This window comes from Xenopus tropicalis, chromosome 1 (assembly GCF_000004195.4).
Source record: "Xenopus tropicalis strain Nigerian chromosome 1, UCB_Xtro_10.0, whole genome shotgun sequence".
In the NCBI taxonomy this organism is placed as follows: domain Eukaryota; kingdom Metazoa; phylum Chordata; class Amphibia; order Anura; family Pipidae; genus Xenopus; species Xenopus tropicalis.
Window position 1 is genome coordinate 119497875 of NC_030677.2, and position 499559 is coordinate 119997433.

At 38.1% G+C, this 499559-nt stretch overlaps 4 protein-coding genes across 11 annotated transcripts; 2 read left to right on the forward strand and 2 right to left on the reverse strand.

The window, feature by feature from the left end:
* Positions 1–66614: 66614 nt before the first annotated feature.
* mllt3 (myeloid/lymphoid or mixed-lineage leukemia; translocated to, 3) lies at positions 66615–226198 on the reverse strand. 3 transcript variants are annotated; one of them, XM_012963056.3, is made up of 12 exons: positions 226112–226198; positions 201182–201362; positions 124489–124571; positions 123858–124001; positions 116535–116657; positions 115320–115922; positions 89158–89236; positions 85525–85672; positions 83193–83289; positions 75029–75100; positions 73192–73263; positions 66615–68059 (listed from the first exon to the last, which is right to left on the reverse strand). In XM_012963056.3, exons 2-12 carry the CDS (start codon positions 201276–201278, stop codon positions 67928–67930), a joined length of 1650 nt encoding a protein of 549 aa, XP_012818510.1. In that variant the 5' UTR covers positions 201279–201362; positions 226112–226198; the 3' UTR covers positions 66615–67927.
* focad (focadhesin) lies at positions 208961–355384 on the forward strand. 4 transcript variants are annotated; one of them, XM_012962109.3, is made up of 44 exons: positions 208961–209226; positions 249647–249715; positions 261990–262064; positions 264522–264676; positions 267187–267291; positions 271412–271513; positions 284095–284299; positions 288657–288863; positions 291621–291708; positions 293557–293756; positions 296010–296270; positions 300559–300663; positions 301357–301458; positions 302975–303105; positions 303900–304026; positions 304396–304530; positions 304730–304780; positions 305162–305245; positions 310300–310432; positions 312792–312980; positions 313572–313693; positions 313898–313990; positions 314880–314968; positions 318290–318331; positions 323353–323461; positions 325154–325270; positions 331141–331379; positions 333329–333418; positions 335946–336087; positions 337489–337608; positions 341952–342074; positions 342186–342263; positions 344102–344173; positions 344276–344378; positions 344981–345061; positions 345923–346051; positions 346810–346925; positions 349043–349297; positions 349627–349716; positions 350002–350179; positions 352151–352248; positions 353654–353893; positions 354418–354493; positions 355125–355382. In XM_012962109.3, exons 2-44 carry the CDS (start codon positions 249659–249661, stop codon positions 355196–355198), a joined length of 5388 nt encoding a protein of 1795 aa, XP_012817563.1. In that variant the 5' UTR covers positions 208961–209226; positions 249647–249658; the 3' UTR covers positions 355199–355382.
* Positions 355385–356024: 640 nt separating this feature from the next.
* On the reverse strand, positions 356025–408535 carry hacd4 (3-hydroxyacyl-CoA dehydratase 4). 2 transcript variants are annotated; one of them, XM_018097792.2, is made up of 12 exons: positions 408410–408535; positions 405701–405859; positions 368504–368561; positions 365565–365654; positions 364685–364840; positions 362684–362787; positions 361377–361504; positions 360193–360305; positions 359539–359645; positions 357798–357929; positions 357622–357711; positions 356025–356521 (listed from the first exon to the last, which is right to left on the reverse strand). In XM_018097792.2, the coding sequence occupies exons 5-11, from the start codon at positions 364693–364695 to the stop codon at positions 357632–357634; spliced, it is 675 nt and encodes a 224-aa protein (XP_017953281.1). In that variant the 5' UTR covers positions 364696–364840; positions 365565–365654; positions 368504–368561; positions 405701–405859; positions 408410–408535; the 3' UTR covers positions 356025–356521; positions 357622–357631. The 2 variants fall into 2 exon arrangements, with proteins under 2 accessions (XP_017953281.1, XP_031746301.1); XM_031890441.1 differs by lacking the exons at positions 365565–365654; positions 368504–368561; positions 405701–405859; positions 408410–408535 and having other exon boundaries at positions 364685–365321.
* A 160-nt stretch (positions 408536–408695) lies between these two features.
* On the forward strand, positions 408696–472456 carry LOC101733073 (muscle M-line assembly protein unc-89). 2 transcript variants are annotated; one of them, XM_031890436.1, is made up of 2 exons: positions 408696–409748; positions 456133–460981. In XM_031890436.1, exons 1-2 carry the CDS (start codon positions 409637–409639, stop codon positions 458067–458069), a joined length of 2049 nt encoding a protein of 682 aa, XP_031746296.1. In that variant the 5' UTR covers positions 408696–409636; the 3' UTR covers positions 458070–460981. The 2 variants fall into 2 exon arrangements, 1 of the variants encoding a protein (XP_031746296.1); XR_004219468.1 differs by lacking the exon at positions 456133–460981 and adding an exon at positions 472259–472456 and having other exon boundaries at positions 409668–409748.
* Positions 472457–499559: the final 27103 nt, after the last annotated feature.

A 499559-nucleotide genomic window follows, 5' to 3' on the forward strand; every position in this document is an offset into this window, starting at 1 on the left:
ACACAGGCGCCACTTGCCGTCTTCAAGAAATTCTTGATTTCCCTTAAAAATCCTATAAAATTGCAAAATACATTTGTTATTAAATTGATCGCAATGCAGTAATAACCCACTATAGCATTGAGAGCTCAATATAATTGATCTTTTAACTCTATTAACGGGTTAATTAAGGTACTACCATATGGCAAATCAAACAAAAAGAATTCAAATATACACTTATCCCTTAGGGTGCTACTATTTCAAGGCAGTCACAGTGTTTCTCAGGATGGCCATGAGCAAACACAGGCGCCACTTGCCGTCTTCAAGAAATTCTTGATTTCCCTTAAAAATCCTATAAAATTGCAAAATACATTTGTTATTAAATTAATCGCTATGCAGTATTAACCCGCTATAGCATTGACAGCTCAATATAATTGATCTTTTAACTCTATTAACGGGTTAATTAAGGTACTACCATATGGCAAATCAAACAAAAAGAATTCAAATATACACTCATACCTTAGGGTGCTACTGTTTCCAGGCAGTCACAGTGTTTCTCAGGATGGCCATGAGCAAACACAGGCGCCACTTGCCGTCTTCAGGAAATTCTTGATTTCCCTTACAAATCCTATAAAATTGCAAAATACATTTGTTAATAAATTAATTGCAATGTAGTTATAACCCGCTATAGCATTGAGAGTTCAACATAATTGATCTTTTAACTCTATTAACGGGTTAATTGAGGAACCATATTATGGCAAATTAAACAATAAGAATCCAAATATACACTTATACCTTAGGGTGCTACTGTTTCCAGGCAGTCACAGTGTTTCTCAGGAAGGCCGTGAGCAAACACAGGTACCACTCGCTCCTATAAAAATGCAAATTCCATTTGTTATTAAATTAATCGCAATGTAGTAATAACCTGCTATAGCATTGAGAGCTCAATATAATTGATCTTTTAACTCTATTCACGAGTTAATTCAGGTACAACCATATGGCAAATCAAACAATAAGAATTCAAATAATACCTTAGGGTGCTACTGTTTCCAGGCAGTCACAGTGTTTCTCAGGATGGCCATGAGCAAACACAGGCGCCACTTGCCGTCTTCAGGAAATTCTTGATTTCCCTTAAAAATCCTATAAAATTGCAAAATACATTTGTTAATAAATTAATCGCAATTTAGTTATAACCCACTATAGCATTGAGAGTTCAACATCCTTGATCTTTTAACTCTATTAACGGGTTAATTTAGGTACCACCATATGGAAAATCAAACAAAAAGAATTCAAATATACACATATACCTTAGGGTGCTACTGTTTCCAGGCAGTCACAGTGTTTCTCAGGATGGCCATGAGCAAACACAGGCGCCACTTGCAGTCTTCAGGAAATTCTTCATTTCCCCTATAAATTCTATAAAAATGTAAAATCCATTTGTTAATAAATTAATTGCAATGTAGTTATAACCCGCTATGGCATTGAGAGCTCAATATAATTAATCTTTTAACTCTATTAACGGGTGAATTAAGGTACTACCATATGGCAAATCAAACAAAAAGAATTCAAATATACACTTATACCTTAGGGTGCTACTATTTCCAGGCAGTCACAGTGTTTCTCAGGATGGCCATGAGCAAACACAGGCGCCACTTGCCGTCTTCAAGAAATTCTTGATTTCCCTTAAAAATCCTATAAAATTGCAAAATACATTTGTTATTAAATTAATCGCAATGCAGTAATAACCCACTATAGCATTGAGAGCTCAATATAATTGATCTTATAACTCTATTAACGGGTTAATTAAGGTACTACCATATGGCAAATAAAACAAAAAGAATTCAAATATACACTTATACCTTAGGGTGCTACTGTTATCAGGAAGTCACAGTGTTTCTCAGGATGGCCATGAGCAAACACAGGCGCCACTTGACGTCTTCAGGAAATTCTTGATTTCCTCTATAAATCCTATAAAAATGCAAAATTCATTTGTTAATAAATTAATTGCAATGTAGTTATAACCCGCTATGGCATTGAGAGCTCAATATAATTGATCTTTTAACTCTATTAACGGGTTAATTAAGGTACTACCATATGGCAAATCAAACAAAAAGAATTCAAATATACACTTATACCTTAGGGTGCTACTATTTCCAGGCAGTCACAGTGTTTCTCAGGATGGCCATGAGCAAACACAGGCGCCACTTGCCGTCTTCAAGAAATTCTTGATTTCCCTTAAAAATCCTATAAAATTGCAAAATACATTTGTTTTTAAATTAATCGCAATGCAGTAATAACCCACTATAGCATTGACAGCTCAATATAATTGATCTTTTAACTCTATTAAGGTACTACCATATGGCAAATCAAACAAAAAGAATTCAAATATACACTTATACCTTAGGGTGCTACTGTTTTCAGGCAGTCACAGTGTTTCTCAGGATAGCCATGAGCAAACACAGGCGCCACTTGCCGTCTTCAGGAAATTCTTGATTTCCCTTAAAAATCCTATAAAATTGCAAAATACATTTGTTAATAAATGAATCGCAATGTAGTTATAACCCGCTATAGCATTGAGAGCTCAATATAATTGATCTTTTAACGGGTTAATTAAGGAACTACCATATGGCAAATCAAACAAAAAGAATTCAAATATACACTTATACCTTAGGGTACTAAGGATAGCCTGAGCAAACACAGGCGCCACTTGCCGTCTTCAGGAAATTCTTGATTTCCCTTAAAAATCCTATAAAATTGCAAAATACATTTGTTAATAAATAAATCGCAATGTAGTTATAACCCGCTATAGCATTGAGAGTTCAACATAATTGATCTTTTAACTCTATTTATGGGTTAATTGAGGAACCATATTATGGCAAATCAAACAATAAGAATCAAATATACACTTATACCTTAGGGTGCTAATGTTTCCAGGCAATCACAGTGTTTCTCAGGATGGCCATGAGCAAACACAGGCGCCACTTGCCGTCTTCAGGAAATTCTTGATTTCCTCTATAAATCCTAAAAAAATGCCAAATCCATTTCTTAATAAATTAATCGCAATGTACCGGTAGTTATAACCCGCTATAGCATTGAGAGCTCAACATAATTGATCTTTTAACTCTATTAACGGGTTAATTTAGGAACCATATTATGGCATATCAAACAATAAGAATACAAATGTATACTTATACCCTATGGTGCTACCGTTTCCAGGAAGTCACAGTGTTTCTCATGAAGGCCGTGAGCAAACACAGGTACCACTCGCCCCAAGAAATCCTATAAAAATGATAATTCCATTTGTTATTAAATTAATCTCAATGTAGTAATAACCCGCTATAGCATTGAGAGCTCAATATAATTGATCTTTTAACTCTATTAACGGGTTAATTTAGGAACCATATTATGGCAAATCAAACAATAAGAATACAAATGTATACTTATACCCTATGGTGCTACCGTTTCCAGGAAGTCACAGTGTTTCTCATGAAGGCCGTGAGCAAACACAGGTACCACTCGCCCCAATAAATCCTATAAAAATGCAAATTCCATTTGTTATTAAATTAATTGCAATGTAGTTATAACCCGCTATAGCATTGACAGCTCAATATAATTGATCTTTTAACTGTATTAACGGGTTAATTCAGGTACCACCATATGGCAAATCAAACAAAAAGAATTCAAATATACACTTATACCTTAGGGTGCTACTGTTTCCAGGCAGTCACAGTGTTTCTCAGGATGGCCATGAGCAAACACAGGCGCCAATAACTGTCTTCAGGAAATTCTTGATTTCCCTTAAAAATCCTATAAAATTGCAAAATACATTTATTAATAAATTAACTGCAATGTAGTTATAACCCGCTATAGCATTGAGATTTCAACATAATTGATCTTTTAACTCTATTAACGGGTTAATTGAGGAACCATATTATGGCAAATTAAACAATAAGAATCCAAATATACACTTATACCTTAGGGTGCTACTGTTTCCAGGCATTCACAGTGTTTCTCAGGATGGCCATGAGCAAACACAGGTACCACTCGCTCCTATAAATCCTATAAAAATCCAAATTCCATTTGTTATTAAATTAATCGCAATGTAGTAATAACCTGCTATAGCATTGAGAGCTCAATATAATTGATCTTATAACTCTATTCACGAGTTAATTCAGGTACCACCATATGGCAAATCAAACAATAAGAATTCAAATATACACTTATACCTTAGGGTGCTACTGTTTCCAGGCAGTCACAGTGTTTCTCAGGATAGCAATGAGCAAGCACAGGCGCCACTTGCCGTCTTCAGGAAATTCTTGATTTCCCTTAAAAATCCTATAAAAATATAAAATCCATTTGTTAATAAATTAATTGCAATGTAGTTATAACCCGCTATGGCATTGAGAGTTCAATATAATTAATCTTTTAACTCTATTAACGGGTTAATTAAGGTACTACCATATGGCAAATCAAACAAAAAGAATTCAAATATACACTTATACCTTAGGGTGCTACTGTTTCCAGGCAGTCACAGTGTTTCTCAGGATGGCCATGAGCAAACACAGGCGCCACTTGCCGTCTTCAAGAAATTCTTGATTTCCCTTAAAAATCCTATAAAATTGCAAAATACATTTGTTATTAAATTAATCGCAATGCAGTAATAACCCACTATAGCATTGAGAGCTCAATATCATTGATCTTTTAACTCTATTAACGGGTTAATTAAGGTACTACCATATGGCAAATAAAACAAAAAGAATTCAAATATACACTTAAACCTTAGAGTGCTACTGTTTTCAGGAAGTCACAGTGTTTCTCAGGATGGCCATGAGCAAACACAGGCGCCTCTTGCCGTCTTCAGGAAATTCTTCATTTCCCCTATAAATCCAATAAAAATGCAAAATCCATTTGTTAATAAATTAATTGCAATGTAGTTATAACCCGCTATGGCATTGAGAGCTCAATATAATTGATCTTTTAACTCTATTAACGGGTTAATTAAGGTACTACCATATGGCAAATCAAACAAAAAGAATTCAAATATACACATATACCTTAGGGTACTAAGGATAGCCATGAGCAAACACAGGCGCCACTTTCCGTCTTCAGGAAATTCTCAATTTACCTTAAAAATCCTATAAAATTGCAAAATACATTTGATAATAAATTAATCGCAATGTAGTTATAACCCGCTATAGCATTGAGAGTTCAACATAATTGATCTTTTAACTCTATTAACGGGTTAATTAAGGTACTACCATATGGCAAATCAAACAATAAGAATCAAATATACACTTATACCTTAGGGTGCTAATGTTTCCAGGCAGTCACAGTGTTTCTCAGGATGGCCATGAGCAAACACAGGTGCCACTTGACGTCTTAAGGAAATTCTTGATTTCCTCTATAAATCCTATAAAAATGCAAATTCCATTTGTTATTAAATTAATCGCAATGTAGTAATAACCCGCTATAGCATTGACAGCTCAAAATAATGGATCTTTTAACTCTATTAACGGGTTAATTCAGGTTCCACCATATAGCAAATCAAACAATAAGAATCAAAATATACACTTATACCTTAGGGTGCTACTACTTCCAGGCAGTCACAGTGTTTCCCAGGATAGCCATGAGCAAACACAGGCACCAATTAAAGTCTTGAATTCCCATATAAATCCTTTAAAAATGCAAAATCCATTTGTTATTCAGTAAATCGCTCTGTAGTAAAAACTCGTTATAGCATTGACATTTGGCCCTAGGGCCAATGTATATGTTTGTATGGCTCAATGAACTGTGGTTAGGTCCCTCCCAGCCAATGTGCTTTATAGTTCAGAAAGAAAGCCCATCAATGTGCCAGAATGCATGCCAGCATAATACATATAAACTTTAGGATTTCCTAGAAAACATTCTGCTTATGTTCTAGTTCTCTTCAGACTGCACCATTTTTCCCTTATTCTAGGGCCCTACCAATACAGATTGTTAAATAATACAAACATATTTACTTTGAAATCACCCTCATTATACAACCAATGATAAATAATATATGTTGCCTCATTTCAATCTGAGCTAAAAAGGACATTTACAAAATCAGATCCCACATCAAAAGCTGATTGATTACCTCTAGGTCCCTGCCTGTTGTTGGTGTTTACCATCGATTATCAATCTAGTTTGTCTGTTACAAAGAAGCGGTTGGTATGTCCCAACTGTCATTACCCAATAGGATGTAGGCAGACAATCACAGCCCTGCAGAGATTTGTATCTTGTCTGTGCCCTGTACCATGCCAATCACACCCTACCATGCCCCAATCACATCCAAAGCCCCCCTCACCCTTTAAAGAAAACCTTAACTCCTTGGGCAAACCTTAAGCCATAGGCCCAACCGTAAAACCATTTACATGATACATTACTGGAACAAGACTGCTAATGGTCCTTGGTGACTGAAATGTTATTATGAGATCTATAGTTACGTAATGCCACTGGTATATCACTGCTATTACATGCTGCAACCTTACTTATGGTTAATAAAAAAGGTAAAGGAGACCAACTGCAGTTGCCATTATGAATTTTTTTATGTAATAAAAGTTAATAGAAAATTATATTATCATTTTTATAAACTGCAAACACAAAATGTAGTGTACAGCTAGTATCTGACAGCTTCAGTCTTTAGTAATAACTTTTAATTAACATTTCAGTGCAGAATGCACTGAATTCTGAGCTGCCCTGTGATAAATTACTAATCAGACAACTTGTGTTACTCTATTTAGATTATATATATATATATAATAAATTAAGCAAAAACAATCCACATATATACTTATGCCATTAGGGTGCTAGCGTTTCCAGGCAGTCACAGTGTTTCTCAGGAAGGCTGTGATCACATAAAGGCGCCACATGTGGTCTTCATGAAAGTCTTGAATTTCCCTATAAATCCTAAAAAAATGCAAAATCCATTTGTTATTCAGTTAATCCCTATGTAGTGATAACCCGTTATAGCATTGAGATCTCAACATAATTGATCTTTTAACTCTATTAACAGATTAATTCAGGTACCACCATATGGCAAATCAAACAATGAGAATTCAAATATACACTTATACCTTAGGGTGCTACTGTTTTCAAGCAGTCACAGTGTTTCTCAGGATGGCCATGAGCAAACACAGGCGCCATTTACCGTCTTCAGGAAATTCTTCATTTCCCTTAAAAATCCTATAAAACTGCAAAATCCATTTGTTAATAAATTAATTGCAATGTAGTTATAACCCGCTATAGCATTGAGAGTTCAACATAATTGATCTTTTAACTCTATTAACGGGTTAATTGAGGAACCATATTATGGCAAATTAAACAATAAGAATCCAAATATACACTTATACCTTAGGGTGCTAATGTTTCCAGGCAGTCACAGTGTTCCTCAGGATGGCCATGAGCAAACACAGGCGCCACTTGACGTCTTCAGGAAATTCTTGATTTCCTCTATAAATCCTATATAAATGCAAAAGCCATTTCTTAATAAATTAATCGCAACGTACCGGTAGTTATAATCCGCTATAGCATTGAGAGCTCAACATAATTGATCTTTTAACGGGTTACTTTAGGAACCATATTATGGCAAATCAAACAATAAGAATACAAATGTATACTTATACCCTATGGTGCTACCGTTTCATTGAAGTCACAGTGTTTCTCATGAAGGCCGTGAGCAAACACAGGTACCACTCGCCCCAATAAATCCTATAAAAATGCAAATTCCATTTGTAATTAAATTAATCGCAATGTAGTAATAACCCGCTACAGCATTGAGAGCTCAATATAATTGATCTTTTAACTCTATTCACGAGTTAATTCAGGTACCACCATATGGCAAATCAAACAATAACAATTCAAATATACACTTATACCTTAGGGTGCTACTGTTTCCAGGCAGTCACAGTGTTTCTCAGGATAGCAATGAGCAAACACAGGTGCCACTTGCCGTCTTCAGGAAATTCTTGATTTCCCTTAAAAATCCTATAAAATTGCAAAATACATTTGTTAATAAATTAATCGCAATTTAGTTATAACCCGCTATAGCATTGGGAGTTTCACATACTTGATCTTTTAACTCTATTAACGGGTTAATTAAGGTACTACCATATGGCAAATCAAACAAAAAGAATTGAAATATACACATATACCTTAGGGTACTAAGGATAGCCATGAGCAAGCACAGGCGCCACTTGCCGTCTTCAGGAAATTCTTGATTTCCCTTAAAAATCCTATAAAATTGCAAAATACATTTGTTAATAAATTAATCGCAATGTAGTTATAACCCGCTATAGCATTGAGAGTTCAACATAATTGATCTTTTAACTCTATTAACGGGTTAATTGAGGAACCATATTATGGCAAATCAAACAATAAGAATCAAATATACACTTATACCTTAGGGTGCTAATGTTTCCAGGCAGTCACAGTGTTCCTCAGGATGGCCATGAGCAAACACAGGCGCCACTTGACATCTTCAGGAAATTCTTGATTTCCTCTATAAATCCTATAAAAATGCAAAAGCCATTTGTTAATAAATTAATTGCAATGTAGTTATAACCCGCTATGGCATTGAGAGCTCAATATAATTGATCTTTTAACTCTATTAACGGGTTAATTAAGGTACTACCATATGGCAAATCAAACAAAAAGAATTAAAATATACACTTATACCTTAGGGTGCTACTATTTCCAGGCAGTCACAGTGTTTCTCAGGATGGCCATGAGCAAACACAGGCGCCACTTGCCGTCTTCAAGAAATTCTTGATTTCCCTTAAAAATCCTATAAAATTGCAAAATACATTTGTAATTAAATTAATCGCAATGCAGTAATAACCCACTATAGCATTGAGAGCTCAATATAATTGATCTTTTAACTCTATTAACGGGTTAATTAAGGTACTACCATATGGCAAATTAAACAAAAAGAATTCAAATATACACTTATACCTTAAGGTGCTACTATTTCCCGGCAGTCACAGTGTATCTCAGGTTGGCCATGAGCAAACACAGGCGCCACTTGCCGTCTTCAAGAAATTCTTGATTTCCCTTAAAAATCCTATAAAATTGCAAAATACATTTTATTAATAAATTAATCGCAATTTAGTTATAACCCGCTATAGCATTGGGAGTTTAACATACTTGATCTTTTAACTCTATTAACGGGTTAATTCAGGTACCACCATATGGCAAATCAAAAAAAAAGAATTCAAATATACACTTATACCTTAGGGTGCTACTGTTTCCAGGCAGTCACAGTGTTTCTCAGGATGGCCATGAGCAAACACAGGCGCCACTTGCCGTCTTCAGGAAATTCTTCATTTCCCCTATAAATCCTATAAAAATGTAAAATCCATTTGTTAATAAATTAATTGCAATTTAGTTATAACCCGCTATGGCATTGAGAGCTCAATATAATTGATCTTTTAACTCTATTAACGGGTTAATTAAGGTACTACCATATGGCAAATCAAACAAAAAGAATTCAAATATACACTTATACCTTAGGGTGCTACTGTTTCCAGGCAGTCACAGTGTTTCTCAGGATTGCCATGAGCAAACACAGGCGCCACTTGCCGTCTTCAATAAATTCTTGATTTCCCTTAAAAATCCTATAAACTTGCAAAATACACTTGTTATTAAATTAATCGCAATGCAGTAATAACCCACTATAGCATTGAGAGCTCAATATAATTGATCTTTTAACTCTATTAACGGGTTAATTAAGGTACTACCATATGGCAAATCAAACAAAAAGAATTCAAATATACACTTATACCTTAGGGTGCTAATGTTTTCACGCAGTCACAGTGTTTCTCAGGATGGCCATGAGCAAACACAGGCGCCACTTGACGTCTTCAGGAAACTCTGGATTTCCTCTATAAATCCTATAAAAATGCAAAATCCATTTCTTAATAAATTAATCGCAATGTACCGGTAGTTATAACCCGCTATAGCATTGAGAGCTCAACATAATTGATCTTTTCACTCTATTAACGGGTTAATTTAGGAACCATATTATGGCAAATCAAACAATAAGAATACAAATGTATACTTATACCCCATGGTGCTACCGTTTCCAGGAAGTCACAGTGTTTCTCATGAAGGCCGTGAGCAAACACAGGTACCACTCGCCCCAAGAAATCCTATAAAAATGATAATTCCATTTGTTATTAAATTAATCGCAATGTAGTAATAACCCGCTATAGCATTGAGAGCTCAATATAATTGATCTTTTAACTCTATTAACGGGTTAATTTAGGAACCATATTATGGCAAATCAAACAATAAGAATACAAATGTATACTTATACCCTATGGTGCTACCGTTTCCAGGAAGTCACAGTGTTTCTATTAAGGGCCGTGAGCAAACACAGGTACCACTCGCCCCAAGAAATCCTATAAAAATGATAATTCCATTTGTTATTAAATTAATCGCAATGTAGTAATAAACCGCTATAGCATTGAGAGCTCAATATAATTGATCTTTTAACTCTATTAACGGGTTAATTAAGGTACCACCATATGGCAAATCAAACAATAAGAATTCAAATATACACTTATACCTTAGGGTGCTACTGTTTCCAGGCAGTCACAGTGTTTCTCAGGATGGCCATGAGCAAACACAGGCGCCACTTGCCGTCTTCAGGAAATTTTTGATTTCCCTTAAAAATCCTATAAAAATGCAAAATCCATTTGTTAATTAATAAATCGCAATGTAGTTATAACCCGCTATAGCATTGAGAGTTCAACATAATTGATCTTTTAACTCTATTAACAGGTTAATTTAGGAACCATATTATGGCAAATCAAACAATAAGAATCCAAATATACACTTATACCTTAGGGTGCTACCGTTTCCAGGCAGTCACAGTGTTTGTCAGGAAGGCCATGAGCAAACACAGGTACCACTCACCCCTATTAATCCTATAAAAATGCAAATTCCATTTGTTATTAAATTAATCGCAATGTAGTAATAACCCGCTATAGTATTGAGAGCTCAATATAATTGATCTTTTAACTTTATTAATGGGTTAATTCAGGTACCACCATATGGCAAATCAAACAATCAGAATCTAAATACATACTTGCTACATGCTACCGTTTCCAGGCAGTCACATTGTTTCTCAGAAAGGCCATGAGCAAACAAAGGCGCCACTTGCCCCTATAAGGGCTCTGGTACACGGGGAGATTAGTCGCCCGCGACAAATCTCCCTTGTTGCGGGTGACTAATCTCCCCTATATGACATACCACCGGCGAAAATGGAAATCGCCAGTGGGATGGCATACGTAGCGGCGCGACCTCCGAAGTTGCCTCTTGAGGCAACTTCGGCGATTTCCGTAAATCGCGCCACCGCGTATGCCATCCCACCGGCGATTTACATTTTCGCCGGTGGGATGTCAGATTGGGAAGATTAGTCGCCCGCAACAAGGGAGATTTTTAATTTGGCACTTACTTGTTCTGGAGGCATTATACAATTGTCATTGCATTTATACTTGCATATTCTTGGTGGCACTGACACTTTATCCTGTGCTGGATCATCATATATTAAACTACCAGTTTTGAAGGCATTATGTATGAAACTGTCACTGTTTATCCCTTTGTATATATTATATAAATTATATTATATACTGTATAAAATGTATAACTATTGTAAAACTGGTACTTTATGTTGTTTGTGTTGTAAATGCATTATACATGAAATTGCAACCTTATGTACACTGCTTTGTAGTATTATACGTGGCTAAAGAATTAATTTTACCATATCTTGTTATTTGGAGAAAATTCCATTATCCGGAAACCCGTTATCCAGAAAGTTCCAAATTCCGTAAAGGCCATCACCTATAGACTCCATTATAACCAAATAATTCAGATTTTATTTTAAAATTACCATTTTCACTTTAATAATAAAACAGTACCTGGTACTTAATCCCAACTAATATATAATTAATACTTCTTGGAGGAATAATAATCCTACTGGCTTTAATGAATATTTAAATGATTTTTTAGAAGACTTAAGGTAAAAAGATCTAAATTATGGATTCTTTATCCGGAAAACCTCACATCCTGAGCATTCTGGATAACAGGTTCCATATCTATATATATTACTATGTGTTCTGGGTTATTATAAGTCAACCTCCAACTATTTATCATATTGGCACCAAATATAAGTGGCCATATGCAAATGAATGAGGAAAACTGGAAAAATTGGGTTTTGGTTTTTTTTTAGATTTGCTGAATTCTTCTGGCCTTCCTGTTACTTTCCTAATTATATTCAGTTGGTTTATGAACAATGGTCAGTAATGCAATGGTGCTCAATAGAAGCCAGGTGCCTGCATGTAGTTACCTGAGAATATGAGGTGTTTGTGTGATGTGAACATGACATGCCTGAGTCCTTTTCTGTTTGTCTGCTCCCTCTTTTGGGTCCCCCTGCTTGTCTGAGCATCTGAACAACCAACTTTCTATTGAGCAGGTTAAAAAACCCACTGTCAGAGGACCACATTGATGCATTAATAAAGTCCTCACCTGATGGGTCTGTGGCCTGTATTCCACCAAAAAAGTCAATTAGTGTGAGTTGATTGGAGACTTTTATATTTTTTATACAAGAAATAAGTGTGTAAGGTGGCATTAGTGATACAGATAGGCAACTCCATAAAATGTTCTTATTCTTTGACAAGTCATTTGTTGTAGGATGGTTAAGGAAGTCTTAAGATTAACATTGTTTGTGATATCACTAGATGGAAGCAGTTAGTGGCATGTGTTTTGCCATGGAGTGCCACAGATTTACAAATTACAGCCGACTAGTTATACCCACTATTACACCTCTGGTGATAGCAGAGACCATGGTAAGGTAAATGCTGGGACACAACCCAGAGTGCTACTTGTTTTAATCTATGGCCATATCTTTCAGATTCCATGCTGGGGATACTTAATGGAAATCTGGACATACCCTTGTGGAAAGAAGTTTTTAAGGGGGCTGGCTTGTGCATTATACTACCAGTGTGTTTTTGAACCAGTGTGTTTTAAATTGTGAATTGTGTGAAAAGGATGTTAGAGCCATGACTGGGACACATTAGAACAGGGGTCCACAACCTTTCTTACTTGTGAGCCACAATCAAATGTAAAAAGACTTGGAGAGCCACACAAGCATCATAAAAGTTCATGGAGGGGCCAAATAAGGGCTAAGACTGGCTATTAGGCAGCCTCTATGCACACTATCAGCTTACAGGGGGCTTTATTTGGTAGTAACTCTTTTTTTTATTCAACCAAAACTTGCCACCAATCAGGAATTCAAAAATAACTAACTGGTTTGGGGGCACTACAAATTTGGAATCACTGCATTAGCAAATTACACGTTTTTATTTCTGACCTTGATCTGGCTGTTTTTTCATTTGGTTATTATTTTCTAGGACATTTATTCTTTATGTTGTGAAAAAAATCTAAGGCTGAGAAACTTTAAAAGGGCATTTCAGGTTTTGAGTTAAATATAATGTTCAAACTATATTAATTAAGATATCAGCAAGATAAAATGTTTTAAATTTTAAGCAACCTTCATATTTAATGCTGTATAAAGGTATCTATTAAAAGTGGTGCTTTTAATGTTGCACTATAATGGGCAATAAATTAAAGGAATACCTTTAAATACACAGCTTGCCTTCTTAAACTGAGTGGGATTGTTATGGGTCTGGTGTATAAATAAATGAAACACTATATTATCACTATTACGAGGTGAATTTAGCCTAGACCATGTGTACTGGCATCATAAATTGTTACTTGTCCTGCCTCTGTGCCACTGTGTTGGAATTCTATTTGTAGCAACAGGTTTCAAATCGGATGTTTTTAGTGGCTTTACAAATAACAAGAAAAACATTAAAAACAATCATCGGCAGATGGCACAGAAAGCGCAGGGCAATAGGCAACACTGCCAGCTATATGTGCTTTCTGCAGTGGTTGGCCGCAATGCTACAAACCTGTATTATACACATAGGGGCCCATTTACTTACTCACGAACGGGCCGAATGCGTCCGATTGCGTTTTTTTCGTAATGATCGGTATTTTGCGATTTTTCGGAAAATTATCGCGACTTTTTCGTTACCAATATGAGTTTTGCTGAAAAACGCAAGTTTTTCGTAGCCATTCCGAAAGTTGCGATTTTTTCGTAGCGTTAAAACTTGCGCAAAAAGTTGCGATTTTTTCGTAGTGATAAAACTTGCGCAAAACGTCGCGCCTTTTAAGTTTTAACGCTACGAAAAAAGCGCAACTTTTCACGCAACTTTTAACGCTACGAAAAAATCGCAACTTTCGGAATGGCTATGAAAAACTCGCGTTTTTTCGCGCAAATCGTATTGGTAACGAAAAAGTCGCGATAATTTCCGAAAAGTCGTAAAGGCGCCGAAAAAATGCCAAAAAATACGAAAAAGTCGCAAAATGTTCGTTTTCCAATCGGAATTTTTCCAATTCGGATTCAAATTCGTGGGTTAGTAAATCAGCCCCATAGTATGGATGCATGAGATCCACTTTTCAAGTGGCAGCTTGACCTGTTGGTTTTGTAAGGTTTTGTAAGAGCAGAGAAGCTGGTACTTGTAATGGTGGGCTTGTCTTATGCTTTAATGTATAAAGAAAGCAGAACATGAAAAAGTTGGGTAATTGATATTGGAATACTTCAAAATTCTACATATAGATATAAAACAAGAAGCTATGGTCTGCTTATACTTGTCTCACTCCTGCCAGCTTGGATCCACCACATAGTCAAAGTTCTTCAGTATGCGGATCATACCAGAGTTGACTTTTGGAAATGGAACATCATTCTTGACTGAGCCCCTTAATTGATCTCTGTAATAAATAATAAAAAGAGAATAATTATTTTCTTCAATCAAGGTGATATCACACATTCTACAATAGCCATTGGTCAATGTTCCCTTCTGGCACATTTTATTCCTTTTGTTTTATCTAAAACTTTGTCTGAACAATATAAATGGCCATGTCATTCTTCAGCTCTCATTTTACTTTTTTTACTATTTGATTTTCATGAAAATGGTTTATTTAGATAAAGCAGGGTTTTACATATGAGCTGTTTTATGTAATATATTTTTATAGGGACCTACGTTGTTTGGGGGTATAGTTTCTTTAAATATAATCTGCAAGACAAGAAACTGATATTTCTATCAAACCATTTTCTTCATCTGTAGGTGAGATTTTGGAGTCCTGGAACTTGAACAGTTATGGTACTATTGTGTGAAGTGTAAATAATACATAACACAATGTAGTACATCTAATATTTTGGGGAAAAGTTTCTATATATTACTACAACAAACCACACAGCCTACCATGGCATAGTACTGTTAAGCAGGAGTATGGCAATGAAAATTGCTGCACCACACTTCATTTTGCCTTCTGTGATCCATTTACTTCACCTAAGGCTTTAGTATATAGAGCATGCTAACTAATACTAATAACTGACATATCTTGCAAAAAAACAGCTAAGTTAATTAGATTGATAAATTAGATTGATAAAAATCACTGCAAATAGAATATAAAAATAAAGCAAAAGATGAAGGTACTCTGGAATCACTGCAAGAACAGACGTATTAATCCAGGTGTGGTATGAGAGTGCTCAGTAATGTAACGTTACAATTATTCACTTACAATTATTGGTTTTTCAGGGGGCACCAATCCTCTACTTTCCACTTCCACCCAATTTATCGAGGAATAAAATGGGCGGTCCCGGAGTTTTGCGCAAACCCCAAGCCGTTCGCTGGCATTCTTCTTTAAGAGCTAAAACAAGTATTTATTTATAAGACTGTGTGTATATTTCATGCCATATTTGCCATGCTTAAAATTTTAAAACCCCTAAAAAAAATTCAATACATATCTAATACTAGCATAACCCATAAAATAAATTATTTAACACATCATTCACTGAAGATAGTAAAGGATATTAGACATCTGAAAGCAACTATAGAAATACAACAAAAGGCCCATTGGAATGACATATATAACTATAACTACAATGGAAATAGCAGATGATCAACGAGACTAAAAGGCAGATCAGGGGAAAGAGTCAGAATTTGTATCACAAATCACAGAGATATTGCATAAAGCATAAAAGACACAAATAACAAAAAAGAAAACAAGCAATAAATTTCCTACAACCTGTCACGTAGTTCAGCCCCAAGACATTCTTGATATTTGGGCTGTCTGTTGGTGATAATTTTGATCTCTTCTTCTATGGTGGTCTCTGCTGAAAATGGTAAATTACCAGTAGCCACTTCATACAGAATGACACCAAAGGACCACCAGTCAGCCCCTGAGCTATACTGTTGGTCTAACAAAACCTTAAAAAGATATAACAAATAATTTTTCAAACTGGAGAAAACTTCTGAGACTCCTACTTCTATATATCATGCTTCACTCATTTTTCTGCACAACTCTTGAAGTGATATGTTTTGAAACGGCAATGCCAGCCTGAGAAGGCTCATTACCACAAAGGTTAGAAGAACGCATTAACCAATGATTCTACAGCAGTAAAAAGGGTAAGGATAATGTAGGAGTTATATTTTGCTCTAAGAATGTTTTCCTTTAGGTAATGAATCTTCTTCATCTGAAAAGATCCCCCTTCTGTGGCTGTGAATGGTCAGTGGCACCTAGTGCTCTATCATAGTGGTCTATTTCAGTGTTTCAACTTTACCATGTTGGCCACTTATCTGACATATTCACACGATCATCAAAATGATAGTGTCATAGACAGCAATGTATCTAGCCCGTAGTCCTACATTTAGACAGCCCCAGTCCTTTTAGAAAATGGGTATATGGTTGTGCAAGTGGGAATGCCTTTACATTAAGTGAGGTATACAAACTATTACATACTTGGGTTTAGGATTACAGGATTGCAGATCTTTAAGCTCTCTATAAAGTATGGAGAAAGGGACCCTCAAAGAATATGCAGAGGACAGAAACATGTTAAAGGGCAGCATTCCCCATAATTACATTGACATATCCAAAGCTACACAATAATTGTTTTCCAAAAGTGTCTACTTTTGATGTCTACTTGCTGCTATCTAATGAGGGCTGCAAAAGACATTTTCTTTCCAGACCCACACAGATACAGGAAGTGAGTGAATAATCGTTTTCTTGTTCATGGTTTGGGGAACCTGACAGACTAAAAATAGCATTGAATTAGCCTTTCTTTTAAATGTCAAAAAGGGTGAGATTTGAGTAACTTCTTTCCTAGATATTTTCTGGGAACTATTAGTAAGTAGTTTATAATACTTTTAGGTAGTGATTGGCAAAATAATTGACCAGTCATGGATTTGCTGCGAATCTCCGTGTTTTGCCATTGGCGAATTGTTTTGCAAAACTGGTGACAAAATTCGCAGCAGAAACATTTGATGCGGGCAAAAAATTTTTTATCACCCACAACGTTTTCACCATTTCGCGAATCTTTTGGCGAAGCAAAATGAGACAGATTTGCTCATTACTACTGTTAGGGGCTCAAGGTATCAGTTTCGGTAAATCAGAAATGGACTTAGATTCAATTATATGCTTGGCTGTGGAACACAGACTACACAGGCCTTTAAAAATAAATGGCTTCACCTAAACAGCATCATTGTTACTTATGGTGGTTCTGCTCCATTAAGCAATCTGAAACTAAAATAGACTCCTAGGTGATAAGCTGCAGCTGCTAATTCACTAATGCTAGTAACAAGTCTTAACCAATTTTTTATAATCATGGAAAAACAGCCAAAAGTTGTATTAAGGTATGTTGTTTATGAGAGAAATAATTAGTTTCATTGAGGAATTAATTAAGAAATAATCTAAACTACACAGGACTGCCACTGACAAGATACAAAACTCATGGTTGTTGTATATTTATTTGTTGGTTTTTCTAATGACATTAAATACAGAATCTTGCTGTGTATTTCGTTTTGGATATTGGGGCTCATTCGCTTGCATAAAAAAATCACAATAGGCCCAACACCTTGTGCCAGTAAATCCTTGTGCCAGTAAAAGGCTGAATGAAATCAATTTCAAGTTTCATTTGCACGATCTAATGCAGATATAGTTACATAGTTAGTTAGTTACATAGTTACAAAGGGTTGAAAAAAGACCAGAGTCCATCAAGTTCAACCCATCCAAGATATGTTTTGTGCTGCAACTTAAGTTGGAGTTTATTTATTTTTTTGTTACAAAAGATAAAGGGCCTGAAAGGACACTTGTCTGAATTAAGAAGCAATTTTATTGTCTTTATTTTTCATGCAATGCCATATTTTAAGTGATATTATATATATGTTTATGCGTTCATAGCACGTGATATTATTACACGCTATTACCAAGGTAACCATTACTTTCTGAAAACTACCGTTCTGAAAATGACAGTTTCCCTGAAAGCTTGAGAATACATCACTCTAGGATGATCACATACTTGATTCTCTTGTTCACATCCAAGAAAAAATCCGACTACAAACTCCACCTTGTCACCACAGATAATCACGAACTGCAATATTGTTTAGTAATGCCCACTCCTAGGAGGTGTTAAGTTTCACAGTAATTATCACAACATTTTATGCTTTTAATGCTTAAATTGTGTCTGTGAATTATACGTTAGTACTATTTTATTATATAATCGCAATGCGATAGACATAACGCTTTGCAATAATTGAGATTTTTGTGCATGTGATATGACTAGTAACGCATGCGAAATGACCTTGATGAATCGTTGCTTGATTAAAGATAATTTTTTAACGCATAAAACTATGTGTTAAGTGATAACGACTTTTTGTGAATCAGCCCCAAAATCTGTTATGAAACCAATTTGTTTAATGGATCATAATATGGATCAGTATGCCTAAACATACTACCAGGGCCTATGCTGAAAGTTCCAAGCATAGCAAGGCCTATTTTGAGATCATAAATCTAATATGTGGTGATGGAGTTCCATATAAAAATAAATATACTTTATAACATACTTTATTAGCAACATACGATCTGAAAGAAGACAGCCCTCCTCTACTCCATTTTTCTATCCTTTACCTCAGTCTAAAATGTTGCATATGCCCTGTACAGAAATGGGCACCCTCTGACTAACTGTAGAATCCTGGCCTCTATTCAGACATATTTGAAATTCCCCTCCTGCTTTTTTTGATGACCTTGACTGCTACAAGTTGATCGTAGACGTCAGTAGAATCCAACAGCACTTAGAAAAAGAGTGACAAGGAAATAATATAACTGGGTCTCTTCTTAACTCAACTATTCTGTATACTGTATCTTACTTATCCTAATAACTTCAACATTTTCTTTCTAGACAAACAGGAAATAATATATCTATAAGAATACTAAATCATTAAAACAGGGGTGGGCAAACTTTTAGGCTCAGGGCCAGGCCAGCACCCATCTCCGCTTGTCAGTCCCCTAGGTTTTGCATTGTTGCACTTACATGCAGTCTTGACGCCAAGTCTCGTGTGATGTTAACTTTTCTGAAAGCATGAATAGCGATCTGGGACTGCAGTCTCTGTTAGGAAAAGTGAGACACACCAATCCTAAGCCGAATTAAAAAGACCGACGGGCCGGATGTGGCCTGCGGGCCGTAATTTGCCCACCCCTGCATTAAATGGAAAATACATCTTTCTTAGAAATGAACATAAACTGCTCCAGATTCACTTCATTAATGGGCTCACTTATTCTGGAGAAGGGCAAGGTCTAAATTGCAAAACAGACACCTAAACAACTGTGTTTTTTTTATTATGATGTTAAGTACGGGAACAACCAGCTTTGTTGGCAGATTTTCACTATGGTGTAAGACACATAGTACAGCTTGTATTTGTAAAAGCCAGGGACTTGAGTGCTTTCTGTATGGGCTTTAAGGGGGGGGAGCAGTTGTTTGACCCTAAGTGCTCTATCCTTTGCCAGATATAGAAACAACTGCCAGATGGTAACATTTCATTTAACACTCCAGAAAATACATTACTGCTCCAGAGGTTTACAATGTGGTGTGGTGATAATAGTTAATATGTGGTTTTAAACCTATGAAAAACCATACTCTTGACTTATTCTGGCATTTCTTACAGACACAGTTTGGACATTAACTATGTTCTAACTGAGGACGTGTGATTTTAGAAGGGATGTAAGATACTTCTGGCCAAAAATGTGTCTGTATACTTTCAACCAATACTTTCAAGTATATGAAAGGACATTAGTTGCAAAAGCTATTAAGAAAACCTTTCATTTAAACAAAACTGGGATGCTTTGTCTGAGTATAATATTACATTTAAGCTGTTCAACTATGTCAGTCATCCCTGGTCTGCCCAGTCCTATACTTACCATTATTTGATTAACTAAGAATTCCTTAACGATGTATAAAAAAATGCTAAATAATGTCCAAAAATCAAATGATAGTCAGTACAGGTATAGGACCCATTATCCAGAATGATTGGGACCAAGGGTATTCCGGATAAGGGGTCTTTCCGTAATTTGGATCTCCATACCTTCAGTATACTAAAAAAATCAATAAAACATTAATTAAACCTAATAGGATTGTTTTGCATCCAATAAGGATTATTTATCTTCGTTGGGATCAATTACAAGGTACTGTTTTATTACTACAGAGAAAAAGGAAATCAGTTTTAAAATTCTAAATTATTTGATTAAAATGGAGTCTATGGGAGACGGGCTTTCCGTAATTCGGAGCTTTCTGAATAATGGGTTTCCGGATAAGGGATCCCATACCTGTATAAGGCTGGCCATACCAGGGATAACTGATATAGTCTGCCAACTTAAATACATTGAAATATGTAGACAACAATTTAAATTTAAGCCAATTTCTTACTAGTTTTTACACAAAATATCTTAAAGGAAAAGAACATTAAAAATTATTAACTTAAAAATCCATTCTATGCCCCTCTAAATACCTCTACCCTGCACAATGTTTATTATTTGAAGTGCTTTATGCAAAAATACCATAATAAAGTCTCTGCTCTCTTCCTGTTGTATCAAAAAGGCAATAAGGTGACATGAGCTATGCCAGATAGTATGTGCGGGCTCCACAGCAGCTCTTGAAACTGGTCAGTTCCTGCAACTCTACTGGCAGCTCTATCAAAGAGTTCCAGCACCATGTATGCCCTCAATTTTATTTTACATTCTACCATTTAGGTTGCGGGACCGAATGCACCTTGACAGCGAAAGAATGAGTGGAAGGAATGAGAGCACTGACATTGTTGATTTATGGCTTCTGTCTTATCTGCTCACAGCACTTGCAGAAATAAATCACAGCTGAGGAACTAATGTTGCCACATTAAAACCCTTCGAGCTGCAGCCAGGGCCAGGAGAATATATTTTTAAATTAATAATTTTTAATATTACGTTTCCTTTCATATACAATGTTGTATGTTAATGCATAAGAACTCTTTTTCCATTTGTTTTAATTGTTGTTAAAACCTTACTGTGCCCCACATTCAATGGTTTAGTGGTGAGTAGAACTTTCCCTTTTGTCATAAGAGGATCTGTGGTTGCTATCTGTTATATATATTTCACAATCTCTGTCCCAGCATATGCAAAACAATGGCCACCTTAGGAGTACTAGAGTTCTTATTAAGTAAGTGCATGCTGCTATGAGTAGACATCGCTGTATGCAGTGGGGCTGGATGTTGCATCTTAACTCTTAGTAGGCAGGGCTGAAAAGTCACAAGGGTGCCCTGCCTATAACAGACCATGTTTTTACAACAGAATTGCTAGCTCCATTGGAAATGCTTTTAGTTGCTCAATAGTTTCACTTTAGAGAAGAAAGATTTTCGTTTGAAAATCTTCCAATCCTGAGCAATTTGAAGGAGACTAAAAGCACATTTACATCTATATTTCAGGGGAAAATCCATGCCCTTCTATTGAGACTTTGGTTTCAGACCAGAACAGTACAATAGATTTTCCATTTAGAAGTTCATTACTCACTCTGCCAAAGCTGACTTTTCCCAGTTACGCCAGTGCAGTATAGTTGTTAACATCGAGGGACGGAGGTTTTTTGGCATCCACTTGAATTTTCTTCTGTTCGTTTTCTTCTAGTGGATAAAAAAAGATTTCATGTAAAGTTCATTGCATAAATATAGGTGTAATGTCTTAAAAATACAGCATATTGGCACAATTTGGGCAGCACATAAAGCGGTCATAAGAGGGTCATTTATCAGATTGGCATCCCACAAAAAAAAAAAAGAATTAAAACTATCTAGTAGAATTAAGTCTAAAACAACTGGACTTTTCTGAGTTTTTCTTGAAAACGTTTTTCTTGAAAACTATTATTAAACTTGAAAGAGAATTGAGAGACTTGGAGGCAAAGCATAAAATATTAACTGAGCCCACTATTTCTTGGGATACACTAAAGGCACCAAAGAATACAAGATTAGCTTATATGCGGATGATATATGCATGACGATATCTAACCCCCTGATGGGTCTCCCTAATCTGTTCCAAATCCTAGACCGATTCCACCACATTTCAGGTTTAAAGGTTAATATTTCTAAAACAGAAGCACTACCAATTAACATTAACTTTCCTTTCCAATGGAAACAAATATCAGTAACATACCTTGGAGTTAATATAACTAAGACATATGAGTCGTTATATACAGCAAATTACTCCCCTATTTTTAAACAACTACGTGGGAGACTTTCTGACTGGACTAGATTATAGATCTCTCTGTTTGGACGAATAGCAACATTCCGAATGATTGTTTTATCCAAACTCCTATATTTATTGAGGGCCCTCCCCATTCCAATTTACGCCAAAGAAATTCATGCATTCCAAAGAGACACCATGAATTTCATTTGGAACAACAAAAGACACCGGATGAACAAGGATACCCTATTCAGAACCTACACCCAAGGAGGACAGAATATCCCCCACTTCCTCACATACTACAGAGCAGCAAGACTTACCCAACTCACTCAATGGCATACGCAACCAAATACAGTCCCCTGGGTCGATTTTGAGAATGCTTCCATCTCCCCCCTACAAACATCAACATTACTTTGGGCAACCACACAAAGCATACAATCACATCACATATCAAATCCCATTATTGTACACCACCTAAAGCTCTGGACCAAGTTGAAACACAAAATCTTAAAACACCAAACAAATAGCAACCTACAACCCCTGGTAGGGAATCCAGACTTTATACCTGGATTAATAGCAAAAAAATTCTCCTAGTGGTGAAAAAATAACTTTAATAAACTGTCAGACCTCATTACTCCCAGAGGACTGAAGTCTCTAGAATATCTCAAAGAAAACAATAATATTCCCCCTTCAGAATTTTATCGATACACGCAAATTCATCACTTCTACCTCTCACAAAAACCAAATCACCCAACTTCAGAGATATCTGGTTTCGAACTACGATGCAAGTCTCCCACAATTCTCCCACACGTCACACCCAGATATATTGTCACTTGTAAATATATGAGAGAATGGGATACAGATCTGCGCTCCCTACTTCCATACCAAAAATGGGTAAATATATGGCAAGCTACAAAGAAAATCTCCCCAAATTTAAGCACCAAAGAAACATCATACAAACTTCTTTCTAGATGGTATGTTACACCAGTTTTAAAAAATAAGTTTAACCAAGCTTTTTCTCCATTATGCTTTCGAGGCTGTAAAACACAAGGAAATTACTTCCTCTCTTGGTGGCTTTGCCCAATAGTGGAGAGATTCTGGTCCCAAATATTTCAGCTCATTTCCCAGATACTACAAAAAGAAGTCACTATGGACCACTATTCTCATTACCCATAAAAAACACAAAAACCCAGAACAAAGTGATCCTGCAACTTATAGCCGCAGCACGCTGGGTTATTGCCTTGAACTGGCTAGCCCCCCATCTATCTATCTCCCAACTTAAATCCCGTGTAGAATATATACAAACTATGCATTACCTTGCAGCTACCTTATCAGACTCGCTGGAACACCACCAAGAAATCTGGGAACCCTGGACTACTTTCAGAACTCAAGAACTTCGATGCCAACTTATAAACAACACAAATGACTCTCCCTGACCTTCACAAGGGCGCCCCTACCTTCTCTCAGGACAGAACATACGAACTACGACCACTGATATTACCCAACGACCCGGATTAGAGGGCATTGTAACCCATGTTACCGATGTTGTTACTAATCAATGTGTAAATATAAAATTGATAAAGAGATTATAAAAAAAATTACAGCATATTGTCATACAGCACTAATTATGTACTTTTGTTAAAGAATGTTAAGATCTTCCTACTACAAGTATGGGATCCATTATCCAGAAGCCCATTAGCCAGAAAGCTACAAATTATTGGAAGGCCATCTCACATAGGTTTTATATTAGGCATATAATTTAGATTTTTAAAAACGATTTCCCTTTTCTCTGTAATAATAAAACAGGACCTTGTAGATGATCCCAAATAAGATAAAATTAATCCTTATTGAAGGCAAAACAATTGTATTGGCTTTAATTAATGTTTAAATAATTTATTAGTAGACTTAAGGTACAGAGATCCAAATTACTGAAAGACCCCTTATCCAGAAACCCCAGGTCCCAAGCATTCTAAATAACAGGTCTCATATGTCCCATACCTAAATAGCTTTTAATATTTCAGGCATTATCAAGCTTTAACCATCAGCTACAATCTAAGTAACCATTTCCACTGAAATTAATGCTGTGACATGCTGGGCTGTGGTGCATGAACATGCAAAATCAGAACAAACTTTGTTTGGTCTCAGTATGTTTGTGGTGGAGAAAGGATCGTATTGGTATACCGGGAGAGGCAGAGTACACAGGAATTTATATTCATTATATACAGTGACAGAGTCAAATGCTAAAATGTCTATAGCACTATTTTCAAGCCTAAATTCATAAGAAAAGTGCAGGGCCCCTCCGGGGCAATTAATAGCTCCTCCTCAAACCCTTCTTTTCTCACTTGTTAGAGGTGGGTGGCAACGTTAAAGAGAGGAAAAAGGGCTGGGAAGAGGAACTACAATATAGCAGACCCACTGCTTCAGGCCCACCCCCAATCCCCAAAACTGCCAGCTGGGTCCATCTCTAGACTTCTGCATCTTTTCTTCTGTTTTTTCATATTTTGTCCATCTTCTTCTCTGCAGACCCTTCTTCTTCTCTCTTCTTTCATGCTAACAAAATTGCCACTATGTGACCGTCAAATCTAAGTATAGAAAATGTTGCTAGTCAGCTAAAAACAAGTCAGGCACAATTTGATCCTACGTGGCATCAAGCTTCAGCTGGAGTGGTACTACCATGCCCAAACTAGAACTCAAAGTAGGCCCTGGCATTTCAAGTGGCATTTGACAGAGTCCACAAATTGCCAGTCCAGGCCTGGGTACTACTACCCTAAGCACATTACACATTGAAAAGCAGCATAGCTCATTAACTAGCATAGTGTAGTTGTCCATAAAAACAATTGCTAATTAGCTTTGACCTACTGATTAGTTACAATGGTGTGAGGCAGTGTCCTTATTATATATTCATATACACTTATATACAAATATAAGACCAATGGCAAAGTTTTTCTCCTTACCAGCTCAGTCCTCTTCTGGACTTTCAATTTTTTTCTGGTATGGACATTTACCAATCTGAATTGGACAGCACAAGACTCTTAAGTCAATAAAAGATGTTATAATGGCTAAATGAACCTTACCTTATATTTAACCCCACAGGGCAGTTTGCTTTTTGGTGGTCTTGAAAGGCTTTACAGTCCCTGTTGTTTATAAAATATATGGCATTCTGCCTTTCAGCCTTTCAGCTTGCCTCGCATTGTGCCATATTGGTGGCAACACAATTCTATTGAGTTTATTTAATGTTTAAATTATTTTTAACAGGTGGTTCACCTTTCTATAGTTTTTAAATTATTTGTCTCTTTCTTCTGCTTTTTTCAGCTTTCAAATGGGGGTCACTGACCCCGGCAGCCAAAAAACTATTGCGCTGTGCGACTACAGTCTTATTTTTATTGTTACTTTTTATTACTTATTTTTCTATTTAGCCCCTCTACTATTCATATATCAGTCACTCTCTCCAACCAATCCCTGGTTACTAAGGTAAACTATACCCTAGCAACCAGATAGTTGCTGAAATTCCAAACTGTAGAGCTGCAGAACAAAAAGTAAAATGATTAAGAAACTATCAACAATAAAAAAATGAAGACCAGTTGCAGATTGTCTCAGAATATTACTCTCTACATCATATTGAAAGTTAACTCAAAGGTGAACAACCCCTTTAAGGATGGTTATCCAAATTACAAACAGACCCCTTATCCGGAAAACACCTAGGCCCCAAGCATTCCGGATAAGGATAACAAATCCTATACCTGTATTTACATTATAGCATATAATTTCCCATAATGAAATTTTTCCAGTATATTTGCGAATATTTTAAAATAATATTTCATAATAAGCCTCTTCTATTTTATTAGATCAGAGCTCTTTAGGGAAGGATCTGTATTGTCATGTTTGCCGAATGTCTGAGACTAATTTTGGCATGGGGCCACCTTTTGGCATTTATTTACACATCTCATTCTAGATATTAGCACATGCGCACTTGTCTGTTCTATAAACTTTAAGAATTGTAGATTGTAAGCTCTTTTGGGCAGGGCTCTCTTCACCTCTTGTATCGGTTATTGATTGCTTTATATGTTACTCTGTATATCCACTGTATGAAACCCACTTATTTTACAGCGCTGCGGAATATGTTGGCACTTTATAAATAAATGTTAATAATAATAATAACTGTAAGTGCTCAGTACCGCTGTAAAGGCAAAATTCCACATACCTACCAATATCACTTTATTTTTTAAGTATTTTCTTTTTAGTAATTCTTAAAGAAAGTTTTCCTTTTTTTTTAATTAATAAACATGTCACTGTCTTAGTTTTCAATTGTCTGGAGGAGGAGATTTTTTTTATGAAGTGTGTTATTTTAAGACAAAACTACAATATGGTGCACAATTATTATAGTTTTTAAAATGGGGGGGTAGAGGTTTAATGGTCCAGAAGTTCCCGATCTCTCATTTTGCGTTTTTTGTGTGTGTGTGTTTGGCACACTAACCTTGGCATTCTGCCAGTGTGACAATCACTGCCTGAACAGTCTCCTCTGTCTGAGATTATTTCTCAGGTTTCTTTGTTTTATGGCTGGGTGGGGGAGAAAGTTGGCTCATTCTTAACTAAAACAGGATGTCCTGCTGGTGTCCCAGGCTGTGAGAGGCTCCATTTCATCAGCTCTGTGAGCCACGCAGGATGGCTTAACTTAATCCAGAAAGACTGGGCTGTTGTTTCTTTATGTATTTTGAAGACTTTTAGAACCTGTGAGTAATGCCGCCTATTCAGTGGGCAATAATGAAGTCAAAAGTGTGCATTTAAAAAAATATATGGCAGTGTCAGTGCCTAGGGTATTCTCTACAAAACAGGTGAAGTGTTTTCAGCCTAAAAGTCTGTATCCGAAAGAAATGTGTTTTGGAAAGAGGTTTTGGTTCCTGGTGGATTTGAGGTGTAAGGAGAGATTCGTTGCTCATTTCTGTACAGTATGGGTCCTCTGATCGATCGTTTTGACCCGTGCCCCGAGTTTGCATTGTTTATTTCTTTTGTACCATATTTGTTCATGTGCTTTGACAAGCTTTGCTTCTTATTACACAGATTTTAATAACAATATTAATAGCCCAGAGTTGCACAGTGGTATAAAGGCTGAATTCAATAAATTACAATAAAAAAGGAACCAGGAATTGAATCAATTGCTGATTCTGTAAATTTGGCAAAGTTTCAATATTCATGTAAACTGGGAATCAGGCGCTTGTCCTAAGATTTTACTTTAGCACAATATTTGGTATGACAAAAAAAGCTAGTTTTTTTTTTCTTATGGGCTTATTTAGCAGTTTGTTTTTATAAATCAAATAAACTTGTATATGGAATACTTGCTTATTTATTAATATGGTAAACTTGTGTTATTTAAAAAACTGGAATACCTCAAATTTTCAAGTTTACAAACTTGAAAATATGACTTGACTTTTTCTTGGACAACTACCATTGACTTCTATAGAAACTCACAAGCTTTTAGAGGGTGAATTTTAACATTTGAACCTTTGGGTTTTTTGCCAGGCATTCAAGTTTTTGACCCATAATTTAATAATAAAAAAAACAACAAAATACAAATACAAGAGTATTGTAGAAATGATACCTATATTGGCTAACAATAAAAATACATTGCAAGCTTTCAGAGCTCTAAGGCCCCTTCATCAGGCAAAATACCTTAGAGCTCTGAAAGCTTGCAATGTATTTTTATTGTTAGCCAATATAGGTATCATTTCTACAATACTCTTGTATTTGTATTTTGTTGTTTTTTTTATTATTATTTTTGACACTGGCTAACACGGTACTACAGTTTTTGTTTTGTGATTGACCCATAATTCAAATCCGAGGTTTGCTTAAAGCTAAAAATCCTTGAATCGTGCAAAAAAATCTCAAACGTTAATAAATTCCCCCCTTAATATATACCACATAGCCCATCACTAGTATAGGAATTGTGCAACCCACACTTGTGCACTATTTACTTGCTACTATTAGGGCTGTGACAGACGGGGAGATTAGTCTCCACGTATGCCATCCCACCGGCGATTTACATTCTAGCCGGTGGGATGGCATTTCGGGGAGATTTGTCGCGCGGCGACTTATCTCCCCGTCTGTCACAGCCCTTACATGTATCAGATCCCTTATCCAGATGCCACTTATCAAGAAAGCTCCGAATTACAGGACAGCCATCTTCCTATAGTCTCCATTTTAATGAAATAATTCAAATTTTTAAAAAGGACCTTTATCTCTGTAATAATAAAACAGTACCTTGTTGTACTACTTGATCCCAGCAAAGATACAATTAATCCTTATTGGAGGCAAAACAATCCTATTGGGTTTATTTAATGTTTAAATAATTTTTAGTAGACTTAAGGTATGGTGATCCAACTTACAGGAAGACCCCTTATCCAGAAAAGCCTGGGTCCCAAGCATTCTGGAAAATAGGTCCCATACCAAGTGCCTGTCATTGTTTCTGAGTTTAATACATAGCAAATAAAGTAGGGGATAAATCAATTTACGCTGCACCTGGAAGTGGGAATTTAGCGTCTGAAGTGGTTCAGGTTAAAGTTCACTGGCTTATGGCACACCAGTGTAAGAGACTAGACTCAGAAGTCTGGTTTTGATCCAAGACACAGCTACAAGGGAAGTAACAGTGACGTAACTAGGGTGCAGCCCCCCACAAAAAAAAAATCTTTGGAGGGGCCTAGCACACAGCTATCCTTACTGGGACCCCTGCACGACCAGTACATCCAACCCTGTCAGGGTCTGCCCCCCGCTGCATCCCCCACCTGGAGCACCAGGTAGGAAAGTGGTTATGGAGGCGGGATTTCTTTAATGTGGGGTATGCTTCCTAATAGAGGCCCCCCTGCAACTGCAGGGTCTGCTTCCAACAGTTACGTTATTGGTGGGACAATAGTTCAGTTCTACATTTTGATGTTCACATTTATAATTAAGTTTAAATGGCAATGCATCTGCTGGTAGAAGAAAAATCCATTTTGAACATATTCACAGTGTACGTAATAAAACTCATTGGAAAATTCACAATTTTGTGATCAAAAACTTTCTATGTTTAAGTAAAGTGTCTTGCTTAAGTAAATTTTACAGTGTAATTAAATAACTTGTTGATCTTTTGGGCCATTTACACATAGGGGAGTTAAAGAATTCCTGAAATCCAATATAACCATTTTAAAGTATATAGTATAAGAATAATACATTTCTAATAAATATGGTCCATTAAATTTGCATAGAGTACACTGACACGTTTACATAGAATTTACATATTGATTATCATTCACAACACTCTCTTTCCCATTGGGGCCTACAATGTTAGTTCCCTATCACATAACTTAACAATCTAGTTTGCAGATAGTTCCCTGGTCAGATTTAACACAGTACCCAAAATGCTGCAGGGTCCTAGTGCTATGATACATTTTGCCACCCTTCAAAACACCCTTCTATGAAAACATTTCTATATGCTTATTTAATTTTTAAATACGGTATGACTTTCAGAGATACATGATGATATTGAAAACAAGAGACACATCCATCAAATCTAACCTTTTTACCTAACTTCTAGCTGATTAAGAAAAAGGCAATTTCCCCCAATGTGTCTATGCTTGACTATGGAAAAAAATCCTTTCTGGATACAAAAGAGCAAGTGGGACAATTTCTGGTTTAACTTTATATTAATAGCAGAGCTGAGCACTAGAACACATCTTAATCATCCTGATGAAAATTACATGTAACAAGAAACGACCTACAAGGCATGGGCTTGATGACAGAATTTGCAGGGTCAACTTAGCCAAATTATCACACCAATATGAGGTTGACTAAATTGCAGGGTCACTAGGTACTGAAACTGCAGCACCAGATTGTTATTATGGAATCACAACTCTACTGACCAAAGATCCTGGGATGCTATAGATCACTAAATCCAATATAACACACTGTCCTTGCATTTTGTATTTGGTTTCATAAGCCAAATCTGTGAAATTGCCATGCAGCAAATGTAAAACTTGCTTCTATCAAATGTAATGGCAGTACAGGTATGGGATCGCTTATCTGGAAACTCCTTATCCAGAAAGCTCCGAATTACGGAAAGGCTCCCATCTCCCATAGACTCCATTCTAAGCGAACAATTCTAATTTTTAAAAATTATTTCCTTTTTTCTCTGGAATTATAAAACAGAACCTTGTACTTGATCCCAACTAAGATATAATGAATCCTTACCAGAGGCAAAACAAGCCTATTGGGTTTATTCAATGTTTAAATTATTTTTAGCAGACTTTAATTTTAGAGATCCAAATTACAGAAAGATCCCTTATCCGAAATACCCCAGGTCCCGAGCATTCTGGATAGCAGGTCCCATACCTGTACTGTGAAAGTGCTTTAAAAATTACCCAGTGCGAAAAAACTGTGTGAAACACATGGAAAGTGCAATGATACTCTCTAAAAAAAGGAAGAACCTGGGTATCCTGATTACCCGGCCAAATGGCATGAAGCAGCAGAATGTTCATGCCCTCCTTGATCCAAGGAGTAGGGAGGACCCCTTTTTCCCCAACCGCCCAGCCAAAAGGCCCGCAGGGGCAAGGGTCTTCAGATCCCCTTCACCACTAGGCTAGGGGGATTCTTTTCCTCACTCTCTAGCCGAAGCTTAGGGCTTCCGTTAAGCCACAGAGTCCATCAAGTTCAACCCATCCAAGTAAACCCAGCACACACAAACCACACCTACCAATCTATACACTCACATACATAAACTATATATACAACCACTAGTACTAACTGTAGATATTAGTATCACAATAGCCTTGGATATTCTGATTGTTCAAGAACTCATCCAGGCCCCTCTTAAAGGCATTAACTGAATCTTCCATTACCACATCTCTAGGAAGGGCATTCCACAACTTCTCTGCCCTCACCGTGAAAAACCACCTACGCTGCTTCAAATTGAAGCTCCGTTCCTCTAATCTAAAGGGGTGACCTCTGGTGCGTTAATTGTTTTTATGGGAAAAAAGAACATCCCCCATCTGCCTATAATCCCCTCTAATGTACTTGTACAGAGTAATCATGTCCCCTCACAAGCGCCTCTTTTCCAGAGAAAACAACCCCAACCTCGACAGTCTAACCTCATAGTTTAAATCTTCCATCCCCTTAACCAGTTTAGTTGCACGTCTCTGCACTCTCTCCAGCTCATTAATATCCCTCTTAAGGACTGGAGCCCAAAACTGCACCGCATACTCAAGGTGAGGCCTTACCAGGGACCTATAAGGGGCAAAATTATGTTCTCATCCCTTGAGTCAATGCCCTTTTTTATACAAGACAGCACTTTATTTGCTTTAGTAGCCACAGAATGACACTGCCTGGAATTAGACAACTTGTTATCTACAAAAACCCCTAGATCCTTCTCCATTAAGGAAACCCCCAACACACTACCATTCAGTAGATAGTTCGCGTTTATATTATTTCTACCAAAATGCATAACTTTGCACTTATCAACATTGAACCTCATTTTCCAGTTTGCTGCCCAGTTTTCCAATTTTGTCAAATCGCTCTGCAAAACGGCAGCATCCTGCACGGAACTTATAGTTTTGCACAATTTTGTGTCATCAGCAAAAATAGAAACAGTACTGTCTATGCCCACCTCCAGGTCATTAATAAACAAGTTAAAAAGCAAAGGACCAAGGACTGACCCCTGCGGTACTCCGCTAACCACACTGGTCCAATTAGAAAATGTTCCATTTACCACCACTCTTTGTAATCTATCCTTCAGCCAATTCTCTATCCAGTTACAGATATTATGTTCTAGGCCAATATTCCTCAATTTGATCATTAACCTTCTGTGAGGTACTGTATCAAACGCTTTAGCAAAGTCCAAGTAGATGACATCAACTGCCATTCCCGCATCGAGGTTCCTGCTCACCTCCTCATAAAAGGCGACTAAATTAGTCTGGCAAGATCTGTTACGCATAAAACCATGCTGGCACAAACCTATAGTATTGTGAACTGCAATGTATTCAAGTACCCTATCCCTTATTACCCCTTCCAAAAGTTTTCCTACTACTAATGACCACATGTCCCTTCCCAGAGGCTATTATCCCCACTGCTACTATAGGCACCATCTCTCCCTACTTTACCTGCTATCCCACAATCACTGTCCCTTTCCAGAGGCTATTATCCCCCACTACTACTATAGGCACCCAGCGCCGGATTTCAAATCTGTGCCCCCCCGAGGCCGCCCCCCCCAATGTGCGCATGCGCAAACAAACCTCTCCCCCCCCCGTCGCGCCCATTTAAACTCTGATACCAAGCAGTGGGAAGAAGACCCCATTGCTCCATATGGGAGCAAAATTTCACAATTTCATTGCAGTGAGGCCCACAGATGGAAAAAAGGAGAAAAAATATAGGTTACATAGCAGATAGCAGATAAGCTCTGTAGAATAGAATGGAATACATGCAGTTTATCTGTTATCTACTATGTAAACTGTGCCTTTTCCCTCTTTTTTCTATTTGAATAGTTACCCCCATGGCTACACACAGCAGCTTTGTTTATATAAATTATAAAGTAGGGTTTCTGAAGCAAACACACAACTTTTACCAGTTCAGGGCAATAGTACAAAATATATATTTCTTACTTTGATACACTTTCATTTTTTGGTGTTACTGATCTTTTGACTATGTAACTATATAATAAAGCATGGAGGCAGGAAATGTTCATTAATTAATAACCTAAGGTGTGATAAGTGCTTTACATATAGTACTGATAGTTTTCCTACTGTTTTATGTCTCCTTATTTGCTGGTTCCTGCTTTAGTTTCAGCCACGAAAACTAGTTGTGGTGCATGGCATGACCTTCTGGATTTGGGTCGATTCTAAAATAGGCATTGTGTCATGGGGGGTGTTAACAGCTATAGGGGTCAAAAGGAAGCAATTTGGGGCATTTCAGTGCCACGTCTTAAGTGAGGAAAGCAAAATTCACAACCTGAGAGGTGTCTAAAAGTGCAGCCCTTAATGCTGCCTGCCTGTTTGTCTATTTGGATTCCCCTAGCCCCCCAGATACTAAAGTTGTGTGTGCCATTGCCCTTACTGATCCCTAAATTCCTATCCCATCTCTTTTTCAAGAAGGTGCTGAATGCCAATGCACAGGTATTCACCATTGTCACATATAAATATGTGCAGTGTGTATATATATATCTATATATCTATATATATATATCTATATATATATATATCTATATATATATATATATATATATATATATATATATATATATATATATATATATATATATATATATATATATATATATATATATATATATATATATATATATAAATAGATAGATAGATATAGATATATACATACATCCATCATTACACAGCACAGCACAACACATTCAATAAAAACCTAATTGCATAGTTTGCCCATTAGGAGTGTATACTTGGCATAGAAAGCAACAAACTTTACAAACATGCATGGTTATACCCCTTTTTCCAGTTGGTTTGTTTCTGTTTTACACATAATTAGAAATATAATCTATTTCAGCCAACCTTGAAAACAAAATGCAAAAAATATTAATACTATTATCAGTGGTGTAACTAGAAGTTACTATACCCTACAGCAACATCTTGTTATGCATTCATATATGCACATCAATTAGCACTCCATTGGGCCCCACACATGTCTGTGACCCCTAAACAGATAATGGACATGTTCCTATGCTCCTATTTTTTATCCATTTGTACTTTTATTTTAGCACAGAACACAATCCTTAAATCTTCCACTACTGTAAGGTGCTTTGCTTTCAGTTAGTGGCAGTGTCGGACTGGCCCACCAGGATACCAGGAAAACTCCCGGTGGGCCCAGGTGTCAGTGGGCTCTCCTGCTTCTAACCATTTAGGCTGTTTCATGGTCAGTCCCTATTTCTGAAGGAAAACAAAGTAGAGAAATAGATGGAGGAATAAATCCTAGCATGTAATAAAAGAGACTAGGAGAATAATGACGTTGAGTGAGGAAAAGGGGGGAAAAATAGTTTGGAGAGTGGGCCTATGGTCTATGGTCTTTTATGGTGGGCCCCTGTGGTCCCAGTCCGACACTGGTTAGTGGTTCTACCGCTCTGCAGTTCTTATGCATAAATATATGCCCATAATAATTACTAAACTTAATGTATTTTTTAACATGTACTTCACTCCCTTTAGTAAATCTAGTGTAGATGCTGTCAGACAATGCAGCCAATTGTAGTTTAGCAACAACCGCATAGCCATAGATTGCATTCCCAGTGACTGATGCTGCTAAGAAGAAGAGTGTTAGTGGCATGTTTTATTCTACTGTAAGGGTTAAAATACATCTCTGCCCTTTTACTGGACTGGATAGTAGGGTTTGTTCACCTACTGTATACTATACTATTCTATAATTTTCCCCATGGTAATATTTAACAGATTCCTCAAGAAAACAAAATTAATTAAATATTTTATAACATGTAAAGATGCTGCGTATTTTAAAAAGAAGAAAATATATATTTTCAATAAGCAGTCACAAGGGAAACCCAATTACAAACAGATTTCTGGGGTACAATTACAAACAGATTTCTGGGGTAAGAATATGTACCATGTAGGCAAGATACAGGTCAGCCATGTTACATGAGGCATCCCCTTAGTGTATACAGGCTACTATGTAATTCTATGGATAGGTAAGCCAATCCAGACAAAGTGCTTCCACTTGGTCATTGTCAAGTCTTAGATTTGCTAGCACTGCTACAGGATGTTATTACTGTTTTATGCAATATCATTAACTGAGTAGCTTTCTTGGCATGTTATTTAGGAGCCACCAATTCACGGGGCTACAGTATAACATCCAATAGTTGAGTGCTGATTAGTATCACATAACACAAAGAAAAACTTGGTCACTCCGGCTGAAAAAGAGACATATGTCCATCAATTTCAACCCTTCAAGTAATTCATACTTGGCTTGTAACTGATCCAGAGGAAAGTAAAATAAACCAACTTGAAGTCTGTAATTAGCTACAGATTGTAAAAAAATATCTCCTGACCTCAGAAAGGCAATTTGGTTAGTCTTCGGTTTAAAACTGTAATATATGAATTAATACCATTGATGTTGTAGCTTCTCAGTTGCCAAAAGGCATCCCGCTCTCTACTGTAACTGTATCTTACTGTACGACCACATCAGGCAGAGAATTAAGCAGCTTTTCATACCTAGAAATTAAACACCATATCTTGGTACTTAAGGATGCCCTAATATGCTCTGAAGAGATGTATTGGTGAATAAGGCACCAAAGAGCATATTGTTTGGTGTGTGCTGAACATTTTTATAACAAGCTAACTGCACAACTTAAGTTATATTTTGACAGTAATTAGTTGCTATTTTATGCACACATAGAAACCCTTTGCTTACTGTATATATCTGTTATGGTTATTTATTTTATTATTTTATACCAGAACTCCCTACCCCAGAATAGTTTTAGTTCGGTACAACAGCTTCCTATCTTCTACAGCTTTCAGGCCACTTAGCACAGAGACACACTTGATTTGGCCAAGGTCAAGCAGGCAAACCTGCAACCATTACAGAAATTTAACGTGGCCTGTTCCTCGTTTTACATTTGCCATTCCCTGGTAATCTGCTTAAGGGGCAAATGACTAAAAAAATATGGGTTTTGTCTGATTTGGCCACCTAGGGGCTCTGTGCAGACCTGTCATGACAGAAATGCATCCACGGCCTGATGAGATCCTTTTAACGATTTTTTTTGATCAGCCCAAACAGATACCAGTCAATCAGTGTTCCCTGTAAGCTGTGCACACACACATATATTTTGAGGCCAGCACACTCCAAATTGTGGCATGCACAAAGAATTTTGGGTGAAAACCCCACATTTTGGGGACGATTCACTGAAAGTCGATAACGCTTATCACATTTTTTTTTGCATTAAAAAGCATGCAATAAATAAGTACCGAGTCATCAAAGTCATTTCACATGCGTTAATCCGCATATCCCATGCGCAAAGAAACGCACCATCGCAAAGCGTTATTTCTAACGCATTTCGTTAATTAGCTAATAGAAATTGTACTATTCACAAACACACAAAACAAATTCACAAACAAACACATATGAAGCATTAATCGCACAAAATATCGCTTTAATCTGTGCAAATATTAACACCTACTTGGGGCAGGCGTTACTTAAACAACATTGCGGTTCCTGAGTTTTTGGCAACACAACATGGAGTTTGCAGTGGGATTTTTTCAAGTATATGTTGGCCCTAGAGTGATGCATCTTCCAGTTTTCAGGGAAATGGTAATTTTCAGAAAAGTCGTTTTCAGAAAGTAATGGTTACGTGCATAATATCATGCGCTAATATCGCACGCAGCGTGAAATAACACACATGGCGGAAAATAACGCCCATCGCGAGTTTAATAACGCAAAGAACAAGTGTCCTTTTAGTGAATCGAGAGCTAAGTCACAAAAAATAAGAAGCGATAAAATTTTTAGCGCATGCTATAAATAGCACTCGTTTTATCGACCTTTAGTGAATTGGCCCTTTTGTGTTTATTCTGACCTGAACATACAGTTTTTGAAAAATTCGCTGACAGGTTTAGGCTGACCAAAGCATTTATCTACAGGCTGAGAATTAGCCTGGTGTGGCCGTAGCAAGTTGCAAATAAAACAAACCCAAGAATAAGGCGCAAACTGACCATTCCTAGATATCAGGTAAAATGAAGTGTTCCTATATATATGTTATGTATTTCTTGATATGGGTGCAGGAATAACGCAATAAACACCTCCTATTGACTTTAATGCATTTGGCAAGAGAAAAAAACACAAGTAAAAACACCCATAGGGGGACATTTACTAATCCACGAACGCTCCGAGCATATTTTCGGCAACTTATTCATACTTTGCGCAACTTTTTTGTATTTTTTGCGACTTTTTCATACTTTGCCACAAAATTTGAGCGACAAAATTGTATTGCTGCGCTGAGTACGAAAGATTCATTCAAGCTTCGTTATTGTGACTTTCCTTGGGCCAGGTTGGAGCTGCACACTGCCATTGATTCCTATGGGAGGCTTCCAAAAACATGCACTGACGGATCAGTCGGAAAGATTTTCCTGCATTTTACGATCGTTCGGTATGTAAATTTTGTGAGTTTCGGATCGCCAATACAATATTATCGTGACTAATACGATTTTTTCGTAAGCATATTCGTGATATTTGCGATCTTAAGAAATGATCGTATCCAATCCGAATTTGTCACATTCAGGATTCGAACTTGTGTTTTCATGAATGTGCCCCATAGACTCCAATGCAATTAGATGGTGTTTGATAAAACATCCCTAAGCTGTGCACAGACAGACATTTTTGAGGCCACAAATTGTGGTGCACACAAAGAATTGCATGTGAAAACACAACATTCTGTATTTACTCTGATCTGAGCCCACAGATTTAAAATGTGCACACAAAAGAATTGTTTTGCGCACATAGCAAAGAAGGAATTAGAGGGAACATTGCAGTCAATGTGGTTGCCATTGTGGCTTATACACTTGATCAGGCAATATGACACTGTGTATGGCTGACTTTAGTTTTAATAAATCTATGTAACATTATTGCATTCTATAAAGCTGCAATCCCTAGCATTACAGATAATTAACACTACAGATACACAGTTACCACACTGCAAAACTATGACGGTGAAATCACAATTGACTTATTTGAGGCATGAAATTACATATTTACTAAAGGTCTAATTTTTTCCTCACCTAACTCTGCCAAAGTTCCCATCAGTATATTGGGCTTATTTTCAGAATGATGTTGCATATTTACTTTAAATTGTACTTCTCATCGCAAGTTGTACCTATCATTGCAAGTATTATGTACTAAGATTTTGCTAACATAAATACTCTTTGCCAGCCAGGGGCAGAACTACTGGGGGTGTGGGGAATGCAATTGCATCTGGTCCTTCGGGGCCTGCTGGACACTCACGCCGATACAAATCAGCCACGAAAGCTGCATATGGAGGGGGCCTGGGGGTTTATTGTTGCAAGCACATTTTCCCATACAATTGTAGTGAGGAAAATATGTAAGCATGCAAATATACCTGTATGCCATAAAGCAATGAAGAATAGCATGGAGAATATGACATGGATAAGTGGCTGCTCTATCTTTATAATGGAAGTTTGCAAATCTGAAGTGGCTCTTAGTAAATTGGCATATTAGTGCAGTTTTGTACTGGCCAAAAGATGCAAACATGTACTAGTGCAAAGTAAATTGCAAAAACTGGTCATACTTGGGTTTTGGTAAATAGCAAATTTTCATTTTTGGAGAAGATACCAAATATAATTTTGGCCCTTTGGTAATCATGCCCCTGTATGCCTATACAAATAGCGGCTACTTTAAAGCCAGAAAAACATCTACCGTGATAATGTACTGTTATAGGTACACAAAACAATGTAATCTGACTAATGGAAAATTTCAATCTGATTAAAGGAACATAATGGGAAGACAAAGTTTACTTACAAATAGGATGCATTTTCTATTTTAATACAAAAATTATGTTCTTTAATCTAAAATGATTCAGGAAAAGTAGCCTTTTAGAGCCCAAACCTTGTATGTGAAACAGTTTATAAAATCACTTTTTGTTGTTTTGCCATCAACTTGGAATCTTTTACTCTCTGGGAACTTTAACTAGGAACGTGTCATGGTGTCATGCCTTTACTGGTTCCCATTAAGAGCCTTTTCCCCAGGGGCGCCAGCGGGCTATACCTGGCATTTAGTGTCAGATATGAGTAAAGTGATCTTACAGTCTATTCATGGTTTTGAAATGGGATATCAAAACGGATATTTAATGGTGGCACAAATGATTTCTGTCTCTTATCTACTGTCTTGTCTTTCTGGAACCCTTCCTGCAGGGAAAAAATAGAAAGAAAGAAAATCACCAATGTTTCCTTTCATTGACTGCAGTGATATAATGCAAAGCATGTTTGCTTTATAAAAACACTGCACATCGTTTTTAGTTTGTTTTATTTGTATATATTTATACATTTTGCAGGTTTCTGCACTAAAATTGCAGTTTGCAGAGTATCTGAATATAAAGTACAAATCTGGTTGGAATCTGGCATTGAGTTTGTCTGATGTTTTTAAATTGTTTCTCTGTTCCTTGAAATCATTTTTATGTACTCGTGATCTTTTAGTATTTAGCAGTCACCACGCCCTGTATATTCACCTTGCACCAGTGGCATAACTACAACACAATAGAACCCAAGGCCGTGGGGGGACAAGCTGTATTGCTATCCCTCTCAGGGTTGCAACAAAAGTCCTCCTGCAGTCAGCAGACAGCCTAGCGGGTTGCTATGGAATGAGACCCACATAAACACAGTTCCAAGATAGAGTGCACTGGTTAAACTGAATTCAATACCCCAGCAATAATCACCATTGTTCCACTATGATGACCAGGTTTGGAGTTCTTTGAGACTTTTTTTACCAAAAACTGCTCGAATGTGTGCATGTATGTATTCATTTCCTGTACAGGTATGGGATCCGTTATCCGGAAACCTATTGTCCAGAAAGCTCCAAAATATAGAAAGGCCATCTCCCATAGACTCCATTATAAGCAAATAATTCTAATTCTTAATCTTTATCCCAACTAAGATATCATTAATCTTTTTGGGTTTATTTAATCTTTAAATGACTTTTTAGTAGTTTTAAGGTATGGAGATCCAAATTACTGAAAGATCCCTTATTCAGAAAACCCCAAGTGCAAAACATTCTTGATATCAGGTCCCATACCTGTACAGGTATAGGACCCATTATCCAGAATGCTCGGGTCCTAGGGTATTCTAGATAAGGGGTCTTTACGTAATTTGGATCTCCATACCATAAGTCTACTAAAAAATCAATAAAACATTAATTAAACCCAATAGGATTGTTTTGCATCCAATAACGATTATTTATTAGTTGGGATCAATTACAAGGTACTGTTTTATTACTACAGAGAAAAAGGAAATTAGTTTTAAAATTCTGAATTATTTGATTAAAATGAAGTCTATGGGAGATGGGCTTTCCCTAATTCGGAGCTTTCTAGATAACGGGTTTACAGATAAGGGATCCCATACCTGTATTTCTATTTCATTTATGGCAAACACAAGTTATGGCAGTGATTTTAGATATACTCTCAGGATCAGAGTCTGTGTCCCAAAGGACAAAACAGGATTGCATTTATTGAATGTATTATTAACATTTGGTACACTTACTTAACCAAGTAGCAGATTTGCAAATGACAGAGAAAGATAACAGGAGGATTTTTAGAGGCAAATTATATTAATAAACTGAACATATAAACCATGTACTTTATGCATATGAAATCTAAACCTCTGTTATTACAGAAATAGCAGAACACTTAGGGCAATATCTTGTCTTGCTTTTAGGAGTCTTTGCACAAGGCCAAAATCCTCCTCCATTAACCTCCATTGACAGGATTGCCACTGAGCTAGTATTTTATCAGTCAGGTTGGTAAAAATTATGCATGATGTAAATGTTTATAATAGGGAAGAAAGATAAAATACAAGAAGACTTTTTATTTTCTAAAAAAAGATGACAAAATGAAAATGGTCTGAAAGTACCAGTGTCTGGCTGGTGATTCTCTTCTGAAATTGCAGCTGTGCATGTTTTCAAGTGAGAATCACTTAACAGGGGAAAGGGGAACAACTGCAGAAATCCTAAATCATAAAGAACAACAAATGAGATTATGGTCTTGGGCAAAAATAGTGTAAATAGGAGTTATACAGTAAATGGAAGAGTGTTGGGGGCATCCTTAACTAAAAAGCATTTGGGTATTTTGTGGAGAACAAACTGTAAAACTTTAGGCATTGACAATCAAGAACTACTAAGGGCAATGGCACACATATGAAATAATATCAAGCGATTCTCTACACCTGCAGTTTCTATTCAGGTGGAGAGAAGCAGTTCTGAAGTGGAGATCAGCACGAAAATGCCTGTATTTGGGTTTTTTTTGGACCAATTTCCGCTCCATGTAGCAGCACACAGGCCAAAGCTGTACCTGTCAGTGCTAGCTAAAGGAAGCTGCTGATTACATTAGATCCACTTCTTTCCATAGGCAAAGAGAAGCAAAAGACAACACACTACAGCACATACCACAGGGTTTATTCCAATGACACATTGTATGATCATGAATTGTTTTAAATGGAGTTACATAGAGAGATACTGTATATGTGAAAAACATCCAGAAAAAGTAAAATCTCAAGAATAATTCTGATGCCTGTATGTGACAAAAGCTCATTAAATGACACACAACAGGTACTGTAGATAGACTGCTGTGGTATCAGAACCTCTGTATCGTTTATTGTATTTTCTGCTAGTGTACTATTTTGCACAGAGGTATTATTCACTCTATATTCACCAAATGAATGTAGCAGTGTTATCCTTACATGGCTTGGCTTGCACAGTAACAGAATAACACCATATGTGCTATATGCTTTGATACAACTATCAGTTCTCAGGGCGGATATCAATGATTACTAGACTGCACCTTATAAGATTTCACATTCATGCATGGCAATGCCAAACATGCAGACAGATGTTCTACTAAATTTAGCCATAATAGCCTCAGGGTTTATTTATTCATTCCCACAGAGCTAATCCTTTGCTTTACTATCACTGTGCTGTAGTTGGATCAGATTCCAAAAGTGTAGACGTGTTCTTACAGGAGAACTAAAGTCTAAAAGAGAATCAGTTTAGACATGTTATGCCTTAGGTTGTGGGCTACTGTAGCAGCCATCACAACTGTTTTATAGTGACGATCTGTACCCCTAGTAGCTCCCCTTCTTGTCTGTTGATTCACAATATATGCTTTGAGCAGCTGAGTTACTTGAGCTTAGGGTTTGGTATTTTAACAGTCTCTTCTTCCAAACCTGGCCAACCCAACTTAAACCATGATCTGTCCCAATTCCACATCTATCTAACCCCTTTCTCTTCCCTGATTCTTCCAGTATCCAACCCACAGGTCAACCATTACAACATTGCATAAATGACCCACTCTTTATGTCACAGTCTCCACCCCAAATCCCTGATCATTTTCAAAAGATGGCAATTGGTGGCAAGTGGGGGAAGGATCCATCACTAGTGTAGAGAAAATAATGGTTCTCTCGTCACTAGAGCCCCAGCAACCAAGGCTGCATGTTATTACACATCATTCATTTGAGAACATAAAACAAAAAAACTTTTTAGGGACAGTCCTCTCATCCAGGAGGAGGTCAAGAGCTGTTTTTTCCACAAAAAAACATCATTCCATATCTACTAAGGACTGCCTATCTATCTGGCCAATCTGATTTTGGCAATCCATAGGGTACAACCAAATGCAACAAAACATGTACCTAAAAGGTTCTAAAGCTGAAGTTGATACTCACAAGCCTATCTTTCTACCTGACCAATAACTATGCAGCATTCCATAGTATTAAAGAACTGCTAAGCAACACATTAATTAATTTAATGTATGTATTATTTAAAAACATAGGACTAAATATTTCCAGGCGTTTACCTCAGCTAGTACAGGTATCGGACCTATTATCCAAAATGCTCGGGACCTGGAGGTTTTGGGATAAGAGATCTTTATGTAATTTGAATTTTTAATACCTGAAGTTTACAAAAAAAATATTTATGAACCCCAAAGTGATTGTTTTACCTCCAACAAGGATTAATTATATCTTAGTAGGGATCAAGTACAAAGTACTGTTTTATTATTACAAAGAAAATAATTTTTAAAAATTTGAATTCTTTGATTAAAATGGAAGATTGCCTTTCTATAATTTGGAGCTTCCTGGACAACAGATTTTCAGAAATCCCATACTTTACAATAAAAAAAAATCACATTACAAGACTGATTAGTAATTAGTTTAGATTCACATTACATTACAGCATGAAAACCAAAGCATTATGCATCAAAATTAAATATCAGCCCTTTATCATTAGCTTCCATGAGAGCTTAGGCCTAACATGATTACAGAGTGGGAGCTGAGTGGACAACTTGATAGTAATACTGTTGTTAGTGTTATAGAACTACTGAATCCCTAGGATGGCACAGTAACTTCAGTATATAATACACAGACTTTATTTTTACTTCGTCAATAGAATTGATTAGTGCTGATGCATTATACACATTTTGCTTGCCTCATTTACAATACACAATATTCACTGTTGGTGCTAGAAACTTATAAAAAAAATGTGGAACTTAAATGTTACAAGAAATAGGTTCCAATGATGGACAGGAGGCCATATGTGGCAGATTAGGACCATGAGACACACTCAATGGAGATTTCAGCAGGCAGTGAAATATGAGTTTGAAACTAGGGCAACACTGAACAGTTGTGCCTAACTAGATATATACAGCAATGCACACAGAAAATAGCAACACTGAGGTACACCTGAGGGCTGCCAATTGCTAAAAGACACCTAGTGATATCAGTCACACAAGCCAAACTCTGCACTGTGGACTGACAGCCTACAGAAGGCTCTCTCTTAGGCAATACGCTAGTATTTTATGCAACCAAAACTTGCCTCCAAACCAGGAATTCAAAAATAAGCCCCTACTTTGTGGCCACTGGGAGCAACATCCAAGGGGTTGGTAACATTTTGCTCACGTGCCACTGGTTGGGTATCAATGGGCTAGGATGTCTAAACATTTTTTCCTGTCTTATTAAGAGATACCAGTGAAGTTAGGATCTCACAGAGATCTCACATTTTTTTCACACAATTGATTAAGCAACAAAAAATGTTTCCCATTCTATTTCAAAATGTTTCCTGAACCAAATGTGGTTCGTTACATGCAAAAAATGTGTATAATTTTCAGAGTAAATTTTTCCACTGAACAACAAAGAACAATCTTCCTTTAGGATATAATGGTTAGCACCAGCTTTAGACAGACCAACAAAAACAAATACAATGGAAAAAAAAGTGTTTCTGTTCTGCAACTCTAAGGCTTGGAATTTCAACTAATACCAGGACACCAGTTCTTGAATAATTTGCCTTTCTCTTCTGCCTCTTTCCTGCTTTCAAATGGGGGTCACTGACCCCACCAGCCAAAAAGTATTGCTCTGTGAGGCTACAATTTTATTTTTATTGTAATTTTTTATTACTTATTTTTCAATGCAGGCCCCTTAACTATTCATATTCCCATCTCTTGTTTAAACCACTACCTGGTTGCTAGGGTAACTTAGACCCCAGCAACCAGATAGCTGCTGAAATACCAAATGGAGAACTCCTGAACAAAAAGCTAAATAACTGGAAAACCAATGAAAATAAAAGAGGACCAATTGCAAATTGTCTCAGGATATCAATGTCTACATTATATTAAAAGTTAATTTAAAGGTGAACTACCCCTTAAAGTTAAATGATCACAAACACAAATGGATGGAGAACCCCTCACAGAAGTGCATGTATGAATACTTTTACATCCTGAGCATTTTAGGGTAAAAAAACACTCCCACCCGCACTTTTGCGCAGTATTACTGGAAGTCAGTGGGAAACGCAAGAGGTAGTTGGGAGGTTAATTTTTTATACCAGCAGCGAATCCGCTAATTCTCACATTACCTTTAGGTCAGTCTATGTATGTACAAGTGTAGTGAGTGGTAGAGGATGCAGGCCAGGGCCCTATCCTTAATCCATGCCCTAAGGCAGGCAGTAAAGACAGTGCTGACCTGCACCCTTGATGCTGCAGTATGCAACTTAGGCTGAATTATTCCAGACCAAAGCCAGATTGTGCTCTTGTGCCTCTTCCCCCAGTCTTTTTAAATGATCCCTCAGGTCCCCCATAAATAATCAAAGAATGATCAGGAAATATTAGCAATTTGAAATAGAATACAACACTAAGGGGCTGATTTACTTACCCACGAACGGGTCGAATGGAGTCCGATTGCGTTTTTTTCGTAATGATCGGTACTTTGCGATTTTTTCGTATGTTTTGCGATTTTTTCGGATTCTTTACGAATTTTTCGTTACCAATACGATTTTTGCGTAAAAACGCGAGTTTTTCGTATCCATTACGAAAGTTGCGTAAAAAGTTGCGCATTTTTCGTAGCGTTAAAACTTACGCGAAAAGTTGCGCATTTTTCGTAGCGTTAAAACTTAACGCTACGCAAAATGCGAAACTTTTTACGCAACTTTCGTAATGGATACGAAAAACTCGCGTTTTTACGCAAAAATCGTATTGGTAACGAAAAATTCGTACAGAATCCGAAAAAATCCCAAAACATACGAAAAAGTCGCAAAATGTTCGTTTTCAAGTCGGAACTTTTCCAATTCGGGTCGGATTCGTGGGTTAGTAAATCAGCCCCTAAGATTGAGCCCTCACAGTCAATTTGGTTGGCGTAGACAATTTGAAAAAAAGTCAAATTCCAGACTTTCATAAATAGGCCTAGAGTTTTTAGCTTCTTGGCAGGGAGCGAATGCACTTTGATTGGTTGACTAGGTTGTCCAATGCAACTAAGGAAATATGTGATTTCAGCTGCCTATTTACAAAAGTGCTGCTTGATCCATGAATACTCCAACAGGTGGAATAAATATTATATACATAAATATTTCCTTTTTCTTTGTAATAATAAAACAATATAGGTATGGGACCCATTATCCATAATGCTCGGGACCTGTGGTTTCTGGATAAGGGGTCTTTCCGTAATTTGGATCTCCTACCCTACGTCTACTAAAAAATTATTCAAACAGTAATTAAACCCAGTAGGATGGTTTTGACTCCAATAAGGATTAATTATATCTTTGTTGGGATGGAGTACAAGGTACTGTTTTATTAATACAGAGAAAAAGGAAATTTTTAAAAAAGTGAATTATTTGATTAAAATGGAGTCTATGGGAGATGGGCTTTCCGTAATTTCGGAACCTTCTGGATAATGGGTTTCCCGATAAGGTGTCCAATATCTGTACCTTGTACTTGATCCCAACTGAGATATAATTAATCCTTATTGGTGCTAAAACAATCCTATTGGGTTTATTTAACGTTTAAAGGTACGGAGAGTATGGAGATCCAAATTATGGAAAGATCCCTTATCCGGAAAACCCCCAGGTCCTGAGCATTCTGGATAACAGGTCCCATACCTGTGTCTGTGTGTGTATGTATATATATATAAATTCAAAATGTGCACGGTGCGCACTGAGAACCTTTAAAAATCACAAACTTTTATTATTTATATGTTATAACAGGTCAGTGTTTTTCTAAGACCTTTATCAAGACCTTGTTTTGCTATTTATATGGATTAATGATCTCTTAGCTAGAATAAGGTACAGGTATGGGACCCGTTATCCAGAAAGCTCCGGACCTGGGGTTTTCCGGATAAGGGGTCTTTCTGTCATTCGGATCTCCTACCTTAATTCTGCTAATAAAATTTTTTAAACAGTAATTAAACCTAATAGGATTGTTTTGGCTCCAATTAGGATTAACTATATCTTAGTTGGAATCAAGTACAAGGTGCTGTTTTATTATTAGAGAGAAAAAGGAAACTATTTTTAAAAATGTGAATTATTTGATTAAAATGGAGCCTATGGCAGATAGCCTTTCTGTAAATTCGGAACTTTATGGATAATGGGTTTCCAGATAATGGGTCCGATACCTGTATAAGGTACTGCTGTAATATTACAGAGAAAAAAGGAATAATTTTTAAATTGTGAATATGATAAAATGTGGGTCTATGGTAATTGGCCTTCCCATACTTTGGAGGTTCTGAAATCTTGACCTGTTTTAACATATAAAGGTTCACAGTGTGCACAGTGCAGTTTTTGAATTTTTCGGTATTCAGCATTGTGTAGTAGCACCTGGGTCATTTGTATATTATTGATGTTGTGCTGAAACATACTGTATATATGTTGTATAATGGTTGTGATAATGACAGTGTGAATTAATGCAGTTTTATATTATTATATAGCAAATGTTTAAGAATGATTTATTTGGCAATTTTACAGATCTCTTCTGTTTAGTTTTTTAAAAGAATGCTGGAGCAAAAACATTAACTTAATTATGCACTTACAATATCTGTGGGTAGTATTGTAAAGCAAGGTATGTACAATTGTTTATTTTACGTTGTGGGTTCAATTTAAATAAAAAAAAGATTTATTTATGTTACGAGCACTCTAGGCCATATAAAACAATTTATTCTAGGAGTCCTGTGTTATATCATATTCTTGACTGACTTGTTTGCTTTAGTCTGCAGTGGACTTTGCCATTTGAACAAAACACTGCTATTTTTTTTAGTGCAACCTCTTTTAGAGTCTATGTTGGGTCTATCTTATGTTGGCGTGCAAATGGTGCTCCTGTGTGATAAATAAAAGGGAATATTTAATACTTTTATACAAACTATGCATTATGTTATAAATCTAATAGAAGTCACTTTTGGTGATGCAGGCAGCACATTCTGAACAGCTCACAATTAGTATGTTGTATAGAATGTTGTATATATGCCACCCAAGTGCTGTAAGGCATAGAACAAGTCAGCTTTGACTGTTTCTGAGTCTGTGTCCAAATCATTTACCTTAATCTTTAGGTCAGGGATTATTAAACAGTAGGCCATTTGGGTCAGTGCATTTTAAATCTCCTTTCTTCCTAATGACGATAGTGTATATAATGCATTCTAAATCAATTCTATGGTTACAAAACCTAATCTGGATCTTCTGAGATCAATGTTAAGAAACCCTGCTGTATGCTTGAAATAAAAAAATCAAATAAACGCTAAATAAGTTATTACTCATACTTTATATACTGTGTAATAAGAAAAAGAACAGAAGGAACTGAGAATAGTATAACTAGGGTATATACATTTCTTATTTGGCAACCAGATATCCAGAAAAAGGTATGTGAGTGTATAGTTCTCTAAAGAAATTTTTTTTATCTATAGGTCTATATAGGAATACAGGTATGGGACCCGTTATCCAGAATGCTCAGGACCAAGCGTATTCCGGATAAGGGGTCTTTCCGTAATTTGGATCTCCATACCTTAAGTCTACTAAAAAACAATAAAACATTAATTAAACCCAATAGGATTGTTTTGCATCCAATAAGGGGTAATTATATCTTAGTTGGGATCAAATACAAGGTACTGTTTTATTATTACAGAGAAAAAGAAAATGCATTTTAAAAAATCTTAATTATTTGATTAAAATTAAGTCAATGGGAGACAAGCATTCCGTAATCCTGAGCTTTCTGGATAACGGGTTTCCAGATAATGGATCCCATACCTGTAGTTGTATTTTTAATTATAAGGGCAACATTTTTAACTTTAGGAATGGCATTTGTACTAAGCAGTAAATCACAGGAGTAGGTAAATAAATCATCTATAGATTAGAATGAGCAAAGGAATGATGAGATTATACAATGACCCTCTTGGTCCCCTTTCAATATAATTGTCAAACTGACAAACTGAGAAGCAGTTTGCCTTTATTGCTAATATTTACACACTTAGTTCATGGAAATACACAAGTGAGAAATACTGAATAAAAGTCCCTCAAAAAACAGCCCAACCTTTATTTAACATAGTAATTGAAAAGGAAGTTATATGGGGGCATGCAAAACATAATTCATTATGACTGAATTCAGCCCCTTTCAGTATGATTCATATAGAAATCCCTAGTTACATGCCTGATAAATCAGATAGAGAATTAATTAGGGCAGTGTTGTTTCTTGTGTATATTATTAGATAATGTTATTATGTACTTTTGGAAAAACATAATGACAGGCAGAACATAAAATGGTCAGAACAACACAGAGCACCCTAAGCATTTTAGTGTAAAAAAAAAGCACTCCCGCCAGCACTTTTGCGGAGTATCAAGTCAGTGGGAACCACAAAAGGTAGTTGGGAGTTTAATTTTTTACACCAGCAGCCAATACACTAAGGGGGAGATTTACTAAGGCACAAACGCTTCGAATGTGTCCGAATGCATTTTTTTCGTAATTATCAGTATTTTTGCGACTATTTCATCGCCGTCGCGACTTTTTCGTATATTTTTCGTGACTTTTTCACTAAATTAAAGTCCCTCAAAAAATAGCCCACCTTTATTTAACACAGTAATTGAAAAGGAAGTTACATGGGGGCCTGCATAACATCATTCATTATGACTGACCCTTTCAGTATGATTCATATATATGCCCGATAAATCAGAAAGAGAATTAATTAGGGCAGTGTTGTTTCTTGTGTATATTATTAGATAATGTAATTATGTACTTTTGGAAAAACACAAACCATCATTGACAGGCAGAACATAAAATGGTCAGAACAACACAGAGCTGAGGAAGTATTGAGTAAGGATCTTGGAGACTATTACTGAATAAATTAAACATGGAATATACTGCTGCTCAAACAGTCCAACCCTGCCATAATGCTGTAATGAGAACAGAAAAAAAATGATTTTCAGCTATGTTATGCCTGTGTCACAATGGCATTTGGCTGGCATATTATTAAGCCAGGACTAAATACAAGATATATTGTCTGTGCATTTTAAAGTTTTGGTGTGAAACTACTTGGAACTTCACTGACAATTCTGATATTTAAAAAGTGCTTATTAGGTTTACTTATTAATTTGTCAAAATTCTGTGCAATGACATCATCCTAACATTGTATTATCATTTCTAAATATCACACACATAAAACCCAGCATTACTCATCTCTTAAGTAAGGCAGGACTCTTTCATATTTGCATTATTACATTTGGCATTTTTTACTCAGTAAGGAAACCGTAAATAACATCTGAAATTACACTGCCCCTATCTGAGCCTTTGGTGCTTTGCCTTGCATCTCCTCTATTACTGTCAGTGTCTGCTTTAATAGCAGGTACAAATTCTACCAGTGTTATCGCACTACTCCCCACACTATCCCTATTTGGCTGTGAAACCAGCTAGTACATAGGACTCTACACACCAGATGGGCTTTCACTATGTGGGAATATCATTGGGGTGTAGTGCAACTACATCTCACTTAGGCCTGTGTGCAAGCAAATGAAAGAATTGGCACCAGAAGGTTCTTTGTGGTAAACCAGAACTTAACTTGTTTATTGTTCTAGTATCTAGACAATGATCCATGGGGTTATAGCAATACTCACACAGAGGAGATATCAGGCAATTGCACAACAAGTAGAAAAATACGGTGTCCAGCGGTTTAGTCCACCCCAGCCGAAGGTGAGGAAGGTAAGTACCCTGTCTGGGCCCTGTTGATCCAAAGCTCAAGGAAACTTCCACCAGAGTCATCAGATGCAGCCAAAGAGGGAGACCCACCCCTTTTGCTAAGCACTATATTGAAGTGCCAAGGGAGTGGTCTACCTATGAACCAATAAAGCACATATGCTAATAGCACACTAGATACATGGTCATCTGCCCAGTAACAGAAAGATATAAGAACTAGTAGGGCTTAAAGCCATAGGGGCGTATAAACCCTATGGGTGCCTACACTATTATAGTGCACATTTCCTAGCAACAATTATGGTTATGCTTTATTCTAAAAGGCTAATTGGCATAGTTTCAAAGTAGGAACGGAGGACAGGTCACATTAATGGGCAAAATAAGCACAGAGAAGCAGTGGGTGGGTTCCCTTGGTGCAGCAGCCAGAGGTAGCCATGCTCCCACTTACTGTACACACTATGCGCACACGGGCAGACTCACACTCAATCTCTCACACCAACACACAGAAATAAGCAGATTCATCTCCCACCCCCCACACACACACTGTAGGAGAGCCATTTTCTAACACAGTCTCACACACACACACACACTGTAGAAGAGCCATTTTCTAACACAGTCTCACACACACACAGGGCCGCCATCAGGGGGGCACAGAGGGGACTGTTGTGCCGGGCCCGGATAATATCTTCGCTTTACAGGGGGCCCGGCGTGATACAGTTCTTTTTTAGCTCGGGCCCCCTTTAAAGAACTAAGGGCCCTGTCATTGGTGGCCAGCGGGAAATTTGATTGGTTGCGCCCCGCGCGTCCATACGCACGATATAAAAGGTGCAGATCAGCGGGGAGCCCGGCACAGTACTAGAAGACGCGGCCAGAGGAAGTTGCTGGGGAGGGGGGCTGGAGGAAGTCGCTGGGGGGTGGAGCTGGTGGAAGCCACAGGGGAGCCGGAGGGAGTCACTGGCTGGGGGGGAGATGAAGGAAGCCGCTGGGGGGGAGCTTGAGGAAGTTGCTGGGGGGGCTGGAGCAAGTCGCTGGTGGGGGGGGAGCTGGAGGAAGTTGCTGGTGGGGGGGGGAGCTGGAGGAAATCGCTGGTAGGGGGGAGCTGGAGGAAGTCGCTGGTGGGGGGGCCTGGAGGAAGTCTCTGGTGGGGGGGGCTGGAGCTGGGGGAGCTGGAGGGGGGCCCAAAAAATTTTGTTGTGGGGGGCCCCGTGATTTCTGATGGCGGCCCTGCGCACACACACACACTGTAGGAGAGCCATTTTCTAACACAGTCTCACACACATACACGCTTTAGGAGAGCCATTTTCTAAAACAGTCTCACACACACACACACACTGTAGGAGAGCCATTTTCTAAAACAGTCTCACACACATACACACTGTAGGAGAGCCATTTTCTAACACAGTCTCACACACATACACACTGTAGGAGAGCCATTTTCTAAAACAGTCACACACACGCACACACTGTAGGAGAGCCATTTTCTAAAACAGTCTCACACACACACATAGTAGGATAGCCATTTTCTAAAACAGTTTCACACACAGCATCATGTGGGCAGGTTTGGGCTCAGTCTCTGGATACAATGAAACAAGTGGGATCTGCAATGTTAGCAGAAAAGAGGCACAGAATCAGAAATCCCTGTGCTTCCTCCATTATGAGAACCTAGGATCCTTGCTCCTGCCCTGTATAGGGGAAAAACTCCAAATTGGGGGCAAGTGTCTCCCTACCCCCTTGCCCACAGCCATGAGGGACACCTATGGTTATAGGTCACAAAAAAAACATGTTTTAAAAAGCAGAAACATTGATTGTGGGCAAGCATGAATTCTTGATACCTACATCAAAATTGAAATTCTGCAAGTCACATAAACAAGGGCTTTTTCAGATAAAAAGAAATGCATTCATGAATATAATATTAATCAGATTCTAGTGCCCACATTTTATGGTGTTGGAATGATTTAACAGCACTCTGGCTCTACTCTCTGGAACATAAAGGAAAAGTGCTATCAGAGCTGCAACTAGGGGTTGGTAGGAGAGACATGAGCCTAGGTCTCATTGGTGGGGGGAGGTTGACACATACCACTTTTGTCAGCCACCCCTAGTCTGGGCCCTTGTGACAGAGCTTGTTCGCACACCATAAATGAACAAGTACACATGAACAAACTAGGGTAGTAGCAGCCAGGGGGCCAGGTTGCCTAGGGAGGCTGGCCGGCTTGGACTGACACTGTGCACAACATGTTTGTTTAAGGTTTTTGTGTAAAGGTGGCCATACACGCACCGATATTATCGTACGAAACCTCGTTTCGTACGATAATCGGTGCGTGTATGGCATGTCAGCGAGCCGACCGATATCGCAGGAAGCTGCTGAAATCGGTCGGCTCGCCGATCGGCCAAGTTAGAAAATTTTGATCGGGCGCCATAGAAGGCGCCTGACCAAAATTCTCCCTTCAGAGCTGAATCGGCAGAAGGAGGTAGAAATCCTATTGTTTCTACCTCCTTACCTGCCGATTCAGCCCTGAATGGTGTGTGGCGGATCTGACGATGTTTCGTGCGACCGACGGTCGTACGAAACATCGTGAGATCGCCACGTGTATGGCCAGCTTAAGGCAGTTGGTAAGCTCCAGATATGCGAATTTTGCATATGCAAACAAATATTAATTGTTTTTGGATTCCTATCTGAAGGAAAGAATACTCATGGTTAAGCAACCTAGTGTGGGAACCTGCAAGGCTGGTTGGCCTTCAGCATCCTCTTTTACCATTTTTAAAAGCTGAATAAACTTTTTTTTCACCTTTCCAGCCAGTGTGCTGCTACATTAATCACATGCTACTCACATCTATTCTGATTGCAAATCAATGGAGTAGGTAACTATAGGTGGCCAGTGGTCATGGGAAAGATTGCAATTGTAGCATGTATGGCCACCTTAAGTAACTAATTTATTACAATTCGAGATCTCAAAAATATTTGAGTTTGTGTTTTTCAAATTTGAATGTTGAGATGTAAAACTGAGAAAGGCCAATGCTGCGCCTCCATATTCCTTAGCTGGGCAAATATTAGCATATAATATTCTCTTCATATGTAATTATTTGCCAATATCACATTGCGGTGAGGAAGAGCTCATTACTTATTGGGTGCTTATTGGCTTATTATTATTCTTATGATTTCCTGAGCAGCTTTTTACAAAACCGTTAGCCTGTTAAACCAGTGGGGTTTGGTATATTAGACTGAGCTGAAAATGTACTTATGTTGGACACTTGCCAAAGTCATTACAAAGGTTGTAATTCTTAAGGCTGTAATTTTGTGGAATTTTGATGAGAAGAGTTTATGGAGTTCAGATTATCAAAAGGCCGCAGGCCATTGCTTCATACAGGAAAAATAAGAGCCACCGTCTCTAGACTGAAAATGTGTAATGAAGAAAAGGCTGCCAAGAGATTTGATTTAAGCCTCGCAGCTTTGGATGTTTTACATGTTTTGTGAATGGCTTTTGTGAACTGTAAACAGAAAAAGTGCAGCCTATTGTGGTAACAACTCTCTATGGTGTTTTATAAAGACTTTTTACCAGGAAGCCAGTGTCTGCCTTTAGCAACTTAACAAAGCTAATGTCCTTTAACGATCCTCAATAACACATTTGGTCAACATAATTCTTTGCAATTCCTAACACAGGACACCACCCATTTTTGCAAATGAATATCAATAAACAATGATTCTGTATATTTATCTATACAATTAAAATAATAAACATCCCTTGTAGTTTATGCTTATGCTGCTTGGCAATGCCCATCAGTTACATTATTCTGGGAGATGTGTGGCCAAAGCCTGACTGAAAATAAATGGTGTCAGACCATTAAATGGACAAATACTTTATGCACTCCTTTAAAAGTATATATGAAAAAAAAATAATTACAGGTATATATGCATCAATTAGACTTTGCCTACACTTAAACATTGTACAAGAAAAGTAGTTCTCTGAAGTAACCACTAAGCCATAGCCTTGTAAAGCTTGTGTTATTGGTTAATGAATAAAAGCAGACAACAGGACATGTTGTTTATATTTTTTAAAGGGGACCTGTCACCCTATAAAATAATTACAAATCGTCTTCAAAGTCAAAGCCTGTATCTTTCCTGTTTTTTGTAATCCACAATAACAGCAAGCAGGCAAGCGCCACTGAAAGTCATCATCAAATAAAACATTGCAGCATACTTAGAAAGTAGTGACTGGTATACCTGACCCGGGACTGGCTACATAACATTATAAACAGTTAGTAGGGAGGAGAACTAGGAGGAGTGGAAGGGAAGTGCAGGAATGGAAGTATGCCAGTGGCATACATATGGGAAAGGCAATATATGATTGCCCGCTGAGATGTTTATATATATATATATATATATATATATATGTTTATAACAAGGACAGGCATTTCTGTCTGGAAAGAGCTATATTATACAGCTTTTTAAGACTTGGATTAGAGGATTTATGGAGCATTACATTTTCCAAAGCTTAAGGTGCAAGAAATGTAAGGGTAGCCCAGGCTATGCCTATATAAAAATAAAGAGTTGTTTTTGCTCGAATGCCTATACTCTTAGAACTGGTGCCTGACAATAAATCTTGAATGAGCCACAATATATGACAATGTGTCATTAGAATAGCTTGTGATTGTGCTGAGGACAGGTCTGTCTGAATTGTTTAAAAATACATGGGTTATTTAAGTCTAATTCCTAATATAACATGTACTCTGGCAAATATAGAAACTCTCCGTGAGAGCCAAATTGGCCAGTGTGGGCCTTGATTTGATTGTTCAGAAGCTGCTGGAACAATAAAGCTGATAGATCCTCTATTTTTACCCAATATCGCCACCTAGGCCAAATTGTCCTAATCCAATTAGATCTGTAATAACCCCAATGCGTTCCTTACCCAACTGGATTTGTTAAACCAGCCTAATAGATATCTGGTTTAAGGCTGGTGCCACATGTGGCGTTTTTACGCTGCGTATTTTCTAATTCTCTCAGCGGCTGAAAAAGGCCCGATATTATCATCCATAGAAATAACTTGAAAAGACTCAAAGCAAACCACACAATGCGGAAATATGCTAGAAAACGCCTCAGCACGGATTTTTTAAGCGTTGGCCGAAATACGCCAGTATTTGCACAGCAAGCTATTCCTATGTATACACAAAGGCAGCTGCCAGACCTAGCAGAAATACGTGGCATTTTTACTATTTCGCACTATTAGCACCATGGAAACGGGATTTGCTACCAGCACTAGGCTGAAAAACGCCATAATCAGGGGCTGTGTGGCTTGTGCAGCGTTTTGAGGCTGAGAAAAAATGCAGCGTAAAAACGCCACGTGTGGCATCAGCCTAACAGGGCCATGCACAAGCCAATAAGCTGCATGTTAATGGCCCTCAAATGGTCCACTAAATATGAGCAAACACTGTAGAAAGCACCACATGCACCTAGAATGTGCAATCATTTACAGGTTGTGCTACTTCTTAGACGTATGGCCACGCCACAACCTAACTGTGCCCTGCATCTGCCTCCAGTAGCATCATTTATAGCCCCACCCCCTTCATGACATCAGAGATCGGGCAGGGCAGGCATGTAAGCAGATGTGGATACGCAGGCCAGGTCCAGCACATGTTAGGGTAGGTTAGGGTCAGGTGCGGGTTGAGTAATTGTCGACCTGTACATCACTACATGGAGGGTGTAAGATTAGGAATTTGTCCTATGATCTGTATATTCAGTGGTCAGTGGCAGAACAGCTTTATAAACATGTATAAACCAAATGATAAAAGTAAAAATATATTAAAAAAATATATATATTCCCTAGGCACCTAGGGAAAAAGCTAAGTTACACTTGCAAGTAACACAACCAGCAAAAGGTAAAAAGGTAGCATGTCCCAAAAATGGCAAACTGCTAAAATGTGACATTAAAATATTCAGTATTTCCTAAAGAATCAAACCGTATTACTGTCCCGATGTTCCCCTACACACATGCAGAACTGCATCAGTGGCTTGTAACAGCTGGATAAGCAATATCCAACCTTTAGGGGCACATTTACTAAGACACGAATCTGAACCGAATTGGAAAAATTCCGATTTGAAAACGAACATTTTGCGACTTTTTCGTATTTTTTGCGATTTTTTCGGTGTCTTTACGACTTTTTCGTTACCAATACGATTTGCGCAAAAAAACGTGAGTTTTTCGTAGCCATTCCGAAAGTTGGGCAAAATCTGCCGATTTTTTCGTAGCGTTAAAACTTGCGCGAAAAGTTGCGCCTTTTTCGTAGCGTTAAAACTTAAAAGGTGCGACGTTTCGCGCAAGTTTTAACGCTACGAAAAAAGCGCAACTTTTTGCGCAAGTTTTAACGCTACGAAAAGTCGCAACATTTTTCCGAAAAAATCGCAAAATACCGATCATTACGAAAAAAACGCAATCGGACGCATTCGGCCCGTTCGTGGGTTAGTAAATGTGCCCCCTAGACTTCAGACTGAACAATAATCATCAGTGCAATGTCATAATAGATGCAGGTCATAAACAAAAACAAATAAATTCTAGGAAATGGAATTATTTTGTTTAGAATAAGTGGCTCTCACATTCTTCTAACTCTGGCGACGACAAAATGTATAATGACATCCCGGACACCCAGTCTCAGAACAAATCTGCAGTTAAACCTATTAGTCATTGTCTTTTTCAAAATATTAGCCATGCTTGTCATGCAAGTCTCCTGACATATCCACCAAATGAAGCTATCAAATATATAATCAGCCATTTCTTTTCTCCAGGGCCACCCACTGAGCCAGATATAAAACACATGTTTTTCTAGAATGCCCTCTCTGCTCTGAAAAACCATCTCAGCATTTCATCCTGATAATAGTCCTTTTGTGGAGTTAGCATCTTGTTATTGTTTTTCCATTTGAACTTTCCTAATCAGAAGGACAGAGAAAATGATTTGTTTAAAGCATCTCAGAACTGATGTTTATCTTAAAAGTAAGTAGTGTGCCTGGAACATGGTGCTGACTGAAAGATATTTTTCATAAAGAAATACATCTGGTTAATAAGGATTTATAAGCATTTTAGGTTTAGGTTTTTTTGCAGTTTGCTCTTGGCCCCAGAATAACATAAAACTGGTTGATTTTGATATTGACCTGCCACTCTTATATGTTAATGAAATATATTTTTAATACTGCACTATCAATGCACTGTATGTTGTATTATACCAAAAAAAAAAAAGCTTTTTACATTCTACAAAGGCATTCATGGACCATACTAACATGCCTCAACAGAGGCTAGCAGTATAGAAGCCATGTTCCATACACACACTATACATTGCACTCAATTATTAACTTGAATGAAATGAATGAAATATAGAGCACTTGGTAAGAGCTTGTAAAATGATTCAGTATTTGCTAAAAGATATGATAGCAAACCCAGCTATCTCACAGTCACTAATTAATTAGGGCATAGTACCAGGAAGCCATGTCTCTAGAGTTAATTAATTAGATACTTGCCATTATTATTTTTTTTAAGGCAATTCTAGCAATATTCCCTTATGTCCTCCTACTCAGAGTATATTTTTTCACTGAAAGGAAAGAATGGACTAGAACAGGGATCCCAAACCTTACTCGTAAAACACAGTTAAATATAAAAAGACTTGTAGAGCAACACAAGCATCATAAAAGTGCCAATTAAGGGCTAAGGTTGGCTATTAGGCAGCCTCTATGCACTCTATCAGCTTACAGGGGGCTTTATTTGGTAGTAAATCTTGTTTTTATTTAATCAAAACTTGTCACCAAGTCAGGAATTCAAAAATAAGCACCTGGTTTGAGGACACTGAGAGCAACATCCAAGGGGTTGGTGAGCAACATGTAGCTCGCAAGCCACTGGTTGGTGATCTCTGGACTAGAATATATGCATTTGAGTCTTTTTATTTAAGTTTTTAAAAACTAATTTTGTTATTTACAAATAGAGATGGTTTTGTGCATGTCTTGATCTCCATGAAAAAGTGATAACTAAAAAACTAAAGGAATACTAAGTACATAGGAGCTATGTGCCACCACTGCTTTAGCACCTTCCTGCCAAAAGCTACTCGCAAAAATCTAGGGATGCATTGTGCAAAGCCCAGGAAGTGCTAACGTTTATAGTGGGGCTTGCCCTGAATTGGATATCTTTTCCCACTGAGCAACACTGTTACTATTCACCTGGCTAAAGAGCATTTGGAGGTCCAGATACCCTTTTACAGCTTTTTAAACAGGACAAACAGAGAATCTGATTGTCTAAAGTCAGCAGTTCTCTAGAGGTAAAACTTAAGGGCTTTCTTTATCTAGTGCAGTGCTGTCCAACTTCTGCGGTGCCGAGGGCCGGAATTTCTCTAGCATACATGGTGGAGAGCTGCTAATTGAAGACAGTTTTGACCACTCCCCTTTTAAAGCCACACCCACTTTAAACCACACCCATTTTATCACAATGGTGGTAGTGCAGCAAAAACCCAAATGCTTGGTCCTCACTTCGGGGATATCAACTGTCATTCATATGTGAAATAATTATATTATGTCATATTAAGATATACCCTTCAATCCATATGCCTCCTCCTCCCATGTGGATAGCACAGCAATCCCCAGCACATAAATACACATCTTAGGGACCATTTAATGGCTATTTCCAACTGCTAACAAACTCCCAGGACAATCCCCTGCCAGGTTCACCTCCCACATGCAGCATATGGCAGGCAGAGTATGGCACACACAGGCAGCACTCTGCCTGTCCTGTGCTGTCTGTGTCCCATGCTCTGCCTGTCCTATGCAGCCTGTGTGTGCGCCATACTCTGCCTGCCCTATGCTGCCTGTGTGTGCCATACTCTGCCAGCCCTACCCTGCCTGTGTGCCATACTCTGCCAGCCCTACCCTGCCTGTGTGCGTGTGCCATACTCTACCTGCCCTATGCTGCCTGTGTGTGCCATACTCGGCCTGCCCTTAGCTGCCTGTGTGTGCCATGCTCTGCCTGCCCTACCCTGCCTGTGTGTGCCATACCCTTCTTGCCCTATTCTGCCTGTGTGCGCCATATCCTCTCTGCCCTATGCTGCCTATGTGCCATACTCTGCCTACCCATGCTGCCTGTGTGTGCCATATACACATAGGCCAGGCAGTACATACAATGTCTGATGTGTGAACAGGTGAACAATGTGGGTGATTACAGCCTGAGTTTGAGGTGTGAACAATGGAGGGATTAAAAGGTGTGAACAACAGAGGGGATTACATTTTTAAACAATAAAGGGGGATTACAGCCTGAATCTGAGGTGAGAACCATGCAGGGGGCCAATTAATATCAGTACTGCAGTGAATGCAAGTCAAAATTTAAAAAGCATACTGCCCAATAGTCCTCCTATTGTTTAGTAAAAACGCCACAGTTTTGGCTCACCTAATCAAATATTTACTCAGTCACACTTACTTCACATTTTCTAGAACAGGCAGTCATCTCTAAAAAGGTATTCTCCCTTCCTTTCCCTCCTTGCTTCATACTGCACATGTGTTTCCTTCTCTCCCGCCCCCTCTCTGGCAGATCCGCTTCTGATTGGCTGGTGGGCATGGGTAGCTCAGAAAAGCAGACAGGATCAAGTTACACACATGCTCAGAGAATAGGAAGGAGGCCGCTGGCAGCCTACAGGAAGGGAAGAGAGATTTCAGTGATGTCACTCCTGTTGTGCCAGTATTTTGTGCTATTTTGGTCACTGTAGTCTTCACACTGCTGTAGGCTGCCAGCACCATATCTCAGAGAAGCAAGCAGGGATCTGGGAATTTTTAAGTAAGTACTTAAAAAGAATGCCTTTAGACTTACTTTTAATTTATATTAACCTTTCATTGTCCTTTAAAGCTTACTCAAAGGTAAGCCATCAAAGCAGCCAGACAGGTGGGCGGCCACACAGAGGGGGGTTGCGGGCCACCATTTGGACAGCACTGATCTAGTGTGTTTAGTTGCCTTTCCCAGAGGTTGAATGGGCTCAGGCAGAATAAGGATAGTATAAAATCTTGACTTACGTAAAAGGCAGGCGTGACTTTGGGAAGATGAAAAGGGACTGTGCAGATAACCACCTGATAAAAGATAGTCCAAGCTGGTTGATGAGAAATAACTGCAAAAAATAACACAAAGATGGCAACCAGGAAGGCCACCTGCCAGGATATTGATTTTAAGTCCACAAATCCCATTGATTCAAGGGTTCTAAACAGTAAAATAAGGTCTCCAGGAGGAATAGGGTCTCACCCGGGTGGTGAGGTTGAAGCAACACTTGCAAAACAGCTTGATTTCTAATAGGATGGGAAGGGCTGAAAGGGCAGAGACCTGAACCCTGAGCACTGAAATACACAACCCCTTGGTGACAACATCTTGCAAGAAATCTGGAATATGAGGGAACATGCAAGCCTGCCAGGGTACCATATGTTGTTGTTTCCATGAGATAAAAGGTTTCCACTCCTTATAGCAGACTTGGAGGTGGATGGATTCTGTGCAGCTACCAATTTGTGAACTTAGTCTGAGAACCCTTCCAGTTTCAACATATAGGCCATTAAATATATATTGTAAATGTGGTTCACATGCACTGGACCTTATGACAGGGGGTTTGGGATCTTTGGAAGAGTCCACAGTTGAATCAGGTGTGCAAACCAAGCCCATTTCAGCCACCAGGGACAATGAGAATCATTGGAACTTGTTCTCTTCACAACTGAATGGATGCACTTCCCAAAGAAGACACACAGAACTTAAGAAAGATGTTGGTGGTTTTTGTCACAATGTTTTTACAAATTCCCATTGCAACTCTCAGAAGTAGAATTTTGGCAAGAGAGCTTCTATAATGGCCACCTAGAAACCTAATAGCCAGAGGATATTTTTGACCAAGGATTGCGATATATGATGATGCTGCAAGCCACCTGCTGCAGGGTAAAAGACTTGTGCAAAGGTAGGACAAGAGTTATGCCTACAGAATTTATTAGAATGCCCAGAAATCTTCAGATCTGAAGAAGGACCTTTTTGAATACCCTTTAGTACAGATGCTTTGGAATTGAATGGGCAAGCTGTAGAAAACCTTGATGAAGAAGGTGGATGGGAATGTGTAGATACATGTTCTGACTGTAGCTTTTGGACATAAAAGACATCACCCAGTTTGGGAGTTTTTATGACTGGCGTAAGAGTGCATGCTGAAACGCGCACATTTATTAATTTGTTCAGTGGTTGGAGGTTGAGCACTGGGTGAAATCCACCTTCTTTATATGGCACAAGAAATAGGCTCGAATGAAACTAATTAAAATGGAAGAGATGGGGTACTGATATTATGACTTCTAGTTGGGAAGATCCTGGGTGATAGAGAAGAGTGCATGTTGCTTGGAGGGGACAGTAGGCATTGAAGATGGGCACAAGAAGAAAGGGGGGAAAAAGGCACACAAAATGAATTGCTGGTGTAAAAAAATACCTCCAACCTGTTTATTGCGGAGTGCACATACAGACCAAATGTTTCAAGAGCTACATGTCCTTTAGTTGATGTTGGCTTGCGAGTAGTTTTGTACTGAGCGTGCCAAGAAGACTCCAATCTCCTGATGGTGGTTTTTGAAGTGGATATTAAAATGATTTCTGTTGTTAGTTATTGAAAGTCCACAAACAGTGGTGGTAAATCCACTTGTAAAATTCTTTCCTGGGTCTATTGACCTGTGGTAGGAAGGCAACATTCCCACTGAAATTATTTGCCTAACTTCCGAGCCTAACAGTTGAGACCCATTGAAGCTGTGGCAGAGTCTTGCTTATCTACAGCTGCTTCCTCTGAAAATGACAGAGCTGAATTAATTTTCTCTGAACAGTTTAGGCGTAGTTGGACGGTGCTTCAGTAACTGTTGGCATCAGTATTTGGCTGTTTTGGCCACTGTAGCAGTTTTATTTAAGAGCAGAATCTATTTTTTTTTTATTGTAGCAGTTGCTGTCTTTAGATTTTAGGACCAATTTTTTTCCACTGTTGTATTCAGTGTGATAATGCATACAATTTTTCTATATTTTATTTTCGGTTTATAGTTTATTTTTGTGCTACATGTGTACATTAATTAAAGGAGATGGAAAGGTATAATCGCTGTTGGGGGGTGTCAAAATGCTAGGCACCCCCCAGTAATTATAATAACATGGTGCTTCTGTTTACTGCAAACTTTCTACAGCCTAATCTGGCTTTTCGCACTGTGCATGAGTCCCCAAGCCTGGGGCTGCAGTGATGCAGGGCTGAAATAGAAGAAATGTGGTGCTCCTACAGCAGTACCTCACAGATCAGATTTGTTTCCATTACATGGATATCTGTTTATATTGCCTGAGCAACTACAAGGATAACTAAACACTAAAAATAATATGCCTAAAAAATTATATGTCTATGCAGCCATGCCATGCATCCCTGGACCTAACATCAGCCAAAAAGTGGTTAGTTGTGGTAATTTATATAAGCCTGGTGCAGGAGGGCAAACCTGCCACTGACTTTAAAGATACCCACAATTAGTGCAAGAACTTATATTAAAGGAGAAGGAAAGGTAAAAATTAAGTAAGTTTTATCAGAAAGGTCTATGTAAATACAGTCATAAGCCCTTACAGTAATGCGGAGTCCTCCTTTTTTAGTAAATATGATATTCCAGTGTCTGACTTCCTCTCTCCAGAGTCTGTGCAGTTCTCTCCTCTCTCCTGCTCCCCCCTCCCTTAGGAATGTGTGATCTCAGCTATAATGTCTAGAGCTGGAGCAGGAAGGAAGCTACTTAAAATGGCAGCTGCTATCTTAAGCAAACCAAGAAAACTTCTAAAACTGTTTACTCAGGTATGGTAATGGTTTCTGCAGAATAAATATTTTGTTCTAGGTGGCACTGATGTGACAAATCTATTGGCAGCAAAATGCCAAAATGACGTTCCTTCTCCTTTAATGTGCAGGTACAGCTGAAGTTGCTATGCATTGCATTTCTGTGTATGGCACCACATGAATAGGTCTCATGGCTTTATGGCTCTGTATCTAAAGAAGCTCCTTGTGCATGATAGTTATTTTTATGTGGACTAATACATAGTATTTTCTAGCCAGTTAGAAAGTTTATATTGCACAGATCTGTGGGCCTTTGTGTAAATGATCTGTCTTAGATGCAACCTGTCCTGGCAGGATTTTCACATTCCTGTAAACAAGTAGGCCTGTGATCCCAGATTTGAGAACGAAAAAGGTTTGCTGCAAGTATATTAAAGGTGTCAATCTGGTGATAATATATATGCTTGCATGTAAGCATCATAACATTCCTGATGAGCAGAGAAAAAGAAAGCAGGTTACAGATTAAAAAAAATAATACATTATAAAGAAAGCCAGCTGTGCCAAAATAAGTAATGTCAGTATAGTTTGTTGGTTTAGATTTTCATACTACTATCCGACTGATTCCATTTGTTATATACAACACAACTCCTCAGACACCAAATATAGACTTACCAGCTTGAGGTAGAAGGGACTCACATTAAATCTCTATACATCATTGTGTATAATTAGCATAACTGTGTAAAAGATATATATATATATATATATATATATATATATACATCAGCAGGAGAGAACGGCACTCACAGGAACTTTTTCACACTGGAGACATCAAAGGCATCATAAGCAGTGAGGTTCTTTATTAGTCCGACGTTTCAGTTCCCACAGGAACTTTCATCAGGGACAGAAAGTTCCTGTGGGAACTGAAACGTCGGACTAATAAAGAACCTCACTGCTTATGATACCTTTGATGTCTCCAGTGTGAAAAAGTTCCTGTGAGTGCCGTTCTCTCCTGCTGATGTACACATTATCCTACTGTCCAGGCACCCAGGTAGCATTCCAGACTTTTGGTGTGCAGCTTTTGAACTGTTTATATATATATATATATATATATATATATATATATATATATATATATATATATGAGTGCAGACCTTGCAGGTGAGATATTATGGCTAATTGCAAAAAGTTTATTTTTAAGATCTCAATGGAAAGAGAAAGGCCCTTTTACAAACTAGTAGCTAGGTCTTCTTCCTTTTTACTAACATCTGAGAAAAAAACATCATATTGATGAAAGACCTACTGGATCCAAACAATTATTCTTTAATTCCCTGGCCATTGTTTAAAGAAAAATTCAAGTTACTTGAAATTGATAAATACTTTTACTTAGCCTGCCAATGTGGTTTATCAGTGACTCACAATAAAGACAATTTTGTTGTCGCTAAACATAGACTGGCAGAGGCAATATTAGAATTTAAAGACAAACCACATAATATAAAAATCAACATACTTTCTGGTACATTCTGGGATGTTTTTACCCAAGATAATCATCCCTTAGAGAATATGTCTGCTAAGTGGTCTGTTTATCTACAACACTTTATATCCCCTTCACAATTGGTTAAAGGTGGCCATACATGCACCGATAATATCGTACAAAACCTCGTTTCTTACGATATTCGGTGCGTGTATGGTATGTCGGCGAGTCGACCGATATCGCAGGAAGCTGCTGATATCGGCCGACTCGCCGATCGGACCAGTTAGAAAAATTTGATCAGGCGCCATAGAAGGCGCCTGACCAAAATCTCCCTTCAGCGCTGAATTGGCAGAAGGAGGTAGAAATCCTATTGTTTCTACCTCCTTACCTGCCGATTCAGCCCTGAATGGTGTGTGGCGGATCTGACGATGTTTCGTGCGACCGAAACATCGTCAGATCGCCACGTGTATGGCCAGCTTTAGTCTATGCATGAGTTCAACAATCTGATTTTTGCTGAAAGCTGGAGGATTCAGCAATTCAAACTTGTCCATCTAGGATATGGAAAACTTTTAGTTCGTAATAAGTGCTTTAAAACAAACTCTTTTTGCCCCAAATGTAACGAAACTGGTGTTAATTTATTCCACTACCTATGGTCTTGTCCGAAGATTGGTAACTTCTGGAACATGGTGGAAAGATTCCTGAACCACAGGTTGAATTTAAATATAAAGTTATCTCCTAGTTTCGCTCTATTACACATTAAAAAAGAGGAGGTGTTATCAAGCATTTTACCAGTCTCCTTAGCACAAAAAAATTGATAAATTATTATTTTTGTTTATGGCTGCCTCTAAAAAAGCATTATTTTATTATTGGTTAAAAGATGAATCCCCTCCTATAACAGAAATTATTTCTTATCTTAATCAGCTTAGCTGGCAAGAGGCCATCAAAGGAAAAACAAGTGAACCTAAATCCAGGATTCCTTTTAAAAATACATGGTCATTTTTCTTTAATGCTATAGATATAAGTAATAAGGATCAGATTTATAAAATGCTGCATATATAGATTTATTTCAATAATTCACGAACATATAAGCAAAATTATCCTTGATTTTGCTCTCTAGGAAACTTTTCTTTTCTTTTTATAGTTTATCCACTGGGCATAGTTAGTTAATTTGTTCTGTTTTTCTCTATTTAAATAACTTATTTTGTTTCTCTGTAAGCATTCTATTTTCTTCATTTCTTATCTTTTTGAAGGACAAACTGTCGAATGTGACTATTGTTGTACAACCTATATTTAAATAATGTCATTATTCATCCTACATGTTTATTGCAAAACTTCAATAAAATGTTAAAAAACAAAAAAAAACAAACTAGTAGCAAATGGACAATATTATCTTGGCCTGACCTTGCATGGTATTTGACCAGTCATTCAATAGGCTGCCCATACAAATAATATATGAGGGCTATCCAATGCATGCTCACTGTACTACTGTTTTATTTGTTGGGACCAACAGGCCAAATGATTGGAACACTGGTAAGTGAACAATGGCAGCTTCTCTTTAAAAGCCTTATATGGTGATGCACCGTACACTGGCACTAAAAAACATAGTTTTATTGGTACACGTATGGCCAGCTTTATATTTACCATACTGTCATTCAAACAAATGATACACTTCATTTAAACACAGCAGAGGCAGAAGCCTCTGTTATAACAGGATATGCCAAATGTTTGGTGGGAGAAAAATCCAAGTTCATAACAGCATTAGAACGTTCAAGGGAAATGAATTTAATTTCCGAGTAGAAAAAAAAAGTTTACATTAGTGAACCATAAACAAATATATAACATACAGAAAAAAAATACTAACTTTGAATGCCACTTGTCCATAGTAACAATAATTAACAACTGCCATCAACAGACAGCGGAAACTTGTAATAAATAGTCCCAAATAAAGAAATTTCTACACCATTTCTTTAGACAAGAATGGGGGGGACAGGGTGCTTTTTCAACAAAGAAAATGTTGGCTGCCCTTACTTTTTTTCCCTATATATATATATATATGTATATATAGATAGCAAGAGAAATAACATTGAAATAGACACAAGCATATTGATTAGACAAACAATGTTGGATCCAGATCAGCTCAACACTTAATGTTTTGTCATGACATCCTACTTATTCTTCTAGTAAGGCTACGAGTCACATAATGCTATTTGGTGCATTTGTTTGTTGCTGTTTTTGAAAGACTGTTCATTGGATGATTTCATTGAGACAAATACCCTGAATTAAACAAGGCTGACAGTAAAACTGAGCTTGGTCCGCTTTTTTTTTCTTTCTCATATCTGTGTCTACAATTCCTAAAAACAAACCAGTGGAAACAGTAAGCAAGTGTTCGCTGCTTGGCTGGAGAAACTTTCCTGCGAATATAGTCACTTGGATTCTGGTGACAGGTCGTGCTCGTAAAATGGAGCATATAGTGGCTTGTAGCATATGGTAGTGTCATTCCACAATGACTTTTGGAAAACAGGTATGCAGTAATAAATAAAGCAGTCACGTAGTAAGGCAGTGTGTGAGTAACATGCATACGTCTTGTGGACTCAAATGCCACTAAACGTCACATGATATCGAACACATTAGTTTAAGAAATAACATTGTATGTCTTTTTTCATTTCAAGGCTTTCCAGGTTTAATCTCAAAAACAGAGTGAGGAAGGATAACTTTCCATGTGTCATGGTATTTTATTTTCTTCATCTGTGATCTCAGGAAACAACAAAAAAAAGGAAAAAAAATAGGCAGAGGTTTTCTTTATCCATTTTTTCTTGAGGACCTGGATCTATTTGTGTTATCCTGAACAGTTCAAAACTTCTTCCTGTCCTTAAAGTGTCCATACAAGGCAGGCGAATGTCACACCCTCAAGAAGCCCCAGTTGTTTCCAGGTAGCTCTGTAGTTTACGGACTGTGGTTTTGTCAAGAGAACAAAGGTCAAAGTCAAAGGTTGTATTTGTGATATGGAAGTGTCCAGTTTCTTCTATTAGATTCACGATCTGAAATGAAACAGAAAGCCGACTTAGACCAACCTTCAACACAAAAAATGCAATCAGTCAAAAGAAGCAGGACACTTAACAATATGTACTTATTGGTATTTGTTGGCTCTAATTTTCTTTTACCACATAATGGAAACAAATAGGAACAGCAGTGTGTCATGTGAGGATGATCTGCACTGTGCAAGAGGTGACAAAGTACATTAAATGAAAACTACACCCCCAAACACTGTGGGTCTCTATAAAAATATATTGCATAAACAAGTTCATATGTAAAACCCTGCTTCATCTAAATAAACCATTTCCATAAAAATATACTTTTTTAGTAGTATGTGCCATTGGGTAATTCTAAATAGAAAATTGCTATATTAAGTACTAAGGGCTGCCCTCTGGGATCATACGATTCGTGGTGCACACAAACACACCAAGGGCGCACATACATGTTAGGTCACTTCAGCCAATTTATGGACAAAGTTCTGTCTTTTACTCTTTTACACACTTTGGAGCTGCATTGTTTCCTGTCAGGTGATTTCTGAGGGAGCACTCAGCCCATCACTAAATGTAGTCCCAATGCAATATTTACTAGGTCACTTAATATGATATAAACTGTTGGTTATTCTGGGGGTATAGTTTTCCTTTAGGGTTAATAAAACCCAATATTGACATTTACATATGGACCATGTATGTAAATACTGTTACTGTTTTTAATGGAAAGAACACAGTTTGCAAAGTTCAAATACTGCTAACAAAAAAAAGATGTGAGCGCTAGACTCTCCTTTTATTGGACTTCATTTAAATCACAATGGAGAGCTTTTACGGACACAAGCTATTTTTACCAAAATAACATGAAGTAAAGATGAAAGGGAATGTGCATGATAATTACCTGGCGTCACACAGATCATATATACTGTTTTTATTCTCTATGTTGTTTACTTAAATCACAATAAAATCAACATTTGAACAGCAGATTTCTAACAGATGGGAGTCACATGTATAATTTTAATGAGATTCCATCTAGATTTCAGAAAAGGTTATTTATATCAGTTATCTGTTTGCTACCATTGATTCATGCTGTGATACAGACTCAGTGAATTCTGTGGCATTAAAAGCCATTTTCCATTACATTTTAGTTAAGAGTGATAGAGATGGTCCAAAAAACACAACAATCCCTTCACAGGCCTTTGAGCTGATGAGGTCCACACCCCAACTGGAAAATCTAACCTGCCCAATTGATATGTAGCCACATTTACTTTGACCTTACTGGCCATTCACAGGCTGACATAATCTAACCCTCTTCAGACCAAGTCAGCAGCTTTGTGGCCTGTGAATAGGGCTTCCGAATCAAAATCTATCAGGCAGGTTAGAAAATCCTGCCAGGCAAGGATCACAAGGACTTGATTAAGCCTGGAAAACTGATTGGGAAATTATGCCCAGTATACACTACAACTAAATTCCCTAGACGAGGGAAGCTTGTGCTATGATTATTTTCAGTATACATTTTGCTCCAGCAGTGGCTCATATCACTTGCACAGCAGCCATTGCACAGGGTTTGAAAAGAAGTGCAGTGCTATTGTACTGCTGTATCCTTACACAAAAGACTGAGCACCTCCAATTAACAAAACATTTTTACAATATGAAGTAGCAAAGAAAATTATCTTTTAAGCAAACAAGGCCACATTAATTTGCATTGTGCTCATTTTAGCTCAGTACTCAGAAGGATTAAAAATTAATTTGGGTGCCATAGCAGACACGAACAACTCTCTCTGACTCCCACCTGGACACCTCTACTCTCTCACAGGACATAAAATATCACCTGCCGCCATAGACACTACCCATTTCTAACAAGATGTATTGTAACCCATGTCACCAATACTGTTATTAATCAATGTGTAAAAATAAAAATTTAATAAAGAGATTATAAAAAAAATAAATTATTTGGGTGTTTGAGCTCAGCACTGTAGCTGACATCTAACATAGAATAGTGGTAATAATTAGCAGTGATAACTAGCAAAATTGTAGAAAAGCTGGGAATACCCTTGAATTATTTAATATTGTATAAATTTACCTCAAAATCTTTTTAGTCAGCATGTTTAATATATGGATTAACATAATCTTATTTGACTTTATTCTAGTTGGACTTTTTTAGCTTCTACATGATATACTTTATGTTATGCACAGTATCTATGTGTGTACGCACATCAGTGCCTCCTAATACCTCCTTGGGTAATAATTAGCAAAAAGGATACTGTCATGAATTTATGGTATACTTTTTATTTCTAAATTATACTGTTTACATAAGCAAATAATTCACTCTCCCATTTAAAATTTTATTCTTGAACCAACACATGTTTTTGTTCTAGTTGTAATATTGGTGTGTTGGCAGCCATCTCAGTGCATTGTGCCTGAGTCAGAGCTTTCAGAAGGAGCCAGCGCTGCACATTAGAACTGTTTTCAGGTATCCTATTGTTTCTCCTACTCCCATGTAACTGGAGGAGTCCCAAGCAGGTTTTCTAACTATTGAGTGCTATTCTGATATCTACTGGGAGCTGCTATCTTGCTGTCTTCCCACTGTTCTGCTGATCGGCTGCTGGGGGGGAAAGGGAGGGGTGGGGTGATATCACGCCAACTTGCAGCTCAGCAGTAAAGTGTGTCTGAAGTTTATCATTGCAAAGGTCACATGGCTTTAGCACCCTGAAAAATGCAGAATATGGCTAGCCCCATGTGAAATTTTGAAATTAAATATAAAAAAAATCTGTTTAAAAAAAAAAAAAAATGCAGGATTCTGCTGGAGAAGCTCTATTAACTGAAAAGAAAGGACTGTAGGGTCAATAGAAGTTACGTGTAGTCCTAATTACAGTGGTTTCACAGTTATGTAATTGGTGTATGCAATAAAAGAATCCTTAACAGCATCTAACTCCCAAACTATAACTCTAGGAAAAATGTGGAGTTCTCTTATTCAAAATTGAATCTTGCCAAATTGGACTTTAAATATTCTGAAAGAGCCCAATATACCCAAATACACTTCACTTGAAATTGCATATATTTCCACTGTGAATGTTCCTAGTTCTACAAATTTCATCACACAGTTTCCAGACTTGATATTGTGTAAATACTCATTCATAATACTGAATGCGTTTTCATAATGCTAAAGGGAGCCTTTCATCTGAGCCTAAGTGTGATCTTATTTTACACTACGCTGCTTGGTTTCATGCATGTGAGACTTATTCAAGCATAAAAATTGGAAGCTTTCATAAATATAGGGTACAGTGACTAACAGTGAAATATTGTTTACAGCTTTATAACCTGACATTCAACACTGGGTACTGAGGACTTAATGGCAATCCCCAGGGATCTCATTATTGTATTACATAGACAGTTTTAAATTACTGCAGAGAATTAACATTTAAGCATGGCTGTCATTTACAGAAAAATAGCAGAATGCCCATACTTGTAGAAGTATTTCCTGCTGTGAGTAAAAATGTTTACGGTGTGTATGTGTATATAGAAAGCGAGGCAGACATATAGCTATAATTATGATCTTTATTCCTTCTCTGTTTACAACTGAAGTTTGGCATCAGTATTTCAGAATGATCAGTCTGGTTAAACTATATTGGCACCTTGTTAAAAAAAAAGGGGGGCTAATTGCATATAGCGAATTGCATCATCTAAATGAATTCAAAATAAGACAGATCCTTTCTGTACCCCCATGTCAGCACACAAGATTTTAAATGTAGTAAACTAGTGTATAAATTGGTGTAGCTGAATTGTTTCCGTTGTGTTACGGTGGCCATACACGGGTAGATTTTAGCTGCACGTTTGACCGAGTCACCAGCTTATCTGCCCCTGTAATGGGCCCTCCCGACTGATATCTAGCTTGAAAATTGGAAAAATATTTACTGGGCAGGTGAGGACATCAGGATGAGGACCGAATCAGCTTATTTATGCTGTTCTCACCCAGATGGCCTGCATCTGCCTTTGTTGTGATCTGATCCAAATGATTGGATCAGATCGATATCACCCACTTTAAGGGAGATATCAGTGTTGGCCAACACTACCAAATAAGTACACATTTTAGTGAATGGGCTGGTTAAGAAACTTAAGCATGTTACTTAATTTTAATATCTTATGACTTCACTGTCACTACACAGCTTTATAAATATGTTGCTTTGTACTCAAAAATTTAAATTAGTTGCTGCTTTTTTTGCTGCCTTTATAAATATTTTCCTAAGAGCCAGCCATTTGATATTCAGTTAAATAAAAGCAATTCTTTATGAAAATCGCCTTTAAAAGTAACTAACTAAACCCTGGGGAGACAGAGATACGAGTAGTAGTTAGTAACAGCCACACACCTCTCCATAAGAAACAGACTTCTTTAAGTAAAAATTAAACACATGGGTGTTCCCCTACATTTTCACTTCTATTTATTTTGATGTGGGCAATTTAGGTTTCTGTATAATAGATCCCATACCTGAACTATGGGGGAGTTTTATGGCCCATATAAAAGGGCTCAATAGATCTTTTATGCAGTGTGACATCATAATCCTATTATAGTCTGGCTTACAAGTATGTGTTATATTGTATAATAAGTGCAGATCATGGAACAAGTACAGCAGAACAGGTCTGTTTGGCAAATTACTTATTTTATTCTGGAAAATGTGGTATTTATTTCCTGAACAGTCAGCCCTTTAGGTGTTTTATGGTGCTAATTCTCATTGTGTTTAAATGCATTTTACTAATACTGAGGATATGATGAAAGCACAAAGCAACACTTGAAAATATGGTTATTAGTAGATCGTTCTTAATGGGGGAAAATATGTTAAATCAAAGATACACAAAATATTCCTGAGAGCGGTGGGTCTGGTTGAACAGAACTGGATGGATGAATGAATATTACAGCTGTAATGAAAGGCACTCAGTGTTTCTGTCTGGTGCTCAGCACAGATGCATAAGCTCTTGACAGCATTTACAGTATCTGAAAATAATATCAGTTGTATAAAAGTGGCTTGTTTTGGCTTGGCAATACAGGCTTTGGGTGCAGTTTGCTTGTTCTGTTCATTTAAAACTCCATTTAACCATCCCACAATAGCAGTGCATTTATCTCAGTTATCCCTAGGAATGAGCACCATTGTTAGTACCTGCTGAAGTACATGTCTTTCTCTTAGAGTCATTAATCTTCGGTGAAGCTCTACTAATTCATCTAGGTATGCCTGAAAAAGAAACAAGTGTTTTATTATCCTACGGCTGAGAGCGCACAGGTCTAAAGACCCTAAAGAGAATACAATTAAAAGAACAGCAATTAATTCAACTATTGTTGTTACTTGATTTCACAATAATAACATAAACAGACTAGAAATGAGTCATGCAAAATAAAAATGCTTCCCTCTGCCAGCTGTAGATGAGAAAAAGAAATACAAATAATAACAATTAATGGGATGGTAAAACTGATAGAATCAGAAAGCTATATTTCCTTTTTTTCTGTTTAGACCTCCAGTTGTTTTTGGATTCTGTAGTAGCAGTTCTAAAGATGGGCATACGCAAATAGAAATGCTTGTTTGTTCAGGTAATTTTACCCCTGGGTCAACCACTGGCCCATAATAGTTGCCTATGGAATTCCATTGGGAGATTATAGCATCAACTGGGCAAACCTGGTAGATGCCTGGTCAGATTGTAGGTGGGTTACTGAAATTACCCCATAAATAAGCAGATAACATTGGCTTGTCTATAACCAGCCCGAGGGCCTACCCAGGATATCTGGTATAGAAACTGGTTGCCACAATCTTCATAAAAGCTCTCAGACCTTTTCCTGCTTTCCCTGTTATGGCCTCCTCTATAGCCAAGATGCAGTGAATGGTGGAAGAGAGGCCAAAAGGGACAAAAGGGACTGACCACTGTAGTTCTTCCCAATATCCTTTCACCTGAAGTGCAATATATGCATTTTCTAAAAATAATAACGTAAAGTATTGCATTCTCAGGGCATATCTTGAAAGTCATAAAGTAAGCACTGCATGAGAAATGTTATCCCACCTAACAAATTAAAATAAGCAAATGACCAAACGCTGGTAGTTTCATGGAATAGATACAGATTGATTGGAATTTGGTGTGGTTACAAAAAGTTTATTTTTATACTTTTATATTATAATTTACATATTATAGTCACACCACAATTTTTTGTAATCACCGGAAAAGAAAATGCTCCACAAAAAATGTGGCCAAATGCTAAACTCAATTTGAACCCTAATTTGCATTACCAGATTTGACATAAATGCAACTGTTGGATTTGGTCAAATCTCAAACCAAATCCTGGAAATGGGTCCTCTCTGCTAAATAGATACAGGTATTGGGGTTTCCTGAAGTGATCTTTCTGTAATTTGGACCTCTGTACCTTATTTATAAAAAAAAAATCATTTAAAAATTAAATAAACCCAATAGGATTGTTTTGCCTCAAATAAGAATTGATTGCATCTTAGCTGGGATCAAGTACACAGTACTTTTTTATTTTTACAGAGAAAAATAAAATCAATTTTAAAAATATAAATTAATTAAAATAAAGAGTATGGGCAATAGCCCTCCTGTAATTCAGAGCTTACTGGTTAATGGGTTTCCAGATAATGGATCCCATACCTGTATCAATGTCCAAAAATAGTAATTTACCTTTCCTTCCCTACATATTAACATATACAAAGTGTACTAACTAAACCTCATGTGCAAATGTATATAAATATTTATGCAAAGAAGGCACATTCTAATATACACAATAAGTTACAAGGTCAAACACTACCTTCTTATTGAGTACAATTTAAATGAATAAACTTAGCAACATGGTATATATATATATATACAATATATATATAATATATATATTCTCTTTAAAATAAACCAATAGTGGTATAATCTTAAGAAACATGTATGACTGTGACTAATCATCATCATAACTACACATTTCTGTAATTGTGTTGCCCCAAAGCAATTTACCTTGTCACAATCCCCATTTTTGATCTGTTTTTCAGACTTGCTCTGCTTGATAGGGCTTTTCACTTCTAGGATCTGCATCACAGAAAATGATATAAAATGAAAAAAATGGAGCAAACCTACACCCTGTAATAATGGAAGGAAAGCCATATAGCATTAAGCACTTTTTACATATGTATGTAGAACTGACCTTAAAGCGGACCTGTCACCCTAATAAATAACTCCAATTTATTTTCTATATTGTTAGATGAGCAAAATAAATTTTACTTACTCTATATAAATAATATAAATCTTGTTTCATTCCGTCATGTAATTACTCAATCAAGCAAGCAGGCAGGCACTATTTTGTTGACACTGTTATGAAGGCAAGCTTTGTATCATGCCAAAATCTTGTTTATGTGCCAGAATGGGGGACCAGATGCCCATGCCCATGTACTGGCTACACAATTAGATGAGGAGGGAGGGGGAAAGTGAGATGTGCAGTGACATCTAGGTAGTGATGAATGGAAAGCTAAAGTTATTGTCTGCCCCGCCTCTATGCCTAAGGTATAGAGGCGGGGCAAGCAATATATGATTGACAACTGGGATTTTTAAATGCCTTTATAATGGGTTTATGTGTTAATTTAAAAATGAATTTGGGTTTCATGTTTAATTTGAAAAGGACTTTTATTATACAGCTTTTTATGTCTGGGAGACAGGTCCACTTTAAGGCTAATGCCAGAGTGCCACTGCAATGCAGCAAGATATATCTGTGCCAATTATATGCCTCCACTCAGTATAGGATTGTGCATTTTAATGGTCACTTTTAAGGGTAAAGATACACAGAGCTAAATAGTAGCAGCTACTTGTCACGGCTACTAAACGCCAGAAAATACCTTGCCATAAACAATACTGAGGATTGCCTCTGCTAAAACACACAGACTATTATCAGTAAATTGTCTATTTTAGTAGCCATGACAAGTAGCTGCTACTAGTAACTCCATGAATATTGGTCATCTCATCAATATTTGATCGGAAGTATTTGAAGGCTCCTGAACATCGCCTATTGGTTAATGCTGAATCCTCAGATAGGGGTAGAATTGCTATTGTTTCTACCTGCATATCTGACTATTCACCTCTTAACGTTAGTGGAGTAGACCAACGATCTTGGTTGCAGGAAAGATTGTTATTGTAATGTGTATGGCCACCTTCAGAACAGATAATGTAATAATAGATGAATCAGTACAAATAGGTGGTACCTCATTCCCCAGATCATTAGCATTCACTATTGAAATTTCCAGAGTGGTGACTACTGCTTATTATCTGACCTGACATAAACTTGTGCTTTGATCTTATTCCAAGGCCCTTATAGGCTAATGTGGGGAGATTTAGTAGCTGCGTTTTTTAAAAAGCAAGTTCCACCAACAAGTTGCACGTTTTGTCTCTACATAGAGAAGAATATAAATCGCCAGTACCTAAACCAACAATACTACTTCAAATTGCTTATCGCTCCCCTTTTTCAAGCGATTTTACAAAGAAAGCATTGTCATTCGAAACTACTGGAATCGCTGAAAGTCAAACCCACTGAGTGTAAAGTCGCTGCGATTTCCCCATTGCACTGAATGTAACTTCTAATTGTGGCCGGAGAATATGATACCTGGATTTATGGGAAATAAAATCGCTCCGTTGTTGAAATCTCTAGTAATCGCTTGTTAGGAAGAGACAAGCAACTAGTCACTGGAACTCATTTTTTTAAAAATCGCAGCAACTAAATCTCCCCGTGGGACATTAGCCTAACACATCAGGACACAATTCACCTTGTTTTGAATTACCCTTCTTTTTTTTAGCAGGTCTCTCACAGGAAGCCACCCTCTGTTGACCTGACTGTGCAAGCCATCTTGGGGGAGTCAAACTAACTCCTGCAGGTAAAACATTAGGTAAGTTCCTACAAAAACATACATTGACTATAATTACTACTAATAAAAAAAATATAGTTCCTAGTAAAATCACAGAATTTTCCTTTTTCTTTCTTTTTGGGGACTATTTTGACCTATCTTGGGTTCAGCTGCATGGAAACATATTTTATTTTATTTCCACTCAACTGCATGAAAACTAAAATTATACTGTTAAATACAGATTGTTTAGAATATTTGGCCAGATTACTTACATATTACACTTGTTTTTTAATTTGCCATTGCCTCAGACATATACTGTTGTGTCCTGGCCACAGCAATGTCGAGTTTATGTAATGGAATGTGTTTTGAAGGCATAAACAAGCTGGCCCAGCAGTTATGATGCATTGAAGAAGTAGAAAGTAATCAAAGGTACAGGCCTCTGGTTACTGATATGAAAGTTATCATAGCAAGTTATAACTGCATTGCGCATACACCATGGTAAAATGTTTGTAAAGGGAAGACTATAATACTAATGATAATAATAATGCCAAAAGATGGAGAGAGGGATAATTCCTACTTTTCCAGCCAGGTCTAAAAATCAGTGTGTGTGCACCTAATTTAATACAATGCACAATTATGGAATTATGGTGTTGTGTGTGTCTTGCTGTAACCAAATTCAAAGGCATGAAACAATCAGTCAAGCCTCTGGTGGGACTGATAAAGGCTCTTGACCTCTGGTCTCTTACTTGATGGTTTCTGCCAACCCTGCTGGAATTTATAGCCGTATTATAAAGTTACAACTGACATCCTGACAAATCAGGTCACCATTTCTAGGGGAAGCAGACATTATTTATATTTGGGGCAGCACACTTATTCTCCTGATGTGTGAGATGGGAACAGGTTCCAGTTTTAGTCATTAATACTGGGCCATACGATAAAAGCTAATTTATTAAACTTTGGCTACATAAACAGTATTATTATTATTAACATTTATTTAAAAAGGGCCAACATATTCCGCAGCGCTGTACAATAAAGACAGTACATGTAAAATCTATATGTCAATTTGGAGTTATACTATATGATAAAAATAAGACCTCACACAGTTTACACAAGATCCCATTATCAGCATCAATTTAAATTACATTAATACTATAAAGTTGGCTGTCTATTGCTTAAATTAAAAAGGCAAGGGAGGGGCATAAAAACTAAAATGCATGTTGATTTTATATACTATATAATTATAATCTTTTTAGTCAGAAGGTAATATGAGAATAAATGGAAATGTTAACAAAAAAGGGACAAGGAAGGAAGTGGAGAAGAACATAGATAACATGGAGTGGTAAACTATTGTGAAAATAGAATGCTTTGCAAAAGTAGTCAGACCTTTGATCAATGCTATCATTTTACAGAATATGATATGAACTTTTCAGTAGGCATATTTGGCCATTCTTCCAGGCTTATTTTTTTTTTTTTTAATTGCTCATCGTAGTCAGATAGTTCATGTACGCCTTGATTTTCAATTAGTACCACAGGCCTTTATGGGAGCCACTCATCCTGATGAAAGATGAACTGTGCCCAAGCTTCAGTTTAAGACTGAAGTCCTCTTATAGAATGGGCCAATTATTTTTCCTCCTATTTTAACAAGATGCCCAGCCCGTGCTAATGAAAATAACCAGCCCAGAAAATTATAAAATCACAACTGTACTTTACTATAGGCATGGGTCAACCAATTTAAGAGCTCTGCACAACACTAGGCCTGAGGGGAGGGTGGCACAAAAGAAGTCAATACTCAAAAAGAACCACATTGTGGAAACACATTTGGATTTGTCATAAATCATTACAATTACTCAATTGTCATGTAGAATAAAATTAAGCTTTTTGGGCAAAGTTTAAAGCAATATATACGACTCTATAAAGTAGCACTGCCCACACCTCAAAATACTGTATACACACAAGGTCTGGGATGCATGCATTTCAAAAAACAAATAAAATAAAACTGCAGAATTTTGACTTTAGCATTATGGTGGGTACAGCCCCACTGTGTAAAATGTAAACAACTATCACACTGCACTGCTGTTCTGTTGCATAGTGAATGTGTATAACCGCACAACATGGCAAACAAATTGGAAACGCACTTGAGGCCTTAAAGGGAAAATATACCTTCCTTTTTGACATGTGCTCATTCAGTTGGGCTTATGTAAACAGTTATAGACACTATCTGAACTTTCAGAAATAAATATAATTTCCACAGATTGAAAGAAAACCATGTTAGTCTGTCTCTGTGCTCATTGGGACCAGTTTCATACCCACTTAGACTTACAGTACAATGAATTCTGGGACTTAAAGTCCTTCTGCTTTCCATACTGGGTGGTATACAGTTTCTCTGGAAAGCAAAGGAACTTCAAGTAGGGTAGGGATCTGATCCCAGCAAGTGCACAGACAGATTATCATTGATTCTTTTTAATTTGTGGAATTTCTGGAAGTTCAGACAGTTTATGCACCTTTTCTAAATAAACCCAAATGAACGAGTCCAGTAACATTGCAGTGGCTCTAATACAAAAAACCCAGTCAAAGCCCTGATATCTTTCTAATTAAGAATCTATGGAACTCCCTGAAATTTAAAGGGGTAAGGGTAGGGTTTGACAGACCAATGTTATTGGGCTAAACCATCTTCTTTAGGGGGGGGAAGGGGGGCTATGGATTCCAGAACATTTGGAAAGGCCAATAATATGATTACTGCAGTTGGGGAAATACCCCTTTGATGAACAGTTCAAAAGAAGATGTATTAATAAATGATGAAACCATTGTATAAATATGTTACATGTTTCACTAGATGAAGCTTCCTTAGACCTATGTTTAAAATGAACAAATATATATACAGAATGCATGCAGAAAATCTATGCCAAATAAATCAAGGATAAGAGTAGAGGTTTCTTTAATGTGTTACATTACATAGACCTTATTGTCTTGGTTTAAGCTTGTCAAACACTCTCTCACATGAATACTATGTGTTACAGTCATCAAGAACAATGGAATCCTCAGCTTACTGTACTGTTTTTATGTTTTTAATTTATAGTCTCTTTATGTCTGGCATGACTTGGCAGAGCATCAAATGAACCAACGCAGAGGTGGTGAAGTTCTTCACGAACAAAGGAGGGATCTGAACAATATGTGCAAACAGTTCAAAAGATTTTAGAGGGAGCTGACAGATGGATATTTTTTTGAAATATGCCATATTATGTATGAATAAATGAATATATGAAAAAAAATATATTTATAAAATAGGTTTAATGAAATAATAACCTCCAAAGACCTTTGTATTCTTACTTCATTCTGCTGAATAACTGTTATATATAAATGTAATCTGCTTTCGTTATAAGGCTGTTGATGAATACACTGTACTTTAGTCTATATAGAAACATAAAAATGTTACAGTATATACCAGAAAACTTTGCTTTTTACTCAAACAAGAAGCCTTCAGATATTACTGACCTTTTTGTGAGAAACAGCTATAAGTGAAATACAGGTTTCCATTTATTTACAGTGGCTTGCAAAAGTATTCGGCCCCCTTGAACTTTTCCATATTTTGTCACATTACAGCCACAAACATGAATCAATTTTATTGGAATTCCACGTGAAAGACCAATACAAAGTGGTGTACATGTGAGAAGTGGAACGAAAATCATACATGATTCCAAACAATTTTTACAAATAAATAACTGCAAAGTGGGGTGTGCGTAATTATTCAGTCAGTTGCCCATAGACATTGCCTGATGAGTGCTAATGACTAAATAGAGTGCACCTGTGTGTAATCTAATGTCAGTACAAATACAGCTGCTCTGTGACGGCCTCAGAGGTTGTCTAAGAGAATATTGGGAGCAACAACACCATGAAGTCCAAAGAACACACCAGACAGGTCAGGGATAAAGTTATTGAGAAATTTAAAGCAGGCTTACAAAAAGATTTCCAAAGCCTTGAACATCCCACGGAGCACTGTTCAAGCGATCATTCAGAAATGGAAGGAGTATGGCACAACTGTAAACCTACCAAGACAAGGCTGTCCCCCTAAACTCACAGGCCAAACAAGGAGAGCGCTGATCAGAAATGCAGCCAAGAGGCCCATGGTGACTCTGGACGAGCTGCAGAGATCTACAGCTCAGGTGGGGGAATCTGTCCATAGGACAACTATTAGTCGTGCACTGCACAAAGTTGGCCTTTATGGAAGAGTGGCAAGAAGAAAGCCATTGTTAACAGAAAACCATAAGTCCCATTTTGCAGTTTGCCACAAGCCATGTGGGGGACACAGCAAACATGTGGAAGAAGGTGCTCTGGTCAGATGAGACCAAAATGGAACTTTTTGGCCAAAATGCAAAGCGCTATGTGTGGCGGAAAACTACTACTGCACATCACTCTGAACACACCATCCCCACTGTCAAATATGGTGGTGGCAGCATCATGCTCTGGGGGTGCTTCTCTTCAGCAGGGACAGGGAAGCTGGTCAGAGTTGATGGGAAGATGGATGGAGCCGAATACAGGGCAATCTTGGAAGAAAACCTCTTGGAGTCTGCAAAAGACTTGAGACTGGGGCGGAGGTTCCCCTTCCAGCAGGACAACGACCCTAAACATAAAGCCAGGGCAACAATGGAATGGTTTAAAACAAAACATATCCATGTGTTAGAATGGCCCAGTCAAAGTCCAGATCTAAATCCAATTGAGAATCTGTGGCAAGATCTGAAAACTGCTGTTCACAAACGCTGTCCATCTAATCTGACTGAGCTGGAGCTGTTTTGCAAAGAAGAATGAGCAAGGATTTCAGTCTCTAGATGTGCAAAGCTGGTAGAGACATACCCTAATAGACTGGCAGCTGTAATTGCAGCAAAAGGTGGTTCTACAAAGTATTGACTCAGGGGGCTGAATAATTACGCACACCCCACTTTGCAGTTATTTATTTGTAAAAAATGTTTGGAATCATGTATGATTTTCGTTCCACTTCTCACGTGTACACCACTTTGTATTGGTCTTTCACGTGGAATTCCAATAAAATTGATTCATGTTTGTGGCTGTAATGTGACAAAATGTGGAAAAGTTCAAGGGGGCCGAATACTTTTGCAAGCCAGTATATAGCAAAACAGTGGCAAAATAATTGGGCATTTAAGTGCCCACATGCTTACTATATAGTGTGAGTGTGGAACACATAATGTGACAGCAGGACCAAAGACTAGTAATGCTGTTTTATTATATATTGTTAAGTACTAATCTTTGCTGCCTTTACTGGCACCTTTTAAAATATCCCCATAACTAGTAGTTTAGTGAGTATTCTCACAAATATGTTGTACACGCATTTACTTTTTCTTTCTTTTTTACATTATTTACATGCCTTACTATTCCGAATCCCTCAAACCTGAACTAACAATTGTTAACTTGTTTCTGAGCTCAGTGACCCTTATAAAAAAAACAAAAAAAACTCAAGATAATTAGGCTGGGCACTGGGCACTTTCTTCTCTAGAGGACAATTATGGTGGTCAAAATTTCCTAAATTGGTCTCCTTCTATTATATTATATTGTATATTTAATAACAGGCAAATGTTGAATTTTCTGTATTTTCGCAAAAAAAAAAAAAAAATGATAATGACATTTGCAATGTACCAAAAGACAAATATGACGGATTTTGGCAAATTAACTTTGCACTGGCAAAAAAATCACTTATTTTTGCCAGGCGCTATATATCTTAATTTTATAATCTGGTACTCTTCTATTCATTTTGCTTTTTGAAATTTAACCTTTTGCTGGCTGGTACATTAAGTTTAAAAAAAACAAACAAAAAAAAACCCACTAAAAATAAAACAAAATAATAACAACAAATAGTCTTATAATATCTCTGTATGCCTTATATTAAAAGTGAATTTAATGTAGAACTTACCCTTTTACGTTCTGTATAGACATGCAAAATAACTTCTTATTTCAGACAAATATACAGTTCAGATTTAACCAAGCATACTGAGCACTATGCTATATAAAAACAGGGTGTGGGCAGACAATGCGTTTCCATTCCCATTGTACAGTTAATAGCTTTGCGGCTATCAAGAACTTGATGTGGAAAAAATGAGACAAATAGTTGGTACTGTGACACTGTGAAATGGAAAACACATGGCTTACTGTACGTAGAGCTGTAATACGTTGTTATACATAAGAATACATTTTAAAATAGGCCAAGATTTATAGAAATTCACAGCTGACTTTTGGTGTTGTAAGCAAAATGCCTGTAAAACACATTTATCACAAAAACGACTTACCTGATTATTATTTGTTTTTAACAAAGTGGGTGGCTCATTTCGCAAAGGAGAAGAAACAGAACTACTTTCACTGTTGCTTCCATCACTGAGGCTGATCCTAAAAACACAAGCAAATATTCACATATGTTCTATTGTTACTACAGTCACATCTCACATCTTGTATGACTTGCACCACCAGCATCAGCATAATGAGGATTGTAAAATTCCAACTGGATTCAAAAATGTAATAGGGATACAGATAATATATTCAATATGCAATTAGCCTGCATCTAGTATTTATTTAAAATTGTAATTTCATCTTAATATAATAACAATTACATTTCTTTCAGCATTAAATTTGCCAGTTATCTCCTGGTATTTATATCCTGGAGTTTATAATGCACCAACACATTTCTGTAGGGCATTACAGAAATTAGTCATCATTTATATCAGTCCCTACCCCAGTGGAACTTACAGTCTAAGGTCCCTATCACATTTAGTAGGGCCAATTATATCAGGAGACAATTAACCTGCATGTATGTTTTGGAGTAGGAGAAAAAATCAGAGTATTCAGAGGAAAGCCTTGCAGATAGAAAATACAACTCCTTGCAGATTGTGCCCTGCCTGAAATCAAACTTAGGAACCCAGTGTTGCAAGGCAGCGCTGAGCACTGAGCCCCCGTGATGCCCATGAGAAGTCAAACCAATAAGAAGTTATAACAGCTTGCACTATTCGAAGTTTGATTTATATTTAATTTTCGCTCAGTCTCTTGCCTTTCTCTCTAGCTGCTGTATTTTACATGCTGTAAGTGCTTTCATTGTTTTTTCATATATAACAGGTAGCCCTAAGCACATTTCTAAGCTAGGCATTTAAAATGAATCTTTGCAGATGCAAGCACAAAGAATGCTGTCTTCTACTTGGTGTAAGGTTTGCCAGAGTAAGATTTGCCTTGATGCAATAAAAAGCCTTCTGAAAATACCAAGCATTCACATGCCTCATCCTACACATATAGCATTATATTAAATCCAGAAATGAAACCCTCACTCAAGGAATTATAGGATAAGAGATGCAAATTACCCCTTTGTGTCCCTTAACCAAATGCATTCAGAACCATTTTAATAGCGCATACATAGCCTAAACAGCCTAGAGCCAGAAATCCAAACTTGCAGAAAGACTCTTCATAAAGGTCATACTAATGTGCAAGATATGAGAACATCACTTCTGAGGCAAAGGACTCAGAGAGCAACCAAATAAAAATATGCATCTGAAAAAATCCCAAATCAGAATGTATTTAAGTGGCTTGTGCCATTTGCTTCTTAATGCAAGAAGTGCAATACCAAGCCTTTTGAAAATAGAAATATATAAAACACCTTATCCTACATATATAGCATTGCCTTAATATCAGAAATGAGAGACCTTAACCCTTACTTAAGAAATTAAGGGTGGACATATGTAAAGTACTCCTTTATGTCTCTGGCTAATTATGCATCCAGAAGCAATGACTTAATAGCACAGATACTGCTTAAGATATTGGGACATGGCTCTTAATATTGATCCGCAAGTCCTACCCCTCTGAACAGTTAAAGAGAGTTTTTTTTTGTGTGTGCAAAGCATAAAATCTGCCTACACAGAGAAAACCCACGTAGCATTAAACAAGGATATCTTGTTTATGGCTCTACAGCCATTAGATGTTACCTAAGTTACTCTTATGGTCCAGAGCTCTTAATACTAACTAGAATCAAACTAAAACATAGGTAAAAGGACATAAAAATAGTGCAGTTCCTTATAGGAAACAAACCTTTTATCCTTCTCAAATTTATATTTTAATGGGTGTTTTTTTAATAAGCAAACACTGCTGTCTCTATAATTACATGTATATATAACAACCCTTTACTTATTTATTGGTGGTTATTAAACCTTTTTATTTGCAAAAACTACAATAAAAAGCCATTCCTGTAGTTTAGCCATTAGTAGTAGGAAGTAATTTGAGAAAGTCAAAGATTGGAGCTGGTAGAGAGATCAGTAATAGCTACCTGGATGGTATATTATGCAACAAATGTGTTGGCTCATAGAAAAGCTCAAGTAAAATGCATATATCTGGTATATGATTTTTTGCTAACTCAATTGCCATTGCTTGTGGTGTCTTTGGGGCCTATAGCTGGCAGGTGCAATAAATAAATTGTGAAATTCAAGTGGATTTTTGCTTACTTAGGTATCTCTATAAAATGAGTTATTTTATTGAGTTTACCTTACTAAAACAGAAAGACCTTTTATGATTTCAAACATGAGAGATGCTGTATTACTCTCTTGCCATATAACATCTGCTAAAAAAACACAATTATTTTCTATATACCTGCGAGCTCGGCTCCCTCCATGCATGTAGATTGTTCTCTCGCCCTCTGAGTCATTGTCCTCAGCATCATCTGATTCATCTTCATTGTCATCAGAATGTAAGTCTTTTACGATCGACCGCAGGGAGCCTGGGCAGGACACAAAGAAACCTAGGCAAATTAACACACTGGACAGCAAAAAGATGCCTGCCTTATGGCTCTCTGTAGTAGTAGTTTGGAGGCTGGGGATCTTTCAGAAATATTTCTTTCCCTGCAATTTGAAGCACTGTACCTAAAACCAGAGTACCAGGAGAAAACCCTGGGCAAAGATACAAAATCCTTGCACACAGTACCTAGGCTGGAACTTATTGTTTGCCTTCCTCTTGTGAATTTTACATCTTTCAAATGGGATCACTTACCCCAGCAGCCAAAAACTATTGTTCCGTGAGGCTACAATGTTATAATTTTATCACTTATCTTTCTATTTAAGCTTCTCTGTTCATATTCATGTCAAACCATGTCAAAGACTTCAAACAAGTCTAGTTGCTAGGTTAAATTAGACCCTAGTTGCTGAAATTTCTAAATTAACTAAAGAGCTGCTGAGCAAAAGACTAAATAATAAAAAATGAAGACCAATTGCAAATTGTCTCAGACTAGCATTCTCTACATTGTACTAAAAGTTAGTTAAAGGTGAACGACCACTTTAAGCTTCCAATTCGGGCCCTTTAGATCGGCCTACTCAACCAATATCTGGACAAAAGTTGCGCGGATGTTGATCAGACAGGTTTGATCTACCGTCAGACCATGTATGTTGTTGTGAACAGCCTAATAAAACCCACCTTAAGTGGGCATACCAGGGAAAGATCTGCTTATTTGGAGAGCCTATAATATATGGTCTTCTCATTTCTTCCCTACCATTTCTACACATTAGGCATTAAAGGCAGATGGAAAATGCACAATGCTGTAGTCACATCTAATAAAGAAACAAGTGGTGTGTAAGAATATTTCTGTACAGGCACTGTTCCGTGCAGATGTAAGGGAAAAATTAACAGTGACATACAGCAAAGCAGCACACTTTGTTAAGGTTAAGTTTGATGCTGCAGATAAAAAAGGCTCCAGACAACAAATCAAATTGATTGCAGGCTTTTCTGTAGCAGGGAGCTTTTGTTTGCCTGTTTTTGATCTATTTAGGTTTTAGAGTTCCCCTTTGAGTTCAAGGTCAAATTTTGGTCAAGTAAGCTTTTTCTAAGCCTAAACGTGAAATGTACAGCAATGCCATATCACAAGCAATAGCACCTACTCTATAACGCATTAAACAAAAGCAGCACTAGCACTTTGCATAAACAAGATTATTCATCCATTTTTAAGTGTACTTTTTTAAAGTGTAACTGTACAGAATTAGTTTGCCCATAGGCTTCCTGTATGTGGTATAAATATCATTACGTAAGTACATATGGTTTGTTCTATTTTTTCTGTGATTTTTAGAACATTTCAGTATATTCTCAAAATGAAATTTCTAAAAAAAAAAATTAAAATGCCTGGGGTTTAGCAATAGTGGCCTCATCAGATATAGAATACATTTTTGTGGTAGCCAGAGAATAAACAAGTACAATGAACCACAGTGGTCCTAATACCTTGTCTTGAGTTTTTCAAGGCAGCATTTTACCTCAATGCAAAATCATTGACAGAATGTATTAGCAACATATGACATAAGATTATAATCTTTGACACAATGAATTCTTCAAAAAATACAGCAAAAACCTAAGCTGCTCTTTAAAGGGTCTTTAAATTAAAATTTTAACAAATTAAATTGAACAAATAGACATTTAAATTGCATCTTTAAATTAACTTTTAGTATGATGTAGATATTGATATTCTGCGACAAGTTGCAACTGACCTTCATTTTTTATTTTTTTAGTTCTAAAGGTGGTTACACACGTGGCGATTTGCGATCTTTGATGGTCACACAAAAGATCATTAAATCCGCCACTAACGTTCAGGGCTGCAACAGCAGATAAGGATGTAGAAACAATAGGATTTCTACCTCCTTCTGCTGATTCAGCCCTGACGGCAGACTTTGCTTGGGCGCCTTCTATGGCGCCCGATCAAAATCTTTTAACCTAGCCGATCGGCAAGTCGACTGATATCAGCAGCCTCCTGCGATATCGGTCGACTTGCCGACTTGCCATACACGCACCGAATATCATACGAAACGAGGTTTCATACGATATTATCGGCGCGTGTATGGCCAGCTTTAGCTTTTTGTTCAGCAGCTATCTAGTTTGGTATTTCAGCAGCTATCTGGTTGATTGGGTGAAATTTACCCTAGCAACCAGGCAGTTACTTGCAGTGTCGGACTGGGACTTCAGGGGATCACCAGAAACCTTAGATCTTAGGCCCACTTTCCTAACTGTTTTTCTTCCTTTCCTCGCCCAACCTATTTATTCTCCTAGCCTCTTTTATTTACATGCTAGCATCTATTCTCCCATCTATTTCTCCTCTTAGTTCCCATTCAGAAATAGGGACTGACCATGAAACAGGCCAAATGGTCAGGAGCGTGAGGGCCCACTAACTTCTGGGCCCACTGGGAGTTTTGCTGGTATCCTGGTGGGCCAGTCCGACACTAGTTACTTGAATGAGAGACTGGAAAATGAATAGGCAAAGGACTGGATAGGAAGATAAATGATAAAAAGTAACAATAACAATACATTTTAGCCAGAATTTTTTGTCTGCCAGGGTCAGTGACCTCTATCTGAAAGCTAGAAAGGGGAAGAAAAAGAAGGCAAATAATTAAAAACTATACAAAATAAATAATGAAGACCACTTGCAAATTTGCTAGGAATGGAACATTCTATAACATACTAAAAGCTAACATAAAATGTTAACCATCCCTTTAAAATAAGTTTAAGTCATAATAGCAGAAAATTTGCTAGAGTTTCTAAGTTTTATTCTGCAGGGCTAAACTCCTTGGATACCTCTACCCCAATACACTGTGGTCAAAAAACAGACCCAAGTGGTTGCCAACCATGCAAGCTCATCAGAAGCAATCTTTAGAGCTCATTTATGACATGGAAGGCAGGGTGCAAAGTGCAAAAATCTGGCACAATACACGTTTTTTTGCACTGTTTTCCTGTTTTTCCAGTTTTGCATGTTTGCCCAAATGAATTTCTGGATTTCCCTGTGCCCCATTCCTCTGTGCTTTCACTGCAGCTTTGAGATGTGGGTCACTGGCCCCAGCATCCAAAAATATATTGCTCTGTGATGCTACAATTTTAATCTCATTGATATATTTGTATTACTTATCTTTCTTTTCCAAGTTTTGGTCTCCAGTGCGGGATATTATTCAGTTAGAGAGGGTACAGAGAAGGCTAACTAAGCTGGTAAAGGGTATGGAAAGTCTCAGTTGTGAAGAAAGACTGGCCAATTTAGGGTTGTTTACCCTGGATTAGAGAGGCTTTAGAAGGGGTGTTTTGCCTCCCTCTGGATCAACTAACAGTTACACAGGTTATATATATAGGCATTAAGGTTGAACTTGATAGACGTGTGTCTTTTTTCAACCTTACTATGTTACTAACTATATTACTATGTAAATACATAACGCAGTAGCCTTTGATTTTGATTAAGACATAGCCTCATCTCTCTCTGTGGTTAAATACCTTGTCTGTGGTTATGAGGTGGGGGGGCCAAACTGGAACTGGAGCTGGAACTGGAACTTGCGGGGCTCGGTTGACCTGACTGTAAAGTGAGAAAAAACAAAGTTAATAGTGTACTAATATCTTGTCTTTTCAAAACATTTGACATTTCAAGTATCTTGTGCTTAACAGTCCTTAGTCCCTGGGAGGCACTGTAAACCTATGATTTAATGAAAACACTGACAGGATCCCCTTCCTGGCTTGGGATTTTTTATGCCAGCTGAATACATGGAGTGGACTTTCAACAATAATTTGGGTTTTTTAAAATATTGATGCTTTTCAAAAAACCTAGTCTACATTTTGATGTATAGTGCAACAAGCAGTGGTTTGCAAACATCTGAATAATGTGCTGCCTATGCAGTTTCTCTGCTCCGAGATATAAGAGCTTATGATAATTCAGTTAAATAATGAAGACTTCAACAATTTAAATGAAGACTGCACTACAGTATTGGAAGGAAATTAATACAGCACATAAATAATAGCATTTGGTAGAATGAATAATTTTTTGGAGACATTTTGGTAGACACCTGAAAAATGTAACATAACTTAATAAGTTTTTTTCATTTTTCTTAAATGCTGGATATATGGACACATACATGCATCTTCACGGCAACGTGGCCCTTTCTCTAGTAAGACACTTACTCCTTAAAGATCTTGACAGACAGTGAACCCAATTGAGTTTATGGCAGACTAATGGTTCTTTGGGGCAATTTAAATGGGTAGTTCAGCTTATGGGCAAGTTCATATGAAACGTAAATCTGCTTCTCTCAGCCCTGCATTTTTTTGCCAGGCTGCCTGTGCAGTCACACGTAGTGGAGCTGAGGTGGAGCTGAGGTCCACAGGCATTTTTGGACAGACCTTTGCTCCGCCACGTGTGGCTGCACTGAAGTGTAGTGTGTAGTCTTCAGTGCAGGCACAGGGGCAGTGTAGGAAAGCTGATCCGCTTCTCTGACATATCTATATTTTGTAGCATATTGTAATGTCACCCACTGAGACCTACAGCACTTATATTTGCCTATTTGTGTCTGTAAGTTACCCTCCCATATAGACTGTAAGCTCTACGGGGCAGGGACCTCCATCCTCTTGTGTCTTTGACTCTTATCTTTTTATTTTAAAGATTTTATTTTGCATATTTTATATAACAAACAATTCAACGAGAGAAAAACAAAGTAGAGAAGAAAGGAAGAAAGAGAAAAGGGGGGGGGGAGGGGATGGTGAGGCTAAGGTAGCAGTTCTAGTTGTACAGGGTTACTAGTTATCCATGTTCACCAACTTTATAGGTCCAGCCACGTGCCCCATGCAGCGTTACATTTCTCCAGGCACCCCCTTGCTAGATAAGTCAGTTTCTGACTGGGAAGGGAATCATCCACCAATTTCCGCCAAAATTGGAAAGGAGGAGGAGCTAGTGACTTCCAATGCATTAGAATTGATTTCTGCAGATAGCAGAGTCTAGAGTAGGAGCAGAGTTGCCGGTCACCGGTTAGTCCTAGCAAACAGTCCTAGCGTATGTTTGGGAGGGCAAGCTTCTCAGTAAGGAACTGTAGAACTTTGCCCCAGAATCTCTGTATCACTGGGCAGGACCAAAAAACATGAAATAGAGTACCTACGTCACTTCTGCACTTGGGACATTGGTCAGAGACATTTTCATAGATTTTGGCCAGGCGGTGGGGGGTTAGGTACGCTCTATTTAAAAATTTTATCTGAATATATCTGTCCCTCATACTGATTGATATTTCTGTCACTTGTTTAAGGGCATCTGACCACATCTCGTCGTCAAGCGCGGGAATATCCCTCTGCCATTTGATTTTGGCTTTCTGTAAAGGGGAAGGGCCTGAGGCAGACAGTATGGTGTAAAACCAAGAGAGGGGTTTGGACAGGTCCTGTCTGTGGAGATAGGACTCCATGGTTGTCTGGGCTACCCTTAAAGGCCTCACACGGAATTGGATGTTAAAGGCATGGCGTAGCTGCAGGAATCTAAAGTGCATGTTTGGAGGGGGTGCACCTCTTGTCTCAGTATGTCATATGTCTTACATTCACCCCCAGTGACAATGTCCCCTAAAGTTTCAATACCTAGCTGTGCCCATCTTGCAATGTCTGGGAAAGCGGGAAAGCGTGGAAGTGTGGGAGCTTTTTATTACCCCAAAGTGGGGTCCGTGGCGACCAAGTCTCAAGAGCACAATGAGCCAGCTTCTGTGATTTCTGGAAGGCCTGTACCACTGTGGCCATGGGGGTGTGTGGTGGCATAGAAAGGGGAGGTTCCACGATAGGGGAGCTTTGATAGGGCCTCGTACGAACCCAATGTTGCAGCCTCCAGGACCACTGCTGGATTATTAATGTTGGGGACGATCCACCAGTGGGCAAAAACTAACTGGGCAACTAAGAAGAAGAGATTGAGATTTGGTAAAGCCAGGCCTCCTCCAGAGGAAGGTGCCTGCAGTATTTTAATATTGAGGCATGGATGGTCTCCTGCCCAGAGGAATTCTCTAATTATTTTGCCTACTCCACTGAACCATTTCACGTGGGAGTTGTGTAGGGCATATAAAAACTTAGGGAGAAAAATCATTTTAAAAATATTAACTCTGCCAGGGAGGGAGAGAGGCAGGTCTTGCCATACGGATTTTTTGTTGGTTAAAGCCTGCACCACCGGGTTTAGATTTAATTGTTCATACATATTTAGGTCCTTATGTACAGTAATACCAAGATATTTGAATGAGGTCACAACTTGGGAGTTGTGATATGGGGTCAGGGGTACCTGGAGGTAGGGGGTCTATAGGAAATATAATTGACTTGGAGTGGTTAATTCTAAGTCCAGAATACTGACCAAATTCAGAGACCACTGCCAGGAGGTTTGCCAAAGCTTGATGTGGGTTTGCCAAATAAAGCAACATGTCGTCTGCATATAGTGATATTTTTTCTGTAATATTTCCTATGCATAAGCCCTCAATTGCCTCATGTGCCCTTATACGCACAGCTAGGGGTTCAATGGCCAGGGCAAACAACATTGGGGAGAGAGGACACCCCTGGCGAGTACCTCTCTCCAGAGGTATGTCCTCTGTGAGCCTGCCGTTGACTAGAATCTTAGCTCGTGGGTGGGCATACAACAGCTGTATCCAGTTTCTGTATCTAGGACCAAAGCCATATCGATTCAGTACTACCAAAAGGTATTGCCACTGGACGGTGTTGAAGGCTTTGGCTGTATCCAATGGCACTACAATTCTATTCCCAGTGTTACAGGTGCACTTAAAATCCTGTGGTCCAGAGTTCTACTCCAGTGTTTGTTTAATTCCCAGGATGACGAATGAAAACTAGTGTACCCAGCCACCAGTTTGGGAATCCCTCTTTAGTGGATTGCACAATATCCCCGAGGGAACGGTCAGGGAAAACAGTCAGTGGCACTACTGCAAGGACCAAGGAGAATCACAGCGATGCAAAATTCAAAGCAGGTATCCTTTCAATTCCTATGCATTAACGCTGCTCTCTCTGCGGACTCCGGGGATTGCGGGGCCTTTGTTCGAGCCATTCCAGTGCCTGCTCTGGCTGTTCAAAAAAGTGAGCTCTGTCTCCTTCCATTACTTTAAGCTTAGCAGGGTATAGCATTGCATATTCCAAGCCGAGACCTCTGAGCTTGAGCTTGACTCCCATGTAAGAGCTACGCTCTTTCTGCACTGTAGACGAGTAATCCGGGTAGAGGGATATTCTGGTGCCTGCATATTGTAGGTCCCCCTTCCTTCTAGCCTCTCTCAGGGCGGCATCTCTGTCTCTATAGTTGAGGAGCTTGATCAAAAATGCCCTTGGTGGAGCACCAGGAGGGAGAGGTCTTAGAGGTACTCGATGTGCCCGTTCCACCACAAACTGTGAAGAGAATATATCTTGGCCAAGTAACTCTTTTTCCACAAATAGTTCAGGTTGACTGCCTTCGGATCTTTTAGGGAGTCCCAACACTCTGATATTTGAGCGGCGCTGCCGGTTATCCAGGTCATCCATGCGGTCCATCACTGTTTGGAGCTGCAGTTTAACCTGGATTAGTTCTTGGGGTAGGTTGGCAGTACGGTCTTTCAACCCCCCCCCCCACTCTAGTGGGCCCGTTCTCTCCCGTATATTTTGAATATCCTGCTTAAAATGATACTGACACCAGAAATAAAACTGTTTTTTACATCTTTTATAACATTATCCTTGCATGAGCTTTATAATTTTGCCATTAACGTATTTCCTGAGGCTTTTACATTTCCTATCTGATCCCCCATGTTTCTCTATGAGGCGGCGGCCATATTTGTGCAGCACTAGGCCGTTAGCATTAGACGCTATAGCTGACAGGATGAGAAGGGACAGTCAGGTTGGCAAAACACTCTGGTTTAGGAACTTCAAGTAACAATTACTCACAAAAGCAGCCCTATCAGTGAAAAATGATCAACATGACCTATAGGTAACTTTTTATGTAGATTCATATTTTAAAAAGTAGTTTTTTCGTGACAGTATCACTTTAATTAAAGAAAGATCAATTTTCAGCTCCTCAATTTTAGAAGTGAAAGTTGAGGTTAAACTGGTTTGACATTGCAAGATGGCTGACATAAGATCTGCAGGGGTTGGTGCTGAGGGAGGGTCTGCAGTCTGTGGCTTCTCAGGGGCTGCAGAGAGTGGGGGATATACACTTGGGGTGGGAGGTGAGGGTGAAACTGTCTCTTGACTGTTGCTGCGAGCATATTGCTCCAGTCTTGAAGCTGCATCTGTTCTGTTTGACTCTTATCTTATTGCAACAGGATCTTATATTTGTGTTTATTGTAATACTCTGTATTTATTGTAATACTTTGTATTTATCTATTAATACTCCGTTTGTATTAATGTATTCTACTGTACAGCGCTGCGTACATAAGCAGCGCTTTATAAATAAAGATATACATACATACATACATATACATACATACATTGTGTGACCTCATCCTTAAGTTAACTTTTACTTTGTTATAGAATGCATAATTCCTAGCAACTTTGCAACCGGTCTTCATTATTTATTTTTGATAGTTTTAAATGATTTGCCTTCGTTTTTTTACCACTTTTCAGCTTTCAGATGGGGGTCACTGACCCCGGCGGCTCTTGGAGGCTACAATTTTATTGTTATTATTACTTTTTGTTACTTATGTCCATATTCAGTCCTTTACCTTTTCATATTCAAGTTTTGTACTTATATAACTGCCTGATTGCAAGGATAAATAAGACCCAAGCAATCAGACCAGCTGCTGAAATACCAAATAGGATTGCTGCTAAACAGTAAGCTAAATAACAAAAACAAAAAAAACACAAAAAATAAAAAAATGAAGACCAACTGCAAATTCTCAGAATATCAATATCTACATCACACTAAAAGTTAATGCAAAGGTAAACCACCTGTTTAAGGGTTACTTATTTATAAATGGTAAAGACTTGTAATAGAAAGGCACTACACATCCATGTCAAATTGTCAGAATGTAATTGACTGCTTTTATGCCATTCTGCTATTTGGGGGTGATAGTATTTAGTACTGCTTATGTGAGCTATTCACATTAAGGGTATTTGACCCTGTTTAGTTCCATGGGAGACTCTGTGGGAGATTCTAAACTTAGCATACTGTATATTTAAAAATCGTGCCATAAAGCAATATCGTTTCTATTGGCTGTCAGAAAGAAAATAGAAATAGCTAAGGAAAAAGTCTCTCTACTACCAAGCACAAAAATAATGTATAATTTTAAAGGAATAAAGTAAATCTGGCGACAGCATTTATAAGTCTCTTCTTGAAAGGACTGTATATATTTATAGACATCTTTGAGGTGGGTTGAGGTGATTCTTCCCCAGCTGAAAGATACCGGCTGAGAATCTCCAACAAGTACAATTTTGAGAATTAAATACAACTGTCCAAAACACAAAACTAGAATGCCTCATTAGCATGTGTACATGTGGGTCATTAGCTGTCCTGCAACTGGATTGGGCTGCACTTTTGTGTCCCTGTTAGATCAGTGTAATAAAGCCATTCCCAGATGACACCAACATATCCAGTGTGGCCAGATTTACCAGTGCCAAAGAAAAGGCTGCTCTCTCACTTAACCAATTAAAAACAGCAGCTGGGTTTCACATATCTCAAGTCGTGCAAAGGCATGAAAACATTCAGAAATGTCCTTACGAAGGATGGAAGATACTCTTTCACACAAGACAGATGGCATCCCTAGTTGGCTTGTCAAACAGAACAAACTTCCTTAATACAATGAATGACTAAATGGACAGGTTTTCAGTCAAGGAGACTGCATTTCAATGCACCTCACTGGTAATTGTTACCCACCATTAACACCGTGAAAGGTTCTTTCAATTAATGTGCAAAGTCCCAGACTTAAATGAAAACAGACTAGGTAGATCAATTTATTAAAGGATAACTAAAGCTTGGCTAAAGAAGCAGGCTAGAAAATTGTACATTATGTTTTGGGCTTCTGTACCAGCCCAAGGCAACCATAGCCCTTTAGCAGGGAAGATCTCTGCCTCTGAAGATGCCCCAGTTGCTCCCCATTTTCTTTCCTGCTGATTCACTGCACATGCTCTGTGCGGCTGCCAGTATAAGGCTAATTAGTAATTCATACAGATAATTACTAAACGGCAGCTCAGAAACCAATGCAATTAGCATCAGAAATGAATAATCATCCCTTTAGTATCAACTTAATTTTCTGCTTAGCTTGGCAACAGCTGCTTCAGAGCCACAGTGAGCATGTGAGAGTCATTGACACTTCTAACAGATTCCAATATGGTGACCCCCTGTGACAAATTTAAAGGCCTGGACCATTCTTACTATAGAGATGCTGAACCTTTAGGCTGGTTCACTAAGTTCAGTACATAAGTTCATTTTTTAGGGTTTAGTTCTCCTTTATACTGAGGTAAGTGTAGGAACAGTACAGTTGTTGCTGCTTTAGAACACCAGAATGGAGTATGTCTGATCTTTGACAGATCATTCACAAGCTGAATCTTGGCAAAGGCTAGAAAAACATAGCATTGGATAAATAAAAGCCATATACAGGGTTGGGATCCCTTATCCAGAAAGTTCCAAATTATTCTCTGTAATAATAAACAGTACCTTGTACTTGATTCTAACTAAGATATAATTAATCCTTATTGGAGCCAAAACAATCCTATTGGGTTTATTCAATATTTAAATAATTTTTAGCAGACTTAAGTTATGAAGATCCAAATTACAGAAAGAATTTTTATAGATTTTTCCTTTCAGATAACACGGAACAAGAAGTATACGGAAAGATCTCTTATCCGGAAAACCCCAGGTCCCGAGCATTCTGGATAACAGGTCCCATACCCTGTATTACTCTAATTTATTTACAAAGTGCCAACAAACAATGTGCATTGACTTATGGCACTACAAATATAAAGCCAAGACTCCAAAAGGCTGTGCAATGCAAGTATCAGATACAAAGGACTGTCTTGCACACCCATAAACCGCTGCAGGTGTCATCTTATCAGCCTATCTCGGGAATATTTTTATTAGGATTACTGTGTCAGTAAATCAGGCAGGGAAGAGAGAGAGAGAGAGGGGCTGCAAGTAATGTGGAAGCAGTGCAAATCTTTGTGCTTAGTTGCATCTTTGTGCACATAGCTTCCATAAGCCTAACAGTTGCTTCTCCCTGTAAATCAATCTATTGTTGGCGTTCAAAATGAGCAGGCAGATTTATAGCCTTCCACCAACTTTTCTCACAATCTGCATACTTTGTCTTTAATTCACGAGGGCATTTAAAAAAGTCACAAGCATTTTTTACCCTACAGAAACAGTGGGACTAATATGAGAACTGATTTTAAAATTAACCTAAGATTTTGCACAGCAACAACTTTTCATGGTTCACCAGTTTCTCGTTGGTTTTATTTTTCTGATTTTGATAATTTTTCTTTTTTAACACCATGGGTCTCCTATTTATACTGATGTTTTAAAAGAGTTTTCCTAAAATGGCATACTCTGAACCACCCACTTGCTGATCAAAATCAGATCTGGTACCCCTAGGCATCTGCCATTAACCCTTTCTGACTAGCCGCCCCGTAAAATACAGTCAATGCCAGATATAGTGCCTCCCACCATTTGTATTAATGTTGACAGTGTGTCTAAATGACCGTGTGTGGCCATCTGGTTTAGGAACAAGTGGATTTCTCTGGAAGATTAAAATGCTTACAGTGTAAGAGCTGCTCTGTGCAGTTGTTTCATACAATAGTACCATATTTACTTTACTATAAAGCAAAATTACCAAACCTGTTAATCAAATTTAGTTATGAGAAGGGGTACTTGATTTATTTATAGACAGCAATTGGCAAAATGAGTCGACAATTGGTATGCCCAACCTGGAGTGCTACAGCACCTGCTGAACTGTAACTCTCATAAGCTCACAGACAACTGAAGGCTTTCATGGGAATGCTAGGAGTTGCTGTTTAAAAAAACAAACAAAAAAAACAAATACAAAAAAAAAACAACCTGAGGGCTGCAGTTCAACATCTGAGATTTATGTAATTTTCTTCTTTTCTCTGTCAATTGAGGTTCTGCAGAACTACATTTATTTAAGAACACCCTCCACCATTTTTCCTAAAAGAGGCTATTACCAGACAAAGTTATGTTATTTGAGGATTACCATTGCTGCTAAGAGAAAAAACTATTTGATTTTGAATGTATACATAAGCTACCTAATCTGGTTGCCCTCTGGCACAAAACCACAGAGCAGTTCATATAATGAAAAACCTTGTAATGTTAAATCGTCTTAGTTTGAAAAAAACCCTTCATTTAATGGATATAGGTAAAAGCAAACAATAATGTATTAATATGTTATAAGGGCTCTGGCACACAAGGAGATTTGTCGCCTGCGTTTTTTCCCCCTGACGCTTTGGCGACAAGTCGCCACAACAATACCCACGAAGAGATTTCATGCGAGTTGAGCTCCAGGCGATCTGCTACCCATGGTACACTCAACAGTTAACCCCCCCTCATGTTTACTCAAGTCGCTCAGAAAAGGGTCTGTGTGCGATTTGAAACAGCAGGCGATTTGAAGTAGCCTCGTATGTTTTGACGCTGGCGATTTCCATTGATTTAGCATTGGCGTCTTGTCGCTCGTCTTGTCTCCAAATCGCTCTTTTAAAAATCGCCGGTGACAAATCGCCTCGTGTGCCAGAGCCCTAAGGGTGAAGACACATGAAGCTACTTAGTAGCAGCTACTTATCACTAACTTATCTACTAAACGCCAGAAAATACCCTGCCATAGACAATACTAAGAAATTGCCTCTGCTAAAACACACACAGAGACAATTATCAGTGAAGATTAGCAGTCTATTTTAGTAGCCGTGACAATTAGCTGCTACTAGTAGCTCTGTGTGTCTTTAGGGCTCTGGCACACGGGGAGATTAGCCGCGGGCGACTAATCTCCCCGTGTGCCAGACCCCTTACCCTAAGGGCTCTGGCACACGAGTACTCCCCCTGTACCAGAGCCCTAAAGAGTAAATAGCCTGCAACAAGCATTGGGTCATGATATTAGCCTCTAAACTAACTGTTTAAAACAAAGAGCATAGGCATACCTAATGTTTACATTTCAAATGTAAGCAGGTATAGGAAGCATGCAATCCTACTATTTTCATCTTTAATATCGGAGCATCTAGGCACAACGTGGTGAGGAACACCATCCCACATGTGCAAAACAGGTGTTTTAACTATGTTAAACCAGATGCATGGATAAATCCCCTCTTGCACAAGGACACTCCATCTCTCAGTTTACTGCTTACAGTTTAGAAAGAGATAAACTACCTCTGTTAGATTGGGACTGCTTACCTTAACCAATGTAGACTCTGATATTGTATGACAATTTGCAATTTAGTTAGGGGAATTTTTGAGTTTCATTCAAGCTCCTGTCTAGATCTTTGGTTACTTTGGTTAGTGGTACCCTAGCAACATTTAACACCTTAAATTCCAAAATAAAAGGCAGTAGACAAACGTACATAGCATCGAAATGAAGACCAATTGCAAACTATCTTAGAAAACCAGTATCTGAATTCATACTTAATTAAATAAATAGGTTAATTTCGAGGTATACTGTTCCTTTAACCCCACATTTAGCATATACAATACCCAGGCCTAACCCATTTTAAAAAATGTCTATAAAAACTGTTGGGGCCAACGGTGACTGCAGATATTACTATTATACTATTTTATATAATAGCTTGACAAAAAAGGACATAACTATGGCTGTCATGACTGTTATAATCACAATTTATATCTGCAAGTCATGTACACAGTCAGGCTAAAGAAAACTTAGGGCTCTGGCACACGGGGAGATTAGTCGCCCGCGACAAAGATTAGTCGCCCACGGCGACTAATCTCCCTGAACTACCATCCCACCGGCGAAAATGTAAGTCGCCGGTGGGATGGCACACGCTGCGCAGGCGATTTCGGCAAATCGCCAAAAATGCCTCGCGAGGCAACTTCAGCGATTTGCCGAAATCGCCTGCGCAGTGTGTGCCATCCCACCGGCGGGCGACTAATCTCCCCGTGTGCCAGAGCCCTAAGATAAAAACTAATAACTTTCACTAGAGACAGTCTAACTTTTTCAGCATAGCAAAAGGACTGCTTAGGTACTAAGGGCCATGGCTTACAGGGCTTTTTGTTGCCCTTGTGAAAGTAGTAAAACATTTAGTATGTCAGTAAAATAGTGTAATTGCACAAAGATACTTGATAATAGTGTAATTGCATAATTAAATGCTTTACAATGGAAGGATATTATCAGCTATGTTGTTGTCCACAATTTTACAAGCAGTGTACATACACCCAGATACATATCCTACCAAAATACAGCTAGTACATATATACATATCCTGCAAAGACCAGTTAGTGCAGGACCCTACACTGCCTCCTGGCAGGCACCAAAAGTCCCTTAAGAATCCATGTGACTTCTACCTATCCTCCTAGTAGGCATCAAATGCCCCTAAACGTGGCCATACACTATAAGATCTGGTTGTTTGGTGAGGCCACCAATCTTATTGGCCACTGGCCCAGGGAAGGCCAGTGGTGACATCACGGAGTGATGTCAAATTTGTAACTTTGTAATAGGCTGGTAAAATTCAGCCAGGTGGAAACCCTAAGCATGGCATGATAAATGAAAAAATGATAGATTATTTAAATAATTTTAGAAATATGACATTTTAAACCTAAGCCTTTATGGCATAAAATATTTCACACACCATTATATATGCTCCATGTAGTGGATGAATATATACACAAAAGATCAAAAGATAAAATGCTGCCCCTAATGGCACTCACAACATGGCTAGTTAATGCTATAGAAAGACTTTTGCAAGAATATCTTTTAACCACAAAAAACAGATTATTAAGGTTAAGCATCAAATTGGCATCATGTTCTCAACCTGCACATTCAATGTACAATGCAGTGCAATGCAATGACTAAACCAAGCAAATACAAATGTGAGTATAAAAGTACTGGCACACCACCAGTGAAGTGAGACAAAACAACAGAAGACAAGGAAGAGATATATAAAAGCCAGCAGATGGTTCTGGAGTGTGAGTTTTAACAGACAGAAGAAGCAAGCCTTAGCACAGGAGGTGGGCAGTGTGTTGAACAGATAGGGCTTTGAAGTAACAACTGATTATGGCAGGAGCCTCAGATTCCTCATCTTTGCCAGGGTGTCTCCTGCGGAATTAGCTATACTGACAGTTGTGCCAGGAAAGAAGAAAACCCCTAGAAGACATTTGGGAAATAATACATGAATTTTCATGGTCTCTTTTTCTGCAGCTAATCAGCAGTTAAGTGAAGCAGACAAGCTCTGAATGAGAGAACCTACAAGACGTAGTGGATTTAAAAAGATTTTTCAAATGATTAAATAATCTCGCTGGGAAACAAAGGTATAGGCTATTTTATAGTTCCCTGGGTTTCTTTTCTGGTTTGTACTAATCATAACTCATCAAACAATACCTAATTCTATAAACCAATGATTTTAGAAAAAATCATATTTCCTACAAGACAGCCCCAATCACTTCCAGGTAAATTATATGAATTATTGTGAATACTAATGCATGTACATTCCATAAGTCAAGCGCCTTTTTCTATGAAAGTTAGGCTGTGTGTGGGCATGCAGAGACTTGTAGATCTGAAATAACTGGAATGAAATATTTCATTTATACCTATCCAGATGTCTATACATATTAAAGTATTAGAATTAATCATAAAAGGCATTTAAAAAGCAAGTAAAAATAGAATACTCCTGCACTGAAGTCTCTGGACTAGACAATGTGAATATTAGCCACAACTGCTGCAATCCTGGGGCACACACCATCAATGGAAAAAGTCCAAAGCCAAGTTATGCTCTAGCAGAGCTTGGCACAAGAAAACATTCGCTATTTAACAATACCAGCATCCATGTGCACCATGTCATATGCAATGTTCATTTGAATTTTCCATCCAAATGAATGGGAAACAGCTGCAGGCCAGCAAGGAGATTTAGACAGCTGCGGTTCTGTGAGGGGAGCATGGAGGTCACAACACTGTGTCTTAAGAAAATCTATGAATCTAGTCTAGTTATTGTATTTAGAGTGCAACATGTGAGGAACATGTGCACTGGAAGCCAGAACAAGACTGGCACATGGCTATTACTTGGTGGTGATTTTTACCAATGGCAGAGATGCAGTTGGAAGGAGCAGGTAGCTAATACGTGACACTTTGGGGAGGGGGGGGGTAACATTAAAAACAGAGGGTGGGGAGTTTCCTTAGGGCAATGGCACACAGAGCATTCTGTCACCCACACTTATCCTCCTACCAGTGCCCTAGATAATGTAATGTAATAAGGGACAGACAGTATGTAGGAGGGTAATATGTAACCAGTACACCATTTTTTCTGATTTGTAGGGAACTACCTTCTAATTCAGGGATCCCCAACCTTTTTTACCCGTGAGCAAAACAAGCGTGAAAAATGTACCTGAGGGTGCCAAATAAGGACTGTGATTGGCTATTTGATAGCTCCTATGTGGACTGGCAGCCTACAGGAGGCTCTGTTTGTCAGTACAACTGGTTTGTATGCAACTAAAATGTGCCTCCAATCCAGGAATTTAAAAATGGGCACCTGTTATGATGTCACTGGGAGCAACATCCAAGGGGCTGGTGAGCAATATGTTGCTTACGAACCACTGGTTGGGGATCACTGTTCTAAGTGGAGACATTTTTTATTTTGGTATAAACAACTCCCGCTGATACAGTTTTAAACCTAGTGGTTTAAGATCAGCTTTAGACAACTACAATATCTAATTAGAAGGCAACATATTCCCCACTAAAATTAGATTTTTTTTTTTGTATAAGTGTAATGTCCCAGAAAGTAATTAGTCACCCACTCTGTTACCTCAGGCTACTAATCCCAAAATACCTTTCCACCTCCAACAAAGGAAATCACCGGTAGAAAGGCCTACACGTTGCATTGTATTATTGAAGTTGCACAAAGTTGCTTCAAGAGGAAACTTTGCATCACCTAAGTGATGTGTAGGCCTTTTCATCAGCGATTCCCTTTGTTGCCGGTGGAAAGACATTTCAGAGAGATCAGTCACCCACATGGAAAGATTAGTGGCCCGCGATAAATCTTCGGTACTGAGGGCGACTAATCTCCCCGAAATGCCAACATTCTTGCCAGGAAAGAATGTAAATCGCCAGTGGTATGGCATACACGTCCCTTTGTTTTCCAAAGTCGCCTCTAAAGGAAACTTCGGGTGACTTCAGAAAACCAAAGTGACGCAGGAGATTAGTCACCCACGGTAGACTTATTGCGGATGACTAATCTCCCCATGTGCCACCTCCCTAAATGCATAGGTTTGCTGTAGACTTTAACAGAAAGCAGTCAAAAGCTCCTGGCACACAAGGAGATTAGCTGTCCGTAGGCGATTACTCTCCTCTAAATCCTTTCCCACCGACAATAATGTAAATCACCGGTGGGAAAACCTTGCCTTGCGAGTACAAAGGGTACACACCATGTGCAGCAACAAACCTGGGTGATAGTACAAAAACAAGGACAGCACTCCTAAGATTTAAAGAAATGCCAAAAAATGCCCGAAGTTGCCTTGCGAGTACAAAGAGTGCACACCATGTGCAGCAACAAACCTGGGTGATAGTACTAAAACAAGGGCAGCACTCCTAAGATTTAAAGAAATGCCAAAAAAAGTCAATACAAAATACATTGCGCTCTCTGTACTACAATGCGGCACGGGTAGCAAATCTCTCAGTATGCCATAACCCATAAATTGCTCCCTGAGGTAGTTTTAATTGAAGAGACTCACATATAGAGCAACGCAAAGGTATTTAAAGGACAAGGAAAGGCTAACTCACTTGGGGGTGCCAAAATGTTAGGGAACAAGAAAATTTGAGCAACAAAATGCCCCATGTGCCATTTCCCTAAAGGCTATTGCACATGGGATGGGGGGTGATTGCCACTGCTAATAGTTGTGGTTAAAACTGCCCTGTCTGCCTGTTCACTGATCAGCACTCAACATGTAGTATCAAAATAGTCACTGTTTTAACTTTCTTGATATTGGCATTTTGTAGTTACATAAAATAAGAATTTATACAAAAAGGGAAATTGCTTAAAATAAAAAAGGTAATTGACCTTACAGTATTTTGGAGTGTTTTGTGGATAATGGTTTGTGTATAATAGATCCAATACCCAATACCTGTATTATCCCCCCCCAAAAAGCAGGTGATCTCTTCTAAAAGGTTGCCTATGTAAAGGTTATCATGACTTGGGTAATGCTGCCATTTCTAGCCATTCTGTCAGCACAAGCATTAATCTTACATGCAGCCATTGTCTAAAACATCCAGGAAACTTTGCTTTGTTGCTGCATTTCTAAAGAGGCTTTGTTTGAATTTCATCATTTAGACAAGAATGTCTCCTCTTTAAACACACATTTTAGCTCAGCTTTTTTTTATCGCAGAGCAAAGGTTTATATGGACATAGTAACGCCCGTCTGGGGGTGTAATGGATTTTGTTTTGCTTTGCTTTTGAAGGATTTTGAAGGAGACTAATAGTCAAACAGATAGCTACCATATGGCCAATTGGAATGCCTGGCTGCTTCATTATTCACCAAACGCGTAAGCCTAGCTTATCCCAAGCAAACAAAATGATAGGCCTGTAGAAACATGGGTAATTCTTCGCTGTACAAGTTCTCAATAGGTGTGACAAACTGGATGGTTGATTCAACAAGCCATAGGTCAGGCTGTTTATATAAGTGTCAAGTGCCTTGACCTTTTTTGTTACTCAGAGTTGTCTACTAAAGATGAACCTAATCACCCCCCCCCCCCCCCCCACACACACACACACACACAGAGGGTCCTGCTGCTACCCTCACTGACTTTTGCATTTCTTTACTCAGGCCAATGAAGCTCAGGTGCAGACACATGAGTCAGTTGATCGGTTAATTCTCGCCCTTCATTTATGTAAAGGCCAAAACTTAGCCCCGTGTAGCAGTAGCCTAACAGAGAGCAATGTTCCCACAATCTTTAGTGTGAAGACACACAGAGCTACTAGTAGCAGTTACGTGTCACGGCTACTGCACTTTTGCAGTTGATTGTCAGGAGACTGCCACTTGAAAATGAGAATGGTCACATTTATAAGTGACAACTGGCTGACATACATCTGCATAAGCAATTTCAGGCAAATGATATCACAGGCAAAGGGGGGAGTTCTCAGGTGATTAAGCCCCCATATCCGCTCCAAAAATGCAGGCCTAAAATACCAAAATCACTCTGTGCACCATTGCCCATACAGTTTAAGTTTAAAACCTGTTTTCTGTGAGTGTCTGGAGTTGAAAAGTCTCCGTAACATTTTACTGGCACCAAATTTGATCTGTTGTCTAGCCACTGAAACACTCGTTTTTGTGCGCAAGAGGAAGGGATAAAAACAGATGCAAAAAGAAATGGCTTTCCAAGCTGTGCTTTTATCAACTCTTCCACATAACTGTTTTTTCAATGTGTCATGTAACTTGATGAGGAAGAAGAAAGACATGCTGTGTACCTTCAGGAAAAAAGGAGGCAAATTCACATCACACAAGAAATATAGGCATTTAGTAAGTGACCCATAAATGCACCAAACTGTGAACTACAGCTTGCCTGAGGCTCATGTAAAGTCGCCCAAAACACAACATGTACATTAAATGCTGCTCTCAGACATGTAATTTTCACAGTTCACAGTACCTTCAAATAAAACTAAACCAGGATTTTCTTAAGACTCCAGAAATTGGGGTGTGATCACTCTGAGCAGCCCTATCTATATTTTATACTATAGCCGTGAGTGTAATGCTTTATCTATGAGTAAAAGATAACAAGTTTGGCTTGTACCGGGTCTGCAATATGACTTCCTGAGCTGGCAAGTGAACAAGTAGCTGGGTAAATCAGGCTTAACTGACCTGATACAGAGAGTTAGTGATGCTTCAAAAGCCAATTTGTGCCTATTGGGGCACCATTTATGGAGTCTAAAATCTCCTTTCTTCTTTCTGCCACCAGAGTTGCCAACATCTGGAAATCATTTAACAGACCATTTGACAATGGACCTTTGCAATAAAGTAGAACTGCAATAAGAGTGGGCAAAGTAAGTCACACATATATTATATGTGATGCTTTATGCAAAGCTGGCATGGTTATAGCAATGCAAATCGGGTTTCATTGACCCTTTTCAATAAACAAAGGGCACAGAGAAAGTGGAAATATGGAAATCACAAGAACATTGAAATCTGTATACCTATGTGTTCAGTTTTTAAAACCTGGAGCAAAGAGTTAAAATCAGAAACTGTTTATTATAAAGGCTTATGTATCCCTGTCTGTTACACCAAAAGATTGGAGGCTGTGTGTAGTAGGCTTTAAATTACATTATACCTGTCCGAATGGTCAAAAATCACTTAGTATGGGCACTAGTTGCAATGCCGAAACTGCATAGAAACAGAATCAATCACACTTGAAAGGTAAAAAAAAGTCCCAAAACAATGCTTGTACACAGGTTTGGAGCAATGCAAATAATTACGATTTCCCAGCTACACTGTCTCAGAAATAGCTAAGGGTTTTTATTAGCACCAAGTACACAAGCATTATACATACTGTGGTGCCTGCGTATGTAATACTCCCTGCATAGAGAAATAACATGGCAGGTTAATGAAACATAAAATTCATAATACCGAAACAGCCATAACCTGCCATATGTATACAAATACTGTTGTTGGACACAAAAAGGTTTTCAGACATATGGGTCCAAAGAACCATCAGAACAGACATGCTTGTATTACAGTTAATGGTAATTGAATAGACCAGACAGGTTTGAAAGCATTGTTGGTTAGGTTTATACAAACGATAATATAAGATGTATAGAATATAAGAATAGTGGCACAATATGGGTCTCTGCTTGTCCGTCTCCCTTTAACCACTTCTAATCATGCTGCACATATTGGGAAGACCCTTGCTCAATATGAGGGCAATTACAGATGAGCAGTGTTTTTTAATGTTAGAATAAACTTAGTATATTAATATAAATATAATGTGGTGCTAAAATACAGTGCACGTATTGCTTACGGTAGCATTTTTCCAAAAGGAGCTATGTCTTTGTAAAAAAGCGAGATTGAGAGGAGAGGTCCCAGAGACAGGGATTGCAGTGCTTCTGAAGAAGCAATCTCCTATTCAGCAGTGCTTAATGAGGCAGCCAAGTGCATCACGAAAGAGGTAGAAAAGCAATAGACAGGATAATATATGGAAAAAAAACATCACCCACATTGTATTTAATTATTAAACAGTTGTAAAAGATAAAATAAAAAATAAAAAATCTGATGGCATGTTTCATACAGCATCATTGCCTGCATGGCATAATGATGACAGGACTAAGCCCTTATAATTCACATAACCATATGCAACACTGCAGCCTCACAAATAAAAAACACAATGCAAATCTACTGCACTTCATATCCTCCCGTCCTCCTTTGTAGGAGCAGCAGCAAACTCAAGGAATCGCTCTAGCTTAGTCAGGGGCCTTACTTTCTAATTCAATGAGACATTAATGAGAGCACTGGCTGAATAAAACACCTACTATTCAGGTGGTCTTCTCTATACAATTCAGGTGGCGTTCTCTAAACAATTTTCAATATGCATCTCCATTTGATTTCAAGCAATACTCATAAGCACTTGATATTGGGTTTTAACCTTGAAAGCAAGCAAGTTGCAGGTCATTTTTTTCTAAATGTATAAAGAAGCAGTAGAATTCCTAATGAATCAAATGAAAGTGAGTGTAGGACTGACCAGACCAGGGATGACTTTGATGTAGTTGGTCAGATTGAAGTATATTGCAATATATGAACAAATAAAATAATCCTTTACTGAAATCCTTTATTTCTTTCAATAGAGGATTTTTCTTTTTGCACCAATGCAGATACCAAAAAAGATCCTGTACACACCAGTACACAGTGTGTACATACTGGTGTGTACATACATACATACTATACATACATACATACTGTACACAAAAAAACTTTTTACACACACACACACGACATGGACTATAAATAAAGCCTTGGGTCTGACCACTATAAATCAAGTTCTGCCATCGCATGAGTGTTTGCATTGGTTATACATTTTTAGTTTTACTTGCAGAAATGCACTGACTCTAAGAGACGAGTGCCAAAACAAATTCAGCTCTCATACAGAATATAGGTTTCCTTTAAAACACCCAAGAAATGAGCAAATTAAAATAAGTTGTTTTAAACAAAGCAGTAAGTCCAAATGATAGCCACACAAAGGCGCACTACAACCCCAATGTATTCTAAAAACATAAAATATGAATATTTACTGCAAGGCCTTAACACAATCCCATGCCATGTGCCACAATGCCATGTATGAGCTTGTTTTAGTTTAGGAGGAAGAAAAGTTGCCACTTAAAATATTTTCTGAACTCCAAACTAAGTTACTCTACATAACTTTGATTTTACAAACAAAATGTATGTTTCTGGTATTTTCCATTAAAAAATGTGTTTCCTATTCCCCCACACCTCAGAAAGCTTATTGCAGGAATCTACTGCTTATTGAAAGACGTCACATCCATTAAGATTCGCACTGTGTTCTGATTATAACCTTAAACAGAAAATGTTATCTGATAGCATCTTATTTTGGCTTGCTGCCCTGGCAAAGCAGTGGGATTTTAGGCTTATACGTTCCTGGAAGTTTTACAGGGCCACTGAGGGTTTCAGAAGGTTTCTGCACATTCATCCTAAGCCAAATTTATAGGTCTTGTTTGCCAGATGTAAAGTGGCGTTTTATAGGTAACTTTAAAAAGGTACTAATGGGCCACCTTAAAAAGTGACTTTAATGCTTGTGCCTATTAATTCATTGAAAAAATCCCATACCATGGACATTGTAATGCTGTTTCTTTGTAACACACTGTTTGTGGTGTAGATCAACTTAAGAGCGAAGAAGTGGTGAAAGATTTAATAGGCTAAACCTTGGTCATATACACATAATCAGACAAATATGTTACACGTGTTTTGAGACTTTAAATAAGAAATTTAGAATCACTCAGTTTTATAGGATACAGGGAAAGTATAAGAAATCTAACTCGGATATAACATAAAAAGAGTGATAAAATGAAATCCTGTATACAAATAAGAACATTATAAGGAAATTCCATAGTTACACACAAGCTTATGCAGATTCAGTCTAGAAAACATGTCTGTGAGTATTACTAGAATGGTGAATGCCAAGGCTCAGACTGACTTTCTGGCTATACTGGCAAATATGAGACATGCTGCTGTAAGCTGCCACATACTGTCTATGGGGACTATTAAGAATGAAAGACTTCTGTCCCGTGTAAACAGAGATTTTCTCTAGATAGCTGATAAATGTGTTAATTTGCTGGATTTTCACCAAGCTTCTACAATTGTTAACACAGCTCCAAGAAAGCTAATGTTTGTGCCTTGGACACAACCAGGGATGCCACATTTTCTGGAAAAAAACAGCCTTCCTATTTTCTCCCCCTATAAATAACATTGGGATCAAGCATTGTTTTTACTGGCCAGGCCGGTAAAATACCAGTCAGGTAGCAACACTAGACACAACACTACTAAATTCCTATTTATTATGCATGTAAAAAACAGCAACAAAATTCGCCAAGCAAGCCATATCTGCTCAATGGTTGTTGGGGGTTACTAGACCTGTAGCTTGGCACCTTTTTTATTTTATGCCAAATTTACTAACAGCCTTACCACAGGCTTGCAGGCCCTTGCACAAGGAACAACCAAGTGCCAAACAATCTACTCCCCACATGCATACCAATTATCACACAATTAGGGCAGAAAAAAAGCAACTGCTGCAACTAAACGTTCAGCTTTACAGTTAAATGCAAAATGCCTGAAAACACTACCATTGTCACTGATTGAATAACTGTAGAGTAGGCAACCAAGGGAAATTCTTGGGACTTCAGTCTAAAAAATGCAACAGGTAATACATAATGCATCAACTAGCATTAGAGCAAAAACATACAAAACGCTATGTCCCACAGGAACAAGAATTTAAGTTACCTAACAATTGCGACAGTGACTAACTATATGATCATTGGCATATGTATGGAGAGTAGACTGAATGTGCTGGCAGTAGAAATAATTTTATTACCGTATATACTCGAGTATAAGCCGATCCGAATATAAGCCGAGGTACCTAATTTTACCTAAGAAAACTGGAAAAACTTATTGACTCGAGTATAAGCCTAGGGTGGGAAAGGTATGTCCTTTTTCATTATGTCATTTACAAATAAATGTCTTACTACACTGCACTGCTGGGAGAAAACATATACAAATATATATTTATTAATGAATGCCAGTTTGGCCTCCCTTCAGTCTGCCGTCCGTCTCTGCATCCTCCCTCTAAGCTCCCAGTGCTGTCCCCCCTGTGCCCCCCTGATGGTGGCCCTGTCCATGACAGTTGTTGTGCTCCAACCCCATCCAACATTCTTTACAGTTTCACCCCATGAATAAGACTTTTTATGCCACAGGATTCATATTAAAGTACAAGAAGATGAAATCAGTGTCATTACTCACCAGCTAGAATATCTGTGGATGCTGGAGTCTTGCCCACATTAGGACACATTTATAGGGAAACATAGCTATTCTGAAAATGTTATCCAAGCCACAAGAAGCATTTGAATCAAAATGTTCTGAGATAAGCTCTGCCTTCAAAAATAAGCCATTATGTATATGTCTAATATTTAGCCACCTGATACCCTAAGTCGTATGGGATCTTATTCCATAATGCACTTTGATTGCAGGCGCTGAGTTGGATGCGGTGGGAGGAGGCAGAATGTAGAGCCGGCCATCGAGGGCTTTAATATCCATGGGCAGTACTGCTCCCCGTTCCAATCCCCATACTGCTCCAAGGGGGGACCGGGTCAATTCACGGACGGGGCGCACGAACGCCAGTAACTCACACGCACATTCGGCGCGCTCTGACACTGCTGACACTGACGCGCTCTGACACTGCTGACATTGGCGCGGCGCAGTGTCAGAGCGCGCCAAATATTATTGATTTAGCTGCTTGATGGGAAGCGAGGTCATGCCGGCTGGAGATTCCATTTGGTCACACACGCGAACAGCCACACTCCAACGAGCTTTACCGGCGCGAATGTCAGCAGTGTCAGATCGCGTCAGTGTCAGCAGCATCAGAGCGTGCCGAATGTGCTCATGCGCCCCCCGTCTGTGAATTGACCTGGTCCCCCAGAATTGACCTGGCGGACAGAGAAGATGCAGCGGGAGCAGTATGGGGAGCGGTACGGTCAGCCGTATATACTCGAGTATAAGCCGAGGCTGAGTTTTTGAGCACATTTTTCGTGCTGAAAAACTCGGCTTATACTCGAGTATATACGGTAATTTTAAACTTTTTTGTCATCCAGGAGGAAAAGGACCCCCTGTATTACTGACTATACAGTAGTGATCGGGCTGTTTTTATAAGTGTGTGAGATTCCACTGCCACCGCCCCCCTCTCTAATATGCCTTGAATTTCTCTAAATGTTAGGTAAGCCCTTCAGCTGGGTGTGCATGCAGGGATGAGAGAAACAGCCAGCTCTTTGCTTTGAAGTTCAGCTTTTTACTCTACTGCACATGCGCACATAGCCTGGAAAGTAAAGAAGAACTAGGAAGAAGGAACACCAGCCCAGAGGTCTCAGGTAATTTATGTTAGGCACCAATGTTCCCTCTAATTCCTTTTTAGTTATGGATGCAAAATAATTCTTTTGTGCACACATTTTAAACCCATGCGCTGTGGTCAGAATAAATACATTTGTGCCAGAAGAACACTACCTGCCTGCATAATGCAGCTGGTAAAAGCTCACCAAAAAGAGCCTGGTTCCATTTCAGGTTTTAACCTGAAAGGAGAACTATACTATAAAAGCCCCCTTTACTAGCAATGCCTTGACCCCCCCTCACCTCTCCCTTATTCCATAGTTTCTAACTTTGTCAGCTGCATACCTGGCCAAAAGTGATCAGTCTTGGGGTCTCACCATTGACACGGACCCTGCTTGCGCATGCACAGTTTAAGCAGATTTACCACACCTGCACATGCGCAAGCAGGGTTCGTGTCGGGGGAGAGACCCGAAGACTGTTCACTTGCGTGGAAGATGACGACCAGGTACGCAGCTGCGCTACTCTGCTCTTTTAGCTTAGCGATAGGGACAGTTTTAAAAGTTAGAAACTATGTGATAAGGGAGAGGTGAGAGGGGTCAAGGCAGTGCTAATTAATGGAGGCTTTTATAGCCCAGGGGGTATATTTCTCATTTAAGGCACCAATGCACAATGACATTTTTGACAATTCCATGCTGCCTACTTTATGGCAACAGTTTGAAGAAAGTTCTTTCCTGCTTCAGAACAGTAATGGCCACATGCACAAAGCCTATGGGAGAACTTGACTTCACAGAGTTTTGACTTCAAACCAACATGGAGCTGGCCACTGCACCTGTATAAATTATAGCTGCATGTTACCACTACCCACAATAAATGGTTTGCAGTAAATCTGCTGAAGCTTTTTTCCTACTTTTTGGATTTTTGCAATTATAGCTGCATGTTGCAGCTCCATCATTCCCCAACTACAGGTAGGAGTCATTTATTACCTCTACTTACTGCATGTTGTGAGGCTGCACTGACAGCATGCAAATAAAATTGCAGGGCAGCACTGCCTTAGCTCAGCTAAGTCATGGCTAGGGGATGTCTTGCTGTTTGTAGTTTGTCCCAATCTGCTGCTTCATAGGCAAATAGGGCACAGTAAGGAGCCGGTCTGAGACACCTGTAACTGGTGATCCCCTTAATAGCTCAGTGGTAGAGGAAAGGACTGTAAAGGTTAATGGCAATCTTGATGGTGCTGGTTTGAATCTAGCTTGATGGTGATCTGCCTTTTTCCCCCTAGGTGCAAATATAATGCTATCCTGGTCCAAAAAAAGGATGCTTGACGGCAATCTTATTGAGAAAATAAGGGAGAAAAGATATAGGCAGACCAGTTTTTTTTTTTTTTAGAAAAGGTGCCAACCCTAGCCCTAACACATTTTGTATCTGCAGGCAAATAGGGAACAGTTAGGAGCCTGTTGCAACTTGCAATCCCTTCGATAGATCAGTGGGAGAGCGTGGACTATAAAGCTATACACATATTTCAGAAGCCTCTTGAGAAAATCTTGTTGTGAACGTGAATGGATATCATTATACAAAACACAGAATAATTAGTAAGGGAGACTGTGTTGCAATTACCTTGCCCTTAGTGGGCAATGATTCAGTCAAAATAGTTATCTCCAATTACTTACGGAACATCACTAGGGAACAGCAAGGATTAGTTAGTTTAACCACACTCATTACGTGTTATATACTGGCACCATAAGCCATTTGACTCAATAGGTAGATCATTAAAAGAATGGAAGAAGGAATACTGTCATGGGAAAACATGCTTTTTTCAAAACACATCAGCGCTTTTCCAGCAGAATCCTGTTGTGAAATCGTTTTATTAAAACCGCAAACAGATCCTTTTATATTTAATTTTGAAATTTCACATATTCTTCATTTCTCAGGGTGCCACAGCCATGTGACTTGTGCTCGGAGACACTTCAGTCACTCTTTACTGCTAAGCTGTAAGTTGGAGTGATTTCACCCCCTCTTCCCTTTACCCCCCAGCAGCCGATCAACAGAACAATGGGAAGGTAGCAAGATAGCAGCTCCCTGACAGCTGTAAATTAGAAATAAAAAGTACACCACACAAATCATGATATAATCCCTTTAACCCTACAAAGTCATCCCTTTAAATAGGAAACCGAACTTTAAGATGTAGTTAAAAGATTATATTTTTCTAACTATTCACTTTATTGCCCTGATATTTATCACTATATACAGAGTAGAATCACACTTGCGGCAAATTAGCGACAAGATTATTCATGAATAAAAGTATTCAATGAAAAAAGTATTTGTGAGATTTAATATTGTCTTTTTACCTGTCAATAATATGCCCTGTAATTGTTCATTTTTAACTTAGTCAACAATACAGAAAAATTAAAGCCTATTCAAGAAAAGCTTTAAGCAGACATTTCAAACATGTCTCATCTAATCAGCCTAAGGGCAATCTTCCATGCTGTAATTTTTTTTTACTGCAGGAGGTCGCTGGTCCAACAGGCAACAAATCACCAAAAAATGACTATTACATGCAAGATCCTATACAATGCTGCAATATGGCATAATCAAAAGGAATATAAGAAAGAAGGCAGTTTCCCATTATTACGCCAAATCTCCTGCATGAACCATTCTCTATATCAGTGATCCCCAACCAGTGGCTAATGAGCAACATGTTGCTCACCACCACTTTTGATGTTGCTCCCAGTGGGCTCAAAGTAGGTGCCTATTTTTATATTGCTTGGAGGCAAGTTTTGGAAGCAAAGAGTCGACATCTTCTTACTGACTGAAGATTCTTCAGGTCTCATCAGACACCTAACCTGCTTGTGTGCAATTGAAGCGGATTTTCTGCTACCTCCAATTGCGCATGTGCAAGCAGGTTCATATCAGCAGGGATACCCGAAGAGTCTTCAGTTGGTAAGAAGATGTTGGTGTGGTACCTGGCTGTGCTTCTCTGGATTTCTAGCTAGCGGTTAGCGATAGGGACAGAGATTAAACATAAAAACAATGCGATAAGGGAGAGGTGAGGGGGGTTTAGCCAGTGATAGTTAAGGGGGCTTTTTGCACCCAGGGAGTATAATTCTCCTTCAAGAAAGGAGTAGCTGGAGTAACGGCACATCCCATGGGTATATTTTGTCCTTTCCTGATCTCCACAAAAAAAAAAAAACCATGTTGGAAAATTACAAGCATTATATAGCTGTCATGAAGATGATGATAGAAGGCTAGAAATCAGCTGCCATAACAAAATCGCATAGTCAAATTGCTAATATTTCTCAGCATTTATGAAAACAAATTAGTGATGCAGATACAAAATGTTACTATTTTCGTGTAACCTGTTTGTATACAGACCATAAGGAAACAGACCCAAGGAAGACACTACCACACAGCACTTTAAAGAAATAGTTTAACATTACAAATCTTACCCTTTTCATGTAGAATACCACATTATAAAATATATTATAACCTAGGGTTTTCCGGATAAGGAATCTACGTAATTTGAATCTTCATACCTTAAGTGTACTACAAAACCATTTAAACACTAATTAAACCCAATAGGTTTTTTTTTGCCTCCAATAAGGATTAATTATATCTTAGCAGGTATTAAGTACAACGTACTGTCTTATTATTACAAAGGGGTGAAGTTAAGGCTTAGTAGGGTGAAAACTTCTTGCTCAACAGAAAAGTATCATGAGCAATGGTAGCAGCTACAGCAGAACCTGTTATCCGGAAAACCCCAGGTCTCGAGCATTCTTGATAAGGGGTCTTTTCGTAATTTGGATCTCAATAACTTAATTCTACTATCATTTAAGCATTAAATAAACCCAATAAGATTATTCTGCCTCCCATAACTCAGAGAAAGAAAATCATCAACAGATTTCTGGATAACGGATACCTGCATTAAATTAGAATTGAAAAAATCATAATAAAAAATGATAAGTACCTCTGATTTGGATGACATGTTATCCTCCATGTCTGTGTCATTTGGATCTACAATGTCTTCAAATGGGGGTAGCGATAGCTTTTTCTTGTCCATGACTTCACTTTCAATCTTTACCTTCCCAATTTTATGCACAGATTTGTCCCTTAGTGGCTTTTTGTCAGAAGATGACAATATAAGGAGTGAGGAATTAGAAAAACTTTTAACTGATGACTCAGAGTTGCTTTTTTTTCGTTTCCTGGCAAATGGGTCCTCAGAGTCCAAATGTGGAGGCCGCTTGCTAGAGAGTTTCTTTTCTTGTTGATGTCCAGTGGATACAGTAAGGATATTATTGTTCTCACACCTTGGCTCTTTTGACATGGGTTTAGGTTCCTTAAAGGCCATTTTAGGGACTATTTTTTCTTCTTTCAGTGGTTTGTTTTCTTTGGGTTTTTTTGAGGATTCTTTGGAAGATTTATTATGTTCCCTGGACGGTTCTTTGAAGGCACTTCTATGCTCTTTTGAGTATTTTGATGATTTTTCTTTGTGCTCCTTTGAAGACTTGTGGGGTTTGGACAAGCTAATGCTGTTACTGCTGTTGTTTATACTAACAAGTTTATTTGGGTCCTGTTTAAGAAAAAAAAAACTGTCATTGCAGGAAATAGCCTCCATCCAAGCTTTCATGGTACAGTGTACCACTAGTCTGTCACATTGACATTGAGGTGTGCATTCATTGACTAGTTTCTTGAGGTCTTGCTCTGATCACAGGCAAGCAATGGACTCTGGATTCCCCTTAACCACAATTATATTCTGCAGTGTTTTCCAGCAAACGTTTAGCTGGCATTCATCCATCTGGCTTCAAAACATCTAAAACCCTCCCATAGCCCCTGGCCTAAATTGTACTACAGCCTTTGGCCCCTAGTCATCTGAAAGCTTTATGTATGCTTTGGAGGATAAAAATCAGCCAAGAGGAACCCACATGGTTGCAGATACATTTGAAGAAGGGCATGTCTTACCTTACAATTTAAACACGGCACCAATAGGTTCTTAAAAAGAGACCAGCAAGTAAAATATTGTTAAACACCCTTGGCGTGAGAATGTGAATAGGAGAGGCCTATTCACATTCTATAACATACCTAAAGTTAATTTAACGCTGAATTACCCCTTTAATATTTGCAGGAAAATAACCTGGATATGAGCCCTCTTTATAAATATGGTATATTTTTCCTTAACGCTTACCTTGGATCCATGAGATGATTTGCTCTTTTTTACATCTGAAAATGACAATGAGTTACAGGGAAGGCTGGGAAGATGTAGGCTGGTTCCCGAAGAAAAAGAAGATCCCTCTGATGTAACCATAATCTGCAACAAAGGAAAAGAAAATTCTTGGTCAGGATTAACAAGTTACTGACATTTGTATTTTTTTTTTTTTAATGCATCACAGTACCATCAAAAGACCTACTCAGACATGCTGGAAGGGGGTTGCTGTCTGCATTCTACTATATAAACCCTCTGACTTCACATCCTAAACTGAGCAAAAAAGGTTCAGGCTGCTATACAGCAAAAACATTTTTAATCACTAGGAAATCAAAAACTAAGGATGACAGTTTTTTAAGCGTTGGGTGTCCTTTAAACAAATTAAATGAAGAATTGTATTGTGTCTTCATTTACTCAAAAATATACAGAATAGCATAAGGATGAAACTAAAAGAATACTTTACATATCTGCAAGTAACATAAGTTTGGACCTGCCATACTGCTTTACTACTGCCTGTCTCACCCACATCTCCTCCACAGACACTAATGGTGGAGTCCAGGTTATAGAAGCCTCATGTATATGTCTGAGAAGCAAAAATGTAAAGACAGTAGATAACTCTCATATTTTACGATCACAGATAAAATAGACAATCACGTTAAAATAGACAATTGATAATTGTTTTGTATATTAACGCTGTTCACTCAAGGTACTTAGATGCAAGCATGGCCCTTGCGTTTATAGTGGCCCTAAGTGCCTTGTGTCTGTATAGTAAGTTCTGGTAAAGCACATTGTAAGTATGCAGATGACACATGTGAACCTTGGAGCGACCACCACCTTGAAAATGGTAGTACTTACAGGGATCCCACTGTGGGCTGTCAATAGATATTACCTCTCAAATGCACAAACATAACTTTAATGGCGAGTGATGTACTGTGAATGACACAATCACTACAGCAATTCAGACTGCAGCTTGCATCTGGTGCATCAAGCACAATTGTTGCTGGCGCAGATCCATGTGTGGCTGAAACAATGCTGGAACAGTGGGTAAAATTATGGCAAATTGCATCCGAAATTGTACTGTTTTACAATCATGCAGTGATCAAGATGGGTCTGCTAAAATGATCTTATTTTAATTACCTGGTTCTCGTACAGAAATGCTTAAGTTTTATGTATATAATATTCTTGCAGTCATCTGAATCCTTTATTTTTAACACATAAATTATATGTAGCACGAATTACTCAGCATACATTATGGCAGATATTGTTTTAACTGCACATTTAAGGGATTATTCTTTACCATGGGGTGGGGCAAGTGCAACAGCGCGCCCTTCGTTCTGTACTAGACGCCCCCACATGTCCTTCACAAATAGAGCACTGAGCGTTGTATTAGTGGAAGAAGCTGAAATGGAGCACAGACGCCTGGGATTATTTGTTACAAAGAGCAAGAGCAGCATACAAAGTGCAAAAAATGGGCCTTCTTTTGCACTTTCCACACTACAATTGGATTTGTGAATGAGCCTTTTTGAGTGTTGAAGTGCCATTTAAAATGGATTTTGGCTTGTTTATACACAGCTGTATTTATATAACTTTTAGTGATATTTAAACAAAATGCTAGCTTTCTTTAAAGATAAATGCACTTTATAATGCACCTTTCACACAATGGTGTAAATTACTATATATCCGCTAGGATAAGGTCACATTGCACAGAAAATGACACAAAAACACCCAATTCTGACAGTGCTTGCTGTCAGTGATATGGATGCCATCCATTTGTCCCTGCTCACATGCACACAAATGTGCATTTGAGAGTTTTTTGGTTTTGTAAATTGTCTTCTGACTACAGAAAAAATATGACATTAGCCAAAGGGTTATATGGTAATTTGGCACCATTGTCTGAATGAGAGGCCCATTATTAAGTGCATTCTTCAGTAAGTGAAAGACAAAACCAAGAACAGTAATACAGTGGGTAACCAAACGTGGCTATACATGCAGTTTGGTTGATTTGCCCACACTGAATGATGATTGTGCATGTATGACAGGCTGGGGGGTTTTTCTAAAATTTTCAAAAACTCCTATTGACATGTACTTGAACTTACAAGCTTTTAGATACCAAGTATTAACATTTGAGTTTTAAAAAGAACATCCTGTCAGACTACAGATGATCTATCCAGTTTGCAACACTTCATCTGCCAGTGCACTATGTAAAAAGCAGCTACTCTTTAATGCCCGTAATCTGATTGTTTGGGCTGTCAGCCCAAATTAATGGAAGAATGAAATGAATGTGACCATACAAATATGTATCCACCTTTCCTGCTTGAACACTCATCTGCTGTTCAGCTTGATAAATAAAGAGAAAGAGGAGTGAAGCTTAAACAGAACAAGGCAATGCAGTCCATGCACTACTATGTTATACTTCCATTACATTATGGTACCAAAGGTTAAGTGCCTGACTGCCACTGCAGTAGATTTTACAATGCAGGAATCTACAGTGGCTTGCAAAAGTATTTGGCCCCCTTGAACTTTTCCCCATTTTGTCACATTACAGCCACAAACATGAATCAATTTTATTGGAATTCCATGTGAAAGACCAATACAAAGTGGTGTACACGTGGGAAGTGGAACGAAAATCATACATGATTCCAAACATTTTTTACAATGTTTAAAAATACTTTGTAGAACCACCTTTTGCTGCAATTACAGCTGCCAGTCTATTAGGGTATGTCTCTACCAGCTTTGCACATCTAGAGACTGAAATCCTTGCCCATTCTTCTTTGCAAAACAGCTCCAGCTCAGTCAGATTAGATGGACAGCGTTTGTGAACAGCAGTTTTCAGATCGTACCACAGATTCTCTATTGGATTTAGATCTGAACTTTGACTGGGCCATTCTAACACATGGATATGTTTTGTTTTAAACCATTCCATTGTTGCCCTGGCTTTATGTTTAGGGTCGTTGTCCTGCTGGAAGGTGAACCTCCGTCCCAGTCTCAAGTCTTTTGCAGACTCCAAGAGGTTTTCTTCCAAGATTGCCCTGTATTTGGCTCCATCCATCTTCCCATCAACTCTGACCAGCTTCCCTGTCCCTGCTGAAGAGAAGCACCCCCAGAGCATGATGCTGCCACCACCATATTTGACAGTGGGGATGGTGTGTTCAGAGTGATGTGCAGTGGTAGTTTTCCGCCACACATAGCGCTTTGCATTTTGGCCAAAAAGTTCCATTTTGGTCTCATCTGACCAGAACACCTTCTTATGGTTTTCTGTTAACAATGGCTTTCTTCTTGCCACTCTTCCATAAAGGCCAACTTTGTGCAGTGCACGACTAATAGTTGTCCTATGGACAGATTCCCCCACCTGAGCTGTAGATCTCTGCAGCTCGTCCAGAGTCACCATGGGCCTCTTGGCTGCATTTCTGATCAGCGCTCTCCTTGTTTGGCCTGTGAGTTTAGGGGGACGGCCTTGTCTTGGTAGGTTTACAGTTGTGCCATACTCCTTCCATTTCTGAATGATCGCTTGAACAGTGCTCCGTGGGATGTTCAAGGCTTTGGAAATCTTTTTGTAAGCCTGCTTTAAATTTCTCAATAACTTTATCCCTGACCTGTCTGGTGTGTTCTTTGGACTTCATGGTGTTGTTGCTCCCAATATTCTCTTAGACAACCTCTGAGGCCGTCACAGAGCAGCTGTATTTGTACTGACATTAGATTACACACAGGTGCACTCTATTTAGTCATTAGCACTCATCAGGCAATGTCTATGGGCAACTGACCGCACTCAGACCAAAGGGGGCTGAATAATTACGCACACCCCACTTTGCAGTTATTTATTTGTAAAAAATGTTTGGAATCATGTATGATTTTCGTTCCACTTCTCACGTGTACACCACTTTGTATTGGTCTTTCACGTGGAATTCCAATAAAATTGATTCATGTTTGTGGCTGTAATGTGACAAAATGTGGAAAAGTTCAAGGGGGCCGAATACTTTTGCAAGCTACTGTATGTGATGCCAACACGGGGAAAGGCAAGATCTATGCACCTGGTTGGGAAAGGGTTAAAGGAAAGCCAGGATACAATAATTTCTACAGCACTGCTGGTTCTAACACTTTTTACTTCTTCAATCCATATTTGTTTAGACTATTTTCAAATTAGGACTGAAGAAGGAGCCGAAGAAAGAAATCCCACAAAGTATGCAATTTTTATTGGGTTTACTGACTCATCCTTAATTAAAAAAAGATTGATTCTCCAATTGCTAGCCGGTAATCACCAGGACAATGCTATTAAATTGTAGGAAAATATGACTCTGTGAATAAGATGGTTTTTTGTATGTCAGCCACACAAAATTATTACTTTGATTACCGTGTAACCTTAAGAAAATAAACAGGGATTGAGAGCAAGAACATTAAGAGATGAAACCACAATGGAAATATTTTAGCATCCTTCATAATAAGAATACACTTTGCAAGGGAAATGACTTCTGCAAAATATGTTGTAAGCAAAAATGAAACACAAAGAGAACTGAATGCAGAAAAAGCAGTAGCATAACACATTATATGGTACACATGATATAACACTAATGTCACTGCAGAATTCACTCTAAGAATTAGAAAATACCCCCTATGTCCTTAAAGCTCAGACAAGTTGAAGAGCTGCTATAATATAAACACACCCATGAGTGTCACCAAGTGCCCTGTTTTATTTACTTTGCCCTGTGGTGCTGCATCTCACTCTGTGGTGTTGTGCGCCTCTGGCAGAACTGCTTTCGGAGAGGATGGGTGGTGGCCAGTGGCTAACCTCTTGAAAGTCCCCTAGCTTGCAAGTCATTTGGACACAGATTAGGGAGCACCAGGGGCTGCAAACTGCAGAAAGGCCTGTACATACGCCTTTTAGTGTTTTGCACTTGCGTCCCAAGCAATAATAAATGAGCCCCATAATGTTTTAACTTGAAATTTCATTTGTTTAAAAGCAGTCGATGGCCTTGTGCCTTTATTTGGTTATGGAACTCCTTAGTAAGTTCTATAGTTCCAGTTCCTATATATCCTTTGTCATCTTAGGCCTGGTTTGGCTGGCCACCCACCCAATATATCAGACTGTCTACTATGTCTAATAATCATGTGCTTAAAATGTTGAAATGTGGTTTAAATTAGCAATAAAGGCTGTGAGCATACAAGGTGATTTATTTATCGAGAACAGCTTATATCTTCTAAGCAACATAGCATTAACCTTTAATGGAAAATGCATTGGCTCTGTGTACTTTGGACTGGCACTTTTGTTTGAAGGAAATTGCTTTTGTTTGCTCACCTGTCTCTTTTCAAACAATGGACACTGAGTTTGTCATTTGGAACACTGCATTATTTCTGCTCTAAAAGCAACATTTATTCCAGTTCAACAAATTTACATTGACATTTTACGGCCGTTAAGGAGGGTAGGTAGGTAGAATGATACTAGCACTAATAACCCAAGCAGTGCGCATAGACAGAACTAAACTAAAGCCTAAATAAAGACTCAAGTCACTGAAACAACAGCCTTTTTTACTGCTGCTATTTTCAGAGGGAGAACTACAGGAAATATGATGTCCTTTTCTTGCTAGCAATATTTTGGTATATGAGATGCCCTATGGCACACTTCATTTCTTTTAATTAAGTATTCATCAGGTGTCATCTTGTGTCAACAATTAAAACTGCAGGGAGTCATATCCTTTGACATCATCTTTATTTTGTAAAATAACAGGTTATATAATATACCCCTAACTTCTGTCATTTTATTCTATATAGGCTGAAGTGGCAAAAATAGTTCAAAATAGTTTGGAGTTACAAAAAGGCGAACCAAAGGCAAGTCTGGGGCGCCATGTGAGGATGAAATACTAGATAAATCATGGATGCCAATCCTGCTGCTCTTCAGCTGCTGTTGAACTACATCATCCACTGTCCTTTGTACTTTAGAAAGCACACAAAATTAGTATTGAGGGGTATTAACCCAGGATCAAAATCACAATAGTTATATAATTAATATAATAAAAGGCAATATTTATTTGTCACCATGCCAACACTAAGAACATTAAAATCATTTAAAACCCTGAGATCTTTTAGTCTGCAATTATACAAATCACCACACAAAATAGCACAATGCACAGGCATCCAAACTGTGTGATTGTTAGACAGACATATTATAAAGCCTATACAATGTTATATCAATGTTGAAAGGTAAGCAGGGCCATCCTTGTGTTTCCAGTAAAGATAACTCTTTACACTTGATCTTGTAAAGAGTGCGATATATTAATCCTATAGTAGGAATGCCCTGTTTCCATGGGTTAAAATGAACATCTTGCTGTGCCATATTGATAGAATGTAATGTGTTGCAGTTGTACTACTCTCCTTTAATAGAGTAAAGGACTTCTATAATAGGAATATCCTATTTCCATAGGGTTCAAATAAATATCTTGCTGTGCCAATGTTAATACAATTCTGTGTGTTGCAGTTACACTGCTCCCATCTAATGGAGTAAAGGAGTTCTACATCATTGTTACTTGTTACTAATGAACTTGTTATAAAGTCAGCAATGTGCATATGATGATACTTATCATAAGCTGAATCTGTAATACATATCACCAGCAGCCGCTATTCCATCAATATTATAGGGGGGCCCCCACATTGCTAGACATTGTACACCTCAATGAATGTTTCACTGCTCACTGTAGCTTTGTACTTTAATGTTCTTATTGTCTCACCATTCATTTATGCCTTCTGTTACCCTTCAGTAAGGGGTATATTTATCATGCTGTGTAAAAAGTTGAGTGAAACATTACTGGTGATATTGCTCATAGAAAACCAATGCAAAGCATCTGATTGGCTGCTAACGGTTGAAATCTAATTGCTGATTGGTTGCCCTGGGCAACATCACCAGTAATATTAGGGTCTTATTTAACCCTGGCAACCTGGCAGTGGTTTAAAGCAGAGATGAGAATATGAATTGAAAAGGGACTGCATAGAAAGATTAGTAAGAAAAAGTTACAATAACAATAATAAATTATAGCCTCACAGAGCAAAAGTTTTTGGCTGCCAGGGTCAGTGACCCCCATTTGAAAATGGGAAAAATGCAGATGAGAAAAGCAAATAATTCAAAAGTTATAAAAAAAAAAAAAAAATAAATGATGAAAACCAATTGCAAAGTTGCTAGGAATAGGGCATTCTATAACATACTAAAAGTTAACTTAAAGGTGAACCACCCCTTTAAGTGGCCTTCTTAGTTTAAAGTTATAATACACAGACAATATCAACCCCCTTGATGATTTATTTGGAAGTAATAGGGTTACTTACTCCTCCGGCCTTTAGCAGTTTTCTACGGAACTCTTCAGTAGGGTTATTAAAGGTAAGTTTTTCACAGCGAAGATGGTTCACAGGTGGGTGCCCTTCAAGGTGCAGGAATAAGTCATAATCAAAACGGACTTTCTTAGGCTCCTCCTAAAATAAGAACAGGTATGGAATTAACAGGAGCACCCACATATTTTGACATCTGTAACTAAAAATTAGGCTTTATTATTATATATTAAAGGAGCTATCTTACAGTGAGCTAGCAACTAGCAGACGGAGGTGAAAGAGCAAGCAAGTGGTCAGTGGGGAAGGGGTGAGAATGTGAGCAAGCGGTGAAGGGTGTGGGTAGGGAGAAATTTGTGGGGCCTGTTGGTGTGGTGCTGGGCCTTGGTCACTAATGCAAAGTGGCAAAGCACTGTTTTTTACCCCACAGCAAATTTTGTCACTGCAGGCAAAATCAGTTCTTCGACACTAAAGTGGAGCAGACGGCAATGGCAAGCGACTAAAAGCTTGGGCAAAAGAATGTTGAAAAATTTTTAATACAGAATTTTACACAAATGTGTGCATTGCATATGTAAATTGTAAAAAAGGAAAGATGGAAGACTAGTCACTCGTTATTTTATCATAATTGACTTACCTTATTTTTAAAGTAGACCTCTATTGGCAAAATAAAACCAGCATATCCGGATTCTTCAACTTTGTATGGTGGGTCTTTACACACTGAAACCAAGATGAAAAATAACATTAATAAGACAGCAACAGCCTTAAAACTCTAGTACAGTTTCAATTTGTTTTTGCCAAATATAAATCATAATAGCAATATTTTGCCTGTACCACCATCATAGGCGGGAAGGACCTATAATAGAGGAGGAGCCACAGGCCGGTTTGGGCGGCATCTTTAGGACAGACAATGGTTCTGGGTGCAGGTAAGAAAGAAGGCTGATTCCAGCGCAGGGGTGGATTTTCCTTTTGTGTTTATCCTAATTTGTGACACTTTTTGATAAGCTTCAGCTACTACAAATGATCACTAGCATGTGAATTCCTATAAATGTTGTGCCATTTCAGTTCTCATTTGTATTTTGCCTGATGAAGGGGCCTTAGAGCTCCGAAAGCTTGCAATGTATTTTTATTGTTAGCCAATATAGGTATCATTTCTACAATACTCTTGTAATTGTGTTTTGTTGTTGTTTTTTTTTTTTATTATTATTTTCAATCTACTCATGAAACTTACATTAAAAATGATCTGGGTTTTATAGGGGGAAACCATCCAATGGGCACTACCCTTTGCATTGGGTCAAATAGCATACACAAAGCTGAGTCTGGTAGAGAGGAAGGAGGAACCTGGGCACCTAGAGTTCTGGTTCCAGTCTCTTTTATCATAATTATTATCATGATTTCTTTACATGCCACCAGAAACTTAACTAGTGCTATACATCACAGGGGATTTAATAAACAATAAATTAACAAACAAGGGTTACAGAATAAGGGATCAAAGGGCCCTGCTCACAAGAGCTTACAAATTTTCAGTCTATGCCCTCTCTTAATCTGCTCTAGTGTCTACTATTATATTAATAATAATATATACAGGTATGGGATCTATTTTCTGAAAAACTGTTATAAAGGCGTTAGTTAATGTTAAGATAATTAAAAGTCCTGAACTACTCCTGCTATATATAGTTCAGTAGTTCAGGAAGGGGATGGTGGGATTGAGGTAAAGGGGCCTCTTCCTTTAATTGGTGGCTTGCGGAGCCTGGATTTGTGGGAGTACCCTCCGAGCCAGGGCCTTGGGCGGCTGGAGGATAGTGGGATATGTTATGGAAGGGCAGACTGACAGGGGCTCTGGTTAGGGATGTTCAATACATGTCGTTCATTTACATGGCAATGTTATGGTTATGTTCTAAACAGGTATCTTGTTTTACAGGTTAATAAACGGTTATGTAATGGTTATGTAATGGTTAATGTCTGTAATGTTCAATAAAGCTGTGGCCATTATTATCCAACGATATTGTCACGCAATTTATTTGGTGGGGTAGACGGGAAGCAGTAGTGGGGGGGTCCTGGGGGTCATGTTAAGTGACCTATTAAAGAATCTCACCAAACTGGAATATATATATCATGAAATATTGCCCTTTCACATCCTTTCCCTTGATCCACCATTTAGTGATGGGCTGTGTGCTCCCTCAGAGATCACATGAACAGAAATAATGCAGCTCTAACTGTAACAGGAAGTAGCGTGGAAGCAAAAGGCAGAACTCTGTCCATTAAGTGGGTGATGTGGCCTAGCATGTATGTGTGCCTTGGCTTGTTTGTGAATCCTATGATCCCAGGAGGAGGCCCTTAATTCTTAAAGGGGACATACACCATAAATTCTTACAATGCACTAAACCATGTAAAATAATGTAAAACGGAAATAATTGCTTTTATTTTAATAAAAACCCTTTGGGTTTAAATATGTACATAATTGCTTGAAAACTGTGGTCTAACCACCCCTTTTGCAGCTTTGTATTCCCTGCACCTGATCATACTGTATACTGTTCCAGAACAGCAGCTGCAGCTGTGTATTCCCTGCAACTCCTTGTACATGGTCATATACTGTTCCAGAACATCTGCAGCTTTGTATTCCCTGCAACTCCTTATACATGGTCATATACTGTTCCAGAACATCTGCAGCTTTGTATTCCCTGCAACTCCTTATACATGGTCATATACTGTTCCAGAACATCTGCAGCTTTGTATTCCCTGCAACTCCTTGTACATGGTCATATACTGTTCCAGAACATCTGCAGCTTTGTATTCCCTGCAACTCCTTGTACATGGTCATATACTGTTCCAGAACATCTGCAGCTTGGTATTCCCTGCAACTCCTTGTACATGGTCATATACTGTTCCAGAACATCTGCAGCTTGGTATTCCCTGCAACTCCTTGTACATGGTCATATACTGTTCCAGAACATCTGCAGCTTTGTATTCCCTGCAACTCCTTGTACATGGTCATATACTGTTCCAGAACATCTGCAGCTTTGTATTCCCTGCAACTCCTTGTACATGGTCATATACTGTTCCAGAACATCTGCAGCTTTGTATTCCCTGCAACTCCCTGCACCTGATCATATACTGTTGCAGAACAACAGCTGCAGCTTTGTTTTACCTGCAACTCCCTGTACCTGATCATGTATCAATGTGCAAAAAAAGTATATGATCCAGTGCAGGGAATTGCAGAGAAAACAAAGACCGCTTGCTGTTATTCTAGAATTGGACATTACATACTAATGTGCACTGTTTGTATATCTTTTTATGATTTAATAATAGCAGGGAGTTGCATAGTGTATAACAATATTTTATGGACTAAAGATTGTTATGTCCACTTGGGCACATTCATTTGTGAATCATGCACATTTGCTTTGAAAAATACTATTGCACAATGAATAAACAATATATATATACAGGTATGGGACCCATTATCCAGAATGCTCGGGACCTGGGGTTTCCTGGATAAGAGGTCTTTCCGTAATATGGATCTTCTACCTTAAAGGAACAGTAACACCAAAAAATGAAAGTGTATAAAAATAATTAATTTATTTTGTACTATTGCCCTGCACTGGTAAAAGTTGTGTGTTTGCTTCATAAACACTACTACAGTTTATATAAATACCCTGGCTGTGTAGCCATGGGGGCAGCCATTTAAATTGAAAAAAGGAGAAAAGGCACAGGTTACTAAGCAGATAACAGATAAGTAGCATAGATTCCCATTGTATTCTACACAGTTATCTGATATCTTCTTATGTAACCTGTGCCTTTTCTCCTTTTTTCAATTTAAATGGCTGCCCCCATGGCTACAGAACAGCTATTTCTATTAACTACAGTAGTCTTTGTGAAGCAAACACACAACTTTTACCAGTGCAGGGCAGCAGTACAATATATTTTAATTATTTTAAAACATTTTTATTTTTTAGTGTTACTGTTCCTTTAAGTCTGCTAATAAAATTATTTAAACAGTAATTAAGGATTGTTTTGGCTTCAATAAGGATTAATTATGTCTTAGTTGGGATCAAGTAAAACGTCCTGTTTTGTTATTACAGAGAAAAAGGAAATCATTTTTAAATATGTGAGTTATTTAATTAAAATGGAGTCTATGGGAGATGGCCTTTCCGTAATTCAGAACTTTCTGGATAATGGGTTTTCAGGTAAGGGGTCCGATACCTGTAATATAAAATATATAATTTTTTTAAATTTAAAAAAATGGTTTGTTAAGGTGAAGCAGGGTTTTACATATGAGCTTGTTTATGCAATATATTTTTATAGAGAAGTACATTGGTTTATTGTTTTCCTTTAACACTCTAGCTGCTGTTGACTTTTTCAGCTTTAGTTTACTCAATACAACCTTTTAGAAAGATGAATGAATAAGTAAAATCACAAACCCGTTTAATGAATGCAGCTTCCAAGGTAACAAACTCAAAACAGAATAAACAATTTATTTGTACACCAAAATTACAGCAAATATTGTAGCTACTGTATTTTGCATTCACAGAAAAAAAACCTGTCAACTAAAATCAATATGAACAGGATACAGTCCCCATAAAACTCACATCTTATATTTATTATTTAAACAGTACGTTGAGGTTGATAACAGCTTCATGTACTCCCAATAGATGTACAGTATTAATGGAAATAAGCTGGATTCTACAAATTCAAGTCTGGGATACTCTAAGTAAAACAACTAGTGGTGCATCAGACTAGCTAACATAAATATGGGCTTGGACAAATATAAGGATAGGAAACATTTGCCAAATACCGCAGAGCCCTGCACCTCCTCCTTTCCTGTGCCCAGTGTGAAACTTACTCGCAGTAGACTGCATAGGGTTGCCAGTTATTATTTTGTGCATACAAATTAGTATCCTGGGAAAAGAAATGGAGTGCAACCAGAGAATAAAGAGGCAGAATGCTGCTGGCATAGCTATGCTACAATAGGATAACAGGACATTTAATTATTTATTTTCTGTCCACAAAATATTTTTAAAGAGATCCACTTGTATATAATTACAGTATGGTTACTTGTACAGTATGCACAGTATATTGTAGCACAACAGGAAATGACAGTTTTTTTCCCAACCATTGAGGTGTTTTTCAGTTTATTGTATGAATTTCTAAAGGGCAAAAAATATTAGCAGGGAGTGTCATTTTTTAAATTGGTGGATATTTTGGACCCATATAGTTGCATAGTGAAGACACAGTGGTCAGCTCATTGTGCCACGATGGTATTGTACTATCTACAGCAACCTGAAAGTATTTGGAATCCAATTCTAGAAACATATTTAGTATACATTCTGTAATTTGTTTCCAGTATTTTTGGAACCATCAAATATATATAAAGGAAGGACCACCCTCGGCACAACTATGACAATGGTTAGTGAGCAGTGGGGGGTTACATGGGAAAGAGTTGTTGAGTTTATCTCTGCCACAGCAAATATAAAATACAAAATATTTATTTGAACTAAAACCTAGGCAATGTGTGCTTGCTAAATACAGCTCTATCACTGAAATACAAAATCTCTAATCTGGAAACAGGATATCCAGACAGCTCCAAATTATAGGAAGGCCATGTCCCATAGAATCAATTTTATGCAAATTATGTCTTTTTTTTTTTTAAATAATATCATATAGAGACATGAACAGGTATGTTTACACAGGACAAGCTATTGTAGGATTTTATATACAAAAGGTTTATCTCAAAGCCTTTGGTTTATTAAACAGACCTAAAACTTGGCAAAATTCCCAAAATGTATAAAGAAAAAACTAGCTCAAATAAAACCACATTTATGGGTTTTGGCAAGATTTTCTCTTGTCTGATAAGAGCGAGACAGTCTGGGGGCAAGACTACAGAACTTAACTACCCTAAGGGAAATGGAACGTGTAGCACTTTGTCACCCGTGGGAGATCATTTACAACTGGCAATCCCCATTAAAAGGCATTTTCGTAACCTCTGCATCAGCGGGAGAGGTGATCTCCTGCAAACAACAAAGCACTTTGTGTGCCATTACCCTTGTACATTCATGCTTACAAGTCAGACAGGCCTTATCAAATAAACGTTTAGCCCCTTGAGCAACAAACAGAACAGGTTCTTTACATGCACATCTTAAAATCACATTGAGCCAGGATATCTGTAAAAGAAAGTTAGGAGGTTTTGAAGTCTATAAATAACAATCTAAACATTCTTATGATGCATTAGAGAAGGGAACTTCAAAGACCAAAGTAAATCAATGACCTAACCATGCATAAGAACTTAATCTGGGATATGGGTGGGTTTTTTTTTTATGAAGTCTTAGAAACTACTTTGAGTGTTCTTTTCATAATCACATCAACACAAAAGGCTTTTAAGGAAATTCAGTGTTAAACTAGTACTACTAGGTCCATAAAAGGAGATGATTTCCATGGTATTATCAAAGGGCAGACCCCAATTTCAACTAACTGATACTAAGTCCCTTATTTTATAATTCTATTTACAAACATATCAGGGCAATTGTTAAGGTACAGAGGAAAAACAAAATAAAGGAAACTTCCAATTTCAATAAAGCAGCCAAAAAAGATATATTGTATCTTCGTTTAACATGTCACATATTGGATCAATCTGGAAGTACTCAGATAGCTGGATCAAACTCCCAGGCCCTGTGTAATTTGGCTAGAGCTTGAATTACCAAATTGCAGAATAGATTCATCAAAAGGCAAGCACCTATTCTTTTGTCTGGCATTCCATACATTCAGGTTTAAAAGCTCAATACAATCTAATAAAAAAAATATGACAGAACACATTTTGTACCAGATGACAACATTTTGGGAAAATCCAAATGGGCACAGTGTTTGCATAGTAAGCACAGAATTTCATATTTGGTTCGCAATTCAGCGAAATCTCCGTTTTTTTTACCTGACCTTAGGAGGTAATACAATTTTAAAAACCAGTTGGGTCATTGCATTTAGATTCAGTTTGGGATTCTTTTTTGGTGAATTCAAATCCTAAAATTACGAATTCTGTGCATCACTTATAGCATTTTTAATGTCAGTTCTTTATTAACTCTGCTTTCACATATGACTCTACTTTTGTATTACACGGCAAGGCAAGTTGTACAAAATCATTTTATTGGTTTCCTATTCTTTAATTGTCTTGAACTCTATTACTAATTACTATCATATTTTAAACAAAGGTTCATTTTTGTAGTAGCCAATGCAAAAACGCTTTTAGAGAGGAAAATGATATAGCTTCCAAATCCACTTTGATCTGGAGGAAGCAGCTCTCAAATGAACAAGTTAATATGTAGGCTGTTTTATATGATAAACCGGACACTATTGAGCACTAACACCGTGTGGCTCTTTTTAATTTCCGTTTTGATTATTACTGTTATTTTGGACTAAGTTGTGGACCTTACGCCTATACTAATCAGAGAGTTTAGTAAAGAATGTCACTAGTTAGAGCAGCTTGTTGTTAGGAAAAGGCTTATCATTATTAAAGACAATTAGAAAATAAAACCCATGCCCCATACATTTTACCGATTAACTTTTACTTTCCCTGTAATATAATTTTTACTATAAAAAGAAGCAAGGTACAATTACTTCACAAGTGCAAAAATAGGTTAAGATCAGACCAATTCTGCACCTTGCGGACACTGTGACATAATAACATTATCAGTAGCAGCCCCCTTTCATGCATTTCCACCTTTTAAGAAAGATTCAGAGCAACCACTCCTGAATACAGAACCATCAGTCCATGCACACCTATTAGCTACAGATACTATGCTCCTCTTCCACACCCCCCACCATTTCAACTACACAGAGGCCCAAAAAGGCCCTAACCAGCCCAATAAACAGCAACTCTCTGTTGCATCTTACTGTGGGTTTATTTATCAATTGTTGAGTTTGTAAATATGAGTTTGTCTTTCTAAATCAAATAAATTTGACCAAATGTTTGCTTATTTATTATTGTGGTAAACTCGTGTGATTAAAAAAAAAAATTCAAATTTTAGAATTTTGAAGTTTCTGGTTTTTAGCACTTAATAAATACCAGACATTCACATTTTTTTACGGTAACTCGAATCGCAAAAAATACATATTCAAACGTTGATAAATGAAGATCTCAATTATGATAAGCTCCCTTATCTATGAAAACCCCAGGTCCCAAGCATTCTGGATAAGAGGTCCCATACCTGTACTAGTAGCTTCAAAATGTTGAGCCACAAAATTCCTGTTGTAATGCACATGCTTCTTAAAATGAATTAACCCATGTACTAAACAATAAATAACTTGAGTAAACATGTTAAAAAGTACAATGTGCAATAACTATGGTGAATTCACATACGTTGTCTAATGAATAAGGTATTTTGTAAGTTATCTGTAGACGCCTAGGCTGCTGCAAATACAATGCAGACACACATGGTACATATTAAATCTCCTCTGGGAAAATAGAAGTTTATTGATGTGAGGGGTGAGTGAAGGGGGTATAACTTAAAACAATATAATTCAAAAATGGCAAAGCTGTAAGTGGTTTATTAAAAGGTCTTTGACTGCAGTAACAGATGCGATCAAAATATCAAATTCTACCATGAGGGTCATGCTGGAACACACAATTACGAGCCAAGAATTTGTGCAGTGTTGAAGGAGGCCAGTCAGACATTTCTGCTTTCAGATGTATTTTGTTATGTCCTTTTTCCTGCTTAGCATTGTATGACAGATTATGCACATAAGGTCTGAGAAAAATCACATTATTTCTACCTGAAATGGTTTTGATGGTTCAAGCTGAACTCAAAATTTCTGCTTGTGTAGAAACATTTTTAGCTACAGATTCAATATACACTGTTCTTAAAAACATGCACTGGCAAGGTCCCTATATATATTTATTAGAATTTTTCAAAGTATTTATTTGTTTTCGCTTTTTATGAATGTTTTTTTAAGTGGAAAAAGTGGCATTTATTAAACTAGTGTAAAAATGAAAAAAATTTATTTTTTTGGCTGAGAAATAACAAAGGAATAGTTATATAATATTCAAGTACATTATACATTGCTAATACAGGATAATTATCTTGTAACCACTGCAAATGCACCAGGCAAAAACTACACACCTTTAAAAATATCACCCTTTAGGGCTTGTAGTGACAAGCATTTGGTTCTGTACTCCTGTATTCCACCGCAGGAATAAAACACACCCCATATTTCTTTATGGAGCTGTACTCATACAGGCACATGTAACCACCGAACACAGGTGGAATGCAATATGCTGCATTCCACCTGGGTTGGCGCTGGGTTACCGAGTTCCCCTGCAGTGGATTGTCAGGCTACCATATGCATACTGAAAAACATACAAAGCTTAAAGGAGACATATTGGATAAATGGGAAAAACCCTAATTTTTTTAGTTTTCCTTTAATCATAAGTCATCATTATACAAGTCATTATTAGTTACTAACTAGTTACTATAGTTATAGTATGTAATACTATATGTATGTATAGTATTATTACACATTGTTACATGTGCATAAATACTTAGGGCATTGATTTCTTTAGAGCATGTTTGATTTTTGATATAAACATACAAAAAAAAGAGGGGTTTCATCAATGCCAATTCCCTGGACCCTTGTTTCACAAGTAATATAATGGTGGTGCTTGCATGTGGAAGATTTTGCTGTGAACAAACAAAATGCGGTCAAAAGGAGCTCTCCATGCAGGTGAAAGAAGCCATCTTTAAGCTGCAAAAACAGTATAAACCTATCCGAGAAATTGCTACAATATTAGGAGTGGCAAAATCTATAGTTTGGTACATCCTGAGAAAGAAAGCAAGCACTGGTGAACTCAGCAACATAAAAAGACCTAGATGTCCACGGAAAACAACAGTGGTGGATGATCGTGGAATTGTTTCCATGGTGAAGAGAAACCCCTTCACAACAGCCAACCAAATGAACACTCTCCAGGGGGTAGGCGTATCAATATCCAAGTCTACCATAAAGAGATGACTGCATGAAAGTAAATACAAGGTATAAGCCTCAAGAATAGAAAGGCTAGATTGGACTTTGCTAAAGAACATCTAAAAAAGCCAGCACAGTGGTCTTTGGACAGATGAAACCAAGATCAACGTATACCAGAATGATGACAAGAAAAAAGTACGGAGAAGGCGTGGAACAGCTCATTATCCAAAGCATACCACATCATCTGTAAAACACGGTGGAGGCAGTGTGATGGCTTGGGCGTGCATGGCTGCCAGTGGCACTGGGACACTAGTGTTTATTGATGTTGTGACACAGGATAGAAGCAGCAGAATGAATTCTGAAGTGTTCAGAGACATACTGTCTGCTCAAATCCAGATAAATGCAGTCAAATTGATTGGGTGACGTATCATGATACAGACAGACAATGACCCAAAAAGCACAGCCAAAGCAACCCAGGAGTTTATTAAAGCAAAGAAGTGGAAAATTCTTGAATGACCAAGTCAGTCACCTGATCTTAACCCAATTGAGCATGCATTTCACTTGTTGAAAACTAAAGTTCGGACAGAAAGCAACAAAAAGCCGCTGCAGTAAAGGCCTGGCAGAGCATTAAAAAGGAGTAAACCCAGCATCTGGTGATGTCCATGAGTTCAAGACTTGTATGTCATTGCCAGCAAAGGGTTTTCAACCAAGTATTAGAAATGAACATTTTATTTTTTATTTTGTTCACCCTACTGAATTACAGTTGGAAGTCTGTACTTCAACTGCATCTTGTTTCATTTAAAATTTATTGTGGTAATGTACAGAACCAAAATTAGAAAAAAGTTGTCTCTGTCCAAATATTTATGGACCTAACTGTATGCAAGTGTGTATTCTTTCAAAAACAGAGGTTTTTAGTTACAAAATTATGATCATTAAATTGACAACTGTGATCATAACTTTCATAAAATGATAATTGTAACTAAAACCCCTTGTTTTTATATGCACTTGCATAGATACTAAGGGGCATAGTTATTATGCTGTGTAAAATGAATTTGCCAAAAAAACAGTGTAAAAAGCTGTGTAAAATAAACAGAGAACATCGCTTTCCGAATGCCAGATTTTAAGTCGTTATTTTGCGTAAGTTCTGGTGAAAGAAAATACGCGTAAAAAAATTATGCCAATTTTACGCCGTTATTTACACAGCGATGCCAGGCAAATTTTCTCACCGTTTTTTACACAGCAGAATAAATATGCTCCTAAATGACTAGTGAAACAGGGGATCAGGGAATGTAGATTGTTCAGTCCCCTCTCTTGTATGATTGTAGGTAATTAGCCAGATCAGTCACACTTCCATTGCACTTATGTATTTTACTTAGCCTTGGAGTGCTCCCACAATATCGTTTTTGTTATTCGAGATATAATGCTGTATTTCTGCGACCTCGATATTTTGGCAAACTCTGTCAAAGTACTAATTTTGAAAGAGAGCAAAGGGAAACTAACCTCGCACAAGAATAATGGGTGCACTAGGTGTATAATGTAATTATCTAAAGAGGAAAAGGAAAGAACACCAATTGATGGCACACCACGAATTAAAACGAACTTTATTTGGTCTCATTAAAAAAACTAACTGACATAACTGATGAGCTTTTTTAATGAGACCAAATAAAGTTTGTTTTAATTCGTGGTGTGCCATCAATTGGTGTTCTTTCCTTTTTTTTTTTCTCTCTCATATCTGAGTATGAAAATTAAGGTTAAAGGACATGTAAGCCCTACAGTTTTCTGCTATGTACATAACTTGGACACATCATTCCCACCCAAACCATACAATGCATATATCCCCCCCTGTTTGCCAGCACCATCACATTTTTCTAAAACAAATAACAGCTTTTACCTGGCAGCCATTTTTCCTCTGACACATAAACATGTGTGGGTTAGAGGAGAAGATGGAATCCTACATGATATAGGGGAAGCAGAAGCTTTACACCCAGAGAGTCAGGTATTTAAATATTTAAAAGAGGCTATTCACTGATTACATTTTTTTGTGGGGGGTTTAAATGTTCTTTAAGATTCAGTTTGGTATTAAGACAAATCATTTGTAGAGCATTTTGTATTCCGTTGAATCCAATAACTATGGATTTCGTGGATCCCTAATTTAATTTACTTTTCCCTTTGAAAAACAGAGTTTTGGGGAGGATATTCCCTTGATTTGCATACATAGAACACAGACCGGAAGAAACAGTGAAAAATGACCATATTAATATTATATATTTGCATATTTAGCAAAGGTTAAAAAAAAAAACTGAAAAAAAAAATACTTTGTGCAGAATTTTCACCCATTGTCCATAAATATAAATGTCATGTATCATTAAATGTAAATGTGTCAGTAAATGACACTATATTTTAAAATGTGTACATTATGATTTTTAGTTCAATGTGGTTTGGTACCAATGCCAAAATAAATGTCTTTGCTCTATAATACTTATGGCACATGGTAAACATATGGAGGAAGGAAGCATTGCTAGAAGCTGTTTGAATGGAATACATTACAATCAGCATCCACTAACTAGGAAGTTACCATGATTAATCTGAGACTTAATTACAAGCCCAAGTAATTCTTTTCAAAGTAAAATAATTTAAACTAATATAAAAACACAATATTTCATGTGAACTGATGAATGCCTTGATTTTTAATGCGTTTGATGTATTTTGGTGCTACTCTGCAGACACAAGGCAGAAAATATTTTTGCACTTTTTATCCAGCTTATCTGTCATGCCAGAGAACATTTTTAAAACCATGCCTGTCAGCAAACAACAGTTAATAGAAAATTTATATCTGGGTTACATACATTTTTTTAAAAAAATCATAAAACATATATAATGCACAAAAATAAAAATAATCTTTGCAGTGTGGTGCTTAGAGGTGTCACTAGTTAAAATCATTGCTTATGCCACCTGTATCACATGACTTTCTAAAACTTTTTAATTATAAGGCATCATGTAGCCCTAACTTAAAGAATAAAACAAATATATTCTTAATTATATGTAGGTTGATTGTTCAAACAGCTGAATGTTAGCTTTGTCTAAAAATGAAGAAAACAAGGATGACCTTTCATTTCAAAATGGGTATAATAAACGTGCAGCACCTGGTTTCCCATGATTAACGCCAGTGATCCCCAACCCCTCTGATGTTGCTCCCAATGGCCTCAAAGCAGGTTTTAATTTTTGATTTTCTGACTTGAAGGCAATATTTGGAGGCATAAAGACCATGTGTACTGTCAAGCAGAGCATCCTGTAGTCTTCCAGTCATCATTGGGCTATCAAATAAACAATCACAGCCCTTGTTGGTCATCCCCTAGGAAATGTTTTCATGCTTGTGTAACATTTAAATGTTGCTCACGGGTAAAAAAGGTTGGGGACCCCTGATTTACGCCATACTGAGAATAATCCTTAGGGTGCTTTTCACTTTGAGCATTTCAGCCAGCAAAAATTCATCTATGATCATCTGCTGCAGCTATTCTTCACTTTCATAGGAAATGCTTTAAAGTGCAGTTGTGAGTGTTTGGCTGTGTGAAAATTATCAAATTTTTATGTATTTATCCAGCACTACTTAATTACGCTGCACTGTACAGCAGAGCAAAACATTGATAGAATAAACAGGGTTCCATACAACAATAAATATAAGTGGAAATTGTGATGCCAAGCTTTCTCAAATACAAACTCTAACAGTTTTCTATTGGAGTTTAGGCTAATGCCACATGGGCGTATTCTCGGCAAACCAAAAAACATTTGCTGAGAATACGCCCTGCTATTGTCAATTCAGCCTGCCTTGTGTCTGCACCCGAATGAATGAAATACGCTTGGGTGCAGGCACATGTAGCAGAAATAGAAGCAAATAGGAGCGCATAAAAGTGAAAAACAAAAAACAAATAATAGTGTAACACAGTTTTGAGGAAAAAATTTACTAAATGAAACTTTCACCCAAAAGATATAAGTGCTCAATAAAAATATCTATAAAGACCTCCGTGTGCAGTAATACAAACTACTTACCAGATGGTAAAATATTTCAAGCCCAATATATGAGGTCCAAATACAGGTTGCAGCCGTCTCCTCAGTATAGGCACAAAAAGAGAAAAAAAAAAGTATGCAGACTCTTCTTTTTCTGCATTTTGTAAGTAACATTACTTTTAGCAGATTTTTGTAATAAACTTATTGCACTATTTGCCGTTTTTTTTTCTCTTTTTGTGCCTAACATTTTGGCACCCCCAAGTGACTTAGCCTTTCGTTGTCCTTTAATCAAAAAATCAGTTGTAAATCTAAACTGATGTAAAATGTTATCCTCAAAAATCATGCTTACAGGTATGCAACTGTAACAATCATAAAGATGTCCTTGTAAGCCTTTCATTTTTCTGCTTCTAGTACAGCCAGTGGTGTTAATACAGTAACATATCCATACTCAGTCAGGCATTCCCCCTGCAAGCAGTGGTTTAGCAACACACATAGGTTAGTGGTCTGCAGATCTTGGGTTAGGTCAGAACTATCCTATGGAAAAGATCCAGTTACTTTTATAGCACTTTGCCAGCTTGTAGGTATCAAATCCCACCTGCCACAATAATAATAAAAGAATAATACAGTGTATTTTCATTGACATAATGCCAGTATCCACACAAAAGGGTATACAAGTCACTTCTATATTAAAAATAAGCTCATATGAATAAGCTGCATGCACAGAGGTAAATAATTTAAACAACTGCCTCCTGACTTGTATAACTAAATATTGCTGAGCTCTGCAAGTTTACTCAGTGTTTTGTATTTCTTGATTTTCTTTAACAGGTTTTTCATTAGCATTAAGCTGCAGGCAGGTCCATCTTTCAGTTTGCAGGGAGACAAATCTTTTTCATAAGCTTCAATGAAACAGCACCACAGACACAGGTGTAACCTCATTTGCAATAACTTTTGAACAAGTGTCTCCCAGGTAAGATTCCTGGATATTTTTAAAGGAGAAAGAAAGTCATTTTGGCATTTTACTGCCAAGAGATTTGCCACATTAGTGCCACCTAAAACAAAATATTTATTCTGCAGAAACCATTACCATACCTGAGCAGCTCCATGTGTCTTCACCCTTAGGGCAGTAGCACACGGGGAGATTAGTTGTTATCTTTGTTACCACGGGCGGCTAATCTCCCCGCAATGCCACCCCACCGGCAAGAATTTAAATCACCGGTGGAATGGCATATGCATCGCTCTGTTTTTCCCGAAGTCGCCCAAAGTTCCCTTGAGAGGCAACTTCGGGAAAATTAAGCGACGCATATGCCATACCACCGGCGTTTTACATTGTTGCCGGTGGGATGATATTGTGGGGAGATTAGTCGCCCTCAGTAATGAAGATTTGCCATGGGGCGACTAATGTGTGCCGTTGCCCTTGAGGAGGAATTCCAACCAAAAAAAAATTTTGTACAATAAAAGAAAATGTAAACAACTTTCCAATAAACATGAGTGTGCCTATCTCTTTCTGCAATCTGGTATGGTCTTCTGAAATACTAAACTTGGCAAAACAGGGGGATTAAAGCTACTCCATGTTTGGTCCTTGCGAGGCAGATAATTAGTACCAGCTGTTAACAGGAGACCATTATGCAGGGGGATTATCTGCGCACTGGTAATTACCATGGAGTAGCTTCACTTTCTCTGTTTGCCCTGTTTAGTTAAAAAAATAACACAAACTATACATTTTTCATAATTTAAAACAATAGGAAAAAAGTATATTTGGCACAAGCACTATTCATTGAACTCACTTGCCCAAGGGGATTTACTATTCCATTAAAGATAAGGACCCGTTTAGTCTTACTGGCCTCACTGTGTCATGGTGCTACTCTGATTAAGCATTGCAATTTATTACCATAATCTTGACATTAGTCATTACATGCTTGTTAGTAAATGTAATTAATTGCTCATATATTAGCACTTCTGTCCAAACAAAAAAAATTAAAGAAGTAATTAAAAGGGCTAGGATACCATTAATTATATACTGTCTTTGTGACAGTTAAAAAAACAATTAAAAAAAACATAATCCTTGATGAAAGAGAAAAAATGTTTGGGTGGTAGATGAAATACAGCTAAAATGATTCTGCAATGTGTTTTCCATTTCATTCTTCCCCAGGCAACCTTTTCCTTCTGAGAGATTAAACAGTTGTCAAATGAAGGAAAAAAAAAAAAAAAAGAAGAAGAATGGAAAAATGCCACAACTCAAAATAATAAAAACTTTACTCAAAAAATGCCCTCTCTTTAGTTAAGAACCTCAACCACTGCTCATGTTTTCACTGTGGAATGATGATCTGCATTTTCAATGCACTACTTAGTATTCCTATGATAGAACGCCAACACTGACAAACTAAACACTTTGTCATTTCAAAAGAAGTCATACGTGTGGATAGGAAATGTTTTAAGTAGCAGCTTTTAGAAAAATCCCTTTATAAAAATGCATTTAGGGATGCGCCAAGTCCACGCCACAGCTTGCAATATGGCCAAGTACTGGGAGCCTCGCTTAAAAAACCTATTAAGGTCGCTACCATTAAAATGAACTTACAATGTGCAGTATATATAAATGTGGCCAAGATGGTCCAACTTTGCATTAGGGCTGGGCGATATACCGTTTAATACCGAATACCGGTGTTTTGTTTTTTTTTAAACTATATTCATTTTTCAGATACCGCAATACCGGGGTGTCAGGGTACCCCGGTATTGCGCGCGTCCCATTGTCCGTGGGACTTTGCGCACGCGCACGTACATGTCAAAGTGTGCACGTTCGTAACGCGCTGACGGCGCCGGTTCTGCGCATGCGTGGGGGGTATTTAAAGCTATCAAACGCCTCCTCCTGTGCTATGTTGTCTGCGGCCTTGCCTGGGAAACTAAGCCTGCCTGATTTACCTTACGACTTTCTGTTTCCTTCGCTTGCCTGACTCCGATTTTCAATACTGCAGTAATTATTCTCTAATTTATTAGGAAATGGGGTTAACACCTAATCATGCATGGAAAAAAAAAATACCGTCAAATACCGTGACACCGATATAATTTTGAAAAATACCGTGATATAAATTTTTGGTCATACCGCCCAGCTCTACTTTGCATGCACAGCTCTGATTGTGGTCTGCTCTTTCTGCAACCTGTCAACAACCCTGAGCAAAGCACAACAGACCTTTTTTATTCCATAAACTTTGGATTTGGTTAGCCCCTAAATATGTGGATTTTTTTACTAGCACTGAGCAAATTTGTCTTGCTCAGACATGGCAACTAATAACTATAAACCCATGGCAACCAATTACATTTTCACTTCTAATAAAGTTAATTACTGATTAATTGTCTTGGTCAATGAACCACTAACCAATGAACCACAGTATTTTACTAACTTTGCCAGTAATATACTGTTTAAGGCTAAGTAATGATTACATTCCTAGTAAAGGAAGGTACCCCTATAGTTACAACCCTTGCTCAGCCATTTACGTCCCCCTACTAATTAAGCCACAGAGTCAAATTCTCCCTGACCTTGGGACCCTAAGGCCCACTACTGTTCATTCCCTGTTGATTTTATTTGAAAAGGTGGAAACACTTTTAAATATATAATACCGTTTTGGATCATAGGATAATTATGCCATACATTTTAGCACATGTTACTTTATATCCACAGACCCTTCCTCAGGTATAAAAAGATGGTAAAGGATTTGCAACATATATAGACCTCTTTAAGCCTAATGTCCAAGGGGGCTGATTCTCAGCCTGCACGAAACACACAAGTATGCATTTCCACAGGCAGAGAATCCACCCTGTGTGGCATGAGCCTTAAGGTGGCTATACATGGGCAGATTTCAGTTCTTTAGACCGATTCAGCAGTGTATCTGGCCATGTATAGGGATCCCCTACAGCGCTGCCCATCCAATATCTGGCCAAAAATAGCCTAGGTGTCAATCAAGCAGGTTTGATTTTTTTGATTTTGAGGTTTTAAGTTGGATCGGGACTGCACTGGCTCAATTTAGATTTTTGTATCCTCTCCATTTTAATGTGAATCACATTAGCACAGTGTTGCCCACCCAAATTGGGCTTATTGTTGGAAAGATTTGCAAAACTTACTATGTTTGGCCACCTTTAGAGTGACTCCTGTTTATTTTTAATGACAGTTCCTCCCTCATCTAACCTTAGTAGTGGAAGTGGAATGTGGCAGTCTCTTGAATGTAAGAAATTTGTGGTTATTTATAAACTGCAAGGCAAGATGCAAATGTAAAACAAAGGTACTTTGAATCCAGGCTTCCAGCCTACATGGATTACCACAGATATCTGCGCTCCATAATAAGTGCACTCTGCAGGAGCACTAAGGGAAGTGCTTATGCACCTCTTAGTGCTCTTGCACTTCTACCCAGGGTCACTACATGAGGTTTTATGGAAAAACCTTGCCAACCCCCAATCCACAAATCAGAAATATATATTATGGTATATGAAAACATAGCTATAATAATTACTGCACTTTTCTTTTTGGGGCATCCAGGACAGCAAATTATTATATCAATAGCCCCTTTAAAAAAGTGTAGAAAGTTTAGAACTGCTATAATAAATAAGAACAATTCAATGAAAACACTGCTAAGTGATATTTTCCTTCTTTTTTACTTCTAATTTTAATTAATCACACTTTCCTCAGATCACAAAAACAGACTATTTCTATCTGACTTGTTCCCACAAGCTAACTGTCCTTTGAAGTCAATGAATAATGGGAGTCAGATAAGAACAGTAAACCAAAGTAGTAGTAATACAACAGTGAAAGTTATAAAAAATTAATACAAAACACTCAATGCTGACCAATATACTTACATTTTAATTTTGCATACTTTGTAAAATGAAAGATTTTATACAATACTAGAATTTCAGGTCATGAAAAATACAGTAAATCAGAAGCTGTAGGCAGGTATATTATTACTATGGAGTTGTAACTGTTCACTATGATCCAGCCTCCTGCTGCTAATGCAGGGGGTACTTCAACCGTGAGAATAGCTGAACACCCCACAGACACTTGTGCAGGGGTGACAAATAGTAACTCTGCATTAAGGCAACTGTCTTTATTGCTAACGCTTCCATTCTTAATTAATAAAATGTCATATTAAGTGCAGAGAGAGAGGTATTCCCTTTACAATCTAGAACCTTTACAGAGGTAAAGGGGTGGTGGTCATGTATTCAAGGCACTGGGGCAGAATGGTCCTGTAGCATCAAACAGCACTCTGATCACCCCTGCAGTAACCTTCCAATATTTTCCTTTCTGGTGGGTCTTTATGCTAGGATAGCATGAATAGGCATATTATAGCTCACTAAAGTGTAATTATTTCTTGGAAAGCTGCTGCATTCCTCTATAAAAAACAAAACAAAAACTAAAGAACATGAAACGAAAGGGCAAGTAACATTGATCTAAGACAATTTAGATTGTAAGCACTAATCAGCACTGCCCTCTACCTCCTGTATCAATCAGTATTTCTATGAAATTTGTATGTTTGAAGTATAAACCCTTCTTCAGTGCTATGGAATATGCTAGAGCTCCATATATGTGTTAATAATAACAATTATTATTACTTTTAATAAAGCTTCAGCAAAGTCTGTAGCATCCGTCAGTGCTCACAAACTGAATATGCACATTCTAAAATAAAAACATCACATTAAATTTATTAGAGCAATTTTAAAATATTACTTAATTTTTTACTTACTGCAATATAGTACTAAGGACAATTCTGGTGCTTGCAATAGATAAAATAATGTAAAATTGTGTCTAAATTTTACTAGTAAATATTCAACTGTCATTTACATACAGTGCACAGGAGAAACAGGAGGAACTACTAAGTTTTTGAAACTATTTCTTATATCACTTACTAGGCTTTTGTTCAAATAAAACTAGAATTAAGCTGAATGATGTTTCACATAAAACTCAGCCCTTGCTTTTCTTCAACCCAATGGATGTAACAGTATCCGCATTACACATGCTTCCTATTTTAATGGGCTGCAACTCATTCGTGTGAAATTACTGAATAAAGCGTCCTTAGTCCCAAGGTCATTGAGAACAAATGCCTCTCTCTTTCGTCCCTAATTAGCTTAGGTTTATGAAATCATTTTTGCAAGACTGTGGCATTTTCCTTGACATGACTGCCTGGACTCCATTTTTAAGACAATGCCATTTAAACACCATAAAAATAGAGCTCTCTATTAAGATTGAGGCTAAGTACGATGATGAATATTGTTCATAACTGTGATCTAATTGAATTGTTATTTTGCTTTTCTGGAACAGAATCTTAAGTCTGACCCATGCTTGTAATTTTATAAACGAAAAACATACAGACTAATACACACCAGTCACAGTCTCATGCTGAATAATCACTGTGTTTATTGACACTAAAATTGACATTTTGACCCCTATTATAGCAATTATTTGACAGGATGATTGATAAATTACATGCACGTTCTACAGCAAGATGAAAAGATATTCAGTTAGGACTGCTGCAAAAAGCAAATGCATATTTGCCCTTGCAGAAAACCTATACTAATGGAATGTTTAAATACAACGGCTGCCGAGAAGATGCTGTGAATTTTAGTTAAGGAACAGCTGGAGAGTCACAGGTCAGTCATGGCTGACCTGAAATAATTTTATATTAAGGACCACATATGGAGAACAAAAGGTAAATATAAATACAGGCATTGGACCAATTATATAGAAAGCACGGCACCCAGGGTTTTCTGCATAAAAGGTCTTTCTGTAACTTGGATCTCCAGACCTGAAATCATTTAAACATTCCATAAACCCAATAGGATAGCTGGGATCAAGTACAAGGTACTGTTTTGTTGCTACAGATAAAAAGGAAATGTTTAAAAATTAGAATTATTTGCTTGTAATGAAGTCTATAGGAGATGACCTTCCTGTAATTCATAACTTTCTAGATAATAGGTTTCCGGATAACGGATCCTATACCTTTACATGTTTTGTATTTACATAACTGGGTTGTCAAAGGCAGCTTACCTATATAAATATCTGAGGAAGTAAAAACAGTAGCAATCTAGGTAAACTAGAGACACATTGTAGTTTTTATTTTTAATCTCCAGCCTGGAATTTCAACTGAATTTTAGGAATACAGGTATGGGATCCCTTGCATGGAAACCCGTTATCCAGAAAGCTCCAAATTGCAGAAAAAACATATGATACACGTAAGATATAAGTAATCATTACTGGATGCAAAAAAATCCTGTTGGGTTTATTGTTTTATTGATTTTTTAGTAGACTTAAGATATGGATATCCAAATTACAGAAAGACCCCTTATCTGGAACACCCTTGGTATTTTTTTTATTTTACATTCCCGTACATTTAGACTAATACATGAATAGATAAATGGGACTGTAACCTCAAAAATAAATATTTTCATAATGAAAGAAAATGTAATTCTAACCAACTTTAAGCATTAACTCTACTTTGTTCTAAAGTTATTTATAAATATAATTAAAACTGAAAGAGGCATTTGACTTTTTTGTGTGCACTGTTGGTCCTTACTCTTGAAACAATGTAACAAAAGCCAGTTCTCCTTCAGCCAAGATTTAATTTCCTACAATGCCTCCCATGCCTGTTTACAGGTCTGATAAACAGCTGGCTTTCATTCTGTTCAACACTGAAAACTTCAGTGCATATAATAAAAAAAGCTGCTAACATATTTTCTTTCATAAGGCATTATTTTATTTTTGGGTTAACTTTTTTGGGATATTGGCAAATGCCAGAGCGGCTGCTGTGTGATACCATAGACAGACACTATTTAGTAGGGTTGTTTGGGCTTCTGTGCACTTGAAATACCAGAACCTATTTTAAATCCCAGTCTTGGTCTTTTACCAGGGCCAACACTCAATAAAGCCCACAGGGAGAAATGTGGCACTGTGAGGGAAGCCGACTGGGTACTGGCCCACAGGCTGATTACTACATGCATATGTAGCCTGATCCCATTTACACTAGCCCATTATGCTGCATGCATCCTTATGAAGGACTGAGGACACAATTAAGTACAAGAGGCCACACAGAGCAAGCAATAGTAATGTAATTCATCTAACACTGCCACAGCCAAATGACCCAGACAAAACCCACAATCAGCTTAAAGTAGCTACTAACCTACCCAAATGTTACTGGATTACAACAAAATTCTCCAGCATGTGATCATGGTTTAGAAGAATCATAAAAGCACACAACAATCACAGAGAATACTCCTTTTGCCACCTATACATAGCTTTCTATGTAAATGAATGTGGCTACAGAAGTCAAGTTACTATTCATCATAAAATAAAAAAGGGTGCCGCACAGACAGGGACTTATATATATATATATATATATATATATTACACAAATGATGATTAAAGAATAAAGACAGCTGAAGAGTTGTAATTAATACAATTATACAATTATTCTGTAAAGGACAGACTGCCTAGACAGATCTGTCTAGTAACCTATAAGCTACTATTTCATTGTTTTTCTCTAGTCTTAAATTAAATTTCGGATAACCACTTGGTAGCATAACTTAAATGTTTTTGTGATTTAATAAAATTCCATCTGTCTACTCATCCTCCTCATTTATGCAGACAGAAAGATGTGGAATTCAAGTTAATAGTTGCCTTGGTATATTCGGACTCCTGAGAAACATGTGCATATAAATTGGAGACAAATAGTTCACCTACAGTATGTTTTATCTGCCTAACTTTAACAGCCAGATGTCCTACCCAATTTAACATATTTAGTGGGTAAATTGTTTTTTCAGCAACTGTTGAACTAATATTATTGCCAAATCCACAGATACGTATTTATTGCCAAATAATAATTATTGCCATTTCCAGCTGTAGTTTTCTGCAGATCTCTAATATATAGTTTTGAGCTAATGTATGTTTGTTATTGTAAGAGCAGTAAAAAGAGAACACATAGAATTAACAAGTAGTGAAAAGGCCATGTCACACCAAGCATTTTCTCTGCTGGTGTGTCTGTGCCAAAAAAGAAAACACCAATCCCCTTTCTTCTGCCCCAACATCACTGTGTGCAGACAGGCACAGAATCAGCCTGTAAGTGCAGAGATGGCGCAGAGAAAAATAGTTATAATAATATTGTAAATATCTTGGCAAATTAATTTTGAGCTGTTAAATATATATGCCCCAATACAGAAATGTGTATATATTATAAAATATGTAACTGCAACTGGGATTTTCCAGACTGATGTGTGAACATTACTTATACACATTCTTATACACACTGTGTAAAATATAATTTAAGACCGAATACAATTACAGGTATGGGATCAATTATCCAGAGACCCATTATCCAAATTACAGAAAGGCCAACTCCCACACTCCACAAATGTGCAATTTACCCATGCCATGCGCACTAATGCACCCCCAAACCATCAGATGGCCATTCTGTTCTTTAGCCCAGAAAAGGTGGTTTCTAGGTCAAGTTTATATATAGTTTCTTGTTTGCATGGTAGAGATTTAACTTGCATTTGTGGATGCAGCAATCAACTGTGTTCACAGGAAATAGTTATCTGAAGTATTCCATGTAGTGATTTTTACTAGGAATTGTGTTTGTTTTTAATGCAGTATCAACTGAGTGCCCAAATATTAGGGCCATTAAATATTGGCTATTGTCCCTTGCATACAGAGATTTCTCAGTGTTTCACAGAGTAGGGTACCCCTCCCCATCTTTACTTCTGAGTGACCCAGCTTCTCTGGGATGCTCCTTTTTGCACTACATAATTTTCTCAGTCTCTTGCTGCACCTGTCCTAAATTTTTTAAAACGAGTGTATATTTTGAATATGGTTCAAAATTTTATATGCAGTCTTCTTAATATCTGCAATGAAACATTGAATTTAAATGTCGCAAATCATGCCATTCTCTATTTACATTTTGCACAAGGTCAGAACTTTTTTGAAAACAGGTTGCACATGAGAATGATAAAATTGGTTTTATTGGCGGCTCAATGTTAAACACTTTTTTAAAAGGCAATGATTGTAATTATGCAGATTCAGCAAGCAAAATTATAATAAGCAATCTAAATTGTCTGCTTCCAGCAAACCTGTCTGGTTTGGATATGTTATTTAGCAGTAGGAACTCAGTTGTTGACTGCAGCTTTTGTCAATGCTCCAGTGCTAGGCTAAAAATTATTGTTTAATAAAAATCTACTTTTAAGTTTAGGACCAGACATGGTAATGTACATTTAACTTCTAAATACAGCATCTGAGTGCATATGTATATGGTCTACTTTGGCAATAAACATACAAAAACAAATGAACACTTTTACATTTAACAAAAATTCCACCAAGCTTCCCTAGAAGCCTGGTAATGGAATGATAATTAGTTTTAGAAACTTTCAATTTTTCATTTATAACAAAAATCATGATTATGCATACCTTTACTACAGGTGACAAAGATGCAGACCCAAGCCAAACCTGGAACTAATCATTGCCTTTTTCTCATGTCCCCACTAGAACATGGGACAAGTCTGCAATCATTTTTCTTGAGCTTCGCTATCTGCTTAGCCTTCAATTTAAGCTGCTGATGGATCACCCATAATCAATGCAATATTGATATACAAAACATTGATATACTTTATACAGTTACTTAAACTTAACTGTATAGTACACAGCAGATGCACTGAAACAAATAACTGGAACACACACACACACACACACACACACAAGAAAAGTATGTCCTGTATACTATTCCATAGTCCATTGTCCTCTTCTCTTGCTAAAAACATTACAGCCTAAAATCTAAAACTGGCACAATAACACAGGTGTATAGGATACTACCATTATTTATGTTCCAGCCATTAAGGAGAAAGTAATTATTTACACTAAGCCCTATTCTACCATACCAGTCATCCATTTCCCTTCCCAATTTTAGCTACCTGACCTACATCTTTTAATTTAGAACCTCTAGTCTAAGGAACAGTACTAAAAATATATCATCCAGCCCAAACCTACAGAAATATAAAGTTGCTAAATTTCATTAGCTTAATGGACATTACAGAAATTTTTTTTAAACCTTGTCAAATTAACTTATATTCCTGGATCACTGCAACATGACTTCATCTGCAGGACATCTCTAATTAACCAACATGGAAAAGAAAAATAGCTTTCTCTGTTTTTAGATTTTTGTGTCAAACATATTCTTCGGTTATACAATATTCTTTGTAGTTCTGAGGAGTAATACCTAATTTCTTTAATAAAAAAATTAACATTATTATTTAAACACTTAAAAAAAGCAATATCATGATGGAGTGCTAGGTGCTTTCACATGTCTAAAATCTTAGTAACAATGTCAAAATGAGATGGAACTCACAACCTTCACACAATGGGACTGCTCATTGCTTCTAAGGCCATGCAGTTTAGCCTTAGGGGCACATTTACTAACCCACGAACGGGCCGAATGCGTCCGATTGCGTTTTTTTCGTAATGATCGGAAATTTTGCGATTTTTTCGGCGTCTTTACGATTTTTGCGTAAAAACGCGAGTTTTTCGGCGTCTTTACGATTTTTGCGTAAAAACGCGAGTTTTTCGTAGCCATTACGAAAGTTGCGCAAAGTCGCGATTTTTTCGTAGCGTTAAAACTTACGCGAAACGTCGCGCCTTTTAAGTTTTAACGCTACGAAAAAGGCGCGACTTTGCGCGCAAGTGTTAACGCTACGAAAAAATCGCGACGTTTTTACGCAAAAATCGTAAAGATGCCGAAAAACTCGCGTTTTTACGCAAAAATGGTAAAGACGTCGAAAAAAAACGCAAAAAATACGAAAAAATCGCAAAATGTTCGTTTCCAATCGGAATTTTTCCAATTCGGATTCGAAATCGTGTCTTAGTAAATCAGCCCCTAAGAGTGTATACGTTCAACTCGTACATATCTATTCCAAAGAAATACATAAATTAGGGTAATATTATTTTCCCTATGATAATGCAGTTGACTAAAGAAGTAAGTAAATGTGGTTTTAAGGTGACAAGAAACACCAGCAATTGATATGTGTAGTTGTCTAATTTCCATCTTGGGTCAGGAATAGATTATTTTTCCCTAGAGATGTAGTCTGGGAACTGGCTTCTGGCATAGTTTGTTAGCTTTCCTCTGGTTCAACATAAACATATTTTTACTAAATACATTAAAATTCAAAGTAACTATAAAATACTTTATTAAAAGGCTTCACAAATTCCCTCTGTTCATTCCCGGCTGTGTAGGTAAATCACAACCCAACCCAAATTTCAGTGAATGTTACTTTCGGTCTGTAGCCCATAACAACTGCCACAGTATAAGCAAGACAGCAGCTGTGAGTTGAGTGAGTTGATACCACGTATTCTATCTATCATCTATTTTTTTTTTTTAACATTAAAAATGTTTAATATTAAAATATACCAGTGAACAAACTAATGAAATCAGAAATATTTCATTTTTTTCCTCACTTTAGAAGGATTTCCCAAGTGAACTGAATAGTAATATTCCCCTTTTCTGGACACCCAAGACTTGCACACAGCTGGTAGTGTTTATTTAGGCCCCTTTTGCCACACACACACACTAAATCTGCTTGATGATCTTCTCGGCAGACTTTTCATTCCTATTAAGTTTATAAAGTCCTACTTCCTTTACAACACAGGGCTTTGTATTGCCTGGAAAAAAGAGGGCTACAGGGTTGCATGCACTAAGCAGATTGCAACCTTTAAGTGTGTCAAAACAAAGCATGAGCAAGGAGATTATTCATGGCAGTATCTCTTTGTTAGACCAAACTACAACTGTGATATTATACTTTCCCAGCCAAATGTTCCTTATGTTTCATTAGGATTTAAAAAGCAATGAATAATTCCATATCAAAGCAAATCCAAAATAAAGAGAAATGACCGTATATGCTGTATACAACATATCCTAAGTGAGCACTTCCTAAATCGTTTGATTATAAGAATAGATAAATAGATGGCAGGCAAATTGAACTAGAGGTAAAAAAAATACTAATACTAAATTACTATTTTTAGTAATTATGCAAAACTACTTTTAGAATTATGCAAAAAATGCAGTACTTGATGTTGACATATTTCATTCGTGTTCAGCGTAGAAGTTTAACTACCTCTTTACCAACATTCGATATTTAATTAATTTTAACACACTGTAACCTATATTAAAGCAACAAGTGCAGATTTTATTTTATTTTCCTTGTGGGCATTGGGACATTTTTTAGATGAATGTGTCAGCAACTGATGTGAGGTCAGGCTTTGGAATAGTCTTTATTACCTGTTACTTATATAGTGCCAACACATTTCGGCAGCACTTTACAGAAATTATTTATCATTGACATCAGTCCCTGCCCCAGAGGAGCTTACAATCTAAGGTCCCTATCACATTTACACACACATCTTACGGTTTACTAAGAATTGTGCATTGTACACACTATAGGAACAAATAGCTAGTGGTTTTGGCAATGTGTTAGTGAATGTCTTAAAGCCACCATGAATTAATATTGTGAAACTTCAACCCCATGCAACATAATAGCCAAATACTAACAGTATATGTGCACAAAGGAAACTACCATCCTAAAGGCTGCCTTTTTAGTGTCTTTATGCTGTCGTAAAATTGTCAGACGATATGAACAGAATATCTTCTAGTACACAACATCTATGTCTCTATAAAGCATGCATAATGGTAAAATTAAGTTTGGAAAAAAAACTTAAAAGGGCAATAAAGGATTAAAAAGCGAGGACTAATAGACTGTTTAAGTTATACAATATTTACAGATTTAAGCATGTTAAGTGTGCCCAGCTACTAAAAAATCAGTACCCAGGAGATGGCATACCCACGGTCTGTAAGCAGTCACTGATTCTGTCCAAGATATTAACAATAATTACTTTTTTTAAAATTTTTATTATTGAATCAGTATTAAGACACTAATATAGCTGTCTCTAAACACTCTCTTGCACATAATTAAATGCCGCTGGTCTCATTTTTCAGTACAGCTGTTCTTTATTTTATGCACCTAACTGCAGCAATACTTCATTTTGCAATGCTCCAAACAGCAAAGTCTAGCTGGATCTTTCTTTTAATATCTGGAATCACATTACCATATTGATAATGGTGTTCTGGGTAAAAATGAATAATGTATGCTTGTTTATGAAACAGAGAAAGAGAGAAAGGAAAATATGTTGATATCCACAAATAATCTTTTGAGAACCCACAATCATTCATAACCAATACATGGCTCGCTCAGAAAGCAAAACCTGCAGTTTTCTTGTATATGTACACAATATTTGCTACTTCAGGTCAATGAGAATGTCATGCAACTCATCCATGCAACCTCTAAACAGATTAAGAGCTTTCATTATTACCAAGCAAACACTATTTCTGTAATGACGCACATAAATTAAAATTTCCTTGAATAAAGCAGATGCCAGTATATATGGCTTCAGCTGCTGATTCATTTGTGTTATGCAGTGGTCATTATATGACAATAACATTTATTAAAACCCAGTTGAGGTGAATAGTTTAAATACAAAGTAAGACATATGCGTGCATATAAAAAGGGGTGATCATGCACATGCATCCACACTAAACTTCTATGGTGGGTTCTAACTTGCACCATGAAAACTGAACATGCATGTGTGCTCTACAACACTGAAATGTGATGTGCACAGTTCACTTATACTTTAAAACAATAAATTACAGTCCACTGTACAGGGCTGCCATCAGTAATGGTGGGACCCCACACGCTTATGTATGTAGCGCCCAGCCCCCAGCAGAACCCAGTAATTAGCCCACTGGTTACCCGAGTCCTCCCAACAAGTTAAATAGTACTCCAATAAATGATTAAAATACTGTCCACTAATTAGACAGTGCAGTATTTTAATAATTTAATCATATTTTAACTAAAAAGGGCTGCCATCAGTAATTATGGGGCCCTAAACTACAATGTTATAAGCCCGCTGGTCCCCTGGGGCCCCCTAGGTGGTGGGCCATGCCATTAAGTTAAATCTGATCTGGCCACTCCCCTACAGGCCCTGCCTCTTTTGTGAACAACAAATCTAATTTTTCCACCTTGGATCTTGGAGACCACACTGCCAGAGGGCCTTAACTGCAGCACTGAAGGCAGCTCTGATGTCAAATGTAACAGAAATGTGCTGTTGATTTCCAATGTTGTGGGACCCAGAGCGAGCAGGTAGAGGGCCAGGGGGTGGTGCTGCTGTACCAAGAATCTTTTCTATGTGCTAGAGCAGGCTATTTTGGGAGACCCCTTTGTCAGTGGAATAGTAGTCATACTCACTGCTGCTGATATGTCAGTCACTCTTGGCACACAGGGGACTGACCCTAGGAGCTTGCAACAGAACTTTCACTGTTTCCATTGGGTGTCTGTTTGCTTAACATTCCAGCCTACTTGGCAGCAGCAATACTGAAAGAGCTTTTAGTCATATACTGGCACTTGGCTTTTGAGACCCATGAAAATGTACAACAGCACAAAGTATATATGGTATGGGATCAATTATACAGAAACCCATCCTGAATTACAGGAGGGACATTTTAAGTAAATCTGATTTTTAAATAAAATTTTCCTTTCTTTTGTAATTCGACCCCGTGTAAAGGCAGACTAAACTGCATGGATCCATATTGGTGACAAAACAATTATTATTATTAACATTTATTTATAAAGTGCCAACATATTCCGCAGCGCTGTACAAAAAGTGGGTTTTATACATTGGACATACAGAGTAACATATAAAGCAATCAATAACCGATACAAGAGGTGAAGAGGGCCCTGCCCAAAAGAGCTTACAATCTACAAGAGTTTATTTAAGGTTTAAATTGTTTTTAGCAGATTAACATTATGGTGATCCAAATTACAGAGAGATCCCTTATCTAGAAAAACCCAGGTGCTTTCTTTCTGGATAACTGATCCTTTACCTGTAACATGTCATAAATGACTGATGTGCACTATTATAAAACTCCTTTCCAGGAAATGCTTCTAAATTGATTCCAAAATGTTAAAAAATGTTCGGGCAGCACGCATAACTAAAGTGCAAGAAATCTTCAGGCAGTTTAAGGGTTAAACCTGCTGTTAGTGAGAGATTTAAGAAAGTTGATTGCAAGTTCCACATTTCAGCCAGTGGGATAAGCGTTCTAATCTGACACTGAGGCTCTTGTAACTTTGTAATATGACAACCTCTAACACACACTGAATTTAGCTACTGTTTGCAGGGCCGGATTTGTGGCGAATCCACAAAGGCCCGGGCCTAGGGCGGCACAAATTTAGGGACGGCATACAGATTTGAAATCCGGTGCTGACTGTGTTTTAAAGGGGTCCTGTCACCCTAAGAAAGGATTACAAATTAAGTTTTGTGTTTGTCAAGCAAAATAAACTTCAGTTACACTATTTAAATACTATAAATCTTGTTTCCTTCACTCTTCAGGAGTTCACAATTACAGCAAGCAGACAGCTACCATTTTGTGGGCACCGTTATTAAGACTTTATATACACCAACATTTTGTTTCTGTGCCAGAATGGTCATGCCATACACTGGCTACACAATTAGATGATAAGGAGAAAGGAAAAGTGAGCACCAAATGGAAAGTAAAGTAATTGTCTTGCCCGCCTTTATGCCTAAGGCACAGAGGTGGGGCAGGCAATATATGATTGATAGGTTATAGATGTGTTAATAAAAAAAGAATTTGGGTTTTATGTTTAACTTGAAAAGGACTTTTATTATAAAGATTTTTATGCCTGGGTGACAGGTCTCCTTTAAGAAACACATTTAGAAAAAAATAGTTATAGCAACGTTTCTGCTTGCATATTTCGTGGTACACATCTGCTTTCTCTCAGTCATGTGATTTTAGCTCAGTCTCACCAGAAAAAGGATAGTACACATGTTCCTATCTATTTCCTTTCAGTCAGGTGATATTGGCTCAGTCTCACCAGAAGAATCATTGGTCTGAAATTTAGGGATGCTTTGAATCCAGGATTCAGTTTGGGATTTGGCCAAGATTCGGTCTTTATTGTCAGGATTTGGACGAATCCATGCTCCTGGCCGAACCGAAGCCAAAAAATCACGTGACTTTTCGTCACGTAAACACAAAACTTGAACATTGTAACCCTTCCAAAACCTAATTAGTGCATGCTAATTACAATTCGGATTTGATTCAGTATTCGGGGGTTCGGCCGTATCCGAAAAAGTGTATTCAGTGCATGCCTACTGAGATTCCCCATTTTTCTTAACCCTTTAAGTGCCAGCCGAATTCGTCATTTCGGTTCCCCCCAGTGCCAGACGTTTTTTAAGCATTTTGTACTCATTCACTTTAACAATGTTTTTTGGTAGGAAAACCTCCACGAAACTAGGGAAATTATATATCGTTTTTTTCGTCACTAATTGGGCTTCGACATACATACCAAATTTTATAACTTTTCTGGAGATATGATGTGTATTTTGGGTGAAATATGTAAAAAAAAAATAAAATTATGAAAAATTTCTGTATATTTTGAGGTTTTTTTCCATAGAAAAGTTAATTTTACTCACTTTTTTTTATTGTTTGTAAAAGCCCTGATACTCCCAATTCCAACGATACCAAATATGTGGTGGTACCCCACAGTTCCTGTCCAGAAGTAACCCCCAAACTAAAGCAATACTTAGTACAATATCACACCAGAACAAAGCAGAAAAGCGCTTGTAACAGTTAATGCAGCATAACTTATATGTAAATCTAAAATATCCCCTCATGTTTGGTATCTTTAGAAACTACAGACCTTCAGGTTTCTAGGTGCAATGTAGTTTTCACTCAAAAGCCAAATACCTTTTGTCAGTGCATTGTGAAATTTGGAACTTTTTATGACATTTTTTTTTTTTTCTAAAACGTAAACTTGGACGCATGATCAAATGTGGATTTGACAAAAAAAAATCTCATAAAAATTTTCTAACAAAGGCATATTTGAAAGACAAACTTCTCCTGAATAAAATGATGCCCCATATGTATGGGTGCACATAAAGACATGGGCACCAAACACTCCAAAGCAGGGGCAATGCACAAGGGCAATTACAGCTAAAAATGTGGGGGCTGCGCTCTATGTGCACTTCCTGCAGTTTTTCAGTGTTAACCCCCCCTACCTGTGAAATAACCCCCACAAACTATATATTTCTGAAAAGTGCACACCTTCAGCTATTCAGAGACACCACTCTTCTCTTTCTACATGGAAAATTGTGGCCGCAGTCCCTTGCAGAAGTTAGCGCTTTGGTCAGAAATCAAGGAAAAACCAGATAAAAACCTAGATTTCTCCCCAAAATCTCCATGGTAACTACCAAAAACTTACTAAACATCAATCTGCAAGTTCCCCTGAATAAAACGATACCCCATATGTATGGGTGCACATAAAGACGTGGCCACCAAATGCCCCAAAACAGGGGCAATGCATAAGGGCAATTTCTGTTGAAATTTTGGGGGCTGCGCTCTATGTGCACTACCTGCAGTTTTTCAGTGTTAACCCCCCCTACCTGTGAGATAACCCCCACAATCTATATATTTCCGAAAAGTGCACACCTTCAGCTATTCAGAGACACCACTCTTCTCTTTCTACATGGAAAATTGTGGCCGCAGTCCCTTGCAGAAGTTAGCGCTTTGGTCAGAAATCAAGGAAAAACTAGATACAAACCTAGATTTCTCCCCAAAATCTCCATGGCAACTACCAAAAACTTACTAACCATCAATCTGCAAGTTCCCCTGAATAAAACGATACCCCATATGTATGGGTGCACATAAAGACGTGGCCACCAAATGCCCCAAAACAGGGGCAATGCATAAGGGCAATTTCAGTTGAAATTTTGGAGGCTGCGCTCTATGTGCACTACCTGCAGTTTTTCAGTGATAACCCCCCCTACCTGTGAGATAACCCCCACAATCTATATATTTACGAAAAGTGCACACCTTCAGCTATTCAGAGACACCATTCTTCTCTTTCTACATGGAAAATTGTGGCCGCAGTCCCTTGCAGAAGTCAGCGCTTTGGTCAGAAATCAAGGAAAAACCAGATACAACCCTAGATTTTGGTCAGAAATCAAGGAAAAACCAGATAAAAACCTAGGATTTCTCCCCAAAATCTCCATGGCAACTACCAAAAACTTACTAAACCTCAATCTGCAAGTTCCCCTGAATAAAACGATACCCCATATGTATGGGTGCACATAAAGACGTGGCCACCAAATGCCCCAAAACAGGGGCAATGCATAAGGGCAATTTCAGTTGAAATTTTGGGGGCTGCGCTCTATGTGCACTACCTGCAGTTTTTCAGTGTTAACCCCCCCTACCTGTGAGATAACCCCCACAATCTATATATTTCCGAAAAGTGCACACCTTCAGCTATTCAGAGACACCACTCTTCTCTTTCTACATGGACAATTGTGGCCGCAGTCCCTTGCAGAAGTTAGCGCTTTGGTCAGAAATCAAGGAAAAACCAGATAAAAACCTAGATTTCTCCCCAAAATCTCCATGGTAACTACCAAAAACTTACTAAACATCAATCTGCAAGTTCCCCTGAATAAAACGATACCCCATATGTATGGGTGCACATAAAGACGTGGCCACCAAATGCCCCAAAACAGGGGCAATGCATAAGGGCAATTTCAGTTGAAATTTTGGGGGCTGCGCTCTATGTGCACTACCTGCAGTTTTTCAGTGTTAACCCCCCCTACCTGTGAGATAACCCCCACAATCTATATATTTACGAAAAGTGCACACCTTCAGCTATTCAGAGACACCACTCTTCTCTTTCTACATGGAAAATTGTGGCCGCAGTCCCTTGCAGAAGTCAGCGCTTTGGTCAGAAATCAAGGAAAAACCAGATACAACCCTAGATTTTGGTCAGAAATCAAGGAAAAACCAGATAAAAATCTAGATTTCTCCCCAAAATCTCCATGGCAACTACCAAAAACTTACTAAACCTCAATCTGTAAGTTCCCCTGAATAAAACGATACCCCATATGTATGGGTGCACATAAAGACGTGGCCACCAAATGCCCCAAAACAGGGGCAATGCATAAGGGCAATTTCAGTTGAAATTTTGGGGGCTGCGCTCTATGTGCACTACCTGCAGTTTTTCATTGATAACCCCCCCTACCTGTGAGATAACCCCCACAATCTATATATTTCCGAAAAGTGCACACCTTCAGCTATTCAGAGACACCACTCTTCTCTTTCTACATGGACAATTGTGGCCGCAGTCCCTTGCAGAAGTCAGCGCTTTGGTCAGAAATCAAGGAAAAACCAGATAAAAACCTAGATTTCTCCCCAAAATCTCCATGGCAACTACCAAAAACTTACTAAACCTCAATCTGCAAGTTCCCCTGAATAAAACGATACCCCATATGTATGGGTACACATAAAGACGTGGCCACCAAATGCCCCCAAACAGGGGCAATGCATAAGGGGGGGCTGTGCTCTACCTGCAGTTATTTAGTCTAAACACCCCCATACCTGTGAAATAACCCCCACAAACTATATATTTCTGAAAAGTGCACACCTTCAGCTATTCAGAGACGCCACTCTCCTCTTTCTACATGGAAAATTGTGGCCGCAGTGCCTTGCAGAAGGCAGCGCTTTGGTCAGAAATCAAGGAAAAACCAGATACAACCCTAGATTTTGGTCAGAAATCAAGGAAAAACCAGATAAAAACCTAGATTTCTCCCCAAAATCTCCATGGCAACTACCAAAAACTTACTAAACCTCAATCTGCAAGTTCCCCTGAATAAAACGATACCCCATATGTATGGGTACACATAAAGACGTGGCCACCAAATGCCCCCAAACAGGGGCAATGCATAAGGGGGGGCTGTGCTCTATGTGCTCTACCTGCAGTTATTTAGTCTAAACACCCCCATACCTGTGAAATAACCCCCGCAAACTATATATTTCTGAAAAGTGCACACCTTCAGCTATTCAGAGACGCCACTCTCCTCTTTCTACATGGAAAATTGTGGCCGCAGTGCCTTGCAGAAGTCAGCGCTTTAGTCAGAAATCAAGGAAAAACCAGATACAAACCTAGATTTCTCCCCAAAATCTCCATGGCAACTACCAAAAACTTACTAAACCTCAATCTGCAAGTTCCCCTGAATAAAACGATACCCCATATGCATGGGTACACATAAAGACGTGGCCACCAAATGCCCCCAAACCGGGGCAATGCATAAGGGGGGGCTGTGCTCTATGTGCTCTACCTGCAGTTATTTAGTCTAAACACCCCCATACCTGTGAAATAACCCCCGCAAACTATATATTTCTGAAAAGTGCACACCTTCAGCTATTCAGAGACGCCACTCTCCTCTTTCTACATGAAAAATTGTGGCCGCAGTCCCTTGCAGAAGTCAGCGCTTTGGTCAGAAATCAAGGAAAAACCAGATAAAAAAACCTAGATTTCTCCCCAAAATCTCCATGGCAACTACCAAAAACTTACTAAACCTCAATTTGCAAGTTCCCCTGAATAAAACGATACCCCATATGTATGGGTGCACGTAAAGACGTGGCCACCAAATGCCCCAAAACAGGGGCAATGCATAAGGGCAATTTCAGTTGAAATTTTGGGGGCTGCGCTCTATGTGCACTACCTGCAGTTTTTCAGTGTTAACCACCCCTACCTGTGAGATAACCCCCACAATCTATATATTTACGAAAAGTGCACACCTTCAGCTATTCAGAGACACCACTCTTCTCTTTCTACATGGAAAATTGTGGCCGCAGTCCCTTGCAGAAGTCAGCGCTTTGGTCAGAAATCAAGGAAAAACCAGATACAACCCTAGATTTTGGTCAGAAATCAAGGAAAAACCAGATAAAAACCTAGATTTCTCCCCAAAATCTCCATGGCAACTACCAAAAACTTACTAAACCTCAATCTGCAAGTTCGCCTGAATAAAACGATACCCCATATGTATGGGTACACATAAAGACGTGGCCACCAAATGCCCCCAAACAGGGGCAATGCATAAGGGGGGGCTGTGCTCTATCTGCAGTTATTTAGTCTAAACACCCCCATACCTGTGAAATAACCCCCGCAAACTATATATTTCTGAAAAGTGCACACCTTCAGCTATTCAGAGACGCCACTCTCCTCTTTCTACATGGAAAATTGTGGCCGCAGTCCCTTGCAGAAGTCAGCGCTTTGGTCAGAAATCAAGGAAAAACCAGATACAACCCTAGATTTTGGTCAGAAATCAAGGAAAAACCAGATACAAACCTAGATTTCTCCCCAAAATCTCCATGGCAACTACCAAAAACTTACTAAACCTCAATCTGCAAGTTCCCCTGAATAAAACGATACCCCATATGTATGGGTACACACAAAGACGTGGCCACCAAATGCCCCCAAACCGGGGCAATGCATAAGGGGGGGCTGTGCTCTATCTGCAGTTATTTAGTCTAAACACCCCCATACCTGTGAAATAACCCCCGCAAACTATATATTTCTGAAAAGTGCACACCTTCAGCTATTCAGAGACGCCACTCTCCTCTTTCTACATGAAAAATTGTGGCCGCAGTCCCTTGCAGAAGTCAGCGCTTTGGTCAGAAATCAAGGAAAAACCAGATAAAAAACCTAGATTTCTCCCCAAAATCTCCATGGCAACTACCAAAAACTTACTAAACCTCAATTTGCAAGTTCCCCTGAATAAAACGATACCCCATATGTATGGGTGCACATAAAGACGTGGCCACCAAATGCCCCAAAACAGGGGCAATGCATAAGGGCAATTTCAGTTGAAATTTTGGGGGCTGCGCTCTATGTGCACTACCTGCAGTTTTTCAGTGTTAACCCCCCCTACCTGTGAGATAACCCCCACAATCTATATATTTACGAAAAGTGCACACCTTCAGCTATTCAGAGACACCATTCTTCTCTTTCTACATGGAAAATTGTGGCCGCAGTCCCTTGCAGAAGTCAGCGCTTTGGTCAGAAATCAAGGAAAAACCAGATAAAAAACCTAGATTTCTCCCCAAAATCTCCATGGCAACTACCAAAAACTTACTAACCATCAATCTGCAAGTTCCCCTGAATAAAACGATACCTATGTCTGGTTGCGCATAAGTACATGGCCACCAAACCTGAAAATGCATAATATTGGGGCTGCACTCTATGCACCCCTTTTTTTTTGCCTGCACCCGAATGAATGGAATACGCTCGGGTGCAGGCACATGTAGCCGATATACGCATGAAAACGCGTGAGAATGCAAAGTCTCGCGTTTTCATGCGTATATCGGCTACATGTGCCTGCACCCGAGCGTATCCCATTCATTCGGGTGCAGGCACAAGTAGCAAGCGTAGGGCTGAATTTTCGGCAATCGTTTTTCCACTTGCTGAAAAAATCAGCCCTACGCCATGTGTGGCATCAGCCTAACCCTTGGCAATAGAAACTACCAGAACAATCTTAGCACCTCTGGACCTTTCTAGAACAACTGAAATCAAATGAAGTTAAAATGGAATAAAACCACTAAAAGCAATCAAAGAACAATAGTTGCAATGAAATCGGTGGTCAGAGCCCTGGATCCACCAATGTCACTGCAAAAGCAACCTTTTAGGGGCACTAAACACACAAAGAACAATGCAAAGATAAAACACCATAAAATCAGTAAAATCCAATAAAACCACCTAAACCAACAGAAGAACAATAATTGCAATGAAATCGGTGGTCAGAGCCCTGGATCCACCAACGTCACTGCAAATTCAGCACCCAATAGCAATAAAAAAGTTACAGTGCAATAGAATAATTCAAAAACAGAAATCAATTATGAAAATGCCAAAAAAACACTAAAATGCAACCAAATAAATCAGATAATTATAGAGCAAGATCAGAAATAAAGTTTTAGTAAAAAAAAAAGACTGCCAAAGAAAGCAAAGAAAGAAAGAAAAGAAAAGAAAGAAAGAAAAAAAAAAAAAAAAAAAAAAAAAAAGTGTAAGTGTAAGTGTGTGTGTAAGTGTCTGTGTGTGCTTGGGAAAGTTGTAAATAAGTGTGTATGTGTACAAAAGTGTAATAATGACAAAGATAGAAGAAAAAATTGAAAAAAAAAAAAAAAAAAATTTTTAGACAGTTGAGATAGAAATAAGCAAAATAAACAGTGGTAGAGAGTTGTAGTTCAGCTTACCCAAGGCAGGCAGGCGATCAGAGGCGATCAGGGTCGATAAATCCAGCAGGCAGGCAGCAGGGGAGCTCCATCCGGTCCAACGTGCGCAGCAGGAGTGAGGGAGCCGACAGTAGGCGGCGCTATTTAAAGGGACAGCAGTGGACACGTCATCAATGCGTGTCCACTGCTGTCATTGGCTGGAGCGACGATCGGTGCGGCTGGGCGACCGGATCGGTGAGTATGTCCTTATTCGCTCGTTGCCTAGGGGGTTGTGAAGGCTTTACAAGCGCTGCGCTGCTTTAAAAGCGAGCGCAGCGCTTGTAAACCCGACAGTGCCATTGGACGTAGATTCTACGTCCCATGGCACTTTGGTCCCTTGGTACCTGGGACGTAGAATCTACGTCCCTTGGCACTTAAAGGGTTAAACCATAACAGAGCAGCTTGTATATTTGTTTACACAAGAAATAAACATAACCAAAAGCAGAAAACAATCCTCAGAACTCTAATATTCCAATAAATAAATAGTTGAAAACAGGATTGCATAACAAAAGAAATCTACATATCAGTAAAAACTCATTTTATGTGTAGTAAATGACTTAATAAGAAGCATTCACCTAAACAGGGTAATTTCAGTTTTAACAAAATTGTCTGTTGGCATGGAAGGCGTCCAGTGACCTAATCCCCAAGTTAGCTTCAAGTGTTTTGTTCAACGTGATTCGTTGAAAAATAAAAACAAACTAGCATGCATACAGTCTGTAATAGGAGATTTATTTCATTTTCCACCCCACACATTTATTTTTCAGGCCATATGGTTTTATAGACTGGAAGTGGGGAGTGACCTTTGCATTCCATTAAACTCTTACTTAAACCATCATGCTTCTTTGCCTTTAAAAGTAAAATCAAAGACATTAAACAAGAATAAAACTTTATCTTCTCTTTTAAATTTTCATTAGAATCATTAAGGCAGTGGGAAATCACATTGTGTAATGTATATTTATGTTTCGCTGCAAGAAGTTATCAGTCTATTATTTTCAATACTATTACAAAGCAAAACAAAAGCTAAATATAGCCTTTTTCTTTCCTACTTTCCTACTAAGGAAAAACAGCACAACATTAAAGATGATGAAAAGGATAAAAGCTACAAAATAAAAGCTATATATATATATATATATATATATATATATATATATATATATATATATATATAATATATATAACATAGTGGAAACAAATGCCGCACTCACAGGACTTAATGAAAAAATAAAGAATACTTTTATTGTGAAAAAACGTCAATCTAACGTTTTGGCCGTATCCACAGCCTTTATCAAAGTGAACATTGAAGTTTCAAACCCAATCTTAAACCCTAGTTGGCGCCAAAATGTAGCTGATGATGTCACACCATACTTAACCCATCACCACCCACCAACACTATTAACACAAACAAGGTGTAAAATAGAAATATAAATAAAATACACATAATGCAGCAACCAATGTGAACATCAGTGGTTAGTGTGTAAAATAAGGTAAAACGAAGAGAAAAACAAGACAGAAAAAATTCGGAGAGAAGCGCTGAAGAGAACACTATCGCTGAACTGCACCTCACACACAACGTGTAGAATATGTTTAAGGAAAAAAGGAATCCAGATATCGGTACTAGGGCCAGAATGCACTATATTAGAATGTGTATTGAGTTACTTTACCCATTATAGATCATTCGGTATAGTTAACCCGACTCCGTAGGGCCGCGCAAGTCTAAGAGCGGGTTGTCATGGTAACTTGGACGCTCAGTCCGGCTTTTGAACCCAAAGTGTAATCAAATACCAGTTTTGCACATGTTATTGAATGGGTTAATGTTGTATAAACACTGATTGGATACTGTGGGTTTTTAACCTGACACTTCACTTCCTGTCTATCATCCTGATGACGATCCTGTGGTGATCGAAACGCGTAGATGGTATGCTGAAATAAATCACTGACCTGATTGATGCTGTGGCTGTGAGTGCTTTCTACTGTTGAGTTTGATGCATTATTTTTGTCAGCACCCAGCCTTTGCCCCGATATTGGTGAGTGCCGATTCTTTACAAGACATATATATATATAGATACATTTGTTGACACATATTTTTTGTGTAGTTTTTGCCAAAGTTTTTATATAATACTTCAACTGTAAATTCAGTTATTATACCACTGAGATTCTGGTCCTAGTTTACCAGCAAAGACCAGCATTTACAAACAGTAAATGTTTTCAGTTGCTTCTATTTATTTATTTTTTTACCGTTTTCCCAGATTTACAATTGAAAAATGTTTCCACCTCCTTGTGTTTTGCAGTAGTGTCAACAAGGGACTTGTTGCTCATGGCATCAACACATATGTCTACCTAGATTACAGGGCAATACATAAAAATATAATGAGAAGAATAAAAAAAAGGTTTATATTTAAATTAGAAACATTCTAGACAGCTTTGGATATAGGAAACCTTAGAGGAAGACCTTAAAGTATATACTAAACTTTTGTGTAGTATAATGTATAATTTACAACAGTGGTGAAAAAGATTAGTACAATTTAAACTCAATGTTAAAGCAGAAAAGGGGAGGGAAAGTCTATGGCCAGGTCTAAAGGTTTTATAACCCTTATTAGACAACTGGGGCATAATAAAAGAGAAAGACAAGTTGAAAAAGGGTCCAATAATCCTAATGTAAATTCTGCTTTAAACTCTGGGGAAAAATGCAGACAGCCTTGTTAACTTAAAACATCAACAAGAGGTTTTCTAAAGCTGCCATTTACTGCTGTTTAACCCTTATCAGCTAAATGCTTACTTTTTCTGAGCATAGAAATAATGCACTTAAAGATGTGAATGGGTTAAAGGCTAGCAAGGCAATTTGCATTTATGGCCTTGTTCCTGTTTCCAAAATACAACTTAACTGTTTTTTTTCTCTCTTTTTTCCCTACTCACTCTTTTATGGCAGCACATAAATATCACCAAATTGTCAAACCCTAGCTATTTTGTGTGCTACCTCTACAAATAGGTCTGATTTCTGGCAAGCAATAAAACACTTATAGCTGAATTCCTGCAACTCTTTGATATCCAGAGCTGGCCCTTGGGAGCTTCAAAGGCTGACATCTATGCAATATTCCAGTGACACAGACCGAGAGCAAGCAGCACAAAACAAAAACATAGCACTCTATTTCTTATAAAAGCAGCAAGCACACATATATACATTGCATAAATATGATAAACAGCTAATAAATATGGCAGAACCACAATCCATATATACATGAAGGTAAAAAAATATTTGTTTGGTATTCTAGATCACTGCTTCGTTATATAATTTTCAGTATTGTAAATACAGTGTGTTTCCACAGTACGTACTTGGCTGCAACAATTCTTGGATCCATGGATTTTACCAGTAGTGCTGCTAAGATTTGACGAGCAAAGAAATTGGAACAAACAGGAAGTACGGGTGTAAGATACCTTGGGGGGTGCGGGGCCCCTGGGGTGGTAGTCCTGGTGGGCCCTGCATCCCCCAGTCCGACCCTGAAAATTTAAAATGAATCCCAAAAACTGCCCTTTTCCCCCATACATGCACAATGGGGTTGGAGACCATCATGTTTTGTAGAATCATTTCTGTCCCTTAGCTAAAAATGCATACAGAAATGAATGGCATTATTTTAAGAGGTAAGCTATAAAACTATATTTTTAACCTTAACTTCTCAGAATGTAATAAAGGCTGTGTTCAAAGACTTTGTTCTGTGCAAACATAAAAATGTGTAAATCCAGCATGCAGCTTGCATAGATTGGTCAGTGAAAATTTTGAATTATAAGGCAAAATGTCTTCCTTTGTACACTACTATATTCAAATTTGCACCGGAGTATTGTTTCCTTCATAATAGGTCAGTTTGTTTCTAAATATTTTATTTTCTGCTCAAGGCAACCAGTTAAATCTTTCCTCCAAAGAAGTTCTTTCCCCCAAAAGGACTGAATACACAGACAGACTAATCTTTATCAGTGCTCGTAAATGATTTTAATCTATTGAAGAACATTTGAAGTCACTGGTCTAGGGATTAGCCAAGGCTTTCAGATGCTTTTTATGAGGGCTTTTTGCTTTCTTGATTTGGGTTTGAAGAGAAAAGCTGTAATAAACTCACAGCTGCAAAGGGTTGAGCAGTGCCTGGAGGTGGCTTTACAGTGCAATAGCCTTTTTGTCTTCTTCCTTTCGTTGTACATGCTGAGTAATCAACCCTCTGATAAGGGCATTACTTAACTCGCTTCTGATTAATTGAAAAAAGGAAATACCACACACAATGGTTTGCTTTCACTGTATGTACTCCTTTTACTTCATATTTCTTAAGGGCTCTGGCACACGGGGAGATTAGTCGCCCGTGACAAATCTCCCTGTTCGCGGACGACTAATCTCCCCGAAATGCCATCCCACCGGCAAAAATGTAAATCGCTGGTGGGATGGCATACGCGGCGTGATTTCCCTGAAATTGCGGAAGTTTCCTCTCGAGGCAACTTCCGTGATTTCAGGGATACCAGCACATATTGTAAATGGGACAGTTTTTAAATAAAATATTTCTAATTGACAGTGCCGGACCAAGCTGGCTGGGTACCCTAGGAAACCCAGCTGGCCACCTAACCTTTTCTGCCTACCCCTAGTTCCTGCCATTCTAACTGAGCCATATTTATCTCCAAAGACTGTATTCTACTTCCAGTATATGCAGTATAAGAGTAGACCCAGGAACTATGTCTGGTTTTGTACGCACACATTCCCCCTGCTAATCATTTTCATCATAGTTTATTTATAAAGCACAGAACTAGGGGGTAAGGTCTGTAAATACAATACAGTTAAATACTGAGAAAACTGCCTCTATGATTAGAAGTTGTAAAAATGTAGGAGTAATCACTATACATTAAGATACATGCTGAAGCTATTTATACCTGTTTGGAGCTGAGCAGATAGGATATGGTAGTAAATCTACTGAACAATAATAACACCACATGCCAAAAATAAGCCTTCAGAACAGATAGTGAAGATACTGGAAAAAAGCAGTCTATCATCAATCTTGTCTGTCTGGCCATGCTACGATGGGGAAATGTTCCTGAAGGGATATGCACTGTAATTATTGATGTTTGAAGCCAAAAGAAATACTGCCAAGTTAAATCATAAATTTTACAGATGCTGCAGGGGATCTACTGAAGCACTTATATCATATTTTCGGACGCAAATTGTAAAATTATGAACTCACATAACAAGCAGAAAAAAAGAGAAATGAACATGCAATAAGAAACCTAAAACTGCTCCAGAGCCATTTGTTGCTAAATATATGAAATGTTGCTAAATCTTTTGATGCATTCTTTTATTAGAGATTGAATCATTTAAAAAAAGTGTCAGAAAAGAGATTATGCTATATGTTACTGAGGTTAGTTAAGACTTTCTAGATAAAGATGACATGAAAAAAAGCAAAAACAGAGCCAATTTAAGCTGACAATCTGATATGATTTATGGGATATGTGATTAATTCACTACAGGGAATATAATAAAATTGTGTATTTGACAAATTTTAAAAATATACACCAGGGAAGAAAACATTATCTCCTGCCCTTCACCCCATGAGAGCAAATGTAGAGGCACTGTATTGGCCTGTCAGCACACACTGTGATAATTGCAGATTGCTTTTTTGTGCTTAAAGAATAATTGAATGGTATAAATCCATATATTTTACAGAACTGTGGAATATGCGCTTTATAAATATAGGTCAATAATAACAGTAAACTCTTTATTATTCAAATTCGATTAAAAAGAAAAAATGCAGTTTCAACAAATTGTCCCCTCAAACAGAAAGGCCTCCAGTAGAAGGCACCTGCTAAAACAGATTATTGCCATTAACAAAGCTTTTAATTTTTCAATCAAATATTTTTTGAAAATTAAAGAATAAAAAACAAGCTTGAGTGACTTACCTATTAACACATACAGATGGGGCATACCTCATTGAGAAATTTGGCTTACTACAGTGCTGTCCAACTTCTGTGGTACCGAGGGCCGGAATTTTTCCGACCTGACGTGGTGGAGGGCCGATAATGGATGCCACTTTTGACCACTCCCCTTTTTGAAACCACACCCACTTGAAACCACACCTGCGTTATCACATGACCATACCCATATTAATGGTTGTAGTACAGCAAAAACCTGCCATACTCTGCCTTCCCTACCCTGCCCGTGTGTGCCATACTCTGCTTGCCCTATGCTGCCTGTGTGTGCCATACTCTGCTTGCCCTATGCTGCCTGTGTGTGCCATACTCTGCCTTCCCCAACCTGCCTGCGAGTGCCATACTTTGACTGTGTGTGCCATTCTTGACTGGTTTGTGCCATACTTGGCCTGTGTGTGCCATACTCTGCCTGCCCTACCCTGCCTGTGTGTCCCATACTCTGCCCGCCCTACTCTGCCTGTGTGTGCCATACTCTGCCTGCCCTGCCTGTGTGTGCCATACTCTGCCTGCCCTGCCTGTGTGTGCCATACTTTGCTTGCCCTATGCTGCCTGTGTGTATGGCACACACAGGCAGCATACAGTGACACAATGCTGGCACTGCTCCTACAGTCTGCATAATAACTATATACTAAAAAACGTTTTAATTGCAGTACCACCTCAGTATATGTTCTTTTGTAGTGTGCAGGGATTCTTTGTGGGTTTCTACTGCTCCTACAGTCTGTCTGAGGTGTGAACAGGGGAACGATGTGGGTGATTACAGTCTGCGACTGAGGTGTGAACACTGCAGGGGTGAAAAATGCAGAGATTAAAAGGTGTGAACCATGCAGGGGGGGGCAGTTAATCACAGTACTGATACCATTTAAAGCTTACACAAGAGTAAGCCATCAAAGCAGCCAGACAGGTGGGGGGCCACACAGAGGGGCATGCGGCCCGCAGGCCGCCAGTTGCACAGCGCTGGCTTACTATATTAGTTTAGATCACTTTAATATTACAATGAATAATGAGCTCTAAATGAGCCATGTGAGTTTGCTCCATAAAATAAACATAAAAATGTAGAGTTAAAAGACTTTAAAGAAGTAGGTGGTGGTAGGTTTTTGAAATGGGGGGGGGAGGGGGGTGAAGGAAATTAGCAAATCAGGACAGGACTTTGAATTGATTGGCGTGACGATCAGCTAATTGCTGGTCGGCACATCATGATGCCCCATGTTATGTCAAAGACCCAGTTTTCTCCCAGACAGCCCTTTCAAAAACCAAGCTGTCTTAGTGAAAAACAGGTGGCAAGCCTATCACTGGGTCATTTATGTGTATCTGAAAAATATCTGTAGATGGCTCCATATAAAAGCTGCAGATCTATATAAAAAATAAATTTAGTTTGGAGTGTCCATTACCTAGTGATGCTTGCTTCTCATATGGGGGTTGTGCCCTCCAGTAACTGGAAAGGATTGTATCAGGACCTGTACTATTTACTAGTATGCCTTGGCAATTTGATGGCTTTTTCTATCCTGCAGCTGTTAGCTGTGATCAAGTGAAAGCACAAAAGGAAAACAACACACAGAAAATGCTGTATGCACACACATTCACTTGCTAGGATGTCTGTTCACACAACTTCAGATAATACAGAGAGCACCAGCTACCTCCAAAGGGAACAGTGGAACTGTGGCATCAATATCCAGATAGTGCTGTTGACATATATGTCTATTGATTAATCCAGGCAGCAATATTCACCCTTCTGTTACCTGAATGACTTGTGTATTTTGTCAAGATTCAATTATTCTATATTTATATGTAACAATAATACTCGTATTTTTAGTGTATGAGGTAGGAGCTGCTTGTGTCTTAGCATTTGGCACTTAACTGAGGTACTGTTAATAATACACTGCTTGTATATAAGTAGTACCATATACAGTTGAGTCCTAACATTTACATAAACCTATAATAAAGATGTTCAAACTCAGTTTTTACACTTTCAGTCTTATCAATGTTACCATACATTTCCTGTGTTAGGTCAAAAAGGGTATCTACTTTATTTCTATATGAGGTCATTTTATAGTTATAGCTAAGAGATCAATACCATATATGATTGCCAGTGGGTCAAAAATATACATACACTTTGCTAGTATTTATAAATATTCTCTTTAAATTGCTTATCTGGAATCAAACAGGCTTCTTACTATTTGGTGCTGGAATTTTTGCCGATTTCTCCTTTTGTTTGCTCTGACATTTTTTGCTCTGGCTTTTCAGTTCAGTCCACAAACTGTTCACAAATGGCCACTCACTTTTAATGTGTAGTCTTTAAGTCATTTTGTTACAAGGTGGAGGTGTGATTTGGTCAGTCATGCTAAAATACAAAGTTGTGGCCAAGTTTTATATTTCTGGATGATGTCTTAAGAAGTTTCAGAAATTTTATATAGACATTCTTTGCTGCACTTTTTCCAGAAAAAACACTACGGCATAATACTGCCACTAACTTGCTTTACAGTTTGGATGGTTCTCCAGGTTAAAAGCCTCACACTCCTTTCTTCATATATAGTGATGATCATATGGCTAAACAGTTCTATTTTTGTTTCATCTGACCAGAGAAACCTCCTCTAAAAGGATAGGTCTTTGCCCTGAAATTCTGGCTATTTTATGCTGTCCTAGTAGTAGGGGCTCATTTCTTGCTTCTTCCATGGTGATGACGGAATCTTTTAATGGTGAATGTTGATACTTTGGGACCTAAAATCCATTTACCTTTGTTGTTATCTTGGGATTTAGCTGATCTTGGAGAAAAGTTCTCCAAGCCTGAAGGATGATCCAAGACTCTTTTCTGAACAATGCAGTGTCTGTGTAGTCCAAAGATTTTTATATTTGCGTTTATTTGTTTGTGCAGATTTTTCTAAGGAAAAACTGGACTTGTGGAGGGCCATAATTTTGTTTCTAAGGTCTTGATCGAGGAGCTTGGATTTTCCCATGGTATCAATCGTATACAGGAAGTGGCTCTGTGGTAGACCTTTAGGGCTCTGGCACACGAGGGAGTTTAGTCGCCCGTGACAAATCTCTCTTGTTGTGGGCGACTAAACTCCCCGATATAACATCCCACTGGCGAAAATGTAAATCGCCGCCGGGTATGCCATCCCACCGCTGATTTACATTTTCGCCAGTGGGATTTCATATCGGGGAGATTAGTTGACCGCAACAAGGGAGATTTGTCGCGGGCGACTAATCTCCCCGTGTACCAGAGCCCTTAAGCCACAGATGCACAATTAAATAATAATTAAGACAACTGGGCAATCAGACAAGTTATTACATCACATTCTGGAATATTCAAGCCTATTTTAAGAGACAGTTAACTTGGTGTATATATACTTTTGGTCCACAGGAAATCAGATATGGTAAAAAGAAGTAATAAATCAGACTCTAAAGCTGGCCATACACGCACCGATCTGTACGAAACCTTGTTTTGTACGATATTCGGTGCGTGTATGGCAAGTCGGCGAGTCGACCGGTATCGCAGGAGGCTGCTGATATCGCTCGACTCGCCGATCGGCCATGTCAAAAGATTTTGATCGGCCGCCATAGAAGGCGCCTGAGCAAAATCTGCCGTCAGGGCTGAATCGGCAGAAGGAGGTAGAAATCCTATTGTTTCTACCTCCTTATCTGCCGTTTCAGCCCTGAAGGTTAATGGCGGGTCTGAAGATCTTTCGTGCGACCATCGTGCGATCGCAGATCGCCACATGTGTGGCCACCTTAAGCTATTACTTTGTATTCAGCTTATGAAGAAATAAAGCAGATACACTGTTTGTGTTAACACAGGCAATGTATGTAAACATTATAACAGTGAAGTTGTAAATAATTAAGTCTGAACATCTTTAGCATAGGTGTAGCACTTAACAGTAAACAAAAATATGCACACAATTGAAGTCAACTAATTGTTTTGTTCTAGATTTTATCTACAGGAAAGAAATCCAAAAGATACTTTTAGGGCTCTGGCACACAGGGAAGATTAGTCGCCCGCGATTAACTCCCTGTTCGCGGGCGACTAATCTTCCCCGTGTGCCAGAGCCCTTAGACCGCAAACTCTTGGGTCAGGGCCCTCTATGTCTTGTATCAGTCTATCGGCTGCTGTTTTGCTTGGAAATGCTTTGTTTATAGTATACACCCACTTACTGTATAGCTCTTGAATGGAATATGGAATATTTTGGCCCTTTATAAATATGTGATATTATTAATACCAGTTTGGGTGAAACCCATTATCCAGAAAGTTCCGAATTATGGAAAGGTCATCTCCCATAGACCCAATTTTAATCAAATAATTTCCATTTTTAAAAATTCTTTCCTTTTTCTCTGTAATAATAAAACAGTACCTTCTACTTGATCCTAACTAAGATATAATGAATCCTTATTGGAGTCAAAACAAGCCTATTGGGTTTACTTACTGTTTAAATATTTTTTTTTTGTAGACTTAAGTAAGGAGATCCGAATTAGGTAAAGACCCCTTATCCGGAAAACCCCAGGTCCCAAGCATTCTGGATAATGGGTCCCATACCTCTACAGTGGTGTGAAAAACTATTTGCCCCCTTCCTGATTTCTTATTCTTTTGCATGTTTGTCACACTTAAATGTTTCTGCTCATCAAAAACCATTAACTATTAGTCAAAGATAACATAATTGAACACAAAATGCAGTTTTTAAATGAAGGTTTACGTTATTAAGGGAGAAAAAAAACTCCAAATCTACATGGCCCTGTGTGAAAAAATGATTGCCCCCCTTGTTAAAAAATAACTTAACTGTGGTTTATCACACCTGATTTCAATTTCTGTAGTCACCCCCAGGCCTGATTACTGCCACACCTGTTTCAATCAAGAAATCACTTAAATAGGAGCTACCTGACACAGAGAAGTAGACCAAAAGCACCTCAAAAGCTAGACATCATGCCAAGATCCAAAGAAATTGAGGAACAAATGAGAACAAAAGTAATTGAGATCTATCAGTCTGGTAAAGGTTATAAAGCCATTTCTAAAGCTTTGGGATTCCAGCGAACCACAGTGAGAGCCATTATCCACAAATGGCAAAAACATGGAACAGTGGTGAACCTTCCCAGGAGTGGCCGGCCGACCAAAATTACCCCAAGAGCGCAGAGACAACTCATCCGAGAGGCCACAAAAGACCCCAGGACAACATCTAAAGAACTGCAGGCCTCACTTGCTCAATTAAGGTCAGTGTTCACGACTCCACCATAAGAAAGAGACTGGGCAAAAACGGCCTGCATGGCAGATTTCCAAGGCGCAAACCACTTTTAAGCAAAAAGAACATTAAGGCTCGTCTCAATTTTGCTAAAAAACATCTCAATGATTGCCAAGACTTTTGGGAAAATACCTTGTGGACCGACGAGACAAAAGTTGAACTTTTTGGAAGGTGCGTGTCCCATTACATCTGGCGTAAAAGTAACACAGCATTTCAGAAAAAGAACATCATACCAACAGTAAAATATGGTGGTGGTAGAGTGATGGTCTGGGGTTGTTTTGCTGCTTCAGGACCTGGAAGGCTTGCTGTGATAGATGGAACCATGAATTCTACTGTCTACCAAAAAATCCTGAAGGAGAATGTCCGGCCATCTGTTCGTCAACTCAAGCTGAAGCGATCTTGGGTGCTGCAGCAGGACAATGACCCAAAACACACCAGCAAATCCACCTCTGAATGACTAGGCCACTCCAAAGTCTTCATTTTGTTTTTCTTCAGCCAAAGTCCTGACCTGAATCCTATTGAGATGTTGTGGCATGACCTTAAAAAGGCGGTTCATGCTAGAAAACCCTCAAATAAAGCTGAATTACAACAATTCTGCAAAGATGAGTGGGCCAAAATTCCTCCAGAGCGCTGTAAAAGACTCGTTGCAAGTTATCGCAAACGCTTGATTGCAGTTATTGCTGCTAAGGGTGGCCCAACCAGTTATTAGGTTCAGGGGGCAATTACTTTTTCACACAGGGCCATGTAGGTTTGGATTTTTTTTCTCCCTAAATAATAAAAACCCTCATTTAAAAACTGCATTTTGTGTTTACTTGTGTTATCTTTGACTAATAGTTAAATGTGTTTGATGATCAGAAACATTATGTGTGACAAACATGCAAAAGAATAAGAAATCAGGAAGGGGGCAAATAGTTTTTCACACATCTGTATATATTTTTCAATTTGCCCCTTTTGAATATGCAAAATAGGTACAAAATTACACTCAGCATGGAAGAAAAGGCTCTCCAAGGCAACTTATTGTTGAATACATCTTACAAATAACATTTGACCTAGTCTGGGTTTTTTTTTAACCCCAAAGCATGTTTAAACTTAAGATGTCATTTTCATTTCATATAACTGAAGCCAGTACTAGCATATCAGAAAATGCATTTCTATTAAATAAAAGAGCAGAGGAGCTTAAAGAATGTTCTTAAGAAGGAAATTAGGAATAAGCCACTTATTTCTCACTTAAACCTCAAAAGCCTCAAATAATATTAGTTCAGTAATACTGCATCTGCTAAAACACAAAAGAAGTGGAAAAGAAAAGCAATACCAAGAAAGTATGTAACTAAAAAAAATATAATGCTTGTACTAATTAGACAAAACATCATATGCAACCAGAGAAAATATATGCTTTAGGTAAGGTTTTGGTCTACACATGATACCACAAAAGATCAGATTCTCGCATCTCTGATTTCAACAGTTATTAAATTATATCAGTAAAGGGAAAGAATACTGTTAAAAATATAAGAAAAAATCAAAGCTCACTTGTATAACCATATACAGTCCCGACTGGAGTCGCGGGTAAACTCTGCATGTTAACATTTAACAAACCAAAAATCCAAAGTACCTGGATATTTAATATCATTAAAAAAAACATGCCTATTTATTATATATAATAAAAATCCCAGTTTTGTGATGACAGAAATCTGTCCTAAACATTGTTAAGATGTTCAGTTAAGCATCCTAAGCTGCTCTTTGTAACTGTGTACAAGAGTTTTAATAGTGCTCAAATCTACTGAAGCTTTGCACATGCACATTAAATGACGTGGCACCATCTATATGATGTCTACATATTTAAAGTGGTGGTGCAACAGATGGGGGGGGAACTGTTCAGAAGCGGACTGTGGGAAACATAAGTGCTATTTAAAAACAAAAAAAGTTAGCAGTTAACAGGCAAGAGAGCTCCTTAATATTTAGGGCTATAACATTGAACACTTTCCTTGTCCTTTAGTTCTTTGTACGGAGAATTGGCCCTTCCTGTTCCAAATTATGTGAATGTGCATACAAAATGCCTATGTGCTCAGGTGTGTTGTATACATTGCTGGCAAATAATAGCTTAGCTAAGGGTAATGCCACATGGGGCTGATTCTCTGCTCTAAAAGCTTTAAGCTGTGTCTGCACCCTGAAGCACTGAAACCACCTGGATGCAGGCACTCACAGAGTATTTTAGCCTGAAACTGCATATTCAAGCAATTTTCAGCAGAAATACATTGTGTGTGCCTGCACCCGAGCCAAAGCAACTCCTTCGGGTGCAGACGCAACTTACATTTTTTTTTTAGAAAGGAGTAGCTAATTCTTGGCAAGTATGTTTCCTCTTGCCGAGAATCAGCCCCAAGTGGCATTACAGCTGATGCCACACGCAGCGTATGGGTGGTCCTTATTCCGCCCAGGTGCAGGCACACTCAGATGATATCTGCCAACAAACACAAGACTTTGCAATTACTGGCGGATATTGAGTGGGTGTGTCTGAACCTGGGCAGATTCAATGCTTATTGGTGCAGGTACAAGTAGAAGATTTTTAAGCATAGCAGTTGATTCTCACCAAGCGTTTTTCCTCTTGCCAAGAATATCCTACATGAGGAATCGTCCCCAATAAAGATCACACACACGTTGTGAAAATAAATTCCACTTCAGTAACTGTATTCTTTGAAAAAAACAAACTCGCTCATACATGACAGCTAACTGTACCACTATGCACTAGACTGGGGAAATGGATTAAAATGAGTTATAGAATTTTGCCCATAGTAGGTTATAGAAAGTAAAGGTACAGGTAACTAGGAATTATATTTTCTTTGCAACACAGTTCCCCTTTAGGATTTGACCACTTAGAAATAATGAATGACAAAAAAGAGAAAATGTACCTAGGATAGTGCTTTAATTTGCAATTTTCCCATTACCTTCCCAAAAGCCTGTGCAGCATAAAAGCACAGACTGTTACAGCTCTTATGGCCAATACAAAAAACATTAATCCTCCATCTAAAAATGAAAATGGCTCCTTCCTTGCAAATATTTCATTTGCAACCATGTCAGCCTTACTTATCCCTCCCCCCTTCCCCCCAAGAAATACAAAGAAACAGAAAAGAAAAAAAAATTATTAGGAAGGGAAAGACTAACTGTATCACGAACATAAAATAAAAAAGCCACGCACCTCTGTAACAAAATGCGTAGCAGCTGTAAAATATTGCTTTTCTCTCTAAATTTAAACTCTAGAGGAAGTGATCTCATTGTAGCTCTCTGTTTCAGAAAACAGATCGTTCTCATTAACGATTAAAACGATTGCTAATGAAAAAAGTTTTATGACAGCTCTGTTCGTTTGACATTATATATATATTTTTTTCCAATAACTGAATTTAACCAATTTCCCCAGTGCTTGGCGCAGAGTTTTTGCAAGAAAAAAAGAAAGAAAAAAAAAAAAAGATGCTGCATGGCTGGTTGTAATATGTTGCATAGAATATTTTCTCCTAGCCAAAAGCAAGGGCACCTGATTATGGTTTTGTTTAATCAAATTATTATTTTTTTTCTGAGGTACAGGTATGGGATCCCTTATCCGGAAACCCATTATCCAGTAAGATTCAAATTACAGAAAGGCCATCTCCCATATACTCCATTATAAGCAAATAATTCAAATTTTTTAAAATTATTTCCTTTTTCTCTGTAATAATAAAACAGTACCTTGTACTGATCCCAACTAAGGTATAATGAGTTCTTATTGGAGGCAAACCAATCCTATTGGGTTTATTAATATTTGAATGATTTTTAGCAGACAAGTTATGGAGATACAAATTATAGAAAGATCCCTTATCCGGAAAACCGCAGGTCCTGAGCATTCTGGATAACAGGTCCCATACAAGTACAAGATATGTGACAGCTTCTGCCAAGTTCAGCAGGATCATTTCCATTCCCAGGTTCGATTGGGGGCAATTGGTCTTGGACTGATGTACATGCCCCTGGTCCACAAACAAATGTGTTTAAAACATTATTATTTCAATTAAATATAAGAAAGTATATATAAAATTTAACTTGCAAAAAAGTACAGGGAATGCGTGAAATTGCCAAAAAATGAAGATGCAGAAATGTCAAATGCACCTTAAACTATATTCTATGACACATAGGGGCACATTTACTAATCCACAAATGTCCGAAAAGCGTCCGAATACGTTTTTTTCATAATGATCGGTATTTTGCGACTTTTTCGAGCACTCAATACGAATAAGTCGTGACAATTCACGAAAGTCATAATGGCTATGAAAAAGTTGCGACAATTCACAAAATTTGTAATGGCTATGAAAAAGTTGCGACAATTCACGAAAGTCATAATGGCTATGAAAAAGTTGTGACAATTCACGAAATTTGTAATGGCTATGAAAAAGTCGCGACAATTCGCGCAAGTCATAACGGCTACAAAAAAGTCGCAAAAAATACGAAAAAGTCGCAAAATGTTCGTTTTCCAGTCCGAATTTTTCCCATTCGGATTCATGGATTAGTAAATCAGCCCCTTAGATTGTAAGCTCTACAGGGCAGGGACCTCCTTCCTACTGTGCCTCATACCACATGGCACTTTTTCCCTGTGCATTTATATATATTTATTGCATTTATTTATTGTAAATATGTGTGTAATTTTGTATTTTGTAAGATTGTACAGCACTGCGTACCCTTGTGGCACTTTGCAGTTCATATTAAATTTTAATTTTCACAATAATTTAACTTTGATTATTTGTCTTCAACCTAAAATATTTCTTCTGCAACTGGCAAATCAGCACATCAGCAAATTAACAGTGACTACTGTGCTTGCAATTGTTTGCAATAGGAAATAAGTTAGATTGAGGATGCATACTTCTAAAGTATATATATATACACATATATATATATATATATATATATATATATATACACACTTATATATATATATATATATATATATACTTATATTAATGATAATAAAAAAAACCTAGCTGTGAAGAAAAAAATCTGCTAATGTTACTTTTTCACATTCATGAAAACAAGCTATGTTTCTTAACCAACACACACCCTATATTATATGCAAACAGAAACAAGTGATTTTTTTTATAATATAAATATATGTATGGGACCTAATGCTTAGGACAATACTAAAAATGCATGGTACCGTGCTTGGGTCTGTTAAAATATTATTCAAACATTAAATGAACCCAGTAAGATTGTTTTGCCACCGATATGGATTCATGCAGTTTAGTTAGGAACAAGTACTGTTTCATTATTACAGAGAGATAGGAAATCACTTTGTTTAAAATTGATGTAATAGAAATTGTCTGGACATAATTTGAAGAATCTGGAAAACTGGTTTAAGGATAAGGCACCCCATACCTATATGATATATATATTTAAATACCTACCGTATATACTCGAGTATAAGCCGAGTTTTTTAGCACTAAAAATGTGCTGAAAAAGTAAACCTCGGCTTATACTCGCGCTTATACTAGAGTATATACGGTATATGGATTCGATCTAGAAATGCGGCCGTTGCGCGCATAAGGTGCGTACGCCTGCGCGTGCATCGTTGGACAATTCAGGTGACGCGCATCTGCAGCTTCGGCAGCATCGCCTTCTCAACAAAGGTACGAGTATAGGCAGGGCGCGCATCGGCGGCATTATACGCGGCGCTTCTACATTACCGGTGCTATCGCTCGGGGCAGGGGATAAATGGCAATTATCCCACCAAATCTCAGCATGCACATCCTCATTAACTCCTTCCATCCCTACACAGAGCGCTGAGGAAAGAGGGTTAAGGATACAAGGTTGGGTTTTAGCTGAGGGAGAGGGAAGGAGTTAATAAGTGGCTGCAGGCATGAGCTGTGTGTAAAGGCGCGATCTTGTGTGTGTCCCGTCCCGTCCCCCCCTTCTCTATACACACAGCATGAGCCTCCAAATCATGTGCCATTGCAGGTGAGAAACTATCATTATGGTCGTCTGGGGGGAAAAAAAAAAAGGACAGAGGTGAGACTATCTTAATTAAATTTAAATGTTGAAGGAAAAGATTAGTGAGGTTTTTATACACAACATATCAAGTAAATTTTAAAGGGATACTGTCATGATTTGTATGGTATACTTTTAGTTCTAAATTACACTGTTTACATAGCAAATAAAATTGTGTTCTTGAACCAACAAATGTATGTTTAGCTGTAATATTGGTGTGTAGGCGCCATCTCAGTGCCCAAGTCTGAGCTTTCAGCCAGCGCTACACAGCGCTAGAACTGCTTTCAGCTAACATATTGTTTCTCCTACTCCCATGTAACTGGAGGAGTCCCAAGCCGGACTTGGATTTCTTACTATTGAGTGCTATTCTGATACCTACTGGGAGCTGCTATCTTGATGCTTTCACATTGTTCTGCTAATTGGCTGCTGGGAGGTGGGGATATCACTTCAACTTCAACAGTAGCGGCTGCATTTCCCTCGGCTTATACTCGAGTCAATAAGTTTTTCCAGTTTTCTTAGGTAAAATTAGGTACCTCGGCTTATATTCGGATCGGCTTATACTCGAGTATATACGGTATATGATAATATATTCATACATACACGTGTGCACAAACACACACAGTAATTTTTAATTACTAAGAACTATGGATGCTGACAATAACCACAATTGTCAAAGACAAAGGAAACTGAATTAAAACAGTGAGCAAAATACAATTGGCTTTCACTAGCGATTTCCATTTCAATGTATGCAGACTCCCACTGAGTAGGAAATGTTTAGTTATCAGCATGAGTAGACCATGGGGAAAAGAGGGAATTCTGGTCACGGCACATGTGAACATGCATTACTAAGTGTGGTGGAAACAGTTATGTTAATGGAACTTTTTCTTTTGCATTAAATAATTCAAGTGAGCCATCACATTACCTATGCTGCACAAGTCTAAAAGGTTAGATGATAATATTCATTGTAGTTATGTTGGGTTGAAAACCCCAACATACTGTTCTTCGACTTTAGCTTATTCTTCTGCTTCTTCCGCTTCTTCTTCGTCTTCTTCTTATTCTTAGCGCCCCCCATTTTCTAAACGCTACTCCTCCTACAGTTTTAGGGGTACAACACCCAAACTCCCCACACATCTTCGCCCTATAGCGGAGCAGGTTGCTTGTGCTTTTCTAAGCGATTGTGCCGCCTCTCTGAACCCCCCAATTTTCCCATTGACTTTGACAGGGAAGATTTTCAAACTGCTGCCACACTTACAGCTTTGAAGCTACACCCCCCAAACTTGAATAACATAATCATGGGGTCACCCTGAATGAAGCAGCAACATTTGTTGGATGACCCCAAAGTGGGAGGGGCCAACAACAGCCAATCAAATTTTAATCATTGACTTTTATGGGGAAATTGAAACTGCTGCCAATCTTACAGCTTTGAGGCTACGCTCCCCAAACTTGAATCACACCATCATGGGCTCAGCCTGAATGAAAATAGGATGATTGTTGGATGCCCAAAAGTGGGCAGAGATGTGAACAGCCAATCAGATTTTACCTATTGACTTTGCAGAAATCCAACCTGCTGCCATTCTCACAGTAATAACACCGGGGGCCCCAAACTTTGCAGAGTTAGGCACCAGGTAACTGTGGTTCAAGGTTAAAAAAAGTGGGCGGAGCCACCAACAGCCAATCAGAGTTTACCTATTGACTTTCAATGGGGAAATTCAATCTGCTGCTATTCTCACAGAATTAACACCGGGGTCCCCAAACTTTTCACAGTTGGTCACTAGGGGACTGCAATTTTAGTTTTGAAAAGTGGGCGGAGCCACCAACAACCAATCAGATTTCACCTATTGATTTTTATTGGTTTGTTGCCAGGCTTCCCAAACTTTGCATAGTCAGACACTGGGTGACCACGCATTTAAGGTTTTTTGTATTTTTGTAAGTGGGTGGAGCCACCAACAGCCAATCAGATTTTACCTATTGACTCTAAATGGGGAAATTCAACCTGCTGCCATTCTCACAGTATTAACCCCCAGGGTCCCCAAACTTTTCACAGTTGGTCACTAGAGGACTATAGTTTTAGTTTTGAAAAAGTGGGCGGGGCCACCAACAGCCAATAACATTTCACCTATTTACTTTCAATGGTGAAGTGTAAAATGCTGTCAGCCTCACAATGAATGCCTTAGTCCCCAAAATTTGCAAAGTTGGTCACTGGGGGACTGCAGTTCAAAAATAGGAAAGGTAGGTTGGGCCACTAACAGCCAATCAGATTTCATCCATTGAATTTTATTGGTTTAAATTTAAAATGCTGTCATACTCCAACTATTTATGCCAGGGTGCCCCCTGTTTGTCACTGGGTGACTTCGACTCAAGGTTAGAAAAAGTGGGCGGAACCACCAATCACAATCCACCTATTGAATTTTATTGGTTTAAATTTTAATTGCTGCCGTTCTTTAACTATTAATCCTAGGGTCCCTAAACTTTGCAGGGTTAGTCACTGGGTAATTGCAGTTCCAGGTTAGAAAAAGGGGGTGGAGCCACCAACCGCCAATCAGATGTCATTGACTTTCAGTGGGGAAATTTAAGTTGCTGCCATTCAGCCACTATTAAAACCAGGGTCCCCAAATTTTGCACAGTGGTTTTTACTGTATAACTGTGGTCCAAGGTTAGAGAAAGTGGGCGGAGCCCATTAAGTGACTTCATGTTTTTCAACCCAACATGAAGTTTGTTCTCAAACTTCCTTTTCTAGTTTTACCTACTATTGTACTTTTTCCAGATGCATGAAAACTGTTTTCAAATCACCTTGTATTGTCAAGACTTGAGAAACGAAAGCTGACCATACACACCAATATTATTGTACTTGTGAGGTTTCGTACAATATTCAGTGCGTGTATGGTTGATTGGCAAGACGACTGATTTCGCAAAAGCTTCGGATATTGGTTGTCTCCTTGATCGGGCAGGACAAAAGATTTTGATTGGGCGCATTTGTAGGCGCTCGAGCAAGATCTGCGTTTAAGGCTAAATCCTTAAATAGGGGTAGAATCCCTATTGTTTCTAACTCCATATCTGATGATTCAGCCCTGAACATCTGGAAGGTGGGAACGATCTTTCCTGCAACCAACGGTCACAGGAAAGATTGTAATTGTAAGGTGTATGGCCACCTTAACACAAATAAATCTACCTATTTAAAAGTAATCCATCCATGTTTTGACATCCACCATTAGGTAAGTATATTCTATTGTAAAATGAAAGCAAGTATCCCTAGTCACACACACAACACACATTTTTACATTCTATATGCTTTGTTACCTTACATGATGTGTATAGGTTATTAAATAATAAATGATAGTTGGCTACTCGGATAAAAAAAAATAAAAAGTGTCTGCACAGGTAACAACTTTCATCCGCTTCTATCAGCCATGATTTTTTTTTTTGTACTGGTATGCAATCTGTTATCAGGAACCGTTATCCTATCTAAATCCTGGTAAATACATATACATCTTTTCTTTACACTACACAAACGCAATAGTTTTTTTTTTTTAGGGGGGGGGTGAGGCATATACACATACATACACATATTTAATATATTTGAAATGTATTAAGGTTTTTTATTGTTCTAAAAAGTGTTTTATGGGTCTCTAGAGTGAGCACTAATCAAGCTGCATGATCACTTTTTTATTTTTGCCAACTCCTTGATGGAAAAAACTTGGTGGACCATGTTAATGTAGCAACCAGGGCTGAGGTTAAGTTCCCAGAAGCTTTCCCTACACAAAAAGCAGAGGCAGTGTGTTTTGCATGCAGTAGCTGAAGTGCTATGAAAATGTGACACACTGTATTTTCAATGTGAGGAGCCACATACAGTACTATGTAATTTTAAGCATACTGCTTATCAATTGATTCAGGGACTATTAAATATGGTATCAACACAAAAAAATAGCTACAACTCCCATATTAGAGACTAGTTGGAGTGGTTGTTATATTTTATGTATTTAGAAGTTTAGTTGGGGTTGTTGGAATATTAAATGTTTGACAAATGTATCTATATTATGGGAACCCCATATAGACTCGTGTATACTGTTTAACAGCAGCTGAATCACCAGATTTAAAGGGGTAGTTCACTTTAGCATATTACAGAATGAGCAACCTTTCAAATGGTCTTCATTTTAAATAGTTTTTTAATTATTTGTCTTTTTCGAAATTTTTCTAGCTTTTAAGTCACTGACCCTTGAAGCCATAAACAATTTTCTGCGAGGCTACAATTTTATTGTTATATTTTATTATATATTCTTCTATTCAGACCTCTCCTATATACATTCCAATCTATCACTTACACCACTGCTTAGTTGCTATGGTAATTTGGACCCTAGCAATACACCCCTACCCCTTTAGTGCAAATGCCTTTGGAAATCTGGCTGCCACTGAAAAGATTTGTATAAACAAAATAAACCTATTTGGTCTGTATCCAACTGCTTTCTAAACCACAGTCCTGCATTTACATTAGTTAAGTAACCATTTTATGCCACATATAATAATGATAGTAACAACAATGCCTAAGTTTATCCAGTCTGAAAACAAGTGCAGACATTAAAATAAAGAATCAAAAATATATCACTTCCTGGTACTGTCATAGTCACAGAGATACGTAATGATACGAGCTGAAGGCTTGGCCCCTACAGACCAACTCGGCCTATGTATAGTTTCCGCCTGTCTAAAAATTTAGTTGGGTAAGGACTGTATTGGTGTGTTGATCTGGTTTTCTCACAACTTATCTTCATAGGACCCCATGTTTGATCAAATCTTTGGAGTAGGAGCTTTGCATGATTTGGCCTACCAAACTAGGCTAAAACTATCTGTGCATCGTCAGCTTAAAGCCAAGCTACACCCTTTCTCTGGAATAATACATACTCTTTGTTTTGAGAGCAAATCAACCACTATGTACATTTCTACTGTTTTTGTGTGTATTTCTAGCAGAATGACTGATGCCTTCTGACATATTTATATAAAAAAATATAATAGTAGCAATTTCTAACAAAATGAGCACCTAAAGACAAAAATGAATATTGCAGCTGGTGGGCAACATCTTTTAACACATTAGCATCACAAAAATGACATCCCTTAAAACATTCTGTCACAAAGACAATCAATTTTCTGCTTAACAATGACAACTTAAATACCTCAGAAATGGATTTATCTTGTGTCTCAAAAAAGCATAAGAAGCAGTGTGTTTGCTTCCGGCATAACCCAAACAAGCAGTGTATGGTCCACACTGACCTTTCTAAAAGAAACAGTTGTTGAAGAAATAAGAAACAAATAACTAATTTGGACTAAAGTGACAAAAACAGCTTGTGAATTATATGCCCCCTTTCTCCAGCACTGCTGCATTTGTGCACTTTGATGTGTGACAAGTTGGATCACGAGTACATTAATAATGCTCAATTTAAAAATCATTTCCGACTGCACTCACAGGAATATTGAAGCCTTTACAAATGGGCTGGGTTGACAGTGTGTGTGCTTTCATCATCAGCTTAAAGGATTGTTATGCTTTTTGGAAACAAATTATGTTAATAAAAAGCTGTTAATTTGACTTACCAATCTGCTAACAGATATGAAATGCTAGAGGCAATGGCCAATTATCATTTGTAGCAGAACATTACAATGATGACGGTACAAATTTAGAATATACAGTAAATAAAGTGTACCTGTTTGCGATGGGCTTTTTAGCCGACATGCTTTCACATGATGGATTAAAATATATAATTCTATTATAAAATAATTAAAGCAGGGATTTACCACCAGTATCTCTCCAGATTTTGCTAAACTACAACACCCAGAAGCCTAAAAACAGCATTCTGGAAGTTCTAAAAGATGTAATAAAACTATAGATGGTAAGAAAATTCTAAACCTATGGTAGCATTGACCTAACCTCTCTATACCTACTAGTTTCATCAGTCTTATCTTAAAATATCATTCTGTTTGCTTTCTATAGTGGTCTTACATTCCTTATACTGCCACAGATTCCACTTTATATTCACAGAGTACTGATGGCTGCACAATGACCATGGTCATCACATTGCATGTGAAGTATGATTAAAGGGAAAGCATCGCCAAATGCAAGTTTTTATGGCTACAGTAGAACACACACCACATTACTGCAAATTTTTGATAAACACAGATCTGTTTTTTCCCCCATTTGTATATTTTTTTCAAACAGCACATTTTTAGTGCTTAAATGTAGGTGTGGCCAGTTACAGATCCCATGTTAAAGCTCCCTTTAACCTGCTCTCTCACCAGTTACACCAAGCCATTAACATCTGAATCACAGATAGAAATAGAAATTGTCACCTGATGTAGGTACAATGATAGGTTATCGCATTGGATAAATACAGTAATTATTCCTTCCTGCTAATTACAGTTTAAATCTACAGCTGTTTCAGAACAGAAGCACGATGTCACTCCATTATTGTGCCATTAGTGCAATTTGGACTGCTCAGAACACGGGTATGCTGACATTTGTTTCCACTGTTGGCTGTCTGTTTGTAAAGTAGAGGACTAAAGTCGGCCATACATGCACCGATATTATTATTAACATTTATAAAGCACCAATATATTCCGCAGCGCTGTACAATGAGTAGGTTTCATACACTGGACATACAGAGTAACATATAAAGCAATCAATAACCGATACAAGAGGTGAAGAGAGCCCTGCCCAAAAGAGCTTACAATCTACAAATTATTATAGTACGAAACCTCATTTTGTGTGGTATTCGGTGCATGTATAGTGCATAATGATACAGTAAACACCTGACTATAGTCAAAAGCTTGCTTCTATAAAAACAGCATTGCCTAATAACGCAATCCTAAATATATGTATGTTTAAAATTCAATTTAAGGAAGTCCCCACTGTGAACAAAATACAGTGAAATAGTAAAGAAAGCATTTTCATCTATTTTCATCTATTCCACATACAAAGGCATTTTTTTATTCCACAAAGGCTAGGGTGATCCCAAACAAGCAAAATGATTTGTATATGCACTTGTAAACCTCTGCTCGTGATACAGCCCTCTTTGGCAAATGCACAGTATATGCTTCCCTTATCAGTGACAGAAACATTTGAAAGTAGAACACTGTATCGTAAAACTGTCACAGCACAGCAAAAATTTGTTTGTCTTATGACTTATGATCGCTGCGTCCCATCTAAAATGTATTCATTACAACATAAATGTTTCCTGTGGGATGCTAACCTAACAACTCCTAAATAAGTGGACTACTGGTCCCTTGTGGAGGGCAAAGCCACAGTAATGTGTAATGGACAATGCTGAGCAGAATTTAGATGCCCCTAAACACATGCTTTGGGGCAAAAATTAAACTGGTTGCTGCACACTGAACACAAACACATCAGCTTTTAAGAAGGCTTAGTGGAAGTAGTAAGCTCTGATGAAACCGAACTGGGCTTACTCAAGAAATCACTGGAGCATTCCCAGTAAAAACCACAATACAGGCTGGGTTGATTTTGACAGTGTACGATAATATATATCTTAAATCATAAAAATGACTTCACAAAAACAATTTATAAGAGATTAGAATAAAGAAGTTTTGAAAGCAAATTTAATTCCCTTTTAGCACATACATAAATTAATCATGTAAACAGGTAGTGCTTTTGGTTTATAATAAGCAACATAATTTACTCGAGGTTGGTGGAATACAAATTAGTGGCCTGTTTGAGCAAATTGTTTGCTTTAGTATAAAGGAATAAAGAGTTCAACAAATAATCATGAATGGGTAAATTCATTTTATGCTTACCTTCACAGTAACGATTATGAACATATCCCAAGAGTGAACATGCAATGATCTGGATTGGTTTAACATACAAAGAAAGAAATCCACTGGTTTGGTACATTAAGGCAATGTGAATACACAGAGTTAAAAACAAATGTTGGTGTACAAGAGGAGTGTGTGAAAGGGTCAAAGCTATCCAGTCAACCGTAACCCAATTTTGTTTTATGGCTTCTCTTTCAAAGAGAAGTTGAACAGTACAGGCCCTTAAAATGTGCATGCAGCCATGTCCAGTGAAAATATCTGCAAATAGATTGCTTTCAAGATAACAATGACTTAAAGTCCTGAGGAAAAAAGTTCTCTTTGGTTAGAAATGCAAATGTACATTCAAAAAATTCACACTGACATTACAAAAAAGATTAGGTGACTTTAAGGTACTAAACACAAACACTCCTTTGTCCTTATGCAATATATATATTAGGATACGAATGTAAACCAATATTCTTGTAGAAGAACTTTCCCTGGCATCTCCAAAGGTGCTACTATTGCTGTGTGCAGATACTACCATGCCTACAAGAGCTATCGTTCTTTACCTCTTCCAAAATCAACCTTAACACCTCCCAAACCAGTCTGTCCCTTTTATTATGGCTGATAATGCCCTCAAAGTTAATGATCATAGAGACATGGCCAGGGCCCCCATCAGAAACTCTGGAGTCCCAAATCTTACGGAAAGGTATTTACATACCTTATGCGTAACTTACGCAATTTACATCACTTTCGCCATGAGCCTGGGCCCCCTTTCAAAGAACATTTTCAGGGCGCCCTGCACAACAGTACCACCCCCCCCCCCCTTCCGATGGCGGCCCTGGCCATGGCCTACTGATTAAATACTGGTCTGTTGTTGGCGGTTATGCCAGAACCAAATTAGAGATATAATGGAAAATGACAGTCAGACGAAAACCCCTATGTATAATCACAGACTGTACAGAAAGTGAATATTAGTGAGTATATTAAATAATTTTAAATTACATGGCACCTGATACAAAAAAAACACTACATCCCAATCTTCAGTCAGAAGTAACAATTAACTACAGAGTACTTCAACAGTGCACCAGTGCAAAATTCTATTGGTGATGCCACACAGGGCTTATTCCCAGCCAGCATAAAAAATGCAGGCCAAGAATCAGCCACTTCACTGGCATCAACCTTTGACGGATAATGGCAAAAGAAAAGCAAGTTCGCATTCGAGCCGATATCTGCCACGTGTGCTTGCATCTGGGTGGACGCAATGCTTTTCAGTGAAGGCAAGGTTGGAGGCGGATACCAGCAAAGAGGCTGATTCTTGGCCTTTGTTTTCCTGCAGGCCGAGAATCAGCTCCATGTGGCATCAGCCTAATGGAACCATGCTGCTCAATCAAAGTCAATAAAATCCTTGAGACAACCTGAACACCTGTGACTTTAATTTGCCAAAAACCCCTTTGGTAGATTTCACCAAAACTGATCAGCCAAAAGACGACAGCACAAAAAAATACTTGATTCCCTGAATGCGAGGAGGCCTTAAGGTAAGTCCAGATCTGTACACCCCTGCATTTCTGCCAAGGGGTACATTATAATGGCCAAAAAGCATTAATAATGTAAACGTGTAAGTCTATTTAATAATGCTTTTTCTTGCTGTGCTATCCATAGAATGCAACCCTTATAGCAAAGAAATCCGCTAAATGGATAATCAATTACGTTATTGTTTTAACCTTTATTTCCCATGCACCCTAAATAATTAGAAATTGCAAACCTTTGCAATTTAGTTCTTAAAAAATTGAATTTACTTTAAATGCTTGCATGGAGATTTTTCAATGCTGGTTCTCAAGTGACCAATTTCCATGTCTTGCAACACCTGTTGTTAATATGGCGCACCGCCTGTTAACCTATTATTTCCTTTGTTAACTTTCACTACACTGTAGCATGAAAATATCTGTGGCTGATTAACATGACAGTGAAAGAGACAAGGAGGATTAGCTATATGAAATCTAAACCTCTAGAGCAGGGGTGTCAAACTCAATCACATAAGGGGGCCGAAATCTAAAACACAGGCTAAGTCGCGGGCCAAATTTTTTATCAATATACTTAGTAAGATACAAAGGGGTATATTTATCACAATGTGTAAAAAGTGGAGTAAGACATTACCGGCGATATTGCTCATAGCAGCCAATAGATGCTTTGCTACTGTTAAAATCTGATTACTGATTGGATGCCTTGGGCAACATTACTGATGCTTCACTCCACACAGCATGATAAATATACCCCTTAATCTTAGTTACTATGTGAGGAAAATGGAAAGTGATCAGGCTGGATGGTCAGACACACTCACCAAGGGCCACATAAAACAGCCAGGTGGGCCGGATTTGACATATATGCTCTAGAATGATGGAAAAGAACATTATTGTATGGGGGTAAGCCACACTATTCAGTGTGGGTATTCTACACAAAATAAGTGAAACTGCACTGAAACACTTATTTACTTTCTCTTACAAAACAATATATATCATTTTCAAGAGGTATCCTGTAACTGCAAACAAATATAACATGAAAGTTAAAGCCAGTGATTGTGAATTCTATGGCTAATGTGATACTTGGTGCCAAAACTGTGTTTATGGAATGAAATCCTCCTTGTGGGCACACTGGCAAGCAGACATAATTCATGTCACTAGCTGCAAGAAGGGGCAGAATCAGGAGGTTATTGTACCATTTTTGAGGTTAACCTTAAAAAGCCCTTCAGAATTTGCAATTTAAGGATTATTTTTTTGATTTCTCTCATTCATAAAAAATATTTTTACTTTATTTTTTCTTAGAGGAGATAAAAAAAAGTCTGGCATACAACTTTGCAATTAAAAAATAAACAAAAGAAAAAAAAATGGATCTTCAAGGCATCAATTAGCCGCATGACACTAATCTGCTAAACTTTGACTTCTAAAGGTCTAAAATGATTAGGAGATTCTGGAGGTGTCTATCTTGTGCTCATTACTGTAATTTCACAAAGCTCTGGAAAGAGAAATGAATCAGAGGAGTGAGTGGCATGTTTAGTGTAGTCTGAAATGCAGTGTGCAACAGTTCCCAGTGAACAGAGAATGTTCTGAGTCATGTGTAATTATAATATGACAAGGTCTCTGCAGGGCCATGTAAACTGGCAAGCTTCCCAGCACTTGTCACATCGCAGAAACACACACAGACTGAAAAAAAAAAAAAAAAGAAAAAGAAAAAAAAGGCAGATCAATAATGTGTATTCAAGAAAGGAAATTCCTCATAGGGACTTTGTAAAAACTGCATGTATTTAAAAAACCTGTATCGTGAACACAGGCACTATTTCTAGCAGCACAACTAGCTTCACCCCACCTAGCAACAATTTCTAGGTCTGAATAGGAGCTCATTCCCAGAAGGCAGGAAAACATAATCACTTGGGAGAATACAAGCAGGCTGATTGTGGCTGGTAGCTAATAAATAGTTTGCATGCTATGATAGGGCTTTTCTGTTCATCTGGGTAATCCTAAAGGGGCATAACACACCTACAGTGCAGATTTAGAACAAAAAATCAGATCTAAATGCAGCACTGTATAAATATGAAAGGGAACATTACAGAAAAAAATACTAGACACAAAAAAAAACATTTGCATGGAAGAACTCACAAGAAGGAGCACAAATGAATCCTTCCCTGTCCCATGTCCCATCCCTATTCTTCTTGGCTGAAACGGTGTCATACTTCTGATGACCCACAACCATCAATTAAGAATATATATATATATTTTGCCCCATCTCTGCTTTGTCCTAAATCTAAACTAATCTAGTCTTTTTCTGCCATAGAATTTCTAGTCGAATGTCCATAAAATCACCACTTAAACACCTGCAAACATCCTGTAACCATGTGTACAGTAGAACATCCCCCAATTTAGTTATTGTAATCAGGCTTGCACTGTTGCATACTGCAGTCCCACACACTTTTCCAAACCACCCTAAACAATTCAAATGAAACTGAAAGTACATGCAAAGAACTTAAAGGGCCAACTGGTAAAAAAGTAATAAGGACATACATTCACAGCAATTTGTAATTGCCATGCCCTTGAGGTTTGTTTTCAACACTTTATAAGTAAAAGATAATAATTATTTAAAATTTAAGACCATATAGGGTGTTACTGCAATATTGGAAAATTCTAACGTTTTCCTTCTTAAAGCCTTAATCTGACATCTCCTGTTGTGAGTAATGCATCAAACTTTACTGTCTATTTAAAGGAAAAATATCTTATATACTCAAGTACAAGGTACTGTTTTATTATTACAGAGAAAAAGGAAATCATTTTTAAAAATTTCAATTGTTTGCTTAAAATTGAGCCTATGGGAGGTGGCCTTCCCATATTCTGAACTCTCTGAACCACAGGTTTCCATATAACAAATCCTATACCTGTATCATATAATCAAAAAGCAAGTAATCATAATATACTTAATTTGAAAAAAATATATTCCCTCCAAACATTCACAATTAAAACAATAAATTAAACCAATGAAGTGTTACTTTAATATAACAATTTATTAAATTTGATTTGTAGAAAAGCTGGCAAATACCCTTTCGATTCTGACAGAGCTGGTGAGAACTAAATGCAGACAAAGCTTTTCATCTACAGCATCTCTGTCCCACAAAATTTTCCTTTTTATTCATCTGCAGATCACCAACATTCCCACAAAGCTCAGAATGGAATGGATTTATTACAATGTTGTTCTGAGAAACTGCAGGAGTTCAAGATGCCAATAAAGATTACCGATCAAAAGGGAGATAGCTACAACTTCATTGTATGTCTAACCTAGACAAATAAAGCATCTCTTTAACAAGGGAATGTTTTGTATGAGAATGATTATCTGATTTAATCACAGCTCTTTTGCCATATTCAATTGGGAATAAGTTTTATTAAGTGTGCAGCAAAATAAACTACAAGTGCTTAAATATATTATATGCGTACTATAGCAAAGCCAAACATTTGTTTTAATTATTACGCATTGCTGTTTAATAAATCCATAACAAAAGGAGCACAAGTAAATATTTGATCAAAGATAACGCCAATCATGTATTTTGTTGGTTTGTCAGTTTTAATATATAAATAAATGGCCCATGTGCATCCATGATTGCCCAACAGACACTGCCTTTACTAGTTAATGTATTATGTAATCACCCCCCCACAGTAAATGTAATTATTTACCTGACACCCTGGGCCGGAAGTACCCCGAATCAGTGCAGAAAACTAACAGTTGGCAGCGCCGGATTTCTACTGGGGGTGGCCTCGCACATGCACAACCACCCCCACCCCCAAGGCGAGCCAACGTTAAAACTCCCATACGGTGCGGTGGGGCCCCTAAATTTGTGCTGCCACAAAGGCGGGCCTGATCTGTACCCCTTTTACACCCTGCCTTAGTCTGCTCTGGTTTCTTTAAAGATTTCCTCTTGTTATGGCTTACCCTTCTGTGGATCTTTCTACTGCTGCTTATTTCAGGGAAAGGTCCCCATTTTCCCTCTATGATGAAAAACCCATCCAGCTGAACTGGAAGAATATTTATGATGCCAGCTCACAGGCCACACCACTTGCAGCACTTAATGAAAAGTCCAGTTTAATGGGCTAAGGAAATCCGATTCTAAAGTTAAGTATCACTCCACAGACATTCTCTAACAGGTACAGTTATTTATAAAGATTCAGAAGATGGAAACTGAAGGCCATATTACCATATTCTATAAGAAGTACTAGACCAACCTTATTACCTTTAGGTAGACATGCAAAACAGCATGTTCCAATGAAATCAAAGTTTGTGCACACATGTCGCTTTCACTAGTGCTCACAACCCACCATAGAGAGATATTGTGCAGAGTGTTACATTACTTCAGTTTTAATACATAAGGATATATAATAGGGATTATGTGGTTATTACTCCTAACAGGACCTCAATATACAACCTAAGACATACAGTCATGGCCAAAATTGTTGGCACCCCAGAAATTTTTCCAGAAAATCAAGTATTTCTCACAGAAAAGTATTGCAGTAACACATGTTTTGCTATACACATGTTTTACTCCCTTTGTGTGTATTGGAACAGAACAAAAAAAGGGAAGAAAAAAGGCAAATTGTACATAATGTCACACAAAACTCCAAAAATGGGGTGGACAAAATTATTGGCACCCTTTCAAAATTGAGGATAAATAAGATTGTTTCAAACATGTGATGCTCCTTTAAACTCACCTGAAATAAATCCGAAAATAAATGAGTCTATGGTATGAAATTCCCCTAAAGTAAAACTGACACCCTACGCCAGGGTTGTCCAACTTCTGCGGTGCCGAGGGCTGGAATTTCTCTAGCATACATGGTGGAGGGTCAATAATGGAAGCCAGTTTTGACCACTCCCCTTTTTTAAAGCACACCCACTTCAAACCACACCCATTTTATCACAATGGTGGTAGTGCAGCAAAAACCCAAATGCTTGGTCCTCACTGCAGGGATATCAACCGTCATTCATATGTGAAAGAATTATATTATGTCATATTTAGACATACCCTTAAATCCATATGCCTCCACCTCCCCTGTGTATAGCACAGCAACCCCTAGCACATAATTAAACACCTTAGGGACCATTTAATGGCTATTTCCAACTACTAACAAACTTCCAGAACAAACCCTGCCAGGTTCACCTCCCACAGGCAGCATAGGGCAGAGTATGGCACACACATGCAGCACTCTGCCTGCCCTATGCTGCCTGTGTGTGCCATACTCTGCCTGTCCTATGCTGACTGTGTGTGCCATACTCTGCCTGCCCTGCCTGTGTGTGCCATACTCTGCCTGCCCTGCCCTATACTGCCTGTGCGTGCCATACTCTGCCTGGCCTACCCTGCCTGTGTGTGTGACATACTCTACCTGCCCTATGCTGCCTCTGTGTGCCATACTCTGCTTGCACTTAGCTGCCCATGTGTGCCATGCTCTGCCTGCCCTACCCTGCCTGTGTGTGCCATACCCTCCCTGCCCTATGCTGTCTGTGTGTGCCATACTCTGCCTACCCTACCTGTATGTGCCATACCATCCCTGCCCTATGCTGCCTATGTGCCATACAGCATAGGACAGGCAGTACATACAATGTATGTAGGTGTGAACAATGCAGAGATTAAAAGGTGTGAACAGTACATGTTTAAACAATACAGGGGGTTACAGCCTGAATCTGAGGTGAGAACCATGCAGGGGGCCAGTTAATCTCAGTACTGATACCATTTAAAGCTTACTCAAAAGTAAGTCATCAAAGCAGCCAGACAGGTGGGGGGCCACACAGAGGGGGGTCGCGGGCCACCAGTTGGACAGCCCTGACCTACGCCAACAGCACCACCGGATTCAACTGGATGTGCCAACAAATCATTGTATTGTTTTTATACCCTAATTACCTCTCTCCCCCCCCCCCCCCCACCTCCATTACTCTGCAGCCTATGGCACTGTGTAGTGAAATAAATACTGTATTATGGGTATAACTTGGGCATAAATAGATGCAGAACAAGCCCTGTTCATTGAAATCCTGAAAATGGGGTATGTTGCCCCTTAAAATGAACCATATAAATGTATCTAAGAAATAAGACATGATTAGTAACGGCTATTGTATTGTATTTATTATTAATGCTAAAATAATAACTTCTAGTTTTATCAATCCAGTGTTACCATCTGGAGTAGGTTACTTACACTGAATTCATTTTTGAATACTTCAGTTACTCTACAGAAAAAAAAATATTATGATTAGAGAGGTGTTTGTAGAAGAAATGTTTCACCTTCTAACCTAACTACCTGCTGCAGCTCAGGATAGTACACTACTGGTAATGCAAGTAGATTTTTAGATTATTATTGTTACATATTTATAAACCCTAACAACAACTGATAAACAATATAAGAAGGAAAGGGAGGAAGAGAAAAATGGGGATATGTAATCAAAGGTACTAAGTTTGCTGTGGAGCAGTAACCCATAGCAACCAATCTGTAGGTAGCATTTAAAGGGTCACCTGTTTAAAAGCAAACATCTCATTGGTTGCTATGGGTTACTGCTACTGTGCAAATTTAGTGCCTTTAATTACATGTGCGGAAAAGAGTTTACAATCTAATTGAAAACTGAGACATTAATGAAGGACTAGTGAAAATTCTGAAAGCAAATAAGTGCAGAAATCGAGTTCTGTGTAATAATATCACACTTTTTAGTGTATTTAGTGAGATATCAGCCTCAAGATTGGAGAACACAAGAATTATATTGCTGCAACCCTAAGGCTAATGTGGCACAAGGGAATCGCCGGTGGAAAGGCCTAAAGATTGCTTCACTTTTTCCAAGTTGTGCAATATTTCCTCCTGGTGGAAAGGCATTTTGGAGAGATTAGTCACCTGCAATAGATCTCTGATACTGTTTGTGTTTCTCCTTTGACAATCTTACGACTCACAGCCTCAAGATTGCGCTACTTCTAAAACCGAAGCGATGCATGGGCCTTTTCACCTGTGTTTTCCTTTGTTACCAGTAGAAAGGCATTTTGTAGAAGAGATCTATCGCAGGCAACTAATCTCTTTGTGGGACATTGGCCTTAGTGGATTCTCCATATAAAATTAAAAGCACATTCATAGTGCCACAAACAAAACCACTCTGAAAAAAGTATATAGCATTTGCTTAACACTAATTTACATTTACATGTTATTAAAATAGTATGCAGAACTTCCATTAGGCCAAGCTGTTCTAATGGAATGCATAAATATAACATGGGAGGTCAAGTAAAGGATAGAAAGTAAAATAGCAATAAGGATACAGATCACGGTAGAAAGTTAGCTAGACAAGGCATACAAAGAGAAAGCATATCAATCTGTAGTACAGATCACGAGCAATGAGGTTAGAATGGAGTAAGAGAAACATATACAAACTATTGAGAGACTAATATACTTCATGGAGAATCACACAAATGTGGACTGGGTGATATCTATTTACACAAAAGCTCAAATCAAAGGGTGAAATATGTGCTGTATATATTGAATCAAGACGGGAGGTCTGTCTTTCTAAACTGTTTAAGGTAAACATTCTACCACTCAAATATTCCATATGTGAACTGCAAATGCCTTCATCAGGCTCATTTGAGAAACTAAGCCATGCAATCTGTGATCTCATGCTAATGGTAACAATCAACAAGCAAGGAACAAGACAAGTACTGGGAAGATGCCAGTAAGTTTCCATGACGCTTTTATAAATACTCATAAAAACTCCCACCAAAATAACCATTTTCTTAGTTTCATTTAAGTTCTTTTATTCCTGATTTTTAAATGTTTCAATTTACAGAGCTAACACCTTTAAAAAAAATGCAACATTACTTTAATTACTAAAGAAATATTATCCTTTATTAATATAATGCAAACACATTTTGCAGATTTGAGAATTTACATTATTTAATTCAGTCCCTGACCCAGCGGAGCTTGTAATCTAAGAACCCTATCCCTATGGTCAAGTCATTTAAAATTTGGAATGCACTGAGCTTCAGTATGGACATATTTATAATTCTTTGTTGTAATGACCAGGAACTGGAGAAAACACATGACTAGTCTACATAAAATATTCTGAAGGAATTTAACTATTTAAGTATGAGCATAAACACGTCTATGAAACGCACTTTACGAAGCAAGGGATAATCATATTTAAACAGGTAATTCCCCAAAGAAATACAGTTTCTCTGGTTAGCCAGTAGTCAAAGACAATAAATAAAAGAAACAACGTATTACTTCTAATTGAAAAAAAGACACTGAATTTCATATAAGAGTTCACCACAGGCATAAAGATTCACAAATAAAAACCCTCAATACTTAGGGCTTCATTCATGAAATCCCGAATGGGAAAAATTCGGATTGGATACGATAATTTCTGAAGATCGCAAATATCACGAAAATTCTTACGAAAAAATCGTATTATTCACGATAATATTGTATTGGCGATACGAAATTTTTGTACCGAACGATTGTAAACAGCAGGAAAACCTTTCCAACTTTGATTTTGGAAGCCTCCCATAGCAATCAATGGCACTCTGCAGCTCCAACCTGGCCCAAAGAAAGTCACAATAACGAAGCTTGGAATGAATTCGAAACTATCGTACTCGGCGCAACTAATTTTGTTGCATGAAGTATGAAAAAGTTGCGCAAGGTACGAAAAAGTCGCAGAAAATACGCATGGAGCGTTCGTGGATTAATAAATCTCCCCCTTAGTGTCCTTAAAAGATAAAAATTTACTTCAGGGCAATGACACATGAGACATTTTGTCACCCGAATTAAACCTAGGTGACAATTCGTCCCCTGTTTCCCTCTCATCAGCTAAAATGCAAATTGCGGAAAAATAAACGGTGTGGCTACTTTCCAAATTACCCTTAAGTTTCCTCAAGAGGCAACTTTGGACTACATAGTTTAGCATAGCACATGCTCTCTAAGAGTCAATAGGGTTAAGGTACCACAGGGACCCTCTTTTAAGCATCCACTCTCAGACACCTCCTTGCACTAATCCCATATATAACCTGTCAATCCATTTGACTCAAAAAAGAAGTTAATTTGTTGATTACAGGGTATATTTCAGGTTTCTGCAGTTTCCAAGGTAAAGTTAGTAGGGCAAAAACAATTTCATAAGCACAGCTCCCCATGTGAGTCCCACAGTCAAAAACTGCAGTCAGCTCAGATCCAGGCATAGAAGCAGCTAAGGTCTGAAAATCCTGTCAGCGGTTAGCTCAGATCATTGGCCAACAGGAATATTTTAGATGCTTGAGCCCTTGGTAAATCTATGTAATCAGTGCAGTTTAATCAACTGTTTATGTAAATACAGCCATAAACACTTGTAGAACTGCTGCTCTGATTCCTCAGTGAAAAGAAACACCACATTTCTTTCCTTCTATCCTGTCTAAATTATTAACCATCTGTTAAATAGTCACTATTGTGATTAATCAATTGGCAATAAACTGCCTCAGTAGCTTTCCTTCTCCTTTAGGGCTGTGACAGACGGGGAGATAGTCGCCGCGCAACAAATCTCCCTTGTCGCAGGCAACTAATATCCCCAAAATGCCATCCCACCGGCTAGAATGTAAATCGCCGAAATTTCCTCTCAAGGCGTATGCCATCCCACCGGCGATTTACATTCTAGCTGGTGGGATGGCATTTTGGGGATATTAGTTGCCTGCGACAAGGGAGATTTGTTGCGCGGCGACTAATCTCCCTGTCTGTCACAGCCCTAAAGCAATAGAAAAGAAAAAAGAAAAGAATTAAGATGCTTCCAAAATAAGCTTTCAAAAGTCTGAGACAACACCGTTGTCATCAGGGCTGTGGAGTCGGAGTCGAGGAGTCGGAGGCAATTTTGGGTACCTGGAGTCGGAAAAAAATCAACCGACTGCGACTCAGACTTCTACTAAATTTAAATGGGAATAAAAAAAAAAAAAATAAAGCAAGTTTAAATGTCCCAATTCACAAACAGTCATAATTAATTACTTCTCTGCTATAAGAATAAAGCCCAATGCACGCAGTGCATAAACGAACACGTTGAGCGACCATGAAGCTTTTCATTGACTGTATGCTTCACTAAATGGGACGTAACGCACAGTTAAGGTGCGGCAGCTCCACTGCGTCGTGTTCCTGCCCCCGGGGCTACACAGCGGGGTATTTATATAAACTATAGTAGGGTTTCTGTAGCAAACACCCCAGCTGTACCAGTGCAGGAATGGCTGCCCCCGGGGGCTACACAACGGGGTATTTATATAAACTATAGTAGGGTTTCTGTAGCAAACACCCCAGCTGTACCAGTGCAGGAATGGCTGCCCCTGGGGCTACACAGCGGGGTATTTATATAAACTATAGTAGGGTTTCTGTAGCAAACACCCCAGCTGTACCAGTGCAGGAATGGCTGCCCCCGGGGCTACACAGCGGGGTATTTATATAAACTATAGTAAGTTTTCTGTAGCAAACACCCCAGCTGTACCAGTGCAGGAATGGCTGCCCCCTGGGCTACACAGCGGGGTATTTATATAAACTATAGTAAGTTTTCTGTAGCAAACACCCCAGCTGTACCAGTGCAGGAATGGCTGCCCCCGGGGCTGAACAGCAACTTATTATATAAATTATAGTAGTGTTACTGTAGCAAACACACCAGTTTTACCAGTGCAGGGCAACAGTGCATTATATTTTTATTACTTTAAAGCTCTTATTTTTTGGTGTTACTGTTCCTTTAAGACTGAAGCTTTAAAACATTTGAAAAACTGCTGTAATTCAGCTGTAATGTTAGCTTAAACTTTAAACATGACTATGGGATTCTAGGGAAATCATTAGAAGTAGGAGTATAGATAAAATTGTCTATCAGTTTATTATCAGTTCAGTTGTGTTTTAAGTGTCCCTTCCCCTTCCTGGATGTATAAAATACATTAGCATATTAAAAACAGAGGAGTCGGAGTCGTGGAGTCGGAAGTATCAGAAACTGAGGAGTCGGAGTCGGAGTATTTATCTACCGACTCCACAGCCCTGGTTGTCATGAAGCTACATGAATGCTATTTAATGGTTAAACAACACTAATACATATACATATACAGTGGCTTGCAAAAGTATTCGGCCCCCTTGAACTTTTCCACATTTTGTCACATTACAGCCACAAACATGAATCAATTTTATTGGAATTCCACGTGAAAGACCAATACAAAGTGGTGTACACGTGAGAAGTGGAACGAAAATCATACATGATTCCAAACATTTTTTACAAATGAATAACTGCAAAGTGGGATGTGCGTAATTATTCAGCCCCCTTTGGTCTGAGTGCAGTCAGTTGCCCATAGACATTGCCTGATGAGTGCTAATGACTAAATAGAGTGCACCTGTGTGTAATCTAATGTCAGTACAAATACAGCTGCTCTGTGATGGCCTCAGAGGTTGTCTAAGAGAATATTGGGAGCAACAACACCATGAAGTCCAAAGAACACACCAGACAGGTCAGGGATAAAGTTATTGAGAAGTTTAAAGCAGGCTTAGGCTACAAAAAGATTTCCAAAGCCTTGAACATCCCACGGAGCACTGTTCAAGCGATCATTCAGAAATGGAAGGAGTATGGCACAACTGTAAACCTACCAAGACAAGGCCGTCCCCCTAAACTCACAGGCCGAACAAGGAGAGCGCTGATCAGAAATGCAGCCAAGAGGCCCATGGTGACTCTGGACGAGCTGCAGAGATCTACAGCCCAGGTGGAGGAATCTGTCCATAGGACAACTATTAGTCGTGCACTGCACAAAGTTGGCCTTTATGGAAGAGTGGCAAGAAGAAAGCCATTGTTAACAGAAAACCATAAGAAGTCCCGTTTGCAGTTTGCCACAAGCCATGTGGGGGACACAGCAAACATGTGGAAGAAGGTACTCTGGTCAGATGAGACCAAAATGGAACTTTTTGGACAAAATGCAAAACGCTATGTGTGGCGGAAAACTAACACTGCACATCACTCTGAACACACCATTCCCACTGTCAAATATGGTGGTGGCAGCATCATGCTCTGGGGGTGCTTCTCTTCAGCAGGGACAGGGAAGCTGGTCAGAGTTGATGGGAAGATGGATGGAGCCAAATACAGGGCAATCTTGGAAGAAAACCTCTTGGAGTCTGCAAAAGACTTGAGACTGGGGCGGAGGTTCCCCTTCCAGCAGGACAACGACCCTAAACATAAAGCCAGGGCAACAATGGAATGGTTTAAAACAAAACATATCCATGTGTTAGAATGGCCCAGTCAAAGTCCAGATCTAAATCCAATCGAGAATCTGTGGCAAGATCTGAAAACTGCTGCTCACAAACGCTGTCCATCTAATCTGACTGAGCTGGAGCTGTTTTGCAAAGAAGAATGGGCAAGGATTTCAGTCTCTAGATGTGCAAAGCTGGTAGAGACATACCCTAAAAGCCTGGCAGCTGGAATTGCAGCAAAAGGTGGTTCTACAAAGTATTTACTCAGGGGGCTGAATAATTACGCACACCCCACTTTGCAGTTATTCATTTGTAAAAAATGTTTGGAATCATGTATGATTTTCGTTCCACTTCTCACGTGTACACCACTTTGTATTGGTCTTTCACGTGGAATTCCAATAAAATTGATTCATGTTTGTGGCTGTAATGTGACAAAATGTGGAAAAGTTCAAGGGGGCCGAATACTTTTGCAAGCCACTGTATTTTACACATACACCATTTAAGAGAATGCACACACGAATATGTGGTTATGGTGATGGCCTTACCTCTTTTAGGCCTGGGAAAGCTCTCATGTAAATGAAAGACAACTTTCTCCACAAAGTGCTGAATGTTGCTGTGCTCTGGCCCCCGGACAAATACCATCCAATCGTGAGTGAATCCTTCTAGTGTAGGTTTCTTCCTGACCTGGGCTCGATGGCCCAGCTCCAACTTTACTTGTACAGCACACTACATGGCAAAGCAAAAGAGGAATTAATCAGTGCTTGTTATGGAGATCTATTAGTTGCACATTAGCTCACATTATCAAACTAACACCATCATAATTAGCGTTTTATTAGTAATACAGTATATTTATGCATATTAAATTGTGGGATTTTATTTTCATTATTGTACGACCTGATGTACTGTATACCCATGCGTTATATACAGCTGGAACAATTTAATGGATCCGTTTACTTTATGTCTGCAACTTAATAATCAGTTTCATTTGTGTGGCAACATTACACCCAATATCACAAGGTCATCTATGCTTGAATCGCTAGCTTAATTCTATAGGTATTTATATTTCAATAGCTTAGTTTAATTCTTTTCATTGGATGAGGCCCATTCTGACAAACAAAAGCCTATTAGTTGAGAACACATATGAATCATTCATTTCCCAATGTGACACACTGAATGTACTCCATACAGTCTCTGGAGATTGCTTATGTCATAGATAGGCTACAGTAAATAAAATAACTTGCTTCCATGCAGCCTCTGTTTTGAGAAAAGTACCATTCAGCAACTATATTTTCAGTCATGCAGAGATGTCATCCTGGTTTTTTTATAAGCAATATTTCTTATTTATATTTTGGTAATATAGCTACTGAAACAAATATATTTTTCATTTGCAGAGAAAGTACATTTAATTTCTTTTTTTTTTGTTACTGGCCCTTTAGGACCGGTAGTTTTGGCCAAGAAGTATGGAAAGTCATATTATTAACAGAAATTACACTTCTCCAAACAAAAAGGAAAATATATATTACCCTAAATTAAATCACCTTAACTTAACACTATTGTTCTCAGCATTACACATTGTTTTATGCATAAGAAGATGCCTATGATTCATTTGCAAACTCATTCTTGCTGTATTTTTAGCCTTTGTACAACTCATTTTCCAATTTACATATACGAACCACCATTTCCTGAGCTAAATTATGCAAAGTTTTAAAACTTTAAAGGTACAAAAGTAGTGCAGAATTCCAGTTAAACTTTAAAATGAACTAACCATGCACAGACATCTAAGTCCAACAACAAAATATCCTATTTAGTTTGTGCTGTGCACATCTGAAATAAATATATAGCATGCAACCTAACCAGAACAAGCAATACAAATTATCATGTTCCTAATATTGAAAACCCCACACAGGCAAAGTAAATGAATAAAGACTGCTTAGACCAACAAGAAGTGGTAGAATAATTCAAATATCTAAATACTATATTATAATCGGCCACTCTATCATTTCTATGAAGCATGATAGCAAATTAGCTTTGTGGCTTAACAAATAGGTGTATCTATAACAGATGAAAGTTGCCTGGCAAGCCTTTGAAAATAACTTAAGAGGGGCCATACGAGCACCGATATTATGGTACAAAACATAGTTTCATATGATAATCAAGGCGTGTATGGTGAGAGACAGGGGGACTGATAATGGAAAAAGACTTGGATATCAGTCGTCTCATTGATTGGGCAGGACTGAATATTTTGATTGGGCGCCTTTGATGGCAGTAAATAATTCCTTTGTTTTTACCCGCATATCTGAAGATTCATGGTCATGGGAATGATCGTAACTGTAGCGTGCATAGCCACCTTAACCTTTCTAGCCAAACATTTGTACAATAAGGCTCTCTCATAATGGGCTGATACAAACAAATTGCTACTTTAAAGGGCTGTGGCCCGAAATGCCATCCCATCTACGATTTTTTGGGATGGCATACACAGCGCCGCGATTTCCCCAAAATTGACTAATCTCCCCGTGTGCCACAGGCCTAAGGTGCAATCCAATGTGATGGCATCATACACTTGTAAGATCAACCAAGTCTTTTTTCAGCCAGAGAGTTGTTAACGATCTTGCTAAACTGAGTTGCCCCCATACAGTCAATCATACAGTTGCAGCAGAAAATGATAGTACAACATGTGATATCTAAATGCTTGCTGCCCTCCAGCTTGGGCAGCAAAACCTCAGAAAAAGTCTTTGCATATAAGTGTGAATGGCCAGTGGTAAAATATTTAAATTGCATGATTTAAATTTTTTTTCAAATGCAAATGTATTTTCTGATTTTTTGTCACCTGCTCTGGAGGAGATGAGGCATGGGCAGCAAAACATACCGTGTGCCATTGCTGTTAAGACTTACTCCTCAACTGTTTTGGGAAAAACAGCATGGGCTTAAACAGTTTACAGGAGGGTACAAAGCATAGGGGACCCAGACTGGAAAGCAATTAAGCATGCAATTAACATGAAACATGGTTATTGGCCAATTTGGATATCTGCACTTTAGTTTGCTTAGTGAACAGCTACTGGGTGCAGTGAATATATTTTTTATTGATAACAAAATGTGCCAAAAGGTACATTTAGCATGACGGAGTGCCAGTACCAGATGGAAATCAAAGTGTCTGCAGAATCTCTTCTCCATCTGGCAAAGGTACCCTGTTAAAACTACAGCTAGCTGTGTCCATACCACATTCCCTTCATTAAAACACATTTCAAGCACATCACTACACGGAGATGTAAACATGCACTTAAAGAATTTGATATTATTAGATATTACTCTACACTAGGAAATGAAACGTTCTTTTTAAGAATTTTTTAAATGAAGTCAGAAATAGGGCAAGTTAAAACATCAAAAATCAAGTCGAAGGAGATGGTTTTAGAAAACAGTAATTATCCTTTTTTTTTAGAAATGCCTTTTTGCATATCTATAACTGTTTAAAATACCTGCTCACATTCTGAAACACATATATAAAAAGTGGTTGTTTCTAAACTATCAAAGAGCACTGTCCACAAATATGTACCTTTAAGTGGTACAATCCTGAATTAGAGAAAACAATAAACCTCATTACTTCACTACTACAATTCCAAAAATGTAACATTGATTTTTAATATACAACGTTGAATTCATTTTATGCAGAGATTTCTACAAGCCTATTAAAAGGGAACATGAGTACAAGATTTGTTTTATAGAATGTCACTCATCCACAGGATGATATAGGAGTACTATGGTAGTAATATTATGAAACTCAGTTCTTCCATGTTCTAGTGCCACATCTTTGGGTCAAAGATGCCTCACTTACTGTCTACTTCATGGTCCATGGACAGAATTAAAATGCACATGTACGTAGACACTGTACTGATGTATAACTGCTGTAGAGAGAAAAAAGACTTTTTCTAAGCCACAATGGAAGTGCTTGACTTCACTGACACTGAAATACTGTAACCTAAAACAACTCAACTGCACAAATAGCCAACTATTTTGGAAAACATGAAAGTCTTTATTTTCCATTCAATGCAAGCAAATATATGCAACGGAAGGCCTTTTAATATTCATGACCTAGACAGCTAAACACAATTAGTGATCTCTCCGTTATGATTCTGTATTCAGTCATATAAGACCATATGCATCCCATCCATTTTGAATGGGCTGATTCGTTACTGAGAAAAGCCATCCAGACATGTTCATAGGTCACTATAAAACAGGGGTGGGCAAACTACGGCCCGCGGGCCACATCCGGCCCCTTGGCCTTTTTAATCCGGCCTGCCGACGACGCCAAGTCTCATCACGCGAGACTTGGTGTCATTGGTGGGCCGGAATTAAAGAGACGAGGGGGGCGTAACGCTGGCCTGGCCCTGCCCGCCCTGGCCCGGTCCGGCCCCGGGGGTGAGTAAATGTGGCCCGTGAGCCAAAAAGTTTGCCCACCCCTGCTATAAAAGATGCTATGTGGCAAGCATTTTGCCATAACATGGACAACATAATTTTATGCCTCAAATCACAGACAATAATCTTTTAGTATAACTGGTTTAAGAACATGTTTTACAGGTATGGGACCCATTATCCATAATGCCTGGGACCTGGGGTTTTCCAGATAAGGGGTCTTTCTGTAATTTGGATCTCCTACCTTAAGTTTGCTAAAAACATTATTTAAACATTAAACCCAACTGGGTTGTTTTGCCTCCAATAAGGAGTAATTATATCTTAGTTGGGATCAAGTATAAGGTACTGTTTTATTATTACAGAGAAAAAGGAAACCCTTTTAAAAAAAATGTGAATTATTTGATTAAAAGGAGTCTATGCCTTTCTGTAATTCAGAACTTTCTGGATAATGGGTTTCCGGATAAGGGGTCCGATACCTGTACATGATTTTCTTTAGATAGCTGGGGATACATTATATAAATATGTTTTCCAGATAGTTACCCGTCATGTGTTTTAAAAGTACAGTTCAGTACTAGATTTGTAAGCTTGTTTTTACAATTATAAAAATATGCATACATTTAGCTTGGCGATTTCCTAATACTCATTAAAGCTGAATAGAAGCTTTGGGGTGCTAAGCTACTGTGTATTCAGTCTTTTATTGCCACGTTCTAGGAAATAGGACTTTGTACTTAAGACCTAACAAAACAAAGAAGGCAACAGTTACACCTTTAATATGCAATCTAAACAGTTCTTGATAAGCAACAGAAAGGCCAAAGCAAACAACACATCAATAGACAAACAAATAGTGCACATGGCTGGAAGGTACAGAAGACCAGACTCTGGAATGTTACTAAAGGCATTTTCTGCTCGTCTGAACACAGTCCAGGCACAGTGAAACAATGTATTGAACGAAGGTGATCACAGATACACCATGGAAACACCATACAACACTCTCTTGTAGCATAAATATGTATTTAATTCTACACTGGCAATAAAGCGGAGCAAAAAGGTACAGCTATACTAAAAACAATGGGGTACATTAGTGGGTCTAAAGAAAATATCCATAACATGGTTGTGCAGTTATACGGATGTGGAGTACAAATATGAAGAGGAGCTAAAAAGGTGAAAAGCTAAAACAATGAAAAGGGGTAAAGTGCATGTCTGTTTTACTAGCAGATTTCCATAATTCATAGTTGAGTCTGTGACACTGATCTGTTGTATGTTAAAATTTGGCAAAGCATAAATTGCACAGGCTGACCCTACACAGACTAGATATTAGTTTAGCTTAACAGATAAGGGAAATATTACAATTAAGCGAAAAAAATGTTGGTTAAAAGGTCAGATAATTGTATTTTCAAGGATTGAGGAATAGTTTCAATGCTTCCGGCAAAATTATTTAAAGCCTGCAGGAATATGCGTTCAGAAGCCAATACCCAATTTGAAACAAATTGCAAAAACTTAATTGTACACTTTAGTTTCGCAACATAACAAACATGAATTCACCAAATGGAAAAGTTAAAAAAAAAAGCAGGTCAGTGCTTTAATCTAGAAAATACATGGAATATTTCAATAGAGCTCTTAGGCTTAATTAGAGTCTTACCCTCTCACCATAAAAAATGTCTTTTGCCCTGCCAGCATATATTCATGCATTAAAAGTGAATGTTAGCAATGTTACTTTTATGCTTTGATCTAATAGTGCTTAGGTTGATAAAGAGTAGATGGATGCAACAAAATGTACAGCCAGTAGAATAAAACCACTGCAGCTCTAATGCAACCTAAGAATGAAATGCAGTGGATTCTTATGGTGCATTGGGTTGCTTGTTAAAATAAAAAAGATACTGGTTGAGTACAGTGCCATATTTCCCAAGGGTGATTAAGTACATCTACAAAAATGCTGCAGCAAAATCATCAGACCCATGCTACTGGTGGGATACCTTTATAGAAAGCAGCTTTCTACATTCCACCTCTTAACAAATTGCATTCAGTGGTATTTCCTTACAAATATTGCATATGTGATCTTTAAAAGCAAAACAACCAAAGCACCATACTCCTAAATGTGACACTTTACTTCCTTGCCTGGAGGAGCACCTAACCCTAAACAGATTCACTACCACCTTTCTGTTTATGAATGAACCTGTGTGACCCAGTGGTCTGTCTGCAGCCCTTACATTTGTGTTCAACTACAAATTCTTCTATTGGCAGGAGTCATTAATAATGAGATGTAAACCCAAAAATAAAAATAACTTTCCAAAGTTCATTAGGTGAAAAATGCTCAATGATTTAAAGTTATTTGTAAATGCAATTGTCACATTGTGATGCTTCTACATTTTGAAAGTCAGAAGAACCATGGCAAGGGTTACAAAAGGTAATGCTGCCTTCATTAGCAGTTATATTTAGTTTACAAATGACTTTAAAGCCACTGACATTTTATAATGACTGTATATTGGAAAGTTGTTTAGAATGTCATTTTGGGTTTGCACTGCCTTTATGAGCAGAAGTGCTGAAAGGCTTCACAGTGGGCACCCTTTTGGCGATCTAAGTTCCAGCACACATTCCTAAGCGCTCTGTCTACCATGTCCCCTGCCTTATTCGTTTGACAATGGGCTTGCAAGTGTGAGACGAGACACACAGGCAGGCGATGATGGCAGCGTGCTGGTATTGTGTGCATAGAGCAGGTAGGTGCACACGGTAAGGGGAGGGGTGCCAGTGGCAGGAGAGACACAAATGGAACGCACCATGCTAGCGGCGCCTTCTGTAGCTACTGCCAAGTGCAGCTACCGCCTGGGGAATTCAGGGGTTTCTTCGCCGAATCCACCTTTCCCTGATTTTTGTTCCCCTGGATAATAATCCAAATCTCGATCCACCCTGCCGCAGGTGCTTAATTGCAATCCACTCGAGCACACGGACAACCTCCCCAAAGCCACCCGTCCTCTCGCCGCTTTATAGATCCAGCTGCAATCGCTACTGCTCCTTCGCTTAATGCCGCAACGCAAACGGGGGAAACAACGTTCAGTTTAACAAAACCCAAATCCAGGTGACGTGCCGCAGATCCACTTCTTTTTATTTGCTTTTAATCCAAATCCATGCTGTGCCCCCCACCCTCCCAACACCAGCAATGACGGTGTCCCCAGTTCTGACTCCTAATTCTCAGACCATGTCAAAGCTGTACCACAATGCTCCAACCAAGGGTTCTGCTCCAGAAAGGCCGACCCGTCGCTTTATTCCAGAGACCTTGCCGATCCAGTTCCCCTTGCACCAGCTGCTGCCCATCTACCTTCCCATGGCACCGCACTGCGCTTCCTTTCCCCACAAGCAGAAAGTGCGCAGCGTAAGAAGAAGGCGTCCCGAGTCTCAGAGAGGCAGCTGCCCGCACAGCCAGGTTCGTGTCAGTAGCGCATAGATGGCAGTGCTGCTGCTTCTGGGGCTGAGTCGGTTTGCACAGACAGAGCTGCTCAATGTGAGCGCTGAAGAGAAGGGTTTGTTCCACCCCCTCTACTCACCGAGCTGACCATGCCTACGGGATCATGGGGCAGCCTCTTATTCCTCCTCCTTGTGTGTTACCCACACTGAGAGAGAGAGGGGGATCAGGAGGAGGTAGAGGACATTGGTGGCGGCGGTAGGGAGATGGCAGCAATAGGCATTTCTCTCAGCTCGCTCGCTAGTTCCCTTCTTCCCCTATGTGCCTGCCTCGCACTCTCCCCTTGTCTCACATGAAACTGCCAGCAGTGGGGCGCATGCGCACTGAGCCTGCACACCGACACTCAGCCATAGCACGGTGCTAAGTGAAGGGGGGGGGGGAGAGAAATGAGAGGAGGAGGGAGAAGGAAAAAAGAAGGGGAGGGGAGACAGGGTAGTAGGGATAACTGGATTAAGAACATGTTGTGGGGAGACTAGAAGATTGAATAAGGTGAAGACTACGGGAAAGGAAACAAGGCTGAAAGTGCGTGGCATTGGAAGTTACAAAGGACGGAAAAATACAAGCTAATGTACATTGACGGAAAGGTTGAAGGCAAACATGTAAATCTTACAGAATAATTGGAGTGCGTGTGAAAGAGAATAAAGGAGAAAACTGAAACCGAACAAAGAGCAGGTTCCTGAGGAAAGAATGATAGGCAAGAAATAAAAGAACAACTACTGTGAAAAGGTATAGGCACATGATTTTGAAAAGGAAATCATAATCACATTTGTAGGAAACGTCTGTCCTGTGCAACAGTTAAAAGTTGTACTTTGATGAGACTATGTCTTTAGACATGTAACCCTTTCACTTCTGTTGGGCTGTATACTTGCTTTAAAGGAACAGTAACACCAAAAAATGAAAATATATCAAAGAAATTAAACTAAAGTGTACTTTTGACTTGCACTGGTAAAAGTTGTGTGTTTGTTTCAGAAACACTACTACACTATATAGAAATAACCTGGTGTGTAGCCATGGGGGCAGCCATTCAAAAGGAGAAAAGGCACAGGTTGTATAGCAGATAACAAATAAACTCTGTAGAATACAATGGTGTCTTATCTGTTATCTGCTATGGCTCCCCATATCCCCATGGCTACACAGCTACACAGTTCCTGGAGCAAACACCCCAGTTTTACCAGTGCAGGGCAACAGTAAATTATATTTGAATTACTTTAAAACACTTTCATTTTGTGGTGTTACTGTTCCTTTAACAGGAAATTTGGTCCCCCTTTGCAGGTAAAAGGTACTGGGAACTGGGATTTTAGAGCAGTGCTTCCACCTAGTGGACACTGAGGAGCCACCTCAAGGGGATTTCAACTGGGAAATAATCACACACAGTTTGCAGCAAATGTCAACTTTATATAACTGGGTGTAAAAGTAAAATAATTATAACATGCAAACAGTAATAACCCTGCTTTGGAAACCTGTGGGGTTTTAGCCACTACTGGCTCAGTCTCTCTGAGGACACAGTTCCACACTCCACTCCTGAAGGAAATACCCTTTCCCAGTTGAGTCCTGGCAATGTCCCTTCCCCAGAGCTCATTCAGTTTCCCCAGGTAGCACTACCTGCCCCAGAGTACCTCTCCCTTTGGAATAGGCAGTTGCTCCCACGTAGCAGGCCAGGAAAAACACCTGTCCTCACACAGGGGACACACACAGGAGACTTTCAATACCTTTCCTCAGATGGATCACTCACTGGGGATCCGCAGGGGGTAAAGGCATCTGACCGCAGTGTAGCAGATCTCTCATTACAGCTGCCACTCCTGATGCCAAGCAGAGCATTAACATAGTCTTTACAGTCACTGCTTACTGGATGGTCTCTGTCTCAACTCTCACAAAACAACAGGAGCTCCCTTTATAAACTGCTGGGCCCGCCCCTGATTTTTGGCTCCAAACCTAGGCACACCTTTCTCTTCCAACAGTGCACTGGGAAAAACACAAATGCAGTTATGTTAATTTTGCTGTATTTTCATTGTCCACAAGTGAGGGAGTATACACAATTAGGCTGGAAATATATGGGGGGGGGGGGAGCATTGTGGTTAGTGTCCAAAATTGCAATTTGCATGCTGCACTTGCAATTATATATGTCCCTTAAAGTCTACTTCCAGGACAGCAGTTTACAAGAAAAAAGCTTTATTGTTTACATAAATAGCACTACAGATGGCTCCCAGTATAGAAGCAGCATAGTTAAAGAACCAAGACCGTCCAGCTTTCTAAATAATTACACTACTCCCAGAATCCAAGCAGTACAGAACCCACAGTGTCTCTGCAGCACATATACAGATCACACAGTATTCCAGCCAGGGCACAAGACCTAAATACGAACCCCCAGAGTGCAGAAGTAACGTCACATGCAGCGTGCGTGTCACTTTTGGTTATGTGTGATGTCACCTCCGTTCAAGTGACGTCATATATGCCCTAACCCCTTTACCCCCTGTGTCCAGTGCCTGATTTTTAATGTAAAAAAAATAATTAAAAACTATTAGATAGGCACCCCAGGGCTGCCACCCAAAAGCTGCTGCCCTAGGCACAGGTGCCTATAGATAAATATAGTCCTGATTCCAGCAGCACAGACAGCCCACAGTTTCCCAGCAATACGAAAACAAGGTCCACACTGTACTTGCTGTACAGATACATTGCCCCAAAGTTTCCAAGTAGTATCAATGCCCCAGAGGAAAACATACAGAGATGAAGGTATCCCAGCATTACAGATACAGAGATACACAGTGTCACAGACATTGGTGTAACTATCATATACAGAGGAGAGACAGGGGGCCCGTACTGCAGCATCTGCTGTATGGTAGTCCCCCACCCCAGATACAACAAGCAGGCAGAGGTGGCTAAGAAGAAACTGCCTTTGTGCGGAGCCTGGCCCATTCAAGTTACGTCACTGGTCACAGAAGTAAAATGTAATTGTTGCTTATTGTTTCCTTGTTTCTCTTTATTGTGTTTATTAGTTTACATATTCCTCAAAAACCATCATGCCCCTCTTTCCCTAATTTCTTTAAGACTACAAGTTTTATTTTATGCAAATCGCCCCATTCTCCCCTACCTATACTCTCTCTTTTTATCTCTGGCATCAGATTTCATTTCTTTCCCATAAGAAATTATGGGATATGTTCCTCTTAAAGGAGAATGCAAGTCAAAATTTAAAAAACATACTGCCCAATAGTCCTCCTATTGTTTAGTAAAAAAAAAAAAAGCAGCTAGGCTGACCTGATAGGGAACTGAAGCCTTTGCTTGTGTGAGTGCAGGGCTGTGATTGACTCTCCCCCTCCTACTGTACTTCTGGCAGGGACCGTTAGGACACGCCCACTCCATTTCACACTGGACGGAGAAGTGATAGGATCTATAGGGAGCTCCAATAAAGGGGCCATTGTTACAGATAGGATTAATTTTTAGGACAAAGTGAAACCAGCACATTATATTATTTAGAATTGCCTACAAAATTAGGGTTTTTCCCCATTTATCCAATATGTCTCCTTTAAAAATGATGCCTTTAGACTTACTTTTAATTTATATCAACCTTTCCTTGTCCTTTAAAGCAGATATTGGCAGGAACAGATGAACTCTAACTTTTCTGGCATTTGTGAGTAGTGTGCGCTTGTGACTATCAAAAGTAGAACATCTACCACACTTTGCTTTAGGAAGGGGTGACAGGTAACAATAGGGGTGACAGGTAAGAATATTTTAATTTCTGCTGTTCTATATAAGAGTACAGTGAGAATCAAAATACTCTATGTGACATATCCCTAATATTTTCCTAATGTTTCGCAGTCTTCTCGCTCCATTCTACACTTTTCTTTGGTCCCTCCAATACTCTCCCCTTTTCACTTTGCTACCTCCCTTAGGGCAGACCCATCTTTTTAATACAGCTGTGTCCCGTATCTGACTAAAGAAAGCCTGTTTCTATAAGAGGCAATATAATTAAAGAGGCAATATAATGAAATATAACTAATTTAATTAAAAAAAAATTGTAATCACGGGTGGAAATTTAGGTTGTTTGTGATACATCTAAAAATTGTATGAATGTAAAAATGTTGCACATGAAGTACAGCAATGGCAAGAGTGAGTCAGGTTTATATAGTTGGGGAAGCCCAGCTATCTGTGTGAGTAGGTAGATTGTGATTTGCGTAGGTGAAAGAAAAACAGAGAACTTGACTCATATCAAGAAAAGATGACATTTTAAAGAAAGAAAGAAATGACAAGTCTGAAAAATTGTCCTAAATGAATGTATGCCTATGTTGCAGCTCAAGTCATCATATTTTCTTTGTGGGTTAGATGTACAGTGATACAGTTTGTTGAAAGTATCCGGTATAATGATGGTAAGTGTTGACTGAAAGTGAAAATGCTGCATGTAGTTGCTTTCTTCAGCTCCCTACTTTTAATTTGCATACTTCATAATGAATTTATTTTTACACACTTTCCAGTGCTATATATGTTTAACAGGAGTGCAGGAGGAGATTAAATAATGGTAAATTTAATATAGCATTGCTTCTGCAAAAATATTTTATTTTCTTAATCCATTTAAATTGATCTTTTATTAGGCTAATAATAATTTGGGACACTTTGACACCCCCCCAATCCAGTGGCAGCCAAGTTAAAACTGTGGCGAAGGCCCTCTATTGCTCTGCTTTGCCCCCCTCTGGTAACAAGCAAACTGCGCACACTATGAACTCTAACAGTCTTCTGCTGGTTCTCCTTGTCAATCAGGGTCCAAACTAGGGTGAAACAGGCAGACATAAGAGGTACATACATAGCGCCCCCACCACCTCAAACACTAGGCATGTGCCTCTTCTTTCTACCCCTAGTTCCAGCCCTGCCGCAAACCACCTGTCCTGGCTGTAATTGTTGCATGGTGTAGAGACCGACTGAAAATGCGCAACTGAGCATGTTGTGACAGACAGTTGCAACTAAAGGTTATGGCCAGTGGTACTGGAGGTTTTCAGTGTTTTTTCTCCTGTGAAAATATGCCCGTGGAAAAAAATGCCTAGTGTGTCAATAGCTTTACTATCTTTTTCTTACATGCATTTTATAGCGCTGTCATACATTTTGTTTGGTTTTCCATTCTATTCAAAATATAGTGGTCTTGTTTGTGCTGCTTTAGTCAATTGTTTTTCTTTCTGATTTGGTTCTAAATTGGCATTTCCTACAGGATTTTCCTTGCAGGGAAATTTTAAAATCTGAGCCACCAACATAAATACTTTGTTAATTGGGGCATACGTGGTTACTGGATTTCAATAGGGCCTAAGAAGATCTGTTGGGAGATTAATACAGCAGTGGGATGATTTCTAGCCCAACCTGACAAATAATTAATCCTTTTGCAGATATCAGGCCGGCCGGCCAACATTTTGGCCAATGAGGTACAGACTAGGTCTGGAGGGGAACTGCAATGGCCTGCATTAGAAAGTTACCAAAATTAAGCTTTTTCAGCTTTTACATATCATGCATCATAGTGCAAGATATATGTCATCACCCTAGTCACTTGCAAAAAGAACCATTGTTGGCTCTTCTTTTTGTGGAGATGTAATTGTAAATCCTTCATTGGTTGGAGATCCCTATTTTATATTAAGAAGGAATACACCCCCATGCACTAATGTACATGTATAAAGGGTAACTATAGAATTGTTTGGGTTGTTTCTGGGTAAAAGCTTCTATTGTTAAGCTGAATAGCAGTAAGGGTGAGGGGCATCTTAGTCTACCTAAGATAAACCCAGCTGACTGGAACGCTATATTTATTCTACATAAAGCTTTACCATATCTGAGTAAACAGCCCTAGAAGCTCCCTCCATTTGTTTAAGATAGTATCTGCCATTTTAGCTTGGTCTCAGTGGCTTCCTGCTGCAGCTCTAGCCATTGGTAGCATAGATCACACATTCTGATGGGAGGGGGAGTGAGTTCTTATGAATTCTTTTGGGAGAGAGCTGTGCAGGCCCTGGGAATGATTTTTTTGAGACAGGAAGTCAGATACCAAAGTACATGTATACACATAAAAAGACAAGAAATCTGGTGTTTCTTTTGATAGAGGACTTAGTGCAGCTTTTCTGTGAGTGCTTATGGCTGTATTTACATACCTTTCTGATAAAGCTTACTAATTTTTATCTTTCCATATCCTTGGGTGATCATTCTGTAGTTTGGACTTGGACTAGTCACTATTTGGTTCAGATTTTCTGTGAAGCATGTAGTTTAATAGGGTGACTCAGTGGGAGCCAAGACTTGTGCTAATTTTTTATTGGAAATTTATGGCAACTTTTACCTTCTTTGCTGTGTTATGGCCATTCTTGTGGCTAATATAGCACAAAGTAGTGGATGAGTCTGGCAACAGGGAGTAATGTTATGTTGTTAGTAAGTCTCCTAAAATGTTATGAGCTTTTAGGACCCCCCTGTGTTTGGTTAAATTCTTTTTAATTTTTCCGAACAGTACTTTTTAAATCTACAGATTTGTCTGTAGGGAATATATATCAGCTGTGAATGGTAATTACTGTTCTTCAGGATGGTGTTACACACATCTACCCTCTTAAAGTAAGTTTTAAAATCTCCAAAAAAGCTCCAAATCCAGGAAGTTTATGAACTTATAATTAACCCTTACTGGGAACTCCAATTTGAATCATTCTGATTTAGTTCTTTAAAGGAGAATGAAAGGTAAAATCATCATAATGTTAGGAACCCCCATTGACTGTAATCATTTACCTTATACCTCAGGTTGGTGCTCCTGTTAGAAGAAAACTTCACTAGCCTGGGGTTGCTGTGAGATTCTCTTCCTCCTGTCTTCTTACTTCGCTATCCCGGGGGTTATGTATGCGCAGTAGAGTGAAATAGATGGCTTTGTTGTTAAAGTTTGGCTTTTCTCTCTACTGGGCATGCACAAGCAGCATGAAGACAGAAAAAGGAGAAGGATGGCTCTCTCACAGCTACCCTGGGCTGGTGCGGTTTCCTCCTAACAGGAGCACCATCTGGGGTACAAGATAAGCGATTACAATCACTGGGGGGTGCCTAAAGTTTGGCACCCCCCAGTAATTGTACCTTTCTTTCTCCTTTAACAAAATTATCTAAACTTCTATGATCACCTTTTTAAATGATGATATTGTCAATATATCTCTACCATAGGAAGAGATCCACATCTTTTGACAATCTCAGGAGTATTTTCCCAATATTCCATAAACAGGTTGGCATGCTTCAGCCTAACTCAGCTTAACTTAGGTTTAACTTATAGCGGAACATTTTAGTGTTTTAGCATGTTAATTATTAGTGAACATTATTTATTCTTCTGAATAGAACTGCAGCCCATGGAGGCCATAAAAAACACAACACATTATACTAGATACAATTGAAGACTTTTAGGATATTATCTGACAGTAATTTGTGGTATCAAATACCTTACATTATTTATATAGTTAAAAATCCTAGTTAACTAGATTTCACAAAGACAAAAGTAACCTAAAGACAAATGATTTCAACTTGACACTTAAAGGAACAGTAACATCAAAAAATTAAACTGTTTTAAAGTAATTAAAATATAATGTGCTGTTGCTCTGCAAAAAACTGGTGTTTTTGCTACAGAAAAGCTACTTTATAAATAAGCTGCTGTGTAGCCATGGGGGCAGCCATTCAATCTGGAAAAAAGGAGAAAAGGCACAGGTTACATAGCAGATAACTAGTAGATAAGCCCCATATAATGGGGGTTTATCTGTTATCTGCTAAGTAACCTGTGCCTTTTCTCCTTTGAATGGCTGCCCCCATGGCTACACAGCAGCTTACTTATATAAACTATAGTAGTCTTTCTGAGGCAAACATACCAGTTGTACCAGTGCAGGGCAATAGTACATTATATTGTAATTACTTTTATACACTTTCATTTTTTGGTGTAACTGTTCCTTTAAAGAGTAGGACAACATCAGCTAATGCCCCTGCCTAATGGACTTTGTCTAACAAAACAGTCACAACTGTATAATTCAAGAAATAACAAAAAAAAAAAAAAGATTTTTTATTAAAACAATAATCAAAAAGTATGTTGAGCACAAATCCTATTTATTGCACTTATATTAAACAAGGGAATATAGTGTCCCATTAAAGGAAAACCAAAACTATGCAGCTATGTGTCTGTAAAAATATATTGCACAAAAAGCTCATATGTAAAACTCCTACTCTTCTTCCTGTTACAGTTACAGCTGCAGTACTTTTTGTCAGGTGATCTCTGAGGGAGCACACAGCCCATCACAAAATGGAGGCTCAATGGAAAAGAAGTAAAAGGGTAATATGTGCTGATACTGTATATATTTCTCTTTGGTAAGATTATCTAATAGGCCACTCAATATGATATTGGCTATCTGTTGATTAAATATTTGTTCTGGGGTATCATTTTCCTTTAAAGGATATGTAAACCCCCCCACAAAAAATGTAATCAGTGAACATCCTCTTTAAAATCTTTAAATACCTGCCACTCCAGTTACTAAAAGGTTAATAGTGAGGCTGCAGCATCCCCTTTAAAACTTAGGATCCCTTCTCCTCCTCTTAACCACTCGGCCCCCTCCCAAAGAAATTGACTTTGGCTCATGGCTTACTGAGCATGCTCAGTTCTTCTCAACTCAGGTTACCAAACACACCCTCCAGTCTAGCATCCAATGAAGAGATGGCACTGCTAGTTTCCATAGAAATTCTGCTCTAGCTGTGCACTCTGCTGGAGAGGGTTTCTCTCCTAACCTCCACTGGAGATGTTTTTCTCCTAACCTTCTCTCCAGAGTGCAGCTTAACCATTACAGTGCCCAAGCCAAGCAGATTTAAGTACGTTCTGCCTGTGCAAGCCTGAATTCTTAATTGCAGGAACTTTACAGTGCACAGTTTACAAGTGCTATTTGCAGATGTACATGTCACTGATGATGTCAGAGGGAAAATGGCTACTGCATGAAATCTGCTGTTTGTTTTAGTAAAATGTGATGGTGCTGGTGAACAGAGGGGATATATGCAGTACAAATTATGCAATGTGCCAACTTATATACATGGTAGGAAAATGTAGGGTTTACATGTCCTTTAAATCTGTGGCCATTACTCTGAAGGACTGTCTTTTCCAGTTTGCTAAAAATATGTTTGGCTTAGTTTAAAGCTGCTATTAACACATTCCATACAAGGAAGATTTGGGGGCTCTTGAAGGGTGAATATATTTTCCAAGGTTTTAGGAATAAAGGAACCAGTACAATGGCACCATTATTTTACTAAGAGAGATAGAGCCCTTCTGCCTATGCTCTCAGCGTATCAGTTTCCACACAGTGATACACATTTTTCAGCTCGACAGTTGTGGAACTTTATATGTAGTTCTATAAAAGCTTAAACACATTGGCAAGGTGAATTTGAATTGTATCCAGGATTTTTTTTTTTTACAACTCCATATATTGAACTGAATGTACAATGTACTATGAATGTCTTATTAAGTTATTAGAAGCAAATACATTACATTATAATACAATTCTTATTGGATTACAAAATATCTCACTTGTAAATCTTATCTTAAAGTTTATGAAGGCAAAAAGAAAAGAGCAATTGCAACCTTTGGCTATAATCATATAGTTTTTTTCCTACCACTAGAGGGCGCATTAAGTCTTTTACAGATGTCCTTAATTGACCTGGCAAGGAATAAAATGATTGAAACAAAGATTGTGCCACCCAGTGGTCCTAGTGGACATTAGTTATATGAATATTTATATTTTTTGGAAAATGTTTAAATAGATAGAGGCTAAGAAGTATATGACATTGAGCTTTTGTACTTATAGTCTACTGTTACTGTACATCACTGCAACATATGTAGATCTTTATAGATAATACAGATGTGGTACCTGTTATTCAGAAGACCTAGGGTTTTCTGAACAAGGGGTCTTACAGTAATTTTGATCTCCATACCTTAAGTTTGCTAAAAATCATTCAAATATTAGATAAACCAAACAGGATTGTTTTGTGTCCAACAAGGATTAATTTTATATTGGTTGGGATCATGTACAAGGTGCTGTTTATTATTACTGAGAAAAAGGAAATAATTTTTAAAAATTTGAATGATTAGAATAAATGGAGTCTATGGAAGATAGCCTTCCTTTAATTTTTGATACCGGGTTTCCAGTTAATGGATCCCATGCCTATAGTTTAATAAATAACTGATAATAATAATAAGCTTTTTGATTCAAATCAATACATTGGAATCTAGCTTGAGTGCCCTTGTTGGCAAATGCATGAATAGCTCAAAGATGGTTTATTTATGGGCACATAATTGACGCAGTTGTTGCACATATCATATAACACCAATTTGTGTGCAAATGTATGTATTCATGCTGGGAAACCCTGGAGCTACCCAACCTTAAAAGTGGCAATAGCTTCAGGGTTTCCACCACAACCTGCATCAATAGATGCAGCTTACTTGCACCTAAACTATTTGGCACAAGTTATTTTGCTGGAAATTAGTTAAACACAATTAACGTTAAAGTACAAGCGAAGTTATGCACATTTCATGTAAGGGATGCAAATGTCACATTTCCCCCTGACTTGAATTACATAAGAATTGTTCTTTGCAGATTGCACTTGTGGTCGTAAATGACCCTATATGAATCCGTGTTTACCAATAAGAATACTTATACTAGATTTTGACAATATTGATCTATTATCTATTAATAAAACTATTATTTACCTGTCGATAAATAAATGACAATGTATTTTGCAAAAACATGTATCTTATGCATTAAAGGGAACCTGTCACCCAAAGAAATAATTCCAAAAGCTTTTCTATCATGTTCTACAGTATATAAATTATTTAAATTTTGTTGTATCCAGTCTTGAAACCATTTTGTGTACACTGTAATTAAGTCAGGCTTTGCACCCCTCCAAAATCTTGTGTATGCACCAGAATAGGAGGACCCAATGCCCATGCACAGGCTATACAATTATAGACCGTGAGAAGGGAATGTAAGGAGTGCAGTGATATCTAAAAGGTACTGAATGGAAAGTGAAAGTAATGTCTGAGGCATAAAGGCAGAGTGGGAAAAATATGACTAACAGCTCAGATATTTTTAAATACATTTATAACAGGTATAGATGTTTTAATAAAGAAAATAATTTGTGCTTCATGTTTCATTTAGAAAGGGCTTTTATTATACAGCTTTTTATGTGTGGGTGACTGGTACCCTTCAAAACTATAGGAAAATATTGCCTTTGGCACCATTTCAATTGGGGACTGTTTAGAACAATAGCACTTTGGTGCATTGTTAGCATAGCTGTCTGATACAATATCGGATACTGGAGATTTTTTTTCTCCTCATGTGGGTTTCTTCTGGGTATTTCAGATCCTCCTAAAATCCAAAAGGCAGTTTTAGTGGCTTTTGATGAAACTGACTGTACTGTGTATTAATGGTATCTTAGATTTATAGGACAGGACAGGGACTGATGTGAATGATGAGGCATCTCGGTAAAGAGCTGTGCAACATGTTGGTCATATATGAAGTTGGAGGGGCTGGATAAGGGAATGCCTCTGTGCCTCCCCCAGCCTGGCCCTCATAAAGGCAAGGCTGCCCAATGTTTGTCAAATTTATATAAAGTCCGGTATGTAGGAAGTGTTGTATAAATAAAAATAATTAATAAGTGCAGTGGTGTAACTGGGCCTTCCTGGGCCCCCATAACTCTTAAACCCCTGTTGCTTATAAGAATGCTGAATTTCAGCAGCAGTTTATAAGGACAATAGTACAAGGTATGATTTTGAGTTTTTTCTGGCCTGTGTATTTAATAACTCCATGGGCCCAGAACTGTTCCTCAGTGATTACAGGTGTTTGCCGCCTAGAAAGCATGACTATTAAAATCAATAAGGCTCAATATGGGGCACACTGTCCAGATTCTACATCTAACAAAGACTTTTAATGAATTCTAAAGAGCTGCCACAGAAATCCAGCTTTCTTGCAAGGCACAGAATGTTAGCAGATGTGGGCATTATATGTGCCATTGGTCTGTAAGCAGAAATTCCTTTCGCATGGTAAAGGGGGTACTGCAGTCAGAGATCCTGTAATACTGGGGGCCCTGATATTGAAAAAGCACAATTTCAAGGACAAGTAAACCCAAAAAATAGTTCTCTTACCTAATAAAATGAAAACATAATTCTAAGCAACTTTCCAATATGAATGTATTAAAAAAATTATTGCTTCAAAAGTTATTTGTAAATGTAATTGCTATTGAAATCAGCATTTGCTGAACTCCTGGTTATGCCTTTTTAAATAATGTTGCAAAACCTAGTCTCCTCCAGAAAGACAGTTCTGTCAGTCTGCTGGCTCGTGTTACATTGTTTCAAAAGTCAGAGCCACCAAGACAGAGAATAAAAAGGACAGACAAACACTGTTTTTAATAGCAATTATAAGTACAAATATCTTAAAAACCATTACAAATTCTTAATGAATTTATATAACAAAGTGGCTTATAACTATGTTTTCTATTAATAGGCAAAACATTTTTGGATTGACATCCTTTAATAGCACAGCCCACCACCCAGGGCACCCTGATGACCAGTGGGGTAATATTTTGGCCCCCCTGTGTGTAGGATCTTTCTAACGTAGTAGTATGGGAAACCATGATTAGTGACAGCAGCCATACCTAAAGGTACAAATAGATGACCTACAGAAAAATGCTGGGAATAATTTATGGAGTCAATTTCAGGTTTGCAAATCTATAAGGGGGACATCAAAAGTAACCACTTTATAAGTGTAATTGTAAGTAAGTAAATAAGAATTATGGCATATGTAGTGTCTCCGCAGGTTAAAAACACAATTTGAGCATGTGCCATTGTAAAGGCAGAAGGCACATTTGAGCATTTTCGGGCTACGAACTGCCCTCTAAGAACAGCAAAAAATTGATTGTATTTAAGAAAAAGGATTGCTGTTCTCTAGTTATATATCTATAAAATATATAAAGTAACTTGTTACATTTTTGTTAGGGTACAAATAAAATAAACTCTATCTATGAAAAATGCCATTGCACTTACATAGTTTTCTCTATACGCACATAATTTATGTATCATATGCATATGTGATATATAAGTATTCATAACACTTCATATTTTTGAAGTTTTGTCATTCTATTACATCCAGGTAAAAGTGCTGTGCTATATCTAGGGCAGAGACTGATGTGAATGATGAATATCAATGTAATGCTCCATGCAGTATAAATAACATATTAATAATAATAATAGTAGTCATCCAATGGTAATGTCAGCCAGTCAATATGCCTCATTTACATCCGCAAGTGCAGTTGCGGTCCCTGCCCTTTTCCCGCAGTCAGTTGTGCTTAAAACTGCTTTCATTAAAGGTATTTTTATCAAAATGTGTTCTTTGCACATTTGGTGCCGAGCACGTATAGTTGTGCTCGGCACCACTTAGTCCTCCCTGCCTTTCATTCAAGCGCTGCTACACAGATTAATGCAGGGGAGCCCTGGAGCTACCGCCACCTCCTGACCAGTCAGAAGGTCCAGGGTTCCCTTTGCCCCCAGTGTCAATAGGCACAGAACACTTGCGTCTAAAGAATCAGCACAGACATCACTCATATGCCTGGAAATGACGCCAAGTGGACTTCCATGCAATTGTGTTCAATTTGTCAAAGTCTACAGTCAAATGAATACTCTATGAACTACTAGTAAACCTCAAGAATGGCACTGGGTGACTGGTATTTGTTGATGAATTTTGAAGAGTATAGATCTATACTAACTCCGTAAATTGGTTGACAATGACCCAAAACATACTGAAAATGCAACCCAAAAGCTTTTGAAGGCAAGAACTTGAATATTCTTCAGTGGCTGAGCCAGTCACCAGTCCTTACACAACCCTACATACATACATTTAACTTGCTGAACACAAAACTGAAGGCAGAAAGACCAAAGAACAAGCAGAAACTGTAGACATCTACACTGAAGGCCTTGTAGAGCGTCACTAGGGAGGACACCCAGCATTTGGTGATGTCTGTAGGTTCCAGACTTCAAGCAGTCATGCAAAATATTACCCAATTACTTTTGAGCCCATGAAAATGTGGGGGCAATGTATAAAAATGACCATAATTCCTAAACAGCTCATATATTTTGCCAAACCAATTAAAGCTGTAAATATACAATTTAATCAAATCTTAAAGGAACAGTAACACTAAAAAATAAAAATGTTTTAAAATAATTAAAATATGATGTACTGGTAAAAGTTGCGTGTTTGCTTCAGAAAGACTACTATAGTTAATAGAAATAGCTGCTGTGTAGCCATGGGGGCAGCCATTTAAATTGAAAAAAGGAGAAAACGCACAGGTTACATAAGAAGATACCAGATAAACTGTGTAGAATACAATGGGAATCTGCTACTGCTACTGCTACTTATCTGTTATCTGCTTAGTAACCTGTGCCTTTTCTCCTTTTTTCAATTAAAATGGCTGCCCCCATGGCTACACAGCAGGGTATTTATATAAACTGCAGTAGTGTTTATGAAGAAAACACACAACTTTTACCAGTGCAGAGCAATAGTATATAATATATTAATTATTTTTATACACTTTCATTTTTTGGTGTTACTGTTCCTTTAATACAGGGGTGGGCAAACTACGGCCCGCGGGCCACATCCGGCCCCTTTGCCCCACGCGAGACTTGGTGTCATTGGCGTGCCGGAATTAAAGAGAGAAGGGGGCCCGCCCTGACCCGGTCCGGCCCGGGGGTGAGTAAATGTGGCCCGTGAGCCAAAAAGTTTGCCCACCCCTGCTTTAATATCTTTAAGTCAGATATATTGTGGTGGCATTTACAGCAAATATGATAGAGAAAAATGTGTCACTATTTATATATTTATGCACCTAACTGTGTTTTGGGGTCTCTAGATGTTAAATATTTTGGTACCCTGTGAATATGATGTATTAGTTTACTCAGAAGGTTTCTGTTTTTCTATTCCATAAGATTGCATTTATACCCAAGAACATACTTAAGCTATAAAATATAATGCTGTAAGTATGACTTTTGTGGTGATATTTACATTTTTGGGGGGAAAAAAAGCTATATTTGAAAAAGCTGGTTAAAGATCAAGTTTCAAGTTTTATTGTCATATACAAATAACAATGAAGTATCATTACCGTAATGAATTTTTTTTTGACCCTCCCAACTTTACATAGATTGGTTTAAAGGAGAAGGAAATTTAAAAACTAAGTGAGTTTATCAGAAAGGTCTATGTAAATACAGCCATAAGCACTCACAGAAAAACTGCAGTCCTGTATCAGAAGAAACACAGGATTTTTTGTCTCCTTTTTTGTTAACATGTCTTTCGGACTTCCTCTCTCAGAAAAATCCTTCATTCCTGGGCCAGAATATGCACAGTTCTCTCCCCTCTCCTGCTTCCCCCTCCCTCAAGAATGCTAAGAACTCCCTCCCCACTCCCTTAGGAATGTGTGATCTGAGCTATAAGGGCTAGAGCTATACAGCAGGAAGCTATGAAGACCAAGCTAAAATGGCAGCTGCAATCTTAAGCAAACAGAGAAAGATTCTAGGACTCTTTACTCAGGTATGATAATGCTTTCTGCGGAATAAATATAGCATTCTAGGTGGCACTAATGTGGCACATCAATTGGCAGTAAAATGTCAAAATGACTTTCTTCTCCTTTACGTTAAATTGCAATGTTAGCACAATAAACTCTGCAGAATAAGTCATTTTTACAAAATATATGTTGTGTTGGTGTATTTTGGAATTTACCATGTGTTTTGGCTTTGTAATCTAAAGTAAGTTTATTTTAGGCATATAAGAAAATAATAATGATAACCCCTAGTCTTCTTTAAACTGGAGTTAGTTGGTCTCCCAAATGATTGACAACTGTAAACTAGGGTGGATGTTTAAACAAACAAAAAAGTAATAGCATAGTGTAGTATTAGTATGTATGTATAACTTTATTTATAAATTACTACAAGGATACACATCGCTGTACAATCTTACAATATACACAATTATACACTGGGAGGACAAGTGTTCTAATAAATACAATAAATAAGTATAAATACACTGAGATTAAGTGCTATGTGGTGTGAGACACAGTAGGAAGGAGGTCCCTGTCCCATAGAGCTTACAGTCTAAGTGAATAGTATATTACCCTTGTAAAATAAATATTTTTTGTCCAAAATCATGTAGAAAATTGGTGAAGTATAGTCTTTAAGTACAAATTGTAATAGCTAACAGCTACACTTCAAAACACCTGGGGTACTCACAGATAAATAGGAGTACAGGTATGGGACCCGTTATCCAGAATCCCCGGAACTGGGGTTTTCCAGATCCTTCCGTAATTTGGATATCCACACCTTACGTCTACTAAAAAATATTTAAAAATAACCAATACGACTGTTTTATTTGATTAAAATTGAGTCTGTGGAAGATGGCATTTCTGTAATTTAGAGCCTTCTGGAGAATGGGTTTCCGGATAATGAATCCCATACAGTGCCCGTACATTGCACATCAAATAAATATCTGAATCCAATGCAGCCATGCTAGGAACACTGTGAGTAACTGTGATACTCACAAAACACAGAAACCCCTAATATCACTGTAATTTCTTCCTTTAAAAGGTATGAATAAATACAATTTTTATATGCTTAAATCCCAACTGCAAAACAGTTCTTCTCTTTCTGTATCATTTGAAATCCTAGCAGGGGAGAAGGGGCTAAAACACTGATGTTACAAAGTGTAACAACTTCTCCCAAACTTACAGGGAGCAGGCAGGAACAACATAACTCACAATGCATTGCACTGTGATGTTCCTTTCCTTATTGATATACACGTGCAGTCAACTACTGTTACATTTTACTTAAGTCTCAAAATAGTCAGCCAGATCAGCAGGAGAACAGGGGGCTAGGCTTAGGTAACTGTTCCAAACCATATTTTCACTTTAAAAACACAAAATGGCTGCATATTTTTTAATTTTTGCATATTGCAGTAGCTTGGAATTGTTTACTTTTCAAAAATCTTAAATTGCATTTGGGTGGAGTTCCCCTTTAAGTAAAGATCTCAATGTTTGGGTGGAGTTCCCCTTTAAGTAAAGATCTCAATCCACAATAGCAGCTCTTTGTACTTGTATGTAGGGATGCATGGAATTCACTATTTTTTGGTTTGGCTGAACCCTGAATCCTTTGTAAAAGATTTTGGCTGAACACCAAACAAAATCCTAATCTTAATTTGCATATGCAAATTAGGCCACGAATCTTGGCTGAATCCTGAACCGAATCCTGGATTCTAGCTCTGCAAGAAGGATGGGCAAAAGTGTAAAAGAATTTTTAAAGAGCGATATAAGAAATATTGCTCTTACAAATTAGTATAAACATATATGCTTATCTTAGGAGAGTCCATCCACTGTATTAGATGTTACAGTTAATTGCTGGTGTTTCTATATCCAACCATACCTTAAACCCAGAAAGAATTTTAAAGATATTTTTACTAATAAATGAAAGCCTTTTGGAATGTATGTATATTTTTATTTATGCTTATGTGTTGACACCACATATACTACTACACAGTATGCACACATGAATATATAAAAGCACACTCAATACCATGAGAAAATAACTCACATTTGATGTAGTTCTTGTGATTTTGTGTTGTATCTCAAAGGTTTCAGCAGCTGTTTCTTTTCCAAAGTAGCACGCACAAATGGCATGACTGTCACAGACATCACCTCATTATGGGTGCATCGCCTCATGAAGGCAGAGGGCTGAGTCGAAGATACATGATGCCTTTTCCCTCTGATGCCTGATTAACCCTTTTGGTTGCAACTGAAATAGCTGTCAGCTGATATCTGAAACTGGAAACACCCTGCTGTTCCTTTCAGATAAAATTAACAGTGTGTGTCCAGTTGACTCCACAATGCTTTGAAGTTTGAATATATTTTATTTAAATAAGTAGAAAGTTGCATGTAAGGGATTGTTAAAGGAATTAAAGGAGATATTAACATTAATAGTAGTGTTTGTGGACTTTATCTTTGCCCCCAGCAAATTCCAAACATGTAAACTTGTATTATAACATGAAGGGAGTTATAGTCCAACAACTCTTCCCTGCTCTCCAGGGCCAGTATCTTTATGCAGGATGATTATTTAAATTGAATCCTGCTAGCTCTTTGTATACTCAGCTGCTTGTTATTTTGTACATGCAATTAGAGGCATTAAATACACACTAAACAAGACCGTGTCATCTTTCTACAATATAGACATGACAAAACTAAATGTGATCTGGCTTTTCTAGATAACGGTAGAAATGACTTGAATTTGTAATCAAGACCAAGCTCAGTTGGAAAGCTCATGCCCACTTTAAATGCTTATTAAGGTACACTGGTCATAGTGCAGAGTTTGCCCTTACATTTTAAAAATCTAAAAGTTGTGCTTGCACCTGGCAGCATTGTTTTAGCCCGGGTGCAGGCACACACATCATATTTCAGTCCAAAACTACATACTCAAGCAGTTTCTGGCTGAAATAGGCTACATGTGCTTGCATCCGGGCTAAAGCAGTTCTTCCTGGTGCAGGCATAACTTTCAGATTCTTCAAGTGCAGAGGCAGTTTCTCGCCATGAGATTATCCTCAGAGCGAGAATCTAACCCATGTGACACTAGCCTAAAGTACTGTAGCCTGCACTGTATCTGAATTCTGATTCTTAAAATTCAAATAACGGTTGTAAATGCCAAAAATTATGCACCCCTTTCCAGGTACAGTTTACAACAGGGAAAAATATGTCTGTACAAATGATTGCTTGTACCTAGAAGCAAGTGCACAATTTCTTTCATACTGTATAGAACCTTTATTTGAAAAAACTTTTAAACTGACTTTTTTTCATAACTAAAATCTTAAATTAAGATTCTACTGTATCTACAAATGAATGGCTGCTTAGTTGGATTGCAGAGCTGCTAAATAAGTCTATGTTGCAAAAGATTTATTGCATTAACTTTTCTGCAGACATGTCACTGAGACACCTTGAATGGTTAGGCAAATTCTTAGGAACCATATGTTACTGGTAAGTAGTCCACTCCAAATATCGATTTATGAACATCTTAATACTTAAGGCTAATGCCAGACGTGTTGTTTGGCTTATATTTTCAGCAAGCCAAAAATCGCTTGCCGAAAATAGCGCCTTACGCCTCCTACCTGTGCCTGCACCCAAACGAATGACTGAAATATGCTCGGGTGCAGGCACATGTAGCTGATATCCGCCAAAAAATGCAAGACTTCATATCTTTGGTGGGTATCGGCTACATGTGCCTGCACCCGAGCATATTTCAGTCATTCATTCGAGTGCAGGCAAAGGTAAGAGGCATATGGCGCTATTTTCGTCAAACTATTTTTGGCTTGCCGAAAATATACGCTAAATGCCACGTCTGGCATTAGCCTTAAAAGGAGCTAGGTAACTAAAATGTAGCCCACTACATTATAAACCTCTGATTGAATAATTGCTGACATCTGGTCTAAGGTAGGAACAGAGACAATAACAGAAGGTAATAAAATTAGCTTACAAGACATACTTGCAAAACCTTTTGAAAAGAGATGCACAACCTTTCACCACATGGTCTAGGGTTCTAAACCATCCATGTATTTTTGCCGAAATCATGGAGATGGAAGAAAATTTGATACACAGTTCAGAAGCCTTTATCCAGATATTAAAAAGGTGTTAGGTATGTCTGGGAAAAATTTGTCTGCTTCTTGTTCACTGTATTTGCCTAGGAAGCTGGACAGTAGGCCAACATGCCATCAGATTTAGAAATCTTGCTGTTGAGAAAAATTTGTAGCATTTATTAGGGAAGTTGCTTATGCTTGAATGGGCAAACCTTTTCAGGTTACTTCTAATTTTCTGTATCTACACTATACAGGTCCTTTTCAAAAAATTAGCATATTGTGATAAAGTTCATTATTTTCTGTAATGTACTGATAAACATTAGACTTTCATATATTTTAGATTCATTACACACAACTGAAGTAGTTCAAGCCTTTTCTTGTTTTAATATTGATGATTGTGGCATACAGCTCATGAAAACCCAAAATTCCTATCTCAAAAAATTAGCATATTTCATCCGCCCAATAAAAGAAAAGTGTTTTTAATACAAAAAAAGTCAACCTTCAAATAATTATGTTCAGTTATGCACTCAATACTTGGTCGGGAATCCTTTTGCAGAAATGACTGCTTCAATGTGGCGTGGCATGGAGGCAATCAGCCTGTGGCACTGCTCAGGTGTTATGGAGGCCCAGGATGCTTCAATAGCGGCCTTAAGCTCATCCAGAGTGTTGGGTCTTGTGTCTCTCAACTTTCTCTTCACAATATCCCACAGATTCTCTATGGGGTTCAGGTCAGGAGAGTTGGCAGGCCAATTGAGCACAGTAATACCATGGTCAGTAAACCATTTACCAGTGGTTTTGGCACTGTGAGCAGGTGCCAGGTCGTGCTGAAAAATGAAATCTTCATCTCCATAAAGCTTTTCAGCAGATGGAAGCATGAAGTGCTCCAAAATCTCCTGATAGCTAGCTGCATTGACCCTGCCCTTGATAAAACACAGTGGACCAACACCAGCAGCTGACATGGCACCCCAGACCATCACTGACTGTGGCTACTTGACACTGGACTTCAGGCATTTTGGCATTTCCCTCTCCCCAGTCTTCCTCCAGACTCTGGCACCTTGATTTCCGAATGACATACTTTGGACCACTGAGCAACAGTCCAGTGCTGCTTCTCTGTAGCCCAGGTCAGGCGCTTCTGCCGCTGTTTCTGGTTCAAAAGTGGCTTGACCTGGGGAATGCAGCACCTGTAGCCCATTTCCTGCACCGCCTGTACACGGTGGCTCTGGATGTTTCTACTCCAGACTCAGTCCACTGCTTCCGCAGGTCCCCCAAGGTCAGGAATCGGTCCTTCTCCACAATCTTCCTCAGGGCCCAGTCACCTCTTCTCGTTGTGCAGCGTTTTCTGCCACACTTTTTCCTTCCCACAGACTTCCCACTGAGGTGCCTTGATACAGCACTCTGGGAACAGCCTATTTGTTCAGAAATTTCTTTTTGTGTCTTACCCTCTTGCTTGAGGGTGTCAATGATGGCCTTCTGGACAGCAGTCAGGTCGGCAGTCTTACCCATGATTGCGGTTTTGAGTAATGAACCAGGCTGGGAGTTTTTAAAAGCCTCAGGAATCTTTTGCAGGTTTTTAGAGTTAATTTGTTGATTCAGATGATTAGGTTAATAGCTCGTTTAGAGAACCTTTTCATGATATGCTAATTTTTTGAGATAGGAATTTTGGGTTTTCATGAGCTGTATGCCACAATCATCAATATTAAAACAAGAAAAGGCTTGAACTACTTCAGTTGTGTGTAATGAATCTAAAATATATGAAAGTCTAATGTTTATCAGTACATTACAGAAAATAATGAACTTTATCACAATATGCTAATTTTTTGAAAAGGACCTGTATGGCCTAAACTAAAGTATCCAGACACCTGCCTGTCCAACATCTCATTCCCAAACAGAGTTCTAAGTTTATCCTCCCTTTGCTGGTAACATGAGCTTCTTATCTTATTACAAGGATTTCCATTTTAGAACATTGTCGGTGTTGGACAGGCAGTTTTCACCCGGACAGCTCTTCCTAAAACCAGGCTGTCCGGGTGAAAACCGGGTAATTGAAAACTCTATCTGCATTTATTTTTATCTTTTTATATATATTTGTTCCTCTATCCTTCAGAATGTGGGGAGATAAATTAGCGTAAACTGCGCATATGTTTTGAGATAAAACTTGATAATTACTATAAATAGCTACGTTTAGCAAAGATTTATAGTTTTATAGTAGTTGTTTTATCTTTCTGTTAGGGACTTTCATGAAATAAAATGCAGACACTGGGTCTAATTTATCTGCACTGGGCAAATTTGCACCTGAGCAGTAACTAACTGCAACCAAATGATTGTTTTCATTGTTATACAGTACCTGCAGCTGTGCATCTTAATAAATGTGTGCTATGTTTTGGGTATGTAGTATGCACATCTTATGTTGTATGCACATCTCTTATTTTTCCAGACTGTTTAGAGTATTGCAGGTCCCTTTGCCAAGCAAGAGGGAGCCCTTGCTTGATAACTTAACCTCTGTAATACTGTCAAGCAAGGGGGGCTCTTGCTTGATAACTTAACCTCTGTAATACTGCGCTTGCAGTGTGCATGCTTTTTGTTTGCTGCTTGCCCTGACCAAATCCTGTATCTGGACCAGTAAGTAGTTACTACTTGTGCAAGTCTTACCCTAGTGGTTGGAGACGTCCCATGCTTCTCTAGGATCCCTTGGGGAGTTAAATGCATTGCTGCAGATAGTACAGGGTTCCAAAGTGCAAACAGCTATATGGCTTATTTCGGAGTATAGGGTTACCAGTAGCCTTTTAGACTATACTGACCTTTTAAAGAATCCATATGTGTTCTCTAGTCCTAGATATGAGACACCACAGATGTGTACTGTACACTAACAATACTCAGTATCTTATAGTGACATGTATGCTAACAAATCAAAATGTTTTTGTTTTGCAATGTTCTAGAATTCCTGTAGATTTAAGCTTCATGTATTGAAATAATAATTCCCTCCTTAAATAATTCTTTTATTAATTCAGTTTATTTTTAGTTTTTATATCTAGTTACAAATAATGTATTTTGTCAAGTATTCTCCTATATCTAAGATTTTTACAAGCAACTCAATGCATCCTCTGTTGTTTATGTTTCTGTCTCCAGTTTATAAAGTTGTTTTTAAACCAAGTTTAAAATATCTGTATGCCAGTCAAAATATAAAATACAAGTTTATCAAGGGAAAATGCAAATCTCTCCAGTTCACTTATGAAGAGTTCTTTATTTCTTACATTAGTCTAAGTCAAAGTCTCCTTTCTTTTTCACCTTTCTTCATATGATCAGGCATGATTTATGTCATGTTGTTGTGGGCGCAAGGACTAATTTCTGTATTCCTCTTAGGGGAAAATTTTTGCTATAATTATATGGTTCTGTGAGCCTCTACAATTTGTTATTCAGCCTGGATCAGTGACAGAATGTTGATTGTGATATGTAAAATGACTACTTTCAGATTGTTTTACTCTCTTATAAATATAAGGGAGTAAAACGATCTGAAAGTAGTCATGCTTCACTGACTTAAAAAATCCACCATTTGTCCACTTGAAACAAAAGGATAGGAAGTTGGTTAGCACAAAAATATACTTTCTTCAACTCAGGATTCTTTGTTACACTTGAAGTATATCTGTGCAGAATTTCCCAGAAGTCAAGAAGTTAAAGGGGTTATAGAATGACCTATTCCTAGCAACTTTCCAATTGGTTTTCATTCGTTTTTTAATTATTTGCTCTTCTCTTCTACATCTCTCCAGCTTTTAAACGGGGATCACTGACCACAGCCTTCAAACACTATTGCTCTGTAAGGCTATAAATGTATTATTATTGTTAGTTTTTATTACTTATCTTTCTATGCAGGCCCTCAACTATTCATATTCTCATCTATAATTTAAACCACTGCCTGGTTGCTAGGATAAATATGACCATAGCATCCAGACAGCTGCTAAAATAACAAATGGAGAGCTGCTGGACAAAAAGCAAAATAACTGAAAAACCATAAAAAAAAAAATGAAGACCAATTGCAAATTGTCTCAGAATATCAATGTCTACATCATATTAAAGGCTAATTTAAAGGTGAACTATTACAAATTACATTACAAATGATTAGGTGTACATTAAAGAACTGGTGAGTTTTCTTAAAATACATTTTCACTTGAGCAGACCAGTTACCTGATACAGGTATGGGACCTATTATCCAGAAACCTGTTATCTAGAAAGCTCATCTCCCATAGACTCTATTTTAATCAAATAATTCACAGTTTTAAAACTGATTTTTCTTTTCTCTGTAGTAATAAAACAGTACCTTGTAATAAATCCCAACTAAGATGTAATTAACCCTTATCAGATGCAAAACAATCCTATTGAGTTTAATGTTTTATTGATTTTTTAGTACACTTAGGTCTACTTAGTAGGTATGGAGATCCAAACTACAGAAAGACCCCTTATCCAGAATACCCTTGATTCCGAGCATTCTGGATATTGTGTGCTATATCTGTATTTAGAATTAGGAAGCTTGTTCTGATAGTAAGCCAGATATTCTGACAAATTATCTGTTGTGTTATCAGGTTGAATGTCTCTACCTAAAGGTGGCCATACACAGGCAGATATAAACTGCTGATTCGGGTCCTTCAGAGTGATACAGCAACTTATCTGCCCATGTATGGTGGGGACCCCCGACAGGACTACCCGATCGATAGCTGACGTAGAATTGGGCAGATATTCATTGGGCAAGTTTGATTTTCCTGTTGGGGACCACATTGGTCCCAGCTCCGACAGGTTCTATTCCTAGATCTTATAGTGTATGGCCACCTTCAGGCCTAGAAAAAGCTGAAACTGCATATAAGAAAAAAGCAGGGATTCAGTGTTGCAAAAGATAGCTTTCATATCACTGTAGAAATGCAAAACTACACACTGTCAATGCTACATTTTAAACAATGCAAACGTTTGGTTATTGAGAATATTCATACTTTATGTATGCAAGCTTGAAGGAACGTGTAGGTAAATGCAAAGGAAAAAGAATCCAGTTCAGCTATATTTACAGCTTCTTTTGTTGTTAGAAATGAGATGTTTTAGAATATGCTCTGAAGGCAAACTTTTAGATACATATTTAATAGATTATTTTGAATTTTGGAATTTTATTTAATGTTGGAGTTCGTAAATTTTGGTTATAACTGTGACCTTAGTGTCGCTGTACTTAAAACTTGAAGAAGAGAACAAGACTCATTTGGACTCATTTTCCAAACTGGGCAAACTTGCTGTTGAACAGTAAGCTATGCCAATCAATCTCATTTTGCTATTACTGTTCCTGCAGTTTGCTGTAGCTAATAACTGAAAACGTGACCAGTGTTGGTAGATGAGCACCATTGTGGCTGAATAATTAGTTTACAGCAATTCATAATGATAGCATTATATAAAATAGAAAAAATGACAATGACTGAAGGATGCCATGCATGAATATGCAGCAACATTGTTGTATGGGGTGGCAAATATAAGCCTAATTACCTATAAAGAATTCAACTCCTTTCACTGTTCAGTTTTTTCCTTCTGAAGGGTGACAACAGTCAATGCCATTATAATTAGGGGAAGAAAAATGAACAGATCCGAAGCTGTGAGCTATGTTTGCCAAGAAAAACCTGAAAAGGTCCTTCATTGAAATTGCATAACCATGTGATAAATTTAAAATGAGTGCAGGCATTTTATGTCAGCTTTGCACTATAAAGAGCACTTAAAATTATTGAAAATGTAAATCTAAGCAATGTTTCAAGATACATTAATTTAAAAAGGATGAATGATTTTAATGTTGTTTGTGATGTAATTGCTTTTGAAAAAAATATTTACTTGGCATAAAAAAAGTATATTCAGAATGGTAAGAGCCAATGCACAACACTGATTACACACTAAATACTTCTAAAGGACATTATGGGGCTGATTTACTAATCCACAAATCCGAATCCCGAATGGGAAAAAATCGGACTGGAAACGAACATGTTGCAATTTTTTCGTATTTTTTGCAATTTTTTCGTCGCCGTCACAACTTTTTCGTAAATTGTCGTAACTTTTTCGTAGCCGTTACGACTTGCGCAAATTGTCGCGACTTTTTCGTAGCCGTTACGACTTGCTCGTATATTGTCTCAACTTTTTCGTCTTGAGCGCTCGTTAACGGCGGGCAAACCTTTCAGACTTTGCATGATTTTGGAAGCCTCCCATAGGACTCAATGGCACTCTGCAGCTCCAACCCGGCCCAAGGAAAGTCACGATACTGAAGCTTGAATGAATCCGAAACTTTCGTCCTCGGCACGACGGCTACGAAAAAGTTGCGACAATTCGCGCAAGTCGTAATGGCTACAAAAAGTTTAGTTTAGATTAGTAAATGTGCCCCTAGGTGTTCATCACAGCCAGAAATCAAAATCAATTCCCTCAGTTGTTTTCAGTAGCATTATAAAAAAGAAAAGTAAAAGAAAATTCCAGACAGCCTCATTGAGTCCTGCCGCCTTCTGAATTCATGCATGAGAGTGCGCACACATTAGGCCCAATTTACAGCATACAGCTATAAGGCCTGCTATTAACTTCTTCCAAGTCAGTAATCAAGTACAACATCCTGTTTCCTGCAGCTTTATAGGAGAGTTTTTTCCTCTGCCCCTGTACAAAACATTGCCATTCTCTGTGTTAAAAATTCTTTATTTGCTGGACAAAGACAGTAGCTGGTCTGCTAAATTATTCCCAGTTCTGTGCTGTTAAATACTCAGTATTTTCTATTTCCTTCTAAGTAAATACAGACTGCTTGTAGCTAATTATACTAAGCTTCTATTAATAGTGACCATCTTTTCATCGTATCTGTAATTATTAATTGATAGTCAAAATAATTTTAGTTTTTGTTGTAGCCTTTGCATTTATCTTGCAAATTATATTGCTTTGGTCTTTGTGCAGTGTGCTTCTCATATATGTATTAATTTGTTTAGAATGGCTACAACTGTAGATACCTGATAATTACAGGAGACTTTGGAAATAAATGTGGGCCAAATTTGAAAACATTCTAATCAATTTTTTGGGGGAAATATATATTTTTTAATTTTCGCTATATTTTTAGAAGACAAAAAGTTACAGGAAACCTTTAAATTAACATTTATTGGTAGAGGTATGGAATCAGTTATCCAGAAAGCTCTGAATTACAGGGAGGACATCTCCCATAGACTCCATTATAAGCACATAACGCTCAAATTGTAATAGTAAAACAGCACATGGTACTTAAACCCAGCTAAGATATAATTAATCCTTACTGGAGGCAAAACTATCCTACAGGATTTACTTAACATTTAAAGATTTTTTAGTAGACTTTGGGGCGGATTTATTAAAGTACGATTGGTCATAATCTGACTTTTTTGTACCTTGCGTATTTTCGCCGATTTTTCCAGTAATTTGAACTACTTTTTCGTACTGTGCGTCAAAAATTACACAACAAAATCGTATTGCTGTGCCAAGTACGAAAGTTTCGGATTCATTCAAGCTTTGGTATCGTGACTTTCCTTGGGCCAGGTTGGAGCTGGGAGGCTTCCAAAAGCATGCACAAAAGGATCAAATTCGGAAAGGTTTTCCCGTGGTTTACGATCATTCAATGCGAAAATTTTGTGAGTTTCGGATCGCCGATACAATATTATCGTGACTATTCCAATTTTTTCGAAAGCATTTTCGTGATATTTGCGATCATTGGAAATTATCGTATCTAATCCGAATTTTTCCCATTTCGGGATTCAAACTTGTACTTTGATGAATGTGCCCCTTAAAGTATGGAAGTACAAATTACAGAAAGATCCCTAATCCGGAATGCCCCTGATCCCAAGGATTCTGGATACATAGTCCCATACCTCTATATTAACTTAAGGTGAGATAATTTAAACAGGACCTAAACATAAAATATGAATTAATGTAAACTTACAAATGGTGTTTGTTTAAATACTTCTGCTATTTACATTCATTTTCTTTTTTTTTTTTTTTTATTTAGAATTTTAGGCTGCTAATGCCAGGGCTTTTTGGTCAGTAGTGAGAAGTATCTCAACCAGAATAGAAAACTAACATAACATGCAAAAGCCAACAGAGGGACCACTCTTAGTAAGTTTACACCGATTAAATTTGTTAAGATTCCCTTTTAGGAATGTGCTTTAGCTGATATTTAGGCATTACATAATTCATTATATCCTTGTGCTCCTTAAAAAAAGATATTATTCTGTATGTTATTATTGCATCATTTTGTTGCAATTGAGGCAGAATTATCAAAATGTTAGTTTAGAGCTTAAAACATTAAAACTCACCTACATTCTATTCATTCCTATGGGATTTTTAGAATCGTATTTATCAAATGTATGTATGTATGTATGTATATCTTTATTTATAAAGCGCTACTTATGTACACAGCGCTGTACAGTAGAATACATTAATACAAACAGGGGATTATTAAGATAATAATAGTGGGTGACATTACAATATAAGTGCCAGTTCCCAGATCGGTGAGTTCTAACTCCCACTCATTCATAAATACGCTTCTAAAAATCCCATAGGAAGAAACAGAATGTGGTTGAGATCCTTTACATCTTACTCATTCTAGGCCTCAAAATGGTTAGTTAGGAAACCTCATCAAAACGCTATTACCCTTATTTCAGCTCACCTACATCGCCAGAGGATGCCCCCAGAAATATGAAAAAATCTGGAGAGACTGGATAGACGCCACTGACTGAATTGTCCCCCTCCCCCCCCAATATGCTTTAGGGGATACCCCACCACAAAGTAAACCACCCCAGACTATGCCAAAAGAAACTGCCAATGAACATGCTATCTCACACAAAATCAAGACACTGTAATGTAAAACCGCATGATGTTTATTAATGTTACATGTTTGTATGTTACTGTCTATGTTTAAAAATGCAAAAATAAAAACCTTTTAAAAAAACAAAATGGTTAGTTAGGACCTTAGCTGAAGAGTCGAATGATGAAATATCTTTAACACTTTAAGGCTGCTAACTATATTGAATATTGCAATTTCTATGGGGCTTTAATGCATTTAATTGTAAAAATGTAATTGTAATTGAGGTTATTTCTGCTAAATGGGCCTATATCAGGTATTCAAGCCAAGGGTGTACTTAGTTTTTTCACAGAAGAAAATTGTTTATCTGTTTGAATTAAGATCAAATATGTTAAAAACTAAGAATTTATACTTGATTAAATTATATAAGATATAAGTCAGAGCCTACACAGCAAGTGTGCAAGCTGTGAAGCAAGTCTTGCATGTGAATAAGTGTTAAAACGGCATTAAAAGAGCATTTTGTGTTAAAAAAACAAAAATGTACTAGTGCATTTTACTTTATATATAGAAGGAATGCGCTTAAAAAAAGGGTGTGTTTTGGGCTGATTCATTGAAAATATTCCAGAAACCCTTCTGGTTTCACCCATGTGTTTCTCATCCTGTTGGCTCCTTTCCCAGGCTGTGCAAGGGATCTGATGGAACTCAGCACACTGCACTGTAGGAGAGGAACCAATCAGCAGCTAGGCTGTGACTGCAGGACTGTAACTGTAAGAACTGTAGCAGATCTATAGGGAGCACCAATAAATTAACATGAATTAATAAATAAGTTAATGATAATGAAATGATCATCTTTAATCCAAAGTGAAACCAGCACCATATATTTTTCATTAATGTCTACAAGATTGGGGGATGCTATCTGTCCCCATTAAAACCAGGCACTTCATCTAAAAAGGCATTATACAGGGTAGGAATAGAACTTGGAATACAGCAATAAATAACTGGCTTTAAGACAAGTGGGCTTCTTGGTGCAGCTCACTGTGTAAACTGTCAGATGAATTCTCGATTCTGAGATACAAAATCTAAAGGCAGCTTATAGCCTTGAGGAACCCAAGCATCCTGGATGAGGTTAGGCTTCGTACCCAGCAGATGCTGGCAGGAGACAGTGAAGTAGACATGGGCAGTTGAGATAAAAGGGTGGAAGTAAGGATGGAAGGGCAGGGTGACTGGTTTACCACTTGTTCACTCCAACAGATTTGATATTTTGAGTTAAGATATTAAGGATAACTCTGAGCTAACATGTATGACTAAGCTGGGGAGGGATAGAAAGGCAAGGAAGGTTGTAGTATAGGGAATTCCATTTTTATATAGGTGTATAAGCTAAACATTTTAACACTTTTTCAACAGACTAAATCCTAAATCACCAATGCTTCATTGGCGTATAATACTAAATGCTTATATCTGTATTTTGTGTGTAAACCTAGTGAGTTACTAGATTTTGGTTTGCTCAACATTCACATCATTGGAAATCATTTTCAGCTTGATTAATATTCCCATTATTGGAAATAATTTCAGCCTACTCAAAATTCCCATTATTGGAAATGGAAATTATTTCAGCCTGCTCAAAATCCCCATTCCGTGGTTTCGCTGTAGAAGGCTTACCAGGCACTTGCCCCCAATACACCATCAAAATAATGTCCTTACAGCCCGTCTCTCAGTTTCCACCATTCCTAAGCGGCTCCCTATGTACTCGAACTTGCTATTCCTTGCTATCATCTTTTATGTTACCTTATACACCCTCTTATTTTTCAAACAATACTAACATTCTTGTAAGCCCCACTTCCTATAGAATTTTAACCCCCAGATCATTCTGCCCGCGTCCTCCTCTCCACGTTTTCTTTCCGGGTTACTGCGGCTGGTTCACTGCGCATGCGCTCCGCTGCTTGAAGTTTCAAGTGTAGAGAGCGAAGTAGATACATGAGGATAGAATAAAATGCCTGTTGTTGCCTTCCACCTCTTTTTCATCTTCTGTCTTTCTCGGTGAGAGCAACACAGTAGGAGGAGGAATAAGAAGCTGCCCCGTCATCGTAGCCAACTCGGTGAGTAGAGGTGGTGGAGACTGCAGACCGGGACTTCCATTCATGCACTGCTGACACCGACCTCGCTATGCGGATAGATGGCTTTCTGTGACTTTCACTCTGTGCACTTTCTGCCACCGGGGAAAATAAAGGGCAGTGCGGTGCCATGGGGAATTAGATGGGAACTGATTGTTGCATTCCGAACTGGATCTTAAAGGACAAGGAAAGCTTATTATCAAGTAACATTTATTCTACAGGCATTTGTCTATAGTACTCACTGTAGAGCTTGTTTCCCAGATCCCTGCCTTCCTGTCTTTGATCTAGCGCTGGCAGCTTGCAGCATTCTGAAGACTCCAGCGACGTCACCAAATCTGCAAGCTTCTTCCTGTGGGCTGCCACTGGCAGCCTTAAGCCGCAGTGCCTTCTACTGTGGCATTCTGCGCACTCCTGTAATTTGAGATCCCCTTCCCTGCTGTGCCTGTGCGCGCTCCCTGCATCATTAGAATGCGCGTCTTAGCCCCGCCCCTAAACGCCCCTCAGCCAATCAAAAGCGGAAACGCTGTTGCCATAGCAACGCGTGTCAACAACCGCTCCATTCGATTCTTCAGAGCTACAGGAGCATTTACACAACGCCAGCGGTGCGCAGCGAGGGGCAGAGTAATTTCTTTCAATTTTTTTGCACAATTGCAATGGTAAGCAAATAAAGGGGACATATAAGAAACTAAATTGAGCACTTTATAATTGTTTATATTGATTTTTAATAGCGTTTTCTACTCCCAAACACTGTATATGTTCGGCATGTGTCAAATATATAGAAGAACATAACTAAAGTGCAAATTCAGATGGTCATGGGTAAAACCAGGTAGAATAAATGGGAATCAATCAGCTTATGCTTTTAAAATACATATATCAATTAACCTGTGTGATTAGGGTGATACTGATTTACCATGTCATTATTTAATATGCTACAAATGCTACAAATACATATAAACTAAGATACTTGTTGTAAACAATTATGCAGCAATATACAGTATACTTATGTTTGTTTGCTACTGATCAATTTCCCATAATAATTGACAAATAGCCATTTTACAATAATTTTGTTTCTATGCTAAGTCTATTTATTGCTATGTCTATTTCTTGATATTTATGTCAAGCCATACATCATGGAGTCATTTAATATATGTTAACAGTTCAGTAAGATTTATAAAACTCATTTTTAATGTAGTGCTGCTAATAAACCCTGGCTGTCCTATTGTAAGGCAACACAATCAATTTTTCTGGTTAGTCCCTATACTTATTTTATCTAGTATAAATAAATTTAAAGCAACTGGACATTGAAGACGTTTCACTACTCATCCGAGCAGCTTCTTCAGTTCAACTGACTGGTATGGGAAGTCCTCAGCATATATACTCTTCCACTAATCCAATCACAATGGCACTTTGTAACTCTTCAGAGAGGTGCCATCTGAAACTCACAGAGGTGTAAATGCTGTGGAGTTACTTTGAAAGGATTACCAAAGTATCATGCAACTCTTCAAACAGGTGTTACTAAAGTTGCATGAATGGATGTGTGAAGAGTTCTGAAACTGCCGGGGTACAGATCCTTTCAAAGTAACTCCACAGCATTCACACCTCTGTGAGTTTCAGATGTCACCTCTCTGAAGAGTTACAAAGTGCCATTGTGATTGGATTAGTGGAAGAGTATATATGCTGAGGACTTCCCATACCAGTCAGTTGAACTGAAGAAGCTGCTCGGATGAGTAGTGAAACGTCTTCAATGATTACTTAACAAGTCCAGTTGCTTTAGATTTATTTATACTAGATATACCATGACCTGGATGAATGAAAATCTTCATAGATATACTTATTTTACATACTATCCTTGTTCCCAGACATCATGGAGTAATTTAATCAAAGTCCCTTTGTCATTTCATTAAGAATTAATCCTATTAATTTTACTGTAGTGATGCTAATAAGCCCTGGCTGTCCTATTGTTAGGCAACACAATCAATTTTTCTGGTTAGTCACTATACTTATTTTACATACTATCCTTGTTTGTAAGTTCTGTAAATCCTTGTAAGTCCAGCCATATTATTGCCCCGTGAACCTGTGCCAGCAGCCATATTATTACTATAATACTATTGGGACAAAGCTATAATGTCAGCTGCTATCTAAAAAAAACAGATGGGCATTACACAAGTATGGGAAACCTTTCTGCACATTACATATAGCATTCTAGCTTTTACTGTTGAGGCTAATGCTTTTCTTTCTCCTTCTCAATGTATCACCACAATAGCCCAATATTTATCTCACTAGTAAATGAGATCAACTTTATCAATACAGTGTCCTAAATAGCATTTTTGTAGTTGGTGTTTCATAGACTATTTGTGACTTTCTTATCCTTGCACTATGATTACTTGTTTTTTTTTACTTTTTTTACTTGACAGCTGTAGTATCATAACATTATTACATACATTTTATTACATAACTTTCAATTTCCTTTTTTTCAGTTATAATTTATCATAATGCCTAAGTGTATTGTTAATGGATGTCCACACAGGAGTGGCCAAAAACAACCCGGATGTTGTTTTACATCCCTTTCCAAAAAATATTGAAAGGATTAGAAACTGGCTGATGCAAACAGGCCAGCACTCAGAAGACCTTGAACAACTTAGCCAAAGAATATTAGAAGGATGGAAAACTGCAAACTTCAGAATGTGTTCTAAACATTTTACTGAGGATTCCTACATGCTAAGCGGATCACGAATAATTTTAAAACCAAATGCAGTACCAACAATTTTTGATATTGTAAATGTTCCAGTTACAACTGTGATCACAGTCCCCCCCTCTGTGCCAATAGTAGCTTCTGCTAAACGAAGAAGAGTTGACGATGAACAGCCATCAACTTCTTCGATAACTGTAAGAGTAATTTCGCATCTTGCTACTGTTGGAACACAGACTGATGCTAAAGTGAATATGGCCAATACTTCAACCATGACATGCACTACATGTCAAAACTGCTCTACACAAACAAAAAGAATAATTACTATGGAAATGGGTTCTCAAAGTGGAGAAGAATTCATCCAGGCTGATGTTCATCAAATTCAACAAGATCACCTATATCCTGTGTTTTTTTCAACTCCATCCAAACCAACCAGCAAAATAAGTGATCTGCAATCAACAATTCATTCAACATCAGCACCAATGGAGTCCTTAATTTCACCTATTAGAGGAGAAACCTCTGGCAGCTTATTAGAATCATTTGTTCAGTCTTCTCCATCGGTTTTAGAACCAAAAGATTCTACATTTGATATTCAAGAACTATCAACCGGTGGAAATAGTACTGACAATAATACCGAGGAGAAACAGACAGTTGTACCTGAAGTAATAAAATCCAAAAGAAAATTTATTATTTATGAAGATAAACTGGATGATCTAGTGCGCTGCCAACACAAAATTGACCCACCTTGCCAGGCTCCAATAGTTGAGGTAAAAAAAAATTTGGATGGCAGTATGTTGAGTGTGCGGCCAACATGTTTAGATGGTCATAATTCACTGCTATGGAACTCACAGCCCACCTTTGGTAAAACTTCTATAGGAAATCTAGAAATTACTGGCTTTGTGATCCTTACTGGAGCAACTTATCAAAAAATGTATGATATGTTTAAGTTGTTGAATATCCCATTTATATCACATACAACCTTTTATAAATATCAGAGAAACTATGTCTTCCCTGCAATTGATCATCAATGGAAAAAGGAAAAGGATGACTTGAGAAAAAATTTGTTGAAAAAACCAATGGCATTGGCAGGTGATGGCCAATTTGATAGCCCTGGTCATTCTGCTAAATTTTGTACATATACCATGATGGATGTAATATCAAAGAAAATCATTGACTTCAAGATTGAACAGCTTGGGTTTGGAAAAACTTCTGGAGAAATGGAGTGTGAAGCTTTGGATAAATGTCTACATAATCTAGTTATAAAGGAAAAAGTAAAAGTTAAAATTGTTGCAACAGATCGACACTGCTCCATACGGAAATTAATGGCAACAAAATATAAAAAAATTGATCACCAATTCGATGTGTGGCACTTGTGCAAGAGTTTACACAAGAAGCTTCTTGCTGCTAGCAAAACAAGAAAATGTAAAGATATCGCCCGCTGGATTAGTGCCATAACAAATCATCTATGGTGGAGTGCACAAACCTGCAATCAAAACGTAGATCTTCTACTTGATAAATGGAAGTCAGTTTTGTACCATGTGGCAAACAAGCATTCCTTCAGAGCACTAAAAAACTATAACAAATGTCAGCACCGGCGCTTAACACCTGAGCAAAAGAAAGAAGCTTGTTGGATTGATGCCAATCACCCAGCACATTCAGTCCTTGCTGAAATAATTAATGATAATAGGTTTCTGAAAGATTTATCACATGTCGAAAAATTCTGTCACACTGGTGATTTGGAGAACTTTCATAGTAAGGTATTGCGGTACAAACCAAAAAGATTGTCATTTCGAAAGGACTCTATGATAGCTCGTACCACCCTAGCGGCATTATCACACAACCGCAATGTCAACAGAAAACAGGCTTCTGTCAAGTGTCCTGCAAAGTCTACATTCCCATTTGGACAGAAACGCTTCAAAATAGTCTTCCCAAAACAGAAAAAGGACTGGGTTGCGAAACCAATTTTCGAAGGAGTTGTTGATGATCATTTATTTGAAATACTCCAAGACTGTTTAAAGATTTTGACTGGGGAATTACAACATGATTGGTCTTCAACTGCCCGTGAAATGCCGAAAAATATAGCTACTGTTGAATGACCAGAAAAGAGCCTAGTTATAGCAAAACATTTGTCACGATTTGGTGAAACCTAGTCAATAATGGAAAATATCTACTGAACCAACATTCAATTATTACATCTTTATAGCTAATGTCGATGTTGAATTTTCTTCAGGGCCAAAAAATTTTTTTATTGGGCTAATAAAAATTTTGTATGTTGATATTTTTTATGGAAATTGTTATATTGAAGTTTTACATATCCTTATCTGTTTCTATTCATACTTTATAGGCTTTTCAATAAAACCAAAAAATTGTGTTATTTTTGAATAAGGCCATGATCCATGTACAATTGATATTACATTCTCTTAGTATAACTGATAACATATATAGTAATAAAAATGAAGACAAATATAAATATTTGAAAATAAACTTTATTTTTAAATGTCAAAATATTAAATAGAATGTTTATTATGAATAATAAAAAATAGCTAAATAAATTACAATAACAAATAAAATACTCAATAAAAATAATAACTTTTTGAAATTTGAACAGTGACAATAAAAAATTTTTAAATGTAAACATAAGGTACATTTTTTCTTTTTATCAAACACCAAAAAAAATTTACAAATCTGCCTCAAGTGCCATGTCCTCAGCAAAATAATCATGAGCTTTCTTAAATCCAAGATATTTGCCTTTTGGATCTGGGAATTTTTCCCAAATATCACGCACTACACACGATGGAATTACTTTTCGGTTGCGCAGCCCCAAAAATGTGTATATCCACACTGTAAATGCTCGATAGGCAATCTTCCGTAAAGCTCTAAAGAAGAATAAAATTATTAGATTACACATTATATCTATATTCATAAAGCAGCTATTTTTTCGATTGTATTGACACTTACCTCATATATATTCAGGGCCGGATTTGTTGGCCGGGCGCCCCAAGGCCGCCCCCTCTCTGTCGCGCTCCCCTGTGCATGCGCGAACGGCGAACCTCCCCCCGCGCATGCGCGGCCCTTTTCAATTGCATACGGAGCAGTGGGGGAGAGGTCCCCATTGCTCCGTATGCGCAATAAACTTTAAAATTTTGGGGCGCCATGCCGCCCCCCAATTTTTGCCGCCCTAGGCCCGGGCCTTTGTGGCCTTTCCACAAATCCAGGCCTGTATATATTGCCAAGGGTGGAAATTTCTTCATTTTAAAACTTGACATTCGGTAATTCCATTCGGCCCTCCCACGATTCACACACTCAGTTTGATTTTCGAGGTTTTCGGTGACACAAGATGATTCCTCAGGTATCTGGTTTAATATAAGAGGAACTTTGTGGCAACACAGACTTTCTATGGCCGTAGTCATTGGGATACACTTCCCACACTTACACCATTCAGTGTTTCCAATTCTTTTAGGATCTTCTTGAAATTCATCATTAGAGTCAGAAGAGTCTTCTGTAGTATTTTCCATTGCCTGTGTCTTGGAAGGCAATTTCCTTTTTGTGCCCTGCTCTGGATTAATGGCAAAACATTCTTTAGGGTTCCCAGTGTCATGCCTTCGACGTAGTTCTTCAAGAACAACAGTAAGCTTGAAAAGAAAAAAAAAAAAAATAGGTTAGTAGATTTTATTTTAAAAAATAACATGGTTATCAGAAATTAGATTGTATGATATACTTACACTTTCATTATCAGATGATTCAGATGATGATGAAGTTTCATGCCGAGACATTTTGACTTAAAATGTAATGGAAACTGTAGAAAGATTATCAGTAACTAATTAGATATTAAAAACAATTAGTGTGTTTAGGGCTAAATGTGTAAGTGTATCAGATTAGTGCTCTCTTGAAAAATAATTTGTATAATTTCTATATTAAAAAAATTAGATGGAATTAATTTGCCCTTTAAAAAGGTGTAAAAAATGCATTAACTTGCCCTTTAAACAGTGTAAAAAATTTCATTAACTTGCCCTTTAAACGGTGTAAAAATTGAATTAACTTGCCCTTTAAACAGTGTAAAAAATTTCATTAACTTGCCCTTTAAACGGTGTAAAAATTTCATTAACTTGCCCTTTAAACGGTGTAAAAATTTCATTAACTTGCCCTTTAAATGGTGTAAAAATTGCATTAGCTTGCCCTTTAAAAAGGTGTAAAAAATTGCATTAACTTGCCCTTTAAAAAGGTGTAAAAAATTGCATTAACTTGCCCTTTAAAAAGGTGTAAAAAAATTGCATTAACTTGCCCTTTAAACAGTGTAAAAAATTGCATTAACGTGCCCTTTAGACAGTGTAAAAATTGCATTAACTTGCCCTTTAAACAGTGTAAAAAATGTATTAACTTGCCCTTTAAACAGTGTAAAAATTGCATTAACTTGCCCTTTAAACAGTGTAAAAAATGTAATTAACTTGCCCTTTAAACAGTGTAAAAATTGCATTAACTTGCCCTTTAAACAGTGTAAAAATGTCATTAACTTGCCCTTTAAACGGTGTAAAAATTGCATTAACTTGCCCTTTAAACAGTGTAAAAAAATGTAATTAACTTGCCCTTTAAACGGTTTAAAAATTTCATTAACTTGCCCTTTAAACAGTGTAAAAAATGTAATTAACTTGCCCTTTAAACGGTGTAAAAATTGCATTAACTTGCCCTTTAAACAGTGTAAAAAATGTCATTAACTTGCCCTTTAAATGGTGTAAAAATTGCATTAACTTGCCCTTTAAACAGTGTAAAAATTGCATTAACTTGCCCTTTAAACGGTGTAAAAATTGCATTAAATTGCCCTTTAAAAAGGTGTAAAAAATGTCATTAACTTGCCCTTTAAACGGTGTAAAAAATTGCATTAACATGCCCTTTAAACAGTGTAAAAATGTCATTAACTTGCCCTTTAAATGGTGTAAAAAATGTCATTAACTTGCCCTTTAAAAAGGTGTAAAAAATGTCATTAACTTGCCCTTTAAACAGTGTAAAAAATGTCATTAACTTGCCCTTTAAACAGTGTAAAAAATGTCATTAACTTGCCCTTTAAACAGTGTAAAAAATGTCATTAACTTGCCCTTTAAACAGTGTAAAAATGTCATTAACTTGCCCTTTAAACAGTGTAAAAAATGTCATTAACTTGCCCTTTAAACAGTGTAAAAAATGTCATTAACTTGCCCTTTAAACAGTGTAAAAATTGCATTAACTTGCCCTTTAAAAAAGGTAAAAATTGCATTAACTTGCCCTTTAAACGGTGTAAAAATGTCATTAACTTGCCCTTTAAACGGTGTAAAAATTGCATTAACTTGCCCTTTAAAAAAGGTAAAAATTGCATTAACTTGCCCTTTAAACAGTGTAAAAAATGTCATTAACTTGCCCTTTAAACGGTGTAAAAATTGCATTAACTTGCCCTTTAAACAGTGTAAAAATTGCATTAACTTGCCCTTTAAAAAAGGTAAAAATTGCATTAACTTGCCCTTTAAACGGAGTAAAAAATGTCATTAACTTGCCCTTTAAACGGTGTAAAAATTGCATTAACTTGCCCTTTAAACAGTGTAAAAAAATGTCATTAACTTGCCCTTTAAACGGTGTAAAAATTGCATTAACTTGCCCTTTAAACGGTGTAAAAATTGCATTAACTTGCCCTTTAAATGGTGTAAAAAATGTCATTAACTTGCCCTTTAAACAGTGTAAAAATTGCATTAACTTGCCCTTTAAAAAGGTAAAACTTGCATTAACTTGCATTTTAAAAAAGGTGTAAAAAAGTCATTAACTTGCCCTTTAAACAGTGTAAAAATGTCATTAACTTGCCCTTTAAACAGTGTAAAAATTGCATTAACTTGCCCTTTAAACAGTGTAAAAAATGTCATTAACTTGCCCATTAAATGGTGTAAAAATTGCATTAACTTGCCCTTTAAACAGTGTAAAAAATTTCATTAACTTGCCCTTTAAACAGTGTAAAAAATGTCATTAACTTGCCCTTTAAACGGTGTAAAAATGTCATTAACTTGCCCTTTAAACAGTGTAAAAATTGCATTAACTTGCCCTTTAAACAGTGTAAAAAATGTCATTAACTTGCCCATTAAATGGTGTAAAAATTGCATTAACTTGCCCTTTAAACAGTGTAAAAAATTTCATTAACTTGCCCTTTAAACAGTGTAAAAAATGTCATTAACTTGCCCTTTAAACGGTGTAAAAATTGCATTAACTTGCCCTTTAAACAGTGTAAAAAATTTCATTAACTTGCCCTTTAAACAGTGTAAAAAAATGTCATTAACTTGCCCTTTAAACGGTGTAAAAATTGCATTAACTTGCCCTTTAAACAGTGTAAAAAAATGTAATTAACTTGCCCTTTAAACGGTTTAAAAATTTCATTAACTTGCCCTTTAAACAGTGTAAAAAATTGCATTAACTTGCCCTTTAAACGGTGTAAAAATTGCATTAACTTGCCCTTTAAACAGTGTAAAAAATGTCATTAACTTGTCCTTTAAACAGTGTAAAAAATGTAATTAACTTGCCCTTTAAACAGTGTAAAAATTGCATTAACTTGCCCTTTAAACAGTGTAAAAAATGTCATTAACTTGTCCTTTAAACAGTGTAAAAAATGTAATTAACTTGCCCTTTAAACAGTGTAAAAATTGCATTAACTTGCCCTTTAAACAGTGTAAAAATGTCATTAACTTGCCCTTTAAATGGTGTAAAAATTGCATTAACTTGCCCTTTAAACAGTGTAAAAAATGTCATTAACTTGCCCTTTAAACGGTGTAAAAATTGCATTAACTTGCCCTTTAAACAGTGTAAAAAATGTAATTAACTTGCCCTTTAAACAGTGTAAAAATTGCATTAACTTGCCCTTTAAACAGTGTAAAAATGTCATTAACTTGCCCTTTAAACGGTTTAAAAATTTCATTAACTTGCCCTTTAAACAGTGTAAAAAATTGCATTAACTTGCCCTTTAAACAGTGTAAAAAATGTCATTAACTTGCCCTTTAAACAGTGTAAAATGGTTAAGATGGTATTAAGTTTAAAACAAATCAAACTGTTAAAATGATTGCATTAACTTGCCCTTTATACTGAGTACATGTGGAGAGAACATAGTTGTGAGTGGATACTTTACACGTGTATGTGAGTACATTATAAAACACCATGGATGTAGATGATAAAACAGTCATATTGGTTCATGACAGTGCTAATATCTAATATATAGTTTAGAAATGAATAGATCTGGCGTGCCAATGCTGTAGTGGAAGAGTAAGGCATTGCTTGTGGGAGAATATCAGTAGGCACGTGTGTATGGAGAGCCAATCACTTACTGTGCAATAGTAACATAGCAGAGAGGAAGAGATGGGCGGTGACCGAGCTGTGTGGGAGCGGCTCTGCTTGATAATAAGAAAAGAGCAAGCTCGGGAGCGTGCCTAGGCTCAGGGGGGAGGGAATTCTGCACATGCTCAGTACAGACGTTGAGGCAAAGGAAGTGGGCATTCCTTTTCAAAGATGGCCACGCCATTCACTGAAACTAGTGTGCAGCATGCAGTAAGTGTATCTCTGTAAATATTTAATTAGGCAAGCCAGAAATATGGCGTTTTTACTTAACAACACTAGTACTATTGAATAGTGTGGTTAGTAAAATTTGACTTTCATTTTCCTTTAATACCTGTGGAATAAGGAATCGGCTTGGCCTTATTGGAGCAGAACCCATACGTGGAGCGCTGTGCTGTTGCTTTGACATGGCCTGAGACATTATGGACTATTTCTCATCAGATCAAGGGCGGGTCCACGGGACAAGATTATTACTGTACTAGAAAGAAACCTTCTTTCTGTAATGCTGTGATTTTTGGTGTTTGCACATTTTTCATTTCTGTCTTGCTATTGTTTCATAATCATTTTGTTATTGCAGTGTTTCCCCAAGATGTCAGAAGATCTCAAGAAGAGATTAGAATTTCCAAACTCATTAATTCAGACACAGGTATGTTTCTTGAAAACCCTATGGCATGCGTCTCTGTATATAGTATATGGAGACAAGACAATTGATCACAAGTTTGCCAAAACTGTGGCATTCCCTTCAGGAGCACATCATCAATATATAAATATGGCACAGTCCTCCCACTTCTCACTTAGTAGATCAAAAGCTGAAATGCTGCATTGTACTTGTAACCCTTTCTTGGCACACTCTCTTATTTTGGGCTGTATACTTGCTTAAACAGGAAATTTGGTCCCCTTTTGCAGATAAAAGGTACTGGGAACTGGGATTTTAGCGCAGGGCCCCCACCTAGTGGACACTGAGGAGCCACCTCAAGGGGATTTCCACTGGGAAATAATCACACACAGTTTGCAGCAAATATCAACTTTATATAACTGGGTGTAAAGGTAATATAATTATAACATGCAAACAGTATTAAACTCTGCTTTGGAAACCTGTGTGGTTTTAGCCACTACTGGCTCAGTCTGTCTGAGGACACAGTTCCCCACTCCCCTCCTGGAGGAAATACCCTTTCCCAGTTCAGTCCTGGCAAAGTCCCTTCCCCAGAGCACTTTCAGTTTCCTCAGGTAGCTTTACCTGCCCCAAAGTACCTCTGCCTTTGGAATAGGCTGTTGCTCCCACGTAGCAGGCACACAAGAAACACCTGTCCTCACACAGGGGACACACACAGACTGTTAATACCTTTTCCTCAGATGGATTAGTCACTGGGGATATGCAGGTGGTAAGGCAGGTAGCAGATCTCTCTTTACAGGCACTCAAATCCTTCACACTGTCACTGCTTACTGGATGGTCTCTCAGTCTCAACTCAAAACAAACAGGGGCTCCCTTTATAAGCTGCTGGGCCCACCCCTTATTTTTGGCTCCAAACATAGGCGCGCCTTTCTCTCAAGTCTGTAGCCGGGCGGGACGATAGAGAAACAGGGGAAGGAGTTCTCTGATCCCCTACATAGATTTCCCCACTTTGCAAAAAAAAAAATATTCTCTACTTCAAAAGTGGCAGAAGATTTCACAGCAGAGTCAGAGCAGACTTGCCTGAAGTCATAATTTCTAAACTTTGTTGGTCTCTAAATATGAGGGTCACCTAGCTAGCACACTTCGAAGGCAGATTGGCACTGGACAAATATATGCCAGTGAGAGCCTCAATGCTTTGCTAATGCTTTGACCCTTTGTGCACTTTCACTTCAGTTACTGCAATTTAAATAACAAAATCTAACAGCTGGTTGCTGTCTGTTGAATGTGTAACGCCTTCATTAAAAGCATTAAAGTGGATCAATCTACGGAGCAGGGACCTCCTTCCTACTGTGTCTCATACCACATGGCACTTATTCCCTGTGCATTTATATATATTTATTGTATTTATTTATTATATCACTTGTGCTCCCTGTGTGTAATTTTGTATTTTGTAAAATTGTACAGCGCTGCGTACCCTTGTGGCACCTTATAAATAAAGTTATACATACATACCAATAATGTAATGCACCCTAGTACAGTCTTTTAAAAGATTGGAATTAATCAGTATTGGGGTGCCTGTATTCTCTCTCCTTTGTGTGCCATATTTGGAGCCTAACTGTACATTCCTGACCTGCTTCTTTTCTGATATGTTACATTCATGCAACTGGCTTGTTTTTCATGTTTTTTCCAGGTTTGATGACTCTAGCTTGTTACCAAAAATGTTAGTATTCAGCCCACCATCAATATATTTCACACAGACAATCTCAGTGTTTTAGGTGGCAAAACTCATCATAAGAAACTATTCTATCCTATGTATTGTGGGATCCATTCAAAAGTTCAGTTATTATTATTATAATGCATTTATTAATCTGGAGGCTTGTATATTCTTGTAATGTCTGTAATGTACACCGTACTGTATACCTTTCATGAGAGAAAAATATGAAGTATCTCTGAAACTTTAACAAAAAAAGTGAAATTAGGAAAAAAGGGAAATTCATAAGAAGTGTTCACCGAAACATTCCAAGTAGCACCTGTCGTTTTAAACCTGTTAAAACTTGTACATATGTTTATTGAATCTTAAACACAAATATTGATATTGTCATTCATCGCCCTCACTTCTGCTCTATACAGGATATATAAAGCCTACTCACCCCTGCAAAATGGTAGGTTTTTTTTTTCTATAAAATATACAAAGAAGTCAAAAAGAAACAGTTTAGTGATAAAAAGGAAAAAAAAAAAGAAATCATAGCAAAACCTTGTTTGAAGCACCTTTTTATTTTATTACAGCCCTATTTGGGTATCAGTTTGGCACATCTGGACTTGTAAACATTTTCCAGATCTGTGAAATTGCAAGGGCATCTCCTGTGCACAGCTCTCTTCCAGTCACCTCACAGATTTTCAATCGGATAAAGGTTTGGGCTCTGGCTGGGCCGTTCCAGAACATTGATCCTCTTATAGTGAAGCCATTTCTTTGTTGATTTAGATGTATGCTTTGGGTTGTGTCATGCTGAAAGGTGAAGATCCTCTTTATCTTTAGCTTCCTAGCAGATGCTTGAAGGTTTTGTGACAAAAAACTGATACTTGGAGCTATTCATGATTCCATTCACCTTGACTAAAGCACCAGTTCAAGCTGATGAAAAGCAGTCCCAAAGCATGATGCTGCCTCCCCCATGTTTCACCATGGGTATGGTGTTCTTGTGATGATGTGCTGTGTTATTTTTGCGCCAAACATACTATATGGAATTATGGCAGAATGGTCTCATCATACCATAGTACATTTTTCCATATGGTTGTGTGAGACTGGGAATACTTTTTTGTGAAGTTTGGGTTTGTGAGTAAAGACTTTTGTCTTGCTACCTTACTTCGCAACCCAGACATGAATGATTATTGTCAGATGTAGGGAACAACCAGTACTTTGCCAAGAAATCCTGCAGCTCCTTTAATGTTGCTGGTGGTCTCCGTGACCAGTTTTCACCTTGTCCTCTTATCAATCTTGGAGAGACATCCAGATCTTTGTACAGTGACTGTTGAGCCATATTTTCTTTGTTTGTTGATGTCTGTCTTCTTATCAGTCTTGGAGTGACATCATTAATCTTGGTGCAGTCGCTGTTGAGCCATACTCTCACTACTCGTTGATGTCTGTCTTCACCATGCTCCATGAAATTTTTAATGATTTGGAGACTTTTTTTGTACCCCTGTCCTGATTGATAGCTTTCAATGATAAAATCACTTTCATGTTTTGAAATTTATTTGTGGGTCATGATATTTGGAGTATGAGGAATAATCTTACAGGAACTTTATCTGAGCTCTGTCAGAGCCACTTTAATTCATGTCATGTGTATACTAATTTCAATGTGATTGGTTGATTCTGAATGCAGCCACTTGCTTAATTTAGGTTTAGGCTGATGCCACACATAGGGGCAGATTTATCAAAATGTGAGTTCAGAACTGAATACATAAAAACTCACCCACGTTCTATTCATTCCTATGGGGATTTTAGAAGTTTATTTATGAAATGGTGAGTTCTAACTTTCACCCATTGATAAATACACTTCTTAAAATCCTATAGGAATGAATAGAACGTGGGTGAGTTTTTATGTATTCATTTCTGAACTCACATTTTGATAAATCTGCCCCATAGTGTATGGCGTGTATTTTGGACAAGTGGAAAAACGCTTGCTGAAAATATCGCCATATGCTCCTACATGTGCCTGCACCCGAATGAATGAATTAAATAGGTTTGGGTGCAGGCACAAGTAGCCGATATCTGTCAAAAAACGTGAAACTTCATATCTTCGGCGGATATCGGCTACATGTGCCTGCACCCGAGTATATTTCATTCATTCGCTTGCCGAAAATACACTCCATACGCTATGTGTGGCATCAGCCTTATGTATTATTTTTGATTTTCCTTTTTTCACAAAAATGTTTCTGATTTGTTTACAGCTTCTTTGTATAGATGGCAATTTTACAATAAAGGTAGAATAAGTTCTGACAGGATTTATCTTGTTTTTTTATTAAACAAAAATCTGCCATTTTGCAGAGGTGAGAAGAATTTTAATATCCAGTGTTTTTCACCCACTTGCATTTATTGATACAAGGGCTATTGTACATTAAGCAATAGATTGCAGTATGTGTTTGCAGTTGCTGACTGGGGGCTAGCCTTAACACCTACTGTAATAAAGGGTAAGAGAATGTGGTTAGCAATTGAATTTACATGTATTGTTACTCCTTAAAGCGGACCTGTCACCTTAAAAAATAATTTCAAATTGTTTTCTATTGTGTTTGGCAAGCAAAATAAACTTTAATTACACTATATAAATTATTTGAATCTTATTTTCTTCAGCCTTGGAAGTCACAATTGCAGCAAGCAGGCAGGTGCCATTTTGTGGACACTGTTATCAAAGCAGGCATTGCATCCTGCCAATATCTTGTTTCTGTGCCAGTATGGGGGACCTGATGCCGATGCCCATGCCCATGCACTGGTTACACAATTACATGGTGAGGAGGGAGGGGGAATGTGAGGAGAGCAGCAGCATCATCTAAGAAGTTCTGAATTGAAAGTGAAAGTAACTGTCTGCCACACCTCTATGCCTAAGGCATAGAGGTGGGGCAGGCATTATATGATTGACAGCTGGGATTTTAAAATGCTTTTATAATGGGTATGGCTGTGGTAATAAAAAAATTATTTTGGGTTTCATGTTTAATTTGAAAAGGACTTTTATTATACAGATTTTTATGTCTGGGTGACAGGTCCACTTTAACTGGGATCAAAACTTGTGTGCCATAAATTTGACTGATTTTTGAATTAATTCCTTTCACCTATAGGCATACTTAGGGGCACATTTACTAATCCACGAACGTCCGATAAGCGCCCGAATGCGTTTTTTTCGTAATGATCGGTATTTTGCGACTTGTCGCGAATTTTTCAAGCGCTCAATACGAAAAAGTCGCGACAATTCGTGAAAGTCGGAATGGCTATGCAAAAGTTGCGACAATTCACGAAAGTCATAATGGCTATGCAAAAGTCACGACAATTCGCGCAAGTCGTAACGGCTACGAAAAAGTCGCGACGGTGACAAAAAAATTGCAAAAAATACGAAAAAGCCACAAAATGTTCGTTTCCAATCCGATTTTTTCCCATTCGGGATTCGGATTCGTGGATTAGTAAATCAGCCCCTTAGACTCTATGAACTCCAAGGGTTATTGTAGTAAAGGTATAGGACCCATTATCCAGAATGCTCGGGACCAAGGGGATTCCGGATAACGAGTCTTTACCTAATTTGGATCTGCATACCATAAGTCTACTAAAAAATCAATAAAACATGAATTAAACCCAATAGGATTGTTTTGTATCCAATAAGGATTATTTATATCTTAGTTGGGCTCAATTAAAAGGTACTGTTTTATTTCTACAGAGAAAAAGGAAATCAGTTTTAAAATTCTGAATTATTTGATTAAAATGGAGTCTATGTGAGACAGGCTTTCAGTAATTTGGAGCTTTCTTGATAACGGGTTTCCGGATAAGGGATCCCATACCTGTAGTAGACAAACCATTTACAAACAATGCACCAGACTACAGTCATTCTATCAAAACCAGGTTTCAGCTAGGAAATATTCTTTTTAAATACAACAACAATATTGTATTTTCTGACTTAATCTCTTTGCTTGCAAGATATACAGTATTCATTTACTGAACTGATGAAAAATGCAGTAGGACAATGTCAAATGGTATTGTATTGCTCTAACTCTGTGTTCCATCAGAAATTTAAAGAGACAATAAAGAGAGCCTGTGCCACCTCACTTGTCTTGAATGCTTTAATTGAAATATTACTTTCTTATTAACCAAACAGAAAATTTACTTCATTCTCTTATTATAAACTCTTGATATTATCAGAAGTTTATATGTATATGGTTTTTTTTTTAAAACCCTCTTAATCCTGTGAGGAAACACACACACGCACTCTTATTCTTTCTAGTAAACTTTCTAGAAACACATGTACAGTCCATGTAAAGTTTTTTTTTTAACATATGATTTACATATCGATTTTTGATCTTCATTTAAATGGTAAAAAGGAGATGTAACTGATCAAAAAAGTAAAGAAAAATGTTATTTGCCGTCATTTATTTAACCAAAAATTTACAAATATACCTTTTTCTTTCTGTGGAAAAAGTATGTACACCCTTGGAGTTTATATTGCCCCCAAATTGACTGGGAATTTTTTTTTATCTCAAATGTGTGATGTTTTAGGGCTCTGGCACACGGGGAGATTAGTCGCCCCTGCGACAAATCTCCCTGTTCCCGGGCGACTAATCTCCCCGAGTTGCCATCCCACCAGCGACAATGTAAGTCGCCGGTGGGATGGCACATGCAGTGGCGCGATTTCGGCAAATCGCCGAAAATGCCTCGCGAGGCAACTTCGGCGATTTGCCGGAATCGCCTGCTCAGTGTGTGCCATCCCACCGGCGACTTACATTGTCATCGGTGGGATGGCAATTCGGGGAGATTAGTCGCCCGCGAACAGGGAGATTTGTTGCGGGCGACTAATCTCCCCGTGTGCCAGAGCCCTTAGGTGTTTCTTGCACACACAAGATTGAATTTAGATTCAGGATTTGTTCATCCAGAACCCTCAATTTCATGAATTGGTTTTGGTCATTGTTGTCCTGCAATGTCTTTTGTTTGAGCTTCAAGCACCCTCTGGTACAATGAATTGATAGTGGTCCCTGATGCCCGAAAGCACCCTAAACCATAAGATCTACACCATTGACCAACCACAATTGTTCTTTCTGGATGGCAAATCTTTCTGCTGGCACAGAAATCTAGTAGATTGTAGATGATCTTCCTAAAATTATTGCTGTACAATTGTTTTGTGATCTTTATAAATCCCTTCCTAGTTTAATAAGCATCTGTAATCTTCTTTCTAAAGGCTACTGAGAACTTTTTTAATCTCAGCAAGATGGTACCATACACTTCAGAAACAAAGTGTAAACCAAACTAAATGTCTATAGTGTAAATTAGGCAGGTTCCTCCAAGATAGTTTTTTGCGTTTGGTCTGGTGCACCTGATTATAATTGCAGGTATTTGAGCTAGTGATAATAAAACTTTTTTTTTGCATGCAAAATTTAATTTTTTTTTATTTTAAATTACACAGTGTACTACAAAATGTAAATGTGCACAATATTTATATTACCTTTATTATATTACCTTTATCTATCAATATTATTTAAAGGTTAACCAAACATTTTTATGCTGTATGTGTATTAAAAATTCCAAAAATTGCCATGGGGGTTTACTTAGTTTTTAACATGACTATATTAAAGGGAAACTATCCCAAAAAAAAGAAATTCAAATAAATAAGATTTGTAAAATTTTTTATAGATCACTGTTATTAGACCTCACATTGGAGTCAAACATTTAGGTGGCCACTCCTGCTTAATCTTCATTGGCTCAGTTACCATCTTTCCTATGCCTGCAGCTTTTTTCAAGCATATTTCTATGGGCATGTATTGATCTGACTCTACTATTATGATCTGCAGATACACAGAAAAAGCAGCAGGCAAGGGAAAGGAGTGTGTCTTTGCTTACATTTAGGATTCAGGTCAATTAGAGGTGCTTAGATAGGTGCAGTATCTATGTGGCTATAGCAATGATGTTAGGATCTTTGGTGGAGGAAGTAGGTAACGTGGTAATGATGCAAACTTGGCACAAAGCAATGAGGATGGAGTGTGAACCGTCACTCAAAATCCAACACACAGTCCACTTGTCAAATAGGAGAGAAGCTGCCTTGAGGCGGAGAGATGCCTAAAAACTGTGATCTATAAAGAAAAATACATTTGTTTTTAATGCATTATATTTGCAATAGTTTTGTCAATCTTCACAGAAGCAGGAGTGAGCAGGTCTGTATGCCACCTGTGTATGCTTGTGTGAGACATTTGAAGATTTTCTATCTAAACAAAACTGCAGCATGAGGGACCCAAAAAACTGAGGTGCTGAAGAATTGGGATGAAAGCCAAACTGTAGAACACTTTCACTATGTAAATGAACACCCTAAAACATACTTAGTACCATATACAAAGATGGGGCAAAGTTGCCTTTGTATACCGTAACCCATAGCAAACTATTAACATGTAGCTTTGATCAGTATGCTGCAGGTAGGATACTGAATTAAAACATAACAAAATATCTGGGCTATTTTGCACAGTATTAGTAATAGTGCCCCACTGAGTCTTGGCAGTGGTGTAGGGCAAGTTCTTGTTTATTTATGTAAATAGGCCACTGGAGAGCCTTTCAGTCAAACAATTCTGTTTATTCCTTCCTCAAGTGCACCTGAGGAAATCAATGTTACACTTCCGCTTCTTCTTTCTTCAAAATCCCAGGACAGACAAATGTACAGTAGAGTGAAAAAGCTGGCTTTTTTGTTTAAGTTCGATTTTTCACTCTACTGTACATACGCACCCATTGGGCACCCACAGTGATTGAAGCTTTCTTCTTGTTTAAGCTACTCCTAAAAAGTTTTGCTTATCACTTGGTACTGTTTTGATAAATTGAAATTGTCAATCGTAAAATACTTGTGGCCAAAGGAATTAGAACATTTTACAGACAAAACATATCAGTAACCAGTTCTCCCATAATGGCCCAGATTAATGTAGTTCTTGCCTGCATTTAGTAAGCGACAGAGATGGAATGGTCTTGCTCACTGTTTTGCTTACCACCTTTAGCTCTGCTCACTACATAAGGGTATGTATGTATGTATGTATGTATATATATCTTTATTTATAAAGCGCTACTTATGTACGCAGCGCTGTACAGTAGAATACATTAATACAAACAGGGTGTTAATAAGATAATAGATAAATACAAAGTATAATAATAAATACAGATAAATACAGCAGCAATAAGTTAAGAGTCGAGGACACAAGAGGAAGGAGGTCCCTGCCCCGTAGAGCTTACAATCTATATGGGAGGGTAACTAACAGACACAAATAGGCAAATATAAGTGCTGTAGGTCACAGTGGGTGACACTACAATATAAGTGCCAGTTCCCAGATTAGGTGCTGGGCGAGTGCTCCAAAAGGTAGTCTTTAACCTTAGTTTTAAAAAGACTGGGGGAGGATTCTCTCCTGAGGAAATCAGGGAGGGCATTCCAAATGTAGGGGGCAGCCAGGCAGAAAGGTTTAAGGCGGGAAACCGCAGTAGAAGTGGGGGGGGGGGGGCAACCAAGCGATTGCTCTGCGAGGAACGAAGGAGTCGGCCGGGAACATAAGGAGACACAAGGGACGAGATGTAGTGAGGAGCAGAGGAATGGAGGGCTTTGAAGGTTAGGAGAAGAAGTTTGTAAGGTATTCTTTGTTTGATAGGAAGCCACGATAAGGACTTTAGCAGGGGAAGGGCCTGAACTCTCCTGGATGAGAGGAGGAGAGTTCTGGCAGCAGTGTTTAATATAGACTGTAGGGGGGAAAGATGGGAGTTAGGGAGGCCGGTTAATAGCAGGTTGCAGTAGTCCAGTCGTGACAGGATGAGAGCATGCAGGAGCAGCTTAGCTGTTGCAGTAGAAAGAAAGGGACGCATTTTGGCAATATTGCGTAAGAAAAAGTGACCGGTTTTGACAGTGGTGTTAATGTGGTTAGAAAAGGAGAGACTGGAGTCAAAGATCATCTCCAAACAACGCGCCGAATCGACGGGGTTGATGAGGGTGCCATCAATAGAGATAGAAAAGGGGGGTAGGACCAGGCTTAGGCGGAAAGATCATTAGTTCAGTTTTTGTTAGGTTGAGTTTGAGGTGGCGTTGGTTCATCCAGTTAGAGATTTGAGTCTCAGTTTCAGCTGTTAATGAAGGGGTCGACAGATAAATTTGGATATCATCAGCATACAGTTGGTATTTGAAGCCAAATGAACGGATAAGATCTCCCAAAGACAGCGTGTAGAGGGAGAACAACAACGGCCCAAGTACAGAGCCTTGAGGTACCCCCACATTAAGAGGAACTGGAGATAAGGTGTTGTTAGCATAGGAGACAGTGAATGAACCAGGATGCAGCCTGACTGCGGAGACCAATCGAATGCAGAATTTGCATCAGGAGGGAGTGGTCAACCGTATCAAACGCAGCCGATAGATCTAGGAGGATTAGTATGGAAAAGTGACCTTTGGCTTTGGCAACCTGAAGATCTTTTGTAACTCTGCACAATGCTGTCTCAGTAGAGTGCGCAGTGCGCAGGCCGAAAACCAGATTGCAGAGGGTCTAATAAATTATGGTCATTGAGAAAGTTAGTAATACGGGAGAAGACAATACGCTCTAAGATTTTGGAGGCAAGCGGTAGAAGCGAGACAGGGCGGTAGTTAGAGAGACAGGACTGGTCCAGCGTGGCCTTTTTTAGGATGAGCTTGACACAGGCCTGTTTGAAGGAAGAGGGGAAGCTTCCAGAGGTCAGAGAAGAGTTAAAGATGTGAGTAAGAGCCGGAGTAAGTTCAGGAATGCAGTGTTTGAGCAGAGAGGAAGGCATAGGGTCAAGAGAGCAAGTGGTGAGGGGAACAGACAAAAGAAGGCGGGAGACCACGGAGACAGTTACGGGATGCTTTGTCTTTGCCGAATATCTAACTCATTAAATGGATAGAGTGGGGTGTGACTGAGCCAGGCAGTGAAAATGATATGCTTCTCCTTACTGATGCTATATTAAACAGCTAAAAAGGACTGTTTATTAATCACCCCAGGCTTGCAATAGTTGGCTTTGTTTTGCATAAAGATGTGGAGTTTTTTTTTTTTACAGAGTATAAACAGTGCAATAAAGGCATCCAAATGATTCTGCAGAGGCCCTTTATGGCTGCAGCAAGCTAAATTAATCTGGGACATTCATTGGGTATCCCAACAGACTGCATTCCATGTGCAACACTGGTCAGCCCTAGATATTAGCTGATGGGTTGTCTTCTCTATGATACTTGGTGGTTAGACAATTGCTACCATCCTGCTTTATCAATAGTTATATCACAAGCACAGGTGCTCTGACCCCCCTTCCCAAAAAAAGGCTTTCCGTTTTAGGCAAGCAAAGGACATTAGTCTTAGCATTAGTGTCACAAGTTTGTGTCAAATGACACATGGAAAAATCCAAATATGCTCTCTTTAAGGAGGTTCCTTCCATCACAAGATGAGTTCTTGGTTGGCACCAGATGGGTAAGAAATTAAAGAAGATAACTGATAGCAAAAATGTAATGAAAGATATTCTGTTAAGTTCAAAGCAAAGTTCAATTGGACTTGTGTAGCTTTATATTTAGGTAAATAACTCATGGGTAGAAAATTGAATGGTAAGTTGTTGGCTTAGTTTTCTCTCTTGGAGGCATATCCTAATGTGTCCTTGATTCAAAACCTTATTTCCACTTCCACACCTTTCCATGTATGTGTTGGTTATAGAAGTTCTTTAGGTTCTTACTTAATGACTATAGTCTACTTTAGAGGTACGTGTTCAGGAGCATGTTATCCAGCATGTTTAGCCCCTAATCCAGGGGTGGGCAAACTTTTTGGCTCACGGGCCACATTTACTCACCCCCGGGCCGGCAGGGCCAGGCCAGCGTTAAGCCCCCTTCGTCTCTTTAATTCCAGCACGCCAATGACAAGTCTGTAAGGCTATGTCTTTAAGAAGCATACCGTATTTCTGTGTTATGTTTTAGTATAGTCAAAATACATCTAGTTTTCAAAAACAGGTGTCCATATATTAAACTGAGTAGATGCATGCTCAAAAATGATATACAGGTAAGGGGCCTACTATCTTAAATGCTTGCGACCTGGGGTTTTCCTGATAAGGAACCTTTCTGTAATTTGGGGCACCATACCTTTAGCCTGTATAAATTCATCTAAACATTAAATAAAACCAATAATATTGTTTTGCCAACAATATAGATCCATGCAGCTTAGTTACCCTCAAGTACAAGGCGCTGTTTTATTCCGGAGAAATAAAGCTGTTTCCAGAAAATAGATACTGTGGGAGATGGCCTTCCTGTAATAAGGCTTTCTGGGTAACAGGTTTACGAATCAGGAATACCATACCTGTACTGTAAAAAAAAAAAAAAAAAGATGTGATTATCAAGGTTCAATGGAATCTTGCAGCTTTAATCAATATATATTATACAGTATCACTGTAAGTAAAGGTTATCAGATCATCTGAAAAATCAAGGATATTTCTAATGCATGTTGCTTCTCTGCACTAATTGCATTTAAGTACATATCTGGATTTTCTAAAAAAAAAAAAAAAAAAATAAAAAAATGCAGAAATGGAAAGTATTTAATTATGGTATTCAGGCTTCCTTTTACTTTTTAATAGGCGGTGACTCAGCTCATTGCATCTGTGTTAAAAGAAAATGTCTCATTGGGGAAGATAAAACAGTCTTCAAATCAGGTAAGATTACAAGAAAATAAAAAAGGAATATAAAACAGCCTAAAACACTGGCACTGGCACATTGGAAGATTTATTGCCTGCAGTAACTATACACAACTGCAGGCGATAGATCTCCCTGAAAATGCCTTGCCCGCTAACATTGTAAATCATGTAAATAACATTACTTTTGGGAAAATGCCTGCATTTGAGACCTTTCTGGCTAATTTCTGTTATGTTTTGTAGCAAGCAGAACAATAAAATTCTGTCTCTAATTACCTGTAATAAATTAAATTCCCATTACTTGCATCTTTGTGTTTGCAAAAAAAACCAAGATGTACCTAACCATGTAATAAAGGACGTTTAAAACCACCCTTTGTTTCTATAAGCAGAAACTCATGTCTCACTGCAAGACATAATTTACTGTGGTTATTTTCTAAACCATTTTATTATTGACCCATTGAAGGAGAAGGAAAGTAATTTTGGCATTTTACTGCCATTAGATTCGCCACATTAGTGCCACCTAGAACGCTATATTTATTCTACAGAAAGCTTAACCATACCGGAGTAAAGAGCCCAAGAAGCTCCCTCATATTGTTTAAGCTGGCATTTTAGCTTGGTCTTTGTACTGTATCTTCCTGCTGCAGCTCTAGCCCTTGTAGCTCAGATCACACATTCCTGTGGGGGGAGAGAGTTTTATGAATTCTTATGGGAGGGGGAACAGGAGAAGAGAGAGAGGTGCTGCAGACTCTGACCCCTGGAATAAAGGATTTTTTTGAGAGGAAATCTGATACCGAAGGTCATGTGTGCACAAAAAAAAGACAAGAAATCCTGTGTTTCTTTTGATAGAGGACTCAGTGTAGCTTTTCTGTAAGTGATTATGGCTGTATTTACATAGACCTTTCTGATTTTAATGTATTAAGCTCTAAATTCCCATTTTGATAAATCTGCCCCTTAGGGGCACATTTACTTACCCACGAATGGGCCGAATGCGTCCGATTGCGTTTTTTTCGTAATGATCGGTATTTTGCGATTTTTCGGAAAATTGTCGCGACTTTTTCGTTGCCATTCCGAATGTTGCCCAAAATCTGGAGATTTTTTCGTAGCGTTAAAACTTGGGCGAAATGTCGCGCCTTTTTCGCAGCTTTCACGCCGAGTACGAAACATTCGGATTCATTCAAGCTTCAGTATGGTGACTTTTCTTGGGCCAGGTTGGAGCTGCAGGGTGCCATTGAGTCCTATGGGAGGCTTCCAAAATCATGCTAAGTCTGAAAGTTTCGCCCACCGCTTATGAGCGCTCAATACGAAAAAGTCGCGACAAGATACGAGCGAATCGTAATGGCTACGAAAAACTCACGTTTTTTCGCGCAAATCGTATTGGTAACGAAAAAGTCGCGACAATTTCCGAAAAAATCGCAAAAAATACGAAAAAGTCGCAAAATGTTCGTTTTCCAATCGGAATTTTTCCAATTCGAATTCGTGTTTAGTAAATCAGCCCCTTAGTTTTTACCTTTCCTTCCCTTTAATGTGTGTGTCATGCAATTTGGTCTTCAAAGTCCTAAGGTTTCTCAGATTGGTTATTTTACCCTGTGTAATTCAAATGCAGCATATCACCTGTGTGATCACCTGTATTTCCAGTCGTCTATTAAACAGATCACATATGTTTCCCTTGCAATCACACAGTATCATAAATGGTACCAATAACCTTTTAACCATATACACCAACAAAACTGTTAAATCTTAGTGGAAATGATTAAACAGAAATCAACATCGCAATTGCCACCTTTGCGTTCCTGTTTCTTAGCATACGTAAGCAAGTCTTCTGCTACCCATGAAAGCAGTTTTTTTTTATCTGCTATCTGAGCCTGCTACCTACCGTATATACTCGAGTATAAGCCAATCCGAATATAAGCCGAGGTACCTAATTTTACCTATGAAAACTGGAAAAACGTATTGACTTGAGTATAAGCCCCCTGAGGCATCAGTGGCGTATATGTTTTTAAATATTTATTTAAAAGAAAAACAGTAAACTAGCTCTGTAAGTGGAGAAGAGGGTTAACAAAAACAATATGAGTACTACCACACGCTATTGCACATTGGCAAACTGGTGGCTGTCCCAAAATAAGGGGAAATAAGTATTTTAACTGGGAGCGGGCCAGGGCACTGGAGGGTCTGGTTGCGGGGGGCCTAATTTGCAACAACTGTGCACCTCCTATAATCTATTTTGGGGCAGGAGTTCCATTATCAGATACCAGAACGGGTGATCAGACAGATATTATTTAAAGTATGTGATATAAAGTAGAATACCAAGTACAGTAAATGTCTTTTTGTTTGGTTTTCTCATGGAAAACTTTAGCATAATGGGAACATATATTTAAGTAGACTTTTGCAGAACTCAGAACTGGAGGAAGAATGCTTTTATTTTACTGCATCAAATGGAATATAAATAATTAATAATCGATACAATGTTTTACTTTTCAGACCCCAGCTCTGAATATTCTTTGGGAGAAGTGCTGCAGTAATAATGTGGTTGTAAGGACAGCATGTTGTGAAGCATTGGTGCTACTGGTTGAACAGGATCATGCTGATTTCGATTATGTTCTTAATGGAATTTTGAACCTTATACCTTCTGCTGGGTAAGTAAAGAACTGTTTAATAATAGTGCCACATGTTGCAATTCAGCAGAGAGAACACAATTTTCTACCTTTTGCTTCGTCTTTAGAATGCACTAAAGGCACAGCATCTGCTTGACTACATGGGATAGATTTTTGTGTAAGAATGCACACTTTTGAGTTTTTAACCTGAAATCTGCCATTAGAGAAAACACAATTGGACACACTAATTTAATGGGGTGGCACTGGTAATAACTGCTTATAGGGGGATTTCTGTAATATGTCAATGGATCATTGATTTCATACAGCCATGCAGTATGTTTCAGTAGCATCAGCTTTTGTTATATAGGTAGGGATCTATAATCTGGAAATCTGTTAACCAGAAAGCTTCTGAAATACTGCAATGCCATTTTTCTTAGTGTCCCATTTAAACAAACAATTTATATTTTATAATAGTTTTCATATAGTTTGATATGTTTAAAGGATAAATATACCCCAGACCTGTTGGAGACCCGATAAAGAATCTTGCCAAACATTTCAGTTACGCTCAGTGCCAGACATTTTTTGAACATTTTGTGCTCTCTCATTTATGGGCATTTATACCAGAAAAATATTTTATTTCATGGACAAAAACTCAACTGATTCAAAAAGCCTCACGTCTCTCAAATGTGCCAATACCAGATATGTATAGTTTTACGGAGATTTCACACTTCTAGAGATCAAAAACTCCCAGTAGTATATTACAGAATTTTCTAGTATATTACAGAATTTTCAGAGCACTGCAGAAGAATACGGCATACTTTAGATTCCAAAGCCAAAAATCCTGTAATTTTTTTAAAAAAATACACATTCTGCCAAATCCGAAATGGGTAACCATGTCTTTCTACTCATAAGTGCCAAACAACAATCTATTTCTGAACTTAGCAGTTTCTATATGAAACGAAGTACACATTCGGATGAACCAAAAATGGTCACCCGTGTCTTTCTACTCCGAACTACGTATTGCAATGCTTTCCCAGTTTTGGCGGTTTTGATAAAATACCTAAAAATCACCTCAAAGCTTCCACTTTCAAGCACCTGATCTCCAACATAGCATTAGGTACCAAGAAAAAATATCCTAAATGTGAAAGTCAAGGGTCCACTGAACAGTTTGATTCCATTGTGCATAGGATTACCAAAGTATCTGGCATTTAGAGACCCTAAAAAGAAGTTAGTTCTTAAATATTTCATGGCATATATTTCTACTACCAAAACATACACTGCCTGATTTATATGTGGTAAAAGTGGCAAATAAAAAAACCTAATATTTTCAGAAAATACACATTCTGCCAAATGTAAAATGGATAAATATGGCAAAGCACCAAATAAGAAAGCTAAGCTAAATGTGGTGATTTTTATGTAATTTCTGTATATCGTTACAAATCAAACATTATTCAATTATCGCTGAACTACAAATCGAGAATAATGTACCATATAATGAAGGGTGAAGCATGCGGGGAGCTGTAGTCCAGCAACATCAGGGTTGTATTCTTAAAGCAATATTGCACAATAAAACTTTTCCTAAACTTATCCCAAAATCTCCAGGGCCAATGACTGCGTTAATATGCAAATGTATGAATGTATGAATCCCAGCTGATCTGTGTAAATCTGGCTCTATGCTCTTTCTTCCTGCAATTGGAGTTGGAAGCATTAAGCACAGTTTCCGAGCACTGAACAAGTCTGTTCTTTATCCCCATGTCTGATTCCAGTGTCATATAATGAAGGGGAAAAAATGTCATAAATATCTCTATGTGCAACATGCCTGACACAGTGCTGGGAACCAGCATTCTCATTAGTCAATTATTTTGCATTTATAATGAAGTTTTGATCAGTAGAATTCTCAGTGGTGAATTTTCTAGCATCTATAATTATGTCTTTTGGCAACTTCTATAGCAAAACCAGGGGGCGCAGTGGAACAGTGTTATGGTTGGTTTACAACCCCTTTACCAATGTTTTTGTGCTAGCTTTTTCTGCATGCTTAGTTTTCTCATTTTCTGTTAAACAAATCCCTTGATATATTTCTCTGCTTTACATACCCCATGGGTCTATATATTATATTTTCTTATTTTTCATATGATATATCATATACATATTTACTTTTTATGCTCATTGTCTTCTCTCTATATTGATGCCATCCTATTTATATTCTGTTTGCACTTTGAAGACTGTTGAAGATCACTTCCAGTTTTTATGCCTTACTACTTTTAAGTGTCTTTGTAAAAAAATCTCTTTGCTGTCTCTTCCCCTGCTATATATAATTTCATGTGTGAGTAACCGTTATCCTTATTTTAAAATAGAAAGACAAGCAGTCAGTGAGCAACACAGTTGATAGATCTTGAAATGTATGCACTGTTGGATCTCAGCATAAAAAATATTTTTTGTGGAACAATTAAATGGCTGAACAGCTGATAAACTATTTTGATTTATCATTGAAAAATACCTGAACTCTGTTCTGTGCTTGATAAATTGGACAAACACATTTTTTTCTTCAATAGGACTGTACAAGGACTGCTGAAATGTGTATGGCGCCTCCTATATACTCAAGCAAGGAATGCAGAAAAGGATGGGGAACACAAAGATTTGGGCATTTATAAAATTTGGTAAGATATAACTTCTGGCGAAAAATCAGAATATGTTTGATTTAGCCATCTGAAAGCGTAGTGTATTATGTAGGACAGGGGTGTCAAACTCAATCACATAAGGGGACCAAAATCTAAAACACAGGCTAAGTCGCGGGCCAAATTTTTTATTAATATACTTAGTAAGATACTTAGGGGTATATTTATCACAATGTGTATATTTATCACAATGTGTAAAAAGTGGAGTAAGACATTAACGGTGATGTTGCTCATAGCAGCCAATAGATGCTTTCGCTACTGTTGAAATCTGATTACTGATTGGATGCCTTGGGCAACATTACTGGTAATGCTTCACTCCATTTTTTACACAGCATGATAAATATACCCCTTAGTCTTAGTTACTATGTGAGGAAAATGGAAATTTGTCAGGCTGGATGGTCAGACACAATCACCAAGGGCCACAAAAAACAGCCAGGTGGGCCGGATTTGGCCCCCGGGCCTTGTGTTTGACATATATGATGTAGGACATAGCAAAAAAACTTTTAAAATGCATAAACAATATAAAAGTTATTTTTATACATGAAAAACGCACAGTGCTGTTTGGGTTCTAGTCTTATGCTGTGACCATGCATTATTTGTTTGGATACTGAAATATGAGTCTAAATACATTGGTAGCAGGTGCGGTATTGCTACTATATTAACCATATTCAAAGCCTCCGCTTACTATATAAAGAATATAGTTGCACTAAGAACATCTATAATATGTGGCATAGTCTGCTTGCAGTTTTACAGAAAAGAAACCATATGGCACCTCCTGATAAGTTAGGGAATACCTTATCCAAAAAACTGATATCTAGAAATCTCTGAATTATGGGAAGTCTATCAACCATAGAGGTTTTGCCTATCTTTCTGTTTAACCCACTTTCTTCATCTGCATGAAGTAGGTGAGCTGTAGGTGAAGACATTCCCTTGCATTGTAGGTGGGTCAACAAGAAAAGCAGGGAAAAATATTGAAATGCATGTGCATCTGTCAATGCATTTGAGGCTCAACATGAACTCCCATGACAAATATAATTCAATTGTAAATAGATGTAATATTTATTGCCAAATTTTTTTTTAATTGCAAGGTACATTTTTGACATTGATAAAGAGGTTGTTCACCTTAGGTTAACTTTTAGTATGTCTGGAGAGCTGCTGCATTAAAAGCCAAATCATTAAAAACACAGATAATAAAAAATGAGGACCAGTTACAAATTGTTTTAGAATATCACTCTAAAACATTCTATCATACTAAAAATGAATTCAAAAGTGAACAACCCCTTTAATTATGTCCCTGAGTATACTACTTCATTGTTGATCATGATTCATGTACTTGGGTCATTAGTACATGAATGCAGTGTAAGGAATATAAGTAACACCTTTGCATCTCGTATTTGAAACCCAAATATCCAAAATATTTCCAATTATAGGAAAGCCTTTTTTTATATTGCCCAGTTTAAGCAAATAAATCAATAGCTGAGTTCATGTTAAATAAGGCAAAGTAGAATTTCTATCTTCAGAGTTATGTTACCAGTATCCATGCATAACTTGCAATGCCCAGTATGTTTTGAAGGAGAATATTTAGACTGGGAAGAGAGAATAAACCACAATAAACTCACAAGAGAGTTATAGATGTCTACAATTGCTGGGACAAATAAAGCAGAACTGTTTTATATTCTTTTCACTTCTGGAAGACATGTTTATCACAGCCTGAAATCACAATTAGTCCACCTCAGGTATTAATACCAGTAGCATTGTAAAGAAGCAAAGTGAAAGAAATTCCTCACAGCCTCAGTGTTGCCTACAGCCTTGTGAATTGATGCATGACAAACATTTGGCCCAATTTACAGAATACAACTATAAGGCCTGCTATTAACTTCTTCTAAGTCAGTAATAATGTACAACATCCTGTTTCCTGCAGCTTTATAGGAGAGCTTTTCTCTCTCGCCCTCGGCACAAAACAGTTCCCTTTTCTCTATGTGAAATCCTTTATTTGCTGGACAAAGACAGTAGCTACTCTGCTAAATTATTCCCAGTTCTGTGCAGTTAAATGCTCACTCTTTTTCTATTCCGTCCGAGTGAATTCAGGCTGCTTGCGGCTTATTATACAAAGCTGTCATTTACAGTGGCCATCTTTTCATTTTATCTGTAATTGTGAGCTCATTGTTAGTCCAGAGTAATTTCAGTTTGTGTAACCTTTGATTTTCTGTTGGTGAAAATACACGGTGCTTTTGCCTTCATGAAATCAGCTATGCCACATCGACATCTTTTTCTGCATTTTGCTCAGTCTGCATTTTCTGGGAAGATAGTTGTGACTAAATACATTTTGAGGCATTTTGGAACCTCCATAAATATAGCAAAGTTGCAGAACTGTCTCCTGAATCCAGTGTCAGAACTGCAGGTGGCCAAACCTAAGGCAATGTTATTTCTCCACCCTTGGAATCATGTCGTGACATTATGTGGCTTTATGTGACCTGTCCATTTTTTTGCCAGAAATGCTGGCTAGGCAATAGTGTAACATGTATTAGCTTAATAGATTAGCTGAATAGATTTGAATATAGATAACTTTATCGTTATTAGGGATGCACCAAATCCATTATTTTTGGGTTTGGCCTAACCATGAATCATTCGTGAAAAATTTGGCCGAATACCGAACCGAATCTTAATTTGCATACAGAAAGGTTAAATAGAGGCTTGTGCGAAGCGCGTGCTTAAAAAATGTTTTACTTCTGTGTTCATGTAACCAAAAGTCATGTGATTTTAAGGATTCAGATTTGGTTCGGCCGCCTCTTGGGATCATAGGATTCACAGTGCACAAAAACAAGCCAAGGCACACATATATGCTAGGCCCCATCAGCCAATGAATGGACAGAGTTCTGCCTTTTGCTTCCACACAACTTCCTGTTACATTTAGAGCTGCATTATTTCCTGTCATGTGATCTCTGAGGGAGCACACAGCCCATCACTAAATGGTGGTTTAAGGCAAAGGTTTTAAAAGGGCAATATTTACTGATATATATATTCCAGTCTGGCAAGATTCTTTAATAGATCTGTTGGTTAAGTATTCATTCTGAGGGTATAAGACTCATGCTTTCTATTTAGTCATTTTTTTTATGTTCTTCATTTCCCAGGGTGCCACAGCCATGTGACCTGTGCTCTGATAAACTTCAGTCACACTTTACTGCTGAGCTGCAAGTTGGAGTGACATCGCCCCCCTCCCAGCAGCAGAACAATGGAAAGGGTGCAAGATAGCAGCTCCCAGTAGATATCAGAATAGCACCCAGTAGTAAAAAATCCATGTCCGGCTTGGGACTTCTCCAGTTACATGGGAGTAGGAGAAACAATAGGTTATTTGAAAGCAGTTTCTAATGTGTAGCGCTGGCTCTTTCTGAAAGCTCAGGCTCTGGAACAATGCTCTGAGATGGCTGCCTACACACCAATATTACAGATAAAAAAAACACATTTGTTGGTTCAAGAATAACATTTTAAATGGTAGAGTGAATTATTTGCTATGTAAACAGTGTAATTTAGAAATAAAAAGTACACCATTAAAATTATGACAGTATCCCTTTAACTTTAGTTTAAAGGGGGGGGGGGGATGGATTTGATTTATTAACCAAAAGTGGATCATTTTATCTCTTGTGGATATTTGTGAATTATATAAATTATAAGTGGCATCACCCCTGATAAGACAGTTTAGAAGCTAGAGTTGATTTTAATTTGCTTTATCATTTGATGCTTGATCAGGCATACTGTTTAATCCCCATTCAGCCAATTGGCCAATTTGGATACCAGTGCGTGTAGCCAGATTTTCCAGCCATCTGCCTGTTAAGTTTTCAGTTTGAAAAGGCAAATCAACTCTTATTGAACTATAATTGAGCAGTTCATGTTCATCAAACATCATTTTTAAAACCTAAATTTTCGAAAATCCAGAAGAATTGTATGTAAAAAGCAATTAAAATAAGTGAACAGGCCCTTTTATATATCCCCTATCACACACCTCGATTCACTAAAAAATACAGGACTAGAAACATGTAAATGCAGTGTGCTTTTTTACAACTGAAATACTGTATCCTGCCACCTAATGTTTGTCCTTCTACAGGAACCCCCCTCATCCATTCATCAGCATACTGGAAAACAGACCAGACTGTTGGCCTGCACTTCTGCAGCAGATTTCTACTTTGCCTCAGCTGTGTCATGAAAGGTAATGGCAAAACATTTACTTTATGTCCCAAAATGTGTTAAAGTCAAGTTGTAGAAAAAGCACAGACAAAACTTAACAGTAGTTAAGGAAAAAGAGTTCACTCCAAAAAATTATTACTTTCCCTCCTTAAGTTCTCTTCATAGTTACCAGAATCTAGATATTGGCAGTTATGAGTTCTATTAGGGGACTGAATACATTTAAAAAGTAAATGAAAAAAAAAAGCAGACGCACGCGTACCTATAAAGGAGTAGGAAAGGTAAAAACTAAGTAAGCTTTATCAGAAAGGTCTATGTAAATACAGCCATAAGCACTCACAGGAAGTCCAATATCAAAAGAAACACAGGATTTCTTGTCTCCTTTTTTCCTGTGCCAGAGTCTGTGCAGCTCTCTCCCCTCTCCTGCTCCCCCCTCCCTAAAGAATGCTAAGCACTCTCCCCCTCTTAGGAAGAAATGTGTGATCTGAGCTATACAGCAGGAAGCTTCCTCATAGTCTTACAATCTGCCCATGTACAGGGGTCTTGATGCAGGAGCGTGGCATTATAGGAACTTTTTTTTTCACAGCTCAGCGTTTTTTTTTTTTTCCTATGACGCTTCTGATCATCTGAACAGGAAAAATATGGGGAGACTCAAAGTGATACTGACATGAAAAAAATACTTTTCGTAATATTAATGTGCATAAAAAATTACCTATAGGTTGTGTTGATCAGTTTTTACTGACAGGGCTCCTTTTGTAAGTAATTGTTACTTAAAGTTAATAAGTTTGGCAACGTGACTGTTCCTTCTCAGCCTGTCAGTTATAGTTTTTAATGCTAATGGACTCCTGCTACACAAATATGGAAGTCCCCTCATAGAGGAACATGGGGGATCAGATAGGTAATGTTAAAGCTTTGTGCAAATACTTTTCTAAAATTATAAAGCTCATGCAAAGACAGTGTTATGATATATTTAAAAAATAGAGATGTCAGTATCTCTTTAAGGCAGGGGTGGGCAGACTTTTTCCATCGTCGGTTGACCGATGACTCCTCCCCCAAGGCGCAGCCCACGTATGCGACGCAGCGTACGTATGCATTCACGGCGCACTTCCGCATCCCCTGGCTTCACCTCGGTCCAAAAGAAATCCACTGGGGATCGACTAGTGGACCGCGATCGACGTGGCCACCCCCTGCTTTAAGGCAACTATTGAGAGAACAACCTAAGCATTTCACAATATGCTACAATTTGGGTGTAATTCCATTTCTTTAATAAGATATAGGCTTTTAAATGTCTAAAAAAAATTAAAAAAAACATAATAAAAACACATATATATCAGAAACAGTTTTTGGAGATTTTATGGAGATTTCTTATTTGTATGGGTCAAAAATTCTCAGCAGTGCAATACCAGATTTCTAAAGCACTACTCCAGAAATCTGCATACTTTAGATTTCCAGGAAAATTTCCACTAACAGAAGGTTTACCCTAGCAAACTAAACATTTTTGGGAAGAACATGTCTTTCCACTCCAAACTACCAAATTGTGATGCGTTCCTAAAATTATGTGTTTTTTATAAACATTTGTAATTCCTTTTTAAAAGATTCCAGTCTATTGCATCTTATCTCCTAGAGGTCATTAGGTAACCATATAAAACTCAGCTTCTGCAAACAGAACATATTATGTACAGAGGCCTCCCCAAAAACCATGTATTTTTGGAAAGTTTACATTCTGAATCCAAAATAGGTAAAGATTTCATTCTTCACCAAACATCAAAGCGTTTTTAAACTTAGCGGTTTTTATGCTATTTCTTAAAATTGCCTTAAAATGCAATTTGCCGCATTTATCGCAAATGGTTATTTTACATATAAAGACAAATCACTCTAAATATGAATGCCAGAGGTCTACTGAACAGTTTGATGTCCAATATGTATAGATATACCAACGTATGTGATATGTACAGGCCCAAATGAAATTAGAGCATATGAATTTTCTTGCCTGCCAACTTAACTTCTGCAAACAGAGCTAACTGTACAAAGACCCCAGAAAACAATATATTTTTGGAAAATAAGACATAATTTTTCACCAAACAATTGCACCAAATGTAGTAACTATATGCTTGACAGGTAAAGGGTTAAATAATCTGTTTATTGGACACTTGAGAAAGGCTGCAGTGGTAGCCGAAACGTTAGACACAACTTTTGAATACATTTTTTGGCATTTTGGAAGCCCTGTGAGTGCGGTACCAGTTACTTTGTGTTACAGATATATATATATATATATATATATATATCAAAATAAAACAGCCAGCACCAAGGGTCTTTGTGTTTCAAAAAAGTCTCTTGTGTATTATAATTGCATGTACAACCGATGTTTCGGTCCCTTTTGGGACCTTTTTCAAGGTGCAAATACATACAGCAGCTGAGTTTAAATAACCTCCTCCCATGAATCCAGGGAGGGCCAGTGTCATCATATGCACATTAACCCCCTAGTGACCATTAAAAAATTATATTTACAGAAGTGGAACGAAAATCATACATGATTCCAAACATTTTTTATAAATAAATAACTGCAAAGTGGGGTGTGCGTAATTATTCAGACCCTTGAGTCAATACTTTGCAGTCAGTTGCCCATAGACATTGCCTGATGGGTGCTAATGACTAAATAGAGTGCACCTGTGTGTGGTTCTACACTCAGACCAAAGGGGGCTGAATAATTACGCACACCCCACTTTGAAGTTATTTATTTGTAAAAAATGTTTGGAATCATGTATGATTTTCGTTCCACTTCTCACGTGTACACCACTTTGTATTGGTCTTTCACGTGGAATTCCAATAAAATTGATTCATGTTTGTGGCTGTAATGTGACACAATGTTCAAGGGGGCCGAATACTTTTGCAAGCCACTGTATATATACATATTATATATGTGCTGTGTATATATGTGTGTGTGTATATATATATATATATATATATATATATATATATATATATATATAATATATATTTTAGGCATACATAATAGAAATGTGTCTATCCAAAGGACATTAACAGAAGATCATATGGTTATTTCTTAAACCCTTTTGTGCCATAGTATACATCATATATAAAGTGGCATAAATTAGCGGGCTAATAAATATATACACATTTGAGATGGGTCTTTAACATGAGCAAGGGTGAAATTCACTGTACAAAATGCCATTTCTACCCTTTTGATTATGTATAATTGATAAATAAGTGCCAAAATACATTATTTACTACTAAGATTAAAAAATAAAATGAGGTCAGAACATATATCTGATGCTTGTTTTGCCCCTGCACGTGGCTTTATCATTAGTTTTATGGTTTAGATTTTTTGGTTCAGCTGCTTTCTTCTATTTGAATAAATAACTTCTCAGAAATAGAGTTAACTTTTTTCTAATCTAAATTCTAAACTTGGGTTTTGGATGCAGATGATAAGTATGGAGACCACCCTGTGTGGCCTGGCTTACTTTTACTGTGGAGAGATTTCCCATATGCAGCTGGTAGTGACAGCAGGCCTAAAGCACACAGCCGGGAGATCTCAAGGAGGGGCTCCAAGAGCCTGCTGTAGTGTTATTGCCCGAAGCTGCCAAAATAAACTCTACAAATAGCATTTAAATTGGCACAGATTATAAATTATGCTGAATGCTGTCTTGGGATCATACCTCCTCACAGTATAAAATGTAGGACTGTTGAACATGTTGTACAGTAGTAGGATACTTTATAATCTCTTATTTGCTCAGACTATTGATACATCCAAATTTATGATTTAAATATTTTTACTTGAATCTTATCTTGACACAGTATAAAACAAAACGGCAGGTAGTCATTTATATTTTATGAGTACCAATCTATTTTCTACCAGCTATATTAATAAAATTTGTAGCTTTGTATTGTATTTGTATCTTGTCAAGTCACAGGTGTTTATAGATTGAACATGAAGAATTGAGTGTTTTCAAGCGATAATCACTTCTCACTTGACGTCACATGTGCTTGCAGAAGATTCCAAAAGTAAATTGGGGTGTTGAATTTGAGCAGTATGTCCCACATGGGGCTGCAAAAAAGGCATTAACCCTTTAAGTGCCAGCCGAATTCGTCATTTCAGTTCCCCCCAGTGCCAGACGTTTTTTAAGCATTTTGTACTCATTCACTTTAAAAATGTTTTTTGGTAGGAAAACCTCCATGAAACTAGGGAAATTATATATTTTGTTTTTCGTCACTAATTGGGCTTCGACATACATACCAAATTTTATAATTTTTCTGGAGATATGATGTGTATTTTGGGTGAAATATGTAAAAAAAAAATAAAATTATGAAAAATTTCTGTATATTTTGAGTTTTTTTTCCATAGAAAAGTTAATTTTACACACTTTTTTTTGTTGTTTGTAAAAGCCCTGATACTCCCAAGTCCAACGATACCAAATATGTGGTGGTACCCCACAGTTCCTGTCCAGAAGTAACCCCCAAACTAAAGCAATACTTAGTACAATATCACACCAGAACAAAGCGGAAAAGCGCTTGTAACAGTTGATGCAGCATAACTTATATGTTAATCTAGAATATCCCCTCATGTTTGGTATCTTTAGAAACTACAGACCTTCAGGTTTCTAGGTGCAATGTTGTTTTCACTCAAAAGCCAAATACCTTTTGTCAGTGCATTGTGAAATTTGGAACTTTTTTTGACATTTTTTTTTTTTCTAAAACGTAAACTTGGACGCATGATCAAATGTGGATTTGACAAAAAAAAATCTCATAAAAATTTTCTAACAAAGGCAAATTTGAAAGACAAACTTCTCCTGAATAAAATGATGCCCCATATGTATGGGTGCACATAAAGACATGGGCATCAAACACTCCAAAGCAGGGGCAATGCACAAGGGCAATTACAGCTAAAAATGTGGGTGCTGTGCTCTATGTGCACTACCTGCAGTTTTTCAGTGTTAACCCCCCCTACTTGTGAAATAACCCCCACAAACTATATATTTCTGAAAAGTGCACACCTTCAGCTATTCAGAGACGCCACTCTCCTCTTTCTACATGGAAAATTGTGGCCGCAGTCCCTTGCAGAAGTCAGCGCTTTGGTCAGAAATCAAGGAAAAACCAGATACAAACCTAGATTTCTCCCCAAAATCTCCATGGCAACTACCAAAAACTTACTAAACATCAATCTGCTAGTTCCCCTGAATAAAACGATACCCCATATGTATGGGTGCACATAAAGACGTGGCCACCAAATGCCCCAAAACAGGGGCAATGCATTACAATGGGGCTGCAATTTATGTGCACATCTCAAAGTTTTTCAGACAAAATTGCCCCTTACCTGTGAAAAAACCCATATAAACTATACATTGATTAAAAATAGACAACTTCAGCTATTCAGAGACACCACTCTCCTCTTTCTACATGGAAAATTGTGGCCGCGGTCCCTTGCAGAAGTCAGCGCTTTGGTCAGAAATCAAGGAAAAACCAGATACAAACCTAGATTTCTTCCCAAAATCTCCATGGCAACTACCAAAAACTTACTAAACATCAATCTGCAAGTTCCCCTGAATAAAACGATATGCCATATGTATGGGTGCACATAAAGATGCAGCCACCAAATGCCCCAAAACAGGGGCAATGCATAATAATGGGGCTGCAATTTATGTGCACATCTCAAAGTTTTTCAGACAAAATTGCCCCTTACCTGTGAAAAAACCCATATAAACTATACATTGAAATAGACAACTTCAGCTATTTAGAAACACCATTCTTGGTTTTCTACAGGCAAAATTGTGGATGCAGTTCCCTATACAAGCTGGACTTTAGTCTGAAAAAAAATATAAAGTTAGATTTCTCCCCAAAATCTCAATGGCAACTATCAAAAAACTTGCTCAGTATCAATTAGCAAGTTACCCTGAATAAAATTACACCCCATATGTCTGGTTGCACATAAGTACATGGCCGCCAAACCTGAAAATGCATAATATTGGGGCTGCACTCTATGCACCCCTTGCAGTTTTTTTACTTTAACCCCCCCCCAAATAAACCCCTAAATTGTACTTTACTCCCCTATTTCAGTTTAGCGGAGCATCTTTGATTTGAGTTCCATCTTTCCTGTGGTGTTATGATACCAGTTTTTTGCTTCTTCCTACACTACTTTAGAAATGACAAAATCTGCACCACATTTAGAAGGATATTTGCCAAAAAAATCCATAGTAATTTGGCCCATAAATGATGCAAGTGTCCTTAGAAGTTGCACTAAAGGTGCCAACAATAAAGCTTGGGGCATTAGCATCAGAGATAAAATTATGTGCACAATTACGTGCCGTGCAGCAGTCACCAGTGGCACACCAGTATTACACAAAGTTTTTATATTTAGAGAGCCACTGCAACTTGTGTAACCTAACCAGAACATACAGTAGATATTCAATTTGTACTACAAGCACAAAAAACCGTAATGTATCTGTCATCCTGTGCTCAAGAACCTTTGCAAAAAACTTAAGGCCTACACTTACAGTAGTTAAATGCTGCCCAGAAATACAAAGTAATATACAAAACTATGCACAGATAACTGCGCTGACAGGCATGCTTTTGAGGTGCCAGTAAAAGGACTTGTGGCATCAGCTTTAGAGATAAAAACATCTCATTGATTCATCACACACCACAAGTTTTATCATGCGCCCTGTCAGTCACCCAGCACCTCAGTTCGCTATACCAACAGCACAATACAAGTCCTACCCCATAACCAAAGAAACACTGCAACTAGCCTGAATAACCATAGCTCAAACACAAAAATCTGAATGCCCAAGAACAAGTCTAAACAACCACAAGCTACAAGCACACACTGTTTTTCTGACAACCTGTGCAAAAAACAAAATCACATACCATAAAACCCTACTTTACTAAAAAAAAAAAACTTTTGCCAATAATATGACACACCTTACCAAACTTTTCATCACATATATCTATAACCTAGTTATAAGTAAAGTACGGACCTGCCAGAATAGATAAACTCAATAAATAAAAAACAGCGTCACTTTGCCAGCACAGCTAAGTTTGGAGGCCTGCAACCTTGTGCATAAAAACCTAGAACATGCCAAGTCCACTATTCTGATATGCTAAATTCTTATTCCACCAACAAACCGAGAGAACCATAACCTACCTATAAAAACACAAAATTCAAGTCCTCTCATAGTGTACCACAGTATGGTACACTTCAAAACATGGGTGGAAACACAAAGCAGGCTTGCTAGGACACTTGGGACAATAATACCGGACATCTCGCCTAACACCCTTGGAACGGCAAACCTTACATTTTCTCTGGGCATATCTTTTATTAGGTGTTGGTGGAATTTGTGCTATAAAATGCTTACCCACCATTCGGGCAACATTGTCATTACCTGGCATGTCAGGAACCTCCTCTACATCACCAAACAACAAGGCAGGGAGCAACTGCAGCAAATAATTATAATAAGACAATCTGGGGCCTGGTACTGCCGCCTTGTAAACGACATAAGAATTATAAAGGGCCATTTGGATCACATAAATTGCTGCTTTTTTGTACCAGGCCCTGGTTTTTCGGGTGGCATTATAATAATGTTGTATTTGGTCGGATTTATCAACACCACCCATATGCTTACTATATTCTTTACTACACAGGGGCTTTGTTTTTGAGGGCCTACCGCCACTTCTGTGTTGGACAATCATGGTCTCATCGTGGATAGTAGTAAGCATAAGAACAACTTTGGTGTCTGAATATTTTATGGCCAAGAGCTCATTGCTTCTTAGAGCATGTACTTCTCCACGCTTCAGTTTCTTATCCAGCAATTCCCTGGGCAGTCCTTTGCGGTTACTGTTGACTGTGCCGCAGGCTGGGGTGTCCAAAGAATTTAGGGCTCTAAATAAAGGGATGCCTGTGTAAAAGTTATCCACGTATAAGTGGTAACCTCGGCCCAGCAGTGGAGTTATGAGCTCCCAAACAATTTTACCACTGGTAGTCAAGTCAGTGGGACAACCGGGGGAGTCCAAATTAGTGTCCTTTCCCTCATACAGCATGAAATAACTAGTGTAGCCCGTGCTGCTTTCACAGAGTTTGTAAAATTTAATCCCATAGCGAGAACGCTTACTAGGGATATATTGGCGAAATTTTAGGCGCCCTTTGAAGAGCAAAAGGGACTCATCTACACAGACATTTTGGGAGGGGGTGTAAACCTCTGCGAAGCGCTGAGACAGGCTATCTATAAGGGGCCTCAATTTATAAAGCCTGTCATAACCGGGCTCATTAGGGGCAACAGCCGTTGTGTTGTCGTTAAAGTGAAGAAACCGCAACAAAATTTGATAACGGTTTCTTGCCATAACGGCTGAAAAAAGAGGGATGGAAAGGACTGTATTGGTATCCCAGTAGGAAGCTAAAGAATTACGTTCTACGAGTCCCATTGCCAATGTAAGAGCCAGGAATCTTTTTATTTCGTTTATATTTGTGGGATACCATGCCTGGGCTCTTGAAAAACCCGGTAAAGGGTTGCTGGCAAGATACTGCTCAGCATACAAATTTGTGTAACGGACCATGTCCTGTAGGATGGCCTCTGTAATATAGAGATTAAAAAAATCTATAATTTCAAAATTAGTGGTGTCCACACTGAGGCCAGGGACTGCAGTGAAAGGGGGAATTTCAGGGACATAATTACAGGGAGGCCCCCACGCAGGCTCTCCAACTGCTGCATCAGTGCTACCCTCACCCTCTTCTACATCCATGGGTACATCTTGGGCACTACCACTAGCCTCTGCCTCTTCAGCAGTAAGCGTGCCACCACTACTAAACTCTGCGCTAACCGTGTCACTATCCTCTATCTCTGATTCCTCAGTAGAGTGGTCAGATGGCACATACTCAGACCCAGAATCGCTAAATTCCTCTGAGCTGGAGTCCATGCAATACCTAGCAGCTTCCTCTGTGCTGTAAAACCGTTTGGCCATTGTGCCAGAAATATACAGACAACTACAAATCTAGCAATCAGCAGGCAAAGTCAAAACAAGCAAGCAAAAAAAAAAAAAAAAAAAAAGCAAGACAACACTTGTAATGATGTAATAATGTAATAGGAGAACACTTGTAATAGGAGAAGCTAGAAAAAAAAACTCACTGTAACCTTTTGATAAACTCAAGCCAGCAAGAGATGACCAGGAGTTAACCTTTGGCAATAGAAACTACCAGAACAATTTGAACTTAGCACCTCTGGACCTTTCTAGAACAACTGAAATCAAATGGAATAAAACCACTAAAAGCAATCAAAGAACAATAATTGCAATGAAATCGGTGGTCAGAGCCCTGGATCCACTAATGTCACTGCAAAAGCAACCTTTTTTGGGGCACTAAACACACAATAAAGAACAATGCAAAGATAAAACACCATAAAATCAGTAAAACCCAATAAACCACCTAAACCAACAGAAGAACAATAATTGCAATGAAATCGGTGGTCAGAGCCCTGGATCCACCTATGTCACTGCAAAAGCAACCTTTTTTGGGGCACTAAACACACAATAAAGAACAATGCAAAGATAAAACACCATAAAATCAGTAAAACCGAATAAAACCACCTAAACCAACAGAAGAACAATAATTACAATGAAATCGGTGGTCAGAGCCCTGGATCCACCAATGTCACTGCAAAAGCAACCTTTTTTGGGGCACTAAACACACAATAAAGAACAATGCAAAGATAAAACACCATAAAATCAGTAAAACCCAATAAAACCACCTAAACCAACAGAAGAACAATAATTGCAATGAAATCGGTGGTCAGAGCCCTGGATCCACCAATGTCACTGCAAAAGCAACCTTTTTTGGGGCACTAAACACACAATAAAGAACAATGCAAGGATAAAACACCATAAAATCAGTAAAACCCAATAAAACCACCTAAACCAACAGAAGAACAATAATTGCAATGAAATCGGTGGCCAGAGCCATGGCTCCACCAACGTCACTGCAAATTCAGCACCCAATAGCAATACAAAAGTTACAGTGCAATAAAAACAGAAATCAATTATGAAAATGCCAAAAAAACACTAAAATGCAACCAAATAAATCAGATAATTATAGAGCAAGATCAGAAATAAAGTTTTAGTAAAAAAAAAAGACTGCCAAAGAAAGCAAAGAAAGAAAGAAAAGGAAAGAAAGAAAAGAAAAGAAAGAAAGTTTTTTTTTTTTTTTTTTCTAAGTGTAAGTGTGTGTGTAAGTGTATGTGTGTGCTTGGGAAAGTTGTAAATAAGTGTGTATGTGTGCAAAAGTGTAATAATGACAAAGATAGAAGAAGAAATGGAAAAAAAAAAAAAAAAAATTTTTAGACAGTTGAGATAAAATAAGCAAAATAAACAGTGGTTAGAGAGTTGTAGTTCAGCTCACACAATGCAGGCAGGCAATCAGGGCGACCAATCCAGCAGGAAGGCAGCAGGGGGGCTCCAGCAGTCACACGTGGCAGCAGGAGTGAAGAGGCGACGCGGGGGCGGCGACATTTAAAGGGACAGCAGTGGACACGTCATCAATGCGTGTCCACTGCTGTCATTGGCTGAGGGACCGGATCGGCGGCACTGGGGGACCGGATCCGTAAGTATGTCCTTATACGCTCGTTTCCTAGGGGGTTGTGCAGGCTTTACAAGCGCTGCGCTGCTTTAAAAGCGAGCGCAGCGCTTGTAAACCTGATAGTGCCATAGGACGTAGATTCTACGTTCTATGGCACTTTGGTCCTTTAGTGCCTAGGACATAGAATCTACGTCCTATGGCACTAAAAAGGTTAAAATGCTCCATATTGCACTGTTTACTAATACCCTATTAAATATACCTATATTTATATATAAAATTAACATGGTGGCACACTGCCTTGAAGACCAGTAACAGTGAAGCTACCTCTTTACCACTACCCACAATAAATGGTTTGCAGTAAATCTGCTGAAGCTTTTTTTTTTTCCTGCTCTTTGGATTTTTGCAGTTGTATTTGGTTGCAGCACAGAGCAACAACTAGGAGCTAAAGCTTTTTTCTTAAGTACTTTATACAAAGTTCACCAGTCATTTTTTATTTTTTAACAGTTAAGCTAATGGCATATAGGTTGCATGTGCTGCCTCAATTATTTCAGCGGACTGATAAGTTCATGTGACCATCTACCGTGGCTTCTATTCACTTGAGAGGGAAAGGTGGGGCAGCTTAGGTGTGAGGCATCAGGCGTGGGGCAGCTTAGGCGTAAGGCACACAAGGTGCAGCCTTGTCTTCTCTCCGCAGGTAGAGACCATTCAGTGTTGTTGATGCAGGACAACTCTGTGCCTCTGTGGATTGGAGTACATAAGCTTCTCTCCACCGGCAGATAGGAGCCAAGACTGCGTTTCATGTGCTCTTAGCCTTCAATATGCTGGACTGGTAATCACCCAGTGAGACATTAGTCTTGAGAAAATAAAGGTTATATCAGTTTATCCAGGACCAGCAAATTAAATATGTAATGATAGTAACATTTTTATATAGTTTGAGAGGTTTCCTTCATATTGGTGCAGTGGCTGTTGCCTAAACCAAATATCTTAGGCCAGATATTGGGCCCTATAAATGGTCCAGTAAACTTCCAAGTTGGTCTGAGAGGCCAGTTCAGCAGGTTAACAGCTATGCACATCTAAACACCATTCTAAAAATAAAGCTAGCATATGTTTAGTTTAACTCTGTGCCACAAAAGAAAAAGAAAGCCAGTACCAGAGAACTAAGCTTGCAGAAGTAAGTGCTATATTAACATATAGAAAAAAGAAACATGCATAGAAAAAACATATAGAAAAAAGAAACATATAGTGCATAATATGGCAAAAAAGGCAAAATATTTTTTTAACTCTTTTGCAGTGCTCTAGATGTTTAATATACAGTAATAAGATAAATTTATATATGAACACAAAGATTAAGTGCCATGTGTTAAGAAACACAGAAGGAAGAAGGCCCCTGCCTCACAAGCTTACATTTTAAGTGGGTGGGTAGTTTACAGATAGATGGGTAATAAATGCTGTTGTTTAGTTATTGGCCTATAAATCCAAGGGGATAAGTGCCAAGACCAGATGCTGTGCCAGTGCTTCCAGAGATATGATTTGACCTTAGCTTTGAAAAGATTGAGGGAGAGTTGCTTATGAGAAAGTTTAGAAGCACCCAGAGGGCACACAAGAGGTTTAAGATGGGAGATGGCAGTGGATGTGGGTAGATTAAAAAAACAGTGGCCCTGAGAGGAACAATAGAGATGCAGTGAGGTGCAGAAGAGCTCAAAGGATAATAAGGTTCTTGCTTTTTTAGCAGTTTTTGCCAAGCAGGCTGGCTCAAAATACTTTCTGTAAATGTTTGTATACATGTATGCATGCTGTCTTCATCCACAATCAAACAATGTCAATGATCTAGCAGAGATAAATTTGATAGTCCAAGATAGTATCATGATACATTAATCTAATGATTTCTCCTGTTTTCATGATCCTAATAAAGGAACACTCACATAATCACATTGCAATAAATATTATATATTACAATACATTTATAAAATACATAATACAATGCTTTTCACCTGAATATCTGAATATTTTCTTTTCTAACCTGTTCTTAACAGCTGTCCTTCAAGCAATGTTTATTTTATGGCGTCGTTTTTGAGGTACTTGTATTGTGAACCCTCCCAGCTACAAGAGTACTCTGCCCTTCGAATAGGTCTCAGAAAAGCTTTAGTTATGGTATCGGGGAAGAGTGGGTCCAACAATCCGTCAAAACCAGAAGAGCACATTCTTCGGATTTTCATTGACATGATGGGCTACATTCAGGTAAGCTGACTTTTCTTTAGAAAAATTTCTGTGGGGTAATGCACGAGTCCCTTTTCTCCTCTTTTTCTCCTCTTTAATGATATGAATTTATTGCAAACTTTTTTTATGAAACCACAAGTCTTACTCAAGTTAATTGAGTAACGGGGAAGGCTTGTAGACTCCCATGAAAAAGTGAGTTGTCCTGGATATTTCTACAACATTGTTGTAAAATCATTTTAAAGTTAATTTAAACATTTTCTAAAGTTAAACACTTACTTTTTAAATATTTTGTTTCAATAGGCAAAAAGGATTTTAAATTTAGCTACATTTATAAAAAAAATGTAAACTAAAAATTCCATTCACAAACTTCTTATTGAAGATATGTATTTGATATCAATGTACTAATATCTGCACTGCTTAGAGCCTATACCTGTATAATACGATGCAAGTGATTGTTGATAATTTGGATTTGAATATATGACTGGTATGGTATTGTGTCATCAAAGTTTGCATTACAGCACAAACCTCATACCTACTAACATTTAAATACAACATTGTCACTTTTGCTACAGTGGCAATGTGCCATAAACTAATCAATTGAATAGGGCATAATGTGTCTTACCTGCAAATTATAATTCATTATAACATTGCATATATGCTTTTAGCATTTCTTAATTTGGATTCCAATAAATCTTATGGTAATATATACAAACTACATATAGTCTGCAGTACAGTTTATCTACATAGTGTCTCTTTCATAGTTTCAGTACATTTATATCTGGTTAACACTCCTCTACACAGTCGGGTGTAAATAGAAGCAAGAATAGCATTGATTCCAAATTTTTGATCAAAGCAGCTGGTCCATCGAGAGCTGTTCAATTTGGAAAGCAGAATAGATTTGCCATTCAGCATATTAGGTTAATAGTTACCTCTGCCAAGCATCACTCTAGCTGCCCTGTTTTACTGCCAGCTGTATGAGACAGATACTCAGCCAATGCAAACTGACTGCTACACAAAGAATGACATCTGTGCAGCATGACAACTAAACAATAAACTGATCTAGCTAAAAATATGTTACTGTTAAAGCTGAATTCAATTTTTTTTTACATTAACATTTTTACCTGTATATTTTGTCTACCTTTACATCTTTTACTCTAAAATAGTATGCTTATTCTCACCTTAAAGGGGTTGCTCACCTTTAACTTAAATTTTAGCATGGTGTAGAGAGTGGTATTCTGAAACAATTTGCAATTGGTTTTGATATTTTTTTTCATTATTTGTGATTTTCAAGTTATTTAGCCTTATATTCAGCAGCTCTTTGGTTGCTAGGATTCATATTTTCCTAGAATGCAAGCATTGATTTAAATGAGAAGCTGAAATATGAATAGGGGCGTTCTTTAATGTAATAAAGAGTTAACACGTAACATACTTAAAATTATTTTAAAGGTAAACAGCTTTAAAGGAGAAGGAAAGTAATTTTGGCATTTTACTGCCAATAAATAGGTTTGCCACCTAGAACAATATATTTATTCTGCAGAAACCATTACCATACCTGAGTAAACAGCTTTAGAAGCTTTCTCCATTTGCTTAAGATAGCAGCTGCCATTTTAAGTAGCTTCCTGTCTGTATTCTAGCTGTTATAGCTCAGATCACATATTCCTAAGGGAGGGGGCGGGAGTCCTTGGCATTCTCGTGGGAGGGGGAGCAGGAGAGGGGAGAGAGAAGAGAACTGCACAGACTCTGGCCAAAAGAATAAAGCATGTAGTCAGACACTGGAACATCATGTTTACAAAAAAAGAGACAAGAAATCCTGCAGTGCAGCATTACTGTAAGTGCTTATGGCTGTATTTACAGAGTCCTTTCTGATAAAGCTTACTTAGTTTTTACCTTTTCTTCTCCTTTAAATAATAAATCGACCAATACTACAAAAATTGTACTGATATTATTTTTCTGATTATTTTTGTGTACAGTTCAAATGAACAAGCAATAAGAAAATAGATTGAGAAAGAGAACATAAGTTATATCACACTGAAAGGTCCTGAAACAACATACAATTAATTTAACACATTGTTCAGTGAAATAAACAACCATTTATTGGCTCAGAATTTAAACACAAAAAATCAAAAGACAAAACATACTATACCAAACAATGGAAAGATACATCCCAGTTCAAATGAACCTGGATACTTGACTGCAACAATTTTATGTTCACAGATAATAGTTTTTTTTATTTATCATACATTTTGATATGCAAATTAGGGCTCAAATTCGCTTAGGTGATAGCCAAGATCTTCTGTGGATGTAGTGTGATAGTCATCAATACTAAATGTTGCATAGAAAAATCTACATTTTTTTCATGTGCACAGTGTAAGATACTGTAATTTGTTTTGCATGTTCCCTGCAGTTCAAAATATTGTATATTGATATTTTTGGCATTCATTTATGCTTTCATTCATTTCAGAATATGCTTGGAGCATACATTTTTGGCATTGCTTTATTTTAAGTGGGAAGTTGTTTCCCTTGTTTTTAGAAACTTAGGAAATGAAACAGATGGTGAACCTTGAAAAGCGATGAGTCTATGTTACAAATTAAAACCGAGTTGATGCTTCTGCTAACAGAAATCCTTATTGCCTTGTGTCTGTCTGATACTGAATTAAGAAAATAAATCTCTAATTTTATTGGAATTTCACATAAAGAAAGAGTATATTATTCAAATGTATTTATAAAAATGAAAATACTCTGTAAAATAGATACGTTATTAAAAGAAATACATTTACTAGATTACATTTTTCTCCTGGTGAGTACTCCCATCTCCAGTTAAATACATTGTAATTGGGTCCCAAACTTTTTGCAAAAAAAAAAAAAAAACACATTTTGGAGCTGATTTATCAAAAATAGTTGTGGATTCCAATCAGTTTTCCCATTAGATCAATTGCAAATTGACTGAATAGGCCTATCAAATTGAATTCAAAGAGTCAGTAAAACTTGTAGGAAACCTGCAGTATTCCTACAGTTAACATTAATAACCCACCCCTCAATGTATAAACAGTGGGTTTCGGTCATTTTTGGTTTAAATCCCCTTTGACGTCCATCATTTGATCAGGGACTGCCTTTACCCATTACAAGGTTACATATATATGAAAATACTGTTGTATCAGCAATTTAGCCATAGTTCCAAGAATATACAGGACAAAATGTGCTGAAAAAGTCACCCTTATACTTGAGTCCAACACCCTCTAGACCCCCTGCTAGCGATTCCCGCTGCCCCCACCAACACGACAGGCTACCCTTAACCATCTCTATAGCCCCACATGCACAGCACGGAAAGATAAAAACTCCTGCAAAACTAAACAAGTTGCAGTCTTACATCCTTGATACTCGCTATTTAAAGATCCTTCAGTCCCGGTTACTGTCGCTTTCTGCCTATGCCAGCTTCACGCAGCAGCTTGGGGCTGTGATAGGAACCGCTGAGCATTATCCTGCTATCTGTTAGTGCGCTCTTCTGTTCTTCTGCACGCGCGCGCCTAGGGCGGAAGTGATGTCACGCACCCCTCCTATATATATAGGAGGTGCTTGAGAGAGGGTCAGCACTCACAGGACTTATGCAAACAAATTATTTTTATTAAAGAGGAGACTAATAAATAATTTGTTTGCATAAGTTCTGTGAGTGCTGACCCTCTCTCAAGCACCTTCAACATTATTTGGACCTGCACCCAGGCAACAGCAACTTATCTATACGTGCCGGCATTTACTTGGAAGTTTATATATATATATATATATATATATATATATATATATATATATATATATATATATAAACAATTCTCATTATATTTGATATGTATATTTGATCCTAATTATAGTTAATCATAATTGATTGACGTTGAACACATATCATGTGTGTTTAACTTCAATAACTTCAATCAATCAGTATTAGCAATACTGATCAGGTATATCCATATCATGTGATCAGCGCTGCTAATACAGGTGAATACTGTTAATTATTATTTATCGTAATTTAAATTTGAACACATTGTTGATACCAATCAAATTGATTATTGAAACTTGGCAGTAGCGGCTGCATCTCCCACCCTAGGCTTATACTCGCGGTAATAAGTTATTCCAGTTTTCTTAGCTAAAATTAGGTACCTTGGCTTATATTCGGATCGGCTTATACTCGAGTATATTCGGTAAGTAAAATACAGGCCTACCTCTATTAGTAGCATTGCTATCAAGCATTATTTTTACGTGCCTGGCTGGTAAAATGCCACGCTCAAGCTGACAACTGTGCAAGTAAATTTTGTACCATAGTTTTGTATGTGTGTTCTGTAACACTTAAAGATTCTTAAATTTCTTTTTTTATTTTTCCCTTTAACAGTTTTTGGATTCAACTCAAGTTACTGAAGCAACTTTGTACATAAAAGATTTATGCAGAAGCCTCCACCTGCATCCAGATTTCTGGAGAAATGAGCTCTCTGCAGTTTGCTTGCAGGCCTTATGTGCATGTGAGGCAAGCTTAAAAATTGCAGGAGACTGCTCTACACTAATAGAAATATTGGAACAAAATTCAGATCTGCTTGGTGAGGTATGTATGAGTGCAAGCTAGTCTAATACAAATGTTATGAAGCATACATTCTCTAGGGTGTTTCTACATTTGTAAATGTTGTCATGCAATGGCATAATTATAGAAGACTTTATGGCCTCGAACCCCTGTGGGTTGCTATGGGTTACTGGACAAGTAGACTTAAAGGTAAACTTAAGCCCATTTAATTCATTACTCCAATGGATGTTTACAGCATATAATGTTTCATCTGTGAACATTCAATTCTAGGTCTTCCTGTTCATAAAGAATTCTGTGAAAAAAATATAAATTTCTGTTGCACTCTATAGCAACTGGGGATATAATCAATAGTGTTAGCAAGTAGTGAATAAGCTTAAATATCATTTTAATGTGGTGTGATGTCTGGGCACTGCTTTTTTTAAAATGGCATAAACCTGCAAAGTCCTTTATATGTAACTTGTACATTTTACTCTATTTAACCTCCTTTACTGATATTGCAAAGATTCTTACTTGAAACATTGATAAGAAACTTAACATAAACATACAAAATAGTATCCTAAAAAGCAGGTCATTTTGTACCTACATTTATTCTGCTGAAACAAGCGTTTTTCTAAACTAGTGTACTTTAGGGGCTGGAGAATTGCTGAAACTGCCCCTGCTACTTTCCATTCACTTAAATGAGAAATCTATGACCATTCCGTAACTGGTACTTATCATGCCCAATTTACTAGAACATTTTCAGTCTGGGATGGTTCAGTGCTTTGCCAGCTGAATGAAACCTGCACTACTCTGGAACCTTTAACATTGGGGAAATCTTGCTTTCCAGTTCTGTTGTTATCAGCTGTGCTCTGATTGGATTTTTCTTCTTGTGGCTTCTCCAATCAGAGCATAGCTCTCTTGACAGACAATCAAATTGACAATCAAGGTACAGATGTAGGAATGCTCTGGACCAAGGGTATTCCGGATAAGGGGTCTTTCTGTAATTTGTATCTTTATACCTTAGGTCTACTAAAAAAATTATAAAACAGTAATTAAACCCAATAGGATTGTTTAGCATCAAATAAGGATTATTTATATCTTAGTTGGGATCAGTTACAAGGTACTGTTTTATTGCTACAGAGAAAAAGGAAATCCGTTTTAAAATTCTGAATTATTTGATTTAAATGGAGTATATGGGAGACGGGCTTTCCATAATTCTGAGCTTTCTGGATAACGGGTTTCCAGATAAGGGAAACTTACTTTTTTTTCTTACTTTTGTCACTGTTTTATTCATTTGTAGTTAGTTACAGTGGAGCCCTCATAAGACTGCATAGCTGAAAAGCAAACCAATGTTGTGTATCAGTGCCAGTGTTATAGGTGTGAGGGCCTGAATATCTGGCAACAGTACCAACTGTATCTCACTGTATATAATATGCTGGCTTTGTAATTATAGACTGCATTTCACTGTATATATATATATTGTGCCTGGGATGTCAGTACCCATCTTTAGCTTCCCCAAACAAAAAAGTCACCCTCCGACTATGCAGCTGAAAAATATCTGGGCATTACAGGCGTGGTTTACAAAGCAGTTCAGTTATATGTGCTTGATTAAATCAAACAATGTTTTTTTAACAATTTGGCCACTAGAGGTCAGGTTTTATTCAGTCAGTAGAGATTTCATGAAAGCATCTGATATGGCAGCTGCCATTCCTATAAGTAAACAAATCTGAAAATAAATGAAGCAGAGTAACCTAAACCAATATATTTTGCCAGACCTTTATGGAAAAAGAGAATGTGAACGTGAACCTAGCTGAAAAATAGAGTGTATTTAAGTTATTTCCTGTAGATAGAGCTTTAATGAAGATGTGCTTCATTCTCTGCCTTTTTATCTGCATTTATAGAGTTTAAGTACAATCTAGGGAATAGGCTTGAGGCATATTGTTTTCCCAGAACAATTTGGATGGCTTTGCTGAAGTGCGTTTGCATAGCAGCAGTGTTAAGGGCAGCAGAGCTGATTTCTCTAGGGCCTCGTAAGGCATTCGCTTTTGCTACTATGAAGAGACAGCTTGCCAAGACTAGCTAAACAATGCTGTATGTAGTTCTCTCTTACAGATCTGCCTATTTTGCACTTTCATAATAAATGTATTATTATTATAAAATTTGAAGCAAAGCAACAAATGCTTCCTTTCTCCATTGTAAAGCATGCACAAGATAAATGATTTGGTATAGCATATTTTTCATTGATTGATACTAATATAGTACAGAGTAGAAACTTTGCACAATTTAAGAATAAAGTGAATTTTAATAGTTTTAAAGTATTTAGGATAAGAAGTATTATTTTGCCTTCATCCCTTGCATCATTTTTAGATGCCATAGACTTACCCTGATAAATATATAGCGGAGAATGCCTCTCATTCCAAAGGTTTTACATTTCAAATGTCCCCTGATCTACAGCAGTTACAGGTCTGTCTCTGGCTGTCATTAATTTGCACTCAAAATCTAACTTACCTGCTCCTTTAAAAATGCATAGAATTGTCACCCACACTGGGCGTGACACAAAGAGTTGGCATCAAAATTTAACTCTGAAGAGAAAATGAAGAAAGAGATATTGCTGAGAGGAGGATACCGAAGATTAACATGATTATTGTAGAAATTTTAAAGAATTTTAATTTGGTTCTATTTAGAAAGTTTCTTATTTCTGTGATATGACATTTATAAGCTTATATTAATTTTTATTTGCACAATAGTTTAGCTGGCACAGAACCCTTTTATTATATAAATACAAATATTTTGTATTTTCAGAGCTTTCCCACAGAACAGGTATTAATTGGACTCAGTTTACTATTGCTACAATCACCAGCTAGCCAGCAAAAACTAATCTTAAAGTTGGGTAAGTTCCCATATTGTTTTATGGTTATCTCATAAAATTTTCAAAGTTTTTTTTAAATATTTTTTTTTTATATTTTTTATATTTTCTCATATTTATCTCATATATATGTCTCTTTTCATTAGTCTACTTTTAGTTTTAAAATGCTGGGATTTTACAATCACTGGGGCACCCCCCAGTGATTGTAATCACTTACCTGATACCCCGTGCTGGTGCCCCTCTTAGCAGAAAACTGCTCTGGACTGGTATACCTGTGAGTGAGTGATTCTCTTCCATCTGTCCTCTCTCTTAGCGGTCCCAGGGCCAACACGTACAATGGGGTATCAGATAAGTGATTACAAGGGGGTGCCTAACATTTTGACACCCCTCAATGATTGTTTCTTTCCTTTTACTTTAAATATTGTTAAAGGAGAACTAAAACTTAGCTAAAGGTATACGCTAGAAATCTTGTACATTATGTTTTGGGCTTCTGTACCAGCCCAAGGCAACCACAGCCCTTTAGCAGTGATGATCTGTTTTGAAAGATGCCCCAGTAGCTCCCCAGCTTCTTTGCTGCTGAATTACTGCACATGCTCTGTGCTGCTGTCACTGACTGAGCTTAGGGACTAAATCAAAATATACTGTATATATAGAATATTAATGTCACAATATAAGGCTGATTAGTAATTCATTCATATTAACATTGAATGGCACTTCTGAAATCAGTGCAGGTGGCATCAGTATTTAATAATCAGACCTGTAGCATCAGTTTATATCACAGACAAACCTAATTGTTTTCTTGATAATCTGGGAAGACCCCTAAGATTAACTTTTAAGAAGCAGCTCAGAGCATACTCGGACAGCTCTAACAGAATTCCAGATAGGGTGCTCCTGTAACAACTGCAAAGACCTTTATTATTGCTACTATAGAGATGCTGAAATGTTTGGCCATTTAGTATATAAAATATGGCATTTCTAGCCATATTCATTTTTATGGTTTTATTTCTCCGTTTTCACTAATATTAATTGAGACACATGACTTACTGAAATGTGTATTATGTATCCATTACCGTACGATATAACATAGCCTTCTGCAGTTATATAACTTAAGAGAAAGACTAGTATATGGACATGGAGCTCCTCAGTGACTCATATCCAAATATTTTACTATAGGTAGTATATTTTTCCTTATTAACATGTCGGTAAATCTTTTAAAGATACTAGGGAGACTGGTTAGGGAAACAACTCTAGTTTTAAATGCAAATATGAAAAGATGCATTACGCGGGGATTTACATTTTATGTGCTGTGACACATAATCACAGCAGGTAGTAGAATGAACTGCACATCTGGTAGAGTGTACAGGCAATCATTATTTAATGGATTTTTATTTTTAAGGTTCTACATGCTTTTAATATTTTATTAACAATAGTACTCGACTTGTTTTATTATGCCTTTACTATGCTTCTTACAGTCTGATTCTTCAACATATATGCTTAGAGCTATAGCTGTTTTAATAATTTAATAAGTGGAGGTGGTTTTAGGTACTTTGGTGCCCGTTTTTGGGCAGCTGAAAAATGCACAATTCTAAGCTCCCCAGTGGCCCCTCATATACTAATACTCTAACAAGATGAACATATTGTTTATTTCAGTATGTTTTTGTTGTTTTTTGATATATTATTACAGTAAAAACATATTGTTATTGTTTTTTTGTTTTAGGCTAATGTCATATGGGGGTGTTCTTTCCACTGCTGCGAAACAAGGGGAGCTATCTGCTTAGTCACTGCCTGATGTACATGTGTTGACTTCTGCTCTGTAATGCTGAAGAGAAGTCAGTGTTTTTATTTAATAACTGCATTTTCTTTATTTAATAGTAATGAAGATTCTGTCATTCAGAGGGGAAAACAATTTTCCATCAATCGTCCAAGTGTTAATTATGCCACTCCTCCAAATTTTATCTACCTCAGCGCTGGGATATTGTTTCTCTGATGATGGTGGAAGCTCGAGAGAGCAGCTGGCTACTAGTCTTCTGGAAATGGTTCAGAATGCTGACTGTAGTGGGGAAAGGAGACTGGTAAATAATCTATAAATTGATCTGAAATTGTAGAATAATTTGTGTATATAGTGAATAATGTACCACGTACTGTAAAACTATTATTGTATTTTTTTTTTAACAAAAAGTCCAATTGAACATGAAGGGGGGGGGGGGTCACTTTTTTCTTTATCTTTTATACATCCCTCCCAGCCTTCTGAAATCAGCTACAAGTAATTTATCAGTTAAAGACTGAAGAATGAGCTTTGTCTAAATGAGCATTTCCTTAAGCTTATGTGAAAAAGGATGCGCTGTCATGCTATAAGTCAGTGCTGTCCAACTTCTGTGGTACCAAGGGCCGGAATTTCTCTGACCTAGGTGGTGGAGGGCCGATAATGGAAGCCAGGGTTATCCACTTGCTTTTTTTTTTAAACTGCACCTACTTTAAACCACACCCATGTCATCGCAAGAACTTTCAAGAACATACCCACATTAATGGTTGTAAAATGCCAAAAAACCCTAAATATTTGGTGCAGGGGCACCCATCATTTGTATATGAAAAAGTTCATGAAGGCATATTAAGACATACTCTTAATCCATAGGATTCCATATGCTTCCTGCTCCCCTTTGGATAGCACAGCAACCCCCATCACATAATTAAAGGAATACTGTCATGGGAAAACATATTTTTAATTGAGCTTTTCCAGCAGAAGGGACCATATAATTACTATTTCCAATTGCACCATAAAGGTAGGGCAGAGTATGACACACTTAGGGATCATATAATTACTATTTCCAAGGCTCACCTCCCACAAACAGAGCAGGGCCCCACAGGTAGCGTAGGGCAGGCAGAGTATGGCACACAAAGGCAGTGTAGGGCAGGCAGAGTATGTATGTATGTATGTATGTATAACTTTATTTATAAAGCGCTACTTATGTATGCAGCGCTGTACAGTAGAATACATTAATATAAACAGGGGTATTAAAATAGATAAATACAAAGTATTACAATAAGCACAAATAAATACAAGATACAGTTGCAATAAGTTAAGAGTCAAAGACACAAGAGGATGGAGGTCCCTGCCCCGTAGAGCTTACAATCTATATTGCACACACAGGCTGTGTAGGGCAGACAGTGTATGGCACACACAGGCAGTGTAGGGCAGGCAGAGTATGGCACATGCAGGTAGCATAGGGCAGGCAGTGTATGGCACAAACAGACAGTGTATGGCAGGCAGAGTATGGCACAAACAATTTAATCCACAAATTGATCAGTGAAATAAACAACCATTTATTGGCTGTTTATTTCACTGATCAATTTGTGGATTAAATTGTATACCGATTCAGGACCTATCAGTGTGATATAACTTAGGTTCTCTTTCTTAATCTATAATCTATTATCCTATTATGGCACAAACAAGCAGTGTATGGCATACACAGGTAGCGTAGGGCAGGCAGAGTATGGCTCACACAGGGAGCATAAAGCAGGCAGAGTATGGCACAAACAGGCAGCTTAGGTCTGGCAGAGTAGAGCACACACAGGCAGGGTAGGGCAGAGTATGGGACACACAGGCAGGGTAGGGCAGAGTATGGGACACACAGGCAGGGTAGGGCAGAGTATGGGACACACAGGCAGGGTAGAGCAGGTAGAGTATGGCACACACAGGCAGGGTAGAGCATGCAGAATATGGCGCACACAGCCAGGGCAGGGAAGGCAGAATATGGCACACACAGGCAGGGTAGGGAAGGCAGAGTATGGCACACACAGGCAGAGTAAAGCAGGCACAGACAGAGCAGGGCAGGAGACAGAGAAACCTATCAGGACCATGCAAGTAACCTATCTTGACCACTCTAAAATAAACTGAAAATGTGTGACCAGGTGAACAATGTGGGCACTTACAGTCTTAAGGTGTGAACAGTGCATGGGCGTACAGGCGTGAACAACGCATAAGCTTACAGGTGTGAGCAACACAGGGACTTACAACACGGCTGAACAATGCAGGGGCTTACACAAAGTAGTCACAGCAGCCAGATAGATGGGGGGGGGGCACACAATGGAGGAAAGTAATCTGGCCCAGAGGCCACCAGTTGGCAGCACTGCTATAAGGTGTAAGATGTTTATGTATGAATGATTCTTGAGAGGCAACTATGTATTGGGGCAAGCGACTGTCCAACTTTTTAAATACATGGTTGCCTTTCAAAGACAGTTTACCACACATTTTGGTTCATCTTGTGCTACGGCAACATTTTGTGGTATCGGGGCATCCTTTATCTCCAAGGTGTTCTTTTTTTCAGAATGATGTATCACTTCCTCTTCCTGTAACAACATGGCATTGTTCAATGGCTGCTACATTGAACATACTTAACAAGTTTCAAGATGACCATTCTGCAGCACGTGACTGGCTGTCTTCCATATCTTCGATGCTGGCCCCCAATACTCAAGTTCCTGTCAATGTTTCACTTTTGCTAAGTTTCCTTCTGATTAGAGAATCTGATTATGGCTTGCGTAATGTTTTGAAAGTCATCACTGATGTCTCCAAAGCTGATTCATCTCAGGTACTACAATGATCTTTTAACTCTCTCATGCTTAAAGTCCATACCTTAAAGAGACAGTGACACATCTCAGGTCATAATAGAATTGTATTATTCAACAAAATCTGCCTATATGCCCTTTAAACCATTTTCCACTTGTACCTCTTTTTACATAAATTGGGCAATGGTTGCTTCTACTTTAATGCCAATCACCGCCCCCTACTATTCTGGTGGGATTATGTTAGTTATTTGGTGATTAATAGTTATTATTGCTAGTGAAGAAAATATCTAATCACAAAATTAAAGGTGTCTTTATTTTGCCTTAATTTCTTTTGTGCAGTCTATCTTCTAAACTAAATTTTATAATTCCAAACATTCAGCAAATATTAAAATTTTTTTATTCTTCATAATGGAGGCAGTCATAAAGTAGCAGTGATGATTTTAATATTTAGTTACTCAAAAGTCCACATTGAAGTGCACTGCTGTAAGATGCCATAGACAGTCATTATTTATTGGGCCCCTGAGTGCTTGAAATGCTAGGGTCTATTTGAAATCTCAGTCCAGACCTGTCTTTTTTAAAAGAGCTAAGCTTTCAATTGAAACAGGAACAATGTGGGCTGTTTTGTTTAAATCTCTTTCTAAGTACCGTATTTGCAGTGAGCAAATAAAACAGCAACATATTGCTTATGTAAATCATAATAGGTTCCCTTGAATAGTTTTTCCCCTCTTTCCACACTGCACAATGAACTCCATCTTTACTTTTTTTTAGCAAATGTGAACTCTGTTTATATTTTAGGAGGGAATAAATTGCCAACTTTTGTCTGCTCATCATCACATCTTTATTCCCACTGTTGGAATTTTAAAACAGATTGGCTTTTAATAGAGTAATAGACACTTAAGTTTAATTGCTTGATTACTGCCCTGATTTATTTAGTAGAGGCACACTTAGTATTTGCCACAAGAGAAAAATTGGCATGAAAGTTTATTTGAGGTTTATTTCATTAGGATGTGGATGAAATTCTGGCTTGCAATCCTGACTTAGTAATGATCATGGTTCCACAAGGGGTTTTCTTAACTTCTCTTCGTTTTATATCTATGGCAAGCATAAAGCAATTTATTGTGTTTTGAGGATATTTTATGTGTTTTATATACTCTTTTATATTTCCAATTTATTACATGGGGCTTTGGATTGCAGCAAAAGAAAAAACTGTATTGTATTATTTTACATTAACTACAGTGGGAAATTATATGAAAGGCCCACAGTGTATTTTACATTTACCAACAATGTAGTTCAGCTCCTGGCCTGCCCATTTAATTCCTGATCTGCAAAACTTACATTGTTCTCTGCTGATCTGTGGAGAATCCTTCTGCATGTCACTGTTCCATTTAAATGCACCATAACTTTGCCTATTCACATTATAAATCCACCCACTGATGTCATAGTTCCACCCACTGATGTCACTGACCCGCCCCCTAACATTTGAAGCTCCCTCCTAGTTGGTAAGTTTACTTTTGAAAATTAGCAATGCTAATTTATTTTTAGGCACATCACAAGCTGCGGGCTGTTCATTGTGATACCAGTGTAGATACTCAAAACTACTATATTATTGGTATGGAGTATGGAGCATTTAGAACTTGCTGCCCATGCTAGAGCAAATACATGAAGAAAAAGCAGCATTCAGAGATCTTCATTGCAAACATATTATTTAATAATGAATAAGAAATTAAAAACCAAGCAGCATCTTCTTCTATATTGTATATCATTCTTCGCTAGAAAGCTGTAGTGCCAAAATTTACCATTTCTTGAGGTGCATGGTCAATTGGGAATATACATCTTTAGTAAGGACCAGTGCAGCCCATACGACTTATAATAAAGGTCATAATGAGGACTAAAGTGTTAGACACAAGGGGTGTGTGAGGAATAAAGAAATACTGTTGTTTTAAAGTTAGAGGAGAATGCTTGTCCTTATTACATATATAAATCTATATATATATATATATATTATATATGTTTTGGGGGAAGCTAACTTTCCTTGTTATTGTTCTCAAAATTCCCATTTATCTCTATTTTCACATGCACCTTTTCTTTTTTATGTGTGGTTTAAGCCTTATAAGCTTGATAGTTACATTTTGCTGACCTGTACAGCTATATGTCATGTATATCATGGAATAGGAAAACATTTGTAATTCTAAATATTCCATATTTTTAGCTGCATCCAGTTTCTGCTCTGTATGGTGGGTGTATGCCTTATTTCCTGTTTGACCTAACATTGACTTTGGTACCTTGCTCATTATCCTTTTATTCACAGATTATTTTATCCTCTGTCGACTTGCTTTCCATTTTCATTTTACTGGGCAGGGCAGCACAGTTTCATACCCATAAAATGAGTCAACGGCCAATGGAAAATTGCATGCAATTAAAAGAAAAGAAAAAAATATGAGAACAAAAACAGTTGCATGGTATTAATTAGACAGATGACCTAGCTGCTGAATATTAAGGGATGATATGGGATACAAAATGCCCATAGTTGCTTAGCAACGTACTTCTGCATCTCATAAGCAGTCCTCTTATGTGTGAAACTAATGATTCGTTCCTCTGCACTTATGCAGCTGTTTGAAAATTCAGGGCCTTCGAGTGTCTCTTCTTAACTCTTTGCATGCCAGGGTTAGGCTGGTTGAAGTGTGAAGCAAAGAAAATATTTTGCCTGGACCAACAGTCTAAGAGGATGTCTTGCCCAGAACTGCTTGCTAATAATATTATTATTATTGCTTCGTGTAGTAACTGATAATTTTGGTATTAATATTGGGTTATTCAGTTGTCTTCTGCTATTACTACTGCAAAACTACAGCAGGTAGGATCTGCATTCAGCTTGGCTCTTTCATGCTGTTTTTTTTCCAAGGGGGAGGTTCTAGTCCTCTGTATTGCCCTATTGGGCTACTTTTCTCTAGCTCTTACCACATGCCTGGTTTGTCATTAGCTTAATAATAATAATATATATTTGTAAAACACCAACATTTTTTGCAGCATTGAACAGGTATAGAACCCATATAGGTATAGAATGTGAATGTATAGGTATAGAATCCCAGAAACCCATTATCCAGAAAGCTCTGAATTAGTGGAAGGCCACTTCCAATAGAGTTCATATTAAGCAAATAATTCTAAATTTTAAACATGATTTCCTTTTTCTCTTTAATTATAAAACAATAGTAGCCTTAAAGGAGTTGTTCACCTTCAATGTCCAAATCTTATTAAACCACCAACAATGCTCTCAGCATGTCTGAAAATCTAAAAAGGCCACTTTAAAAGCTACTTTTTAAAATTGTTAAATCATTCCTCGTTCTGTCTCTCTGATCAGTTTTCTGAAGGGATGGGAGTGGCCTATTTTGAACCTGACTCCCTGAACTTCCTATATGCTAACATCATCACGTCCAGGCTTTGCCCTTACATTTTTTCCTATTGGACCAATTCATTGGTTGCTTGTGCACTCTAACCAGTTACATACATTGAAAAGTCATTGGTTAATTTCTCCCTTGCAATGGCATAGGCAAGCAGACTCAGTATATCACAAATATAACATACTGTTCTGTTTACAGCACTGTGTCACTTGCACAGGAAGCAATGTCAGACTGACAGGAGATACAGCCAATAGGAGTTAAGTCTGCTGCCAGTACTATGCATGACATATATGAATATCTCTTCAGCTTTTTGTAAACCATTTATATGGCAAAGATTGTTCTATTAATGTGAACTGTTAGTTTTTGAATGTTGTGCAAAGGTGATCAACCCCTTTAAAGTATGGGGATCCTAATTACGCATGGTCTGAAATGGTGTAAATGGCATCATATATGGTGTTTGGGAGGAGTAATAAATTGATACATTCACCATTTACTTTACACCTTTTTACACTTGTTTTACACGGTATGATAAATAGGCCCCTTAGCGTTTATTCCAGAGTTGAGATGTATTCAAAATCAATTACATTGGGTGGCTTGGAATATCTAAACTACTAGACTACTAGGTTATCTCACCTTTACTTTAAGGTAAGGTGAGATATTGAAAGCCCATCTAGGAGAGAGAGAGTCCCATGCAGTGCATGCCTTGTTGGGAGTTGCAGGGAGTTGTGACTTTCCAGATCAGAGCTTGTTAAGAAAAGAAAATGTCCTTAGTGCCAAAGAGTGGCACAGCACCAGTACAGCTTACAGATAGTGTTACACTTATTTTTATAGTTCCTTTATAAAGATACTAGATTATTATGTGACGTTGATGTGCATTGAAAATACATTAATAATTTTACACTGTGGGGTATTTCAGGTTCCATATTTAGTTCCAGTTCTAATGTTGAGACTTGGACATTCCTTGGCACCAGAATCCTCCAGAGACATTCTGTACACTTTGCCTACCCTGGGCACCCACAAGGCAAGTCCTTTGCAAATGCCAGTAGCAGAATTTTCTGCAAGCAAATTTTTTTCCATGTCAGCATGTTAAAAATGTTTTTCCCCTTTGCAGTGTTTATTGGTATGAATATGTTTACTTCACATTTATTTCTTTACGTTTTTTAAACCCTAAGCCAGCCTTTAACTTAAAGTGGTATATTTATCAAAGAGTGCAGTTAGAGCTTTCCACAGTGCACTAGAATGAAATTCTGCCACACTCTATTCATTTATGTGGTATAATTAAAAGAATATTTATCTATTATTTATTTATTAATTTTTATTATTAGTTTTCAAAGAGTGAAAGTGAATGTTTATCCTCTGATAAATGGAGAGTGGCGGAATTTTACTCAAGTGGACTGCGATGAACTGTAACATCACTCTCTGATAAATATACACCCAAAACATTTCACCATAGATATATGCAGCACTATAGTTGTTTCTACAGAACCTACAAATTCAGTTGCATTTTGTGCACATTTTTTTTTTTAAATGTAGATCAGAGGGCATTACCCTTTATAAATGTTAGGGCACCAAATACTGGGCAGGGAATATCAACAGCATCGTGGGCCATAATTCTTTACATCTGACATCTCTTTTCTTTAATTTTAGAAAATAGTTTAATCCAAAAGCATTAAATCTCTGATGTAATAAGGAAAAGAATAATTTATTTTAACAGGTATGTGTGGCTCAGATCTTGCGAGTCTTCCAAATGTTAGGAAGTACTTCAAAGCTTCAACCCATTGCGCTTCGTCTTATGACATCTTTGTGGGAGAAACAGGTACGTTGATTACAATTAATTATAATACAGTCGCAATCCAGTGTGCATTTCTTGCTAATGTCCCGCGAAATGGATTCTCCACTGGCGTATTTTGACTTGCAATGAAACTTCTAAAACAGCCCATGCCTCCTACCACTCATTTTAATGGTAGCAGCCTGACACCACTGGTACAGATGGTTTTGAAAACATGAAGTTAAGTCTTTTGCTGCTAGTACCAGCAATATCAGGGCCAATTCTGTAGGAGGCAGTTTTAGCCACTTCCATACCTGGAAAGAGACAGCTGCAAATAACACTAGCTTTAGCTGTTTAAATTAAAGGAATATTCTCTTTACAAATATGACTGTAGAGTAAATCTGTGTGTAAATATTTTATCTTTGCTCAAGAGATGTCTAATGACATACTTTAATTTTCCACTATACTGGAAAACCATTTTGTGGATTTTGTAACACTGATGGCGAGGGACTTCAACTTTTATAAAGGCTATTTTTTGGCACAAAATGTACCTGGGCTATTTCAGACGATCTCCATTCAGTGTAAATGGGGTGATTTATTAAAAAAAAAAAAAAAAGGAAAGAAAGAAAAGTTCACATTCCCCTTAGGGTAAGATCACACGGGTCGGATTGTCAGCCTTTGGATAATCGCTGGCTGACTATACGCACGTATGCTTAAAAACCTCTTCTAGTTATGCTTGAACCTGAAAGCATGAAATCCACCTAGGTGAAGGAATAAGCAGCTGCATCTCGCCAAGTCTTTTGTTTGTGGAGATTGGCTGTGTTTACCTGCACCTGGCTGCCAGGTTTAATGCTTCCAGGTGCAGGCACAACTAGAAGAATTTTTAAGCATATGGGCAGATTATCAGCCACTTATTTGCAGGCTGACAATCCACCCTGTGTGACCCTTTGTCACCATGGGTAGTTGTCTCACCCTTGGGCAAACATTCTGGAAAAATGGGGATTGCTGTATATAAAACACTTCACAATCAAACCTAATCACAAGAAAATGTGGCCACACACATTTTCCCATAATTATACTGGATCATTTTTTTTATAGCTTAATGGACAAAATGTGTTAATCTCCTTAGCATATTAATTATGAGTGCAGAGGATCTCTTGTCTCAGTCCCAAAAGAAAAAAAAAAAGAGATGTGATGTGACTGTTTGGGGGGTTATATTGACAAAATAAATACAGGTATGGGAACCATTATCCTGAGTTCTCGGGACTTGGGGTTTTCCTGATAATGAATCTTTCTGTAATTTGGATCTCCATACCTTAAGTCTTCTAAAAGATTATTTAAACATTGCATAAACCCAAAAGGCTTGTTTTGCTTCCAATAAGGATTAATTTTATCTTAGTTGGGACCAAGTACAAGTAACTGTTTTATTATTACAGATAAAAAGGTAATCATTTTTAAAAATGAAGCTAATGGGAGATGGCCTTCCCGTAATTTGGAACTTTCAGGTTAACGGGTTTCCAATACCTGTACCTTTAAATAATATATATATTTTTCTTTTTTAAAGGACCGAATCTATCCAGAATTACAGAAGATGATGGCCTTATGTGACACTCAGTCATTAGCCACTGGGAAAGACACATTGTGGGAAAAGATGTTGGCAAAAGCAGCAACTGTCAGAGATATCTGCAGACAGAGGTAGGAGGTGACATGAAATGTATGTATGCATGAGTTTGTGGGCAGAAGCTAATATTTCTGTTGATGGTAATAATGGGCAATTAGATTGTATGCTAAAAGGCAGGAAGTTGTCATCCTATTATCCCTGAATGACATTTGTTTTCTATAGTTTACAACATATTCCCTGTAATTAAAACCTTTTTACATTTTGTACTGTTGAAAAATAGAATGTGAATGTTTAGTCATTTTCTGTATTTCTTACTTTTTCCAGGCTTATGTTTTCTGTCTTATAAAATCACATTTTATGCTAAACTATACAATTACATAGTAGATGTACACGAAAGGAAAAGGATAGGAACAACAAAATAAGTAATATTTTAATCAACAATGGTTTTGTAATTGTCAGCCCTCAGCTATACACTGTCACTATTGTAACATTTTTCTGGAAATCAACTGTTTGTTTAAGTTTTAATCAAATATAAAACATGTTAGCTATATCAGATGATGGATTATTAGATTATGAACAGTCAGTGCAGAATATATGTGGAACTGATATTTATTATAGTTGTACAGAACTCAGTCTTGTTTGCTCATGAAACTTATTTGTCCAACGTAGTTGTAGTAGTGTAGTTGTAATATATAGCAAACAGTATTGTGCCTTTGTTGTAAGTGCTAACTTCATCTTCCTTGGGGAGATCCATTTCTCTCTTTCTATTAATGCTAATATTTACAATTCTCAAAGTTAGTGCTTCATTTCCTGCATGTTTTTAGAAACCTGGTCTGGTAATACAATGTAATGTTTTTGCCCTTTGAAGGCCATATCAGCATGGGGCAGATATGCTGGCTGCTATAACGCAAGTTTTACATGAATGCACAAAAGCCGACCAAGCTACTCCGGCTGCTTTAGCATTGCAGGGTCTTCATGCTCTCTGTCAAGCAGAGGTGAGTAGAAAAGAGTATACCTGTTCTATATTTTACTTATGTTGTAGCATGTACCTGATTAGCTAATGTTTTTTTTTTTTATTATTGGATTGGGATTATTCCACTGGTAAACCAGTTTATTGATCTAGTCTGTTTAATAATGTCTCACTCTCTATAAACATATATTTATACATGGTACCATTCAAAAGTATTCAGACCATGGCCTTGACTGACTATTTATTGAATTGCCGTGTGAAGGGATTGTGAGGTCTTAAATGCCCTACATAAAATTGATCTCTGTAGTAAGTGGCATTCAGCCATTCAACTTGCTTACCCAAATGATGTTGACAACGCTACATTTTGTTAACATGCACTACTTTGCTCTTAAAGGTTGTAGACATTCGCTCTGCCTGGAATGCTCTTTCCTCCAAACTTAGTTGTGAAACACGTCCCCTTGTCCTCAAAGTGTTACATGAACTTTTTGCATTGGTCCCTTCTTTGACTGTTGATACAGAAGAATATCAGGTAGGGTTCTTCTCTGGAAAATATTCTTGAGCCTTCTTCTTTCTTTACTTTATTCATTAATTTTAGTTTACTCATGTCTTTAGGGTTAGCAGCTTGTTGGGTTTTACAGAATTGTCTGGATGTCCTTAGTAGAAGTTCTGATGTAAACTTTTATTTCTTACATATTTTTAAATCTCATTCTCATTTCTTTTCCTCACAGAAATTTAAAACTGAGATTATCGGTATCCTTTGGAGGCACACTCAAAGTAAGGTAGGCAACATTAGTTAATATTTTTTGCCAGTGAAAAAAGTTGAGTGCATCACAGTCACAGTACGAGTAGAAAATAGTTGAGTACTTTAACTAGATGTAGATATTATCAAAAAACAAGAAGAGATATTTATATGTCTAATTTAGCATATTGCCCATAAAGCAATTTCCCAGTTCATCTGTCATCTTCATTTGTAAAGTCCTCAAAATGAACTAGACGTGGGAGTTTTATTGCTGTGTACTTTCACTTAATAGTGCTTATTTTTGTCTGTAAAGCGAAACCTTTATTTATTGCTTCATGTTTGATGCAGAAGTGCAAATTGAATGCAGAGACGTATAGAACTGAATTAAGTGCACATAAATTTGTTTTAAATGCATTTTTAGGATCTCAATGTGATGGTTTCTGCATACAAATCTTTATGTGAGTTTGAGGCTGATGAGCACTCCATTCTTCATATTCCTGAGCAGGTGGGTTTATATGCCATTGTGAAGCCTTTTTGCATGTTGAACACAGTATACAGGTATGGGATTAGTTATCTGCAAACCCTTTATCCAGAAAACTCCAAATTGTATAAAGGCATCTCCCATAGACTCCATTTTAAACAATTAACTTTAAACAATGTATTTTTCTCTGTAATAATAAAACATTACCTTGTAGTTGATCCTAGCCAAGATATAGATTAATTCTTATGGAAAGTCCCAGGTCCCCAGCATCTGGATAACAGGTCCCCTACCTATATATATATATTTTTAGGTAAAGCAATGTTTTAATTAAAAAATGAATTACTGTGCTTTTCCCAGCAGCAGTAGTTCATCCTAGTTCTTGCAGAGTTTTTCCCAATCTTTATACCATATAGCAGCACATATGTCCCTAAATACAGATACTGTATAGCTTTCAATAGCAATTGTTTTTACTAAAACATTAAAATCTTACCTATTCTTTTATTAAGTTTTTACTGTCTTTTTGTACTGTAAATGCATTTTATCCTTTGCTCCCTCTGCAAATACTGAGGGATACTTGAACACTGCTGTTGCTGTTGTTGCCACTTGTGAACTGGTCAACATAAGTTTACATCTTCTGTTTTAAATCCCTAAATGGATCCTTTGTTCAGATCCTTGATCAGATAACAGGAGACAAAAAAATGTCAGCCATTAAGATGACCCTGTTTTTTTGCATTGAGCCCTGTGCCATATAAGGCGCACTTGCAGTTGGAATGTGAGCCACAGGCCTTTATTTAAATGGTTTTGGTTGAAAGAATTGGCAAATCTTAATATAGTTTTTGTAGTGCAGCTACCTTCAATGTACGTTAATGTTTTAACGTTTATATCCAGAAATCCGACTATTTTTTTTTATCTACAATTTAAGTCTATTTAGCCTTTAACCCTTCAGGTGAAAATGTAGGCTTTCATTGAAAAGCTTAAACAGACCTGTCAACCCCCCATTTTCCCAGGAGTTACCCCTGATTTCTAACTTCCTCCCCCCGTCTCCCGTGAATGCACAATGTGAGTCCGGCGGCTTTATAATAGGTTTTTCGCATGTCCATTAACATAACTTTTGGGTTTCGAAAATGCAGGCACACAACACATATCTCCCAAAAATATAAGCTTCAAGGTTGACAGATCTGTGTAAAGATGGTATGGTTAGTAATAATCCCTAGTCTAAGACCTTCCACATCCACCATTCAGGTATGATAATAACATATTTTTTCATGCTTGTTGCATGTGTGTTGTGATTAGAATTGTTTCTGTGTTGGATTTCAGTTTGCCCTTTAGAGGATAGCCAAGTTATGAATCAGTGTAGGGATAGTGTATATACAAGTAAAAAAAAAACACAAAAAGGGTAGTTGCATATAAACTAAAATTTAAAAAACACTTGCATAGCCTACACAGTGGTACTAGGGTGTCATACCTCCCAACTATCCCCATTTTCGTGGGACAGTCCCGATATTGACAGCTCAGCCTGTAGTCCCGGATTCTTTCTGAAAAGTCCCTCATTTCCCTTTGATCTCCTGCACTGAATTCTAAAAAAAATTGAATGTTTCTCAAACTTAATTAAAAAAGTAGCTTTTGGCAAAGAGCCCAGAAACTCAACAAGCTATACCTGCACTTAGATACAATTGTAACTACTAAGATAAATGTGTCTCTTGGGAGAACTGAAACAGACAGCTTAAAGGGCAATTTCACTTTTTTTCTTTTAGTAAAACTGTAATAACACATAAAACAAGACTCCAGAAACTCCAAAACCCCCAGAAATGTGGCATGGTTAAAAATGTTTCGCCGCGCTACGTGCAGCATTTCTTTTTGTTCCTTTTTACATTTTCAAATGTTAGGAGGCATGTGATGTATCTTCTATATTACTGAAGGGGAAGCAGCAGGTAAGGAAAATTTGATCACTGACAGGACTCCTGCTGGATTGCAGCATTCCATATTCCTTTGGAGTCACAAATTGAAACTATAAGCTGTGAGAAACTATGGGAAACAGATGAATTTGCAGTTAGATAGAAATAGTACAGACTAAATTACATTTTATTCATGCTGCACTGCTGACAAATACAACAAGAGTAGGTGAGTTTTAGATGGTCAAAACTGTCTTTGGGCTTAAGACACATCAGCCTAAAATGGCTTCCTTAACCAGAGGTGGATAATTAGCGAGCGGGGAGCGCTAAATAACATGGCTGCATGCTCCCTCCCTCAGGGACTGTTTTTTTTTTTTAAAAAAAACTTATTGTTTCCCCCAACCAAAGTGCAGGCTCTATTAGCTCTTTCCTGGTGGAGGAAGCAAAATTAGGGTGATAGGTGCCCTTTCCAATTAATGTAGCATATGACATACCAGACTGATATAAAATCTTAACTGAAAAAGTATCTGTCTGAATAAATGTGTCATATCAGTCTTTTTTGCTTTGGGTTTTATTGTTACTGGGAAGCATCCAGTGACCCACCAGTTTTGTTTTGGTTCTAAATAAAACCATCATCATCATCATCATTTATTTATATAGTGCCATCAAGTTGCACAATGCTTAACATTTAGTCATAACAAATAGGATTCTTATAATAACTTAACAAACAAGGGTTACAGAGTAGATGAGCTTGTGTGGTTTTCTTTTAACATTTCTGTCAGTCACTAATGTTAGTTTAGGAGTTTATATATCTATGATGTTAAATAAAGTAATCTGAATGAATGAAATGTTCTTATTAAATACTTCGTTCTTCACATAGTTGAATGTGCTGACAACAAAATCACACAAAAATTATCAATAGAAATCAAATTTATCAACCCATGGAGGTCTGGATTTGAAGTCACACTCAAAATTAAAGTGGAAAAAAACACTACAGGCTGATCCAACTTTGATGTAATGTCCTTAAAACAAGTCAAAATGAGGCTCAGTAGTGTGTGTGGCCTCCACGTGTTTGTATGATCTCCCTACAATGCCTGGGCATGCTCCTAATGAGGTGGCGAATGGTCTCCTGAGGGATCTCCTCCCAGACCTGGACTAAAGCATCCACCAACTCCTGGAAGTCTGTGGTGCAACATGGCGTTGGTGGATGGAGCAAGACATGATGTCCCAGTTGTGCTCAATTGAATTCAGGTCTGGGGAACGGGCGATCCAGTCCATAGCATCAATGCCTTCGTCTTGCAAGAACTGCTGACACACTCCAGCCACATGAGGTCTAGTATTGTCTTGCATTAGGAGGAACCCAGGGCCAACCGCACCAGCATATGGTCTCACAAGGGGTTTGAGGATCCCATCTTGGTACCTAATGGCAGTCAGGCTACCTCTGGCGAGCACATGGAGGGCTGTGCAGCCCTCCCAAAAGAAATGCCACCCCACACCATTACTGACCCACTGCCAAACCGGTCATGTTGGAGGATGTTGCAGGCAGCAGAAAGTTCTCCACGGCGTCTCCAGACTCTGTCACGTCTGTCACATGTGCACACTGTGAACCTGCTTTCATCTGTGAATAGCACAGGGCACCAGTGGCGAATTTGCCAATCTTGGTGTTCTCTGGCAAATGCCAAACGTCCTGCATGGTGTTGGGCTGTAAGCACAACCCCCACCTGTAGAAGTCGGGCGCTCATACCACCCTCATGGAGTATGTTTCTGACCATTTGAGCAGACACAAGCATATGTGCGGCCCTGCTGCTGGGTTGTTGCCCTACTACGGCCTCCTCCACGTCTGTACTGGCCTGTCTCCTGGTAGCGCCTCAATGCTCTGGACACTATGCTGACAGACACAGCAAACCTTCTTGCCACACCTCGCATTGATGTGCCATCCAGGATGAGCTGCATTACCTAAGCCATTTGTGTGGGTTGTAGACTCCGTCTCATCCTTACCACTAGAGTGAAAGCACCACCAGCATTCAAAAGTGACCAAAACATCAGCCAGAAAGCATAGGAACTGAGAAGTGATCTGTGGTCACCACCTGCAGAACCACTCCTTTATTGGGGATGTCTTGCTAATTGCCTACAATTTCCACCTGCTGTCTATTCCATTTGCACAACAGTATGTGAAATTGATTGTCAATCAGTGTTGACAATGGACACAAAAGTGTGATTGACTTGGAGTTACATTGTGTTGTTTAAGTGTTCCCTTTATTTTTTTGAGCAGTGTATTTCATGGGTGCCATATATTTGGCTGCTGAAATACAAACAGAAGTAAATAAAAAAAATGACATGCTGGAGCCATATTTGCTGTTACTCTGTGGTTATCATTGCTAGCCAAATAAAAGGCAGTGGAAATTGTAAAACTCTGTGGATTTAAGGGATGACAGATTATTGGAATAATAATCTGAAGCCTAGCTAAAGTGAGTGAGTTGTACTCTCAACACATGCCCGCATGTGCACTCTAAAAGCGAAGAGTGTGTAAATCACAGTTTCTTTCAATTTGGCAGCAGTACTACATAAATCTTGCATAAATTGTAAATGTCAGATTACCATAAACAGCTCTGTTTCATGTGAATGCCAAACATACAACGAAATGTCTGATAGCCTTTTTATGGTAGTGTTAAAATGTTTTCATTTAGACCAACTGCAAAGTGTATTGCTTATCTCCTCATATAGATATAGTTAATTGTTCATGCTCTTTATGTTTCTTTTTAAAAATGAATGTGACTTGATACACTGAAGGAAAGTCAAGCACACAATACACACAGATTTAGAACTTTATTATAGCTTTGTAACCTAAGTTACTGTATGACTACATGCTTAAATTTTAGTGGTAGAGTAGATAGTCCTCTTCTTTTTCTTTTTGTCCATGTGTATATTTGTTATATAGCATTTTATAGTTATGGATTGAAGCACATAAATATGTTTAGAATGTTGTATAATCTATTTTTGGCTATTTCTGTATATTGACTGTTATCAAATCCATGGTGCACATATAGTAGGCTGGTATAATAGACTTTGCTGATAAGAAGATTAGGTGGTGTTTTAACCATTGTAGTCTAATTTTATGTTAAAAATTGATCTGTTAACACTGAAAAAAATGTTTAAAAGAAAACATTTGTTTTTGTGAAATTTCAGGCAAGGCCTGAGGTGGCACCTAAAGATGAATCTGACCTGGCTAGTGAAGAAGAGGAGAAAGAAACTGACATTTCTATCCCTGGCTCATCATATATAAAATTAATGGCTTTGACACCGGTATCTGTTTTACCAGGTTTGTTTCTTGCTATTGGAAATTTCAACTTCTGTTAGGCAAAGATAATTTGAACCTACATGAGCAGATCATCAAAGATAAAATGTTCATTTTTATTTTTAATATTGAGATTTTATAGTGCTGAACACAGCTTGCTTCTTCCCCATATGCCACAGCTTGTTCCAGGGTACCCCAGCTTTCTATGAATATTCAGAAGAATTATACCAACTACTCCCTGTTAAACAATAATTGAATCACAAAGATCCAAGCCCAGTTATTCAAAGCTCTGATGTTTCAATTGTTGTAAATGTGGTGCGACAGTCACTTATTGTGGATATTCAAAACCACTTCCTCATGGGAGAATTGTTAGATGAACATACAGGTAAAATATAAAAGATCAGAAGGATACAACTCCATGTATCTCATTCAATTCTGTCTTCAGTTAATTTGAACCATCAAGGTTTTGTACCATTGTGTCTGAATCCTTGGGACTCAACACTTATCACATTGGGGGAGTGTTAGTGAAATCTGTCTGAGGCTGCCTACATGAAGTTAGTGTGCCCTGCTGCTGCTTGAGGGACTTACGTTTGTTCAACCAATTATGCTTTCAGTCTAGTCATTAAAATGTACAGCACTGTGAAACATTTTACTCCTTTCCTCCATGCCACTGAGAAAATGTGTATTAAAAATGAAAAGTCTCTGATCTTGCTTTCTTATTGCTGATAAAATACTTTAACCACAACAAAAGTATTTTGCCTTTGTATTACTTTACATCAATAAAAGTTGCTGGCACAGGTCTCCTAAACAAGAATGTCTTGCTTTTGCCTTGGTGATCAGAGTAAATCATCAGTGAAACCAAATGAGATAGCTATTAAACTTTTGAACCTTTCATGCCTAACCAGTGCCAACTGTTTACCATACGCAAGACTTCCATGTAGACTATACAGACTATTCCTCTGCCAGATGTCTATTTATAAAGTAAATATGTTACTGCGAGAGTTCTGAATGGATCACAGCACACTAAATAATCCTAATTATCTGCATAATAAAGCTTTATAATACTAGATAAGTAATGGACATGCCTTTTTATTATTTGTCTGGGCTTGATGTGCTGTACAGTGTAACAGCTGAATTCTGATGAATGCATCCATGACCCTAGATATTTGTGCAAATGCACATTAAGCCTCGTTTGCAAGTGCAGTATTCAAAGTGCAATTTCAACCATAGAGCTACTCACACCTTCAACAAGGCACTAGCTCCACTGCTTTAATAGGCACATGGTTTACAGTTCATGGATTCCTATTTGGAAACCAGTTATTCAGAAAGCTCCAAATTTCAGGAAGATTATCTCCCATAGAGTCCATTTTAAATAATTCTAGTTTTGAGATATCTAATCCTTTTTTTCTGTAATAATAAACAAGTAGCTTGTACTTGATGGTACCTAAGCTGCAGGAATACATAATGGTAGCAACACAATCCTATTTGGTTTATTTAATGTTAAAATGATTTTTGAAAACTTTCAGCAGACTTTGCATACAGTGTTCCAAATTATGGAAAGATCCCTTATCTGGAACCCCACACCTGGATAATAGATCCTATACCTGTATTACCTTGATTTTATAAGAAAAATGTGTTTTCTTCAGAAACAATGCTACCATTTAGGTTAATGTAATACATATGCATGGCACACTGGCACAGTTGTTGCCTGTGAATGCAGCCATTTAAATGATAGCATAGATATTCAGTTGTGCCACAGAAATTCTAGTGGTGGTTCACAATGGTAACTGCATTTAGTTCCTTGCTTTGTGCATGTACTACGCCTCATTGTGTTACATTGGCTTTGTATTAAAAACCTCCTGTGCTTTTTCCAGCTTTGTGAACATATGGAAATAAGCAGAGAAGCCCATAAACTGAGAAATACATTCAGATTACGTTTTAATATTTTTGCTAATATAATGTGATCGGCTTGTAATTTATAGAACACACTGTAAATTAGTTTTTCTAAAGCCTTTTCCATATCCATGTAATCTTAGATACCTTCAACAGTGAGTGTTTGGTGTCCTAGTGTGAAACAAATTTTGTACACTGCAACTTTGATTGGTCTTAGTATGAGGTCAAGGAATTTCAATTCCTTAATTCTTGAATATCAAATTAAGCTAGTGCTGACTGATATATTTTATAGATCTCAAGGTATGATTATATCTAACTTATTTGACAGTGCGATTATAGATGTGTGTATACTACTTGGAACAGGAACATAGAGAGTCAGTCGTCACTTAGGGCCATATATTACCACTCACCTAGATACTGTATTAACAAATGCTTGTTTGACAGTCTCTACCTTCTTTTGAAAGTTTTCTATTCCTTCATTTGTTTTCAGCTCTTGAAGCTTTCCTTTCATCTCTTGTAAAGCAAGAAATGAGCCGCATGCCACGTGGTATTTATCATACAGCTCTGCGTGGTGGTAATATTAGATCTGACCAAGGCAAAACTATTGCAGGAGTCCCAAACTTCATGCTAAAAATGTACGAGAAGAATAAACAGCCTGGCCTGAAACCTGGCCTTGCAGGTAATTCTAAGTCATTGTACACAGTTATTCTAAAGTAAGTTTGCTTAACATTAGGTTTTGCCTACCATGCAGGGTAGATTAATTTTTTTACAGTTCATTTAACAGATAATAATATTAATAATATATTATATGGGTATCCATTATTGCATAATGTGAACAGAGACACTGCTAATTAAAATAAAAAGCAAAAATAACATAATGCATATGCTCCTTATGATATACAGATAAATTGTTCTTTTTATTTTCTAGATCGGTGCTCTCCATGTATATTGCATGTAGTGGGCCAACTATATCTAATACATAGTGTTCGAGGGCTGGATTCTGTTAAAATGATGTCATACAATGAAGTCTGTGGAGCTATTCAGCAGACTGGAGGCCATAAAAACCCCTTGAAGGGCCACATCTGTCCTACAGGACTCTAGTTGAACAGGCCTGTTCTAGATGAATGGTGTGACCTTGTACATTTTGTTGTAGAACAGGACTGATCCTCCATCAAATGGCAGTGCGGAATTTAACATAAGCTGCTTGGACTGAACATTTGTTGCTTTACTCTACTGTATTATAAAGCTTGTATTCTGTATTTTTTTACAGCTGGCATGCTGCTGTGTTACGATCTCCCAATCCAGACAGACAAGGATGGCAGGCCCATTAATCGTTTCCTTGCCAGTAGAGGGCGCAGCTACCAGCAGATGTTAACCGCACTTATCAATGAGGTATGGATAGACAGAGTATGACATTTGTGTAGTCTGTGTTGTTTGCATACATAACACAAAGTAAAGTTACATCTTGTGCTGTAATTTATGAGCTAAGAGTAAATTGCTTTTGTGGTGAGAGTAAGGCAGACATATTTATCAATGATATTTAGGATTTTAGGCAACCAGATGTCAGGGACAGTTATGTATATTTTATTTTGGCAGGTGAATATTCAGTCTTCAGAATGGCATCGCTCTATATTGCTGCCCCAGTCATGGCTTGGCTTCATGACAAGGACATACCATGCTGTTCTGCAAGTAAGTGTCTTAACTACATATAGCAAATTGCATAGATTTCTATGTTTGCATATGATTAAATCTTGTAAACCCATATATGCACGCCACACTTCCAGTGTGTTCATCAGTGATGTAGGGCATCTGATGTATAGTAGGGAATTCTTTTAGTTCTTTTAGTTTTCAACTTTATCCCTCATTCCCTCATTCCATTATTATTATACCATATTCTTCTCTTTTCCTACTTGTGCTGTGTAATTTAAATGCAGGTATTCTGTTTACATTGACTATTAGGCTTTCAACTGGGTTCTAATAGAGTGAGTGGTTGGGAATTTTTAAGTAGGTTCTAATACAGGGATCCCCAACCTTTTATACCCAGGAGCCACATTTAAGTGGAAAAAACGTTGGGGAGCAACACAACCATGAAAAAGGTTCCTGGAGGTGATAGTAAGAGCTAAAATTGGCTACTAAATAGCCCCTATGTGGGCTGGCAGCCTACAGAAGGCTCTGTTTGGCATCATACTTGGTTTTTATGCAACCAAAACTTGCCTCCTTATCAGAAATTCAAAAATGAGTACCTACTTTGAGGCCATGGGGAGCAACATCCAAAGGCTTGGGGAGCAACATGTTGCTCACGAGCCACTGGTTGGGGATCACTGTTCTAATAGATAATTTATGTCTGTGGTAATGGTTATAGGAACCAAGTATTAGACTATATGCTTTTTTTTTGTTTGTTTTTTTTAAATAAGGTTTCCATCTTGTATATTGTTCTTCTTGAGTCAGAATATATAATCTCGATTCATTCCTTTGGGCAGCTGTTACTTTGGATTTTGTTTCTGTTGGAAATGTGGTTGTATATTACTTTTTAGAGAGGAAAAAGTAAGTTTATTTTTTCTGTGCTATAAAACTGAAGGGAAGGCAAGCTGAACTGGAAATGCAGCTGAAACATGGAAAGGATGACCCACAAGAGCTTCAGTACAAAACATTTACAGCTTGGTTGTGGTAAGTAAAGACTTCATTCTGTATTTGCAATTTGTTATGTCTTTTGTGATCTGCAAAGAAAAATGTAAAAAGGTGCAAATGAGAGGAAGGAAGATTATGTATAATGACTTTCTGAGTAGAAAAAAAGTAAGTACTGTATAGATTTACAAACATTTTAAAAACAGGAATATGATTGACTGTAATTAAAACAGTCAATCAAGCTTTGGCTCCAAAACTGATATTAATAGCCATCTGTGGGGGTAAAACTACCCACAGCACCTACCACGAACTCTGCTCTGGCACCCCTTGTGGACTTTCAAGCCACAGCGGACCCAGTCTGACATGCTTACAAGTGCGCCCTACACCTCTCCGGCCTGACACCCAGCCTGGGTCTCACTCCGCTACACAGGCCGCACTGTGCACGCTCTTGGGAAAAATACATAGGCATCATAAGCAAAAACTGAAACCTACCACATCTCTCCCCTCCGGTTATCAAACTGCGACCTCCTCCTATCCAAAAGACCTGCACTCCACGCTGGAACACTAAGCAAACACTCTCTGCTCTCTATTAAGGGCTCTACCAGCCTGCGCTATAGAGCGCATATGCCCTCTATGCCACAACTCACCCTGGCCTATTAAAGCATAAGGAGCTGACTAGTGCAGGAAGGACCCAATAAAGCAACATCACACAAAACCACACTAAACTGACTAAACTCTGACTCTCCCCCTGAACTAAGGGGGACCTCAGCCTACTTCTAGTTCACAAAGCCGAGCACTAAATAAAAAACACTTAAAACCTACACAGATATGACAGTAAATGACTCCCAAAAAATCAACATTTTACACTAAGCTTGGTACCCTCACAGCTCCTACCACTTATCCTGAATTATCTGTGCAATACCCTCTCCCGCAATTGCAGACAGCACAACAAAATAAACTCTGCACTGCAATCACGTAGGACAAAATTAATCAGGCAATACTACAACATAAGCCTTCTAAAGCTCCTGGCCCAGACAGTTCAGCCCCTTCTCATACCAGCTTTAACCAAACTATTTCATGCATTGCTCAATTCAGATACGGAAATAACACAAGTGGCGTCAAGGGCCAATTCTGCACAAAACAAACATTACTACACCCAGATTAAATGGGATTCATCCAAGGCAGAGAAGCAACTGACAAACAAATTCTACAGATAGTCTATGAGGCTGAAAGCTCAAAAAGGCCATGCATTTATCACTAAATGTGGATAAAGTTTATGACTACATAGACTGAATATATATACCAAGTACTACATTGCATGGGGTGTGGTTATATCGCTTTCCTACTGCCTGAGTATCCCTGGGTGGGCAATATTCATCAACGTTCCTCAATAAAAATGAAACCAGGCAGGGCTGTCCCCTATCCCCTCTAATCTTTGCCATGTGTATAGAACCCCTAGCACAAAAATATACAAGTTCAACTAGACATCAGAGGGATTAGGTATAAAATTGCTCTATTTGCAGACAACAACATATTCTTAATAACTAAACCCCTACCCTACCCAAACTTTATAGAGAACTACAGTGGTTCGGCAATTGTATCAGGTATTGAAATAAACACTAACAACTCTGAAGCTCTAAACCTCACCCTGGAAAGCCATATTTAAAAACTCCTAGAGATGAATTTTGTGTTTTAGTGGGCAAAAAAGGGATTCAAATACTATTATTATTATAGTTCCTCCTAAAATGAGCCTTATATCAGATCTTAACTGTCTACCCCTCCTAGCCTCCTAGTATAAAGATATCCAGTGTTGGCACAATTTACCAGTTTCCTGACTAGGGCAAATCTACTCTGTAAAGATGAATTTAGTGGCTAACTTTCTATATCTGTTTAGAGCTCTGCCTTTGGTCCCTTCTAAAAAAAAAGAAGTAGAAAAACTTCAGAACCGCATGATAGACTTTATTTGGCATAACATACGACATAGAATTAACAAATAAATCTGTTGCCAACCAGTCTCACAGGACTGAAACATTATTGTAGCCCAAATAGTAAAATGGCATACTTAAAGTCACACCAACAGATGAATAGAAGTAGAAAACCTGCTACCACACATAAAGCTGCAGATTTATTATAGCTGGACCCCAAACACACAACCACACAGGACAGGAACAATATGATCATTTAATACTCAGTAACAGAATGTAACAAAGCAAAATGTACTCTACGTCCACAGACCTTACCTTTCCACTTATCTCCATATTTCACAATCCAGCTTTTCCTCCTGGCTTACAATCCTCATCATTCTCCTGGTGGGAACAAAGACTAAGTGAACCCCTTGATGATTAGGAAGGGGAAAAATACACAGATAAATGGTGACCTTTTCCATTAACACTCACATAAAAGAAAATGCCTTTAAAATCTACCATGACTGGTACCAAACCCCCAAAAGGCTCCACAAATGGTTCCATACAACAGGCCTATGTCCATGAGGATGTTGAGAAACAGCAGATGAAATGAATATGTGGTGGACCTGTCCCCTGATCAAATAACTGTGGACAGAAGTATTCTAAACCATAAATGAAATTTTAGCTACTGATATAGCACCTGATCCATGGCTGTCCCTTCTTTTACGTAAACGGAACCAACTTACACACAATGAACACTGATTTTGCATACACCTATGTAAGACAACCAGATGCCCGATATCCAAGAAGTGGGATGGTATGCCTCCAGCGATCCAGGAGATATGTAATAAGCTATGGTGGACAATAGAGATTGAGAAACTTACAGCACTGCTTAACAACAACATAGGCAAATTTGAAAAAGTGTGGAATATATGGTTATACATGCAGGCTTTGTTACATAGTGGAATTTATTCATGTCCGAAACAGGTATGCTCAACTGCATATAATCTCCCCCTACACTTCTTTCCTACTCTCTCCCACCCCCCACATTGTTATAAGTTTGGCTAATTGGGCCACATAGTTATATAAAAGTATATCACAAATGTATAATCCAGACAAATGCTGTTCAATATTTCAAATCTTTATTCTAACTGATACATGAAAGAACATATGTAACACTCAATTTCTTAACATTATGAAGTTAATAAAAATAACATATTTCCAATATAATCTTGCTAACCAGAGTTAAACATAAACTCTAATGGCTGTTTGATTTGTGAACTATACCAGAAATGTTTTATCAATTGTATTTTTTTTACTGTTATTTTCAGTCTTCATTTCTAGAAAGATAATTCAGAAGGTAAAAAAAAATCATTTGGCATCAGCAAGAAGAAAAGGTGAAGAAATGTAGATTGGGTTTCTGAATCTTGAATTAATATTTTTTTAATCTCTATTACAGGGTAAGGGATGCATTGACCGATGTCATTAGGTGTGCTGTGAAGTAAGTAAGCTTGTTAAAGGATGTCAAGTAAGGAAAACTCCCCAATGCACAATTTTTCATTCCCTAGAGCTGTGTGTGATGATCACACAGCATTTGCATTGCCTGACCTGTCTTTACTACAAGAAATTTTCCTTGTATACTACTTCAGCAGGTCTGGAAGAGCTATTCATGCTCTTGGCAGACTAAATTTAATCTCACAGTATGATGGATGTAGAGGTTAAATACAACTGGAAGAATTTTTTGTCTGTCAACTTAAGACAAGGTATTGTCTGGTCAGGAAGATTTGAAGTTTTGATGTTATCAATATAAATAACAAGAAAATGTGTGTTAGATCACTTAACAGAACAAAGAGCCAATCGTTTGAGTGGTGTTTTTAGACTATACATGGGTTTAAAAAAAGTTGCCTTTGCATCATTCCATGGGTTTTTAAAAGAACAAGAATACACCACAAATATGCTGTTTAGGGCACACCATACAGTTTGGCAATCACCGGAGTCATGGAAAAAATGTAGGAGGGAGCACGATTTAACAGCTAAGAACACAGAAAACAACCTACGGTAGTTTATTCCATTTTATTTTATTTTCTACTCTATATCTAGCCTTGGTCTACACAACACACTGACCGATTTCCTGTTATATTCTGACTTGTGACCCACTGTTAAGAGCTATGGGTACAATGTACAAAAGGCATTTGGAGTATTCTTAACATATGTTATTCTGTACTTTCAATACAGGTCTTTTAGATGTTAATATTATTTTGTCTACCCAATGGCTATTGCCGAATGGGACATTCAAAGACAAGCTCTACCTTTATTCATTTGCCTGTCTATTAACTCAACAGATATTCTATATATGGGTTATGTAATATGCAGTGAAAAATGAGTAAAAACGTCCATTTTGGTAAAGGAGCCATTTCAAGGACTAATTTGCCTTGGAATAGTTCACTTATACCCTTATATTTATTTTCAATGCATTTGCAATGTAAAGAATGCGCAATTTACATCCTTTCAACTAAAGTCAGACTTGGACTAATCAGGAATTCCGTTTCATGTGATCATAGCATACAGATAACAGATGTTTATATTCCTCAGAAATGGGAAACCTTTCAAAAGGCTGCATGAGTGTTTTTTGTAACTAGGATTTGACAGCAACAAGCCTTTCTGAACAGGTGTTATTCGAGTAGATTATACCAAGGTCATGGGTTTGGTAACAACAGATTCTGAACATTTAAAAAAAATAAAAAAAAATAGGAAAGCATGTGGTGTATCATAGAGAATGTATTCTGGCACCACATAGATTGCTTGACAGCTGTGCTCTCTTGCTGTCCTGTGTGAACTTATCCTCTTCATACTGTTCACATTTTAATTAGATTTTCCACCTCATCAGCACCATTACAGAGATACTAACATTAAAACAGAGGTTTCTGAAATGTGAAACCATAGTTATCATCCGCCTCCAACAGATAAGTATGCTTTCTTAGCACAAGACCCAAAAATACCTTTTCATTACCGGGACAATCGACTAATGCTCTCTGTGATATGTAAGATTATGCCTCAATTTAATGTACCACACAGCCCAGCAGTATACACCATAAAACACTGAATAAATTAATACTATGGTTTGTTATACAAAGACTGTGGGTTTCAGAAATAATTAACAGACTGTAGTGTGAGTTACTCTGAAACAAATTTTTCAGTGCAATTGATTGACTGAGTAAGGGTTTATTCATCTCTGTCACCACAAAATGCCAAAAAGGAAGAATATAGTCTGCTCTTCTGAAATTGCTACATTTGTAAGCATGGCTAGTGCATGATATCAGAATTGTTTTGCAGTTTTATTCCATAAACTATTTTTAATTATTCACATCCATTGAAAAGTTGTGTTGAATAGAATACTACTGGAGACAACTGTTTCTCCTTCTCCTAGGCATATACTGTCTTTTAGATCTTTAGACCTTTTAGACTTTTAAGTGCTCCACAGAATTCATTTGGGTCCCATACATCTGTTAATAAATAGATAATAAATATAAATAATAAAGAAATAAATAAATAGACTGAAGCTGAAATCCCAATTTATACCAGTAGTTTCAGTTTTATCACAATTATTAACACTTGACTATGGGGCACATTTACTAATCCACGAATATCAGAAAAGCGTCCGAATGCGTTTTTTTTTCGTAATGATCGGTATTTTGCGACTTTTTCGAGCTCTCAATACGAAAGTCGTACTGTCTATGAAAAAGTCGCGACAATTCTCAAAATTTGTATTTGCAATGAAAAAGTCGCGACAATTCACGAAAGTCATAATGCCTATGAAAAAGTTGCGACAGTTCGCGAAAGTCGTACTGGCTATGAAAAAGTTGCGACAATTCGCGCAAGTCGTAACGGCTACGAAAAAGTCGCAAAAAATACGAAAGTCGCAAAATGTTCGTTTTCCAATCCAAATTTTTCCCATTCGGATTCGTGGATTAGTAAATCAGCCCCTATGAGTAAAGTGTATCTGTTTTAAGTAAAGTGTGTCTGTTTTTCAGGTACGGAATCTGTTGTATGGAAACCCATTATGCAGAAAGCTCAGAATTACAGATTACGATTTTTCTTTTCCTCTGTAATAATAATAAAACAGTCCCTTGCACAAAAAATATAATCACCGGTAATCCTTATTGTTACTATACCCCCAGAAAAAGTTAAAAAACAATATTCAGCATTACTTGCCATATATTGACCGTCACTAAATGTAGCAGGGGTGGTACTGACAAGTAACAGAGCTTAATCCACCTGGATTTTTTTTAATTGTATGTGTCTGTTGCATGTTCACCTTAAAGGAAAATTATACCCCACCCCCGGGTCGAAAAGCCCCCTTTACTGGTTTACATAGACCCCCCTCACCTCTCCTTTCTCGCATAGTTGAAGCTGATTTCGAGCTAGTCTCAATTGCGCATGCTCTAGCGGGGTCCATGTTGGCGGTGAGACCCAAAGCATATCTGAATGAACGGAAACTGATGCCCAGGTGTGCTGCCACGCTGCTCTTCTTTTTTAGACTGGATTTTTCGATAGGTCCACTTTTTAAAGTTGTTTACTATGCGAGAAGGGAGAGGTGAGGGGGGGTCTATGCAGGCCAGTTAAGGCGGCTTTTCGACCTTGGGGGGTGGGGGTGTTTAGTTCTCCTTTTAGTACTCTCTCATTTAATCTGAAAAATAGGATGGAAGGTGTGGCTCCAATCTGACTGATATATAACATATTCCTATATCTGAGAGGTGTGATGATTCCTGTCATCAACAATATCTGGGGATACACAATTTTAGAATTTGACTGAATATGAAATCCACCAAAAAAAAATGTATCCAAATATAAACCACACTTTGTATATGAAAATAAACAAAATGCCAAATAACAAAAATGTCACCTTCAGTTTTCTAATTCTCAGGATGTTATATGATTTTAGGAGATCAGGTTTAGCTTAGTTAGACTCCCAGGAAGGTATTAAAGGTATCAAGGATGCACCGAATCCCAGATTAGGTGCAGGATTCAGTTTATAACCAGATTTTTTTTGTGCAGTATTCAGATGTATTCTGAACCTAAACTGGAAATCATGAGTCACAAATTTTGTAAATAATAAAAATATTTTGGATAGTTCTGTGCAGAAAAGGAGTTTAAAATTGTTATCTTCGTAATCCGTGGTTCTGACTTGCTTTGGCACAGTTGATGCGAGGAATACTTGACTGCACATACGGAGTGTGATCGTATCAGCTTTTGTAAACCCATTACTACATCTTTTGTTGTTTTAGAAAAGTAAGATTTTTTCATTACAAATAAACTACAACAGAAGAGCATAGTAGCTCAGCCAATTTTCCACAGTGTTTGAAGAGCAAAAATTAAGAAATCGGGTCTACAGTACATTAATACTAAGTCAGCTTAGATGCTTGGAGAGATAGAACCAGCACTTCAGTGGACAGCAATACTATAGGTGATCTGGTTTACTAATCTGCTTCTGGACAACATGATCAGAGAGATATTAAACAAATTGAATTTTTTATTCATTATTACAACCATAGTTTTAAAAACAAGTAAAAAAAAAAAAAATTAAAAGCATTTGCAAAGCGTCTTTATTTCTGATATACTATTTGACAAACTAGGTTTGTGACTTACCCCTTTAAATGAAACTGGACTAAAAAACTACCTCTATTCCCATTACAATACAGAACTCTGAGCTGTAATAAACAAATTTGCTGGGTTTTAGACAGGTATTGGATCCATTATCTGGAAACCTGTTATCTAGAAAGCTTTTAATTACAGGAAGGCTATCTCCCATAGACTCAATTTTAATCAAATAATTGACATTTTTAAAAGTATTTTTCTTTTTTGCTGTAATAATAAAACAGTACCTTGTACTTGATCCCAACTAATTAATCATTACTGGAGGAAAAACAATCTTATTGGGTTTAATTAATGTTAAAATGATTTTTTAGTAGACTTAAGGTGTGGTGATCCAAATTACAGAAAAAACCCTTACCTGGAAAACTCCAGGCCCGACCATTCTGGATATCAGGTCCCATACCTTTGTACATTAATAGTTCATATATTTGGAATACCACACATTACAAACTTTTATGACTTTCATGAGGGTGCGCATCAGGAAATATCCAATTTTTCCTTTACATTTAATATTCTTTTACAGAACAGCACAGCTTTGGTAATGTTAAAAAACCTTTATTATTTCAAGGTAGCCCAATGCTCAGCAACATTTATCAAGCTTGATAAAGAATAGAGTGCTTTCTTGAATTATCGCTGAGCATTGTACTGCCATGAGTTAATAAAGGCTTTTTAAATTAATTGAATGCTTGCTGTCCCATAAGGTAATGTATAAAATAATGATATGAGTGTCATTAGCAGATTTGAGAGCATAGCCTTACCACCTACAATAAAGCCATCAGTAGGCTGGCAGCAGTATACATATTTCTTATGGCGCCCAGCCAGTGTATGCATGGTTCATTTCTTTCACATTGTATCTCTTTCTCTTTACAGAGACAGTCCTGTGGTGAAGGGAAATTCTCTGTTGGCATTGACTGGACTTGCTGTGGCTGTATCAAAATATGAAAGCAGTCTTCCATCAGAAACAGAGGGAGCCCCAGAGGTATGCTGGAGATGAGATTCATGATTACTTTTTATAAAGTGTTGTATTTGTCTCTGTCTCCTGCCTCATAGATGCTGCAAGTTTCAATAGCCAGATTGTAACTAGCTAAAACAAGGTGTCTCAGCTCCATTCTTTTACACTAGTTGCATAGATTTGTAAGATATGTACAGACAAACCACTGAATGAGAAATTCTCACTGTTAGGTTTCATCCATCCTGTTGAGATTATCCAATCAGACTGTGGGTAGAACATTGCAAGTAGTATTGGTGCCCAAGGCACCATTATTATTATTAGACACACACACAACCTGCCACTGCTCACAACCACTCAATCTTTTACCTCAGGAATTGCATCCATGTCCTTATTGGACCCCACACATGTTTCTACTGCTTTTCCTGTTTCTGACTGTGAAGGTTTGATAAATTTGCTTCATTCTGCATACTTGCTCCAGAATGGGTTTGACTAGAAGCAAAGAAATCTGTTGAGTTTATTTGTGCTCTTTGACAGTTGGAGCTGGAGATCATGGATTTAGAATCCAAGATACCAAATATTCTGCAGAGGGCTTCAGAACTGTGCTTACTACAAAGAAATACAAATGCTTTACCTGGGGAATTATCCCTGCTATGGTGTGTTGTATTCATCATCTGAAGCCCTCTGTGTTGCACTGGCATGTCCCCTTCTGGATTTGTGCAATAAATAGGATGCCTTAAAGTGTTTAAAAAAAAAAGTGCTTATTGTTACAGGTGAAAACACTACAATACAGAGTGAAGAAAGTGCTAGACTAGAAACAATGTGTTCCATATAGTAAATATTTATCTCTTTTAAATTCCAAAAAAATCAATATATGGTAAAGGTGTCATTTATTGACACTAAATATCAACAAATATATATACCATTTTAGTAAGTTGTACATTAATATTATACATACATAAGAGTATAATACATATCAGCAGCTCAGAAAAATTGAAACATGTGACAACTTCAGACAGAAATGTGTTGGCTAGTATACATTTATTAAAGGAGAATCAAACCCTAACGACCCCAACCCCTTGCCCCCACTCCAAGCTTCCTCCCTGTAGCATCTATTCTTTTCAGAAATCTCCCTGTTTCCTGACCTGCCATAAATGTGCAGAGTTGGGCAGTGGAGTCAAAGGGGCCATGTTTCCCTGTCTTCCGATCCTCACCTTTCAGAGCGCCGACATAGACCTTGAAAGAGCATGCACAATCAAATCCAGGTCCTGAATTCGCTTAAACTGCTCGTGCTCCCACAAGATCAGTACTGACAACTGAAAGAAGAGGGTCAGAAGATGGTGCTGTTAAACTCATGTAGATTTATAGCATGTTAGCGCACAAGGAGATGTCTGAGCAGAATAGCTCTTCGGGGGGCTGAGAATAGGGTAGGGTTTAGTTCCCATTTAAGGGAAAGGCCCTGTACTCTGCCATCTGACACAGAAACCCTACATATGAATAGGATTTACTGTGGTTACCCTGTAATATACCACATATATATTTAAGGAAAAATCATCAAAGGCTATTGCTAAAGGTGCTAATAGAAGCAACCTTAATTTGTGCAAAAATAACATATTTGCTTAACGTTCTCTACTCAATGCTGCAATACATTTAAAGGCACAGATAAAATCGTTTTTTATGTTAATACATGCTTTCTTAAACATTATTTGTTTTGACCTGTAGATTGAGCCTGATATTCTTCCCACAAGTGCTTGGATCACCATGGTTCTTGACACCCTTTTGAGTACTGTGGACAATCATTATCAACCGAAAGGAAGAATCTTCCCTTGGTTCCAACATGTAAGTTTAGATATTCTTTAGCAATTGTATATATGCAATTATTATACACATGCAGGACAGCTCTATAACAAAAGCAAGATGATTAACAGGTACAGCCCAAAATAGTAAAGCTAATTACAGAATTTTGCTACAAGGCGGTACATAATTGAGAGAAATATTTCCTTTATAGTGGATGCCATTGTCTATATCAATGAAGAGCCAGGGAGTTGGGCCAGAGACGTTGTTTTATGTACTGTTTAGATTATGTACGCCACTGACAGACTTTTTCAAAGCATGGAGAAGGAAGGAGAAAAAAACATCTAGAGAGAAATATATTCTAATATTTGTCACTCGGGCATTGAGTGACCAATATAAACATAAACCTTTCATGTAACATAGATAATATAGCCTCTGTTCTAAAATAGGCTATGGCACTGTGAAGTTTCATAACCATGTATGGTTACAAAGCTGTAGAGACCATTTTCTTTTATACAGGTCATTAAATTTGAAGGTAAAAATATTCTTATTCTACAGTAATGGTTACATTATTGTTGTGAATCTATATAAAGAAATAGAACCCAATTATCACTATAACTCACCTGTTAATAAAACACATACAGAATAACCCAAATTTTGCATCTGTGATTCTGACATGTAGCTAGAATCACATCAAAATCCAATATTAATATCTCAGAAGATTGAACTAGTTTCAGTGGGTCATGTGACCAAAGCAAAGTTTAGACTTAAGACCTGCAATAGTATAACTGACAGTTGCTTCTTGACAATATAAATGCATTAGGTTTGATGCTTTGATTCAGGTGTGACTTTATAATATATATAAGTGAGACCATTAAGTATAATTGAGGTCATCTGACGATTTATTTTACAGGTTTTAGCTGCTGTGAATTACAGAGCTATTTTAACTGTCAATCAAAATCTAACTCCTGCAGAAAGAGATATTGCTTGGGACCTGAAATTTTCTAGAAAAAGTTTTTCTTTTTAGTAATTTGGATGAACATGCCATAAAGTCTACAAACAAATGTTTGAATAAAGTGCAGAGTAAGGCCTGAAATGTTGCCTTTCTGACCTATCTTTGTTTCTAAACCAATTGAAGACAACAGATCTGTTGTCTGCAAACTAATATTGTACAGTCCATTTTCGGATTTCTCTTTGGAATAAGATTTAATTATTTTTTCTCCAGCTTTTTTGTGGGTTTCCTTTGAAAACAATATAAATACATTTGAATACTATAGTATTTTTTTCATTATTTTTTATGATTTTTTCTCCACAATTCCACTGTGTATTTTGTGACTTTTACAAAAAGCTCTCCAAACTTAAATTAAATGTATTTTGAGATCACGCTCTATACAAATAATGTGAAATACAAAATGAGTATTATGTGTAAATATATAGAAGGCATTAACATTATCTGGTGTTACCGGGCTTACACTTCTTACATCATCTTTAAGAATGCTATATTTAAATTGGGAAATTGGAAAAATTGACAACAGTTTAGTGTTTTGGTTGCCACAAAGCCACACAGATGAACATAATTCCCTCTGTACCTTTAATGCCTGACTTGAGGTGCTGCCAGAAAGCTCTGATGTTTAGTTTGCAGAAAACGAGCTGGCAGAATTCCATCGAGCACCAGTGGGAGAATGTTGCAGCAGATGGCTCGTTTCCTGTAGGGGGTTAATTCATTTTAATGAACGATACCAAGACATAAATAACTAGAAGGATAAGTCCCAAGATACTCTGCTTCAGATATGTCAAAAAACACAACTCCAAAAGATTAATGCAATGAAAAATAGAATGACAGTGTTCCACTGCATTGTTTTATGTGGTGCCTCAGTGGTTTTCAATGCATTGCTTTGCAGTTTTGCTTATGTTTCAGGCTATGAACCACAACTGGTATTTTTTTTAATTCTTCTCTGTATGTTTGCTTTCGGATTTTGGAAGAAAGCTTAGTCTTTTTTGTTTTAGTTATAAAATATTAAACATACTGGAAACTCTTGAAGATGGTCTTATACACTGCAATGTGGAATAAGTGAAATAATTTTTCTGTACTTTATAGTAATAAAATAGAAGCATCCTCTCCACAAATTTTACTCCACTCTTAAGGACAATGATATATACTTTTGTGTTTTACCCATGTCTGATGAAAAATTATTTCAGCCAGCACAACAAGTAAAGTGCAAGCGGGGCTATGCCTGAACCTAGGCATGCATCAATTGCTGGTTATTTGATGGTAACTATGCTTTTTAAATTGGAAGAGTCTGATTTTGAAACAAAAAAAAATTGCTCTAAAAGTCACCACCAAAGCCTGAAGAATGGAAGAGATAAAAGCCTTTCTAAGGCAGAACAAACCTTTTTAGCTTTTTAAAAACATTTATATAAATGATAGATCTCTGTGGCCCATGTGTGCAGTGACAGGCAGAAGCAAATCCCTGATCCTACAGCACACAGATTTTTTAAGCATAGGGGTTAATACCCCAGGTGGCATTAGCCTTAAGTTCCCTGGAGGTAGATTGTATCTATGATCTATATCATTTCTATGTCCAGTGTGTTGCACCCAGAAACAGTGCAGCAGACTGAGAAACAACTTTTGTCAATATGCTGATTTTGGGTGAATGGTTAAATATGTGTGTGTAATGTTGTTTGTAATTGTCAAACTATTTGAAAAAGGTGCCAGTGTTTTGGAAACTACCATATTTCTCTTTTTTTAGAATATAATCTTACACTGTACATCTCAGTAATTAGTGTATTACAGGTATAGGGCCCATTATCCAGAATGCTCGCGACCAAGGGTATTCCGGATAAGGGGTCTTTCCATAATTTGGATCCCCATACCTAAAGTCTACTAAAAAATCAGTAAACCATTAATCAAACCCAATAGAACTGTTTTGCCCCCAATAAGGATTAATTATATCTAATTTGGGATCAAGTACAAGGTACTGTTTTATTATTACAGAGAAAAAGGAAATCAATCTTAAAAATCTGAATTATTTGATTAAAATGTAGTCTATGGGATACAGGCTTTGTGTAATTCAGAGCTTTCTGGATAATGGTTTTCCAGATAAGAGATCCCATACCTGTACTTTGTTTATTTACTGTTTTTCCTCCCAAAGCTTCAGATTCATAGATTTACTGCTGCATTAAAAGTAAAATAACCTCCACTGAGCTGCTTTATTTTATGATTTTGTTAGGCAAGAAGTTATCATCTCAGTAACGATTATCCTAAAACCTCACTTCATTTTCCTCTTCATAAAATAGATTACTACTCCAGATTATTTTATCCCTGTGGAAATAATCCATCTGCCGAATAGCCTACCCTCTGTAATAATGCAGAAAATCTGCCAGCTGACTTCTTTGTACAATAGTCTTTTACTGAAATGCTTTCCTCGCTGCATTAATTAAACTATTGGATTTCTTTTGGTTAGAAGCCTATATCTTGTTTTATCATTTACTACTTACATATTCGTGCAAGGAGTGGACACAGATAGAAAAACATTACCTTTTGAGTAAGGGTATTTAACCATTTAGCCTGCCTGAAAAAAAAATGGCCAGATATTATCCAGCTTGGATATTTACATGAATGCCCAAATATTGATATGTTTACTTGGGCTCATGGACTGAAAATGTATATGAAAATAAAAAATAGAGAGAGAACTCTCTTTCCTTGATCTATAGACGTAGCATCCATTCATAAAGTAAAGTAAAAAGCCAGATTCCAATTTCCAAGATGGCCTGTCAACCTGTCGCCCATGGAGGATATAGATTTATCAGAAGGTACAGAAAAATACAAATGTGGTTTTCCTAGTGGATTGGTAAAATGGAGTTGCATTGCACTCTCTTGGAGATATGAGGGTATTGACATGAATTAAAGCAAACAGGCCTGGCTATATTAAGATTGTTGGGTTTCAAACAAAACTGTGGCTTCTAGGGATGGATACGTAGATCAAGGCATTAATGAGAGTGCTGTTTAGAGAATTAGTTGAGTTTGTTGTACTTCATGGAAGGCTAGTTTAGACATGAAAAAGCCTGGATGTGTTTTTATCATTGGACTAAAATATAGCCCAGTTGCTTTCCATTACAATATATTGCAGACACAGTGTGTTATAAATTTTTCAAATTTGTTTTGTTGTGGTTTTTTTTGCTCAAAGCATTTTTTAAGTTAAAGCATTTTGATATTGCTATCTTTTTAAAATTTATATCATGGAAATATATGGCCCTTTGTTATAGCCTTGGATACCTCCAAAAACATTGCTGAGTAACAACTGAGCAGGATGAATCTGATACAGCTTATATGTCTGAAAATACCAATAATGAGTAGTTGCACCTATTTTGTTTGTTTCCATGTCATAACATCTGATAACTATGGGAAAAGAACAAATTTTGTGAAAATACACACTGTAGTAATTACTAAAACATGCATCATCTACTTGCAAAAATCTAATAGGGTAACAATACTTGTAAGCTGTGTCCTCTATTTTCTTTTTGGCTGTGTATGCAGAAAAATATTTTTGTGTACACTTTAAAAAACTGGTGTGTGCAGTACAAATTATGTGTTTTCACACAAAATTCTTTGTGCGCACCATGATTCATTGTGTGAGCTGGTCTCAAAACGTGTGTACAAGCGCCCATCTTATAGGAAACAGTGCTTGTAAGGTATTATCATTTTTCTCGTTTACTTCTCCTGTCCACACCACCCCCGTTTTAATGTTATAAACTTGCTCCCTTCAAGTATTTCGCAAAGCTGAGCCTGACATCGCTGCCAGCTCCCCCCACGCAAATGCGCCTCCTACTTTCCTATATGTGGCTGCGCAGATCGGGAAGCAATTGCTGTTCCAGGCAGGGATCGTTCCAGGGTTGGCGGGCCCACCAGGTGTTGTCCCCGGTGTCCTGCCGGCCCAGTCTGACCCAGGCTTCCCTTTTGTTTTAGAAAGCACTTGGTTATCAGATCAGAAAATACTAAGTCTGAATACTCCGTGTGCTTGTTGGCTTCCTCCTGTAATATCATTGAGGCAGTCCTTAGCCTTTTTGGGAAGGACTGATATATATACAGAAACAAAAGGAGCACACCCTTCAGGCAATCAAATGCCCTAGGTGCTGGTCAAAAAATTCAATAAACAAACAGGGTACCGCACACATAGGGACAAAAAAAAAAACAAAAAAGGTTTATTGAAAAAGATTCGACGTTTCGAGCACCAACTGTGCTCTTCCTCAGGGACAAACCAAAAAACCTTTTTTTTTTTGGTTTGTCCCTGAGGAAGAGCACAGTTGGTGCTCGAAACGTCGGATCTTTTTCAATAAACCTTTTTTGTTTTTTCATAAAGTCCCTATGTGTGCGGTACCCTGTTTGTGTATGTGTGTGTATATATATATATATATATATATATATATATATATATATATATATAAATTCCTTACGTTGATATTGACAGCCAACAAAAAAGGGCTGCCCAAGATGCCAATGATCTGCCTTAAAATAATGTTTTATTCTTAACTGAGCACTGATCCTGGGGATGACATTACTGCATCTCATTGAATTTTCAAAGGTGGGTGGGTGTAGCATCATGGTAAAGTATGTGTGATTTGGAAAGTCTCACAATACTGGTGCCTGCCTCATTTCAGTTTATCTTTGATTCATGTAGTACCAGCATGTTACAGAGAGCTTTACAGTACTTTATTTAAAATGAGAAAAAACTTTATTAAACTCAGCCTCCAGATGTTGCAAGCAATATCTGTAGTATCCTATTTACAGCCTGGGTGGAATGCTGCCTGCTGTGAATTTTTATTTAATATTTTTACTAAAACATTGGTTTTTTTTTGGCTATGTGACAGATCCTGTTATTTAGAAGCTTTCTAATGTTTCCTTAATTGTATTGCAGAAATCTTACTCTGGAGAAAACACAGCGAGTGTTATTGCTAGGTCCTGTGCTGCCACAGCTCTTTCCCTGCTTGTACCCGTACTTGTTGTTTCTAATAAAGAGAAGGTGGAAGATATTCTTAACATCTTGACAGCCAGGCTACCTGGAAAGCCATTAGCAGATGACTCTCAGTCGCTTCAGATACACATGGGACTTGCGGTTGGCATGTTCATTTCCAGATTGTTCGAGGAGAAAGTCAGGTAAAGCACATGTGATCTTTTGTGGCTTCAAGTGACCCAGGTTTATGTGAACATTTAGGACTACTGTAAGACTATTTGAAAATTTCACTATTATTGTTATTTATATAGTGTTGTGTGAATCCAAAGTACTGTGTAGAGATTATACCTCACACTTTGTATATTCAGTCTTTCACTCAGTGGAGCTTGGGCCCCTATCACATTCATGCACACCATTTAACCTTCCGGTTTGTTTTGAAGTGAGGGAGGAAACTTAATACCTGGATAAAACCCATGCAGACACAGGGAGAGCATACATCTTTTCTTATTATGCCCTGCAAGGCAGCAGTGGTAACGACTGAGCCACACAATACAGAATGTTGTGCTGTTAAAGTAGTTCTATAAAAATCTTCCAGGGGTGGAAATGTTTCTAGAAAGGTAAATCTAGGAATTGTAGTTTTTACCTTGTCCTAAAAAATACTTTTTAGCTCTTCCCAATACCTACTTTAAATTTTTTATCATCATCTAACTGTAGAATGGTCTGGAATAGTGATCCCCAACCAGTAGTTCCTAAAGAACCTGTTGCTCACTAACCCCTTAGATGCTGCTCCCAGTTGTATCAAAGCAGGTGCTTTTTTCTGAATTTCTTGCTTGGAGGCGAGTTTTGGTTGCAGAAAAACCAGGTGTACTGCAACACAGAACCTCCTGTAGGCTGCTAGTCCTCATAGGACATGTCAAATAGCTAACATGGCGTGCGTTCATTTGAGCGACTATTTATATGCGGCTACAAGTGATGAAATGTTTCGCCAGGCATGGATTTGCAGCAAATTTTTGGACGTGAGGCAAATATTTACGCAGCAAATTTTTTCATGCGTTTCGCAAAACAATCCGCCAATGGCAAAACGCATAAAAAAATTCGCCACTCGAAAATTCCCCGCACGTCCATAAATTGACAAAGGCTTCAAAAAATAATAGTCGTGGGCAACAACTTGCGTTAATTAGTACGTAGTGTATTTTCTGCCGAGTGTGATAACTCTAGCACTTTTTTCTTACTTATATTTTTATTGTTTTTGGGGTTTTTTTTTTTTGCAAATAAACATTTATACAGCACCTCTCTAGCCCTCTGTGCTCTCCCAGGGCAAAATGTCGCCAGATAAATAGCGTGCATGCAAAAAAAATACCACGCACGCTATTTATTGCGACAAAAATATCGCATGAAATACTGCGCGTAAAATAGCGCAAGTATGCTTATAGTGAATCGTGCGAAAAGTCGCGAAAATTAAGACGCAATAAAATTTTTACCGCACGCTATAAATAGCGCACGTTTTATCGCACTTTAGTGAATCGGGCCCTAAGTATCTTATCAGTTGCATTCCTGTCCAGCACAGGTATATATCTCTTTGTCCTGGCAAGAGAGCTCCCACAGGTGAACACCTGGTTGCTAGTTGGACCCTAGCAACTAGATAGCGCTGAAACGTCAAACCATGTAAAGAGTACACAGTCTCTAGTATACTTTGCAGAATGCATATTTTCCTTTGGAATAGACGGTAAGAAGGCTTGTTTATAGCTTGTTTACAGATTAATATGCTTGTTCCAATGCATGTACATTATAATGCCCTTCTTTATATAGCTACGAAATTCTTATGGCAAAAACAATTAATAGCAAAACATTAAAGCAATTCAGTTACATTTACTCTCTTAGAGATAGCATTTTGCAATACATAACCAGATAAACATGGATAATTATGTTCTGTAGTAGAAGCTGTAATCAGTCTTTTAGCATTTGGCTCTGATTGGTCAAGTATATAACATGATTGGACCCATGGATCCTGTAAATAATCTACAGTAAGCAAGTGTATGATTAAGAATTTTTATTGCCCATTATGTAGCCTTTTAACCTGGCCGTAGCAAGGTCTCTGTGTGATAATGCATGTCTTCCTTATGTAAATATATTTTTTATTATAATTTTTCAGTGATGTATCTGGTCGGCAAATGAATCTACTAATGATGAGGTCTCTGGATGCACTGGAAAGTTGCTGCTTTGACCAAAGCCTGGAATACAAGTATGTAGATAAGTGTCTAATTGTCCCTAAATCATTTACAGAATCTGTTCAATACTGTGCAATGATTTTATTTTATTCATGCAGGGGATCTATTGTCTGGTAACCCCTTATTCAGAAAGCTTTAAAATATGACAATGCCATATCCCTGTTTACTTAATTAAAAATTCTTCATTCTCCTTGTTTATGGCAAAACAATCCTATTAATTATTTAAAGGAAAGTAGCCTTAAAGCATTTTTCTCCACATAACAGGAATAAACTTTTTCTGCAAAAATCTCAGCCCCAAGAATTCTGGATAATAGTTTCCATATATGTATAATAAATTTCTGCTAATAAATTGTGACTTTGACTAACGGCGGTGATGCCCATCACACGTAAGGACTGGGGCCTGATATCCAGTGAACTTCTTGGTGATGAACCAACAGAGTTGTTTTTATCGTAAGCCTCGAGTGCTGGCCAGTTTTTTTTTGCATAATATTAGATTAAGAGATATTGGTACAATTGTGATGAGATAGTATTAGTAAAATAAAATTCTGTTGTGATATAGACCTACATATTATAGTGCAGCAGCTTTTTTTTAGGTCAATGTCGTAACTTGTGATATCCTTTTAGCTTTCTACTGAGAACTATGACTTTGCTAATGTAGAAATTAAAAAGAAAATCTTCACTCGATTTATGAAACATCTTTAATGATTTGCCAGTTAAAAAAAGATTTATATGTCACATGGATAAAGTTCTGTAATTTAGGATTGCCCAATTATGAACCATGCAAGAATGTGTCCTATACTGCAGTGCAGAACATAAATATGGCTGAAAATCTCTCTTACTTCAGACCATGACAGTCTCTCCTGTACTAAAGTGTAGAATATATGAATGGATCTGTCACAACATTATACGTCAGACCATCACAGTCTCTCCTATACTGGAGCGCAGAATATATGCATGGCTGATGATCCCATCTCTCTTATGGCATCTTACTTCAGACCATGACAGTCTCTCCTGTACTAAAGTGTAGAATATATGGATGAATCTGTCACGACATTGGACGTCAGACCATCACAGTCTCCCCTATACTGGAGCGCAGAATATATGCATGGCTAATGATCCCATTTCTCTCATGGCATCATATGTCAGACCATGACAGAGTGGAACATATATATATATATATATATATATATATATATATATATATATATATATATATATATATATATATATATATATATATACATACAATATATTTATCAGTCTGAATGAAGCCAAACAAACGTTCGTTACTAAAAGAAGTCCCCAGTGCAAAAACTTCAGTACATTTTTCATTCTTATTAAAGTTAGATGTGCAGTTTGCCTTTTTATGCACCTCATAAGCTGCTTGTAAAGGTACAGTAATCACCTAAATGGACATGCCACGCCATGCGATTTTAGTAATTGTTATGCTTCAAAATCAAATATTTACAGTGAATACTTAACACAAATAAAGTCCAATTTTTCTCTTTGTGCCTCACTGCACAGATGGAATCATTGTTTCACACAATACAGGCACGATTAGTTTTATATTTGGAAGGAAAACAACTATGAATATGTTATGTATGCCTCAGTAGTTACAGTTTCAAATTCTGCATGTATTTCTTCTTTGGGATTTTTACTAGATACATACTAAAAATACCAAGGAGAACAAACCTATGATTAATGCAGGCATGATCTGGACACACAGAATAGCGCACTGCGTCAAAACTAGGTTTCATGTGAATTGCTTTGTAACTGCCATTATCCAGGATGTATAGATCTATTGTTCTGAAAGATGCTGGTGAAGAGCTGCAACAGAGATTTTATTTTAGGTGCTTACTCCATATTTAGTGGCACTGTGCTGCCATCTTGTGGGTACAACAATGTTTACAAAACTACATAGCAGCATTTTTTTCAAATGCCTCCTATACTTTGTACTGGTGTCCATCCTACTCTGTTTGTTCTCCATCTCCAAAGGGGTAAAATAAATTCTTATCAAAAACGTAATCTGATTCTTAAAGTGTATGATATTTGTAGAAGTCAGTTGCTTTGGTTGAGGCAATTGCCCGTTAGTGATAATTTACTTGAATCTGTTTTTCAGTACAGTAAATTACTTAGTGATTTACAGTAATTTACAACAGGTCCATTAGAATCAGGTGATTCTACATGATGTTTTATGTGGTATTGAACAATAGGTGAAAAAAATATATGTAACAGCACCAAGTTTTGTTAAGATTTAATCAGGCATTTTTTTTTCCATAGGTCATTTATTCTAAGTAGGGTTGCAACTTTTATGGAAAAAACTACCTGCCTTCCTATATTTTTATCATTCTACCCTATTAATAACATTGGAACAAAGCATTATTCCCCTGTATACACATGACTGTATTCTAATTTGACAACACTTGGTAAAAACAGAGCACTTATTATTCACATAACTAAGAAACAATCGGTTTATGGGTAGCTTGCCTTTACTCCTGTCTTCACTAACTAACTCTTATCCCCACTCCCTGCTTCCCAAAGCATGGGCTGCATTCTGGGAGTGGGCCTTGTTTTGTCTTTTATGTGTCAGAGCAGCCAAACTGATAGCCAGGTTCATGTTTCTACTACTCTGCGCAAATTTTATATGGCCTTGAGTGAAGACAAGAGCAGAACAGAGCAAGAAGTAAGTGTATTTATTTGTAACCGTGTATTCTCTTCCTTTAAAAATAAATCAAAAATTAGAAATTGTATTTCCTTGCTTTCCTTTCTTTTTTTTTACCTGGAGAATTTGTTAATGTGTCACTAAGTATTTAGAAAGACATTTGATTTCACATTATGACAAAGTAGTTCATGTAAGCTATGCTTACTAAGCAGTAGTCAGGTACACTAAGCAAAATCAGTTTCCCCTTTTTAAGTTAATGGCCTACTGATGCCTTGCCTGATGTGTACCATGTCTGCCAACATCTGTAACTGCCAGAATTAGAATAAACAAGGGATATAAATGCAGTATGGAGCAAATTGTACTTTTACATTTGCTTCAGATAGATTACTATGTCCTACTTTTCTTTCATTTTTAGGGCCCTTGAGATAATATTGGATAGGATGAGTTGCCAATTTGGCTACCATGTTAGGTGAAGAAGACATCGGGGATTGTAAGCAAAGGGTGATATGTGGATCAGTAATAGTGGAATGAAAAAGGCTGAGAAAAAAAATAATAACAAGGGTCAGCAAATATTAATCTTAGGCAGGATCAGGCCATGTCTCCAGGTACCGTCAAGAGAAAACCTTACAGAAAGTAATTTTAATGCAGGATTCTAGGTCATAATACCTTCATTACACCTAAGTATTTACTTTTGAGAGTAAAGTGGCACAAAAATTTCATATCGTCAAAGGAGTGATCCATTATACATGTTACCATCCAACACTTTTTTCGGGACAGATCTTAATTCCTGGAAAACAAGTATTTTGCGCTCACTAGTTCATATATAGGCCCTGTATCTCCAAGGGACAGCAATCAGTTATACTTAAATGCCTTTATTAAAGCATCTAGGCACAAAAGCAATGTTTCAAACCTCATGGGATCTGTGTCAAGCTTGACAAGGAGCCTGCAAGGCTTAAAGCAGTCCTTGTGAGTCAAGACATTTTAATAAAGGCAATTATTATAACCGATTGCTGTCCCTTGGAGATACATTGCAGAAAACCAATGATAAGGAACAAGGCAGGACATGCATTAGTTTGAGAAAAGAGTTGTGGAATGTAAAAAGGCACTGTTCTAAAATGTTGTTCTCATATATAGGCCCTGTCATCATAACACTGATGTAGGGTTAAAATTTCCATGCATCTGCTTAGTTATTTGTACTTTATATGGAAATGTGTATCAGCAATATGATGCACCAGCATTTTTGCATGCAGTTATAATGGACTGGGCAGGATCTGTGGCTGAGGTGCTCCATAGCAGCCAAAAATTTAGGATGATGGAAGCCAGTTGGTATGATCTACATAATTAGTATCAATACCTTAAATCAATATGTAATTTTAACAGTGTAATGATTACATCAAAATCTCATATTTTGTTTTGGTTTAGGGTTTGTCGTACTCTTTGGCCTGTGGGACAGTGTCGGCGTTCAGTGCTGGAATCCTTAGTGCTGAAGAAGCTGAAGAGCATATGAACAAGCTGCGTTTGATGACAGAGCAAAATCAACAGGTTATTTTTGCAAGCTATTTTTAAAATGGCAGTAAATCCCAAATGAAAAAGGTCAAAGATTTAAAATTTACTGTAAACTGTAAATCCCAGTATCCTCATTTAAAGGGTTGGTTCACCTTTAAGTTAACTCGTAGTATGTTCCAGAATGCTAGAAATGTTACAAAGAAATGGGCTTCTATTGCTTGTCTGGGCTGTGATATGAAGCATACTCCCTTTGAAGGAGAGAAGTTATTTAGCATTTAAATAAAAATTAAAAATATTGTTAACCCCCCCAGGGCGTGCGGAGGAGCTTGTCTCCTGCATTGGAGTAGCTATGCTTCAGGCCTTTAAATCATTTAAATTACAGAAGCCAAGTAAAGGTTTTTTTGCTGGCATACAACCCAGTATATGAAGATTTATTTCAGATATCTCTTTAGAGGAAGGTACCTATATGTTTAAAGATGGTTCTGAATCAGAGGATTTTTGCCCCTTGATGAAGTTGATAAAGAAGCACTGGTTGGTTCTGCATAGGATTCTGCTCTGATTTTTTAAAAAGAAGCAGCATTAGCTTCAGTTTATATATTAGCCAAGACAGCTGATTTGTAGATGATGAGGGTTTCATAGACCTCTTTGCTGTAAAGTATAATTCAGTACTTTGAAGATTTTTTTCTTTGACAACAGGGCTTGGCAAAGAAGCTGTGAATGCCCTAGCCGAGACATGGAATTTCAGATAGGAAGAGTATTAAGGAAAAGCTCCTTTTGCTTTTTGGAAATAATTCTAATTGCTCTATCCTTAAGTAGAATGAGCTGGTGCTCAAATCTCCTTCACTCCACCAACCCTCAATGGCATCTTCCATTGAAGAAAAATTTTTATCTCCTATATTTCATCTGAATACACCATCTCTCCAACATACATGGAGACTGAAAGGGATGTCTTGTATGCTCAGGGGGTCTTTCTGCCAGTTGTAGAAATCCTACTATATAGCAAGAAAAGACATTACCAATGGAATCTATAAAATAATTTTTCGTGAGTGGGGCCTTAAGAAAAGTCATCCTAGAAGATACAATCAAGGTCCACACTGCAGCCTTTTCAGCTTTTAGGAGTGTTCCTCTAGCACTAATCAAGATATTCAGAAAATTGGTCAGTACTATTAAAAGAAGCCTCCTTTTACCCCACCATTAAAACTTTTCAGTTGCAATATGTTCAGCATGATGTGTAGGTGAATTACAGTTCTTATCCTGCAGAAAACCTAATCTTCAAATTTTCCAAGAATAATTCTGAAAGCAGTCCCTTTGTTTAGACCCAAAGTATCATCCAATTTCCATAGCAATTTTGAGGTCATACTTCTAGTTGTCTTCCCTGCTCCTAGGAATGAAGTGGGAAAAAGGGTTACATCTGCTATATACCAGCAGGTGTGTTATGTTAATGTCTGTATATGAAGAGAGTTCAGTGTTTCAGGATTTCACATAACCTTTTATATCTTCTTTATGGGAAGTAACAAGGCAAGTGTGCATCAAATATGTCCATTGCCTGGTATCTACCTGGCAGTGTCCCTGTGGCGAGACTAGTGCCTACAGGTCTTAATGCTCATTTGACAAGAGCAGTGCCAACTTCACATGCAGAATTGAAGTACAGGTATGGGATCCCTTATCTGGAAACCTGTTATCCAGAAAGTTCCAAATTATAGAAAGGACATCTCCCATATACTTCATTATAAGCAATATAAGCAAATAATTCTAATTTTTAAAAATGATTTCCTTTTTTTCTGTAATTATAAAACAGTACCTTGTATTTGGTCCCAACTGAGATATAATGAATTCTTATTAGAGACAAAACAAGCTTATTTGGTTTATTTAATAGTTTGATGATTTTTAGCAGACTTAAGTTATAGAGATCCAAATTATGGAAAGATCCCTTTTCGGGAAAAACCCAGTTTTCTGGATAACAGGTCCCATATCTGTAGAAACAGATATGCAGAACTGCTTTGTGGGCAAATTTTGGAACCTTTGTATGAATATGGGTACACCTAGGAAAGTGGCTTTTGCTTATATTGCTACTTAACCCTCTAAGTAAAAGCTGCCAAGGGACATAAAGGAAATAATGAATTGTACTTTCTGTAATTCCTTTTCCCTCAGTCCTGAAGGTAGTATAAATATCCCTCCCTTCTGTGGGGTGTGTCAAATGTGTGTCTAGCTTCAGCCATTCTGGTTTTCCAGGTAATATTAAGAAACGTACTATATGGCCCTCTTTATTTGCAGTAGACAGACCAAATCAACCTGTATATAAAGGAAAGAAAATTGTTTCCTATTGTTTGTTAGGATAGAGTCAGGGAATTATTTCTGTGTCAGCTGTGCATTGAAAGTAAATGCACTGAAGGAAATTAGTGCTGAGATTTCAATTTGGATCTATTTGCCTTCTCATTTTTATGTTGTAAAACTCATAAATAGGCAATATGCCTTTGTATTTATTATGGGTTTCTAAATATGCATCTTACTCTCTGTTTAATATCCTCCAGCACTAAGAATTTATAAGCAAGAAATGCACAGTAAGGGGAAAATAATGAAACTGTAGCACAAATATTAAAATACAGTAGATGCTGCACTGGAGGGAAGCTCATTTTACTTATGCACATATAATTGTATGAAGTTTAATTAAAGAAATTATTCAGTGTAAAAATAAAACTGGGTTCATAGGCTGTGAAAAAAAATGTTTTCAATGTAGTTAATTATAGTCAATAGGTAGGCAAAGGAAACTTATAAAGTAATAGCCAGACCACTACTTCCTCCTTTGCATCTCTCTAACCTGTTAGTCAGTGACTTGAAGGGGATTTAGTTTGGACATAGCTGTTTAGTTAGTTTGTTTTTGATCCTACTTCAATACATATGGCAAGCACTCACAGATCCCACGAGCATGCAAAAGTTGATAAAATCATAGAAGCTTTATTGTAGACAATTAAACTGCATAATAGCCTCACGCATTTTGTGCACTTGGCACTTAATCTAGCCTATGATCTTCTCCTTAAGCTGTAGGTCTGGGGCATGTGTACCCATCCCCCACATATATACAGGTATGGGACCTGTTATCCAGAATGCTCAGGACCTGGGGTTTTCTGGATAAGGGATCTTTCTGTAATTTGGATCTCCATAACTTAAAGGACATGTAAAGCCTACATTTGCCTACAATGTATATCAGTTGGGGACTCCCCCACCCAAATGGCATTATTTGTACTGCATATATCCCCTCTGCTTTCCACCACCATCACATTTTCCTAAAGCAAATAGCAGCTTTCACCCGGTGGCCATTTTTCCTCTGATACATAACCAGATACATTTAAATCTGCAAACAGCATACACACACACAGACCCTTATTCAGCTTACATTTCATCAAGAATACAGGCTCAGGTTAGGAGAAAAAAATTGAAGCCGACAGCTAGAGCTGAGTTTCTATGGGAACAGCAATGCCATCTCTTTACTGGCTGCTAGACTGGGGGCGTATTTAGTAATCTGAGCTTAGAACAACTGAGCATGCCTGCAAGCCAACAGCCAAAGCAAATTCCTGAGGGAGGGGGCCGAGTGGGTTACAGGAGTAGAAGCAAATCTAAGTGATTAAGGGGATGTTGCAGCCTTACTATTAACCTCTGCACAACCAGTGTGGCAGGTATTGAAAGATTTCAAAGAAGCTATTCACTGATTACATTTTTGTGTGTGGGGTTTACATGTTAAAAATGCTAAAATGTTTACATGCTAAAAATCATTTAAATATCGAATAAACCCAGTAGGATTGTTTTGCCCCCAAAAGGATTAATTATACCTTAGTTGGGATCAAGTAGAAGGTTCTGTTTTATTATTACAGAGAAAACGGAAATCATTTTATAAAATTAAAATTATTTGCTTATAATGGAGTCTATGGGAGATGGCCTTTCCATAATTTGGAGCTTTCTGGATAACAGGTTTCTGGATAAGAGATCCAATACCTGTAGTGGTGAGCTCATCTACTTTTCAATTGTGAATATGCACCAATTTTTTTTTTCTTGTTATGTCTTTTTTCCCAGTTTTATTTTTTATACTTTTACACTAAAACTGTTCCTTTAAGTAAAGCTTCTGCTACTTGTATTTTATTTAAACAGTTTTTATTCCACCCTCAGTCATTTCTTATGGTCTTATGCTCATTGGGTAGTATCCTCATTCTAAAGATCTATGTGGCTAGAATCCATGCTAAAAAAGAATTGTCCTTTGTATCCTACCTTAAATCTGAAAATTATAACCTCTAAAATATAATGACATTTAGTCTCATTTAACTGCCATCATTTTCATATACATAATATACTTTATAAAATGGACAAGTCATTTCCTTTTTTAACAGACTCCTGGCTTAGCTCTGGCACTTGGAAGTATTGTCCATGGTTTGTCCATTTGTGGACATGGGAAGGCAGAAGATCTAAATAACAGATTGCTGCCTGCCTGGATGAAGATTCTTCTTGCAGAGGTGAATACTACTTATTTCAGATATTCAACCAATATAGACCTGCTGGTTTTTTTTTTATCCACCTAAACCTGAAAATTCAACAAGTCATGTCAGTTCTGCATTTTGTTTTAGGGTTGCCCCACAATGCAACGGCTGGCGGCTATTAATGGCCTTGTGGCACTGGTAGGATCAGAATCTGCATTGATACAAGTAAGTAAACTTAATCTGAACCCTCGTGCTGCATACAGTGGTGCTTAAAAGCTTGAGAACCCTTTTGCATTTTCAATATTTCTTCAGTCATACAACCTTAAAAGAGATCAGTTTTGTTTTACTTAAGTCTTAAAACTTGATAATCAAAATTCAATCAAATGAACAAGTCAACACATAATGCATTTTTTATTAAAGAAATTATCCAAAGTTACATGTATGTATATTTTTATTTAAATGGTGCTTGTGTACGCAGCACTATACAGCAGAACAATAAATACAACAAACAGGGATCATAACGATAATAAATACAAAGTACAGTTGCATTAGGGCTGTGGCACACGGGGAGCTTAGTCACCCATGACAAATCTCCCTTGCCGGTGGGATGGCATTTTGGGGGGAGATTAGTCACCCGCAACAAGAGATTTGTCGTGGGCTACTAAGCTCCCCGTGTGCCACAGCCCTTAAGGATTCCACAGAGTTAAGTGTCAAAGAGACAAGAGGATGAAGGTCCCTGTTTGTAGAACTTACACTCTAAATGGGTGGGTAACTTACAGACATAAATAGGAGGATATTAAGGGCTGCAGGTTACAGTGGTTGCCACTGAACTATAAGTGTCTGAACTGGTTTACATGCCTTTGCCCCTTGAGGTAGTTTTTCTGTTTAGTGTTGAAACGGCTGAGGGCAGATTCTCTCCAGGGAATTCAGGGATGGCATGCCTAATGTAAGGAGTAGCAAGAAAGGTTTAAAGGAATACTGTTCTTTTAAAGGAAACATGTTCTTTTCAAAACGCATCTGTTAATAGAGTTCTCCAGCAGAATCCTACATTGAAATCTGTTTTTCAAAAACACAAACAGATTTTTTTTTTGAAATTTGTTGTTTCAAGAATAACATTTTGAGAGTGAATCATTTGTTATGTGAACTGTAATTTAGAAGTAAAATGTCCACCACAGAAATCATGACAGTATCCCTTTAAGGCAGGTAACAGCATTAATGGTGAGTGGCGTAACCAAGTAATTGCTCTGAGAGGAGTGGAGGAGGTGGCCAGGAATGTATGAAGACACAAGAGTAGAGATAAAATGAGGTGCAGAGGAATGAAGGGCTTCAAAGGTCATGAGAAGGAGTTTATAGCAGAGATCTGAACAAACAAAGTTTTGTGGATGTGTGTCATTGCTGAAACAAAGGGAATTTCCGAGGCCCTCTGAAAAACAGTTATTAAAAGCTTTTCAGTCACTTTTTAAGTAAAAAATGTTTTTTGGTGGAAAGCAAGCACTGCAATTCATTAAAAGTACCTTATCCCATCTGTTAAACATGGCAATGAAAGCATCATGGTTTGGACCTGCTTTGTTGATCAAGGACAGCTTGCCATCATTAATGGACACAAGATGTAAGGGTATCAGTCAGTGACTAAAGCTCTACAGAGAGAGGATCATGCAGCAAGGCAAGAAACCTAAACACACAAGTGGATCTAGCAAAACATAATTACAGCAGAAGAATATTAAGGTTTTGGAAAGGCCGAGGCAAAGTTCTGGTCATGCTCTATACAAAGGTTGTGGGAGTAGCTGAAGCAGGCAATTCAAGCAAGGAATCTCACCAACATACTGTACGTGAGCTGAAGCGGTTCTGTAGAGAAATGAGCTTAAATTCCTCTAAGCCAATGTGCAGTTGCAGAGAAAACATTTAATTGCAGTAATTGCTGATTTATGTCACCTAATTCTGCAGTTCGTATGTGTGTTACTTATATATATATGTAACCAACACTAAAATATGTAGTGTTGTATAATTATAACTGATAAGCTATCATTAAAGCAAATTTGTGTGTTGTTTTTATTTTCCTGTAGCTTAAATCTGAAGTAATCCATTCCTCACAGTTTCAAAGCAAGCTTAACGAAGTAATTAGAGCCATAACTCAGGTAATGTATGCTACATCAAATGGGGGACTTGTCCTTTCTAACATTGTTTTCATAATCTAAAATCAAACAATATATATTTAATCAATGTATTTTGTTTTGCAGATTGTTAGTTTTTCTGGAGCAATCGGACTGCAGACAAATGCCGCATGGATTCTTGGTCATCTACACTTATCCAGCATTTCATCTTCTCAAAGCAGAACGTCTAGTAAGTGGATTCATTCACTGAGTCCTTTCAAACACATTTTTCATTATCAGTTCTTTCTTTTGGTTAGCAAAACATACTGTCCTGTAAGAATGAATTTAAATGAAAACTTAAATTAGTTTAGATGTGCTACACTTTTTTACACCAGCGCATGGCTCCCATACATAAAATCTGTGTTTCAGAAGTCCCCCACCCCAGTAGCTTTCTATCTTTTCTACGATTCACAACACATGCTCTGGGCTGCTATCAGTTACATGAAATATACAGTTTATACACAATATAAAATTTACAGAATTAGCATGATTTGTAATTGATTCAGATTCATTACTTGATACCATGGAACCAGTATGTCAAAATTAGATAATATTCAGCTTTTCAGCATCAGGATACAAAGACAGATGCAGCCTTACTTGCTGTTAATGTTTTGATAGTTTCAGTGACTCCTTAGTTCAGTTTTTCAACAATAGCACTGTGAGCATGTGAAACATAGAGGTGTAACGTATTTTGTGGCTAAAGCCATGTCCTTAGAATCCACAGTGCCCTCTGTAACTGTGTCATTTATAAAGAAGAATTGTGTTCTTATTCTTTGTGCTTTCTTGCTACAGTTCCTCCAGATTTCAGCTATCTCCCTGAAAGAAGTCTAATTCGGGCTGTAGTGGACTTTCTTATTTCCGCTGGCAAGAAAGGTTAATGCATGTTTTTTTTAATCTTGTTCCATTTTCACAAACTTAATTTGTTAAGGTTAGAATCAAGCTTGTGCAAAGTTGGTGTCATTGCTTCTGAATGTCATTGGTGAAAGTATGAATGCACATTGTGACAGTTCATGTCAGGGATTCCAAATCTTTGTTGGTTTAGAACTGTGTGAGCTTTCCCACCAACTATCAACACATTTGACATTTTTAAAATATGGACATTTTTTTTTCCTTCTCAAGTTGGGGCCTGAGCCTTAAAGTGGTCATACACAGCCCAACATATACAGTATCCTACTGATTGGCACTTGGGCCAAATGGACAGATACCATACAAGGAGCCATACACAGCATGGCCACCTTTATATGGCCGCTTTTTCTCATTTGTCTATTTGCTATACACTGACTGACATTGGCATTGGGTAATGAATTTTTGAAACTTGTGTAATCACCAAAACTACTGATATCCATGGTGCAGAGATATCAGCTGAAATTGTCCTGGCAGCATACACTTAAGAAAAATCATATGAAACAATTTTTTGGGTGTGTATATGTCAGTTTTACTCTTGTTTGATGTCAGTCATTGTTGAAATAACAAACACATGTTACTACTTTTAGAGTTGTTTTTTTGTTTACCTTTTGGCTCAAGTAGGCAAAATGCTTCTAGCTGTGGTGGGACTGACAATGTCATGATATATTGTGTTATGGGGGTATTTGATTGAGAACTATAGAAATTAAGAGGAGCTACAGGAAGTGATTATTCACATCCTTTCATTACCCCATTCAGCAAATCGCAAGATAATTCATTTTTATATAAAGGATATTGCAGAAATGCTGTGAATAATGGTATCTTTTGCAGGCCCTGAATCTCTTCCACCTTGCTTAGTGAAGGTCTGTATATCTTCCATTGCTGCTGCTGCAGAGGGACATCAATATCCACCCGTTAACTGGGCATCCATTCTCGCCCCTCTAATGAGACTCAACTTTGGTAAATAGCTTTACTTATTAAAATGGTAGTTTAAACTCTGGTGTATACATATTTCATGTATAAAACATATTTTATTATTTTGAAAGAGGGATTTTCTGAGCACTGCACTCATCTGGTACAAACAATTAACACTTCAACACTTCAGTCATTTCACATTATTTTTTTTAAGAAGTAATAATACAGTGCCCTAAATGCATTAAAAACTTTCCAAAATGAAGCTAAGTGTAGTACCTCTTACTCTGGCAGGTGATCTTCTTCCATGAAAACTACATTTAGCTTCATTTGTATTTTAGGTTAGGGTCAGGTAAAGGGGTAATGTGGCCATCACAACACCAGTTTTGAGATGCTTGCATTAGATGATTTGGACAGTGACACACCAGCTAATCTAGTGTAGTGTTTCTAATAGAAAGGGGGTTTCTTGCAAGTTGCAAGGCACACCAAACTGATTTTTTGTACATTTTTGCATTTTAAACTTTTACAAACAGAAATAGGTCCAAACAAAGGATTTAAGATGGTTGCACTATGGATTATACTTAAAATCTGCCTGTTCGGCCTGTGGGATTAAACATTACACAATATGATCGCACCAGAAAGGCACTGCTCCAGCTGAGTCATTTGCATTTGCAGATTCCCTGATTAATTTACACACCTTTGGTGTGGTTTGGCCCATCAATAATGATGGCATTGTACAGATTTATACTTTACATTTTGTTTTACCTGTATATTATTTCTTAACTATGTAACTACTTTTTGTACAGGGGAAGATACCCAGCAACTTTGTATTCAAATAGCGGTGACACAGGCCCAAAGCTCACAGAATGCTGCACTGCTTCTTGGGATGTGGCTGGTGCCCCCACTGGTTTATAGTCTAACAGTGAGTTTTCCTTTTTAAATATCAGTTACTGAGTCAGTGTTCATTGTAAGATATTTTTTCTTGTTTCCACCTAAAATAGAGTTTTTAGAGCAAGCACATTAATAAGCTCCACTAATGAGTAATTTTACATTATTACAGTAAGATTATCAGGTTGCCAAGCAACAGCAAAAAAACCATTGTAACTAATAAATAGGATGTGATTTTAGGTGGGGATCTCAAACAACATTTTCGGTAAAGAAGTAACCACATATCTTGCATTTTATGTATTAATAAATGTATTTGCATGTCCCTCTTTTCCAATCAGATTGGCAAAAAGCTAGTCTGACTACCCTAGCAGAATACTAGGTAAGGCTGATAGCAGACGAGGCGTAGGGCGGATATTTTTGGCAAGCGACGTAGGGCGGTATTTTCGGCAAGTGATTTTCTGCATGCCGAAAATATCTGCCCTACGCCTCATCTGCTATCAGCCTAAAACATTGCTGTATGGAGTCTGTGCCAAATCTCTGCAAAAAAAGGCATTTTAATGAAACAATACATGAAGCATGATTGTTTGACATCACACTGTATAATTCCTCCACCTACTGTATATAGAAAGATTGTGCTGACTGTCATGGATTGTTATTGCATAATATATATTGGGGAACTGCAAAATATTTAATGGGGAAAATTATGCACAGTTGGAATTATTTCCTAATGCACAGACTGCTGGGGGTTTCTCCTTGGTTTATAATTTGGTTTCTAATAGAACTGACCATGAGAACTGAGTATACATGGCAGGAACTTTGTAAACTGTACCAGGTACATACTGATGTGATCTGTTGAGTTTTGGTCCATGTTGCAGCAGCCACAGGTAACTAAGCCCCTCACTGCACAATAATGCACACTCCAATGCAAGCTACTACATTGCCTGATAGCTGTCTGGAACTCTATTTAGGCTTTCCTCTGGAAGTGGTGTTAAATTTAAGAGCTTTCTGCATTTAATTTTTCTGCATTGGAACAATATATTCTAACACAGAAATGTAATGGTATTCGCTCTCTCACCATGTGCAATTTGCATCAGGAAGCAAGGAATCGAATAGGTGCATGATGTGTTTGACTGTTGGGAATCCTTCAGCCACTAAGTGCATACATACATGATCATGCATAGAATAAACATAGGACTGAAGATATGTAAATGAACACTAGTAAATCTTCACATGCTTTTGATTTTATTTCTATGTAAATTCTCCCATAAGAATTAATGTAGCCTGACCCTTGCAGTTTTTTTTATTGCCTAAATGCTAACATTAATAAGTAAATTCCAGCACCCACAAAGTTGAGAGGTAATTGCTTGAAAAATGTTTCTTTGGTAACACCAAACAAGCATGGCACCATTTTTTTTTTTTTGCTTGGCCACCAGAGGCCACTTTTTCTTTTCTTGCATAGGCTTTACATAAAGTCATCAGAAACGGATTGCATGGTTGCTTCCGTTTGTTTGAATTTATACAGATATTTCTAGGAATGTAGGTTTCGGTTATGTATGGAAAAAATGCTATGAATAATAAATATCTTTTAAATAAATAAGATATTTCCATGCTTGTCCATTTATTTTACACAGAAGGTACATATTTTTGTCAGCTATATAATACTGCCCGATACTGAACAAAACATTTTTTACCCACTGAAAACATGAGTTATGTTTAAGCATCTGCTGAGTATTTTGTCACAGTCACTTTAGAGTGATGGCACTTAGGGAGATTTGTCACCCACAGGCAGGTCTGGACTGGGATTCAAAATAGACCATGTCTGTCTATGGTATCTTACAGCCCCTCTGGCATTTGCCAGAACCCACTGATTTCCAGTTGGGGATTGCCCAAAGGAAATCTGCTCTACCTTGGGGGGGGGGGGACAAACCTCCTAAAAATACCTTTGCTTTGGTGTCAGTGAGAATCTCAGGCACTAAAACATATGAATCATGCAATCACCAGATATCAGCAGAGATTCCTGCTGACAGTAATGCAAATGTGTTTTCAGGAGATTTTCTGGCGACAAATCTTTCCATGTGCCATAACCCTTAAGGCAGAATATCTAAAATGGCTGATTCAACTGACTGCTTCCATTTGTATTGGTCATACCAGGTACAGTGTCGTTCCTATCTTTTAAACTCCCTATCTCTGTGGATGAAGCATGTATCTGAAGATAAGCTACAGACCTTCTCTGACTTATTTATAGTGACTCAGTTTGAGACCCAAAGCAAGATGGTGGATTTGTGTTGGAGCATTCTACAGGGACTTAAGCAAGCTATGAAACTTCCAAACCCCCCGCAGCATTGCTGGAGCTTTCTGTGCAAAACCACAGAGAAAATTGTTCACCTTTTACCAAGCAAGATTCAGGTAACTGTGCTGTTTGCTGTACTGATTTATATACACATATATATATGAATTATAAAAGTAAAATATAATCGTAAATTTTACTTGTTATAGATTGGAAAAGTAACATGCAGTTGTTGGCGAGATTGAGGGCTCTATTATTCACCATAGTCTTGCTTTTTGCCCTGGACATTTATTCTGACAATCCTTTTAAGGAACCTTACGCTGTGTGTAACAGTATATATATCAAATTATTAACAAATAATAATCATTCCTATTTATGATGGCTGGATTGGTGTTTGAGAAATCGTGTTAACTTATTTTTCCCCTCTAATCTTGTACCTGGAATAAAGAAGACAGATGTTGGACTGTATGTTGAAGTTGCACAGTGTGTGTCAGAGATGGCAGATAGTGAGGTTGAGCGGATATCTCGCATTTCAAAGGTACCTTATGATAGTACAATAGTATGTGCTAAATTATATATATATATATATATATATATATATATATATATACACCGTATAGATTTTTTTTCTTTATCAGACTTGTTTTACTCTATCTTAAAAAGGCAATGTTACTTGCAGTCTATGTGAAATAATTTTTTGCTTTCATAAATATTTATTTAAACTATTTATGTATTGAAAGGTTTGTTTTCATTTTTTTCTGGTTAATTTTTAGTGAGCTGTTAAAAAAACAACTGGTAATTGATACTCTTTTTTTTTTTTTAGGACAACATAGAGAAAGCTACCTTTTTGCGAGCATATCTGGTCTCACAGGGGCGCTTACCATTGTCATGCTTGAATGATGTTATTGAAGTGGCAACCAAGTGCAGGGAGAAACAAACCATCGTATGGATGCTGCTGCAGGTGTTCTACCAAGCCCGTCTCACAAGTCACCCAAACACAGGTGAATTACATTTATCCTTATTCTTATACAGAAGTACATAAACATATTGTGCACCGTGCAAACACTTATTCTGACACACGGCCTGTAGCAACAGTCATCACTAGGAATCAAACATAGGCCTTCTTAAATGATGTGGGGCTCAAGGGCTCAACCTCCAAGTTATTCCTTCTTAATCCTACAGCTGTTTCTTACTTTGGAACGTTTGCCCAGCTAAAGGAATGATTGGCTTGTTCGGAACCCTACACGAGGTATATTTATCATGCTGTGTAAAAAGTGGAGTGAAGCATTATCGGTGATGTTGCCCAGGGCAACCAATCAGCATTTAGATTTCATCAGTTAGAAAACCAAAGCAAAGCATCTGACTGGCTGCTATGAGCAAGTGATATTTTACTCCACTTTTCACACAACATGATAAATATACCCCTTAGGTTATGAAACCTTAGTTTTTTTTTTTTGCCTTTTACTTGAAGCTAATTTGAATGTGTTCCTCTTCAGTCTTCATTAATCTCATCCTGCACTGTGGTTCTGTACCCTCATAAACAGACAGAAGTGCTGAACACAGAAAAACTGGTCTTGCAGTACCATGTTCCTTGCATCATTATTCTGCCTGACTGACAGTTTACCTCTTGCAATACACCCAAGCACTTGGGCATTGTGATACTAGCAAAAATATAGAAAAATATAAGGATATTATAAATCACGAGGAGATCTGTAATCATGTAAAAACACAAGGTCAATGGCTGAGTGCTTTTATACAGGTCATTAACTTCTAAAATCTTCATATTTTAAAACGGGGTAAGTTATTTATTATAATTCACAAGTTTCAGTGAGTTGTGTGACTGAAATTACTTTCCTAAGAACCAATTATAACTGATGACATCACCATCACTGTTAGTAAGGATATAAATTACAGGATATTCATGTATCAAAATATTATTATGATGACTAGCCACTTTCTGTGGAGAGGCAAATTACCCCTGCAACGCCTGGCATATGAAAGCAGACTACCCTCTCATTTCTTTAAAGGGATTCTGTTATGATTTTTATGGTATACTTTTTTCAACAAATGTATTTTTTAGTTGTAATATTGGTGTGTAGGCAGCCATCTCAGTGCATTGTGCCTGAGCCTGACCTTTTAGAAGAAGCCAACACTACACATTAGAACTGCTTTCAAGTAACCTATTGTTTCTCCTGTTCCCATGTAACTGAAGGAGTCCCAAACCGGACTTGAATTTCTTACTATTGAGTGCTATTCTGATATCTACTGGGAGCTGCTATCTTGCTACCTTCCCATTGTTCTGCTGATTGGCTGCTGGGAGGGGAGTGAAATCACTCCAACTTGCAGCTCAGCAGTAAAGTGTGACTGAAGTTTTTCAGAGCACAGGTCAAATGGCTGTGGCACCCTGGGAAATGAAGAATATGGCTAGCTCCATGTGAAATTTCAAAACTAAATATAAAAAATTCTGTTCTGTGCATTTAAAAAAAAAAAAAAAAAAAAAAAATGGATTTCTTTCTTTTCTACTATATGGCATGTCTATAGATGGTGTCACTGGATAAGGTTTTTGTATGACGTAATACCCTGAATGTATTGATGTGCCCTAAAAACATAAAACATAAGATCTGTAGACACAAATCAGGTATAGTGCCACTGAAAGGAGAAGTTATGCCTAAATACACATATATATCTCATTTAGTCTCTGCTAGTACAGACAAATAACATACATTCATTATTAAATACAGTGCTTCCCGCAATTGTCTAGAACAGTCTTTCCTTCACAAATATATGCAGCACCAAGTAACCAGGCAGATGGTAAACAAACCATTATGGGACCTAGGGCTTGAGGAAATGCCTATGAACAAAAAAATTGGCATACAGTAACATGAATTTGTATGTACCACATGCCAGATGTATTTATTTCGAGGAGCAGCTGTTCTTACTCATTCGTGTTTGCTTTTATTTATCATTTGCAGGAGTTCTGAAAAGGATGGAATGGCTGCTTGACCTAACTGTTCATATTAGAAATGCAGTCAATCAGAACATTTCCGTGAGCAGTGTGGATCACTCAGAGGTACATAGAGTACAGTACATATTTAAGCTCAAGGGTACCAAGCCAAAGGGGATTTGGTGCTGTGGTTGCTGTGCATTTAGTCTAATAATGCCACTGTGTGCCAAAGAAGATGAAGACTTGTGGTAAAAAGTTTATCCTTGGGCCAGCTAGTTTATTAAAGGGTCCCTGAAGAGGGAAAGTGACTACAAGATCAACATATTACATCAATGTGGGAACATCGTAAAGACTGATATTATAAATGATAAATATATATTGTTTTTATAGAAGGTATTTTAGTAAGTGAAAATATTATGTGTCCTGTTACTTTAACTGCAATATCAGTGATTCCCAAATTAGCTGAAAATAGTACAGGTATGGGACCTGTTATCCAGAGTGCTTGGGACTTTGGTTTTTTTTTAACATAAGAGGCCTTTCTGTAATTTGGATCTCTATACTTTAAGGGGGTGATTTATTTAGCGGTAAGTTTGATTTTTTTTGCGCTTAAAAAACTTGAATTCGAGTTATGGTTCAAAAACTCAAATTCAATTTAGAATAACAAACTCAAATCTACATACACGAAAATTGATAAATAAGCCCATAAGTCTGCTAAAAAAAATCACTTAAACCTGAAATAAACCCAATAGGATTGTTTTGCCTCCAATAAGGATTATTTATATCTTAGTACAAGTACAAGGTACTGTTTTTTTATTATTACAGAGAAAAAGGGAATATGTTTAAATATTTAAAAATTATTTTTTTATAATGGAATCTATGGTCTTCCCATAATTGGAGCTTTTTGGATAACTGATCCCATACAGAAAAATCCAATACTGTATATTATTTATTGCTGAAATTGTTGAAACCCTTAGTTAACTGGGTCTTCCTTCAGAGCTTTCCTACCTGAACCACTCCCCCTAAAACACAACAGGTTCCTCTACCTTGTTCTGTTAAGAAAAGTAGCGTAGCAGGGATGGCAGGTGCCATTTTGTGCTGCTTCAGGTCCACTTCTTGGCAGTCTTCTGAAAGAAGTAGAGGTAAAGCCAATGCAGACCTGGCTTCAACTGTGTATGCTCAGTGTCAGTTGTGAAGAGGACCTGAAGGAGCATGTGATGACACTTTGCTTTACATAACAAGGTAGAAATAACAGCGGTGTTTAGGGGGCCCTAAGTGGCGCTGTTCTGCAGGGGGCCCAGTTATTACTAAAGGTTTTATTTGAATTTCATTCCCCCATATTTTTCATCACATGAAATTTTCAAATTCAGCTACTCCAGAATGCTAGCCTTACTTACATCCCAAACCCAAAATCAAAATTTGTCACATGTAATGACAAATGACATTAATGTAATTTGTTCCCACATGGAGATATCAAAACTGCTTTGACCCGAAGACTAGGCCTACATGAGTTATATTTATTTTGTTTTTTTAGGAAGTAGAGTTCCTGCTGCAGGTATTTGCAGCCTCAGTGGTGTCATGGGCTGATCATGCATCTCCCCTGCTTATAGGAGTCAGTGCCAACTGGATGGCATGGAAGGAGGAAGAACCATGTAGTACATATTTGGGCACGGGTTCAGTGGATGTGGTAACTGTACAGCAGTGTTTAACCATCCTTCCCCACAGTATGCAACTCTTGGTGGCCAAAGAGCCTTGGAAAGAACATGCCCAAAAGGTACTGAACTTGTAACTGATGTGTGATTTTGTCATTAAATGCATAGAGTACTAAAGTAGAAGTTTTCCATATGTCTCTTAAATTAAGACTTAAAGTGAAGTATCCATATTTTATATCAAAGTATAGCTATCAAACAGCTGCTATTCTGCTTGTGTTGAATAAATACATTTTCAAAAATTATTCAGTTACAGGCACGAGAATCTTATCCTGGCTCTTGCCATGTTGGTTTGTATGGCAGTATAACATTAGATACAATAACAGCCCCAAGGCTAAACACCCCAATAATGTTAAGAAGTAGGGCTTATTGCGGTATAACACACAATATATACAAATAGAGCACATTGCTGCTGCACACTATTTTTTTCAGTGTGAAAAAGCAGGTGCCAGATGCTTCAGTAAAGTCTGCCTTATTCGTAGCAAGTATTCAAGTAACCCACTTACAAACGTCAATTTATTAATTAATCTGACAATTGTATTATTTACCTAATTTGCCTTTTTGAGTTCTGTTTTTCTCTTTTCTTTAGATCATCGATTGGCTAACAAACCTTCTTGAGTGTCCCAAGGAAGCCATATTGGAAACATCAAGATCCATCTTAAAAGGTCTTGTATTTATATGGTTCAATGTGCTTTGATTTTTTTGCCACTGGGTGCAGTGATTTTCAGATCAAGGCCCATTAGCTGAATAAGATTTGCAAGCCATCAATTCTTTAGATTTAATATGTATGTTGGGAATTATAGCAATGCATTTATACAGCAGTGATTCTTGGCCCAAGGGTCAGAAATCAAAAACTGATTGGTGACAGTAGCTTTGGGCCTTAGGGGCCCCCATGCAAAGTTTCCATCAATACCTATCCATGGTAATGTATAATATAATCTATAGCCACCCTTGGTAACATTAAGATGCCAAATTTTGCCTTCTTTAACTGGAAATTTTTCTTGTGTGATTCGGGCCCCCAATCACCATGTTCCTTGTGCAGGAGTAGATAAAAACTTGGAGGGGGCAGCATTGTTTGCTGCCTCAGGTGGCATTAAGAACAAAAATGACCCATCACAGATGAAGGATCTGTGACCCTAATCTGTTTTACCTGCAAGAAATTATCCGAAAGATGTGAATAAGTTGCTTATTACTTAGGAGAACCATAAATGGTCCTCACTAATTTGTTGTAGTAACCCCTCTTCCATCCTGTTATATATATGATCTTTAATGCTTGTAAATGTCTGTCTCTTTTAGCCACGCTGCTAAGCCTAAGGGGCCTTCCAGAGTTTAAGAGGAAAGTTGTGTGGACAAGGGCCTACGGCTGGTAGGTTCCTTTTTGAAGAGTCAAAGCCCAGAAGACTTGCTCTAAAAATAGGAGCTGCAAGGAAGAATTAGACATTTCCTTTATTAATAAAATCTTAAAACAAAGAATTTGTTTCTTCACCAACAAATTTGTTTAAATGTGCCTTCCCCAAAACTGGTCATCTGAAAATAAACATTGTTTTTAAAATGCATTTTTTTTTCTGTTAAGATAACCATGAGCATCAGGAAGGCATGGTACTATCTATATCAGGTAGTGTTAGTATAGCATAGTAAGCACTCCATTTTTCATTTGGGCCAGACTTACATAAACTAGTGTGTGTATGGAATGATGAGTGTGTTAATACAAATTAAAGGCAAAGCCAACATCAGAGAGTTAAGTATGGCATGGTATATAGAGTATATAGTGGTAAATATTCTCTAAAAATATAATTGTTAATAAAGTCTTTCAGTTTCAGATCAGTTTCTGACATGAGACATGCTTCGTAACAATCTGCTAGGAAGTTGCGTCATTGATTTACCTGTAGCGAGATTAGCTTTACACAGCCTTCAACCCATTTTGGAACTTTGCAGTAAAGGTCCACCTAGTAGTGGGACACTGCTTCTGCATTTTTATCATCTTTTAATTTGTATGACCAGTCACATGACCATTATGCTATAAACCGTTATGTGCTATACATTCCTTGTGTTTGGATAATTACTTCTGGGTCATCATCTGAAATGTAGATGGAAGACGGACAGAAGTTTGATTTGGCAGCTCATTTGACTACAAATCGATTTTGAGTTCTATGAACAGTAGATTTGTGAAACATAACAATGTGAGTCAAAAGCCAATCACTCAAAAACACCCATAAACTTTATTAAAATATAATTTGCCTTGTTTCTTACATCAAGATATTACAATAATTTTTGTTTTTTAAAACCCTGTACTAGAGAAAGACGTGACACTTGTTCATAATACGGTTTTTTTGTAGAGGCAAATCTGGTACGAGTGCTGTACTGACATCTGGATGATTGCTGCTTTCTGACGGTAAATGCTATCATAAAAACTTGCGCTGCACTTGCATAGACAAGAACATAGTGTGTATTTTGTTCATTTTAAGTTGAATATTCTTCATATGGAAAAATAACATCATTACAGCTATTATGTACAGAATATATTGCACATCTCACCCTAATATGCTTCTAATTTGCTCAGTAAAAATGTTTGCTGCACATCATTTATTCCATTTTCACCAGTTATTGTTGGCTTTCTTTTTCTCCAGACTGATATTAGCAGAAAGGCATGCCAAATCTTTGTGCCATAAGTGGTTGAAGTTTTCCTTTAAACCCTAAAAGTGCAGAAATAAAGAATGAATAAAAAAAAATGTCACAGCATATATATTCCCTTTTGAAACAGTCTTTCTTTGCTTTCTACCTATAAATTCTGCACTGGTCCAGGGTATTTCTGCAGAATTTCTTCAGTATGATCTTCCTTCCTTTTCTCTCTTCATTTCACTGGGGCATGCCTATGCACACTAGAGTGATAGAGCCAGCTTTTTGTTTCTAAGTTCAGCTTTCACTCTTTTTTACTGCACAGAAAAGGCTTGGCATGGAGAAACAATGTTTCACTATCATGGGTGTCTGCAGGTAATCTTCAATGGGGGCAAAGTCATTAACCTAAACTAAGCCTAATAAGATAAAAGTCTGACAGAAAATTAACAGCCCACATTATATCTATGGGTACTGATTAAGTAGAAGAAAGGCTCCATCTTTATGGCACAGTCCTGTTATTCGTTAGAGCCTAGGACCAATACCCCTACCAGTTCCTTGGGAACTCATCTTATTTTCCTGTACTTATAGCACCGGTTAGAGCTATGTTTATGAAACTGTGTCTGTGCTAACAAACCAGCAACACTGAATATTTAGTTCAACACAGGGACATAGGAGTTTGCATGTCTCCTTCTTGTGGCTGCGGTTGCTGTGGGCTGGAACAGTATGCCAAAACATAATGTGCAATATTTCTGCACTACTTTTTTGGTTAAGCTTTAGTTCTCATTTAACTGCAATTTAATGTCACCTTCCCGTTGGAATTTTGCAGTTTTGCTAAATTTTGGAGGAAAGCCACAGGACTTGCCACTGGTGTTTTTAGTAAGGAAACATATTGTACATTTATACATTTAAATTCACAGTTAACAGTATATACCAGTGGATTTAGGGATGCAAAGGCTTGCCTTTCCCTTCTTCACCAGGGTTAATGCCTGTGTTAATAATTTTATGTGCACAGTACTAAAGGTTCTAAAACTATGCCTCTCTTCCCCCCCGTCCAGGCTTTGAAATTTCCTTGTGTTTCTTGTGTTTGCAAAATGCTGTGAATCATTAAAGATTCTCATTCATGCGAGACTTGTTTTTTTGTTTAGTCTCCAGTTTTATGGAGCAGGCTCTACCTTACCTGCCAATTCTTAGGTCTTTTTTAGTTTCAGTTTGCGTCGGAAATACTGTTTTCTTTCCCACCATTGACAGCTGCATATATAGAACATTCCTAAGTACAAAAATATTGGTGTGTTAGTGAATATATTTTCCTGAGAGTACCCTGAAAGTATATAAAGTAACAGCAATATGGCTTACCAACCAGCTGGAAAATTAGATACAGTGTTAAAATATATGGAAAATGGAACGACAGTGAAACTGGTGATTCCATCTTAAAAGAGTATGTGCCACGAGATTCAAAGTAAGGAAGCGACTCATAAACTGTATATGCTGTAGAAAAAAAGAGAAAAAAAACTTGGCAATCTGGTAATCCAAAATGATTCAACAACATTCACTTCTCTATACAGTGCTGCTCAGGAGTACACCTGCCTTACATGTTTTCAGATTGAAAACGATATTGCTAAATATTACATTGCTATTAACTCCTTTACAAGTAGTATGTACCAGTAGTGCTTGTAAAAGGTTAACAACAGTAGATAAATAGGCTTGTTGGTTTTGATTACCTTTCATATCACTAATTGGGATCTTATGAAAAATATTTCTGCAGAGCTGTGCACTTGTTCCATGTAATAAAGGAATACCGTCATAATTTTTATGGTATACTTTTTATTTCTAAATTACACTGTTTACACAGAAAATAATTCACTCTACCATTTAAAATGTTATTCTTGAACCAACAAATGTATTTTTTAGTTATAATATTGGTGTGTAGGCAGCCATCTCAGTGCATTGTGCCTGAGTCTGAGCTTTCAGACAGAGCCAGCGCTGCACATTAGAACTGCTTTCAGGTAACCTATTGTTTCTCCTACTCCCATGTAACTGAAGGAGTCCCAAGCCGGACTTGGATTTGAGTGCTATTCTGATATCTACTGGGAGCTACTATATTGCTACCTTCCCATTGTTCTGCTGATCTGCTGCTAGGGGGGAAAGGGAGAGGGGGGTGATAGCACTCCAACTTGCAGCTCAGCAGTAAAGTGTGACTGAAGTTCATCAGAGCACAGGTCACATGGCTGTAGCAATGAACAATATGGCTAGCACCATGTGAAATTTCAAAATGGAATATAAAAAAATCTGCAGTTTTTGAAAAACGGATTTCAATGCAGGATTCTGCTGGAGAAGCTCTATTAAAGGGGACCTGTCACCCTAAGAAATAATTTCAATTTCTTTTCTATTGTGTTTGTTAAGCAAATTTAACTTCACATACTATATAAATGATATACATCTTGTTTCCTTTAGTCTTGGGAATATACAATCACAGCCAGCAGGCAGCTGCCATTTTGTGGGCACTGTTATTAAGGCAAGCTTTGTATCACCCCAAAATCTTGTGTATGTGCCAGAATAGGAGGACCTGATGTCCTTGCCCATGCACTGGCTATACAATTAGATGGTGAGAAGGTAGGGAGAATGTGAGTGCTAAATGGAAAATTCAAGTAATTGTCTGCCTCGCCTCTTTGCCTAAGGCATAGAGGCGGGGCAGGCAGTATATGATTGACAGCTGGGATTTTTAAATTATAATGGGTTTGAATGTGTTAATATAAAAATGAATTTTGGTTTCATGTTTAATTTCAAAGGGACTTTTATTATACAGCTTTTCATGTCTGGGTGACAGGTCCACTTTAACTATGTTTTCCCATGACAGTATTCCTTTAAAGTTGTTCTGTTTTAATTTCCCATATAAAAATACCTTAAGTGTCTTTAATATTAAAAAGTCTAGCCTCCAGCACAAATGCAGTCATATTTTTGTCATGGGAGGTTACCTTCCGAGTAAGGCATCCTTCAATATATAACTCTATATTATTTATTGGATAAAGTAAAGATGACAAACAGAATTACAGTATATTGAAGATAAGAGCCCATGATATATTTCTGCAGAATTTACCTTCCGCCAAGACAGATAATGGATAGGCTAGAATCCACCATGTGTGTTTCAGCCGTGTGAGAGCTGAATAATCTATACCCACTGCTGCCAGCATGTCATATGGATATCTAAAAAGAAAAACAGTGGCATTTTTCTTGGTCCTGCACAGTTTAAAGTGGCATACATTTCTATTAAAGATAAATAAAATAAATAGGAAAACAGAACAAATAGAAACCCCCTCCAATTCCATCTCCATCTGTAACTCTTGCTGGTAGTGTGGGGAGCCAGTCCCTCTCTGTAAATTTATCATTTACCTTTATTAGTCGTCACTCTGCCAAGCCTCAAAATAACTCTGCTCTGGAACAGGAGATTCTAGTACCTATCTTGCCATCTTCATGTGGAAATGCCACAATTAAGTTTGTGAAGAATGGCATAGCTACTTGGTCCCTAATATCATTTAACTAAGTTTAATTAACTAAAATAAATTAAAACTTAGCCAAACAATTATCTTCCATTCTAGAATTGTTCTAGTGCAGGAAATCATTGTACTAATTCTTTTTCTTCACAAGTGGTTTGCCTTGGAGTAAGTAGTTGTATGGGTAATGATACTCAGCACTGAAAACTACTGCCCTGTTAGGAATGTTTTAATAACCAGCACAATAGAAGACACTTTACCTAATGACATCCCATAAGTTCCAAAGGAAAAACAGCGCACAAACAATGTATTTGCTTTGCACCTCTTCTTGACTGGTAATGACAACAAATAAGATGATAAGCCTCTCAGTCACCTAGAAGAGAGTGAGATATAAAGTAAGCATAGTTTTGTATTTGGAAAATATACAGTGCTTATAAAAAAGCATTTGCCCTCTTTATGGGTTTTTCTGTTTTATTGTAACATAAATTGCAACATTAAATGGGCAGATTTAGCAAAATGGGACAGAGTTTACCACAGAAAAATTCACCCAATTTCAATGGATGGAATAGGATTCACCATTTGATAAATACGATTCTAAAAATCCCATAGGAATGAATAGAAAGTGGGGGAATTTTTCTGTGATAACTCTAATTTCATATTTTGATAAATCTGCCCCTAACTCACGGTGCATTTAAATGTATTTTTTGACAGATAAACAGCAATTTACTCTTATGTCAAAGTTAAAGCATATCCCTACAAAGCAGAAAAAAAGTAATATGACACACCTACAGTGTCATAACTATAGAGAAAGCCAGGGCCGGAACTAGGGGTAGGCAGAAGAGGCAGCTGCCTAGGGCGCAACGATTGAGGGGCGCCAGGCAGGAGCCTCTCCTGCCTACCCCTAGTGCAACTTTGTCATTGCCTCCGCCGCTTGTCGTTAGCGGCGGAGGCAATGACCGATCTAATCGCCTAGGGCGAGCCAAGCCCGGTCGGCTTGTCCCGCCCCTGGCAAAAGCAGATCCCATAGTCATAGGAAGGCCTGGACGGTGGGTGTCTTCTTCCCCTGTAGGTTCAAGACATCCCCTCCCCAGCCGCTCCCTTACCAATTCAGCACAAGCGGCCGGGGACACGGGTGGGAGGATGGAAGGAGAGCTGGGTAGGGGTGCACTGGGGCCCTCTGAGGTTTTTTTTTTTCTGCGGGGGAAGGGGGGTAGTGGTGGTCGTCACATTGTATGCAAAGAATGCATTTGTTAAAAGTCTCCAAAAAAAAGTTTTCGTTTCCATTATCAGCCTTCCTCCACTGTCATATTATCTTTTACTATTGCATTGCTTTTAGCTTTTCAGTGGAATATAAGGCTGCAAGCCACAGGCCTTTATATGGAACTGCAATCGTATCTATTACGGAAGTCATTTACTGTAAATAAATTTTACAAAGTCATCATACCTGAAAAAATGTTGGTAATAAACTGTACTGTTCAACCCCTAAGAGTATATGTGCCAGCTCCAACACAGAAAGTAACTGGCAACCCTGCATTACTAGGCCAATTGAATAGAATGTATCCGCAAAAGCGTCTGTAAAAACAAAGTGGCAGTTAATACTGTGCAGTGTCATGCAACAAATGCTTCATAAAGGAAAACTATACCCCCAAACAATGTAGTTGTCTATAAAAACATATTGCATAAACAAGCCAATATGTAAAACCCTGCTTTATCTAACTAAACCATTTTGATAAAAATATACTTTCTACTCTTCTTCTAAAATACTGTACTATTGGGTAATTCTAAATAGAAAACTGCAATTTTAAGAATTAAGGGCCGCCTCCTGGGATCATAGTATTCACAGTGCACACAAACAAGCCAAGGCACACATACATGCTAGGTCCCATCAGCCACTTAATGGGCAGAGTTCTGCCTTTTGCTTCCACACTTCTTCCTGTTACAGTTAGAGCTGCAGTATTTCTGCTCATGTGATCTCTGAGGGAGCACGCACACCATCAGTAAATTATGTATCAGGGAAAGAATGTAAAAGGGAAACATTTACTGATATATATATTCCAGTTTTGTGAGATTCTTTAACAGGTCACTTAAAATAATATAAACTATCTGTTGGTTAAGTATTCATTCTGGGGGTATAGTTTGTAATGAATATGTATGCTGTAGGGCTGAACTCATTTCATTTAATATCTAGCCATGTTTGTCTACATTTAAATAGAATATATTCCTAGTGCAGTATCTCAATGTTCAGGTATCCGGAGCCATCTAATCTAATTATTATATCAGGAACAATAATGTATGAATAGTAGTTGTCATTTGTCTTAAGAACACTGTGGATTGACATATCCATCTCTAAAGTACATGCTGACATTACCTGCTACAGTAAAATATATCTACATCTGTAACCACTTTTCTTTTGAACTCAAAAGACTAACATATGCAAAAAAAAAACAACAAAAATGTCTAAGAATACCTGGTTTATAAGAGGGCAAATTTGCTAAATGTTTCCATTTTTCAACAGCGCAATTTTCAATGCTGCCGGGGAATACCTTACATTTCCACTGTAAATGATATATAAATATACAGATACTATCCCCCTGATGTTACCCCCATGACACATGCTGGATACAAGTACTTAGCAAAACTCACCAGCAGGTGCTTGCACAGGAGAGGAGATCTCTGCCTTTTTCTACCCCTAGCACTACTTATCCAAATCATCCATTATTGCCCTGTTTGTCACTGCCCTGATAGTGTTACCTTGTCCAAAGAATAGAAATCTTGCGGTCATATTCGTAAAGATCCAGGAGTGGCCACAAAATTGTAAGAGATAATAGATGGAGAGATAGGTCTTCATCTTGGGACTGCAAGTAAATTAACCATGTAAGATAAGCTTCATTGTCATGAGGTTTATGGAAGATTAGAATTAGACACGTTGGTTTATTGGATTGTCACATTTTTGTGTCACAAGGAAAAATGTTTTACATGTGATGCTGTCATAACTGAGCTGATAACTAAACTGTTGTTTCCCATGATCTGACAAAACAAATCAATTCAATTTCCTTTGCTTTTTTTCTCTCTTCTACTGGCCTACAGTAGTGCTGTAAATAATGAATTGCATACTTTCCTGTGGTATTCTGTTAACACCTAAGAGGGAGAAGAAAAGGAAGATGAAGGAGAACAGGAGGGATAATGAAAGTAAAAATGAGATGGGTTGGTTTGGAATTTTCAATCAATTTCAAAATTTGGTACCATTCATCATTCCCCTCATAGCAGTTTGCCTGTAACTGAAACTAAGGGGCACATTTACTAATCCACAAACGTCCGAAAAGCGTCCGAATGAGTTTTTTTCGTAATGACCGGTATTTTGCGATTTTTTCATAAATTGTCACGACTTTTTCGTAGCCGTTTCGACTTTTTCGTAGCGTTATGACTTGTGCGAATTGTCACAACTTTTTCGTAGCCGTCGCACCGAGTACGAAAGTTTCGGATTCATTCAAGCTTCGGTATCGTGACTTTCCTTGGGCCAGGTTGGAGCTGCAGGGTGCCATTAAGTCCTATGGGAGGCTTCCAAAATCATGCAAAGTCTGAAAGGTTTGCCCGCCGTTTACAAGCGCTTAATACAAAAAAGTCGCGTCAATATACGAGCAAATCGTAACGGCTACGAAAAAGTCGCGACAATTCGCGCAACTCGTAACGGCTACGAAAAAGTTGCAACAATTTACGAAAAAGTCGTAACAGCGAAAAAGTCGCAAAATGTTCGTTTCCAATCCGAATTTTTCCCATTCGGATTCGTGGATTAGTAAATGTGCCCCTAAGGACGCCTTCTGTGTTAGCCTGACTCATGAGAAGTCTTCTGTCTGACAGAGTAATTTGCCTTTGGAAGTAATAACGACAGGGTTGCCAGCAGTGCTGAACTAGGCATGTAGTTTTAGCAGGAGCTGTTGAGTTTGGTAAGGACTGCCCAGGATACCCACCCCCATATGTAATAAAAAGTACAAAGATTGTCCAGGTGCAGTAATGCATAGCAGCCAATAAGATGCTAATGGCTAACTGGCTGATATAGGTGACTAGACCTATAGCAAATTGCAATTTCATATCCTCAAGGAGTACTGAAAAGATGTGCAATTGTGGGGAGCAATGTGACCCTCTTGACAGCCGGTTGTTGTGGTGCATTTTTTTTTATATGTAAGTGTGGCCACAGTTCGTGAAACTCTCTCATATCAGAGTGCATTCAGTATCTACAGCGTACTACACTAAATTTATATCATGATATAAAGTCAAAGAGCCTATTGAACTATTTAATTGATTTAGTGCTCACAAAACTTCAGCAAGCCTCTCAGTGCATCATTTGTTTCCCAGCATACAGTGGTGAGCACCAGCTGATAGTTTAGCTCATATCCTCTAGTTACCCTGTATGGTTGATATTGGCAAGAGAGGTGTGCTGTGTCAGAAGGAAAGGAAAACAAATTGCATTGTTAGTCTGCAAAGTTAAAGTTTAACACTGAAATGTGGGCACGTTTTTCAAATTTATTGCAGTATGCATTATCCTAAATTCAAGCAAAAGTGAATAAAAGTCACATGACCTTGTAATAGCTAGCCTCTTTTTTATTTCTTTTGCTTGCAGTACTTTTGGCAACATAGATGTCTACTCCCTTTTATCTCTGGTATTGAAAAAAGAGGAAATAACCCCTCAATCGTCTGTTAGCTTTACATCAGCAATCAGCAACGGCTGCAAAGCAGAACATAACACCAACTTACTTGCTAGACATTGTGACCCTCACGTTGCCAGGGGACTGTCTGAATCTTCCTGGGTAGTGGCATGCAAGAGGGTACTGAAAAGGGTCTCACCCCTGTCAGCCCAAATGTTTCACGACAAGGAGCTTGTTCAGTGGATCCTGAAGCTTCTGCAGTTTTCTCCAAAAGAGCACAATATAGGTATATAGTTAGAAAACAGTATAATGATATTCTGAGTTTTAACAGGATCCTTGCAGTCTTTTTTCTCTGTATGGGTGGTAGAGAGGGACGCCTACTGAGGAAAAACAACTGTAAGCACCCCTCCTTCTCTGCTTCCCCCTCCTCCTCTTGTTTGGTTTATAGTGCTGTGGGGATGTACAAGCCAGCTACAAGTATAAAGTCATTGTTCTTGCTGTGTGCAAAGTATTTCAAGAAGAAAAATTGTGGTTTTGTAAATATGTTGTAGTTATTCCTCCTTGAATAGAAAATCTTCAAAGCTTTAGCCCTTAAACATGGGTTCTTTCCTTATCTCCGCATTATCTGACTTTTACTTGTGCAAGAACAGTAGCAAATGGAGGAAGTATGGCTGCTTATACACAGACTCATGGTTATACTGTGGTAACAAATATGCATATACAGCACTTAATCTTGTGCCTGCAAACTACAAAAGAAATGCTTTCCTCACCTTAATACAGCCACAAAGGACTGTATCACTAGAGTTCCTTCTCACAGTGAAATCACGGTGATCCTTGGCACTATAGTACCGGAGCAGTTTAAAGAGCATTTTGAGTGCAAAATAAATAAACTTGAAACATATGAAGTTAATTTTACACACATAAAATGCCCAATTTGACACAAAATTAATTACATATTTATAAAGGTATAATATGTAACGGACGTTTACCTTGGCATATATCCTATTTGTAAAAGTGTGCACATCAGAGTTTACCTTGGGATTTACTTCAAAGTCTGTTGAAGTCAAAGGGAACAAAGCCTGCAAGTGTAGTAAAGACACACTGTTAGTACAATTATTTTACTAAATAATCTTGCAATATTTTAGCAGCTGTATAAATTGGTTTCATAGAATTCTGTTGTACTTTCAAATATAATCTAGTGTAGATCTATGCTTATTGGAGTAATTTAGGCCCCTAATATTTCAGAAACTCAATACCTGTTCAAGTTTTGGAATGGGAGATGATTAACAGAAGCTGTTTAACCCTTACATATACTGGACACAGATCCCATTTAATTGCAATTACTTGCCTACGCATAAAAATATTAAGAAAACCTAAACAGCACTTACACAGTAAGCTCAATCTAGTAACTGATAGAATTAACCCAACAATGATAAATATATAGTATGGGGCAGCTAATGAGCAAAGTGACTTTTAAACCCTGGCTTGCCAATGGGCCTGCTACAAGAGGAACTTAGTTTGCCATAATAACAATTTTTCTTTCTTTAGTTTCCTGTCCATGTCTGTAAATTTGGACCTCTACCATTATGTTCCTCCTATTAGCCCCCTGCCTTTAAACTGAATTTCAGGAACTCCACCAGTATTTATTTCTGAGATAAAGGAGTTGCCAGGCACAACTGTCTGACAAAACACTAGGGGCACAAAAATGCCACCCACCTCCCCCATACTCTTCTAGGAGTACACCTGTTCTAATTGCAAATATAAATAGGTAATGTAAAAGAAATTTCTAGTCATACTTAGCTATTAGGCCCAAATGATCATAGAGTTGCAAGGAAGTATCAGTAAGAATGGTTAAAATTAGTGGTTTGTGGGCCAGAAATTAATTGCAAACTCCCCAACCTGGCCTGACATTTGCATGTGTAGGGATCTAATCTGTGTTTTACCTGCAGGAGTTACTGTTCCTTCCCTAAAATGGCTGCTGGTTAGTGTCTGGCACAGTGAGGACATAAGTGTGCTGCTCCCATTCAGGGCTGTGATGGAAGAACTCCACCCAGGAAAGAATCAGGAAGGGGAATTAATAACTGGAGGAACTGTTCTCTCTGCTGTGAGAGAGCTGTGGACTGAAAAGGAACAGATTGCAGGTTGTATTAACCCTAGCTGTTCCACAGAGGACCCACTTTTCAGCACACAGCCCACTGTCCTGGACAATGTCCCACATTGCCCTGCTCATCTGCAGTTCTTTCTGGGCAGATCTCCGCTTTCTCTTCCCTCAAGAAAAAAAATCCAAGATGCCCTTGTATTCCACAGTGGAATGCACAGCCATATTAGATTTTTTTTTTTACAGTCAGCCGAAGGGAAGGGAATTACTAGGAAAAAAGAAAACTTTGGTACTGGAATTCTGCTTGTGCAAGTATAGGTGAGGTAATTCTTTCAATCTATCTATATCTGCAGTGATCTTATTGGCATGTCTGGAGTTAATGGGATGCTCATTGGCCCTTTCTTCAATGACCTTACTGGCATGTCTAGGGTTAATACTGATTTCATTTAGCGATTATACTCAGGAGCATTTCTTGCCCCATGAGCCTTTCTTGGCCCCCACACTTACCTTTACAGCCCCAAAGGGGATCCAGATGGGGTTCATATAATAACCATCCATTTTCTGTACTAAATTACCTAGCATATCTGGGGTTAATATGCCGTCTGTAGTAATTATACTGGCATGTCTAGTCTAGTGCTTGTTATACATTTCCTTTAGTGATTATAGTAACGTGCCTGGGGTTAATATGCTAATTAACCATTTTATGTATTAATCATACTGGTATGTCTGGAGATAATATGCTAATTATCCATTTTTTGTAGTAATTATACTGGCATTGGCACTTTATGGTTCATATGCCCATTATACATTTAGTGATTATACTGGCATGGCTAAGGTTAATATACCCATTATCCATTTTCTCTTATAATTATACTGGTATGTCTGGGTTGTGTTTTGATAAAATGGGGGTGGCACTTGATTAGGCACAAGCATATCACTTTTACCTGTGCTCTCCTCACTATTGGCTGCTCTGTCTCCTGAGAACTCATGCTCATAGAGGCTCTCTGCTTCAGCCAGGCACATCCATTGCACAAAAAGAAAAAAAATTCTTCTCGAAGACAGTAGATTCAAATTCAAAATGCTTTATTTAAAGTACTTTTTAAAGGAGAAGGAAAGGCTAATAAAGAGTTAATCTCAAGCTGCAGGCATACCTTCAGTTGTCTCAATAGTGCCCTTAAGTCTCCCCATATTTCTCCCGTTCAGAAGATCTGAAGCCAAACAGGAAGAAAAAACGCTGAGCTGTGTAAAGAAAGTTCCCATAATGCCTCACTCCTGCACAGACACCCAGACCAAGTTGAACATGCTCAGTTAGTTAGACTATGAGTCAGCTTCCTGCTGATTGGCTCAGACCCACATTCCTAAGGGGGGGGGAGCAGGAGAGTGCAGAGAGCAGAAAGCTGCGTGTCTGTGGCACAGGAATTACAGACACAAGCAATCTTTTTTTTTCAGAGAAGTCAGTGCAGAGTTTCTGTGAGTGCTTATGGCTGTATTTACATAGACCTTTCTGATAAAGCTTACTTAGTTTTTACCTTTCTTTCTCCTTTAAAGTACATTCCATTATAATGTGCTTTTACCACACAGGAGTGCCATTTCACACACTACTGTGAATGTTACCACCAGACTTACACCCGCAATATTTATACTTTAGCCTGCCCTGCCTCCTGCAGTGACATCAGAGGTAGGTGGAGTATCCTCAGACACATCCCCAAAGGGGGTGGGAAAAGGGTAGTGATGTCATGGTGGGATAGGGACATACATGTGATGTCATCAGAAGGGGCTGGGATGTAAAAGTAATTAGACCCACCACAGTAAATAGATTATGTCACCTACCTGTATGTGTAGCACATAGGAACCATTTGTCTTGCAGGCTTTAGGTCGGTCTGCGCACCTGTAGTTCAAATGTAAACATGGTCACCATCTGCAGGGACAGCCAGCACAGCTATATGTTCATTACAAATCTAGAATTGATGCATCTGGGCTCTGGCAGTGCTTACAAAGGGCTAGCTGCAACAGCTGGGTAACCCTGATCATTAATAAAAATATGAATATATAGATTGAATTGATTGCTATGGATAACTATACTATTGCAATTCTAGCAAATGTTCTTAGTTTTTACCTCTTTACTACCCTAGACTACTAATAAAAATATTGCTGGACCGAAGTCACAAAATGCAGCACATTTATATAATCTAAAGATGGCACAAAACATGCAAAATAAAACATACATTTGTTGGTGAAGTGTGCATATTTGTGTATACACCCAGACAGCTAGCTTATGCTGCACTGTCAGAGCCATTCTGTATCTTACAGGAAACAGCCTATTCGGAGAACGAGACCATTATGTTTCTCTTTGTGGCTAATGATAAAGTATTTCTATAATATTTGAATGGAGGAAATGATTGCAAGCATTAGATAAGAATTTGGAGTATGCAAGGAACTTGATAAGTGTTTTTTTTTCTATAATCTGAACTTTATGAAGTTTTGAGCCAGTACCAAGTTCTCCCCTGCACAGACTTCCAAACTGTATGATCCAGACATCATAACACATCCCAGGACTCAGTGGGAGGAGAAGAATTAGTATAATTTATTTGTCAAATAATAATTAGGAATCTATGCTAGTGAAACAGCATAATAAAACCAAGTGTTCTCAACCCTTCCCTCCCTGGAAGTAGTCACTCCAACACCTCAAAAACTCTTCTTGAACGTAAGAAAGAGGCAGAGAAATGTTTACAAACATTTAAATTGACATAAACACATGTAAATCTCTGGAGTCAGAGTATTCCTAACACAAGCATTAAAGGGGTTGTTCACCCCTTTGTAGTTCACCACACTTGTAGTATGCTGTAGACAATTTGCAGTTGGTCTTCATTTTCTATTATTTGTAGTTTTTTTTCATTATTTCACCTTTTGTTCAGCAGCTCTCCAATTTGGAGTTTCAGCAGCTATCTGGTTTCTAGGGTCCATATTAACTTTGAATATGTGATTGCTCTATAAACAGAAGAGGGCCTACATAAAAAGATAAGGAATAAAAGGTTACAATAACAATAAAATTGTAGCCTCACAATAACAATACAATTGTAGCCTCACAGAGCAATAGTTTTTGGCCGCTGAGGTCAGTGACCCCCATTTGAAAGCTGCAAAGAGTTACAAGAAGGTGGCAGATAATTTAAAAACTAAAATAAATAATGAAGACCAATTAAAAAGTTGCTTAGAATTGGCTATTCTATAACATACTAAAAGTTAAAATTATTTTGTTTCAAGAACGACAGTCAGGGGTGATACAGGAGACTGACAGTTGGCAGAACCAAGCCACCTGCTGTTTCCAACCTCCTTTAACTTGGGATTTGTCTGTCTCAGTGCAATCCTGTATCTCATCCAGGGGGTTATGCAAGGCTTCTCTCCTTTATAGAGCAGAACCTTGAGAAGATAAAAGTTTGGATTTCAAACATACGTGGGCACCATAGGGCTGCATGTAACAACTAATGTGTTCAGAGCTTAGTATTAGATTGTAGCTGGTGTGTTTTTGTACATACTAGATAGAGCTTGTCACTCACCAATGTTAGGAGTGCAGCACTTTAAACTTCAATAGCTGTTGTACATGATAGACATATTTTTAGAAATATCTCCCAAGTGTATTGTTCCTTGAGATGTATGTATAGTCAGATATATTATAAATATATTGTGCTTCAAAAATAAGTAATCCTTCTTCCCAGCAGAGTGAGCTTTTTTTTTAAGTAACTGAGTGTGGTGGATTTCCTTCTCAGTCTTTAAGAGAAGTGGCATACAAACACAAATTACCTTTTTTTTTATACCAAATAAACTCAAAGGACCTGAAACTGATTTGGTGAGTTGGTGCCTCTAATGTGACAGGGGCATTCATTCAGATTAGAAGAACTCCCTCTCCTTTAGGAAGGTGCCTCGGACTGTGGGGAGGTGCTGGGAGCAGCGAGGATCCCTGGGAGGTACTACATGGGAGTTCAGGATTGGTGGGAGGTTTTAGGGGGGGATGGTAGATAAAAGAGGAGACACTTACCCGCCTTTTCCCTCACATCATGGGCACCTGGAGCGCTGTGCATACACCTGTCAGCCTGTCTGGCACCCAGTAATGGCGACTGATCATCCCACTCACCCACCCACCCCCTTTTTCCTTTGTGTTTCTGGTTGAAAAGTACATGTATTTTTTCTTGCACAAAAGGAAAACGGAGTCTTGGTGTTTTCTTTTAATCTATTTAGTATGATCACTTATACACACAAACACCTCTCCACAGTCAAGGCAGTTGTAGTCGCAAATATTCTTAAAAGAGACATATTGGATAAATGGGAAAAACCCTAATTTTGTAGGCAATTATGAATAATATACGTTGCTAGTTTCACTTTGTGCTAAAAATTAATCCTATCCGTAACAATGGCCCCTTTATTGGAGCACCCTATAGATCGTATCACTTCTCCCTCCAGTGTGAAATGAAGAGTGGGCGTGTCCTAACGGTCCCTGCCAGAAGCACAGTAGGAGGGGGAGAGCCAATCACAGCCCTGCACTCACACAAGCACAGACAGGCTTCAGTTCCCTATCAAGTCAGCCTAGCTGCTGATTGGTTCCTATCCTAGAGTGCAGTGTACTGAGGGCTGCCGGCTCCCCAGCTCATCCAGAGAATTCAGCCAGCAGGAAGTGGAACAGGTGGGCGGGACTAGTGGGGTTTTTGTGGAATTTCTCAATAAATCAGTCAGAAACACAACTTTTTAAGCAAAACCCTTCTATATAATTCACTGGTACATTCTTAATTTTTATAGGATATGTTTCCTTTAATATACAGTATCTAGTGAATTAAAGCAACTGGACTTTTTAAGTTTTCTTGAAAACTTTTCACCACTCATTAGAGCCATTAGAAAGTTACAGTCTGACGCCTTTTTAGGATGCTTTATTTTGTTTCATTGCCACAAAGTAATTTAATGTTGAAACTCGATGTTTGCTCAATCCTTTTGTGTACATGGAAATTGATTCCAACTTCCATTAAGCTGTACAATGCTGAAAAATCCAGTAGCATGATGACTTATATGAGCACTTGTGGGGGGGGGGGGGGTCATTGAATATAATGTGACATTTAGCAGTGTGTGGCCAGCTTTACACTTGTTTTACTCAAGATTATGAATTAGGACACCCTATAATGCCTTCCCCAGTCTCCCACATTAACACGGTTCCTGCAAGGAGACAGCTGCCATACCTGTCACGTGGGCTTCGCATAGCTGAACCTAGAACTGCAGTTGGTTTCTTCCTTGTTCTACTATATTTGTGGAAGGTGGGGGTTACATTGTGGGGCAAGAAGAACCTCCTCTGCAGCCAGATACCCTCTGTAGATATCCAGGTACTATTCTCTCTGGGCCGTAAGTACCATTAACATACACATGACCTCACAGAATAATAGCTCTCAAGACAAAATTATATAGATAGACAGAGCTGTACGTGGCAGAAACATGCAATTAGATGTTCCTAATAACAGTCATAAAATATACATTGCAGACAGAATAGCTGGGTGCTGTTTCACCTAAAGAAGAGATCAAATTCTTCGGCTATTTCTAATTATACTAACAGAACACGTTTAGGAAATTTTGCAATACAAGGCAGGTTTCACTCAGTTTACTCAGCTATGCTCACATAGCTTAAGATGACTGCAATAACCTACTGCAATAACCTACATCAGTGCTGTCCAACTGGCGGCCCGCAGGCCGCTGTTTTGATGACTTACCTTTGTGTAAGCTTTAAATGGTATCAGTACTGAGATTAACTGGCTCCCTGCATGGTTCACACCTCAGATTCAGGCTGTAAACTTCCTGTATTGTTTAAAAATATAATCCCCTATGTTGTTCACACCTTTTAATGCCTATATTGTTCACCCTCTGCACTGTTCACACTTTAGGCTGTAATCACCCATATTGTTCACCTCTTCACACCTCAGACTATAGGAGCAGTAGAATCCCACCTCTACTGTACTGTACTGTACTGTACTGTACTGTACTGTAGGAGCAGTAGAAACCCACAAAGAAACCCTGCAACTCTATAAAAAGAACATATACTGAGGTGGTACTGCAATTATAAAGTTTTTTAATATATAGTTATTGTCAAGACTGTAGGAGCAGTGCCAGCATTGTGTCACTGTATGCTGCCTGTGTGTGCCATACACACCGGCAGAGTATGGCACACACAGGGCAGGCAGAGTATGGCACACACAGGGAGCATAGGGCAGGTAGAGTGTGGCACACACAGGCAGCATAGGGCAGGTAGAGTATGACACACACAGACAGGGTAGGGCAGGCAGAGTATGGCACACACAGGCAGGGTAGGGCAGGCAGAGTATGGTACACACAGGCAGCATAGAGCAGGCAGAGTAAAGCACACACAGGCAGGGTAGGGAAGGCAGAGTATTGCAGGTTTTTGCTGTACTACCACTATTAATATGGGTATGGTCATGTGATAGCATGGGTGTGGTTTAAAAAAGGGGAGTGGTCAAAACTAGCTTCCATTATCGGCCCTCCACCACATAGGCCGGAAAAATTCCAGCCCTCAGTACCACAGAAGTTGGACAGCACTGAGATATGGGATCTGATATTCAGAAACCAGTTATTCAAAAAAGTCTGAATTTCTGGAAGGCCATCTACCAATGACTCCATTTTAAAGATTTTTTTTTTTAAATTATTTAATTTACTCTGTAACAATTAACAATGCCTCGTACTTGATCCCAGCTGATATATAATTAATCCTTATTGGAGTTAAAACAATCCTATTGGGTTTATGTAATGTTTAAATGACTTAAGGTATGGAGATCCAAATTATGGAAAGACCCCTTATCCAGAAAACCACAGATGTGGAACATTCTAGATAACAGGTCCCATGCCTGTATATAGCATGAAGGGAGGAACAAAGGACCAAAGGTATATCAAATTAGTAGTACAGTTATGGGATCCGTTATCTGGAAACCTGTTATCCAGAAAGCTCCAAATTACGGAAAGCCCATCTCCCATAGACTCCATTTTAATGAAATAATGTAGATTTTTAAAACTGATTTCCTTTTTCTCTGTAATAATAAAACAGTACCTTGTTCTTCACCTTTTGTATTGGTTATTGATTGCTTTATATGTTACTTTGTATGTCCAATGTATGAAACCTACTCATTGTACAGCGCTGCGGAATATGTTGACTCTTTATAAATAAATGTTAATAATAATACTTGATCCCAACTAAGATATAAATAATCCTTATTGGAGGCAAACCAACCCTATTGGGTTTAATTACTGTTTTATTGAGTTTTTAGTAGATTTAAGGTATGAAGATCCAAATAATGGAAAAACCCCTTATCCAGAATACCCTTGGTCCTGAGCATTCTCGATAATGGGTTCTATACCTGTACTGGGAATGGAACTTTAAACTCTGACTGGTTTTAATACTTTGCTGCCTTAATAATAGGTTCTAAAAATAAACAGAACTGGGATACTGCAGCTGTAAAAAAGACTAGGGTAGAAATGGAGGTTCATGCCAGGACTAAGACGGGCACATTTTCAAAAAATTCTGCTGCTGCCTTCTTAATTCATTAGGCCAAATATATGTGGCTTTAAAGTTCAGGTTAAATATAGAAGTAATTATATTAAAGCAGGTATGTGTTTGTTTTGGAAAGGGAAGAGTTGTGCTAATGAAGTTCAGTCCTATGCCCTGTTTCTAAGCTTTTCTGACCTGAAATCTGTTTCTTGAATATTAGTATGCAATGCCAGAAAACATATCTACAGTGCTAAATAAATAGCAGTTAAATAAAGAATAGCACTAACATGAAATCCCATGTTTAATAGTTGGACGGGTTGTCATGTCATTTTTCACCTCATTTTGGGGGTTTTCAGTGGTAGGACCAAGTTCTCCTCTTTGTAGGTTAATAGCTAAAAGAGTACTGTTTGTTCTCTGCTAATAATTCATATGAATGATTGGATATTTAAATATTACATATCTGAATTATCAATAGTTGTATTTTAAAAATCAATATACATTTGATTTGAAGGAAAACACATGCAATATTTATGGCTTTATTCAAATGTTTAACTGGATAGTATTGTTTACTTTACTGTAATTAAAATATAAAGCTCCTGGGAATCATAAAGAGAAACTCTTAAAATATGCAATATATAAAGACTGTTAGATGAAAATAGATGAAGGGGGCAAAGATGACAGAATGACATTATGGCATATTTACAGTACAAACACACATCCTATGATATTGAAAAAGACAAATATATCTGTCCAAAGGGAGGGAGCATATGGAAAATTTTTAATGATAAAAGACATGAACACAACGTTTATATATTCATATCACTGTGGGAGTTGGACATGTATATTACTTTGTTCATTATGTTGATGCATAGCATGGATAAATAAGAAAGAAAGAAAAATAATCAGCATTTGCAATTGGCATTACAGAAGCTCTTTACAAGAAATATATTTACTCCTCTTAGAATATTCCAAAGCAGGGGTGGGCAAACTTTTTGGCTCAGGGGCCACATTGACTAACAGACGGGCCGGACTGGGCCGGCGTTACGCCCGGGGCTGCCATCAGAAATTATGGGGCCTCTCAGCTCCCCCCCAGCTCCACTTTCCAGCATCCTGCAGCTCCACTACCCAGCATCTTGAAGTTCCCCACCCATGCATCCTGCAGTTCCCCACCCCAGCATCCTGCAGTTCCACTCCCCAGCATCTTCCAGCTTCTCCTCAAAATCCTCCCACCAGCTCCCCCCAGCATCCGCCAAGACCTGCGGCTCCCTCCTCCAGCGACCCGCTGCTTCCTCCGTCCCGTCCTTCTGTTCCCCGGCTCCCCAGTGCATTCTTTTATATGGTTGCGCCCCGTGCGTGCTGAGGTTGTGCGCACGCACGGGGTGCAACCAATCCGGCCCCCTTAAAATAATTCTTTTAAGGGGGCCAGAGACAATTTTAATACACAATTGATTGTTTTTGGAATATAACTCGGTGTTGCTGGTCTTTTTTGGATATGTGTATGTGTATGTGTATATATATATATATATATATATATATATATATATATATATATATATAAAAAGTCAAAATGCAATACTGGCACTCACGTATAAATCTCAAATCCGCCTGGGTGCAGTCTTCACAGTGAAACCGAGATAAGAAGAAAAAGAAGCCGCTCTCTCAGGACTTAGGTGCAAAAATAAAAAGTAATTTATTGAGTAGACGAACTGACGTTTCGGCTGAACACCTCAGCCTTTCTCAAAAGTATAGATGTTGCCAACTTGCCTAGTTTTAGAAAGTCAGTGTATACCTCTGTGACTACAGCTGTTAGTTGCTGCTTAAACCCCTTTTAAAATGATAAAGTGAGCCCCACTACTTTGCATTTTGTTATCTCTTCTGTCCAACAGTGAGCTCTGCCTCAGCTTTAGGGGGCCTTACATGGCTGTCATTTTGAAAGTCTGTCATTTCACCATCTCTTTATGCTCTATGTTGAAGGTAGGGATCTTGGGTAATACATTTAGCCTAGTCCCTTCAAAAAACAAGTATCAGCAACACCTTAGCTCCCACATACTAGCCTTTAATGTACAAATATCCTTCTTTGCCAGCCTGTTCCACTTTCCAATCTTTCTTTTAGAATATAGGTAAGGCTTATACTTTCTGTTGGTCTTGGCTTAAGTTTTGAACTTAAAGAAAGCCCTCAATGTCTTCTCCCAGCAGTTGCATATGGAAAAACAAAAATCAATTATCTGAAACTGTAGAAAGAGGAAGCCTTATAAATATTCTACTAGTGAATGTGGGCATAATCTTGACATGCCTCCAGCCATTTCTTGGAGTGAAGACGTTCAGAGAATAAATGAGTGCTAAGCAATAAGAGAATTAAACCACTATCTGTAAAAGGGTGCCACAACTATACATATTCATAGGCCTTTTGCCAGGATTTTTTGTCTCCTTTTTTGTAAACATGTTCTTAAGGTCTCTGACTTCTAAAGACTAGAGCTGCAAGCAGGAAGCTATTTAGGATGGCAGCTACTATCTTAAACAAGAAAGCTTCTAGGGCTCTTTACTCAGGTATGAAAAAGCTTTCTGTAGAATAAATTCTATGTGGCACTAATGTGGTGAATCTATTGGCAGCAAAATGCCAAAATGACTTTCCTTCTCCTTTTAAGGGGGGCATTTATTAAAACACGTTTTTTCCCCGCTCAGGTTTTTTGACGCTGAAAACCTGAATTTCTCTCGGAAAACAGCAACAATTCCAAATGCTAAAATATGCTAGCTAAACCCTGCCGAGATCATGTAGAAGTCAATGGCAGATGTCCCTTTTACAACTGAAAGATCTTTCTTTGCTTCGTGGTTTTAGAGGTCTTCTGGCTTTTTTTTACGCTGGCTTTTATGGCAAAATAACAAAAAGTCACAGTTATCATGCATCTTGCAGTTTCCATGACTTTTCCACAACTTTTTTTTCACAGTTGTGACAAGCCCAGGGTATTATTATTACCTACAGTAATTGGTCACAGTAGGCACGTTCGTTTTTTTGCCATATTATTTTCACAGTATGCACACTTCATGCATGTTTACAACACACTGAATCAAGTAAATTAAAATGCTGATGTGATTCCAGCAAAAAAGGTAAGTCAGTGTAGGCTGATTTAAAATATGAAAGAGATAATCAAAGTGCAGTTCTTTACCGGTAAAAGAACTACTGCACAGTAACCCCTTGACACTGTTGGGCTGATTTGTTAACATAGGTGGTCAATTGCACTAATACAGTTTCCCATAGCAACCAATTAAATCCCTGTAGCTAACTTTTCAAATCATTTGATGATTGGTTACTATGGAAAATTACACTGGTATGAATTAGCATCTATAATAGTAAATAAGCCTCTGAATCTGTGGAAAACTCCAAATGATATAAATCTTTAAAATCAAGTCTTTAGACATAAACAAAGTACTAAACATACAAACACATTTTCAACATATTGAAGTGGAGGCTTTTTAAAAAATATGACTGCATTTGGCACTTGCCAGAGGGCACACAATTGTTTTTGACTGTTGTGATTTATATTTTTTTAATTTAAACATATTACATTTATTATTCAAGTATAAAGTCACGAATAATATCCAATTAATCGAATTAATAATAAATATAAGTATAACCTACTTTTTGTTCACCTCTGATATTAAATGATTAGAAACATATGCACTTTCCAATTAAGGTATATTCATTGCTACAATAAATACAGAGTACTCTTAGGGGCACATTTATCAAAGTATAAATTTCGTACCTATCGTAAAAAGTACGATACAAAAGATACAATTTTTTTGTATCCGTGCTTTTTAAAGAATGAAAAATTTGTATATGGGAGTACGCAAATATTGTAGGAATGTCCGCAAAGTACGATTTTTTTTGTATCCGAAAACCTTGCCGATTTGATCCTTCTGTGTATGATTTTGGAAGCCTCCCATAGGACTCAATGGCACTCTGCAGCTCCATCCTGGCCCAAGGAAAGTCACGATACCGAAGCTTGAATGAATGCGAAACTTTTGTACTTGCTGCAACAAATACGATTTTGTCGCAAAGTACAAAAAAGTTGAGCAAATGTACGAAAATATCGCAGAAAATACGCAAATTGTAAATTTTGTTTTTTGTATTCAGACCTATTTTACTTTGATGAATCAGCCCCCTCAGTGTTCTCAGCATTTCAATATCATTTAAACAATAAAATCAATATGCAAGATAGGTCTGCATTGTATATACAATGCATTGTGATAAATAGAAGTGTACAAGCTATTGTATAAACACTACATACAGTAGATGCAAAGAAATGGCAAAATGGATATAAAAGGTTTACATTAAAGGACATATTTAGTATCTGCTAATCTTGATATATTGCTCGTATATACAATGCAGTTTTGCCAAATACTGTATGACACTAATGATTTCCACAATATCATCTATTTATTGCATGCAGAAATGGTTTTGTGCCCCAACAGGTAATTAAAATAATGAATGTTTTTTTGCCTGTTGATCATGAGACACCAGGAAAAATGCCTGCCGGTACCTGTGGGCTTTGCCACCCAAAATTGCCGATTTGGAAGAAAGCAGTACAAGGCACTGGGCGTTATTGATGGGAAATATTTTTGAGAACTATCCTTTTACCCTGTAATAAACCTGGTCAACCATCTTTTGTGACTCAAAAAGCCTCTCACCACCCTATGCAAAGTCTATATATTAACTGATATTTATCCAGATAAAATGTTTTTCCATTATTTAGATCTTCATACTTAAGGGGGGTTTACTAAAACTCATTTTTTTTAGGATTTTATTATGTATTTATTATTAAGAAACCATAAATAAACTCATTTCCAGAAATGGCAGTCATTTTTCAAAAAAACTGAAAAAGAATTACCGGGAAAAAGTTGTGAAAACCGCAACAGTTTTGACATATCACATAAAAGCCAGCGTCAAAAACTCCCAAAAAACTTAGAAAACCATGAAGCAAAGAAAGAACTTCCAGTTGTAAAAGGGACATTTGCCATTGACTTCTACATGATTTCAACAGGTTTTAGCTAGCAAATTTTCCCTTTTGGAATTGTCATGGTTTTGTTGCGTGATAAATTGCAAACAAAATCTAATTTCTTTCCCGCAAACAATTCAGGTTTTCGGTAACAAAAAGTAAATATACATAAATGGAGGGCACTCACTTAGCATGCAGAGAAACAACAACATAGCAATTTGGTGCAAAAAAAACAAAACAAAACCAAAAACAGTATCCCCATATAGGGCACCAGAAACAGCCATTTTAAATAAAATAAGGGTTTGCACACAAAAAATACTATCACAGTGGTAGTATAAAAAAATATAGTCTTTTATATAATATACAAATTTTTTTTTTTAACAACAGTCAATTTTAATTGCAAAGTTACAAAAAGTACATAGATTAATAAGATAATACATACCACAAAATGTGCAAAGGCAAAAGGAGACACACAAGTTTATTTTTATTGTTTTCCAAATTTCACCACATACTTATGGATACATGCATGCAATGTAGATACATTTCAAATCACTTTATGCTTCTAACTTGAGATGCATGGGTAAGCCTAAATAGTCTGAGGTTGAAAGAGTGGTGGTATAAGGTCTAAATAGAAGGGAGAAGAGGTAGAGAGAAGGGAGAGGGGGGAGGGAGAGTTAAATAATATGGGGGTAGAGGAGGTAAATAAATATGCCCTTTTCCTCTCGATGTCCTGAAATGTATACTTCTGGTTCCAGCAACTCGGCAACTATCTAAAAGAGAAGCAAATTTGTTTATTTCTTATTGTATTTCTATTATCTGTCCATCTGCTTGGTTCCCTTTCCCATTACTCCTTGAGGCAAACAACATCTGGTGGCTATATCAACTAAATAGCAGATTAAAGGCCAGAGTGGATGAATGTTGACAAGAATAAACTCAACATGAATAAAAAAAAAGAAAGAGCAGATTAGTCTTACCTTAAGGGTAGATTTATCAAAATGGGAATTTGCAGGGTTTCGTTTAAGATTCCTATTAATTATAATTTTTCGGGCATTTCCTAAATGTAGGACTCTATGGTCTGATTAATTTGGCAGGCCAATTCTATTGATCTGATCAAAATCGATATTTATCTTTGACCATTTATAAAAGCGTGTGTGTATATTTATGCCAGACTAACAAAAAAATTCATTATTCTTCATTATATTATTATTGATACGCATAACATACATATACATAAGCATATGTTTTAATCCCCTTTGAGACCTTCTACAACCTTGAAGGACTCAGAAGAGACAAAAATTTATTTTTTATGCACCTTTTGGCATATTTAAATTAACACCTTTTGGTTTACATTTCCTTCCTGAAGCACCCAGGACTTGATAACCCTTAAAAAGTGTCACCTTTTGTTGTCACTTATACCCATGATATATTATATATTTGCAGGATTTGGAGTCAGCTAAATACAAAAAAATTATGGATGGACTCAGCATATTATATATATATATATATATATATATATATATATATATATATATATATATATATATATATATATATATATATATATATATATATATATATATATATATATATATATATATATATATATAGTAGAAAGAGTGCCGCACACACAGGGACTTGATACAAAAGAAAAAGTGGTTTTATTGAAAAAATTCCAACATTTCGAGTACAATCTGTGCTCTTCCTCAGGGACAAACCCTGTCCCTGAGGAAGAGCACAGATTGTGCTCGAAACGTTGGAATTTTTTCAATAAAACCACTTTTTCTTTTGTATCAAGTCCCTGTTTGTGCGGCACTCTTTCTACTATATTTTTGTTTTTTGACCTGCACCAAGAGCATTTGGACTTGTATAGGGTGTGCTCCTCCCTGTATACTATATATATATATATATATATATATATATATATATATATATATACACACACATACATACATATATATATATATATATACACATACACATATATATATATATACATATACATACATACATACATATATATATATATATATATATACAGTCCAAAAGAGTTTCAGCACACCAAACATATAAATGCAAATTACCTAGGTGCTACCTCCGTGTATCCAATTATCCACAAATCCAGAAGTATAAGGTGCACACCAGGATTTTAAATATAAAACATGACTTTTATTGCATCATACTGATAAAACAGATCAATGTTTCGGTCTCCACCTAAGACCTTTATCAAGACCATAACTGTAATTAAAATCAGCGAATAAATAAGTAAAACCTGTGACACTCACCCACCGACACTCCCCCTCCCTGATCACATGACAGGAATAAACAACCCTGTATAAGGGATAAATAATAATTAGGATCATTATATACAAGGGGAAGTTTGCAGTGTGTGAAATACAGTATTAAAAACCAAATCAAACCTAACTACTGGCAAAAACATTGCATAATACAGAGCATCAAAAAGGACAGCCAGCTAACACGAGAGAAATTATACAGGGATATCACTAATACCCCGCTGTAACTGATAGCCTATATATCCCCTCACATAGGACTACACCTCACCTCTGATCCAAAAAGCACAGCAGCGAACAATGTTCATTCAGCCCTGCCGGTGCTAGGGTACCCAACTTCTTAATCCAAAATACCTCCCTTTGGAGAAGTAGCCTGGCCCGGTCCCCTCCCCTTGCAGGGGGCGGGATATGATCAATACCAATATAATGGAACAAGGGTAACCTATGCCCTTTCTCGAGAAAATGCTTAGCCACCGGCTTATTTGTTGTACCATCTCTAAAGGCTGTACTGATAGCGGACCGATGCCCATCCATTCGCAGCCTTAGGGTTTGGTCCGTCTTGCCCACGTATGACAACCCACAGGGACATGTGATTAAATACACTACATGTGTGGTTGTGCAGGTAATGTGCTGTCTAATCCTATACCGTTTCCCTGTGTGGGGATGCAAGAAGGAATCCCCAGGTGTCATATATCGGCACGATGTGCAGTTCGGGCATCGGTAGCATCCCTGTTTAGCCCCTGAGAGCCAAGTGCCACGTTGTTGTGAGTAACATTTTACCGGGTCACTCTTCACCAGGAGATCCCTGAGGTTAGTATCCCTTTTATAACAAATCATAGGTGGTTCAGGGACTATCCTTCTCAAATCACTGTCAGCGCCAATTATGTTCCATTGTTCCCTGACACATTTGCCTAGGGATTTAGTGCACTGATTATACTTGGTACTAAAAACCAACCGAGCCCCACTAGTCCTAATGCTCTTGGGCCCCGTACACCTCTCATGTGCAATTTTAAGGGCCTGTTGTAATATTCTCTCAGGGTAACCCCTATCTCTGAATCTCTGATTTGAGAAGGATAGTCCCTGAACCACCTATGATTTGTTATAAAAGGGATACTAACCTCAGGGATCTCCTGGTGAAGAGTGACCCGGTAAAATGTTACTCACAACAACGTGGCACTTGGCTCTCAGGGGCTAAACAGGGATGCTACCGATGCCCGAACTGCACATCGTGCCGATATATGACACCTGGGGATTCCTTCTTGCATCCCCACACAGGGAAACGGTATAGGATTAGACAGCACATTACCTGCACAACCACACATGTAGTGTATTTAATCACATGTCCCTGTGGGTTGTCATACGTGGGCAAGACGGACCAAACCCTAAGGCTGCGAATGGATGGGCATCGGTCCGCTATCAGTACAGCCTTTAGAGATGGTACAACAAATAAGCCGGTGGCTAAGCATTTTCTCGAGAAAGGGCATAGGTTACCCTTGTTCCATTATATTGGTATTGATCATATCCCGCCCCCTGCAAGGGGAGGGGACCGGGCCAGGCTACTTCTCCAAAGGGAGGTATTTTGGATTAAGAAGTTGGGTACCCTAACACCGGCAGGGCTGAATGAACATTGTTCGCTGCTGTGCTTTTTGGATCAGAGGTGAGGTGTAGTCCTATGTGAGGGGATATATAGGCTATCAGTTACAGCGGGGTATTAGTGATATCCCTGTATAATTTCTCTCGTGTTAGCTGGCTGTCCTTTTTGATGCTCTGTATTATGCAATGTTTTTGCCAGTAGTTAGGTTTGATTTGGTTTTTAATACTGTATTTCACACACTGCAAACTTCCCCTTGTATATAATGATCCTAATTATTATTTATCCCTTATACAGGGTTGTTTATTCCTGTCATGTGATCAGGGAGGGGGAGTGTCGGTGGGTGAGTGTCACAGGTTTTACTTATTTATTCGCTGATTTTAATTACAGTTATGGTCTTGATTAAGGTCTTAGGTGGAGACCGAAACGTTGATCTGTTTTATCAGTATGATGCAATAAAAGTCATGTTTTATATTTAAAATCCTGGTGTGCACCTTATACTTCTGGATTTGTATATATATATATATATATATATACACATACATACATATACATATATAAATGTGTATAACTTCATAATTGAATAGATTCATCTTTTTTTCCAACTGTGTTTTTTATTTCACGGTTTATCCTTCATGTGACAGATTTACTACATTGACCAATCTACAAAATCTTTCCTAATGATTACAAGCCACACAAAAGAACACCAACTTTTCAACAATAAGTTTAGAAATTATTTTATAGCATTTGCCATTGGTAAACTTTAGCATGTAATACTTTACAGTATTTTTCATTTCCTTTATTACACTTATATAGGTGCCGACTCATAACATATATACAGTATTGTAAAGTATAAAGCAATAAAATATGGGCAATAAAGTATTTGTAATACTATCATTCTTTAAACAAGGCACTGCCAAAAGATGTGGAACATGCAATGAGCAATTTCAGCTGATACTAGATGAGGACTTGCAGTGTATAGCAAGGCAAAGGTTGCCTCAGTGTTACCAATATTGTATGTTCTTGATATCTGTGTATCAACTAAGGGATACTGTATTAGGGCTCTTATAGTTATCTGAAAAGTACATTATTTATAGACTCACTATAGCACTCATGTTCAAATACTGTATCTGAGGGCCTTTTATATTCAGAGCTTGCTCAATCTTGTACAACTTTAAAAGAGCTATTTTCTTTTTATTTACAGCACATACAATAGGGCATTTGTACAACTGCAATGCGCATAGTGGAATTTTGAACACAATTTTACAGCAAAAATTTTAGAAACACAGTCTTCATGAAATGTAACATTTAAAAATCTGTTACTTTTCATTTATTATTTTTCATTTACTTTTCTTTTATTCATTTATTATTTTTATTAAAACTGTCCAAAAGACTTCTCTATTTTATCATTATGGGCGAAAGGAATACTGAATATTAACAGGTATGGCATCTCTTATACTGAAACCCAATTACAGGAAGGCCATCTCCCTTAGTCTCTTTTTGTCCCCATTCCTAAAACGAGCAGCGTTTGTCTCTGGGAACGCAGTATGTGTGATTTCTCTGGTAGGGCTTCTGGGGCAGACTATAGTGTTATTTGTTGTGATGCACTGCACTCAACATGAATATTCAAGATACTAATAGGCAGATATAAAAGGGGACCCATCTTAAAGAAAAACAGTCATGGGAAAACATGTTTTTTTTTCAAAACAAATCAGTTAATAGAACCCCTCCAGCAGAATCTGTTTTTAAAACATACAAGCAGATTTTTTTATTTTTAATTTTGAAATTAATTTAATTGTGAATTGGGGCTAGCCATAATCTTAATTTCCCATTGTGCCACAGCCATTGTGACCTGTGCTCTGATAAACTTACTGCTGAGCTGAAAGTTATCACCCCCCCCCCCCCAGCAGCCAATCAGCAGAACAATGGAAAGGGAGCAAGATTGCAGCTACCCAACACCTGCATTGCTAAAAGTGGTACAAATAAGAATAGCACTCAACAGTAAGAAATCCAAGTCCAGCTTGGGACTCCTCCAGTTACATGGGAGTAGGAGAAACAATAGGTTACCTGAGAGCAGTTCTAATGTGCAGCGCTGGCTCTTTCTGAAAGCTCAGAATCAGGCACAATGCACTGGAATGGCACCTACACACCAATATTACAAATAAAAAAAATACATTTGTTATGTAAACAGTGCAATTTAGAAATAAAAAGTACACCTGACAGAATTCCTTTAAGAACCTTTATTTTTACGCACAGCATAGAATGAACTTGTTATCAATAAAATATTGATTGCATTCTGAAGGAGGTGCTACAAGTATTTTTTATCTTTATGAGAAAAAGAAAGAAAAGTGATAAAAAAATATTTTTGCACCACCCTTTGAAAACTATAACCTTGGATCACATTCACAATCATTAAACCTTTAATAGGTATGAATTGAAAATCATGGTATGTCAGGTAATATAAAATAAGGGGCTTAGTTTAAGTTTCAATGGTCATGTTTAGTACCTCCTGGGTTTCGCTCGGTATACTTGAGCTTTATCAAAGGCCTTTAATAAAGCATGGGTATACCAAGTGAAACACGCGCCAGGTGCACATTTTTAGCAGTGCAGGCAGGTGTTTGATGTGCCAATGGTGTTGATGGGTTTGAGGTGGTGAGAAAACAGAATGGGATGCTGATGGGTGTGGGTGGCTTATGGTGGGCTGGGAAGCTGGATTGGCAGACCAGTACAGGAAGCAACAGCCCGCACTTACCTGTTCCTACTCAGGAGGTACCGAACATCTCAAGAAAGAAACCATTTGCAATTGCAGACTGCATCCAAACAGTTTTGGCCATATATTTATGTAGTGCTGGTAATTACTGTGCTGCATACTGCATGTGCTCAGAAGCTGGGTGTAAGTTGCAGCTAACATTTTCAGACTGCCGATTGTGTCACTTTAGAGAAGCATTAAAGGGACAGTTCAGTGTAAAACTTAAACTGGGCAAATAGATGGGCTCTACAAAATAAAAAATGTTTCTAATATAGTTAGTTAGCCCAAAATGTAATCTATAAAGGCTGGAAAGAATAAATGTAATCCAATTCAACTTCTTCCTTTACAGCCCAGTCAGTAAAAGCTATTTTCCATGTGCCCCCCTTGGAGAGCTGAGATGAGGAAGAAGTGTTGTTGCTGATATTTTTTATTTTTTATTTTGCATGGCCTAATTACTTATTTTTACGCTGAACTGTTCCTTTAAAACAGCACTAGCATTTGAGTCTTATAACACACTGTGGGAACCCTAATAATGCCAATCACACAGGGGTGTCGGCAAAAAATGAACCGACTCCTACTAAATTTAAATGGGAATAAAAAAAAAAAAATAAAGCAAGTTTAAATGTCCCAATTCACAAACAGTCATAATTCATTACTTCTCTGCTATAAGAATAAAGCCTAATGCACGCAGTGCATAAACGAACACGTTGAGTCACCATGAAGCATGCGTTTCATTGACTGTATGCTTCACTAAATGGGACGTAACGCACAGTTAAGGTGCGGCAGCTCCACTGCGTCGTGTTCCTCTGTTACAGGGAACACAATGCCCACTGTGAACCTAGCCTAACTCTCACTGATAACTAGCCAGTAGTTCTGTGGTTAAATGACATGTATGTCTCCTTCCTTTCCTTCAATGAATGTATAAAATACATTAGCATATTAAAAACAGAGGAGTCGGAGTCATGGAGTCGGAGTCTGAAGTTTCAGAAACTGAGGAGTCGGAGAATTTATCTACCAACTCCACAGCCCTGCTGCTCTGTTACTGAAGTAGATCAGGGCCAGCGGCTCCCAGAAACGCAATAAAAAAGTCTAAACCGGAAACTTGCAAAAGGGGTGGGTTGAGCATAGTTTTCAAGCAGTTATGGACATATTTGTACCCAAAGGTATTAAAATAAAAGCACTTACTTCTATTTTACATGGTTTAGTGCACTGTAATAATTTATGGAATATGTCCCCATTAAGACGTATCTATGGTTTCTGTTACTTCTGGTACTAAACAACAACATGAAGCCAGTTTCACTTTAGCCCTCCCTGTTCTGCAGAAGGTCAAAGGAGCTGATATAAGTAATTACCAGTCCACTGAAAAATCTACTGATAATGAGCAACTCAAAGTCTGCTGCTTAGGAAAGGGAGAGGTTTGTTTGTTCTTTTTTGGAAAATAAAGAAGTGTACGTGCTGCGAGATCAGAACTGCTGATAGATTACTTCTCCCTAAGGCTAATGTCAGACAAGGTGCAGGGCTAATAATTTGGCAAGCGGTAAAGCACTTCGTTTTTTGCAAAGTGTATATTTTGCTGCTAAAAATGGTGGATTTTACTATTTTCTCCAGACTTCCAGCAAGACATTGAAGTTTTTCTTTGTCTGAAAAATGTTTAAAAAAACAAATATCTTTTGATCTCAGGGTACAGATTACTGTCCCTGCTGTCTGTTATAGGGTAGGTACAGGTATGGGATCCCTTATCCGGAAACCCGCTATCCAGAAAGCTCCAAACTACGGAATGCTCGTCTCCCATAGACTCCAATTTAATCAAATAATTCAGAATTTTAAAACGGATTTCCTTTTTCTCCGTAGCAATAAAACAGTACCTTGTAATCAACGTTCCCTCTAATTTTTTATAGGCTGTGTGCGCAAAAAATATCATCCGTGCGCATTTTAAAGCAAGATTAAATTTTTGTGCGCTACAGAATGTTTGTTGGAGTTCAGTTATGGGCATTTTTGCGCAGGTCTTTCAGTTTGTCTAAATCAAGTTACAAAAACACGATGTTATTTCAGTTATCAATAACACTGTTTATTCAAACAAGTTTCATTGTTAAATGCTATACCTATTAATAACGTGTAATTATATTTTATAGGTAGCATTTCGAAACTAAGAGTAATTTAGTTTTCACAGTTGTTCTCTGCGATCTTTCATATTTATCCAGTCTGAAAAAATTCTGTCAAGATCTATCGTGCCTCCATTTTGAAGGTTACTCTTAATACGCATCAGCATTTCCAAATGTTCTAACTGTAAACGGTTCCTTTGCTTCGTTTTCAGATTGTTCATTAAACTAAAACCACGCTCACAATCTGCACTCGAAGCTAAGAATGTGGCACCAATGTCCATCAATTTTGCTAATTCTGCAAATTGATCATTCTGAAATGAAAATTCGCTGGGGCGAAAACTGCCTATAAGGATTTACACATTTAGAAATCAGGACAGGACTTTGTCTTTCCCCCAACCTTACCCTCACCTAGCATTCCTTCAGTGAAGGACCTTCACTATACATTGTGTGCCTATGCCACATCTCCAACTACGGTTGCCCCCTGGCTGGTAAAAATGAAGCCTGATGCCAAAGTTATTAATCCCCCATTGATTTGTTTGCTGCTGAGCCAGCACTACCAAAGCAGAATCTCCATGTTAGCTGGGATGGCAGTGTAACTGTGCTGTACATAATTGTATACACCTACCTGGTCCTCATGACGTTCCATCCAGCACTTCCCACAGCGCAATGCCTTTGGAAATAACTCAGACGTCTCCTCGGTCTCCCGCCCTCGTTACCCTGGCAACAGGTACTTCTGGCTCCTGTCCGGTGCTGAACGTGCTCCTTGCGCGCACCCCCCCCCAGACGTCCGTCTGTGGGCAAGTACGCGCGCAGGTACGCACGGACACTCTACACATTGCACCGGACAGGAGCCAGAAGTACCTGTTGCCGGGGTAACGAGGGCGGGAGACCGAGGAGACGTCTGAGTTATTTCCAAAGGCAAAAATCATTTTAGGCAAAAATTTTATTTTTGTGCGCGCTATTTTAATTTGTGTGCGCGGGTTCGGAAAGTCGTATGCGCGCGCACACGCGCACAGCTTAGAGGGAACAGTGCTTGTAATTGATCCCAACTAGGATATAAATAATCCTTATTGGATGCAATACAATCCCATAGGGTTTAATTCATGTTTTATTGATTCTTTAGTAGACTTAAGGTATGGAGATCCAAATTACGGAAAGACCCCTTATCCGGAATACCCTTGGTCCCGAGCGTTCCGGATAACAGGTCCTATACCTGTATTAAGAATAGGGAACACTGGGTAAACGGTGTTCCTCATTTGCCCATCTACATTATAAGAAAGGTAGGTGGAGGGGAAGCCTACATGGCTCCTTCATCCCTGCTCTCAGGAATATAGCACTGCTGGACACTGGCAGTGCTGTATGTATGGGTGGAAGTGCAGGCCTTTGGGTACAAAGACCTACAGTATGGAGCAAAAGTACTGGGAAGGAGAGAACATACAAAAACATGGTGGTTTGCGACTGTTAATTATTATTTTTTTTTCCCTTTACATTGCATTCTGCCCTACACTTTGTCAACCACCCCTTCTATCTTGCCACATTCCACATCGACGAAACAGAAGATATCCCATTGGATATCTGCGCTAAAAACACATGCAAAGCTGTGCATGCCACGGTATCATTTATTTGTTTGTAAAATCTCATACAACAAGTTAGCAGCAGGCCCGTACTGGCAATCTGTGGATTCTGGGAAATGCCAGAGGGGCTGCTGTAAGACACCATAGACAGTCACTATTTAGAGGGCTGGTGGGGGTGCTGTTTGGGCCTCTGTGTCCTACAAACGCCAGGGCCCATTTTGAATCCCAGTACAGGCCTGGTGGTATGAACCCCCTAACTTTACAAAGACTCCCAGAAACCACATATTTTTGGAAACCACATATTTTCTGGAAAATAAAACTTAAATAAAGAAATAATCCCAGTGGCAAAGTTCTGGAGTCCTTTAATATTCAGCTCTCACTTTTCAGAATACTGCAGGGCAATGAACGTTTGAACTAAAATTATTTCCCCGATAATATCACAAGCATCAGCAATGTGTATAAGCTGACTTCTTATTGCCAGTGATAAGAAAACAGACCTGTCATGTGACGGTTGCTTTCAGCTGCCATAGACAGCACATCATTATGGTGGGCTGTTTGATAGCTGGTCTCATAAATCATTAGCTGCCCTTGAAAATGCAAAAACATAAATGTGGCTACCGAAAAAGTCAAAACAACACTCGAGCGCTCTAAGCAAAAAAAAAAACGGACAGTGCAATTGGAAGTTAAGCGACTTGTCCTACGCCGGAAGGAGGACCCAGTCGGGAACCGAACCCAAGTCTCAGCGGGAGTGATCCGCACTGAAGGCCGGCGCCCTAACCACTAGGCTAGTCTCCCGCTTCCAGTATACAAGAGGTTTTTTTGTAATCTAGTATCTCTTCCATATAAGCGGTTGGCGTGTCCTAACCGAGTTCATGAAACATGCAGGGTTAAAGCCTGCTGCTTACACCAAGGCCTATATAACTAGGGAGACTTTTTAATAAGTAGACAGTATGAATCCCGAAAACATAGTTGGACTGGGGGGATTATTCGTTTTTTGCAAAGTGTATATTTTGCTGCTAAAAATGGTGGATTTTACTATTTTCTCCAGACTTCCAGCAAGACATTGAAGTTTTTCTTTGTCTGAAAAATGTTTAAAAAAACAAATATCTTTTGATCTCAGGGTACAGATTACTGTCCCTGCTGTCTGTTATAGGGTAGGTACAGGTATGGGATCCCTTATCCGGAAACCCGCTATCCAGAAAGCTCCGAACTACGGAATGCTCGTCCCCCATAGACTCCAATTTAATCAAATAATTCAGAATTTTAAAACGGATTTCCTTGTTCTCCGTAGCAATAAAACAGTACCTTGTAATTGATCCCAACTAGGATATAAATAATCCTTATTGGATGCAATACAATCCCATAGGGCTTAATTCATGTTTTATTGATTCTTTAGTAGACTTAAGGTATGGAGATCCAAATTACGGAAAGACCCCTTATCCGGAATACCCTTGGTCCCGAGCGTTCCGGATAACGGGTCCTATACCTGTATTAAGAATAGGGAACACTGGGTAAACGGTGTTCCTCATTTGCCCATCTACATTATAAGAAAGGTAGGTGGAGGGGAAGCCTACATGGCTCCTTCATCCCTGCTCTCAGGAATATAGCACTGCTGGACACTGGCAGTGCTGTATGTATGGGTGGAAGTGCAGGCCTTTGGGTACAAAGACCTACAGTATGGAGCAAAAGTACTGGGAAGGAGAGAACATACAAAAACATGGTGGTTTGCGACTGTTAATTATTATTTTTTTTTCCCTTTACATTGCATTCTGCCCTACACTTTGTCAACCACCCCTTCTATCTTGCCACATTCCACATGGACGAAACAGAAGATATCCCATTGGATATCTGCGCTAAAAACACATGCAAAGCTGTGCATGCCACGGTATTATTTATTTGTTTGTAAAATCTCATACAACAAGTTAGCAGCAGGCCCGTACTGGCAATCTGTGGATTCTGGGAAATGCCAGAGGGGCTGCTGTAAGACACCATAGACAGTCACTATTTAGAGGGCTGGTGGGGGTGCTGTTTGGGCCTCTGTGTCCTACAAACGCCAGGGCCCATTTTGAATCCCAGTACAGGCCTGGTGGTATGAACCCCCTAACTTTACAAAGACTCCCAGAAACCACATATTTTTGGAAACCACATATTTTCTGGAAAATAAAACTTAAATAAAGAATTAATCCCAGTGGCAAAGTTCTGGAGTCCTTTAATATTCAGCTCTCACTTTTCAGAATACTGCAGGGCAATGAACGTTTGAACTAAAATTATTTCCCCGATAATATCACAAGCATCAGCAATGTGTATAAGCTGACTTCTTATTGCCAGTGATAAGAAAACGGACCTGTCATGTGACGGTTGCTTTCAGCTGCCATAGACAGCACATCATTATGGTGGGCTGTTTGATAGCTGGTCTCATAAATCATTAGCTGCCCTTGAAAATGCAAAAACATAAATGTGGCTACCGAAAAAGTCAAAACAACACTCGAGCGCTCTAAGCAAAAAAAAAACGGACAGTGCAATTGGAAGTTAAGCGACTTGTCCTACGCCGCAAGGAGGACCCAGTCGGGAACCGAACCCAAGTCTCAGCGGGAGTGATCTGCACTGAAGGCCGGCGCCCTAACCACTAGGCTAGTCTCCCGCTTCCAGTATACAAGAGGTTTTTTTGTAATCTAGTATCTCTTCCATATAAGCGGTTGGCGTGTCCTAACCGAGTTCATGAAACATGCAGGGTTAAAGCCTGCTGCTTACACCAAGGCCTATATAACTAGGGAGACTTTTTAATAAGTAGACAGTATGAATCCCGAAAACATAGTTGGACTGGGGGGATTATTCGTTTTTTGCAAAGTGTATATTTTGCTGCTAAAAATGGTGGATTTTACTATTTTCTCCAGACTTCCAGCAAGACATTGAAGTTTTTCTTTGTCTGAAAAATGTTTAAAAAAAACAAATATCTTTTGATCTCAGGGTACAGATTACTGTCCCTGCTGTCTGTTATAGGGTAGGTACAGGTATGGGATCCCTTATCCGGAAACCCGCTATCCAGAAAGCTCCGAACTACGGAATGCTCGTCCCCCATAGACTCCAATTTAATCAAATAATTCAGAATTTTAAAACGGATTTCCTTGTTCTCCGTAGCAATAAAACAGTACCTTGTAATTGATCCCAACTAGGATATAAATAATCCTTATTGGATGCAATACAATCCCATAGGGCTTAATTCATGTTTTATTGATTCTTTAGTAGACTTAAGGTATGGAGATCCAAATTACGGAAAGACCCCTTATCCGGAATACCCTTGGTCCCGAGCGTTCCGGATAACGGGTCCTATACCTGTATTAAGAATAGAGAACACTGGGTAAACGGTGTTCCTCATTTGCCCATCTACATTATAAGAAGAAATGCTGGACACTGGCAGAGCTGTATGTATGGGTGGAAGTGCAGGCCTTTGGGTACAAAGACCTACAGTATGGAGCAAAAGTACTGGGAAGGAGAGAACATACAAAAACATGGTGGTTTGCGACTATTATTTTTTTTTATTTATTTTTTTCTTTACATTGCATTCTGCCCTACACTTTGTCAACAACCCCTTATATCTTGTCACATTCCACATGGACGAAACAGAAGATATCCCATTGGATATCTGCGCTAAAAACACATGCAAAGCTGTGCCTGCCATGGTATTATTTATTTGTTTGTAAAATCTCATACAACAAGTTAGCAGCAGGCCCGTACTGGCAATCAGTGGATTCTGGCAAATGCCAGAGGGGCTGCTGTAAGACACCATAGACAGTCACTATTTTGAGGGCTGGTGGGGGGGGGCTGTTTGGGCCTCTGTGTCCTAGAAACGCTAGGGCCTATTTTGAATCCCAGTACAGGCCTGGTGGTATGAACCCCCTAACTTTACAAAGACTCCCAGAAAACCACATATTTTTGGAAACCACATATTTTCTTGAAAATAAAACTTAAATAAAGAATTAATCCCAGTGGCAAAGTTCTGGAGTCCTTTAATATTCAGCTCTCACTTTTCAGAATACTGCAGGGCAATGAACGTTTGAACTAAAATTATTTCCCAAATAATATCACAAGCATCAGCAATGTGTATAAGCTGACTTCTTATTGCCAGTGATAAGAAAACGGACCTGTCATGTGACAGTTGCTTTCAGCTGCCATAGACAGCACATCATTATGGTGGGCTGTTTGATAGCTGGTCTCATAAATCATTAGCTGCCCTTGAAAAGGCAAAAACATAAATGTGGCTACTGAAAAAGTCAAAACAACACTCGAGCGCTCTAAAAAAAACCGGACAGTGGGAAGCTATGCGACTTGTCCAAGGCCGCAAGGAGGACCCAGTCGGGAACCGAACCCTAGTCTCAGAGGGTTTTCTCCCCACCGAAGGCCGGCGCCCTAACCTCTGGGCTACTCTCCCGCTCCCCACATGCAAGAGGTTTTTTTGTAATCTAGTATCTCTTCCATATAAGCGGTTGGCGTGTCCTAACCGAGTTCATGAAACATGCAGGGTTAAAGCCTGCTGCTTACACCAAGGCCTATATAACTAGGGAGACTTTTTAATAAGTAGACAGTATGAATCCCGAAAACATAGTTGGACTGGGGGGATTATTCGTTTTTTGCAAAGTGTATATTTTGCTGCTAAAAATGGTGGATTTTACTATTTTCTCCAGACTTCCAGCAAGACATTGAAGTTTTTCTTTGTCTGAAAAATGTTTAAAAAAACAAATATCTTTTGATCTCAGGGTACAGATTACTGTCCCTGCTGTCTGTTATAGGGTAGGTACAGGTATGGGATCCCTTATCCGGAAACCCGCTATCCAGAAAGCTCCGAACTACGGGATGCTCGTCCCCCATAGACTCCAATTTAATCAAATAATTCAGAATTTTAAAACGGATTTCCTTGTTCTCCGTAGCAATAAAACAGTACCTTGTAATTGATCCCAACTAGGATATAAATAATCCTTATTGGATGCAATACAATCCCATAGGGCTTAATTCATGTTTTATTGATTCTTTAGTAGACTTAAGGTATGGAGATCCAAATTACGGAAAGACCCCTTATCCGGAATACCCTTGGTCCCGAGCGTTCCGGATAACGGGTCCTATACCTGTATTAAGAATAGGGAACACTGGGTAAACGGTGTTCCTCATTTGCCCATCTACATTATAAGAAAGGTAGGTGGAGGGGAAGCCTACATGGCTCCTTCATCCCTGCTCTCAGGAATATAGCACTGCTGGACACTGGCAGAGCTGTATGTATGGGTGGAAGTGCAGGCCTTTGGGTACAAAGACCTACAGTATGGAGCAAAAGTACTGGGAAGGAGAGAACATACAAAAACATGGTGGTTTGCGACTGTTAATTATTATTTTTTTTTCCCTTTACATTGCATTCTGCCCTACACTTTGTCAACCACCCCTTCTATCTTGCCACATTCCACATGGACGAAACAGAAGATATCCCATTGGATATCTGCGCTAAAAACACATGCAAAGCTGTGCATGCCACGGTATTATTTATTTGTTTGTAAAATCTCATACAACAAGTTAGCAGCAGGCCCGTACTGGCAATCTGTGGATTCTGGGAAATGCCAGAGGGGCTGCTGTAAGACACCATAGACAGTCACTATTTAGAGGGCTGGTGGGGGTGCTGTTTGGGCCTCTGTGTCCTACAAACGCCAGGGCCCATTTTGAATCCCAGTACAGGCCTGGTGGTATGAACCCCCTAACTTTACAAAGACTCCCAGAAACCACATATTTTTGGAAACCACATATTTTCTGGAAAATAAAACTTAAATAAAGAAATAATCCCAGTGGCAAAGTTCTGGAGTCCTTTAATATTCAGCTCTCACTTTTCAGAATACTGCAGGGCAATGAACGTTTGAACTAAAATTATTTCCCCGATAATATCACAAGCATCAGCAATGTGTATAAGCTGACTTCTTATTGCCAGTGATAAGAAAACGGACCTGTCATGTGACGGTTGCTTTCAGCTGCCATAGACAGCACATCATTATGGTGGGCTGTTTGATAGCTGGTCTCATAAATCATTAGCTGCCCTTGAAAATGCAAAAACATAAATGTGGCTACCGAAAAAGTCAAAACAACACTCGAGCGCTCTAAGCAAAAAAAAAACGGACAGTGCAATTGGAAGTTAAGCGACTTGTCCTACGCCGCAAGGAGGACCCAGTCGGGAACCGAACCCAAGTCTCAGCGGGAGTGATCCGCACTGAAGGCCGGCGCCCTAACCACTAGGCTAGTCTCCCGCTTCCAGTATACAAGAGGTTTTTTTGTAATCTAGTATCTCTTCCATATAAGCGGTTGGCGTGTCCTAACCGAGTTCATGAAACATGCAGGGTTAAAGCCTGCTGCTTACACCAAGGCCTATATAACTAGGGAGACTTTTTAATAAGTAGACAGTATGAATCCCGAAAACATAGTTGGACTGGGGGGATTATTCGTTTTTTGCAAAGTGTATATTTTGCTGCTAAAAATGGTGGATTTTACTATTTTCTCCAGACTTCCAGCAAGACATTGAAGTTTTTCTTTGTCTGAAAAATGTTTAAAAAAACAAATATCTTTTGATCTCAGGGTACAGATTACTGTCCCTGCTGTCTGTTATAGGGTAGGTACAGGTATGGGATCCCTTATCCGGAAACCCGCTATCCAGAAAGCTCCGAACTACGGAATGCTCGTCCCCCATAGACTCCAATTTAATCAAATAATTCAGAATTTTAAAACGGATTTCCTTGTTCTCCGTAGCAATAAAACAGTACCTTGTAATTGATCCCAACTAGGATATAAATAATCCTTATTGGATGCAATACAATCCCATAGGGCTTAATTCATGTTTTATTGATTCTTTAGTAGACTTAAGGTATGGAGATCCAAATTACGGAAAGACCCCTTATCCGGAATACCCTTGGTCCCGAGCGTTCCGGATAACGGGTCCTATACCTGTATTAAGAATAGAGAACACTGGGTAAACGGTGTTCCTCATTTGCCCATCTACATTATAAGAAGAAATGCTGGACACTGGCAGAGCTGTATGTATGGGTGGAAGTGCAGGCCTTTGGGTACAAAGACCTACAGTATGGAGCAAAAGTACTGGGAAGGAGAGAACATACAAAAACATGGTGGTTTGCGACTATTATTTTTTTTTATTTATTTTTTTCTTTACATTGCATTCTGCCCTACACTTTGTCAACAACCCCTTATATCTTGTCACATTCCACATGGACGAAACAGAAGATATCCCATTGGATATCTGCGCTAAAAACACATGCAAAGCTGTGCCTGCCATGGTATTATTTATTTGTTTGTAAAATCTCATACAACAAGTTAGCAGCAGGCCCGTACTGGCAATCAGTGGATTCTGGCAAATGCCAGAGGGGCTGCTGTAAGACACCATAGACAGTCACTATTTTGAGGGCTGGTGGGGGGGGGCTGTTTGGGCCTCTGTGTCCTAGAAACGCTAGGGCCTATTTTGAATCCCAGTACAGGCCTGGTGGTATGAACCCCCTAACTTTACAAAGACTCCCAGAAAACCACATATTTTTGGAAACCACATATTTTCTTGAAAATAAAACTTAAATAAAGAATTAATCCCAGTGGCAAAGTTCTGGAGTCCTTTAATATTCAGCTCTCACTTTTCAGAATACTGCAGGGCAATGAACGTTTGAACTAAAATTATTTCCCAAATAATATCACAAGCATCAGCAATGTGTATAAGCTGACTTCTTATTGCCAGTGATAAGAAAACGGACCTGTCATGTGACAGTTGCTTTCAGCTGCCATAGACAGCACATCATTATGGTGGGCTGTTTGATAGCTGGTCTCATAAATCATTAGCTGCCCTTGAAAAGGCAAAAACATAAATGTGGCTACTGAAAAAGTCAAAACAACACTCGAGCGCTCTAAAAAAAACCGGACAGTGGGAAGCTATGCGACTTGTCCAAGGCCGCAAGGAGGACCCAGTCGGGAACCGAACCCTAGTCTCAGAGGGTTTTCTCCCCACCGAAGGCCGGCGCCCTAACCTCTGGGCTACTCTCCCGCTCCCCACATGCAAGAGGTTTTTTTGTAATCTAGTATCTCTTCCATATAAGCGGTTGGCGTGTCCTAACCGAGTTCATGAAACATGCAGGGTTAAAGCCTGCTGCTTACACCAAGGCCTATATAACTAGGGAGACTTTTTAATAAGTAGACAGTATGAATCCCGAAAACATAGTTGGACTGGGGGGATTATTCGTTTTTTGCAAAGTGTATATTTTGCTGCTAAAAATGGTGGATTTTACTATTTTCTCCAGACTTCCAGCAAGACATTGAAGTTTTTCTTTGTCTGAAAAATGTTTAAAAAAACAAATATCTTTTGATCTCAGGGTACAGATTACTGTCCCTGCTGTCTGTTATAGGGTAGGTACAGGTATGGGATCCCTTATCCGGAAACCCGCTATCCAGAAAGCTCCGAACTACGGGATGCTCGTCCCCCATAGACTCCAATTTAATCAAATAATTCAGAATTTTAAAACGGATTTCCTTGTTCTCCGTAGCAATAAAACAGTACCTTGTAATTGATCCCAACTAGGATATAAATAATCCTTATTGGATGCAATACAATCCCATAGGGCTTAATTCATGTTTTATTGATTCTTTAGTAGACTTAAGGTATGGAGATCCAAATTACGGAAAGACCCCTTATCCGGAATACCCTTGGTCCCGAGCGTTCCGGATAACGGGTCCTATACCTGTATTAAGAATAGGGAACACTGGGTAAACGGTGTTCCTCATTTGCCCATCTACATTATAAGAAAGGTAGGTGGAGGGGAAGCCTACATGGCTCCTTCATCCCTGCTCTCAGGAATATAGCACTGCTGGACACTGGCAGAGCTGTATGTATGGGTGGAAGTGCAGGCCTTTGGGTACAAAGACCTACAGTATGGAGCAAAAGTACTGGGAAGGAGAGAACATACAAAAACATGGTGGTTTGCGACTGTTAATTATTATTTTTTTTTCCCTTTACATTGCATTCTGCCCTACACTTTGTCAACCACCCCTTCTATCTTGCCACATTCCACATGGACGAAACAGAAGATATCCCATTGGATATCTGCGCTAAAAACACATGCAAAGCTGTGCATGCCACGGTATTATTTATTTGTTTGTAAAATCTCATACAACAAGTTAGCAGCAGGCCCGTACTGGCAATCTGTGGATTCTGGGAAATGCCAGAGGGGCTGCTGTAAGACACCATAGACAGTCACTATTTAGAGGGCTGGTGGGGGTGCTGTTTGGGCCTCTGTGTCCTACAAACGCCAGGGCCCATTTTGAATCCCAGTACAGGCCTGGTGGTATGAACCCCCTAACTTTACAAAGACTCCCAGAAACCACATATTTTTGGAAACCACATATTTTCTGGAAAATAAAACTTAAATAAAGAAATAATCCCAGTGGCAAAGTTCTGGAGTCCTTTAATATTCAGCTCTCACTTTTCAGAATACTGCAGGGCAATGAACGTTTGAACTAAAATTATTTCCCCGATAATATCACAAGCATCAGCAATGTGTATAAGCTGACTTCTTATTGCCAGTGATAAGAAAACGGACCTGTCATGTGACGGTTGCTTTCAGCTGCCATAGACAGCACATCATTATGGTGGGCTGTTTGATAGCTGGTCTCATAAATCATTAGCTGCCCTTGAAAATGCAAAAACATAAATGTGGCTACCGAAAAAGTCAAAACAACACTCGAGCGCTCTAAGCAAAAAAAAAACGGACAGTGCAATTGGAAGTTAAGCGACTTGTCCTACGCCGCAAGGAGGACCCAGTCGGGAACCGAACCCAAGTCTCAGCGGGAGTGATCCGCACTGAAGGCCGGCGCCCTAACCACTAGGCTAGTCTCCCGCTTCCAGTATACAAGAGGTTTTTTTGTAATCTAGTATCTCTTCCATATAAGCGGTTGGCGTGTCCTAACCGAGTTCATGAAACATGCAGGGTTAAAGCCTGCTGCTTACACCAAGGCCTATATAACTAGGGAGACTTTTTAATAAGTAGACAGTATGAATCCCGAAAACATAGTTGGACTGGGGGGATTATTCGTTTTTTGCAAAGTGTATATTTTGCTGCTAAAAATGGTGGATTTTACTATTTTCTCCAGACTTCCAGCAAGACATTGAAGTTTTTCTTTGTCTGAAAAATGTTTAAAAAAACAAATATCTTTTGATCTCAGGGTACAGATTACTGTCCCTGCTGTCTGTTATAGGGTAGGTACAGGTATGGGATCCCTTATCCGGAAACCCGCTATCCAGAAAGCTCCGAACTACGGAATGCTCGTCCCCCATAGACTCCAATTTAATCAAATAATTCAGAATTTTAAAACGGATTTCCTTGTTCTCCGTAGCAATAAAACAGTACCTTGTAATTGATCCCAACTAGGATATAAATAATCCTTATTGGATGCAATACAATCCCATAGGGCTTAATTCATGTTTTATTGATTCTTTAGTAGACTTAAGGTATGGAGATCCAAATTACGGAAAGACCCCTTATCCGGAATACCCTTGGTCCCGAGCGTTCCGGATAACGGGTCCTATACCTGTATTAAGAATAGAGAACACTGGGTAAACGGTGTTCCTCATTTGCCCATCTACATTATAAGAAGAAATGCTGGACACTGGCAGAGCTGTATGTATGGGTGGAAGTGCAGGCCTTTGGGTACAAAGACCTACAGTATGGAGCAAAAGTACTGGGAAGGAGAGAACATACAAAAACATGGTGGTTTGCGACTATTATTTTTTTTTATTTATTTTTTTCTTTACATTGCATTCTGCCCTACACTTTGTCAACAACCCCTTATATCTTGTCACATTCCACATGGACGAAACAGAAGATATCCCATTGGATATCTGCGCTAAAAACACATGCAAAGCTGTGCCTGCCATGGTATTATTTATTTGTTTGTAAAATCTCATACAACAAGTTAGCAGCAGGCCCGTACTGGCAATCAGTGGATTCTGGCAAATGCCAGAGGGGCTGCTGTAAGACACCATAGACAGTCACTATTTTGAGGGCTGGTGGGGGGGGGCTGTTTGGGCCTCTGTGTCCTAGAAACGCTAGGGCCTATTTTGAATCCCAGTACAGGCCTGGTGGTATGAACCCCCTAACTTTACAAAGACTCCCAGAAAACCACATATTTTTGGAAACCACATATTTTCTTGAAAATAAAACTTAAATAAAGAATTAATCCCAGTGGCAAAGTTCTGGAGTCCTTTAATATTCAGCTCTCACTTTTCAGAATACTGCAGGGCAATGAACGTTTGAACTAAAATTATTTCCCAAATAATATCACAAGCATCAGCAATGTGTATAAGCTGACTTCTTATTGCCAGTGATAAGAAAACGGACCTGTCATGTGACAGTTGCTTTCAGCTGCCATAGACAGCACATCATTATGGTGGGCTGTTTGATAGCTGGTCTCATAAATCATTAGCTGCCCTTGAAAAGGCAAAAACATAAATGTGGCTACTGAAAAAGTCAAAACAACACTCGAGCGCTCTAAAAAAAACCGGACAGTGGGAAGCTATGCGACTTGTCCAAGGCCGCAAGGAGGACCCAGTCGGGAACCGAACCCTAGTCTCAGAGGGTTTTCTCCCCACCGAAGGCCGGCGCCCTAACCTCTGGGCTACTCTCCCGCTCCCCACATGCAAGAGGTTTTTTTGTAATCTAGTATCTCTTCCATATAAGCGGTTGGCGTGTCCTAACCGAGTTCATGAAACATGCAGGGTTAAAGCCTGCTGCTTACACCAAGGCCTATATAACTAGGGAGACTTTTTAATAAGTAGACAGTATGAATCCCGAAAACATAGTTGGACTGGGGGGATTATTCGTTTTTTGCAAAGTGTATATTTTGCTGCTAAAAATGGTGGATTTTACTATTTTCTCCAGACTTCCAGCAAGACATTGAAGTTTTTCTTTGTCTGAAAAATGTTTAAAAAAACAAATATCTTTTGATCTCAGGGTACAGATTACTGTCCCTGCTGTCTGTTATAGGGTAGGTACAGGTATGGGATCCCTTATCCGGAAACCCGCTATCCAGAAAGCTCCGAACTACGGAATGCTCGTCCCCCATAGACTCCAATTTAATCAAATAATTCAGAATTTTAAAACGGATTTCCTTGTTCTCCGTAGCAATAAAACAGTACCTTGTAATTGATCCCAACTAGGATATAAATAATCCTTATTGGATGCAATACAATCCCATAGGGCTTAATTCATGTTTTATTGATTCTTTAGTAGACTTAAGGTATGGAGATCCAAATTACGGAAAGACCCCTTATCCGGAATACCCTTGGTCCCGAGCGTTCCGGATAACGGGTCCTATACCTGTATTAAGAATAGAGAACACTGGGTAAACGGTGTTCCTCATTTGCCCATCTACATTATAAGAAGAAATGCTGGACACTGGCAGAGCTGTATGTATGGGTGGAAGTGCAGGCCTTTGGGTACAAAGACCTACAGTATGGAGCAAAAGTACTGGGAAGGAGAGAACATACAAAAACATGGTGGTTTGCGACTATTATTTTTTTTTATTTATTTTTTTCTTTACATTGCATTCTGCCCTACACTTTGTCAACAACCCCTTATATCTTGTCACATTCCACATGGACGAAACAGAAGATATCCCATTGGATATCTGCGCTAAAAACACATGCAAAGCTGTGCCTGCCATGGTATTATTTATTTGTTTGTAAAATCTCATACAACAAGTTAGCAGCAGGCCCGTACTGGCAATCAGTGGATTCTGGCAAATGCCAGAGGGGCTGCTGTAAGACACCATAGACAGTCACTATTTTGAGGGCTGGTGGGGGGGGGCTGTTTGGGCCTCTGTGTCCTAGAAACGCTAGGGCCTATTTTGAATCCCAGTACAGGCCTGGTGGTATGAACCCCCTAACTTTACAAAGACTCCCAGAAAACCACATATTTTTGGAAACCACATATTTCTTGAAAATAAAACTTAAATAAAGAATTAATCCCAGTGGCAAAGTTCTGGAGTCCTTTAATATTCAGCTCTCACTTTTCAGAATACTGCAGGGCAATGAACGTTTGAACTAAAATTATTTCCCAAATAATATCACAAGCATCAGCAATGTGTATAAGCTGACTTCTTATTGCCAGTGATAAGAAAACGGACCTGTCATGTGACAGTTGCTTTCAGCTGCCATAGACAGCACATCATTATGGTGGGCTGTTTGATAGCTGGTCTCATAAATCATTAGCTGCCCTTGAAAAGGCAAAAACATAAATGTGGCTACTGAAAAAGTCAAAACAACACTCGAGCGCTCTAAAAAAAACCGGACAGTGGGAAGCTATGCGACTTGTCCAAGGCCGCAAGGAGGACCCAGTCGGGAACCGAACCCTAGTCTCAGAGGGTTTTCTCCCCACCGAAGGCCGGCGCCCTAACCTCTGGGCTACTCTCCCGCTCCCCACATGCAAGAGGTTTTTTTGTAATCTAGTATCTCTTCCATATAAGCGGTTGGCGTGTCCTAACCGAGTTCATGAAACATGCAGGGTTAAAGCCTGCTGCTTACACCAAGGCCTATATAACTAGGGAGACTTTTTAATAAGTAGACAGTATGAATCCCGAAAACATAGTTGGACTGGGGGGATTATTCGTTTTTTGCAAAGTGTATATTTTGCTGCTAAAAATGGTGGATTTTACTATTTTCTCCAGACTTCCAGCAAGACATTGAAGTTTTTCTTTGTCTGAAAAATGTTTAAAAAAACAAATATCTTTTGATCTCAGGGTACAGATTACTGTCCCTGCTGTCTGTTATAGGGTAGGTACAGGTATGGGATCCCTTATCCGGAAACCCGCTATCCAGAAAGCTCCGAACTACGGAATGCTCGTCTCCCATAGACTCCAATTTAATCAAATAATTCAGAATTTTAAAACGGATTTCCTTTTTCTCCGTAGCAATAAAACAGTACCTTGTAATTGATCCCAACTAGGATATAAATAATCCTTATTGGATGCAATACAATCCCATAGGGTTTAATTCATGTTTTATTGATTCTTTAGTAGACTTAAGGTATGGAGATCCAAATTACGGAAAGACCCCTTATCCGGAATACCCTTGGTCCCGAGCGTTCCGGATAACGGGTCCTATACCTGTATTAAGAATAGGGAACACTGGGTAAACGGTGTTCCTCATTTGCCCATCTACATTATAAGAAAGGTAGGTGGAGGGGAAGCCTACATGGCTCCTTCATCCCTGCTCTCAGGAATATAGCACTGCTGGACACTGGCAGAGCTGTATGTATGGGTGGAAGTGCAGGCCTTTGGGTACAAAGACCTACAGTATGGAGCAAAAGTACTGGGAAGGAGAGAACATACAAAAACATGGTGGTTTGCGACTATTATTTTTTTCTTTACATTGCATTCTGCCCTACACTTTGTCAACAACCCCTTATATCTTGTCACATTCCACATGGACGAAACAGAAGATATCCCATTGGATATTTGCGCTAAAAACACATGCAAAGCTGTGCCTGCCATGGTATTATTTATTTGTTTGTAAAATCTCATACAACAAGTTAGCAGCAGGCCCGTACTGGCAATCAGTGGATTCTGGCAAATGCCAGAGGGGCTGCTGTAAGACACCATAGACAGTCACTATTTTGAGGGCTGGTGGGGGGGGCTGTTTGGGCCTCTGTGTCCTAGAAACGCTAGGGCCTATTTTGAATCCCAGTACAGGCCTGGTGGTATGAACCCCCTAACTTTACAAAGACTCCCAGAAAACCACATATTTTTGGAAACCACATATTTTCTTGAAAATAAAACTTAAATAAAGAATTAATCCCAGTGGCAAAGTTCTGGAGTCCTTTAATATTCAGCTCTCACTTTCAGAATACTGCAGGGCAATGAACGTTTGAACTAAAATTATTTCCCAAATAATATCACAAGCATCAGCAATGTGTATAAGCTGACTTCTTATTGCCAGTGATAAGAAAACGGATCTGTCATGTGACAGTTGCTTTCAGCTGCCATAGACAGCACATCATTATGGTGGGCTGTTTGATAGCTGGTCTCATAAATCATTAGCTGCCCTTGAAAATGCAAAAACATAAATGTGGCTACCGAAAAATTCAAAACAACACTCGAGGGCTCTAAGCAAAAAAAACGGACAGTGCAATTGGAAGTTAAGCGACTTGTCCTACGCCGCAAGGAGGACCCAGTCGGGAACCGAACCCAAGTCTCAGCGGGAGTGATCCGCACTGAAGGCCGGCGCCCTAACCACTAGGCTATTCTCCCGCTTCCAGTATACAAGAGGTTTTTTTGTAATCTAGTATCTATTCCATATAAGCGGTTGGCGTGTCCTAACCGAGTTAATGAAACATGCAGGGTTAAAGCCTGCTGCTTACACCAAGGCCTATATAACTAGGGAGACTTTTTAATAAGTAGACAGTATGAATCCCGAAAACATAGTTGGACTGGGGGGGGGATTATTCGTTTTTTGCAAAGTGTATATTTTGCTGCTAAAAATGGTGGATTTTACTATTTTCTCCAGACTTCCAGCAAGACACTGAAGCATTTCTTTGGATGCTTTCAGGCACTAGCTGGTAGCTGACGATGTAAATAAAGTTTTTAAACATTTGTTTCTTCTACCAATGTTTTCTTCTAACAGTCAGAGAAGCTTGTTCAAGGCACACTGGCTGGTACTGCAACCTCTATATACTTTAAGATGTTTTCAGGCACTGGCTGGCACTGCAAATAAAAGGGGTTACATAAGGCACTAAGGTGGCAATGTAATATAAAGCACTTAATTTTCCCCGGTGCAGTAACTTATAGCAACTAATCAGAAGGTAACATTTATTGGTCACCTATTTAAACATCTTATTGGTTCCTATGGGTTACTGCTCCTGGGCAACCTTTGTGCCTTTTATTACATATGGGGGTAAGTTTGCCCAGGAACACTAACTCATAGCAGCCAGTTAGCAGGTAGAATTTACTGGTCACCTGTTTAAAAGCAAACATCTTATTGGTTGCTATGGTTTACAGATACTGGGCAAACTTACCCATATATAATAAAATGTGCTAAGTTTTTAAACATCTGTCTGTCTCCTCACCCTACCAATCACACATACAAAAACAGATAGCCTGGTCACACTTAGTGCCAACATGGGAACAAAATTAAAGGCACCTGTCGATGTTGCTTCTCCTTAAATTCGTTTGATAACCAAATTTCCTTTGTTCTAACCGATTGAGCAGCTTGTTCAAGGCACACTGTATGGCTGACTGGTACGGCACGCTCTACTTTTCGATGGTTTCAGGCACAGGCTGGCTGTCACGCAGGCAGGCACTGTAAAAAAGGTTTTTAAACATCTGTCAGTATCCTCACTCTACCAGTCACATATACAAAAACAGATAGCCTGGTCACTCCCTTAGTGCCAACATAAAACTAATTAAACAGCACCTATAACAGAAAAAAATTCTCCCCCACTTGAAGTGTGGGCTTAAGAAGTCTACATTTCGTATTAGGAAATAGTATTTTTGCCTAGAAAAGCCCCTATCAAGTGCTTTGGAACAGGAGACCATCCTGGGGCACATACATGTGAAGTGCTGTCTCCATCACTTTACATCTCCAGTAGGCAAAATATTTTTAGGTGATAGGTGTCCTTTAAGGGCTAAACTCCACATAGTTTCGATTTAGTAGGGTTCTACTAAATCTTGAGCTGTTGCATGAGATCAGATAAAATCTGACAAGATTGTTCTCAGTCTGACAGAGCTGAAACCATTTCAAATTGGTATGGTATTCAAGCTTTATTTTCTGTAGATTTTTTTTTTCAGCTTTAAGCAGTGGCTTGAATGAGAAACTGGAATATGAATAGGAAAGTGGTTGAATATAAATAATAAAAAGTAGCAACAATAATAATATTGTAGCCTCACAAAGCAATAGCTTTTGGCTGCTAGGGTCAGTGACCCACATTTGGGTCAAGTGAAAGGAGTGCTCCCAGAATCTTGTGCTAGGCCTGCACAGAGTAAAATGAGCTGAGCCTGTACAGATAATGGGTGGTGGATATCATCTTGAGTGCCCCGGAAGCAGTTATTACAAGTAATCTTTGCAACCCACCAGCATTCTCTATAAACTAAAAAAAAAAAAAGTTATTTCAGCTTGACTGGTTGCTGGCTGACAGCTCTGCTGCCTCCCTCACCTACCATCCCCTCAGCAGTCACTTTCCTGCTCCCCCACAAACCACCACCATCCATTGATCTAATACACATGATCTCAAAGGCCAGCACCCACCCTCCCAGATTTGCTGTTTAAAGTTCTCAAGAGAAGATTTAAGTAAGGAAAGGATCCTGTAGCTTAGCTCCACTTCAAATACTATGATACTACAACCCCCAGAGCCACCCTGAATGCTTGGGTCTCTCTTTTGGAACATACACCCAAAAAATAAAGGAATACAAACACTTAACTTCCTAGCTCAGTCAAACTTAATTCCAGACTAGACAGTTTCAGCTTAGTGCCAAACATATAAAAAAAAAAAATTTGCACCCACAAAGCCACTGCCATTCTCAGTAAGCAGCTATTCACCCATAGGTGTAATCAGACAAAATGCAGTACCACTGTACTGCTGTCCCCCCACCCCCTTGAGTCTATAATCAGAGCAGAGCAATACAAAAATTCACACAATACTCCCCAAAACCCCCACACACCCAGCCTCATGCAGTCCCCCACTCTTCATTGCACCTGCCAGCAGATTACGCTGTTCCCCCAAAACACTCTAACACTTGGCAAGACTCGCCCACTTACCCACACAGATGCTACCCTAACCTACCCCTTCTCTCTCTACCTAGCATTGGCATTTGGCAGCTTACTTGTGTAACCCTTATTTGGCTATAAAACAGTCAAAGCTCAGCTAGTATAGGTCTAGAGCATGGGGTACATGCAACTCAATCCTTCAGGATGGGCCTTCGCTATGTGGAAGTAACCAGGGGTGTAGTGAAACTACAACTCACTGTAGCTGTGTGCAGTGCAATTTAGCAAATAATGCACGCCAGAAGGTTCTTGCAGTTAAACAAACAATAACCGGGTTTATTGTCATTCAATTAAAGGTGCAGGATTATTTCATACACACAATGCAGATACGGATGTTATATGATAGTAGTACTCTCTGAGAACAAGAGAGGATGCACACCGGTTTATCCCACCTCCTTTGGGAGACTGGGCAGGGTAAATGCAACTGGTCAGCTCGGCACCTCTATGGAGGCAGTCTGGATAGATACCTCAGTCCTCAGGTTAAATACCTCTAGCTTTAAGAGTCCTCCAGCCAACTGTGGATCAGGGTTTAGATACTGCCGGTCTCCTGTGTCTTAACCGTGGCCCTATGCTGAGGCAACAGTGCCTGTATGGAAGGAGGGTACTTCCAGCTACTTTCCTTATCTCTACATCACTTTCCTAGAAAGTGCTCTTCAAGAGTAACTATCTAACTGGTCCTTGTTTACGGGGTCCCTGTCCCCAACTTCACTAGAGTAGGTGATGACTCTAGGGTAAATTATGGCTTTACTGGGGCCTTGTTGATCTCCGGCTCAGTGCACCTTAACATAAGACAGAGGCAACCAAAGAGGAAGATCCACCTCTTTGCTAAACACTATATTACAGTGCAAATGGTGGAGTCAACCAAATAACCAATAAGGCATAAGTGCAAAGGATAAACTAGATACATGGGTCTTTGCCCAGTAACAGCATAAACTAAGGAATTGTAGGGTTTAATACCACAGGGGCATATTAACTCTATGGGTCCCTACACTTGCATGCTGCTAAGTGCACTACCACTGCTGCTAACTCAGCTAGCGGCCAAGCCTAGAAGTATGTCTGACTCGTGGAGTGGACTTGTGTGCCACTAACCTAGAATATTGGAGCAGCATTCCAGGACCGTACTCTCCTCACAACACAGTAGCTTGGAAAACACCAGTCCCGTCCCCGGAGAGTGTTTAACTAACGTCCATTGGCTGCTGGGTACTGTAGTTTCCCTTCACAAAAAGAAAAACTACATTACCCAGCATGCGTAGGGCTGTAGAGGACAGTTTGGCGCGCTGTCTGGTATTTAGCATATTAAAAAATAATATATATATATATTTATTTTTATTGGGCGGGTTTTTAAAGTCCCAACCCGCAAACTAGCCCAAATTCGTACTTTGGCGGGTTTGGGCTTTAAACCTCGCCAATAAGTTTTAAAAGTAGTCCAGTTTAGCAACCCTGCCCGACAAGCGCAACCTCTGGATTAAGTAGGCGGGGCATCGTGTCCGCTGTGGGATATGATTGGCGGTCGGAACCAACATATGCAGAGCCGCGCGTTCTCTGAGCAGGTTGTGTCGATTATTAAAAGACTCGCAGCTCTTTAGCTTTTACCACTTGTATTCCTTTATCTGTGTGACTCGTTTCTCATCCAGAGCTACTCATTTGGATTTGGGTACTTCCTACAAGTGCCGTAGTATTGCTGTCATTGCCCTGCTCTACTGTTCTACATGGAACGCTGCATTCGGTGCATCTATACAGCGTGAGTGTTTTTGACAGCAGGGTAATTTGAGTGGTGCTAATTCAATGAAACTGACAGACATTGGCGTTTCTTAGGATTCCGTACAATATGCTGCCCAGGCCTCACCAGTATTGTCAATTTCAACCTTTCCCGCTATTCCATAAGCGCATTCTGCCGCTTTACGGGGTTTTGTTGAGCCCTTTGCGTCTTTTACAGGATTGCGCCTAATGTACTTAATCACAGGATGGCACCGAGGGAACGAATAAACTCTCCAATTTCTCTCCGTGATTGCTGCCAGCTGACTTAGTTCCCAAAATAACTTGGGTTCATATACCCCCATAGGGAATTTGTTCGATATTTCATATAAGCGGCAGCTGGAGCTGGTACCCGATGCAGTCCCTCAATATCACCCCCGAGCAGTATGCCAGGCTTCTGCAGGAAAATAACGTGATCAGGGAGCAGTTCATTGAGTTGTACCAGCTGCAGCCTCTCCCGGAGCTTCCCTTCAGGACCAAAATCACCTCTGTGTGCTGATATTTGTGCTGGCACTGTTTGGCAACTCTCTGGTTCTTTATGTGGTGACCAGAAGCAAAGCAATGAGGACTGTTACCAACATCTTCATCTGGTCTCTGGCTCTTAGTGATCTGCGCATTGCCTTCTTCTGCATTCCCTTTACCATGCTGCAGAACATCTCCAACTGGCTGGGAGGTGAGTATTGCCCCTATAGCTCCAAAGCTCTATTTACTTTGTGTTATATGTCAGCATTGCACTTCTAAACTGTAGTATACGTTTTTATTGTTTTCACCTTATATTTTCTGAGCATTTAAGTTATGTAAGTGACAACATTACTAAATATCTGTACATATTATATCCTGTTTACTTGTGATAGTAAAGGCATAGTACTTTACTTGGCCAAGGAAAGATCTGATTGGTGGGCCCTACAGCTGCTTCAAGACTTTTGCCCAGTATTATTTTCAGGCTAGTGAACAGGAACAGATGTGCCACCCTAGATCTACAGCCACAAGTGCAGAAAAACCTAAATTGATAAAAAGCTGCACCACAAGCAAAAAAACATCTTAAAAATGCCAGCTTTTTAAGAAAGATTGCATAGCACTATTTTTTAAGCCCCAATAAACCATGCTACATCCCCTACACTGGACCCCTTCTCCCAACCACACCACCCCCCACTCCCAAGTACTGCCTGTGTTTATACCTGTTGCATTTGGAACTGCCATCTCTGGCTGCCTGATGTCATTTTACCTGCCCTTTAGGGGCCAGGGGTATGTGCAGTTGAAACTGATCCGGCCCTGACTTCAGCTGTGCAACAGCTTCAGAGTCTTTTACAAAAGGGATCTCAAGTCAGCCCCCTGTGCTACACTACTTTTTATTTACAGGTATGAGCAAGTTGGTCAATATTGGGAAGTGAGGGCTACAGTATGCAGAGGTATCCAATAAAAACAAAGTAAAAGAAGGCAAAAACATCAAAGTATATGTTAAAGAGCACTTCTAGTTGATTATAACGAGGGGGCTGTTATTTTGAAAAGACTCTTCATTTAAAAGTTACAGTAGATAAAAAAGTCTGATGACTTATGCCTGTGCCAATTCATTAAAACTGTCCTTCCCATAGTAAGCAATTGGCCTGGCCTAAAGCTAATGCAACACTGAGAAGCCCATTTATCAACATTCTCATTTTTCTGGCTTAAAGGACAAGGAAAGGTTAATATAAATTAAAAGTAAGTCTAAAGGCATTCTTTTTAAGTACTTACTGCATATCTAAATTCCCAGATCCCTGCTTGCTTCTCTGAGATATGGTGCTGGCAGCCTACAGCAGTGTGAAGACTACAGTGACATCACTGAAATCTCTCTCCCCTTCCTGTAGGCTGCCAGCAGCAGCCTTCCTATTCTCTGAGCATGTGTGTAACTTGATCCTGTCTCCTGTTCTGAGCTATACATGCCCACCAGCCAATCAGAAGCGGATCTGCCGGGGGGGGCGTTTTTACTAAACAATAGGAGGACTATTGGGCAGTATGCTTTTTAAATTTTGACTTGCATTCTCCTTTAAAAGTTTTTTGAAACTATGACTAAACTTATTTCCTCTAAAGCCACAAATGTGTAGTCTTTTATTAAAAGATCCGAATTGAAAAAGAACAAACAAATTAAAATGTCAAATGGGAAAAAAAAGAAAAGAACACGAAAACCACACATTTTTCATTATTTTTTATTTTTCTACAAATGTTGGCGAACTTTAAATAAAAATTGTTACAATTTGCCTGGGACAGCACCGATTAAATTCTACATGACCTCAACAGCTTTTAGATGGCAAAGTTTTGTATTAATGTTTTTTTTGTGGTTTTTATGCTTAATAAATCACAAAAAAAATATTTTTTTCTTACACAAATATTTGAGTTTTAGTGCAAAGAAACATGAATCATTAAAAAGAATGAAATGCAATTTTTGTAAATGCCCCCTTGATTGAATTTCTAACAGCTGTTAGACCTAAAGCAAAGTCACATAAGTAATAAGCCACTAACCAGTACAGAGCAAAACATCCATATGGGTGCTAGGCATTACATAGGATCTTGAATAACCCTGGCGTGATCATGTCAGCAACACTTATTTGCCACCTCAAAGATCCAAGCAGTGCAAAACCCATTATGTAGAGATTTCTGGATATTCTTCTCTTAGTAACACCAAAAATTGTTTAACACTTTTCCCTTACTTCCCCTTTGGATTTTTAAAAATCTTTAGCTTGATTTCGACTGGCAAAGTGCCTCACAAGAGAGAGACAAAAACGCAATGGCAGCTCGAATTCTGGCAGTCTGCTTCGCACCAATGACCTAAAGCACCTGAGCTTATTTTTTTAGTGTCTGCAGCTTAAAAATATGTTTCTATCTCTTTGAACAGCTTTGGGGTTAATGATGTGACCCTGAAAAAAAGCTTAGGTCATTAGCGTGAAGCTGACTTCCGGTCCCAGAGGAATTCAAGCTGCCATTGCCTTTCTCCTATGGGGCACTTTGTAAGTATAATTCAAGCTGAAATTTAAAAATAATCCAAAGGGAAGTAAGCCTTACCTATTATTATAGCTGTTTTGGGGGGAAATAAGTATTAAAAAAAAATGGTGTTACTGTTCCTTTTAAGCTGTACCTCCAAGTGTGACTCCTGGCCAGAGCAAGTAGAAACAGTATAGTCACATCTGGTGACCAAAGTAGCCTGTGTGTTATAAATTTAGAAGGCAAAACAACATCCTGTAAATTGAATTTGTTTGTAGTGCAAGTGGAAGTGATAATATAACAGATTTATTATATATACTGCATTCTGTGGAGTGAAGTGCACTGCAAGGGTTATACACAGTTTCAACATCTCCAGAAAAAGCAGAGTTTTTGGTATTACCGCACTGTGTTTTACACTCTGTGGGATACCTATTACCTACAATTAGAGTGAGTCTGTGAGAAATCCAGTTGTTTGGTCTAATTTTCCCAAGAATATACATTGATAGCAGAGACAGCTGAATTACAATAGAACCCCACTTTTATGTTTGCCCTGGGGCCGCTAAAAATCAGCGTAGAAGGCCGCAAATAAGAACATAGCTTACCAGCACCGGGCTACATCTAGATGATGTAATTTCAGGAAAACCATAATTTCTGTGGATGCAAAAGCAGGGTCCTACCATTTCTGCAAGTCTAACCCTTTTTTTTTGTTAAGCCACAAACAGAATAGTTGGCTAGTTATAGGCTGACTGACTTTTGATATGTTCATTTAGTCTCTGCACTGAATGAAACTTTTAGGGATCATTTACTTACTGTACCACAGTTGCAGGCCAGAAAAGATTTTTATGCTGTAAGTTGCACACAAAATCCCATTTATTAAAGGTATGTTAAAAGCGTGTCCATATGCACTCCTTGCACTTCAGTATAGTTGTACAAGGTGCCAGCCGCACCACTGCCTTCCTACTACCTGCTGATCTGAACTGAATGCTGTTGCATATGTTGACTTTAGACAAAACTGTACAAGCACTTTTGATTAGATGCGGACATAGCATGCCGCATTTGGATCCAACAGATGCACCACATAGCAAAAGTTACATGGAGTTTACACATCAGATTTTTGTATCAGTTCATAATGTTTTAACCCATGTGACTACATCTGACTTGTGCAATGTGTTTTGTCGATTCAACACCATCCAACAAAAGTGATGGCGGTGTTTAGCCCTTAAACTACCTCTGGAAACTTTAGTGATGATGGAATTCTGGGAAACACTACTGCATTAAAAAAAACATGATTGTTTCCAAAATTGCACACTGCATTGTGGTCATAAATGTGACTGCCTTTGTGTGTTTGTTTTTAGATAAATAAAGCCATGTACATTTTTTTTTTTAATACCTGCAATATTCTGGTAGGGCTTGTAGGTACAGTTCATGAATATTAATTACCTAAAGATTTAGATAACAGATTAAAGATGGATGAACCCAGCAAGACAAAGACAAATTAGCACTGCTATTTCAAATAAATGATTTTTACATGAGCAGAATTGAACTAACTAGTATCTCAGGTCAAATGAATAACCTTTTTATATTTTATCATTATTGGTCTCTTAAATAGTGACCTTCCAATAATCAACACTAATGAGCAGTGCAAGCTGTGCTGAGATCTATACAGCTATGCAGTTTAATCACTTACCTGTCCAACACTGCAGTCTTTATTTGCCATCTGTCAAGTACCTGACTGGAAACACAATTGATTTTACACACACACAAAGCTGTACATTCAAACAAAACATTTAGAAAAGCTATAGAAAACCTAAATAAGCTTTTGAGCTGTATAATAGGGCTTAAGGTGATTGCACATTGCAACATGGACAACAAAATGGGCAAAAAAAAACCCCAAAAAATTTGTATTGAAGACAATTTTAAGTTCTTCCAATAAAACATTTGAAACACATAATCATGCATATACGATTCATATGTATTTAGGGAACGCTTTTATACACAGGAAGAAAAGTGGAGGATAGAGGATCCATTCTTACGCACACACCCCTATACCTTGGTTAACAGGCCAGGTCAACTTGTGTGGTATAACACAAAATGGATATCTGCATGAAAAATGTCAATGTGTGCCCTGTTAATGAATTCCTGGGGGGGAGTGCATAACAGTGAATCCACTTTTCTCCTCCTCCTCTAAAGATTTAGGGCGAAGACAAGCAGTTATTAGTTGCCATGACTTTTTCAATATTGGGCACCCCCCACCGATTGTAATCACTTACTTGATACCCCAGGCCAGTGCCCCTGTCTGCAGAAAACAGCACCAGCTCGAAGTACATGTGCACAAGTGATCCTTTTCTTCCTGTCTTCATTCTTCGCAATCCCGGGGCCAGCGCATGCGCAGTGGTGTGAAAAAGACTGCTTTTTTGGTTAGCATTCGGCATTCCACTCTACAGTGCACAGTAAATAATTACACACCTTAAGGACCATATAATGACTTGCTAACAAACTTCCAGAACACTGCCAGGTTCACCTCCCACAGGCAGCATTGGGCAGGCAGAGTATGGCACACACAGGCAGCATAGGGCAGGCAGAGTATGGCACACACAGGCAGCATAGGGCAGGCAGAGTATGGCACACACAGGCAACATAGGGCAGGCAGAGTATGGCACACACAGGCAGGGTAGGTCAGGCAGAGTATGGCACACACAGGCAGCATAGGGCAGGCAGAGTATGGCACACACAGGCAGCATAGGGCAGGCAGAGTATGGCACACACAGGCAACATAGGGCAGGCAGAGTATGGAGTGGCCTCTGGTGCGCTGATCGTTTTTATGGGAAAAAAGAACATCCCCTATCTGCCTAAAATCCCCTGGAATGTACTTGTACAGAGTAATCATGTCCGCTCCTTTTTTCCAGGGAAAACAATCTCAACTATAATAATCTTCCCTTTATAGTTTAAATCTTCAATCCCCTTTACCAGTTTAGTTTCACATCTCTGTACTCTCTCCAGCTCATAATATTATTGTTAAAGGAGAAGGAAAGGCTAATAAAGAGTTAATCTCAAGCTGCAGGCATACCTTCAGTTGTCTCAATAGTGCCCCTAAGTCTCCCCATACTTCACCTGTTCAGAAGATCAGAAGCCAAACAGAAAAAAAAACACTGAGCAGTGTAGAGAAGATTCCCATAATGCATCGCTCCTTCCCAGACTTGGTGACTTGTTACTGTAGGCGGCGCATGTGCACACAGCAGGAGCGTCTGGTTGCCATGGCGATGCAGCGATGGAGAACTCTGTGACATGCAGGTGGGGGGAGCGGGGGGCAGGTACGGGGAGCGGCGGAGGGTTTGTGGCAGGAGCGGGAAGCGGTGGAGGCTTTGTGACAGGAGAGGAGGCTGGCTTGTGCTTTTCAGCCCATACAGACATGCTGGACAAGATGGCGGCGCCTTTCACTGAAACAAGTATGTAGGTTCTAGTATGTGTATCTCTGTAAATCTTTCATTAGGCAAGCCAGAAATATAGCGTTTTTTACACAGCAATAGTAGTACTATTTAATAGTGTGCTTAATAGCTTTTGACTTTCATTCTTCTTTAAGGTTTGGAGCCCTAAACTGCACTGCATTTTCAAGGTGAGGCTTTATCAGAGACCTATAAAGATGCAAAATTCTCTGAGGAGCTTGTGCATATGCGCAGTGATGTCACTTCTGGGGATGTCGCTAGAGAATGAAAAAAAAAATTGCAGTGTGGTGTTCCTCCCTATGAAGCTCTTTATTGATAGGTATAATAATTGCCCTTCAAAGCCGACTCGAGCGTTTATAAGATGCCACTGTGACCTAATCTTTTATTGACCCTTCGTCTAAGCTGCTGCATTCCTATATAGATATATATCTATATATATCTATATCTATCTATCTATCATCTATCTATCTATATATATATATATCTATTTCTATATTTATTCCCCTTTAAATATCAGTGTGAGTCTTCACATTAACAACCTGTTACATGTGAAATAGCCAATTTCACACAGCCAGTCATAATTATAGCTATTAATGTACATTTGTTTTCAGTTTAAAGTCTTTTAACCCTTTAAGTGCCACTGGACATAGAATCTACGTCCTGTGCATAAAAGTACACAAGTGCCGCAGAACGTAGATTCTACGTCCTGCAGTACCTACGGGTTTGGGATTGCAGGAAGGGATTTTAATGCATTTTCAGTTATGCATAGGTGTTGTTCGCTTGACTTTGTCTGTAAAACTAATTTGCCCAAGCCAAAATGCTCAAACTGTGATTCTGACTGCAGATATCACTAGGGAAAAAAAAAAAACATTGATTTTAGTGATTTTATGGGGGGTTCATCTGTTTTATTGCATTTCAAATTGTTTGTTGTTAACTTATCTTTGCCCATGGACATTTTGTCTCTTGTATATCAATTTGGCTTCCTCTGTACACCACATAGTTTGGTAAATCTATGCATATTGGGCATCAAACTGTTCAGTAGACCCCTGTCATTCATATTTAGAATGTTTTATGTTGATACATTACAAAATGTGGGGGTACATAATGGGGCAAAATGCAAGCTTTGTGACGATTTTCAGAAATGTTATAAAAACCGTTATGCATAGATTGTAGTTTGGTAATTTTGCAATAGAAAGATGTATTTACCCATTTTTGTAAGAATGTGTACTTTCGGAAAATGTATGATTTTCTAGGGTCTAAGTACTGTTAGGGGGGTCCATTGGCACATAATACACATGCTGGTAGCTTATATTACAGCATATGCACTTTGTATGCACTAGCTTCCTTTTGGGCAAGAATTGCGACTCTGTAGTTTGGAGTAGAAAGACATTTTGAATTCACCCAAATGTGTACTTTTTAAAAAATATATGGTTTTGGGGGGGGGGGGGGTCACTGTATTTTTTTGTGTGTTTTTACCCCACAGAAAATGCAGTAAACGTGTTGAATTTTCAGTAGCTAAAGAGATGTCTGGGGCAATATCTATGCACTAACTTCGTTTTGGGGTCTCTTAATGCCAGTTACATTGGGGATCCTATACACAATGGGCATTAAACTGTTCAGTGGACCCTTGGCCTTCATATTTAGGATGTGTTGGTAACTAATGCTATGTGGGAGATAAGATGCTTGAAAGTGGAAGGCTTGATGCGATTTTCAGGTATTTCATCAAAACTACCAATTTTGGGAAAGAATTGCGACATTTTGAATTCACCCAAATGTGTACTTTCCGAAAATATATATTTTTGGGGGGTCAGTGTGTTGGGTTTTTTTGAGTTTTGACCCCACAAAAATGCAGTTAATTTGTTGAATTTTCAGTAGCTAAAGAGATCTCGGGGGCAATTTGCATGCACTAACTTCATTCTCTAAATGCCAGATACATTGGTGATCCTATGCACAATGGGCATCAAACTGTTCAGCGGACCCTTGGCTTTCATATTTAGGATGTGTTTTCTTAGTACCTAATGTTATGTGGGAAATAAGGTGCTTGATAGTGGAAGGTTTGATGTGATTTTCAGCTATTTAATCAAAACCACCAATTTTGGGAACTCTATAAATTGGAGTAGAAAGACTTGGGTACCCATTTTGAATTCACCCAGATGTGTACTTTCCAAAAATATATGGTTTTGGGGGGTCAATGTATTTTTTTGTGTTTTTACCCCACAACAATGCAGTAAATGTGTCTAAGTTTCAGTACCTAAAGAGATCTCCGGGGCAATTTGTATGCACTAACTTCCTTTTAGGGTCTCTAAATTCCAGATACTTTGGTAATCCTATCCACAATGGGCATCAAACTGTTCTGTGGACCTTGGCTTTCATATTTAGGATGTTTTTTCTTGTTACCTAATGTTATATGGGAGATATGATGCTTGAAAGTGGAAGCTTTGAGGCGATTTTTTTCGAATTTTCATAATTTTTGATAGAAACTGCTAAATTCCGGAAAGCATTGCTGTTTGGTATTTAGGAGTTGGAAGACATGGTTACCCATTTCAGATTCGGCAGAATGTGTACTTTTCAAAAATATATGGTTTCCTGGGGTAAACCTAATGTTCCAGGATTTTTGGCTTTGGAATCTAAAGTATGCTGTATTCTACTGTAATGCTTTGAAAATTTGGTAATTTACTTTTGGGAGTTTTTGATCAATAGAAGTCAGAAAACTATAAATATCAGGTATTTGCATGTTCGGGAGACATGAGGTTTTCTAATTCAGTTGAATTTTTATCCATAAAATAAAATATGTTTCTGGTATAAATCCCTATATCATGAAAATTATCAAATTTTTTTTTTTTTTTTTGTATTTCGAGCTCTAAATTTAAAAATTTAAAACTCAGATTTAGAAAGCTCAGGTTCTCATGAAAAAAAACGATATATAGTTTGCTTACCTAAACTTAACCCCTCCCCAAGAAAATGCCTCTAAAATGAGAGAGCATATTTACAAAACGTCTGGCACTGAGGGGAACCGAAATGTAAAATTCTGCTGGCACTTACAGGTTAATACATTCAGAAGAAGATATTAAAGATAACTTCTCTTTAAAATGTTTATACTTGATGTTGGATATCCCCCTCCTTCAAATAACTGATTAATACATGGGCTGCCCGAGACACGCTCTCTTGCCTGCCCCCGTTCATACACATATGTTTAATATCTGCTATGTAATAGTTGTGCAACTTTAATACATAGGAGAGAAACACGTCAGTTACAGGAAATGAGAATCACAAGGGCAATGTGTAACCTCTTTGTATAAAGCAGCTGGTCAGTTTCTTTTACATATAGTGATATGGATTTTAAACCCAGATATGCTGATATATATATACACATCTACAGGTATGGGATCCATTATCCAGAAGGCCATCTCCCATAGACTCCATTTTAATCAAATAATTCACATTTTTAAGAATTCTTTCCTTTTTCTCTGTAATAATAAAACAGTACCTTGTACTTGATCCCAACTAAGATATAATGAATCCATATTGGAGGCAAAACAACCCTATGGGGTTTATTTGATGTTTTTTTTTTTTGCTCAATGCATTGGTTTTATTAAGCATTATGCAAGGTACATAAAATAGAAAGATTTAAACATCAGAGATATACAAGCATGCAAGGTTGTGATGTTTACATTTTGTTTACCCAGTGAAGGGGGTTTTGACCTTCGGGACAGTATTTCCCATGCTGTATTGTTATTAAGCTAGTTTGGGCTAGATACTAGTGGTGGAGAGGAAAGTACGCCAGGGATTATTGTTATAGAGTGTTTATTTGATGTTTAATGATTTTTAAGTTGACTTAAGATATGGAGATCCAAATTACAGAAAGGCCCATTATCCAGAAAACCCCCAGGTCCTGTGCATTCTGGATAACAGTTCACATTCTTGTATATACATATCTGTATGGTTAAACACACAGACTTACTGTTAAATTTTACTCACTTTGGCATTTCTGTACAGATGCTGCCCTTGTTCAGTGAATGTCATAAGCAGAGAATTCACCATACTCGATGCAAAGGCAAGTGGAGAAAGGCATTTTTGGGGAAATCTGCCGGCTTCTATTTTTTACCTCAGCAGCAAGTCAAACGTTTCATAGCCCTCAGAGGGTTAGTTATCCCATTTTCAACATGGGTTCAATGAACAGGGCTTGTTCTGAATTTTAACTTAAATCATAAAAGTGTTTTTTTTTAATTTATTTTCTGAGCTATAAAGGACAACAAGGAAAGTAAATCTACTCCATGTTTGGTCCTTGTGAGGAAGATAATTAGATTTACAGTGAACAGATGATCCCCCAGCACAGTAAATGGGAGGGGGTTGTGTATTGGTAATTTAATTATCTAGTTTACAAGGACTAAACTTGAAGTAGGTTTGGTTTCCCTGTTTGCCCTGCTTTGTGCAAGAAATAACAAAAACCATGATTAAATAAATAGGAAAAACTACGTTCAGCATGTTGCACTTATGTTGACTAAGGGGTATGCTGCCTTCAAAGTCTAAAGCTGGCCATTCATTATAAGATGCACTCATTTAGCAACCTAAGGTGGCAATATTGGACTGATCTGATTGTTTGACCCTAGGGGTCTAAATGATTGTATCACAACAGGGGGCATACAGGCCGTCAGGGTAAGGACTGCATCAGTGAGCAGACAGGAAACTCAAACCTGTCCCATCAATATCTGGCTGATACACGCAGATAGATAAGCTGCCAAATCGGTCTCAATGGGCCGAATTACCATCTTAAATCTGCCTGGATGTGGCCACCGTTATTTTTAACCAGCTTAAAGGAGAATTAAACCCTAAAATCAAATATGGGTAGAATTGCTGTATTTTATGTACTGAACTTACTACACCAGCCTTAAGTTTCAGAATCTTTATTACGGTATTGATTCAAGCTTTCAAAGCTGTGCACAGGAGGGCACTATCTTGGATTTTGTTCTTGGATTTTTGGGAGTGTCATTGCACATGATCAGTGTGTTCTGGGTAGCTGTTGTAAAGCTAAGCTAAGGGGTCATAGCAAATTATGGCATAGAAGCTGATACAGGGCTGATTATTAAATTCTGATGCTAATTATGCTGGTTTCAAGGCTGTTATATAATGAGAATCTGAATTAATTACTAATCAGCTTTAGATGATGTGCATATTTATATTCTATATATACAGTATAATGTCGGTCTGTCCCTAAGCTCAGTAACTGACAGCAGCACAGAGCACTAGTTCCTTGTTAAGTTCTCCTTGAAGTCTTAATGGTCTTTTGCTTCTATTTCTTCTCTGTACTTGTACTTTAGTATTTTTAAGAGAATGTCTCCATATTCATTAGGTTGTTTCACTTTGCTAATCAGCAAAGCTTGACCTGAACATCATTAAAGCAAATAGGTGTTCCTGGAAAATTTACTGTCAACCCAGTTAAAAAAAAAAAAAAAAGTTTCCCTAAATTTAAAGAATTTTTTGTGAAGAATGAAGCTAAGGACCTCCATAAAAAGTTGATCTTAATTTTGTCATGAGCTGGTTTGAGGAGGAACACGTGTATCCAAATGTGCCATTCACCAGGCACTGCTGTGCATGGTGGAGGTACATCGATGACGTGTTCCTCTTACGGTGGGATGACATGGAATCCTTGACCACCTTCCGTGAATCAATTAATGGGGCCCATGAAGAAATAAAATTCACAATGACAGCTTATCTCCACAGAGTGGTACTCTTAGATGTTGAAGTTACACGTAAGTAACAAATGTTTTACACTCGCACATATACTAAGCCCACTGACCAAAATCAATTACTATTGTTTAATAGTTTTCATCCCTCAGCTGTTAAGAAGTCAATTCCCACTAGCCAATTTTCGCGGGTCTGTAGAATAGCAAATGATCCAAGTATGGCAGTGGAAGATCTTTGGAAAATGGAGTACAAATTGAGAGATAGGGGTTATCCCACTAAGATTCTTCAGGACAGTATGTCTAAGGTCCAGGGATAAAAAATTAGGGAGGAAACAGGCCAATCGATCTAGCAGACAACGGCTTACTTTTGTATCCCAGTTTCATAACAGTAACCAGCTTCAGGCTACCCTCAATTGACATTGACATTTATTGAGGGAATCTTATCCATCAATTGCGGTGTTTCAACAATGTCCTATGATGTCCTTCTGTAGGGAGGGTACCATAGGTAGTAGACTTGTACATGCTGAGGTACCTCCCATACCCAAAAAGTTAAGGTTCTTGGGACCAGCTTGGGAAGGAATGTACAGGTGTAAGGGATGCCCACAATGTCTGTTTGTTAAGTTGGAAGCTAATGTGAATAATCCAATAACTGGTAAATCCTTTAAAATTCGTGGACACAATACATGTGACATGAACTTTGTTGTATATATGCTGGTTTGTCTGTGTAATTTAATCTATGTGGGGAGAACCACCCAAAAACTGTGGGATAGGTTTTCACAGCATAGATCTATGATTAATATGGGTATCAAAAGTCTGCCAGTTTCTAGACATTGTCTAGAGATGGGACACACCTCAGAGGATTTGAAATTTTGGGTGATACCACATGTTCCACCAATGAAGAAAGGGAGTGATTGGATTCAGTCCCTCAAGAGAACTGAGGTTCGGTGGATACATAGATTAGATGCATTTGCCCCCAAAGGGTTAAATAGGGCTTTTGATTTCCTCCTTTTTCTTTGATTTTTTTCTTTTGGTTCCTAACTTATATATTGGTGTTGATTATTTATGCTTGTTATACTGAAATTATATGTCTGATTTAATCCACTATATGCTGAGGTTAAAGGTAAAGCCATAAGTGTATGTATTGCTATAGCGACGCTTAACATTGGGACGCAAGTGATGTACACGCTTTCATGTAGACGTGATGTGGAGTGAGTATATCGCGTCTTCAAGGTGACATGGTACGTCACTTCCGGCTTTTCCGAGATATTATATATATATATATATTATAATAGAAAGAGTGCCGCACACATAGGGACTTGATACAAAAGAAAAAAGTGGTTTTATTGAAAAAATTCCAACGTTTCGAGCACAATCTGTGCTCTTCCTCAGGGACAAACCAACATATTTTCGGTCCTCAATAGGACCTTTCTCATCCTTGACTAATATATATATATATATATATATATATATATAATATATAATATGATTTTGATAAAGGTCCCGGGTGAGGACCGAAACCTCGATCTAAATAAAATAAGTATCTTTTTATGATGAAATTTTCCTGGTGTGCATCAGCATTTTTTACATATTTACATTGTTTTTCTGATTTGCACCCAGGTTGTACTACTTTTAGTAGTCTAAAAGTCATCACGGCCTGGCGGAGGGGTGCCAGCATGGCCAGCTGGGACATGTAGCTCACAACAGTGGCCAGGCTGAGAGCTTGACATTCCTCCTCTACAATATTTGCAGTTTTAGCAAAAAAATACCAGATTTTTTGTTTGTCCTGGAAGATCATTATATTGAACAGCTTTATTCGATCTATTTTACAGCTAGGGAAAATTCCAGTGCTTATATCAGCTTTATAAAATTGTAATTATAAACTTGTAGAAGTTCTTGACTTAAATTTCCACACCTCAGACAGGAAAGTAGAAACACAGTAGATCTTATCTAGGCTGGGAGCTGTACTAGTACATCCCTAGTAGTGACCCTGACAGGTCATTAATTGTAGCACAGTGTTGTACCATGTTAGGCTACAGGGCTGATTCTTACCCTGCCGGAAAACGCAGGCCAAGCATCGGGCTTCTACCTTACCTGCACCCGGAACCATTGTGTTGGCCCGGGAGCAAGCACATGTTGCGGATATCAGCTCCCGCACTGGTTCTGGCTGCAGGCAAGGTAGGAGGCTGATGCCAAGGGAGTCCCGGCCTGTGTATTTCCGCACAGTCCCGTGTGACATAATTTATGGCTGCATTAGTTACTGTACATCCCCAGTAGCCCAGTGTTTAAAAACCCTCTTGGCGGTGTAATTACACCATTGTATAAATATGATCAGATTTAAGCTGATTTCAGTCCGGCGTTTTCTTTTAATTTTCTCATACTCCATTGCAATTATCAGTAACTTCTTATTCCTCAAGATCCATTAGGGTTGATTCACTAAAGTGCGATAGCGCTTATCGCATGCTTTTTTGCGTTAAAATTGATAAGCAAAAAAACGTGCGATTCGCTAAAGTATTTTCACATGCGTTAAGTCACATATCGCTTGCGTTTAATAGCACGCAACCGCATGCATTAATTTTACCACATTGCGTTAATTCTCACACAGAAATAATACTAACTCATGATTCACAAACACTTAGACGAGCTAAATATCGCATTAGTCTATGCGAAAATTAACACCTACTTGGGGCAGGCGGTAATTATAGAAAAGTACAGTTCATGAGCTTTTGGCAACACAATATGGACTTTGCAGTGGGATTTATTCAAGTCTGTGTTGGCCCTAGAGTGATGCAGCCTCCAGTTTGCAGGGAAATGGTCATTTTCAAAAAAAGTAGTTTTTACGAACGTAATGCTCAGTATGGCTAATATGGCGTGCGCGCGACAAGTAGCGCACATGCATTAATTAGCGTGCGCGACAAGTAGCGCGCTGCGTTAATTAGCACGCGTTGCGTCAAATACCGCACGAAAATAGTCTTCGTGACTTAACGCAAACTGCATCGCATCTAAATTAACGCAAATATCCTTTTAGTGAATCGTGTATTAAGACGTGAAAAATTAGACGCGCTAAAATTTTTAACGCATGCTATAAATAGTTTTAGCGCACCTTAGTGAATCAACCCTATTGTGTCATTATGCTAGCATAGTTACAGTATGTAAACGTAGTGACGCAGGGCACCACTAATGATTAGGTACTATGCTCCATGTAATGACGCAGAGACATATCCTCGTGAGAACTGCTGGTGCCATGTTGAAAACATGGTATATTCCAGCCACATGTGGTAGTTACCATTGCATTTGCCTTGCAGGCAATATTCATAGAAGGTTAATGGCTTTCTTCAGCCAAAGCCAAAAATGCACTGCCCTGAATTGTTTGGCATTTTTACCCCCATCAGAAATGCATGTGTTTACCATTTGGCTGATCCAGTTTATTTTAAAGTGGATGCATTATTAAGCATAACTGTTCCGCCAGTGGAGTTTGTAAAAACTCCATGTATGGTATTCACCTAAGAGTTTAAGAAAACATCATTTTGTGCTACATATAGAGACTACTATCTATGATTAATGTTCTTCAGGTTGATTTTTCAGTGGTCATGGAACAGGTGAAGAGCCATAGAAGGAGACACTGGGGTTTATTAATATAGGAGCGCAAAATGCCAATGGCAACCAATCACTGACTGAAAAAATGCCACCGAAGATCACCCAATGGAACTGTAAATGGCGCAAGGTAGTAAATCAGCCCAAAGGCAGATATGAAATAAGGGAAGAAGCCAGGGTGCTAAATGGTTAGGCTCAGGGCCTTATTTAAATATAAGCACCCACATGCCCAAGCCTAGGGCCTCAGCTTTGGGAGGCATCAACAGATGTCTATATATAAAAAAATAAATGTTAAAAAAAATTAACCCCTTCTGGTCATTGGACACCTTTGGGCTTTCTTATCAATTTTTGAGTTTGTGAATGGGAGAGTTTCTCCTAATTCGAATAAACTTGCATTTCAAAAAAATTTGAATGTTTGCTTGGAGACTTGGAGTCAGGAAGGAATTTTTTTCCCCTCTACGGCAAATTATAGAGGCTTCAGATGGGGTTTTTTGCCTTCCTCTGTATCAACTAGTAGTTAGGAAGGTTATATATAGGCATTATGGCTGAAAGTGATGGACGTATGTCTTTTTTCAACCCAACTTACTATGTTACTATGTTACTATGCACAGCTTTGCATGTGTTTTTAGCGCAAATATCCAATGGGATATCTTCTGTTTCATCCATGTGGAATGTGACAAGATAGAAGGGGTGGTTGACAGGGGCAGAATGCAATGTAAAGGAAAAAAAGAATAATAACAGTCGCAAACCACCATGTTTTTGTATGTTCTCTCCTCCCCAGTACTTTTGTGCCATACTGTAGGTCTTTCCACCCAAAGGCCTGCACTTCCACCCATACATACAGCTCTGCCAGTGTCCAGCAGTGCTATATTCCTGAGAGCAGGGATGAAGGAGCCATGTAGGCTTCCCCTCCACCTACCTTTCTTAAAATGTAGATGGGCAAATGAGGAACACCGTTTCCCCAGTGTTCCCTATTCTTAATACAGGTATAGGACCCGTTATCCAGAATGCTCGCAACCAAGGGTATTCCGGATAAGGGGTCTTTCCGTAATTTGGATCTCCATACCTTAAGCCTACTAAAGAATCAATAAAACAGTAATTAAACCCTATGGGATTGTATTGCATCCAATAAGGATTATTTATATCCTAGTTGGGATCGAGTACAAGGTACTGTTTTATTGCTACAGAGAAAAAGGAAATCCGTTTTAAAATTCTGAATTATTTGATTAAATTGGAGTCTATGGGAGACGAGCATTCCGTAGTTCGGAGCTTTCTGGATAGCGGGTTTCCGGATAAGGGATCCCATACCTGTACCTACCCTATAACAGACAGCAGGGACAGTAATCTGTACCCTGAGATCAAAGGATATTTGTTAAGGATAATCCCCCCAGTCCAACTATGTTTTCGGGATTCATACTGTCTACTTATTAAAAAGTCTCCCTAGTTATATAGGTATTGGTGTAAGCAGCAGGCTTTAACCCTGCATGTTTCATTAACTCAGTTAGGACACGCCAACCACTTATATGGAAGAGATACAAGATTACAAAAAAACCTCTTGTATGCTGGAGGCGGGAGAATAGCCTAGTGGTTAGGGCGCCGGCCTTCAGTGCGGATCACTCCCACTGAGACTTGGGTTCGGTTCCCGACTGGGTCCTCCTTGCGGCGTAGGACAAGTCGCTTAACTTCCAATTGCACTGTCCGTTTTTTGCTTAGAGCGCTCGAGTGTTGTTTTGACTTTTTCAGTAGCCACATTTATGTTTTTGTATTTTCAAGGGCAGCTAATGATTTATGAGACCAGCTATCAAACAGCCCACCATAATGATGTGCTGTCTATGGCAGCTGAAAGCAACTGTCACATGACAAATCCGTTTTCTTATCACTGGCAATAAGAAGTCAGCTTATACACATTGCTGATGCTTGTGATATTATCGGGGAAATAATTTTAGTTCAAACGTTCATTGCCCTGCAGTATTCTGAAAGTGAGAGCTGAATATTAAAGGACTCCAGAACTTTGCCACTGGGATTATTTCTTTATTTAAGTTTTATTTTCCAGAAAATATGTGGTTTCCAAAAATATGTGGTTTCTGGGAGTCTTTGTAAAGTTAGGGGGTTCATACCACCAGGCCTGTACTGGGATTCAAAATGGGCCCTGGCATTTCTAGGACACAGAGGCCCAAACAGCCCCCCCCACCAGCCCTCTAAATAGTGACTGTCTATGGTGTCTTACAGCAGCCCCTCTGGCATTTGCCAGAATCCACAGATTGCCAGTACGGGCCTGCTGCTAACTTGTTGTATGAGATTTTACAAACAGATAAATAATACCATGGCATGCACAGCTTTGCATGTGTTTTTAGCGCAAATATCCAGTGGGATATCTTCTGTTTCGTCCATGTGGAATGTGGCAAGATAGAAGGGGTGGTTGACAGGGGCAGAATGCAATGTAAAGGAAAAACCACCATGTTTTTGTATGTTCTCTCCTTCCCAGTACTTTTGCTCCATACTGTAGGTCTTTCCACCCAAAGGCCTGCACTTCCACCCATACATACAGCTCTGCCAGTGTCCAGCAGTGCTATATTCCTGAGAGCAGGGATGAAGGAGCCATGTAGGCTTCCCCTCCACCTACCTTTCTTAAAATGTAGATGGGCAAATGAGGAACACCGTTTCCCCAGTGTTCCCTATTCTTAATACAGGTATAGGACCCGTTATCCAGAATGCTAGGGACCAAGGGTATTCCAGATAAGGGGTCTTTCCATAATTTGGATCTCCATACCTTAAGCCTACTAAAGAATCAATAAAACAGTAATTAAACCATATGGGATTGTATTGCATCCAATAAGGATTAGTTATATCCTAGTTGGGATCAATTACAAGGTACTGTTTTATTGCTACGGAGAAAAGGAAATCCGTTTTAAAATTCTGAATTATCTGATTAAATTGGAGTCTATGGGAGACGGGCATTCCGTAATTCGGAGCTTTCTGGATAACGAGTTTCCGGATAAGGGATCCCATACCTGTACCTACCCTGTAACAGACAGCAGGGACAGTAATCTGTACCCTGAGTTCAAAGGATATTTGCTTTTTTAAACATTTTTCAGACAAAGAAAAACTTCAATGTCTTGCTGGAAGTCTGGAGAAAATAGTAAAATCCACCATTTTTAGCAGCAAAATATACACTTTGCAAAAAACGAATAATCCCCCCAGTCCAACTTTGTCTGTCTCCCTAGTTATACAGGTCTTGGTGTAAGCAGCAGGCTTTAAGCCTGCATGTTTCATGAACTCGGTTAGGGCACGCCAACCGCTTATATGGAAGAGATACAAGATTACGAAAAAACCTCTTGCATGTGGGGAGCGGGAGAGTAGCCCAGAGGTTAGGGCGCCGGCCTTCGGTGGGGAGAAAACCCTCTGAGACTAGGGTTCGGTTCCCGACTGGGTCCTCCTTGCGGCCTTGGACAAGTCGCATAGCTTCCCACTGTCCGGTTTTTTTTTAGAGCGCTCGAGTGTTGTTTTGACTTTTTCAGTAGCCACATTTATGTTTTTGCCTTTTCAAGGGCAGCTAATGATTTATGAGACCAGCTATCAAACAGCCCACCATAATGATGTGCTGTCTATGGCAGCTGAAAGCAACTGTCACATGACAGGTCCGTTTTCTTATCACTGGCAATAAGAAGTCAGCTTATACATATTGCTGATGCTTGTGATATTATTTGGGAAATAATTTTAGTTCAAACGTTCATTGCCCTGCAGTATTCTGAAAAGTGAGAGCTGAATATTAAAGGACTCCAGAACTTTGCCACTCGGATTATTTATTTATTTAATTTTATTTTCCAGAAAATATGTGGTTTCCAAAAATATGTGGTTTTCTGGGAGTCTTTGTAAAGTTAGGGGTTCATACCACCAGGCCTGTACTGGGATTCAAAATAGGCCCTAGCGTTTCTAGGACACAGAGGCCCAAACAGCCCCCCCCCCCCCACCAGCCCTCAAAATAGTGACTGTCTATGGTGTCTTACAGCAGCCCCTCTGGCATTTGCCAGAATCCACAGATTGCAAGTACGGGCCTGCTGCTAACTGTTGTATGAGATTTTACAAACAGATAAATAATACCATGGCAGGCACAGCTTTGCATGTGTTTTTAGCGCAAATATCCAATGGGATATCTTCTGTTTCGTCCATGTGGAATGTGACAAGATATAAGGGGTTGTTGACAAAATGTAGGGCAGAATGCAATGTAAAGAAAGAAAAAAATAAAAAATAATAATAATTAACAGTCACAAACCACCATGTTTTTGTATGTTCTCTCCTCCCCAGTACTTTTGCGCCATACTGTAGGTCTTTCCACCCAAAGGCCTGCACTTCCACCCATACATACAGCTCTGCCAGTGTCCAGCAGTGCTATATTCCTGAGAGCAGGGATGAAGGAGCCATGTAGGCTTCCCCTCCACCTACCTTTCTTAAAATGTAGATGGGCAAATGAGGAACACCGTTTCCCCAGTGTTCTCTATTCTTAATACAGGTATAGGACCCGTTATCCAGAATGCTAGGGACCAAGGGTATTCCAGATAAGGGGTCTTTCCGTAATTTGGATCTCCATACCTTAAGTCTACTAAAGAATCAATAAAACAGTAATTAAACCCTATGGGATTGTATTGCATCTAATAAGGATTATTTATATCTTAGTTGGGATCAATTAGGGACCAAGGGTATTCCAGATAAGGGGTCTTTCCGTAATTTGGATCTCCATACCTTAAGTCTACTAAAGAATCAATAAAACAGTAATTAAACCCTATGGGATTGTATTGCATCCAATAAGGATTATTTATATCCTAGTTGGGATCAATTACAAGGTACTGTTTTATTGCTACGGAGAAAAAGGAAATCCGTTTTAAAATTCTGAATTATTTGATTAAATTGGAGTCTATGGGAGACGAGCATTCCGTAGTTCGGAGCTTTCTGGATAGCGGGTTTCCGGATAAGGGATCCCATACCTGTACCTACCCTGTAACAGACAGTAGGGACAGTAATCTGTACCCTGAGTTCAAAGGATATTCGTTTTTTTAAACATTTTTCAGACAAAGAAAAACTTCAGTGTCTTGCTGGAAGTCTAGAGAAAATAGGAAAATCCACCATTTTTAGCAGCAAAATATACAATTTGCAAGAAACGAATAATCCCCCCAGTCCAACTTTGTTTTCGGGATTCATACTGTCTACTTATTAAAAAGTCTCCCTAGTTATACAGGTCTTGGTGTAAGCAGCAGGCTTTAACCCTGCATGTTTCATTAACTCAGTTAGGGCACGCCAACCGCTTATATGGAAGAGATACAAGATTACAAAAAAAACCCTCTTGCATGCGGGAAGCGGGAGGATAGATAGAGGTATAGGACCCGTTATCCAGAATGCTCGCAACCAAGGGTATTCCGGATAAGGGGTCTTTCCATAATTTGGATCTCCATACCTTAAGCCTACTAAAGAATCAATAAAACAGTAATTAAATCCTATGGGATTGTATTGCATCCAATAAGGATTATTTATATCCTAGTTGGGATCGAGTACAAGGTACTGTTTTATTGCTACAGAGAAAAAGGAAATCCGTTTTAAAATTCTGAATTATTTGATTAAATTGGAGTCTATGGGAGACGAGCATTCCGTAGTTCGGAGCTTTCTGGATAGCGGGTTTCCGGATAAGGGATCCCATACCTGTACCTACCCTATAACAGACAGCAGGGACAGTAATCTGTACCCTGAGATCAAAGGATATTTGTTAAGGATAATCCCCCCAGTCCAACTATGTTTTCGGGATTCATACTGTCTACTTATTAAAAAGTCTCCCTAGTTATATAGGTATTGGTGTAAGCAGCAGGCTTTAACCCTGCATGTTTCATTAACTCAGTTAGGACACGCCAACCACTTATATGGAAGAGATACAAGATTACAAAAAAACCTCTTGTATGCTGGAGGCGGGAGAATAGCCTAGTGGTTAGGGCGCCGGCCTTCAGTGCGGATCACTCCCACTGAGACTTGGGTTCGGTTCCCGACTGGGTCCTCCTTGCGGCGTAGGACAAGTCGCTTAACTTCCAATTGCACTGTCCGTTTTTTGCTTAGAGCGCTCGAGTGTTGTTTTGACTTTTTCAGTAGCCACATTTATGTTTTTGTATTTTCAAGGGCAGCTAATGATTTATGAGACCAGCTATCAAACAGCCCACCATAATGATGTGCTGTCTATGGCAGCTGAAAGCAACTGTCACATGACAAATCCGTTTTCTTATCACTGGCAATAAGAAGTCAGCTTATACACATTGCTGATGCTTGTGATATTATCGGGGAAATAATTTTAGTTCAAACGTTCATTGCCCTGCAGTATTCTGAAAGTGAGAGCTGAATATTAAAGGACTCCAGAACTTTGCCACTGGGATTATTTCTTTATTTAAGTTTTATTTTCCAGAAAATATGTGGTTTCCAAAAATATGTGGTTTCTGGGAGTCTTTGTAAAGTTAGGGGGTTCATACCACCAGGCCTGTACTGGGATTCAAAATGGGCCCTGGCATTTCTAGGACACAGAGGCCCAAACAGCCCCCCCCACCAGCCCTCTAAATAGTGACTGTCTATGGTGTCTTACAGCAGCCCCTCTGGCATTTGCCAGAATCCACAGATTGCCAGTACGGGCCTGCTGCTAACTGTTGTATGAGATTTTACAAACAGATAAATAATACCATGGCATGCACAGCTTTGCATGTGTTTTTAGCGCAAATATCCAGTGGGATATCTTCTGTTTCATCCATGTGGAATGTGGCAAGATAGAAGGGGTGGTTGACAGGGGCAGAATGCAATGTAAAGGAAAAAAAAAAACAATAACATTCGCAAACCACCATGTTTTTGTATGTTCTCTCCTTCCCAGTACTTTTGCTCCATACTGTAGGTCTTTCCACCCAAAGGCCTGCACTTCCACCCATACATACAGCTCTGCCAGTGTCCAGCAGTGCTATATTCCTGAGAGCAGGGATGAAGGAGCCATGTAGGCTTCCCCTCCACCTACCTTTCTTAAAATGTAGATGGGCAAATGAGGAACACCGTTTCCCCAGTGTTCTCTATTCTTAATACAGGTATAGGACCCATTATCCAGAATGCTAGGGACCAAGGGTATTCCAGATAAGGGGTCTTTCCGTAATTTGGATCTCCATACCTTAAGCCTACTAAAGAATCAATAAAACAGTAATTAAACCCTATGGGAATGTATTGCATCCAATAAGGATTAGTTATATCCTAGTTGGGATCAATTACAAGGTACTGTTTTATTGCTACGGAGAAAAGGAAATCCGTTTTAAAATTCTGAATTATTTGATTAAATTGGAGTCTATGGGAGACGGGCATTCCGTAATTCGGAGCTTTCTGGATAACGGGTTTCCGGATAAGGGATCCCATACCTGTACCTTCCCTGTAACAGACAGCAGGGACAGTAATCTGTACCCTGAGTTCAAAGGATATTTGCTTTTTTAAACATTTTTCAGACAAAGAAAAACTACAATGTCTTGCTGGAAGTCTGGAGAAAATAGTAAAATCCACCATTTTTAGCAGCAAAATATACACTTTGCAAAAAACGAATAATCCCCCCCAGTCCAACTTTGTTTTCTGGATTCATACTGTCTACTTATTAAAAAGTCTCCCTAGTTATACAGGTCTTGGTGTAAGCAGCAGGCTTTAAGCCTGCATGTTTCATGAACTCAGTTAGGGCACGCCAACCGCTTATATGGAAGAGATACAAGATTACGAAAAAACCTCTTGCATGTGGGGAGCGGGAGAGTAGCCCAGAGGTTAGGGCGCCGGCCTTCGGTGGGGAGAAAACCCTCTGAGACTAGGGTTCGGTTCCCGACTGGGTCCTCCTTGCGGCCTTGGACAAGTCGCATAGCTTCCCACTGTCCGGTTTTTTTTTAGAGCGCTCGAGTGTTGTTTTGACTTTTTCAGTAGCCACATTTATGTTTTTGCCTTTTCAAGGGCAGCTAATGATTTATGAGACAAGCTATCAAACAGCCCACCATAATGATGTGCTGTCTATGGCAGCTGAAAGCAACTGTCACATGACAGGTCCGTTTTCTTATCACTGGCAATAAGAAGTCAGCTTATACACATTGCTGATGCTTGTGATATTATTTGGGAAATAATTTTAGTTCAAACGTTCATTGCCCTGCAGTATTCTGAAAAGTGAGAGCTGAATATTAAAGGACTCCAGAACTTTGCCACTCGGATTATTTATTTAAGTTTTATTTTCAAGAAAATATGTGGTTTCTGGGAGTCTTTGTAAAGTTAGGGGTTCATACCACCAGGCCTGTACTGGGATTCAAAATAGGCCCTTGCGTTTCTAGGACACAGAGGCCCAAACAGCCCCCCCACCAGCCCTCTAAATAGTGACTGTCTATGGTGTCTTACAGCAGCCCCTCTGGCATTTGCCAGAATCCACAGATTGCAAGTACGGGCCTGCTGCTAACTGTTGGATGAGATTTTACAAACAAATAAATAATACCATGGCATGCAGACTACCTCCCCGAATCAGTCGTGCTGGCTGATACATTATATAACTTTAAGAAGGGGCTGGATGGATTCTTAGCAAGTAAGGGAATACAGGGTTATGGAAGATAGCTCTCAGTACAAGTTGATCCAGGGACTGGTCCGATTGCCATCTTGGAGTCAGGAAGGAATTTTTTCCCCTCTGCGGCAAATTAGAGAGGCTTCAGATGGGGGTTTTTTTTGCCTTCCTCTGGATCATCTAGTAGTTAGGCAGGTTATATATAGGCACTATGGTTGAACTTGATGGACGTATGTCTTTTTTCAACCCAACTTACTATGTTACTATGTAATCCATATATATATAATATAATATAATATAAAGGAACAGATGGAGCACACCATCCAAAAAATCAAAAGCCCTGGGTGCTGGCAAAATTAAATATAAAGAAACAGAGGGACTTTGCAAAAAGAAAAAGTATTTATTGAAAAAGATCCGACGTTTTGAGCACTAACGGTGCTCTTCTTCAGGGACGGGGTTTGTAGATAACTTAGCTATTCAGAGATCCATTCTATCACGCGACTTCCGGGAATACCCTGTTCCCTTTCTCAAGCATATCTCCATATATAATTATATATATATATATATATATATATATATATATATATATATATATATATATATATATATATATATATATATATATATATATATATATATATATATATATATATATATATATATATATATATATATATATATATATATATATATATATATATATATATATAGAAAATAAATAGATGCCGCACTCACAGGTCTTAATGAAAATTAAAGAAAAATTTATTATGTCAAACTAACGTTTCGGCTGACTCCACAGCCTTTCTCAAAGTGAACAAACATTAAAGCAAATGTTTGTTCACTTTGAGAAAGGCTGTGGAGTCAGCCGAAACGTTAGTTTGACATAATAAATTTTTCTTTAATTTTCATTAAGACCTGTGAGTGTGGCATCTATTTATTTTCTATACTACACCATTTTATATACTGCACCCAGGCATCTGTGACCTTTTTCTGACGTGAGTGCCTGCTTCTCCTCCTTTTGATATATATATATATATATAAAAATTCATATAAAAATAATATACAAATATAATACAAATATAATAGTCATCTCATAAATTTCCAATATATTATAATAATAAAAACTAGACATCAACACCTCATTTCTTTAAGACTTGGCTTATAAAGGTGCATAAAATACTGATCAATATATTGTTTGTTGTGCAAACCACTGTAACTGGTGCATGCAGTAATGGTAATGCAGTTTTTGTTCTTGTTTAATTTCTGATGGAAAAATTAATACAAACTATTGGGATGAGTAGCGGATAGTTTTGCTAAATTAACTTTGTTTCTCTTTGCTTGGGAACACAGGGGCATTAAATGATATATATTTTTTCTTTAACATCTTGCAGGAGCTTTTTGCTTGTAAGATGGTTCCATTTGTTCAGTCTACGGCCATTGTTACTGAAATCCTTACAATGACATGCATTGCTGTGAAAAGGCATCAAGGGATTGTATATCCTCTGAAAATGAAATGGCAATTCACCAACAGAAGGGCATTTACAATGCTTGGTGAGAAGGATTATGTACAGTATGTTTCTGCTTCTTATATATACAGTGGTGTGAAAAACTATTTGCCCCCTTCCTGATTTCTTATTCTTTTGCATGTTTGTCACACAAAATGTTTCTGATCATCAAACACATTTAACTATTAGTCAAAGATAACACAAGTAAACACAAAATGCAGTTTTTAAATGAGGGTTTTTATTATTTAGGGAGAAAAAAAATCCAAACCTACATGGCCCTGTGTGAAAAAGTAATTGCCCCCTGAACCTAATAACTGGTTGGGCCACCCTTAGAAGCAATAACTGCAATCAAGTGTTTGCGATAACTTGCAACGAGTCTTTTACAGCGCTCTGGAGGAATTTTGGCCCACTCATCTTTGCAGAATTGTTGTAATTCAGCTTTATTTGAGGGTTTTCTAGCATGAACCGCCTTTTTAAGGTCATGCCACAACATGTCAATAGGATTCAGGTCAGGACTTTGACTAGGCCACTCCAAAGTCTTCATTTTGTTTTTCTTCAGCCATTCAGAGGTGGATTTGCTGGTGTGTTTTGGGTCATTGTCCTACTGCAGCACCCAAGATCGCTTCAGCTTGAGTTGACGAACAGATGGCCGGACATTCTCCTTCAGGATTTTTTGGTAGACAGTAGAATTCATGGTTCCATCTGTCACAGCAAGCCTTCCAGGTCCTGAAGCAGCAAAACAACCCCAGACCATCACACTACCACCACCATATTTTACTGTTAAAATGCTTAAATGCTGTGTTACTTTTACGCCAGATGTAACGGGACACGCACCTTCCAAAAAGTTCAACTTTTGTCTCGTCGGTCCACAAGGTATTTTCCCAAAAGTCTTGGCAATCATTGAGATGTTTTTTAGCAAAATTGAGACGAGCCTTAATGTTCTTTTTGCTTAAAAGTGGTTTGCGCCTTGGAAATCTGCCATGCAGGCCATTTTTGCCCAGTATCTTTCTTATGGTGGAGTCGTGAACACTGACCTTAATTGAGGCAAGTGAGGCCTGCAGTTCTTTAGATGTTGTCCTGGGGTCTTTTGTGGCCTCTCGGATGAGTTGTCTCTGCGCTCTTGGGGTAATTTTGGTCGGCCGGCCACTCCTGGGAAGGTTCACCACTGTTCCATGTTTTTGCCATTTGTGGATAATGGCTCTCACTGTGGTTCGCTGGAGTCCCAAAGCTTTAGAAATGGCTTTATAACCTTTACCAGACTGATAGATCTCAATTACTTTTGTTCTCATTTGTTCCTGAATTTCTTTGGATCTTGGCATGATGTCTAGCTTTTGAGGTGCTTTTGGGCTACTTCTCTGTGTCAGGTAGCTCCTATTTAAGTGATTTCTGGATTGAAACAGGTGTGGCAGTAATCAGGCCTGGGGGTGACTACAGAAATTCAACTCAGGTGTGATAAATCACAGTTAAGTTATTTTTTAACAAGGGGGGCAATCACTTTTTCACACAGGGCCATGTAGATTTGGAGGTTTTTTTTCTCCCTTAATAACATAAACTTTCATTTAAAAACTGCATTTTGTGTTCAATTATGTTATCTTTGACTAATAGTTAACGGTTTTTGATGAGCAGAAACATTTAAGTGTGACAAACATGCAAAAGAATAAGAAATCAGGAAGGGGGCAAATAGTTTTTCACACCACTGTAAGCTGTACTTTGACTAAGCATACAAGATATGGTGAACCTTTTTGGTAAATGAAATTTGCATTTAAAGGGGCTCTTTGAGTATCACCATAGTAATAGAGAGTTGGGATTCGTTAAGTTCCTGGTGAAATACCTGGTCTCCGCCATGGTTACTTCCCGTTTAATTAATTATTGTGGTCCAGATATTTTCTAAGGTTTATGGCATTTACTAAATTTAGAAGAACATAAGAAATATTTGGTTTAAATGTGTTTTTATATACTTATAGGTATCGTGTGGTTAATTGCAGCAGTGGGTGGTATACCGATGTGGCATGCACAGCGCCTAGAGGTAATTATATGTGTTTTAAAGGAGAACTAAAGCTTGATAAAGAATGGGATAGAAATACTGCAGATTATGTTTTGAGCTTCAGTACCAGCCCAAGGCAACCACGGCCCTTTAGCAGGGAAGATCTCTGCCTCTGAAGATGCCCCAGTAGCTCCCCATCTTCTTTTCTGCTGATTCACTGAACTGAGCTTAGGGGCTGACTCACAATATACTGCATTTACAGAATGTAAAATTTACAATACAAGGCTAATTAGTCATAAATTCAGATTCTTATTACATAGCAGCTCTGAAACCAGGGCATTACTGCATCAGAATCGAATAAATCAGCCCTGTAGCATCAGCTTCTATGACAGATGAACCTCATTTTCTGTTTAATAATTTGCGACAACCCTTAAGCGTAGCTTCTCAACAGCAGCCCAGGCCTGGATTCTAAAATTTTAGACTGGGTCAGTAAGTTCCGCATATAAAACTATATTTCTATATTATGTTTTTACCCATAAAATTGATTTCTTGCACACACAAGTAGGATTAAAATGGTAAACATTGGTACATACCAAATTATTTTGAATTCTAATTGGCAATGTAGTAAAAGTCAATGGGAAAAACATGCACACAATTAAGAATAAAATTCACATTTTGCAATGTAATATTGTTCATTAGACTGTTATTACATTGTTTACATTGCGAATTATAATTGCGCATTGCAAACTTTTTAAGGCATGCTTGAATCGTAATCTTTTAAAGCAACCAACTTCTGCGGTGCCGAGGGTCAGAATTTCTCTAGCATACATGGTGGAGGGCCGCTAATGGAAGCCAGTTTTGACCACTCCCCTTTTTTAAGCCACACCCATTTTATCACAATGGTGGTAGTGCAGCAAAAACCCAAATGCTTGGTCCTCACTTAAATTATGTCATATTAAGACACAACCTTAAATCCATATGCCTACTCCTGACCAGTGGATAGCACAGCAACCCCCAGCACATAATTACACACCTTAGGGACCATTTAATGGCCATTTCCAACTACTAACAAACTCCCAGAACAAACACCTGCCAGGTTAACCTCCCACAGGCAGCAAAGGGCAGGCAGAGTATGGCACACACAGGTAGCACTCTGCCTGCCCTATGCTGCCTGTGTGTGCCATACTCTGCCTGTCCTATGCTGTCTCTGTGTGCCATACTCTGCCTGCCCTACCCTGCCTGTGTGTGTCATACTCTACATGTCCTACCCTGCCTGTGTGTGCGCCATACTCTGCCTACCCTACCCTGCCTGTGTGTGCCATACTCTACCTGCCCTATGCTGCCTGTGTGTGCCATACCCTCCCTGCCCTATGCTGTCTGTGTGTGCCATACTCTGCCTACCCTATGCTGCCTGTGTGTGTGCCATACACACAGGCAGCATAGGCCAGGCAGTACATAGAATCTGAGGTGTGAACAATGTGGGTTTACAGTCTGAGCCAGAGGTGTGAACACTGCAGGGGGTGAACAATGCAAGGATTAAAAGGTGTGAACAACACAGGGGATTACATTTATAACAATACAGGGGAATTACAGCCTGAATCAATTAATCTCCGTTCTGATACCATTTAAATTTTACACAAAGCATCTAAGACATCAAAGCAGCCAGACAGGTGGGGGGGGGGGCACACAGAGGGGGGTCACGGGCCTCCAGTTGGACAGCACTGTTTTAAAGCAAACGTAACAACTTTTCAATTCCACTGTCAGAAATGGTCGCTAAACAGCTTCCGTGTTTACAAAGCAAAGGCAAATTTGTTGGCACAGAGGCTTACATTTTCGCATTGTGAATAAGTTTTCCATTACTGACTTTTATTACATTCCCCCCTATATGTTATATTTTAGTTGTGTTTCTCCTCTAATTATTATGCACACTATTATGACATTTTTGAATTAATATCCCTAAGAGATTTAAAACAAAACAGGAATGGAATTTTAATGTGCCTTTAATAAAAATGTCAAAACACTGCTGCATAGCATAGGAAAGATTTAAGGAATGGGTCTTCTATAAATGAACTTGTTCCGCTTTCTGCTTAAATAAACATAAACAGTGCTGTAATGCAATGCGTCCAAATCCAGACACATTTGACTTACAGTATGTGTCTCAGGTTTAACTTCCTTTCCCCTGGGCCTTAGTGCTTAAAGGACAAGGAAAGGCTAAGTTAGGAGAAAACAGCACCAACCCGGGGTACCTGGAGCGATGCGCTTCATGCTTCGTTTGGCTGCGATTGCACGTTGGGCGCATGCGCAGTAGAGTGAAAAGCTGACTTCTCTGTTAAAGCTCGGCTTTTTCAATCTACTTCGCATGTGCACTGAAGGAGGAAGGAGGAAGCGCTGCAGCTACCCCGGGCTGGTGCTGTTCTCTCCCAACAGGGGCATGAAATCTAAAGTATGCAGCTTTCTGAAGCAGTGCTTTGGAAATTTGGTAGTGTACTGCTGGGAGTTTTTGACATATACAAGTGAAAAATCTCCATAAAACTACATATATTTGGTATTGGCACGTTCAGAAGACATGGGACTTTCTAAATCGGTTGTATTTTCATGCATAAAATAATTTTTGTTTCTGGTGTATGTGTTTATATTATGGAAAATAATATATATATATATATATATATATATATATATATATATTATTTTTTTTTAGAAGCCTATATCTTGTTACAGAATTGGAATTACACAAAATTCTTTTTTGAAAGCTTATGTTGTCCTGAAAAAAACAATATATAGTTTTCCTGGGTAAACTAAAATTCCCCCTGAGGAAAAGCCCCTAAAGTGCAAATTGTGCACAATGTTCAAAAACTGTCTGGCAGTAGAAGTTCCGCTTTGTTCAAAACAGCTGGCAGTGAAGGGATTAAATGCAAAAAAAGGTGGCAAGGTAGCGGTATGCTGGAAACAATCAGAAAAATATTGTTTCAGCCAGTTGCTAGAGGTTATGGGATATGCAGTTCTTGTCTGACACAGCCTTGAAGCTATTGTTAGCAGTTCATTGATTTTTATCAAGGGTGTGGCCATCTTCACATTCTATATGCAGGAGAGAATCAGGCTCTATGTTAAAAATGGTTACCAATGCTTCCCAAGCCAGCCAAAATGTCTGACAGAATGTGTGTACAAAAATGTTAATTTGCATAAAATTTATCGTGTGTGTAACTCTTAAAGCTGGGTGCATCCACCAAGCCGTGGTAAATTTTGCGCAAGCATACAAAAATTTTTTTCATAAAAATATATTTTTTAGTAGAATGTGCCACCAGGAAATCATAAATAGAAAACTTCAATTTTTAGTACTAAGGGCCGCCCCCTGGGATTTCACAATTTACAGTGCACACAAATAAACCAAGGGCACACATACATGTTAGGCCCCATCATCCTATTAACTTCTAACTGTTACTCCCACACTTATTCATTTTACAGTTACAGCTGCATTATTTTACCTGTTGGGTGATCTCTGAGGGAACACACAGCACATCACAAAATGGTGGTTTAAGGCAAAATGTAAAAGGACAATATTTACTTATTTATTTATTTAGTGTCAGACTGGCCCACCAGGATACCAGGAAACTCCCGGTGAGCCCAGGTGGAGAAATAGATGGAAGAATAGATGCTAGCATGTAAATAAGAGACTAGGAGAATAAAGAGTTTGGGACATAAACTGCCTTCATTATCAATTATTATTCTCATTATTAACATTTGCAATTACATTTTGGTTTACAACCCCTTTAAAAGACTTTAGTTTTCAGCCGTAGTTACCACTGTAAATACACTTTGGCCTTTTATTCTCGGCTTTTCATTTACATTACCCTTTTGTATGTACTCTATTTCCCTACTGTATCTACAGTTGCCACCTTTTTGTAATTAAATAACAGCCTTTGGGTTATTTAATATTAGAAAATATTGCTTTATTTTTTTTTGCTATATGTTTAAGATATAAATGGCTTTGTATGGTTCGTGCATCAGCTAGTCGGAGCAGGCACAATCTGTCAGTAAAAATGACAATGTGTGTGTGCATAGAAAATGTCTGTACTTTCTAATTGGTTGTGTGCTGAATTCATGCATCTGTGTTGTATAGTTGGAGGGAATATTGCAGTTGGCCCTGTAAAGCTTGAGGTAAAGTCAAAATTCTATATTGCATAGTATAAAATGTTCACAATGCATGATTTGCACATTTATATTAAGCAATAAACCAGTGGCGTAATGATACGCCACCAGGCCCCCCGCAAAAAATCTTTGGGGGGGGGGGGGAGCCTACCCACCAACCCCTGCTGCGCAGGCACGTGTGCAAATGAGTCTGTCTTCACTGGATGCATGATCTTTCAGTGGCTGTAGAAAGCAGACCTTCCTCTATAGTTATAACACATTTGATGTAGGGAACACCCCTAAATTGGAGGTTGGAGTGTTTACCTCCATTCGGTTGTTCCAAAGTAATACACAATGTGCCAGACTGTAAAGGTTGTTGGTGCCCACTATCAATTACAATTGATAAAGCCAGTGAATGAAAAAACGTTATACCTAATACTCTGGGCATCTACTCTGCTAAAGAGCTCCCAGCCCTCACTATATGCTCACTAATGGTCTGTATTTTAGTAGGATAGTCAAGAAAACAGAACCCCAAAAATGGAGCATGCTTAGCAGAAATTGGGGTTGGAGTTGTTCAAAACCACAGGAAGGATTGGTCTGCATTGCAAATTAAGGGGTGGTTCACCTTCAGGTTAACTTTTATTATGTTATAGAATGGCCTGTTCTTGGCAACTTTTAAATTGGTCTTTATTTTAAATTTGTTACAGTTTTTGAATCATTTGCCTTTCTCTTCTGACTCCTCCCAGCTTATAAATGACACAGACGCCAGCGGACAAAAAAACTATGCATCTGTTGAATTTTATTCTATTTAGGCCCTCCTCTATTCATATTCCTGTCTCTCTTTTAAACCACTGCCTGGTTGCTAGGCTAAACAGGAAGCTAAATAATTTAAAAAACAAAAATAATAAAAAATGAAGACCAACTGCAAATGGTGTCAGATTTGCACTTTCTGCATAATACTAAAAGTTAATTTAAAGGTAAAAAGCCCTTTTAATGTTTGAGTTCTCTATGGCCATATGATATAAATGGGAATCTAATATTTATGACTCTACCTCAGCAGCACTAGAGTCATAAAAATGACTGAAATGGAAATATATTAATATCCTAAATATAGTTAAATTAGCAGCACCCAAAAAATGTGCTTATCTATTTGAATACATTTTTGATTGGGTGTGCTTGTTAGTTAATGGAGTGCATTGTCCCTGTAGTGGCAGCAAATGATTGACTGAGCACTCTGAGTAAGATGCTACATGGTTAATGATCCCAATAACAGCTCCTGCATTCATTCAGGAAGAAGAAGCGCGCAATCATTATGATGATTACTGTGGTTGTCCTTTTCGCAGTCTGCTGAGCAGCATTTCACGTTGTTCATATGATGATAGAATACAGTAAGTAAATGGTTTGCTATGTTATCAAGTGTGTCTGTGGCCTAGCGTAACCTTTACTTATTTAGGTTTATCCAACCTGCTCCCCAATCACTGCTGTTGAACTATAGCTTACAGAAACCACCAAAAACAAAAGGCTGCTGAACTAATATTAGAGTATCAGAAGGTATCTATAATAATGTATTATTTTCTTGTTACCTCCAGAGAAGTAAACATGTTTGCCTCTTTTCACTTTCATTAACAACACTGCTTGCGAGCTATAGTCATGTGCCACCTTTATGCTTTGCTGTAAGTTGGAGGGGGAGGATACTTTCTTTATAATAAGTCAAAAACTGCTATTATTATCAGGAACAGTTAGAGCACTTTACATTACTTAATTGGTTAGCTCACCTTTACATTCACTTTTAGAAGTTAGAGCACTTTACATTACTTAATTGGTTAGCTCACCTTTACATTCACTTTTAGAATGTAGACAGTGATATTCTGAGACAATTTGCAATTGGTCTTCATTATTGAATTATTTAGCTTTTTGTTCAGCAGTGCTTCAGTGTGGAATTTCTGCAGCTGTCTGGTTGCTAGGGTCCAATTTAAAGGACATGTAAAGCCCACACACAAACATTTAATCAGTGAACAGCCTCTTTGAAATCTTTCAATACCTGCCACACTGGTTGTCCAGAGGTTAATAGTAAGGCTGCAACATCCCCTTAATCACTTAGATTTCCTTCTCCTCCTGTAACCCACTAGCCCACCCCCCCCCCCTTGGGAATTTGCTTTGACTTCTGGCTTGTGAGCATGCTCAGTTGTTCTAAGCTCAGATTACTAAACACGTCCCCCAGTCTAGCAGCCAGTGAAGAGATGGCATTGCTGGTTCCCATAGAAACTCAGTTCTAGCATTCTGCTTCAATTTTTTTCTCCTAACCTCCTCTCCTGAGCTTAGCCTAAATATTACAGTGCTCAAACAAAGCAGAACTTTTTATCAAAGACAGTTAGTTCTGCCTGTGTGAGCCTGTATTCTTGATGAAATGTATGCTGAATAAGGGTCTGTGTGTGTGTATGCTGTTTGCAGATTTAAATGTATCTGATTATGTATCAGAGGAAAAATGGCCACCGGGAGAAAGCTGCTATTTGCTTTAGGAAAATGTGATGGTGCTGGCAAACGGAGGGGATATATGCAATACAAATAATGCCATTTGGGTGGGGGAGACGTGTCCATCTGAAATACATTGTAGGCAAATGTAGGTTTTACATGTCCTTTAAAGGAGAACCATGGGCGTCCACAGAAGGGGGCAAGAGGGGGCACTTGCCCCCCCCTGGAAAAGTAGCAAAAAAAACAAAAACCTTACTCCGTTTCTGCACTTTCCCCTCAAGCCCGTTTTTGCTGTGCTCCGATTGGATCTTTCTTCTTGTGGATTCACCAATCAGAGCACAGCTTCCTTGACAGACAGTAAAATTGACCAATCAGAGCACAGATGCACACAGGGATCGGGAGATTTTGCAAACTGGAAACAGAAATAAAGACTGAAAAGATGAATCTGCAGCTGTAACTTTACCTGAGAACCAACTCTCAACTTTTGCTGCAGTTTTCATCCCACAGGTACTATACAGTTCTAAAGAATCACTAGCTGACATTAAATTGTTTAATTTATAATCTATCCCCTACCCTAACACATGGAGGGTAAGTTAACTCTTTCCCTCTGAAAAAGCTCATTGTGAGTTTATATATGTGTTGTTGTTTTTTGCACTTACTATTTTTTTTTTTTTTTTTTGTCATTGTTTTGTTCATTTATAGTAAGTTACAGTGGGGTCAATGCTGTGTATCAGTGCCAGTGTTATAGTGCCAGGGCCTGAATATCTGCCCTCCGTACCCACTGCTTCTCATGGCATATAATGTGCTGGTTTTGTAAATACAGACTGCATCTCACTGTATATAATGGGGAGTCAGTATCCACTGCCTTTCTTGCTATAAAACTAACATAAACACATCTAAAGGGGTGGTTCACTTTTAAGTTAACCTTTAGTATGTTATAAAATGGCCTATTCCTAGCAACTTTGCAATTGGTCTTCCTAATTAATTTTTTTGAATAATTTGCCTTTCTCTTCTGCCTCTATACAGATTTCAAATGGGGGCCAAAAAATATTGCTCTGCGAGGCTACAATTTTATTATTATTATAATTTTGTATTACTTATTTTTCCAAGTAGGCCCCTTAACTATTCATATTCCCATCTCTTGTTTAAATCACTACCTGGTTGCTAGGGTAAATAAGACCCTAGCAACCAGATAGCTGCTGAAATACCAAATGGAGAGCTGCTGAACAAAAAGCTAAATAACTGAAAAACCATTAAAAATAAAAGTGAATTCGAATGCGAACTACCCCTTTAAGCTAACTGATCCCAAACACAAATGTTTGCAGATCCCCTAACAGAAGTGCGCGTATGAATACTTTTACTACTAATACTAAACATTTTAGGGTAAAAAAAAAAAGCACCCCCACCCGCACTTTTGTACAGTATCCCTGGGAGTCAGTGGGAACGGCAAGAGGTAGTTGGGAGGTTAACTTTTTACGTCAGCAGTGAATCCACTAAGTGTCACATTAGCTGTAGGTCAGTCTGTGTATGGGCCATATTTAGCCTCCCCTAGTATCATCCTGCAAAAAAAAAAAATATATATATATATTTATCTGTTGCAGGATGATGCTAGCTTACTTGCCCCCCCTTGGAAAATTTTCTGCGGACGCCCATGAGGAGAACCACTCCTTTAAGGTGATTAAACAGGATAGCGCATATTTTTGCATTTTTTTTTTAATAATATCATTGTTTATATAATTGTTTATAATACACAACATTCTGTGTCCGTTATCTATAAGGGAACACAATATACATTTTACATATGTAAATTGATTTTAGATGGTGGATAGACTAAATGGATAACCATGAGTGCCCAGCACTCTTCTGGCCACAAAAGTCTTGAAAACCTACACTGTCATTTACGTTAACATTGTACAATAAAACACAATGATTACAGCCTTTTATATTTTACATGTCCTTTAACAGGGCAACCAGGCAGTGGTTTGAAAAATTAATAGGAAAGGTGTTATAAAAAGATAATAAAAATCTCCAAACAATGTGCATTGGAAGCGCATAAAAATAAAGAACATGTGAAATTATGATGTAATATTTCTTTAAAAAAAAAAATTAAAACACCCACAAGTGCAAGCTTGAAAAATGTGACCATAAATAAATTACATAATTAATTAATTTCGTCCACCAGTGCGAAATGGTGAGCTGATGCACTCACCAGATGTAAAATACAGCAAGGCAAAGTAAATCTGCGGATTCTTGATGGTAGTGATAAAGCGGGCACCTCAGGATTGTAATACAAATCAGCAAAAACAAGAACAAGCTCTACGCGTTTCGCGTCGTTCCGTCACGCTTCCTCAGGTGCCGGATGCAGTACAGGTATAGGACCCCTTATCCAGAATGCTTGCGACCAAGGGTTTTCTGGATAAGGGGTCTTTCTGCAATTTGGATCTCCATATCTTAAATCTTTTAAAAAATCAATAAAACATTAAGCTAACATAAGCTCAACAGGATTGTTTTGCATCCAATAAGGATTATTTTATATCAAATACAAGCTCCTGTTTTATTATTACAGAGAAAAAGAAAATCAATTTTAAAAATCTGAATTTTTTTATTTAAATGGAGTCTATGGGAGACGAGCTTTTACGTAATTCCTATCTTTCTGGATAATGGGTTTCCAAATAATGGATCCCATACCTGTAATATTATCATTCTAAGTTGCCCAGTGATATAATTGTTCCATGTTACTTTTCAATTGTGCATAAGTGTTCTGATGCTCACGTCTTGACACAAACATGTGGCAAGGAAAAAACAGACTAATGTATTATCTCTTAAATTTTCAGTTTATACCTTTTGATTTTATGATAGTTTCCCTTTAACTTTATAAACATTACAGTAACGTTGCCTTCATATGTTTGATAGAAATGACTGAATTTACTTTCATTTTTCTACATTTGTCTTTCCTTTATTCTTGCATATAGAAACAAATGCTAATTTCATAAAGTCATAAAATGTAATTTTATTTTACTCAACTGCACTACATTAATATTATTCTGACTGTGAAGAATTGCTGTTTGAGTCCAAAGGAACAGAGAAACATGCAATGTATTAAGAACTGTGTTTATTTCTTGTTCTTAAGTGCTTCTCTCTTTCTAGGTAACTTTGAAAATGAATATGATGATGTCACAATAAAGTTTATTGTATGCGCTATTTAACGCAATGCGATTTCGCATGTGAAAATTTGTTGATGAATCGGTACTTAATTAGCGCATCTATTTTAACGCAAAAAAACATGTTTTACGAGTTAACGCACTTTAATGAATCAACACCTATATTTGCTATAGTGCAAATAATTGCATTTTTCAACTCCATTTGCAACCCAATAGTTTATGCTTTTATGAATGAAAATTTCAAGAAGAACTTCCTGTCTGCCCTGTGCTTTTGTTTTCTTAGAGACCCTTCTTCTCCCGCCAGAAGGCCAGGAAACTCTGGCATCACATTAATTCAACAAAAATCAAGTTCATTTAGGAGAGAGAACACATGTGAAGACGCTCGGAGGGAGGTATTCAGTGAGGGCAACATTGAGGTCAAGTTTTTTGATCAGCCTGTTTAAAAAAAAAAAAAGACACCTTCACTTGTTCACATCAGAACTCACTGTTCACTGTTGAACCTGCAAAACCCAGAGACTACATAATTATTTTTATAGATATGGCACTATGGAACTGATTGACTTTAAATTTACTTTATTGATAACTTCTGAAATAATAAAACATTGGTAAAAATATGTTGTTTCTGGATTCAAACTTAGGATATGTGATCTTCAACTTATTTAGGTTCCGTGTAAAGTCATGCTTGTGAAAATGGTGTTTGGGGCACTTGCATTAGAAACCTATGCAGGTTTGTTTTTAAAAACCCTATGCCTGACCTCCACCCGCCTTTTTGTCACTATACAATTCCACCTGACCTGCCCCCCCATCGTAAGGGCTGTGTAAACCAGAGGTGACGTCATGTAAACCGGATGTGATGTTATACGCCATGAATTTTACATTAAAAAAAAAATTATATTTTTGTTTTCCCCCTTAAATGGCCACCTTTAGCCACAGACCACCTGCACTGTTGGGACCATAGAAGGAAGGTGAGGTTTTTATTTGAAGAGGCTAAGGAAAGACACACAAGCACTGACTTAAAAGGGGTTGTTGAGTTAATGTTTATTATGATGTAGAGCAGGGCTGTCCAACTGGTGGCCCGCGACCCCACTCCCTTGCATTGTTCACACCTCAGGCTCAGGCTGTAATCACCCATATTGTTCCCCTGTTAACGCCTCAGACTGTAGGAGCAGTGCCAGCATTGTGACACTGTATGTACTGCCTGTGTGTCATGCTCTGCCTACTCTACCCTGCCTGTGTGTGCCATACTCTGCCAGCCCTACCCTGTCTGTGTTGTGCCATACTCTGCCTGCCCTAACCTGCCTGTGTTGTGCCATACTCTGCCTTCTGTGGTACTGTGGACTTGAATTTTTCTGGCCTATGTGGTGGAGGGCCACGTAGAAAAATGGACAGCACTGACCTACATTGTACCCATTACCCTTCTGCCAGCCATGTGTGGTTTTCTATATATTTATGTCCCCTTCAAGTAATAATATAATATTTATGCCATCTTCAAGTTATATTGTTCCCCTCCTAGCTATCATTTTTTTTTGCTCTATCTGATCCAGTTTATTTCCTAAAGATCCAGCTGTGTCTTTTAATACAGATTATCTCCTTGTGCTAGAAAGATCATCCATGAGCTGCGTATGATATCTGTATATTTAACTTGCTTAGTCCTGTGGCACCTAACTATACATGATTTCATTTCCTCTCTTGCATTCGTGTATTTCCTATGGACATGTTATGATGTACTCTGTGCTTCGTTTTCCACTTCCGGCACCGCTGAACTATTTATTATTTATTTATCTATCTCAAACTGTTTGTGCTTCTTGTTTGTTGATTTCCCCTTAATGGTGTGTTTAACAACTGCTGATTCTGTGCCTCTTTCCTGTTAACATTACAGGTCCCTCTGGCAGTTGCTGCCTGGTACCTTGTTTCTTTTTTTCATTTTATCCAGTGATTGAGCCCAAGCCTGGTACATGATACTACGTGTGAGACTGTGTTAGAAAATGGCTCTCCTACAGTCTGTATGTGAGACTCTTTTAGAAAAGATGCTGAATCTGCTTCTTTTTGTGTGTTAGTGTGAGAGATTGAGTGTGAGTCTGCCCGTGTGCGCATAGTGTGTACAGTAAGTGGGAGCATGGCTACCTCTGGCTGCTGCACCAAGGGAACCCACCCACTGCTTTTCTGTGCTTATTTTGCTAGAAGAAGGTACAGTAGGCTTTATTCTTTGTATATCACGTCCTATAAGGGCTTGGTCTCCCCAGTCATTAAGCAACTCTGCCCATTAAGTTGCAGTTCTATTCCTGTTTGTAAGCCCTACTTCTAAACCAGCCAGTGGCGTAACTAGATGGTACTGGGCCCCACAGTTCCTCACTTTCCTCTCTTTCCTCTCCACTGGCTTCCTCTGGCTGATATTCTTTATCTGTGCCCTCAATATCAGACACATCTGGGCTGCTGGTGAAGCCAGGCCTCTCTCCCTCAGTGTCACTGCTGGAGACGTGACAGGGCAGAAGTCGGAATATTTTCAGGTGTTGGTTTACCAAGTGTCCCTTCCTCTGCAGCTTTGGTGATGTGGGTTCTCACGTAGATCCTGCTTGGTTCATGTAGGCTTTTCCTTTTTGGCCTCTGCTGATGTTCTTCAGTGTGCCTGTGCCTCTTCTCAGACTTTTGTGGCCCCAGCCTACCATGATGTTCCCTCTGTTTTGCCACATTTTTCCCCACTGCCACTGCTGGCTCCCACACTACTCTCCATTACTTGGGTCACCTTGCGTTGCTTGGGCAATTGTGCACCTGCACCTTCCGCGCTCTCCATCTCTACACTCACAACGCAACTGCACAAAATGGTGCTAGTCATGTGGTATATGACACGTAATGCTTGCGCGTTAATTACCGTACGCTGCATAAAAAACCGCACGAAAATGCTCGTCGCGAGTTAAATAACGCAAACAGCATTGCTTCTTAATTATGATGGGTGTCCTTTTAGTGAATCGAGTGTTAAGTCGCAAAAAACAAGAAGCAATAAAAATTTTAACGCATTCTATAAATAGCGCTCGTTTTAACACCCTTTAATGAATCAACCCCTAAGTGTTTTAGAGATCTATATCACCTTCCAGTCATAAAATTATTTATTAAGAATGGAGCCTATCTTCTGAATTAAATCTCTTATTATTGTGTTATATGTAGTTGAACACTTTCGTATTATTAACACACTCAGGCCGAACTGGCCGAATTTGTGGATTCTGGCAAATGCCAGAGGGGCTGCTATAAGATGCCATAGACAGTCACTATTTATTGGGCTAATTGGGCCTCTGTGTACTTGAAATGCCAGGGCCTATTTTGAATCCCAGTCAGGTCCTGAACACATCCTACTTAAAATAAAAGTAAGGATCATCTTAGTTATGCTATAAATGTTACACTTGGGCTTCAGTATCGTTGCAAGGCCACTAAGCCCTTTACCAGTTTGTGATTAGGATTTGTGACTGAAGATGCCCTACCTTCTTTTTTGCTGATTCACAACACATGTCAGTTGCCCAAGTTTAGAGGCCGCCTAACAATATAGATTATAAATATAATGTAAAAGTCATGATACAAGGCTGATGAGTAATTAATTCAGATTTACAGTACATGGCAGCATAGAAACCAGTTCAGTTGTAACACAATGTTCTAGTTGCACAACATTATAAGATTGCTGGGTGCTGGGGACAGTTTTGAAATCATGGATCTTTACTATTATAGGGTTGCTGAAGCTCGGGGCTGATGCTGTAGGTTCAGTATATAATCTACAGCATTTATTGCCATTTTACCAATCAATTTTCAGACTTGGAAAGACCTTAAATGAGAAGGAAAGTGTAAATCACTGGGGGTGCCAAATATTAGGCATTTTTTTGCACAACCTTTCCTGGGCCAGAGCTAGACTTGCAAAGCCAGGATCCCAGGTTAGTTATCAGAATAACTAGAAAGTGGCTACTATATTTGCCACCCCTCTGATTTGGGTATCATTGAGTTTTTATTCTTTAGCCCTCTCCTACTTTAATATACATATATAAAATTAATATGGAAATATTGATGCGGTGCAGGATAATTTTACTGGATAAGGTGTATTACCATATGAGCTGGTATTCTTAACTTTGAATCTTGTCTGACATATTTTCTTAAATAATGAATACACTTTATTCACTCTTGCCAAAAAAGATTTATTAAGCAATGATAGTTGTAGCACAAGTTAGAAGTTAGAGCACTGAAAGTGGCACACTCATTATCAAGTCTGATCTGAGAAGTTCCAGGAAGATGACACTACAATCAATTATACAGATGGAAAAACCAGACCAAGTGGCTAGGTTTTACTTGTGTCTTCTCTTGTGTGCTTTTGTGTTCCTGATAAATTGCATATGCTTGTCTTACTTTGTATTCTGCAAATAACACACGCCACTCCTTACTTACAGTGACGCACTCAACAATTTATCTTGTCCCTATAAGACCTATCTTACATGTGGCATTTCTCTGCTTTTGCCTTTTCAAATCACCCAGCAGCGATAGTGTATCAGAGAATCCCCTGAACAGGCTTGCAACCTGGCCAGTATATAAATTATGCCTGATGCTAATGGTTTTAATAGGGAAGGAAGATACAAAATATAGTAAGAACAATATTTTTTCAGAAAAGGAGTAATCGGGGGCAGCAAAATGCTGCTCCTGGTAACTTAAAGAGCTGAAATTCCTATTTTTAAATCAAAATATTAGCTCTTCTAGTGCAGAGAGTAGTATTGTGCCCTCTGCACTAGCGATGCGGCCCCCTATCAACCCTCTCTGTCATGAAAACAAGGTGAGGAAGGGCAACATCGGCTTGGTGGCAAGGACCCCTGAGACAGCACTGACAGTAGTGTACACTTTATTTTTAAATGGGAAACCAATACTACTCATACGTAATACCCTAAAACTTGTGTTTCCCCTTGCTTCTACATGTGCCTAGTGCATAATATTATATTGTGAAATTAGAGCAATAAAATATTCGCATACAAAAGCCAAAACTAGTTTAGATCTCACTAATAATGATTAAGCTGGCCCATGGCAGATTTAACCTGTTGATTCAGCCCCTACCTGACTGTGTATGGACCCTTCACAATGCCCTTCCAGGGAGATATTTGGCCAAAAAGAGGTTTGAAACATTGTTGTTTGATCAGAATCATTAATATATCAGGTATCCGTTAGAATGGAAAATCGCATTGATGAGGGCTGCAGTTGTCACTGGATGCAGCTCATATTTGACAGGTCTGCATGTGGCCTCTGTGATCATTGGTCTGGGGTTCAAACTAGATCATGCTAATTTGGACCACCACATGGGTGTCCAAGTTAGTTAACAATACTCTTGTTTTGCAACTATGCTGAAAAAGCAAATGTTCCCATATATCTTGCTTTAAGGTACACAATACTGCTATGTGGTTTTAGCATAGGGGTCATGGCCCTTAGATCCTCTTCCACCTATTTCCAATTAAAAGCATCAAACTGGACTCACCACACTCAATTGTTGCACAATTAAATAAAATACTGCTTACAGATAAATAACCAGGAGAAAGTTACAAAGGGATTACAGTTGTGGAGTTCTGAAAAATCATAAAAAATACATACTCACTGATGCACGTCATCACTAGGCTGATGCTATCAGAGACTGTCCAAAAGAAGGTAAATTAAGATAAACATTGTGCTCCCTATGGGTATGGTGCATGGTATGTTCTTAGCAGTGCAAGTCACACTGTATAAAGAGTTATGGCAAAACCACCTTTTAGGGCAATTATCTCATTTATGTCTTTGGGAAGTACTGTAATTTGTCCTGGCACCTAGAAAACATGGCAATATATCACATTGTCTAAAGGACAATACTGTGCCACCTATACAATCTAGTCAGAATAATAACCTAATTTGCTAAAATGAATGCACATTTGTACCAGTGTCTTAATACCATGGCAACAATTTAGCAATTAGCTTTAATTACTCCTAATGAATAAGTATGACTTCAATATGCTGCCCTGTGCTGATCTCACATTTCTTGCCCTCCTGCTCTCCATTCGGAGGTGAGTCACAGACACAATTCCTGTGCCCGCTTTGATATAGGGAGGGGCAAGACTTTTCTGGGTTCTGTTTACATGTGTCCTGAGCCTATTAAGATTTAGCCTTGCTCCTTCCCCTCTATTATCCAACATCAGTTATGGATAGAGCAGGGACAGGAGATGTGTCAAAGAGAAACTCACTTAAACGGAGGCAGAAAGGGATATAGAAATTTGAAATTAGCACTTAGAATTGTCCACTGACAGTTAGCCCCTTCATCTAACATACTAACTCGATCTAACTCAGCAGAACATTGACCAATGAGGATTATAAGAATTATTTATACCATTGCAAGGACCCATAGGGTTTAATCCCCTACTGGCTCTGGGATATCCCCTATAGATGGATTTTCCATATATGTTTTATAAGACCCGGTCCTGCATCCTTACTGGAATAGTTTCCCCTAATTGCCCAGGGAGGTTATGACTGTTTCCTGTTCATGTTTCATATAGAAACATCACATAACTTAGGCTGAAAAAGACACGTCCATCAAATTCAACCTTTTATGTCTGTTAAACTCTGCCTGCTAATTGATACAGAGGAAGGCAAAATTCCATGAGCCAAATTTGCCCCCCACTTCCACCTGCTGAAGATGGTGTATATCTGCTGGGGACAATAAGAACACCACTTAATGTCTGATAAATTGCTAGGGATCCTTAACGCGCATGTTAACTCCAGCGCTGCTACCTTCGGTGGCGCCTGTTCAGAGGATGCATCTAGCGTCCTGGTTCCCATGACAACCCGCACCTTACCTCGGCTTACAGAATGTGTTAAGAGGTAATTTATTTTATTCAGTAAGGATCCCTAGCAATTTATCCGACATTAAGTGGTGACAATGACCCTGGGTCTGCCTTGATGTTTTTCACCGCTACACTCAACACTGCGTGAGTGTGTTGCAGTTCAGCCACATGTGTTACGCTTCTACTTTTTCTTGTTATACTTTTTTTTTCTTCCTTTCTTTGTCTCTCCCTTTTCTTTGGCTTTATTTCTATCAATATGTAGTTTTGTCTACCTTGATTTTAAACTTAGTAACTTCACATTACTTGGTCTTTGGGTGTGTTTGTATATTCTGTTGATGGGGGGTGATTGGTCCTACTCAGTGTGACGTCATCAGCTACATTTTGGCGCCATTCTTGGGCTTAAGAGTGGGTTTGTAATGATTTTGTTCACTTTGAGAAAGGCTGTGGAAATGGCCAAAACGTTAGATTGACGTTTATTCACAATAAAGGTATTATTTATTTTTTCACTAAGTCCTGTGAGTGCGGCATCTGTTCTAATTTTGTACTATATATATATAGTAGAAGAGTGCCGCACACACAGGGACTTGATACAAAAGAAAAAGTGGTTTTATTGAAAAAATTCCTATATATATATATATATATATATATATATATATAGCAAAAAAGGGGAAAGTTTTGCTCAACCACTAAATTTTAAACCATTAGGCGGGGGTGCAATGAGGTTGTGACCACAAAATACATATAGACAACAACAAGAGATCCTCTGCACTCACCCTTTATCAATATATATAGGACATTAAGACATTCTGTGCATTAAGCTACTAAGAAATGCCCTCCCCTTTAAACAAAACCGGGATTGTTTGTCCATACATTGCAATATACTTCAAGCTGGCCAACTATGTCACAGTCATCCCTTCTGGCCAGTCCTACACTGACCTATGCGATTCACCAAGAATTCTACTGCTTCAATATATGTTTAGCCAAGGGACTAAGTTTTTACCTGCAACTTACTTGCTTTCAACCATTAAAAGAAGAAAATATTACTGAAACATAGCCCAGTGGGAGCCAAAAGACACCTACCTAAAGAATGGAATTAATCAACATAATCACAGATAATTATCAGTGCTGCACATAATAATAACATGAATCAAGGTACTGTAGGAAAGGGCAACACCCAGTAAACTAAACAGTCATGGAAAGATTGACTCAGTAACTGTTTATGTGCTCCTTGTTTCACTAAACTGTTCTAAGATGGGAAATAGGTATCAGTATCAAGGGACATATATTATCCTCATAATGTTAGACAGTCATACTGACCTTTGTTTAGGGTGTAGGTTGTTTTACCACATATATTTTTTACTGATTTTTTGATGCTATATAAGGAGCTGTTTTACAATTACAGCACATACTTATTTGTCAGTTCCTAGGCAAGTCTAAATTAAAATTTGTACTTTAAGGAATACTGTCCTAGGAAAACATGTTAATGGAGCTTCTTCCAGCATTGAAATCTGTTTTTCAAAAACACAAACAGATTTTTTTTTATATTTAATTTTGACACATGGGGCTAGCCATATTCTTCATTTACCTGGGTGCCACAGCCATGTGACCTGTGCTCTGATAAACTTCAGTCACACATAGCATGCAATAGAAAGAAATCCAAGTCCGACTTAGGACTCCTCTAGTTACATGGGAGTAGGAGAACAATAGGTTACCAAGCATTTATAATGTGTAGCACTGGCTCTATCTGAAAGCTCAGACTCAGGCACAATGCACTGAGGTTGGTTCAAGAATAAAATGAATTATTTTCTATGTAAACAGTGCAAAAAAATTCATGACGGTATCCCTTTTAGGACTCTAAGACGCACACTTCTCTATGTTGAGAGCACCCAGATTAGTGCCTACTGACAACCTTAAGGGCCATAGCAAAAAGGCTTTTTCGCCCAGCAACACCTTCTCCTTCACTTTCATTTGAATTGATGCATGTAAAACACCTTACATTTGGTAAACCCTGGTAAATGCCTGAAAATGGGGAAGGAGGCATTGCTTAGGATCTTTACTTGTAACATGTTTAAGATGGGCCAATTCAAACAAAATCGTAGGAAGTATTGCCGGGCACTTCATTGCCTGTGGGAAAAGAGATTTCCTGGCAGGCAATGAAGCAGCCCATGTGCCAGTGGCCAAACAGTAGGCATGCATGGAATTTAGAATTCAGTTCAGTGCAAATAACTAAATCCAAGCAATTCTTGCAATATTCAGATTCAACCAAATCAATTGCTATGGTATATAAGCAATTTTTTTACAATTACAGCTCATACTTATTTGCCAGTTTCTAGGCAAGTCTAAATGAAAATTTGTGCTTTAAGGAATACTTTCTTTTAATCTGACCATTAGTTGTATTCCTACCTACTAGTAAAACCATATTTCTGTGGAAGTCAGGCACTTTAAATAATAAGCTAAAATAAAAGCACAACAAGGATATTAAAAGTAACTAGATATGTTGAAAACAGTATGAACTATATGTGGTTAGAATGTTAGTTTTTCCGTCCTGTCACTACTTTGTCTAAACACTTAGAATCAATTTTTTACATGAGTTAATCATTTGTTTACTTCATGCTTACTGTGATGCTGAAATAATGGCTAAACATGTGCTTAGAGCAAGTTTTTCCAGTTCTGTTGCTCTACAGAAGCTGGGAAGGGCTCCTTGCTTAATATGCATGTTGAAAGTGCCACACATTTCCATTATTTAGACACAGAGACAAAGATCTACCTGCAGTTTGTGTGCGATTCAGCCATGAGAGGACACCCTGTGAATTCTGGAATTCCTGGAAATTATCCTGCACTGAGGAGACATATCAGAAGGCGGAAACCTCCCCGTCTGCTCCTTTGGTCTATATGTGGTGTCACCTGCTTTATGTTTCTTGGTGCTGCTGCCTTGCTAGCTGTTGGATACCTAAACCCTTTTGGATCAGTTGGATTGGCTATTTTGGGTATTGGAGCAGTCTTGTTTTTTGGAACCATACTATTTTTGGTGATGATTTGTCTATGGGTGGAAAAGAAGTATCCTGGGGTGCAGACATTGTCTTTCAAAATACCTTCCAGGAGGCCACCAAAACCAAAAACTGCTTATGTGAATCCAAATATCAGTGGACTTTCTCCTTCAGTGCCCACCAGGACAGACTATACTATAAACACTGATTTACCTCCTTACACAATAAACGTACCAAGAAAAGTCAAATTTCCTTCAGTACCAGAGGAACAGATAATTATTGAAGAAACTGATAAAAACATAAACAATCCATCTTCTACATCTGACTCTCTTCTGGATGAGACTGGTAATCAGGGCACAACACTTGAAAATAATGTGGCTGATTCTTCTCCACAATTACTGGACAACTCTACTGTTAATGAGGGAAAATCCCATCCTTTTGAAGAACACACTGGTACAGCAAAGAAACAGAACAAAAAAACACATCATGTGGAAGTACCATTTGAAGACTATCCCCCTTCTGCTAGCTCTAAGCCTGCTTCCCACAGAAGTAAAGAATCATTACCTAACAGAGAAGAACCCAAGCAATTAGACGGCAGTGACAGGCCAGAATATGACTCTGGCAGTTGCAGATCAAAAACAAGTGCACCATTTCTTACGGAACCTGAACCTGGTGGTAGCCCAAAAAAGCATGTTCTAGACTCTACCAATAAAGCCTCTCCTCAAATTCAAAAACTTGCAACATGTAATGAAACTGAGAAACAAGTTTTGCCTTCCAAAACTAATTCTCCTATGGTACCCAATGCTGCATGCCGACAGGAACAGGACTCATCGTGTTCAGGAAAAAGCAGGTCTCCTCAGAAAGATCAGAGACATACAAGAGAGCCCCCAACTAAACAGAGAAAGTATTTGCTAGTAAACCAAATACTAAACAAACCAGAAACATTCAGCGGCAAAGAGCATGTAGCCTTACCAGTGGACAGCAAACGTGCATCCCCTAAAACTCAAACTGATATAAACAGTTCTAGTTGCAGTAAACTTTCTTCTAATTCTTCAAGTAGAAAAGAGGAATCATATCAGGAAGATGTTCGTAGTAAAGAATGTAAATCCCACATATCTATGAAGGACAGAGTTTCTGTTATAAAATCCCAAAGTCCTAGAAACATTGAATACCATAGTCTGCAGACATCAGCTGAGAGAGCTCACCGTGTGTCAGATCTCAGCTCATCAACTGTTCCTTCTCATGATAAAATGTTGGCTACTACTACTGAAAAAGCTAAAGAAGCTATAAAGCATCAAGGCTTGCCACAATCTGAAAAACCTGATCCTTCTTCAACTAAAACTGAAGATGCTTCACATAAAAAATATGAACAGGACCCTCAACAAAACTCATCATCTCAGTCCAAAGAAAGTGTATCTTTATCTGCATCTTCACCACTGGCTGCTAAAAATCATCAGACAAATAAAAAACAGCAAACCCAACATAAGATCCAACCAGTAACAATACCTACCCCAGACTACCCCAGTGACTCTGACTCCTCCAGCAGTAGAAAACTGCATCAGCAAGAAGTTCAGCAAACAGATTGTAGGCAGAGATCTTCACAATCAAAGGAAGCAAGCCCTGCAATTTCCAGAACTTCTTCCAACCATAAGAATAACTCAGAGCATAGGACAATAAAAAAAGAAGGTGATAGTTAAATTTTAAAAGGATCCAGTTGGCAATTTTCAGGGTAAATTGCTATCCAGGTATGGGATTAGGGTTATTTGTAATTTGGATCACCATGCCTAAAGTCTGCTATAAATCATTTTAACATTGAATAAACCCAACAGGATTTTTTTGCCACCAATATGGATTTATTCAGCATAAGTCCCATCAAGGTACTGTTTTATTATTACAGAGGAAAAGAAATCATTTTTAATCATTAAAATAGGTTTTGGCATTCCTGAAATGTTGAGTTTTCTGGATAAGGGATCTCATACCTTTATTTTTCATATATAATTAATACAAAATTTTGCGAGCCTGTGAAGTTAACAATGATAAACATTAAATAACTATTATATGTTTGTACCTCAACTTTTTTGATATAACTGGGGATGTAAATGATCACGATACAGGTGCTGGATTTCTACTGTGTAATTTCATTTATTAAGTTACTGATAATATATCATTTCAGCACCATGTCAGTTTATTTGTGGCGAGTCCCGGGCTTCATAAACAGTGATGGAATGTAGCTTGCTAATCCTTGACTGAGCTTCATTGTATAGAGGCATATTAGATGTGTGTTACCAGAAGCTGTGGTTTGAATGTTCTGGTGCTAGTGAAACCTGAATGACATCTATGGGGTAATAAACAATTTTCTCACACCCTTATAAAGGCAACAAACTTCTGCAAAAATATTATCATTTGATTTGTTCCCTAAATTTCCCTCGCAGTTTTTTATTTTAACCCCTTCTAAATGAGGATTCCTTTGATCTTGCAGTTCTGCTCATTGCCAGTAATAACATGACAAAGTACAGATTAAATATATCTATAATGAATAATGTACCTCCTATTGTAAAATATACAGGTATTATATGCCACCAAGGAGTCCATAGCCATAAAATAGCCTATGCTTACTATGGAACGCTCAGGTGACTGCTAATATATAATGTTAATGAATTATTATAATACACAAGTTTCAATGAGCAATGTGACTGAAATTAGATTACTAAGAACAGATTAGTGAATTTAGAAACTATTTACAGATTATAACTGATGAAACATCCTTTCTAAGTATATAATTTACAGAATATTTGTGGCTCTTGTGTATAATATATATTTATTTTTGTTAGATAGGTGAAGAAATTACATTGACACTGGTAAATACTATTTAAAAATGTAAAAATTTGGAATTTCAGACCTACAATACATTATGTTACAAATTATTGTTTCTGTTTTTTAATAATAAAAACAACCCAACTCATCTCCTGTTGTATCAAAGGGGATTCACATGAAATGCTAACACAGGGAATTTCCTACAGATCCTAACATGAAAACCCTTGTGTGACCGGTGCCAATTTCAAAAGAGTCATGATTTGATTCTACATATTTAACAGACGAAAAAATACTGCAGTCAAAATGGCATGAGCTCCCATAAGCCTAACGTGCCAGTAACACTAAGAAAGAAATCCTTAAGGGAGAAGTAAATATAAAAACTAAGTAAGCTTTATCAAAAAGGTCTATGTAAATAAAGCCATAAGCATTCACAGAAACTCTAGAGTCCTCTATCAAAAGAAACACAGGATTTCTTGTCTTTTTTTTTTGTTAACATATTCTTAGGGTATCTGACTTCCTCTCTCAGAAAAGTTATTCATTCCCAGGAGTCTGAGCAGTTCTCTCCTCTCTCCCCACTCCCATAAGAATTTATAAAACTCACTCCCCCCACCCTTAGGAATGTGTAATCTGAGCTATAACGGTTAGACTGCAAACAGGAAGCTATTAACACCAAGCTAAAATGGCAGCTGCATTAGAGAAAGCTTCTATGGCTCTTTCCTCAGGTATGGTAATGCTTTCTGCTGAATAAATATAGCCTTCTAGGTGGCACTAATGTGGCAAATCTATTGGCAGTAAAATGCCAAAATGACTTTCCTTCTCTTTTAAAGGGGTTGTTCACCTTAAAATTTAACTTTTAGTATGACAGGGTGCTTGATATTCCGAGGCAATTTGCAATTGGTCTACATTATTTTTTTTTTTTTTAGAAGATTTATCTGTTCAGCAGCTTTCCAGTTTGGAGTTTAAGCATCTAACTGTTGCTAGGGTCCAAATTACCCTAGCAACCAAGCAGTGATTTCAATGAGAGACTAAAAGCTGAATAGGAAAGGGACTTGTGTTTGCCTGCTTGGGCCAGTGGCCCCCATTTAATGCTCGAAAGAGTTAGAAGAAAAAAGAAAATAATTTAAAAAAATATAAGAAATAAAAAATGAAGACCAACTGAAAAGTTGCTAAGAATCAGCCATTCTATAACTGGTACTTACCAGCATTTGTGCCAATAAAAAAACCCAAGAGTGGTCCCGGGTTGCTGGTTTTTGCACTGAGAGCTGATAAGGCCTGCACTTAGGGGGGGAGGTAAGGATAGGACCCAGATGTGAGCTGCACCTCCTTGCTTCGTCTTAGTTGCTTGTGTAAATGAGTTGTGTAAATGACACAACCCCAGCAGGGGTCTTAAATTGTGACTGAATGTGCTCTTTAATACCATATCATATTATTTTTATGCTTTGTTCTAACTTAAATGAGTTACAACAGTACCCTATCCTATATAAAACAGGTTCAGGAATACCAAGTCATTTTAATGTTTATTTATTTCTGCAGTGGAAGTACCTCTGAATCTCCTTTATAGAACATGAAAAGATCCCTAATCCATAGTTTCCATATTGCACTGTGACTTGCATGTTCCACACTGTACTGTACTCATCCTCATATATACATTTGTGTAACTCAGAGTTACTAACCCTTCAGTATTATATAAAGAGCAATTCAACTATATTGTACTGTATGTTGCAAGAAATACATATTTTGTAATTGGCACTTTTCGTGCATTTTATGAGTTCAATAAAACATTTTTTTAAAGAGACTGGTGTGAGTGAAATGAAAATGTTGTGCTTTTGATGTGTTTTAATGTTTTATTTATAATTTTATTCTTTATTATAATGTATTGTTTATGTTTTTACTTTTTTGAGCAATGCAATACTAAGGGGCACATTTACTAATCCACGAATGTCCGAAAAGTGTCCGAATGTGCTTTTTTTCGTAATAATCGGTATTTTGCGACTTTTTCAAGCGCTCAATACGAAAAAGTCGCGACAATTCGCGAAAGTCGTAATGGCTATGAAAAAGTCGCGACAATTCACGGAATTTGTAATGGCTATGAAAAAGTTGCGACAATTCGCGCAAGTCGTAATGGCTACGAAAAAGTCGCAAAATGTTCGTTTTCCAATCCGAATTTTTCCCATTCAGATTCGTGGATTAGTAAATCAGCCGCTAAGTCTAATTAAGTAATGTTTAAAGGACAAGGAAAGCTTAATCAACTTGATATGCAATATGAAAGGCCTATTAAAAAAACAATGTGTAGAGCCCTTTAATTACCTTAAACATCATTCATATAGGTCCTGCATAACGGTGTTCCCATAAAAAACGCTGACTCCTTTAAAAGAAATAGCCCATAGTGCCTAGGTCTTTATTAAGACCAAGACCGCAATTCTCCGAAGTCCAACCATGCTGGAAACAGTAGCATGTGCAAATGTATCCTCTCAGTCAGCGCTGACCTCTGGATCTCCTGGTGTGCGGCAGGACAATAGTGGCGCATGTGCAGTAAGGCTACAATTGCCATTTTGATGATATGTATTGCAGTGCTGCAGAAAACCTTATACCAAGAAAAGAAAGTTAATAAGTTAGCGAATGAGGAGAGCTAAGGTATGCTATTGATAATTTCTGAAATAGTAGCTTACTTTGTACACAGACCACCTCATTTCTGCCTCCAGAACAGGGAAGGGTTGCTGGCAGAGCAGGGAGGGGTTGTTGGTTTTCCTAATGCTGCTGCTCTTATTTACACTTAAAAAGCTGGATCTAATTAAAAAAAAAAAAAAAATGCTGTATGAAGTTACATTTAGCATGTCCATGTACCTTTGTGCAATAAGAAGGTGGGGACTTGAGAGGTGTACGCCCTTGCCTGCTTTTCACTAATACATTGGTGACTAATGCACTCAATGCTGTATAAGTGAAGGAAGATGTAGGTCTTTGCACTCTGAAATGGAGCATAGAGGTCTGTGGCTATTGGCACAATGCAGTATGCCTTTTTTTATACTTTGCGCACTGGTGGAGCATTGTTAAATGAGCCCTAAGATCTCTGTGGAACTAGTGTTTTCTTGCTGCAGGGGCTGCATACACATTTATGTGTTTTTGGGACTTGCTGCTGCCCAAGGTGATCAAGCCTGCTGTCACTGACCAACCCCACCAAACCCTGTTAAATACATCTCAATGCTAGCACCTTTGGCACATGTGAATACGGCATAGTTAACACATTATCTACCTGTGCGTCATTAGTAGTAAATGGAGATTGTGACAGATTAGGGAAAATTGCCTATGAAGGAGGCAGGGATTGTGATTAACTGATAAACTGTTTGGGCTTGGAGTGTAACTGGACAGATGGAGAATCTGGGCAGAATGGGGCAATTATTGGCAATTACATTGTCACTAAATACCAGTCATGCCTTAGCCAGTGTTTTCCTCCTCAGTTGCTCTTAAAAGTAATATTTGATGCCAATTAGTATGTGTCACAACTCCAGCACTCAGTCTCTCCGTCACCTTATACACAGGATTAGAGAAATTAATTGCCTTCTTCTTCCACATCTGATGGTGCTAATAAAAATATTTCAAATAATATATTTATTTTTACATGGAATTCCATCACCACATAAATTAGATACATTTAAGCTCTCAAAACTGGGGACAATTAAGCAATGTTTAGTGTGTGTTCAGCTATATATGGGCAAAACCTATACAGGGACATATACTATGCCTCCTGGGCAAAAGAACAAGAGCATTTAGGAGTACAGAAACACTTCTACCTGGGGGAATGGCTGCATTCTAAGCCTCATCTTATTAATTTTCAAAACCATCCATCTTATTCAAATCTGTGTCTTATCCTCTCAGTTCTTTTTTTGTATCCAGTCACTCATATTGTTTGCCCTGGACAACATCAATGGCGGCACACTGGATAAACTCATAAGGCGCCATGGACAATTGGACATTAAAGGAGAATGCAAGTCAAAATGTAAAAAGCATACTGCCCAATAGTCCTCCTATTGTTTAGTAAAAATGCCACACTTTTGGCTCACCTAATCAAATATTTACTCAGTCACACTTACTTCACATTTTGTAGAACAGGCAGTCATCTCTAAAAAGGTATTCTCCCTTCCTTTCCCTCCTTGCTTCATACTGCACATGTGTTTCATTCCCTCCCCCCCCCCCCCCCCGGCAGATCCGCTTCTGATTGGCTGGTGGGCATGTGTAGCTCAGAACAGGAGACAGGATCAAGTTACACACATGCTCAGAGAATAGGAAAGCTGCCGCTGGCACCTACAGGAAGGGAAGAGAGATTTCAGTGATGTCACTGTAGTCTTCACACTGCTGTAGGCTGCCAGCACCATATCTCAATGAAGCAAGCAAGGATCTGGGAATTTAGATATGCAGTAAGTACTTAAAAAGAATGCCTTTAGACTTACTTTTAATTTATATTAACCTTTCATTTTCCAAATACGGTAAGTATATATATCATTGTGAATCGCTGATCAGTTCCACGGTATTATAAGAAACATGTGGCCTTACTAGGCTCTATGGTAAAAAGCCTAACAAACAGGCAACCCAAGTGACTTGCCATGTTTTTTAGGTATTCTTATAATGTATACAGCATGAAAATATTCTGCTTTTCCTCTTACAGGACGATGTTTGTATACAATTCACTTCACTTTTTAATAAATATGTCCTGAGGTAATCTGCGGGTACTGTGTATTCATTTAATGATACGATTTCTATATACTTTTTTTTAAAGATTTTATTCTGCAGAACTAATTGTGGGGTTATACCAGGGTATATTGAGGTGAGATTCTCAGTTCCAGTATATTTGCATATTATAATATGTATAGCCCCGCAGATTGCAAACCACCAATATGTACTAAAGAATACAAAATGTATTGCATCCTAAATCAAAGGGTGGTGAAACATTATTATTTGTCCACCTGAAAGACCTGTAGTATAATTGCCAACCCTCTGCTGTTCTTTATTGAAAGAATTATATAGCAAGTGCCATGTAGCTGTATAACGGGCCTGCCTGGTTCCCCCAAAGCTTGAGCAACAACATAATCATTCTCTCACTCTATCATTGCCAAATCAAAATATAATATGAGTTAGTAATAGTATATAAAAGTAGGTGCCTTAGAGATTTCTTGCAGTTTGACAAATAATCTTTTCTTTCTTTTTAAGGTTTAGTTAGACCAATAGTTTAACTCGGGGCTGACTGGTGGTCCTTTGGTGTCTCAATCATCAATGGGCAGCCTGAGTATCCCAAATGTCTTGTGCTATGTAAACACTTTGTTTGTTTCTGATTTCACCTTTTTAAGGTATTTAATGCTGTTTGTGATATTAAAGGTTCCACAGAGGCAGTGAGCACAGGCCCAAAAGTTAGTTCAACCAGTGTTGGACTGGCCCACCAAGATACCAGGAAAACTCCCGGTGGGCAAAGGTGCCAGTGGGCCCTCTTGCTTCTAACTATTTAGCTTATTTCATGGTCATTCCCTGTTTCTGTATGGGAACAAGGAAGCTTTATAGATGGAAGAATAGAGTATAATATGTAGAGAAAAGAGATTAGGATAATACAGAGTTTGAGGGAGGAGAGGAGGAATTAAAGTTTTGAAAGTGGGCCCATGGTCCAGGCTAGCCATTACACTGAGATCCAGTGTGTTAACCCAGAGACTACATTACAGCATATAGAAGGTACAGTGAATTATGGTAAAATTTTGGATAAGCCTGTACGCGACAGTAATTACATTTAAATATACCGCTCACTGACTGATACAGCAGTGTTTTTTAACTGTAAGCTAACAGTAACTGCTGTATTATGATACATATTTTGCCCCACAATGCATTATGCTTGCAGTTGCGTAATTACAATATTTAGTAAATACACAATGAACATATGTCTCACAGATTGAGACTGGCAGAAAAAGATAAACTGGATTTTCACATTCTAAAACATACGCCTGTTAGTTTGGCAAAAGAAAAACAAGTTATATAAAATGTTTGTATTTTTACATACAGCTAAAATGTACATTTATACATAGATTTTCCAGGAAATCATAATGTTTAAAAGATCATTATCTGTAGTTCTGAACTGATGTGTTAGAGGCACACTTTTAGCCAAATATATAAATCTAGTTTGGCGAACAATCTGTTTAAGGGATGGTAGATTACAGACGCCATCTTGAAAAAAAAAGCCGCTCCTGGTAAAAAGAGAAGAAATTCTGATTTTTTAATTGGAACTCCGGCTCTTCTAGTGCAGAGAGCACAATAGCGCTTTCTGCACTAGTGCTACGGCCCCCCCTCTAAAGCGGAAAAAAATAACCGTGGGGGGAGCGAGGGGGGCGGAGTCAACTTGGCTGCGCCTCATGTGGCTAGGATCCCTGGGCCAGCGCTGCCACAAGCTGTACCCCTCTAGTGACATCACAAACTACATCTAACAACTGTAGACTGAGATTCTCTACCTATTTTTCTTTATTTGCCGAACTCATCATCAGAGGCTTGAGCTACAAAAGACACAGTAACAGTTTGCTGCTTGCTGCTAGAGAATTTCAACGTTTGCAATGGGCTATAAAGTGTATGGAGTTTGACTGCTTACCTGCCATAAATCATAGAACTAAGGTGCTCACTGTCCGGTACCGGACTGTCAGCTCTGTAACGTTTGCCTTTTTTTTTTTTTTATCAAGCTCTATCATATGTTGTCTGGCACATGGGGCCCAAGCATGTTTTTTCATAATTCCAGTGTAATTGTGTCAGGGAGACTGCACTCCCACTTTAAGGTGGTGGTAGCTTCAGGGTTCCCCTGGATCAACTGACACTGCGTGCAATTCACACGATGAAGTGCAAGTATCTCTAGGCACAATTATTGTGGTAAAATTGCTTGACTTCTGCTCGATCGTAGCCGACTATTGCTGGCCCTTTAAATTTTTGAGCTTTTGTCCAATATACATTTTCCTATTGATGCTTATGCTTGTATATCTGCATTTATATAGCACTAATTGTATACACAGACCTGTATATTTTACAGTAATTAACTAGATATTTATTATAGTGTAATGTAAATATATATATATATATATATATATATATATATATATATATATATTCATCGTGTCAGATTCTAAGAGGCACATGACAAATGGGTACATGTCTCTGAGGCACTGGCCAAGTGGGTACCTGTCTGCCTTTCTGCATCCAGTCCTACACTTTGGTCCATATCCTGGACTGTATGCTGCCTAATCCACTATAGAAGGCTTGGGTTAAAAATATATAAAGTGTATGCTTAAAGGAGAAGGAAAGTAATTTTGGGATTTTACTGCCAATAGAGTTGTCACATTAGTGCCACCTAGAACACTATATACTGTATATTCTGCAGAAAGCTTTAACAAGTAAAGAGCCCTAGAAGCTTTCTCTGTTTGTTTAAAGAATAAGTAAACATTTTTTTTTCTATCAGTAAAATTATTCTATACAGCCTCCAGAATTGCCTACCTTTGTCACTCTATTCTTTCTGACCTGGTTCCTCAGTTACAAGCTGCTCTATTCCTCTCCTTCCTTGTGCAGAGTGAAGCCCCGCCCCCACTTCCTGTTCAGTTCTCTCTTCAATTCGACTACTGTAGTCAACCTGGAGAGCCTTCTGCGCATGCCTGGAGACAGCAGGAGCCAGTCTGTGCATTAGCAGGGTTTTTTTTCTTGATGAGAGACCTGAACAGGAAGTGGAGCGGGGCTTCACTCTGAAAAAGTAAGGGAAGAATCGAGCAGCTTGTAACTGAGGAACCAGGTCAGAAAGAACAGAGGGACAAAGGTAGGCAATTCAGGGAAGCTGTTTAGAGTAATTTAATTAATAGAAAAAAAAGGTTTACTTATTCTTTAAAGGGGAAATATATCATACATTTTTACAATGCACTAAACCATGTAAAATAGAAGGAAGTGCTTTTATTTTAATACCTTTGCGTTCAAATATGTCCATAACTGCTTGAAAACTGTGCTCTACCCAGACCTTATGCCAGCTTCCGGTTTAGACTCTTCAGTATTGGCTCAGAGCCGCCGGCCCAGATAGACTTCAATGACACAACCTCACCTACTTAAAGTGAATATTCATAGAGTGTGCGGGGCTTAGCGATGTCACAGGCAGTCCATTCCTGCTGTACTCGCTCCCCTCTCTCCCCCCCCCCTTCCCCTGGCAGCAGCACAAGCAGAGAGACACAGAAGGAGGGTGGGGTTTTCCCTGCTGCTGCTGAGTAAAGCCTGTCAGTCAGTGCTGTGACCACTTCCTGTGGGAGACTGAAGCGACACTCCCATGTTTTTTATTTGGCTCTGGCTTCAGACTGGAGAGCTTGTGTATGCAGCTCTCATAAAATGGCAGTTTTAGGAGGTAAAATGCTTTCAAAACATCTTTCTTTCTGCATCATTTCACATTTTGAGGGAGGATGAATATTATAACTGAATATGAACTTTATTTAAAATGTCTCCTTTAAGATAGCAGCTGCCAATTTAGTTTGGTTTTCCTAGCTTCATGCTTGCAGCTCTAGAGGCTAGTACCACAAATTCCTAAGGGTGGGGGGTGAGTTTTATGAATTCTTATGGGAGGGGGTAGCAGGGGAAGGGGGAGAGGAGAAAACTGCACAGACCCTGGCTCCGGGATTGAAGGAATTTTCTAAGAGAGGAAGTCATATACCGAAGAACATGTTTACAAAAAAGGAGACGAAATCAGTTTTCTTTTGATAGAGGACTCAGTGCAGCTTTTTTGTGAGTATTTATGGCACAGACCTTTCTGCTAAAGTTTACTTAGTTTTTACCTTTCCTTCTCCTTTAATAAATGCCATGCAAAGGCAGTAAACTCAACCCTCTTCTGAGTCCCCCAGGTAAGTAAAGACAGACACCTGGCACCTATAGTAGCACTATTATGTTTATCTAGGAAACCAGCTAAACATAAATAGAAACGACATAGAAAGCTAAGGAGTACATAAATAATAAATCCTATTGGCTACTAATGAGATTAACTGTATACAAACGAGGAGGAGGAGAAGACAGGGCATGCACTGGATTGTTGAGCAGAGGATCAGCGCCCTTGTACTTCAGAGAAGGAAACACAAAGGGAAGGTCATTTTTGTTAACCTTATATTGCTATAAATATTGCATTTGCAAATTCCTACCACTCTTGAGGTTTTTTTCCATTAATGGGAAGATGATAGTGGATGTAAATGGTGTATAAGAAGTATGACAAAGGGAAATTGGAAATGGAGGCAAGAAAGAGCTGAAAGGAGAATTTGTCAGCCTCTGAACCTATTGTAGATGCATAAGTAGGGGGCAAAGATAAGATAAAAAAAGAAACATATCATGATAGGGTCAGGGTAAGAGAAATAAGGGGTAAATAATAAAGCATGGTGCAAACTACAGAACCATTGACCCCATATTTGACATATTTGTTACAAAAAAACCTGTGTCTAGCAGCCATGTAGACATAAGGGGTGAGCCATCTTGAATTGTACCTCTCAGAAAATAAAAAGAGTAAAAAAAAAAGGTAGAGATCAGGGAAAACTTATTAGATGTGATGGAAATATCTATCCTACTCCAGATACCTTTTTGCAATGGTTCAGATATACTTAACTCTGGAGTGCCCTCTTCTGTCTAGACAGAATAAATAAATAGTGTAATACAGCAAATACAAATAATCCCTCTGACATGCTTCAATTTTATATATTAATTGGTGACTACCACACCCAAAATCTTAGCTTTAAAAATAAGGGCACACAATATAATTTACTCCAAAGTGTTTACCAGATAAGTCTTTCTCCAAATAAAGTGAATTTTCGCATTAACACTCTCCAGTGAGTTACTTGACTCTGTCCTTAACTGACTGTGCATCTACTTACAGACCAAACTTTGGTCTTGGAACATTCAGCGAGATCTATCTGGTAGAACTATAGCCAGGCCCGGATTTTTGGCCACACTCGGGCGCCCTATTCTCAGATTCTGCCCTGACTATAGCCCCTCGCTTCTCCATCCTTACTTATTCCTGCTGCTGGACAAATAAACAACGGACATGTGTAAAATCCTAAAACTTTATTCTAAAACCAATTATACTACACCATAGAATACAGATTCTATGGTGTAGTATAATTGGTTTTAGAATAAAGTTTTAGGATTTTACACATGTCCGTTGTTTATTTGTTATTTGCCCATCAGGAGTCTCTTTCAAAATGCGCAGGATCAAGTCCCTCCGTTTGCGTTGAGGATTTTACACATGTGCCTTGCATACTCTGTTTAACTATATTTTTTCCATATAAAATGTAATGTTACAAAATGTAACTAATATAAATGAATCTCTTCTAATAAATGCAATACACTTTCCCTTCAAAAGATATCTGAAGTATGAGTTGCAGTTTAGCCATAATTTCAATAGAGGTGAATGGCTTATTAACATTTACTACATTACTTAGAGATACTGTGGCTGATATAAAAATGCATAATTTGGGGGGGGGGGAGGGAGTAAATAGATGCAATGTATTTATAAATAATATCAATATATATATATATAAAATCTGAACCTCTAATGTGACAGACACTAAAAGGACACTATTAAAGCTTATGTGAAAAATAAAAAGAAGTATAATAGGAGTGATTATATAAAGACAGCATCCATTTATGGGAGAGTGGAAAGTAGACATGTCTTTTATAAGCATGATGCTCAGGTCTTAAAGATGGAAGAATATGGAACAGTGACTGTAGCCCACAAATACAGAACAATTTCATCACCAGCACCATTTATTAATATATAGGCCCAAACAAAATAACACTACTTATTATGGAATACAAAATAACAATACATTATTAGCACTACAGCAATTTCCATAAAGAATTCCTGACATTTCTATATATAAGAAAACATTCCTGACCATGTTTCACTTTATGCTTAGCATTTACTTCAAACAGACAATACAAAATCAATGAACCTTTTCTATACAAGTTTCTATGTTGTTGGCAAGGGCTTTAACAGAATGTCAGGGTCTTAGAATCCACATTTGCACATTATTTTCCCTGTTTCTAAATAAAAGGGATGAGATTGTTACTGAGTAATGCTCTGTTCCTAAAGTGGCAACAGATGCTTAAAGCACTATGAGCACCTCAGAATTACATTTGTAGTCTCTCTGCCTTTGCCAATGATGACAGCCCACACTGAATTATTTATTCATTTGAATGAAGTGATAGAAGTTAGCAGCATAGGCTGTTCTATCTCTGGTGCCCCTTTTCATCATGGGCTTTGTAGTCTTTTTGTGCATGCCAGCAGAGAAAGGCAAGAAAAAAAGCAAGCGAAGGGCAAGGTAGTCAGAGGTCTTTATAGTAGTGTTAAACATGTGCTGTTTATTTAGGGGACCATGGTTTAGAGATATTTGTCAAAGTTACAAATAGATACAGAGCCTAAACTTTATACCCCCTCCACCTAGAAATAGTGCCAAGAGTTAGTATACAGTTCCTAAGTTCTATACATATGCGGATGTGTAGGAATGATGGAAAAATTGTGTGTAATATAAATATTGATATAATGGTACAAGGAGTTAATCATACAGTGGTTAAAAGTGCTATAGTCATATGGGTGTGAAATAGACAAATCTAAATGTGTCTATTGTCACAAGATGACAATTATTTAGGGTATCAGTAGTGTGGGCTGCATTGTTGAAATTCTGTTTGTATCTGTAACGTTGACAAAGGTCTCAAAGGAGACCGAAAATTTGGTTCCCCAAAGAAAGAGAATATCTTTAACACTACAATAAAGACCTATGTGTATATTGCCTTTGCTTGCCATTCTATAAATATGCTTTGCTACTTGCACTCATTCTTATGTTAAAGAGCAGCTACTTGGGACTTTTTAAAATATATGGTATATTAAGAGCCAAAAATCAGTGGATATAGTCTTTATACATCAGTACATGAGCAAACAAAGAATAGAGAAAGTAACTAAACAAAAAAAGAATAGATGCTTTGTAGTTCAAGGCAGAGCAGTTATAAGCATCATAGCTTACAGCTGTGGCAGCAAAAAAGAGCATTACGAAGATTAAGGGTGGTGCCAAGAATGAAAATCTTAGATAAGATGCCATGATTTCTGGACAATCCTTTCTAGAGTTCTACAGTTCTTTGTAGAAACATACATTTGTTCATACTTTAAGCATATTTAGATTGGTTAGTATTTCTAAAAACGATGATGAAATGAACACTTCTGACAAGTTAAAAGGAATTTTCTAAATCTGAAAGGACTTTAGGTGAGTGTGCCTGCAATGCCACAATATAATTTGGTCCATATTTCATTGTATCAACAATAATATGTCTATCTTTAGGAGAACAGAATTTGTAACACCCTGACATGCTTTATATACCAAAAGTTGTAATAGGATAGCCAGATATTGATATAAAGTCACCTTATGTAAAGCAAAAGTGATTGTTATTTTCCCTTAATAAGATAAGGTCACTATCCCATCCAATACAATTAGATAGTTGAATGTTGTAATTGGAAGATGGTCATGAATGTAAATGGGGGTGAGAAAAATTTGTCAGCCTCTGCAATCTATTGCAGTTATGCAAGGTGGGGGGGGGGGGGGGGGGGGGTGGAAGGTGCAGATAAGATAAAAGAAGTGATAACATGATAGGGGCAGGGTAAGAGAAATGGTAGAGATCAGAATAATAAAGTTAAAAAAGTAGAGTTAACTTATCAAAGAGACAGAAGTGTCAGAGAAGGGAACAGGAAATGTGAAAGGGAAGAGGTAGTAAAGGCAAAAGGACATAAGAATAGGATAAAATAGAATGGCATTATAGAAGTTGAAATCTTTAGAAGATTTTTTAGCAACTCGACCAGCCAGAAAGCAGTCAGATTGGCAGGTGAGATTTTTGTTTTTTTTTTTTTTGCTTCAATTAACTGCATTTTATGAAATTATACATACACACATCAAGGATTTTCCCCATAGCCCATACAGTGCCTGTAACTAGATACCTCTGGTCATAATTTTCATAGGCTGGCTTCCCTGGTGTCAGCCAATAAACTTATTCTCTCCTCTTTTCTTTACAGAAGTCATGTCTGATGCACACAGGGTTTAGCAAAATGCTGTAAATGCAAAGGTTGCATAAAGTCTTTGGGTTCACATTCACCTGCTACTGGATTGTCTGGATAAAACACCTTCCTGGAAAAGACCTTCCAGATGTCACCAGGGTTTAACCTCATATAGGTAGCATTTGGTACTCTTAAAATAAAACATTTTAATTTGAAGACTTCTCAGTGTATTTCTTTGTTAGAGTGGTCCATTTTGCATCCTGTGTTTTTGAGTAGCTGTGCTGGACCATGAAGGGATAGAGTAACTGCCCCGCACAGCACCCGTTCCAGCTGCAGACTGAACTGGTTCATAAACAGCCATAATAAGTCAGTCAGCTCATTGTGATCAGTGGAATATAGCTTCATTTTTTTATTCATGGTCAGTCAAGTTTAAACCTTGACACTCTGCTCTGCCGTTTTCATTACTTGATATGTAAGGTATGAAAGTTCTTCAATGAATTCTGCATGTTTATCCATAAATTATGGATGTTACATAATTTTATGCTACCCATTCAGACCTCCTGTTGAGTCAAAGTTTGTCCAGGCCCCTGACAATAGTCCCTCCCTAATGGCAGCCCTGCTTGCATTACTTTAGTTCACAAACACTCACACAATATTATACTGGGAACAGAATCACTGGAAATAGTGTGGGAAAGGATGGGGACCCTGTACCTCAATATAAAGCTTTTATTTTGTATCCATTGGTCCATATATAATGACCAAATAATCACACATTGCCATTTGATTTATTTTTACCATATATGGCTCTTTTTATTTAAAAAAAATAATAATAATAATAATTTATATAATTAACCATAGGATATCAATGTACAGAATTCTCAACTATGCAAGATTTACACAAATATAAAGTGTTACATAAATATATAAATGCAATAGACTTTCCCTTTAAAAGGTATCTGACGTATGAGTTGCAGTTCAGCCATGATTGCACTAGAGGGTGTCATGTATATATTGCCTACTCATAAGAAAATATGTAAACATGTTTACGCATATTATTCTATTGCAACACTATAGTCCATAATATAATTTTACTGCCCATTTAACAACCTGTGTCCACTCCTTCTGGCCTTGTGCCTGTCAGTTAAAGATATTCTGCTCCTAAAATAGAGTCCTTTTTTAAATAAAGTTGTCACTAGTTATATTAACAAATATGTTTCTGTAACCCCTTTTTGGCTATAGAGCATGGGGTACACTAGACTTTAACACACAGAATGGGCTTTCTATATGTGGAAAGATCAAGGGGGATGTAGTATACTACAACTCACTTAGGCTGTGTGCAAAATAAGTAAATAAATGGACGCCAGAAGGTTCTCGCAGCAAAACAGAACTGAACTTGTTTATTGTCCAAGACAATGATCCACAGGGTTGTGCAATATTCACAATACAGATGTAGCCAGTGCAGGGCCAGTGCAGTTTTCTCCTAACTTGAGCACCAGCCAGGGGTCTCAGGTAAGTGATTACAATCACTGAGAAGTGCCTAACATTTTGGCACCCCACAGTGATTGTACCTTTCCTTTAACATCAAGCTCTGAGATCAAAAGTTGACAGAAGCAATTATATGACGCTTATATAAACGCTTGCCGAATACACGCTCCATGTGCTCCTACCTGTGCCTGCCCCCGAATGAATTGAATACGCTCGGGTGCAGACACATGTAACCGATTTCCACCTAAAAACACAAGAATATGCAAAGTCTTGGGTTTTTATGGGAATATCGGCTACATGTGCCTGTTTTCACTAAAATAAAATGCACTTGATTACTCTGCACAAGTACAACTTGTTTAACCCATACTTGTTTCTCTTTAAAGGGGGCATTTTCTTGGCTAAATGGGAAGTTCAATAGCAGCTAAAATGGGCAGAGGAAAGTTGCTGGTGGACTGGATGACTTGCTTAGCAGCTGTGTCTGCAGCAGTATTGCCCTGAGACACATAATCTGAGCCATCTGTGTGAGCAGGGCATTGAGAAGGCCATTTTGTGAGCGGGGAAAAGCTGCCATCAATGAAAAGATCAAAGTCTACTTGCAACAAGGGTTGATCAGAAAGGTCGGGGAGGGGGGCTTAAAGAATCATTAGATCATTATATTTTGAAAGCTGTACATAAGAAAGGCCTAATCTGCAATTTATAACACAGTCTCCACTCCAGAAAAAACTGTTGTCTGTAGCTATTACCTAGATGTGACTAGTTACAATAACAGATCAATCCAGTTCACACAGGATAGGGAGAAATCAAAACATACCAACATATTTGTTTCAACACAATATAACTTGGCATTGCCTAGTGCCCTATTTTGAAACGTTTGCATTTGTATAATGGGTTTCTATAAATAGTGACGCATAGAACCAGTTCCGGAACACATCAGCTCTGTAGTACAGAGTGTTTTATCATACACATTAATTAAAAGGACAACATAAATGAAAAACATTGCAAGTTTCTGTGTAGGAAAAGCTGTGGATATAAAGGGTTTCAAGTAATACAGATATCATAAGTAATTCTGGGTGCTCCAATTTTGTGGTTACCAGCAACTGACTGAAAAAAAGGGAGATGGTCACTACTTTTTCAAGCAAATGGGAATTCTTATAGTTTTTATATTTATAGTATATCTCCTGTAGTACCATTAATGTACTTTTAAGAGCAGGTCTGTCCGACCATCTGAGTCTCTTAGAGTCACCCAGCCTTACTGGAGTCAGCTGGAGTAAGTGTTATGGTTTGGGTACAACAACTTGGGCTGGGTTGCAACATGACTTGGTCAGGTTGTACTGTGGGCATGGCCAAAGGCAAATATGTGGTTTATATTGAATTTATTCCCCCTTAATTAATACAATATTAGTACTTTCCTTAGTATGCATGCATATCTTTGTTTTTTGCTTCTTTTTCTACTTAGAGATACAAGTGGAAGCGATCATATTGAGCTTATATACATACTATAAGAAACAGAACAGAAGCAGCACTTCAAAAATATTTTGTTTTAAATCGGCATTTAATATTTTTAGATAAACATACAATATATCCTCATATAATTTTTCTCTCTGTTTGCAATGAGAAATCAGAAGCACATTCTATCATGTAGTTGAAAATGACTCCATGTAACACAGTATATTATAGTTTAGCAAGTGCATTGGCTGATGCAAGCAATATGGCAACTCACGCTCTTATTTATAAATGAAGCTGAAAGAATGAATGTTCTATGCCCTTAAGAAGTTGTGCATCAATATGTTAAACGGATGAATAAAATATATAAACCATATTTATAAACCCCATAATTTAAGGTACAGTCTTTTTTGTGTTCCTTGCAGTTATCGATACAAAGAGCTAACTAGGGTATCAAGCTTGGGTCTCTATACTTTAGCTTTCAGGGGATGGGGCTGGAGCTTAGGAGGTTATTGCAAGGTTTTCTCATTTCCCCAAAACACTAATGCTAAAACCTTTTCATATTACTTTTATGTCCTTATTTTGAGGCACTTTACTAAATACTAACCATAAAATGGATGAGGCTTGTTGGTAAGTGTCATAGCCAGAACTAGTGGCTATGTGCCCAAAGTGAAACAAACATTTTTCTGTGTTCAATTTTTCTAAAATACAGCGCTGTGTATTCATGTAGCACTTTATAAATAAAGTTGTATATAAGTATACGACTGCATCATTGATGACATTGCTGTTGGGGAGGGAGTTGTGGGTGCAATGGGCAGGAAGCGAGCTAGTGGAGCACTGAGCCAAGTATTATTGCAATACTACTATGGCAGAATGAATTAAATACCTATAAGCCTGTATTTAGCTCCTGCAACAAGAATTTGCTACTTTCACACAAATTTCAAATTCCCAGCCTTTGATTGCAGAAAATGGCATGGCATAATATCAGAGCCACCACAATAAAATATGGGGCCTAAGCCAAATGTGAAACTCAGGGCCAAAAAAACTGACCATGCCCTTTTTTACTCCACCCCCTTTTTAACACTCCCATTAGGGATAAAAAGTACTGCACTACGCACACATGCCAATTTGATCACTTTACAAAATGAATAGCCACCTTTGCACTACCTGCAGATGTGCCAGGTATAACTGCAGAAAATTAGTGTTCATTCTAGTATCACTCTGTGATAAATATGCCCCTAAAACCCCATAAGTCAACAGCGATCTAGGAAATTTCTAAATATCAAAATATGGTAGCCATACACAGGCTTAAGTTGTCAATTCAGATTGGCCCGTGTATGGGGCCCTCTGACAGGCCTCTCTAACCGATATCTGGCCAAAAATCGTCAGACAGGGTTGATTTTCCTGTCGGATCAGGGACTGCATTGACTCATAGATGCCTTCCTTGCTCCAACGGCTCCTATTCCTATCGTTGTAATTCGATCGCTTGGCCCTATAATTTGATCATTTGAACTTAGGTGGGCATATTGGCAGAAAGGTCCTCTCATTTGGCGATCTCACCACACAAGCGAATCTTATGGTGTATGCCGAGCTTTACCTGGAGAATCTAATTAAACATTGGTCATAGTGTCTTAAACATGTTAAATTAACTTGATTTATTCTTGCATTAGTGAAAAAGCGACATAAACTCATTTTTACAGTATATTAGGATAAATATGTAACGTTTTTATTTCACTCACACATATGTCATTTCTTTTAAAAACAAAAATGTTTTATTGAACTCATAAAATACATCAAAAGCAGGAATTACAACATTTTGTAATATACAGTACAGTGTTGAATATTTGTTTAATACTGAAATGTCAGTGAATCTGAGTTGTGATTTTCCAGGTAAGTCTGATGGACTTAAGTCTGATGGCCCACGGAGTGAGTTAGTCGCCCGCGATAGATCTCTGCTACCATCGACGACTAACCACTCCGAAATGCCAGCAACAATAGGTGTCACCAGTGGAAAGGCCTGTACAACCCTTCGGCTTTCGAAGTCACGTGAAGTTGCCTGCAGGAGGAAACCGCACAACTTTGGAAAGCCAAAGCGATGCGTCGGTAAGTCAACTGCGGTAGCAGAGATCTATGGCTCCGTGGGCCATCAGCCTAAAGGAGAACCAGTACAGTACAATGTAGAAATATGCATGCAAGACATACATCTACAACTTTTATAAATGTATGTTAAACTCTTCATATTCTTTATATATGATTACCAGAAACTTCCCTGGCAGAAGTCTGTATTTAAAAAATACCATTGTGTATAATAAATAGTGAATAATGCACCTCTATTGTAAAATATTTTACATCATATAAGTGAGAGCAAAGCATGAAAATAATGTGACATGGTATGAAAAAACATTAAATAAACAATAAACAGATACAGAATAATACACAAAGATATTTCACATACTTAGAAAATAAAATTTTATTACAATTTTATCTTCAAAGGTTTGCAGCTGGATGCTGTTTGTGTCACTGGCATGGGTGCATTGAGAGATTAAAATGAATGATTCCTGTGGCCCCAGGCTTTACCCCGACTCCCATTCTGACCCTCTCTTGTCCACTATGTATCCTGCCACTGCCCCAATCCATTTGACCCCACACACCCTTGTACAGAAGTGCAAGAACCTTTACTGAAAGTGGTTTTACACACAACCGACAGCTTGGGAATTTACGAGACTGCAACTGCACTTGTGGATGTTAAAGGAACAGTATGTCTATGAAGATTCTCATTCATCCAGGTCATGATATACAGTATCTAGTAGAATTAAGTCTAAAACAACTGGACTTTTCTGAGTTTTTCTTGAAAACGTTTCACCACTCATCCGAGTGGCTTCTTCAGTTCAAATGACTGGTAGGGAATTCCCCAGTATTTAAACTCTTGATGGTAGTAACACCAAAAAATGAAAGTGCTAAACAAAATAATTTACTGTTGCCCTGCACTGGTACAACTGGTGTATTTGCCTCAGAAAGACTACTATAGTTTATATAAATAAGCTGCTGTGTAGCCATGGGGGCAGCCATTCAAAGGAGAAAAGGCACAGGTTACTTAGCAGATAACAGATAAACCCCCATTATATGGGGCTTATCTACTAGTTATCTGCTATGAAACCTGTGCCTTTTTTCCAGCTTGAATGGCTGCCCCCATGGCTACACAGCAGCTTATTTATATAGTAGCTTTTCTGTAGCAAAAACACCAGTTTTTTTTGCAGAACAGCACATTATATTTTAATTACTTTAAAACACTTTAATTTTTTGATGTTACTGTTCCTTTAATGAGCCCTCATGTTTTTCATGCAATAAAGGTTCCTGTTTGCCAAGGGTAACTTGTCCTGAATTATTTTCTACTAATGTATAGGATTTTGGCATTTTAAATGGTACAACTACAGTCAAAAATACCCTGCCCTGCAAAATAACACATGTAAGGACTTCTTACTTTTAGTAAGGCACATTAGGCTTATACACTATACTCATGAAATTGTAACCACAGTATATATTATTCTTTTGTACAAAAAAAAAATAATGTAGCATTAAAGCAGCACAATTTATAATTGGCACACAATTGGTTTTATTTTAGAATTTGTGGGAAACATTTTTTGTGATTCTTCCTTAATGCAAATGGAGATGCATTATGGGAGTTTTTCTGGTACCCTGGTTAGGCTATGTTTTCAAACATCATTTTAATGAATTACTAAACCTCACAGCAGAATCTTTTTAGATCCCCTTATATTCATACTTAGATCATCATATGTTTATATCTATCTTCACACGTTCAGGCCAGGATTTATTAACCTTTTCTGGGGATACCCAAATTTAAAGATGTTTTACTAAACAAAAATTGGTTTAGGGTAATGGCCCACAGGGAGATTAGTTTACCAGATTAATCTCTGGTACCACGGCGAATTTATATTGTAAAAGCCTACACATCGCTTCAGTTTTCCGAAGTCACGCAAAGTTCCTTCCTGCGGACAACTTTGTGTAACTTCATAAAACCAAAGTGATGTGTAGGCCTTTTTACCAGCGTAGGCCTTTCCAACTGCAATTCCCTGTTTTTTGGGGAGATTAGTCACACACAGTAGCAGAGATTTATCAGATGTGACTAACTTCCTTGTGGTACATAGCCCTTAGGGTTATTAAGGGCTTGTCTAAATTACTGTTGTTTATCATAGTTGTTGGGATCTTGTTCACTGATAAGTAGCAGCATAGAACACACTCCTCTGGATGCCAATATATGACATAGAAAAAAAATATTTGTGCTATTAGTCAAGTCCCTAAAAGTTTTTATTATTGATTGCAAACAGCTTAATGTTGCAACAAGTTGAATCATAGTTTTGGAATTTTAAAAAACTGAATTTGTAAAAGTTATTATTTCATATTCAGACAGGAAAATGTTGCTCCTTTTCGACAAAATATACATAAATAAATGATATATATATATATATATTTAGTACACAGGGAGGAGCACACCCTACACAAGTCCAAATGCCCTTGGTGCAGGTCAAAAACAAAAATATAATAGAAAGAGTGCCGCACTCACAGGGACTTGATACAAAAGAAATATATATATACACATATATATTTGTTTTGGACCACATTAAGGTTAAGGATAAAGGTCTTAATATGGCCATAAAGTTGGATTTCCCTGCAAATGTGTGAAAAATTTAAATCATAGTATAAAAAACTGACCATGCATCCTGCTATTAGCTTGTAACAATGCAGGCACTTATGGAATTTTTATATACATTTTACTAGGACATGCTTAAATTGAGATTTGGTACTGAGTGTAATCTCACCAATGGCCTTTAGGAGCTCTGTGACACTCTCCGTCACACAACACAGGAGATTTAGCATTCACAGCATTTTAAAAAAAACTTTGATAGCAAAATTTTTTTTAAAAAAATCCTGTTACAGCTGAATTTTGTGTGTGTGTGTGTCTGTATATATTATATTAAAAAGGCAGAGAGAGAGATTTAAGAAGTTTTTCATGACCTTTATGTGCCATACACTGTAGAATCTATGGCACAAGCATCTTCTTTGGTCTGTTCATTCTATAGTTCTGGGTTCCATTTTGATGATAAGCTGTAACCACTATGCCGTCCAGGCATCACAAATTAAACATTAATACCAGGGCAACAGCGATGACAGTCTTCAAATATAACTCTATACAATGTGGTTCACAAAAGAATTAGCAAACTACATTTCAGCGCTGCTTTTGAAACCAGGGTCTGGCCATGGTGCTGAAATTATGTGTTATTAACACTGTTCTCCTCAGCTAAAAATACATGATAGAACACAAGCACCTGTGTCTTGCTTACATTTATCCCTAGTTACATGCACAAAAACTAGGCAAAACAGCTATAAAAACCATATTGTTATTGTATTATTATGTTAACAACTTCAGAGACTCTCATGTATTTGTATACATGCATTTCTGTCTTTCCATGTCAATTATATGTTTAATATATATATATATATATATATATATATATGTTTACCTTTAAGTGCTCTCATGTGTTTTTGTTGTTGTTCTATTGTTTGAGTTATTCTTATTGTAAGCAAAAGTTCTGGAAGTCGCAGGGCTTGCTTCCCTTGATTGTGAAGATCTCTGCCTACCATCTGAATGCCAAGATTCTTGCTGCTTCTGCTGCAGTTTCCTATTGCTGGAGGCTTCAGAGTCACTGGAGTAGTCTCTGGTAGGTATTGTTCCAGGTTGCCTTATGTGTAGGGATATCTGTTTCTTATTTATCCGATGATTTTTAGCAGCAAGAGGAGAGGCTGCAGATAAAGATGCACTTTCTTTGGACTGTGATGAATACTGTTGATGGTTCAGCCCATACTTTTTATGTGAGGTATCTTTAAATCTAGTTGAGAAATTATTGGTTTGTTCAGATTGTTGCAAGCCTTGATGCTTCATAGCTTGTTTTGTTTTTTCAGTCAACACCAACATTTTATCATGAGAAAACAGACTTGATGTGCAGGGATCTGACATATGACGCACTCTCTGAGTTGATGTCTGACGACTATGTCCTTCATTGTTTCTAGGACTAGAACACTTTGCACTTGAGGAGTTTAGAATAAAGGATATTTGGGATTTATGTTCTTCCATATAAGCATGTTTCTGATGTGATTCCTCTTTCCTTCTAAATGATGAATTAAAAGAATGTACGTTGCCACTGGCGTTTCTATCAGTTTTAGGGGATGTATCATTGCTGTGCACTGGTTTATTTCGTATTTGGTTCACTAGCAAGTGCTTTCTCTGTATATCTTGAGAATCCTTTGTACGTCTGTGATCTTTCTGAGGAGACCTGCTTTTTCCTGGACTTGACGAGTTCTGTTCCTGTCGGCAAGCAGTATTGGGTGCCGTAGGAGAGTATGTCTTGGAAGGAAAAACTTGTTTCTCATTTTTATTACCTGGTGAAAGTTGCTGAATGGGAAGAGAAACTGTAAACACTTTATTGGTAGAGTCTGGACCATGCCTCTTTGGGCTACTGCCAGGTTCAGGTTCCATAAGCAATGGTGCACTTCTTTTTGGTCTGCAACTGTCAGAGACACATTCTTTCCTTGTGGCACTGAGGGCATTATGTAAAGTTGATGTACCTTTGTCTAATTGCTTGAGTTGCTCTCTGTTAGGTGATATTTTTTTCATGTTGTGAGAAGCAGGCTCAGTGCTAGCAGAAGGGGGATAGTCTTCAAACTTTACTTCCAAATGATGTGTTTTTTTATGTAGTTTCTTTGCTGTAACAGTTTGTTCTTGGACAGGTGATTTTCCCTCCATAACAGCAGAGACACTTGAAAAACCTCCACAGTGGTTTAAACCCTGAGACTTTACCAGTGTTTGTGAAGGGGAATCAACCATATTATCTCCGAGTATTATGCCCTGATAACCAGCCTCATCCAGAATAGAGTCTAATGTAGAAGCCAGTTTGTGAATATTTTTATCAGTATCTTCAATGGTCTGTTCCTCTGGTACTGAAGCAAATGTGACTTTTCTTGGTACATTTATTGTGTAAGGAGGTAAATCAGTGTTTATAGTATAGTCCGTCATGGAGGGCACTGAAGGAGAAAGTCCACTGACATTTGGATTCACATAAGCAGTATTTGGTTTTGCTGTCCTCATTAAAGGTATTTTAAAAGACATTGTCTGCACCCCAGGATACTTCCTCTCCACCCACAGACAAATCATCACCAAAAATAGTATGGTTCCAAAAAACAAGACTGCTCCAATAACCAAAATAGCCAATCCAACTGATCCAAAAGGGTTTAGGTATCCAACAGCTAGCATTACTGCAGAAACAAGAAACAGAAAGCAGGTGAAGCTGCATATAGACCATAGGAGCACACAAGGAGGTTTCCTGCCTCTGGCATGTCTCATCATTGCAGGATAATTTGCAGGTCCTCTGAAACTCTCAAGACGTCCTCTCGTGGCTCAGTTACACACAAACTACAGTTTGATCTTAGTGTCTATATTTAAATATTGGAAGTGTGTCACTTTCAACACATGACATGTTGAGCAGGGAGCCCTTCCCAACTTCTGTAGAGCAACAGAACTGGAAAAACTTGCTCTAAGCACATGTTGCCAGGTTTGCCCATTATTTCAGGATTACAGCATTCAACAAATTGAAAAGTCATAAAAGGATTTAACTAAATGTGTTGAGACAAAGTACTGATAGTGTGGCAGCACATATTGTATATGCCATTCAGCATATTATGGGGCATGTTTATCAAATACCACAGCCCCCCAGATTGAAATTCCACCACTCTCTATTCATTTCTGTGGCTTTTGTGAGCCTATTTATCAAAGGGAGAAAGGGGCACATTTACTAAAGTGTGAATATTCTCTGTATCCAACTCTGTCAAAAGTTCACCTCAATTTGACAGATGTATTTTCACAATAGAAGTATAGTATTATATTATTTTGCATATATAGTTATAGTATTTGGTTGCAAGGGAAATGTGGTGAATTTTCTCTAGGTGTAAATTTTCACATTTTCCCATACAACTGTAGTGAGGAAAATTTGTTTAGCATGGGGGAAGTGACAGAAAATGAGATGCAATAGTGGCTGCTCTATCTACACTGCTGGCATTTGAATCTAGAAAAATTTCTCTTTTACCCATAATGAAATGAGAGTTGACCATTTGAAAAATACACCTCTAAAACGCCAAAGAAATTAACAGAGAGTGGCAGAATTTTACTCTCTGGTATTACTGTAATGGGTCCTAATTCAAATTCTTCATAAAGGGTCCTGCCACATGCAAAACCCTACTATGAGTATTACTAACACATAGGGCCAGATTTACTAAAACTGTAGCATTTCACATTTTTGTCATTTTAAAATTTGAATAAACTTGTTTCCACAAATGTCTGACATTTACTCAAAAAGTTCATGCAGGAAAAAGTCACAGAAAAAACCAAAGTTTGGAAGCAAAAGAAGGATTCTCCAGGGAAGGGACCTTTGCCAATGACTTCTATATGATCTCGACAAGTTTTAACTGGCAAATAGTCGCATTTGTATTTTTAGCTGTGTTGACAGATAGTAAATTTCTAAAATGTTGCAACTTTTTGTTTCTGTGACTTTTTCGCATTTTGATGCAAAAAATCCAATTTGTTAAAAATAAATAATCTGAGTGTTAGTAAATGGCCCCCGAAGTGTTACCTGTAAACACAAAGTTGTTGCTGACAGTATAACATTAAAGTCAAATGACATTAAAGGGGTCATTTACTACGACCCCAGGCAAAAGTGCAAGAGCACTGGTTGATGGGTCATAAAATGTTCCCTTTTTTTGTGTTAAATTCACATAACATGGCACCTCACAAACCAATGCATTCTGCACCAGAATGTAACAATCATGCCTACAGCTACAGCTTCTAGGACATGTGATACATATGACAGTTTCAGCTGGATGATTTGTGACGACCTCTCAATACATACCAAGAACACATAAGTACGTGAGTGTCACTAACAAAATCCAAAATGGTGACTCCTCTGTGCTTAAATTTGAAGGTCTAAATTATTCCTATTACAAAGGTTTTAAAACTTTAGACTGATGCAGTAAGTTTAATACACTATATAAAATATGGCACACCGATATTTGATTTAGTTTAGTTCTCCTTTAAATTTCTACATAATCAAAACATAATACACAATGAAAATGTTAAAAAGGTCCTCTTTGCTGTACCGAAATCAAGCATCCCCAATGTAAAAAAGAGTCTATGATCTGTAAATAAGTAAAGTTTTATATACTTGTATTACCCCAGTAACTAGAAGTCTACTAGCAAATTACATATTCCATGCCTCACTAGTCAAAAGAACATATTTAAACAGGAACATATACAACTGTTGTTATATCCTAGAGCTTGTTAGCCCAGACTATAGACACATCTATGATCCACTGAAACCAATATTATTGGCAAAATGTATGCAATTTTTTGGTAAACAATGATGGATACAATGCCAAGAGTGCTGCAGCATGGGCTACAGTCAGCTATAGTCATCTAAATAGACTGATAGATATATATTGATAGCAACCGTTATAAAACAAATATATAATAAATAAGTTACATGTACATAAATTAATGTTATATTTCATAGTTTTATAATGTTAAAAGGGTTGTTCACCTATAAACTTTTTGCCTGAATGTATTTTGCTGTGAGAAATACATTTCTCAATATTCCAATACCAGAATCACAGATTTTGCCTCACAATTAACAACAGTAAAAACAAAGTCATATTTTTACCTTATTAGTAATGGAGAAACTGAGAAAATACTCTGTTAATTAGTATTTAAATAAAGACATATGTATCAATGACCTAATAGATATGTGTAGTTTATCAAAACAAGGAACCCATGATGAGTTATCGAGCCAATCTTTCCATGACTGTTTTGTTTACTGGGCCTTGCCCTTTCCTACAGTACCTTGATTCATACTAAAACCATGTGCAGCACTGATAATTATCTGTGATTATGTTGATTTATAACATTCTTTAGGTAGGTGTCTTTTGCATCCCACTGTGCTGTATTTAATCATTTACCTATTCGCTTGCTTTCTTTAAAGAGGTATAACATCTTTACTGATTTAGGCTAGAGCTACATGTGGCAGATTCCCAGCTTGAGGATAAACAGAGGCCACAAATCCACCCCATGCTTGAAAAATCTGTAGTTCTAGATGCAATGCGTTGGCCTGGGTGCAGCCATACTAAGTGGAATTCGGCACGAGCAGTTTCACTACAAGTTCTGCTTTGTGCGGCTGCATCCGGACCAGCGCAATGGCTTCGGGTGCAGCCACATTCATCATTTTTTTTCATCGTAGGGGCAGATTGTCACCCTGCGTAGCATGAGCCTTATACTGTGTATATATAGATATAAAAACAGATTCTTTATTTTAATTGAACAAACTCTATAACATTTTACGTGAAGCTATTCAGAGTGGGTCGATCATTTTTTAAATCTGGCATCTAGTATGGTAAATAGAGGGTGTATCTTAGTGTATGGCATTTAATAGATGCAATTCTTTACCTATTAATAATTAAGGGTTGCTAGGATATAAATATAAACTGGTTGAGACCCATAATAAGTGTTGGCTGGCCACAATACTAACAAATATGCGTGGCTTTGGTGTCATCCCTGCAGGCAAATAGGGGTTGAGTCATTTGAGGATCTGGGAAATAAAACCTTGGAATTAATTATGTAGTGGTAACACATTTACACAGAGCTTTACAGAGATTGTTTATGATTCACATCATGCTTTATCCTAGCTGATTTACTATAGATGTAAGCAGTTATGTAGTAGACAGAGAAGACAAGAAACTAATTCCTACTTTTGCATATGTACAAGTTTATGCTTACCACCCTAATTTATGAACACAATTGCACATTTGTATCAGTGCAATTTTCCCACAGGAGCCAGCCCAGCATTTTTCTTTATCATCAGGTTCACTCTGGCAAATGCCATTAGGGCTACTGTAAGCGGCTGCAGCTTGGTGTTTAATAATCTGTTCTAGTTTTAGAAAATGAGGGTTAATATTAAGAGTTGAACATGCAACACTTTATTGTCACAGAGTAGTTCCTATCCATCAGATTATGTGACACATCCTTGTGTTCTCTATATATATATATGTTATAAATACTTCAATAGCAGTGATAGAAATGCTGCTTCCCCCTGGATTGCTTGTTATAGACATGGATGGGTGATTATTGCCAAAAAGGTGGCTTTGCCAAATATACAGGGTGACCTGCACTGCTGAGAACACGTCATGAGCCATAACCCTAGGGAGCACCATTTTTATCTGAATTTACCTTATTTTGGACAGTCTCTGTTCATCAGACCAGGGATGGCCTGCATCACTTATTAGTGGCTTTCTGCATTAGTGAGGCCAATGACCATCATTCTTTCTTTTATATTATATTGCACACCCTGAATGTTTACCTTTAAAGAACTCCAGATAAGCTTTTGTGTTTCCATATCTCTAATGCCTTTTTAACTTGTTCACAAGAAACCTGTTTGGTTACTGATACCTGAGGAATGTTTAATAAGCACGTCCTTAAATGAACACATTTCCACATTTTGATCATATGAGTCAAAGAATATTTGCACATCCACATGCAAAAATTAATATAGAAAATGTCAAATTTTATTAAATAAATGGTTCATCATCTGACCCAAATACTCACATGGCACCTAGAATCTACATAGGAGATTGTAGATTGTAAGCTCTTTTGGGCAGGGCCCTCTTCACCTCTTACTGATTGCTTTATATGTTACTCTGTATGTCCAATGTATGTAACCTACATATTGTACAGCGCTGCGGAATATGTTGGCGCTTTATAAATAAATGTAATGTAATGTAAAAACTAACCTATCCTTAGTATTCTAAAGAATAATGGTGGTATTAACATAAGCATTAGTGACCTGTGGATCAGCATTTTTGCCCTGCACCTGATAATAACCCGTGGTGCTCCAACCCTGCCCAGCCCTTAACACCAATTTATACACCCGTGCCAGACTCACCGCTGTTCTAACATCATTGAAGGAAGTGTGGTAAGCATGAGTATATGAACAAGTGCCACTAGTAGGGCTTGAAAGGGTCAGGGGGCCTGCAACCTGCCTCTGTATGCGACTGGTTGACTGAACATACCTAACCTGTGGGTTTAGGGCTGCCCAGCACATTACTAATATGTATCATGATTGCTCAGAAGGGCTTTATTCTGCAAATTCTATAAACATTCTCTATATAATATATATATATTAATATATGATATTATATAAACTTTATCTATAATCAGGGCAGAACTAGGCGTAGCCAGAAGAGGCATGTGCCTCAAATGCTAATGGTGGTAAGGCACACCAAAGGTGTAATAGTCGGCAGAAGGAGCATACAGTACAACTCTCTAACATTTAGGTTGAGATGACCTACCAGGGTTTCTTGGTATCAGATTCTGGTACAGAGAGGTAGTTTAGGGAGCAACCCAGAACCAATAAGCAATCACTTACATCACACCCAAGAAATAGCAGATGAATTCTGGGAATTGTAGTATTCTATACAACTAACATTTAGTAGTAATCTGTAATAAAGATTTAACAAGGGGCAAGCAGAAAGCAGAATATAGAGCAAAGAGGATTTAGACAGAGGAGGAAAACTTGGAGGGGGTCAATAGTTTTTGCCATGCACTTCACTGTTGTCAATGCAAGGTAGGGTTGCCACCTCACCCCTTTAATACAGGCCACATATTGAATCCATATCCTGCATTGCTAATTAGCAATTAATTTAGATTCATGCTGCAGACTGAACAGATTTATGTACAGCCATGCAGCATGCATCTAAATTATTGCTAAGTAGCCATGCAGGACGTTGGCCTGTGTATGGGTCTTCTGACAGGCCTGCCCGACTTATATCTGGCCAAACATTGGTTGATCTAGGTAGTTATTGTGAGACCAGCTAAATATGTTCTGCTGTGTAACTTACTGGAGTGATGTGATGATAAATGTCAGTCATCTTAATGTAAGCAATGTAAACTGAGTAAAACCTGCCTTGTATTGCAAAACTTGCCACACACTGTTAGTATAAATAAAAATAATTATAGCAGTTGACCCAGTTGACATAGCAGTAAGTGTGTCACTGAAATTTCAAACTTTATATTTGTTATTAGGAATCATCTAATTTCATGTTCCTGTCACGTACAGCTTGTCTGTCTATTATAATTATGTCTTGCCTTGTATGAGGCCATGTGCTTTAAAAGAAAGAAGCTCCTGGATAGCTAGAGAGGGTATCTGGCTGTAGAAGAGGTTCTACTTGTTCTATAATGTAGCTTCCCCTTTACAGGGGTATAAGAAGGTGCAATTCTAGTTTCAGAAAAATTACAGCTATTGTTCAGCCCAGGTGACAGCTATTGTACCTGTCAGCTTTAAGAACTCTGTTAATGTGCGTTACAGGTGTCTTAGACAGGTGTACCCATCCTGCCGGAAAGGGCTGCCATGACAAATCACAGGGCCCCATACAACATAATTAATGGGGGATGATCTGAAAATATTCTCCCTATGTTAAGTAGCCAAATGTATTTTGTTTATGTTCAACCTCTTTTAGACAATTATTTCTAGTAAAGATAAGTGTGTGGGTTTAGATATCACTAAAGTTCCATTTTATTGTAATGATTTTTAATAACAGAAAATACCTAGAAACTTTCAAACTCAGTTACGAAAATCAGTTCTTTAGCAGTTGTGTGCACATAGTTACATAGGGTTGAAAAAAGACCATAGTCCATCAAGTTCAACCCATCCAAGTAAACCCAGCACACACAACCTATACTTACCAATCTATACACTCACATACATAAACTATATATACAACCAGTAATACTAACTGTAGATATTAGTATCACAATAGCCTTGGATATTCTGCTTGTTCAAAAACGTATCCAGGCCTCTCTTAAAGGCATTAACAGAATCTGCCATTATTACATCTCTAGGAAGGGCATTCCACAGCCTCACTGCCCTCACCGTGAAACATTCATTCACCATGCTCAAAAATCTGGAATTGGGTGCAAAGCAGTAAAAAGCCTTTTGCCAGAGGTTATATATATATTATAAATGAAGCAGTACTGCAGCACTCCTTGCTGCAAAGGTGAAAAAGTGATTTAATTAGGTCACACATACAGGCAACGTTTTAGGCATTATCTTGCCCTTTATCAAGCCTGCCTCATTCACCTTTGCAATAAAGAGTGCTGCAATATTGCTTCATGATCTCAATTATGGAAATAATTATCTGTTTCTAAGCATGGCTAAAGGACAAAAGAGAAAACTTCTAGCTTTGGCTGGTTTAATTGCTCAGCACCATTATAAAGGATTCTTATATGATAAGGCATTAGTAAATTTATATAAGGTTTAAATCTGAACGTTAAACAAAGTACAGAATATATAGATTTCTTTTCCTTGTAGACTAATATTCACTGAGGCAAGACAGAAGTTTCCAGTTGGTACCTACTGGAGTTTGGACAGCTGGAGTTTGCACAGCTTTCTAGACTACTCATTTTCTCATGAAGTTTCTGGATAGGCTAGAGGATAAAGTTTGAACTTCCCCCCAGCCTACCCAATCCACACAGAGCAGGACCAGGACTTAAACCTCATGATAGAATAAGTGGTCTAGAAAGCTGTGTAAGAGGTAAATGGTAAAAAAAAATGCAGGTACAACAGATCTGCCCTCCCTACCTGATTCTGCAGCATACTGACAGCAGAGGGGGCTGGCCCCACAGTGAGTAAAGCCAAGGTCCACCTTAAGACCCAAAACATTAGATCATTGTCTTGCAGTTTTTTTTAACAATTCAAATCAAGGCAACAAGTAAAAAAAATAATTCGTAAGTCTAAGGCAATTTTGTTTTACAACCTTTGGACCAGGTCGGAACTGAGATTCAAAATAGACCCTGGCATTTTAAGTACATAGATGCCCAAACAACCCCTTACAGGCCCAAAAAACTATTTTTGGGCCTGTGGGGGGTTGTTTGGGCATCTATGGTGCATCTATTGGCATCTTTGGGCATCAATGGTGACTGTCTATGACATCTTATAGCAGCCCCTCTGGTATTTGGCAGAATTTTTACCTCAGGCTGAATAAGAAACAGTTTACGGTGGCTGGCATGTGGTAAATGGGAATTACGTAGACATTATGCACACACAGGGCAAAATTGTGTAAGGTAGTAAATTATTAATATGAGGCACAAGAGTATCCAATGTATTCTCCCAGTGTATTTAAAGTACAAGCATCTCAGTGTGTACACATTTATTTAACCCATGATCCTCCTTACAGCCATGCACAGGTACAGTGGATTTGGGTAAAATTTCTGTTTTGGGAGACTGCCATACAAAGCTTTCTACTGGACAAAATACAATAATGTCTTTTTTGGGATGCTAAGCCTCCCTAAATCTTTATTATTCTCTAACTTTGAAGGATATAAAGCAACAATGAATATAATGGATAAATTAAGCTCTGCATCATTTTTGGCAGATTCTGTTGAAGATTAAAGAGCAATGAAGCTTTTTGTAAGAAAGCAGCAGACAGTTAATCTGCAGACAATAATAAAATTATAGTGTTCTTTAACAACCTAATCCTTCATTGTAGCAACTGGCCCCACCTTAACTTCATTATTTCTTCATGAAAATCTTTTCTTTCAATGAACTCTGTTTAGTATAAATAATTCCATGTTGATAATGCTAGCAGTGAATACATTTATTGTCTGTTTCTAGGGAGCTTTGCTTTGACTGCAGTCCAAACAAGCATATGTAGTTGCTTATCTGTCATTAGGGAGCATTTACATTTGGCTGAAATATACATGAGTTGAGCAGCCTGGATATCCCTAATGTATGCTAGCACCTAGTGGCACTGCTCTGTGTGACTAAACTCCATGGTGATTGCTATGGGATAAGACAGAGAGTCGCTGTGAAACCAACCTTGTTGTACACCATCTTCAAGGCATCTCAGCCACACAACTGTATCTTAAGCTTTTTTTTTTTTTTTTTTGCATTACTTCAGATTCCATATTTACCAGCAAAGGTAAGTAGGATACTAAAGCAGATTCTAGAGAACTATTTTTTTATTAAGTAAAAAACATGTTCTGTAGAGATAGATCCTGGTTGCATTAGTTGTTTAATATTTTATTCAGCCTTTGTACTTTGGAGGCTGCTTTCTTAGCATATATATAACCCAGCATTCAGGTATAAAAAGTAGAGGTTTGTCTACTGTTAGTTTACTTTTATTAATGAATGATTTTTCTGGGCTGAAATGGCTTTAGTCCTCTCCCCAAAGCTGATTATTTCTCTTATACTTGTTAAAGGTTAATAATTCAATTTAAATATATTCATAATAGCACTTATAACATGTGTAGTCCGTTATACCCAGAATTGTTATAGCCCACTGGCTAAGAGGTGCAATATATTTTTTCAGTGTCATACTAACTGGCTACAGGGGGCCACTTTTCTATATCATTCTGTGTGGAACATGCATTTGTGTCCATGGAGGTGTTGGGCATACCTTTTTTATATCATGTAGTGGCTGAACTATGTGCAAAGCTGCCATGACTATTTACTGCCACATAGAAATTACAGTCAAATGTACAGTTCTTCAGAAATGTGATAAAAGTACCAGTAAATTTTCTATATTACCTGTATTTGGATGTATACAGAGTATACAATGCAGCTGCAACTGAATAGTGAGGGAGGTGTACAGAGGCTATGCACCTTTGTAACTGCATTAACATTTGCACATGCCCTCATGAAATCTAGTTTGCCTTATACAAAATGGAAAAAAACATCTTCTTGTATTCTTTGAACGCTTGAACTTTCTCTTTACTTGAATCTTTCTTAAGACATACCTCATAGTAAAAGACAAAATATTATGCTCTATATAATGCAATGTTTAATACTGTAAGCAAAAGTATCAATGTGTTTTGTAGTGCTGACTTTTTTTGAAACTGTCTTTTAGTAAGCTGTATTGGAGGACTGGAGTGAAAGACAGCTTTGTGGAGGTAAGGAAGGTCTAAAAGCTCTCTTCCATTTATCTCACTTATCCATTTGATCGCACTGAGAATAGGGAGCAAAGTCTTGGACGAAATGTGTGGCCATGAAATGTTGTTGGAATTGTCACAACAATAATCTAAACCTTTTGCTTTCACCAAACTGAAACATCATTTAAAATAAAATAACTTTATGATTACAATTAAATGAATTTAATGACCACACAGGGACAAATATGTCACTAAATTGGGCATTTTAATCATTTGTTTTATCTGTTAGTTGTTTTTTTTATCACTTTGATTGACCCGATCTGATTTGTAACTTATACATATCTTTTTCCCTTTCCTGCTTTCTTGGAGGAAGCCTCAGTTTGCTAACACCATGTTAGATTCTTACTATTTACAGGAACTGGATGATGAGGAGGTACCTGCATGACATGTCATTTCATTGTGTGTTTGTGTGTGATTTCTACTGCTTGAAGGCCATTAAAGGAACAGTAAACAATACTTTACATTTTAGACGACTAATGGAAACTTTCACTGCAGTATACCTTGGCTAAGTTGCTCAGGCACCATAAAACAGTTTATCTTTCTCTGCAGGCCCAGATTTGCATACCAGATGCCCCCTATGCCCCTGTCTCAGCGCATCACCCCACCCCCTCCCCTTGTTACGCACACATGCGCAAATTTCTTAGCTGGTCAGTAACATTTACTATGGTGTTCTTTTTGTGCAAACTTCAATGTGTGTATTTATTTAATTCAATATAAAATTGTATTTATGTCCATGGAAAACAACAACTATCCTGGCAGAAGGGCCTAGTTTACTTTTAGCCTTATATGATATAATTAAGCTAATATAGAAATCAGATAAATACACTACAAGAAGGAGAGGGGAAAGTGGGGCAGTATTGTATTACCATTTGTGCAAAGACTGAGGCAGGATTCAAGAGCAATTCATATCATGTTTACATAGGTCGGCTCAAAATTTTAGAGCCAACCTATGCTCTGCTTCGCCAGGTGTGCCTGCAGAAGCTGTACTTTTCAGTGCAATGGAGCTGGGGAAGGGAGCGGATAGGGTTCTTTCAGCCTGAAAAAAAAAATGCAGGCTGAGAGCAGCGGAGCCAAAGTTCTGAGTTCCCTGGCTCTTACCAATGGTGAGGAAGTTGTTTGCCACTGATCCACTTAAATTAACTAATATTCATCCTTTGTCTTTCTTGTTTCCTTAAATCTTTCCAGAAAGCAATGCATGAATTTAACAAAGACTGGAAGCTTTCTGGTATACAACGAATATATTACAACACCCTAGTCAAAGAACTTGGAGGCTTTGGCTCAGAAAATGGAAAATTTATTTGGCCAACTGGTGTGAGCAACACATTTGAAGGTGATCTTGCCATTAAAGATAGTGGCAATAATCAAATCCATATTTATACACTTCATGGACAAAATAAGCAAACATTTACTTATACCTCAGAATCAACAAAATGCTTTGGCGACATAGCCTGCACCCAGGAAGGACTTTTACTGGTGTCTGATGGTTCCAAAGGTATTAAAATGTTCTCTAAAGAAGGCAAAATGATTCACCTTCTAAAGTCACCTAAAACTGACTGGAAACATTCTTATGGACTAGCGGTATTAAATTCCAACAGTCTAGCAGTTACAGATTGGACAGATGGTGGAAAAGTGCATATTGTTTCTGTAGACTGGAGAATGAATGCTATTCTGAGGACCAACGTTGTTGATGGACTCCATAGACCCGAGTATATTGCTGTCACTGAGGTATAAACTGTTAAAATGTAAATATATATAATATCCCAGAGGAAGAATAACATTCTTGTTTGTTTATTAATTATAAACACATCCTATAGGTGCCAGTTCTGGAGCCCTAACAGGCACAAAATTATCATCTATGGAGTGTGTGCAACCATGAATTATTTGTAGTTTGCATTTTACGTCTTGCGTTGAATCTAGTACACAAGGCACAGGACTGTGGGTGCAATGCACCCTGTTCTTAACACCTGCCATAGGCAAGCTGTACGTTGAGGGCCCTGCTTCATCTTTATCTCTGTAAATGATGCACAAGCTAGTGGCTATCCAAGGAGAAGTCCACATATTGTCCTTGGAAGGCAGCACGGTAATCATGGAAGAGGTGCAGGTAATTGTGCTTCTTTTCTGGAGTGCAAAGACTTGCATCTATGGGTACTAGGCACAGGGCAGGGAGCAAAGAAACATGATGGGCTTTGCAGATTTTTTGCACTTTGCACAGAATTAAGTTTTTTTCTATTTACATTTATGTGCAAATTAAGTAAACGGTTATGTTCCATGTGTCGCCCCTTCGAGATACTGACTGACTAACAGTTTAGAGAGATACAAAGGAGGAAGTTGTGTTCTGGCTATTACGTTATAAATTACATTTTTGGCTAACTATATTTAAAACATTTTTCATTTTGCACAGCCTATCTATTTACCCAGTTGTAATTTTATACTGAATTGTTCCTTTAAAAATATAGCTTGTTTGTACATATTTCACCTGAGCAGCTCCCATTATACAGGTATGGGACCTATTATTCTGAATGCTTGAGACCTGTTTTTTTCAGATAAGGGGTCTTTCTTTAATTTTGATCTCCATACCTAAAATCTAATTTAAAAAATGTAAACATTAAATAAACCCAATAGGATTTTTTTTGCAACCAAAAAGGATCAATTGTATCTTAGTTGGGATCAAGTACAAGGTACTGTTTTATTATTACAGAGAAAAGGTTGAATTATTTGATTTAAATGGAGTCAATGGGAAATAGTCATCCTGTAATTCTGAACATTCTGGATAATGGGCTTCCAGATAACAGATCCCATACCTGTCCCATACCTGTAATACAATTTTATGCGTATGTCATGGAAGACTTTGTACAAAAATCTTTGACACTATTTAACTTTAATTTATATAACCCTATGTTCTAAATGTTTTTTTCCATATGTATATATCCAATCAATGAATATATTTCTCTAGAAAAAAAAGAAATGCTCTTAGGAGCAGCTGGACTGTTTGCATAAGTTATACCCTTGGTTGTTTAAACTACTAATGTATTTTCAGAATGAAGATTTGCTGGTTACAGAAGGGCAGCTGTTTGGCAATCACAAAGGCGGATGTATTAAAATAATAGACAGAGAGCACACACTTAAAAAAACTATCGGACCTACATATGGCAAACAGATGCACTTCATCAACCCATCAGGAGTGTGTGTGGATACCAATGGGAACTTTTTTGTAGCAGATAAGAGTAATAACTGTGTCACTTTGTTTAGCCGTGATGGTTCCCTTTCTGCTCAGGTAGTTTCTCAGGACCTGGAGGGACCAAGTGGTATTGAAGTAACAAAGAGTGGCCTTCTGGTTGTGACTGACTGTTACCACCACAGTGTAAAAATGTATAAATTTAAACAGAGCTTAACATTCTAGAATGTAACTTTGGAGTAGCTACTCTCAAGCTTCTACAGAACTACAACTCCCGGTATCTCCTCCAGCTCTGCTAGGATCTGTTGCTCAGAAACCACCAGATGATGTTATGTTCTGTATCTTTTTACCATATTTGCCAGTGCAAAATAAAGCAGTTAACATTTAATTCCTTTTTCATTTTTTTTCTTCTTCAGCCTTTGTATAAATATGCATCACTGTAGACACACCTTGGAAGCAGAACAAGTCTATTCTCTAGAAATTACATTTTAAGCGTGTCTGAATTATTGAGACGTAGTATTAAGTACAGTGTAGTAATAACGATTAAATGATTAATGACTAAATGATGTCTTTATTCTCTATTCTTTATTTCATGCATACATATTTTTGCCTAGTACCTTGCTATCTGTTTGACTAAAGGTCTCCGAGTTCTATTAATAGCCGCAGGCCTATTGGCAGGAAAATGATTATTAGAGCCAAATAGTATATACATAGTTACATAGGGTTGAAAAAAGATCAGAGTCCATCAAGTTAAACCCTTCCAAGTTAACCCAGTATAGCAAAGCAATACTACTTGGCCTGGCACCCTACTTGCCCACTTGCCAACCTCAGTTCTTTCCCCAGTCTGCACATCCTCTCCGGCTCTCGCTTCCCTAGTTCGCACAGCCCTCATCTGCCTATCAGTGTTCCACCACTGATGGCTATCAATGGTCAATACTTCATCACTAGAATATTTAATGCTTTAACATGTCTGACAATATAATTAGTGAGTGGTTTATATAAAAATAGGTATTTTATCAGAATTCCCTTACGTGGCACCAGGCCAGATGTGGCACCAGGGATTGGACAAAGGACTCAAATAGGCCACAAGATCCAACTTTTTTGCCACTAAAACATTTTTCCTGAGAAGCCTAAATCATCATATAATGTTTATATACAGTGGTGTGAAAAACTATTTGCCCCCTTCCTGATTTCTTATTCTTTTGCATGTTTGTCACACTTAAATGTTTCTGCTCATCAAAAACCGTTAACTATTAGTCAAAGATAACATAATTGAACACAAAATGCAGTTTTTAAATGAAGGTTTACGTTATTAAGGGAGAAAAAAAACTCCAAATCTACATGGCCCTGTGTGAAAAAGTGATTGCCCCCCTTGTTAAAAAATAACTTAACTGTGGTTTATCAATTTCAATTTTCAATTTCAATATCAATTTCTGTAGTCACCCCCAGGCCTGATTACTGCCACCCCTGTTTCAATCAAGAAATCACTTAAATAGGAGCTACCTGACACAGAGAAGTAGCCCAAAAGCACCTCAAAAGCTAGACATCATGCCAAGATCCAAAGAAATTCAGGAACAAATGAGAACAAAAGTAATTGAGATCTATCAGTCTGGTAAAGGTTATAAAGCCATTTCTAAAGCTTTGGGACTCCAGCGAACCACAGTGAGAGCCATTATCCACAAATGGCAAAAACATGGAACAGTGGTGAACCTTCCCAGGAGTGGCCGGCCGACCAAAATTACCCCAAGAGCGCAGAGACAACTCATCCGAGAGGCCACAAAAGACCCCAGGACAACATCTAAAGAACTGCAGGCCTCACTTGCCTCAATTAAGGTCAGTGTTCACGACTCCACCATAAGAAAGAGACTGGGCAAAAACGGCCTGCATGGCAGATTTCCAAGGCGCAAACCACTTTTAAGCAAAAAGAACATTAAGGCTCGTCTCAATTTTGCTAAAAAACATCTCAATGATTGCCAAGACTTTTGGGAAAATACCTTGTGGACCGACGAGACAAAAGTTGCACTTTTTGGAAGGTGCGTGTCCCATTACATCTGGCGTAAAAGTAACACAGCATTTCAGAAAAAGAACATCATACCAACAGTAAAATATGGTGGTGGTAGTGTGATGGTCTGGGGTTGTTTTGCTGCTTCAGGACCTGGAAGGCTTGCTGTGATAGATGGAACCATGAATTCTACTGTCTACCAAAAAATCCTGAAGGAGAATGTCCGGCCATCTGTTCGTCAACTCAAGCTGAAGCGATCTTGGGTGCTGCAGCAGGACAATGACCCAAAACACACCAGCAAATCCACCTCTGAATGGCTGAAGAAAAACAAAATGAAGACTTTGGAGTGGCCTAGTCAAAGTCCTGACCTCAATCCTATTGAGATGTTGTGGCATGACCTTAAAAAGGCGGTTCATGCTAGAAAACCCTCAAATAAAGCTGAATTACAACAATTCTGCAAAGATGAGTGGGCCAAAATTCCTCCAGAGCGCTGTAAAAGACTCGTTGCAAGTTATCGCAAACGCTTGATTGCAGTTATTGCTGCTAAGGGTGGCCCAACCAGTTATTAGGTTCAGGGGGCAATTACTTTTTCACACAGGGCCATGTAGGTTTGGATTTTTTTCTCCCTAAATAATAAAAACCCTCATTTAAAAACTGCATTTTGTGTTTACTTGTGTTATCTTTGACTAATAGTTAAATGTGTTTGATGAGCAGAAACATTATGTGTGACAAACATGCAAAAGAATAAGAAATCAGGAAGGGGGCAAATAGTTTTTCACACCACTGTATGTTATACTATAGAAAAACACATGGAAATCAGTATACTTATTTTTGTTATTCAATGAACAGTGTAATTATATTATGGACTATTATGCCTGAACATATTTCTATTTATTACAGGTATGGGACCTGTTATCCTGAATGCTTGGAACCTTGGGTTTTCTGGATAAGGGGTATTTTTGTAATTCGGATCTCCATATCTTAAGTCTACTAAAAAATAATTTAAACAACCCAGGCTATTAATAACATTAGCATGAAGCATCATTTACAGTGGCCAGGTCAGTAAAATACTGGCCAGGTGTTCCAGTACCTGTGCACATAGCTGAAGGTTACCCAGCCCTCAAACTCCTACCTTCCTTCTGGCCAGTTCCACTAACACTGGGTGTAACCTGCGACATGCAACCACTCACCTGCTGGTGTCCCAGTACCTGTGCACATAGCTGAAGGTTACCCAGCCGTCAAACTCCTACCTTCCTTCTGGCCAGTTGCACTAACACTGGGTGTAACCTGCGACATGCAACCATTCACCTGCTGGTGTCCCAGTACCTGTGCACATAGCTGAAGGTTACCCAGCCGTCAAACTCCTACCTTCCTTCTGGCCAGTTGCACTAACACTGGGTGTAAGCTGTGACATGCAAACACTCACCGCAATCCACTGGTTTCCCAACTTCCAAATTTCTGTCCACTCCTTCCTCCTGAACAAAAAATAAAAGATGTATGTTAAATTTGATTTAAACATAAATTATACATTACCAACAGCGAAACATATCCGAATGTTTGTATCCTCATAAGCAGGGCTTGAGCTAGGGGTAGGCACATGAAGCATATTCGTATGGCACAACAGTGGGGATAACATAAGGCATATACCTAGTCTGTAGCGTACCCCTAGTCCGGGCTCTTGTGCCCACACCTCCTGCATGTCATTTGCCTCCCCTGTCCTTACAACCTTGGGAGAGGTGCTGAGGGTGCCTGGCTGTCTAGGCCAGGTAGCGATCATCACCTAGACTTTTTTTAGGGGAAGAAGAGTATGTGTTTCTCTGTTATTGATGTATAATACATGTTGGTGACCATAATCATTTATTTATATAGCACCAGCAAGTTACATAGTGCTTTGCAAACAATTTACCAAACAGGTTACATAATAACCAAGCAGCAGCCCAAATGGCCTAAAACTGTACAACTGCTAAACATGCGGATGAGCATATAACCATGATGGACCAACCAAAGGTAGAGATGTGTCAATTATAAATCAGTATTTGCTAACTAGTTTTCAAACAGTTATGAAATGATCCAAATTTCTCTGTGCATCACCACCTGCACTGTTGATTCCAAGGAGAAT

Coding starts and splice junctions, on each gene's coding strand:
- focad (NM_001374673.1), top strand. CDS start 249,244: ATGGCCACGCCATTCACTGAAACTAGTGTGCAGCATGCA. Junction 310,433..312,791: donor ACCGGTATCTGTTTTACCAG/GTTTGTTTCTTG, acceptor ATTTGTTTTCAG/CTCTTGAAGCTTTCCTTTCA. Junction 346,926..349,042: donor CACTGGTTTATAGTCTAACA/GTGAGTTTTCCT, acceptor TGGTCATACCAG/GTACAGTGTCGTTCCTATCT.
- hacd4 (XM_018097792.2), bottom strand. Junction 359,646..360,192: donor AACTTATGGGATGTCATTAG/GTAAAGTGTCTT, acceptor TTTTCTTTTTAG/ATATCCATATGACATGCTGG. Junction 357,930..359,538: donor ATTATCTGTCTTGGCGGAAG/GTAAATTCTGCA, acceptor TTTTTTCTACAG/CATATACAGTTTATGAGTCG.
- mllt3 (XM_012963053.3), bottom strand. Junction 85,673..89,157: donor ACCTCATAACCACAGACAAG/GTATTTAACCAC, acceptor TAATTTGCCTAG/GTTTCTTTGTGTCCTGCCCA. Junction 68,060..73,191: donor AAAGACATGTACTTCAGCAG/GTACTAACAATG, acceptor GTTTCATTTCAG/ATCGTGAATCTAATAGAAGA.
- LOC101733073 (XM_031890436.1), top strand. CDS start 409,637: ATGAGGACTGTTACCAACATCTTCATCTGGTCTCTGGCTCTTAGTGAT. Junction 409,749..456,132: donor CATCTCCAACTGGCTGGGAG/GTGAGTATTGCC, acceptor TCCATTATTTAG/ACACAGAGACAAAGATCTAC.